A 413748-nucleotide genomic window follows, 5' to 3' on the forward strand; every position below is an offset into this window, starting at 1 on the left:
GGGGTCTAAATTCAGTGAAAAAAGTTTTTTTAATATAGATATCTGAGGAGAAGGCACACACAGAGGACAGGGCAAATGTGAAGGCAGAGGTAGAGAATGGAGTAGTGTGGCCAGAAGCAAAGGAAGCCAAAAGATTCTGGACATCATTTGAAGGTGCTAGAGGCAAGGAATGATTCTGCCTTAGAGCCTCCAGAGGAAGTGCAGCTCTGCTGACATTTTGATTTTTGGATTTCTGGCTTCCAGAACTGTAAGAGAGTAAATTTCTTGTTTTAAGTCATCTACTTTATGGTAATTTATAACAGCAAATACAGGAAACTAATACAACAAACAAAATACTATGCTCCTATTACCTAGAAATAGAAGAAAATGAAACAATTGACTCATAAATGTCACTCTTAAATAAACAACACTAACAACTTTTATTGTTATAAAAAAATATCCCTCAAATTATAATTTTGATAAGCTTCTATTTGGAGTTTTATAATTACTTAACTGTAATCTGAAACAAAAAGATTTATTTCTGGATCATTATTTTTTAAAAAGATTTTATTTATTTATACATGAGAGACACACAGAGAGAGGCAGAGACATAGGCAGAGGGAGAAGTAGTCTCCCTGTAGGGAGTCTAATGCAGGACTTGAACCCAGGACCATGAAATCATGACCTGAGCCAAAGGCAGATGCTCAACTACTGAGCCACCTAAGTGCTGTATTAATAAGAAAGACATTAAATAGTAACAATAAAATATCAAATTAACATTAGGACTTAAAGATAGGCATTTGGAATTGGATTACAATTAAACTCATAAAATGGAAGCAGTTTATTAATGTGACTTATATTTTTACATGTACATTTCTAAAATAGTACCTTTGGAATTAAAAATCTATCAAGTTTCTATTTAGACTATTATATAGTCACTTAACTAAGAGAAGGAAAAATTCAAAAAGAAAAATTCAAAATTATTTTAGAAGAACAAAAAATTCTTGCTCTGTGTTTGAATTATTTTATTGGACTTATTAAAAACAGCAAATTTACTGTAATTACTCTATTTACAATATAATACAATGGAAATGATTTATAAGATTCACATTACAATAATCACTCTACTAAGAATTATATAATTCTAATAGATTTCCACTTAAGCCATTGTATATATATTTAGTAAATAATGATAAAACTAAAAGAAAAAATTATATGAGGCACAATAGAACACCTTTCTGTGATCCTAGGTCTTTAGAAGTAAGCTTATTGGAAGGCTAGATCAAATCACTTCTATTTTTAGGTTATAGGACAAAAGACAAAATCCAGTGGCTGATGGACAGACATTTCTTGTGCCAGCAGAGGATGAGCTAGGATAGGGAAATCACTTGATGGGGAAGTTTCTTGGGAAGGGCTATACTAGCTTTCCAGGGGAGAATAAGAAACAGGAAGTCCTCTTCTCAGGAATTGTCCTCCGGCATCTTCTGTGGCATCTTACGTCTGACTAAAGGACGCAATGGAGGAACAAAACCTGGCTAGCTGTGTCCCATTCAGGTAGAAGCAGTGAATCAGGCAGACTTACATGACCAAGACAACCCATGGTGTCATTTCTACTGGATTCATTTTCTGAAGATGGGCCTCTATGTTATCGAATTAAGGCATAGTAAAACTGACAAGTTCTGTTGGTTCTGAGAGTAGGGAACATCAGGAAAAATTCTGCATTCCACTTAGAGTAGAGGAATTGCTTGATCCAGTATAGAGTTGGCCTACCGAAGGATCCTTTTCCTCTGGCTCTGCTCCCATAGTGATGATGTCCCTGAATCAGTGAACCATCCTAGCTATATTAATTTGGTATGCCTGCCAAAAAAAGTACCCCCAATTGGGTGATTTAAACAATACAAATATATTTTTCTCATAGTTCTTGAGGCTAGAAGTCCAAGATCAAGGTATTGTCAGATTCAGGTTCTTTTGAGATGTCCCTTCTTGGCTTGCATTTAACTGCCTTCACATTGTGTTTCTCATTGTCTTTTCTCTGTGCACCTGTGCCCCTGGTGTTTCTTTGTATGTCCAAATTTCCTCTTCTTGTAAGGACATCAGTCAGATTGGATTGATGACTTTATTTTAACCTAATCACCTTTTTAAAGGCCCTATTTCCAAGTGTAGTCACATTCTGAGGGACTGGGGGTTAGGACTTCAACATGTAATTTGGAGGCAATATAATTCAGGCCGTAACACCCACATAATGCTACTCCTTTTTTGATGATCTGGTAATCCAGGGACTTCTCTAGATTTATGGTGGGACTATTTTTCAATTTTACTCAGCACCAAGATTCAAAATATGCAGTTTTGCTCTGGGGATCAGGGATGCCTAGGATAGCAGATGCTGTATTGCCTTACTTAGATTCTGGAGGCCTTTTCAGTACTGTGTTTTCTGGCTGACTTCAACTGCCAATATTAGATGAGGGCTCTCCATGCTACAGAAAGCTTTTTCCTTGTGAGCATGGCAGGTTGAACATGCTGAGGAATTAACAACTCCTAGGAGCTGCTTTCAACTAATGAGGGAAATAGGTATGTAAATATTTCAGCCTCTTTGTCCTTCAGGTAGGATAATTCTGATGCATGTATTTTATATCATTTTCCAGATATTCCCCAAAGGATTAAGCTCCATTTACCCATTGTGTTATTTAGTTTGATAATGCACTCTTCATTGACTTTTTCATTTTCCCTTTCTCACATCTTCCCCCTGCCCTCATTTACTGCAACTCCTGCATAAATATTTGCATTTGGTTATTTTCTTTGGGTCTGCTTATGGATTGTAGAGAATCCCAAAATAAGGAAATTTATACCAGAAATTATTCTACAAGGCCGATCTTCAAGGTAGATTCTAGAGTAGGATCTCTTGACATTTTGATTACATAAAAGACTCCATTGCTAGTTTTAGGTGGGGTAGACTTAAACTCTGGCATGTTGTAGCATTATAATCACTAAGACTCTTATTGTTGGGCATTGGGGTGGCATGAGGTATAGGGTGATGCACTCACTGTCTTATGCAGTATCTCTGGAATTTGAGAGATGGTGGTAATGGTAACAACTAGGACTATGGATTTAGTCACTTGCTCTTAAATGGGCATTGATGTGCTGAAAAAAGAAAACCATGTACTCAAACTAGCCAGTCCTGAACCATGGGTATTGAGTGAAAGTCAGAAAATCCCTTTGACAGTATCTAAGGAAGCTCTCATTTTATAAAGCTAGAGGATAGACTGTATTGAAAATTAGGCCCAGAATTCTGATTCTTTTATACTAGAATTACAAAGAAGGCTGAATAACAACTCTGGCAAGTCTTTTTCTTTATTTTCTCTACCAAAAAGAGTGGTACCCTGATATCTAAAATGGATTGGCTTGAGAATATTGAACTTCTTTAAGACCTTCATGACTTCTTGGACTTACTGAATTTCTCTTCCAGATATCCTCCAACTCTTGGCCCTGCAGAAGTTACTATTCTTTTATAAGAGGAAAGCCGTTACTTCTACTCCCAATTCCGCCTTATCTGGACATCATGGAGAGTCTTCACCTGAGGCAGATGTTTTGCAAGATAATATGCTTGCAGATATATTTACCTCAAGGTTTGCTCCAACTGTCCCTAAAGTATGTAAGCCAAAAACTAGGCTCAACCTCATCATGGCCTAACTGGCGAAGTACTATCTCTGACTGGAAAGAAAGGTACTGTTAACCAGATGAGTGTAGGACCTGGCTAAAATTATGCTATCAGGAAAGTGTGCCTAGAGATCAATCTTGAAAGTGCTGCACTAGGAATTACAAAATATGTCTGGATAAGGGAGAGTTTACTGATAAAAATGTTCTTATGTGGCTCAGTATTTAGCATCCTGGCGAGGGCAACAGGAATCAGTTATAATATTCTGTTTCAATGATAGAGATTCTCGAAGTGCCTTGGCAAAGTACTGAGGAGGAGTCAAGAGACTTAGAAAGGTGGGCATATTAGAATGGATTTATATTCCTTGCTTTAACATGGTTCTGATATGCATGAGTTTCACTTATCACAGTTCTGTTAAATACCAGTGCTCCAACCACACAGTTCAAATTTAAGTTATCAAGATATATTAACTAGGAGTAATTGCATAAAGTACAAACCTTTCTGGCTCTTCAATAGAGCCACACAGAGCACTTCATAAATAACAGATGCACATCATGATCAAGGAACGTGTCATTTTCTCTTCAAAATCTATAAAGTAATCAGTTATTCAGTTTACGCACAGATGGCAAATGTATAGTTGTGTATCTCCCAATGAGAAAGCCATGTAACATTTTATAAAAATGGACAATTGAAGGAGAGAATTGACCACTGCAAAGTAAAGAAACTAAAGTGATAATTGAAGAAGTGAAATTCTAATTGAATGTAAGTGAGGTTATGGAAGAAATAGCTGACTCTGAGATTATTGACACTGCTGCTATTTAAGAGATTCCAAACACGTCATGATGAGTACTGGGCAATGTATAGAATTGTTGAGCCACTTTATATTGTATACCTGAAATGAATAACACTGTAAGTTAACCAAAATGGAATTAAGTAAAAAACTTAATTAAAAAAAAAAAGAGAGAGATTCCAGATATGCAATCAGAGGAGCTTAGTGAAGGCAACCTTACTGACATAATGAGAAAAATGGTCATGACAAAATGATGAAACTATCTCAGAGAAAGTGATGCTAATGGAAAGCTTTACAATCATGGAATTCTCAGAGATAATTCACCACATTAAAAGTGGAAAGGATAAGATGCTAGAAGCTGATTCAAACTCAAGTAGTATGGCAATTTGCCAAGGCATAAAAAGATGCTTGATCCATATCATTAGCTACAGGTCAGAAAGAAGGAGGAAACCACTGTTCAAACTACTCCTCATAGTTTTTTTCTTTCTACAAAGAAGTAAAACACTTTAATTCTCAATATTTTTAGTAGGGACAAGATAGAGGGGCACCCATGAGGTTATTGTTATACCTCTACATAAAAGATCAGGAGCAGGTATTCTAAATGGTCATGTCAGCTGCCAACAACAAACAAACAAACAAACAAACAAACAAACAAAATAATGATCCCTTATCCAGTTTCCAGATCCGAAGCTGTTCTCTCACTCAGCATTGATTGAGGGAATGATGAGGTGTCTTAATAAAGAACTTTGTAGTACCTCAAGAAGCACAGACAGTAATGATTTCCCAAGTCTTTTCCTAAAGAGATCTATAGCCATTTACTGGAGCAATTATGTGCTAGGAAAAAGGAAATAACCATATATTTCCAGAGCTGGTGGATACAGTGTCTGGACTGACACTGATACGCTCTTAAAGAGGGCATGTATGGAGTTCAGGTCTGTTTTGGGTTGAACTGTGCCCTACAAAAAAAGATATGTTGGAGTCCTAACCCTCTGTGCTTTAGATTGTGACCTTATTTGGTGATAGAGCCTTTACAGAGGTTGTTGAGTTAAAATACAGTCATTAGGGTAAATCCTAATGCATTATGACCAGTATCTTTATAAAAGGGATTTTGGACACAGAGTCAGACAGGGAGAAGAAGATGATTGTCTGCAAGCCAAGGAAAGAGGTTTGGAACAGATCTTTTCTTCATAGCCCTCAGAAGGAACCAAACCTGCTGACACCTTGATCATGGATTTCTAGCCTTCAGAACTATGAGAACAATACATTTCTGTAGTTTAAGCTACCGAGTTTGTGGTACTTTGTTTTGACAACTCTAGTAAACTAATGCAAACTCATAAATGAAATCATAAGTTGAGTCCTGGCCTGAGTCCACCTATTAGAGAGTACAAAGGCTTCTGTGGTCATTTCCTATTCCTTCGGTTCATACTTATGATGAAGATATTTAGTAGCTTGTAGAACTGTGCATTGATTACCTGATCTGTAGAATGAAAGCAACCATGGTAGGAAAGGCCAAGTGGAAGCCCTTGAGCTTTCCTCACCTTCTTCCTAACCAAGACAGAAAATCAGAAAAAATAATCCCAGATGGAATATCAGAGATAAAAAGCACTCCTAAAGTATGTTTCAAGTGGCCATCATCACTAGTCTTGCTTCTGGAAGAAAAACAATAGATGGATCAGAGCAGACAATGTGGACCTCTGAAAATGTAACCAAGTAACATACTCAATTACAGCTCTGTGATGGATGTGTATCTACACTAGAACAGATCAATACAGTCTCTTATATTTGGTGTGATCTGGAGAATATGTTCTTTGCATTCCATGCCAGAAAAATGGGTCAGAGGCAGTTCACATTCATTCGGAAGAGCTAAAAGTATGCATTCATGGACTTGTTCAAAGTTATGTTTGCTGTTCTACTTTCACTAACAACATAATATAAAGGCAACTTTATTATCTGAACCTTTTGCAGAAAACTCATATTGGTCTACCCTTTTTATGACATCATGTTAATCAGAGAGGCCATAAATATTCTAGATGCTTTGGTAAGACACATGCCAGGGTGGGGGGAGACAAATTTTATAAAAATTTAAGGGCCTCTGATATTGTTGAAAGTTGTAAAGATTTTGTGGTCTGGGTATGACAAGATATCTCCACCAAGTTAAAAAAAAAAAAAAGCCATCGTACGTTTCCGTTTCCTAACACTGAAGAAAATGCACAGCACTTGAAAGACTAGGTGGTTAGGGATTTGGAAGGAGTGAGATTAGAAGATCAGTTAAAAAGAGATCTAGGAAAGAAGAATGTGGATTGATGAATAGGAATAGGCACAAAGTATCGGATTTTTTTTTTTTTTAAGTATCGGATTTTTATATAACGACAGTATTTACCAGAAGTCATCCACATCAGAGAAGACACTGAATAGAATAAAAGGATGATTTTTTTAGGAGAAGTTAGTAAGCCTCTCTTGGCTATCCCAGCATGTGCACACTGGACCCATGAATGGAGTAGTCTTGTGGCAGGAATGCAGGTGATGCATGGGCCCAACAGGAAAGGCTTTTTATTAAGGTTAATCTGGGTATCACTAATGTGGAATGTTCAATGTGTGTGTCAGCAGTAGAAACTGATGTTGAGCTATTTGTATGGTCCTATACTTTGAAGACACCAATGCTAGGGGAGACAGCCATTTATCCTTACTGGATTGTTACATATCCCAGTTATTAGTCTGCTTTCTCTGCCCCAGTGCTTTAGTTAGCACCATCATCTGAGGGGTCAAAGTGTCTGACTTACACTTATAGTATGTCTTATAATTTTTTTTTTGAAACGGGCTGAATTATGGTAAAGAGTAAGTATATGTGTGTGGGATCTACTGCACTTGCTCTCTATCACCCAGAAGCTCCCAATTTGAATGTTGAAAAGGCCACTTAAAAGTAAAACAAAGGCATCTGCTCGGAGTCGTTGGATGCTATCTTTAAAGATGTATTCCTTGAATCAGTATATACTGCTACATATCTCCTTTAGATTGAGCACATGGATCCAAGGCATGGAAGCAGAAGCTGCCCTTATGCCATTTACTACAAGTGACCCACTTGGGAGAAAGTATGTTTTCTATTTCTACAACTTTAATATTTGTAGGATTTGAGGTCCGGGTTTCCAGGAACAAAGTAACATTCCACTAATCTTCAAGTTAGAGCAACTACCTAGTCATTTGGGATTCCTCATATAATTAGACTAGAAGGGTTAGTTTGTTGACAGAGTGATTGAAGGGTTAGTATATTGACAGAAATGATTGATCTTGTTTATTTTGAGGAGGTAGGATTGCTACTACGTAATGGGGACAGTGAGAAGTATGTCTAGATTTACTTGGATTTGCCTTCAAACCCGATGATTATCATAAATAGGAAATTACAGGAACAGTATCCTGACAAAGCCAAATAACCAGAGGTGCAGATTTCTCAGGTGTGAAGGTATAGGTTACCCCACTGAGCAACCAGCTTGGAAGAGTAGAAATGCTATTTCAAGAGTGAGAAAAGTCTAAAATGTGTTTTGGAAAAGGGGGATGATGAATATCAGTTGTGGCCTTGGGACCAACTGCAATAGCCAGCCAAGACAGTAACTTATACCAATATTAAGCTAGAAGTTCTTTTCTTCTTTTTAAATCAAAATTGTGACTGGGTACCAATTTGAAGTACTAACTAAATTAACATGAGGGTAAAGTACATCTGATTAGTGCAAAGGGTGGGCTATAGTACATATACTCAGGTCCCCATCCATATCTCTGGGAAATCCTGCTCATTTATGACTGCTAGTATTTGCATCTGTGACTAAGGCTCTTTTTTTCTGCAACTGTAGAGAGCTGCCTATACACAAGACAGACTGGAAATGCCAATGAATGATCAATTTCTAAAGGGTAGCTCTCAATTAGTGACTCTCATAAGTGGGCATATGAAAATCTGAGCTCCCTCTTTCCTAGAGCTGAACAATTTTCAGGTGTATTTTTTACATAAATTCTCAGAGTTTTATTCTGGGATTAAGCTTTAATTGCTCACTGTGGAATCTTGGTGTCATAATAGTGGAGCCCTTATGGGATGCATTCTTCTCTTGTTACTAATTTTTCATTCTTTACCAGTGTTGCTTATGCTTTCCAACTAAACTACTCTCATTCAAATTCCTTTTTTAAAAAGACTTTATTTGTTTATTCATGAGAGAGAGAGAGAGAGAGAGAGAGAGAGAGAGACAGGCAGAGGGAGAAGCAGGCTCTGTGCAGGGAGCCCAAAGTAGGACTCGATCCCGGGTCTCCAGGATCACACCCTGGGCTGAAGGTGGCGCTAAACTACTGAGCCACCCGGGGCAGAGTAGCATCCCTGTGTGTGTGTGTGTGTGTGTGTGTGTGTGTGTGTGTAATCTTCTTTATCCATTCATTTGTCAATGGATATCTCAGCTCTTTGCACAGTTTGGGTATTGTGGACATTGCTGATATGAACACTGGGGTGCTGGTGCCCCTTCGGAACACTACATTTGTATCATTGGGGTAAATATCTAGTAGTGGGTAGGAGAATACTTAGTAGTACAGTTACTGCATTGTAGGATAGCTCTATTTTTAAGTTCTTGAGGAAATTCCATAGTGTTTTCCAGAGTGGCTGCAGCAGCTTGCATTCCCATCAACAGTGTAAGATAATGGGAATCATCATTCCCTTTCTCCACATCCTTGCCAACATTTGTTGTTTCCTGTCTTGTTAAACATTATATTTTAAAGATCTTTTTGTATTGTTGTATGTATATATATTTTGTTGTTTCTAATCCCTACAAAGTATTTCATTGTATGTATTTACCACACTTAACCGTATAATACTGAGCTGATCAAGAGGGGTTTTTGTTCTTGTTTTTTGGATATATATCACAAAATAAGGTTGCTGCATTCAGAGTTTATGCCTATATAATTCCATTAAGTAATTTTAGTATGTTCTTCCAAGTTACTCTCAAGAATGGTTGTAGAATATGCAAGCTTTTGTTTCCTCAGTTGGCTTCATCAACACTTTCTTTAAAAAAAAAGATTTAATTTATTTATTTGAGAGAGATAGAGAGAGAAAGAGAGTACACAAGCAGGGGGAGAAGCAGAGGGAGAGGGACAAGCAGACTGCGCTGAGCATGGAGCCCTATGTGAGGCTCAGTCCTATGACCCTGAGATTATAATTTGAGCCAAACCCAAGAGTTGGATGCTTTAACCAATTGAGCCACCCACATGCCCCCAAATTTTCTAATTTTAGCCATTCTGATACTGTAAAGTGGTATCTAATTGCTTAGTCACATATCTTTGATTATGAAGAAGTATTAATAAGTTAAAGTCTCACTTCATGAACCCTTAGGCTTATGGAATTATGGCTTCGTATTCTGCAATTGTTTATGCATATCTTTGTTTTTCATTGGACTTCCTGTCTTTGTCTTTTTGATTTGCAAAGGTTCTTTGTGTATTTTAAATCATGATCCTTTGTGGTTTTTCAAAATTGCAAACATCTTCTTCTTTACTCTGTTAACTTCAAGTTGATTTTTATTGAACTGAAATATTTTTTTAAGTTTTTTTTTTTTAATGTATTTGTTAATGAGAGACATAGAGAGAGGCAGAGACATAGGCAGAGGGAGAAGCAGGCTCCATGCAGGGAGCCTGATGTGGGACTCGATCTCGGGACCGTGGGATCATGCTCTGGGCTGAAGGCAGACACTCAACCACTGAGCCACCCAGGTGTCCCTGAACTGAAATCTTTAATTTTGATCTAGTTAGTTCCACAAAGCTTTTTAAAATTATTTTATTTTATTTTTAGTTGTGGTTATGTAATTGAACAAATGTGAGTTTGGTCCTTGGTGAATCAGAAACTGTACCAGGTTGAATTGTTGCCCAAAGAAAATTTACTTGCAGCAAATAAGATCACAGGGAATAACTTCCAAGCCATGATTCCCCAGCAAGGGTGAATGCATTCCTTTTATTTAGGGTTAGATTAAATATTTCAATAGGGAAGCCTTGTCATCATATGTAGAAGTAGGCATCTTGGAAGATGCCTATAAATCCATTGTATGTTATGTAAATGAGCTGTGGCTCTTCCTTGGGGGTAAATTTTAGTATCATCAAGATGTAAAGGTTGTCATCAGTCACTCTGGAGATCACTCCATAGTCCATCTGCATAGGCGTGAGTCAGAGGTTAATCTCAAACTGGCATGGGTGGTCTGGGCTGGCTGGGAGTCTTGCCAGGGCAATGGCTACCACTCTGGGTGGTTTCAGTTTCTATTTGCCTGAGTTAAGAGATAAACTGGAAAGAAGAGCTTAAGGAAAAATGTGGGACACAGGTCAGTAAGTATAAGCGGGAGGTGGGCAATAAAGGTCAGGTCTTGGGGTCTAGTTAGTTACAGTTATAATCAATAACAAACTTACCATCTTAAACATTTTTAAGCATACTGTTTAATAGTGATGAATATATTCATCTTACTGTACAATAGATCTCCAGATATTTTTCATCTTACAGAACTAAAACATTACTTCCATTAAACACGAATTCCCCATATTCCATCTCGCTAGCCCTTGGCAGTCCCTTTTCTGCTTTATGTTTCCATGATTTTGACTACTTTAAATATTTTATATGAGTGGAACTGTATAGTATTTTTCCTTTTGTTTCAGGTAGTATAATGCCCTTAAGTTTCATCCATGTTGTAGCACGTGACAAGATCTTCTCTTTTAAGGCTGTGTAATATTCTATTTAATACCATGTTTTCTTTATTCATTCATCTGTTGATGGACATTTGAGTTGTTTTTACCTCTTGGTTATTGTGCATAATGTAATATACCTGGATATGGAAATATCTCTTCAATATTCTGCTTTGATTTTTTTGATATATACCCCAAATGGGATTGTTGGATCACATGGTAATTATATTTTAATTTTTTTTTGCTCTCCCGCCCCGCCCTATTTTAATTTTTTGAAGAAGCACCATACTGTTTTCCATAGCAGCTGTACATTTTTCATTCTCACCAACAGTGTACAAGGGTTCCAAATTCTCTGCATCCAAACCAACATTTGTTATTTTCTATTCTTTTGATGGTGGCCATCCTCATGGGTGTGAAGTGTTTTCTTATTATGGTTTTGACTTGTATTTTCTAATGATTTGTGATCTTGAGCATCTTTTCATATGCTTGTTGGCCATTTATATATCTTTTTGGAGAATTGTATGCTCAAGTTTTTTGCCCATCTCAAACACAGGTTATCTGCTTTTGTTATTGCTATTGAGTTTTTTAGTTCCTCATGTATTTTTTTTTAATTTTTATTTATTTATGATAGTCACACACACAGAGAGAGAGAGAGAGAGAGAGAGGCAGAGACATAGGCAGAGGGAGAAGCAGGCTCCATGCACCGGGAGCCCGACGTGGGATTTGATCCCGGGTCTCCAGGATCGCGCCCTGGGCCAAAGGCAGGCACCAAACCGCTGCGCCACCCAGGGATCCCTCCTCATGTATTTTGAACATTAATCCCTTATGAGATATATTATTTGAAATATCTCCTCTTCTCTCACTTGCCTTTTTACTTTGTTGATTGTTTTCTTTGTTGTGCAGAAGTTTTTAAAGTTTAATGTAGCCCCTTATCTGGTTTGCTTTAAGTTAATTTTTCTTTACTTATTTTTCTTCAAGTATTTGGTAAGAATTCTCCAATGAAGTCATCAGAACCTGGGCTTTTCAGAACAATTTCAATCTCCTTATTAGTTATAGATTTTAGTTTTTTTTTTAATTTCTTCATGATATGGTTATTTTTGTTTTTATGTTTAAGAAATATATTCATTTCCTCTAGGTTATACAGTTCTTTGGTATATAATTGTTCAAAGTAGTTTCTTGTGATCCTTTGTATTTCTGTTACATCAATTGTAATGTCCCCTCTTTAATTTCTGATTTTAGTTCTTTGAATCTTGTCTCTCTCTCTCTCTTGTTAAGTTGATCTAACCAACTGGTGGTCAATTTTGTTTATTATTTCAAAAAACTAACTGTTATATTCTTTGATTTTCATCTTGTTTTTTCTATTCTCTATTTCATTTATCTCTGCTCTAATCTTTATTATTTCCTTCCTTCTGCTAACTTTTGGCTTAGTTTTCATCTCCTTTTTCTAGTTTCTTTAAGTGTAATGTTAGACTTTTGATTTGAGATCTGTCTTCTTTATTAATGTAGGGTTTTACAATTCCATGAAGTTTTGACATAATGATCGTACGTTTCTTGGATTTTTAAGAAAGATTTTGTTTTACATACCAGCTGAGTCATAAAGATATAATCTATAAATTTCTTTTCCATAAAGTTTAACTTCACGAATTTATGTCTTTAACATATGTGGAGAACATTCTTGTTTATAGTTTAAGATAAAGGTTCATGTTATTTTTCATCATACAGTGAGCCAATATTCCCTGTACCATTTACTAAATAGTTTATCCTTTCTCTGCTGTTTTGTGATACTATCTTGATTAAGTTTCATTCTCTATTTCTATATATGGCTCTATTTCTGGACCCTTTATTTTGATAATTGACCTACTTTTCTGTTTCTAGCATGTGGCTTTGTAATATGTCTAATACTTGTATGGCAAGGCTTTTTTTTTACTATTATTTTAGGAAATTAGCTTAGCTACTTATGAATCTTTGTTTTCCCTCATGAATTTTTCATTGTACCTGATCTTAAAAAAAAAAAAAACAGCTGGAATTTTTATGAATCGATATCTTTTCTCCTAAGTTGTCTTGCCCATATACATTACATACATCCATTTATTTAGATATTTTGTACATCTTTAAACAGTTTAAAATCTTTTTTTAAAGATCTTGTATATTATTTTTATGTTAATATTTTTAACAGCTTCACTGAAGAATAATTGATAATATTTTTAGGTTAATATTTAAAATATAGTTTTTAATAGTTTTCTTTTAAAATAATATATATTACCAATTTTCTGTTATTTTTTGTATAAAAAGAATTTTTTATAAGTTGACTTTGTTTCTGGTAGCCTTAATGAACTCTTTAACTTGTTCTAAATGTCTCTTGATTCTGCTGGGTTTTCTATGTAAATAAGACCATTTACATAGAAATGTAAATAAACGTCATTTGCAGATCATGCCTTACTTATTTTTTATGTTTTCCATATTGACTAAGAGTTCTGAAACCATGTTAATAAGCATTGCCTATGGTAGACATGTCTTATTTTTTAGCTTAATTAGGAATGTGTATGAAAGCTTACTACATAATATAATACATAATGTAGGATTTTCTTTTTAGTATGGGTTTCATCAAGTTAAGGAAGAGCTCTTTTTTTCATATCTTTCTAAGAATTTTTATTTGAAATATATATTTAACCATTAATGTTTTTTTGTTTTTCTCTCCTATAGGTAATTGTCTATTTTTTTCCTTTTTTATTCATTATTATAGTGAATTATATTGAAGACTTTTCTAATGTTCAAATACCCTTTTACTCTGGTATAAACCCTATTTGAACAAGGTATTTTAAAACCATTATTGGATTTATTTAGCTAATGGAGATTTCAGATTTTCTCATGTACATTGATAAGGGAGCATGTCTTAGAATTTTCTCTTCTAATGCTTATCCTAACTTGAAATAAGGATATACCAGCCTCATTGTGTGAATGGGAGAGCTTTCCTGAGAATTATTTACTTTTTCAAAGTTTTGTAAAAATTCACTTATGAAACTATCTAGGTTTGGGGATTTTGATTTTTGTGTAAGGAGTATTTTATTACTGTGTAAATGTCTTTAATGGTTATTACCCTATATTCACATTTTCTCTTTCTTCTTGTATGAAGTTTGGTATTTTAAATTTTTCATAAATTTATTCATTGTGTTTAGGTTGCAAAATTTATTTGCCTTTAATATACTAGGGGCCATAAAATTAGCATATGAAACGTTATAGAAATTATTGTACATTATTACATTGTTATTTTAATTGCCATTGTATTTGTAGTTATATCCCTTTTTCCATTCTGTATTTGTTCACATGTATCATTTTACTTTTTCTTGATATATCTTAATAGAGGTTTGTCTGTACTACTTTTTCAAAGAACCAACTTTTGGTTTCGTTAATCTTTTTCTCTCCCAATATTTTATTTTGTTTGTTGTTTATATTTAATTAATACCTTTATTTTAGTTATTTCATTTTCTTCTTTTTCTTTTGGGTGTTCTCTTATTTGTAAGTTTCTGAGCTCTGGAGGTGAAGCATACCTTATTATTTTTAAATATTATCTATTTTCTGATAAATACTTTTGAAGCTATAAATTTACCTCTATGTATAGCTTCAGTTGGGTCACACAAATATTGGCATATAGTATCTTAATTGTTTTAAGTATTTAAAAATTTTCTTTATTAGTTGTTCTTTAGCCAAAAGATTATTTAGGAGCATATTATTGAATTGACACATAAGATTTTATATTATCTATCATTTTGATGAAAATTTCTAATTGTATTGAGTAATGAATAGAAAATTAGTCTTTTTTTTTAAAGGCTTATTTATTTATTCATGAGAGACACAGAGAATGAGAGAGAGGCAGAGACACAGGCAGAGGGAGAAGCAGGCTCCTCACAGGGAGCCCGATGCGGGACTGGATCCCGGATCCTGGGATCATGACCTGGGCTGAAGGCAGGTGCCCAACCGCTGAGTTACCCAGGCATCCTTAAAATTTAGTCTTAATTAGGCTGACTAGTTGGATTTTGTTTATATATTTCTTGTGGTCTAAAACATTATAGATCAATAAAAATGTTTCATATGTGCTCAAAAAGAAATACATACTTAAACCTGTTATGGTTGGATTGTGTCTCCTCTCCCAATTCTTAAATTCCTAAGCCCCAATGAGACTGTATTTGGAATAGGGCCTTTATGGAGGTAATTAAAGTTAATTGATATCAAGTGGGCCCTAATCCAATAGAACCAGTGTTCTTATAAGATGAAGAGGTACCGGAACTTGCTCTCATGTGCTCTTTCTCCATCGTCCTCATATGCACAGAAGAAAGGCTATGTGAAGACACACCAAGAAGGTAGTTGTCTATAAACTAATAAGAGAGATTTTATCAGAAATCAAATTTGCTGGTACCTTAATCATGGACTTCTAGCTTCCAAAACTATTTGAAAATAAATGGCTGGTATTTAAAACATCCAGTGTGGCATTTTGTTATGGCAGCTTGAGCTGACTAATATACTGCTCATTGAATATTAATCTTTTGTAAATATATTGATTTGGGTCCATTATGAGTTATTCACAACTTCTATACCTTTACTAATTTCTTTTATTATTTACAGGGCGATGTCAAAATTATAAACATATTTAAATTATCCATTTGTACCAGTAGCTCTGTCAGTATTTTCTATATATGTTTGAGGCTTTTTTATTAGACATATTTGTGTTCATGATCAATGTATATTCTTGATCTCTTTTTCCTTTTATTAATACATAATATTTCTTTCATCTCTCATAATAATTTTTGTTTTGGTTTAAATTTTGTCTTACATTAAAATTGCTGTTGTTGCTTTTAGTTTAGACTTACTTGATATGTTTTAAAAAGGTCTCCTCATCTTTAGCTTTTTGCATTCTTTAAAAAAATGATATCTGTTTTTGTGTAAAGTGTAAGTAATTGGTCCAGTTTCATTTTTTTGCATATGGCTATCTAATTTTCCCAATACCATTTGTTGAAGAGACTGTCATTTTCCATTGGATATTCTTTCCTACTTTGTTAAAGATTAGTTTACCATACATATAGTTGTGGGTCCATTTCTGAGTTCTCTATTCTGTTCCATTGACCTATATGTTTGCTTTTGTGCCAGGACCATACTGTCTTGATGATTACAGCTTTATAATACAGCTGTAAGCTTGGAGTTTTGATGCCTCCAGCCTTGGTTTTCTTTTCCAACATTACTTTGGCTATTTGGGGTCTTTTCTGGTTTCATACAAATTTTAGAATTGTTTGTTCCAGCTCTGTGAAAAATCCTGGTGTTATTTTGATAGGGATTGCATTGAATGTGTAGATTTCTCTGGGTAGCAGAGACATTTCAATATTTGTTCTTCCAAACCATGAACATGGAATGTTTTCCATTTCTTTGTATCATCTTCAATTACTTTCATAGGTGTTCTGTAGTTTTGAGAGTACAGATCTTTTACCTCTTTGGTTAGGTTTATTCCTAACTATCTTATGATTTTTGGTGCAATTGTAAATAGGATTAATTCCTTGATTTCTCTTCCTATTGCTTCATTGTTGGTGTATGGAAATGCAACAGACTTCTGTGCATTCACTTTATATCCTGCAACTTTGCTGAATTGCTGTATGAGTTCTAGCAATTTTTTGGTGGTCTTTCAGGTTTTCTACATAGAGTATCATTTTGTCTGCAAAGAGTGAAAGTTTGATTTCTTCTTGGCCAATTTAGATGCCTTTCTCTGATTGCTGGGGATAGGACTTCCAAGTACTATGTTGAACAACAGTGGTGAGAGTAGACATCCCTATCATGTTCCTGACCTTAGGGGAAAAGCTCTCAGGTTTCCTTCACTGAGGATGATGTTTGCTGTGGGTCTTTTGTATATGGCTGTTAAGATGTTGAGATATGTTCCCTCTATCCCTACTTTGTTGAGTGTTCTTATCAAGAAAGGGTGCTATATTTTGTCAAATGCTTTTTCTACATCTATTAAGAGGATCATATGGCTCTTATCCTTTCTTTTATTAATGTGATGTATCATGCTGATTGATTTGTGAATGTTGAACCACCCTTGCATCCCAGAAATAGATCCCTCTTGATCATGATGAATAATCCTTTAATGTACTGTTGGATCTGATTAGCTAGCATGAAAGACCTAAATGTGAGACTGGAATCCATCAAAGTCCTGGAGGAGAACATAGGCAACAACCTCCTTGACCTTGGCCACAGCAAATTCTTGCTAGACATGTCTCCAGAGATAAGGGAAAGAAAAGCAAAAATGAACTATTGAGACTTCATCAGGGTAAAAGGTTTTACACAGCAAAGGAGACAGTCAACAAAACTAAAAGGCAACCCACAAATGGGAGAAGGTGTTTGCAAATGACAGATAAAGGGCTAGTACCCAAAATCTATAAAGAACTTACCAAAATCAACACCCCCAAAATAAAAAATTCAGTCAAGAAATGGGCAGAAGATGTGAACAGACATTTTTCAAAGAAGACATACAAATGGCCAACAGACACATAAAAAATGCTACACATCACTCATCCTTAGGGAAATACAAATCAAAACCACAGTAAGATACCACCTCACACTGATGAGAATGGCTAAAATTAATGACTCAGCAAATGATAGATGTTGGTGAGGATATGAAGAAAAATAAACCCTCTTGTTGGTTGAAATGCAAGCTGGTGCAGCCACTCTGAAAAACATTATGGAGGTTCCCCAAAACGTGAATATAGAGCTATTCTATCACCCAGAAATTGCAACTAATAGGTATTTATCCAAAGAATACAAACACAGTGATTCAAAGGAGCAATGCACCCCAATATTTATAGCAGCAATGTCCACACTATGGAAAAAGCCCAGATGTCCACTGACAGATGAATGGATATAAAGGAGATCATTTTATATATGATATATAAATAATGGAATATTAGCCATCAAAAAATGATGAAATCTTGCCATTTACAATGACATGGATGGAACTAGAGGGTATTGTGCTAAGCAAAATAAGTCAGCCAGAGAAGGACAAATACCATATGATTTCAGTCATTGTGGAATTTAAGAAACAAAACAGATGAACATAGGGGAAGGGAGGGAAAAATAAAATAGGATAAAAACAGATAAAAGCAGATATAAAAATACCCAGGTAGACGCTACGGGTAGTTTAGGTACGATCGTGCTCTGCGCGCTGCTTGGTGATCTGATTTACTCAACACGTACTCCCCGCAGTCGGCGATGATCACCTTCTGCTGTGGCTTCCTGTCCTTGCTGCCCTGGGCCTCGATCTGCCGCAGGACATCCAGGCCTTCCTGACCTCCCCGAACACCACGTGCTTGCCATCCAGCCAATCCGTCTTGTCACACGTCAGGAAGAACTGGGAGCCGTTGGTGTTGGGGCCAGAGTTGGCCATGGAGAGCAGGCCTGCTGTCACCGCAACAACGTCTAAACGCAGCAGCATGTGGATGCGGCGGCAGCCGGCTTGTTCCCGATCTTGATGTACTTGTACACCTGAGGATTTGACCAGGCCTTTTTGGCAGCGGCCTCTCCCTGCAGACCCCAGTTCAGAGGCAAACCACAGGAGACTCTTAACTACAGAAAACAAACTGAGGATTGCTGGAGGTGAGGTGAGTGGATGGATGAATTTGGATGGGCATTAAGGCACTTCATGTAATGAGCACTGGGTGTTATATATACAATTGGTGAATCACTATATTCTACCTCTGAAACTAATAATACACCACATGTTAACTAACTTTAAATAAAAAAAATGAAAATGGCATTTGATGACAAAATATTGATAAATATATAATAAAATGTAGTCTGATAATCTCTCTTTTGGTTTGTGAGGCTAACCTTATTTACATTTGTATTTTTATTCCATTAGAACGCCTTTCTGACATGTTTTTTTTTCCTATTTGCATTATTAATAGTAGGTTTCTTTTTTGCTTCTTCCTTGTGTTCCATTGGATAGATTTAATCTCCTTTTGCTGATTTGAAATCCTCCATTTTATTTTTATTTTCTAGTGATTATGCCTAATATATTAAGGTCCAGTTTTTTTATTTTTATTTTTTTAAGATTATTTATTTATTTATTCATGAGAGACAGAGGCAGAGGAAAAGCAGGCTCATCGCAGGGAGCCTGATGTGGGACTCAATCCCTGGACCAGTGATCACACCCTAAGCCAAAGGCAGATGCTCAACCACTGAGCCACCTAGGCATCCCTAGATCCATTTTATTTTTACTTTGTCTTTTCAAAGACTTGAAATTATCAATATCCATATGACTCTTTTCCCAGGATGTATAGTCCTTTAGCATACTTATCTCTTCTGTTGTTCTCTATAACTTTTCCCATTCCACTTCTGTGGTGGTGGTACCCAGAGTTTTGGTTCTATATTGTTTTAAATATGCTTTCATGTTTTTGTCTCTTAAAAAACTCTAAACTTTATTTTATTATTATTCAACTATTTTCCAAATATCTTATAGTGCCTTATCCTTTTTAATTTATTTCTCTTCTTTTTGGAATACTTCCAAGAAAGCTTCCAAAAAGCCTTGTGTAAAAAATGTCTTGAGGCCTGGTATGTATGAGATTATCTTGATTTTAGTCTTACATTTAAATGATAGTTTCACTAAATATACACTTTTAGGATTAAAATTATTTTCTTTAAACATTTTGAGGAAACAATTCCATATCATTATCTTTATAATGTAGCTGGTGAATCAGTCAAGCTGATTATTTTTCCTTTAAACTTGACTTATTTCTTCAGATGGCTTGGATTATTGCTTTCTTCCTTTTCTTTTTCTTGTTCTTCTTTCTAAAAATTACCTTATTGAGATATGATTGCTATGTAAAAAGACGTACACATTTAATATATACAACGTGAGTTTGGAAATAAGTATACAATCAAGAAATCATTATTATAGCCTATGCCATAAACATATTCATCACCTCAAAAGCTTCCTCCTACCCTCTTTTTTATGATTATTATTATACTGCTTTCTATAGAAGATTTTTCTCTTTTGACTTCCATCGATATTTCCTTTATGGTCCGGAGGGGGAGAGGCAGAGGAAGAATTTTAGTTCACTTGCAACTGTTATCTGCTGTTCTTGTCTTGATTCAGAGGACTATTTTTAAAAAATATTTATTTGATAGAGACAAAGTTTGAGCAGGATTGGAGGGAGAAGGAGGAGAAGGAGAAGCGGGTTCCCTGCTGAGCAGGGAGCCTGACTCAGGGCTCAATCCCAGGACCCTGAAATCATGATCTGAGCCAAAGGCAGATGTTTAACCAACTGAGCCACCCAGGCACCCCCAAAGGACTATTTTAATGTTTCCTCTATGGTGTTCAGCTGATACTGTGGTTTTTCTATCCCAGTGTGACAACAGGTAGGTTAAGGTGGCAGCAAGTAAAAAAAAAAAAAAAAAAAAAAACTAGAAAAATTTCCCTGAACCTATATCTACATTGTATGCCAAGCTTTCTGCCCAAGCAATTGTTTGTCCCCTATGCTACACCAAGTTTGTGATTGCTCCCAGGCTCTACAGGGGCTCCTAACAGGCTTTCCTTTATTTCTTCAGATTAATGCACTTTATTTCTGTGGCATCAACAATTGGTTGGGGCAGGGAACCAATAAATTGTAGGAGTTTGCCATCTTGCAGGAACCCTGAGCATTTCTTTTTTATAATTAAATGGCTAAGAAATACATGAAGTAGGGATAAAGCCATTCTATTCAAATATTAAAGGCAAAAGGATATCAGAATTTTGAAGGTCTAGTGTTAAATCTACTTGAGAAAGTCATTACCTTTCAATTGTGTAGCTTTGGGGAGAAAAGTACATAGAACTATGTAGGAGAAAGATACACAAACCTTATCAGCCTGGTCAGACAAATCAAGCAGTGTGACTGATCAATTGTATGGCAAATGTCATAGTCAGATACCCTCAATCTGGTACTTGGTAACCATTTAAATGATGAGGAAGAGAAAGGTAAGAATGAAATTTCTAATCCAGATGACAGAAGTGATTGGGTCACAGCCGTTAACTGAGATTTTAAATATAGGAAGAAGAAGGTAATATATATGTAATCCACAAAAAAAAAAAAAAAAAGAATAAGACTGCCATGGTGACAGCAGAGTTCTCTGGAACATTAAGAAAAATGAATTTAAGAGTGGTTTGGTAGAGATGTTTTGCTGCTAATGAAATGAAACTATGACCAAAAAATCCCAATAAAATTTTTTAAACACTTGACAACTATTGTGCCAAATTGTCTAATTTATAATTGAAAATATTTCAGAAAATTTGGTACTGTTTTGATAGATTAGTATTACCATGCTTTTAGTTTTGCTTTGATTTTTTTTATTTCAAGTTTTTGTTTAAATTCTAGTTAGCTAACGTATATGGTGAAATTGGTTTCAGGGGTAGAATTTAGTGAATCATCACTTACATATAATACCCAGTGCTCATCATAAGTGCCCTCCTTACTACCCATCACCCATTTGGTAAAAAAAACTACAAACTCAGTTTCAAGGATGTATGTTGAACAATTTCAGACTAGAATTGTTTACAGCAATATTAACTTTTGTGTATAGTTTCCATTTGATGTTATAAATCTCCACTTTACATGGGATGAATCACTTGGAATTCATTCCAGATGTGTGACCTCAGAAATTTTCAGTTAGTTAGAACTATGAAACCGATGGGATTTCCAGTCTCTTTTGGAGTTTTAGTTCTAGTGAGCATTCTCCTCAAACATTATAGGAGACAGGTTTTTTTTTTTTTCCTCTAGTTTGGATGTGTGGTATAATTTGCCAGGTTGGAAAGTTTTACTGATAAGTTAAAACATTTTTACAAAGTGGTCCAACTAAAATGTACATATAATACACATCATATATAACATTCTATTCACGCTTTCCTAATGGCAGACAAATGCATTAGCTGAGAATGAATATAAACATACAGGCATGTTATCATGATATTGAAACAGTGGTTTCATTACAAAATGTTTTATGGAAATGTATTTGTTTCAAATATGGTATGCTATAATGAGAAAAGTTTTTCTGTCAAAATGCTTTTTGTGGCATTTATCTGAAGGGCAGCTAGGGAGGAGTCCCAGAGAAATCTGAATCTATATTCTAGGTTGACTCTTGGAGTGTTACATCTCTCTTAGGGAACACCTTGAAGCACTTTTGTTTCTCTCATTTTTTTGTTGTGGACTTAAACATCTAATTGTGATACTAAAAAAAAAAAAAAAAAAAAAAGTTGATTCCATGATTTAATGAAAATCTTCCTGATCTTGAGTTCAGGGATTCTTTCTTTGGCATCAAGAATATGTCCATGATTATTCTAATTCATGATTATCAATACCTAAATCTTAACTGTCCTTGGTCTATTATATTTTTCTGTGACATATTCCATGCAGTTTTGCTGTGGGCTTCATCACATCAATTACCTGGACTACCACTCTCCTTTCTCATGATTTATTTATAGCTGATGAGTCCTTTTCTAGTTGCCACATCTTCCCTTACAGCCTTCCTCAGTAAATCCTGACAGCTCTGTTTCTCCTTACTTTCTGACCACTTATTTTATATAATGTCTTTTTGGCATTGTATTATATACAAACTTATTTTATATTTTGAATTATTTCATGTATATAAATCTTATTGACTAGAATGGTATAATTCCTTGAGGGTAAAAATATGAATTATAATTTTTAAAATTAACACCTGCTTTTCTTTTTTTTTCTTTAAAGACTTTATTTATTCATTCATGAGAGAGAGAGAAGCAGAGACACAGGCAGAGGGAGAAGCAGGCTCCATGCAGGAGCCCGACATGGGACTCGATCCCGGGTCTCCAGGATCCCACCCTGGGCTGAAGGCAGCCCAGACCGCTGAGCCACCGGGGCTGCCCAACACCTGCTTTTCTTTTAACACGGCTAGGAATCTAGGAGGTGCAACATTAGTTTGCATTTTAGCGGTCTAGTTGAATTTTGTTGGCTAATTTCAACTCCACCATAAACTGTGATTTTTTGAATGGACTTTATTTTTTTTGTAAGTTTTACTTATTTAAGTAATTTCTGCACCCCCATGTGGGGCTTGAACTCATGACCCTGAGATCAAGAGTCATACACTTCACTGACTGAGCCAGCTTGATGCCCCCTGAATGAGATTTTAAATTGAATTTATTTTATATAGATATAGTATAGGTATAGTCCTTCACTTATTTATCAATTTTGATCATTAGTCTTTTCCATTTTTTTCTTTAAGAATTTTAATTGATTTTTTAGAGGTGATGAAGTGGTGTGGTATGAATCCCATCTTTTAGGAATATTCTTAGATGTCACCTTTCTGAATCTTACCCGTTCTTAATCCACTGCTCTAAGCTTTCTCTTCAGTCTTCTTTTTCTTTTATTTTGTCTCATAACCTCATTTATAGGAAGTACTAACTGACATTATAAGTCTTAGCTGTCTGTTTCCTCTACCATACTCTGAATTTATTGAGGACAGGGATCAATGGCTTAATTTTCTATTTTTAAAATATATAGTCAGTGCTTAATATATAATAGGCATGAGAATGACTCCTAAGAATGAGTCACATAAAAACCATTCTAACAAGAATCCTGTGGCATAGTTTCTATTTTAGAGAAACTGAAATGCAGAGTCTATGTGACTAATCCAAATTCAGACAGCAGCAACTGCACATACAAGAATTGAATCCATAGTTCTGGTTTTAGGTTCAAAGGTTTCTTAAATATAGGTTATGAATGCTGGAAATGTACTTTCTTAATGAGGATCAATCAGTCTTATTTATAGTTTTTAATTGATTTGTGATTTTGAAACCAATGAATATGTTACTTACATTTTTCTTATTCAAGGCAAATTCTTAAGATATAAGGATAATTCAATAATCTGTACTCTGTAAGTTTAATGTCCCATTAACCACCTTTAGAAGCAGTTCTTTTTACTTTTGTCAGTAGGTTGGGGTGTCTGGCTTGCTCAGTCGGAAGAATGTGTGACTCTTAATGTTCAGGTTGTGGGTTCAAGCCCCATACTGGGTGTAGGGATTTAGAAAATAAAAAGTGCTGTCAGTAGGTTAATTATTTCCAACTAAGAACATTTAAACTTAACCTTGTTAACTAAGTGATTTGGGAGGAGATATTTTAAAACTGAGATGCTGAGTATTGTAAATGTGCATGCACATAGTGGTTATAATATTATCATTTACCCAGGTGTGAAAAAAAATAATATTTTTAACTTTTTAAAAAACTCTGTTTCAATCCCTATGATAGAACACATAGTGAATTCTTGGTAAACTTAGAATTTTTTCATTCAAACCAAGTAAGTGTACTTTTACATGATGGCATTGGGAGCATGGCTGACCTTGGCTGTTGGCATCTATCCAGTATCTCATCTGTTGAGATAAAACTTGCTCTGTCTGCCACCTTAGCATGTTCATCCTCCTTATGATGAGGCATGATGAGCACACTCATGCACTTGGTACTCTTAGCTTACCAGAAGGTCCTTTAAAGGGCCTGAAGGGCTTAGTCTCAGGGATGAAGGGAAATACATAACTATGTAACTTCAGAACTGCAGGAGACTTGGTTGGGTGGCAACAGGCAGTATTTGCCTTCATCCCCATGCTGCCAGCCAGCTTCTTTTCTCTCCATTAAGGAGGTATTTTAGAAATTGGCTTGCTTCTCCAGACACCTTCCATGAAAAGAGCAAAGGTTCTTTCTACCATCATTGCCACAAACTCCTCTGAAGCTTCTAATTTGCTCTTTCCTTTTGAAGCTAACTCTGGTTTATTAGGGGTGAGGAAGACATGCAGGGCATAGAGACTCCTGCATTTTTCCTGTCTTTTTTTTTTCTTTCAATTCTTTTCAAAATGAATGTATGATGTCTAGGGATACATCTACTACAGTCATATAAATATAGTCTTGAAAACTTTGTCTGAAAAAGGCAAACCCAGATTTGAATAAACATTATCTCTTGGGAGGGAGAGATAACAAGATTGCAGAGGACTATGACTTTATTGGTTTTATTTATTTATTTATTTATTTATTTATTATTTATTTATTTATTTATAAAGACTTTATTTATTTATTCATGAAAGATACAGAAACATAGGCAGAGAGAGAAGCAGGCTCCATGCAGGGAGCCTGGTGTGGAACTCGATCCCAGCACTCCAGGATCATGCCATGAGTCGAAGGCAGATGCTCAACTGCTGAGCCACCCAGATGTCCCTATTAGTAATATTTAAATGCTTAATAATCTAAGTCCAATATGGCAAAAAAAAATAGACTTCATGGAGTTTGGTGTACATTTTATGACTCCCTATAATTGTCCTTATGCTTATAACATTTCATAATGAAACTATTTCTAAAATAATAAAGAAGAACTCTCATCTAGTTTGGGTGGAAAGTTACTAGTATATGAAGATACAAACCATAAAAAAAGTTGAGTAACATGAAGAGGCAATCCAGCAGCAGTCTCATGTATTATTTTGACAATAGAAGAGCACAGCTCATAAGGAGAGTAAACTAAAAGGAATAAGATATTGCTGTTGACTTACTCGTTTATTAAATAAATTTGAATAGATATGTGGTGAATATTCCAGATATTAGGATAATTATGATGATAACTTACCAAAATAATTTTAATATTTGTTGGTAATATAGCTAATCTATTGTATTTCTTTTGGATTTTGACAGCAGCATTCTCTTTATTAGCTATGGATTTTTACAGTGGTATGGATTTTATTCAGTGACAATCATACTATCACTAATTTATTTTGAAAAAATTAGTGCACATGAGCTGTGTTGAAGTCAAGATCTGGATGGAGCAGTTTGAAATTTTCTTCAGCAATCAAGTAACTACTCCAACATTGAGTATCAGTGATCTTGAATGAGATTATACATTGATAACACAGGGATACTGTATTGAATTTGAGTCTTTATTCTCAATTATTCTATTAAATATTTGATGTTGCTGAAGAGGTATTAATCTGTCATAATGAATTGGAATAGTAGAAGTTATTTTTTAAATTGGTTAAAGTAAAATAATTTATGGGATATTTGCACATATTAAAATTTTATATCATACATCATTCTTTTTATTTGGTTAAGTCTTATGAATCATTTCTCAATCTGAACTCACTCTCCTGTGCTTAATCGGAGTGAGTTAGGGAAGTAGGAAATATACTACTTCAATAGGAAGTTGAACAAGTTAAAATGAGTCAAAATATCCTTATTACCACTAGTAACACAGCTGATTGATGAAGATATGGCAAAAATAATGAGTCCAAGGACAATCTCAGAGAATAATGAAAAACAGTTGCTTAAATTTACCTTCAGAATCATGGTTATTATAATCATGTAATACATTCCAAGGCTGAATGTACATGAAGTTGCTGTCAGAATCTGCCTAAGGGTATTTCAACTCTGAGTAAGTATAGATTTCATTTGTAGTCAAGAGTACACATATTCAGTCAGAAATAGTTTTGTCTCCCATAAATAGACCAGAGTAAAGCAAATTTATATATTCCTAGTGCAATGATATGCATTTTTTCATAGGTTTTTCTGAAGTACAATATGGTGGTAACCACTTAATTTCTTAAGTGTCTAGAGCTGTCAGACCGGTTTTACCTTATGTGGTACTGCCTGACGAGCTGTATGGAGAACAATCTCCAGACTGGTTCTGCCTTACAGGAAAAGGTGCAAGAAACAAGTGGTTAGTACCTACCTTGTGGCAGGGGTAGAGTGGCAGCTTGTCCCATCTGGCCTCTTGGTACTAACAGAGGTGGCACACAGGTTCACATATTTTAATTTTGATATAATTTTGTAGATAAACTGCAGTGAAACAATGGGGTATGGCAGAATTATTTTGAGGAATGGATAACTTCAGTATTTTGCTAATTAAAATAATAAACAAAATATTATTTTCTTTACCCGTTATTAAAGGGTTGCTTACTTATCCCTCTGGGCTGAGCACAAATGTTGTCATTGTCATGAAATCTTTCTTGACACCCTCATTGAATTGTGATCTTTTCTGAAATGGATTACTGTAGCAGAAATTAATTTGTACCCTTTGGTGATACTTCACATATTCTATTTGTATTAATTGTGCATATGCCCTTCTTCCCAATTACTTTGTAATGGTAATACTTTCTGGTATCTGCATAGTTTTGATAGCTTTAAAAGTGTACTTTTTAGAAAATTTATTCACATTATCTTACTAATTCTCACATAGACTTTATGATTCAATAAATTATCCTCAGTTTATTGACATGAAGGATGTAAGGTGGTACAAGGGCCAGCATGAGAAGACAGATTCTAGCTTCTACTTTGTTGTGTCTGTTTTGTGATCCATGAATAGGCCCCCTTACACATATGACATTTTAGCTTTCTCTTCTGGAAAGTATGTAAGGTGGATGCAGGGCTGTGAGAGTCCATTGCCATATAACAGATTTTATAATTTTCAAAATACCAATAAAATGGTACTAATTTACTACCATTGAGAGATTGTAATCTCCTCAGGGTTAGGAACTGTGTCCCTTTTTCATCTTTACATTTTCTAAATGGTTAACATTGTACCTAATGTATAGTAGGTGTTCAGTAAATGTTGGTTGAGTGGATAAATAGGACAGAAATCTGCAGACTTTTTCTGCAAAGGGACAGATAATAAATGTTTTAGGCTCTGTGGACCATATGGTCTTTGTTGCAACTATTTAATGCTGCCCTTGCTGTGCAGAAGCAGCCGCTAACAATATCTGAAAATATGAGCATGGGCGTGTCCCAATAAAGTTATTTATGAACACTGAAATTTAAATTTCATGTAATTTTTCACATGTCATGAACTCTTATGATTTTTTCAACCATTTAAAAATGTAGAAATCATTCCTATCTCATAGGATGCACAAAAACATAATGTGTCTGATTTCATTTACAAGATGTAGTTTTTTCTAACACCTGGAATAAAATGAATATCAGTTATATTTTTAAAAATGGACTGTATTTTTTAATTTATTGTGGTGATTATATGAGCATATTTTGTGTAATATTACTGGAATAGGTGAGAATATTTAATCATTCACTAATAGTATGAGGATAAAAATTGTAGTTAGAGGCAAAATTGAACATGCTTTGTTGGGTTAAATATAAGTTTATCTTTCTTGTATTATGCTATATAAATTTTCATCATGTATTAATGGATATTTAACTCACTTCTGGACTCATTTAAAAGTATTTCAGAAGAAATTGAAAAGGAATGTATTTATTGAGGAACAATTGATGAGGCAATAAGATGATGTAAACTGCTTGGTGTTACAGAAAGTCATGAAATTGTGCAGACTTGCTCACTCCAAATTTATGCTATCTAACTTCATTTGGGCTCCTAATGCTACTTGTCAATAAAGAATGCAACTTTCCTTTTTCTTTGCTTGTTAAATTCTTATTGCATTCCTCATGGCAGCTGTTTTAGATTTTCCACACTTTTCAACTTCCAATCCTATGACATCTCTCTCATTCTAAAAGATGACCCCTGCACCTCCTATACATGTCATCCAACATGAGCTCCAGCAACTCTTCTGCCCTTGTCCTCAGATGGCTCTGCTGTCACTCTTTCCCCATAACCTCTTTTTCCTCTGTATCTTCACCTCTTTTTCCCCCCTTTCTATCACAGTGGAAAAATATATCTCTTCTCTTTCCATGACTAAATTGTCACTTGAGCTCTCTGTACCATTATTTTTTAACCTCTTTCAAAAATTTTTTTTCAGACAGTGATCTCCTTTATCATGTTAGTGTCTCTCTGCCTCTTTACTGGCTTTTTTTACTCTCTTTTCCTATAAACATTCTCAGTTTCTCCCTGTTCTTAAAAACAAGGCTCATTCAGCTTTTCTGCACTGCTGTAACCTGCCAGCCAAAATCTATTCCGATTGGCCAATATGCTGTTCTCACTGGGAGGTGCCTGAGCATATCACCCTTTTATCTTTGCCTTAAAATGATCAAACAACAAAATCCATGTCAAAGCTATTCATCTGTTTATTTGAGCCTACTGTTGAGTTTCTTTTATGGTAAACCAATTAATGTCTTAATGGTATGGTCTGTACTCAAGGCCTTATGCTGGATGACTTACTCCTTTCAGTCTGCCTTCCTTGTTCTCCATTTTTAAAAAAATATTTTATTTATTTATTCATGAGAGACACAGAAAGAGATGCAGAGACATAGGCAGAGGGAGGGGCAGGCTCCTCACCCGATGCAGGACTTGATCCCAGGACCTCGGGATCAATTATGACCTGAGCCAAAGGCAGACACTCAACCATTAAGCCATCCAGACATCCCAACCTGTTCTCATTTTTTGAATCTGTTGCCAAAGACCACCAGTGAACTTTTAGGGAATAAATACAATAATTTTTATTAATAATAATCTTTTACTTCCTTTGAAGTTTTTATTCTTTGGCCTTTGGAAGAGTGTTCCCTTCTTATCCCAGGCTGTTCGTTCTCTGAATGTGTTAGTTACTTTTTTCCTGCCCTGTTCAAAGATTAGCATTCTTCAAAGTCACATACCAGTCCAACTATCCAACACCCTCTCATTCTTATCCTATCTTGCACCTTTAAGCTGATGGTTGTCACATCTCTCTTGCTCTCTCTTTCATATGCTAAATTCTACATTGTCAGGGGTCTGGTGGACATTTCCACCTGGATGTCATATAAGCATCTCAAATGAATCATGCCTATGACTGAATTTAAGATCTTTTGAACGAATTATCTTTCACTCTCCTAACTCATTTCCTGATTTTTAAAAGGGAGGTTCTCTTTCTTCAGTGATGAAATCCTAGAGCCATCCATGACTCATTCTTTTTTATTATCTCCCAAAGAAAATCAATCCCTAAGTCCTAACAAATTTACCTTTGGAATATTTCTTTTCTTTCTTTTTTTAAAATTTTTATTTATTTATTTATGATAGTCACACAGAGAGAGAGAGAGAGACAGAGACACAGGCAGAGGGAGAAGCAGGCTCCATGCACCAGGAGCCCGACGTGGGATTTGATCCCGGGTCTCCAGGATCGCGCCCTGGGCCAAAGGCCAGCGCCAAACCACTGCGCCACCCAGGGATCCCCTTTGGAATATTTCTGACATCTTTTCCTTACTCTACTTTCCCACTGCTACCACTTTAATTTAATTTAGCTCTTTGTAACATATCTTTAAGAATTGGTGGCATTCTCTTTATTGGTTTCATTTTTTATAGTTAGCCTTCTCCAGTGCATTTTGAGACCTTCCTAAATCTTTGGTTTATGTTACTTCACTATAGTTATATTACTTATAGCTCAATTCTAATAGCTAGCAATTATGGAGGGCTTACTATATGTCAGGTACACTTCTAAGCAGTTTATGTGGATAGACATTAATTAATCCTCACAAGAATCTTTGTGAGTACACTGTGAGAATTGTGAAGTACACTGAGCCTTATAGAGTTCAGCAACTTATTTAAAGATTAGATAGCTTGTAAGATACAAAGGCAGGAGTTAAACTCTGGAGGTACCATGTGTGTTGGGGGGGGGAATGGGGGCGGCAACTAGGCTCTTAACTCCTATACTGTAATGCCTCCATAAATGACTGACTAAAGTTCAGACTCACTAATTTGGCTTTCAACTCTCTGATTTCCAACTTCTTTTAATTTTCAGAAATATATAACACAAAACTAGTATAATGGCTTATCTGCTCTATTCATAATTCCATATATTTGCACTGGGTTTTTGGTTCATATAGTTTTATTTATACTGTTTTCTTTAACCCCTCATTTTCCCCCTTATCCTCACCAAACTAAAAGTCTTAAGTATAAAATATCTGCATTGTCTTTCAACACTTATTAAGCACTATAGGATCTACTTTACCTAGGAGTGACCCTTGTCCTCTGCCTACCAATTATATTTGTTTTATTTATTTATTTTTTTAAAATATTCATTTATTCATGAGAGACACAGAGAGAGAGGCAGAGACACAGGCAGAGGGAGAGGCAGGCTCCATGCAGGGAGCCCAATGTGGGACTCGATCCCCAGACTCTGGGATCACACCCTTAGCCAAAGGCAGATGCTCAACCACTGAGCCACCCAGGCATCCCAAGTATACCTGTTTTAAATACATTTGTAATTATAATGAATTTTGTCATTTATGTTTCACATACATTGGGTGGTATTTTGAACATTGATGTTTGTGTGTTATTCTCTATGAGACTGTAATTTTTGCATGTATTAGAATCATATTAAATAGCTGTAAAATAATTTAAATGGGTCAAATATATTTTCTGATTATCATTTTTAATTTGAATCCAAAAATTCAATTGAATAAAGAGAAACAGTAGCTTTCCCCCTAAATGCCAAATGATCTCAGATGATGTCACAGTTTCTGGTTTTTAGTTACTATTGGATCTCAAGTACTGTTACCACAAGAATGGAGATTTTCCAATAGTTGTAAACAGAAAGTACAGTGCCAGAAATCTGGCTTGAAAGTCTTGTCTCATGAAACTTTTGGTCCTAATGGTTGAGCTTTTTCATACTTCTTGCTAAACCTTTTCAAATGTGCTCATCATTTTCTATTACACCACTAGTTGGGACTCTAGAATATCAGTTCCAAAACAACAATCAAATGGATAGAAACCAAATTTTATGAGACTAAAAGACAATCTCCCTGAAAAATAGAGCTGTTAGGTTCATGGGATAATGCGGTTGCAGTGATATACACAGTTGGGTGATGAAGAAGCATCAAGCTAAAATGATGCAGGACTGTATTTCCTTCTTTTAACTACTTATTTTTTTTTTCTTTTAACTACTTTAAATGCAAGTTGCTCTTGCTCTTGGAACACTGGTCTACTTCTGGGTTTACAATTCTACAACAAGATAGATTTTGACTCATTTTTCCCCTACTATGCTTGAGGCTAGCCAAACTAAATCCTTTTTATTAGGGGCTCCTTGAAAATTCATATTGTTTTCTGATTTTTTGCTGGCCATGAACTTCCTAAAATTTTTTTTTAATTTTTATTTATTTATGATAGTCACAGAGAGAGAGAGGCAGAGACATAGGCAGAGGGAGAAGCAGGCTCCATGCACTGGGAGCCCGATGTGGATTCGATCCCGGGTCTCCAGGATCGCGCCCTGGGCCAAAGGCAGGCGCTAAACCGCTGCGCCACCCAGGGATCCCTGAACTTCCTAAAATTAAATTCAGAATGATAACAAGAGCTACTAAGCTTGTCAAAGTTTAGGCTTTGACAATGATGATACTTTTTAATGTTTTTGATACTCAGCCAAGCATTTGTATTACATCTCCTAAATGCATTCTTGAATGAAATTTCTAAGTTCTTCTCCCACTTTTGAAGTAGATCAGCAAAATGGGAAAATTTTACATTTGTATGGCAGCCCAGGCACCTTGTAGATTTCAATAAATGCTTGTCAACCATGCCATTTTAAAAAGCAGGCTGTTTAAAATGACCAGTAGGTCAGTGGAAGAACACATTGTCAGAGGTGAATGGGAGCAATCCCTTTTCTTTCTTTCTTTTTTTTTTTTTTTCACAAAGCAATCCCTTTTCTTATATGGGATTCAAGACCTTCTGCTCTGGTGTTTAGATAATTCAGATGCTGTGTTCCATCCAAGTTGCTTTGACCTGGGTTCTGATTTTTTTTCATGCTTTTTTCCCTGTTTCACTGTATTCTATTTAGGGGGTCTAGGTTAGAAGGCATATAATATGAAAGGAAAAGTACTTATAAAGGGTTTGAAGCATTTCAGATGATGAAAAGAAGAACTTTTGGTAGAGGTGAAGGTTAGAGAAGGCTTTATAAAAAAATCAAGGCCAGGAGGAAAAGACCTGAGCTGATAGTAATATACTCTGAAGTTACAAATCAGTGTTTGGTATACCTAGGTATTTAGTAAACTGAATAATCTTCTAGGAAGATACTTTAAAGTCAAGTTTAAAGACACATAAATTACATACCTCATAAAATTTTTTTAGGTGTTAGCCATTAGTTACTAGAACATATTTTCTGTCATTTACCAGCTTAAAAATAGTCCTCTTTTTTGGAGCACACACTAAAAAGATTGAAAGAAAGAAAAAAATACCTTCCATCAGTCCTACAAACAAACTATAAGTCAACATTACATTGACTAAGAAGAACCTGCAAAGCATCTATCTCATGTGTATTTTTTGCCACATCTCTCATTCAGATTGATACTTCTAGGCAGTTCAAAGAAGCATAACATTCAGTCTGTGTTTTAAATTATTTACGATTGAACTAAGCCAAAATAAATGCCTTCCAAGTGAGATATGTGCAGAATTCCTCTTAAATACTTTAGAGACTCAATAGCTTACTAGATATAACACAGTGACCAGCAAAAATAAAGGCTTTGTGTGTCTCCAGTGCTTTACATGTTCACATTTAAATGATGTTCTAGTTATAGTCCCCTTGATGTCCAAACCTCCCTCAAGGGTCGGTGATACAGATATGTAGGGTCATCATACTGACCTCAGAAACTACCAAGAGTAAGAGAGGACAAAGGTTGGGGACAAACTTTGTTCAAGAGAGATGACTAAACTACCTATATTTATGATTAAACTAGAGGACAATACTGTGGTCCAGAACAGAATTTTGAGCAAAATGATGAGAATCTAGGTCAGAAATGGAACAGGAGGCAAGGTCTAGTGAAGTAGTCCAGTGTAAGTCTGTGAACTGAGCTGTTATGAGTCTGAGGATGTTTCTATGGATACCTACCACATGACTTCATCTTGGTTTACAGACAAGGGGTAAGACCAGAGAAATCACTAGTGATAGACAAACTGGGCAACTGGCCCTGTGATAGCCAGCTAGTCTCTCTGAATATCATCTCAGAATATCACCCTAATGAATTAATTTAAAACTCTCCATTATCTGGGGTGCCTGAGTGGCTCAGTCAGTTAAGTATCTGCCTTCAGCTCAGGTCATGATCTCAGAGTCCTGAGATTGAGCCCTGTGGCTGGGCTTGCACTCAGCAGGGAGTCTGCTTGACCCTCTCCCACCCTCTCCCTCTGCCGTTCCTCCTCTCTTTGTCGCTCCCTCCACCTCCACCCCCTCATGCTCTCTCAATAAATAAATAAATAAATAAATAAATCTTTTAAAAAAACTCTATTATCTGATTTTGAAGTCCCCACCTCTGTCTTTTAAGTTACTTTAACTAAACTACTTATATAGTTCTCACCTTTTTGAGAACCTAACACTCCACCTGCCTTTTTCTGTCTGGTAACTCCTATTCATCCTTCTTTAACCAGCTCAAGCAACACATTCCAAATCAGTCCTAGGCTGGTTTGGGTAATCCTGGGTTCTTCCATAGAATCTTATGCCCAGGTGATTTTGGTGTACATAAATGATTAAGGCTATATCTCCATGGTTATCATATTTATTGTAATTATCTCTGTGTGTAACTTCCTCTATCTCAGTTGAGCACACTTTCAGTGAAGAATCAATGTTTTAATCATCATCAAATCCTTAGAATCTAGTTTAATGCTTGCAATATGGTGCATACAAGCATATATTTTTTGATTCAGTTAATGAATATTGGCATTAGACTATTTCTATGAAAAAAAAAACTATATAAAATTTATTAGTTTAGCCCAAAGGCATAGCATTTAAAGGCAGATGAGAGTCATTGCTTATTACAACATGTTACTTTTATGTTTAATTCTCCTGCTAAAGGCCCTTGAAAATTGTGAAAACTTTGTAAACTTCATCCTAATCTTCTCTCTCTATCTACTTTCTTCCTCCACAGTTTATTCCATTTTTCTCTTCTCTCTGTCCTCAGGCTCTTTCTTTTCTCTTAATTCTCTCACAGTGAGAATTTGCAGTAATATAGAATTTTTAATTAATTTTATTAGGGTATAATTTGCATAAAGTAAAATATATCTTCAGTGAGTTTTGATATATGTCTGTGGCCATTGAACCACTGCCACAATCAAGTTCGAGGACATTTCCATAAGCCCCAAATGTCCCTCATGATACTGTTTTACATTCCTTGCCCCTCCCCCTCAGCCTCTGGGAAACACTGATTTGCTTTCTATTGTCATAGATTTGATTTGTCCTTTCTAGAATTTCATAAATACAATTAAACACTAAGTACTCTTTATGAGTGCTTATCATAGTTTTAAGATTCATCTATGTTGTGTGTTTCAGTAGTTCATTCCTATTTATTATTGATTAATATTCCTTTGTATGGATATGCTACAGTGTGTTTATTCATTCAATTATTTACACAGGTTGTTTTCCTGTTTCTGAGTATTATGAATAAAGCTACTCTGAACATTTGTACTTAAGTCTTTGCGTGGACATATGTTTTCATTTTTCTTAGGTTGCAAAAAATTTGAAAAAATTGAAAAAATTCAACATGAGTTGAATTACTGGGTATATGATAAATTTAAATTTTTTATTAGAAACTGTCACACTTTTCCAAAGTGGTTGGGCCACTTACATTCCCATTAGCAATGTATGACAGTTCCAGTTTTTCCATGTCCCCATTGACACTTTATATTGTTAATTTTTATATATTCAGTCATTCTAGTAAGTTTGTAATGTGATATCTTATGGTTATTTGTTCTGTATTTCTCTGATGTCTAATGATATGACCATCTCTTCATGTGCTTATTGGTCATTTTATACATTTTATTTTAATTTATTTTTAAAGATTTTTATTTATTTATTCATGAGAGACACAAAGAGAGAGGCAGAGACATAGGCAAAGGGAGAAGCAGACTCTCTGTGGGGAGCCTGATGTGGGACTCAATCCCAGGATCTCAGAATCACAACCTGAGTCGAAGGCAGACACTCAACCACTGAGCCGCCCAGATGCCCTCATTTTATACATTTTAAATGGCCTATTCTAATCTTTTATCTATTTAAAGTATATTTAGTTTAATAATATTATTGTGAATTATAAGAGATCTTTATATGTCAGCAATACATAATTTGTTTTTAATTTAAAATTTTTGTTTTTCTTTTTAATCAGAGTGAACAAATCCCTGATTTAATTCAACAATTCCTGTACTTTTGCTTATATCTAAGTTAAGTGCAACAATTAGCCAAGTGGAAAATCTGTCATATGGCCAGAAACTTCTGTAAGACACTTCTTGATAATTGTCTTTTACCTTTGCAAAGGATCTGAACCTATTATAAGTATTATGTAGTAATATAATCAAGAGAAATACATCAGTCTATGAGTAGTTTACACAAGCCAGCTGTCCCACATGGCTTGAATGATTTGATAATACTCTTGTATAGCAAATAGAGAATTTGATTATAAAAAACAAGATAACACATAATTTTGTACAGCTAAATTGGCAAACAATGTAATAGTATTGAAATATATGTAAAAATAAATGCACATAAAGCCTGGGGTAAGAATTATCTCTCTGTCCTTTTGGAGTGCAAACTTAAGTCACTGTGATACCTCAGTCTCATCATCAATGTCTAAATATAGTATATTCTTGATCTTTGTGGTAGTTATGTTGTATAAAGTTGCTGTAAACACTGAATTAGCACACATATTGAATTAGCTCCTAGGGAAGACAAGCAAGAAAACAAATAAATAAATTTATATAGTTCACATACTGTATATACTGTATAATCTTTAACCCTAAAAGTAATTCACCCATTCTAGATGCCATTCTCTTCATTTTACAAAATAGAAACCAAGATATAGAAGTGTTAAGTGACTTGTCCCACTAACAGGTGCCAGAGCTGGGATTCAAACTCCATTCAACTGGCTCCAGAGCCAGAACTCCCCACATCACACTGCACTGCCCTTACCATCTCCGTCCTCTGGTCATCTCTTCATTAGCATGAACAAGAAAGGAGAGCATTGTCTTTGACCTCAGCTGAAAATCAGTACTTTGAACAGCCTAAATATTTTACTGGCCTAAGCATGTTCCTGGGTTATCACAAAAGTGATAGGAATATTGATTTGGGGGTTCACAAATAAATTTTGGAAAGCAGGTGAATTCACAATTATAGGATCTTTGAAAAGTGAAGGTTGAATATACATGAGATCATAAATGAGGAGATTCACATACATACAAATATACACAGTTTTAGGAGGGTGGAAGTGGGGAAGGGCAGGGTATCAGGATGGCAGACAATGGTCTCTGAACTCTTTCATTCTGCCTTAAATTGGATGTTGGTAAGATTTTTTGATCATTTTTTAGATCTCTGACTTATGTCCTGACTATGTCTAAATGGCTAATTGACTATTTGTGGGTCAAAAAATGACGCAATCTGTTGGCTAACAGAGTTACAAAAGCAGGGTCATATATATATATCTAATTATTGTCTTTTATATAGCCTCACATCTCAAGTTAAGCAAATGTTGGTAGATTTGGTCAGTCATATTGATATAATTTGAATCACAAAGGATAGAAGAATTTCTTTTTTCTTTTTGGTATTTACAGTCTTTTTTTAAAATCTTTTTTCTTTATTTATTTTATTTTTTTTAATTAATTTTTTATTGGTGTTCAATTTAACAACATACAGAATAACACCCAGTGCTTATCCCGTCAAGTGTCCCCCTCACTGCCCGTCACCCATTCACCCCCCGCCCTCCTCCGCCTCCACTACCCCTACTTCATTTCCCAGAGTTAGGAGACTTTATGTTCTGTCTCCCTTTCTGATATTTCCCATATATTTCCTCTCCCTTCCCTTACATTCCCTTTCACTATTATTTATATTCTCCAAATGAATGAGAACATACAATGTTTGTCCTTCTCCGATTGACTTACTTCACTCAGCATAATACCCTCCAGTTCCATCCACGTCGAAGCAAATGGTGGGTATTTGTCGTTTCTAATGGCTGAGTAATATTCCATTGTATACATAAACCACATCTTCTTTATCCATTCATCTTTCGATGGACACCGAGGCTCCTTCCACAGTTTGGCTATTGTGGACATTGCTGCTAGAAACATCAGGGTGCAGGTGTCCCGGCGTTTCATTGCATCTGAATCTTTGGGGTAAATCCCCAACAGTGCAATTGCTGGGTTGTAAGGCAGGTCTATTTTTAACTCTTTGAGGAACCTCCACACAGTTTTCCAGAGTGGCTGCACCAGTTCACATTCCCACCAACAGTGTAAGAGGGTTCCCTTTTCTAACATCCTCTCCAACATTTGTTGTTTCCTGCCTTGTTAATGTTCCACATTCTCACTGGTGTGAGGTGGTATCTCACTGTGGTTTTGATTTGTATTTCCCTGATGGCAAGTGATGCAGAGCATTTTCTCATGTGAATGTTGGCCATGTCCATGTCTTCCTCTGTGAGATTTCTCTTCATGTCTTTTGCCCATTTCATGATTGGATTGTTTGTTTCTTTGGTGTTGAGTGTAATAAGTTCTTTATAGATTTTGGAAACTAGCCCTTTATCTGATATGTCATTTGCAAATATCTTCTCCCATTCTGTAGGTTGTCTTTTAGTTTTGTTGACCGGATCCTTTGCTGTGCAAAAGCTTGATGAAGTCCCAATAGTTCATTTTTGCTTTTGTTTCTTTTGCCTTCGTGGATGTATCTTGCAAGAAATTACTGTGGCCGAGTTCAAAAAGGGTGTTGCCTGTGTTCTCCTCTAGGATTTTGATGGAATCTTGTTTTACATTTAGATCTTTCATCCATTTTGAGTTTATCTTTGTGTCTGGTGCAAGAGTGATCTAGTTTCATTCTTCTGCATGTGGATGTCCAATTTTCCCAACACCATTTATTGAAGAGACTGTCTTTCTTCCAATGGATAGTCTTTCCTCCTTTATCAAAAATTAGTTGACCATAAAGTTCTGGGTTCTCTATTCTGTTCCATTGATCTATGTGTCTGTTTTTGTGCCAGTACCACACTGTCTTGATGACCACAGCTTTGTAGTACAACCTGAAATCTGGCATTGTGATGCCCCCAGCTATGGTTTTCTTTTTTAAAATTCCCCTGGCTATTCGGGGTCTTTTCTGATTCCACACAAATCTTAAAATAATTTGTTCTAACTCTCTGAAGAAAGACCATGGTATTTTGATAGGGATTGCATTAAACGTGTAAATTGCCCTGGGTAACATTGACATTTTCACAATATTAATTCTGCCAATCCATGAGCATGGAATAGTTTTCCATCTCTTTGTGTCTTCCTCAATTTCTTTCAGATGTGTTCTATACTTTTTAGGGTATAGATCCTTTACCTCTTTGGTTAGGTTTTTCCTAGGTATCTTATGCTTTTGGGTGCAATTGTAAATGGGATTGACTCCTTAATTTCTCTTTCTTCAGTCTCATTGTTAGTGTATAGAAATGCCATTGATTTCTGGGCATCGATTTTGTATCCTGCCACGCTACCAAATTGCTATATGAGTTCTAGCAATCTTGGGGTGGAGGCTTTTGGGTTTTCTATGTAGAGTATCATGTCATCGGCGAAGAGGGAGAGTTTGACTTCTTCTTTGCCAGTTTGAATGCCTTTAATGTCTTTTTCTTGTCTGATTGCTGAGGCTAGGACTTCCAGTACTATGTTGAATAGCAGTGGTGAGAGTGGACATCCCTGTCTTTTTCCTGATCTTAGGGGAAAGGCTCCCAGTGCTTCCCCATTGAGTGATATTTGCTGTGGGCTTTTCGTAGATGGCTTTTAAGATGTTGAGGAATGTTCCCTTTACCTCTACACTCTGAAGAGTTTTTATCAGGAATGGGTGCTGTATTTTGTCAAATGCTTTCTCTGCATCTAATGAGAGGACCATATGGTTCTTGGTTTGTCTCTTGCTGATATAATGAATCACATTGATTGTTTTACGAGTGTTGAAGCAGCCTTGTGTCCCGAGGACAAATCCTACTTGGTCATGGTGAATAATTTTCTTAATGTGTTGTTGGATCCTATTGGCTAGTATCTTGTTGAGAATTTTTGCATCCATGTTCATCAGGGATATTGGTCTGTAATTCTCCTTTTTGGTGGGGTCTTTGTCTGGTTTTGGAATTAAGGTGATGCTGGCCTCATAGAACGAATTTGGAAGTACTCCATCTCTTTCTATCTTTCCAAACAGCTTTAGTAGAATAGGTATGATTTCTTCTTTAAACGTTTGATAGAATTCCCCTGGGAAGCCATCTGGCCCTGGACTTTTGTGTCTCGGGATGTTTTTGATGACTGCTTCAATTTCCTCCCTGGTTATTGGCCTGTTGAGGTTTTCTGTTTCTTCCTTTTCCAGTTTTGGTAGTTTGTGGCTTTCCAGGAATGCATCCATTTCTTCTAGGTTGCCTAATTTATTGGCGTAGAGCTGTTTATAATATGTTTTTAAAATTATTTGTATTTCCTTGGTTTTGGTAGTGATCTCTCCTTTCTCATTCATGATTTTATTAATTTGAGTCTTCTCTCTCTTCTTTTTAATAAGGTTGGCTAATGGTTTATCTATCTTATTCTTTCAAAGAACCAACTCCTGGTTCTGTTGATCTGTTCCACAGTTCTTCTGGTCTCGATTTCGTTGAGTTCTGCTCGAATTTTAATTAACTCTCTTCTTCTGCTGGGTGTAGGGTCCATTTGCTCTTTTTTCTCTAGCTCCTTTATGTGTAAGGTTAGGTTTTGTATTTGAGTTCTTTCCAGTTTTTGAATGGATGCTTGTATTGCGATGTATTTTCCCCTCAGGACTGCTTTTGCTGCATCCCAAAGATTTTGAACGGTTGTATCTTCATTCTCTTTGGTTTCCATGAATCTTTTTAATTCTTCCTTAATTTCCTGGTTGACCCTTTCATCTTTTAGCAGGATGGTCCTTGACCCCTACGTGTTTGAGGTCCTTCCAAACTTCTTGTTGTGATTTAGTTCTAATTTCAAGGCATTATGGTCTGAGAATATGCAGGGGACGATCCCAATCTTTTGGTATCAGTTCAGACCCAATTTGTCACCTAGTATGTGGTCTATTCTGGAGAAAGTTCCATGTGCACTTGAGAAGAATGTGTATTCCGTTGAGTTTGGATGTAAAGTTCTGTAGATATCTGTGAAATCCATCTGGTCCAGTGTATCATTTAATGCTCTCGTTTCTTGCTTAGAAGACCTATCGAGGGTAGAAAGAGCTAGAGCTAGAAGTCACCAAGTATAAGTGTATTATTATCTAAGTATTTCTTCACTTTGGTTATTAATCGGTTTAAATATTTGGCAGCTCTCACATTCGGGGCATATATATTGAGGATTGTTAAGTCCTCTTGTTGGATAGATCCTTTGAGTATGAGATAGTGTCCCTCTTCATCTCTCACTATAGTCTTCGGGGTAAATTTTAGTTTATCTGATATAAGGATGACTACCTCTGCTTTCTTTTGAGGACCATTTGAATGGTATATGGTTCTCCAACCTTTTATTTTCAGGTTGTAGGTGTCCTTCTGTCTAAAATGAGTCTCTTGTAGACAGCAAATAGATGGGTCCTGCTTTTTTATCCAGTCTGAAACCCTGTGCCTTTTGATGGGGTCATTAAGCCCATTCACGCTCAGAGTTACTATTGACAGATATGAGTTTAGTGTCATCATGATATCTATTCAGTCCTTGTTTTAGTGGATTGTTCCACTGAACTTCTTCTTAAAGGGGAATTTTAAGAGTCCCCCTTAAAATTTCTTGCAGAGCTGGTTTGGAGGTCACATATTCTTTCAGTTCCTGCCTGTCTTGGAAGCTCTTTATCTCTCCTTCCATTTTGAATGAGAGCCTTGCTAGGATAGAAGAATTTCAGTAGCTATCATACCTTTACTTTTTTATTTCTTTATTTGAGGTCATTAAAGGTCTATATAAGATGATTCCAACTATTTCCATAGCTCAGTTTGAGAAATGAGGTAATGACATTTGGCAGAAACATTAAAGCTATACTAACCTCATACAACTGCTAACTCTCGGAATATTATTCCAGACAACTTGGACATAGGAAGCAATTGGAAGAACTCAATGAATCACAGAACTGGAGCTGGTGAAAGTTTCTCAAGGTGGAAAATCATTTAGGTGTAAAATCTATTGTTTTAATTTTTTTTCCCTCATCCTTGTATCCTTCATTTAATACTTTTGAAAAAGAGAATTATTTTTGGAACAAGATTTTTTTCACTAAATTTTTATTCTTTCTAGAATGTGTTGGCTGTAATTTGAATGGATGAATGAATGAATGAATGAATGACTTTGCTGGCTTGTTATTTTAAAAGTAAAAACATTGCCATGGCAATGTATAAATCATAGGGAATAGAATACCATTTTTAACCTGTAGGTTGAGTATTTAATAATTTAATTTTATTTAGTAAACATTCATTCAATATTTGAGGGACATTTCTAGACATTAGGGATATTGAAAATTAATAATAAAAAAAAATTAATAATGTGTTGTCTCTGGCTTTCAGGGATTTTCCAGTGAGATGATTGTAGAAACTGCTCTGTAGAGTGTGGTAAGTGCTCTATTGGTATCACAAGCCAATATATCTCTCCTTTTTTTTTCTATGTGTAGAGCCAGTATATCTCATATGAGCTATAGTAGCAGCTAAAGCCATGGATAATGTTTCACAGAGAACTTTAAAAAATTCATGAGGCATAGAATGGAAAGTCGGTTTAGATGGGAGGCATTTTAGACAAAAGGAACAACATTTAAAAAACACAAAGCATAAAAGGTACTGTGTTTGGGATTATGCACTATAATGTTATGATACATGAGGAGGAGTTTTTATAGGAGATGAAACTGGAAAAAATAAGTTGGGGTAAAATTGAAAGTAGTTTTAACAGCCATATTAAGAAGTATAAATTTAATCTAAAGCAACATGAAGATCTCAAAGATCTTTAAATGATAGTGGACCCAGTCCTATTTTTTTTTTTTTTTGGAGATAATTCTAATGATATTGTAAGGGATGGATTCAAAAGAGGAAAACTAGGAACAAGGAGACCAGTTTTGAGGCTGTTACACTGTTCAGTAGGAGAGGATGGGGATCTCAGCTAGGGCTATTGGAAAGGAAATAAAGAGAAGTGAGATGGGAGAGAAATGGTTTACATAGAATTGTCTGGGAGCAATAATGGTCTATCATAGTAATGAGAGGTTGAGGAACCAGGGAATATTTGAGAAAGCATTCATAATAGAAGCCATTTGACTGAGTAAGGGCAAGAAGATGCAAAGTGTAGTTTTGTTTGTTTTGGTTGAGAAAGAAGGACAGTTTTCACTTTTTTTTAGAAAGACAAATTTTGTTTTTGTGGTTTTAAGATTGGGTCAAAAAGTGCTCCGAGAGAGAAGGATTAGAATAAGTAGGGGAAAAAGACATCAAGCAACACCTCTTGGTCTCTCGTTAGCTGTAGATTGGTCCAGGCCATATAGAAGTGTATGAGCAACAGTCTAGAATCAATGTTCAATTGGTCTATTTGGCACATGTATTTCTGCGATTTTATTTTTTTTTATCATAATACCTTGCTATTGGCCTGCCTGTATTGGCCTTTATTTACTGTTTTCTCTTACCTGGTTCTGGCCTAGTCTACTTCATCACCTATGACTTCTCTCCTTGAAGTCTGTTTACATTAATCTGATTATAGTGAGCTGGATGAGAAAAATGAAATTTATTAGGAGAGTACAGAGGTGTTTCATAGAACTCAAAGGCAGGCAGGAGAATCCTTACTTACTAGACTTTGTGTATCTGCAACTTTTTTTTTGTCTCTGCAGAACGGAGCAAGTGTGATAGGTAGAAGATGCCAACCCACAGTACCCAAGTTTCATGTATATGTAGTCTAGTTACATGAAAAAAAAACCTACTTTCTCTCAGCCAGTTCCAAAAAATCAATCTCAGAACTTTTTGTAATCTTGTCACCTCTTAGTCTTCTAACAGTAGAGATATTGTTCTAATTCTGTAGAAAATGATATGTTTTCATTGGAATAATGATCTAAAATATAGATTAATTACAACCTGGGATTCTAGGCTTTCCTGTAACTAATACATTGAAAATAAGCCTTTTATTTGTCCACATGAACCTAAAGTAACACAGAAATTTCTTCTAAGAGTCTCTAGTACCCTGTGCTGTGGCCAAGCTACAAGGTTCAGTTAAATGACTGATGTATTTGTCCACAATAATTGGTGATGTTTGCGATGTTTGCTAGGTCTCAACAGGACACCTTGATTTGAGACTGAGACTGAATTTCAGAATTTTCCCCATCTATCCCTTTCTCTCATAACTTGGCTCATGTATCAGATGGTTATAGACATATGGACTTCAAACTCTTATATCTCCTATATGCAGTTTCTTTCAACTCATAAAAAAACAAAGAAACTGGGAGTAGGAGAAAACTTCTGGGATAACTTAAGTTTGAGGAAGGAGGAGGCCTCGTTTCATCATATCAGGGACATATTACCAGAGGTCACAAGGCAATAAGTCAATTATTACAGTTAACTTGTATTTATGTAAAATATAAGTAAACAATAGTATTAGAAATGATGTTTGGGGAACAACTTTGCAATCTCCTTAAAAAATAGGTTGGTAGATATAATTTGCCATTAAAATAAGGGGACTGGCACCATAGTATAGTGCCTCTTTCTTTTGTGACAAGTCAAGTCTCATAATGCAGAAAATTAACAATATTATAAAATTAAAAGTCAATACATAAGTCAATAGATACTTATACCTGATAAAAGGACAGAAGAAAATCAATCCTTAGACATACTTTTAAGTTCCTTATATGCGATATATTTATATTTTATTGATTGAGTTTATCTCCACACTCCACTTACGCTATCCCCATCCCAAATGGGAAGAGAAAGGATACAAAAGATGAACTACTGATCTGTCTCATCCACAAAATCACAGATGCTTTAGTCTGGATAAACCTTTTAATATGGCAGAAACTTTTTGTGCTGTGATTCTGGTTTTGTTTATTTATAAAATGTCCAAACGGATGTCCAGTGATGTGACTAATGATGTGTCAGCACCAGCTTCATGACGTGCAGAGGCAGGCCCCCTGTCAGGAACACAGGTCCTTTGGGGAGACCCTGGAGGGTTTCTTGCTTCCTAAAAGGCCTGGAGGTGGCTCAGATTGCTCTTACCATCCTTTTCCCCCCACCTCAGGTAAGTTTAGGAAACCACACCCAATTTCTGAGGAACTGAGTGAAGGTGACAAACAGGCAGTGGAAATCTGGCTTTGCAGCTAGGTATTGTGTTGTGCATGCTTTGGGTGAAGTTCACCTTTGGCCATTTACAAGGACAATTGAATTTAGAGGAAAAAGTGTATTTCAAATTTTACATTTGAAAGTTACATTAACTTAGGTGCCAGGGTGGCTCTGTTGGTTAGGCGTCTGCCTTTGGCTCAGCTCATGATCCCAAGGTCCAGCCCTGCATTGGGCTCCCTGCTTAGGGAGGAGTCTGCTTCTCCTCCTCCCTCTGTTTATCCTCCTCCTGGTGGTGCTCTCTTTCTTTCTCTTTGTTAAAGAAATCATTAAATCTTTTTAAAAAAAAAAAAGTCACATTAACTTAAAAGCAGATGCCCTTGCATACTTTCCTTGAATTTCAAGAATACAACTGACAAATCAGAAAAATCAGAACTGAAGAAACAAGAGCCCGGCGTGAACATGGGGAAGCAAAAGAAAGCAAGAAAGTATGTGACCATGAAGCGAATGCTTAGTCTCTGAGATCAGAGGCTTAAAGACAAGGATAAATTAAAACCTAATAAAAAAGAAAAGAAAGATCCCACTGCACCCAAGGAAAGAGAAGTCCCCCAACATCCTTCCTGCTTATTCTTCCAATATAACACACAGCTGGGCCCACCTTACCACATCCTGGTTGATACCAACTTTATCAACTTTTCCATTAAAGCCAAACTTGACTTAGTACAGTCAATGATGGACTGTCTGTATGCCAAGTGTATCCCTTGTATAACTGACTGTGTAATGGCTGAAATTGAGAAACTGGGGCAAAAATATCGGGTGGCTCTAAGGATTGCCAAGGATCCAAGATTTGAACGATTGCCATGCACACACAAAGGAACCTATGCAGATGACTGCTTAGTACAGAGAGTAACTCTGCACAAGTGTTACATTGTGGCCACAGGACCTTAAACAAAGGATCCAGAAGATCCCTGGAGTTCCCATCATGTACATCTCTTTCTTTTTTAATTATTTGTTTATTAATAGAGAGAGAGAGAGAGAGAGAGAGAGAGAGGCAGAGACACAGGCAGAGGGAGAAGCAGGCTCCATGTGGGGAGCGGAGCCTGACGTGGGACTTGATCCCGGGTCTCCAGGATCACACCCTGGGCTGCAGGCAGCACTAAACTGCTATGCCACCAGGGCTGCCCCCATCATGTACATTTCTAACCATAGGTACAACACTGAGCGGATGCCAGATGATTATGGAGCCCCTCAGTTCTAATTCTTAAAAGATAGAGTTTTTCTGCCTTCTTATACCAACTTTTTCTGTTGCCAGTTCATATTAGCAATATGCTATAGTATGAATTATTCTTCTTACCCATTTGCTCTGTTACGAGCTGTGTATGGTTAAATATACTCATTTTTTGATGTTTTGAAATCAGTATTTTGTATCATTTCAAGTATTGTTGCATCTTTCTATAAATCAGATGATTGCTTGTATAATTTGATGGTTGTTTTATATTGATTTACTCAACAAACATTTATTAAAGTTATATTAGGTACTTAAAAAGAACAATCAGAACTGGAATTATATAACATTCATTCATTAATTTATTTATTCAACAAGGATTCAGTGCTTTCTATGTGTTAAGCCGTGCCATTTCCTGGATCTATAATAACAATACAGAATGAGGGATCCTGACTTAGACAGAAATGATTAAGAAACACCATGCAAATGATAGCTAGGAGATACCTAGTAAAGAGACAGAAGATAGAGCAAAGAACTCCAGGCAGAGGACCTGATGAAGAGTCAAAGATGGGAAAGGTCATAGGGGATGAAAGAACTAAAGACCAGAAATAATTGGAGTAGCAAAAGCAAAAGTGGGGAGATGGGATAGGTGAGGCAAGAGAGGTGGGCAGATCATGCAGTTTGCTGTTGATCATTTGAGGATTGTGGTTTCTTAATCGAAGAACAATGTGAAGCCATGGAAAGATTTTCGGTAGTATATTGTCTATTTGCAGGATAATTGTTTAAAAAAATAAAATCATGATTTTCATACAAATATAAAATAAACGCATGTCAGAGATATTATTTAATCATTAATTAATGATGTTCCAAGTGATTCAAAGGAGAATCCAAAAGCAGATATAGATAGATAGATAGATAGATAGATAGATAGATAGATAGATAGATATAGATATAGATATATACACCCCCATAGACTATCAGGAATGCTGAAATGCCATATTATAGTCATCGAGGAGTCAATTCAGCTTACGAAGTTTGGATCAGCGGGACTCTATCATGAGCCATTTTTCATTTCTATGTCTATAATCTTGCTTTGGTTGATCTTATTTACTAACATAATCTTTATGTGCCATCTACCCACTGAATACTATCAAATTCTTAACACTTACAGTAATTCCACTGACTTGTCTTCTGGTTGGTTCAAAATTAAGGTGTAGCAAACAAATTGTGATCACTGTTTCCTTCTCCATATGCTAGTGGCTCTCCCCCCAGATCTCCCTAATTTTGTCCACAGTACTTCTATGCATTTGGAAAGTCATGCCAGAATGAAGAAGCCATCTCCAATGCCCCTCTCTCCTCTACTTCATATCAAATCTAGCACACACATACACTTCTTTCCATACCCTTTCCCACTGTTCTGATTCACAACAGTATTGTCTTTTCAGTGTAGTCCATTTTCTTTTCTTGATATATAATTCATATATCATTAAATTCACTCCGTTAAAGTATACAATTGAGTGGTTTTTATTGTATTCACATTTCTGTGCAACCACCCTCAAAGTCTAAGTTTAGAACATTTTCATCACCCTAAAAATAAATTCCTAATGCATTAGCCGTCACTCTGCATATCCATCCCTACTCTCTCCTAGCCTCAGGCACCAATAATCTTTTTTTTTGCACTTAAAAATTTTATTTACATTCTAATAATTAACATATAATGTATTCCTGGTTTCGGAGGTAGAGGTCCGTAATTCATCTGTCTTATATAACACCCAGTGCTCATTACATCAAGTGTCCTCCCTAATATCCATCACCAGTTATCCCATCCCCCCATCCTCCTCCCCTCCCACAACCCTCAATATTCTTTTTTTTTTTTTTGTATTTTTTTTATTGGAGTTCGATATGCCAACATATACAATAACTACCAGTGCTCATCCCATCAAGTGCCCCCCTCAGTGCCCATCACTTAGTCACCCCATCCCCCCACCCACCTCCCCTTCCACTACCCCTTGTTCATTTCCCAGAGTTAGGAGACTCCAATGTTCTGTCACCCTCACTGATATTTCCCACTCATTTTCTCTGCTTTCCCCTTTATCCCCTTTCACTATTTTTTTATATTCCCCAAATGAATGAGACCATAAAATGTTTGTCCTTCTCTGATTGACTTACTTCACTCATCATAATACCCTCCAGTTCTATGTGGATACATTGAAGCAAATGGTGGGTATTTGTCATTTCTAATGGCTGAAAAATAGTCCATTGTATATATAGACCACAGCTTCTTCATCCGTTCATCTTTTGATGGACACCGAGGCTCCTTCCACAGTTTGGCTATTGTGGACATTGCTGCTAGAAACATTGAGGTGCAGGTGTCCTGCCATTTCACTGCATCTGTATCTTTGGGGTAAATGCCCAACAGTGTAATTGCTGGGTCGTAGGGCAGGTCTATTTTTAACTCTTTGAGGAACCTCCACACAGTTTTCCAGAGTGGCTGCACCAGTTCACATTCCCACCAACAGTGCAAGAGGGTTCTCCTTTCTCTACATCCTCTCCAACATGTGTTGTTTCCTGTCTTGTTAATTTTCTCCATTCTCACTGGTGTGAGGTGGTATCTCATTGTGGTTTTGATTTGTATTTCCCTGATGGCAAGTGATGCAGAGCATTTTCTCATGTGCTTGTTGGCCATGTCTACATCTTCCATGTGAAATTTCTGTTCATGTCCTTTGCCCATTTCATGATTGGATTGTTTGTTCCTTTGCTGTTGAGTTTAATAAGTTCTTTATAGATCTTGGGTACTAGCCCTTTATCTGATAGGACATTTGCAAATATCTTCTCCCATTCTGTAGGTTGTCTTTTAGTTTTCTTGACTGTTTCTTTTACTGTGCAGAAGCTTTTAATATTGATTAAGTCCCAATAGTTCATTTTTGCTTTTGTTTCTCTTGCCTTCATAGATGTATCTGGCAAGAAGTTGCTGTGGCCGAGTTCAAAAAGGGTGTTGCCTGTGTTCTCTTCTAGGATTTTGATGGATTCTTGTCTCACATTTAGATCTTTCATCCATTTTGGGTGTATCTTTGTGTACGGTGCAAGAGAGTGGTCTAGTTTCATTCTTCTGCATGTGGCTGTCCAATTTTCCCAGCACCATTTATTGAAGAGACTGTCCTTTTTCCAGTAGATATTCTTTCCTGCTTTGTCGAATATTAGTTGACCATAGAGTTGAGGGCCCATTTCTGGGTTCTCTATTCTGTTCCATTGATCTATGTGTCTGTTTTTGTGCCAATACCATTCTGTCTTGATGATCACATCTTTATAGTACAACTTGAAATCTGGCATTGTGATGTCCTGGCTCTGGTTTTCTTTTTCAATAGTCCCCTGGCTAATTGGGGTCTTTTCTGATTCCACACAAATCTTAAGATTATTTTTTCCAACTCTCTGAAGAAAGTCCATGGTATTTTGATAGGGATTGCATTAAATGTGTAAATAGGCACCAATAATCTACCGTCTGTTTTTGTACATTTGCTTATCCTGGCCATTTCATATAAATGGAACTCTGTAAATGTGATCCTGTGTTATTGACTCCTTTCATTTAGGATAGTGTTTCAAGGTTCATCCACATTGTACCGTGTATCAGTACTTAATTACTTTGTATAGGTGAATAATACTCCATTGGATGGATTTAACACATTTTACACGTTCATTCATCACTTGATAGACATTTGGGTTATTTTCACTTTTGACTATTTTGAATAATGCTGCTGTGAACATTTGCATACATATTTCTGTGTGAATATTTGTTTTCATTTGTATTGGATCTTGAAGTGGAATTGTTGGGTGATATGGTAACCCTATGTTTAACTTTTTGAGGAACTGCTAAATTCTGTTACAAAATCACTACACCAGATTTGCATTCCTAATAGCAGTGTATGAAGGTTCCAATTTCTCTGTCTTTACCAAAACTTGCTATTATTTGATTTTTTATCATAACCATTTAAGATGAGTGAAGATGAATTATAAAGATAAAAACTCATTATAGTTTTGATTTAAATTTTCATAATTATCAATGATGTGAACACTTTTTTCATGTGCTTATTGGCCATTTATATGTCTTCTTTGGAGAATATGTGTTGAAATCCTTTACCTACTTTTTAAATAGATAATTAGCGCTTTTTTATTGAGTTGTAAGGATTCTTTATATGTTATGACTACAAGGTTTTTATCAGATATATGACTGGCAAGTATTTTGTCCCATTCTGTGGACTGTTTTTTCACTTTCTTGTTGGTTTTCATTTGCAGGACAGAAGTTTTAAAATTTTGAATACTCCAACATAATTTTCTTTTGTTTTTTATGCTTTTGGTATTATATCTAAGAAACTATTGCTTAATCCAAAGTTATGAATATTTACTCCAAGTTTTATTATAAAAGTTTTATATACTTAATTCTTACATTTAGACTAGTGATTCATTCTGAGTTAATTTTAATTTTAATTTAAAATAAGGATTTATTGTCATTCGTTTGCCTGTGGATATTCATTTGTCCTGGCATTATTTGTTGAAAATGTTATTATTTTGCTGTTGAAATAGTCTTTGTACCCTTTTAAAAAATCAGATGACCCCAAAATGTATGGATGACCCCTAAATGTATGGAAATAAAATCCATTTCATACATTTCATACATTCATACATTCATTCATACATTCATACATTTCATTTCTATTCATTATACTGTACGTCTATCTTTATGGCAGTACCATACTGTCTTGATTATTACAGTTTTACGATAAGATTTGAGATTGAAAAGTGTGAGTACTCCAAATTTGTTCTTTTTTGATACTATTTTATCAAATTTGTGTCCCTTGCATTTCCATATAAATTTTAGGACAAATTTGTCAATCTCTGCAGCAAAGACAGATAGGATTTTGATAGAGATTGTGTTAATCTGTGGATCTGTTTGGAGAATATTGTTGCCTTAATAATATTAAGTTTTCTGATCATGTGAGGTTTGTTTTCATTTATTTGAATATTCTTCAATTCAAATTGCAAATAAACCTATTAAAATTATGACAATAATGTGATTATCTTTCACATCCTCCAGAATGGTAAATATTATATAATGTCTGGTAACTCTAAGGGTTGGTGAGGATATGGGAAAGGGGTTCAGTTAAGGACTAAGATTAAAGTATAAATTAGCATAATGCAATTGGAGAGCCATTAATCAAAATCTAATAAAATTAGAGATGCACATGCCTTACATTCAGCTAGTATATCTGCCCTACATGTACCTATCTACCCTTAGGAACTCTCATATGTTACAGAAAAAGGCATGCAAAAAATATTATTGTAGGTTATTAGTAATAAAAAATGGGAAATTATGTAATTACCCATCAATCTAAGGACTAATAAACAGGTTTATGATTACTGTGGAACACTTCACAAAAAAATGAAATAAATGAATAATATACATGCAGTCAACATGTATAAATACCCAACTTACTGTGTTTTTTAAGTATATAACAAAAGGTTTGGTACAGCATATTTCTTATATAAATAAACACAACCAAAACATTAGTAAAGGTTGTTAATAAATGTGTGTGCATAATGTATAAATGTATAAAAATGTATGCAATGTATACAATGTATAAATCAATAAATCAACATATAAATCAATGTATAAAAACATACCAACTTCAGAAGAGTGGCTACTTTTGGGGAAGAAAGTAGGAAAATCATGGGGGAATTACTTATTTTTTCTTTAAAATCAAAATAGAAGAAACTGAAGAAGTGAAAATGTTACTAAGTGTTTAGCCTGACTGTGGCTTCATAGATGTTTATTATGTTACTCTTATGTTTAAAATATCTCAAAATTAGAAATCAAAGAATAATCTGTTTTAAGTACTTTAAAATGATACAGAGGTGTTACTTTATTATTAATATGACTTTAAAGGCCATTACTAGACAATTAGAACTTATTCTGAGGGCTTTGATTTTATCTATCCTCTGCTTGAAAGATCATAATATTAAACATATGGTGATTTAAAAGTATAATATTTATATTTGGCATGTATCAAATAAATATATAAATATACATACCACACATGATAGGATATATGCGTATTTGTATTCACATAGATAGATATATGTTGTTTGTTTATTTTAAGTTTTTATTTAAATTCCAGTTAGTTGAGTGTGCCTGGGTGGCTCATTCAGTTAAGAATCAGACTATCAGGGATCCCTGGGTGGCGCAGCGGTTTGGCGCCTGCCTTTGGCCCAGGGCGCGATCCTGGAGATCCGGGATCGAATCCCACGTCAGGGTCCCGGTGCATGGAGCCTGCTTCTCCCTCTGCCTGTGTCTCTGCCTCTCTCTCTCACTGTGTTCCTATCATAAATAAATAAAAAAAAAATTAAAAAAAAAAGAATCAGACTATCATATATATATTATATATGTAAATAAATAAATATATATATATATTTCTTGGGAGAAAACAGATCATAATTACAGAGTTACTCTAGTTTCTAATGCATCATTATAGCCCATCTGAATTTCAAGAGATTCATCTTTTCCTTTCCTCAATAGAATTAAAATACCTCTACTTAATTCAGGCTAGATCCTCAGCATGCTCTTAAAAAATCACCTGTTCTTCCCAGGGACCAAAACATCTGAAGATCATCAGCTTACTTATGAAGCACTAGACTTTTAGGCTTTTTAGTCCCCTTTATTTTCATGGTTCTATAATGCATTTAAGAATATAATTCTCTTCATGGAAACTAATGAGAATGAAGATACAACCATTCAAAATCTTTGGGACGCAGCAAAAGCAGTCCTAAGGGGGAAATACATTGCAATACAAGCATCCATTCAAACACTGGAAAGAACTCAAATACAAAACCTAACCTTACACATAAAGGAGCTAGAGAAAAAACAGCAGATAGATCCTACACCCAGCAGAAGAAGAGAGTTAATTAAGATTCGAGCAGAACTCAATGAAATCGAAACCAGAAGAACTGTGGAACAGATCAACAAAACCAGGAGTTGGTTCTTTGAAAGAATTAATAAGATAGATAAACCATTAGCCAGCCTTATTAAAAAGAAGAGAGAGAGAAGACTCAAATTAATAAAATCATGAATGAGAAAGGAGAGATCACTACCAACACCAAGGAAATACAAATAATTTTAAAAACATATTATGAACAGCTATATGCCAATAAATTAGGCAATCTAGAAGAAAGGGACGCATTCCTGGAAAGCCACAAACTACCAAAACTGGAACTGGAAGAAATAGAAAACCTGAACAGGCCAATAATCAGGGAGGAAATTGAAGCAGTCATCAAAAACCTCCTGAGACACAAAAGTCCAGGGCCAGATGGCTTCCCAGGGGAATTCTATCAAACGTTTAAGGAAGAAACCATACCTATTCTACTAAAGCTGTTTGGAAAGATAGAAAGAGATGGAGTACTTCCAAATTCGTTCTATGAGGCCAGCATCACCTTAATTCCAAAACCAGACAAAGACCCCACCAAAAAGGAGAATTACAGACCAATATCCCTGATGAACATGGATGCAAAAATTCTCAACAAGATACTAGCCAATAGGATCCAACAACACATTAAGAAAATTATTCACCATGACCAAGTAGGATTTGTCCCCGGGACACAAGGCTGCTTCAACACTCGTAAAACAATCAATGTGATTCATTATATCAGCAAGAGACAAACCAAGAACCATATGGTCCTCTCATTAGATGCAGAGAAAGCATTTGACAAAATACAGCATCCATTCCTGATAAAAACTCTTCAGAGTGTAGAGGTAAAGGGAACATTCCTCAACATCTTAAAAGCCATCTACGAAAAGCCCACAGCAAATATCATTCTCAATGGGGAAGCACTGGGAGCCTTTCCCCTAAGATCAGGAAAAAGACAGGGATGTCCACTCTCACCACTGCTATTCAACATAGTACTGGAAGTCCTAGCCTCAGCAATCAGACAAGAAAAAGAAATAAAAGGCATTCAAACTGGCAAAGAAGAAGTCAAACTCTCCCTCTTCGCCGATGACATGATACTCTACATAGAAAACCCAAAAGGCTCCACCCCAAGATTGCTAGAACTCATATAGCAATTTGGTAGCGTGGCAGGATACAAAATCAATGCCCAGAAATCAATGGCATTTCTATACACTAACAATGAGACTGAAGAAAGAGAAATTAAGGAGTCAATCCCATTTACAATTGCACCCAAAAGCATAAGATACCTAGGAAAAACCTAACCAAAGAGGTAAAGGATCTATACCCTAAAAAGTATAGAACACATCTGAAAGAAATTGAGGAAGACACAAAGAGATGGAAAACTATTCCATGCTCATGGATTGGCAGAATTAATATTGTGAAAATGTCAATGTTACCCAGGGCAATTTACACGTTTAATGCAATCCCTATCAAAATACCATGGTCTTTCTTCAGAGAGTTAGAACAAATTAAGATTTGTATGGAATCAGAAAAGACCCCGAATAGCCAGGGGAATTTTCAAAAAGAAAACCATAGCTGGGGGTATCACAATGCCAGATTTCAGGTTGTACTACAAAGCTGTGGTCATCAAGACAGTGTGGTACTGGCACAGAAACAGACACATAGATCAATGGAACAGAATAGAGAACCCAGAAGTAGACCCTGAACTTTATGGTCAACTAATATTCGATAAAGGAGGAAAGACTATCCACTGGAAGAAAGAGTCTCTTCAATAAATGGTGCTGGGAAAATTGGACAGCCACATGCAGAAGAATGAAACTAGACCACTCTCTTTCACCAGACACAAAGATAAACTCAAAATGGATGAAAGATCTAATTGTGAGACAAGATTCCATCAAAATCTGGAACTGGAGGGTATTATGCTGAGTGAAGTAAGTCAATCGGAGAAGGACAAACAGTGTATGTTCTCATTCATTTGGGGAATATAAATAATAGTGAAAGGGAATATAAGGGAAGGGAGAAGAAATGTGTGGGAAATATCAGAAAGGGAGACAGAACATAAAGACTCCTAACTCTGGGAAACGAACTAGGGGTGTTGGAAGGAGAGGAGGGCGGGGGGTCGGGGTGGATGGGTGATGGGCACTGAGGGGGGCACTCGACGGGATAAGCACTGGGTGTTATTCTGTATGTTATTAAATTGAACACCAATAAAAAATAAATTTATTATTTAAAAAAAAATATAATTCTTGTAGTTGATCCATTTTTTTCTAGTTACTGCAGTGAGAATTTTGACCTGCTGCCACCTACAATATTCTTTTCCAAAGTGGAAATCCTATGGCATAATTTTGGATTGTGTTCCTAGAAATCCATACTCAAGTCAGGTTCTATAGCCTTCTCAATGTTCTTTTGAGCCACAGATAATCTCTTTATAGCTCTTCTTTTCTTCCCCACTCCTTCCTCCCACCCTACCTGTGCCTGTTGAGGCAGAATCTACGTCTGTTGCTCATGACAAAGAAACTTGACTATTACAATAGAGGTTGAGGTTGGGAAAATAAAATAGTGAGAAAAATGACTGATCATAAGAAGACTGAGGTTGGTATAAGGAATTTGTAGACATTTCATTACTGGAAGGAAACTGAAGTCTGTTATTGTCAGCAGCACATGAGTCTAACTTTAAGTAGACTGAGTAGGAATAACTGCATCTTTATGCATACTACTTTAGGGTATGCAGTGACCAGGTAGGTCAGAGTACATCTTAGCTGGTACAGTGAGAACAGGGATCACTTCTCTGACTAAATGGGTTGAGTCATGCAGTCAGAGGAAATGATGAGGACCAGTCACTTCCTACCCTTTGCTGATAGGAAGTGTAAGTTTTTCTCATATCTAAAGGCCATGTTGGGAAGCAGGAGTTAGAGAAATGAGTATTCTGAATAGACTATTTTCAAATAAAGCCACTAGGATACGTTTAGCTGGCAAAATTGGAAAGTCAGATTGAGGTCCAAGATGAAATAAGTAATTTAAAATATAGAAAATCATATTTCTACATGTCTGAGTGTATAGACTGTAAGTTTCAACCCCTTGGTAGTACATGGTGAGACATTGTCTAATGTTGGTGCAGGAATATATATGTAACTTTAGCTATGGTAGACAAGAACTAAAAATTCAGTTCAAGGTTATCAAATATGTATAATCTTAACCAGAGATTTTACTAACAAAAACTGTGGGTTTTTTTTTTTTTGCCAAATTGCATTTTATCTGAAAAGGTAATACAGAAATATTTGTTTACTGTGAAGTGAATGATTACAGAAAACGTTGCAAAGCCTATCCTTTGATAACTTTCCATGTAAGGAATGCACAAACTCTAAGAATACTTGCAATTTTCATAATTATTGCTTTCTGTCATTGAAAAAGCAAACTTGGAATTTTCTTTGTCTGCCTCATCGCCAAAAAAGCTGATAAAAATGACAACAGATAATCTTCCATTGATTTAAAATTTTCAATCTTTCACTGAATTAAAAAAAGGGAGATGAGAGAAAGCTAGTAAGATATCACCTCCTTATTTACTAAGAAGTTATCAACAAAATAGGCAGCCTAAATGAAAATATCAAAGCTCTTTTGTTTGAGCTATTCCAGAGAATAGAGAAATATTTCATATTAGTGAGTGAAGGTTTATTGTAAATGTAACCTGTTTATTAAATGAACTGGACTTAATGGTGTACAACTAGAAAATAACTGTCTCTCCCTGCCCCACCCCAGCTTCAAATATACTGCATCATATCTCCCTTCCCACACCTGAATGACAGCTCAGGAATATCTCATAATCTTTTATTAACTTTTAGCCTTGAGGATTTTCTTAATTTCTAATAACATACCAAGAACGTATTATTATACTAAGTAATATACTAATTATATATCCAGCTCAGACTAAAGTTTTAATATCATACTCAGTTCAAAGATTCTGCCTCTTTACTTCTTTTTTTTAAGATTTTAATTTATTCATGAGAGACACACAGACAGAGAGAGAGAGAGAGAGAGAGAGAGGCAGAAACAGGAAGAGGGAGAAGCAGGCACCCTGCAGGGGGACTCAATCCCAGGACCACAGGATCACAACCTGAGCCAAAGGCAGATGCTCAATCACCGAGCCACCCAGCTCCAACTTCCACTGCTTCTTTTCACACAGCTCCATCTTCCACTCTTGCACAGCCAGATCTGGGGCCCAAAGATTACTAGTAATGGTCTCTTCCTGCATCTCTTCTTACTACTCCACTTTCTAGTTCATCCAGAGTCTAGGCAAAGAGAATGGAAGTTAGAGGAAAAGGGGTAACATCTTTTACTTAGCTGGGGATCTTCCTCCTTTGGCTCACACTCATTGAACACGAAGTTTTTCTTTATGATAGGAGTCCAAATACTTTCTCTTCAGTGTGATGTATTACTAGCTTTTTCTTAGTCACTCCCTTTTCAACCTTAACCTCCATACTAATGCATTCCCTGATGCAGGCAGTACAGTTTATGGCTAACTTACTGTAATATCCTTTCAGAACCAGCCCTATTCGGTACCTCTTCAGTCTTTTACAGTGGAATTTCCTGCTTATCACCTACTTGTTTGGGGCGCAGGGTCTCTCAAGACATTTGAGGTACTTTTGGAAGTGTCTACCTGCCATTTAGCTTTGAGAAAGAGAAGAATATTTAGAAAACTGGGAAAGTATTTTGGCATGAAAGGAACTCTTAAAGTAGATTTAGATTAGCAGCAATTAAGATTCCACATTAATTTTTTGGGAATCAAAAAACAAGTCCATTTTAGTCTTTCTACTTAATTTTCAGTTCTAAGATTGAAATATTTCTGTATCTGTAGTTTAGAAACTTTTACATCCTTACATAGAGTTGTTGAATCAGTATATTGTACACATGAAACTAATATAACACTGTTTGATAACTAAACTAGAATTAAAATAAAGATTAAAAAACTGAATTTAAAAAAAGAATGCATACCAAGGAGAAAATTTTTAAAGATTATTCAATATTACATGGTTTGTATTAGTAACAGTAGAAGAAATACTGCATAGGCCCATAAATTAGGAATGCTTCAATAAATTACAGCCATTCAGGGGATCCCTGGGTGGCTCAGCGATTTAGCACCTTCCTCGGCCCAGGGCGTGATCCTGGAATCCCGGGATCGAATCCCACGTCGGGCTCCCTAAGTGGAGCCTGCTTCTCCCTCTGCCTGTGTCTCTGCCTCTCTCTCTCTCTCTCTCTCTCTATCATGAATAAATAAATAAAATCTTAAAAAAATTACAGCCATTCATTGGATGGAATATTATGTGGCAATTAATAGGACATGTATATTTAGTTCCTTGAAAAGGATCTCTGAAACTTTTAAAAATATGTAGAAGAAATATATAATGTAAATTTAATCTATATTTAAATCTGTAAAAAAAAAAAAAAAAAGGTGGGGGTAGGAGAGAAAAATTCAAAATTGGCCTAAAATCTAACAGAATAGCAAGTAGTCTGCATTTCTCTTGGAAGAATGGGAAATATGCTTAAGTCTTAAGAAATTTTTGATATGTGTACATGGATTTAAAATATTTCTACTTAAAACATTATATGGTCTCATTCATTTGGGGAATATAAAAAGTAGTGAAAGGGAATAAATGGGAAAGGAAAGAAAATGAGTGAAAAATATCAGTGAGGGTGACAGAACATGAGAGACATCTAACTCTGGGAAATGAACAAAGGGTAGTGGAAAGGGAGGTGGGCAGGGGGTTGGAGTGACTGGGTGATGGGCACTGAGGGGGGCACTTGACGGGATAAGCACTGGTAGTTATGCTATATGTTGGCAAATTGAACTCCAATAAAATAAAATAATAATAAAATAAAATAAAATAAAATAAAATAAAATAAAAATAAAATAAAAATATTTCTACTTAATAAACTCACTTTTTGTTTCCTTTTTCACCTTTTTTATTTTTTTAAAGATTTTATTTATTTATTCATGACAGACTCACAGAGAGAGAGAGAGGGGAAGAGAGAGAGAGAGAGAGAGGCAGAGACACAGGCAGAGGGAGAAAGCAGGCTCCATGCAGGGAGCCTGACACGGGGCGGCTCTAAACCGCTGGGCCACCGGGACTGCATTTTTCACTTTTAGACCTTGAAGAATTATAAATAATAGGTGACAGTGGGGGTAAATAAAGTTAAAATTATCTGGACAGAGAGTTTCACCTCAGTCATTATTGTTTCCTTTGGACAATTACCTTTTATCATACCCCCTCAAATTCCATCGTTATTGCTACAAGGCACTTTTGCATATTTTTTCCTCAAAAATTATGCCGCATAGAGTAAGTCTGAAAGAAGAGTATCTGTTATACTCAACTTTGAGGCAGACTACATGCATAAAACTTTCCTGTGGTAAAGCCAGATACAAATACAGAGTGATTAACAGAAATGAGAAACACAGAACTTGACCACATGTATGGAGTTTCTCCTTTCCTGTGGGAATTTATTTAAGCAGGTGATAACTTTTTTGGAAAGAAATCCTTCCACAGTATGAAATGCATTTATCATTCATGTGTCATGGAGACTGTTTACTTGGGCGAGAAATTCTTTTGAGAAATTCAGACTCTAGAACAAAATAAACAACTTAAAATTGAAAATAAATATGCCAAAGGTTGTCTTTTACTTTTTAAAAAATTGTATGCTTAATTTTACTAGCCTTGGAAATATGTGAGTGTATATATACACTATGCTTAATTGTTCAGTACTTTTGCATATGAACATTTTTCTTGCTAATAAACTTAAAGGACATTTTAATATCCATAAAAAGAAATAGTGATTTGCAATATTCTATAGCCTTATTTCTTTCAGCTTGAACATAATATGTCTTTAACACCCACTCCAATGCTATAATGAAAATAATATTAATTATAACTCAAATTCTTGAATGCTTTCTGTATGCTGGAGGTTGTTCATAGCAATTTACATGTATTCAATAATATAATCTTGACAGTAACTATGAAGTAGATGCTAATATTATTTCTGGGCTTTCAGCTGAGAAAAATGAGGAATGGAGAAAATTTCTCAGGGTCACTGAGAGGGCTAGTGTGACTGAGCCTGTAGTGGAACCAAGCCACATGTCTCCCAATTGTATGTCTTTAAGTTCTACCCTACACTTAAGTTGTAAAATGAGAAGTGGATATCAAAAACATTCTGATCAATCAGAGTCAATAATAGTCAGTAGGTATATATTGGGTTTTTTGCTTTAATTTCCACTTTTCATTGGAATTTACACTTTATTTTGATTATTTATTGTTATGGCAACTTTGAGACAAGGCACAGAAAATAAAATGAAGAACTAGAGGAGCACAGTAAAAGCAAGGATTGACAAAGTTATCTCAGGGACTGTTAGCACCACTTATTAAAAATACTTCTTATTCTGACTTATGGAGATTCTGATTTGGCAGGTTTGGGATGTGATATAGTTATATATCTAAATGTTAAATCTCCCCTGGAGGTCTGGGTATGATTCAGATCATAGAATTCCAAATCAAAATTTTTTGAGTTGTTACATGGTTATTATTTCAGTTTCTGAATTTTATATTATTAAACTGTAATCCAAAGTTTTACATTTTAACTCATTTTTAAAAATTTAATTAAATTTATTAATTTGGAGCCTTTTCCATGAAGGGACCAATGTAGTTTTGCCTTGGAGAGAGCAATGGTTTAATGGAAGTATATAGTTTTTATTTTCTCCATTCAAAGCTGCCTTTATTTTCTTTTCATCCTTATGTTTCTGAAACTGCATACCTACTACAGTTGAAGGCTATGTAAAGCATATTTCTCTACTTTTCATTATTATTAAATCAGTAATCATTTTGACTTAGGGAAACAGACTGATCCTACTTCCTGTACAGTGCACTTCCTCCCAAGAAATGTAGAAACTCTGCATAATATTTGGGTAGGGAGGCAGAGTTACAAGAGCTGGATATGAGGTCGCAATGGAGACTTATGAAGCTATGGTCAGTGATTCAGGAGGTTGAGGTTGCATCTTTGGGGCAGTAATGAAACCCAATCCAGATAGATTACAAAGTCATCACTCCAAATGGCCAGTCTGAGGGGGAATAGAAACACAAAAGCCAGTCTGGCTTAAGAGAATATCTAGTACAGACAGGAAACCTGGGACTAAAAGAATTTTCTGAGTAGCTAAGGATTGTTAAAAGTTGATTTTATCAGGTACCCACAAGCTTAGCTCTGGATGAAAAGAAAGTCCTGATATAAGTCAGAACTCCATCTAGAGGGTTGTCTTTGCAAAGATGGAGAAGATGAATTGCAATGAATTGTATTGATAAGAATTACTAACCACCTTTTTATTTGTTTCATATAGAAACCAACAACCACTGTTAAAAGTATAATTGAACAGGATAGTGCTCATATTCATTTATTCATATATATTCATAAATTGCTTCCATTCCTCAGTGATAGAAGAGTCAGAAGTGAATTCTGAGCCAATGGAAATTTGTTTTCTGTGTCATCAATATTTTATTGATGCAAATGATTTTCACATTGCAAGGGGCTGTGTGTGGCCCCTATAACCCATAATACCTAGTGTTTCCAGGTAGAGAGAACAAATTCTTTCTCCATTACCTTATTTTTTTCTGTTGTAGATCTTGACTACCCATATTAGTGTTGACTGACTTTTCATACCATATTTATCAGATCACATAGCATTTGGAAAATTATGCTTACTCTGAAAGAATAAAAAGGCTTTGGAACAAAGCCACCTATTTGAGAACACACGTGGAGGAAGACTCAAATGATTTTGTGCCTGTGAAAGAAACATATAATTAAAAAGAAAAAGGCTAGATGAGTGAAATAAGTCAATCGGAGAAGGACAAACATTATATGGTCTCATTCATTTGGGGAATATAAAAAATAGTGAAAGGGAATAAAGGGGAAAGGAGAGAAAATGAGTGGGAAATATCAGAAAGGGAGACAGAGCATGAGAGACTCCTAACTCTGGGAAACGAACTAGGGGTGGTAGAAAGGGAGGTGGGTGAGGGGTGGGGGTAACTGGGTGACGGGTACTGAGGGGGGCACTTGATGGGATGAGCACCGGGTGTTATTCTATATGTTGGCAAATTGAACACCAGTAAAAAATAAATTAAAAAAAAAAAAAGAAAAAGGCTAGAGAAATCTGTAGCAAGGATCGGATTTTTCCAACAGGAAGCTTAAGAAGTTCAGACTTCAACAAATTCTATAATAGTCAGGATTGATTTTTTTTTTATTTCAGCATTCCTTGAATCGGATTACAATGGAGTTGAATTTCAGAGAGAGAATATGAGAATGGAAAAAACATGAGAAAAGATCTTGAATTTCTCTAAGTCTCTGTTAACTTAAAAAATTGATGTGTTTTTGGTTGATTGTTGTTTTCTGTATCTTATTCCATATTCAATAGAGAAGGAAATCATGTAATTTGGAGCAAGTACGGTTATTCCAAAAGCTGACATTTCTTTGTACTTTTTCAGTTGTAATACCTGCTAGCTTATGTGATTCATAAACTTATATATATATTTTTTTTAAACCACTAATTTTTGTATATGTTAAAAGATTTCCAGACATATAAAAATATAGATGTGCATTGCTTATTGTATCAACTTTTCTTAAATTTTGTTGACTTTATTTCATTAGATTGTGAAGTGGCTCACTAAATACATTTTTTATAAAATTTGTAATTGCCTGGTATGAAAAGACAAATAGAGATTTGCCAAATTTATACAATGTGTTAATAAGACATTTGAATTTAACATATATGTGATTACAGAATAGATTCTTTAATGAAGTTACTCACTTCAATTACTTATTTTCCTATTTTCTATGTAGAATATTTGAATACTAAATAAATGGTTTAGCTGGTAGTGTTTAGTCTCTAAAAGACAAATATACTCACTTCACCTTATTGATTTATCTTCAAAATTTAGTTCTCTTGATAAAATTTCACTCTAATGTTGGAATTTTAAATAAAGCTCTCTCAGGTTGCATCAGTGTGGGGAGATAGTAGCCTATGATTCAGAGATTTGTGATAATTTGAAAAGGAAAATACAGTGAAGTTTTTTTGGAATAGATTCTGTTTCCAAAGAAGTTGCAGCAGCTCTCATAGCAAGACAGTTTTGATATATGATTCTGGGAGTTATTTCTAAAAACAGCTTTATTGATTCTATTCTTTGCCACATGAATGAAGAAGTATAAAGGGTATTGCAACTTTGACTATAGTAATTGGGCCAGTTTTCTGTGTGATACAGAGATGTCTTCCTAATGAGATCTACTATAAATAAGCCTGAAGTTCAGTTCTTTAGAGTGACCAGAGTATACTGCATGTCCAGTTATAAAAGCTAATGAATATAGACAGGATCATCAAGAAATAAAAACCCTCAGAATATAATGTTTGGGTCAGTAAGGAACACTGGCTGAGATGTTTCAAAATTGTTTTTATAACTAGGTGTTTAAAAATATCATGTGAGGGGTTCTGATTCAAGATGATAATGTAGAGGGATCCTGAATTCATTTCCCATAGACACAATGAACCTAGCTACACATACAAATTTCCTCTGAAAGAAACCCAAAAACTAGCTGAGCAACTACTATACATGGAGCAAATAGGGGGGAGGGGGACCCACATCAAAGTGAGTTGGAAAGACTAAGATGCAATCTTGCCATAATTCCCACCACTGGCACAGTTGCCCATAATCAGGAGAAACTCACATTCAGGCTTCTCTATGAGGAATGAAGAGTTTGAATCTTGCTTCTCATGCCCCAACTTTTAAGACCCCCATCTGAAAGATGAGTCTGCAAAACACCTAATGTTAAAAGCCAACAAGGCTTGGTTCCATGAGACCTGCACTGGTAGAGCAAACAAAGTTTTTACTTTTTATTTTTTGATTTTTAAAAATATTTTATTTATTTATTCATAGAGACACAGAGAGAGAGAGAGAGGCAGAGACACAGGCAGAGGGAGAAGCAGGCTCCATGCAGAGAGCCCTACGTGGGACTCGATCCAGGGTCCCCAGGATCACACCCCGGGCTGCAGGGGGTGCTAAACCGCTGTGCCACTGGGGTTGCCCCAAACAAAGTTTTTAAAGGCTCACGTGATTTACCTAGCTACCCCACAGGACCCAGTACAGAGGTGGCCTACTGAAAACTACTCAGCCTTTTTATGAAAGAGGCGTATTTGCTTATCATAAAACTTCAGCCTGATGAGCAGGCATCTTATCTAACACATGTCTGGGGATCTAGTGAGATACTTTCTAAAGATGGAAGCCAGTGAGTACCGTCTTCACATATTCCCTGTATACTGCTCCAGGTGGTCAATATCTCCTGGAATGGAGCTTGTACACATCAAGAGCCATGATTTTTGTGATCCCATCCAGGGTACACCCCATGATCTTTTAGCTCTGGTGACCAGTGGGGCTTTCCTTGGAAGGTTCCACAGGACTGTGACAAAGGGTTTTTAAGCGGTTTCCAATCATCCTGATTTTAGATGCTGACTGAGATCCTCTCCTTTTGGACACTGACAGGTCTTGTTCCCTCAACCACAGGGAACCACTAAGAATATAAAGTAGCCTGCTTTAACAATCACTTGGTTTAAGAGATAGCCAAGAGCCAGAGCAGAGTTGAATGATAAAGTAAAAAAAAAAAAAAAAAAAAAAAAAAGAATGATAAAGTTCATTTACTATACAAGGCCACTCCTTCAAGACTGGGAAAGGTGGCTATTTTCATTTAATGCAAAGAAAACACCACAGTAATCAAATAAAATGAAGACACAGAGGAATTTGTTCCAAATTCAGAAAAAAAAAAAAGATAAAACTTCAGGAAATAAACCTTAATGAAATGGAAATAAGTGACTTACTTGTTGATGAGTTTAAAATAATGGCCATAAAGAGATTCATGAGGTCAGGAGAATAATAGATGCACAAAGTGAGAATCAAAAAAGAGAAAATATAAGAAAATACCAAAGAGAAATCACAGACTTGAAGAACTATTGAAGAACAACAGTTGTTGTTAAAGAACAACTTCACTGAAAAATATAATTGTGGAGTTCAACAGCAGATTAGATGAAGCAGAAGAAAGGGTTAGTGAATGCAAAGAAAGTCAGTGGCATTCATCTGATGAAAACAGCAAAAGAAAAAGAATTTAGAAGAGTGAAGGTAGCTTACAGGATTAATGGGAGAATGTTAAGTAGACCAACATTCACATTGTAGCAATACCAAAAGGAGAATAGAGAGAAAAGGGCAGAAAATTTGTCTGTAGAAATAATGGCTAAATACTTCCCTAAAACGGGAAAAAACAGACTTCCATATTTGGGGACCCATAGAGTTCCAAATAAGATGAACCTAAAGATATGTACAAGACATGTTATAATTAAATTATCAAAATTTAAAAACAAGGAAAAAAATATTTCATTTATTTATTTATATATTAGAAGAGAATCTTCAAAACACGAAGAGAAAAATATATTATGTACAGGAAAATCCTAATAAGACCATGAACAGATTTTTTAGCAAAATCTTTGGGAGGCCAGAAACAAATGGCACAATATATTTAAAATGATGAAAGAAAAAAATCTGACAGCCAAGAATACTCTATCCAGCAATATTGTCCTTCAGAATTTGAAAGAGGCATAAGAAAAGCTAAAGGAGTTCATTACCACTAGACTAGCTTTATAATATTAGAGGACTGCTTTAAGTTGAAGCAAAAGGGCATGAATTAGTAATAAGAAAACTTATGAAAGTATAAATCTCACCTGTAAAGGTAAATATACAGTAAAATTCATAATTAAATTTATAAAGGTAGTAGATTAATTACTTATAAAGCTAGTGTGAAAGTTAAAGATGAAAGTAGTAACAATAATTATAACTACATTGATTTGTTCTTGAATACACAAGATAAAAAGATGCAAATAGTGACATCAAAAACAAAGCATTGTGGGGAATGAATAAAAATATATAACTTTAGATTATATTCAAACTTAAGTTGTTAACTTAAAATAGACTTATAAATATAAGGATAAATAGCTGTAAATGACACATTAGAGCAAATGGACTTACCAGATATACATGTGACATTCTATCAAGACTCAACAGAATACATTCTTCAGGAAAGACCACAACAGAACTCTTAATAAATTTAAGTAGATTCAAATAATATAAAGCATTTTTTCTGACCACAATGGCAGAAGTTAGAAATCAATTATAAGAATTAAACTGGAAAGTTTACAATTATGAGATTAAACAATACATTACTGAACAAATCAATGGCTCAAAAAAGAAATCAAAAGAGAAGAAAACACCTTAACACAAATGAAAATGATAATAACACCAAAACTTACACCACACAGCAAAGAAGTTCTAAGAGGGAGTTATAGAAATAAATGCCTACACTTAGAAACAAGAAAGATTTTTTTTTAAGATTTTATTCATTTATTCATGAGAGACACACACACACACACACAGAAGCAGAGTCACAGGCAGAGGGAGAAGCAGGCTCCATGCTGGGAGCCTGACATGGGACTTGATCCCGGGTCTCCAGGATCACGCTCTGGGGCTGAAGGCGGCGCCAAACCACTGAGCCACCCAGGCTGCCAGAATTATTTCTAATTAATAACTTTACACATCAAGGAACTAAACAAGAAGAACAAATTAAGCCAGAAGTTAATAGAAAGAAGGAAATAACAAAGATCAAGCCAGAAGTTAATAGAAAGAAGGAAATAACAAAGATCAGTGCAGAGATAAATAAACACTACAAGACAATAGGAAAGATCAGTGAAGAATTGGTTTTTGGAACAGATAAATAACATAGACCTTTAGCTAGGCTCACCAGGAACAAAAGAAAAGAATTTAAATAAGTAAAATCAGGAACAAAATAGGAAATGTTACAGCAGATACCACACAAATACAACGAGTCAAGAGACTACTATGAACACTATGTACCAGCAAATTGGACAACCTAGAAGAAATGGATAATATACAGTCTTCCAAGAATTAATCATGAAGAAATACTTATAAGGTGAATCAGTAATTAAAAATCTTCGAACAAATAAAATTCCAGAACCAGATGGCTTCACTGGTGAATTTTGTCAAATATTTAAGGAAGATTTAATACAATTATTTTCAAATTAATCCCCCAAATAGAAGAGGACAGGATATTTACAAACTCCACAAAGTTAGCATTGTACTGATACTGCAACCAGACCAGAACCCTACAGAAAAAGAAAATTATAGGCCAATATCCCTGTATATCATCTCACTTACTTGTGAAGTCTAAAACAAAAACAAAACACGTACCTCATATATGCAGAGAACAGATTGGTTGTTGTCAGAGGTAGTACGCAACATGAGTGAAGGTAGTTAAAAGGTACAACTTTCAGTTACAATAAGTTTTTGGAGATGTAATATACAGTGGAGACTAACATTAACTGTATTGAATATTTGAAAGCTGCTGAGAGTAAATCTTAAAAAGTTCTTATCAATAGGAAAATTTATAATTGTGTGGTAATGGATGTTAGCTGTGATGATTATTTTGCAATATATTGTTACTATGTTGTACTACTGAAACTAAAATAATGTTATATGTCAATTGTATTTCAACTTAAAAATCATATAAGAGGATCTGAATTGCAATAGTGAATTTAGTACTTTAAAATTAATTAAATTTAATATACATATTTGGGTTTGCTTTTTAAAAAAGATGTATTTATTTATTTTAGAGAAAGAGTGCACAAGAGTGGAGAGGGGTAGAGAGAGAGATTTTGAGAGAGAGAGAGAATCCTCAAGAAGATTCCCTGCTGAACTGGGAGTATGATGCAGGCCTTGATCCCAGGATCCTGAGATCATGACCTGAGCCGAAATCAAGAGTCACATGCTCAACTGACTGAGCCATTCAGCCACCCCTGGGTTTGCTTTTCTTAAGATCTTTTTTTTTTTTAAGATTTTATTTATTTATTTATTCATGAGAGACATACAGATAGAGGCAGAGACATACGCAGGAGGGGAAGCAGGCTCCTCACAAGGAGCTCAGCGCAGGACTTGTGGTCTGGGATCACACCCTGAGCTGAAGACAGATGCTCAACCAGTGAGCCACCCAGGCGTCCCTGTAGTCTTTGTTTTAAAGTCTACTTTGTCTTATATGAGTATTTCTACCTTACCTTTTTTTTTTCTTTTTCATTTGCATGGAATATCTGTTTTAATTCTTTTACTTTCAGTCTGTATGTGTCTTTAAGTCTGAAATGGGTCTCTTAGAGGCACCATATAGATAGGTCTTTTCTTAATCCATTCAGTCACCTATGTCTTTTGATTGGAGCATTGAGTCAATTTATATTTATAGTAATTATTCATAGATTTATGCTTATTGTCATTTTGTTAATCATTTTCTAGTTGTTTTGTAGTTATTCTCTGTTCCTTTTTTTCTTTTTTGTTCGTTTCGCTGGTGGCCTGATGGCTTTCTTTGGTGTTATGCTTGGATTCCTTTCTTTTTCTATAGTGTGTCTATTACTGGTTTCGTGTTTATCATTACCCTTGGGTTCATATATAACATCAAGATACTTAATCGCATCTGAAAAGTTTGTAGTCATAGTCATAGTACATAGTCATGTATTCACAGGTTCTAGGGATTTGTACATGGACATCTTTGGGGAGCCATTATCTAGTCTACCACATTCTCCTTGGTTTATTGACCTTATAATATCCTCAAGAATATTAGACTTCTGCTAAAAAGGCAAATGAAATTAAAAATTTATCATCAATAATTATTTTTTTATATATATTAGCTTGAAAAGAAACATTTGCTTGAACTGTGCTGCTAAAATATTTCGGAAGTCTCTGTTGATAGTTAGTGACCTTAGTTTCTAGAACATCTAGGTCAATAGTACATAAGTGACAATAGAAATCTTAGTTCGCTTAGAACATTTTGTACTCATAAAGCCTTCTGCTGTTTGTTCAAAATGTCCCTGGATTATTTAGTTATTATAATCATTCCCTGGAATCTATAGTAATTTTGTGCTAAATATAAAATAAAGTGATAGACTTTATAGATGGAAGTTCACTTATTTATAAATAATCAATTTTGTCCTTTGTTTGAGCTTTAAAATGCTACTGCATTTTATATGCTTCCTAAAGATAAAACTCTCTTACATTTTGGTCTGCTAAGTGGCAGGTTATAAGCCTGACATTTTATTGTGATCTCATACTTGAATTCTGAAAATGTTTGCATTATTCCATATTATATTAGAGCTTAAAATACAAAAATCTGTATAGAACTATTTAAAAATTAATTTACTTATATCCTTTTACTCAGATATTTGAAAATAATTGACGTTCTAGAAAGATGTTACGCTTAAACTATATTTTTATTTTTTACCACCTGGCATAGCACTGAATCAACTCCCCCCTACTTTTTTTTAACCTGAGGTTGAAAAGCACGAGTAGAAAATTATGGGATCTTAATTCATAAAACCTGGGTGCTGCTAATTACCAACTGTGTAATCTTGGGAAAGTTATTTGCTATGGTTTGAATGAATGCTTGTGTCCCCTGTCACTTTAAATGTTGAAATCCTAATGACTGAAATGGGTCTTTGGGTGATTAAGTGAAGGTTCTGCTATCTTGATGAGTTAGTGCCCTTGTAAAAGAGGCCTCAGAGATGTAGTCCCAATAGTTTAATTTTGCTTTTGTTTCCCTTGCCTGAGGAGACATCTCTACAAATTGTTTCTACAGCTAATATTAAAAAAAAATTATTGCCTGTCTTCTAGGAGTTTTATGGTTTCAGGTTTCACAGTTAGGTATTTTATCTTGAAATCTGGGATGGTGATGCTTCCAGCTTTATTCTTGTTTCTTTTTCTTTTTTAAAAAAACTTTACTTATTTATTCATGAGAGACCCAGAGAAAGAAATAGGTAGAGACATAGGCAGAGGGAGAAGCAGGCTTCCCGCAAGAAGCCTGATATGGGAGTTAATCTTGGATCCCAGGATCACACCCTGAGCTGAAGGCAGACACTCAACTGCTGAGCCACCCAGGCATCCCTTTATTCTTGTTTCTTGAGATTACTTTGGCTATTCAGGTTTTTTGTGGTTTCATACAAATTTTAGTATTATTTGTTCTAGTTCTATATCAAAATATAAAGCATTTGCAAAGGGAAGGCAACATACTGAATGGGAGAAGATATTGGCAAATGATATATCCAATAAGAGGTTAATATCCAAGCAAAAATATAAAGAACTTATACAACTCAATACCAGAAAAGCAAATAACCTAATTTAAAAAGAGGCAAAGGACCTAAATAGACATATTTCCAAAGAAGATATACAGATGGTCGACAGACAAATGGAAAGATGCTCAGTGTGTCTAATCATTAGGAAAATGCAAATCAAAACCACAATGAGATATTACTTCATAGCTGTCAGAATGTCTAAAATCAAGACAAGAAACAACAAATGTTTGTGAGGATGTGGAGAAAAGGAATTCTTGTAAACTGTTGGTAGGAATGCAAATTGGTACAGCCACTGTGGAATATAATATAGAGGTTTCTCAAAAAATTAAAAATAGAAGTGTCATATGATGTAGTAATTCCACTACTGGGCATTTACCCAGCGAAAATGAACAAAAACACCAATTCAAAAATATATATGCACCCCTATGTTTATTGCAACTTTATTTAAAATAGCCGAGATATGGAAACAACCCAATTGTCTATTGATAGAAATGGATAAAGAGAAGTGATACACACACACAGAAACACATACACACATACTGGAATATTATCAGTTATAAAAAAATAATGAGATCTTGCCTTTGCAACAATATAATTAGATCTTATGGTTATAATGTTAAGTGAAATAGAGAAAGACATGTACCATATGATTTCACTCATATGTGGAATTTAAGAAACAAAACAAATGAATCAAAAAAGAAAGAGACAAACAAAGCAGAATATTAAAAACAGAGAACAAACTGGTGGATGCCAGTTTGAGGGGGTGAGCAGGTGGGTGAAATAAAGGAGATTAAAAGTACATTTACCATGATGAACACTGAGTAATGTGTTGAATTGTTCAATCATTATGTTGTGCACCTGAAACTAATACAATGCTATATGTTAATTATACTTCAATAAAAGAAAAAAATGAGGCCTCAGAGAGTTTATCTCCCCTTTCCTCATGTGAACGTACAAGATGTCTCTGAGCAGAAAGAGGGCTTTCAACTCGATCATACTGGCTCTCTGATGTTAGACTTCTAGCCTCCAGTACTTTGAGAAATACATTTCTGTTGTTTATAAGTTACCTAGTGGTATTTCTTCTATCAGAAAATGGTATTTTCTTTCAGCAGCTTACACAAACAGAACTCCATTTATCCTCATCTGTAAAATGGGAATTGAGGTAACACTTAACAAAATTAAACAATGAATGTGGAAAAGATGCATTGTAAACTGCAGTGGCTCTAGTTTTTATTTATTCATCGTTCTTGAAATTGGAGTTTGATTACTAGGAGCTTTTCTAGGCTTAATAGATAGGAAATTCAACCCAATCTGGGCTAAGATAAAAGGGAAGCTTATTAGTTCACATGACTCAAAGTTCCAGAGGAACATCTGATACAGAAGAAGTTTGATGAAGGGGCTGAAATGTCATCAGAACCTACCCTACCATCTATCTCATCAGCCTGCTTTCCTGCATAGTTTGTTGCATTCTACTTTCATGTGGTATCAGTATGACTGCCAACAGTTTTAAACGTGTGGTCTCCTATGCTCAAGTTCAGAAAAAAAGAACATATGTCTTTCAAATAGTTTTTTTTTTTTTTTTTTTTTGTGAGAACTCTAGAATTTCCTCTAAATTGGACCAGGGTCAGAGATGTTCCCATCCCTGACTTGACCTGATTTGGTCATAAGACTTAAGACACTGAACCAGCATGAATCACACCACCCATCCTCGGAGCCTAAAAGGGGTCTCTGAACCACAAGTATCAGGAGTGGCAAAAGATTTGGGGTGTTATAACCAAACGAAAGGAGATAGGTTCTAGATGATAAAGTGTCCATTCCATGTGTACTTAATGTTTCACAAAAAATGTCATTTTATCCTTAGTTTCACCTACTCTGGAGAGAGAGAATTTTCATGGAAGAAACTATGCTTTTCGTTTTAATATATTCTTTCTCCCTTTGTTTATCCGTAGCTCATAATTATAACATGCTGTATCTCTTTCCTTTCTTTCTGGCAACCAACTTGCTCCCATCTGTTTTTTATTGAATGATGTATGGGAAAGCACATTTTCCTAGCTGGGAAAGTTTGATGAACCATTCTCTGTCTCTGTGCATTCTGTTTAATGCATTCCTATTTTTAGATTTTTGGGAAGATTTATACAAATGATTGGTAGCCAGTATTTGCTCTTAAAACTTTTTTTTAGACAATTTAAGGTTTCATGTATTCTTGAGCACTTTTCCAGGCTACTTAGGACAGTGTTCTAAAAATATATGAAACTACAGTGGGCATAGATATACTGTTTAATATTTTATGGACATAATACGAATTTTTTCTCTAGCTAATTTCACTTTTACTTTTAAGATTTTATCTATTTATTCATGACAGACTCACAGAGAGAAAGAGAGGCAGAGACACAGGCAGAGGGAGAAGCAGGCTCCATGCAGGAAGCCCGACGTGGGACTCGATCCGGGGATCTCCAGGATCACACCCTGGGCTGAAGGCGGTGCTAAACCGCTGGGCCACCGAGGCAGCCCTAATTTCACTTATTTACTCATGTTTATACAAATACTAAATGCAGACAAGTAAAACAAATAACATTTTTTTCCTTTTCTGATAAGGATAAGTGATCATAGATAGTTTCAAATGAAACTATCTGAAGAATTCATTTTTGGATAGAAGCATTGAAATTTTCAGTCTCCATCACTGTTCATTGTTACTCTCGTTAAATTTCATTGGAAGATAGCAACTTAATTAGATGATCATTAGTAGTACTTTTTCTTCTAGTATATTCTCAAAGTTTTACAAGGGCAAGATTTTGGTGTTTTGAATCTCATTTAGTAATTAATGCTTTTTGTTACATAAATTATTTGTGAACAAATGCATAAATAGCTCAATTGATCAAAATAATCTCCATTCGTATAAAAAATATATATTTTTTTTACTTCATTGAGTTGCATTCATTCAGTTGTGTCTTCAAGAATAAGTTAATAAAGAATGTCTTTTGTTCACTTTGCTTTTGCCAGCTGTGCTCAGCACATACAAATGAATAGGTGACATTTGTCTGGTTATTTATTATGTGTATAGGAGATAATACATGATATGAAAACTATTCATAAAAAAAAAAAAAACAACTATTCATTACCCCACCACCACCACCACCACCGGTGGGATATTCTTGCAAAAACGTAGGGGAAAGATTTTGAAAACTTTTCTTGAATCCTTATCTAAACACATAAGTTATAAGAATCAGGTGCTGTGAGCGGCTTCCATACTTTGAATTGAATATACTTTGTTTATAATTTTGAGTTTACCTATTCCTATCATGTGGCCTGTGGGAATTCTTAATTTTTCTGTTCTAATTTTCCAGATCTTTATTTTTATTTATTTATTTAAATATTTTATTTATTTATTCATGAGAGACACAGAGAGAGAGGCAGAGACACAGGCAGAGGGAGAAGCAGGGTCCATGCCGGGGGCCCGACGTGGGACTCGATCCCGGGTCTCCAGGATCGCCCTGTGCTGAAGGCAGTACTAACTGCTGAGCCACCCGAGCTGCCCTAATTTTCCATATCTCTAAAATACATATTATAATATAGCTTTCTAGGACTATGGTTATGATTAAAGGAGTTATACCTATATGGTATTGAGACCAGTACCTGTACAGTGTTAAGAGATACTATATATTCTGTAAATGTTGACCATTATTGCGGAATGGAATACAGCATGGCAGGTAAGAGCAAGGCTTTAGAGTCACGCTTGATTTTTTTTTAAGCTCTGCCTTGGGCAAGATATTTATTTATTTATTTATTTATTTATTTATTTATTTATTTATTGGGGGGGCAAGATATTTAAACTTACTGGGGCACAATTCTCTTATTTATAAAATTGGTATAATGGTACCAAAGTCAAAGTTTGTTGTGACTTTATTTTTTTTTAAGATTTATTTATTTATTTATTTATTCATGATAGACACAGAGAGAGAGAGAGAGAGAGACAGAGACGCAGGCAGAGGGAGAAGTAGGCTCCATGCCAGGAGCCCGCGCGGGACTCGATCCGGGGACTCCAGGATCACGCTTTGGGCCAAAGGCAGGCGCTAAACCGCTGAGCCACCCAGGGATCCCCTTGTTGTGACTTTAAGTAAGATAATTTACACAAAGCACTTAGAATAATAATTCCTGGGGTAAATAAGCATTCAACAAATATAAACTATTATTATTTGCAGCATTTGTGTTGGGTTATAAATGCCGCCAGAACACATCCAAGATATTTCTTAATTTGCATAGATTTTAAGAAACATTATAGGTAAATGCATCCAAATATTAAGTTTTAAATTTGGATTAATTGTGCTTGATTTTTTTTTCCACTTCATCACCCAGTATTCTGGTAAGTAGTTGAATTCTTCTAACAAATATAAATAAGCACATATGTACTGAATATGAAGCAGTTAAACAGCAAAGCACTGTTACATAGACTAGGCTCAGCTCCAGGAGAAATGGATCCTGAACCATACAAATATGTGTATCAAAAGTCAGGAAATAAAAGGAATGAACTTTATGGGATAAAGAAATGGAAGAGAGTCTCAGAGAAATCTCAGTATAGACAAGAACGTATTCACCTTAATACTTTCCTCTTCAGTGGCATAGCACAGAGGATGTTCATAAACATTCAAACAGTTTGTGATGGATGGACTTAACTACTGTAGTTTCTGGGTTGTGCGTATTAGTGCAAATACAGCAATAAAGGGAAAAAAGAAATACTAGGATAAAAGTGATAGAAATACAGTTTATGAACTACATGTAGATGAGACACTAAACCCATAGCTTGTTAATTGAACTTTCAGCAATTGCAGACAATACTTTTTTTTTTTCAATTGATATATCAGCATTGGTATCAGGAAAATGACCAGTGGGAGGTAGCCTAGAACAAACAAACCTCCCCCAAACCAAAAAAAGTTCATGCTGGCTGAATACTGCTGGAATAACATCAGAAGAGCAAGATCATGACCAGGGCAATGATATGACCCAAATTATTCATAACCAGGGGCTTTATAATCTTAGTGGGTACTTACTAAATACCAGGCACTGTGCTCAGTGCTTTAGACATATGATTTAATTTAATCTTCATTTCAACCTTTTAAACACTATTGTTGTCAATTCCATTTATAATGGTATAAGTTTTTCAGTGTTGTTTCAAGGTTAAGGATGATTGAATTGGGGTGATAGTTCAGACTTTTTGAGTCCAGAATCCATGTTTTAATAATTGTTCCATACTTCATAAGATCCATTATAGAAGAGGAATTCAGAGTTTTCCAAAACAAAAAACAAACAAAAACCCTACACTATAATTATAGCCATGTTCACATTAATTGCTAGAGATACTTAATGATGCAGGTTCCCAGATGAACAAGAAGGACTAGCAGAACAATGAGCTTGAGGTTGTGGTTGTGGTCCCATTTAAGATAAACAATGAACTAGTGGATTAGCTGGGAATTTAATAGAGGCTTCTAGGAAGTGCAACAGTCATAGGGTTTGATAAGTTCTCCACATATAGCAGGTTAACCATGGGCTGTGTTCATGCAAGCAGAGACAGAAATGGGCCCAAGCCATACATATATTCCTGGGTAATAGAATGTCACATGCATAGGGAAGATTCAAAAGATCTTGGTAGAAAATAAGAGCTGGAGGAAGCTTGAATCTGTCCTGGACTTTGAATGTACAAGGCCCCACACTGATCCATCAGAAGAGCAGAGAGCCTTATTGGGTTGAGATCTTTGAGCACAACTTATGAAAAATTGTTGCATGAACAGTGAGCTATATGTATACTCAGTGATTCCTGGGAAGCTAGGCTTAAAGATAAAAACAAGAAAAAAATTAGTAGAGATAATGAGACATCACAGATTTAATTCAGGCTAGTTATCAATCAATAACAACTCCCAGTAAAATAATAATGTAGAGTTGGTATATTATCTAAAATTTCCAGTACTCAGTAAAAAATTAGAAGACATGCAGGAGAAACATAAATTATGTTCCATACCCAGAAAAAACCAAGTGAAAGTTTCTCTGATTTCTCAGATCTCACATTTTGCTTACAAAGACTTTAAGCAATTCTGAAAATACTATTCAATGACCTAAACAAAATCATGTTTATAGAATGAAAAGAAAGTGTGATAAGAATGATTTAGCAAAATATGTGGAGATAGAAACTATAAATGGAAATCCTGTAGTTGAAAAGTATAGTAAGTGGATTGATATTTTACTAATAGGATTCAACAGCAGATTTGACATGGCAGAAAAGAGAATCAATGGCCTTGAACATAGATCACTAGAAGCTATCCATTCTGAAAACAGAAAAATAATTGAAGAAAATGAAAAGAACCTTAGAGAACTGTGGGAGAACATAAAACATACCATATAATGAGAATCCCAGAAATAGAGGGGATAAAGAGGCAGAAATAACATTTGAAGAAATAATGGCTGAAGATCTCCATTTTTGATGAAAATTATTTATTAAAGAGTCAAGAAGTGCAATAGAACCCAATAAAAATAAAGTTATAAACCTAGACGCACCATAGTCAATCTCTTGAGAAACAGAGAATATTTTGAACGAAGCAAGAGAAAAGTGTTTCATCAAGTTCAGGGTAACAACTAAAAAACCAATGGCTAACTTCACATTAAAAGTAATGGAAGTCAGAAGTTAGTGGCATGCTATATTCAAAGTGTTGAAAATAAAAAAGCTGTCAAGATCATTTTGTACATAGCAATGTCATTCTTCAAAATGAAGACACAATAATGAAAACCAAAATAAAGATGGAGACAATTAGTTGCCAACATATATATCTTACAAGAAGTACTAAAGGAAGTCTTTTAGTCTAGAAAGAAGTGACACCAAATAGTAACTCAAATCAGCTGAAAAATGAGGAATGAAAGAAATGGCAAGTGTGTGGATAAATACAAGATTCTATTAATATATTTATTTCTTTTTAAAACTCCTTCAAAAGAGAATTCTATAAAGCAATAATTATAACACTGTAATGCTGAGTTGTAACATGTTGAGGTGATAGATATCATAATACTAATATTAAGGAATAGAGAGTAAAGGAGATATATTGGAACAAAGTTTATACCTTATGCCAGTTAAATGCATAGAGTTAAAGTTAAAATGCATAGAGCAACAACTATGAAAATAATTTAAAAATATAGTAAAAACAAAGGAATTAAAATAGTACAGACTCAACACAAAATTAGACTCTAAACAACAAAATGTGTTGAATCAAAAAAGACATTAGACATAAAGAAAACAAAGAGAAAAATGCAAATATAGATCCTAACATACCGATATTATTTTAATGTGAATGGACAAACACACCACTTAAAAGATGATTGTCAGACTTGATAAAAATGCAAGACACAACTATAAGTTGTCAATAATAAGAGACACATATTAAAATTAAAAACATGAAAAAGTTGGGAGTAAAAGAATGGAAAAAGTCATACCATGCAAACAAGTAACCATAAGAGAGCTAGTCATTACATTAATATCATACTAAATAGGGGATCCCTGGGTGGCGCAGCGGTTTGGCACCTGCCTTTGGCCCAGGGCGCGATCCTGGAGACCCGGGATTGAATCCCACATCGGGCTCCCGGTGCACGGAGTCTGCTTCTCCCTCTGCCTGTATCTCTGCCTTGTCTCTGCCTCCCTCTCTCTGTATGACTATCATAAATAAATAATAATAAAAAAATTAAAAAAAATATCATACTAAATAGACTTTATGATGAGAAATATTACTAAAGAAAAAGAAGGATATTTTATAATGATGAAAGGGACAATGCAGTCAGGAAGAGGTATTTGCATCTAACAATAGAACCCTAAATACATGAAGCAAAATATGACAAAATAGAAAAGAAAGACACTTAACTACCATAATTGGAGATGTAAATACTCAATGAAATAGAATAATCAAGAACAATAGAGAAAATTAGTAAAGCCAAAAGCTGTTTATTTGAAAAGACCAAATTAGAAAAACCTTTAATTAGAATTGCAGAGAAAGAAAGAAAGAAAAAAAGAAAAAGGAAGAGACTCAAAATAACAAAATAAAAAATGAAAGACATGGTATAACTATTCTACAATATTTTTATTGTAGAAATTGTAAGGGAATATTGTAAAAAACAATCCCAACAAATTAGCTTAGATGAAACACAGATTTCTAGAAAAATACAAATTACTGGAATGGACTCTATAAGAGATAAAATCTGATTAGATCTACAAGAAGTACAGGTATTGAATTAGGTATTAAAAATCTTTTCATAATGAAAAGTTCAGGCCTAGACTGGAGTTATTAGTTCCATCAAACATTTAAATAAAGAATAGTACCAAATGCAAACTTTCTAAAAAACAAAAAAGAGGAAGGAACAATGTTCAAGTCATTCTCTCTTTTTTTGTTTGATTGAGGCTGAGGGTTTCTTTTTTTAAGATTTTTATTTATTTATTTATTCATGAGACACACAGAGAGAGAGAGAGAGAGAGGCAGAGATATAGGCAGAGGGAGAAGCAGGCTCCGTGCAGGGAGCCCGATGTGGAACCCGATCCTGGGACTCCAGGATCACATCCTGAATGGCAGGCAGATGCTCAACCACTGAGCCACCCAGGAGTCCGTGTTCAAGTCATTCTCAAGTCAGTATTACTTTTATACAAGAGCCAGACAAAGATAGCAAAAGAAAACTGCAGATCAATATCCTTCATGAACATAGATATAAAAATTCTAAAAAAGGAATTAACTACTCAAATATAGCAAAATACAAATGAATTAATACACCTCACTTTTATTCTGGGATTTATTCTGTGAATGAAAGATTGATTTAATATTTGAACATCAAGTAAGGGGGAAAATTACATGTTCGTGTAAATGATCACAGAAAAAGCATGTCACAAAAATCTAACATCCATTTATGATTAAATCCCCTCCCTAACACCACCTCATACACATACAACTAAAAGTCTGGGTATACAAGGAAACTTCCTCTATTTGTTAAAGTTACTCAATGAAAAATCTATTACCAGAGCCAGTTTCATGGTCATGGCTCTAAGCAGTCACAGAGAGTCTGTATTTAGCAGAGCTCTGAGGTCATCTACTTTGGAATTCTTAATATTTTATCTTTGAAACTGTTTTGTAAGATAAGTCCAGTGGGACAATGTAACATAATTTGAGCAGATCTTGTGCAAGATGTCCACTGTTTCTGGCTGCTCTATTTACTTATCATTTGTGTAATGCCTATTAACATAGAATTCTTATGGACTCAGAGGCAATTCAGTGAGAGTAAAAGCAAGTACAAGATGAATGTATTTTGTTGCATCTACAATAAGTAAATTGGGATGCTGACAGCCTTGAAACAGAAAGACAATGGCATTCTAAGAAACACAAGCAACCAAGGAATCATTATCTTTTCTTACTTTTGTTACTTCTAAACACTTAATGCTGAATATGATGACATAGAATGAACTTTTAGAAGAGAACATGGGAGCAAATCTTTGTGCCCTTGGATTAGGCAACAATTTTTCTTAGATATGAGACTGAAAGTTTGAGCCATAAAAATGAAAATTGACAAATTGGATTTTATAAAAATTAAAATTTTTATGCTTCAAAATATACCATTGAAAAAATAGAGAAAAAGCCATAGACTGGGAGAAAATATTTATGAGTCTTATTTGATTATGCACTTGCTTGAGAATATAAAAAAATTCTTAGAAGTCAAGAATAAGCAGATAACCCAGTTAAAAATGGGCAAAGACCTGAATATGCATTTTACTAACAAATATGTATGAATGGCTGAGAAGCACAAGCAAAGATGCTAACTAACATTATTAGTTGTTAGGGAAATGCAAAGTAAGACCAAAATGAGGTACCACTGCACACCTAATAGTATGGCTATAATAATAATAGTAAAAAATAGATAGATGATACCAAGTATTGGGGAGGATGTGGAGAAACTGGAATCTTCATATGTCGTTGGTGGGAATGTAAAATGGTATAGTCTCTTTGGAAGATTTTTGTAGTTTCTTAAATAGTTATAAATGTAAACTTACCATGTGACCCAGGATTTCACTTCATTTCTGTACTGAAGAGAAATGAAGACCTATAGCTACAAAAAGGTGTGTATGCAAATATTTATAGCAGCATTAGTCATAAAAGAGAAAGACTGGAAATAGTCCCAATGTCCATCAACTAGTGACTGAATAAACAAAATGTGCCTTATCCCTACAATAGAGTGCTATTTATCAGTTAAAAGGAATGAAATACTGGCACTTACTATAATATGGATAAAGCTTCAAAACTGGTAAGAAAAAAAAGGCAAATACAACCACTGAATATTATATGACTCATTTTACATGAAGTGTGAAGACAAAGAAAATTTACTGTCATAGAAGGCAGATCCATGATTGCCTATGGCTAGGATGGGAGCACAGAATAACTGTAAATGGTCTGGAGAAAATTTTTTCAAGTGATGAACATATTTGAGAATGGGATTATGGTGTTAATTGTATCTGGCATTTTGCTACATAAATTTATTTACTAAAAAACCTACTGTATTGTGCACTGACAATGGGTAAATCACATGATATGTAAATTATCTGTCATTAAACCTGTAGAAAACACTGTCACCAACACAAAATGCCAGATACTATTGAGTAACCTCAACTGATCAGCCCTAGTGACATGCATTTACTATTTTTATGATCTAATTAAGAAAATACAGAAAACTCTTTTTTGAAAAACACTCAAAGAAAATGAATGAATCACCTTTTAATTAATTCTTCTTAATTCTTTTTATTAATGAATCCTTTTCAGTAGATAATGTTTATCCCAATTCTAACTTTTCTCACTTTGAAACTACTTAGTGTGTACTTTGATAATGATATTTGCACATGTGGTGAATTTTATGGTTATAAGTTAAGTCTCTGTGAGTATGTCTTTCAGAATGGATGTATGTTGATAATGGAAGTAAATGAATGCCTATTTGTTTATTTATTCCTTCGGTACAAATTTATTAAAAAAATGTTTACTCACTTAGTGCCCACCATCTGCCAAGCTCTAGAGAGGATATATAGGCAAATAGACCAGGAAGGCTTATTAGCAAGGTACAGAAAATGTAGTCACAATCTGAAAATTGGTAGTTTGTTTATGAAGTGTGTGTGGTTGAAACATCAGCAGGAGGATTTTCTGTTTAATTATGACTTTGTAATGCTATTAGTAGGTGTGTGCATTGGGTTTTCTAATGGTTAAGTGGATTGTTTGTGCTAATCATTATTTGAAAAGAAAAATTAAAAAACACAAGTTTTAACAGGAAAAGATTTTATGAGGCATTGAAATAATAAAATGAGAAGTACTACAGTATTTATGAATTATGATGGAATGGAATGTTATTATACAATAATTTATATAATTTTATGCCTTGACAGTTCAGTCTGGATGGCAAATTTTTGTAGACTTACTGTTTCCAGAAGAATTGAGATAAAGATGCCAAATTTTTATTTGATATATTTATTTGAAATGTTTTATAATTCAAATAGTAAGTGCTTAGAAAAAAATTAAAAATCAGGAAAAGCTATATATCAATCATACACTGATCCTGGCCAAATAAATTATTACTGCTTGACTATCTTTCATTTTAGTTATTTTCTTCTTTGTCTAATTTCTTCTGACATAATTGCAATCATGTTACATAAGTGCTAAATAGCTTACTTTAATTAATCATAATTGCTTTTCATGTCATTACAGTCTTTGTAAGCCATACTGTAAAGTAGTTGGATAATCATTGAGGGCAGGTTCTATACTTAACTATTTCTGCATCAATGATCATTTAGATAACCTTCAAATTTCTACATATAAAGTGTAAGCCTTTGCTGGCATTAACATTATTCATTGAAATAATGAAATAACTTTCACTTTATAACATTTTTTAAAGGATTTATTTATTTATTTTAGAGATAGAGAAGAGAAGGTGGCAGGGAGGAGCAAAAGGAGAGGGAGACAGAGTCTTAAGTAGACACTCTGGTTAGTATGGAGCAAACATACCACAGGGCTTGATCTCACAACCCTGAGATCATGACCTGAGCCAAACCAAGAGTTGGATGCTTGACTGGCTCTGCCACTTAAGTACCTGCCTCAGATATTTTATCATTTTGATACATGTTGCCAAATCATTTTCCATAAAATAGTATTTTCCACTCTGCTAATATATACAGTTCATTTCCTCTTTTGTGAGTTACTTGTTCATGTCGTTTGACAGTTGAACTTTTAATGCCTTAGTATTCCTGTCATCAATTTATAGGTTATTATTATGGTTAAACTGTTAAATTCTTGCTATAAATACATTTTCTAATCTGTTTATCTTATAATTTTGATAATTTTTTTATGTTGTCAGAGAAATGTTCACATTTCTAAGTAGTCAAATCTTCCAATTCATTTTCTTTTTTCTAAGCAATTTTTTTTTCTATGTGTTAAAACTTCTTACGGATGTTGGTTACTTTTGTTCTGTTTTTTGATTTTTCTGTTTGATTTTGGAATGTACTCTATTTTACTGCACAGTGTTGAGTTGAAGGGATTTTTTTCCATTCAATTGCTAACCAATTATTTCAATGTCATTTCCTCCATAATTTTTTTGTTCTCTGTGAATTTCTGATGACATCCTTGTCATTGGCAAAATGTTTACATATAAAATGTTTTTGGGTTACTTATGATTTTTTTATTAACATATCTTCAGTCTGTCTATTAGATCAGTAACTATTGGTAAAATCCATCTGGAAAGAAAAGGTAAAAACAGGAGGAAAAAAGTCCTATGAATTATGTTTATTTTGCCTTCCACTCATTCTTGGTTCATGCCTAGAACACTGCCTTTCATAAGATAGGCACTCAGTAAGTATTTGTTAGTAATTGAATGGATGAAAAAAAAACTTAGTAGAATGGGATTAATTTAGCCTGATTCTGAAGCTTTTAGAATGAGTATCTTTTCAATACATCTCTCAGCTAATTTCTCAATAACCTATAGGTAAAGATTGAATCTAGATGAGAAACTGAATGACAACCTGTGATTACTAGTCAGTACTCACAGAGTGTGGATTTCTGGTGGACAGGGACAAATTTGTCACTTTTTTGCATAATCTGGATTCTTGACTGATAGAGGGCCATTTATTTTCATGAAGTGGTTCAGATGGTAGTAATACTGATATTGTGGCACATCAATTTGTTACAGTTTTCATGAGTTTCCATTAATAATGTTTCATGGAACATTGCTATGGCATATATCCCATTTCCCAGCATCAATTGCAATCTAAACAACAAAAAATACATGTCAAACACAAATCTATGGTGAGAAACTTTAATTAAAAGAAAGTCCTATATTGTACACCTAATATTAAGTATGTAGGAAAATTTCTAGATAACCACTGGCAGCCATAAATAAACAACAACTTTCTCTTTTGTGATATATAAAGCTTGTTTCTGGTTGTCACCATGATCTCTCATTTTCTGTTTTGAGTATGTCCCCATTATAGTACTCCTTATGAAACTGATAATTCTGTTAGCCTCTGCTAATCTAACTAGATCTTACATTGAAGTGTACATTTTCGTCTTTAAAGGCACTCCATATTATGGCATGGTCATGAGATACTCATCTAAAGAAGGATGCTATCTTTAGGATCTGCTGCCAATTGCCCATATTTGAAGTGAGTGAGAGAAAGCTAATGAGATTTAAGTTAAAGGTATTAAATTCAATAATTATAATGAAGTCTCAAATGAAAAACTTTTAGAGGGTAATTCGTTATTGTTTCTGTTATTTAATATCTATATTAGGAGATGGAGCAGTACAATTTCAACTCAAAAGGACAACACAGACACAAATTAGTATAAATTAAAGAGGTTTTATTTACAAATGGATTATTTTCAAAGGTTTGGACTGAGTGTAGGAGAACAAGAGGGATAATTAATAACCTACAGTAGAAATGGTGGGGGAACTGTATCATTACTACTTGGAAAGGAATAAGGGAAGAATCCAGAAGCAGAGAGTTTTGAAGAGGTGGCAGTCCTGAGAGGTACAGTGACCATTGGGGATACAGCCAGGGGAATAAATATCCTGATTTACTTTCCTCCCTCCTTCTGATCACCTGACTTGGCTCTTCATTGGCTGAATCTAATAAGCCAGAGGACACAGAAATCTGTTGATGTTGTGTACACAGATCACCCTCTTGGGGCCAAAGATCGGAATGGAGAAAGAATTTGGAGAAGGAAATGGAAGTGTTCAGTACAGATGAGGGGGTGGCAGTGGGGGTGAGTGGTGGAATTACCTGATTTGCATCATGTCATGTGCATGTTCTACTACAAATAACCTCAACTGTGGAATGAAGTTTGATAAAATTATAGCTTGAGAAGTCCTTACAAGGTTTAATTCTGAACCACTATACTGTGAATAATTCCCAGTACAGAGGAAAAAATAATAACCACATTTATTATTTTTAATAAATTAATTTTAAAATAATGTTATCAATTAATAATTAATTCAAATTACTTCAGTTGAAATATTGTTTTTCATGAGCATCATGTTTCTTTTGGAAAGATCTGGATCAGTTTTCATATAGGTTAAGTTTTCCATTGATAGAAAGGAGAAGATACGAAGAGGTAAAAAGGACAAGTGAGAGGACACTGCTCAGATTTTGGCTTTGAGCTTCAAAAGAAAAAAGAAAAACTTCTATGAAAAGAAAATAAGGCAGAAAGATATGCATAGTGTGAGAAATATAGCCTTTTCTTGATTTCTTTTATAATTTAAAAAATTATATTTTCATGTAAAGAGACACAAAAGAAATGCAAATTGATGATAATTATTTTTAAAAGTCAACATTACTAACACACAAATGCAAATTAAACTCGTGGTGGAACTCAACTTTCAAACATTGAAAAAAGTTGAATTTCCTCAGTGTTGGCAAGGTTGCATTGAGACAGGTTTTCAGAGTCCTGTGGGAATATATTGTTACCATCTCTCTGGAAATCATTTTGACAATACAAATTACCACCCTTAAAACAGTTCATACACACTGAGTGTAAACTTCATTTAATTCCATCAGAGAGAACTTAAATGTTCAACATTATAGATATGTTTGAGAGCATTATGTATTACCCATGAAATGGACTATTATGCAGCTACTTACTATGTGTGTGCGGGTTTTTTTTAAAGTTCTTAATGCATAGGAAATGTTTATTATATCTTGCTAGGTTAAAAAATATAAATTATATTTTCAATAATGTGAATAGAAGGACAGAAATTGATTAAAATGCCAATAGTGAACGTCTAACGACAATGAAATAATGGGTGATTTCTATTCTTACTGCTTTTATGTTTTTTATAGTTTGAGGGGGTTGTTTTTATTTTGAAGTGAATTCAATTTTTATAATATACAAATAATCATAAACATATTTTTAAAAAGTTGTTTCTTTCTGTTGCCAGTTCTGTGAGCAGATGTGAAATGTTTGACAATTAGTTATAGGCATTGGTGTTTTCCATTCTTTCTTTGTAAAGAACAAGAGTGGAGAAATTAAATCCAAACCATTTTGGGAATCACATGGAATTTGAGCCCCAGAAATATTTATATTTATAATCCTTTTTGAAAATACAGAAGTTTTGAGGAGAGTGATTTTAATATTTTTATTACTTCAATATGTTTTCCAAGTGACTATAATGAACATGTCACTTTTTATAATTAGAAAACTAGTTTTATATAAAATGTAAATTATGTAAATTGGTCATGGTAGGAATAATTAAGTAGTTAGGTACATGAAAGTTTTTCTTTTTTGTGCTTTGAAAGTAATTTATAAGCTCATCATAATTATACTTATTGCATTTGGTTATTTTAATAATAGAAGGTCTTTAGAGAAGCAGAATCCATGAATAGCTACTCTCAATTTTGAATATTATGCAGATGACAACCACATGATCAAGATTTTCTTTTGCTTTCTGAAGGGCTAAACAGGGAAGAGGTATAGAAAGAGGGGGACATATGGAAAATCTTCTTTTCTTCTCTTATTCTCTTAATACTGAGTTACCATGTATAGCAAATAGTATGTGTTTCAGAGAATTAAATAACAGAAAACATTAGATTTTAAAGAAAATTTGTTAGAAAAGCAAGTATTATTCATTTTTAGATAATACTCAGAAACATGAAAAGAAAAGGGGAAAGGCTAGCTGTCATTCCTCCTTGTTTCCTCTTTACTAATTCTTCAAAGAGATTCTGATACCGCTTAGTGAACTCTCCCAGTCTTCATTTCTTTTTGCTCCCTGCCAATTAATTTGCATCTTCTTTTTATTAAATCTAACTGTCTCAATTTCACTCTCTCCTTCTTGTTCCCTCTCATATTCTTTCTCTCTTCCATCCCCCCTCCACCTCTTCTCTGTTTCTGTTTCCCCCTAATATAGGCATTGTATTTTCCTAAGGCTGTTGTATTCTCTCACAGTTCTGAAGATCAGAGATCCCAAATCAAGGTGTCTGCTGAGAGAGAAAGTTTATTCTGTGCATTACTTTTAGCTTCTGATGGCTGCCAGAAATCCTTGATGTTTCTTGTCTTCTAGATGTATTACTCCAATCTCTGCCTCCATTGTCTTCATATCACCTCTCCTCTACATGTTCTCACCTTTTCTTTTCTATTAAGGATACTTGTCATTGGTATTAGGGCTCACCCTAATCTAGAATGATCTCATCTTGAGATTTTTAATAATACCAATGAGAAGACCCTTTTTAAAATTTTTAAAAATCGTTTAAAGATTTTATTTATTTATTTATTTATTCATGAAAAACACACACAGAGAGAGAGAGAGAGAGAGAGAGAGAGAGAGAGAACAAGGCAGAGACACAGGCAGAGGGAGTACCAGGCCCCATGCAGGGAGCCTGACGTGGGACTTGATCCAGATCTCCAGGATCATGCCCTGGGCTGAAGGCGGTGCAAAACTGCTGAGCCACCTGGGCTGCCCCGAGAAGACCCTTTTAAAAATAAAATCACACTCACAGATTCTGGATAGACATATCTTTTGGGAGCCACCATTCAGCCGACTACAATAAGAGATCTTTTCTGGCAGCATTTTTTTCTTTTTGCTATTCTTCCCTCGGCCACGTAGGATTGGAACCTACATTTTCTTTTGCAGTCTCAGGGCACAGTTATGCTAGATATGCTCTTTGGAAAGTTCTAACATCAAACCAATTTGGGAAATGCTGCATTTTCTATCTTGCTGTTAGAAATTCATGATACACATTACCTTATTGAGGGGCTGAGAAGTACTTCTGTCCTAAGTCTATAAGCCATGGAGCTTCTCCAGCATAATATCTAGTAGAATTTGTGATACTTGGCTTTATAGGACACACTTTGGGAACCAGGAAGGGACAGGTTTCTTTCTTCCAATGCAGTATTACTTTGGTAACTTTTTAAAAAAATCTGTTTCCTGCATATCTCTGAGCAGGTCTCAGTTTTTGTTTTTCAATATGTTCTTACTTTTTTGTAAAAATTATTATGTTGTCCGTTGGCACCTGGGTGGCTCAGTCTGTTGAGTGTCTTCCTTTGGCTCAGGTCATGATCCCCTGCTCTGTAGGGAGTCTGCTTCTCTCTCTCTCTCTCTCCGTCTGCCACTCCCCATGCTTGTGTGTGTGTACGCACCCTCTCTCTGTCAAATAAATAAAATCTTTTAAATAAAAAAAATTATTTTGTTGTCCTTAGAGTTATTGCCCCACATTTGTGTAGGTGACTGCTTAATTCACATCTCTAGGTTTGATCTATATTGGTTTAAATTTTCTACATTTCCTACCCAGTATTAGCAGAGAATAAGCAATTCCTTTCTTTTTCTAGACTTTTCGCTGATTTAAACTTGTTTTCTATCATTAAAAAAAAATAACAGCCTTGAATAATTTAAAAAGAATTTTTGCTTCAAATTTCCTGTAGAGAGACAAAAGAAATTAATTGATCTAGAACTTTTAGTACCTATACGTGAACTAATAAAGCTTCAAAATGTTTTAGTAAATGGCTTCTAGAGCAGATCATATTGTATCACTAAAGCTTCAGAAAGAAAATGTAAAATGGCTGCATATTTAGATACATGGCTTAGGCATTTAGGCTACTTCCTTTATTCATGGGGTTTTCTGCACATTTGGAGTTAGTGTTGGAATTTTAAAAGGTAGTAGGCAACAACATATTGATATTTCAAATCTCATTCATCTTTATAAATTACATGTTTCTTAGTTACTTTTCCATATAACTCTGATAACTTTTGTTTCTACAGACCTAAAACAAAAAGTTTAGTCTTTTAAAATGACTCTAAAATAAAATTTAAATCTCTTAAATAAAGTAAAATATTTTTCTTTCTGAAATAATATGCTTAAATTACAGTGCTCTTCTGAACTATGTAACACCAAAGGACTGTGTGGTGGCTGAGACTTTATTCTTTAGATAGACTTAAAACCTCTAATACACTGAAATGCTGACAAATTAGTCAGAGTGTCATGTAACTCTCTGATCCTGAGTTTCCATTATCATAGATGACACATAAATTTGGTTTTCTTTACATAGACCATTACTCCATTTATTCCATTGTATTTGACCCCATCTAACAAGCTTCTGGTTGTACCCAGGGGCAGTGCTTTGAGTGGCTTGCCAAGTTCTTATGAAATACTTAGGTGTTTGCTGAGCCCCGTCTGACAGCTGCTGTTCTCATTTAATGATTTTGCCATGGACTCAGTAACTCACTTTGCCATTGGCTTCAGTTTGCATGTATTCTTGCTTCTTATAATTTTAAGAGTATGGAAAAAAAGCTTTCTTATCCCAGGTTAAACCAAATGAAAAGAAACCTTACCCTAGGGAAGGAGGGAATGCTGTACAAAGCACTTGGCCAAAATTTTGATATATCTATGGAATATGAGAATCTTTAGAGATGGAGATTAATAAAATAATTCTATCAAAATGGCATTTGGGTGGTTATAAAGCTTAAATTTGAATTTAATTTCCCTTTCTTTCCCATTATTCCAGAAATTGACTGAAAGAGAGGTGACCAAATTCCAAGGTATTTCTTCATAAAGATGAAAACTTTAAATTTTCTTTATAAGTAAATTGGGGATAGAGCTGGTAGGTTGTTCTGGATCCATGCAAACTAGGTATGGTAGATTTATTGAACTGGTTAGTTACTTTTATGATTGCCGGGAGACAATTCTCTATGGTCTCCTGTATCTGCACATCTTGTAAGCAGAGGGACTAACTGCTCTTTTGTTCCACATTATATTTTCAAGGATAGCTTTGGAAGATAAAGATAATATCTACTTCTCTAATAGACAGCAGATGTACTTATTTTCCAGTATAATAAAGATACTGTCTCCTTCCAGAACAAAGAACAGGCAGGTTTTCTTACTGCTAATTATAAAACATTTCCTCATTATAAAATAAGTATAGTGTTCTTCAAATCTGACACTAACCCACTGTGTGTGTAGCATCTACCTGACCCACTTTGCATTATTCTTATGGGACTTGGGGGTTAGAGGACAGACACAACCATAAGGTTGAGTTTTCATGAGTAAAATGTCTTTTCTCAAATCTATAAGTGTTAATTTTTTAGGCTAACTTTAAAAGGCAACTACACTTCCCTATTTCAAGGGTTTCAGAGGGCTGTTTATAATGGTCTTTTTTACTGTTTCATAGTACTCAATTCAAATGACTAAGAATTAAAATTGTTTCTAGCTTATTGAGATTTGGATAACTCTAAGGTAACTTCATACTTCATCTTGCACATGATTAACTCAGGCTGTTCCCATTTTGGGTATTGCCATCTGAATTTGTATACTCCTGATGGCAGACAAAGCAAGAGATAGGCTAAGTGGAGAACTCCCACCCACCCTTTTATGCCTTGACTCCCATCACTTCCTCTTCATTGACTAGATCTAGTCACATGACCAAAGTGGTTGAGGGTTTTAGAGGAGACCATGGACACTGTTAATTTTAAGGATATCTTTGCAAATACTATTAAATGTAGGTTGACTGGCTTGAGACTTGCCTGAATAATCTAATGCTAGCACTGCATTTTAAAAATTATAGTTTCCTAAAAAATTTCAGTTAATGTTATATGTGAATCCCTACTTCCTTTAAAAAAAAGTCTCTGCTATTTTTGTCTGATTATTCTTCCACATGAAATTCAAAATCCTTTTGGGGCATTAAAATTCTCTAAAAAATTTGGCATTTTTATTGGAATGAAATTAAAGCTGTAAAGTAATTTAGGAAGAACTGATATTTTTGCAATATTAATCTTTCAGTGTAGAAACAGGGTTATAGTCTAGTTTATGTAGCAATAAAGTTTTATAATTTCCTTCCTAAGATTCAAATATATTTCTAAAATAATTACTCATAGGTATTTTAGGTTTTTAATTGTTTTTTATGAGTATTTCTTTCTTGTTGCTTTACTTGTTTCTTTTTTTTTTATTTATTTATTTTTTATTTTTTATTTTTTGCTTTACTTGTTTCTTATGAGTATTTCTTTCTTGTTGCTTTATACATTTTATTATGAGAACTAAAATATGTTTCTTTGAACAGATTGATAAGCTAAATAAACCTATAGACAAGTGAATCAAGGAAATATAGAGAACAAAATGTAAATAATTATATACATATATAAAAAATAATTTGAAAATCAAAAGTAAATGTTATGAACAATCATATACTAATTAGAAAACCAAAATGACACGATTACATTTCTGGAAAAAATAAAAAATGCTGAAGTTGGTTCCTAGTCAAATAGAAACAGAAGTAGAAAAGAAGCAGAATAGTTGAAAAGAAAATGACTATAAATAAATTGAAGTGGCAATCAAAACCATGCCTTCCTAAAAACCTAGTGATTTTTCAGGCTAGTTCTACTGAACTTTCAAATGATAGATAACCAATACCACCTTATTTTAGTATATGCAAAAAAATAGTAAAAGATGTAAAATTGCTTGATACCTTTTATAAGGCTAGATAAAATACCAGATACCAAATTCTTAAAAACAGAAAAAGAAAGGAAAATCGTAGGTCAATCTCACTTATGGTTACAGATAAAAGAAACCTATAATAAAATCATACAGTAGTAATTAAATGAGTTACACCTGCGGCTTTGACATTTTGAAGCATACGGTAAGATAGCTATAATGGTAAAAGTACACTGGAGTTAATATTATCTTGATTCCCCAACACTTACTGTATATGTAGAGTATGTAGAGTTAACTAGGTACTCCTAAATGAGAGAATAATGGATATAGTTAAGATTAATGTGATAATTCCTCTCAGAAAATGGGAATATGAGCAGCATTATTGATTGTGTGGCAGATCTTTTTGCAACCAGTTGGTTTTCAATTCTGTGTTTTCAGCAGTATTGGGGAAAGACCTAATTGAGTTTCCAACTGACTTATTATGAAAAGTGATTTTTTATTTTCAAAAAATATTTTATTTATTTATTCATGAGAGAGAGAGAGAGCAAGAGAGCAAGAGAGCGAGAGAGAGGCAGAGACACAGGCAAAGGGAGAAGCAGGCTCCATGCCAGGTCACCAGGATCACGCCCTGGACTGAAGGCGGCGCTAAACCGCTGAGCCACCAGGGCTGCCCGATTTTTTTTTTTTTTTTTTTTTTAAGATTTATTTATTTATTCATTCAGAGAGAGCGAGAGAGAGGCAGAGACACAGGCAGAGGGAGAAGCAGCTCCATGCAGGAAGCCCGATGTGGGACTCTATCCCGGGTCTCCAGGATCACACCCCGGGCTGCAGGCGGCGCTAAACCGCTGCGCCCCCGGGGCTGACCCCGATTTTTTATTTTTAGATTACCATAAGGTTTTAGTGAAGTAGTACAAAGAATTGAATGACATTTGCTAAAGAAATAATAAAGAAACTCTTTCCATTATTTTCTATTTGTTTATGTGACTAAAGTTTCTCAGCACTTGGGTCTATAAAAATGGAAAGTAGAAAGAATGGACTCTGTTATCTCATTTTAGCAGTAATAAAATTCCACCATGGATACATTAACTAATTGGGAAACAAACAAACAAAAAATACTCTTGCCTAATTAATTGAGAAGTACATTTTAAATACATTTTACTTTTATGTTTAAAATGTATTTATGGGGATCCCTGGGTGGCTCAGCGGTTTAATGCCTGCCTTTGGCCCAGGGCCTGATCCTGGAGACCAGGGATCGAGTCCCACATCAGGCTCCCTGCATGGAGCCTGCTTCTCCTTCTGCCTGTCTCTCTCTCTCTCTCTCTCGAATAAATAAATAAAATCTTTTAAAAAAGTATGAAAATTTGTAGTCTTTTGATGAATTGTGCATTAATAATAATAATTATAACAAATAAATCCAAACTGAAGTCTTTAACCCATTTTTGTTCCCTATAAGCTCCTACTTGATTACAAAGCTGCTGGTTTGTGTCTGCTCCTAAAGAAGCAGGTTCTAAAATGCTTGAGAAGTTTGTAATTGTATGGAAAAGTCCTGTCACACAATGAAGGCAATAAGGAGAATGTGGTCCTGTGTGTTCCAATGAGATGAGGCTTAGGGCATCGCTCAGAAAAAAATGAAACTGTGAACACTAACCAAAGTCTAAGTCAGACACTGTTGTGCATGAGGATGACATGAAGTTGACATGATCAGAAATAGAATTTAGTTTTCTGGAATCAATACCTCATGAATTAAAGCACAAAATGAGGGAAATTGTTATTTTTGCACAGACACCTAAACTTTTTCTTTATTTTTGAAGTACAATCTTAACTCTTGAAGTACAATCTCCACTCTTAAGTCTGGATCAAATACTTGCTTTATTAAATGATGCTTTCAATATAAGCTTATTGAGTGTTTTAGATCAAAACAATCAGTCTTTTCATGAGTAGAATTTGGTCAAAATTTGGGTATACCTGTACCTCTTTGACTTGAGTTAGAGGTGAGGGCTTTAATTATGAGAGTCTGAGTACACATATAATAACCTTGTTACTCAATATAAATATTTACTGTGTACATATCAAATTGAATTTTTAAGCTTATGAAATGAGCTAAAGGTAAAAATTTTATTTAAAAATGGACTAAAGACTTTAGTTATTAAGAAATAAAGCATAATTGCTAAATTATGTCTGTGATATTCCAAACCTAGATGTGTATCTTGAAAATATTTAAGTTGTGATGTCCTTATATTGGAAGGATTCCTGGAAAGCCTATTCTTGCCTTTAGACAACTTTATACTTAAATAGTTCTAGGGATGTTTAGCGTTTGTCTGTTTTCATGAGGGAATTTAAACTTTTGACATTTTTACTCCCACGGTGAAATCTTTGCTAAATTAATAGACCTAGTAGAAATTTGTTCCACCTGTTTCACAGATAGTCTCATTCTGAATTGTGTAATACCAATTTGAAAATTACATTATTCATTCATGATGTGGTCAAGAGAACAGGCTACAAAGTCAGACTGCTAATGTTGAAATTCTAGCTGTATGATTGAATAGCTGTTTAATCTAAAGCAAGTTTCTTAATTTCTCACAGCTTCTGTTTTTCTCATATGTAAATTGGAAATAATACTTAGATTAATTAAATGACACATGTAAAACACTTAGCATAGTTGGTGGCATAGATAAATTACTTAATAAATGTTAGCTCTTATTGTTATTGTATGTAGCCATCTATTCATTTATTTATTCAGTCTATATTTATTGCATTCCCAGAGGTGGGAAATCAGAGATGAAGATTTTACCCCAGCCATCAAAGAACTCACTGTCCAGTTGGAGATATAGACATGTAAAGAAATTAATATAATTCAATACCACAAGTGGTAAGACAGAGAATATTATAAACCATCTAATCTGGATGGGAAGTGGAGGCCATGGAAAATTGCTTGCAGGAGGTGATAACTAAACTGAGATTTGAAGGACAAGTGAGATTTATAGGTCAGTAGGTAATAGTGCTCTGGGTAGAGGTAATACGATTGGTGAGTGAAAATATATCTGAAATGACTCATTCATGTAAAATCTTGTTCAATATTTTCAGATTGAAAATATACCTGAAATGACTCATTCATGTAAAATCTTGTTTTAAAATTTATTGATAAAAAATAAAGTTTATTGATAAGATTTGTAAAATTGTTTAGTTTTTAAAAATTTGTCATCCTCTGTTCTCTCACTCTCCTATATTTAATTTGAATCCTAATGGACCATGAGCTCTTTGAGGTAGGATGGTGCCTCGGTGACTAAAAATATAAAACAATTTCTTTTTTTTTTTTTTTTATAAAACAATTTCTAATCCTAGGAAAGGTTAGGAAGGGGGAGATTAATTATAAATGTGAGTTGCAGTGGGGAAGTAACTCAAATTCAGGTGGAAAAAACCAGCAACTTTCTAACTTCTTTTGGAACAGAGCAATCAAAATACATTTTTGGAATATCAGATAGCTTTAAATACAAGCACAAAAAGCATTTTAAAGATAATTTAAAGTATTTTCAGTATTTCATTTGCTTCTGTATATTAGTATAAATAATTGAGAAATATGTATAGTCTCATATATTTGAGATTGAAAATAAATATAAGAACATAGTTTAAAATATATAAAAGAAAAAAGAACATGTAAAAAAAGACTAATGTAGTGAGCATTAAAAGATAATCACATTTAGGAATGACAACATGAGAGACCTTTCAAACTCTTTGTTTTAGAACCAAATACTTTATCACTAAGGAACAGTTTTCAATGTTTGTATATTTTCTGAACAGTGTAGAATCTAAATAGGTAAATCTCAAGTGAGAACTTGTGAACATTTAGCTGTATTGAAAACGAAGGTCTGAAATAGTAAATTGACCTTCAAAGGAAATTTTTAGACTTTGATTTTTTTCACTTGAGAGCATTTGTACTTATCTTTTTATCTCTGTGCTAAATACAACCCCTGTATAATTGTACCAAAAAATGAAATAATCTCAAATACTTTTTGTGACCTCAATGATTATTCAATTGTATATCAAATTATACAAAGTAAGGTGAATAAGGAGAACAGGATCTAGGCATTGGTGGTTTGCATTTCATATACTGCCAAAGTTAGTGGCAAATAAAATGATTGAGTCAACCTTACTGTTCTCATCTTGAGTAGATTTTAGACAGGTTCTTTCTACGTCTTGGCCTCTGACCGTTTTATGTGAGCATTTACATTGGAAATATTGTACTGTCAATTTTTCCCCTGCTTTATTGAGATGTATGTAAAAACCTCTTGCCAGGTTTATAACCCAGGAGTGTCTTTCTCAAGGACAAGGAAGCTCTCATCTGTGGCCTGTTAAGAGCAGCATAAATGAATTCTTATTTAAAATAATGAAGTAAAGCCAGAGTTAAAAATCTTTTTCTCTCCAGACAAAGCTTAGGAAAATGATGAAGTAGGAGGACCCTGATCTCAACCTGTCCCACATTTTTAAAAAAGATTTTATTTATTCATGAGAGACACAGAGAGAGAAGCAGATACACAGGCAGTGGGAGAAGCAGGCTCCTATCAGAGAACCTGATGCCAAACTAGATCCCAGACCCCAGGATCACAACCTGAGCTGAAGGCAGATGCTCAACCACTGAGCCACCCAGGCATCCCTGTCCCACATTTTCAATTAGATGTCATCCACATCTAAGCCAATAAACTGGAGAGGAATCTGCGGAACAAATTTCACAACTAAATACAGAGAAGAAGATGCATCAGAAAGGTTAGGAAGGTCAGAAAGGTGGAGGGAGGCTGCCTACAGGAGGGAGAGAGCTTGCATGCATGCATAGAGAGGACAGAGAAATGAGCCTTTGCACAGGGGATTCACATGAGGAAGACTAATCCCTATAGCATTTGGCTTTAAAAACCAGAGGGGCTGAATTCCATGAGAGTAAAACCAGTGGGACTTGGAACCTGGAGCTTTTGGAGGTCAGCTGACTCAGAACTGGGTGAGCTGGGAGGGCCAGTGATAGCTGGTAGCCCTCCTTAAAGAGACAACAGCCTGTGTGAAGAGGCACCATAAAAACAGCAGTTTGCTGGCAGCCCGGGTGGCTCAGAGGTTTAGCGCCACCTTCAGCCCAGGGCGTGATCCTGGAGACCTGGAATAGAGTCCCACAACAGGCTCCCTGCATGGAGCTGGCTTCTCCCTCTGCTGTGTCTCTGCCTCTCTCTCTGTCTGTCTCTCACTCTCTCTCTCTGTGTGTCTCATGAATAAATAAAATTAAAAACAAACAAACAAACAAACAAACAAAAAAACCCAGCAGTTTGCACAATGCCAGGGGCAAACAGGAGACGGATCTGTTCATACTGATATCTGAGCATGTTGGGAGACTTCTCTGAAAACACAAGAGCTGGCAGGTGACACTTTTCTCCCCCAACCCTCAGTGTAAGCACAGAGACACCTCCAGAAGGCAGGGTAGCACAAACACTTGCTACCTAACCTGCTAATAATGTGCCATGCCAGAAGTTTTCCTGAGGATCCTCACACTGAGTCAGCTCAGCCCTGAGCTGAGGGCAAATTTTGTTAAAGTCAAGCCTGCACTTTTCCAAGCTACTGGGTACACAGCTGCCACCTCATGCTGCACTGACCAGAACATGCTCTGCCATCACAGTGCTTCAGGGAATCTGGCATAGGACTCATGGCTGAGCACACATTTTGCTAACACTGCCACCCTATTTATTCCCAAATGCCCTGAAGGTTCAATCACCCATGCCCTCCTCATCCCCCATCGGTCCCTCACCTCCCCCCCCCCCACAGCTGACTTGTTTGGGTCCCACTAACACCACAGAGAGCAAGCACAGCCCACAACAGGCAGAGAGTGAGTACAGACAACTGCATGGAAAGGAAAAGTGACTCAGACACAAAAGCAGGGCATAAACAACATATATAGGATACTCTTCTGAAGTGACAGATTCTGGTGAACAGGGGACACTGCACTGCAGAACATACCAGGACCTCTTCTCCTTAAAGTCGCAACTTTCAGGAGCAGAAGACATAACATAGGTGACTTTCTTAACACACAGAAATAGACAGGCAGACAAAATGAGGAAACAGAAAAATTTATACCAAACGGAGGAAGAGGACAAGGCTACAACCAGAGATCTAAGTGAAACAGATAGAAGTAACATGCCTGAGAAATAATTTTTAAAAATGATCATAAGGATATCCACTAGTTTTGAGAAAAGAGTGGAAGACATGAGTGAGATCCTTAATACAGAGATAAGAAATAACATAGTAGAGATAAAGGGTACAATAATGAAATAAGAAACATGCTTGATGGAATGAACAAATGGATAGAAGAAACAAAGGAATGAAGTAGTGATCTAGAAGGGAGAGCAATGAAAAGTAATCAAGCTGAACAAAAGAGAAAATAATTATGCAAAACAAGAATAAATTAGGGAATCAATGACTATCCAATACAATAACGTTCATATTATAGGAATCTCAGAAGAAAAAGAGAGAAAGTGAGGACAGAAAATTTATTTGAAGAAATAATAGCTGAAAACTTCCATGATCTAAGGAAGTAAACAGATATTCATATCCAGGAGGCACAGAGTACCACCAGCAGAATCAACAAAAGCTGACTGACATCAAGAAATATTGTAACTAAAAAAAAAAAAAAAAAAAAAGAAATATTGTAACTAAATTTGCAAAATTGCAAAATAAAGAAAAAATTCCAAAAGCAGCAAGGCAAAAGAAGTCACTAACTTACAAGGGAAAACCCAGAAGGCTAGCAGGAGATTTTTCAACAGAATATTTGCAAGCCAGAAGAGAGTGGCGTATATTCAAAGTGCTGAATGGGAAGAATCTGCAGCCAACAATACTCTATCCAGAAAAGCTATCATTTAGAGTAGAGGAGAGATATAGTGTCTCACATGCAAATAAAAGCTAAAGGAGTTTGTGACCACTAAACCAGTTTTGCAAGAAATATTAAAAGGGAATCTTTAAGTGGAAAGGAGAGACCAACAGTGCTACTGTAGAGGTAGGAAACACAAAAGTAGTAAAAATGAATATTTCTGTAAAAGAATCAAGGAATTCACAAAAAAAGGATATAAGATATAATATTATATATACCTAAAATGTGGGAAAGAGAGGAGAAAAGAAAGGGTTCAAACTTAAATGACCATCAACTTAACATAGACTGCTATATGCAGAAGAGGTTATATAGAAATCTAATGGTAATTGTACATCAAAAGCCACTAATAAATATGCAAGGAATAGCAAGAAAGAAATCAAATATATTACTAAATAAAATTAACAAAACATGAAAGAGAGAAAGACAGGAAAGGATCAAAGAGAATCTTAGGAAACAACCACAAAATATGTAATAAAATGGTAATAAATACATATCTATCAATAATTACTCTGAATGTAAATGGACTAAATGCTCTAATCAAAAGACATAGGGTGGCAGAATGTATAAAAAAGCAAGACCCATCTATATGCTGCCTACAAGAGACTCATTTTAGACCTAAAGACATCTGCAGATTGAAAGTGAGGGGATGGAGAAACTTCTGTCATGCAAGTGGATGTCAAAAGAAAGATGGAACAGCAATACTTATATTGGATAAAAGAAACTTAAAAACAGGCTATAATGAGAGACAAAGAAGGACACTATATAATCATAAAGGAAACAATCCAACAGAAGATAAAACAATTCTAAATATTTATGCACCCCACATAGGAGCACCTAAATACATAAAGCAGTTAAAACAAACATAAAGGAACTAATTGATAATAATATAATAATAGGAGAGGAAACAAACATAATAAAGGGCATCTATGAAAAACCCACAGCTAACATTGTCCTTAATGGGGAAAACTGAGAGCTTTTCCTCTAACGTCAAGAATAATATAAGGATTTCTACTCTTACCACCTTTAATCAACATAGTACTGGAAGTCCTAGCCACAGCAATCAGACAGCAAAAAGAAAAAAAAAGGAATCCAAATCAGTAAAGAAGAAGTAAAGTTTCACTCTTTGCAGATGACATGATACTGTATATAAAAAAAAAAACCCTGAGACTCCACCAACAAACTGATAGAACTGATAAACGAATTCAGTAAAGTCACAAGAAACAAAATCAATATATGGATATCCATAGTATTTTTATACACCAATAATGAAGGATCAGAATGAGAAATCAAGGAATCAGTCACATTTACAATTGCACCAAAAATAACAAGATACCTAGGAATAAACTAACCAAGGAGTTGAAAGACCTGTACTCTGAAAAATATATAAAAAACTAATGAAGGAAATTTAAGATGACACAAGGAAATGGAAAGACATTCCATGCTTATGGAGTGAAAGAACAAAAACTATTAAAAGGTCTATACTACTCAGGCAGTTTAAGATCCAGTGCAATTCTTATCAAAATACCAACAGTACTTTTTAACAGAACTAGAACAATCAATTCTAAAATTTGTACGGAACCACAAAAACCCTGAATGGCCAAGCAGTCTTAAAAAAGCAAAGCAAAGCTGGAGGCATCATAATTCTGTACTTCAAGTTATATTACAAAGCTGCAGTAATCAAAGCAGTATGGTGCTGGCACAAAAATAGATCAATGGAACAGAATAGAAAATCCAGAAATAAACCCCCAGCTATAAGGTCAATTAATCTTGACAGGCAGGAAAGAGTATGCAATGGAAAAAAGCTAGTATCTTCAGCAAGTGGTGTTGGGAAAACTGGGCAGCAACATGCAAAAGAATGAACCTGGATCACTTTCTTACAGTATACACAAAAATAAATTCAAAATGGATTAAAGACTTAAATGTGAAACCTGAAACCATAAAAATCCTAGTAGAGAGCATAGGCAGTAACTTTACATTAGCCATAGCAACTTTTTTTTTCTAGATATGTCTCCTGAGGCAAGAGAAACAAAAGTATAAGTAAATCATTGGGGCTACATCAAAATAAAAATCTTCTGCACCATAAAGGAAACAATACAAAAAGCAAATTGAGGCCTACCAAATGGGAGAAGATATTTGCAAATGACATATCCAATAAAGAGCTAGTATCCAAAATATATAAAGAACTTGCAAAACTCTACACCCATAAAACAAATAACCAAATTAAAAAATGGGCAGAAGACATGAACAGACATTTCTCCAAAAAAGACATCAAGATAGCCAACAGACAAAAAAAATATGCTCATTATGATTCATCATGAGGTAAATGTAAATCAAAACTACAATGAGATATCACCTCATACCTGTGAGAATGGTTAAAATAAAAAACACAAAAAACAACAGGTGTTGGCAAGGATATAGAACGAACAGAACACTTGTGCATTGTTGATGGGTATGCAAACTGTGGATGGTGCAGCCACTGTAGAAAAAAGTGTGGAGGTTTCTCTAAAAATTAAAAATAGAACCACCGTACAATCCAGCAATTGCATTACTGGATATTTACCCAAAGAACACGAAAATACTACCTCAAAAGGGATACAAACACCCCTATGTTTATAGCAGCATTATTTACAATAGCTAAGATATGGAAGCCACTCACATGTCCATAGGCTAATGAATGGATGAAGAAGTGATATATGTATTATATTCAGCCATAAAAGGAATGAAATCTTGCTATTTGCAATGACATGGATAAGAGCTAGAGAGTATAATGCTAAGTGAAATAAGTCAGACAAAGAAAGACAAATACTGTATGATTCCACTCATACATACAATTCCATACATGGAATTTAAGAAACAAGCAAAGAGAAAAATGATAAAGAGTCAAAGCAAAAAAAAAGACTTTTAGTTATAGAGAACAATCTGATGGTTACCAGAGGGGAGGTGGGTTGGAGGATGGATGAAATAGGTAATGGGAATTAAGGAGTACAATTGTTGTGATGAGCACTGGATGTTGTATGGAAGTGCTGAATCACTATATTGTACACCTGAAATTAATATTACACTGTATGTTAACTAACGAATTAAAATAAGAATTAAAAAGATAAAAACATCTACTTTACTTATGGAGTCATTTTGTAAGACCTTTATACATAGAAGACTCTCAAAAATAATTTTCTCACTAAACACAAAATACTTCTTCCTCAAAAATGTACTGGTATAACTAAAAATCATTAGGGGAAAAAAAAGACTTTGGCTTAAAAATGCTGGCGCGAATTAAACAATGCAAACAAAGGGTTTGTGGCTAGTGAAAGAAGTGAGGTTTCCACAAGTTAGGATGGCTTTGCTTAGAGAGAGGATGTGGACAGCCATGGAAGAAGATGTGGAAGTGTACTTAAAATTAAAAAATCTCCTTCCTGCTTTTCTGTTTTCCTTTCGGGGTCAGGGAAAATGAGTTTACCACATTTGGAGCCTGCTGTTGGGGGTGAAAGAGTAAGAAAAAAGATGAAAGAATCCTAAAAATGCTAAATACCTATTAATACAGGAATAAACAGGGAGAGGAGGAGAATTAGACTAGATCTTCTGAGGGAGGCAAGGAAAGAGATGAATTTAGAGCTAAAGAGCCTCTGGTCAAGTTCCCTTACCAAACTGTGAACTGTTAATCAGGGACCAAAAGACAATGCAACCCTTCCCCCTGCAAACCCCACTTTCCTCTCTTCCTCTTTTGAAGAATAGAAGTGGCTGATGGAAGAGTAAAAGTGAAATGCAGTTACGGAAAAATTCAGGCTGATCTTGATGGAGCTGTTTCCAGAGATTCACATTGAATTGGAGAATTATTTGAATTTCAAATTATTCACACTAGATTAAAATAAACTCAAGATTAGGTAGAGAGAACTAGGGCAAAGAATATCTATTTGTCAGTCTTCCTAACAAAGACTACTCACACAGCCCCAACTGAAACTTTTCTCCAAACCCAAGCATTAAGGTTTGGTAAATAAAACTGAAAGCTCAGTGTGGAAAGGGAGTCAGGAAGTGTTCATCCAGATTCTAGCAGGCCAAACAGCAGAGGCTGATTTCGTTGTTCAGTAACCTTCCTTGCGTGAGAAACATGCAAATGAAACAAAAACCAGTTTGCCAGCCTAGGTATATGTAAATAAATTATATTAAATATATTATGGAAAAGATGGGAGGGAAAGAAAGAAAACCTTGAAGACAAGATAACAGATTTTGAAAATTTATTCTAAAAGTAGTTGTAAGCCAGGGAAAAGAAGGAACATCTCTATGAAAGCATCATTAAATAATTTACTAAGAATATCAATTTAACAAGAGAATCTCAAATATAAGAGCATAAAATCAGACTTAGAATGAAAAGGAAAGATTGTCCAGAATAGCAGTCACACTGAAGACAGAGAGTCACTGTTCCATAACTAATAAAAACTGCAAACAGAAAAGATATAACTTAATGCTTTTTTCATAATAAAATACTCAAGATAATGAAAATAAAGGTAGGAGAAAAACACATGAATATTAAAGCAATTAAAGAGAACTTATTTACTAGAAAGAAGAGATAAAGATGATCCAAAAAAAAGGACAAATGATGTCCCTAAAGCAGAGAATTCAACAACTAGAACAGTGAATGTACTCAAGGCATATTATGAAAGACTTTTCCCTTAATTAAACAGAAAACTGTGTAGATTGAAAGGAACATTCCATTCTAGGAAAAATTGATTGCATTAGGAGATATACTTATATGAACTCTAAACCAATAACCTTTCATGGTAGTTGAATCTAATTTTGAAAATATATTTTCTTTTCTGTCATTGGATTGCTGGTACATTTAATTTGAAGAAAACGTAACTAAACAAACCCTACCCCAAAAACATGTTTATAATTTATATTTGTGGCTAATCTGGATTTTCCAAAAATGCTAGAATTTGAGACAGTTAATTCTCAGGGGAAAATCAATGAAAGGATAAATTATTGCTCCTATTTCATGTACAGATTTAGTGACCATTTTCTCTGGACTTAAAGTGAGACACATGGTGTCAGAAAAATGTTCACATTTTTTTCTACGTGTTCTTTTTGGTCTTTGAGCATTTTTAAGAGACTATTTTAGAGAGAGGTTTATCAAAGTTGAGGAACTGTGGCATTTAGAAATGCAAAGAGAAGTAAATCATTGGTTGATCCAGTCATTTAAAAGCCCTTTGCTGGATGCTTACTATGTACAAGAGTTTGTGTCAGAATCTCTTACATCAGGGGTCTTGTAATGTGTGAGGCCAATCAGAAGAGGCAGTTTTACAGTGTTGTGTAATAAGTAGTACACAGTACTTACTTACAGTAATATGTGTGCCATAAGAGCATAACTCTACAGGGTCAGGATATGCATTATCCCAGAGAAGTTGACTTCTAAGTACAATCTTACTAAGAAGATGATTTCCATTTTACTACATAGCCTCCTTTAAAAACTAGCTTTAAAAGAATGTCTATTGGTTTAATATTTAAATGAGGAATTGAGTTTCATAACTTTTAAGTATTTCTGTATAACTGAAAAAATAACAGAGTTCCACTTGTTTTATAAGTAAACTCTAATTTTGATTTCTCTATATATAGGACAAGCCTTTTTTCCCTTCATTCCAAGAAGGCATATAATTGAAAATGATTTAATTGTGGAGAAGTTACTGAAGATAAGCTTATCCTTGAAAGTAATTTGTTCTGTCCGTAATGCTCCTAGGGTATACTGTTCATTATCCTTTTATAGTGCTTATAGATTGTATTTGATTATTTATATACATCTTGACTCCTCTTTCCAATACTTCATCCACCAAAGACTGTAAATGCTTCCAAGAAAAGGAAGATACCATACTTAATTTTGTATCTTATCACATAGTAGAGAGCCTTACACATAAAAGCTCTCAGACAGTCAGGAGAATATCTTACCTTTCAACAAACATTAAAGCATAATATCTTGGACTAAACAGATTACATTTCTGTAATACCTTCAGGTGACCAGAGAATTATTTTGTGTGTGAAGTGAAAAGAATATCATGGAGTCCTGTGATTTTTTTTAATCCATTGGCAAGTGAAATGTTTGCCTCATTAAATGGAAGACCAAGAAAGTTGTGTTTTCATTATATCTCAGTTTGTTCTTATTCTAATTATTGTTACTTCTTCTAGTAAGTTTTCTATCTTCCCTTTCCTCCTTTCAATTTGGTCAGAGCCTCAGCAAGGAGATTGTGTAGATATGATCTTGTTTTGTTGAGAAAGGGTTCAGCATTTTGAGCATGTAGGATACCCAGCAGACATATCTAGTAACAAGAGGCCAACTTTCCTAGAGCAGGGCAAGGAAGGAGGAAGAGGCCATTTATGCATCTACTGTATATCTTCCGTAGTTCTCTGAGTCGTAGATAGACTCTGTAGTAAACCCTCAGTCATGGGCTTAGAGCATAACTTCAAGAACACTTTCAAAATTAAGATTAAAGACTAGGTAGGCAAAGTGCTGGGCAATCATATTTTCCTTTAGGGTGTTCTTGTGCAATTTTAGTTTATTTTTTAGACAAATAATGTGTTCCAAAATTAAAATAGCAAAATGTCTGTGGAAAAGGCATGTGCATACTAGGCCAGGGGTAAGATAGAGCACGTGTTGCCCTGGGAACGTCAGCAAGCTCATGTTCTATCAGCCTCATAATTAACTTAGTGATTTTATCTCATGCCAAATTGTGGTCTTTATCTTTCAGACTTGGAAATGAAATTTGGCAAGCCAAGTTCAAAACACTGATATCTAAAACTAACGTGATAACTTAATAATTCATAATGAGACAAGAAAAAAATCTCATGGGTAATAGAATATTTGTACCGACATCAATGCTCTTTTCTTCCTGCCATCAGGAAACGTAGATAATAAAATTATAAGCAAAAGTTTCTTGGTACAAAGACCCAGCATGAAGTGACATTGGTTATGGACTTCTGCAGTCCCAGTGATGCTCCCACAGGATGGTGGTTATGAGTGTGTCCCTTTTTTTTTTTTTTTTTTATTTTTATTTTTATTTATGATAGTCACAGAGAGAGAGAGAGAGAGAGAGGCAGAGACACAGGCAGAGGGAGAAGCAGGCTCCATGCACCGGGAGCCTGATGTGGGATTCGATCCCGGGTCTCCAGGATCGCGCCCTGGGTCAAAGGCAGGCGCCAAACCGCTGCGCCACCCAGGGATCCCGAGTGTGTCCCTTTTTATCTGTTAGCCACACAGTTGTTTTATGCATTCTTCCATATACCTGATAGTTCACAAAAGATGTTTTAAAAAAGGAATATAAAATATCTGAAATTGTAAAAATACATTTATGTATGAAAAAACTATAAGGAAATACATTAACATAGTAACACTAATGATTTCTGCTGGGATAATTATTTTCTTTATAATTTTCTAGTCTTTGAAATTATTATATGTGGGTTTTTAAAAAATCATTTTGATACAGTTTAGCTTCATTTGTTTCTTTTAAAAACCTTTTTATTTAAATTCAATTTAATTAGCATATACAGTATTCTTAGTTTCAGAGGTAGAATTTGCTGATTCACCAGTTGCATACAACATCCAGTGCTTTTACTTAAAGTGTCCTCCTTAATACCCTTCACCAATTACCCCACCCCCTCCACCCCTTCTCCAGCAATCCTCAGCTTTTTCCCTGTAGTTGAGTCTCTTATGATTTGCCTCCCTCTCTGTTCATTTGTTTCTATTTGTAAAAATCCCCTTTTAGAAGGGGAAATGAGTCTAAAAGTTTTAACAAAGGAAGAAAATTGTATGAAATTTTTGTATGCCTTTATATTGTACCAAGAACTCTAAAATATTTAAAAGATTCATTGAAGGCTTGAATAAAGAAAAATAATAAGTGCAAGCTTTATACTATTTTTCATTGCAGATGAACAGTGTGCTAATTTTAGTTTTGTGTTTACCTAAATCATTCATCAGGTTTTTTAAAGGCTCACACTATGTCTCAAGTCATGAAAACTATAATGAAAAGAAAGAAAATAATGGAATAGCATACCTCATTCAAACATCCCTTAAAATGCCAAAGCTTTTCTTTTTAGCTGTCACAAATTTTCTTAGTATCTTAGTACTATGGGTAGAAATGGAATTCACAAACTAAGACAAAACAAGCATACTAACTGGCAGGCAGCCTCTTTGCCTGGTGTGATTTCCATTTTCCCCTAGCTTACAATAACACAAATTGCATTTATATATACATCTTCCTTCAAATGGTACAGCTTCAGCCCTGCAAAGGTTGTGGTTTTCCTAAAAGTGGGGAGGATAAACAAAAAGCTAAGAAGATTCTTCAAAGTAGCTTTAGTGCTGGGTTGTGCTCCTAGGAACAGCCTGTTTTCTGAAGATGAAGAGGTTGGAACATTTCTGATCCCTGCCAGGATTCTGCTTCGCTGCATTTCAGGTTAGGCTGGCAATGAACCCCCCACCTGCTGTGAATCCCCCAGACTGAGACAAGCAGTAGCCCCAGCTGGGCTTTATAACAGAGTCTGTTTGGAGAACTTCTGTCCTCCTACTTGTTTTCTGGGGCAACCTGGGTTCTCAACAACTGGAACAAGACAGGTCCAGAGCAAACTAGGGGGTAGGAAGTACAAAGTGTCTAAGGATGACAAGGTGAAGAAGAAAGGAGGTATTGATGGTAATTTATCTTATCCCTGGCTCCCTTTCTTAAAACAATAATTCTTTTAATCTTTTTAACCTAACAGTCAGCTTACATGAGCACAAGATATAAATGCTAACCATACCTATAGATTATAATCTCTAAAACCAGAAAAAAAACTTCCTACAAAAATAGCTCAGCACATTTACTAATAAATATGATGACATTGCACTGTATGGTAATTTGGAATAAATGAAAGGTAAGATGTTCATAAAAGCTACTGTAATTTCTGTTACTTTTATAATGTCAAAGTATTTGTCAAAGTATTTTTATGTTACGTCTTTTAACTTTGTGACTTCTCTAGCTTCTGTTATCATCATCAGTATTGATGTTATTCCTTGAAAGCCTTGTGGCATTTAAACTTGTGTGTATGTGCACACACACACACTTCACATCACACACCATGCATGTTGTTTTCTTGACTTTTACTTCTACTCCCACCACATTTTAAGACCTCATCCTGTATCTACATATCCATGTTTTGTATTGGCCATTCTCCTCCTTCTGAGAGCTTCTGTACCTTTGGAGATGTTCAATGATTTGGCTGAGCAGATGCTCAGGGAACTTTGGAGATTTTCAATGATTTGGCTGAGCAGAAATATAGATCATGAGACTGTGGACTCCCTGACCATAGAATGACAGTGTGATCACCTTCCTCAGAAGTAGGAACAGAAGATTCAGGTGGAGCGATGGTACAGGAAAGAGGATGTTTTTTTTTTTTTTAATTTTTTTTAAATTTTTTATTTATTTATGATAGTCACAGAGAGAGAGAGAGAGGCAGAGACACAGGCGGAGGGAGAAGCAGGCTCCATGCCCCGGGAGCCTGATGTGGGATTCGATCCCGGGTCTCCAGGATCACGCCCTGGGCCAAAGGCAGGCGCCAAACCGCTGCGCCACCCAGGGATCCCGGAAAGAGGATGTTTTTGAGGAGGCTGAGCATGGAAGACCAGCATCATGTCAGGCATATAGCATGAACAAAGGCCAGGAGATGTAAGAGTTTTTCCTGTTCATGTGCTATTATGAGTTGAATTGTGTTCCCTTAAAAAAGATATATTGGAGTTCTAATGCCTAGTACTTTAGAGTATGACCTAATTTGAAGTTAGGGTTTTTACACAGATAATCAAGTAAAAATATGGTCCTTAGGGTGGGCCCTAACCCAGTATGACTGGCAGAAAGGAGATGATATGAAGAGACACAAAGGAAACATGTGAAGACAGGCAGAGATTGAGGTTATGCAGCCATAAGCCAAGGAACTTCCAGGGGTACCAGAAACTAGACGAGGCAAAGAAGAAGCTTTCCTAAGTATCTTCAGCGGGAGTATATCCTTACTGACTCCTTGATTTCAGACTTTTGGCTTCCAGATCTATGAGACAATATATTTCTGTTTAATCCACTCAGTGTATGGTACTTTGTTACAGCAGCTCCAGGAAACTAATATAGGTGGGTATTGGTGGTGTTCTCATGCTAGAATGATATAAGAGTCATAAGGGCTTTGGATGACATGCTAAGGACATTATATTTTACTCTACAGGCAAGAATTGGATGGGTGAAAAAAAAACTGAAGCGAATGTTGAGCTATTAAAGGTATTAAAGAGGAGAATAGCATGATCAGATGTATCCAAAGAAGTATATTTGAAGATGCTCTGGCAACAGTATGTTTTGTGAATTGAAGTTTTCATCAGCATAGACAGTCTGGCAACAGATAGTGAATTAGAAAGGGTATGAAACAGTGTAACAGAGCCTAATTAGGAAGCTTTTGCCATAATTTAGGTGGTGAGGAAGTGGCATTATACTAAGGCAGTGACTGTGAGAATGAGTAGAAAAGGCAGTTTTCAGAGCCATTATATAGGATGATTTAGAGAACTTGATCATGAATGGATGACTGGTTTTGAAAGAATTTGATTGAAAATATCCTAAATGTCTCAGCTACAGGAAAATGATTAACCAGAATAATGCTCAAAGAAGATAGATTATGTTTGGAGAATAGATAATGAGTGCAATGTTGAGATGCCTGTGGACATAGTGACATTTAACTGGCCATTTTGGAAACTTGAATTTGAGAGGGACTAAACTCAAACCTTTTTGTTCCTAGTCTAAGGCACATTCAGCTTATCACACTGGCTGTGAGAGGAACTGTTGGACTTCTGCTCTATGGTGGAAAGTATATAATAAACACTTTTTTTTTGCTCCAATATTATGATGTATTAGTATATACTAGTATTAGTATATTGTGATCCTGTGGTTATTTGAAGTGTATAGATTGTTCCTAAACAATTGCGTTTGGATGGACAGTATGGAATATAAAGCACATTTTAAAAGTTATATATATTTTTTCTCTATGTCATTCAGACATGAAAAATAAGAGTGAGGAATTAAAAGTAAAGTTCTGTGAAACCAGAACTAAAATGAGAAGTAGGTTTTTTTTTTTGGTGGGGGTGGGGGAGGAAGGGAGGCTGTTAAAAGAAAATTTTGAACTTGAAAACTATGAAGACCTATATAAGAATAGGAAAAATATTGCTAGGCAAATCCCCAAGTACACTGGATTTACAGAATTTTGGAACCAAAAGAGAACATCTGTTGATATCGGACACTTTGCTTAAGTTTTCATTTGTAAAAAAATCTTAAATTCATAACTCACCTCTATCACTTATTTAAAAACTAATCAAATCATGAGTGCAGTTGAGCAAGTTGAATTGTCTGGGATATAGTATGGATTAATGGCATTCTTTAGAAAAGCACTAAAGGAATGATAATATTTTACTATGCTTTAACATGTAAATAAATAACCAAATACTGGCTAAAATGTATATCTATAATGTGGTTTTCATTCTTGCCTTTTGCCCTTGTTGGCCTGAAGTACCCTTCTACTTGAAGGATGTTTAAAGAAATAGGCAGCCTCTGACACCCAGAATAGGATATTGCAACAAGCAAGTAGCCTTGCAAGTCAGATTACTCTCTGAAGGCAGGCTTTTAAAAATTGTGTTTTCTTTGTTTGGATGATCAGCCACAAAGCCTGGAGAATACAGGCTCACAGCCTCAATTCTGTGAGCCTGAATTCCACTTCCATACAGAGATGATATTATTCTGCCTATAGCAGTAAAGTAGTGAAGCCTCTGCCCAGTGGGAGAAGGTGGGAATGACACACAGAAGGTAAAACAAAAAAGCAACCTGCTTCCTTCCCATCATGAAAGAATTGGGGGGAAAAAGAGGAGAGGCTTATCAGGCAGATATATGTTTTGATTTTCTACTCTCCAAGCTTTGGACTTGAAAAAAAAAAAACGGTATATTAATTGAGTGGATGGAACAAAAGAGGAGGAAGCTTTCTTTGACCCCCGCGCTGCTTCCAGACCTACCTCCCGCACATCCACCATGATAACCATTTAGAATTCTGGGAAGTGATGGCCTTTGGGTGGAGCCAAACTGACTGGGTTATACTACAGGGAAGCAAAGGGACTCTGGTTTCCTAGAGACATAGATGGCTCTTAGGAGAGTCTGGCTGGGTTGAGCTTGCCAGAGAGGCTCACCTTAGCAGGGGCAAAGTGGATGCCCAAAGGGGAGATAGTAAACTGCCCAGACTGCAGATAAGTGGGGGGTCTTAGTTGACTTTAAACAGTAATTAGCATTTGTGGGGGCTGAGGCAAGGCTGAGTCAACCAGGCAGTGCAAGTGTGGACTTTAACAAACAGATAGAAAATGAGTAGCTTCAGGAACAGTCTATTGCCATGAATGCCAAAGGCAAGCAGCACCAGGGTAGAAAAGGGCATTGCCCCGAGACCAGAGGAAGTAGAGGACTACTGAAGGTAATACACTTCACAGCCCTCCCCCAGATGTCCCTACTACAATATAGAGAACCAAGCAAGGGGAAAGAAAGGTTTTCTGAGAGACTGAGCATGTTTGTCCAAGAGAGAGTGCACTAGCTAAAGGAACAGTTAGACTGATGTTTAGATCAGACTAAGTTTAAACTAGAGTGGACATTTATTTCATCTTCCCATGTACATTCTTTGCTCTTCCTCTAACCAGAGTGTTGAAAATAACCATGAGGGAGATCAGATAACCTCTGGACAAAACTACCAAGTTGAATTTTCTTCACATGCATGAGTGGCACTTGGTAACATCTAATTTACTAATTGTGTAAGTAGAATTTGTATTTCACTAAATACTAGGGAGGCTAATTGTGTCTTCCTGGGGATTTTGTTTTTTCTTTCATGCATCGTGTATTCATGTACTTTGTCCTTTTGTCTGCTGACTCTTGCTTTTTCTTGCTGGACTGAAAGATACTTTAGTATATATTTTTAAATGATTTTATTTATTTATTTGACAGAGAGATAGAGCACAAGCAAGGGGAACAGGAGAGGGAGAAGCAGGCTCCCTGCTGAGCAGGGAGTCTGATGCAGGGCTTGATCCCAGGATCCTGGGATCAGAACCTCAGCTGGAGGCAGATGCTTAACAGACTGAGCCATCCAGGTGCCCTCTTTAGTATATTTTCAATACAAATCCCACGTCAACTTCTGACATCACAGACAACTTTCCCCAACTGGTCTGATGAATTTTCATTGATGACCTTTATTTAATAGAAATCTTTGAGGTAATCAAATCTATATAGTTTAATTTATATGTTTTGTTGTTGTGGTTTTTTAAGAAATCACTTCCTACTCTGAGATTCTAAAGGTATTTTCTGTATTTTCCCCTGAAAGCTTTATAATTGATATTTTGTATTTAAACCTCTGAGCATTTTCATGGAAGGCCATTTGTGCTCACTGTTTCCTTTATTAATCATGGACAACCTTGTTAATTCCAAAGGGCTATCTCCCTCATGGCCTATTTTTTTGTACTTCTCCTCAGTATTCATTTAATTTATTATGAGTTATGATTGAGTCCTTCTTCTCATTTTATGGATGAAGAAAGCAGCCAGAGACCGATAGCTGAAGGATGACAAAGACTCCAGCAGATGTCTTCTTAAATACTTGCTAAGAGACTTCCTTTGCCCAGAAGCAGCCATTTTGGGTTTATTCATATGTTTAAAAATATAGATTTAAGGTTTGATTTTTCAAGATATTGCCATTGGGGAAACTAATATACTAGAAAATTGGGCAAGTATATAAATAGGCAGTTTATAAAGGCAATCAAAAGAAACTTCACTGAAGTTTTTTTTAAGAAAAAGAAGTATCTGGGAATCCCCAGGTACCTGTGTCAGAGCAAATGAACCTTGCCTAGTGTGTATATACAACTTGGTCTAAAGCAGTGGTCCTCAACTGGGGTTGGGAGGGAGAGGTGATTTTTCCCCCCCTTCCTCTATTCGTCTGTTCTCCCTAGACATTTCACAATGTATGGAAACATTTTTGGGTGTCATAATTGGGAGAGAGGGTGGTAGAAAGTGTTGTTACTGGCATCTAGGGAGTAGAGACTAAAGATATTACTAAATATCTTATAATGCACAGGACAGTCCCTTACAACAAAGAATTATCTGTCCCCAGTTGTCAACAGTGCTGTGGTTAAGAAATCCTTTTTAAAGAGATCATTTAGTGCTTAAATAAGCAGTGACCCAAACCGGTGACATAAAGTGATAATTGTAAGAATGAGGAGAATCAAGGTGAAAGTGTACCTACATTGGAGGCTATGTGAACCAATGAGTATCCTTTTTGGGAGATACAGCTTTAAGCAGAAATTTAAAGACTAAAAAGGGCCAAATCCTACCTGAAGCAAAATCATGTATATATGGTTATTAATGTTAAAAACCTGTTTTAGGATTGCTATAAGAGACCATACAAGGTGACCTGGGATCCGTCACACTGGGTCTTTAAGAGAAACCTCAGAATGCTTCCCACACCCATAGTTTTTATCTACATGTTGCTGTGTTCTTGTCTTAGTCCTTTTGAACTCCCATAACAAAATACCATACACTGGGCTGCTTATAAACAATAGAAATGTGTTTCTCATCCTTCTGGAGGCTGGAGGTCTAAGTCAGGGTGCTAGCATGGTCAAGTGAGGACCCTCTTCAGGGTTTCAGACTTCTCATTGTATCTTTACATGGTGGGCTCTGTTGGGCTTCTTTTATAACAGCGCTGATGTCATTTATGAGGGCTCTGCTCTCATAAGCTAACCTCCTCCTAAAGTCCCCATTTCCAAATGCTCTTACACTGGGGATTAGGTTTCAATATTTCAGTATTAGGTTTAGGTGGGGTGGACACATAAACATTCAGACCATAGCAGCTCTATTCACTGAGAATCTCCTCTCTCTACGCTCCCTACCACTGGCCTCTCCTAAATTCCAGCAGACATGGATAACTCTATAGAAAACTCTTTCCAAGAGCCAAAATGTGATCTTTGGCCACTGATAAATGACAGCCTAATCAAATTCATCAATGGGAAAGTTTGAATTTTGTATCTGTAGAATGAGACTTGGTTAGCAACTATGAAGAAAGAGGAAAGAGAATCTTTTCCTGTGTGTCAAATTAAACTGAAGTGATTAAGAATGGGCCAAAATCTACTATTGGCCTGGTTCAGTTCTCAAAGGCAGGATACCATATGTAGAAGTCATGGGCCAGCATCCTGAGAGCCAGGGTAGTACTATTAAATGGAGGAAGGGAACTGAAAAGAGAGGCAGTAAACTGTTCAATGGATAGGCTTGGAGCTTAAAGTTTGCTGCCCTTTGCTTTCTCTTTAAGTATTCTTTGGGGTGGGTAGGTAAAGATAGGCATAGTCAATAAGTGGTTTCTGGCTTTCAGGCTGAAGCAGGGTTCTCTCTACAGGTTTCCATGATAGTGACTTTGGCAGTAGATAGGCCACTGGATGCTCTGGGGAGTCTACCTGGCTCTGAATCATATGTACCTTTACCTAGTCCATATTGTGGGAAAATATTTCAGAACCGTACATCCTAGGTGCTGAGGGTTTAGAGATAACTAATGGGCGATATAGTTCTTTTTTTTTTAAGATTTTATTTATTTATTCATGAGAGACACAGACAGAGAGAGGAAGAGATACAATCAGAGGGAGAAGCAGGCTCCATGCAGGGAGCCCCATGTGGGTCTCGATCCCAGGACTCCAGGATCATGCCCTGGGCTGAAGGCAGGCGCTAAACTGCTGAGCCACCCAGAGATCCCCAGTTCTTTGGTTTTCATAAATATTATTAAACCTATCAGACTATGGGATATTTATGGAATATTGTTGATAACTCTCAACTTTACTAAATTCTAGATAGCATCATTATAATTTATTGAATTTTCCTATGTGACAAGCAGATTCGTTTTTGGGCTAAAGGGCAAAGTCACCTTCCCTTAATGGAATTTGAAACTTTACCTTTGGATCCAAGGAGTAAGAACTAGATACTGTGTTTCTAAAGAGGAATTCTGTCTACCTAAAGAGAGGGGAAGTCAGGTTTTCTATTGCAATTATTATTGGAAGCTATTTTATTTTATTAAAGATTTTATTTATTTATTCGTGAGAGACACACAGAGAGAAGCAGAGATGTAGGCAGAGGGAGAAGCAGATTCCTTGCAGGGAACCTGATGCGGAACTTGATTCCCAGACCTGAGATCAGGACCTGGGCCAAAGGCAGACGCTCAACTGCTGAGCCACTCAGGCGTCCCTTGGAAGCAATTTTAAATAGGAGATCACAGACTTTCCAGATCAGATATCAAGGTCAGTGTTATGAGAGAAAAGAAAAGAAATATGGAAATAAAGCCATGCAGAAAGCAAAAGTGGAGATGCTTGGAAAGGAATGGAAGAAAGGCAGGAGGAAGAAGGACTCTACTTGCCAGGGGCCTACAAGCTAAGAGAGTTCCAAGAATGGGGTGTCGCCTTAGGAGGTACTGGCAAGTGATCAACAAGAATTTCTGCTGTGGCTACTGTTCAAATGTTTAGAGGCCTATTGTAGCACAATCCTAAATAGCTAGCCAGTGTCATCATTTGAGTAAGAACTTCTCCTTATTCACAAAGTACTTCACCCAGTTATTGTGGGAGAGACACATATAGGCTGAGCTTTAGCAACCATAGAGGATATCTCCTGAATACCTATTGTGTGGTAAGAAGAGGCTGTCTTGGACTTGAAAGCCAAAATGGGCATGCTAACCAGCCTGCCTATGGAAAGGAGTGGTACCTGATGGGGCCGAGTACCTGATGGGGCCAAATGAACATGAATACTAAGATGCTGCCCTTAGAGAAAAAATAGAGCTGAGATAGGAAGCTCTGGAGACACACTTGCCTGGATGTTATCCTAGCCGTCTGCTTGCTAGCTATTGTGGCCATGAGCAAGTTGCAGAATGTCTTTATACCTCAGTTCCAAAATTTGTGGGGTAAATGAGGATAAAAAATAATACCAACTTCATAGGTATCAGAATTAAGAGTTAATACATTGAAAGAATTTAGAACACCATTGGTGTTGGAGGCAGGAGGACACATTCCTTGCTGGAAGAAATCCTTCCAAGTGAAAGGAACTTTATTAACATATGGCTTTCCCCTGCCCCAAGCATCTCTCCAGGGAAGGAGTGGTTTATGATGGTTGAATTCCAGTGAGGAACTGGGGATGCTTAAGTAAACCCATTCTTCCCTCCTATCCTTGACTGTGGGTCAGTCTGACTAATTCTATGGCTCAACAACACCTAGCCGTATTCTCTCATGTAGGCTTTTCTGTCTTAACTGTTTGCTTTTTTTTTTTTTTTTTTAAGATTTTATTTATTTAATTGAGAGAGGGAGAAAGCACGCACTAGTGGTGGGGAGGGGCAGAGGGAGAGGGAGAAGCAGACTCTCCACCCAAGCTGCATAATACCAGGACCCTGAGATCATTACCTGAGCCGAATGCAGATGTTTGAGTGAACGAGTTACCCAGGCGCCTCTTAACTGTTGGCTTTTTAATGGTTTCTGATCTTTGGTCAAGAAAGGGGGAAATATTTATAGAGTCTCTCAAATTCTAGGAGAGTCAATATATTTGTAAGTGACCAATTTTTTAAGGTGTTTTACAAATGTTAGTTTTCTTCTCTCTGCCTTTCAGCTGACTTTTTTTTTTTTTTAAACAAGTCTTACTATCAGTGATTCCTTACATATATCTAAACCAGTCTTTTCTATCACAGGCTGTTTCCTCTTATTCAGTTTTCAGAGGAAATAAATTGATGGTGGAAGGAAAACAGCTGGTTGTCATTTCTTTGAAGTCTTTTAATCAGAAAATTCCCTGGTTTATTTTAGTTGGCTTCTTCCTAGGGCATGACTATTTAGATTGAACATTTGAATATCTTTCTCAAAACTTCCACCAATGATTAGCAACTGAAAGGGTATGAACTTATAAACTAGAACTGTTGGTGAGAATGAAAGGTAAACCTTAAACAACTGAATTAAAGATCCTCCAATGTATTTAAACTCAATCATTATATAGACTCAGGAAACTAGAAATATTTGTCCTTGGGAACCATTGTACAAATGATACATTTATGCATTCCAATATACTACATTAAAGGGGAAAGCACATGAATAGGTTATTACTGTATCACTGAGAACTTTGTTTCCAGAGTTTTTTATGCCGTAATTGAAACTTTTTTGTGACTAACACTGCTTTGGTTTAAATTTTTGTCTTATAGGCTTCTCACTTTTATATTTATTCATGCATAGTCTGATTTTTTCTGCTTAGGTCAAGAGAAATGATAGGAGAAGCCCTACAATTAAGAATTAAACAGATGTCTTATTTGGATTTATCAAGATGACTATAGCTGCTCACATTTACTGTAACCATTAGTACCCAGTTTACTTTGGGCAGATACAAACTCAGTGAGAAAAGAGCAGAAAAAAATGAAGTCACACGGGGATACCAAGTGTTAAAAAATTAATATGTTCTAATGTTCTCTCCTTCCACTTAGCTGTTCAGCCTAATCTCTACAGTTCACACAGTGATTTTTCTAAACATTAATCTGTTTATGTCATTCTGGTATAAAGCTCTTCAGGGACTTCCTGTCTCCTACAGGGTCAAGTTCCAGTTTATTAGCTTTGCATACAAAACTCTGCAGGAACTGACCTCTCATCAGCATGTCCTCCCCAAACTCTAGACTGTCAGAGTATTTATGCTTCACAGTGTTAGTTGTGAGGAAGGCAAACATCACTGGTTCCTTTAGTTAGTAGGGTTTTATGGTGAAGATGTGTGGGCAAGTGTGGGAAGTCTCACATTCTATTAGCTAGCTTCATGGGGAGCAAGGACTATTGTCCCAGATCACTCAATAGCAATCCCAATGTCAGCTCCTCAGAAAAGGGCTATTGTGGTCTCTCTTCTAGGGTCTATCATCTGGTCTCAGTTTCTCTCTGCCTGCTTTGTCTTTCTGCTCTTTTTCTGACTTCCTCTGCCAAGGTCTCTTTATGCTGCTCCATCACTGTTTGCACATGAGCAACAGAAAAAGCAATGAAGGAGTGGTAACTGAACATCCTTTCCTGAGCAACTTGGACAGGAGCCTTCCACAAAAGAGCTCAGGATTTGATTACTCTATAATGAGATTCAAAAGAGGAGATTGATTGCCCTACAAAGGAACTCATGATCAGGTACTGGGCCATGGGGATCTTTATGGGCAGTTCTATTAGGGTCCACATGATGATGTGTCTGTGACCGAAATAAATACCACTCTCTCTTTCTCTCCCAGTGAGTCTGAGATGAATTGGACAGTTCCAAAAACCTTTACTCAGAACTCTTAGCTTTACAGATAGGCAGGAATAAGGGTTAGGCTGAGATCCCTCAGATCCTTAAGAGGATTGGAGTTCTTATGCCAAGGTCAGGGTTCAATGGGGACGTGGGGAAGAATTTCTTGTGCCTTTCAGATGCTGATTCACAGATGACTGCAATCCTCACAATCCTTGGTACCAGGATGAGGGGAAACAGATAATAGTTTATGATTTTAGTCTCACTAAGGCCCTTACCCAGGGCTTGACTGTGTATAGGTACTTTTGTGTTATTATAAATCTCCATTGTTATGACCTATACTACCTAATGTATTATTGGTTTAGGTGTATCATTTATGTGCACTTAGGCTCACCTTTACCTCCAGCCCCTAATGGGAATTACTTCAAGCTGACATTGTGACTGTCTATAGGCTATTGCTCAAGCCAAGGGAACTTAGTATGTGGCAGTTGATATCTAAAATGCACTTCTCAGCATTGCAATAGTGACAGTTTAACTTCTTTACCAATGTGGTTCTTTCTTATTTCTTTTTGTTGTCTGATTGTTGTGGCTAGAACTTTCAGTACTATGCTGAATAAAAATGGCAAGAGTGGACATCCTTTTCTTGCTCCTGACCTTAGAGGCAAAGCTCTCAGTTTCTCACCATTGAGGATAATATTAGCTGTTTTTCATATTAGCTTTTATTATGTTGAGGTAACTTCCCTCTAATACCATTTTGTTGAGGGTCTTTATCATGAATGGTTGTTGTATTTTGTCAAATGATGTTTCTACATCTATTGAGATGATCATATGATTTTTACACTTCATTTCGTTGGTGTGATGTATGATGTTGATTGATTTGCAAATATTGAACCATCCTTGCATCCCAGGAATTAATCCCACCTGAACATGGTGAGTGTTCTTTGTAATGTATTGTGTTATGCAGATTGTTGATATTTTATTGAGAGTTTTGCATCTATGTTCATCAGGGATATTAGCCTGTGGCTTTCTTTTTTTGTGGTGTCTTTGTGTGATTTTGGATTCAGGGTAATGCTGGCCTAGTAGAATATATATGGAAGCTTTCCCTCCTCTTCTATGTTTTGTAATAGTTTTGGGAGAATAGGTATTAACTCTTCTTTAATATCTGGCAAATTTACTTATGAGTTCATCTAGTCCTGGACTTTTATTTTTTGGTAATTTTTTTGATTACCAATTCAATTTTGTTACTTGTAATTGGTCTGTTCAAATTTTCTATTCCTCTCTGGTTTGGAAGCTTGTATGTTTCTAGGAATTTATCCATTTCTTCTAGTTCATTCAGTTTATTGGTATAAGCTTTTTTATACTATTTTGTTATAAGCATTTGTATTTCTGGTAGCAGTCATTACTCTTCCTCTCTTATTTTTGGTTTTATTTGGGTCCTTTCTCATCACTTCTTGATGAGTCTAAGGGTGTGTTAATTTTGTTTGTTTTCAAAGAACCAGCTCTTGATTGCATTGATTTTTTTTTTTTTGTCTCTGTGTCATATATTTTTGCTCTGATCTTTATTATTTCCTTCTTCTACTCATTTTAGGCTTTGTTCTTTTTCTAGTTCCTTTAAGCATAAGGTGAGAGTGTTTGAGGTTTTTCTTGCTTCTTGAGGTAAGCCTGTATTGCTATAAGCTTCCTTCTTTGAACTACTTTTGCTATGACTAAAGATTTTGGACCATTGTGTTTTTATTTTAATTTGTCTCTGTATTTAAAAAAAAAATGTTTCTTTTTGATTGCTTCATTGTTTTTTTTAGTATCATGTTGGTTAATCTCCATTTGTCTTTGTTTTTTTTCTAGTTTTGTGTGTGTGTGTGTGTGTGAGACTTATTTTTAGTTTCATACCATTGTGGTAGGAAGAGATGCATGGTATGATTTCATTCTTCTTAAATTTATTGAGGCATGTTTTATGGCCCAATATGCGATCTGTTCTGGAGAGTGTTCCCTATATATTGGAAAATAATGTGTATTCTGTTATTTTTGGATGAAATGTGTATATATATCTGTTATGTTCATCTGGTCCAATGTGTCATTCAAAGACATTGTTTCCTTATTGATTTTTTGTCTGTATGATTTAGTCGTTTGATGTAACATATGATCCATACTAGAGAATATTCCACGTGCACTCAAGAAAAATGTATTCTGCTGCTTTTGAATGGAATGTTCTGCATTTGTCTATTGTTTAAGGCTAATGTTTCTTTACTGATTTTCTGTCTTGATAATCTGCCCATTGATGTGAGTAGAGTATTAAAGTCCCCTACCATTATTGTATTACTTTCAGTATCTCCCTTTAGGTCTATTAGTATTTGCTTTGTATATTTAGGTGCTCCTTTGTTGAGGGAACATATAAATACATATTTATAAATGTTATATCTTCTTGCTGGATTGACCCTTTATCATTATGTAATGTCTATTTTTGTTTTTATTTTGTTTCTTTCTTTTGGTTTCCACCTGCATTAAACATCTTTTGGTTTCCCCAGCTTTCTTTTGCTTTCCAGCTTTCTTTTGGTTTCCACTTGTATGAAACATCTTTTTGCATCCTTTCACTTTCAGTCTCACATTTCTGCATCTGAAGTGAGTCTCTTGTAGGCAGCAGATAGTAGGACCTTTTTTTAAAAATCCATTCAATCACTCTGTGTCTTTTGATTGGAGCATTTGGTCCATTTGCATTTATTTATTTTTAGTTTATTTTAAAGATTTATTTATTTATTTATTTATTTATTTATTTATTTATTTATTTATTTATGATAGACATAGAGAGGGAGAGAGGCAGAAACACAGGAGGAAGGAGAAGCAGGCTCCATGCCAGAAGCCCGATGTGGGACTCGATCCTGGGACTCCGGGATTGCGTCCTGGGCCAAAGGCATGTGCTAAACTGCTGAGCCACCCAGGGATCCCCGGTCCATTTACATTTAAAATCATTATTGATATATATGTACTTACTGCCATTTGTTACTTGTTTTCTGGCTTTTTTAGTACTTATTTATTTTTTAATAATAAATTCATTTTTTTATTGGTGTTCAATTTGCCAACATACAGAATAACACCCAGTGCTCATCCCGTCAAGTGCCCCCCTCAGTGCCCACCAATAGTCACCCCCAACCCCCGTCCTACTCCCCTTCCACCACCCCTACTTTGTTTTCCAGAGTTAGGAGTTTTTATGTTCTGTCTCCCTTTCTGATATTTCCTACCCATTTCTTCTCCCTTCCCCTCTATTCCCTTTCACTATTATTTATATTGCCCAAATGAATGAGAACAGACAATGTTTGTCCTTCTCCGATTGACCTACTTCACTCAGCATAATACCCTCCAGTTCCATCCACGTTGAAGCAAATGGTGGGTATTTGTCATTTCTAATGGCTGAGTAATATTCCATTGTATACATAAACCACATCTTCTTTATCCATTCATCTTTCGATGGACACCGAGGCTCCTTCCACAGTGTGGCTATTGTGGACATTGCTGCTAGAAACATCAGGGTGCAGGTGTCCCAGCGTTTCATTGCATCTGTATCTTTGGGGTAAATCCCCAACAGTGCAATTGCTGGGTCATAGGGCAGGTCTATTTTTAACTCTTTGAGGAACCTCCACACAGTTTTCCAGAGTGGCTGCACCAGTTCATATTCCCACCAACAGTGCAAGAGGGTTCCCTTTTCTCCGCATCCTCTCCAACATTTGTGGTTTCCTGCCTTGTTAATTTTCCCCATTCTCACTGGTGTGAGGTGGTATCTCACTGTGGTTTTGATTTGTATTTCCCTGATGGCAAGTGATGCAGAGCATTTTCTCATGTGCATGTTGGCCATGTCTATGTCTTCCTCTGTGAGATTTCTGTTCATGTCTTTTGCACATTTCATGATTGGATTGTTTGTTTCCTTGCTGTTGAGTTTAATAAGTTCTTTATAGATCTTGGAAACAAGCCCTTTATCTGATATGTCATTTACAACTATCTTCTCCCATTCTGTAGGTTGTCTTTTAGTTTTGTTGACTGTATCCTTTGCTGTGCCAAAGCTTCTTATCTTGATGAAGTCCCAGTAGTTCATTTTTGCTTTTGTTTCTTTTGCCTTTGTGGGTGTATCTTGCAAGAAGTTACTGTGGCCAAGTTCAAAAGGTGTTGCCTGTGTTCTCCTCTAGGATTTTGATTGAATCTTGTCTCACACTTAGATCTTTCGTCCATTTTGAATTTATCTTTGTGTATGGTGAAAGAGAGTGGTCTAGTTTCATTCTTCTGCATGTGGATGTCCAATTTTCCCAGCACCATTTACTGAAGAGACTGTCTTTCTTCCAGTGGATAGTCTTTCTGGCTTTGTCGAATATTAGTTGACCATAAAATTGAGGGTCCACTTCTGGATTCTCTACTCTGTTCCATTGATCTATGTGTCTGTTTTTGTGCCAGTACTACATTATCTTGATGACCACAGCTTTGTAGTACAGCCTTAAATCTGGCAATGTGATGCCCCCAGCTATGGTTTTCTTTTTTAAAATTCCCCTGGCTATTCGGGGTCTTTTCTGATTCCACACAAATCTTAAAATAATTTGTTCTAACTCTCTGAAGAAAGTCCATGGTATTTTGATAGGGATTGCATTAAACGTGTAAATTGCCCTGGGTAACATTGACATTTCACAATTTTAATTCTGCCAATCCATGAGGATGGAATATTTTTCTATCTCTTTGTGTCTTCCTCAATTTCTTTCAGAAGTGTTCTATAGTTTTAGGGTATAGATCCTTTACCTCTTTGGTTAGGTTTATTCCTAGATATCTTATGCTTTTGGGTGCAATTGTAAATGGGATTGACTCCTTAATTTCTCTTTCTTCAGTCTCATTGTTAGTGTATAGAAATGCCACTGACTTCTGGGCATTGATTTTGTATTCTGCCACACTGCCAAATTGCTGTATGAGTTCTAGCAATCTTGGGGTGGAGGCTTTTGGGTTTTCTATGTAGAGTATCATGTCATCGGCGAAGAGGGAGAGTTTGTCTAAAATGAGTCTCTTGTAGACAGCAAATAGATGGGTCCTGCTTTTTTATCCAGTCTGAAACCCTGCACCTTTTGATGCGGTCATTAAGCCCGTTCACGTTCAGAGTTACTATTGAAAGGTATGAGTTTAGTGTCATCATGATATCTATTCAGTCCTTGTTTTTGTGGATTGTTCCACTGAACTTCTTTTATAGGGGAATTTTAAGAGTCCCCCTTAAAATTTCTTGCAGAGCTGGTTTGGAGGTCACATATTCTTTCAGTTCCTGCCTGTCTTGGAAGCTCTTTATCTCTCCTTCCATTCTGAATGAGAGCCTTGCTGGATAAAGTATTCTTGGTTGCATGTTCTTCTCATTTAGGACCCTGAATATATCCTGCCAGCCCTTTCTGGCCTGCCAGGTCTCTGTGGAGAGGTCTGCTGTTACCCTAATATTCCTCCCCATAAAAGTCAGGGATTTCTTGTCTCTTGCTGCTTTAAGGATCTTCTCTTTATCTTTGGAATTTGCAAGCTTAACTATTAAATGTCGAGGGGTTGAACGGTTTTTATTCATTTTAGGGGGGGATCTCTCTATTTCCTGGATCTGAATGCCTGTTTCCCTTCCCAGATTAGGAAAGTTTTCAGCTAGGATTTGTTCAAATACGTATTCTGGCCCTCTGTCACTTTCGGCGCCCTCGGGAACCCCAATTAAACGTAGGTTTTTCTTCCTCAGGCTGTTGTTTATTTCCCTTAATCTATCTTCATGGTCTTTGAATTGTTTGTCTCTTTTTTCCTCAGTTTCCCTCTTTGCCATCAACTTGTCTTGTATGGCACTCACTCGTTCTTCCACCTTGTCGTTAGGACTTCTAGTTTGGATTGCATCTCATTCAATTGATTTTTAATTTCTGCCTGATTAGATCTAAATTCTGCAGTCATGAAGTCTCTTGAATCCTTTATGCTTTTTTCTAGAGCCGCCAGTAGCTGTATAATAGTGCTTCTGAATTGGCTTTCTGACATTGAATTGTAATCCAGATTTTGTAACTCTGTGGGAGAGAGGACTGTTTCTGATTCTTTCTTTTGAGGTGAGGTTTTCCTTCTAGTCATTTTGCTCAGTGCAGAGTGGCCAAAAACAAGTTGTATTGGGAAAAGGAGAAAAAGAGAGAGAGAGAAGGAAAGAAAAGAGAAAAAGAAAAAAAAGAAAGAAGAAAAAAAAGGAAAAAAGAGAAGAAAAAGAGAAAGAGAAAGAAAAAGAAAGGTGAAAAAAAAAAGGGGTGGGGGAAGCAATCAGAAATCAAAAAGAAAGAGAAAAAAAACACAAAACAAAACAAAAAAACCCAAAAAACACGGGGGAGTATCTTCTGATTCTGTATACTTAAAGTCCCTTGACTTCCCCTGGAACTGGTCCGTGTCGCTGGTCTTCTGGGGGAGGGGCCTGCTGTGCTGATTCTCAGGTGTCAGCACTTGGGGGAGCTGCTCTGCCCTTGCCTGGTGCAGGGCTCAGTGGGGGTTGTTTACCCCGTGAGGCCCCGGGAGGAAGCCACAGTGGCGGGGCCAGCTCTGCAGCCCTGGAGTCAGCCCCCGCAGTAGCTCCGGGGCTCTCCGTCTGCAGGGCCTGGAGGCTCCGGGCGGGGCCGCTGATCTGCTCAGCTCGGGGCAGGAGCGTCCTCGCTGTCCTGGGCCCTCCCGGCCTCTGCCTGTCCCCGGGGGGAGGTCGGATCCTGGGCTGTGTCCCGGCGCCCTGTGCTCCGGAGCCTGCACTGTTGGATTCGCTCCCGCCCCGCAGCCCCCTCCGCGGAGCCGCCGCCGGAGCCCCTCCGAGCTGTTCCCGGAGCCGCGCCGCCCCCTCCGCGGAGCCGCCGCCCGAGCCCCTCTGAGCTGCTCCGGGTCCTGCCGTGCGCGCTGCAGCCCTTAGGGAGCTCGGCGCACTCTCCCGGGGCGCAGGTGCCTGTTAGTGTCCCCGGGAGCCCGAGGGCATCCCCGCCCTCCTGGGGATCCTGCTCCAACTCCCTGTGAGGCCTTTCCCCCCCGGGAAGTTTGGTGCAGCTCCTGCTCCTCCGGGACGGGGCTCTCCTGTCCTGGGGACACTCGCCCCGGCCTCAGCCCGGCTCCCCGCAGGGCCCCTCCCCCTTGGAGGCCTTTTGTGTCTTTATTTGTTTTCCCCCGTCTTCCTACCTTGATAGAAGCGTGAACTCTTCTCACTGTAGCGTTCCAGCTGGTCTCTCTTTAAATCTCAGGCCAAATTCGTAGATTTTCAGGATGATTTGAAGGTTATCTAGGTAATCTGGTGCGGACAGGTGACTCGGGGACCCTCCTCTCCCGCTGTCTTGCCCCTCCGCTTCTGGCTGTTTTATGGTTTATCTTTGATTCTGTCTTCTTTTCTTGCTCTCTCCTCTTGTAGTTTGATGCCTTTCTTTAGTGTTATGTTTAGATTCCTTTTTCATTATCTTTTGTATATCCACAGTACATTTTGCTTTGTGGTTACCAAGAGGCTAACATATAACAACTTCTATGTATAACAGTCTATTTTATATTGACAGCAAGTTAAGTTTGAATGCATTCTAAAACTGTATTTTTACTCCTCCGCACACACATTTTATGTTTTTGATGTTGTATTTTACATGTTTTTTTTTTGTGTATCTCTTCACTAACTTGCAGGTTTAATTTTACTACTTTTATCTTAACCATACTACCTTTATAAATGATTATTCTCTCCTATGTATGAATACACTTTCCTGGTCTTTGCATGTCTCATAATTTTTGTTTTTGTTGTTGAAAATTAGACATTTAAAATAATAATGAGGTAGCTCTGGAGCTCACATGCCCCTTTAGTGTTTGTTGTTAATGCTATTCATTATTGTAGTTGTTACTGATGCTCACTCATTTATTTAGTGACTCTCCTGAACAAATTTGTAAAGTCTCTATTCTTTGTCATATGTAGCCACTGAAGTATCTGTTTTGATAGCTTTGTTGTTAGTTACGATTGGACAGAGATGTTTTAAATGCCTTGAATCACTCCATCACCAAACTTTTGTAGTAGGGCTGGGTACAAGTTAGGGCATGCCTTTGGTGTTCCAGTAGTAGTCTACAACTCTGTCTTAGCTTTTCTTTCCATCTTGTGTGGAGACATGAGGTCAGCCTGAGGTGAGAGATTAGATCCTTTTCAGGTATTTCCTTGCGGTGCCTATAATTCAGCTGTTCTCTGTTCTTTTATGTGATGCTCAGTCAGGCAGAGCCATAAGACAGGACACAGGAGAGTCTCAGTTTCAATAAACAAAGTATATTATACCCACAGATTCTATAAACAGGAGGCCTTGGCACACCACACAGGAACATATGAGGAACACCAGGTTGTGTCAGGAGACAGAAGACAGGAGCAAGGGGAAAGTCTGGGCCAGAGCTTTCATAGAGGTTTCCTCAGAAAAGATGAGACAGGTTAGGTTGACCAGTTTGAATAATTCCAGTTGACTTTGGGCTACGGAGATAGTCTCTACCTACTGTTATCTTACCTGGGACTGTTCAGGCAGAGGAATATTAACTCCTGAGCTAGATGGAGGATGTATGGCTCTGGACTGGTTAGTTTGCATATTAAAGGTGTGCTCCTTCTGAATCCTTTGCTGTCTCTAAGAATTGGCTAATCCCAGGAGGGGCAGTCTTTCTCCAGCCAGAAATATTCTTAAGATATCAAAACATCATGATATACATAAAATAAAAACATAAACAGTACATCTGCATATTCATGTGGGCTTCTAAATTTCCAGATAGTTTTGGAGCTTTTCACAGCCCACTATGGATAACACATTCCTCAGCTTTTCCTTTTGCTTACTTTGGTCAGCCTCTATTTTGCCTCAACTGTTATTTCCACCTTATTCAGCTGTGTTGTTAGACAATTGCTAGTGCTTGTTGACAGTAAATGCCCTGGGGAAAGCCTGTTTGTAGCAAACAAGCACTCAATTTTGTCACACAGAGATGAGTCCTGCAAATGAGAGGTTCTAGGGGCTACTAGACAAGTTAAATGACAAGTTTGTGGCAATTGGGATATTTTAGGGGCTCCAAACTTGTACTGCCCTCTCCAATGGCTTCTAAGTTTATAGTTTTTGCATCTACCCTATGTTGTGAGGCTGTTGGTTTTCATGATTATTGTGAAACTAGGGAGAGGAGAATGAGAATAGGGTGTATTAAAATGCCATAAAGCTTGCTGTTCATTCTTCTTTTTCCCTTGAATATTCAGTTTTCTCCCTTGAATAAATTCTCCTAGTATCATTACAAGCTTTCAGTTAATTTCTAGAGTTCTGAAAATGTTGATTTTTAAAACTTTTGATATTCTTATTGCGTTTAGGGAGGAACAGATTTTTTTTGAGATCCTTACTTGGCCATTTTGGAAGTGTTCATCAGATTTTTTTTTTTTTTTTTGTAGTCTGTATGTGTTCTTTTTAGAACTGTTACATCTTTCAGATGATGAAATTGATATAGGGAAAGATGGCTTTTTTTTTTCCAGTTTGCATACTACTGGATCGACCATTTCCAGGGATTACTCTCAAATCTGATAACATACATTAAGTTTGAAATTGTACCTAATCTTGGCAAGTTCACAGAGTAATAGGAATGAGATGATTTATCTCTACTTCAGTGCAATATGCATAGCTTTTCTTCAATTTCTGCTTCTAAAAGTGAAAAATGGCCAGCCTCATAAAGCAGTTCACCCTGATTCTTTAGTGGGAGATGGAACCCCCTTTCAACACCACCATTCCCCCATTTCTCTCCCTACATATTTTACCAAACTTTCAGAGATAATTTAGTTTTCCAACTCAAATGAGGGACTCAAATGATGAATATTTGAAGTACATTAGATAAAAAGGTGGGAAGTACCAAAGAAAGTAAGAGGAGAAAAACACATTGAGATAATTTAGATTTCTGTGATGTCTCTCAAATCATACTTTTTAGATCATTGCTTATTCTATGTTTAAGGCTAATTAAGCCTTTATAAAATCACTCTATCTCCTAATCTAGGGTGTAATTTGTTCTTTCCAAATAGAAGTCTAGTAACAGTTTTGAAAGTGAACCAGTCAAAATTCCAAATTATTGCATTAGCCGAATTTGAATTAAAACTTCTTTAGTGAACCACATCATGGACTTGCCAATGAAAGCAGCAGGAAGTGCCAAGCTGTTTAAGAGGATCTGAGGCATATTTGGACTTGCTTGGCATTGGTATTTGTTTCTAATCACTCCAGGAAGTGGTGTGGTGGAAAATAAATCTGAAGAGTGTGCCAGAAAAGCCAAGGGAGCCTCTGGGAACAATTAAAACACAGGCTAAGCCTTATGGTTCCTGATATACCTTCAGGATACCATGTCCTGCTTCTTTGAGCTATCATTTCACAAAAGAGAAGGCCTGCTTTCTTTTACTCCAGCTTTCATGTTGGTTTGAATCCATAGATTATCTCCTGCAGCATTTAAAATGCTTCATGTGCAATGCCTGCAAAGGAGTGATTATCACTAGGTTATCCTGATCTGTGCAGTGTCAAAGGAAAATTTCTCTAATTTTTATTTTTTTTCTTTTAGAGGTTCCAAGGCTTGGGCTGATGAAGCACATGTACACAATGATTTTAAGGGTGAATAAAGACCATTTACTGATATACTAGTCATGTAGCTGTTGGTCTTCTAAATTGTTCCCTGAAAAGGTGCCTTGAAGATTAAACAAATCCTTTAAAATGGATTTTAGAAGAGCTGTTATGATATCAAGTAAATTATTTTATTTGACTTAGTATGACTGACATCCCCATAGGTTTTTTTTTTTACTTTGGTTTACAAAACTTATTTTTTAAAAGTTCTGATTGTCTTGATATGTATATACTGATAATGGCTACTGTGCAGCAGAAGGAAATGAGTCTGGGTCATGATTGGTTCAAAATATCATTATACCTCTTCTTTCCTATGACTCCTTAAACAAATTACTTAGCCTTCTGAGCCTTAATTTTTCTTCTTATAATGTGGTTAAGTACTAAATTATATTAAATGAAATTGTTTGTGAACCTATTGACTCCTTCCTGACACACAGTGGGCACTTTATAAGTTATTTTGAATTTGAATCTAAGCTCTATTGCTCATCCCTCCTCACCTCCATGGATCATCTAATAGCAGTGATTTCTGAATCACCTTTCTAATCACAGGGTTACTAAATGGCCTTATTTACCACCAATTATTATGTTTAGGAAGCATACTTTTTCCTCTAGCCCTTTAGAAAAGTAAGAAGAGTAGAAATGAGTATATACCCAATACATACTAAGTTTTAGAGTTAGGAAGACAAATGTTTGTTGGTATCTAACTGGTACTGTTGACAAGTGCCTAGATCATGGTAGGTTGTTCCATAAATAGTCTGCTAACTGATTGCCCCAGTGTCAGGCTCCTTGTACATTGCTAATGGTGGAGGGGCTTCATTTCCATAGGCTCCATCTTTCCTTATAGAATGAGTTCCATGAGAGTAAAACTGGTGTTTTATTCTATCCTCTTCCTCGAAGCTCCTAAGGTGATGGATGAGCTTGGAAAGATTGGCGAGTTTGGAAAGAAGAATTTTGCATATGTAGCCCAATTCTTTTTTTTTCTTCCTTCTGGATTTGCCTGCAGAAAGCATGCATTCTGTCATGACCTTCCTTTCCAGACTGCCCCTTTTGGGGAGGTCTCCAGCCTTTAGCACTTCCTGTGCCAAGATGGTAACTATTTAATTTGGGGACCCGGTATTAGGAAATTCATAATTCCTGAACACCCAAACCGCATTTCTCAATTCATTAGTAATAATATTGGTGTTTTGTTTTCTTCCTTCTTTTCATCACTTAATCATTACTGAAGTTGGGAGGGGAAAAGTTGATTTCATTTATTAGCTTTCTAAATTCCAGTATACATTTAACCCCGAATCTGCTGATATGCTAGCCTCTATCTGTTATATAATAGCAGAATCTCAGTCTATCACTCTCAATATATATATTGCTCAGTTATCCCCATATATTTCCAAGCTGGTGCTTCAAAATATCCACATTCTAGATATAGTTGTCACTTGGTAATAGTCTTTGTATTCTTATGTTCTAGCTCAAAAGTATATAGAATTACTGCCTGAGAAGGCTCACTTGCCACTTAACATCATGAGAGCACTATTTTACTCTGAGAAAAATATCTGCAGATGACTTTTCAGGCTATAGCCTTTGAGCTGCCAAAGTATTACAGGGTTTTGGGCAGTAGTGGGAAAAATGGTCTCTTCTTCAATTTTATTCCTAAGCATTTAAAAAATTGAAATCTCGGAGAACCTCTTTTTGAGTCCAGTAATTTACAGACTCTTTTGTACAAAAAAACGTTTAACCATTTTTGGACCCCACCCCACTAATCATTGAGGTTTAAACATAGAACAAAAATTCTATTGGGAGCAAATATAATAGCATCTTTGCCATCCTTCTTCCTTAGTATTAGACTTCAACCACAAACTCCATTCTCCTATTCTACTTACAAAAAAGGAACTCCTATGTATGTAACTTACTGCACGTGAATACCTGGGAAGTGGGTGTGGAATGAGGGTTGATGGATGCTGATCTAGTGATAGGAGCTCCATTTTAGCTAACCACAGATTGTGTAGTTTTTGTTGTTTTCATTATTCCTCCGAATAGTATTGGATGTTTATTACTATTATAGGAGACATGTTGTATTTGCCTTTATCTCTACAATCTGAAGTATATGAACTCTATTTATTTAGAAAAACTGTACTGTTATGAGAATTTATCTCCTGGGAAATGTATGTATATGTTTTGGAAATTGGCTGTTAATAGCTGTAATTAATCAGAAATATTACTGCATGTGATATAAGTGTTTCATATATCTGTACAATCTTTGAAGTTCACAGAGTTTTAAAAAGTAATTTTTTTTTTACACATTTAGGAATCTTCTGACATCTTCAACTGTTCCTTGAAGTCTACTACAATATACTGTAAATAAAGTGATTTCCTACTCTTTTGGGGAGAATATCTTGCTCTGCACATGCCACATACCTGCATTTCATGCTTTCCAGTTCCAGATATAATGGGTAAAGGTCACATACTTTTAAAGTAGATATATAGGGACGCCTGTGTGGCTCAGTGGTTGAGTCATGATCCCAAGGTCCTGAGATCAAGCTCCACTCAGGCTCCCCATAAGGAGCCTGCTTCTCCCTCTGCCTGTATCCCTGCCTCTCTCTCTCTGTGTCTCTCATGAATAAATAAATAAAGTCTTTAAAAAAATAAAGTAGGTACACAGACAACTCTCAATTATTCATAACAATAGAGAGAAATAATAGAGAAGTTGTGGCAAGTGTAGGTTTGGGTATGTTGAATCAATTTGTTCTCTTTATTAAAGCTTATCGAGTGCACAATTTCAAGAAGTGCTACATAGCACTTTTAAAAGTGTTCAAATAAATTAACAAATGTAGATTTAACAATTATATGAATAAATATTTAATACTTTTAGGTATGAAAAGTGTACTTGTCACTATGCAAAATGTATAGCAACACTATTCCTTTTTTTAACTTTTTAAAAAATATTTCATTTATTTATTCATGAGAAACACAGAGAGAGAGAGAGAGGCAGAGACATAGACAGAGGGAGAAGCAGGCTCCAGGCAGGGAGCCGTACACGGGACTCAATCCCAGTTCTCCAGGATCAGGCCCAGGATCAGGAAGGCAGCGCTAAACCGCTAAGCCACCTGGGCTGCCCAGCAACACTATTCCTAAGTAGTATTTCTGCAGTTGAGGGATAAGAAGGTTGAAGAATGATGGCAGAATGTGCTGGGATACATTTGTGCTTTAAGTCAAGTTATGTTTCATTTTTTTTCACTTTGTGGAGCTATGAACCAAGGTCTGTTTTTTTTTTTCCTAGCATAAAAGGGAAAATATTTAGACATATGGGTCAACAAAAGCCATTTATGCTCAAAGTATCTCCTCAACTCCATGATCAAACTATCTCTGGCATTACGAGGTCCTGGAAAAACCCAGAGTGTACTTTTCTGATTAGACCTGGGACAGTGTTCCAGCGGTCCACTGTCATACTTCCCTCAAATGAGGCACATTTTCTGTACAGTATGTTCAGTACTGTTTGGCTGCTGCTTCATTACTAACAACTGTGTCAGTTGCACATGTGAGATGGCTGCAGGGGGCCTGGACCCACGGAATCCTGTCTGAGTGGATTTTTCCACGCGATGTTTGTTTTGGCCTAGTCCACATGATGTCTTGCCAGACCTGCGAACTCCCGTCCGAATTCCCTCATTCCTGGATGGGAAATATTCCTCATGCTGTTGTCAGAGAACCCTGATCTTTCACTGTAAACCTGGTGGTTTGTCTGTTGGCCAGACCAAAGTATCAAGAAGCCATAATTTTCTCTATGAAGGATGTGTCTTCAGTGGATGGTACTTATTCTAGTAAAAGCATTTAGGGTTATGATGTTGGCCAGCTTTATCCACTTAAAAATGAGAAACTCATAAATGTAGCACTGAAAAGCCCTCCATTTAAAATAATGAAGGCAATGTCTGTTCCCGTTTGGCAGCCAAAGTAAAACAAGGTAGGATACAGGATGTTATCTTAGAAACTGAATTTTGTGTTTAAGTCTACAGTCTTAGAAAGTTAGCAGAGTGTTCTTTTATAAAGCAAGCATGGCACATGGGCATATGCAGCTGTGCCAAGGGTGTGGTGATCCTGGCACAGGCATCATGTCTGATCCTTTACTCAGCCCTCTCACACCTGTGAGGATGAATTGGTTTTTATATTTTATTCCTGTGTCAAGATCTCCATTTTTTTTCTTTTTTTCTTTTGGATGTACTATATGTATGGCAAGTGAAGTCCATAAATTAAATCAGTAGATATTTGTTTCCTTTAACTAACATGGTATGGAGCATATAATTTATTATTGTTTAAAGTAAGTACACAGATCATATTATACAACTCTATATATTTTCACAGAGTGAACACACTCATATTACAACTACCCATGTCAAGAAATAAAACAATTTTCAGTACCCCAGGAGCTCCTCTTGTACCTTTCACAGTCATTACCCACCTCACCTCTCCATAAATAATCTCCATCCAGTCTTTTGAACTTTATATAAATGGAATCATATAATATGATGTTTTGGGGGGACCGGTTTTGTTTAAAATTAAGTTTATATGATATATCCATTTAATTGTGAACAACAGTAGTTTTTCATTTTTCATCATAGGCAGTCTTCTGTTGGGAAAAATTATTGATTTATTCTACTCTGAATGGCTATTTGGGTGGCTCCCAAATATTTTACTATTAGTTATAATAGTCAAAACTATTACAACTAATGTTGCAGTGATTATTAATGAACATTTGCATGCATTTCTGTTAGGTAATGAAGTAAAGTAGAATGGTTGGGTCATACGATGTATATTTTGCAGTTATAGAAAAAATTAACTGGTTTTCCAAAGTGGCTGTATCACATTGTGCTCCAATAAGCTCTACGTGAGAACACCAGTTTCTATTGTGCATAAATAAGTCTTACTATTATCAAGATTTCCAAATTTAGCCAGCCATACTTGTGAAGTGGTATCTTGTTGCATTTCTCTAATAACTAATGTGGTTGTGCACTTTTGGTCATTTGTATATGCCCCATCCCCTTTTTAATGATCTTTATCAAGTTTTCTATGGGTTTATCTTTTTCTTATTGATTTATAAGTGTTCTCAGATTATTTGGAATCAAATCCTTTGTTGATTATATGTTCTTCCACTCTTTCTGCTGCCATGATCATGTTTCTTGATGAAGAGATTATTAATTTGTGTGTGTATGTGCTTATGTGTGTGATCCTACTTAAGAAATCTTCCTGTATTCCAAAGTCATGAATATATTATGAAGCTTTCCTCTTTAATCTTTACATCTTTGCTTCTCTGGCTACTTTAAAATTTTCTTTTCATCTTTCTTTTTCAGCAGTTTTACTATTTTTGTTTGTTTTGTTTTGTATTTAGCCTGCTTGGATCTCATGGAGGTTCTTAAATTTGTAGATTGATGCCTATTGTTTTTATAATATTGTTAGGCAACATCATATAAGATTTTGCCTCACTAACTCCTCTCCTTTTAGGTGTTCAATAATTTGTCTAGTATATCTTCCTATACCTTTTATTTTTCATCTTTCCTCTCTTTGTTCTTAAGTTTGGATATCTTAAATTGACCTAACTTCCAGTTCTACTTCTCTTATCTCCTGTTTAATGTTTATAAGTTTCTTAATTTTAATAATTGTCCTTTTCAGTTTAGAATTTATTTATTGGTTTCAGTTTATGGTCAATTTCTCCATTTTCCCATCTACTTTCTGAAGGTGTTAATCACAGTTACTTTTAACATCCTTGTGTGAGAACTCTGAAGTTTGCGCCATCTTGAATGTTTCTTTTTTAAAAGAATTTTTCTTGATTTCTGAACTTTCTCTCTCCTAGCATACTTAATAATTAAAACAATATGTGAGATATTGTATATGAAAAATCATAGAGATAAATTTGTGAAGCTCTACCTGATATTAACTTTCTTTAGAGAGGATTTAATATTAATTTACTCTGCACTTAGAGCAGGAACAGATGACCTTTACCTGACCTTGGATTGAACTGGTCAACACTGAATTTTTATGAAAGCTTTGCCCTTAATCCTAACGTTTGGGCCCCTTCCAAAGTCTCTTTGGAGGTCTATACCTTTTATCCGGGGCCGTCTGATTTGTGGGCCCCTAAACTCCAATTTTTATCCCCCTGCTCTCATAAGACTATTCAAAACTCAATTTGGCATTTGGCCATTATCTCTGCTTTGCCTCGTAGCCTCTTTATCTTGTCCTTCTTGTAGCCTAATAAATATCTTGAAAGGAAAAGTACTACAATATACCTCCCCTCTCTCCAGGATCTTGGATACTCAAATTATTCTATTTTCAAACAGATGGGGAAACTTTTTTTTCCAACTTTCCTAGTCATTTCAGATTAATCCTGTGGAAATTTTGCTCTGCAGCAAGCCACTCCACCAACACTAGGAACAGGAAATCCTGCAGGATTTTTCTATGAGGGGAGTACACTAGGTTTATTGTTGTATTCCCAGTGCCTTCTACAGTTCCTGATACATGAATGTACTCAGAAATTTTTTCAATGAATAAAAATATACAAGAGAAGTAGAAACAAGCCCATATTAAGGTGACATTTTTGGCTTAATGAAATAGCTAAAACTTAGTCAAGGGTCTTTAATGCTTAGTTTAATTACAATATATTTCATAGCATCTTTCTTTACAACTTGAATTCTCTTTTATCTTTTTCCCCCACTGTAAAACATTTGGAACCCATTCTACAATTTATCTCTCAGTCTTATATTGTCTTAATAGTATGTTTGATGTTATAAGCTGGCAAATATGTCTGTGATATTAGCATTAGGTAGGCTCTCTAAGACAGGCTCTGTTACACTTTTGCTACATTCTTCAGTATATCTCAAGTGGTGCTAAACACACTGATGTGATAATTCTTTAAAATGTAAGACAGTCAAAATTAAAGTGTTACTTTTTTTAAGATTATTTATTTATTTATTCATGATAGTCACAGAGAGAGGAAAGAGAGGCAGAGATACAGGCAGAGGGAGAAGCAGGCTCCATGCTGGGAGCCTGGCTCGGGACTCAATCCCCAGGATTGCGCCCCGGGCCAAAGGCAGGTGCCATGGATCCCCTAAAGTGTTACTTTCTGAAGATGTTAATCACAGTTACTTTTACCATCCTTGTGTGAGAACTCTGAAGTTTGCATCATCTTCTATACTTCAGGGATTCATAAAATGTGTATCGTAGCATGTATTTTTTAAATCAAAACTTTGGATGTGTACATTTAATAGATTTTGTATAGATTTTAATGCATAGATTTTTTGGGGTAGGCTGCATGTGGACCACTATACTTATGAGTAAGTGTCCCAATGCTCTATCAGTGTCATTCACAGTTGCCACCCTGGCCTGATTAAAGGAGGACAGAATCCTTATTGTTAAAAGTAAGGAGATTTGTTTACTATGTATTTAATATGTGATGGATACCATGGCAACTATTTTGCATAAAAATTCTCCCATTTAATCTTCATGATAACCCAGTTCAGATACTATTGTTATCCCAATTTTTAGGTAAGGAAACTGAGGGAGACAAAGGTTAAATCACTTTCCCAAGGTTATAGCACTAACAAGTGAAAGAGTGCTTGGATAGTGCTTGTGATTGTATGAGCCCCTAACAAAGGATTTTCCACTATACTACTTTCCATTAAAAATTCTCCAATCCCTTGTCTTGGTAATGAAGGGGAAGCAGAGAAAGAGGTATGATTCAGTTTATTGTCTCATTGTCCTCAGCACAGCAATACTGAGAGGAGGGGAAGGAATGCTTATTTTTAAGGTTATCTTTCATCTTAGGCATACATAATTATCTGTAGGAAATACGTTTTACAATGAAGATTTGGTTCAACAATTTGTTTCTTTCAAATCCTGAGTTTTTTGTTTCTTCGTTTTTCACTGGAAAATTTAGTTATACTCAGGAAATTTATAACACAACATTAAAAGTGCCAAAGAAGTATCCTAAAAGCATCAAATGGGAAAGGGTCTCAGAGTGGCTCAGTCAGGTAAGCTTCAAGGTTGAACTCAACTTGATTTCAACTCAAGTCATGATCTCAAGGTTCTGAGATGTAGCCTGGTGTTGGACTCTGAACCCCTGGGCTCTGTGCTCCTTGGGGAGTCTGCTGGAGATTCTTTCCCCTTGCTCCTCCCCACACCACCTCTCTCTCAAATAAATATGTGTATAGAAAAAAGAATCAAATGGGATAAAAATGTTGCTTTGCAGTGACAGACTAAAACATTAGACTTCCTTTTAGTTAAGAAGAATAAAAGTGGGATGGATGTCTTTAAAGATTTTTTAAACTAAAAATAACAATAAGTGAAAGAGTAATATTGGTAATATTTGAAATGTCTAGAGAAGGGAAAAATCATGGGTTTTCATTAGGAAGAATGGAGACCAGTTAGCCAGGTGGAAGTGATAGAGAAGTCTGTTTTCACAGAAATTTAAAATAGGAAAACTGAAGATTGCAATGGGTTCTGTTTTTATTAGATTGATTATAACAGTGGTGAGAAGGAGTGAGGGAGCATCTCTGTTTCAGAATTATGGAGATAAATAATGTCCTGAGGATAACTGGGAACTTAAAAACAGATACAGGTATTACACATCTAATTTGGATGTTGCAACTAGAAACATGTTTTTTTTGTGTGGGTTGCAAACAGGGTGATGTATACTTTCATACTACTGCTGGTTGTAAAACATAAGCATTTCAGGAGCATGGATTCTAAGAGACTTTTTAATTGGTCTGTTTACAGTGGGATAGCATTAGAATTCAAATTAATCAAGTGGTGGTTGATAGCAGGTTAGGATAGTGAGGATGAACAGGAAACCATACTGAGGAGTTATATTTTTAAGTTTTCTTTATTCTGTATATGAATATTGGTGTAAATTTTGCAAATGTAAAAAGGAAGTTCTGGAATTAGCCAGTATTTAGGTTTTCTTACAGAGTTTATAATCACCTTGATCTCATTCCTTTAGTTCATCAGAAAAGGAGATAAGGACATTCCTGAGTTGTTAATGGAAGCTTAGATTATATATTAGTGATCACAAAATTTGATATGTCAGGGATGTGAATTTATATTTATTTCTATAGGCTAAGTAACCTGGCCAAGATGTGTAAACATCCAGTATTGCTTTTCTTCTTGGATATGTATGCAGCACTTTTTTCTCTTTTCTTCTACCTTCTTCCTGTTAACAAGCATCAACCTTCAATGACTTTACATCCTTTATTCACATAATCAATTAATTTAGCCCAATAGATAGTGTTGGTACCTTTGTGATGACAAGAGTGATAATACATTAAACCTCAGATTCTTTACATTTGAGGTAATTTTAGAAGTGTAGTTATTAAATCTCTCAACCTAAGGTATGTTTTACCACAACTTCATAGCTAGGCATACTATTCTCTTTGAAAACTTCCACATCATTCAATTTTCTCAGAGCTCTTGTATTTTGAACTATATTCCATTAATTTAAATAAGATCCATCTACTTATTACCATTACCTGTTATGTAACTTCTCTTTTGGAACTCTTCCAAAAATTTTAACTCTTCCAAAAATTTTAACTCTCTCTAAATTTTAACTCTTTGTCGTAGGAAATCACTATAAGTTTTTAATTCAGCTCATGTGAGTCTAGGTTAATTTCATTCTTCTAAAATGATTACTTCATTTGACACAGTTATGGTAGGGTTCAATGGTGGATATAAAAATAAAAGTAATTTTTAAAAGTTAGAAAATGATTTTTCACACAAAAAAACTCAAGACATCTTCTAGCTTATTGTTTTTCTATTCTCAGGGTCACCTCCTGGTCCACAATGGCTTCTTCCCCTGTTGGCTAACATGTTCATATTCTAGACAGCAGGTAAGAGAGAAGGCCAAAGGAGAAAAGAAATCATGAGCCAGGTACCTTTTCAAAAAAGTTTTCAAAAGTCGCCTCAATAAACTTGTGCTTATATCTTATTGACTTGAAGAACCAGGTCACTTGGTCAAATCTACTTGTAAAGGAGTCTATTTTGGGTGCTCAAATACCCAGTTAAAAATAAGATATTTTGTAGGAGAACAGAATAATTTTTGGAGGACAATTAGTATTCTCAAGAATATAGAATTTCTAGGATCTTTTATAGGTAAATTGAGTTTTCAGTCGCCTTAGTGTCCTCCTAACAAACAGTAATCTGGGCTGCATGGAAAAGAAATGGAAGTGGAAATGAGTGGAAATGTTATATGCTTTGGTTTTCAACACAAATAGTAGGTAACTGTTTTAGAATCAACATCTTCACCATGAATTATAGGTATAGGTAGGTAAAAAGTTGCCCTCTTCCTACTCTGGTCTCCCTATTTTGTGAAGTGCAAGAAGTTCAGGATGCTTTCATGTCACTTAACAAATTTTCAAATATTTTCTGAAAAATTTTAAGTTGATTCTTCTAAGCTACATGAAGGAATATGTCTTTTTCTTCCTACTTGGTTAATGTAAGGTGAATATGTGATCAAAATCATCTTTCTGATTACCTGCTATATTATAGTCACTATGTTAAGTGCTTGACACACATTGTATCTTTTAATACCCTCAACAATCCTGGAAGGTATGTATTTTTGTATTCACGTTAGAGCTGTGCATACTGATCCTTAGAGATTTAAGAAACTTATCCCAAATCTCAAAAGTCATGTCAGGGTTGAGATTAAAATTCAACTCAAAATCTGTACTTTTAATCACTGCTGTATTGACTTTAATCTTCTACCCTCTCCTAAGATAAATTAACATTGGTTAAAAAGAGATAGTTTTCCATTAGAGATAAATATGTATTTTTGCTCAAAATATTACACTGCTGTCTGTATATACACATATACACATACATATACACACAACCCCCATATGGGTTATGGCAATATAAAACATTTTTTTCTTGAGCATCTGAATTATTGTCAAAACTGTCTTTTGGGTATGTTTATAAGGCGAGGTTTGTAAGTTTTATAGATGAAAAGTTTTAGATCTTCAGTTATTACCCAAGGATTCTGGGGCTTTGTGAAAATACACAGTACAGAAAATTTCTGCAAGTCCAGCAGAAATCAACTTTATGGGGATAGGTTGGGTAGAAAAATTAATGGAGAGTATAAAGCCACTGCAGAGTCCTTGGATTACTGGTGGATTTGAAAATGAACAGGTATTTGTAAGAACAGTAATTTGACTGCTTATTATACTTTGCTCTCTTTTCTGATTATATTACATGATGTAACCCAATGATTCAGAAATTGGATCTGTATGGGGAAATGTGGATGACCACAATTCCCTACTAGTCAGTGCTTCTACAATGAGGTATTCCAACATTCCAGGAATCATTTTGGAAATCAACCAGAACTCAAGATTTGTTAGGGAAGTTTGCTAAAATGCTTACAGATAGAGCACACAGTGCTGATCTGATGTCTGCCCCAGAGATTTCTGCACCTGACCTCCAAATAACCTTCTGCATTGAAGTTCTTTGTCTTATACAGTCATGTTGGCTGTCCTTACTTCAAAGATGCACTGTATCTCCATGATGTCAGTGTTTGTTCTCAGGGACATGCCTATGTTAAATTCTACTGTGTATGTCTCTAAGAAGTGGTCTTCATCCATGTTGTTGGTATTAGGTCTGCCTATATATATAAAGCAAAACTGATCTAGCTGGTGGGATTTACTCATGAATGATGGATAGTACTGATATGTACACTCTTTATATTCTTACAGTACTTGGTAGCTTTTAAGATTTTATTTTCATTAGATATAGCAGCTTTTGATTTAGATATAAATTAGTTTTCTTTTAGTGTGTTTGTTGGACTGTTAGGACCAAAATCATCCAATGTGCTCATTAAAAAGGTAGGATCTTAGGCACTGTTCAGAATGACTGAGAATAAGGCTCAGGATCTGTATTTTAAAGAAGTTTCCCAGGTGATATGATGCACGTTAAAGTTTGTAAACTGCTACCTTGGAGGAATAAGTACCTGTGACAAGATGTTTAACATAAGGTGCTTAGAACTGACATCCTTCCTTCTTATTTTGTAGGAATTCCTTCCTTTCTCTTTGTCTTCATTTTTTTTTGTCCCCAAATGTAAATAAAATGTTTAAAAATCCATAGGGACTTTCAAGATCTATTCTAAAGCTATCTTTTGACATTCAAAACATATTAGATCTGGGGCTGATCATATATAATGAGATGTTTAAATGATTTGAAACTTAGGACATTACAGGTTTCTCCTTTCTGTGGGATCTAACCTTTTAGCCTTCATTGGCACCACCATTTCCCTCCTCTCAGAAAGATATTAAAAAAGTAAATGTCATGTCTGCGGGTTACATGGTGGCTTTCACACTTGTCCAGTTACAGAGTACATGGCAAGCATAAGGTTCTAAAAATCTTTACTACATGATGCCTGGGTGATTCAGCAGTTGAGTGTCTGCCTTTGGTTCAGGGCTTGATCCTGGGTCCAGGGATTGAATCCCACATCAGGCTCCCTGCAAGGAGCCTACTTCTCCTTCTATGTCTCTGCCTCTCTCTGTGTGCCTCTCATGAATAAATAAAATTTTTAAAAAATATTTAAAAAATAAAAATTCTTATTATTAAAAATATAATAAGTTCAAAATAGTTATATATTATATATGTATATGTGTATATATATAATTATATAGTAGTTTATGTGATCTCTTTGGTGAATATGATCTCTTTGGTGAATAACTCAGTTTTTAGATTACAATATTTTGATGGTAGAATGCTGCCTTTATATTCTTGAGGTTTGAGATTCAAAGGAGAGAAACAGGAGAAAATACATTAGTTGTCAGTAAGTTTCTATGATCCATCAGCATTATCCATGAAAGAAGAAAGCATTCAGGATGGTATTCATACCTTTTTGCAATGCTCAGTGACGACATTGGCATGTTGATATCTAAATTTAGCTGTAACAAAAATAATTGTGGTTATGTTGCCTGAATGTGACATAATATGGTAGCTGTTTCTGTGAGACAGTTGCCATTAATACTGGCCTAGACAATCCTTTTGTCACATGTCCCAGGCTGTGATCCTCAGCTCAGTGTGAGTGTATGATCCAAGCTGATAAAATCACAATGAGTCTCAAGAGTTCTTGGGGACCTATTAGAGAAGTGGCTCTCTTTTTCTGCCATAAAGATAAGAAGCTCATGGTTGTTAAGCTACATTGTCTCCATAAGGTGAGAGCCAGTTTGGATAATGCAGCCTACCCGGAGAAGGGGAGCCAAAAGATAAAGACAAAGAAACTAGTTTTGTGGGACATTTAAATTCATGCATCAAAAATCACTTGAAGGCAAATGTATGCCCAAGGTTTTCAGTTGTATGAGCTAATACATTCACTTTTTTTGTTTGTTTAAGTCAGAGTCTGTGTGTGTGTGTGTGTTTTCCCACTGCAACTGAAAGAGTCCTAACTGATTTACCCTCTAACAGTGCTTATTACACTTCATTATTATTGCTTATGTTAAAATGTGACTTCCTTGCTACACTGTTACCTCCATGAGGGCAGGGCAATGTCCCTCTTGTCTGTTGTGTCCCAGTGCCTACCACAATTCTAGCACAGGGTAAGCATATGATAAACATTTTAAAATGTGAATATACAATATATTATGCTTCTTGATAAGGCTAATATTGCAACATTTTTGTGTTATAACAATTTGTTCTGCTATATTCTGTTTTTATTTTATTTTTTTATTTATTTATGATAGTCATACAGAGAGAGAGAGAAAGAGAGGCAGAGACACAGGCAGAGGGAGAAGCAGGCTCCATGCACCGGGAGCCCGACGTGGGATTCGATCCCGGGTCTCCAGGATCATGCCCTGGGCCAAAGGCAGGCGCCAAACTGCTGCACCACCCAGGGAACCCCGCTATATTCTTTAAAGGAAAAAAAACAGCCCTATATACCACATCCAATTTCTCTATCTTCTGTACTGATGATCATGATACATCTTGCCACCCACATTGTTTTCTTCTCTACCTTACTATAAGCATTAAAATGAATCAGAGCAACTCTTTTGCCTATCGATTTTTAACTAGTTACTTCCTGATTTTTTAAAAAAAGATTTTATTTATTTGTCAGAAAGAGAGAGAGAGCAGGGAGAGTGGTAAGCAGAGCAGGCAGGGAGAGAAACAGGCTCCCTGCTGAGCAGGGAGCCCTATGTGGAACTCAATCCCAGAACCCCGGAGCATGACCTGAGCCAAAGGCAGACGCTTAGCCAACTGAGCCATCCCCAGGCATCTTGATTTTTTAACCAGTTACTCCCTGCTTTTGTAGCCATTCCTTTGTCTGTGTTCATATGACATTTTATTTATATTTCTTTTTTTAAGATTTTATTTATTTATTCATGAGACACACACACACACACACACACAGAGAGAGAGAGAGAGAGAGAGAGAGAGAGAGGCAGAGACACAGGCAGAGGGAGAAGCAGGCTCCATGCAGGGAGTCTGACGTGGGACTTCATCCTGGGTCTCTAGGATCACACCCTGGGCCGAAGGTGGCATTAAACCGCTGAGCCACCCAGGCTGCCCTTTATTTATATTTCAATTGCAGCACATTTCATGGTGTATTATAATTAATAATTCATGCTTTGCTTCTCTTTGTTTCTAAAATTATGTATTCTTTGAAAATAGCAACTAAATTTTTCTTTACCTTTATATTGCATTTTACATTTGTGTTTTTAAAATGCACTTTTCTTTAGTTTCTGTTTCTACTCTCTTTAGTGTTTTATGCCATTAAAAACTGAACTGAATAGCCCTGGAATTTTTGTATTCCCATTTGAAGGTTGTCATCTATGTGGTTAACTCATCAATTAGCATATTGCACATTTACTTCAAAAGGAAGTCTAAGAATGGCCAAATTACTGTGGATGGAGGCTTGAAAAAATTAGATTTTAACAGCTACCATTCACAAGCCTCAGTTTTGCAATTACTTGGAAATTATAGCCCATATGAAAATGGAAACACAAAATCCAAGAACTAAACTAAAAGCAGAGACTTTTGAGAATGTTCAAAGTAAGGAAAGAATCCTTGTGTTAAAGATATTTTGGACTACCTAGGCTTTCAAAAATACTTCATCAATAGTGATGTTCTAGTGGTAGTGACTATCTCATTGCCTATTGAATGGTTATTCTCCAGCCTTTCTTTCTTGACACATTTGTTTAGGGAATGCGCAGGTAATGCATTCCAAAGGTATGTGCTTAGGAAGGTAGTTTCCTTTTCCGCAGTGGAGAGGACATGTTTTGAACAAGTTATGGGGATGTCATTCTTTCCTGTCAATGACTGTTCTAATGATGAGCATGTAATCCATCTCAGACTAATGAGATGTAAGGGGAATTCCACCTGAGGATTTTACGAAAAGTTTTCTAATAGAAATAGAGAGAGAGAGGAGAGAAAGAAGAGAGAGAACTCACCAACCTTTTGCAATATGTCATAGATTCCAAGATGAATATTAAATATTAAGGAAAAAGAGAAATAGGGAAATAGTAAAATAGAGGCTATCAAAAAGGAATTTTTATAAATTGGGAACTCTTCAATGGTGGCAATTGGCTATAGCTCTAAGATAGCTAGTCCTAGGAAATAATAGACTATTGCTCTACATGTTATTGGAAAGTCCTCACCCTGAAATGTAAACAGTCTAAGAGAATTTATGAGCTTCAGCATAATATTATTGAAAGAAGAAAGATGTAGTAATATTAACTATAAACAGATGGGATATGATTTTTTTTAATTCCAGATAAAGGGGATAGAAAATATGTTATTATATGTTCAGTATTACACAAGGAGAAAATAACCTGAGCCACTGAAATGAACATCCTGGTTGGTTTAGCACTTACATTCCCTAGAGAGAGACAGGTAGAAGCAAAGGATTACTATAGCTTGATAAAATATATATTCATTTCAGTTTGCCCTGACTTGATTATCATTAAGCAGAAATCTGATTATTTATTAGATTTCCCAAGTACCTTCATTCTAGAATGGTGAATTTTTTATTATCTGACTGATACAGGTGGTAGTCCATGGATATTGACTGATCGTAAAACAGTAGGCCTTCTGGTTGATATACCTACTTCCTATTGATTAGGTTAACACAAATCCTGTTCCTTAGAGTCTATGTTAGAGCTATAAATTGATGCTCTGGTATATTTCATTGCTTCATTCAGTCATTATTTACTGATCTCAGAGCTTCAGGACAAGCAGTGAGGAAGGACCCAAGTGCTTGGCTGCTAGCTTTCAGAAGGATTTGAAGCAACTCTAGTTGCCTTTAAGAACAATTTAAATTCTAAGCCTAAAATTGAGAGGGAGATACGGAGACTTCCAATATATTTGCTCCCATGCAAAGCCTTTCCCATTATTATCACCCACTAGAATGGTACATTTTTTACCAAGGATGAAACCACACTGATACTTTGTAATAACCCAAAGTCCGTAGTTGACACTATGGTTCATTCTTAGTGTTATACATTATTTGGGCTTGGACAAATGTATAATGACATGTATCAATCATAAATATTATACAGAGTATAGTCACTGCCCTAAACATCCTCTGTGCTCCAATTCATCTTTCCCCTCCCACCCTTGGCAACCACTGGTCTATTTTTCCATAGTTTTGCTTTTTCCAGAATGTCATATTCTTGGAATCATACAACGTGTGGCCATTTCACATTGGCTTCCTTCACTTGTAATATGTATTGAAGGTTCCCCCATGTGTTTCCATAGCTTGATAGCTTATTTCTTTTTAGAGCTTAATTATACTCTGTTGTCTAGTACTATAGTACTATTGTCTAAGTATTATAGTTTAGCCATTCACCTACTGAAGGATATCTTGGTCGCTTCCAAGATAAAGCTGCTATAAACATCCTTGTGCACATTGTGGTGACATAAGTTTTCAACTCCTCTGAGTAAATACCAAGCACTGTGATTGCTGGATCACATAATTAGTTTGTATGTATGTTTAAAGTTTGGTATGTTTAGTTTTGTAAGAAACTGTCCAACTGTCCTCTGAAGTGGCTGGACCACATTTTATTCCTACCAGCTATGAATAAGAGTTCCTCCTGTTCCACACTGTACCAGCATTTGGTGTAGTCAATGTTTTGGCTTTTTGCCATTGTAATAGGGGTGTAGTCATGAATGAATATTATGTCCATTTTCATTTTCCTGACAACATGTGATGTGGAATATCTTCTCATAGGCTTGTTTCTTTCTGTGTGTCTTCTTCTGGTGAGATATCTGTGAAGGTATTTGGCCAATTTTTAAATCAAATTGTTTCTTTATGGTGAATTTTCAGTTATTTATGTACATTGGATAATAGTCTCTTATCAGATATATTTTTGAAAATATATTTTCCTGTAGTCTGTGACTTGTCTTCCTTCTCATTATCTTGACATTATCTTTCACAGAGCAGTTTCTAATTTTAATGAAATATAAGTAATAATTTTTTTTCATTGATTATGCCTTTTGTGTTATATGTAAAAGGCATCACCATGCTCAAGGTCATCTTGGTTTTCTCCTCTATGTTATCTTCTAGGAGTTTTATAATTTTGTCTGTGATCTATTTTGAATGAATTTTGTAAAGGGTATAAGGTCTGTGTCTAAATTCATTTGTTTGCATGTGGATGTCCAGTTGTTACACCACCATTTGTGGAAGAAAGTATCTTTCCTCCATTGTATTGGCTTTGCTCTTTTGTCAAATATCAGTTGACTGTATTTAAGTGAGTCTATTTCTGGGTACTCCATTCCTCTTTACTGATCTATTTTTCTATTCTTTTACCAATACCATACTGCCTTCTTTTTTTTAAAAAAAAAAGATTTTGTTTATTCATTTGAGAGAGCACATAAGCAGAGGGAGAAGCAGAGGAAGAGGGAGAAGCAGACTTCCTCCTGAGCAGGGAGCCCAATGCAAGGCTCAATCCCAGGACTCTGGGATCATGACCTGAGCCGAAGGCAGCCCCTTAACCAACTGAACCACTCATGAGCCCCAACCATACTGTTTTGATTACTGTAGCTTTATAGTAAGTCTTGAAGTTAGTTAGATAGTGTTACTTTTCCAACATAGTTTTGTTCTCCTTTAATATTATTGGCTATTCTGGGTCTTTTGCCTCTTCATATTAAGTGTTAGTTCAGTTTGTTGATATCACAACAAGGCTTGCTGGGAATTTGGCTGGGATTGCCCTGATCTAGGGAAGGGTTAGGAAGAACTGACATCTTGATAATATTAAGTCATCTTCTCCAGGAACATGGAATATTTTTCCATTTATTTAGTTATTTGATTTCATCAATCAGAGCTTTGTAATTTTTCTCATATAGATCTTCATATTTTGTAAGATTTATATCTAAATCATTTTTTGAGGTGCTAATGTAAATGATATTGTGTTTTTATTTTTTTATTTTTTTTAAAGATTTATTTTTATTTATTTATGATAGACATAGAGAGAGAGAGAGGCAGAGACACAGGCAGAGGGAGAAGCAGGCTCCATGCAGGGAGCCTGACGTGGGACTTGAACCCGGGTCTCCAGGATCACCCTCTGGGCTGCAGGCAGCCCCTAAACCGCTGAGCCACCAGGACTGCCCTGTAATCAACTCTTTATAACGACAAAGAACATTTCTTTTATTCATTCTTGTGTTTCCAGCATTTAGAATAGTGCCTGACACATAGAAGGTAATTAAAAATCCTAGCTATATTTGTTAAATGAATAAAGCAAACTCTGATGTAGATATTAATCTATACTGAAAGGTTTTATCAGCACATTGGTAATAGATATATTCATGACAATAGATGAAATCATCCAGGGAAGCTATATAGAATGAAGTGGTAAAAATTCTTGAGTTGAAACTTTTGAGACTTACCAACATTTACAGGGAGGCAGAGGTAGAAAAGTCCACATTGGCACTGAGAAGGAGAAATGAGAAGATACATGGAGAATGAAATAAAAAGGTGCCTTAGAAATAATTGACCAGACCATCAAGAAGAAAAATGTGTTGAAACTACAGAGAGATTAGGGACTTAATCCATTGTCTCCAAATTAGGTATGATAAGCGTCTCTCCTCTAAAGACATATCTAAAGAGATTTTAATTATCAAATTTTCTAAGTGGCACTCTGTACCTAATTTTATACAATTTGTACTAGAGAACATCTTTCAGCAGCTCTTACAACATTGAAATTATAAAGAACTTCTTAGTCATGTTATAACTTTTTAAAATATATAAAATATTCTTTTTCTAAAGAGATTCTATTTACTTATTCATGAGAGAGACACAGAGAGAAAGGCAGAGACACAAGCAGAGGGAGAAGAAGCAGGCTCCATGCAAGGAACCCGATGTGGGACTCAATTCCAGGGATCTGAGATCACACCCTGAGCCAAAGGCAGAGGCTCAACCGCTGAGCCATCCAGGCATCCCCCAAAATATATAAAATATTCTTGATTTCAGAGAACAACGACATGATTGAGCTTACCTTAGGTGGGTGACATTGGAAGTGAGAGAGTTCATTTTTGGCGTTTCTCTAGTTCTAGAGTAAGTGGGGAGTATATGAGGAACAGAGCAGTAGTCTCAACTCTGTATAATTTCAAATCATACAATATTCTCCTGGGGCCAATTCTGATCATGTTTCTGGTACCAGCTTTCATTTCCCTTGTCTTGTGAAGTGGGCTCTGTATGTAATGATGACAGATGTCAATTTTTAATAATGCAGTGGGAGTTGAATTCTCTTGACCACATGTGCAACACATGTCAAACCTATTTATGGAGACTGTTAGACCCATTGGTACTTAATTTGTAATATATTAATGAATTGGGGTATTATGAATTTATTATGGATATTATTTTTTTCTTTCTGGATAATGTTTATATGTCTGGATTTCTTTAGTATTTTGAGTAGTGGTAATGAAATTATTTATGCTTGGCACTGTATTTAGATTCAAAGCATGGTAATCTTTTAAGCTCAAGAAGGAGTGTAGAAATTTATATTTCTGGTGATCTCTAAAAATACTCAGTCACTGTCTTTATAACCAATGGCAACATGCATGTTTTAGGAGTTAACTTCTACCATTCTCTTAATGATTGAATTCAGTGAAATTCTAGTTTACTACTTTGTACTTCAGAATGAACATGAACAAAGAAAGATTGAGAGTCTATAAAACCAACTACTTTTGGTCCCATGTACTATTTCTTTATAGCTGTATTAATGTGTTATGTCAATCATAATAATTTAATCAATGGCAGTTAATGTAGTGATTCATAGTGATTCATAGTGATTTTTAAAAATAAGTGTCAGGATATGACACAAAATACAATTCCCTTGCTGCTATTATACTTTACAAAAGCTAGGCTGAACTTTAATTCCATAAAAAGAAAATGCTTTTGCTTGAAAGATTTATTTTTATTAGTTGTGGGTATTTTATCTGAAATTTGACACAAACAGCATCTTGATATAGTGGAAAGAGCATTAGTCTTTCAGTTAGGATCCCTAGATTCTAGTCTCTGTTCTGTCATTTATTATGTATTTTCCCACTGACAGTATCTGGGTCTCTGTTTATATGATTTCTTTTTTGCTCCTCTATATCTTTAATGTTTTATGATTTTAAGTTATTTGGTTGAATTAAAAGGAGATGTATGTCCAAATTTGGATTATGTGTACATTTGGATAGTCTGTTGAAATTGCTTCAGGTTTTTAAGAAAGATGAATTAGAGATTTTACTTTTAATTCCAGAGAACTCTCATAGAATAAAAGATTGTCAACTCCTATGTTAGAGAATGTAAATTTTGTTTCACCAATAGCCAAGTTCTCCTGACATGTGTTTTGTTTTTGCTGTTGAGGGGCTTTTTGAAGTTTCTTGGAAGGAACTCTCATGCTGTATGGAGAGACAAGCCAGGGCAAGCAAAGTTAGTAAAAGGAATGTGTCACATGTGCTTAAGGCTGCTAGTGCTGTTTGTCATTTCTTGCAAAAGCCTGGTGAAGCTTTAGTTGCTGGTAAGTAGAGCTTGAAGTTCATCTGTTCATGGAAACATTAAGCCTAGACTAAAGAATTGCTGTCATTTTAGCTAGTATCTCGTTTTCTATACTTTAAAAATATAAACTGTTCTTAATCATTTTTACAATCATTTTTATGACTGTTATCTGTGTTGGAAAACACTGGGGAAAATAATAATAATAATATGAATTCTAGATTTTTGGGCACTGTTGTAAATTTCTAGGTGTTTTTGTTTGATATTTTTAAAATTACTTAATTGGAAAGAAGATCAAGAGAAAACAATGTTTCAAAACATTTGCAGTTCTTGATATATGACTCAGAAATGAGTAAGGCTAGGGATAGGTTTGTTTGATGTGCCAAAATATATTTTAACGTTGCATGAAAAAAAAACAAAACAGCTCTTTGATGTAGGATCTCAGGAGTCTCACTAAATATTTTTTTGCTGAAATAGATAAGACCATTATAGACTCTGGGCTCTAGTTCTTGGGCTAGTTTGTTTGTGGATATAAACATGCCCTTTTTCTTTTGAAACTTTTGGAGAATACTTTCCAGATACAGTTTTTATTCATTTTAGACACTGAAAATATATGTCTAGTTTATACAGAGCTGTGAGAGCAGTCTTGAAGAAGAAAAGTGAACTTTTGAGTAAAGTTGCCTTGAAGAAGCTCACAATCTAATTAAGGGGCACTATTAACACAGATTAAACAGAGTCAACTCTACAAAATAGTGTTAAATTATGGACTATAGGAATTCTGGAATATGGAAATAGCGCTCTGCTACAATTTCCTTTTCGTTTATTTCCATTGTTGGAACATGCAGTATCCCATATAGCTACATTTTTCAAATAATTGAAATTTTGTCACTTTGATTTTTTAAATTGTATTGATGAAGTTTTATCAAAATAATTAATATAATTTCTTTCTAAATAAACATCTTCCCTTGATATATGTCAGGATCATCATTAAGTACCTAGACTCTTTGAGTTAGAAATAAACTTGTAGAGGATCTGGTCTATTATTTTCATTAGATAGTTATGGAAACTGAATCTCAGAGAATTTTCCAAGGGAGAACAACAGGGTCAGCTTTGCCAACTCTTGGGATTTTATTATTGTATCATATTGTGATTTTGATATTATCTTCTGGGGTCTCTGATATATGTAGGGCTAATTTTTCCCCATGGTAAGTGATTCTAGACTTTATTATTTTATAATTTTTTCATTGTTATTTATGGTTTTTATTACATTTTTCTCCAACAGCCCAACAGCAGTTATGTTTTAAGGCTTTAATGTGCCTCTGCTTTAAACACAGAAATGGGTTCTAGTTTTCTTGAAAATGAAGCCAATAAGTACTTCGAACAAAGGTGATACATTTTATTCCGTGGATTTGGAGGAAGTTTGGGCATGTGACTTCCTGTTTTCCTCTCCACTTCAATTTCTACCTTCATCCTGGGTGACTTTAATCAGCCATGTTGATGATGGATCCAAACTCTGGATTCTCAGTTCTAATAGTTTGTGCACCAATCACTTCAACAACTTTCTTGACATTATCCTCAATAACCTGAACCCATTTTCCTTCTTTGTCTGTGGTAAGCAACTTTATTAGTCCACCTGGCTCCTTTAAGCCTCTTTGAGGAAGTTATTGAAAAGTTGAATATCTCTAGGATTGATGCTGCCTTAAATTCAGTCTCTAGATTCATATGATTCATATGGTATTTTAATACTACCTAGGATTCTTCTGTATTTTCCTAGACAACTCTTTCTCTTATTTTCTAGAACTTTCAAAATTCTCCCCCTTTCAAACATGTTTTTCTCTTACTTTTGCTCTTACTCTCAGCGAATGGTCTTGCCTCACAGAAAACAGAAGCCTTCAAGTAAGGGCACCCTTAATTTCCTATCACCTATCCAACCCTAAAATATAGTAGCATTTGCACCCTTGTTGCCTTTTCTCCCTTGGTTACAGTGTATAGTGTGATCTAGGGATCTAACTTTATTTTATTTTTTCCATGTGAATGAATGATTATTCTATGACCTTTTATCAATTAAGTCATTTTTCTCATAGTTTTTTCTTTTTTAAAATGTCGTTAGTACCTATATGTGCATATATATAAGTCTAAAAGGAAGGTGTGTATATTTGGATATATATGTATGTATGTATATATGTATGTACATATACATATATATACATACCTTCCTTTTAGACTTGGTCTGTTTCTGATTCTTTATGTGGTTAATCAATCTATTTTCTCTCAAAATATTCATTATCATATAGTTTAATTACTACAGCTTTTTTGTAAGTCTTGATGTCTGGAAGGGCCTGAGCTCCTATACTTTTCTTCAAAATGATCTTATCTATTATTGGGGCTTTCCTCAATATAAATTTTAGAATCATTTGCTAAGTCACCTAAAAATAACTTTTGGGGATTTTTATTATAATAGCACTGAATTTATATATTAACTTGGGACAAAACTAAAATCTTTTTAGCATTGACTCTTCTAATTTATAAATATGGTATATCTCTCCATTTAGGTAGGTCTTATTTTATCTCCTCTAATAACACTTTATGTTTTTCTCCCTAGAAGTTCTTACAATATTTTAAGGATTTTTCTTGAGTTTCTGAGAGGTTTTGAGGCTATTTTGAATAAGATTTTTCCTACCACAGTGATCTTTCAGAAAAATATATCTGCTCAAAACAAAATAACTGCCTAAAATCCTTGGGATTCTTACTGTTCTTAGTATCAATATTTAGATTCTAACGATACGTACATGTTTCTTATAAACTGGTTCTTGTTTTTCTTCTGCTTCATCTTTCATGCCAGCCTTATTTTCCTCTATAAATTCTATCCATATACTTTTTTCCTTAGTTCCTCATGCCTACTGAATCATTGACAAATATTGTCAATTCTGTATCCAAAGCTTTGTGTTGCAAATCCAAACACATTCTGTCATTTCCACTGCTTCCATTCTAAACCTAGCCAATATTATCTCTGTCTTGGCTGATTATAATATCCTTTAATTGATTTTCTTATTTTCATTGTCACCTCCCTATAATCCATTTCCTATATAATAGCCAGAGTAATATTGAGAAAACATAAATCAGATTAGGTATCACCTTTGCTTAAAACTAATAGGAAATAAAATTTAAAAATTGTTTTATTTTGCCTGACATAGCTCTATAAGATTTGATTACTGACTACATGTCCACTTTATTGCAGGTCTCACCTATTGGTCATACTTTCCAGCCCTGGCCCATTCTTGGTTCCTGAAACAAATCAAGCCTTTGTGGTTTTGTGGGTTTTTTTTGTTTTTTTGTTGGTTTGTTTTTTTACTATTTCTTCTGCCTTAAATGTACTTTGACCTACCAAAATGTAAACTATAGGAGAGCAGAGGCCTTTTCTGTCTTCTCCATGGCTCTATTCCCAGCCATGTAAGTGTTCAATAAATATTTTTGAAAAAATAAATGACTGTATTCCTTTTTGATTCCTCAAATGCATCAGGTTCTTCTTTGTAGCTCATCTCATTATTTCTCTTTGCCTAAAACAATATCTTTCTTTCCTTTTCCCTCACAATCTCTCCCATCTTTGCCTAGAAATATTGTCATCTAAATATTAGTTTTGGGACAGCCCCAGTGGCTCGGTGGTTTAGCGCTGCCTTCAGCCCAAGGCATGATCCTGGAGACCCAGGGTCGAGTCCGGTGTCGGGCTCCCTGCATGGAGCCTGCTTCTCCTTCTGCCTGTATCTTTGCTTCTCTCTCTCTGTCTCTAATGAATAAATAAATAAATAAAATATTAATAAATATAAATAATAATAAATAAATAAATAAATAAATAAATAGTTTTGTTTCATTCCTTGGACAGCTTTCCAGGATCCCTACCCTGTCAACTTTGTCATGGAGTGATAGGAATAGAAGTCACTGCTCTGTACCTCTGGATACCCGGTGGATACTGTGTTATATCATAATCTCTTCTGCTGGACTATAAACCCCATGTAGCAGGGGCTGCTTTTGCCCCACTGTATTTGAATCATCTAGCATGTATCTTGCTCATGGTATGATTACTCAACAAATGTCTGATCAATTAACCAAAGAGTAAATGAATGACTAAATCTGATTTCAATTCTCAGAGGCCCTTTTATTTTCATTTCTGTCTCTTATCTATCTTCCAGAGTAACATTAGTATCTGAAAAATAATCCCTAGAGAGCAGATTGCTGTATTTCATTGCAGTATCTTTTATCTAGGAATCCCAGAGAAGCTTAGAAATCTTATCTGTATAATGTCTGCTTTTCTGACTTTGTAGTTTAACTATCCTTAATGAGAATAGATAAGGAAATGTTGTTTATGGGGAAAAAAATAGTAGTTCTATGGAATTAAAATTTTAATTTTTACAATTTTTTTTTTAAGCCACACTGAGACCTTTAATGTCTCCAGAAGGTCCTGAATTAGGGACAATGAAACATTTTGGATTATCAAGCAATTCTGTTATAGTGAATATTCTGCAGTTTTGAATCAACAAATATTCTGAATTTGACATCTTTCTTCTATCACCTGAAAATTGTCTCTTAATGATTCCTGCCTCTTTACCTGTGCCTTTGGCTTTCTGGTTTATTTTCTTTTGATTCTCTGAATACTTGTGCTTTTTACATCTGTTGAACTATGTTTTAGACCTGTATACAAGCCTTATGTCTGCATATTACTTTTCCTTTATTTCTGATATTCAAGATCTGGACCCAGCCAATTGCTTCCCAGTTCTCCAGTATGTAACAAATTTTCCAGAAGAAAAAAAATTATTATAGAAAAATGTGCATTTATAGAAATAATAGTTTCTTGTTACTTCTATAGGATTGGTTAGAAATTTATGCTTTTAAAAATGTAAGTAATAATCTCTGTTTAGAAGTAGTTCCACAAAATGAATCATGCTTATCTTTGAGATTTGAATCATAAAATATCAAAATTATTCTATAGATCAATTTTAGCAATTAAAAAATTATCCAAAATTATCCAAAAGGATGACTTAACCCTTAGAAAGATAATAAAATCATACCTAATTGTGTGAGAAAAACTTCATCGACCAACTTTGTATGAAATCAAGTAAAATTTAATTTGTGATAATCATGACTATGATAAACTGTTTGGTACCTACTTATATTAAAGAAAAGATTAGTTCAACTAGAGTTCTGCTTACTTGACTTTCTCAAACATGGCATACTGGAGTTATTTTTTTACCTTGGCTTTAGCTAAAATGGTTCCTTCTAGTTTTAAGAGGAAACCTTTGCCAGGAAATAGATTTCACTGTCCAACTTCTAATGGGTTACTGTGATCAGTGAGTTCATTTCTCTTTAGCTTAGGTAATTTTTTTTTACCAGCAACATTTAAAAGGCATAAAATATGTTTAAATTACCTCTCCTCCATTTAATGAGACCAAATAAATTTACCTCATGGTATAAACTAGTTAAATTTAAGAATAATTTCTTTTTTAAAAGATGTTATTTATTTATTCATGAGAGATAGAGGCAGAGATAGTCAGAGGGAGGAGCAGATTCCCCACAAAGAGCCCGATACGGGACTTGATCCCAGACCCCAGAATCACACCCTAAGCTGAAAGCAGACACTCAACTGCTGAGACACTTGGGTGTACCAAGAATATTTCAAAATAAGCTTTGCATTTTAAAAATAGCCTAGATGTCAAATATGCACTGATACTCAATTTTCAGATAGAGTGAAGTAAAGCAACACGAGTAGATACATTTTATCTGACACAAAATAGTTCTAAGTAGTAATCATTATTGTTATTAATTACTATTATTTTTTTAAAAATGAGATTGTTTTTCAGTTGACTGTGGGTATTGAAAAGTTTCTTTGAGGGATTTAATTTTGCTAAAGTCCAGTACAATTAACCTTTGGATATAAAATCTTACAAGACTGTGATACGATTGAAACACTGCAACAATTCTGTAGGTTTGAACTGGAACCCATAGAAAGGAAGAAAGGTAGAATGAGGAAGGAGATGGGAAATTTTGAATGAATATTTCTACAGAGGCTGAGGGGAAAAAAATAGTTTCCTCAGGACATGAAAATAGATAGCCTTGGGTAGATTTTTTTTAAAAAACATGGAAACCCCAGAATCCTGGGGAGTAAGTAACCCAGTTATTCCTTTCAACTGCTTTTGTTAGTGTGTGAAGACAATTTTGAGGATATTTAATTTTAGCATAAATTACTATATCTTCCTTTACCAATACTCTGAATCCTGCTTCCTGCAGTTTCAGAGGGGCATTGCTCTATGGATCACTGTTTCTGTTTTCTATGCCTTCAATATCTTTGTTTCTGCAAGTTCTTCCACCCAGGTCATAGGCATACTCAAAGTGCTCCCTTCTAAATATCAAAACTCCATATTTCCAAATCCCACTGTTTTTTTTTCTGCTGTTCTTTATCTTCATTGTAGCTCTCTTTTCTTTCTTTCTTCCAAGTCCATATATATCTTATTTATTTTTCTTGTCTTATTGCCTTAGCTAGGATTTCCAGTAAAATATTGAAAAGAAGTGGTGAAAAAGGACATCCCTGTATTGCTCTTGATCATAGCAAGGAAAGCATCTGATCATTAATTATGATGTAAGCTATAGTTTTTAAATAGATGTACTTTATAAAGTTGAGGAAGTTCTCTTCTAATCCTAGCTTGCTAAGTGTTTGTCATTATTGTTGGATTTTGTCAAATGATTGTTCTGCACTTTTGATAGACTCATACCATTTTTTATTTTTTCTTCTTTAACCTGTTGATGTGATAGATTACATCAGTTGCTTTTCAAATGTTGAAACAGCTGTGCATACTGTACTTGGAATAAACCCACTTGGTCATGGTGTAATTCTTTTTTAATATATGTTGTTGAATTTTATTTGATAATATTTTTTTCAGGTTTTATGCATTTATGTTCAGTGGAGATATTGGTTTATCTTTCTCGTAATGTCTTCACTCTTGGTATTAGGCTTGAGGGTAACTCATAGGATGAGTTAGGAAGTACTCCCTTGGCCTCTGTTTTGTGGAAGAGATTGAAGAGAATTGGTGTAACTTTCTCATTTAGTGTTTGGTAGAATTCACCTGTGAATCCATCAGGCCTAATATTTTTGCTTTATTTATCAATTTTTTTAATAGATACCAACCAATTTAGATTGCCTAATTATTCCTGCATAAGTTTTGGTAGATTTTATCTTTTAGGGATTTAGTATCTTTCATCTAGGTTATTAAATTTGTGGGCATAGAGTTGTGCATAATGTTCCTTTATTATTTTATTAAGATCTGTCATTATTTCCCCTCTTTTTGATATTGGTAATTTCTGTCTTCTTTTTATTGTTAGTTAACCTGGCTAGAAGTTTATCAGTATTATTAGTATTTTCAAAGAAGCCACTTTTTAAAAATTTTTATTTATTTATGTATGATAGTCACAGAGAGAGAGAGAGGCAGAGACACAGGCAGAGGGAGAAGCAGGCTCCATGCACCGGGAGCCCAATGTGGGACTCGATCCCGGGTCTCCAGGATCACGCCCTGGGCCAAAGGCAGGCGCCAAACCGCTGTGCCACCCAGGGATCCCCAAAGAAGCCACTTTTGATTTTGTTGACTTCCATTGTTTTTGTTTGTTTGTTTTCAATGTCATTGATATCGGTTCTAATTTATTTTATTTAATTTACTTATTAGAGAGAGAGAGCACATGTGCAAGTGAGTGGAGAAGAGAGGGAAAAGGAGATGGGCAAAGGGACTCCATGCTGAGCATGGAGCCTGACACAGGGCTCAATCCTAGGACCTGAAGATCATGATCTGAGCTGAAATAAAGAGTTGGACACTCAACCTATTGGAGCCACCCAGGCACCCCATCTGTTCTAATTTTTATTATATATTTCCTTCTGCTTACTTTGAATTTATTTATTTATTTTTATATAATTTATTTTTATTTTTTTAATATTTTATTTTTAAAACTTTATTTTTTAAATATTTTTATTCCTTTTAAAAATTTTTTTTCATATTTTTATTTTATTTTATTTTTTAACTTTTTTTTATTGGAGTTCAGTTTGCCAACATATAGCCTAATACCCAGTGCTCGTCCCGCCAAGTGCCCCCCTCAGTACCCATCACCCAGTCATCCCAACCCCCTTCCCACCTCCCCTTCCACTACCTCTTGGATTTACCCCAAAGATACAGATGCAGTGAAATGCCGGGACACCTGCACCCTGATGTTTATGGCAGCAATGTCCACAATAGCCAAACTGTGGAAGAAGCCTCGGTGTCCATCGAAAGATGAATGGATAAAGAAGATGTGGTATATGTATACAATGGAATATTACTCAGCCATTAGAAACTACAAATACCCACCATTTGCTTTGATGTGGATGGACCTGGAGGGTATTATACTGAGTGAAATAAGTCAATTGGAAAAGGACAAACATTATATGGTCTCATTCATTTGGGGAATACTTTGAATTTAATTGGCTTTTTTTTTTTTCTAGTTTCCTAAGGTAAAAGCTTAGATTATCGGTTTTGGATTCTCCTTTTTAATGTATGCATTAAATGCGATAAACCTCTTTCCAAATCTTTTTGTATATGTAGATACCACAAATATTGATAAGTTGCATTCATTTTCATTCGATTCAAAATATGGTTAAATGTCCCACAACTGCTTCTTTGACCCATGTGTTACTTAGAAGTGTGTTGTTTAATCTCCAAGGATTTGGGGATTTTTCCAACTATCTGTATTGATTTCTACTTTAATTCCAATGTGGTCTGAAAGCAAACTCTGGATATCTCTTATTCTTTTAAATTTGTTAATAAATGTTTATGACCCAGAATGTGGCTTATCTTGGTTTCTTATGAGGTTAAAAAGAATGCTTATTTTGCTATTATTGAATGTCAGTTAGATGTCCATTAGATCTAGCTGATTGATGGTGTTTTTTATTTCAGCTACATCTTTGCAAATTTTTTGCCTGCTTAATCTGTCAATTATTGAGAGACAGTGTTGAAGTCTCCAACTATAAAGTAAACTAATCTTTCCCTTGAAGTTCTGTCAGGTTTTTATTAACACTGTTTTGTTATACCATACACATTAAGGCTGTTCATTTTCTTTGAAAATTGACCCTGTTATCATTATGTAATTCCTGTTTGTATACCTGAGAATTTGTCTTGATCTGAGTCTTTTTGTCTGTCATTTATATGTATACTCTAGCTTTCTTTGATTAGTGTTATCATAATATAAATTTCCCTATTCCTTTCCTTTTATCAGTCGCTTCATATTTAAAGTAGGCTTCTTACAGACAATATATAACTTGGTCTTTTTTTCTTATCCACTATGATAGTATCTTTTAATAGGTAGACCATTGACATTTAAAGTGATTATCAGTATAGTTGGGTTAATTTCTGCCGTTTTCTAAATGGTTTTCTAGTTATGCTTTTTTTGTTTGGGTCCTTTCACTCTTTTTCTGCCTTCTCTGGTTTTAACTGAGTATTTTATATTATTTCTCTCCTCTGTTAGCATGTCAAGTTTACTTAAAAAAAACTATAGTGATTGCCCTTAAGTTTTCAATATACATTACAACTACTCTAAGTTCACTTACAAATAGTACTCTACTGCTTAATGGGTAGTGTAAGTACCTTATAACAGAATATTTTCAATTCTTCCTTACCATCCTTTATAATATTTCTGTCACTGATTTCACTTAACTAAAAGTTATAATCACTGTATACACTATTGCTATTGTTTTGAGGCAAAAACCCATACTATCAGATCAATTAAAAATAAGAAAAAGGAAAGAATCTTTTACCTTCACTTATTCCTTAAGATTCTACTTTTCTTTACATAAGTCCAAGTTTCTGACCTAAATCTCCTCCCCCTTTTTTATTTTCTTTTTGAAGAACTTCTCTTAACATCTTTTGCAAGACAGATTTACTGGTGGAAAAAACTCTCAATTTTTGTTTGAGAAGGTCTTTATTCCTCCTTCGCTTTTAAAGAATAGTTTCACTGAACAAATAATTTTTGTTAGTGGTTTTCCTATTAACACTTTAAATATTTCACTTCAGTCTTTTTTGTTTGCATAAAGAAAAATGTGATGTAATTTTATCCCTCCCTCCTTTCCCCAAGTTGATTTAACATTTTCTCTTTGTCTTTGATTTTCTGCCCACTCAATGTGACATACTTAAGCATACAATTTTTATTTGTTTGGGTTTGGTTTGGTAGTTTTATTTTGTTTTGTTGTTGTTTATCCTACTTTGTATTTTCTGAACTTCCTGAATATGTGGTTTGGTGTCTGTCATTAACTTTTAAAAATTCTCAGCCATTATTGCTTCAAACATTCCCTCTCTTCCTTTCTCTCTTTTTCCCCTTCTTCTGGTACTCCAAGCATGTATATATTGTACCATTTGTAATTGTCCCAGATTTTGGTATGGTGTTTCAATTCTTCAAATTCTTATTTTTTTCTCTTGGATTTTCAGTTTTAGAATTTCTATTAACTTTTTTTCTTTTTAGCTCACTAGTTCTTTACCTTGTTGAGTGTTGTCTATTGATGAGCCTATTAAAGTCATTCTTTATTTGCATTGTGATGGTTTTGATTTTGAATATTTCCCTTTAATTCATTCTCAGAGTTTTCATATCTCTGCTTAAATTATCTATCTGATGTTGCATAGTTACCTACTTTTTACATTAGAGTCCTTAGCTTGCCAATTATTGTTTTAAATTTCTAATCTGATAATTCCAACATCTCTATCATATCTGAATCTGATTCTGATGCTTATTCTGTAACTAAAGTGTGTTTTATGTCTTTTAGTATGCCTTGTAATTTTTGTGAAAACTGAACATAATGTGCTAAGTAAAAGGAACTGAGGCACATAGGCCTTTGGTGTGAGGTTTTGTTTTTCTGGCTAGGAGTTATGCTGTGATTACTGTTTGCTATAGCTGTAGGGGTCAGGGGCTAAAATTTCCTCTGGCATTCTTCTTGTTGTCTTCCCTGTTATCTTTTGTTCCCCTCCTTCATTCAGATACTCTTCTTTCCATTGTAATCCCATTATTATACAGGAGCCCTCAGATGTGGTAGTGAGGTGGGAGGGGTGGGGATTGTTTTTTGGACCTTTGATTAAATCCTGACATTTTAGTGATCCTGTGCCTTCAGTCTGTGACCTACACAGGTACTTCCATTTTTTCCCACCCTTAAGTGAGATAAGAGGGTTAGTTGGGACTAGAGTTGAGTATTTCCCTTCCCCTGGGTCAGTGAAGCTCTGATAAAATCTGAATCTGTTAGGCTTTGGTAAAATAGTTCTATTTAAGAATAGGCCTTGCTAAGAACAGAATGTTCTGGACTTATTTCAAAATGGTTATTTTTTTATTCCTCTGCTAGAAGCATGGAGGACTTTGATCTCCACTGAGAATATCCGGTAAGGTACCTGGTAGAGCAAATTCATGAAATTGTGTGGCCCCTCACCTTAATTCTGGGAACCCCTAGAATTTTTAACTTATCGGTCTTGTCCACATTCAACTTTCAACAATTAATCAATTACACTTTAAATTTGCACTAGTACTGATTCATGATGGGATTTTTCCTTCTAGGTTTCTATGCTGATGTTATGATTCTCTATATTTGCCTATCTGCCTTTCCAATTTGGGGGACAGTGGCTTGCCCTATGATCTCTTTCTTTGACATATCTAAGAGAAGCTCTTGATTTGCAACTTGTTCAGCTTTTTTTTTTTATTATTGTGAGGATGGGAGTGATGATTTCCATGCTTCTTTCATGCTGATTGGTTCTTCCTTTCTTTTAAACACCTATGCTTATTGAAAAAAAAAGTCTATACTTTATTTCTCATTTGTCATCTCCTAGATATCCAGATTTTGCCCTCACCATCCAGTAATGTGGCTTTTAAAAAGTGACTAATAAACTTCTAGTTGCCATCTCCATCCCTTTTAATTGTCCTCTCTAGTCCAACCATCCATCCTCTCATATTTAGATTCTTAAAATTACTTTAACTGGTCTCTTCATTTACAAACTAGCCCACTCCAATCTGTTTTCCACATAATAATTAGAATGATCTGTTGAATATATAATAATGAAATATTTCAACTCTCTCTCCTTCTGGGCACTTGGAGTAGTACAGAGTTTTTTCAAGTAGTTAACCTTAGATGTAGTCCTGTGACTTGTCAATGATTTGCAATATGTAAATGGAAACTTAGAGACACTGTATATTATTATTTGCTGTTATGTAACAAATTATCCCAGAGCTTAAACAACAATTTTTTTTTAATCTCACAGTTTCTTTGGGTCATAAACCTAGGAATTGCTTAGCTGGTTGATTCTGGCTCAGAGTCTATAATGACTATATACTTCTGGTCAATAGAATACAAACTAAAATGTTGGAAGAAAGTTTCCACAACATTTTTAAAGGATAGCTGGCACACGTCTTTTGTTTCTGTTTTCTTTGTTCCTTCCTCTATCTTACTGCTTGAAATATGCTTATGATGGCTAGAATGAGAGCACCTACCTTGGTCTTTGAGGACATTTAAGGACATTTCTTAGCTGTGGTTGAATAGTTAGCTGAAAGGATTCTGAGTCCCTAAAGTTTACTGAAGCCAGAAAGCAATCTGCTTAGCTGTGGACTTCTTGTACATAGAAGAAAGGAACAAATTTCTACCTTGCTTTAAGCCACTATTGTATTGTGCTATTAACACTTTAATGGCTTCCCTCTGCACTCAGAATATAATTGAAATTCCTTACTATGACCAATAAAGCCTGAATGATCTGGCCTTTATCCAAATCCTCAATCCTTTTCATTCCTTGTTTCCTCTGCATCATCCATACTGACCTGCTCTTTTGTTCTGTTACAACACCACTGCAAGCTAATCTGGGCAGTTAATAATAACCCATATTCTCTAGCTCAGTGCTTCTCAACCTTTTTGAATTCATGCTATCAGTAAATGTAGAAGGTGTAAGCATAATTTACTCTTTCAGTTTTTAGTATTTTTCTAAGGAGCAAAGATTTGGTTTTAATTCCTATAGTTAGTATTATCAAAACAAAAATATGTTATTATTTGTTAAAGATTTTATTTATATGAGAGAGAGAGAGCAAGAGAGAGAGACAGAGAGAGAACAAGGAAGTGGGAGGAAAGGGAGAAGCAGATTACCCATTGAGGAGGGAGTCCAACACAGGGCTCAATGCTGGGATTCCAGGATCATGACCTGAGCTGAAGGCAGACACTTAACCGACTGACCCACCCAGGTGCCCCAAAACAAAAGTATTTTAATCATCGTCCAAATATAACATTATATTCTGGTATTTCTATTCTGGTATTTCTATCCAGTGAAGAAATGGATTAATTATGAAAGACCAACACATATAGCTGCTATAAATTCCCAGTTTATCTTAGCTGAGAATACTGAAATTAATAGAAAATGAAATAACTACACTAAGCAGGAGCAAACACAGCCAAGTCTCTTGGTCTTTGATTTCTAAATGGTGACAATTTCTAGAATGTCCTGCTATAATTGAGAAAGAAGTCTATTTCTTCCAGTACCACTGTCTGACATTATCATATAAAACAAGCCAGAGCTATACTGTTTTTGCTTGGAAAGAAGCTTTTCTCCTCTGTGTATATTAACAAGACAAAACATTTAAAAAGTTTTAACTTTATGTAGCAATATGTCAGGAGACTTGATTATACCTGAAATATATCCAATAACTGATTTTTATGGCTGAATCATATCCCTCTGTGTGTGTGTGTGTGTGTGTGTGTGTGTGTGTGTACACACTACCACATCTTCTTTATCCATTAATATATCAATGGACACTTGGGTTGCTTCTATATATATGTTAGCTATTGTAAATAATGCTGCAGTAAATGTAGGGATACATATATCATTTCAAATTAGTACTTTTATTTTATTTGGGTTAATACCCAATAGTGGAATGACTAGATCATAATGATATTTCTGTTTTTTTAATTTTTTGAGGAATCTCCATGCTGTTTTCTACAGGGGTTTACACCAATTTACATTCCTGCCAACAGTGCATGAGGGTCCCCTTTTCTTCACATCCTTGTCAACACTTGTTATTTCTCATCTCTTTGATGCTACTCATTCTGACTGTTGTGAATCAATATATCATTGTGGTTTTTGTTTTCAAAGATTTTATTTATTTATTCATGAGAGACACACAGAAAGAGGCAGAGACGCAGACAGAGGGAGAAGCAGGCTCCTTATAAGGACCCCAATGTGGGACTCGATTCCGGACCGGGGACCATTGTTCAGGTTTCCTGCCCATTTTTTAAACAGACTATTTGTTTTTTTTTTTTAAATGTTGAGTTATATAAGTTCTTTATATATTTTGGATATTATCCCCTTATTGAATATATCATTTACAAATATATGATTTACAAATATCTTCTATTTAGTGGATTGGGTTTTCATTTTGTTTATTTTTGTTTTGTTTTTTTGCTGGGCAAAGCAATTTTTATTTTCATGTATTCCCAATAGTTTATTTTTGCTTGTTTCTTTTGCCTGAGAACACATATTCATAAATATATTGCTAAGGCTTATGTCCAAAAGACTATCACTGCCTATGATTTCGTTTAAGAATTTTATGGTTTCATGTCTCACACATTTAGGCCACTAATCCATTTTGAGTTAATTTTTGTGTATAATGTATGAAAGTGGTCTAGGCTCATTCTTTTGCACATAGCTATCTACATTTTCCAGCACCATTTGTTGAAGAGTCTGTCTTTTCCCAATTGTGTATTCTTGTCTCTTTTGTTGTAGATTAGTTGACCATGTAAGTGTGAGCTTATTTCTGGAATCTATCCTGTTCGATTGATCTGTGTGTGTGTGTGTGTGTGTATGTGCCAGTACATATAATATGTTTTGATTACTATAGTTTTGTTGTATCTTGAAATCTGGAATTGCAATACCTCCATCTTTGTTTTTTCAAGTTTGCTTTGGCTATCCAGGGTCTTTCATTGTTCTACACAGATTAAGGATTATTTGTTCTGGTCTGTGAAAAATGCTTCTGGAATTTTGATAGGTATTTCATTGAATCTCTGATTGCTTTGAGTAGTGTAAACATTTTAACAATATTAACTCTTCCACTTCACAATCATGGTATATCTTTCCATTTGTTTGTGTCATATTCAATTTCTTGTATTTATATCTTATAGTTTTCATAGTTTAGGTATTTTTCCTCCTTGTTAATATTTATTTTTAGGTAATTTATGATATTGTAGCAATTATGAATGCAATTGTAAATATTTTCTTAATTTATCTTTCTACCACTTTATTATTACTGTGTGGAAACAATAGATTTCTATATTTTTTTTTTTATCTGGAACTTTACTAAATTCATTTATCAGTTGTAATAGTTTTTTTTTCCCCTGACTCTGGAGGATTTTTTTTCTTACATAATATCATGTCATATGCAAATAGTGATAGTTTTTACTTTATCCTTACCAATTTGGATACCTTTTCTTTCTTTTTTAGTCTAATTGCTTCAGCTAGGACATTCAGTACTGTGTTGAAAAAAGGGGTGAGACTCAGCAATCTTGTCTTTTTTTCTGATTTTAGAGGAAAAACTTTCAGTTGTTCACTGTTAAGTATGGTGTTGGCTGCAAATTTTTTATATGTGGGCTTTATTTTGTTGAGGTATGTTCCCTCAAAACCCACATTGTTGAGAGTTTTCATCATGAATGGACAATATTGCACTTTGTGAAATGATTTTTCTGCATCTATTGAGATGATCATGTGATTTTTATCGTTCATTTTGTTGATGTCATATATCACATTGATTTGCAAATATCAAACCATTCTTACAACCCCAGAATAAATCCTATTTGATAGTGGTGAATGATTATTGCGATATATTGTTAAATGTGATGTGCTAGTATTTTGTTGAGGATTTTGAATGTATGTTCATCAGAGATATTGGCCCATAGTTTTTGTCTTTTGTAATGTCCTTGGTCATGGTATTTGGACCTTACAGAATTAATTTGGTAGTTTTTCTTCCTCTTTTTTTTGTGGAATAATTTGACAAGAATAGGTATTAACTTTTCTTTAATTGTTTAATAGAATTCATCTGTGAAGCCATCTGGTCCTGGACTTTTATTTACTGAGACTTTTTGATTACCAGTTAAAATTTGTTGCTAGTGGTCAGGCTTTCAATTTTTTTTTCTTTCTTATTCAGTTTTAGAAGATTGTATGTTTTTAGGAACTTATCTATTTCTTCTAGTTTGTCTAATTTTTTGGTATGTAATTGGTCATAATATTCCCTTATCATTATTTGTATTTCTAAAGTCTCTTTTATTTCTCCTCTTCTATTTCTGATTTTATTTATTTGATTTCTTTTATTTTTCTGGGTAAGTCTGGCTAAAGGTTTATCAATTTTATTTATCTTTTCAAAGTACCAACTTTTGGTTTCATTGATATTTTTCTATTTATTTTAATCTCCATTTTATTTATTTCCATTTTTATATTTTTATTTCCTTCCTTCTAAATAACATTGGGTTTTGTTTGCTCCTCTTTTTCTTGCTATTTTAAGTATAAAGTTAGATTGTTTGATATTTCTTGTTTCTTGATATAGGCATGCATCACTGTAAACTTCCCTCATACAACTGCTTTTGCTATGTCCCAAAGATTTTGGATCGTTGTGTTTCAATTTTCATTTGTCTTCATATATGTTTAAATATTCCTCGATTTCTTCATTGATTCATTGGTTGAGCATGATGTAGAATGTTCTTTAGCCTCCAGGCATTTGTGTTTTTTCCAGCTATTTTATTGTAATTGATACCATTTCATACCATTATGGTCAGAAAACATTGTTATAATTTCAATTTTCTTAAATTTGTTATTTCATATCAATTTATTAAATTTCTTAAAAACAGTGACACTTGTTTTGTGACTTAACATGTGATCTATCCTGGAGAATGTTCCATATACACTTGAAAAGAATATGTATTATGCTGTATGTAGTATAATGTTCTGTTTATATCTGTTAAGTCCATGTGATCTAATGTGTCATATAAAGCCACTATTTTCACCGATTGTCTGTCTGGATCATCTGCCCACTGATGTAAATGGAGTGTTAAAGTACCCTACTATTATTTAATTACTGTCAATCTCTGTTTTTATGTCTGTTAATATTTGTGTTTTGTATTTAGGTGTTCCTATGTTGGGTGCATAGATATTTACAACTATTTTACATCCTCTTGTTGGGTTGATCCCTTTATCATAGTGTAATACCCTTTTTTTTTTGTCTCTTGCTACAGTCTGTTTGAAAAACCATTTTATCTGATATAAATATTGTTTTCCCAGTTTATTATCTCTTCCATTCATGAATTATCTTTTTCTAGCCCTTCACTTTTAATCTGAATGTGTCTTTAGGTCTGAAGTAAGTCCTTTGTAGGTAACATAGAGATATATCTTGGCTTTTTATTCATTCATGTACCCTTTGTCTTTTGATTGGAGCATTTAGTCCATTTTGTTTTCTGGTTGTTTTTGTAGTTTTTCTCTGTTGCTTTCTTTTCTTGCTTTCTTCCCTGTGGTTTGATGGCTTTCTTTGGTATTATGCTTGAACTCCTTTCCGTTGAGTTTGTGTGTGTGTGTGTATTATTAGCTTTTAATTTGTAGTTACCATGGGGTTCATATATAACATCCTATATGTATAGCAGTTATATTAAGTTGATAGGTGCTTAAGTTCAGACACATTCTAAAAGCACCAAATTTTTTACTCCTCTGTCCACATTTTACATATATAGTGTCATATTTTGCAATTTCTTCTTTTGTGTATCCTTTGGCTAATATTTGTAGATATAATTGGTTTTCCTATTTTTGTATTTTAACCTCTGTACTGACTTTTTAAGGAATTAATTTCTCCTTTTACTATGCATTTGCTTTTACCAGTGAGTTTTTTTCCTTTCATAATTTTCTTATTTCTCTTTTTTTTCCTTTCCTCATTTATTTCTTAAATAATTTTCTTTTATTTATTATTTTTTTTTATTTATGATAGTCACAGAGAGAGAGAGGCAGAGACATAGTCAGAGGGAGAAGCAGGCTCCATGCACCGGAAGCCTGATGTGGGGTTCGATCCCGGGTCTCCAGGATCGCGCCCCGGGCCAAAGGCAGGCGCCAAACCGCTGCGCCACCCAGGGATCCCAATTCTTTTCTTTTAACTTAAAGAATTAAGTTATATTCTCTCATAAGGCTGGTTTACTAGTGTTTCCTTCTAGTGTATTTTTCATTTCAGTTATTGTCTTCTTCAGCTCTGTTTTTTAAAAAATATTTTTATCTCTTTGAAATAGTCTCACTGAGTTTATCCACTCTTCTCTCATGTCCCATGAGTATTGTTATGAATATTACTTTGAATTCCTTATTAGTCATATTGCTTATCTCTGTTTGGTTTAGCTCTTTTTTGTGATTTTTTTCTTTTCCTGCATTTGGGACATATTCTTCTGTCTTCTCATTTTATCTGACTCTCTGTTTTTGTTTCTAATTATTAAGTAAACTTCTGTTTCCCGGTCTTGAAATTACTGGTTTTCTGTAGAACAGATCCTGTGGTGCCCTGTAGTGCAGTCACTCCCAGTTCACCAGTGTGGGCTACACGTGCTCTCCTGTTGTGCCTCAATCAAGGTTGTGTGGTGACGTTTGGTGGGTGGGGCTGATCCTAGGCCATCTGGCTGCAATGATCTGCTTTGCCTACTGGAGGTGCACTGAGAAGGTTTTGCTCCCAATTGCTGTTGCAAGACCTGGCTGCTGGAGATGTAGGTGTGCTAGTGTGTGAGATTTTGTCTCCCCTCCCCAAGGCAGGAGTTGCTTTAGAGGGTCACCAGTCCCTGCCAAGGCTGTCTGCCAGGTGTGGTGTGGAGGATCAGCTTTGGAGGGGCACACACTGAAGTGGACGGGTTGAGTGAACCAGGATCACAATGGAATACCAGGGGAAGGCACATGGCTGTCTACATTGGCAGGGGAAGAAAAATAGTGCTCGAAAGCACTTTTGTTTCTGGAGAAGTCTGCAGCTCCTTCTCTCTCCAATACACATCCTAAAATTAGTCAGTAAATCTTTACCTGTACCTTAAGTGCTATTCAAATTGCTGCTTCTGTGTTGTCTCTGGCTGAATTATTTAGTATGCTGGCCCTCTAAATGAGAAAACTCAGTTTTCTATAGCCTTCTGACTGCCCAGAAATTAACAACATTATTTATTTATTTACTTACTTACTTATTTATTTATTTTTGAATAGGCTCCAAGCTCAATGCAGACCTTGAACTCACGACCCTGAGATCAAGACCAACTGGCTTAGCCATCCAGGAACCCCAGCACCATTTTTAAAAAGTATTTTTAAAAAAGTATTTTAATTACAGTTAGTTAACATGCAATGTTATATTAGTTTAGGTGTACTATATAGTGATTCAAAAATTCCATACATCATCCAGTGCTCATCGCAACAAGTGTACTCCTAATCTCCATCACCTGTTTCATCCATCCTCCTGCCCTCCTCCCCTTTGATAACCATCAGTTTGTTCTGTAAAGGTCTATTTTTGATTTTTCTCTCTCTCTTTTTTCCTTTCCTCATTGGTTTTGTTTCTTAAATTCCACATGAGTGAAATCATATGGTATTTGTCTTTCTCTGACTGACTTATTTCACTTAGCATTATAGTGTCTAGCTCTATTCATGTTGTCACAAATAACAAAATTTCATTCTTTTTTCTGGCTAAATTATATATATATATATATACACACACACACACACACACACATACACACACATACATTCTTTACCCATTCATCAATAGACATTTGTGCTGTTGCTATATTAGACTATTGTATATAATGCTGCTATAAATATAGGGGTGCTGGTATCCCTTTGAATTAGTATTTTGTGTTCTTTGGATAAATACCCAGTACTGTGATTGCTGGATTGTAAGGTAGTTCTATTTTTGACTTTTTGAGGACCTTCTATACTATTTTCCAGAGTGGCTGCACCAGTTTGCATTCCTACCAACAGTGCATGAGAGTTTGTTTTTCTCCACATCCTTTGCTAACACTTGTTACTTCTTGTAAGCACCACAGATTTTCAAAACTCATGGAGTTAAGCCCGACTGCTTTTCTAAGCCACATATTATGGGAACTTGTCTTCCCAGCACGAGTCTTCAAGGTTGGGCATGCCTGGTGAGGATCTGATCCCTTTGCTCCTCCATGCTTGTTATTTCTCTCTTGTTTGTGGTTAGTCACACTGGTGTCCTTTCCAATGTGGCCTTATCTTTATGACTAGCTGTGGAAGATCTGTCCTCCCAGCAGGTCATTTTCAGAGTTAGTTGCCTGTGTAGTTGTTGCCTTGGTATGTCTGTGTGACAAGGTGAGCTCAGGATCCTTCTACATTGCCATCTTCCTTGCTCTTGTAGTGTGAATTCTTAAATCATTGACTATGGGTTGAAGAAACATCTTGATATGAGATTTTTTTTAAATTATAATTTTGGCCAACAATTCTGTTACACTGTTTCCTACAAGTACATACCATAGGATTGAACAACTAGTTGTTCACTTTTCCATTCTTTGGCTTTTTATATTTTAGAAAATAGCCTTTTAAATTTAGGATTAAGTACTCTTACTCAGATAAATAGCATAATGTTTTCTAAAATTTTCCTTAGACGACATAATAGTAAAAGCAAGGCACTACAGCACACAAGAGAAGCTAAGCACCAGATTATGTTTGTAAAAATGAAATGTTCCTGACCATGTTCACATGCTTAAATAGAGATGAGCTAGTGCACAAACTAAAGAAAAAAAATATTCTCTATTTTTGTACCCCACATTTTATTTTTTATTTAGTTTATGGTTTGTTTTGTGAAACTCTCCCTTTTTTTTCTTGTAGGATAGCTGTTCTCAGTCAACAGATCACATTCCCTGAGAAAACAGAGTTACTACTGGGGAGCATTCATCCTCCATTGTATGCCAAACTCTGTGAAAAAAAAATGTTCCTGGAAACAGAAAAATGAACTATAATATCCTCCTTTGCTGGCAGGCAGGGTAAATTGCCTGATGGGGAGATTTTATAAGTCAGAATATATTCAGGATACTCATTGGAAAGTACCCTACTTAGTTCCTGAATTCCTAAGAATTTATCAACATGTTTAGTTTTCTCTTATTTGGAAAAAAAGCTGTTCCACACTCTCTAACCTTTACATGCATAAGGGAAAAGGAATCCTGTTCTATCACCCATATTTTGGGGGGGCAGTTTAGGTTACTGGAGTTTATGTACATAAAACCAATGTTGGTTTGTTGTTTGTTTATGACAGGGCTAATTGTAAAGGAAAAGAATTTCCTTTTTTAAAAAAACAAATTATTTAAATTCAATTTAGTTAACATATAGTATATTATTAGTTTCAGGGGTAGCATTTGGTGATAATCAATTGCATAAAACACCCAGTGCTTATTACATCAAGTGCCCTCCTTAATGCTCATCATCCATTCATCCCAATCCCCCATCCGTCTCCCCTCCAGCAACCTTCAGTTTGTTTCGTAAGGAGTCTCTTATGGTTTGCCTCCCTCTCTGTTTTTATCTTATTTTATTTTTCCTTCCTTTTCCCTATGTTCATCTGTTCTGTTTCTTAAATTCTACTTATGAGTGAATTCATATGGTTTCTGTCATTCTCTGACTGAATTATTTCACTTAGTGTTAAATTCTAGCTCCATCCATGTTGTTGCAAATGGCAAGATTTCATTCTTTTTGATGCCTGAGTAATTTCTACTATATATATAATATATATGAATGTATATATTCCACTATATATAATATTCCATTATATACTTTATATTCCATTATATCCATTATATAATATATATATATGCATACATATCACCTCTTCTTTTTTTTTTAATAAATTAATTTTTATTGGTGTTCAATTTACCAACATACAGAAAAACACCCAATGCTCATCCCGTCAAGTGTCCCCCTCAGTGCCCGTCACCCATTCCCCCCCACCCCCTGCCCTCCTCCCCTTCCACCACCCATAGTTCGTTTCCCAGAGATAGGAGTCTTTATGTTCTGTCTCCCTTCCTGATATTTCCCACACATTTCTTCTCCTTCCCTTATATTCCCTTTCACTATTATTTAATTCCCCAAATGAGTGAGAACATACACTGTTTGTCCTTTTCCGATTGACTTATTTCACTCAGCATAATACCCTCCAGTTCCATCCACGTCGAAGCAAATGGTGGGTATTTGTCGTTTGTAATGGCTGAGTAATATTCCATGTATACATAAACCACATCTTCTTTATCCATTCATCTTTCGATGGACACCGAGGCTCCTCCCACAGTTTCGCTATTGTGGACATTGCTGCTAGAAACATTGGGTTGCAGGTGTCCCGGCATTTCATTGCATCTGAATCTTTGGGGTGAATCCCCAACAGTGCAATTGCTGGGTCATAGGGCAGGTCTATTTTTAACTCTTTGAGGAACCTCCACACAGTTTTCCAGAGTGGCTGCACCAGTTCACATTCCCACCAACAGTGTAAGAGGGTTCCCTTTTCTCCACATCCTCTCCAACATTTGTGGTTTCCTGCCTTGTTAATTTTCCTCATTCTCACTGGTGTGAGGTGGTATCTCACTGTGGTTTTGATTTGTATTTCCCTGATGGCAAGTGATGCAGAGCATTTTCTCATGTGCATGTTGGCCATGTCCATGTCTTCCTCTGTGAGATTTCTCTTCATGTCTTTTGCCCATTTCATGATTGGATTGTTTATTTCTTTGGTGTTGAGTTTAATAAGTTCTTTATAGAACTTGGAAACTAGCCCTTTATCTGATAGGTCATTTGCAAATATCTTCTCTCATTCAGTAGGTTGTCTTTTAGTTTTGTTGACTGTATCCTTTGCTGTGCAAAATCTTCTTATCTTGATGAAGTCCCAATAGTTCATTTTTGCTTTTGTTTCTTTTGCCTTCGTGGATGTATCTTGCAAGAAGTTACTGTGGCCGAGTTCAAAAAGGGTGTTGCCTGTGTTCTCCTCTAGGATTTTGATGGACTCTTGTCTCACATTTAGATTTCTCATCCATTTTGAGTTTATCATTGTGTATGGTGAAAGAGAGTGGTCCAGTTTCATTCTTCTGCATGTGGATGTCCAATTTTCCCAGCACCATTTATTGAAGAGACTTTCTTCCAATGGATAGTTTTTCCTCCTTTATCGAATATTAGTTGACCATATGGTTTAGGGTCCACTTCTGGATTCTCTATTTTGTTCCATTGATCTATGTGTCTGTTTTTGTGCCAGTACTACACTGTCCTGATGACCACAGCTTTGTAGTACAGCCTTAAATCTGGCATTGTGATGCCCCAGCTATGGTTTTCTATTTTAAAATTCCCCTGGCTATTCGGGGTCTTTTCTGATTCCACACAAATCTTAAAATAATTTGTTCTAACTCTCTGAAGAAAGTCTGTGGTATTTTGATAGGGATTGCATTAAACGTGTAAATTGCCCTGGGTAACATTGACATTTTTACAATATTAATTCTGCCAATCCATGAGCATGGAATAGTTTTCCGTCTCTTTGTGTCTTCCTCAATTTCTTTCAGAAGTGTTCTGTAGTTTTTAGGGTATAGATCCTTTACCTCTTTGGTTAGGTTTTTCCTAGGTATCTTATGCTTTTGGGTGCAATTGTAAATGGGATTGAATCCTTAATTTCTCTTTGTTCAGTCTCATTGTTAGTGTATAGAAATGCCATTGATTTCTGGGCATTGATTTTGTATCCTGCCACGCTACCAAATTGCTGTATGAGTTCTAGCTATCTTGGGGTGGAGGCTTTTGGGTTTTCTATGTAGAGTATCATGTCATCGTCGAAGAGGGAAAGTTTGACTTCTTCTTTGCCAATTTGAATGCCTTTAATGTCTTTTTGTTGTCTGATTGCTGAGGCTAGGACTTCCAGTACTATGTTGAATAGCAGTGTGAGAGTGGACATCCCTGTCTTGTTCCTGATCTTAGGGGAAAGGCTCCCAGTGTTTCCCCATTGAGAATGATATTTGCTGTGGCCTTTTCATGATGGCTTTTAAGATGTTGAGGAAAGTTCCCTCTATCCTAACACTCTGAAGTGTTTTGATCAGGAATGGATGCTGTATTTTGTCAAATGCTTTTTCTGCATCTAATGAGAGGATCATATGGTTCTTGGTTTTTCTCTTGCTGATATGATGAATCATATTGATTGTTTTACGAGTGTTGAACCAGCTTTGTGTCCCGGGGATAAATCCTACTTGGTCATGGTGAATAATTTTCTTAATGTGTTCTTGGATCCTATTGGCTAGGATCTTGTTGAGAATTTTTGCATCCATGTTCATCAGGGATATTGGTCTGTAATTCTCCTTTTTGGTGGGGTCTTTGTCTGGTTTCGGAATTAAGGTGATGCTGGCCTCATAGAATGAATTTGGAAGTACTCCATCTCTTTCTATCTTTCTAAACAGCTTTAGTAGAATAGGTATGATTTCTTCTTTAAACGTTTGATGGAATTCCCCTGGGAAGCCATCTGGCCCTGGACTCTTGTGTCTTGGGAGGTTTTTGATGACTGCTTCAATTTCCTCCCTGGTTATTGGCCTGTTCAGGTTTTCTATTGCTTCCTGCTCCAGTTTTGGTAGTTTCTGGCTTTCCAGGAATGCGTCCATTTCTTCTAGATTGCCTAATTTATTGACGTATAGCTGTTCACAATATGTTTTTAAGATCGTTTGTATTTCCTTGGTGTTGGTAGTGATCTCTCCTTTCTCATTCATGATTTTATTAATTTGAGTCTTCTCTCTCTTCTTTTTAATAAGGTTGGCTAATGGTTTATCTATCTTATTAATTCTTTAAAAGAACCAACTCCTGGTTCTGTTGATCTGTTCCACAGTTCTTTTGGTCTCGATTTCATTTAGTTCTGCTCGAATCTTAATTAACTCTCTTCTTCTGTTGGGTGTGGGGTCCATTTGCTGCTTTTTCTCTAGCTCCTTTATGTGTAAGGTGAGCTTTTGAATTTGAGATCTTTCCAGTTTTTGAATGGATGCTTGTATTGCGATGTATTTCCCCCTCAGAACTGCTTTTGCTGCATCCCAAATATTTTGAACAGTTGTATCTTCATTCCCATTAGTTTCCATGAATCTTTTCAAATCTTCCTTAATTTCCTGGTTGACCTTTTCATCTTTTAGCAGAATGGTCCTTAACCTCCACGTGTTTGTGGTCCTTCCAAACTTCTTGTTTTGATTAAGTTCTAATTTCAAGGCATTATGGTCTGAGAATATACAAGGGACTATCCTGATCTTTTGGTATCGGTTCAGACCCGATTTGTGACCCAGTATGTGGTCTATTCTGGAGAAAGTTCCATGTGCACTTGAGAAGAATGTGTATTCAGTTGAGTTTGGATGTAAAGTTCTGTAGATATCTGTGAAATCCATCTCGTCCAGTGTATCATTTAAAGGTCTCGTTGCTTTGGAGATGTTGTGCTTAGAAGACCTATCGAGGGTAGAAAGAGCTAGATTGAAGTCACCAAGTATAAGTGTATTATTATCTAAGTATTTCTTCAGTTTGGTTATTAATTGGTTTAAATATTTGGCAGCTCCCACATTCGGGGCATATATATTGAGGATTGTTAAGTCCTCTTGTTGGATAGATCCTTTGAGTATGAGATAGTGTCCCTCTTCATTTCTCACTATAGTCTTCGGGGTAAATTTTAATTTATCTGATATGAGGATGGCTACCCCTGCTTTCTTTTGAGGACCATTTGAATGGTATATGGTTCTCCAACCTTTTATTTTCAGGTTGTAGGTGTCCTTCATATCACCTCTTCTTTATCCATTCATCTGTCAGTGGACATCTGGGCTCTTTTTACAGTTAGGCTATTGTGGACATTGCTGCTATATACACTGGGGTGCAAGCGCCCCTTGTAACCACTGTGTTTGTATCCTTTGGATAAATACTTGGTAGTGTAATTGCTGAATTATAGAATAGAATAGTTGTATTTTTTAACTTTTTGAAGTTTTGTTTCATACTGTTTTCCGAGTGGCTGTACCATTTTGCATTCCCATCAACAGTGTAAGAGGGTTCCTCTTTCTCCACAAATCTCCTTTAGAGTTCTAGAGACTCCCATTTTCCTCTGACTGAGGATTAGTTAATGTGACACTCTCACTCATTTATTTCTGGTCTGGAGCAAATAACTATAAATCAGATAATTAGGTCAAGGTCTTTTGATTTTATTTGCTACCATTTATTCATATTTGTGTCCTTGATGAGGGTATAAATTAAAGGTTATTTTGATATTAAATTATCAGAGTAACCCTCAGTACAAAGCATTTAATAATATGTCTATTCAGTTATATGATCAAATATACATTTTCTTAGAGAAAAATAAGTTGTCTATTGAATCCTAGCTTTTAACAGCTTTAGACTTTGGAGTAAAATGAAAAAAAATGCAGTTATCAAAAGAGAGCTTTAAAAAATTTTTTTAATTGATATTCTTAGGAAGATATGGGAAATATCCTAAAATACTTCAAAAGTAGAGGAAAGTAGTATTGAGTAAAAGTAAAAGATTCTAGAAATTAAAAATGAGAGCAAGAATGAAAAAAGTTGGAAGATGTTAATTAAATTTTATAAAACTGAAACAAAAAGATAAGGAGATGGAATAAAAGAGAAAGGATAAAGAATAAAAGAAGTGGATGGTCAAGCTAGGAGTCTAATATCCAACTAATTGTAATCTGAAAAAGAGGACAGAGATTGTGGGAAGAAGAGAAATAGAGACATAGTACAAGAAAATGTCACATAACTCAAGGCATGCATTTCTAGATTGAAATGTACCCAGTATTCAATCCTATACATGAGAAATGATTCATGATGAGTTCCATCACTGTAGAAGTCCAAAATACAAGGGAAAAATAGAAAATCCTAAAATCTTCCAGAGAGAAATGAAACAGAGTACATAAACAAAACAAAACAAAACCAAAACTAAACAGAAAAACAGTAATTAAAATGACTCAGACTTCTTTATAGCAATAATATCAACTTTGAGAAAGGATCAAGTCTGCAACAGACAATAACTTTTTGACCTCAAATTCAATATCCAGCTAAACTGTACATATACATGCAGTTGGAATATGACAATTGATATATGGAAAATCCACAAGAAATATTCTTCCAAGGATTTTTCCTCAAGAAGAGATGATCTTTACAACAAAAGTAAAGAGAGACCATGAAAGAGGAAAATCTGGGGTCCAAGAAACATAAAATGAACAGGAGAGAAGCTTTGGAAATGCCAGGGTGATGGTAAGGAGAAACATGGCAACAGCTGAGCAGCAAGCATATCCTGACAACAGACCAGGCTGAAGCAGAGGAGGAAGTGTTCCTGGAGCAATGCAGTCAACAAAAGTAAAATGGAACAGATGGATTAAGAGATGTGTTTGATTATATCAAGAGGAGTTTTACAGTTCTGTCAGAGAATTTGGGGAAGAATTAGTGATCGTCATAGAAAATAAGGCAAATGTAAAAAATGGCAATTCCTGGAAAAACGAAATATTGTTTCATGATGTAGATCACCTATAGATAATATTTAAATTCTATCCATAATATTTGAATATTATACTTAAATTCTTAAATTACTAGAATATTAAATTCTAAGCTATGACAATTGACTGAGAGAGATGGTGGCAGAAGAAGAGAGTCTGAGAGACAGAGACAGACACACGCACACAAAATGAGAGATGGGAGAGAGAGACAAGGACTGTGGGAATGTAAAACAGCTCGATCCTCATCTTTCATAATGAGAACCTGAGAGAAGATGTCTGAAACTGTCCAGAAAAAGGTATAAAAGCCTGTCATTTAGAAATATAGAGACAGATACCAGAAGTAAGAGCTAAAGAGAACTGAAATCGCTTTCCTTCAGAGAGATCCTGGGAGGTCTGAATGGGTGTGCGAGAGACTTCCTTTTTTCTTCTTTTCTATTTCTCTCCCACCTCACCTTTTTTCATCATGAGCATTTAAAACTGGGTACACGAATTTTCTTGATAAAAATACGAATTCATCTTAAAACATAAAAGAGTGTGGTAAAGCCCTGAGTCTGTGTTGTTTTGTCTGTATGTCTTGCTGTGTGGCTCGTGCGGCGTTTCATGATGGGCTGGCACTGGTTTAGCGCTGTGCCAGTGACGTGCAAGGAGCTTGTGTGACATGAGCAGACTCACAAGTTCCCTCTGGCATTGCTGCCCCTTTATGTCCTTGTGATGGACACTCAGGTCTCAGTATACACTCTCCCGCTGTTGAGAGCACGGCACACCAAGCCCTCAGCTGGCAGCTCCCTGCAGGGATCGAGGGGTCTGAAGAAAATTAACCTGAGAAACACTTCATTTCCCTTCATTTTCATCATTTTTTTACTTCACAGAGAGACCTGGAAATCCCACCTCAAACAGACTTCCACAGAAAACTTGTTTAAATGGGAATAGAAAGACACTGGGAATATGTCTCTTATCTGCATGGCTAGGCCCATCCAGTTGTGAAGTGTGCTTATATCAGAAGAAAGGAGCAAAAGGAAACTGACCTCCTTTTCATATCCTTGTGTAAAGTTTGAGGGGTCCATTGAACTCATTGTATGAAAATTGTTTTAAAGTGTTAATTAAGAAAATAACATCCTACTTTTTGTAAAATCACCACCACATAACTCTGATCTAGGTTATGTCTTGGTTAAGTCTCTTCTAGATTAGATGCATGAGCATGTTCAGTCAAATTGTTAAATAGATGTTTTCTTCAGCAGCCTTGGATTTCCAAAAGGGGCAGTAAGTCACTGTGAGAAAGGTTGGAGCTGCACATCCTCAGTGAGGTGCTTTTTCTGCCAAGAACAGAAAATTAAAAGTTGAATAAGACCCACAACTAAGAAATACCAAGTTAGGTCAAATTAGAAAATGTGCTAAGTAACTATGATTCATGTAGTTGAATTTCATCACTGATCTGCAGGGGAGAGGCAGCCGAACTGTCAAAATGAACAAAAGAAATAGCTACTAAATTGGCCTCAACTGGAGGGCCAGAGCTCAGACTTCTTGTTTGTAGATACGGGAGCATACAATTGTGAGCCTCTTGTCTTGAAATTAAAAAAATGAAAGTAACTCTTTTTTCTTTTCCTTTAACAAATGATTACTATAAATTTGAACATGAATATAATTTTAAATAATTTTTATATTATAAAAGTATATTTCCAAAATGCATATAAGCAAAAGAGAAGAAAATCACTAAGAAAATTTAATCTATGTCTTTTCAGAAATTATAAATCAGCTTATATCAAGATATATACATGATTATACAGTATTACTATTTAACTACTTTTTCCACTTTTGAACATCAATTCTGTTCCCTAAGGACAAACCTAAAATTCTGTAAATGTGACAGGTGCTTGGAATCATCCACAAATTTATGAGGTTATTTGTCTTGTAAACTTCAGAGGAATTTTTCATTTTTTAAAAGATTTTTACTTTTTAGAAGGGAACATAGCATTAACCAAACCTAATATAGGATTTCTTTGTGGTTTGAGATATGGTTAAGATAGGAATAAGCATAGCCTTTTAACCTATCATTCCAAATGTGGGAAATTTTCTGAAAGCATCTGTGATATTAAATTTATGCAAATATGATACAAATAGCTTATTATTTATCCAAATCATAAACCTGATAAGTAGTCTCTACTGTTCAGTGGAGACAATTGAATAATATTTTTAATATGAAAATAAGTTTTATTATGTGAAAATATATGTTTAAAGATTTATTAATTTTTTTATTTTTTAAAGAATTTATTTATTTATTTATTTATTTATTTATTTATTTATTTACGATAGACATAGAGAGAGAGAGGCAGAGACACAGGCAAAGGGAGAAACAGGCTCCATGCCGGGAACCTGACGCGGGACTCGATCCTGGGGCTCCAGGATCGGACCCTGGGTCAAAGGCAGGCACCAAACCGCTGAGCCACCCAGAGATCCCCCTATTTTTTTATTTTAGAGAGCGAGAGATCATGAGCTGGAGTGTCAGAGGGAGAGAGAGAGAATCCCAATAAGACACTATGCTGAGTGCAGAGCCAGATTTGGGGTTCAATCCCATGACCAAGGAAATCACAACCTGAGCCGAGACCAAGAGTTGGAAGTTCAAGCTACTAAGCCACCCAGGCACCCTGGAATATGAATATATTATTAAGAACTTAAAAGATATGTGATTTCCAGATCCTATTCATGTTTTACTTTAAGAAACATATGATCACTGTATAGATGTCAGCACTGGATGACTGTGTTCTCCAAACACCTTTTCCCTAAATATTAGAGGCTGTTGATTGACCTTTATTCTTCTTTGAAGTAAGGGGTAAAAACCAGAACCTTGTATTCTGGGATACAAAAAAGCATTTATGGAAATTCTTCCTTTTCTACTTACAGAACTTTTCTTATAATCCAACTTTTGCTTTATTTGAGGGGTGATAGAAATGGGCTTAGTTCATGTATGTGTGTGTATCTGTGTGTGTAAGTGAACAAAAAAAAAATCTGTTAGGTGATATTCCTTTCTAGTTTTCTACTATTTTATTTCTCTTTTTAAAAATAGGAACCTTAGGTATGCCTGGATGCCTCAGTGGTTGAACGTCTGCCATCAGCTCAGGGCGTGATCCTGGAGTCCAGGGATCGTGTCCCACTTTGGGTTCCCCACTGAGGAACCTGCTTCTCCCTCTGCCTGTGTCTCTGCCTCTCTCTCTGTGTCTCTCATGAATAAGTAAATAAAATCTTAAAAATAGGAGCCTTACTCATTAAAAGGAAGTTATTCTTTTATGTTTTTCACCCAAATACCTCTCCTCTCTGCATCAATAAACCAAGATCATATGCATTCATTAATTCATTTATTCGTTCAACAAATAGTGATTGAGAGCTGTGTGCCAGGTGATTAAATGCTTTCTTTGAAATTCAGTGATTTTATTAGAAGTAAAAGAAAAGCAGCCAAGTAGAAAGCCATCACTTTCAATGCCTACTCTCCTCGGGAGGAGAAAACACAAAGGTTCTTTTATGTGAAAAATAGTCAAGAAATTGATTATGTGAAAAATTTCTTTATTTTATATTAGTAGTAGCAAGAAGTAGTTGAAATAAACTCTTTTAAGTAATGGCACTCCAGATTATAAAAATAGTAAGATATATAAAACATCAATAGACTTCAGTCAATATTGCAAAGTATCATGTGTGGTATAGTTTATTAATATTAAATTTATCAAGGACATGTGTTTATTTTCTTTACCCAGTTAAGCATTAGTATATTTTTTAAAATATTCAATAAATTTGATATGTAATATTGTGTAAGTACAGTATACATGTTACTTTGGTACATTCATATATTGTTATATGATTGCCAAATGATATTTATCACGTGGCATAATCATAGTATAATATTATTGTCTATATTCATTATACTATGTATCAGTTCTTTATGGCTTATTGACTACTAGTTATAAGTTTGTAGCTTTTATTTTATTTTATTTTATTTATTTATTTTTAAGTTTGTAGCTTTTAAACACCATCACTCTTACCTCCCCTACCCCTTCCTCTGGTAACCACCATTTTACTCTCAATCTTTTTTTTTTATAATAAATTTATTTTTTATTGGTGTTCAGTTTGCCAACATACAGAATAACACCCAGTGCTCATCCTGTCAAGTGCCCCCCTCAGTGCCCACCAACCAGTCACCCCAACCCCCTGCCCTCCTCCCCTTCCACCACCCCTAGGTTGTTTCCCAGAGTTAGGAGTCTTCCAAGTTCTGTGTCCCTTCCTGATATTTCCTACCCATTTCTTCTCCCTTCCCTTCTATTCCCTTTCATTATAATTTATATTCCCCAAATGAGTGAGACCATATAATGTTTGTCCTTCTCCGATTGACTTATTTCACTCAGCATAATATCCTCCAGTTCCATCCACATCGAAGCAAATGGTGGGTATTTGTCGTTTCTAATGGCTGAATAATATTCCATTGTATACATAAACCACATCTTCTTTATCCATTCATCTTTCGATGGACACCGAGGCTCCTTCCACAGTTTGGCTATTGTGGACATTGCTGCTAGAAACATCGGGGTGCAGGTGTCCCGGCGTTTCATTGCATCTGTATCTTTGGGGTAAATCCCCAACAGTGCAATTGCTGGGTCATAGGGCAGGTCTATTTTTAACTCTTTGAGGAACCTCCACCCAGTTTTCCAGTAGCTGCACCAGTTCACATTCCCACCAACAGTGTAAGAGGGTTCCCTTTTCTCCACATCCTCTCAAACATTTGTGGTTTCCTGCCTTGTTAATTTTCCCCATTCTCACTGGTGTGAGGTGGTATCTCACTGTGGTTTTGATTTGTATTTCCCTGATGGCAAGTGATGCAGAGCATTTTCTCATGTGCATGTTGGCCATGTCCATGTCTTCCTCTGTGAGATTTCTCTTCATGTCTTTTGCCCATTTCATGATTGGATTATTTGTTTCTTTGGTGTTGAGTTTAATAAGTTCTTTATAGATCTTGGAAACAAGCCCTTTATTTGATACGTAATTTGCAAATATCTTCTCCCATTCCGTAGGTTGTCTTTTAGTTTTGTTGACTGTATCCTTTGCTGTGCAAAATCTTCTTATCTTGATGAAGTCCCAATAGTTCATTTTTGCTTTTGTTTCTTTTGCCTTTGTGGATGTATCTTGCAAGAAGTTACTGTGGCCAAGTTCAAAAAGGGTGTTGCCTGTGTTCTCCTCTAGGATTTTGATGGACTCTTGTCTCACATTTAGATTTCTCATCCATTTTGAGTTTATCTTTGTGTATGGTGAAAGAGAGTGGTCTAGTTTCATTCTTCTGCATGTGGATGTCCAATTTTCCCAGCACCATTTATTGAAGTGACTGTCTTTCTTCCAATGGATAGTTTTTCCTCCTTTGTCGAATATTAGTTGACCATAGAGTTGAGGGTCCACTTCTGGATTCTCTATTTTGTTCCATTGATCTATGTGTCTGTTTTTGTGCCAGTACCACACTGTCTTGATGACCACAGCTTTGTAGTACAACCTGAAATCTGGCATTGTGATGCCCCCAGCTATGGTTTTGTTTTTTAAAATTCCCCTGGCTATTTGGGGTCTTTTCTGATTCCATACAAATCTTAAGATGATTTGTTCCAACACTCTGAAGAAAGTCCGTGGTATTTTGATAGGGATTGCATTAAACGTGTATATTGCCCTGGGTAACATTGACATTTTCACAATATTAATTCTGCCAATCCATGAGCATGGAATATTTTTCCATCTCTTTGTGTCTTCCTCAATTTCTTTCAGTAGTGTTCTATAGTTTTTAGGGTATAGATCCTTTACCTCTTTGACTAGGTTTATTCCTAGGTATCTTATGCTTTTGGGTGCAATTATAAATGGGATTGACTCCTTAATTTCTCTTTCTTCAGTCTCATTGTCAGTGTATAGAAATGCCACTGATTTCTGGGCATTGATTTACTCTCAATTTTTAACAGGTTTGACTTTTTTAGATTTCACATATAATTGGTACCATACAGTACTGTCTTTCTCTGTCTGACTTAATATTTTTTAAAAAGCTTTATTCCTCAGGATGTATTAAGATGACATAAATTCCCATTCTCTATGGAAGTGCTATATTGATTTCAGTTCATATATTATGTGATACTTCAATATTGTTTTAAAAAATAGTGAAGTCAGCAAGTCAATATCCTCAATATTATTTTAAAAAATAGTGAAGTCAGCAAGTTATGTGAAAAGTTGCAATCCGCGGCACACAACTTCTTTGCATAGTTTTGAATTTCACAACATGAGGACATAGTTCCAGAGGGAGCTAGAAAAGATTTGAGCCAACAGATGATGGAACATTGTATTTTGCCTCTGTGTAAATTTCAAATCCTAATGATAAAAAAGGAAAAATAGAATACATTTCTGTATGGTCTCAATGTGAGGTGTTAGTGACACTTATTTTATTTTACTTTAAATAACAAATTCCTTTTGCATTCCATTTAATGTCTTACCAGTGCTTTTCTCAGAAATGTGAATTATTGTTGGGTGGGTCCCTAATGTGAGACAGGGGTTTCCAGGTCTCAGCCTACCTTCAGGGAAGTCAGTAACCATGTATTGTTCATAAAGCTGTTTCCTTTAGGCATACCGTTGGCTGACTGACTGTGGAAGAGTGATGGGTAGGGAGTAGACAGAGGTCTGTTTGCCTTGTATTAGTACAGTGGGCTGAGGATATATGTCCTGGCACTGCTTTTGTCCCTTAATGTCCTGCCAAGGCATTTCTGCCTGAATCCACTCAGACCAAAGATACTATGTTAAAGGGAAATTTGTTTTCCAAGCCAGATTAATCATTGACCTTTTCACTGAATCTCAGCTTTCTGTGACTGTGGTCAAGAAACTGCCGTGACAGGCTTATATGGACAGGTTGCCTTCCACTTTCCTTCCCACCTTTATCTTCACCTTTGGTCATCTGGTTCTATGAAATCTGTTTACCCCTCTGAGAATCAAACAGAATTATATGTGGCATTCAGGTAAAAATTTAAATATTAGCTTTATTATTTTTTTTTAATTTTTTTTAATTTTTATTTATTTATGAGAGAGAGAGAGAGAGAGAGAGAGAGGGAGGGGCAGAGACACAGGCAGAGGGAGAAGCAGGCTCCATGCACTGGGAGCCCGATGTGGGATTCGATCCCGGGTCTCCAGGATCGCGCCCTGGGCCGAAGGCAGGCGCCAAACCGCTGCGCCACCCAGGGATCCCAGCTTTATTATTGTTAAAGCTAGATTGGAAAATGAAACTTAAATCTGTGGTCAAAATGAGGCTTCCTACTACTTTACCTAAGGTCTTGATCTCAGAGCTCATCTGGGAAACCACCACATAGCATAGGAAATCATAGCCTGCTCATACCCCTGAAAAGAGACATGTAAACAGAGATATATAAAAAGATAGGTGCCTGCTGACCTGTCTCAAAAAGGAAGGAAATCCTGCCATTTGCAACAGCACGGATGGACCTTAAGGGCTTTATACTAAGCAAGATACGTCAGATGGGAAAGACAAATACTGATCCAGTTATATGTGGAATCTAAAAATAGAGAGTAGTATGATGATTACCAGCGGCTGGCAGGTGGGAGAACTGGGGAGATATTGGTAAAGGGTTTTGAACTTGCAACCAGAAGGTAAGTTCTGGAGATTTAAGCGCAGCATAGCGATTATAGTCAATGATATGGTATTATATACTTTATGGTTGTGAAAAGGCTACATCTTAAATGTTCTCATCCCCAAAACAGAACTGATAATTATGTGATGTGTTACAGATATTAGCCAAAGCTACTAAGATGGTAATCATATTGTACTATATGTGTATCGGATCAACACATAGTACAACTTTAACTTATACAATATTATAGGTCTTTATATCTCAGTAAAAAAAAAAATTAAAAAGACAAACTCAGAGCTCTGACATGGTTTGCTTACAGTATGGAGGACTATGGTGGGAAGAGGGCAATCAACTCTTCTATGTGTAAGCCTATCCCCCAAGGTCATTTCTTTTCTTCAATGGCATCTTGGAAGCCACTTTCCAGTGTGTGTGTGTGTGTGTGTGTGTGTGTGTGTGTGTAGTATTTTAGTTTTATGGGTTATTGATGGAAATGTGGATAAAAGGGGGAAAAGTGTACAACTATATTATTCTCCTTAATCATCAACTTAGCTCAGGGTTTCAAGATATCTGCATTGAATTTATGACTATTCTGAATGCATTTAATATCACCCACCAGAATAATGTTCTTTTATAAACTTGATCATATCACCTCCCAGTTAATATTTCCTAACTGGTTTTCCATAGCTGCTTGGATAGAATCCCAAATCATTGCTATCTGGCCATGGCATTCTTGGCTCCTTATTATCAGGTCCCTGATAAACTATTCAGTCTCATTTTTCATCACACTCTCTTGGTCAACTTTTGCTTCAAGTTTATCAAATCTTTGAGGTTTCTCAAACATCCATATTTTCCCCTACTTCTTCACCTTCACTTTTTGCTGCTTCTTTTCCCATAAATATCTTCCCTTCCTTTTTTTACCTGCATAGATCTTATTGTGTCTTCAAAACTCAGCAAGCCATAATTAACTTTTACTGGACATCTTCACTAAATTATTGAGACACATCCACTTTCAGGCTGAGTTAGGTACACTCCAGAGTTCCTTATTGTATTTTGTGCTAATTCATTGAGAATAGGGAACAGGTCTTTCAGATCTGCATATTCATACAGAATATGAATATGAATTCATTCATTCATCCTTTCCACCCATGCAACTTTTTTCCTCTGATTTATTCACCAAAGATTAATTTGATTTAATTAAATTTCTAGAATTTCATATATATGTGCTATTTTATATTCAACCTCTTAAACACAGCACAATATCTGTTTTATTCATTTTTTATAATCAGTAATTCTGATTATAAACAAACAGTTCTGTTTTGTTGCTGAAATGTATTCCATTCTGTGAATATACTATATACTATATACTATAAATTATGAATATACTATATACTATAAATTATAGTATGTAGAATATACTATAAATTATGTATTCTATTAATGGACATTTGAGTTTTTTCATCTTAGAGCTACAGTGAAGCTACTATGAATATTTGTGTACATGTCTTTATGTGGACAGATGTTTTCATTTCTCTTGAATAAATGGAAGTGGAAGTTGGAAGATATTTAATTTTAGGGGGAGATATTTAACTTTACAGGAAACTGAGAAACACTTCTTTAGAGAATTGTATCATTTACATTCTTATCAGCAACATAGGGGAGTTTCAATTAATCTGCATCCTGTGCATCACTTGATATTTTCAGTTTATTTAATTTTAGCTATTGTAATGGGAATAAAATAGTATTTTATTGTGACTTTAATTTGAATATCCCATTGTGTAATGATGTTGAAAAGTTTTTGATGTGCTAGTTGGCTTTTTACATCTTTCTTTGTAAAGTCTTTGTTCATATTTGCTCATTTAAAAATTCAGTTGTTTGTCTTTTTATTATTGGGTGGTAGGACTTTTTAAAAAGATTTTTATTTATTTATTCATGAGAGACACAGAAAGAGGCAGAGACACAGGCAGAGGAAGGAGAAGCAGGCTCCATGCAGGGAGCTTGATGCAGGACTCAATCCTGGGACTCCAGGATCACACCCTGAGCCAAAGGCAGATGCTCAATCACTGAGCCACCCAGGCATCCTGAGTGGTCTTAATGTATTCTGGACACATGTTCTTTGTAAGATATATGTCTTGTGAATATTTTCTCCTGTTGTTTGATTGACTATCCATTTCTGAACAATGTCTTTTGAGAACAGGTATTTCAACACTGAAGAGGGCCAATATGTTAGTATCTTCTTTTATTGTTACTATTTTCTGTTCTAAATTATTTTCTGTTACTATTACTAGTTCTAAATATTTCTATACTCTCAAGTCATAAAGTTGTTCTCCTATATTTTCTTCTAAAAACTTATGAACAGTGGGATTTTCACTTCTATCTATGATTTTTCTCAAATTGACAGTTATATGTTGTGTAAGTAGGAGTTTTCTGTCTCATTGATCAAAGAGATTTTCCTTTCTCCATTTAATTGCTTCAGCGTCTTTGTCAAAAATCAATTGATAATCATGGGTCTTTTTCTGGACTTTATTCTCAATTTGTCTATCCTTAGAAATCCTAAAGTGATTTCAGTACTGTGGTTTTGCAGTAAGTCTTTTTTTTTTTTTTTTTTGCAGTAAGTCTTAAAGTCAGGAGGTACAAGTCCTCCAAATTTGTTCTTTTACAACATTGTTTTGCCTATGCATTTTTATATAAATTTTAGGAGCAGCTTCTTTGTATTTAAAAAATCCTGCTTGGGTATTGAATCTATAAATCAATTTGAGAAGAAGTGACATTCTAACAATATCATACATTTCTATCAATGAACAAGGTATACCTATCTTTTTTTAGGTCTTTAGTTTCAGAAATGCTTTGTGGGTTTTTTTTTTTTTTTGAGGTCTTATGTGTATTTTGTTAAATTTATTCCCATATGTATTAAGTTCTTTATCATATGGTAAATAAACTTTTAAAAAAATTTTGTTTCCCATATGTTTGTTGTTGGTATATAGGAATAGAATTATATTTTGTATGTAACCTTGTATCTTGCAGTCTTTTTAATTCACATACTAGTTTTGGTTGTTTTTTAAACTTGTATTTGTATTATCATATTATCTTCAAATTGAGGCAGTTTTACCTCTTTCTTCCCAATATTTATGCCTTTAAATTTGTTGGTATAATGTCGTTCATTATATTCACTTATTATACTTGTAATATCTATGGAGCTGTGGGGACAATCTCTTTTTCATTCCTGATATTGGTAATGTGTATTTCTCTATTTTTTCTTTATTAGCCCTTCAAAGGACTTACAATCTTTGTAGAATCAACATTGTCTTTGATAATTTTTTCTATAATTTGTCAATTTTCTGTTTCATTGATTCCTTTATTCCTTCTGCTTAATTTGGGTTTAATTATTTTTTTCTAACTTTTGTTGGGAGATACTTAGGTAATTGATTTTAATTTCCCCCTTTATCTATAAGCATTTAAATATATAATTTTTTTCTAAACACTCCTCTAGTAATAGTTCACAAATTTACACACACACATACACACATACACATGATTCTTTTGCCATTCAGTTCAAAATATTTATTTTCCATGAAGTTTTTTTTTTAAATCTAAGGGCTACTTAGAAATTAGTAGTTTAAATTCTAAATGTTTGGGAAATTTTCCAGATATATTTTTATTAGTTAAATTCTGTTGTGATCAGAGAACATGCTCTGTAAAATATCAGTCTTTTAAAATTTATTAAGAATATATTATAGCCCAACACATTCTTATATTGGTGAGTATTCTATGTACACTTTTTAAAAATGCATATTTTGTTCTTGTTGGATATATAAACATTTCATTGCTTAAAATTGGTAGATATAGGTATTTTATTTTTACCTTTTTAAAAATCTCATTGTTTACTAAATTACCAAGATTATTTATATTTTATTTATTTACTTTTTAAGATTTATTTATTTATTTTAGAGAAAGAATATTTTTTTTTTTTTTTTTTTTTTTTTTTTTTTTTTTTTTAATTTATGATAGTCACAGAGAGCGAGAGAGAGGCAGAGACACAGGCAGAGGGAGAAGCAGGCTCCATGCACCGGGAGCCCGATGTGGGATTCGATCCCGGGTCTCCAGGATCGCGCCCTGGGCCAAAGGCAGGCGCCAAACCACTGCGCCACCCAGGGATCCCGAGAAAGAATATTTTTGAATGAGGGGAAGGGGTAGAGGTAAAGGGAAAAAATCTTAAGCAGACTCTCCGCTAAATGGGAAGTCCTAGGTGGAGCTAGATGCCATGACCTGAGCCAGTATCTAGAGTCCCGTGCTTAACCAGACTGAACCACCCAGGCTCCCTGACTGAGAGTATTTTTAAAAGCTTCAAGTATTATTGTGAATTTCTCTATGCTCTGGATTATAGCTTTCTTTTTGGTTTTGTTTGGCAGTTTAAATAAGTACCTTGTGAAAATGTATGGCAACTTTTAACATCTTTCATAAAATAAAGATAATAGACAGCAATTAGAAATATTAAACAGTGTAAAATACTCCATGGATTTGCCAGTTAAAGTCATTATACTTATTCATACATTAAACCTTTTAGAATCTACTTAGTGCCAAGTCACATGGTAGATAGATTTAATGGAGTCTTGCCCTTGAGAATCTCCCTCTCATAGAGGTAAGTAAATAATATAAACTCTTAAAATATAATATTATATATTTGACAACAGAAAAAATCATTACAAAAGACAATTATTATGTCAATAAATAAGCTCTACTTAAATTAATTCATATTTATTCCAGTACTTTGAATTATATTTAGACATTACATGTCTGGCATAATGAGAAATATCTTAGTTTTATAAAAATACTGTTGAACTTGGCCCAATAGAAGGTCTAGATTTGAAGGAGGTGAGAGAACAAATGGAGAAGATACCTTGGAGAATGTTTAAGACCCAGGTGGGTGAAATATACTTCTCAGTTTGCTTGGAAGATTCCTGATTCATGCCTGTTGTCCTAGTCCACTTATTAATAGTACTTTTTTTTTTTAACACTTTACTCTTAGGCTTTATAGGGTGTGGCTTTTGTACTGACCATAAGACATGAAAGTAGTTTCTCATCAAAGGAATGGCATTATCCGACTTACACTCTAACAAGATCAATCTAGCTGCTGTGTTGAAAAGACAATGAAGGAATACTTCTATTTTTTCAGAGCAAAAGGAAGCAAGGGCACCAATGAGTGTGAGGATAGGCAGCAAAATGTTGGAGTTTTGAGGATGGAGAAGAATAGTTAGAAATTGAGATTTTGGTAGGTCTATAAACATTGGTAGTGACAATTTCTAGGCTATGACCATGAGAGTGAGTGGTTGAGGCAGTATGAAGGATGAAGTTATTGGAGGAGAAAGGGGATCAAGGGACTGAGAGCCAGAATTTTGGAAGCGATATCTATTCAGACAAATGTAGTTAGAATCATGTTGGAAGATCAGTATGGTAAATGTAACAGTAATTAACAATAAATGCCTTCCAGTGAAGAATATAATTTCAAATGTGATTTTCTTTTTTTTTCAAATGTGATTTTCTGATATACTTCTCAAATGCCATCTGCAAATAAACAAAAGAGAATGAAAGTTTTAAGTTATAAATGAGGAGTCAAGGGAGGCAATAGGATCAATATTGTGTCAGCCCAATAGAGTCATTCAATAAAATGCCTTCTCTGTAATTAAAATTCAGCTGTACTGATTCGTTATTATTTATTATCTTTTGAAACAAAATCTGGCAGAAATAACAAAAGAGGTATCAAGTTATTTTTCCAGTGTAATTGCACACTACGATTTAGTTTCCAGGCAATCTGTTCTGAAAATTTGGAAAAAGAAGCACAGCATTAATACATGTGGTAGGATCTGGGAACTCATGGATATGTGAAGAGCAACATCATCCTTTATAATTCATTGAATCACCATGTGCAGGGTTCTTGTATTCTTCATGGCATTATGTTGTTACAGTCATAAACAACCTTATAAGGTAGCTATCTATCCTCTTTTAAGATAATAAATTAAGAGATAGGTTAAAATGACTTGCCCAAGGTCCTCCACCACTTCTGTCTTATTCTAAATCTATTCCTTTATCTAATCAACAAGTATTCATTATTCAGTATGTGGTAATGCTATACACTAGCATGGGCAAAGAAAAAAAAAGGTACAACCCCTGCCCTCATGTAGGTACAGCCTATCAAGAGAAATATTTATAAAATATTCAAATATTGCAAAATGATACATCAATCTATTATATTCTTGCTATCAGAGAAGAGAGTATGACTAATTAATTGATTTATCTCTTATCTAAGAGTTTGCATTGCTGAAATCCTCTCTGCATTCACAGGCAGTGTTCTGCCATTAGCAGTGGTTGTAAGCTATCTATAAATCTTCATGGCATTTGGAGGCCATTGCCTTTTGTTTTGAAGACATAGTGGAGGAGATGTGGAGAAATGTTCAACATTTGAGTATCAATCGTGAATAACAATCATGAGTATCAATCCTGAAGTAGATTTTTAAGGAAATGATTTGCACTGTGCAGAATTAGGTTCCTATTCTAGTGACAGAAGCTCCCATGTGCTTCTTAGTATGTCTTGTATATGCACATATATATGTGTGCTTGTGTGTGTGCATGTGTTTCTGATATGGAAAAATGTCTAAAATGTGGGGTTCAGCAGAGGTCCCTCTTCTGGGTCTAATGGTAGTGCTGATAGGAAATATGACTAGAAAGGTATGTAGGATGAGACCTTGTTGTAACAACATTCAAAATTTAAGTTCTTATCATAAAAGCAGTGAAAAGCCATTGACATTTGTTAGGATCACTCTTAACTGTACTGTGGAAAAGTAACTAGAGGAATAAAAGTGATTTTTTTTTTTTTTTTTGCCACATCAATGTTTATTCTGTGAGTCCGGGTCTCCCCCACCCCCCATAAAAGTGATTTTTACGGAAACCGGCTATTAAACTATTGCAAGAGAAAACGATGACTTGGACCAGGGGATTGGTGAAATGTGCAGAAAAGCCTAATATTTAGGAGGTAAAACAAGACTTGCTAATAGACTATATGTAGGAAGATAAGAGAATATAAGGAGCCCATGACCACTGTACAATTGGATGGACAGTGGTGCCATTTCTAAAATGAGAAACACTATAAAAGATTAAATTTGGGGGGAGAAAATCATCACTTAAACTTTTGAAATGGTGATTTTGAAATGATTTTGAGAAAATTGAATGGAGATGCCAAATAGTCAATTGGTTATAACAGTCTAAAATTTAAAGGACAGATGATAGTAGGAAATGTAAAGGTAAATCATCCAAGTGCAGGTGGTGATTGAGGTAATGGAAATGGATGAACCCGCCTAAAGAGAAGGTACAGAATTCAAAAAGAATTTAGCACTGAGTCTTCTGGAACACTGATATCTCAAGCTAAGCACATTTCACTAGCCCCAGGGCTGCAAATTCCAGTCTAAATTGACATCATCTCTCACCTGGCTAACAGCTCCAGCCTCTTTATTAGTGGCAGTGAAGGACCATTAGGAGACCAACATCTTAGACTGAGTGGCTTAAAGAACAAATACCTTTTCCTCACGTTTTGAAGGCTGAGAAGTCCAAGATCAAGATACTGGCAGATTCAGTTCCTGTTGAAGACCATCTTCATGGCTTGCAGAGGGCCACTTTCCTGTTTTATCTTCACATGGCAAAGGGACAGGATGAAAGCTTTCTAATGTCTCTTTTTATAAGGACACTGACCCTATTCATGATGGACTCAATTGTCATGACCTAATTATCTCTTAAATCTACCTTCAAATACCATCACACTGGACTATGATATATGAATTTTGGAGACCTAAACATTCAGTTCATAATACCAACATTCCCTCTGCATCCTGAGGTACTTGGTTTGAGCCATCACTTGAAAGGGTGGCAGAGAAATGGATATCTTCAGGCAAATTAAGGCTAGCATGGAGAAGGGAAAGCTAGAAAAAGAGATTGAATACTCAAAGGAATTTTCTGATTATACAAAGGAGATTCCTGAGTGATGGGATTTGGGAGGTGGAACAGATACAATTTGAATTTTTGATATTAATCAATGAAAACAAGAATGAAAAATATGGTGATTTAGTGTTATCAGTCTCTCTGAGGGAAGATACTGGGCTTAGTATCCAGGTAACATTTTTCCAATGGTAAATTTGAATGTACTTCTTGTACATTCTACACATTGGTGCCTTAAAGTCACCAAACATTTATTGAGTAGGTCTTTATGTTAGTAGCTATCAAACCGCAGTGTGCATAAGAAACATCTGGAGAACTTGCTAAAACTTTACGTTTTGTTGATCCACCCTAAAGTTTGTTTTGGAGTATGAGGAGTGAGGTCTGTGAGTATGCACTTAGGCAGTGGACACTAGGGCAGGTGGTTTTCATTGTTCTGTGAGGCAGGCATTATTCTACGTCTGGTGGTGCACATATAAATAAGAAATGTTCCTCAATATCAAAGGACTTATATAATTTCAATGCAATGCAGTGACAAAATCTTTCCAGCATTTCATGTGGCCCCAAGCAGAATATTTATTTTAAATTAAGTATAATTAAAATACACTGTATTTAAGGCAAACACTTTTTTTGGACGTATATAAATTTTGCTGCTAGACCTTTATTTTAAATGATTCTATCATTATTTTCAATTGTTACCATATTATAGAGATGTGGGATTATATCACCGTCTGATTTTTGGAGTTTTTGAATGTTAGCATTAAATGAATTTGGCATTCCACATTTGGTGACTTCTATTATTGTGCCTTTTAATTTTTTATTTTTAAAGGTTTATTTATGGGATCCCTGGGTGGCGCAGCGGTTTGGCGCCTGCCTTTGGCCCAGGGCGTGATCCTGGAGACCCGGGATCGAGTCCCACATCGGGCTCCCGGTGCATGAAGCCTGCTTCTCCCTCTGCCTGTGTCTCTGCCTCTCTCTCTCTCTCTGTGTGTGTGTGACTATCATAAATAAATAAAAAAAAAAATAAAAAAAAAAAGAATTAAAAAATCTTTAAAAAAAAATAAAGGTTTATTTATTTATTTATTATTTATTTATTCATGAAAGACAGAGAGAGAGAGAGAGAGAGAGGCAGAGGGAGAAGCAGGCTCCATGCAGGGAGCCTGACGTGAGACTTGATCCCGGGTCTCCAGGATCATGCCCTGGGCTGAAGGTGGTGCTAAACCACTGAGCCACCCAGGGATCCCCTATTATTGTGCCTTTTAAAAGGGAGTTATTTGTGATCTGTATTTGCTTTCTTGTGGGTTTCTTATTATCTTATTATATCTTATTATTTTATCTTATCTTTTCTTATTTATCTTAGTATATTCCAAATTTATTCTTAAAATTATTACTTCAAATATTCAAACATTTTGAGAAGTCTCATTCAGTCCTACCTATGTTTCTAAGACAGATTGATGAAGACACGGATAGTTTAATGATTGTATATTTGATTTTCTTCTTCAGTAAATTCAGTAAATTCATTAGTTTCCTTTACCACCTGAAATCTAGGTCAGGCTCATTCTGAAGGAATTGTCTCACATGTTGATAGAAGAAATATTTTTTCTGTCATGATTCACCCAGATTGGAAGGTGATAGGATGAGAAATTTCAGACTGAATGTGGTTTTAAATGTTATCATTTAAAATTCCCTGGAAAAATAACTCTATTCATTAAATACAAATGATTATCTAGTCACTAAGGAAACTATTTCCTTACTGGGAAGAGAAAAATCTATTTCTAGTTCTAAAGAACTCTTTATTTGAAGTGCCTCTAGAGAGAACCCTCATGGATGTTGGACAAACTGGAGTTTGGTTAGTGAGCGAGTGTGGGTGATAGAGAAAAATGTCCAAACATCTGAACAAATTTATCCAGGAAATGAGAGAACCAGTAAAATAGAATAATAACAATTCAACCAGTCTAAGAGAGGGAAGTCAAAAGAGAGAGCAGATGTTTAAAATTGAGTAATTTTATTTTGTTGAAAATTTTTGTGTTACTTTCAGGTATAGTGAGCTTCATTCTCATTAACAGACGTTTCCAAGGACCAGAAGAGAACATAGGAACTATTGTAGGAAGGGCTGTGGCCCGTCGCTGGGGGCAGGGATTGTCTGCAGCCTAGTAAACTATGGGTGACCATGTCTGACATTCAGGAACACGCCTTATGTAGATAATCTGGAGGATATCACAGCATGAATCAATACTACATAGTTTCAACTAAAATTCAGTGCAGTATGTTTCCAAGTAAAACATATTTAATAAATTAGCATTACTGAGTCATCAGTCTCTTACTATTTAATTGACGAGTTCATACCACTAAATGTGGAATGTCATGAGTCTTAGACATAGGGTACTCCAATCCATTCTTCTCTATTCCCTGCCCCTATAAGCTCTCCAGTTGAGCAGGTTACTTGCTTTCAGGCAGTCAGTGAAAATGACGTAACAATTCTGGGGGATTAACTACTTTCCCACAATATTGCTATTAACCTGATTGTCTCCTTATTTTTAAGGGAATATTTGTATCCTTTAGATAATTATATGGCAGACATTTCTGATTACTTTTTAAATCTGGGAAAGATAACTAAAATAAATGCTAGATTACTGCAATTTATTTTAGGCTACACTTTACATCAGTATAAGATTATCTTTTTGAGGATCAGAAAGCAACATAACTTTTCAACTTTATACTGTCATTTTTTATAGTGTGATTTACTGTTTCAAAATGGTGCAAGTTACAAAAAGTGTCAAACACAAATGCAAAGGTAAGTATAAAAGGATATTCCAAATTACATAGAGTATCTTGCATCCTGGATTTTTTTTATCCCGTGATTTTTTTTTCTCCAGTAGAGTTTGAAATCTAGTCTTGTATATAAATATATACACAAACTTTATATATTCATATTCTTTAGTATATGTTATAGTGGAAAATATATTGAAAGTTAATACATATTATGCAGTCAGAGAGTGAATACAGCCTTGCACAAGTTACCTAACTCTTCTGCCAGAAAATTTTTTAAAAACATGTCAATTTTTTAGATAGTTCTTCAAATTGTTTGATATTGCCTGTACTTGGCTCTTTGGTGTGACAAAGATTTTGGAACTATAAATTTTGAGTGGTCTTTGAGATATTTTCAAATATAGTAAAATTAAGTTGTATAAAAAATAATACAGGGACACCTGGGTGGCTCAGCAGTTGAGCGTCTGCCTTCAGCCCAGGTGTGATCCTGGAGATCTGGGATCAAGTCCCGCATCAGGCTCCCTGCATGGAATTGGCTTCTCTCTCTGCCTGTGTCTCTACCCCTCTCTCCCTTTGTTTCTCATGAATAAATAAATAAAATATTAAAAAATAATACTTTTATGAGATTATCCTAAGGGAAACTGAGACTCAGATTAACATACTAAAGTTACACACGGACAGTCTGAGACTTTATCCCTTTTTTTCTGAATCAAAATCCTGTATTATTTTCTATTTCTATAAAGCTCTTAAGAATTTTATGAGCAGTCAGGTATTCAGTCAATTGCCTATGTGACTTTAGACAAATAAAAAAGCATCTTAATTCTATAGAGAATGTCCTTGTTGATTATGTAGGTCTCCACTCCAGTCACTCTCTGTATACTATCTCCTTCTAATAGTAGCTTACCATGGAAGGGGAAAGAACATGAGTTTTGAAGAAAGACAGGTTTTGGTTTGGAACCTCTCAAACATTATTTACTCGTCTGTCAAATGCAAATAAAATGCACCCTCTAGGGCTTTCATGAAAATTATAGACAACGTTTATAAAGTTACTGAATCCAGCACCTCATTTTGCCTCTTTCTACCACTGGCTTCCATCCTAGAGTCCTTTCCCAAAACTCGTTGCTCCATCTGGAGCCTGAATTTCTCTTGTTAAGGCAAAGAGAAATCCAAGGATTCTCAAGAAAGTGTTACAGGGAATAAATTTTTTGTGCCTTAAAGAATATTTGCATCTGGGGATCCCTGGGTGGCACAGCGGTTTGGCGCCTGCCTTTGGCCCAGGGCGCGATCCTGGAGACCCGGAATCGAATCCAACGTCGGGCTCCCGGTGCATGGAGCCTGCTTCTCCCTCTGCCTGTGTCTCTGCCTCTCTCTCTCTGTGTGACTATAATAAATAAATAAAAATTTAAAAAAAAAGTCATTAAAAAAAAGAATATTTGCATCTTAAAAGAGGACAAAATGAAGGGGCCATTTTTCTTTTAATGATTGGTAATGGTGGAATATCAGGAACCAGTAAGCTGAAGAAAACTATTAGGCTAATTATTCTTTTTTAATGTTTTCCAAGTAACACTTAGTGGCAACTAGGTCATCCATCAGTGCACAAGTTGCTTGTGCTTGGAGTATAATGATTCTGATTGGGAAAGCAGCAGGGTGATAGCATTGGATCTTCAATTTAAGCAAGACAAAAGTTTAAATTATACTTCACGTTGACTAAATCAGTGCCCATAAATATCAGCTGTATAGGAATTAGTTCTTTATGAACTATAGTCTTTTTTTTATGAACTATATTCTTTTTTTATGAGCTATATTCTTAGAAAATAGTTTGGGTATATAATTCACTAGCTTTTTAAACCTTGTAAGAACATAGAATCAGAAAAATAAGTGACTTTTCTTCCCCATCTTGAATGTTGGTGTTCTGTGTGAGGTTTGCTGGTAGATAGCTTTGCCGGGACTCCATTTCTGATTAATATTAGGCTGTTATTCTCAAATGTCAGAGTTTATTTTGGATGCAAAGCTTTTTGTAACATATAGGCTATTAGTGGATGTTGAAAAATCCTTCAAGTTTTTTCACTTTTCCCTACAAACATTTGGTGTCCTTTGTGTATTTGACAACATACTCTTCTTGAAGAGGGAGGTCAATGGTTCAGAGCAACAATGTGGAATATGAGAGTTTGGTATACACCTGGGTTCTAGGGCTACAAATATACTGCCTTTATTTCATTAAAACATTGAATGCAGTGGTAATTTCATGAAAGAAAACAAATCCAGAAAGCAGAATATCCTCTAAGTCTCATGAATATATAAAATAAGATTTTAGATGACAACATCTATTGGAGAGAGGTGCTGATTTTAACTGGAAATATTTTTTGCATGAAACATTTTGAAAAATAAATGAGTTATCATTTTTTTTCCAAAGCTGTTTACAAAAATATTTTTGTAAAAGTTCTACCAGGAACTTGTATGCATATTACACACATTTCCATTGTGTGAAAGGAAGACAGACAATAGATTTGAAAGCCAAGACCAATGGAAATGATTGTGAAACTTGCTTTCGGTCAGACGGATGTGGGCTTACTTAGGAAACTTGTATTTTTGCTGAAAGTTCTGTTTAGAAACTCTTCCTACTATGGTTCTGTTCACTAAGTTGGATAATTACTAGGTAGTCCAATCTGGCATGCTCTAAAATTATACCTTTACATGTAGTTCCGAGTAAAAATCATAGAATCCTTTCCTCCTCCTAATTAGAGTCAGGGCTCCATCTTATCTTAGTTATGCTTTCTGATTAATAAAATCTTAAAAATCATATCAAGAGGCAGCATAACTATGGATTGTGGTCTGTGGAGTCACACAGCCTAAGACTGAACCCCAACTCTGATAAGCTGTACCACCATGAGCAATTTATTTGATCTTCCTAAGCCTTGGTTTGCTCATCTGCAAAATAGAGATAATATATTGTACCTCCCAGCATTGTTGTGAGAAATAAGATATTGTATATAAAGCATATAGTGACCGGAACATATTAATTTAGTAATGATGATAGTGGTGATGTTGATAATCTAAATTAATATGTTAACATTGTAGGCTATTTTCAAGTTTGTAGGAGCCACATGTCACTACATTTTCTGTTCTCCCAAGACAGAATTGACTTAGAATGATAATAGGTGAATAATTTGCAAATGAAAGGTGACACATGGTAAAATATATCAAATGCATTTTTTCATATTTTTTATTTATAATAGAGGTTCAAATCCAAGCTTTTATGTATAACTTTTTAATATTCAGTCTTCCTAAATTCTAGGATATAGCATGCATCATTCCTGTCACTATAGAGGAAGTTACAAGTTTTAGGAAGTTAAAAATATAAAGAAATCATATGAAAGCTTAAATGAATAATTATTTTTTATAGAATTAAACTTACTTAGTTCAATTTAAAGAGTTTGTAAAGGGAAGGAGAAGAATGAAATAATTACTCTTGAAAACAGAATCAGTTTGCCTTGTTCAAATTCCCAAATTTCCCTAGCTACGTTAACAGCTCTAAAGAAGTAAACAGTACCATTTGCCTCTGCAAATTAAGAAAGCAATTATCTCCACTTTCATTGTGTAGAAAAGCCTCAATTAAACAACTAAGATCCTATTTACAATTTGAGTTAGAGACCCTTGGAAGGACTGTCCATTACCCAGTCCATTAACCTGGGACTGTCACCTTTTACTTTGTGGTGGACATTTAGTGTTGGTTGAATGAATTATTAAGTGGGGTCTAGATTTTCTTAAAAAAAAAAATTAAATAATGCACTAATTTGGTAAAAGTGGTTGAGATAATTTTGGGCAAACAGATTATAATACACACTGGCCATCTGTGTGACTTGTGTGACAAGCCAATCTTTCTGGCATTTCTCAGGAAATTGACTATTAAATCTGTAATGAATAAGTGATTGCAAAATGAATTTTGATAGATTAGTGCTTATTTATGCAAATTGTTTTGCAATTAAAATACTTTCTAATGTAATTCAAATTCATATCCTTTCAAAAATACTTTGTCCAAATATTTGTTTTCCTTTAGACATCAGGAAAATTATTTCCTTTGCAGGCATAATATAATACACATTGGGCAGATACTATTTACTTAATGGCTGCAATTTGATTTCTTAGAACCAAGAAACATGCATTGTCCTAACTTTGGTTATCAGTTAACATTTTGCTTAATCCACATATTGAAAGTCTGTTTTGCGTAACAAATGATAAATCAATAGTTTCTTGGCTTATAAGTCTCTGTGACATATATGGAAAAGTCTTATTTTCTATCTCAAGCAGGGTCAGATCTCTAATTAAAGTCTTTTTTTCTCCTTTTTACTTTGCTGTTCTTTATTCTGACTCAAAATGGCTCTGTTCTTCCCTCTACCCTTATATGCAGCAACCTGACTCTGTTTGAGAGATGATGCATCTTATTTCTGTGCTTTTCTCCCACTTCACAATTTCAGGCTATCTCATCATCTAGTGCAATTACTTCTGTCAGTCTTGCCTCAACTTGGTGTGCACAGCTAGCTGACTGAACTTCCCATGCACCATGTGCACACCTATCTGGGCTCAAGGGTCCAGCAGACTTCCTATTTCTTAAAGAAGACTTTCAAATTTCAAACTCACAAATATTATCATTTGTGCTTGTCTTCTCCTTTAATGATTTTTACACAGCCCCCTGCTCCTGCCAAAGTGGTTACCTGTGCTCCAGTTCTTGATTTGTGCCTCGCTCCCATGACACCATTCCTCCCCTCCTTTTCAGAATGTTGACATCCTCTCACCATTCTATATCCAATTCTGGGTTATCTCTTCCAAGAAAGCTTCCCAGACTTCCCCATGATTCATCTTTCCTGATCTCCCTTTTCTAAGTACCAGAAATCTTATTGTGTCTGTCACTAAATTGGTAACTACCTTTTGAGAGGGAAGATGGCAGAGGGAGAAACATCTCTTGAGCATCTGTCATGAAGCACTATGATGGTGCCTGGCATAGGTGTCAGCTAATTGTCACTGCCTATGGAAACAGAGGCTCGGGGTGGAGGGGGTCAAATTATTTTAATATAAATATATGGATGAAGTAGTCCCCTCAGGGTTTGAAATCAAGTCATCTGATATCAAAGTTCAAATCCTTTTAAATACCATCTTAGTCACTCCAAATACAGTAAATGAAGGGTAGGGACTGTGCCTTTGATTTGAAATGTCTACTCATCATTCATTCGGCCAATACATATTTAGTGAGCACTTATAATGTGGTAAACACTGTTGTTGTACCTACTTTGAGAGGATTCAAATAATGATGACAAGGAGGAGGAGGTGGATGATGATAGCTGTACTAGTTGTTAACATATTTATAGTATTTATGTGCCAGGAGCTGTTCTAAATAACTTCTATAGTATATCTAATTGGTTGTGGGTTGTTTTTTTTTTTAATTTTTATTTATTTATGATAGTCACAGAGAGAGAGAGAGAGGCAGAGACATAGGCAGAGGGAGAAGCAGGCTCCATGCACCGGGAGCCTGATGTGGGATTCGATCCCGGGTCTCCAGGATCGCGCCCTGGGCCAAAGGCAAGCGCCAAACCACTGCGCCACCCAGGGATCCCCTGGTTGTGGGTTTTTAAAAATATTTTATTTATTTATTCATGAGAGGCACACACAGAGAGGCAGAGACACAGGCAGAGGGAGAACCAGGCTCTCCTCAGGGAACCCAATGCAGGACTCGATCCCAGGACCCCAGAATCATAACCTGAGCTGAAGGCAGATGCTCAATCACTGAGCCACCCAGGCATCCCTAATTTGTTATTTACAATGATTCCATGAGGAAGGTTCTAGCATTATTCTTTTATACATGAGGAAACAGGTATGGAGAGGTTAAGGGACCACAACATCACACAGCTAGTAATGAGCAGCACTGGATATGAATTAGGAGCACTGGCTCCTAAGCACAACACTGCTCCACAGACAAAGAAGACCTAATCCTTGTCCTCAAGAAGATACAGTTTGTATCAGTTTATTCTTATTTCTGTCCATGAATAGCTAACTAAGTAGGACAATGAGTAACATGCATAAGTGTTTTATTATTTATTCTGTAAGATTTGAATTCAGGACTTTCTTCATTTTTATATATATCTTAATAATAATTTAAATGGGTAGCTTTTCCCTCCAGATATGAATCTTAGATGCAAACCTTCCCTAGGACAGCATTTGTCCCATGGCCATGGCAAGGCTTGAGTAAACGTTTATTCATTGACTAAAATCAACTTCCCTCAAGTTGGCAAAATCAGCAAATAATGCCAGAATAAGCTGTTTCTTGTATACATATATACATATATATGTATACAAAAAATATATATATATATTCTCCAAATTGTTTGCTTGTGTTATCCAGTCCCAATCAAAACAAAGGTTGACTAAATTTGGTTACTAAGCACTTGGTAAAATGCTGTAAAATAATAAATGCAATATTTAGCAAACTTCGTAGAGGACACAAGCCTGGTGAGTTCTTTCTCTCATGGCTTGAAAGATATTGTTAAAGAAGAACAGAGAGATTTTCTTACTCCTGACTGAGGGGATATCTGCCCACTCAGATACACGGTAGCCCATACCTGGACTCCCAAGGCATTTCTGGCTTCACTCAGATACTGTAAGAAATGTGTAAAGGGTACTCTTGTTTTTCCAGTGACTTCAAAACCTCTCTCTCTCTCTTTTCTTTTTTATCTCAAACAGTATATCGACTCATATGTTTGGGTAAACTTTTCTTTTTGTACTCATCTATATGGTAATAACAAAAAATATTTCTAGGAGAAAAATGAACATTTTTGTGTGTGCATTGGTTTGTATTTAGAGACTGTTATTTCCTGGATTCTCGAGTTATAGTGCATTTTGAAGGATAGTCTGGCTGGGCTTTGGTTCAACTTGAACAGTCGGGCAAAATACAGCAATGTTGGTAGATAACCATTCATTTCTATTTTCTTTGAAAAATAACGGTCCTAGCAGAAGTGCTATTTTTATTTTTACATCTACCATCAGGCTCAGTAAATAAAGGAGACAAGTAACATTTATTAAGCATAAGTGCCTTCCATAAACTATACCAGCTCTCGATGAACACATCATCTTGATAACTTTATTTATTCATAGGACCTTATGAGATTAGCATATTATTGTATTCATTTTACAGAGACACAAAATGAGAGAGAGTTAAACATGGCCCAAAAACAGCATAGTTGGGGTGACACAAACCTGATCCAAATTAACTTTAATCAAAAAAAGAGCCTGGGTGGGGGCAGTTGAATCTGGGGATGGAACTGTAACAAGCACAAACTGATTGAGAGTCATGGATGTTTTCTCTTACTCCCATTTCCACTTGCCTCTTTCTCCCTGTCCAGCCTATGTTTCAGTTACATTTTCTTTTTTTTTTTTTTTTTTTTTTAATTTTTTTTTATTTTTTTTTTCAGTTACATTTTCTTCTGGAGTTGGCCTCATCTGTTTTCAACTACACATGGGCTTTCTCCATAAAAGGCAATTAATGAGGAGGCTGAGTTGCCATTAACTATCTGACATTGGTTGAGAGCCCTATGTCCTCTCAGGAGCCCCAGCTGTAAGTTGAAGGGCTGAAACTGGGATGACCTTCTCACTCTCGTTCTTAAATGCCCACCGAGGTACCACTCACACCCTTCTTTCTCATCTCATCTTGCTTTTATATGTTTCCTCTAATAATTCCTAATTTATCTATAGCTCCAGGAACTAATGCCATCTAAGAGAGATAAACTATAAAGTCTGCCTCAGTTTTACTATTTGAAATTAAAAAGCAAAGCACTAAAATCAGAAGAAAGGGGCACTGGGTGGCTCAGTTGGCTAAACGTCTGCTTTCAGCTCAGGACCCTGGGATCGAGTGCCTCCCCTTCCCCTTTGGGCTCCCTGCTCAGTGGAGAACCTGCTTCTCCCTCTCCGTCTGCTGTCTCCCCCGACTTGTGCTCCCTGGTTCTGTCTTTCTCTGTTAAATAAATAAGTAAAATCTTCTAAAAAACTGAAAAGGAAAACAAAATTGCATATATAAAATATTACCATCAATGAACTTGCAAATCATTGACCCACATATCTCTAATGGGGAAAAGGTGAAAGAATGAAGACAAGTCAGAAAATTGACCCTCAATTTAAATTTACTGCTTATTTCCAAGTGGCTTTGGCATTCTTCTTTGATAAGCATGAGAATTTCTAGGATTATTCCAAATTGAGAAGGTGGCAACCAGTTAGCACCTCGATGATCACCTGCCTGATGGTCACCTCAATGCAGCTAGGCTGTTTGCTCCTTTGGGTTTAGCTACTTCAGAAGAGAGAGCATTTCTCTTTTAAGGTCTGAAAAGATCACTTCAAGGAAAGGGCTCTCATTCTTGGGTTACATGCCTATTTCTGGACCTATCACTACATTTAGGATATGATACTTTGATTGGTCAGGCCTGGGTCAGGACAGAGGTTCCTCCTGGTGGACTGTCTGCATGAGTACCTGTGTATGTGTGGCTTTATTTCACAGTAAAAATTTTCCTGAAAGGTAGTCCTACTCTAATTTATAGAAAGAAAATGTTACTCTGTGGATCATTAATTACAACAAAGAAAAGTAAATTTCCAATAGAGTCCTTGTACAAGTATTTTCACATGTACTAATTTTTTCACAACATTGAATTTGTAGACAGCAAAACAACCTAAAACATTCTTTTTTGAAGGAGGGAGAGTAATTTCAGAATATAATTACTATTATTTATGTTTCTTTTGTGCAATGTTTTTAAAAACAAAAGCCTTTTCCTAAGAATTGTTGTTCAGAGTATATAACTGAGCATGAAAAGAGAAAGAAGGTACTGGTCAACACCTTAGACATTCATATATACCTTAAAAATAGGATTTGGCAGCTTCTTAAGTTTTTGTAAAATATAATTCTTGTTTCAAATTAATCTTATAAATGAGCATTTTGATATATTTTGAGATAATCTCACTAAGATGAGTGTGGCATGACCTTCAGATGCAGAAAAGTAGTAGATAAATAAAGTGACTAAAGCTTCCATCCATTTTTTTGTCAAGGCAGGATATTTTTCCATGAAAAAAATGACTTTTCAGCAATGGTCAGAGGAAGCTCGCAAACCAGATTCTGAAAACTCAACCGATCTGGAGAAATCATTAACCTATTATGATTGTGGTCAGATTGAAGACAAACTGAGAGCATAGCTTTGTCCAAAATGTATAGCTGGGCCATCTGACATATACTGCCAAGGGAGGAGTTGTTCCTTTGGAGCTAGGATGTAGAGTGGGCTTTGATTCTAAGCTATATACATGCATAAGCAAAAGCAAGATGGACTCTTTTTCTTAGCTCTGCGGGATCTCATCTGGTTCTATTACTTTAACTGCTCCCTTAGTAGACTTATTTTGAAAATAAATTCATTCGTTTAATGAATGAAAGGTCAGTAATGACCTTTACTGAGTAGCTATTTATACCAAATCTAAACATGAGATATTCAAAGATGAGTAAGAATCTACAGAATGCTATCAGGCTGTTCTTGTACAGCTTATGTTCCACTGTAAAGCAATAGAAAACAAACAAATGATTCCTATGCAATTATGACAAATATTTCAAGGGGTGATAGTGATAGGGATTAAAATCAAGCAGTGTAATAGGATTGAGAGTGACCTGACTTAGTGCTGTTTTAGGGTGATCTGATGAGGTGAGACGGAATTCAGTGAAAACAGCCACATTAATAACACCTGGATAAAGAGCTTGCCAACCAGAGGAGAGAGCAAGTACAACAGCCATGAGGCAGGATCATTTTTTGGTAGATTTGAAAAGCAGCAAGAGAGCCAATACAATCACTCCTGATTGTAGGAAAATCAGGGGTAACATGGAAGAGAGATCTGAGAGGTAGCTGGTGAACTTGGGTAGGGCTTTGTAGGCTGAAGTATGGGCTTTGATTTAATTCACAGTGAGATGGGAAGGTATGGGAGGAGAGAGCCCAATCAGAACATGATCTGACTTAAGTCCTACAAGGATCTCCATAGGGTGGGATGGTGGTGGGAAAAGCAGGATCAACATCTGGCAGCTATTGCAATAGTCTGTAGGAGGATAATTTAACTTGGATAAGAAGGATTAGTACTGAAGTGGGAAGAAGTGGTTGATTCAGGATATATTTTGAGGGTAGAGCATGATGACTTGCTGATTGATGGGTTGGATGTAGGGTGTGAGAAAAATAGTCAAGGATGACCTCAAGACTTTCATCTGAGATGTGAAGTTATCATTTGCTAATATGAATAAGAATGAAGAGAGGCAGGTGGTTGGAGGATGATTAGAAATCAAGAATTCAGTTTTGCATTCATTATGTTTGTTCACACTCATGTGTATACATACATACACACAGTTAAGCAGAAGTGTTTTCATAGACAGTTGAAACATAATTCTGAAGTTCAGGGAATAGGTCCACCTCGAGTGGGATTTGTCAGTATATAAACGCCATTTAGGCCATCAGAATAGAGTAGGCCACTCAGGGACCCAGAGGGTGAACTTTTGCATCACCTTCAGATATAGTAGATTATGAATAAAAAAGTATGGGAAAAACACAATCTCACACTACCTTTAAGTTATTTATATCAAATTAAAGATTGATCTATTCTCATTCGTTTATTAATCCACTAATATTTAATAAATATTTGGTGCCTAGCCAGGCACTGTACCAAGGATAGTGAATAGAAGCACTGACATACTTGGTTTGGACAATCCCATGCTATAAAAATCATCTACAATGTACTCCAAAGTGTCAAAATTATTGTGATACCAATGATTAGCTTTTAATAGATATTTCACTTCTAATTTTACTATTTCTTTTATTGACCTTTTTATCCCTAAAGAATAATGATAAATACCATGTTGTTAGAATTATCTGATATGTGGCTATAAATGCTTGCTTTTGTTACATAATAGATGTAGTGCTAATATTTTGAGTGGAAATAAGATTTTGAAAATTCAAATTTTAAATCTCTGAGGTTTTAAAAAAAATCCTAGTGTTTTCAAATCCTAGAAAATAGCATATATATCTTTTGGCCTCCCGGATATAATGCTGAGTTTGGAATCCTTGGCTGTCTTTACTGAAATAAATTAAGGGGAAAAATGAATTTATTGTATTATAGGCCAGGGATGTCTGAAAATAAGCTAACTGCACATTTTCCATATAGTTTATAAAATATGGTTTCATGACTCATGAGACAAGGTAAGCTTTAGTAAATCCACTGGGTTGAATAAACATGAGTTTCTAGAAGAGATGAAGTTGCAGAAATAGAGCAAGAGGTAACATGAAAGCAATGTGAATGATGATGTTTATTTATAGTGTAAAAAATTACCATGGTCTGATTGAGATTGACCTGTAGCCTGATCTTTTCTCATGTAACTGAGGCTTTTTCCCCAGGGATACCCAAGCTTGAGGCCAGAGTCTTTCTAGTCAGACATATTTTTCCTGGCTTAGAGAGGCTACCATCTATTTCAGTCCAGAAAGTGAAACATTAATGACTCTTCATGTAAAAAGTTATAAGATTACTGGAAAGAGAAATTGGACAGATGCTCTGGCTCTTTTTAGATATTTAAAAAACTGAAGTCCAGTTAAGAGTTTGCCAGCAATAGGTCCTACTCAATAGGTCAGAAACCACTTCCATATGATTTCAGCTATTGGCTGTGTATCCCTAATTATCTGTGATTTTAATCAGTTTAGGCAGCCAGTCAGTCATTTCAAGTGAGGAGAGAGACGCACAGCACACACTTCAATACACAAAATAAACAAAAATAGTCAAGACAGTTTTTGTTTTATTTACTTGCTCGGACATTCATTTAAGTTTACCTATATACTATAGGAGGTTACATATCTGCTTCTGTGGCCTCTGATTTCAGAATTAGGTCTCCAGCCTTTCTCTCATCCATATGTTTTGCACCATTCTGACAGAATTATCCCCGCATGTTATCAAACCTAATAAGCACAAGCTAAGAAGTCTTTAGTGCCTCTCCATTGTCTACATAATAGAGTTACACTTCTTTAGCCTGGCATTCAAAACCCTTTACAACCCTAAGTACCTTTCATTTATTTAACAATTTAGGTTGGTTTTTTTTTTTTAAGATTTACTTTATTTATTCATGAGAGACAAAGAGACAGAGAGAGAGAGAGAGAGCACAGACACAGGCAGAGAGAGAAGCAGGCTCCATTCCATGCAGGGAGCCTGATGTGGGACTCCATCCCCAGTCTCCAGGACCACACCCTGGGCTGAAGGCAGCGCTAAATCACTGAGCCCCCGGGGCTGCCCAACAATTTAGTTTTTAAGCTCCTGCTATACATTTGGCATTGTGCTTGGAGCTGGATATAGAGCAATGAACTGAAGTGTCATATCCTCATGGGACCTTATCATCTACTGTGAAAAGCCTGCAATTAAACAAATGGCCACACAAATAATTGCAAAGTGAAAACAAGAACATGCATGAAAACTGAAAGGAGCCCTTGGCTTTGGCAATTAAGTTATTGACATCAGTTATGTTATGACCTTAAGGGGCATGAGTTCCTATTACCCTTTTAAATCTCTGGGCTAACTGGATACAAGGATAGGACAATAAAATAAGACATTATTAAATGATTAGAGCAAACAAAAAGGAAATAAGTATAGAGCAGTGTGCAGCTAGAGAAAATGATTTTTTTTTAAGATTTTATTTATTTATTCATGAGAGAGAGAGAGAGAGAGGCAGAGACACAGGCAGAGGAGAAGCAGGCTCCATGCAGGGAGCCCGACGTGGGACTCGATCCCAGGTCTCCAGGATCAGGCCCTGCGCTAAAGGCGACACTAAACCGCTGAGCCACCGGGGCTGCCCAAGAAAATGATTTTTAAGGCAGATTCTATTCATCCTCACTTGTAATATCTTACAGTGATGACTCTCTCTCACCTAGGCGCCTACCTTGCTCTGGAGGGCAGAGAGTGCCTGTGATCCTTGATGTTACCAGTTTATTGAACAAATTGGATTCAATATGAAAGAAGGCAACATGTTTCTCATTATTTCCACCAGACTCACTTTGTCAAATAGCTCCTACACTGCGTCTGGGTCTTGACCAAGTGCTATGATATTTCTGGTTATTGTTAAACAATGAAAGGTCTATTTATTTCAGTGTTATCACATTATCTTGCACACTAATGCAGTTTTAAGTTTTTCTCTATCCCCAGGTCAGGCTTAGAAGACTGCAGTTTTAAGGGGTTAATAAGGTCAGTGTCTTTTCTGTTTTTCCATCTTCTGCTCTATTCATTCTCCATTATTTCTTCATGCCATTCTGTATGGCATGTTTCTCTTCTGAGTTTAAAGCAGGAAAGGGAGGAGACATAATTGTAGAAAGGTCTTATTTGATGAAATGAATCTGTTATTGAAGCCTTCTGGATGATGCTAATTCACAGTGATGATTTTTTTATTGTTCCTGTGGAGTCTTTTGTGATTTTTCGAGGGTCCCTTCTCAGTGCCTTTGACACAGTAGATATTGCCTGTTGCTAACTGATTACAATCTCCCTCCAAAGCCCCTGCATTCTGATGGAAGGCTCTAATGATCCCTGCCACATCCTCTCATGCCTCCAGGCCCTCCTCTTCAGCATAGTCCTATTCAGGATGAATCAGTCCAGCTTCTTTGTCTGGAGTCTATATCCAACCCGAGGGAAATTCACCAAGACTTAAAGGCACAAGCCACTACCAATTTATCCACCTCTTCTTGCTCTAATGCCTCAGGGCAATTGGCTAAACTAAAGCCTTTGTTTTTAAGGAGACCAATATCAGCCATTTCTCTCTTAAATTTCAGGGAATATATATTGGGCTACACAAAGTTGTTCTCTTCCTCAGCTTGAGAGAAGAGGGGGGCATCCCATTTCTCTTCCCTTGGAAGAGGGAAAAAAATACACAACACTCTCACAAATATCTGCAAAGAAATTCTTACAATACTCAAACTCTTTAAAGCCTCTCAAATAAATTCATCTGCCTTTATTCATTTAGCCTGAAGGTGAATTATGGGCTGAGGATAGAATTTGCTAGAAAATCTTTTAGGCCTTCCTGCATAGGTAGCCCAACTCTTTGCTTTAAAGTATGAAGATACTTGGTGTTTATTTTTTAATTTCTCTGTTACTGAACCCTCATCTGAAACTCTGAGAAAACAGAAAATGATACATTTAACATCCTGTTCTATTTTCCAGGTGTATTTTAATATGAGTTTAGATTACTTAAAATCCCAAGTCAAGTCTTAGGAGGTTCTAGAAGAAATGGAATGCCCCTCTCCTGCCTATGTAAAGTCTGCTTTTGAAGTTCTGATAGTTTTTATATGGATCTTCTTCTAATCCACTGAATTACATCAGGAATGCCTTCTGATCTGGGAGACTCCAGTGTTTTTCTGTACTGGTCTTTGCTTTAAAGTCTCAACAGGACAACGTATCAGAGTACAATGCAGTAAAACTGGCAGGCATGCAAAAGCATTATAGCAACTAGTTCTGTTGTTGGAATGATTCTTCTTTTGCCTATTAACTTGTTCGTCTTCATGATGTTTGGCTAAGAATAAGGTTTTGGTACATTGTCTCAGAATACCATGAAACAGCTAACTGGTCCACAAGGGGATTGCAACTGACTCATAATTCTCTACCAAACTAAGCAACACAGATTTCTGTAAATAGCCTCCCTGTAAAGGAATATATTATCTTTAATTAATGGTTGGATTCAAGACAAAAAGCAACTTTTTAAAACTAATTAATTTCTAACAAATTGTTAATATTTTAAAATAACAGTGTTCCTTAAAAGATTAATGGTTTTGGAGATGCTTTTCAAGAAAATGGGCATGTAAAGTACTTTTGTGAAGGAAATAGTTTCATTTCCTGTAGTATTTAACCAGTATCTTGCATTCCAAATAAATAAAGTAATTAATCATTCTACTGTTTGTACACAAATTTCCCAAGATATGGTTTTCCCACTGGCACTTTTAAACATTGAACAACTGCTGTTTTGTGATAATATTTTTGGGAAATTTTGACCCTAAGCCTTGAAACTTCTAAAATCAATTGTAATTGTTCTACTGGTAAAAGTATATGTCTCTAAATTCTGGAGACAGAAAATAATGTATTTTCCCCAATGCCCATAAACATGGATTTAGTTGAGAAATACTACAGTGTTTTAAGAATTATTCATGTCTATGTTGATGCTAATAATAAATGTTCATTTGTCTTATTTGGAGGGAAAAAAAACCCAGGCAGATTCCAGTGTTATTATAATATTTAGCTTTGTTTTTTTCTGCTTTTCTCATCCCAATGACCCCCACAGTGGTGTCACAGTGCCCGTCATCTGCAACCTCATCCTTACCTGAATTCCGAAGTCTTTCCAACTGTGTGATGGAGCCTGGATCCAGATTTCAGAGTCCTGGGAAGGAAGGTGGTCACTTCGGTAGCTCCATTGCATTTTTCCTTCCTCCTGCTTTTGTCCTGTTGATGGATGGTTGCCTACTCTGTTCACCAGGGGCCTGACATCCTATCTTTTCCAGTGAGCCTTGCCTTGAGCCATTACCTCTGTCACTGGATCAGAGCCTATCAAAGCCTTGCTAACTGCTTTGAACTAAGCCCCACCTCCACCCCTTCCCTCCGCCATTTCCTATGCTCTGACTTAATGTGGAACCTAATCCTGACTAGACTAGATTAAATCCCACTGATATTAATAATTTGCAAACCACATCTGAATTCACTTGTCCCAAGCAGATACTCTTAGAGTTTACTCTCTACTTCCTTCCTTTATTCTCTCCCTCACATTTCTAAGATTTTGAAACACTTGTGTCTGACAATTAAGGGAGACATTATAAAATTATCATTATCATAGCATATCTGGAATTTCTAAGGATTTTGAAGATGTAAGCAGGAAAATCCTATTGACAAAAGGGAATAAAGTAGGTTTTAAAAAATACTGTTCGATGGTCAGTGTCTTTTGGTAGAAAAAAACAAACTGTTATCAAATCTGGGTTTGAATTTCAACACTGCCAATTTCTAATTTTATGATTTTGGAAAAGTCACCTTGCTATATTAAACTCCATTTTTTTTCCATCTGTCAAAAGGAGACTTGTAATAGGTAGCTACCATACCTAATATGAGGATTAAATAAAATAACAGAGGTATAAGCTCATCACTTTTGGTGATCATGTACAAGGTGTCTAATAAATATTTGTCCTAATGCTAGCCTGGAGAGAGGTCTCTAGTGGCGTCCAGGGGACTTAAATTTTGGTTCTAATTTGTTCAATATTATTGCCAATGATCCAAATGAAGATATATCTATGAAATGTTTAGATGACATAGAAACAGGAATAGTTAATATAGCAAAGTTATAGACTGAGATAAGTAGACAGAACTGATGGAACAGAGGTCTTGGTTTGCAAGGAGGGGATAGGTGGAACCGTTTATATGAAAGTGACTTTGCATAATTAATACATTTAATATAACTGGCTTATAGGAGGTTTTCATTATAGTCTTTGTATATGAAGGTTGAAATGGCTTTATTTCATCTAGTACTGGCCCCCAACTGTGTTACCAAACATTTTGCCCCCCTCCTGAATGGTAGGTCTCATAAGAACATTTTGGGCACCAGCACAGATGTATAAAAGTGAATTATTCACTTGGAGAAAGCCACATAGACAGGATGAAGGAGATTCTTTCAGGAGGTGTTGAGAGGTGTTATATAAATGAGACAAAAAGGGCCTCTGTATATTGGCCCTTAGATTGTTTATTTCTTCCTGCAGGCTGAGACCTATTAACTCAAAAGCCTGCCAGTGCCAAACTCAAACTTTTCCTCATCCAATTATTTTAAAAATATTCCATACAAGCATATTTTTAGCTATTCAGAGCCAGCCTATTTTGCCCAACTTGCAAAACCTCATCCCACACCACTGCTAGCAATACAGAAGCCCCAGCCTCAGAGATGCTGTTGCCCCCTTGGAACTCTGATCCAGAGACTCCTCATCTTGGGAGCAGATATCACCTAGACATAGTTTCATCTACAATTCCTTTGTCCCTCAGGAGTTCCTTGCCTTCCTCCCCTTCTGCATAGGGTTCCCTGCATCATAGCATCAGGGCATACTACTACTATGAGAGATTTCCCCCACATGAAACCTGTCCAAGTGTTGTCCAATAAAGTTTATAAGTTTTTTTTTTTCTTGAATAGCTCCCAAATCTTCCAAACCTCCTTACCTCTGAAGTAAGGTTGGAGAAGAAAAAGAAGTTAGCTTGACTTATATATTATGCTGATATATTGGAGTATTTTTCGTGAAGACTGTAAGCAAGAGAGGAACATGTTCCCCTTTATATTTTAGGAAGTTCATTCTGATTGTGCTGTCAGGAATGAGGTGAAGGAGGCAGGAGTGGAGACAGAGATAATGATGTCATAATCTAGTAAAGTAATGCTAGAGACCAGAACTAGGAAGAAGCAGTACATAGGGTTTGGTGGACAACTGGAGGTTGGGGGGTGGGTGAATGAAAGAGAATGAAGAGTCAAAATGACTCCATAATTTCTGGCTTGGGTATCTAAAAACTGGTGCAGTCATTAACCTGGAAGAACAGTAGAAGAGCAGATGAGATGAGAAGGATGATAGTGAGCTTAGGGTAAGGTGGTTTTCATAGGAAAAGTGAGTTGACTTTTTAAAAATAGATAAATCCTCTCAGAAAATTGGGCACAGTGTGATGTTAAGGGGACTAAATACAGACACTTAAGAAATTTTAGGATTTAGGAAATCAAGAGTCTGCAAATGCAGCTGGAAAGGAAGGATATGCAGGGTAGAGGGAAACTCAGAATATTGTGCTATTATAGAAGTTAGTGATGGAATATTTCAAAAAAGGAGAAAGATCAACAGGTCAAATGCCACAGAGTTCAAATCATAGAATGACTGGAAATTGTCCATGTAATTTTGGCAGCCTGAGGATATCTGAATTTTTTTTTGAGAGCAGTAGAGTTTGTATCTCTGATCACCTCACTGACAGAACAGGCACTATATGATCAATTAATATTCATGAATAATAGTGAGAGATGTGAATAATTGTTAATGTGTTGGGTAATTGAAATGTTTACATCAACCATGTGATGTAAATATCACATGAAGATAAGTTAATAGAAATATATGTTACTGCATCTGAGAAGAAAACAACACTCATGCATTGCTTCATTTCAATTTTGCATTTGACCTAGAAGATTTAGACCCTTGGAGATTCTAAGCAATACGGCAATTTGGAAAGTATGGGCTACTTTCCTTCACATTAACATATGTGCCTTATTATGATTATTGCCATAAAATGTTTGAAAGAAGATTTTTCCACAAGAGTTTATCATGTATATCATACATATAATTGTTGCTATAGATATTTTATTTTGCTAAAGTCATTTTCAACCTTTATGTTTAGGCAGCAAAATTTGCAGTAATTATTTTTCTTCTTAATTATTATATTAAAATATTTACATACAGTCAAGTGATATAGTGTTTTTTCCCCAAAAATTTCAGTATGCAGATACCATCCCTAAATAGTACCTCACCATTATGTTTCCAATTGTTTTCTTTCACCCAGACTTCTGGTTACAGTAAATATTTCCCTTGCACTTTAAAAAATGCTCTGGATTGTATCTGTATGTTAGTTGGAAACCACTTCTAAGTTCTTACTTTTCTTGGGGGAGGAAAAATGGAATCATATAAAACTGAAAAATCAAATCACCTAAGTAAATAAGAGAGGATTCGTAGGTATACAATGTTACTGTGGTAAATATTTCCAGTCTGCCTTGAATACCCTTTATTCTCTACCCCCATTCTTTGCTCTTTAACTTGCAAATCTTTATGTATTCTTTAAAATATACAACCATTTCTGTTTGCCCTCACTCACCTAGGCAGTATTGGTTGCCCCACACCTTGTGCTCCTGTATTAGTTCACTTACCATACTGTTTTTGCTGATATCTATTTGCATATTTGTATGTTTCTCTAAACTGTGAGCACTTTGAATATCTTTTCGAAATATATGTCACCATCTGACAAAAGTTTTAAAAAAATCTAATTTTTTTAAATAAAATCTTTTGGTTTTAATTGCTTTTATTACCCTTACAATGATACTTGTAAATAGCAAGGAATAAAACTAAAGCTTTAAATTCCAGTGTAACAGATGGATTGAGTTATGTATGAGTTAAGGATGCAGTTTATGACTTTCAATCTAAATCTGAAGAACAATCAACACTTAATGTTTCCTTTAATTATGGTTTTGGTAACACTTACTTCTAGAAGTACTTTTTAGTGAGTTTCTGTATTCAATTATGCGTGTGAAAACTAATAAAAGCTGAGCTATTTTAAAATATTTTTACAGGTGCTTTTTGGCACTGAATGAGGCAAGATATTGGAATCACATTTATAACTCATGTAATACTGTTTAGCCTATCAAGTTTTCTCTATCACAATGTAGTAGCTATATTTACATAAATGTGCTTACTTGATTTAGAAATAATTTCAGATGTTAACTTCTTGCTAATAGGTGTCAGGACTTGACTAAAGAGAATTCTTCCAGTCAGAACCTTAGGGCACAGTATAAGTATCATTGTTGCAGAAGAGTAGGTACACCTTTTTTGTTGTTAAAGGTAAACAAAAGGCACTCAGTAAATGTGTGCAAGTTTCTAAGAGTAAGAGAATTCTGTAGCAATTAACTGCTATCAAAATTAAATAAGCTTAAGCTATACGGAACTGCTCAATATTTGTTCAGAGAAGGTAATGATCTTGGCCAATAAGTTTTACATTTTACAGACTAATACATAGCAAACCATGCCAATTATAATTTTCTGTTAAGTCAATTAGTCCAATCTGTCTTCAAATCAAGAACTGTATTTATCTATTCTCAACCTGCGTGGAGATTCATAAGACATATTTCCCTTACTTTAAGCCCTATGATTAGTAGCAAAAGACTTTTATATTATTATATTATAGCAATATAGGAATATATGTAAATTCTGAAGCATGAGAAAGAACAAATCTACAACTTGCACTTTTAAAGGCACATGGAATGCACTCACCCATTAAGCACTGATGAGGTTTGGGTTATAAAGTGAACCTTTTAATCTTTTCAAGTCAATGCCTAAGATATATTTATTATAAGTGTGTGAGACAAATTCTTTCTTTTGGATACATTCCAATAAGGCACCCAATAAGGGATTTGATTCTGATGAGAGAAACAATTGAAACCAGAAATAAAAATGAAATTGAACTTAAAAAAAAGTGAGGGATAAATAGCGATTCTTCCTTGTAAGTGAGAAAAAAAAAGAACTTTAGTGTAAGACGAGGTAGAATGCTTTCTTGTTAGGTGCCTGTATTGTGGAGACCTGGCTCCAGGCCAGTCCTCCTTTGGTGATTTGGATGTGAATGAGAGTCAGGTGCCATTGGAAAAAGGATGGGAAACTAACATTCCTCATAATTTACTTCGACCAACAAACTGAGCCATCTAGGTGTCCCTGCATTTGGTGCCGAAGAGGTTCCTCCCACAGCTTTTAAGTTGAAAAATAAATGCCTATATGGAGAAACTAATTAAGAACTGTTCTTTAGGGGCACCTGGGTGGCTCAGTTTGTTGAGTGCGGGTTCTTGATCTTGGCTCAAGTCATGATCTCGGGGTTGTGAAACAGAGCCCTGCTTCTGGCTCCCTGCTTGGTAGGGAGTCTACTTGAAGATACTCTCCCTCTGTGTACCTCCTTTCTCTCTCTCCCAAATAAATAATCTTTAAAAAAATAAAAAAAGAACTGTCCTTTATACTGAGATGGTGATCTTTTTAGTATTTGGTACAATATATAGTTTCTTTTATGAAGTGAGGGCTAGGATAGATGCTAGGATATTTTGTGTAGTTTCTTTCTCCTCCTCAATCTTTTCCTTAACCTTCTCTTCCTTTGTTTTTCTTATTCCTCCTTGTTTTAATTCATTTGTTTCCTAATGTCTTAACCTGGCAAAGTAAAAAACTCACACCTGATGTCATTTCACTGTTTTTCTTTCTTTCAATATTTTACTGGTTCATGAATTTAAAAGCTTGAAAAGCCTTGATCCACTGTAACAGTATAGGTTCCTGAAATCTCTGTGTCAAAATTATTCTTTTACATATCAGATGTGTGGACTTGGGCTTATTACCTTCCTAACAATAAGTTGTTTATAAAAAATGTTTTTAATAAATATATTTTTATAAAAAAAGCTTATGTCCTCAGGATTGATATGGGAAACAGATAAGATCATATGATAAAACATTAGCAAGCCTGCTTGGTCGAAGTAAATTATGAGGAATGTTAGTTTCCCTTCCTTTTTCCAATGGCATGGGAAACAGTAAATTTCCTATCCTAGGCAGTATGAGACAGTACAACTATACTAAATAGAAAGGTTTATAACATAAACTGTCTAATGATTAAGAGCTTGGACATTGTTTTCAGATGACTTGGTTCAGTTTTAGATCCTGTCTCAACAAATTTTTTGTTGTTGTTTTATAACTTCAAATACATTACCTGAGTTAGTTCACTGATGAAATGGAACAGTAGTAGCATTTATTGATAGAAGAAACAGGTTTATACAAATCAAAACTGGCTCTGTATTCTTTATTTTAATGTAAAAAGTAGTGATGTGTTTTTATCTTACCCAAGACAAACCAAACAAAATAAGAGAACAAAAGTATGTACATTTGAGAAATATATAATAATTTATAGATAAATAAAGACTATATTTTTCAAAAGAAGAGAGGAATACATAAGAGTAGGTGGTAAACATAGTTGGGTGGGGGTAAGAAGGCATTGTTCTTTGGAAAGTGCAATGCTACACCATCATCTACATTAATTTTTATTTTTAGAGGAAGTGACTGCATTAGTTTCCATTGCTGCTGTAACAAATTGTCACAAACTTAATGGTTTTAAAGAAAACAAAGGTATTTTCTTAGAGTTCTTGAAGTTAGAAGTCTAAAATCAAGATGTTGTCAGGGCTGCATTCCCTCTGGAGTCTTCAGAGAGAGAATCTATTTACTTGTCATTCTTTTTTTTTAAAAAAAATCTTAATTATTTATTTTGAGAAAGAGCATGCATGCCCATGCTCTCATGAGTGGGGGGAGGGGCAGAGGAGAGGGAGAAAAAATCTCAAGCAGGCTCTGCAATGAATATGGAGCCTGACATGGAGCTTGATCTCACAACCCTGAGATCATGACTTGATCTGAAATCAAGAATCAGATGATTAACCAACTGAGCTATCTGGGGGGCCCTATTTCCTTTTCATTGCCAGCTTCTAGAGTTTGCCTGCATTCCTTGGTTGATGGCTCTTACTCCATCTTCCAAGTCAGCAGTGGTTTGCCAAGTCTTTCTCAATCCCTTTGTCTTCCTTTTTTAAAGACCCTTATGATTACTACATTACTACCCATCCAGATAATCCAGGATAATTTTCCCATTTCAAGAGCCTTAACTTAATCACAGCTGCAGAGTCCTTGTTACCATGTAAGGTCATACAATCATTGGTTCTAGGAATCAGAACATGGACATCTTTGGGGAGCAAGATAGTTGGTTACCCTGTACTCAGATATCTCTTAAAAATAAAATTGTAGGATAGAAAAACACCTTTAGGTAAAAATAGAGTAACAGAAATGTTCTCTGAAATTTATGTTTTGTCAGAATAGATGGAAGATTCAAAAAAAATATGACCTTGTCTCCTATCTCGCTTGGTATATGTATGGAAGGCAAGTTTTAGGATTTATCCAAACATATAAGACTCATGTTTTTTCATATCTTTATTAACTGTATACTTCTACTGAGAAGATTTATTAGCCTTTACCCAAAACTATAATGTTGAAATTCATTTCTAATAGTATACTTTATTTGTACTCTGGAATAAAATCTCATTATACTTAAAGACATGAAGTCACCGACTAAAAAATACTATTACTTTCCAAGTATTGTTTTGGCAGAAAGATATAAATAATACAGTTGTTAAAAATAATCTTTATTGTCTGTCTGCCTTACAAGCTGTTGGAGTGGGCAGTGTGATGTGCTGTGCTCCTGTCACAGTTTGTGAGCCTGGAATGGTGGTGATTGAAGTAGACCACTCTATCACCTTTATACAAAGAAACCACATTGCTGTCTTGTTATACAACAGGCACAAAAAAGAAAATGAGAACTGCTTATGCCCTTGTTCCACTTGGACTGACCCAGATGCTGGAGGGTCCAGGCCCAAGGGACCACCCTACTCAACTTTGCTGTTACCTCAATAGATTAGTTAAGTTGTACCTGTTGTGATTTGTCCACAGAAACTACTTAAAATGGTCAATTTGTCTGTCTCATATATTTTTAATTGTTAAGAGCAAATAGGTAAAAAAAAAAGGTTTAAAAATAATCTTTATTCATTAGGAGGTTTATGTTAGTTAACCTAAATTAAAGGATACATTAGGATAGAGAGCAGAAGCAAGGGCAGAAGATGGTAGAGTAGAAGGGTCTTACCGTGTTCCATGGATACATCTAGATAACATCCATGTCAGTGTAAATAAACTAGAAAACACCCAGAAGACTGTCAGAATAGACTTTCTGCAGCTAAATGTAGAGAAAAAGCCACAGTGAAGAAGGTAAGAAGAAGAGAGATATGGTTCCAAGCCAGATGGACCCAAGATACTACTCACAGGAGAGAAGGATGCCTCAGGTATGGAGAAAGGAGGAGCAGAGCCCCATCAAGTCCCCCAAGCATGGGGGACCAGCACTGGGAAGATGAATCCCTATAATATTTTGGCTTTGAAAACTAGAGTGGCCTGAATTGTGGTTCTACAATCAGTGGAGTTAAATATTTGGAACCTTAAAAATTTGTGGGTTGTCTTCTGGGAGAGCCAGAGGATAGTAGGAGACCGACTCTCTGCCCTTAAAGAGACAGCACAACAAATAGGCCTGCTGAGATATAGCATAGAAGCATCAGTTTAAAAAATGCCTGGGGTATATAGGGAGGAGATATATTTATTGATTTATTGATCTCAGAGCATGTGCTGGAGGGGCAGGGATCTTTGGTAGACTTCTTCAAGAACAAAGGGCTAAATGGGAGAAGACATTTGCAAATGATATTTCCAGTGAGAGGTTAGACTCTAAAATATATAAAGAATTCCTATTACCCAACACCAAAAAACCCCAAATAATGCAGTTAAAAATGGGCAGAAGACATAAACAGACATTTCTCTAAGGGAGATATATAGAAGGCCAGCAGGCACATGAAAAGATGCTCCACATCATTCATCATCAGGGAAGTACAAATCAAAAACCACAATGAGATATCACCTTACGCCTGTCAGAATGGCTAAAATTAAAAACACAAGAAACAACAGGTATTGTGAGGAGAATGGGGAACCTTCTTGTACTATTGGTGGTAATGCAAACTTGTGCAGCCACTGTGGGAAACAGTATGGAGATTCCTCAAAAAATTAAAAATAGAATTATCATGTGATCTAGTAATTGTTACTGGTATTTATCCAAAGAATATGAAAACATTAATTAAAAAATATACATCCCTGTATATTCAAGCATTATTTATAATAGTGAAATTATGGAAGTAACCTAAGTGTCCATTGATAGATGATGGATAAAGAAGAAGTGGTATATATATTCAATGGAAGATTGCTCAGTCCATTGATAGATGATGGATAAAGAAGAAGTGGTATATATATTCAATGGAAGATTGCTCAGTCATAAAAAAGAATGAAGCCTAGCCATTTGCAACAACATAGTTGAACCTAGAGTGTATAATGTTAAATGAAATAAGTTAATCAGAGAAATATACGATTTCACTCATATGTGGAATTTTATTTTATTTTTTAAAGATTTTATTTATTTTTTCATGAGAGACACAGAGAGAGAAAGAGAGAGAGGCAGAGACACAGGCAGAGGGAGAAGCAAGCTCCATGCAGGGAGCCCAATGTGGGACTCGATTCCGGGTCTGCAGGATCATGCCCTGGGCCAAAGGCGGTGCTAAACTGCTGAGCCTCCCAGGCTGCCCCTATACGTGGAATTTTGAAAACAAAACAAATGAACGAAATAAAAAGAGACAGACCAAGACATAGAATTATTAACAATTGAGAACAAGCATTGTTGTCAGAGAGGAGGTGGGTGGAAGGATGGATGAAATAGGTGAAGGGGATTAAGAGTATACTTATCATGAGCACTGCATAATGTAGAATTGTTGAATCACTATATTGTACACCTGAAATTAATGAAATATTGTGTTAATTTCACTGAAATAAAGATAAAGGATGAAATAAAAATTAAGTGCAGTGAGGAATTCAAACAAGACACAGAAGATATTACTGATAACTACATCCAGCATTTAAAACACTGAAATATATTTTGAAATCACTGTTGCATGTAACCTCCATTAATGCTTATAAATCTTTAAGTGTCCTGGAGAAGAATCCATAGAGATGGGAAACTTTTCCTTCACCAGTCAGTTTCTTTCCAACCCATATTACTTTCTTAGCAAAAAGTGAGAGCCTTCTGCCCAATCCCTGCTGAATATACTCTGCTCCCCATAATTCCATTTCTTCTTGTCCTTTACTTACACCTTGTGGGACAAAGGGAGAAACATGACCTAAGTTAGGCCATTTTGTCTCCCAAGAATTTGAATTGATGTTGTACAGATTGCTTATTTTGCTGTGGGAATGGGGTTATAAGGATTTCTGAGTGAGCATGACCATGTTTGGGACATATGCTAATAAATTGACTGGTGGAGCCAGGGTGGAGAGAGAAAGAAGAAAACTCAGAGAAGAAACAGACCAGACATTTGGCCTTAGAGAGAAAAAAGCCGAAAGTAAATAACCTGTTCCCAGCAGCTTTTTCCCCCTTGGTTTTAGTCCCTCGGTTCATACTGTATTTTACTTTGAGTTTGAGTTTTATGAAGTACCCATTTAGTTTTCCATATATATATATTTTTTTTTTAACCTAGACTTAAGTTATCTACATCCAGCCCTCACCTCACTAATATGTAGGTGAAATCTGAAACACAGAGAAGTCAAGTATTTGGAAGGTGCAAAAGCAAGTTATCCAAACTTCTGGGAATAGATCCTATGACTTGAGGTCTGTGTTCTTTGAATTCTATGCCAGGGGAACCATGCGCAGGATAAAAGGGAGGGGAAAGTAATCTCTATGATGTTCATCTGGACACTTATATAAAGGCTATATGTTTCCTTGAGAATTCTGTGAATGACATTTAATTTTCTATATACATTTTCTTACATGTTAGTGTTTGGTAGTCAGGTTATCCAGGTTATTGATTCTTGAGCCTGATTCTCTTGTGGAGATTAAATTTGTAATCAGAAGTGGAGATGGAATTCCTCTCAATAAGTGTTTAAGATGCATGCATTCCTAGAATTAGCAAATTGGGTAAATGAACATTATGAGACTCAACGTCTCTAACATAACAGGAAAGTTAAAATAATCTAAATACCATATGTACATATATTCTGATCGCATATAAGGGATTTAGTAAAAGTAATTATTTTTATATATGAAATATTTGCAGTTTCTTTAATGTACATTCTTGAGATTTTCCATGTTAACATAAATATTAAAGCAAGGCAAAATTTAGTTCACCTATTTTCCTACCAACTGTTGAAGAAAATAAACTCTACCTAGTTTAATTCACAAAATATGGTTACCATCTGAATTCTTACTATGGAAATGTAAAAGTAGTTTTGAAAATAAAGTGCAGTCAAGATACTGTTAGATCTAACAAATAGTCATGTAGAAAAAAATAGAAGTATTTCTTAGGACCAATTGGAAACAGTTTTAAAAGTGAAATTTATAATTATTCATTAAGAGAATTTTGAGCATTTCCTCTTTCTGGAATTAGAATTTTTAAAAATCATTTATTTGTGTTTGTTTGCAATTGCTGATTGAATTAGGCTGGCTCCTCATGATGGGTAATATCCTTTTTCAAGTGCATTACACACTTTTCTTTATTTCAGTCCTGAAACTAAAGATAAACACACACATATACATACATAAATATATAAACATATATTTTCAGTGAAAATTTGACTAAAGTTCGATTTGATATCAAAATGTTTTTTTTGTATTGGGAGAGTTTTTATGCTTTTCATTTTGCTTTCAAACTATTAAAAAAAAGTAACAGCTAATGAACGTTTTACTGTAATTTACTCAAATAAGAAGAAGACAAAAATTTCACATAACTGTCTCAGATAAGCCTACTGACATGAAAAAAAAGGCAATTTAAGTTCATGGACAAAAATTTTAAACAGAAGCAGTTATGGACTTAGCCATGGTTTGCCAAAAATGTAATAAACAGAAGTTAAAAAAGAAACCCACAAATGAATGTAAAAGAAGATGAAAAAAAATCTGACTGAAGTCATTTCTGAAAAAGAATTCAAGTAATACTGAAATTAGTAGATATCAGAATATAAATCTTGATTGGATCATTTCCATCATAATACTAATATACTTTTTAAGAACTAATATATTTTTTTATTTCCCATTAAAACTATAGAGCAGCCACAATAAAACTTTTTTCTTTCCTCACAGACTCCTCTAGGAACTTCCCTTCTATCTGTCCCTTTTCATGTTTCTCTCCTCCTATTGTCTCTACTTCCTCCTTGTCCATTTACTCTTTGTCCACTCCTGTCTGACCTCCGTGCTCATTACTCCATCAAAAATGCTCTTGTCAAAGTTTACAGTGACTTGCCCAACAATCACTCCTTAGTCTTTGTATCTTACTTGACTTCTCAACTTCATTCAACACAATTGATATGCACCCCCCACCTCTGCCTTCTTCTCCTTCTTCTCCTTCTCCTTCTCCTTCTTCTCCTTCTCCTTCTTCTTTTGAAAATCACCTATCTTCTCTTCAGGGGCACTAAATTTCCTGGTATTTATTTTCTAATCATTATTCTCTTCTTTGTAATCCTCTTTCACCTGCATCTTTTCATCTACCAAATGCTAAATGCTGGAGTTCCTAAGGAATTGGCTCTGGGGTGTCTTCCTAATCTCCTCCTGGGTGATCCTATTCATTTACATAGCTTTGAACATCATGTATATAAAGACATCTCCAAAATTTTATAATTGCCACTATCATTTTTTATCTCAGGTTTAAAATCACATAATCAGCTGCTTGTCTGACAGCTACCTGTTAGAATCTTGACCTTAACTTGTCGAAACAGAATTTCGACTTACTTTCCCTCCATCATACCTTGTCTAAATCTATACTTCTCTGAGTAAATGCACTATTTAGTCAGAAGTGGGATTTTTCTTTGAAACTTCCCTTTCCCACCTCATACATTTTTATGCTAAACACTACCTGCAAGCCAGAAACAAATGCTAAACCTGTCAACTTCTCTATTTCACTGCTAGATCTTCCTCAAGTCACAACCATCTCTAATTACACTCTTTGGAATGGCCACTTGTATTCAGTCAGGATGGGCTAGGTTATGCTACAATAAAGGCCTGAGGATCATATCACAATGTATATGTATATCAAATCATCACATTGTACACTTTAAATATCTTACAATTTTTTTGTCACTTATACCACAGTATAGCTGGAAAAAAATAATGGTCCCAAAATCCCAGTGGTTTGTAACAATAAAGATGTACTGAGAGGCACCTGGGTGGCTCAGTGAGTTAAGCATCTGCCTTCGGCTCAGGTCATGATCCCAGGATCATGGGATTGAGCCCCACATCTTGAGCAGGGAGCCCTGCTTCTTCCTTTCCCTCTGCCTACTTATGCTCCTTCTCTCTGTGTCAAATAAATAAATAAAATATTTTTAAAAAGATGTACTGAGGACATGCTTTTTGTCCATCATAAATAGGCTGAGATTCTGCTGCACATCTCTGAACTCTATGTCCCAGACAAATGGATCAGGCATCATCACATCTAACATTGCCAGTTGTGTAGAGAGAATGAGTGAGAACCCTGGATGATCTCACACTGGCAATTAAATGCTTCAGGCTGGAACATAAAATGGTTATTCCTTTGATGACTCAGTGACTAAAATGTTACATGGTCTCTCCAAACCACAAAAGGGCCAGGAAGTGTAATCATTTCATGTATGTGGCAGATAGCACTAGTGACTGTCACTTTCTAATGAGACTCCCTACTTCTAACCTTGCTCTCTTATCAATTCTATGAATAGTAGCCAAAAGGACACCTTTCCTTTTTATTGTATTTAGGATTAGATCCAAAATTTCTGTGGCCTACAAGGCCCTATGTATATACTAACTCTGTCTATCCTAATATCCTAAACCTCTAAGCCACTCCCTGCCTCCCTTGTGATGTTTTCATCAGAGTGAAATTATGCTGTCTTTCCTAGGACATGGAAAACAGGCTGTCCTCATCAGGTTCCTTCATTGTGGCTGCATTATTATACTTTGATTCTCAGCATAAATGTCTCATTATCAAAAAAAGATCATCCCTAAACTTACTATTAGAAGAATGTTTTCTGTATTATCTTTTTTTTTTCTTTTTAAAGATCATTGCATCCCACTACATCCCACTTATTTCCTCTGACATACTGCTCTACCTTCTGGAATTGTTTTACTTGCTAATTCATTAACCATTTCCAAGTAGAATGTAATAATAAAGATATCTTCTCATTATCTTTATCACCTGTCATCCATAACTAACTTGTATAATATTTTTAATTAATTGAATGAATGGATGATTAAAAATCTAAACCTTTGAAAGCAATGATATTGCCTTAATAGATAAAGAAGTGTTGGAATAGAAATGGAATATATTTGAGAGCATGACCAGATCCAAAATGTATTCCAGACAGCATAAAAGATTTAAAAATTGTATCCATCTGGTCCAATATGTCATTTATAGCCATCGTTTCCGTGTTGATTTTTCTATTCAAATAATCTATTTATTATTGCAAGTGGGGTGTTAAAGGCCCTACTGTTATTATATTACTATCAATAACTTCCTTTATGTTTGTTAGTAGTTGCTTTATGTATTTGGGTGCTCTGATGTTGGGTGTGAATATTTACAATTGTTTTATCTTCTTCTTGTATTGTTCCTGTTATGATTATGTAGTGACTTTCTGTGTCTTCTGTTACAGCCTCGGTGTTTTTTTTTTGTTTGTTTGTTTGTTTTGTTTTAAGATTTTACTTATTTATTTGAGAGGGAGCAAGCATGCAAGAATGTACAAGCAGGGGTAGAGGCAGAGGGACAAAGAGAAACAGATTCCATGTCTGATAGCCTTGCTGGGTAGAGTATTCTTGGTTGCAGGTGCTGTTTGTTTGTTTGTTTGTTTTTTCTTTCAGCACTTTGAATATATCATGCCACTCACTTCTGGCCATCCCCAACATGAGGCTCAATCCCAGGACTTTGAGACCATGACCTGAGCCAAAGGCAGATGTTTAACTGACTGAACCACCCAGGCACCCCTACAATCTTTGTTAAAGTCTGTTTTGTCCAATATAGGTATTGCTATCCCAGCTTTCTTTTCATTTCCATTTGCATGATAAATGCTTTCCATCCCTTCATTTTCAGTCTGCATGTGTATTTAGGTATGAAATTAGTTTCTTATAGACAGCATATATATGGATGATGGATCTTGCTTTTTTGTTCATTTAATCACTCTTTGTCTTTTGATTGGCATGTTTAGTCTGTTTACATTCAAAGTAATTATTGGTAAGTATGTATTAATTGCCATTTTGTTGCTTGTTTTAAGGTTGTTCTGCATTCCTTTCTTCTCTTGCTCTCTTCTTCTTATGATTTGCTGTCCTTTCTTTAGTGTTGTACTTGGATAACTTTCTCTTTATTTTTTGCATATCTGAGTACCAGTATATTAGCTTTATATTTAATATCATGCACATAGCAGTCTATTTTAAGTTGATGGTCACTATGGTTGAATCCATTCTAAAAGCACTAAAGCTCTTTCTTTCACATTTTATGTATATGATGTCATGCTTCACATCCTTTTATTTTGTGTATCCCTCAATTGATTTTAATGGCTAAACTTAATTTTACTCTTTTTATGCTTTTTTTTTACTCTTTTTATACTTCCTACTTTACTACTCCTGCTTATTGTCTCTCCTTCCATTCAGTGAATTCCCTTTAACATTTGTTATAAGGCTTGTTTAGTGGTGATGAATTCCTTTAACTTTTGTTTGTCTTGGAAACTCTATCTCTCCTCAAATTCTGAGTGATAGCCTTGCTGGGCAGAGTATTCTTGGTTGCAGGTGCTGTTTGATTGTTTGTTTGTTTCAGCACTTTGAATATATCATGCCACTCACTTCTGGCCTGTAAAGTTTCTGCTGAAAAATCAGCTGTAAGCTTTATGGGGTTTCCATGGCATGTAATTGTTCTTTTCATCTACTATTTTTAAAATTCTGTCACTTTTTTTTTCTTCTATTTTCATTACCATGTACCTCCTTGGGTTGATTTTGTTGAGGACTCTCTGTGCTCCCTGGATCTGGATTTCTGTTTCCTTCTCTAGATTTAGGAAGTTTTCAGCTATTATTTCTTCAAATACCCTTTTTGTCCCCCTTTTCTCTTTTCTTCTGGGATTCCTATAAAGTGAATATTGTTATGATTGATGATGTCATTGAGTTCCCTTACTCTATTTTCACTTTTCATTATTCTTTTTTTTTCTTTCTCCTGTCCCACTTAACTGGCTTGTAGCACTGCTTTGGACAGACTCTTGCCAAGGCCAGGTCCACAGGAAATTGTAGGGGACAGAGTACACAATGTTAGCAAGATTTGTGCCCATTTGCTCTTGGAGTAGACCTGAGCAACTTTGGAGAATCCTGCTGAAGGTAGATTGGAGGGAGTGGGTCTGTTGGGTGCCTGGCAGCAGGGTGCATTATTAGAAGCTAGGTGGATAATGTTTATGCTGATTCCTCCAGATATGCAGGGACCATTTTATAATAGGTAGTATGAATATTGGATTTTAAAAATATCTGACAGGGACACCTGGGTGGCTCAGTGATTAAGCATCTGCCTTTGCCTTGGGGTGTGATCCTAGAGTCCCAGGATCAAGTCCCACACTGGGCTCCCTCCATGGAGCCTGCTTCTCCCTCTGCCTAGGTCTATGCCTTTCTCTCTGTGTGTGTGTGTGTCTCTCATGAATAAATAAAATCTTTAAAAAAATATCTGACAAAAATAAAGATATTTTAAATAAAAAATGTTAGTGAAATGTTTTATATTTGAAATCAAATTTAACAGAGTTTCATTCTAGTAGTTGGCATGTTGCACAGCTCTCATTATCCAAAAATGAGGTGCTTAGAAATTTGTCAAGTATATTTATATTTTTAATCTGGCCCTGAGATTAGATGGAAATTTTTATGTGGATGTTTTCATAAAGGACAAAATGAGTGATGCATATGATAATATTTTTACAATAATTAGAGACAGTTTATGAAATAAACTGAAGTATATGAAAACTGAAGGTATAATATGAGGTCGAGCACAGCATATCCTATATTTGTGGCTTTATGGATATCTGGCTTAATGTAGGAATCAGGTTTGGAGATTTTAAGAGTACATTGCTGCTATGCCAATCAGATATTTGGGTCAGGTATTTACCATAGATGGTATGAGTGATTTGAGATGGAAGTTTCTAGTAAGAAGCTAGAATAGGTGAACTAGAGATTCATGTTGGTTGAAATAATATTCTGATGTGGAAATTTCACTGTTTTCTTCATTATAGAGAGCTATCTCATATCTTCATAAGGGCAGGCCAGAAGAATGCCTACAACCACATAGGACCTTCCCCAGTTGCAATTCAGAGCCTTATAAATGATTCAAAAAGAGGCAAAATGTTTGCATCTAAATAATATCAGAATGCCTATATATACCATGGCAGGAACTTAATATGGCTCTTGTAACATTTATTTCATGCTCTGTGTAGAACTGCATAATTGGAGAGGAGTCTTCTAAATAATTAATATATTAACATTTGGGCAATAGATGGATTCCTTTTTTTTTTTTTTTTTTTTAATAGATGGATTCCAATGTAACTGCCATAGTGAATCTGCTAAAAAGTATCACAAACAACAACATAATTATGCCACAATTTATTACTAGATCTTTTTCCAGACAAAAATTAACACAAACAAAAAAATTAACATAAACATCTAACATTAGTTAAGCATTTACTATGTGCCATGCCTAAGTGAAAAACTTTATAGAGACTATATGATGAATCCTTATAACAACTGGAATTTGTTTCATTCCCCTATTTTATAGATAAGGTTAATACAAACTTGCCTGATGTCACACAAATAGCAAATACAGACCGGACACTTTGATTCTGGAGCCTAAATTCTTAGTCACTTAACTATCTTACTTCCTGTGTCATCTACCTTTTGGATGGTTTGGAAACATGAAATTTCAGATACAAGTCAGATATCTCCGAAGGACGTATGAAAAACAGGTTTAGGGCAGCCCAGGTTGCTTAGCAGTTTAGCGCTGCCTTCAGCCCAGGGAGTGATCCTGGAGACCTGGGATCAAGTCCCATGTCAGGCTCCCTGCATGGAGCCTGCTTCTCCCTCTGCCTGTGTCTCTGCCTCTCTCTCTCTTTCTCTCTCTCCCCCACCCCCCATGTCTCTCAAGAATAAATGAATAAAATCTAAAGAAAATTGGCTCTTAAAAAAAACAAAGAAAAAGAAAAACTGGTTTATGTACTACTAAGTAGATTTGGTATGGATTAAAAAGTGTTGTATGTATGTGGGGGAATGGGGATGTGTTGTGAAATATTTGACGCAGAACATAGAAGAAGAAGCAGGGACAACAATTTATGCCTGTATTACTCCATCTTAAAATAGGAATTAACCTAAAAAGTAATCTTAAAATATATGAATATCTCTTGAGTGTTCCTAAGGGTGAAGATCTGTTGTTGTTGTTGTTGTTGTTGTTGTTGTTGTTGTTGTTGTTGTACTACCAATTGGCTATGAAGATAATTATGTGTATTACTTCACTGGGAAGCAAAGAAAATAATAATTATGATGGTGGACCCTAAAATCAGATTTCCTAGTGTCAAATCTTGGTTCTGCCAATATCTTAGCCTCTTTAAACCTTGGTTTCATCTTTTTTTTCCTAGATCATGAGGAATACCTGAAACAATGCACATGAGACATTTATCATAGCATCAGTCATACTTGTCTTCTATCAAAATGAGAAATTTTGATTTAATATTGGGAAGTTATTTCTGGTGACTTTTTAAAAGTCAGCTTGTTAGGAAGGATGGTTGTACTCCATAATCTAAAATGACTGATGTGTGATTTTGCCTGGATTTGGGTGCACATATCAGATGAGTTTCAGAGGTCATCTGCTTTTAGTCTACTTCTCTACTTCTCTTTTTTTTTTTCAATTTTTTTTTAAATTTTTATTTATTTATGATAGTCACACACACAGAGAGAGAGAGAGGCAGAGATACAGGCAGAGGGAGAAGCAGGCTCCATGCACCGGGAGCCCGACGTGGGATTTGATCCCGAGTCTCCAGGATCGCGCCCTGGGCCAAAGGCAGGTGCCAAACCGCTGCGCCACCCAGGGTTCCCTCTACTTCTCTTTTTTAAGTTACCTATTATTCCATTTTTGTTGGTTTCTCTCCAAAATATGATCATAATCATAATTCATTCCATTTCTAATGACTAAAAGGAGTATTTATTAATGCACACTCATAAATTTCTTAGGGACCAGTTTCAGTTTGAACTATACAAAAAACCATAAAACAGTCACAGACAAAAAAGAAATGTTCCTTTTTTAAACCAAATAATATATTTGAATAATTTTAAATAGATCTAAATAAAATTTAAATTCTAAATAATAGTGGGGAAATTGCAGGAAAATGCTAGTGAAAAATGACAGGTCATTGCATTGAGTTATTCTCTTGTATCTTTATTCACTCACTAACTCATGTATTCATTCGTTCTAGACACAATGATCACAAATTTACCAAATGACCACTGCATGCTATGTTGGCTGCCAGGGAAGATGCAAATCTGCACAGCCCATGATTCTTGACCTGAGGGAGCTTGGAAAAATTTTGAATGTGAAAGCAGCATGACAATACAAAGGTAAATAAAATTTCGAGAAAATAATGTAGAAGACATTTTGAGATAGCGTATCATAGTTTTCATTTTTATTTCAAAATAATATGAATAAACATAAGAATAACCACAACTCATTTAGTTCAGCCATGCTTAGGTCAGCTTCTCTCTTTTGCTTCCTAAACACGTTAAACTCTCTATGATACAAATTTAATTTTATAGAATAATTTGTAAAAGGCATAATCCTGCTTCTCTCAAACTAAACTTTTTACATGTAAGTTGTTTGGATGAATTAATTAAGGGTGAAGACCAAAATGCTAGTTAAAATAAAAACTGGAGTTCTACTGGAGTTCTCTTAGTTCTACTGGATTCTCAGGGAGCCCTCTGTGGCCTTTTGCTTTGAGTGCTGTGTTTCCCTTTTACCAGAGGGCAACACTGCATAAATTCCTGTTTTTCCCCATAGCATGTTCTGTTGGATTGCATTTACTGGCAGACAAAGGACGGATCATATACTGGGCAGAAGTCACCATTCAAGGCTAAGGTGGGCTTCCAGTTGCCTTAATAGAAGTACTCAAGTCTCTTGGGTAGTGAGCTGGAATGCCCACAGAAGAGGGGTTCCTGTTTTCATTTGAAAACTTTATGATTAAGAGAACCTTTAAAAACTGATTTCAAGTAAGTTTTTGGTGCCCATTAAAATGTGGCTGTGGTTCACTACTTTCCTAGATGGATGAGACTCTTACTATTATAACTTAACGTGTTCCTTTGCCCCCTAGCTGAGGCCATGCTTCCCCAGAGGGATGGCATTGGGATCAAAAGATAGGACTCTGGGATCCCTGGGTGGCGCAGCGGTTTGGCGCCTGCCTTTGGCCCAGGGCGCGATCTGGGAGACCCTGGATCGAATCCCACGTCAGGCTCCCGGTGCATGGAGCCTGCTTCTCCCTCTGCCTATGTCTCTGCCTCTCTCTCTCTCTCTCTGTAACTATCATAAATAAATAAATAAAAAAATTAAAAAAAAAAAAAAAAAAAGATAGGACTCTGGCTTCTGTGTAGTGTAAATGTAAACACCTGTTTCAAGCAACTTTAATGTTTCTGATTGGTTTGTATCATAGCTCAGTAGCTGATAATAAAGTTAAAAATTCTGTGCAAAAAAAAAAACCAGTTTTTTTTAAAAAAACTTTAAAAAAACAGTTCATATGTACTGTTATTTGGATTTTGAACTGTTATTTGGATTTTATTAAAGTTTTCCCTCTTGTGAGTGGTCATGCTGGGTAAGGTTTTTGATAAAGCTGGATATCTCCATGAAATATAAGAAAATGAAAAGTCATAAATATATAAGAACATAAAATTGTTAATTTTTAAAATTTTAAAATGTATGCTACTAATATGCTAATGTCTGGTGTCAGGTACTAGTAAAAAAAAGTGATATATTCCTCATCCTCGAGGAGGTCATATTAATGTATACATATATACAAAGAAACAAGTTTATGTGTTAAGTAGGATGTGGGCAAGGGAATGATGAACTTTTGGGGAATCTGATCTAATATTTCACAGAAAATATTAGAGATATTATGAAAATATGAGATATTATGCTGTACCTTGAAGGAGCGTTTCAGGATTTTATTGTTTTTGTCCATGTGTGAGCCTCATCAATCCCTCCTCTAATGAGGGATTAGAGGTTTACAGTGCATACTTTGGTCTATAGTGTTTACTTTGGTCTACAGTGCTCACTTTGTTCATAAAAGGCTTAATACATTAACTTTAGAAATCATTAAATAATAAACATGCATGGTAGAAGTTCAAGGGTTACCAATTAAAAAAAAAGAAAGAGAAAGAACAAATTGTATATCTTCTACATGGAAAACTAATAGAAGAATAAAACAGAGAAAAAACTTAATTAACCCTAGAAAGACAGGACAGGAAAAAATGTAGTAACAATATAAAGCAAACAAGAAGGTAGTAGAACTTACTTACTCACAATACATATATAAATGGGTTAAATTCCACAATTAAAAGACAAAAATCAGATAAGATGAAGTGCAAATTTTTGTCATATGATATTCTTAAGAAATATATCTAAAACAAAAATAAACTAAAAAGTTAGGATATAAAAATGATAAAAGATTTTCTGGAGTAATTATATTAATGTAAAAAAAAGAGTCAACTTTAAGCTTAAAAAGTCCAATAAGGTATACAGAGAGGCATGGCCTAATGACAAACATTTAAATTTATCAGAAGCACAACAGCTCTGGCATATGATATATGTTCTCAAGAGAACTTCTTCAAAATGTATTAATTAAAAATTTCCAGAAAAAAAAAAAATAAAAAAATAAAAAAATAAAAATTTCCAGAAGTCTCTGGTAAAAGTAAAAAGAGGAGAACTAATTATATATTTATAAGAGAATGAGGAAATAAATATATATCTTTGCTTATGGTTTTCTAAGAAAACAAAAACCTCCTTTTAGTCAAGGATTTAATACACAATTAAATTTTCATTTATCTATAAATTCAACAGGAAGACATCCTCAGATATAGATGGCATAAAATAACTTATCATATACATACTAAAAGATGAGTAAATTCAACATATCAAGAATTGGGATGTAAAATGTTTGTAAAATTAAAGGACTTATTAGAAGTGAACATTGAAACCAGTATAATACAGAGGTATTTAACTTGTAGTTAAAGAATATTTACAACTCTCAATACAAATAGCAAATCTTTGATTGGCTGAGTAACATTTTCCACAAATAATTTTAGTTGAAAGTTCCAGATAATATTAGTAAGCATTGTAGAGTAAGAATAGTCCTGAATATTAGGGAGAATTCAATCAAAGAAGCAAAACTAGCAAGAGACAATGTATCATCTATCTATCTATCATCTATCTATCTTAAAGGTTTAAACTTATGAAAGTTTTGGAGCTGCTTAAACAGTCTTTGCAACACTAGTCTTCTTGTCTGATGCTGAAGCTTGATGCTTATAGAGCTGACATTTGGGAAACAAAGATTGAAGTAAAGTGAGAGAGAGACAAAACAGGCTGGAACAGAAGTGCTAAGGAAATTCAGTGGCGAAAAGGATAGAATTGGCAAGTGGTTCTGACAATTGATTTGAAAAAAAAAAAGAACTGAGATTCATACCTCACACCATAAATAAAAAATAACGCATAGTATGTTATAGAGCAATATGTAGTAGCTAAAACTTCTGGGTAGATCATATAGGAGAAAATCTTTATGGCCCTAGATTAGGTACAAAGTTCTTAGAAATGACACCAAAAGCAAACCAAAAAAGAAAAAACAATAAATGTGTATCATAAAAATTAAAAACTTTTATGCTTCCAGAAACACTCCAGCTATAAACTGAGGAAAATATTTGCAAATCATGGATGTGATAAAGGACTTGCATCTAAAATATATAAATAACTCTTACAACTTGATCATAGTAAGACAAACAACCTAATTTTAAAAATGAGCAAAAGACTCAAACAGATCACAAAAAAAAAAGACTCAAACAGATCTTTCATTACAGAAGACATACAAATGGCTAATAAAAATAGGCAGAGGTGCTCAATAATAATGTTATTAGAAAATGCCAATCAAAATCATGAGATACCAATGTATACTCACTAGAATAGCTATAATAAGAAAGATAGTTGATAACAAATATTAGATTTGGAGATGCGGAGGAACAAGAACTCTCATATATTGTTGGTTGGAATGTGAAGTAGTATAGTGTTTGGAAAACAATTTGGTGGTTTCATAAATAGCTATATAAACTTATCGTAGAATCCAACATCTATTTCTATGAATCTAATGGCAACATATGTTCATGCAAAAACTTGAACAGAAATGTTCATATCATATTCAAAATAGACAAAAATCAGAAATATTTCAAATTTCCATCAACTCATGAACATATAAACAAAATGTAGTATATTCATATAATAAAAAAGAATAAAATATTGATACATTCTATAACATGCATGAACTTCAGAGCTAGTAAGCTAGATGAAAGATGTAAGATCCAAACAACTATATATTGTATGAAGCCATTTATATGAAATATTCAGAAAGGGCCCCTTTAGAAATATTCTAAAACTGGATTATGCTGATGGATGCACATTTCTGTAAATTTACTAAAAGTCAATGAATTGTACACCTAAAATGGGTGAATTTTATGAAATGTAACTTATAATTCAATAAAGCTATTTTTTAAAAAAGAACAACTTGGAATGTACAAGTATAAGCTGGAGCCACAAGGATGAACTTAAATGCATTAGTTTTTGTGCCTGTGAACTTGATGATGTGGGTGTCCTGCAGAAACCAGGGCCCTCATCACAGATCTAAACACACACACCTTGCCACCACAATAGGAAGGGACAGAAGGGAACCTGAATTTATATAAGGAGATGACTTAAATGCAGTACATTTATTCTTTGTTTTGAGCAACACTACAATGAAGTATATTTAGAAGAATCTTTAACCACTACTTCCAGAAGGTTTCCAAGAAACTTAACAAATAAAATATAGTTCATATAGCAAAGAAGAGTGCAAAGGAAAACAGAAGATACGTTAAACATGGAAAAATGCTTGCGATATAATTTTAAATATAAAATATGGGATATATTAACATTTAATAAGATGTACTGGAATATGATTTTGTTAAAATTTCTGTGATGGGATTATGAGTTTTATTTCTTTATATTGCATTTCATTCATTTTTTGAACTTTTAAAAAAGTGAGATATAATTGGGGCACCTGGACGGCTCACTAGGTTAAGTGTTTCAGCTCACGTCATGATCTTAGGGTTGTGGGATGGAGCCCTGTGTGGGCTCCTGTGATAGGTGGGGAGCCTGCTCTCTCTCTCTCCCTTTGAGTCCTCATCCCAGTTTATGTGCTCTCTCTCTCTCTCATTCTAAAAAAAAATATTAAAAGTGAGATATAATTGGCACCTAACATTAGTTTCAGGTATACAGCATAATGATTTGATATTTGTTTATACTGTGAAATATTTGTATATATTGTTAATTACAGTAAGTGTAATTAACATCCATCACCAAACATAGTTACAATTATTTTCTTTATACATTTTTATAATAAGCAAATATTATTAAGAAGATATTTATGATTTTATAAAATGCCTATTCTTTAACTCCAACCAAATAATCAGGTTAAGAGTATTTATTAAATAAAAAATGTTTATTTTGCTTAAATGTTAATAATATTTTCCTTATAAAACAATAAGTGACAAATACAACAAATATAAAGATGTACAACTGAATGCTTGTATTTTTAGTTAGTTGTGACATAACCACTATAAGTTATTTTAGCCCTTTTAAAGGGGTAAAAATACATTTGATAATAGATCATAGTGGCATTGTTTGTGGGCTCATGACCAATGGAAAATGCACATCAAACAAAACTTCCCAAGTAGTCCTGCCTTTTTCTATTTACAAAAATGCATTTTGTAACAGTTTATTTCCATTTCAATGGAACGTACAAATCACATCTTTAAAAAAGAAAAATATGTTAAATGGTTGGAAAAGCAATTATGTTAAATGAAGAGAATTGAATTTTTAACAGATTTTAGAGCATCTTTTAGGTTGGCCTTTTATAACTGGTTTTTGAGGATATATTCAGGAAGATGTAAGTGAAGCCTTGTTTTGGTGCTACAGGGCTCTAGGGTGAGGGACTGGGTTAATCTAGAAGTCAAGCAGGAAGGTCCTGGTTGCTCATGGGGCAGGTTGTTCTTTTCTTATCCATCTCTGCCCCTTAAGGTACAGAAGGGAGCAACATGTCTTCATCATTCTTGGAATCTATTTACTGAATGCTCAGATGTTACAATTTCTCAGGCATCCAAAAGATGCTATGTCACAGTGCTGAGGAGCATGGTATTGAACTTTCTGCTATCTAAGGCATTATCAGCATGTGTCTAAGGCATCTTTGATTTTCTGTTTTCCTTCTGAACAGTTGGCATAAACATGAGAACAAACCACAGTTTCACTTTGTACAGCAACAATGACCTCACCCCTCAACTTGTCTGCATAATCATGTGACTATAACTCATAATACACATATTTTAAAAACCAAAATGAGTCTCATGTGTCTGGCCCTGCTTCCTTGGAGCAAGTCATTGAAGATGTGCATTTAGGGACGCATGGGAGAAAATGCTTTTCCAAGTCCCTGCAATTTGAGTCAAAGTATCCTAAATTAGATGAACAAAATAGACATTAGGTATAGCATTGAGTGGTAAATCTATATGAGCATCTGATAATCTTCTTTTCAGAAATATCCCTTTGGGCCTCCACAATGTCACCTAATAGTTTTGCCCCTCCTGTGGCATCTCATATAGAACCGGCATATTTTAGGCTCATACCAGTGCCTCACACATACTCCACCCTAGTAATGAGTACTTACTTAACTCAAAGATGTGGCTCTGACAACTGTCAAAATTTCACATTTTATTTTAGATATATCTAATTCAGCATACTTGTTTATAGCTTTCCTGTGACTTGACTTTGTAAAGTTTGGAGAGTGGATTTGAGTATCACCTCTGTGGGAAGATTAGATTATTTATACCCTTCCCAACAACACTAGGATTCCATATTTCTATGGTGTAGTACTTAACTCCTCAATCCTCCCCAAAACATTTCAATTATATCCTTCTTTTTTCTTTAGCTTTGCCTTAGTTGTTGGTGTTTTAAGCGGGATGGCGGAAAGGGAAAAGTAGTAGTCTGCTCTTGCCTTTGAGATATATCTCGGAACTTATTTACATCTTTTTCCCTAACACCCCATTGATGAGACCTTTCCACGGGGTCACAGCTAGTTGCAAAGAAGGCTGAAAAGGTTTTCCCCTGACACTAATGCCTGCACCCTCATCCCTGCTCCCTGCTCTCATGTTTAACGGAGGATTTCTATTATTATTGGAAGAAAGGGGAAATGCTTACTAAAATATACATAGCACACTCAGATACTATACATACACTTACACACACATACACAGAGGTTTTCGAGAACATGTCACCATTTTACCCTCTTTAGCAAATAGGGAGATGTATTTTCCAGATGTCAATCAAAATTTAATTCAATAGAAATGAATTACATGTCTGTTTTGAATTGCAGCTTACCTAGTGTGGCACATCAACTTTTGCCAGAGGTAGCTATATATAGTGTTTTCACTTGCTGCTGTGTGGTTTGAGCAGGTTAACCCCTGAGATTCTCCATTTTCTACCTGAAAATGCACTTATAATATATATCTTGTGAGGTATTGTCATATTTAAATGACAATTTAAAGTATTGTACAGATAACAAATACTCAATGAAGTTAGTTTAAGTTTAAAAAATTCTCAAGCACTGTGAAAATAAAACATAAATGAGTCGTAGTCCCTTCACTAAATGACTTTATGGGCATTAGATCAGCTTAGCATAGAGAAGAAAGAGTGAAAGTAAGAAGCAGTGAAGAAATATAATTCTTAATTCTTACCTAATTGTATGAGCTTGAGCATGTTACTTCTCTTGAGTCTGAGATTTTTCATTTGAAAAATAGCATCACTTATAACATATGTTAGAGCTTCTTGAAAATTGTGCTGAAATCTTATAGGTACTATCTCATTTAACCGGTTTAAGAATTCTATAACATGGATATTATTATCTTGGTGATTCCCCCAGGGAACCCATTCTGATTCCTCCAGGGTGAAAAAAAAAAAGAAACTTAAAGTCCCAAGATCAGAGCATGGTTTGTTGGGGGAGCTAAGCATTCAGACCTAGGTATACTTGTTTCTAAAGCTAATATTATAAATACATTTTTATGGTACTGGTAATACTGGTCTATTCCATTGCATTGTGAGAATGTGCTGAGAACAATGGATGGCTCAAGTTAGCCAGATGATAGAGAATAGAGTGGAATAGTGAAAGTCAAGACTGACACTCTGGAGACACTATTTGAAAAGCTTTAAATTTAATAATGAAGATTCAATATGTAATTGAGAAAGAAGTAAATAAATTATAAAGTTATATCACAATCAGAATTCTGGGTTTTCAGAGTTCTCCCTGAGCTAGACCTTTGCCATATTCTCCTTGTTTCTTCTTGCTTGCTTTAAATCCATCTTGAATTTTGGCACCTTTAGTTTTCCTGGACTTTGACCTCTTTATTGTAAAATGTAAGTATTCTTATTCAGATATGGCGAGGTCAAAAGATCAAGGGAAGAGTTCTATTGGAAATATAGTTTGTTACTCACAGTTCCTAAGATGAAGGGACATATACCACACAGGGCCACATGGAGGATCCACCCAGTGTTGGTCAGAAGGCAGAAGGAGCAAAGGGAAAATGTGGGCAAGAGCCTATTATATGGTTTCCACAGGAAGTAATGGACAAGACAGAGCAAGCAGGTTTAGGATTGTCTTGTTTGAATAATTTCAGTGGGCTCTGGGATGTAGGGGCTGTTCTTAGTGTTACCAGACAAAGGCTTGCTGCCCAATGTGCATCAATTCAAATACTGACACCAGTGTCTTTTGTGGCAGAGAAGGTTTTATTGCAGGGCACCAAGCAAGGAGACAGATTTCTCAAATCCACCTCTCTGAAGGGTTGGGTTGGCATATTTAAGGGTAAAGGGTAGGCTGAATGAAGTACAATGATTGGATATACGGACAAAGGAAGGGTATCCTCCTTTCTGAGCATGTGCATTCAGGAATCATGCCTCTTAATGGGATACTTGTTCAGAAAATGGTGGCATAAGCATGATGGTGGGCATAAGATCTCCAGGTGGATCTTCACAGAGGCTACTTTTGTTCTTTCCTTATTCTTTCTACATAGCTGCAAAAATTCTTCCCAGTTTGCTCTGATTTTAGCTAGTCCTAATGGTGGTCAGTTCACTTCTGTAAGATAGGCTCATAAATCAATCAAGCTAGCCAGTTTCATTAGGCTAGAATGGTAAAACATTTGTTAACTGAACGTGTGTTGGTTTCATTAGTTGTCTGTTTTCTGGCTCTGGGGTGATTAGGGCAGGGGAACACTGGCCTAGAGTGTGAGAGCCAATAAAGGAGGTGGTTGAGGAGTGGGCTCTAGATTGGTCAGTGTACTTAGGGAAGGTACACTTGCAGGCCAGTTTTTTACTCTCTCTGGGAATTGCTGGCCCTGGGAGGGGCAGTCCTTCCAGGGCCAGCAAGACACTATAAAGGAGAAAAAATTAACTCTTCTTCTACCTTTCTAGGTTCTTGTGAGACCCTTCTGTAATAAAGAACAGATTAACAGAAGTAAACCAAAAGTATAATAACATGTACATCTCTTGTATACCTAGGAGGTACCCAGGAAAACTGAGTAATACCCAAATAGCCCAAGTCACCATTTTAAATGCCATCTCTAACTAAAAACAAAAGATGTTGGGATGAGGGAAGCCAGTTATGGGAAGTTATCAGGCAAAACACAGTAAATAAGGATATAGTTGCTATGCAAATTTAAGTCATCATTTCATTCAGGAGTTTCTAGAGATTTAGATGGTCTCCTTTTCCTGACACAGAGAGGAAGATATGCTTACAAATGGAGATTTCCCTGGCAAATGTAAATGTCTTTTACAAAAGGATAATTTCTACTGGTTTTCAGGGTTTTTCTTACATCTATTTCTTAAAAATAATCAGCCTTAAATAGTCTTTATACTAAAAGGACGTATTTTGGGATGGCATGTTCTGTTCCCCTTTAACACCAACATCTCAAACTATCAAATATAGAAACTAGGAAATGTTGTTACACTCTGACACTCTACTTTTCCTAACTCATAATTGATCCTTCTATCCTTGACTCAGCAAAATCAGACTTACTAACAAACTTTTTGCAATTTCTGGCTTAATCAAAAGCATTTCTTATGGGCAGGAGGAGGTGGGGTAAAATAGATCCAATGAGCAAAGTCTCAGATCAATATAATGGCTAACTACTTGGCTTTACAATGAGAAAGACTGCGAGACATACAACTCAGGATATTTAAAACAGTGTGTCACAATCTGTATGTGACATTCTTCAGTAGTTAATATACAGAATAAGTGTATGTTCTGTACAATTGTTTTATACATTAAAGTAATGCTGTATTAGAAATCAGGAGAATTCAGTCTGTTCTCTGTATTGACACTATCTGTGTGACTCTAAGTAAGTCGCTTTGCTTCAGTGGCTTTCAGTTTCCTTTTTTGTAAAGAAAGGATTTAGGTGACCTCTAAAGTCCTTCTAGCTTTAGCATTCTGTTACACTGACAGTGAAAATGAAATTGTAGAATACATACAGTGCACTACCTATAGCGATTTAATTTCATTTTTAACTTGGTATGCCAACTAGACAGACTTTTTTAGCTTTTGGTTCAAGTATTCTATTACATCCCTCATCCTTCCCTTCAAAAGAAATGCAATGTTAGGGAATTTATTACACATAACAAACATGTGTTTATGATTCAGCATGAGAGAACCCTCTGTCCTCCCCACCCCCAATATTGGGTAAAAAACAGCAGCTTAATCAGTGATTATGAATTCTGAGCTCAGCTTTCCATTTACAAACAGTGAGGCTAAAAGCTATAAACATTCTGACTTCTGCCTGGGGAGAGTTGAATGTTCCAGGAAATGTACATTGCACTGGAAAATCCAGGATTAGTTTTCAATTCCATAACATGCTGTTTCCACAATTACTCCTCAAGTTAGCAGAATGTCCTCAGGATTTTGGATATTACTGTGTCCTGGCAGGACTCAGGAAGCTTTGCTTCCTCAGAGCTGGACACACTGAAATAAAGCTCTAAGAGAGTTAGGAACTTGTTTAACATTACCTTCCCACACTTTTTAAATACCTCTTTGGTGAAATAAGGTGGACAAAACAGTCTATTGACTTGTAAAAGCCTAAAAGATATGTCTTTTAAAAATCACTTAATACATACATTTGCATTATGGATGAGGCAGGGCTGCTTATTCATACTGGCTGAGGAGCAATCTTTGAATTCATATTATAATTTTAATGGCTAAAACAGTGGAAGGAAAGTAGTTGAGTCTATGAATGGTGGTGATGAGAAGTAGGGCATACAAAGAAGGCCTAGTTGAATTCTCAAGGGACATCTATTTGATAATGTTTTCTTAACTAGAATTACAGGAAAGCTCTGTAATATTATTTATTTACTTATAAATTGTTAATAGAGTGTTTGGAAGGTTAACTGTTCAGAAATGCAAATTAATAGACTTTTAATGGTGGGTGTTTCTTTATGAATACTCTAGTCTCATATTTTTCAATACCACTAGGGCAAAGGCAATGTTCTAGAAACTAAATATGCCCATCTTCTTGGAACATCAGTTTTTACTTGAGGATTATTTTTATATTGTTAAAAAGAAAACCACAGGCTCAAGGTGAAGTCACTTGCCCCAGGTCAACAAACCAAGATTTAGTTGTAGTTTTAACCTTTCCAGGAAATTTTAAGCCAACCAATCTGTCTTTTTCTGGTCAGCACCAATGAGATCATCTGTCACAGGAGTCCTCTCCATACCCCCCCTTACCCCCAAAGGAAGATGAAGTAATCCACCCCCTGCCCTAAAGGAATGTGACCTGGCCTGGAATAGCCTTTTCTTTTATTTTGCTAATAACTTCTTGCTCCACCCTCCTTCTTATAAAAACCTTACATTTTGCACAACTCTCACTCCTCTACTTGCTAGACTGGATAGTGCCTGATTCATGAGTTGCTTAAGAAAGTCAATTAGATCTTCAAATTTACTTGGTTGAATTTTGACTTTTTAACAATATTAAAATAAACATTATGAAAATGAAATAATGCCTATATTTAAAATAAAACATAGGGGGGATCCCTGGGTGTCTCAGTGGTTTAGCACCAGCCTTTGGCCCAGGACGTGATCTTGGAGTCCCGAGTTTGGATTCTGCATCGGGCTCCCTGCATGTGTCTCTGCCTGTGTCTCTGCCTCTCTCTTTGTGTCTCTCATGAATAAATAAATAAAATCTTTAAAAAAATAAAAAATAATAAAATAAAACATAAAACTTAAATAAAATTTCCAGTGGTAAGAGGCTGTTTCTAGTTATACTCCCTCACCCTCTGTATATAGTTTAAATGTTACTGATCTAGATCACCCCTTTTATATTAGAGTATAGATGGTAAGTTGCCATGGCAACCTAGATCTAAAAACTCCAATGCTGTTCATTCATTTGTCCAATAAATCTTAAATAGTCACTCATTATGTCCAAGATATTCTTCCTTGGTTTTCCTGTCAGGCAGTCTCCACCTTCATGGTCCCATGATGATGGAAACCATGCTGCAGACCTTATAATGTCTCACTTTCACATCCAGAATAAGAAACAAAAATCTGTTTTCCACAAATAACAAGAATGGTTTGCATCTCATTAGTTCTTATTGGATCATGTGTTTATTACAAATCAATTCCTCTTTCTGGAGAATTATAATACTTTGATTTGCTTATGCCAGGTCAAATGCTCGATCTCTTCCTGGGAGGAAGGAACCTATTCAAAGCATATGCACAGTAAATAAGAGACAGATTGGCTACCCATAAAGAAAAGTAGGTTATGATAATGAAAGGAACAGTGAATACATATTGGCTGGCAAAACAAGAGATGTGCAGTAATAATACTCCTGTAACCAAAATAGTGATTGTTATTTTTTTAATTCAAAGAGTTTAATTTTTCATAATGCCATGGCAGAGATTATAATTTGGCAGTCTTTGGGCCAAATTTAGCCTGAATAGTGTTCTTAAAAAATAAGTTTGAATGGCTTTAGAGGTAGTATGCTTCCACAGGTCACTCCTTTTTTGTCTTCTACCACTAGCAGCTTCATTCATGAACATTACTTACAATATCTGACTCCATTCAAGGCATACTCTAGGAACTCTTTGAGATCATAATTAACCTTTCTATCTTAGACATTGTGACTGGTCTCTCTGCTCTGTATCCTGGTGGTATTGTCTTTGTTTTGTGACTCTCTCAGTAACTCTATCAAATTTTACTTGGAGGTTTCTAGCCTACAACTGACTTTATTTATTGATTGATTGATTCATTCATTCATTCATTCATTCAATCTATCTATCTATTTGTTTTAATGCAATGGTTATTTAGTCTGACTGTGGTGATATGCTGAATTGGTAATAAACTTCTTTCTTTCTTATAGTAAAGAAATATGAAGGGACACCTAGATGGCTCAGTTGGTTAAGTGTCTGCCTTTGGCTTGGGTTATGATCTCTGGATCCTAGGATGGAGCCCTGTGTCTGGCTCCCGCTCAGTGGAGAGTCTGCTTCTTCTTCTCCCTTTGCCTCTCCCCCCCAATCATGCACTCTATTTCTCAAATAATTAAATAAAATCTTAAAAGAAAAAAAAGAACTATGGAAAAGCTTAAAATAATAGTTGCCCTAGACTGAAATCAGAAATATTTTGTATAAGTTCCTCATTTACAGATAAAGGAACCAAGGTTAAGTGGTAGAAGAAATTCAAACTAGCCTTTCTGATTTTCTAATATAATGATATGGTTAAAGTAGGATATGCATATATACTTTTAATACTATGGGTCGCCATTGAATTTTATTTTGGCAACTAATACAAAGTCACTGCTCATAGAAAATACATTTCATTCTAAAGTTACTAAAATTCTTTTTATATTTTAGTAGGAACCTTAAAAGCAAATGGAGTGTATCTTTTTGTTTGTTTATAACCAAAATATCTAAGTAATGATATTTTAAGACAAACAAAGACAGACAAAATCGACCACAAAATTGAAAACAGAATTCTTTTCTGATAAAACAAAGCCATTTTTTTGAATTAGTAAAAAGTAAGTAACAAAACAGTTTATGTCTCTAGCTATTATATTCTTTTAACTTAAACACAGAGTGACTTCCTGCTCCAATAAGAGTACTAGCACTGTGTGGAGGTTCTTGCTCTGTTGGTTGTATGGTAAGTTATACTCTACAGAAACCAGGAAAAAGGGCACTGTTTAGATCAATCACATGTGGATTTAAAATATTGTACAAAATAGCTTTTAAGATACATATTTGTTAATGAACTTAACAGATATTCATAAAACTGACTTTTAATATACTTTGAAACTAAAGCATATTTTTATTCCTTTCTAAAAAACAAAATTCCTCCTCCAAGTTGAAGCTTCAATTATGTATTTACAAGGAGGAGATATGATCCAGGTTTCTGAGTAATGTGATTTTAAATCCAAATCATAAAAATAAATATGACCACCAATTAACAATTGACTGAGGTCCCACTAGGTGCATAAAATGACCTAGATTTCTTTTTTTAGGTTATTATTTCAAAGGGAACTATTACCCTCTAGTTGAAAATGTTTATAAAAAAAATAGAAACCAATGGAGTCACTTCCATGATGGGCCACCTCTAACTTCAGAATCTGAGTTTGCTTTCAAACTAATCATGTGTTCTGCCAGCAGTGGCTTGGGTGGGGAGTGAGAAAGGGCTGTGGGTTGTGGAAACTCTGGAGATTGTGGGAAGCAAAGTGCACAGGAAGGCAAGACAGAGTTCCACAAAATTAGAGATGGCAATGACATGAGTTGGTAAAACAGGGGTGATCCCTGCTGGCATGTATGTTTCCTTCCACCATGCTTTGGTCTGGGCTTTGTTCTCTGAACATTCCCATGCAGCCTTAGATGTCTGTCCCTCACTTTAAGAAAAGGCCTGATTCAAGGGAAATTCTAGATGAGCCTTGATGTTCCAAGTACTTTGCTATTACTTTTTGTCTCGTCTCACCATCCTTCATTTCATATTGAGTATTTCCTCCACATGCAAACGTGGCTAAAGAGCCAGATACCAACTAAGCACTAAATGCATGTGCCTACAAATGCTACTTTATTCAGAACTGGTTTTAAGTAAAGCTTTTTCAACTTGGTATATAAAGACATATAACAATTTGTAAAAAAAAAAAAAAAAGTCAAAAGTTTTGTTAATTCTCTTATTTTGAAATATCTAATTATATTTCATGTTATAGCTCAAATATCTTCATGCTATTTTTGTCTCTTTCCATATTTTTTGGAGTTCAGTATATAAAGGTTCAAACTCCTAATTGCCTCTTAAGTCTTCACTTTAATCATTTCATGTGGAGTAGATACTTTCCAATTTCATCATTCACATCCAAGTAATGTAAGCCCTTGTAAGTGCTGATTTATTTTTTTTTAAAATGTTGAACTTTATTCCACTTGCTAAACTTGACCCGGGTTTAAATTTAGCCTAAGATAAAAACTAGGTCCTTAAGGGTTAGTATCTTTTGCAGTTGTTGATATATGTGCCTCAAGTTTGATTGTGGACCCAAAAGGTCAGACAAATTTGAATGTTAGTAATGGAAAAACATTGAGGTGACATTTATTCAACATTCTCAGGACAGCATAGCCAAGGAGGAAATCCCTTGGTTCTCCTGGGGGAATTTCGCAACTTCCTTTCCTAGTTCATAGAGTTATGAGTCAAGACATAGAATAATATTCTAACTTGGCTCCATCTGTGATCCTTGCCTATATCCTCAGCTTTCTCCTCACTGAAAGTAGAATGTCATTTTAAAATTATATTTGTTGAAGATTATTTTCTTTTACCAAGAACTACATATAAGCCCCTTTATTTTAGCTTTGCCATCTACATTTCCTCTCAGTATTATCACTTTATGATAATGCTCAATAGCATGGAAGTTGCTAGGTGCTTGGGGGCATAGTGGTTTTTGTGTGATTGACAGAACTACAGTGTCAATTTCCTCCTAAAAACTTTGGCCTTCACATAGAGCTATCTATATTCTTTTAGTGTAATTAATACAGATGTCGAAAAAGAGAACATTTTCATATGAACACACAAAAGGGTTAATACATAGCCCATCACTTAAAATAGTACTAATATAATAGTTTAAGCCAGAACATAACTAGTGATGCAATAGATTTTAGAAGGACAGATAAATATAAGATACTTTCAATTGAGAAGTCTTTATTGAAAGATAGAATTTTTAACTGGGCATTGAAAAATAAATAGCATTTCACCAGAAATAGAAGGAATAGAAAGGAATAGTGCATAAAAATATATGGCTTTTTAGGGAATTGAGTAAACTAGTGAACTTGAGCATAGATCAGTGATAGAGAGTAGTGCGGTTATAATGGGAGAGGAATGGCAGAACAAATTGTGGAAGACTTTGAATGCCATTCTACTGAGTTTCACACTTAAACAATGGAAAAACCTTTAAGATTTTGTTAAGGAGTGACATAATTTTTCTGATTTTGGTTAATGCTTCAGTTATGACACAGATGGCATATTCTAATCAGACAGTTCAATAAGAATTTAGTAAAGTGATTCTGTAAAAGATGTTGGCAAATGTACGGAAATCAAAGAAATATAGCCTATAAGCCTTGAAACTGGGGCTGGAGGCAGGGTTTTACCATCTACAACTCTAAAAAATAAAATCTGGAAAGAGAGCTGTGTAAAGAGGGCCACCTGATTGATCAAAGACATCAACGCAAAAATAATCCAGTTTCATTTTGCTTACCTTTTGAACTCTTACCAATATTTCTGATTGGCCAAAACCAATGGGAAACTAAAGGACAAGAATTATTGTTGATGTATTCTATATACCTCAGTTTCCAGGGGGATGGATCAATATGTGGAAGGGTAGAGAGTAGATTTGAAGGGACAAATGGGAGAGATCCAGCACAATTTGGAAAATAGTTTGGGATGGTAAGAGAATAAGCAAAGCAATCAAGTGAATAAAGGAAATTCCTGTAGTAGTTCAGGCAAAGCTACTGAGAGTCTGAAACAGATCAGCATTAATGACAAGACAAGGGAAGAGAGGATAAATGGCATATGGAGATAGAATTATCAAGACTTAACACTTTGGATGTAGGAAGTGAAAGTGAAGAGTAAAACAAAAATGACTGTTGAATACTCTCTCATTTCCTCCAAATATAGGTTACAGAAGAAAGAACTGATGTTTTTACAGGCAATAAGTTTAAGTGTGGGTAAGTGAAAATTGGACATTTGTCTCTGGGTTTAAGAAAAGAGGTCAGAGCTAGAGAAGTATACTTAAACAGAGTCTGCTTTGGAGTTGACAGCTGAAATGCATGAATATTGTCTAGGGAGATGATTTAGAAGATGTGAATCAGGCCAAGTTTAGGAACTTGGGGAATACCACCCAAAAAGGAGAGGGCAGAAGTGTGAATCCGTCAAGGAAGCCAAGAAGCAGCTATAAGAAAGTATGGAAGGAGAGCAGTCAGATACCAAGGAAGAAGCCAAGATGTGACAAAAATTTCAAGGATGAAAACCCATAACTTTTATATATACTTATAGTTAGAGAAGGCTTGGGAGTAGAGTCAATCTTGTTTTCTTTAGTGTAAAATTTTGGATGACTTTGCCAGTTATTATCATTGGATATTTCTCTTCGGAGAGTAGTTAATATTTTAACTTCTTAAACAAGCTTCTATTGAGTGTGTAACTTTGAGCTCTAAGATGAGCAATACTGAGGTTATAAAATTGACATAGAATGTATAGTTGCTCTCTAAAGACTTATAATTTTACTGAAATTGCTGGAACAGAACACAAGGCAATATATGTAATACAAAGCTAAATGGAATATTTTTAAATGATAAAATATATGGCCTAGAGAATTCTGTTGGTCAGAAGTAAACTTCTAGTTTTACTTGAAGGTATTATAAAATATGCATCAAGATCTCCAACTCACAGTTCACTAGAATATAAGGCCACCTCAAAGAAATACTGCCAACATTTCTTTTTTTTTTTTTTTTCCAACATTTCTTTTGTATGACAGTGGGATTTTTTTTCCTCATGAAGTTGAGAAAGGTAACTTGAAGCATGAGTTAACAGTAGAACTGCTTGTGATGAGTGAAATGTGAAGGAGAAATTGGGACAGAGGCATAGACATAGGGAGAACTTCATATAAATATTAGAGTTTTGCAACCACAAGCCAAGGAACTACAAGAAGCTAGAAGGGAGGCCTGGAACAGATCCTTAGAGTGTTCGGAAGGAGCTGCTCCATGCCTTCATCTCAGACTTCTAATGTCCATGATTGTGAGACATTACATTTTTAAAGATACTTTGTAATACTTTCTTAACAGCAGTCCTTGAACACCGATGCATCACCTTATCTATAACTACAGTTTCAACTACCCTCATAAACCTATAATTTTCCAGGGAAGAGATTTCCAAAATGTTATGGGCAAGCATCTGGAGTTTTAGAAGACACTGTAAAAAGGTGGTTCCACAGGAGTTCTGCAGTCAAGAGTCAGAATTCCTCCCATACATGACCATAGAACATGTTCTCACTAGAGCACGTCTTGAGAAATTTGTTCTGGGGCCATGCAGCTCTAGTGCAATGAACTGTAGGCTTTCAAATTGTTACTGTTGCCTGATTTAGTAAACCTCCCAATACAAAGCAATTGATTTCATAAATATATGTTTTAAATGTATACTTTCTAAAAATGTGGACAATTTTGACAATCTTTATAATAACTTTTAGTGCCTTTGCATTTCCTCAAACACATTTTGCTAGTTGTTATTCTAGAGACATCTTAAACATGATTTCGGACGGTATGTTGTGTTCTGTGTGTGTGCATGTGTTCTAAAATACATAATTACATATTTTGGATCACTAAAAGCACAGTAACTTTTACTTAAAGTATGACTTGTCTTAATTTATTTTTGTAAATAAATTGGAGAGTTGAAATAATTCAGGATGAACACATGAACCTAAAATTGTAGTTCTCCACTTTTTTTTTATAAACACTTCTTTAAAATAAGCATATTGGGGATCCCTGGGTGGCGCAGCGGTTTAGCGCCTGCCTTTGGCCCAGGGCGCGATCCTGGAGACCCGGGATCGAATCCCACATCGGGCTCCCGGTGCACGGAGCCTGCTTCTCCCTCTGCCTGTGTCTCTGCCTCTCTCTCTCTCACTGTGTGCCTATCATAAATAAATAAAAATTTAAAAAATTAAAATAAAATAAGCATATTATTTGGATAAACTTCAAGAGTCAACTTTTCCTATCTTCAGGATAGTACCAACCTCTTGATTGTTTTTATCCATCATAATTCTGAAAGGGTAAAACAAGTTTTTTTCTTGGGAACATTTCCCTTTATTTTCATTAAGAGGATATTTTCCCTAATCAGCATCTTAGAAGTCATTGAGTTCCACTTACAGTTAATTGGTGATCATTTCCTTTTATGCTCATTTTAGATAGTTACATTTTTCTGTCTTATTTTATTTTATCTTGTTTTTTGTTATGTTTATGGGAAGCATCAGTCATATTCCATTTGCTAAATCTACTGCTAGGGATCCCTGGGTGGAGCAGCGGTTTGGCGCCTGCCTTTGGCCCAGGGCGCAATCCTGGAGACCCGGGATCGAATCCCACATCAAGCTCCCGATGCATGGAGCCTGCTTCTCCCTCCGCCTGTGTCTCTGCCTCTCTCTCTGTGACTATCATAAATAAATAAAAAATTAAAAAAAAATAAATCTACTGCTAATTTGCTCTTTTGCCCTATGCTGTTTGTGTGGCATCTGAATCAACTGCTGTACAAATGTTTCTTTAGCCACATAGATGCAACTTTGGAACAGAATAAATAGGCAAACATGACCATATAGACACTAAGAATGTAGCGCAATAATAATCAGTACTTAAGTCCACCAGGGTTTTTTCCTTTAGCACATACTTCTTATATTGCATTGCAGTAATAATTTGTGACAAATGTTTATGCCAGAAATGTAGGGAGACAACCATAGCTCTGAATACTTTGTACTTCTTATGAAGTCTTAGCTTGTGGGGTTGGCAGATTTGAATTTTATTGAAAGAAAATAGCTAATTATCACACCATTCTTTTCCTAGATAAGTGAGATAGTTTTAAAAGAAGTCTAGCATTGCCTCACACATAGCAAAGGAAGCCACGAAGGACAGAAGATAATTTCCAACTCTACATGACCCTGTGGGTCTTGTGTCTATAAATATGGATGCCTCAAAGCCAATAAAAATAAACATCATATAAAATTCTTGGCCTTCTATGGATTAGTACTATTGACCATTATTAGGGGAGAAAGAGCTTACCAAACTAAGCTTGTGGTAAACTTAGTTTACTTTATCAGTAAAGGTTTTGATTCCAAGGTCTAGTATTTTCTTAACCAAACATCTTTAGACTACATAGTCTTTACTAATCATTATGTTCTGTCCACAATGAGTTGCTTTTCCCCTTCCAAATCTAGATATCATTCACAGTCTATAGGGTGTAAGAGGCATGCCCAAGCATTTATAATTCTGCACTTTTAGCACAGAGTTGACTTTAACAATATTTATACTACTTGAGGGGTTAATTTTGTGTATTTGGAGTTCCCTGAGTCTGTTAAATTCTTCAATCAGCTCTTTGCCTGCTTTGCTACTGTAGCAAACTTTAAAACTGCAACCATTCCTAACCCAGTTGTCAGGGGCTTGGCAGTGTTTGAAGGTCAACCTTCTCAACTTCTCAACTTCCAATTGGCCCTCAAATACTTCTCATTTATTCTCTCATAAAGTGGCCAGAAGTTTAGAGCTGCATGTGATGGATTGAGAAAGCAAGAACCTCATTTTTCTTATGAATTCATGTCTGCCTTTGTTGGTAAGGATGAATTTAACATTTTCTTCACCTTGCCAACCTAACTTTTTTCAAAGAAATATGCAAATAACCTCTTATAATGCAGCTGCTGGGCATCATGTAGCTTTTTTGTCATAGAGGACAGTGGGCAATCTGCATGGATTTTACAAGGGATGTGTGTTTAGGGGTGTGTGTGTGTGTGTGTGTGCATGTGTTCGAGTCTGTTGCCTGTGAGTGCTTGATGGAATGAGAGAAGGAGAGAGAATAGAGGGGAGAAGTGGTAGATTCAGGAGGGAGTTAAAAAGGGATGAAAGAAGAGATGCATAAAGGAGATACTTGGGAAGATACATGAACAATATATTTTCCTCCTCTGTTTCCCCAAACAATACAGTAGAAATCTGTGTTTCTTCATTTCCCCTGGTTACACATTTTAAAAATTTAAAAAGATGGAACACTTGTATACTCTTTACACAGATCCACTTATTTCTATGATTTTGCCACATTTGCTCTTCTCCCTCCACACACAAATGTTATTTGGTGAATCATTTGAAAGTAAATTGTAGACATTGTGGCACCTAACCCCAAATACTTTAGCATATAACTTCTAAGAATGAATATTCTCCTATGCAGCTATTATTGAGCATAAGAAATTTTAACAATAATTCAATAATATAAAATATTATCATCTCATTCAAATTTCTCCAAAACCCTCAAAATCATTGAGAGCTAGTTCTTATATATATAATACTATTTACATTATATATAATATAATATAGATTTAATTATATATATTCTTATATATATATATTTTTAATCCACGATCCTTTCAAGATTCATATGTTGTATTTGAGTGGCTATGTCTCTTTAGTATCTTTCCACCTAGAACAGTGTCCTGCCCACCCCCATTTTTTTTCCCCTGACATGGATGAAGGAGAGAGAGAGAGGAGGAGAGAAGAGAGAACTGTCATATAAAATTTCTCACACTATGGGTTTATCTGATTATTTCTTCATGATTAGATTAATCTTAAACATTTTTGGCAATAATTCTAGATAATGTTATGTAATTTCTATTGTATGACATAATTACCAGATATCCAACTGTCATTTGGTTAAGCTGGTGAATGTCAGTTATCTCCATTGTAAAAGCATATTCTCTCCTTTCTAATTGTATGTAACTTATGGGGCTTAAGTCCATATAAAAAAATATACAAAGATTTATTTCTAGGTTCTTTATTCTGTTCTATTAGTTTATATGTATATCTTTTTGCCAGTTTCATACTTCTTGGTTTACTCTAGTTTTGCAGTATGTTTTGAAATCATGAAGTATGAGATTTCTGACTCTTTTTTTCTTTCTCAAGATTGTTTGGGCTTTTTGGGGTTCTTTGAGATTCCATGTGAATTTTAGTGTTTTTTTCCTATTTCTGCAAAAAATGCCATTGGGATCTTAATAGGGATTGCATTGAATCTGTAGATTGCTTTTAGTAGTATGAGTGTTTTAACAATATTAAGTCTTCCAGATTATGAACATGGATGTCTTTCCATTTATTTGTGTCTTCTTTTTTTATTTAAGCCAATGTTTTGTCATTTTCATTGTACATTTTACTCCTTGGTTAAGATTATTTAAAAGAATTTTATTCTCTTTGATCCTATTAATTTCCTTTTCGGATTGTTTGTTGTTAGTATACAGAAATGCCAAATTTGCTGAATTCGCTTATTCTAAAAATTAGTTCTAATCGTTTTTTATTGAAATCTTGGGGTTTTTCATGTATAAGCTTATGTTACCTGCTAACAGTTGATTTCTTGCTTCCCAAATTGAATGCCTTTTATTTTTTTCTTTCCTAATTCCTCTGGCTAGGACTTCGAGTACTATTCTGAATAGAAGTGATGAAAGTGGGCATATTTGCCTTGTTCCTGATCTTAGAAGAAAAGCTTTCAGTTTTTCATTGTTGAATATAATGTCATCTGTGGACTTTTCATATATTATGTTAATAATAATTTCATATTATTATTGGTAATTTCCTTCTATACCTAAAAGGATTTTTTAACATGAAAGGTTACTGAGTTTTGTCAAATGTTTTTTCTGCCTCAATTAAGAGGTTCATGTAATTTTTGTCCTTCTTTCTGTTAATGTGGTGTATTAAGTTGATTGATTTTTATATTTTGAAACCCTTGCATTCCATGAATAATCCCACTTGTTTATGATATATGATCCCTTTAACTACTCTTGAATTCCATTTGCTAGAGTTTATTGATGATTTTGCATTAATATTCAGAGTCAGTGGTCCATTATTTTCTTTTCTTGTTGTATCTATCTAATTTTGGTATCAAGCTAATGCTGGCCTCATAAAGGTGAATTTAGAAGTGTTTCCTCCTCTGTAATTTTTTGAGTTTGAGAAGAATTACTTTTAATTCCTCAAATATTTTGTAGATTTCTGCTTGAAGCAATCTGGTGCTAGGCTCTTCTTTGTTGGGAGATTTTTGATTACCAAACTAATCTCCATATTATAGTTAAGTTTGTACAGATTTTTTAAAAATTTCTTTATGATAAGGTCTTGAAAAGTTGTATCTTTCTAAAAATTTGTCCATTTAGTCTAGGTTATTTAATTTTTTGGTGCATAATTTTTCATAATAGTCTCTTTAGATACTTTTCATTTCTGTGGCATCAACAATGTATCTGCTTTCATTTCTACTTTTTGTTATTTGGGTATTCTATTTCTTTAGTCTAGCTAATGGTTTGTCAATTTTGTTAAACTTTTCAAACAATCAATTCAAATGTCAACGTGTGTGTGTGTGTGTGTGTGTGTGTGTGTGTTCTGAAGTCACACCATGGAATGGTGTTGATACTGGATGCCACCTAGTATTTCAATTATATTCAGATCATGCTTTTAAAAACATTCTCATTTTTTGAGAAGAAATGGAATATACAAATGGGAGATGCTATCATAAGAGAAAGATGTTAATGCAGATGTCAAAAGTAAGTAAATGCCAGAATCAAGGTAATATCTAATAAAGAATATGTTGCAGGGGTGTATGATAAAGCAAATAATAGCATTCCTTCTGGAAACTCAAAAAGCTACACTATTTTGTAAGTAATTTTGGTGAATATTTTGTCTTGTGTTTCTCAACCTTATCTTGATCTGCCTTTTCTTGTCCCTTGGTGACTGGCTTTATCTGAACCTAAGCAATCATTTTCACATATGGCCAGTTTCACTCCAAAGTTCTTGCCATCACCAACACCCATTACCTTAAATGTTTCTTCCCATGTATTTTCTATGCTGAATGCTTAGGCTATGTTATCTTTATAGAGTCCTAAAATCACTTCATCTACCTAAGACATGGCTTTATTGTCTGTTTATGGGATCTTGCTTCCCAGGTTTCCTTTCTAGTGTCTAGTGTATTTAATTTGTCCTTTAGTCATTCTACACCCCTTTAGCCTGCTCCCAGCACAAACTTTGTTTCTGTTTTTTTCCCAAGTGTTTGTTCCTTATTTGAACATTCTAGAGGAAAAACTAAGCGCCACATTGTGTGGGGCCTTAAAAGACAAGTTTCAGTTGGGCTATGTATGGCAATTTAATATTAAAAAAATACAATGAATGTATATGAGAGACCAGAAGATTACAAATAAGATATGTAGCCTTTAAAACATGGAATTTTAAAAACTATATTTTAAAATATGGAAAGTAGAAAATATGAAAGAAGATGGTAAAGTAAATCTTAGTATACTTTGCCTCAGTGAAAATATTAAGCCTAGTGATTTGATTTTTTAAAACATATCCAGAAATATGTTGTATTTTAAAACGATTAAAAAGATACTAAGAAGTTTAAAATAAAGGCTTGAAAAATATGTACTTACTACCAAAATAATAAAATAAGGCCAAAGTAGCAAAGTGGACTTTTTTTTAAAGTCAGGAAAAATAGAATGTGTAGGGGAGAATATCATATGGGGCAAAAAAGGAATGTCATATTTTGTCATATTTTGTAAAAGACACAATAGATAGAGTAAGATGTCATATCAAAGTTGGGATAAGCAGAATTTTAAGATAATGCCCTTCCCCACTCATGTATAATCCTCTCTCCTTGAGTGTGGTCAGGGCCTGTAACTTGCTGCTAATTAATAGAGTATGGCAAAGATGAAGAAATCAAGGCTTATAACCAGTTTGCTTGAAGTTAAAGGGAGGTCATTCTCGGTAGATCTGACCTAATCAGGTGAGCTCATTAAAAGAAGTCTCATGCTTTTCATAAATTCAGAGACTGGAACCAGAACCCTCTTTCTTTCTCTGTCAGTTTCTCTCTATCTCTTGTTCTTTGCTGGCTTTGAAGAAACAAGTTGCCATGAATTCTACGATTCCAAGAAAATTAATTCTGACAATATTCTGAGGGATCTTGGAAGTGGTTTATTTTCTAGTCAAACCTCAAGATGAGAACACAGCTTAGCTGACACTTTGATTTTAGTTTTGTGAAACCTTGAGTAAATAATCCAGTTAAGTTTTACTTAGATTCCTGACCTACTTAATAAATAAGTGTTGTTTTAAGCCAATAAGTATGTGATATTTTGTAATGCTGCAGTAAATAATGAATACAAAAGCTGAACATATATATGCAGCAAACATATATTTAGTAGCCACTAAATATATAACTCAGTGACTGATAAAAATTTGAAAATAGATAAGTCAAAATTGATATGATGAGTTTGAGATACTTTTCTCAGAAAATGATGAACAAAACATTTAAATATAAGGAAAGAGACAGAAGGCTTAAATATGATCAACAAACAAATATATATTTAGGTTATAGTCTTATCTGAAACCCACAAGACCAGATGAATTTCAGAATTTAGATTTTTTTTTGTAATAAAGAAAAATGATATAAAACATATGCTATATATTATCCCTGGAGGGATCTAGCACAAGACTCCATGATCAAATCTTAATACTTCTACAGCTAAAGAAATAAATAAAAATAAAGACACTTAAGTACCTGCCTATCAGTTCAGGATAGGCTTTTGTCACTGAATCTATTCAGGGCAGCTTACATTTTTCCAAAAAACAACTTTTTAAAAAATCTTAACTTTGGAGACGTTTGAGTTTTAGAACTACAAATAAAATGTTATAGGCATGCATTCTATAAAAAATTAGCCTTGCATTGGACTTTTAAAAAATACCCGATATATTCTAAGGAATCAGGGACAAATAGACCATGTTTTCCAACCTTGATGAAATAAAAGTTGAAGTTAATAACAATTGGATAGCTTAAAAAAGAACATCACATGTCTGGAAATAAACTGTTAAATAACCTTCAATAGAATAGGAAATTACAAAATAATTATGGAATGCAGCATAGCAGTATATTAGGAGGTTATTTATTACCTCAAATGTATAAGAATATAGATATTGAAAAATAAGCTAACAATACACTAAAACCCAGAATAAAGGGCAACAGAGAAAAATTGAGAGGTCAATACAAATGTTGGCTAAGCCCTCAGAGTATGGCCTTCTTAGCTGAGTGGGAGATGGAGTCAACCCTGCAGAATGATATATATGAAAACAGGAGAGTAAGAGTTCTCATCACAAGGAAAAAAAACATTATTTTTTTTAAGGTTTTGTTTATTTATTCACGAGAGACACAGAGAGAGAGAGGCGCAGAGACACAGGCGGAGGGAGAAGCAGGCTCCACACAGGGAGCCCGACATGGGACTCCATCCCAGGTCCCCAGGATCACACCCTGGGCCAAAGGCAGCGCTAAAACCGCTAAGCCACCTGGGCTGCCTGAAACATTATTTTTTCTAGCTATATGAGATGATAGATGCTTAACTAAACTTATCGTAGTAATCATTTCCCAATATATGTAGGTCAAATCATTATTCTACCCCTTAAACTTACACAGTACTATATGTCAATTTTATCTCAATAAAACTGGGGGAAAAAGATTGGAAAAACAAAAAACAAAAAAAGAAAGAAAATCATCTTCCCAGTCAGCCCATCTGACAATATCCCAGCCGTGAAACGGCAGTACCACCTGCTTCTGGTAGTGGAGGATTAACCGCCCTTTTAGGGCAGGGGAATGGAGCCTCATTCCATTTATTTGAGGTGTGCAGTGAAAGACCAGCTCCTCACGTAGTCTGTTAAACCTGTGAGGTAAGAGTGAGTAGAAGGGTTTTTCAATGGTATTTGGCTTGTGTAAAGCAGGTATTGCCGAAATTGTCAAGCTACCCTTTCTTCAGTCCCTTAGTTGGTTGGAGACAGGCTTTTTTTTAGAGCTTACCTTGTCTCTCTGTTGTTTGTTGTGGCTTAGAGGTTTCCACAGCACCTCTTCTGAGATGCACAAGAGTCAGCAAGGAAACTCAAGGAACCCACATACCTCTATGAGGTTCTGAGGTCCCTAATCTGTCAGATTTCTTTTGTCTTCCTTTCAGGGTTTCCTGTACTTGTTTGTCAAGTTGTATCCAGAGATTCTAGTTGTAAGAGGGAGGAGTGAGGAAGAATGAGACTATGCCATGTTGGTGGCACTGAGAGTTTTCCAAGTACTGTGATTTTTATTGTTGGAAAAAGTGAAAGGTAACTTCGTTCCCTTTTCTATGGTACATATTGCTAGAGAAGAGGTTTCCAAATCATGCTGCTCTGTTGACTTTTTAGTGAGAGATTTCAGCATTATTCTTTATAGCTTCTATTTTCTCTAGGACCCAGGAATGCTTCCAATGAGGAAGGGGCTGTTTAGAAACAAGCCCATGTTATGCCATACTGAGAATCACTCCTGCCCTTCTGGTTCATTCTTACCTTGGTGTGAATTCTTTCAGGAGGTTTGTCAGCCTTCATCCAATAAGACTTTGACTTGCCTAGCCCAAGGTTTTTTAACCTCTGCACTATTGACATTTTAGACAAGATAATTCTTTGATGAGGGGGGTGCTTTCTTGAGCATTGTAGGATATTTAGCAACATCTCTGGCCTCTACCCACTAGATGCCAGTTCCAATCTTCCTCACTCCTCCAGTTGTAACAACCAAAAAGTCTCTAAACACTGAAAAATGTCCCTTGCAGGATAAAATTTCTGGTGGTAACCACTGGTATAGCCTCTTTGCCAGACATGTCCAACATGTCTAAATGTCATTTAGTTCAAGATATTATCTCTCTTTAATGAATTGTGCAAATAATAAAAGCTCACATCTATCATTATTTTGAATATCTATTCTTACTGATTTGGGTAGAGATGGGAGGTGATTATTTAGAAAAGCCTACTTTTGTTGAAAAGAATCCTTCATAAGCACAAACAGTAATTTATAAAAATAATTCAATAAATTCAGTGCTCACTCGATGCAGAACAGAAGGAATGGTTTTAGTAGTATTATGTGTAATATTATGAGTAGTATTATGAGTTCGTACTCAAGAGCACATCCATAGATGATTCTCAGGGGAAGTTCAGACTTTCCTTGGTAAATCTATGCAGCCTGGGAGTTATTCAAAAGAAATTGTCTCTTCCATTAGGGGCAGGCCTAATTGAAGAAGAAATTTAGGGAAAATAGCAAGATTTTATTTCCTTTATTGTTTTCATTGAGTTCTTCTCTCTATGCCCCAAATGGAAAGAGATTTGTATCTAATATTGTGGCTTTATTTCTGGGAACCCCAGAGACTTCTCTATTAGTCTCTACTGTCTTTGCTATTTTCTTTGTAAATTGAACATTTTCTTTAATATTTGAGAAGCTTTTTATGGAATTTCATTTTATCCTCCAAATAATTCTATGCATTCCAAAATATATTATTCCAAATCAATGTGCCTAAATTGAATAAAAATAATATGCCTAGGGGATCCCTGGGTGGCTCAGTGGTTTGGCACTTGCCTTTGGCCCAGGGCATGATCCTGGAGTCTCAGATCGAGTCCCACGTCGGGCTCCCGCCATAGAGCCTGCTTCTCCCTCCTCCTGTGTCTCTGCCTCTCTCTCTCTCTCTCTCTCTCTCTTTCTCTCTCTGTCTATTATAAATAAATAAATAAATCTTAAAAAAATATGCCTAAATTGAATATAAATCCAAAAGCACAACTCATTCTAAAATTATATGCCTAAACTAAATTTTAAAATAAAAAAAATGTTACAGCACAATTTGTACATTCTGTGACCAGGAACAAAACACAGATAGCACAGATAGCACCTATCTCTCTGTACCCGGTGTTAGCAGTTAGGGCAACATTTTATTTCAGCATAGAATATTATCTTATATTGTCGCTTGAGATGTGCTTGGGGATAAGCTTGACCAGCAGGCAGCACATAATCTAGACCCAGTCATGAGGTAAGACAGAAACTTAGACACACACACAAAAAAAGACCTAAGTGATGAGTGATGGTTCCATCTGGCAGGACAAATAACCACTCCAGAGCATATGACAAGGTATGTTATAGAATAATCCAGATAGCAGGCTGTATGATATTTCTAAAAAGGCAGATGGCATAAAATGGTTATGAGGTTCCAAAATAAAGGTTCCTATAGGAGTTGTCACATAGCAAACACAAGGTTTATGAACTGTTCTTAGTTGGGATCTGGTTCTTAGTTGGATTAGAAAATGCAAATAGTAAGGTCTTAGAGAAATGGGAAAGATTGTAGGGCAAGAAATCTTACTTAGAGAGACAATAGATATAGTCCATGAGTGAAAACCAAGTGGAGTGATGTTTCAGAAGCAAGGTAGAAGTCCTATTACAAAAATTTTGTTGTTGAAATAAGCCTACTGCTGCCAGAAATTCTCTTTCTCCCTCTACCTCTGCCCCATCTCCCTTCTCTCTCTCTCTCTCTCTCTCTCTCTCTCTCTCTTAAACTAAAACAAAAACCTTTTTTAACATTTCTTGTATGACAAGGCTACTCACAACAAATACTTTTTAATTTTTGTTTGAAAGTCTTTATTTCTCCTTCACTTTTAAAGGATAATTTCTCAGGGTTCAAATTTTAGTATTTTTTTAACACTTTAAATATTTACCTGTACTGTCTTGTTTGCATGGTTTCTAAGAAGGCAGGTGTAATTTTCATATTTGTTCTTTTATTACTTGAGGTGCTTTTTCCTATAGCTTCTTTTAGTATGTTTTTTAAAGATTTTATTTATTTATTCATGAGACACACACACACACACACACAGAGAGAGAGAGAGAGAGGCAGAGACACAGGCAGAGGGAGAAGCAGGCTCCATGCAGGGAGCCCGACGTGGGACTCGATCCCGGGACTCCAGGTTCACACCCTGGGCCGAAGGCAGACACTAAACTGCTGAACCACCCAGGGATCCCTTCTTTTAGTATTTTTACTTTATCTCTGATTTTCTGTAGTTTGAAAATGATATGCCTAGTTGCAGTTCTTTTTGTATTTATTCTGCTTGGTGTTCTCTGAGCTTTTTGGATCTATTGTGTCTGACATTAATTTTGGAAAGTTCTCAGTCACTATTATTTCAAATTTTCTTCTGTTCCTTTCTGTCTTCTTCTTGTATTCCCATTATGCATTTGTTCTACTCTTTTAAGTTGTCCCATAGTCCTTAAATATCTGTTCTGATTCTTTGTTTGTTTCAGTTTTTGTTATCTTTGCTTTTAATTTCGAAGGTTTCCTTTGAGATATCCTTAAGCTAAGAGACTCTTTCTTCACAGTGGCCAGTTAAGTAATTAGCTTATCAAAGGCATTCTTTATTTCTTTTACAGCATTTTTTTATTTCTAGCATTTCTTTTTTTATTTTTAAGATTCCTATCTCTCTGCTTACATTGCCCATCGGTTTTGTGTTGGAGTGAAAGAATTTTCTGTGCCCTTCAAGGTCCTTCTAGTTGGACTAAGAATCAAATTGACATGAGACAGATTAACAGGAGAAAATTAAATTTAATAGCATACATATAGGGAATCCACACAGATAGGGAAATTCCAAAAACAGTGAGGCATCATGATTTTTATAAAGCTAAGGAGAGGAATAGAGGTTTAAGTATACAAAGGGGAGAGAGACTATTAGCAGGAAGATGAGCAGAGATGTTTAGAAAACAAAGGTTTTCCTATTATGCAGGTAAATTTCTTAGATAAAGATGGATTCCTGTTAATAGCTCTCTTCCTGGTACAAATAGGCAGTTGAGGAAGAGGTGAAAAACTTTTCCTGAATCTGCTGAAGTTTGATTGATCTTAACCCAAAATGTTTATGCCAAAGCGGAACATCTTGAGGTGACCTATCCTTAACCCCTGTATTTGCATGCTTCCTACAGTATCCATTAGAGTCCTTAGCATAATAATTATAGTTTTAAATTCCTGGTTTGTTAATTCCAACATCATTGCCATGTCTGGTTCTGATGCTTATTCTGTCTCTTTAAATTGTATTTTTTGCCATTTGGTTTGCCTTGTAATTTTTCTTGATAGGTCACCATGATGTGCTAGGCAAAAGGAACTGCTTTAAAACTTTGAACTTCATAAATGTTTCTGTCTTTTTCTCCATGTGTAGGTGGCACAGGATTGCTGGAGTGGGCCGGAATTGGCTATTTACTTCTCCTAGGTCAGTTAAGCTCTGATTAGATACAAACAGGTTAGCCTCTGGTTAACCAGTTTTTTTCTGAGTCAGTCCTTGTTAAGAACATAGTGTTCAGGGATCCCTGGGTGGCTCAGCAGTTTAGTGCCTGCCTTTGGCCCAGGGCATGATCCTGGAGACCAGGGATGGAGTCCCACGTCAGGCTCCCTGCATGGAGCCTGCTTCTTCCTCTGCCTGTGTCTCTGCCCCTCTCTCTCTCTCTCTCTCTGGGTCTCATGAATAAATAAATAAAATCTTAAAAAAAAAAAGAGCATAGTGCTCTGGAGTATATCTGAGTGATTCTTTTCCCTCTCCCCCTGCAAGAACCGTGAGAACCAAGCTTCTTATACATGTAACTGGTCCTGAAGTCTCCTATCTTTCTTGATTATATTTCAAAGGAATGGCTCCAATGTCTGTGAGAAAAGGTTGTAAAACTGGCAAGAGACTGGAAGAAGATTTACATATCAAAGAGAGAAAAATTCACAATTGCAAGTTTTCTCAAGTTAATACTCTAAGAAAAGGGAAGTCAGGACTTAACAGTCATGAAGAAATCTATTTAAAGTTTAGTCAAACTCAGAACATGAAGACTCCTAACTCTGGGAAATGAACTAGGGGTGGTGGAAGGGGAGGAGGGCGGGGGGTGGGGGTGAATGGGTGACAGGCACTGAGGGGGGGCACTTGAAGGGATGAGCACTGGATGTTATTCTGTATGTTGGCAAATTGAACACCAATTAAAAATAAATTTATTATTTAAAAAAATTAAAAAAATAAAGTTTAGTCAAACTGAGAGGAACTTTAAGACTGTTGTTCAGAGCAACAGGATGGAGTGGAAAGGAGAAAATACTATTTATTATATACTGAATATGAATTCTATAAAGTAGATACTTATTTGTTTACAAAAAAGTTATTTTTTAAGAGAGATTAAGAACATTACACAGACAGTAGGAGATGTAGGCAGTATTTGAATCAGATATCTCTGGCATTTGCTGTACCAAGTAAATCAAATCTTAACTCTTTTGAACTTCAAAACCATCTGCTTTGTTTGCTCATATAGTTATGATAGAAATTTCTGCATATATATATATCTGGATATTATTTACATATATTTCACCTTTTATTACTTTTCTTTTAACAATACTGGCAGTCTGCTATTCACGCTTACTTATGGTATCACTATTTATGAACACTTAAAAAATCTCCCCTTATCCAGGAAAATTTAAAATCTGTTATTAACATATGACAATGTGTCATAGGATCATCCAGGATGTTTGGAGAAGATTTGAATTTTTTCAACCCATAGATCTGAAAAAGGAGACTGTGACTTCAATCGGAAAATAAAATACTGTATTAATATAAATATGTGTCTCATTATAAGACTATTGTAGGCATTCTTGATGATTGCTCACAGTAGTGCCATGCCATGAACTCACATAATAGCATGGATTCCGAGCAAGAAAATCTAATTACACCTACAGGCATTATGGCTAAAATAGTACTGACATATGTAGTTCTTTATCCAACATCACTCTTGCATTTCATGGTGAAAATGAAAAAAAAAATGCAGCCAACATTAAGAAAAATTTCCTACAAGTGTTCTAGAATAAACTGTTTACACATTTTCATTTTGCCCTTCCACAGTTGTTTAAACAGAAATAAAGTGGGTGAAAAGAAAAGAACTTCACAATAATCACACGTCAAGTCTAATTTATATAATGATGTCACCTACTTTGGCCAAAAATATCATAACCAGACACGGTTGTCATTGTCTAAATATGCTATTCCTGATGATCCCAAATTGTAAATAATACAAAAGCATCATATTTCTAAAAGTAATTTATTTTCAAAGAATTTTGGTAACTAAGAAGGACATAGATATTGACATTTTAATTAGTGGTCAATAACCAAAAGTCATTTTACCTAATTTTAGATAAATGCTCCTAAAACATCTATTTTCAAGTTCCTTTTTTAGATTCTAAATTAACATTTATATTTGTTTCTGTCTTAGGTGTTTGTACTCACTTATATGGGTTCTCTTTATCCCTGAAAGGAAACTCTCTACTTCATCTATTTGTTAGTGCATAATGCTTCAATGAAATAATTACAGTTTAGGGTGTCTTTGAATCATCATACTCCATTCTTATATACTTGTTTTTGATGAGGAACATTAAGAATGTGGCCTATTGCTTTTCCATTCTTTGATCTAGTAAATTAACAGCTTACACACTTACAAACTGTGGCAAAGACCCTTGCTAAAGACCTGTCAAATCTCCAGACCCAGTGTGAGCAGTGCATAAGGGAAGGGAGGAAAGAAGAGAGTCAGAACCATGGAAAATGCATGGTTGCCAATAAAAAGTGTTGGGGCTGAATAATTAGGACACTCACAATGAATAAAGTCATGAATGGGCTTAATATCCAAATCTCAGAGGATTAGTTGATATTCAAATCTTGTTTGTTCTTTCTATAAAACACAGACAATTGCATGTTAGAAGTAAAGTCTATTTTAATGATACTGATTATTATCACCAAGAAAACTAGACAGAGAAGAGATTGGAGTCTTAGCTGTCCTCATCAGCAGCATGTCTACAAAATAAAATGATGATAGAGTACCTGTAAGATCACTTCTGCATTTCAATTTTTATAAATCTGTAGGTCTATAACTATAATAAATTACACATATATAAATCCTAATTTTACAAAAACATTTGTAGGTTCATTTTTTAAGCAGGTGTATAAATTCAGAATCTGAACCCCAATATTTTTACATATTGTTTCTTCTCATTCTATTTGTTTTACCCCCAGTTTTCCTTCTTTGACTCTTACTTTTCTGAGTCTTTCCAAGTATAGAAAAGGCAATCCATTTGCTTGTCAACTAGGGCACTGAAGATCATTGTACTCAGGAAATTCTACCTTACTACCCTCCTCCTAGAAGGAACTCTCCAATGAAGTTTGCTTTGTCAGACTCTGATGAATATGTGGGAGGTTGCTTCTTTATAGTTTTGCTTGAAGTATGATTAAGAAATGATTTTAAATATAAATGTTACACATATCAGGCTGAATATGGACTTTTCATTGTTCATAGTTAAATGCACAAGCAACCCTACATTGTTATACAAAAATAAAAGAGAATAGATCTCATGACCCTGAGATCATGACCTGAACCAAAATCAAGAGTTGGACACTTAAGCAACTGAACCAACCAGGCACCCCTGTATTTCTCTTTTGTCATCTAACTCCTCTATTTCATTACTGCTGCCTCTTTCAAGCTCCTTTTGCTTACTGTTTAGGTTATTGCAATGAATATCTAAACTATCTCTTACTTCAGTTTTTCCTCTCAATTCATTCAAGACAGAACTGGCTGATTAATGTTCCTTAAGCCTCTGGCCTACCAGAAAACCACCAATGGCTCACTATTTCCAAATAGATAAAAAGCTTATAACCTAGCCTGACAAAATTCAAATCTTTCTTTTAAAATTTTTTGTCTCACTTTCCTCCTAATTCCTCTGAATTAGTGTAAAGTCAGGTTAATTATAGTAATTATAGTATCTGCATATTTTATATAATTTTCTACCTCCATTTCTTTGTCCAAGTTCTTCCTGTCCCCTGGAAAATTTCTCCTTTCCCATGTCTAGGTTCCCAAATCATAGCTATAACTGGGAAACACTACATAGTGTCTCTGAGGATAGCTAAGATCTTTCCATTTTCTGCTCTTCTACAGTGACTTTAACTATAGTCTCTTGATGATACTCAGTGCTTCCTGTATTGTATATTAATCATGTGCACATTAAGACCTTCTTCTGGGAGACCATAGCTCCTTGGTATAGATTTAAAGATACTTCATTTTGTCTTTGGGATTGAGAAATACTTACTTTGTTATCTCCTAAAGTGTCCAGATACTCAATAAATGTCTGATAAATGTTTCAGGCACCCCTTGAATCTAAGCATGAATAAATAAATGAGGAGGAATATTTTGAAATGGACATTTGAGTATGTTTTGAAGTGATGGTGTTGCTTTTTCACTCTTAAGCAGTTATAAGATTGTTATTCTTTAGAGAGAAGAAGGAGAATAGGAAAAAAGCTTTTAGGTGACAGTTGGACATTTTTAAGAACAGATGTAGCTTGTGGTCACATTATATTTAATAAAGGAATAACACTACATGCTACTTTCCATTGTGGCTCAAACTTAAGTGTTTCAGGTTAACTTGGTTTCTAAAAATTTTCTCATTAACATTTTCTGCTAAGGCTCAGAATTTGAGGCAGTGCATAATGGAAGAATCCTATAAGTTTAATTAAAAATCTGTTTTACCATGCTAAAAATAGTTTTTTTGGACTTAATTATAAATGGATAATGTGGAGGACTATACATAGAGACCAAAAAAATGTAAATGATAACAAAAAAAACCCTTTATAATCACCCACTACACATTGGATACCAAATTTGACAGAGTATGAATTTATATGGTTGCCTGTTCTCTGTATACTTAGAAAGAGGCCAGGAGATACAGTAAGCTGTTCATTCAGGTTAGACAGTTAAGTCTATTCAGGTTACGTTATTATCAAAAGAGCAAGTTCTTTGAACTGGAAGGGTTAATTATCTCTATCAAAGTGAATCAAAGTGCTATTTGATAATGCTTGCTTCAGCAGCACTTAGATAAAGTGCTATTTGGTAAGTATTGTCTATTTCTACCTAAGGATAATATATTTTTATTTATTTCTCTTATGGATTTGTACATATGTGAAGCTTTAAGGAACAGTGATTATTAATGAACAGAGGAGAAAATTACCTTGGTCATTCATTTCAAGGAAATAATTTGGTGACTCTAACTCTTCTGTCATGGAGGAGAGTAGTTTTCACGTGGCCTATTTTAAGGAGGTCTCTCACCTCCTTAAAAATTTCACAGAGGATGATTGCAAAGTGACTAGCATTCATGCAAATGGGTACAATATCTATGTCATTTTGAGAGCCAGAAACTATCAACTATAAATTATAAATTTCACATTTACTGACCGATCTGTGCCAGGAACTGTGTTATACTATCGCACACATATTAACAGCATACATATTGATCCTTACATAATTCTGTATTTTAATTCCCACTTTATGAATAAGGAAACTCAGAAAGGATGGAAAATAATGCAGAAAGCACAATTTTGTCACTATTGTCAATACTGTACAATATTTTAAAAAATATTTATTTTTATTTATTTATGATAGACATAGAGAGAGAGAGAGAGAGGCAGAGACACAGTCAGAGGGAGAAGCAGGCTCCATGCCAGGAGCCCGACGGGGAACTCGATCCTGGGACTCCAGGATCATGCCCTGGGCTAAAGGCAGGCACAGAACCGCTGAGCCACCAGGGATCCGCAATACTGAACAATATTTATATGATGTTTTATCATTCATATTTTCATTAGAATCTTGGATTAATCCAGTAGGATAGGCAAGGCAGAAACTTTGCAATTGATACAAATGAGGCATTGTCCAAGTTTACCCAACTCATACATAACTGAACCTACAAACAAGCACAGGTCCCTTGATTGTCCAGTAATCATCTGAATCATACATAAGTGGTTAAACCCAAATGACATAGAAGTGGGGAGCAAAATTTGAGGAAGAAAGCTTGGATAAGAGAACTCCTACCATGAGTAAAACTTTCCTCTGAATTAGACTCCTTTTGAAAGGATACATGTGTTTGCTCACTGCTCTCCATCAAAAAGTACAAGTCAGGTCACCCTTAAACGGTCTACTTTGGACCTGTGTATTATACTTTGAGAAGCACACAAGACACAGATCCATCAGGAGGGAAAAGGTCAGCTTCATGAAAAAGACTTGAACCTCTATCATATCTGTGAATGTTAGAATCACCAGGAATGTTCAGCCTGAGGAATAAAAAGTTTTGTCGGGGAGAATCAAGATCATGTGTACAGAATAGATCCAATCTTCAAGCCCTATGGGAAAGTCCAGGAGAGAGGATTAAAATAACAGAGAATGAACTTTCTTTTAACCCAGAGAGTAACTAAAATACTTTAATTTCTCAGTTGAGGAGACTTTATTTTAAAGTATCTAGAGAAGGCTAAACTTTATTAGTAACACAACAGCAACATCAAGCAATAATTTCACTGGGTGTTATTACTACTATTATTGAAGTAGTGCTAACTATACAATGTAGAAATTTATTTGCACTTATAAGTGAGAACCCAAGGTTCAGAGAGGTTAAGTAATTCATTCAAACACAGCTAGCAACTAGCTACCAGAGTTTTTGTACTAGTTGTGAGGTTGGACTAAATGACCTTTCACCAATAAGACACTGTTATTTTATAAAATACTTTTGCAATTGAATGCTTCAAAAGAACCAACCTAAAAGACACTCAGGGATCAGACAAATAAATAGAACACTATTGACATTGAAACACTGATCCTTCATAAACCAACGGTAGAGGTAGGTATGGGTTCAAGAAATTAATAAGAATAAAATGATAACCACCATTATCTCATTCCCCAAAACATGAAGTGAGAGAAAGTATAGACTTGGAAAGGGCCAGTTGTAAATCATGGGACTAGTTTTCAAATGGAAGAGATGTTCAGTTGATGATTTCATAAATAAAGAACTGACAAGGAAAAATGCATAGTTAGAAAATAGGAAAAGGGGAAAACTAGAAAAGTTGCTGAGGTGTGTACACTTCATATTTGGTTTCTGGTAGCTCTTCATACATATGAAGGGCAAAACAGCAGGAGAATGAGCCCTGCCTGCACTAAGCTTAAATTCAAGAGACTATAATTTTTATTCCTGTTAAAACATATAAAATGTCTAATCCTGATTTTATAATTATATCTGTAAACTGACCTTGGCCCAGCACCTATCCTCACCCCCAGGCCCATTTCTGCCCCTCTAGTTCCTTGTGTATGCCAGTAATAGAACCCAGTGGGTAGCGTAAGATCAATGATTTAAGATATTTCAACAGTAAAGTCCAGATGGTTTAGCAGAAAGTTTAAGTCATTCCTTAGGACAAACATAAGATTATCAGAACTACGTGTGTGGTGACTCTCAGACATCTGAAGGCTAACATATGAAACTTGGTTGTTCATGGGAAGAATTAGCAGAGAGGTTCAGCTGCTTAGACCATTGACCCAAATTGCAGTATCTTAAACAAAACAGAGTTTCATTTCATGTAAAGTTGGAAGAGAGTAGCTCCATTTGGTTTCCAGTGACCCAGGGGATTTCATCATGTGGCTACACCATGTGTCTGGTGTTCTTCTGATCCTTCTGGTTTTCTGTACTTCCTTTCCACATGCACTTTTCAGGTAGCAGGGTAGAGAAAGGGAAAAGGTTAGGATATGTCTCTCCACTTTTAGCAGCAGTCATTTATTCCATTAGCTAGAACTTAGTCAAATGACACAGCTACCTGCAAAGGAGACAGAAATAGTCTTTATTTTAAGTGGTAATATGATCCAGAAAAAAGTTACTATGAAAGGAAGGAATGGATTAATGAGGTAAACAAGTGTCTCTATGGAAACTTGGCCATCCTTGCCTAAGCATAGTTTCTCTCTGTATTTCTCTCTCTTTTTAGCACTGTAGTTTTCAATAAAACCACATTCTAGTCATTTTCTAAAAAGTGCTTATTAGTGTTCTTCCTCTATAGACATTCTCAGTGTTTTATTTGGCCAGTTTATTAAAGGCAGCCTTTGGGGCAGGCCATATGGGTGTGTTTAGCTGCAATGAGCCAGTCATTTTAGTAAAGGAAATGTCTGTGAAATGAAAGGACATTTCTGAGAAAGCCCAGTATGACTCGAAAGGACAAATACTGTCTTTTGCAGACTACATTAGATGCATTGATTTTTGGACAAGTGGGTGAAATTTGACGCTCTAATTAGGGAAGTGGTGAATTATTATAAATTTAAAATCATGCCTCTAAATAGGCAAAAAGAACAGCCTTTTATTGATAGAATTGTAGATGAATCACAATCTCAATGGTAGCTGATAATGATTAGACTGGCTGGAGAATTATTAGGAGACAGAAGGAACAATCTAAAAATATTAAGGAATGTCCAGTATTAGCTGGGAAAAAACCCTGAAAAATAAGGCAATAATAAAAAAGATGAAAAACAAGTGGTTCATGAGGAATCCAAAGTTGACAAGAATACCCTAATATTCTCCAGAAACTTCAACTCAGTAGAGCCCATTGACGAAGTGATACTCTACCCTGTACATTTCACAGTATATTTATGTTTTTGTATTTCAACCTTAGAAAATAAGAAAATAAGCCATATTCTGAGCAACAGTTCATTGAGTGTAACCAGCTTTTGGCAATTATATTAGCAGCACTTTTAGGAGAGTAATATTTCATGATGATATTATCAGAGGTTGGGATTACTTAAGCTCTTCTTGACTCTTTATATCTCTGAACATTTAGAAAGAACTCTTTTACTTGCCAGTGAAAGCACCTGAGAAAATAAAATCCCTTGATTTTTATATGGTTTCTTCCAAATATTTTGCTGCAGATGACTTTTTATTAAACTTGGATTCACTAAAAAGGAACTTTATAAATATACAAAGATGGCTTTCATTCAGCTTACATCCATATGTATACACTGCACACATACGTGCAGATGCTATGCAAAGAAGAAATTTACTAATTATTTAGCAATTGCACACAAATTTTGCTGAATATATGTAAAAATATAGGCTTTTCAGATAGTTTAATGAATTAGGTTTTGTTTGAATATAGTAAACAATTGGGTCTATTGTCATACCTGAAGAATACCATCAGAATTTTCTCTTCAAAATTTGGCAGTTTCAAAGAATTAGGATAAGAAATGTTTTACAAAATACATATGTATTTTAAATAACCTATTATAGATATTTTAAATAAACTGTTAGGTAAATAATTTCTGATGAGATTTTCAAATAATTCCTAATTAAAATTTTCTCTTCCCGTAAATAATGACAGAAACTATTTATTTCAATTCTATTTCTCTCCGACTCTGTGTTTATATGTGTAATAGAATTTTTGTTTTTCCGATTCTACAAGGCATGAGTACTTATCATTAGCATTTTGAAGTTTATGGATCTTTTTAGTCAAAATTTTATGATCGTGGTCATTTTTTTTTCATTAAAGCAGTAGTCTAATTTTAAAACAAAAAATAGAGGCAGTTGAGTGTTCATTGTGGATTATAATCTATTTCTGGAAGCAGTCAGCTGGAAAATAACAAGAGAAAGGATTCCGAGCTTTTGATCAGCATCTTTAAAATACAAGACCTCATTTTCCTCAGGGAAACAATGAAATCAAGTGATGGCAAAGTCACTTAAAAAGCAAACAAAACAAACAAAGAAAGAAAAAAGAAAACTTCAGTGGAGAACTTTCACAAACACTAAACCATAAAAATCAACTTTTAAGACTATGATTTAACTAAGTCTGTTTCTCTTTAAAAATGAACCAAGACAGGGATCCCTGGGTGGTGCAGCAGTTTGGCGCCTGCCTTTGGCCCAGGGCACGATTCTGGAGACCCGGGATCGAATCCCATGTCGGGCTCCCGGTGCATGGAGCCTGCTTCTCCCTCTGCCTGTGTCTCTGCCTCTCTCTCTCTCTCCCTGTGTGACTATCATAAGTAAATAAAAATTTTTTAAAAAATGAACCAAGACATATTTGTGATATGACTTATAAGTAAAATCAGTTAAATTTTTTATTTTTTAGTCATTAGAATCTAAGAATGAAAAAGTGAGACAACCAGTGAGAACAAAGCCATGGGAAAGCACATCATCATTTTTGTAGGTTCATTTTTTTTCTTCAGGGGTATAAACAATATTTCTCTCAAAAGATTCTGACATTAACTAGCATGCTTTAGGAAGAGATCTTTCTGTATACTAAATTCAGGTTTACTAAATCAATTTCCCCATTTCTATGTTGAGAAGCAGTCAAAGCAAGTGAGGAATAAGCAGGCTTATTGATTGGCTACTTTCCTTAGCCCTCTGAAATCACTGTTGCATGCAAACCAAAACTTAAAAAAATGAAAACTCCTGTGAGAGTCAGCTGTAGTGCTGCCCAGGAAATGCCCCATCCTCAGCAACTCACTCTTCAGAAAGTCCTCTGGTGGCCTCTGCTCACAGTGTTCCTTTAAAAAAGGCAGTTCTCAAGACCCGTTAGGTAGAGGCCAAATTCTTTCCTGTTAAAAATATGCCCATCCCTATATATCTTTGACATTGAAATGCTGTTTTTATGGTCAAAACTGCCTAATTTTACCTTTTCCTTTTGAAGCCTAGATTCTTGAATTTTCAAAGGAATTTTGTGAATCTGTAAGATATTGTTTCTTACTTGTGAGCTGCCTTTTTGTTTACTAAAGCCCCTCTGGTTGTAAGATAATGCAGCAAAAATGTATAGGACAGAACACTCTCAGAGACAGTGCAGCCAGAGAGAGATGCTCCAGCATGTGGAGAGGGACCCACATAGTTCAAGTAACCTGTATTTGTGGAAAACAACACTTAAATCATACAGAACTTCATCCAAACATATTGACAATTAATATATTTTAAATGAGGAGAATGCAATTCTGTAAAATGATATAGAAAAATTAGGTGATCTTGTTAGCAGAATTGTTGGCAAATACTGTGCTTTAACTCTTTGAAGGGAGTCACTTAACAATTGAGTTTCTAAAGTCAAAGTTGCTGATGCTCTGTCCAGGTTTTCCTGAGAAGAGCTCCTTTGCAGCCGATCACCTTCAGCCAGAGGCAGCCTTGTTGGCGTCCTGTGTGTCATGTCAGGAGAATTGTTGTTAAACACTACCTGAGGTAATGACTATCTCTGTCCTGACTATCACTACCTGAGATAATGACTATCTCTGTCCAAAAAGAAGCAAGGTCACTTCCTTGGAAATATCTGAGTTGCAAATACTATCAGAAGATCAAAAGATAGCCTGCTATTTTGTTGTTCTCAGAACAACATACATGCACATACCCCTTTATCCCTCTCATCAGAAAAAAAAAAATGTTGTATTGGAGATTAATACAAACAGGGAAGGTATAAACAGACCTTTGAGAAGACATCTGATCCTCTCATTGCCAAATGACTGAAGCATGTAATAATGGAAACTTAGGAATTAAAACAAACATTTTTTTTTAAGATTTTATTTATTTATTCATAGACACAGAGAGAGAGAGAGGCAGAGACACAGGCAGAGGGAGAAGCAGGCTCCATGCAGGGAGCCTGATGTGGGACTCGATCCCCGGTCTCCAGGATCACACCCCAGGCTGCAGGCGGCGCCAAACCGCTGCACCACCAGGGCTGCACTAAAACAAAATTTAAAATAAAAAAACAAAATTCACCTTCTACTCCATTGATCAATAGTACCCATAGAACACAAAATATTTCAAAAACTTCTTTGATTCAGAGGCCTATTTTATCTTTGAAAATGGAAAAATAAAAGCATTGCCACTTTATTGGTGTTTCAATACCAAAGCATTGGTCATTACCTAGGGATGGAATTTCTCATTCAATTTAAATGTCCCCTTTGAGGTAAATCTTTTGGCAACTGCCTATGGACTTTTCATTTTGAGTCAGCTGAACAAAATTTCTGCATCTATTTGCTTATTTAAGATGGGATGAAATTTCATTAGATTATTTTTGGTTTATTCTTTTGGTGATGATATGACGTTAATATTTTGGAGCTAGAAGGAAATTCCACTTTTGGTTTTCAGTGTCTGATTTAAAGATGTAACGGGGGGATCCCTCGGTGGCTCAGTAGTTTAGCACCTGCCTTCAGCCCAGGCATGATCCTGGAGACCCGGAATCAAGTCCTACATCGGGCTCCCTGCATGGAGCCTGCTTCTCCCTCTGCCTGCCTCTCTCTCTCCCCCTCTCTCTCTCTCCCTCCTTCTCTCTCTTTCTGTCTGTCTCTCATGAATAAATAAATAAAATCTTTAAAAATATAAAAAATTAAAAATAAAGATGTAAAGGGTCCTATTGGGCAAAATCTAATCCTGGTCAAAACAGATCTTTCTACTTAGATGATTTGGAAGCTAAACTGAAGTAAGTATGGCTAATTTAAAGATTTCACTTAATCCCCCTACTTCCTATGATACATACATCCAGGGCTGTCACTAATCATATATGTGATTTCTGGGAAGAAGCATAGGGATATAACCAAGATAAAATCTAAGACAGTGGTGAGCAACTTTATTTTTCCACATTGCCCAATAACCTCACTCTCCACTCCTCAAAAAACAGTATCTGACCACATTTTTAAACTTCAAAATGAATAAAACATATTTGAGTCCCATAGGTAAATTCTTACATCTTAGACTGTCTTCACTGAATAGATAAATTTCAATGGGGGAAATTGGCACTCACTTAAGGCAATAAAATTGTACATCAGGCCACTTTTAAGAATTAGTCACAGGAAGGCAGTATTCCATTATTTATCCTGTAAATTCATTTCGTTTTTTAAAAAGAATTTATAAGTGAGTTTGTACTCACCTTTATTTCATTTTCAGATTAGGAAATTGAAGCTTAGAAAGATGAAGTAACCATGACTCATAAATAGCTTACCTAACTATAAAGGTATAGTTAGAGTGTTTCCACTAATGGCAGTGTTCACACAGAAGGCATGTTTGGCACTGTGCCTAGGTACTGATGACACATCTTGTTACTCCCAGCCCCTTTAAACTGAATCTGTTGAGGGGCTACCCACCTTTCCCTAGGTTGTCTTATGTCCCTTGTGTTGTAGCTTATCAAGCCCTATTGGCACCCTAGAAGGCTGGATGGTGAGGCATTCTGGCTACTCTGAAAAGTTACCCTATTTGGGGCTGGCTCATAGAGCCCTGGGGTCAAGCCTACTATGGACCTCACCCAGACATGTATCTCAAAAGCAGTGGCACAGTGTTTATGGCCCATGGGTTGATCTGTTTCTTAAATCTCTCATTGTATCCCCTAGGCTGAGAAATCACCCTGAGGTTTTTTTCCTCTTAATATTTACTGGATGAAATCATTTTGGATTGGATCACAGGCTGTTCAGTGGAGTTGGGAAGTCTGATTGTGGCGTGTGTAGATCAAATTCCTTTTGAGATGAAGTTTGCTTTTAACTCCCTTCCACCTCTCCAAGGCCAAATATTAGCTATTTTACTTATGCTCTTTAATATTTTACATTCATATATTATTTTATAATTGTCAGTTTCCACATACAACTTTTCTTTTAAACACACTAATATTGTGTGACAAATATAATCTCTTTTATAGATTAGGAATCGTAGATTGTAAAGTCCTCCAGGGCAATCTGTCTTGTACACCATTGTGTCTTCATGGCCTCTCATGTTGTATGTGCTAAATGATTATTTGTTGACTAGAGGAAATGAGGAATAACTTGCTCAGGGTTCCACAGTTGACAAGGGGAAATATGGCCTTTTATCACTGACAAGTTGTTATTTAACTTTTGCTCAAACATATTCAGAATATGTTTATTCTGAATAATTATTCTAGAATTATTCAGAATAATTCATTACTTTCCCAAGTAGCTGTGGTGCATGTTATGTTAGTTTGGTCTGGATTTGGTTTGGTTCATTTATTTTTTCCCTGTTTGTTTTTGCCTACACAGCTACCTAGTGTCCTCTCTTTTGCTTAGAGTGGTTCTGCTGATGTTAGTCATGGTTGCTGTGATGTTATGAGCAGGCATTAGACTCGGGATAGGTTTCTCACAGCATCCATCCCTCATTGTCTATAATGATTGGTCTAAAAAGTAATTACCTAGGGAGCCAAGCAGACCCCTTTACAGTTCTCTTATAACTCATAAGTGGAAGATGGAAAATAGAGAGCTGCTTTCTTTTCTCTGTAATTTCAAGCTCTGGTCAGCCTGGTTCTTCCAGTGGGTCTTTAGGTTCTCCTGTATTAAGAAGCCACCTAAGAAAGAAACCAAGCAAAAAAGAGAAGAAAGCTTAGAGTCAGAGAGCATAATGATACTTTTTGAAGCTCTAAAATGTACTATGCTCAAAGGTTTCCTGAGTTTGGGAGTCAATAAGTCCCCCCATTTTCCTTCCTTTTTTAGGGGGCTTGTCTTCCCACTTGTAAGCAAGAGACCAGACTAACATGGCAACCTCCCCCATAATGATACAACTTTGGCTTTCAGAACATTTTTTCTCTGTATGGAGCCTGAATGTCCTTTTATGAGATAGGTAGAACACATTGGGCTACTCTTTCAATAAACAATGTTTTTGACACTTAGAGAAAGTTGCTGTCTTCTTTCCCTGGCATTTGCCTGAGTTTTTTCTTCTCCGGGCTCTATGTTCAGTTCCTCCAATTTTCTTTATGTGATACAGTTTCCCATATCACCTTATTTGCTAGCTTCTCAATGTTTTTTCATTTGCCCATAGATGTCTTAACATGACAAGAACAACATACAGTAGTGTGATGTTTTTTTTTTTCATGCATAGTATTCTTTTACTGCTCTGTTTGTTTAATTTTGTGGCACATAATTGACTCAATAGAAGTATCAGTAATTGAAACTCCCAAAATTCATAAATTTGCTGATTTTATCTCCCATAATTTTTAATATTTTTTTTCTTTTTAACTGATTTTAAATTTATTTTAACTTCTATTCAGATAGAAGTTTAAATACCCATTGATATCTATTTTAACTCTATTAGGAAATGTATTTGCTATTTCCTTTGATTTTCTATTTTTACAAAGCTATTTTTAAAGATTATGGTTTTTATTTTTATTTTTTTGTTGTTACAGCATCAAGGAAGTTAAAAACTTCTATTTATTTGTCCAAGTATTTAATAGTTTCTTTAAATGAATGTAAAATCTAATAGATTTATATGTGAATTTTCACTTTTGTAAATGTTTATTTACCTTGAAGTTCCAACGACTATGAGTATAAAAATGTGATTTCCATCTGAGAAACTTGTTGGGGGGGAGGCAACAAAATGGGTTCTTTGCTTTATTTGCCACGTATTTTGCACAGTGCTTATTTTTTATTTCCCATATGAAGTGTAAGAAAAGACTTGTTGGCATATTATAAATAAGCAAATAATGCAGAAAAAGGAACGACTTCTAATGCCAGCATTTCTCCAGGAAATAAAGAAGAGATAAGATCAATGCCCCAGAGATTCTACAAGTCTCTTTATGTGTTTTTTTTCCTCCTTCTCTGTTTAGGCAGGATAAAATAATATTTGAGAAGAAATCCAGATAATTGAAATATACACATGCTGCCTTAGTTATCTCAGTTTTTCATACAAAAAATATGCTTGGTGTGGATTATATTTTTAACCTACATGTTTTAATCATCATCTTGTTCATTTATAAAAGAAGGAAAAAGGTAAAAAATGAAACGAAAAGACATCCTGAGGTGTGTGTTTGTGTGTGCACTTTGATAACAGGAGCAGAAGCACAACTCAAGGCCATTAACTGCAGTAGTAGCTTTTAACTTAAAGGAGTCCTCTTTAACAAATAGTTAATTTTATTTTAAATTCTATTAACTTTATAAAACTAGTTAATACAACTGTGTTTTTAGTTTGATCTTGACACATGCTTTTGGAAAAAAAATTCTTCCACGAAGACTTCTTAACAAAAATAAGACTTTTAAAAATAAACAAACAAAAAAATGAGTTATTAAGTGAGGTTGAGAGAGATGCCAGTAAACACTGAGCTATGGTCACTCATTTTCATGTCTTCTTAGTCATCAACTCTAGATAAAAGGGAAGTTGTTTTTTCTTTCTTTCTTTCTTTCTCTCTCTTTCTTTCTTTCTCTCTCTCTCTCTCTCTCCTTTTCCCTCCCTCTTTCTGTCTCTTCTTGTGCTTCAGGTGTTTTTGCATTAAAAAAATCTATGGGATCCCTGGGTGGCTCAGCTGTTTACTGCCTACCTTCAGCCAGGGCATGATCCTGGAGTCCTGGGATGGAGTCCCACATCAGGCTCCCTGCGTGGAGCCTGCTTCTCTCTCTGCCTGTGTCTCTGCCTCTCTCTCTGTGTGTGTACCCCATGAATAAATAAATAAAATCTTAAAAAAATCTATGTGCTTCTAAGAAAATGCATCATTTTCATGGCTTTTAGTAATTTGGGGGTATAAAAAAAGATAAATTTAATTGTATAGACATATCTTTGAAAAAAGTGGGTTATCCAGTCTTAATTTGTATTCTTATGATTGAAAAATAACTTCCTCTCTGGCAATATTATAACCATAGATGTAAATTTGTTCCATAAAAATTTGTGATTGAGAGCACTATGTAAAATGGGAATATATTTCATACTTCTTTGTCATCCATACTAAAAAATCATGTGTCATAGGGATATTTTCATATCTCTTCATTTCAAATCCACTCAACACCTTAAGTGAGCAATGTAGATTTAAATGAAGATTCTGTGAGAGAGAGGGTGATATTTATCCCATACCATAAATTCTTCCTCATTAAATATTTGTATTTTTTTCTAAACTTTAGTGCAGTAGTGTTTTCCATTATCTTTTTCTTTTGACCAGCCTGTGTCCCTTCTCACCGACTCCTTTATTTAGTTATTCAGATTTTTTCATCAGAATCTCAAATCCCTTACCATTTCCTGTCTGGAGTAACTTCCCCACTACCTTTTGTTTAGGCAAGCAATCCTTTCCATTCATGTATTATTTTGGTTTAGAAATCTTCCTTCTAAACAAATACAAGGTTTTTCCTGAGAAGGATTTTGTTTTCTTTTTCTATGTCATTATAGATTACTTTATCACGTTACATTTCCTTTTTCTTTTTTTAATTCTGTAGTTGAGGATAATTGTAAAAACTCAAAAAGCAGGACCTGGAGGCTATTTCTCCAAACTCATTAACTTTATTGCTCTGGAACTAAACTTTGAGTTTTAAGAAATTGAACAGTAAAGAGCTACTTATAGCAACAAATCATCAGTAATTTGTATGTAGACTTTGCTTTTTATGTGGCCAACTTTTATCTGAAACTGTTTTCTAAGTATAAAGGTTAAAAATAAATCCTAGTCTAGATTCTGCTTAAGGTTCTAATCTGGGATCTAACCACAATCACTCTCTTGAAACTCTCTTGAAAAGGGAGGAAGAAAACAATAAATTGGCAGGATATCTGTTTAATTGACATTTAATTGAAACTGATTTCCCTGAGGGGACCTGGGTGATTCAATCATTAGCAGACTGCCTTCAGCTCAGGATCCTGACCTGAGCTGAAGGCAGGTACCCAGCTCAGCAGGGAGTCTGCTTCTCCCTCCCCATCTCCCTTTGACCTTCCCCCCACCTGCTTGTGCTGTCACTCACTCTCTCTCTCAAACAAATGAATAAGTAAATAATCTTTTCTTTAAAAAAAGAAACTGATTTTTCTCAGAAGAAATTGACTTAAGGCCTTTGTGTGTGATATGTTTATATGCAGATAGCCTCTAAGATTACAAGCCCTAAGAAACAGGAAGAAACTTTGAAGTACAGAACTTTTAGTTCTCTTCAGCATATTCCCTGGTGGAATTTTAGTTTTGTATTATGCTTTTCCAAGTTTTCCTCCAGATGTTACACAGTAGTGTTTTACTTCAGGGAAATATGGCTTGGAGTGTGATGGTTTAGACATCTTGTGTACAGACATCGAGATCAAGAAATGGAGACATGAGCTCAGTTTTACAAAAATGTCTTATAGTATCTTATTAAGGAATGTTGGAATCATTCAAGCAGGCTTCTTCTAACCAGTTTCTACACTCTCCACACATCCTCCCTGAAGTCCTACATAACCTCTGGCCTAATGCCCACATTAAGGAAAGAAGATCAGTAGTTAAAGACTTATTCAATCTTTCTGAGGCTTGAAAATACTGATTCATTAGTAAAACAATCAAAAGAGCAGACACTCTCACAAAAATCATATAGATGATAGAGTGCCCAAAAATCGTTTTTAAAATAGTGAAACATAGTTTGTTTAGTATACAGTCTGTAGGAGAGGATTATTCATTATATGTCTGAGACTGGAATGATACCTCAGATCCCTATGCGTTTTTTTTATGGAGAATAGAGACAGCTGTCAGGTTTCAAATCATTGGAGACAGAAACCTAATTAAGCAAAGGTATGGAGAATTTGATGGGAAATAAATAGACAAATTTGGCTAAAGAAGATGCCATCCTAGTAGATGTTGGAGTGTTAATGTAAATTTAAGATTAATGCATGTTAGCTAGAAAGAAATAATGACAAATTAATATCCTTTTCCCTTTCCCATTTGAACAGTGTAATTAAGCAGTACATTTGTCTTAGTATCCAAATAACATTTAACCAGCCTATATTAATTTAGTTATATTAACGAATTTGGCCCCCAAAAGCTAAAAAGAAAATCAAAAGGAGCAAGAACATTGATTTTCACCCCCAATTATATATAATTAGTTTAAAAAATTTAAGTAGAAGATTTTTGTTGTGTTTAAGTGGGAAAGGGAAAGGAGGAAGAGAGAGTTCCTATTCTTGGAGTGCTGCTCTTTTCCAGGTGCTATACCAGTTATAATGACCACATTAACTTATTTACTATCTCAGTAGAAGCTGCATCCTTACCTGGTGTATTTACTTTTGGCTTGCCAGGATACCCTTGATGGGGAACAGTCAAAATACTTTTTTTTAAAAATTTTTTTATTATTTATTTATGATAGTCATACAGAGAGAGAGAAAGAGGCAGAGACATAGGCAGAGGGAGAAGCAGGCTCCATGCACTGGGAGCCTGATGTGGGATTCGATCCCGGGTCTCCAGGATCGTGCCCTGGGCCAAAGGCAGGCGCCAAACCGCTGCGCCACCCAGGGATCCCCTCAAAATACTTTTATTATAAAACTACAAACAAGCTCTATTATACAGCTTTGATAGGATATGCTTTGAATCTGTGACTTTAGGGCTAAGAGAGGATAGTTTCAGATGTATTTATGTGCTGACCTGAAAGTGTTTTCAATGAGGGCTCTGAAAGCCATCAGTTTCTCACTTACATAGGCAGATGGATGCTTTCTTAAGTGTTCATGGGCTCTTGAAGGACTTCTGTCTCTCAACAGGGTGAGCTGAAAGAGATATTATATAGAATGGAGTTTTTGCCTTGGCAGGAGAAACCAGAGATTTCAACAAGTAAACACATGCATATGTGAATTGATTGATGATTATTTTTTCTCTGAAGTGACTAAGAGCCCAGTCGTCATTAATCAGTAGGTGGTAAGAGAGAAAAAGAGAGACAGAGAGATTTCTATTGGTGAAATTCTTAGGTTTAGACTAAAATAGGCCTAAGAATGATGAGGCAAAAAGAAGATATATACACTGGATGTGGAGAAAGAAACAACACAAGTCTTGGCAAAAAATCAGAAGTTTGACATCTCTGAAAACTATTTAATCAGCTGAGATCAGATTGATCTTTAGGGTAAAAATATGGTCTTCATTCACATAATCCTGATAATTTAAACCAAAAATAGGTAAGATTTATGTATACGAAGAAAATAGAAATATTTTGTGGGACTTGGTCTGCCAACAATTAGCAAATTAGCAACTAACTGATTTGCTAATTAGTTAATTAAATTATGCAACAGATATTTTTTGAGCATCTCCTTAGGCCAGGAATGTTCTAGGCAATGAGGAGAGAAGGTCAGAATAATGAATAAGATAAATAAGGCCCTTATGGAACTTATATTTTACTGGAGGATTTTTCATCTTTACTAGAAAATTTTCCTGCATGCCTTTAAAAAGTAGTTGTAATTTACAATTTTGTTTCTTTCTTCTTTCCATAATTTCCTCCTTTGCCATTTTTAATAGAGCTTGTAAATATTTTAAAGAGAGAAAAGTGATTTTTAAGTGAAGTACTAACATTTAGGACCTTTGACTTTCTGTACTTAAGGTATAATCATCTTTTGTCCAGAAGAGAAACACTGCATTCCTGTGGTCCTGATTTCCTGCTGAAATCCTCCTTCAGGTTCAGTGGCATTCAGTGTTGAGTATGAGTGCTTCTTTGGTCTGCATTACTTATCTCCCTAGGAAATCCTGTGCAGGCCACAATTTCTGCCTCCTTAAATAGGTAGCTAGATCTAAGCTGTATTTCAAACCTGAAATTTCCCTTCCCATTGCCATTAAGTCTTTCTAAATTTTTCCCAAATACTGTGAAAACTCAAGGAGGAAGGAGAATATTGTCTCTAAATGATTGTATCTGTTGCTTTGCAATTAAACGTATTAATCTAATACCTGCTGTTTTTCTTCATGGTATCTGCACTGGATTAGACCACAGTTTACATTTTCCATCAGCAACTTCTTAAATTTCCTTGTACTTGAAGGAGGTAGTGTTTGTGCTACTCAAAACAAGTGGAGAAAGATGATTAAAATAGACTGAATGATGCTCAAGCCAGGAACAAGTTGCAAATTAGACGCAGTATAATGTAGTTAAGACCATGGACTATGGACCATGGGACCTACTATCTTAGTTTAAATCCCAATCAATGTTGGACACACAGTTTGCTGTGTACTTCACAGGATTGTTGTAAAAATGAAATTGGTTGCCACATGTGACTCACTTGGAGAATTGCTTGGCATAGGGCAAGTCCTATTTATTAAGATGGGATTACAGTTCAAAATGGTGAAATGACAGTTCTGAACTAAGAGGACAAAAATTTAAGCCTTTATAGAATGAAATTTGGAATTGACTTATGGGTTATCTCTGAATGTTTTGATCAATGACAAAATATTCAGTATGTCACCAAATAGAAAACTAACTTTAATTATTAATGTGATCTCATAAAAAGAAATAGAATATTGAATGTCTGTTTAGCTAGGAATGATACAACTGACAATTTGAGTTTCCTCTTTTATGAATTGCTTTTTCATATCATTTGGAAGGTTTCTATTTTATGTTCTCTTTTTTATCACTGCTTTAGAGAATTTCTTGGTATACTCTGCATATTATGAAAGGGTTTCCACATTTTTTTTTTGTAGAGAGAGAGTATGCATTGTGAGCAGGGCAGGGGCAGGGGCACAGGGAGAGGAAGAGAGAGCATCCCAAACTGGCTCCACACTCAGCACAGAGCCCAATGAAGGACTTGATCCATGACCCTGAGGTCAAGACCTGAACCAAAATCAAGAGTCAGACACTTAACTGACTGAGCCACCTAGGGAACCTGGGTCTCCACATTTCTGACCTAATTTTTCCATGTGATGAGGTGTCTATAGAATTGACATTTTTGGTCAAGTGCAAGACACATAAGACAGGTCTGTTCTGTACTATGTAGCAGGGCACCTGTCCTTATGGGAGAGACCCATATTTGTCCAGCTGTGCCAGCACCAGGTGGGTAATTCTAAATCAGAATGAAGTATTAAAAAAAAATCTCATTTAACTGCAGATCCAAACTCTTGTTTTCTTTATTATTCAGGATCATGGTAAGAAATAGATGGACACTCAGGTCTTTCAGGAGAGTTAATAAAGGACCATTTATAGAGATATAGACAGAAAACCAGTGAGTATTGGGCAATACCCTAGGGATTTGAAGCACAGGAACTATTACTACAGTAACACCTGAAAGGAGAGAGATGGAAAGTAGTTGTAGGAAGAATGCCTGGTGGGAGCTATGTAGTTGCAGGAAACAAAGCCCTATCCATTATACTAACTTTTCAAGGTGATGCCAGTTTAGATATACTCTAGTATACTACAACCTGAAATCTGAAATGCTACTTACCTTCAATGCTCTTCCACATAAATTAGTAAGGAAATAAAGGGAGGAAAAAACCAAGTAGGTAAAGAGCAGAAAATAGAGATGTCTTAGACCCACTTCTATAGCTAGTTTGTGAGACTTGAGACTTTTATACTTCTTCCATTACCTTGTCCCCCTTACCATCTCTCAACACCTTGGTCAGGTGGAGTTCTTTATCTGATGTTGTATCACAAACTTTCAGTTTTGCTGGATTTAAATGTTTGATGATCCAGTCTTCCTTAGGCTGTCCCAATTTTTCATTGACTATGACCATGGGTCAAGGGAGTATTACAGGGGGTCCCAAAACATTCCCTGGGTTTCAGAGATAGCCTTTTTTTCCTTAACACAATTTGTCGTTTGCAATTGGGATTGATCAACCTGGGCAGTATATTGATCCCTTTCTTTGCCTGTTGGAAGACAATTTACAATGGCATGAAAAGCTCCAAATGACCAAAGCAGCATTAGCATCCAATTTAAGAGATGTATGAATGAATATATTTTCTCATTTTTTCCTTGGCACCAGGACCTCCAAACCACGGATCCCAAGTCCATGGCAAAAGAAGAAAATAGTGGTTACTCCTTGGTTCTCAAAAAAGTGCCTCTGGCTATGGGGAGTTGGCATATATATATTTGCTGTTGACCATATATACTGCATTTCTCAAGGATAGCATTCTAACCTCAAAGACTTTTATTTTTCAATTTGTGCCATAATTGAGTCTTTAGAAGGTATTTACTGTTCAGTGAGCCATTTTCTTAACTGGTGGTTAACACTAGTCAATTTAATGAGCATGAGTCCATTGTTTTACCTCCTTTACTTTTGTGTCTTTGTTCAAAGGTTATTATTGTGTAGAGTAACTTGGCAATGGATAGATGAGACATTCTCTAAGTCCGTAGACGGTCACGCTGATAGAAAATCTGCTGGTAAGGAAAGAAAACCTGACTTAAACTATCTGTATATTCCTTTAAAAAAAAAGATTTTATTTATTTATTCATGAGAGGCACACACACACAGAGAGAGAGAGAGAGAGAGAGAGAGAGAGAGAGGCAGAGACACAGGCAGAGGGAGAAGAAGGCTCCATGCAGGGATCCCGATGTGGGACTGGATCCCAGGTCTCCAAGATCACACCCCGGGCTGAAGGCGGCGCTAAACCGCTGAGCCACCAGGGCTGCCCTATCTGTATATTCCTATGAGGAAAATTGCTGCTTATAATATGATAGAAGTGAACCATTATAATCAAACTGCCACCAGGTGACTAGCCATTCTCCCCAAGGGGATGGTTACTTAACATTAGCCTTTGTTTCTTAGTAGATTGGGCACTCAGCAGCAGTAGTAACCAAATTAGCCTTGATGAGAGAAAGTCCATATTGTTGAGCCCATTAATAATTCAGTCCCTGCTACCGAAGCATCTTTATACATGGGTTTTATGGAATAAAAGAGGCTTCTGTAGCATAATTCATGATATAGATCATCTTCTCATTATAATAGAGAATCTCCTTTGCAGTGGACTCAAGGATCTTTACATTCTGCATGCATTTCTATAGTGTAGAAAGATATACTATATAACTTTTATCACTAATATTTTAATTTTGTGCGTTTTAAGTCTCTGATCCTGAAACAGGATGGTGTATACCTCAAACTATCTTTTCTTCCACACAAACTTCCTTCCAACCAAATATTGGATCCTGGAGTTCTTCCCATAGGAAATGTTTTCTTCATTAATGTCTTTCAGTGGTGCCATCTGAGGGCTGTAATGTGGTTGATTCACTTTTGGCTGGTTCTTGCATGCCTTACAAATCCATTGCTAATCAGGCCCATTTTTAAAAATATTTTATTTAAATTTAATTTGCCAACATATAGTATAAGACCCAGTGCTGATCCCATCAAGTGCCCTCCTCAGTGCCCATCACCCAGTTACCCCCCCCCCCCCCACACACACACACTTTCCTCCCCTTCTGCAATCCTTTGTTTCTTTCCCAGAGTTAGGAGTCTCTCATGGATTGTTGTCCCCATTCTTTTTCCATTTCTTTTAAATGGTCTTAGGGAGTTTCCAATGAGACCATATAGATATTTTGAGGAATAGGTGAAAAAGCAGTAGGGATAGATATTATGGGAGTCTGAGCCAGCTACTTATGGAATTTACTAGTGACTTTGGAGTCTTCTAGGACCTAGTCTTAAATATACTGTTTCCATTTTACAATGCAATTCTGCTGTGCATGTCCAACTTTATGATTTGGTAAATTTTGTAACAACTGTTCAGGATGAGCAATCTGTGTTGCATATTGTAGAGTCACGTGTTTAGTTCTTACTGAGGCTCAGCAACATGTCTTTCAAGTAAAGAATATTTGTAAGTGAAAAAAGGCATGACTTTATTACAAAACTTTGGGATATGTGTTACTATTTTTTTTATTGAGGTTTGCCAAAGATCCTATACATTATGTCTGTTGATCATAAACTTTTCCAAAACTGTTGAATCTGCCCCCACCTCTTATGCATTTCATAGACAAACAATATATCCCTCCATACATTTTACTAAGTAATGTACCTAGAAAACTTGTTACTTCCTGCTTGCCAGGATCAATTAATTAAATGTGATTAATATTATGGTTTCATGCAATGCTTTACGGGATATCATAATGACCCAAATCCTTCTAGATTATATTATGATGGAAAGCCTACACACTCATATAGCCCTAGGAAAAGCTTTAAAGATTTACTCTTATCCTTGCCACAGGATGGCAAACTTTATTGATTGGCTGTAGTAAAGATACAACTGTCATCATGACCTGGTTATCTTCAATGAAATCTGTACCAGGATGTTCTCTAAGAGTCCTATCACTCTTGCCCAGGCCAAAAAGGGCTTCAATTTATCCCTTCCCATGCGGGTCTTGGAACCAGTATTGTAATTCTGTCAGTGACTAGATTTGTTTATTTCCATTATATATCCTGAGACTAGGAAAATAACCTACTGTGAGATGGATTCAGGCCAAAATTCTGCAAGATACCCTCCTTAACTCTGCACTGTGACAGGGGATGAGTATGACAGATCAGATCTTTGCCACAGTTCAGGGAGAATTATATGAAGATAGAAGTTTTACCATGTAATTCAAATTATATAAATAAATAAATAAATAAATAAATAAATAAATAAATAAATAAATAAATCTATCCTCATTTTCTGTTTCTTATTGAGTTAAATATGATAATTGCCTTCTTCTACAATATTAATCATTTCTTCTAAGTCTTTGAATTATTGGTAAATAGTCATCCATAGTAATTGCTTATATTTTTAACCATCTCTACTATAATAGTCATCAGCATTTTAATTCCCTATATTTTTAATATTTTCCTTTACTCTTTCATCTTTGATTAATCATTCAGAATATTTATTTATTTTTAAATGATATTCTACAAATAAACTTTGATTTAGCTATTTCTATTTTATCTTTGTTTTATATTTCATTAATTTCTGCTATTATCTTAATTTACTCCTTTCTTATACTTTTATGCTATTCAATATATTTAAAAAAATTTTTAATGGGAGTTCAGGTCTTATTTTTCTGCTTTTCTTCTTTAGTAACGTAAGAGTTTAAGACCATAGGGGGTCTGGATGGCTTAGTTGGTTAGGTATCCAACTCTTGATTTAAGCTCAGTTTGTGATCTCAGTGTTGTGGGATCAAATCCGGTGTGGGTCTCCATGCTCAGTGCATGGAGTCAGCTTAAGAGTCTCTCCCTCTCCTTCTGCCCCTCCTCACCTCCTGTGCATGTGTTTTCTCCCTCTCTCAAAAAAAGAGAAGAAAAAAAAGAATTTAAAACCATAGTTTTCACTCTAATTACATCTGTAGTTATGTGACAAATTTTAATAATTAGTATTATTATTTAGTTATATTTTCTAGTTTTCACTATGATATCTTTTTTTCGCACATATGTTATTTAGAAGTACTATATTTTACACTTGAAACTAATGTAACACTGTATGTTAAGTAACTGGACAAAATAAAAACTCTAAAAAAAAGATAAAAGAAGCATAATTCTTCTAAATTTTCAAAGCTACATTATTTTATGTTCAGATTTGATTTTTTTTTACTTTTAATTATGTTTTACATTTTGAGGTAATTTTGGATTTTCATGCGGTACTAAAAAAAAAGAATAGACATTCCATGTGTCCTCTACCCAGTTTCCCATAATGGTAGTATTTTACAGACACTAGTACAATTTCACAACCAGTGTACTGACATTGATTCATCAAGATTCAGAACATGTTTCTCAACATATGTTGTCCTTTTATAACCATATCCATTTGTTTTCTCTCCCTCTTTTCCTGTCTGTCTCATCTTTAAACCCCAGGAACCACTAATTTTTTCTTCATTCCTATGATTTTGTCATTTCAAGAAGGCTATCTAAATGTAGTCGTATCATATGTTTGCCATTTGTTGTTGTCCATTGCACTTAGCATAGTTCTCTGGAGATCCATTCAAGGTGATGCATGTATCACCAGTTTGGGTTTTTTTTTTTTTATTGCTGAATATTGGTGAATATTCCATGATATGGATGTATCTCATTTGTTTAAATAGTCACTGCTGACGGATACTAGATTATTTCTACTTTCTCACTATTATGAATAAAGTTTCTATGACATTCACGTACCTGTTTTTGTGTAAGCATAACTGTTTATTTTCTAGAATAGAAAACCAGGATGACAGTTGCTTAGATTGTATGATAGTTGCATACTAAATCTGTAAACAACTGTCAAATAATTTTCTGGAGTGGCTTTATCAATCTACATCCCACATCAGCAATGTATGAGTGAGCAATCCATTTTATCTGCAATCTTACAGCCTTTGGCATTTCACTTTTTTATTTTTATTTTTGGCCATTCTAATAGGTGTGTAGCAATTGAACTTTAATTTACATTTCCCTGATGGCTAATAATGTTGAATATCTTTTCGTGTACTTATTTTGCCATCTGTATATCCTCTTTGGTGAAATGTCTCTTCAGAATATCTTTTGCCTGTTTTCCAATTTGATTATTTGTTTTTTCATTACTGAGATTTGAGACTTCATGTATTTTAGATGCTAGTCCTTTGTCAGATACATAGTTTGCAAATAGTTTCTCTCTGTGTGTTCTTTTTTCACCTTCTTAACAGGGTCTTTCTCAGAGCAGAAGTTTTATATTTTGGTAATGACTAGTTATCAGTTTTTCTCATATGGATCATGCTTTTGTTGTCAATTCTAAAAACCTTTTTGTATAGAATTGTTGAATCACTGGGTTGTACATTTGGCATTGTATATACATTGTATAATACTGTGTGTCAACTATACCTCGATAATAATAGTAAAATGTAATAATAATAATAATAATAATAATAACCTTTTGCTTAGACCTAGATCCAGAAGATACTCTCTGAAGTTTTTCCTAAAAGTGTTATAGTTTTACATTTAATTTCGTCATCAATTTTGAGTTAATTTTATATGAAGCATGAGATTAACGTCAAGGATCACTTTTTTGCCTATGGATGTCCATTTACTCCAGCACTATCTGTTGAAAGACTATCTTTTCTTTATTAAATTGCTTTTGAACACTTGTCAAAAATGGGTTGGGCATATTTTTGAGGATCTATTTCTAGGTTGTCTGTATTACTTCATTGATCTATGTGTCAGTTTTCTACCAGTACCATGCATTTTTAATTGTCATAGTTATATAATGTCTTGAAATTTAGTAGTCAGATACTTCTTACTTTATTCTGCTTTTTCAAAATGATTTAGGTTTCCAGTTTCTTAACCTTTCCATATAAGTTTTGGAATAGGTTTTTTTTTTTTTTTTTTGTATATACAAAAATCTTTGTGGTGATTTTGATAAGAATTGCATTAAACCTGTAATTTGGGGAGAACTGATATCTTTACTATGTTGAGTTTTTCAATCTGCAAACACAGTATGTCTCTCTATTTTTATATCTTCCTTGATTTCTTTCATCACCATTGTAGTTTTCAAGTTCTACAGACATTTGTTAGACCTACAACTATTTTGTAATTTTCTAGTTTTGTATTTGAATGATTCATTTTGGCTTTCTGTGATGTTAAGACAAATCATATTCCTATTTTCTAGAATGTAAGCATATCTATAACATCTAAGAAATTAAGTCTTAAGAATAAAAAGTCTAAAAAAATAACACAAATCCCCCCCCCCCCCCCCCGCTGGATTTTAAAGTGGGTAGCTGGCACACATTTCCAAAGCATTTGAACAGTATTTGTATACTGTGTTATCATCTTTTTTTTCATAGTGTTCTCTTCTGCTATGACTTAGGAAAAACAATTCTATTTATGCTTCGGTTTTACTTCCATTAACGTGATTAGTGTGAAAACACAATGGATTATTAAACTGATATTGTTTTCCTCATTTTAAAGTATGTAAGAAAATTATGATTTAAGGAAATTTCTCTATGAATCATATATTTTTCCAAGAATTTTGTTAGCTAATTTTCAGAATATCGCTCACATCTTTGAGAGAGGGAAATGACTAACAAAAGACCTTCATATCTGAGTGAGGGCCTATATCCTGAATCAAAGTACAAATTTAAATATTCACTACTTCCAGCACTTTTTTTTCCAACTAAAGAGCATGTGAAGATTGTATAAACAGGCTTTTAAATTCATTCAATCCATTGAGAATACTATTTATCTTTTAAGAACAAAAAATTGCTGTTAAGGGTTATTCACTTTTTCTTTTCTTCTTTTGGGATTTTACAGTCAGAAATTGAACATGCAGAGGAAGTTCTATTTATTGTGAATCTCATTATCTCTTTCAAAGTTCAGATTGACTTCTAAGTGGAGTTGTGGCTATGTTAATGCAGACAAAATTCTCACTAACTCTAGGCTTTTTACTAATTACACATCAAAACAACAGTAGACCTGCCCAGTACTGGAGCTCTAGTTTAAAAAACGGTAATATTTTTTATGTAGTAATACCTTATGTTTTCTCTTGGTATGTTTAGTGATAGATAAGGAATAACATTAAGCTTTTCCTCCTCATTTTTAATAAAAATATTTCTAATGACATAAGCATGTTAATCATTTCTTCAAACATTTCTTCAGATTCTTCTGATTCTTTAACATTTGATTAAATCAGACTTTTCTAACACTGGAAATGAAAGAATGAAATTTGCAAAAACCTAGTGCACAATTAATACTTGGAAATATTTTTTTTTAATTTAGTTCATTAGGGCAAGGTTGATATATTTGAACCTGAAAAATTAATAAATTGTCAGTATTGTCAGCTAGACTGATAAAAAAATTTTCAACCCAAAGAATGGGTTATTGACCATTGGTGTCATGATAACTTTGACTTATTTTCCTTACTCTGAAGAAATAAATACAATTTATACTTAAAGTATAAATTCCCATGGTTTATTCCATAAGAATAAAAACAAAGGAAAAAGGAAAGGAACAGATACATTTTTACTTTAAATAGATTGATTAGGGAGCAGATCTGGTCAGACAGACCTGGGTCTGAACTTTGCCTCTATCATTTACTGAATATGACTTTGAGCAACTTAACAATGTTCGTATATATAAAATATACTAACAATATCTTCATCAGAAAGTCGTTGAGCTGAATAATCAAGGCAGTGTATTTGTCTCATAGTGAATGCTAAAATGGTATATATGTATCTGGTATAATTGTTATTCCATATAAAATTCATAATTAGCTAAGTTTCATTTGTCTTTTCCCTTTTGCTGACTTAATACTATAGTAAAAGAATTGGTAAATTTCCTAGTATGTTTACTCTTGCTCAGTCAAAATGCATAGCAATTAATGTGATTAAGCAAACTAATATAAATGTAATCTATTGAAGCTAATCTAAAGGAAAATGAAGAATTTCTAAGATCTTAAAAAGTGCTATTTTTCATTTCAAGGATAATTGATTTCTGAAAGCCGAATAATTATAAAAAGGCAGTGATCAATAAAACCTATATCCTACAAATCCTTTTTTTTTTTTTTACTTTTGTGTATCTTTATGTTAAAGTTACCTGTGCCTAACAAAATGTTGAGCTTATAAAACTAATCAAATGCCATTAAAGCATATAACTATATTTTTGGCTCAAGATTCTAGTTTGCCCTGAAGTTATTCCATTAATAAATGTAAACATTTTGAAAAATGATCAGAGTAAGAAGAGGAAAGGAGGAAGATTAGATTTCCAGTTCACTGACATTAATCAGTGTTTAATGTTTTCCTACATTAAGATGGGACTGCCAAGATATGAAGGTGAGATATTTAAGTGTTTTAGTTTTTGCTAACATTGTAATGAAAATAGAGTAGCCTTTGATGACACAGAAATACCCCTCTTTATGCTTTGTTTTCCAAACATATTTATCTAATCCCATCCCTTCTCAGGATAGAGTAGTAAGCATGGGAATTTTGCACTGCTTCTTATTTCTCATGTCCCTTTCTATTTGTTGTACTTCTTTCAGTTTTCTATGTCCCAAATAGTTAGCATTTGGCAGTCAGAAGTACTTGGGAAGAGTTACTTTGAATTATTTGCTCTTATTCATCCTTTTAACACACAGGACAGAGGACTCATAGCTTCATGCAACCAAATCATGTTGTCTAAGTCTCTCTTCTTTTTTATAATTCCCTTCACTGTCCCAATGGCCATCTATTGTGATGGAAAACTTTATTTTTGTGCATAGGTTTGTGTTTACTTTAAGATCCATTAAGACTTTCTTTCTTTACTGAATATTTCAACTTCACATAAAAGATTCTGTTTTGCACTATAATTGTCTCTTCCTGATACAATTTGAATCACCATGAAAGTAAAGATGGTATCTTATTAATATTATCCTGGCATGCCTAAGACTACTGCTGAGTGTGTAGTTGGTTCTCAGTAAATTAAAATTTAATTGAGGATGGAAGACATGCAGTCTTGGCAGTATCCTCCATTTATCAAGATCTAAACCATGTTGCATATGGAATTATACATAGTACAGCACAAATCCAATTTACAGGCTGTTGCAAGCAGAAATTGGAGAGAAGGGAAAATCCAGTAATACTGACATGAAAAAAAAAACCAATAGCACTGACGAGTGCACATAAATATTCCTGTAGAGAGATGACAAGTAAGGAGAATTTCATATAGTGGCTTCAGTTTGTGCTTGCAGAAAAATCCTCCAAGATTAGAGTATGCAAAGATGCCTATAGACCACAACTACAGGAAATCCAGGATAGAACTTTTGTTTTAAAATTATTTATTAAAGGTACAAGAAACTATAAATGCATCTGTGGTACTCTCTTCTTTTCCTTTAGCCCAATTTGTCCTCATTTCAGTGTCTCTTAATTAGCTTACAAGAAGTAATGAAATTCTGTTTTTTATTCATTCTGTGAAGAGCAAGAGTGGGATGAGAAGAATTATCCAGATTTCAGACTAAATGATTCAAGAGTCTGTGTGATACATTAGAAAACTCTGAGGAAAAGTCTGGGAAACTTGAAGGAAAAAAAAACCTTCAGGAGAAAGATAAGTTAAATATGCAAAAATTTAGATAAAATAAGCATATGAGCTAAGAAGTGTTTCATTTCCATAAACAATTAGAGATAAGAACAGCCTCCTGTCACAAGCTTAAGCTTTGGAGGAAGAAAGTGGTGGCTTAAATAGGAATGATGCACCCAACACTCTTTCCTTTTGTGGAAAACCACTGACTTCATCTTGAAGGTATGTATATATTTAAAAATATATGTTTCTTTCCCAATTTCCTATTTTTTTCCTTTAAACTTTCTAATTTGCTGTTCTTTCATCAGCTAGGTATGTTCCTGTTGCATCCTTTCCTGTCATGTTCCCTTTCTTCTCATTGTTCTCAGTTTTTTGTTGTGGCTCTTCCTCTTCTAATTCTCAGACTAACCAGAAAATCTCAACTCGTGGAAGAATCAGACATCTAGACAATGTTGGTAGCTTGTGATGAGGGATAGAAACAGAAAAATATTAACCTTTAGCCCAGAAGGCTGACATATAGCCTGCATAGTTCCAATAAGGATTAAATATATCCTGGTTGCTACATTCTTAAAGAGTCTCATGACGCCTGTACATTTCACGGATAGTTAATATCTAGTTGAATGATAAGCACCAGAGAAGTCTTGCAAAGGTAGTCTTATGAGTAAAAATTTGAAGGAAACATTTATGATCTAAAACTCCTTGCATGTCCCTTGAACACTAAGCAGAACACTAAGCATCTAACCACCAGCTTCATACAACAAAAGCGTGGCTCTTCCTGCCCACAAGTCCTGTCCCTGTGGTATAATAAAAGCACCTTTTTGCACCAAAAACATCTCAAGAATTCTTTTTTTTTTAAGATTTTATTTATTTGTTTGAGGAAGAGAGAGCATGAGCAGGGGTAGAGGGAAAAGCAGAGGGAGAGATTCAAGCAGACTCCCCATTAAGTGGGGAGCCCTACTTAACTCCGACTCTGGGCTCAATCCCAGGACCCTGGGATCATGACCTGAGCTAAAGTCAGATGCTTAACCAACTGAGCCACCTAGGTTCCCTTCAAGAATTCTTTTCTGACCATTCACTTATGGTCTTACATCAGTTTGAACAGTCCCTAAGATGAAGAATCAGAAGCTTAAACTATCCAGTTCTTTGTGCTAAGATAATTTGGTCCTCTTTGCTGAAAAGGAACTCCAAATTTTTGAGTCCTCAATGAGGCCTGTTTAGCAGAAGACTTAAATGGCACTTGTTGTTCATTCTCTTCGATGGAACTGATACAAGTAAAGAGAAGATTCGGTCTTGCTCTCGAGGGAATTAAGATCTTGTTGTGAACCACCATACTGACTAAAAATATGGAAAACTTCAAATTAATATGATGAAATCCAACATATGAGTGCTGGATATGTGAACCAAGGTAAGTATGGGCAGCAATGAAGAGCTGGAAATATATGCCTATTGTATATCTATCATAAAATGAATTTAAATAAACTAAGAACATAGATAATAGTGAAGTGTGTAAAAAAATAGAAAATGATGAGTTTGAAGTATTTGTTATCTTTATTTTTAATGTAATTGATTTCATTGTAATTTTATATGATCTTTTAAATTAATTTTATGATTAGCAACCAGCTCTTAAAACTCCTGAAAATTTAATAGTTGGTTCTCATGAGCAGCCATGAGCCAGCTCCAGCATGCACCTGTCTCCATCTACTCTCTCAGCTTCCCTGATTATGGCATATTAATTGTGTGCCTGCACTTAACATGGTCAGAATTGACTAAGTTATCAAAAAACTTTTAAACTACATAACTTGAGTGCTACATGTAAGAGACATATTGGGGCCCAATTATATAAGGAATATAGTGTTTTTCAATAAAAGGAAAAAGATCTCTGTGTAAGTAAATGATAGTAACAAATTAGCCACAATTAGGCCTACTAATCAGGGCACTGTGTAATATATGGTGAATGTATCAGGAGCACAAATTCTGGAATACCACAACACGAGCTACCGAAGTCTCTGTCAATTCAAAATAAAATGAAATAACAGCTGGCTAATATACAGATATTAAAGTGTTCTAATATGTTCTGTGTTGAGAGCTCCTCTGGGCACTGGTTTGCAAAGACTGTGTGAGTGTGGTAGGAGTAGTAAGAAACCTTTAACAGGCAATTGCACCCTTATATGTCCTTTGGTGAAGGAAAACAGGTGGTGTGGGAACATGGAAGCCTTGACATAGGACAGTTCCGACCCCTATCGTCACCACTGCAGACTCAACCCGCCAGTAATACCAGCAGAAAGCTATGGCTAGAGTAAGACTGAGTAAAGAGAGTCAGACTATAAGCAAGAGAAATGCGAGCACTTCTTGTAAACAGAGTTCCAGTTAGGACTGGGTACAAAGTGCTCTCTGACAACAGGTCTAAGCAAGCTCCCAACGTATCGGCAGTTAGTGATCCAGAGTCAGTAGTGATCGTATAAGCTGTGAGCAAACTTGTGGTGTGACTATAGCACTTGTTGCTTGAGCATGGATGATGAGTGAGAAAAAATATCCACACAGTTATTTCAGGAAGGCCTGTATAAAGAGGTGCAAGACAGTAATGCAACTCTTGTGCAGTTGGAGCTAGAGCTTTTGTTTTGTTTTATTCAAGAAGGTTACAGAGGAGATATATTTTCAGAGTCTCAAAGTATCTGAAATTTTCTTGCTGTCTGAGATAAACTCCAGTGTGGCTGGATGACCAAAATCACATGCTTTTAAAAGCCCATGTTTGCGCTAAAGCTTTCTCTGTTGTTACCTGAATTTTGAAAAGCTTCTTGTGGAGTTCCTGAGTTTTATCCTTTAATAGATCCTCACGGTTTTTGAAAATTCAATTTCTGCATGGATGCATGGAAGTATACTTTTAATCTTAAACTAGATAGGCTATTTTTCCAGGATGTGTCTAATTTGAGGGTTTTTTCTTTTCATTCTCCTCCCCCCTCAGAATATAATAAAACATCTTAGGTCACTTTTTAAAACTCGGCAGTGTGTTTTTCATTATATCTTTGGTTATTATTTCTGATTCACTTACTCTATTTTCCTGTAGGAGCACCTGCAATTCTTAGTTTGTGCTTTTGTTCTTCATCCTCCATTTATTCTACAATGTTAAGCTTTTTCTTTTTCCTATAAAGTTTGGTGCATCTTTTTATATTTGTGGTCTATATCATAATGTTACTTCTTGAAGAGACAATTCTGTTCTTTCTAATTCAGTACAAATTTCAATTCTTTTATGCAACAGTTTCAACTGTTCATAAGAACTGTTCTGTTCTTCAACAAGAAGTCCTTACTCTGTCTTATTATTACTTCTATACAACTGCTCAAAGTGGCCCATTCATTTAAAATGTTTTCCCAACTTACATCGCCTTTGTAACTGATCTGCATTTTAAATTGTCTTCAAAACTTAGCCCAAATCCAACCACTTCATATTTGTTACATGAATCTAATCTAATTGTTTAAAAGTTAGAATTATATGTGGATACTTAAAGTATAGATTTTAAATATTTTAAAAAAATTCTTAGTGAAAATATCTGTATATCTGCTCTCTGTATTTATCCAATTCTTATTATAGTCTTTTCCTTTTTTGGATACAGACAAATTGTTAAACCAAGCACCTTCCCAAATTAGAAGCACAAAATACCATTCAGATAAGTCAATTTACATTGTGTTCTGCTAAGTAGGTTGCATTTTCTCACACTGAGTAAAATCTATTGCTTACAGATGTGGGAAAATAACTTGTACTTTTGAAACTCACTAGAAATGTGCTTTATTTTGACTAAGACGCGACCTGAACACTCTTTGTTTCTTACTTTCTTTCTCTTTTAAGGAAAAAATTTGAAAATTTGGTTGAACTGAAACTCTTGACCATTTAGTAGTCGTTAGAACTGTATAAAAATAAAGAGTTGATTAAGTATTGTGATTCATTGGGAAAATATTTGTATCTTGGCCTCACACTTTAAAAGTTAGCTTATATATATTTTTTTATTTTATTAAGTACATTTTCATCTTCTTTCTTTTATATCCAAAACACATCTCATCCTTGACCCATTTTCACTTCCTTCCCTCCCGACTCAAAGGACAGGAGTCAGCTCTTGACAGCAGGGCTAACTTTTCATGTCCTTTGGAGGAGTTAAGAGCATGGACTTTGTGATTGGGTCCTGCTCCACAATTTATAATGTATATAGCCTGGGCAAATTATGTAATCTTCCTCAGTCATAATTTTCTTATAAACAGTTTATTCTAAGGACTTATTGAGATGCCTCTGTAAAGTGGGAAGAACCATGTCTGCCAGTGACTGCCACAAAGCAAGCATGTAGTAGGGGTGCTCATTACAGTATTCTTCTGTTTCCATTAGAAATTCATCCCTTCACATACACTGTTTCTCTTCAAAATCTTTGATAATTCCATCTCTGCTTTTCTTTTCTTCCTTTGAACATATCTAAGCGTCTCCTGTGAATAAAAGCCTCTGTGATTTGTTTTCCCAATGTTTATCTTATTTTTTTTTTCATTCACTAAGAGGCTTTTTTCACCCATGTTGTTTACACTTGCTCTCTCCCTTTAACCCTTTTACACTCTTAGGGTCTGCGTATTGTTTCTTATTGCTGTCATAACAAAATGTCATGAAACAGTGGCTTACAGCAACAGAAAGGTATCCTCTTACAGTTCTGGAATTCAATAATCTAAAACTCAGTTGCCAGGCCTGTGTTCCTTGGACACTCTAGGTATGAATTCTTTCCTTGCCTTTTTCATTTTCTAGGGACTGCCTGCATTCCCTGGCTTGCAGCCCTGCATCCCTGTGACTTCTGCTTCTAATGTCACATATTAATTCTCACTCTTATCCTCTTGGCTTCTTCTTATAAAAATCTTTTTTATGGCATTGGATCCACAAGAGTAAGTGAGGATTATCTCTTCAATTTAGGACCTTTAACTTACTCACACATACAAAGTCTTTTTGACTATTGGTCAAAGAGTCATTGACTATTGTTATGTAGGGTAACATAGTCACAGAGTTTGGGGCTTAGGGCATGAGTCTTTTGGGGGGCCATTATTCAGCCTATTACAGTCTGTTTTCTGCCTGTCTCTTCTGGCCTTATTACAGGAATATAGCTGACTATTACTAAATTCTCAGAAATCTCTCCTCCTGTTCTGTGTGACATTACTACCTCTCCTACCAGGTTCTCCTGCCTCTGATGCTGCTTTTCTGACTCTTTTTTCACTCAAATCTTTGTTTCACACACTTCTAGATTTAATGTCACAAAGTCCTATAACTCCTCCATGCAAAACTTCTAGTAGCTTTCCATTATTACTAAATTATTCCACTTTGTTAACTTCGCACATTCCACAAGCTTTTACTGAGTGCTTGCTACATCCCATGTAGTCTGTTTTCTGTGATAAGGATGCAGAGATTCACGGAATACCAACTGTATTGAAGGTACAATCAAATAAACAAACAATTGCAAAGCTATTAAGAATGTGAAAATTGAGATGAAATCATTGAGATGAAAATGGAGATTAAAATATACACACAGTATTATGAAAACCCTTGAGCTAGCCTTCCAACTTAGCCTGAGGATGTTAAGGCAGGCCCCTTGGAGAAGCTAATACTTGAGCTGGTCTTTTACAGAAAAATTGCTAATGCAGCACTGTGGAGAAAAGAACAAAGGCAAAGGTCTAAGGCATATAATGGCACTAACTGTTCAAGGAATGGCAGGTTGATTGTTATTACTGAAATGAAAAGTCATAGGAAGGAGCAATTCAAAATAAAACTGGAGCTTGAAGATGAAAGCAAAGTGATTAGAGGACCTCATTAAGAAGGTCAGATGGTATAAACAACAAGTGATATGATACCAACTTCAAGACAGATGAAGTTTCATCTCCTTTTGGTCTTTACTGGAGGGCCTAAGAGTTAAGAAGAGTTCATGTTACCAATGTGTGTCACTGGACAAGTGGAGCAGAAGTTAACAAATGACAGGAAAGCAATAGAATTAAGGGTGGACTACTATATAAGAATCTTTGATTTAAAAGAAAAGTGTAAAAAAATAAAATAAAATAAAAGTGTGAGAAAGAACATCCAACAGAGAGAAATACATGGGCCAGGAGGATATTTATTAATATGAGATATAAATGAGAATCTTTAGAACAGATGCTAATAGAGAAAGAATAAATGAAAATAACAGGACTGAGTGAATGATTATCTTACTAGATTGCTACACAAAGGATGAGCCTGAGAGAAGCATGAAACTATTCTTCCCCCCTCTGCCACCCTGAGCCTGGTGGAAAATGAAGAGAAATTTGCTCCAGATATAAAATAGGGAGCAAGAAACTCAGGGAGATCATGCTCGAAGGCCTTGATTTTCTCAGGAAATTCGAAGGCAAGATAATTCCTGAAATAGAGAGGTACTGGTGGTGGAGTAAGGCTACCCTGAGATATCCTCCATTTGTCTGCAGGTCTGCTTAGTGACTCTCAGATCTTTCATGCAATTCTTGGGCCAGCTCTCCCACTCACACCTAACCCCTTCTCCTTCCCTAGAAGAATTTTGTGTTGTTTGTTTTGTGTGTAATGTATGTATAATACAAATTAACAAAGATTAATGTCTCAAAATATGCCCTAATTGTCTGTAATTATAGTAAATCATTTGCTGTGAGAGTATTACCAAGGGCACCAAGAATAATTTAGGAGCCAGACTCCCCCCGCCAAGCCAGCTTCCAAGAGAGTATAATGTTTAAGTGGATTCCATCCATCTTCTTTGCTTAAAATCTTTCAATATCCAGTCATCATCTAAGCTAAAGGATGAATTCTAAGCTTTGGAGTTCAGCTCACAGGAGGCTTCAAAGTCTGTCTCCTTTCTACTCCTTTCTGCATAAACACTGTATGTTTCATGCTGAATTGATTGTGGTTTTATCAAGGTTACATCATTTGCCATCTCTTTTTCTCATTCCCTTCCTTCCCTTCCTTCATTACAGCTTCCCATGTTGCCACTCTTCTTTCAGAGTACTCAGATGACAAAAATTTTGTGTATGGAAAAGTATTTTATCATCTGGCTCATTGCAAAATTGTTCATTCTCGTATCAATTCAGCGATACTGTATTCACGCATCTATTGAGGCTAGGGATTGTGGTTTTGTACATTCTGCTTAGCAGTGTATTTGGTTTGTGGTAGGTATTTGATAAAGTGTGAAAGTTTAGTATTAGTTTTAAGAATATTTTTATTTGTGAATAAATTAAAAATGTTTCTTTTTGCCTCTCTCTAATCTTTTGATTGATTGAGTTTATTTGGTTTCATGGGCCTTCCCAATTAGGGACATGCTTCTTTTTGTTTATTAAGGCAAAATTATAACAAGTGGAAATGTTCTACAGATGAACACAGAACTAAAATCTCCTATGAATAAAAAGTTTTTATACCTAACAATTAAGAATTGGTGTTTGGAATTAGGAATTGCCAGGTTTTCAAAGTAGAACAGTATTTATTTTAACCTAAACATCTTTAGGACTACGAAGAGGGCATTAGTTGGATATTGATGTGGACTCTAACTCTGACTCAAATCATATGGTTGGCTGGCTTGTGTGATGAGCCATATCTAGAGAGGAATCAGGATGAGCCATCCATTCAGTGCTTAGATCAGATTAAGTGTCTCCTTACATTTTCTGTGCAGTAGGCCCTAGACTTTCTAGATCTGGTAACACTGAAGTTCAGTTTTGTTCAAACCACTTCCTGTTCTAGAGCAGGTTGAGTAAATTAAATTGCTTTCCAGATCATCAATGGCGATTTTATTAGGAGAAATTTTTGCAAGTATAACCCTTCCATTGAAAGAAAAAACATCTGATTAGAAAACACCAGGTAACTAGACTATTCCAGTCTTGCTTTGATTAACCTTTCATTTTATAAGTATGTACCAAACAAATTTATGTGCTACACTTTAGAGTTTTCCAAAGTACTCTATGAGAGAGGACTAAATATTTTACCTAGAGATAAGGGGACCAATGCAGAGTAACCTGGACCTATGCTTCTCAAAGTTTAACATACACAGGGATTTTGTTAAAATGCAGATTTCAATTCAATATAACCGAGATGAGTCCTGACATTCTGCATTTCTAAGAAGCTCCTCAGTGATGCAGTGGTTTCTGATCAGGGGCCTACATTTTGAGTAGCAAGGAGAGTTGATAATTCAGTCTATGGCTCCTTAGGAAGATGCCTGAGAAAAAGGACTCGAGGAGAGGAATAATTCCACTATGTCTCAATCAGAGATCTGGAATATCTCTAAGAACTATCTATCTATCTTAAGAGTGTTAATTTTCAAATTTAATTTAACTTGTAAATAAAATTTCATTTATTTAGACATAACTTTTATTATCAAAGTTATGCACAAAATTTTACAAAGGCAATTACTTCTAGACAGGACTTTTCATGAAGAATAGTAGTTTCTTCTTCCTATTCCCAGTTGCTACTCTACAAACAGTTTCAACTAGTCTAGTGAATTCTTTTGGCACTTGAATCCCTGTTACTAAGGAACATTCTGATACTGTTATTTCCTGGATTTTTGGTTGGAAACACTGACTTCATACAACAGAAAATAGGATCAAACTCTTATGGCCCAGCTTTTCTCCTCCTCACAAGCATATACTTTTTCTCAGCACTAGAGGAATCTCATTCTAATTTTTATTAGATTCACATTCTCAGCTGGTTATACTATAGATTACGAATGTATAATTATAATTCATAGTTAAGCTACTGACTACAGTTGCTTTTTTTGAACAAAAATGTATGTTTCATGGAGTTATTGTTTGTTTTTTCTTAGCTTAGTATTATCCATACAGAATTAACATGTAAATTCTCTGTCGGAAGTGTGATTCTCTTTTCTTATCTATAGGCACATGAGGTCTTTAATCTATTTCGTCCTTTTCAAGAAGAAATTCTATCTGGAGTTCTTATTTTTCTGCTTCACTATTCTTCAGACCCCCTGAAAGACTTTTATTCTAAATCTTCTTTCACCTCACTGGGGGCACTCCTGACCTTTGTCTGTACTTCTTCTCATCTCCTAATTCCATGTCTTCCTTTTCTGTGGCTAATTTCCTTGTATAATATATTATCTAGTAACTTCCTGATATAGGGTCCATGGGAGGAAAATACTTTGAGCATTAGTATGCTCCAAAATGTCATTATTTTCCTCTCGCAACTGATGAATGGCTTGACAGGGTATAGCCTTTAGGGTTGAAAGATATTGAACTGTTTAGTGAAAGCACTGATCTATTATCTTTCAGATCCTGATGTTGTCATCAGGAGGTCCAATTCTGTGCTTTCATTTCCCAGTGCTGACATCTCCTCTTCTATAGCCTTTGTTCTTATGCCTCTTCCATAAAGGTATAGGTCAACAAGAACAAGATGGATTCAAGAAACAGTCTATAAACCATAGAGATAAAATAAATTTGAGATTTTCAGGAAAGAAAGGATTTTTTTTTATTGGAGTTCAATTTGCCAACATATAGCATAACATCCAGTGCCCATCCCATCAAGTGCCCCCCTCAGTGCCCGTCACCCAGTCACCCTGATCTGGCCTAGTCTGTAACTTTGGTGCTATAAGTCTGTCAGGTTTCCCAACAAGAGGTAAACTAAAATTCTTTAAAACCCATCTGCTGCATTCTTCATATGTGTAATGTCATTTATTCTCTTTAATAATCTCAAGGTAAGATATGGGTGTACAGAGGGATTTAAAATTTGCCTTAAGAAAGAAAGTGTCAGAAATTAGATGCAAATTCTTTCCCTGAAGGACTAGAATAAAAGATCCTCAGTATAAATAGAAATGCAATGTCTAGAATACAAAGATGAAGTCCTAACTCTGCTGAGCTGTGACTTACCAACATGTGTTCTAACCAGTGCAAAAGACATTTTGTACCTTTATCCTTTGTTTCGACTGATGGAGAGCTTTTTAACAACAGGTTTTTCTTTGTCTACAGCTTCATAGACATTTTTATTCTATGGATATCCTGAGCTAGCACAGAATCTTTTCCTCAATAAATGTTTACTGATTCTTTACTATGTAATAATTTTCTGTGGTACCAGAGGTTAGGTACAGTGCCCACTGGATAACATGTTATTACTTTCCCCTGCTCCCTCTAGATCACTGGATATGGACCTAAATTCCCATTAGCTGCCATCAATCATGTAAATGATGTTTCTTGGAGGAAACTTTTATGAAGTAGAAAAAGCAAAATCACAAAATTTAGGATCATCAGAACAGCAGGGCAACTAAAAACCCATACCCTTATTTTGGAGTAAAGATGATGTTTGAGGAATATAGTAATGAAAATTCTTTATTATGGGTGGAGAAGTTTGGAGAAAGTGCATTCATTGTGTAAAGTATTCAAGAAACCAATAAACCATGGGTTGAGTCAACCACGGACTGTCATCAGACACACATGGTCATGTGGTAAACACTTGTGGCTGGCTGAGATGTGTTTCTTTGCTGAGTGAGACACTCCAGGGTTTATGCCCAACATATGATTCTTTCTTCCTTTCAGGTTTCAAGTTCTGTCCCACAATTTTCCAGTAATTCTACAAGGAACGAAATCCCTAAGCAAAAACTTTGAGCTAACAACAATCAGTAAATATTTAAGATGTATTTATTTTGTGTTGTTTTTATTTTCTTCCTACCTGATATGTTAGGGGGGAAGGAAAAAGCCCTGAAAAATTCTATTTCCTCAACTTCTTGAATGATCAAGTATTTATTATTTTCACTGTCAGTGTATTATTTGGCCAGGCATTTTCCTATTTTCCTTCTCTATTTTGCAATGTTCATTAGGATGTTAATATGGAAAATAATATATGATTTATGTTGATTAGAAAGGTAAGATTCTATGTGTAAAAAAATTCTGACCTCAAATTAGGAAGATGAAAATTTCCTATAATCCGCTCTTACAAAAGTTACTGGAAACATTTGTATGATTTTTTTGAAAAACTCTCAAAACCATGATTAATTCATGCATATTATAGAAAATTAGGGGAAAAAATGAGTTTTGTCCAAACTGCACATATTGCCGTCTTGATTATTATGTACTAAAATGGTGGCAGAATCAGAAAATATGGAGACTAAAAATTATATATTAAACAAGAAATTCTTAAAGTTATAAAAATGAAATTATAATCTTAATTTTAAGCCAAAAATTCCAGTTGCAGATGCAAGTGGTCACTTAACAATTTACCTTAGGCTGATTGACTACCCTCAGGGAAAACTTAAGTGACTCAGAAACTATAGTAAAAATTCAAGTAACCTCTTACCTTGAGTTCCAGAGGGACAGTGGGAGTCCCAGTGGACACCTTGGAGAATTTAGACCCTCCTTCCACTTTAATCTACTCTGCAGTTAGAGTCTACTACTAAGATACTAATTTTTGAAAAAAGAGGATGAGACTAGGAGTATGAGTAAATAAGTAAACGGATAAAAAACTGGAGAATCTTGGGCACCGAGAATAAACTACTTGATCACCAAAAATAGCAGTAAGAATATCCCCTTCACAATTTGTGCACATCAGTCATCACGAGGGGCTAATCAATTCAGAATCCTTCTGAAGAAAAGAACATGTTCCTTCAAAATGAAATGAAGATTCTAACTAATGGGTACTTGCCTTAGAATCCTTAAAGGATTTTGTTTTGTTTTGCAAAACAAAAACATATATATTTCATATATATTATTATTATTAGTCCTCCTACAATGATATTTGTTTCATTAATACCAAATTCCATCTGTGCTGCTCTTTTCTTGACTCTAAGAAGATGAAATAATGATAAATGCAATATTTTTAAAATACTGTAAGTGGAAATTATATGAAATACATGAAGTACAAACAAAGCACGTAACTCAAATGAACAGATATGAGCAAGTTCATACATGTGAGACATGAGGAAGTGATAATTTCATCATAATCATAATTTCATTGTATCATGGCTAGATGATAGTGATTATAAGCCAACACTGGTGATAAGATGCATCCTGATTTCAGAGATGTGAAAATGCAATATGTGCATTTTAGAATTGATGAAATATGACAATTCTCTTTTTGTATTGGTGTTTACAGTTTGGCTTTTTTATTGAAAGTAACTTATAATAACTATCTTTTATAGCTTTATTGAGCATAACTTATGTAGCATAAAGTTTACCCATTTAAAGTATATTGATTCAATATTTACAGACTTGTACAACCATTCACTATAATGTAATTTTAGACATATTAATCAGCCCTCAAAAAAAATCTTGTACCTCTTAGCCTCTTTCCCCATTCTCCTTCATCCATTTAATAAGATTCTTCTTTAAAAAAAAAAAGATTTTACTTATTCATGAGAGACACAGAGAGAGAGAGGCAGAGACATAGACAGAGGGAGAAGCAGGCTCCTTGTGGAGAGCCTGATGCAAGACTTGATCCCAAGACCACGGGATCACAACCTGAGCCAAAGGCAGGTGCTCAACCACTAAACTACCCAGACATCCCCATTTAATAAGATTCTTACATAAATATTTTATTTTTTACATATATACTTGTTAGTCTGTTAAGAACTATTTGTTTGCCTGTTATGGTCTAGTGTGTTTCATGGACACAGCCCCATTGGCTTTCAGAGTTAGATGTTTTTTGTGGGGAGTCTTTCAGGTGGGAGTCTTAAACTTGGAGGCCTAAATGTGGCATCCAAACCCTTTGCTCCATAGGGAGAAGCTGGAAGTTGGGAGTTTCTTCCCAATTGTATGGTGTTTTGCAGGTGGTAGGGTTTGTGTCAAGAGTGTGTCTCAGCCTTTCCTACCCATTTTGATGTGGGTGATGGTAATTTCTCATTCATCTGTTGTGTAGGAGCCACTTAACAAGTTCTGGATTTCTTTCAGAGGGAATGGCTCTCTCTATATATAGCTGTAGATTTGGTATGTCTATGGGAGGAGGTACATTCATAAAGTTTTCATGTTACCATCTTGGATTTTTTTGAAGTCGATGTTTTTATTTTGGTTTGGAGTATTGAAAAATAAAATTTGGCAAAGTTTTTTATGTGGGCCTGGAAGGCATGATGTTGTTTTAAAAGTGAGTATGTTAGTATGTAGGATGCATTAAGGAGGATGAATATAGAAATCAGAAGATTTGTGTAGATATTATTATAGTAAAGGAATTACTAAGGCTCTGGAAAAAAGTAGTAGCAATGAAGTAATAAAGTGAAGTTATTGGCTGTTGTAGGATTGAAAATTATGACCTTTTAATTGATGTCTATTTCCCAGTTTCTCTACTAATTCACTCATCTCTCTTAGGCTATAGTAGTATAAGACAGGCTAAGTAGGCTAAGTAAGTCTTTTGTTTCACTTACGACAAACAAAAAGCTAAGTTAGTATTTCTGAAAGCCTAGTATATGTCAGAAAATATGTCCACCATTTTGTGTATAGTTGTTACCCAAAACTGGGGTTTTTTTCTTGGTGGATGTGAGTCAAAAGACACAATCAAAGAAGCTGAAGATTAGAAAAGGAAGGCTTTTACTCACAAGTAAAAGAGTACCCTGGGTATCTTTCCCAAGGCCATGTTTCCCTGAACAACAAAATTGAGGGTGCATACACATTCATGAAGGGCCTTGTGTGGGTAATATTGCATGGAATTCAGGCAAAAAGTCATCTTAAGGTGACTGAATCCAGGTCAAAGTCTTGAGGCCTGGGAAGGGTCAGCATCATCAAATCTCTGACCCCAATTGGTCTAGTATATGAGTTCCCAAAGAGGTTTAGATCCCACAAAGATAATTTAGGACTTGCTTCAGGTCATCCTCACTTTTGAATATGATTATAAGTGGTTTGGAGTGTTAGGGTTTGGAGCTGATGGCCAAGAAAAAATTCTTAAGATATCTTTGATGCAAAAAAGTCATTTTATTAAAGCATGGGGACAGGGCCTGAGTACAGTAAGAGCTCCCCTGGGGCTGTGAGGAATAACCAGTTATTAAGATTTTCTATCCTATACAAAGGTAGTGATCTGAAGAGGCACCCACACCTCAATATTTATAGCAGGAAGGTCCACAATAGCCAAACTATGGAAAGAGTCAAGATGTCCATCAACAGATGAGTGGATAAAAAAGAGTTGGTATATGTATGTGTGTGTGTGTATATATATACATATGGTTGATATATATAAAAATGTTTTTCATCAAAAAATTATTACTCAGCCATCAAAAAAAAATGAAATCTTACAATTTGCAATGATGTGGATGGAACTAGAGTGTATTATGCTAAGTGACATAAGTCAGAGCAAGACAATTATCACATGATCTCACTCATGTGTGGAAGTTAAGAAACAAAACAGAGGATCATAAAGGAAGGGAGGGGAATATAAAATAAGATAAAATCAGAGAGGGAGACAAGCCATAAGAGATTCTTAACTATAGGAAACAAACTGAGGGTTACTGGAGGGGAAGTGGGTGGGGAAATGGGGTAACTCGGTGATAGGCATTAAAGAGCAACATGATGGGCAGCCCAGGTGGCTCAGTGGTTTAGTGCCACCTTTAGCCCAGGGCATGATCCTGGAGACCTAGGATTGAGTCCCACGTCAGGCTCCCTCTGCCTGTGTCTCTGCCTCTCTCTCTGTGTGTCTCTCATGAATAAAAAAATAAAATCTTAAAAAAAAAAAAAGAGGAACATGATGTGGCGAGCACTGGGTATTATATGCAACTGATATATCACTGTACTCTACCTCTGAAATTAATACGTAATTACATTTTTTTTCAGAGATTATAAAATGTGTATTAGATTTCATACGCAGTGGGGACGCCAGTCTCACAGAGGTTAAGAGTTCCAACCCTGTGCCAACAGCAGTAAGCCACCCCAGTCTAGTACCAGCCATTCATCTAAGACAACACTGGATGGCTGCTGCCTCTGGACTGAGATTTTCTCCTCTTTGCTGGTGGGGGCTGGCTGGAATCAACGGGGGACATGGCGGGAGTCTCAGCTCCCTTGGGGGTGCCATTCTGTTTCCGGAAGGCAGCTAGCTCTCTTGGAAGGCTGTGCTGGCAACTGCTGCTTTACTTTCTTTATATATTTATATTTTATATATTTCTTTATATATTATATATTTACTATATGTAAAAAAAGTTTTCTATCCTATGGAAGGGAGGATGATGTTGAATGTATAAGTTTCTGGAGATTGTTTTTTCTGGTAAATTGTTAAGACAGTTGCAAACTGAAACTCACATCCTACAGGACTGTAATCTCTATCAGTTAATCATTTGTCCCTTTCCTTTGTTCTAGGGCAGCCAGCAGTGCCTGAGGAATGTCACATATATCCACCTTGGAGGATGGGTATGGTGAGGTGTTGGCTTGTGCTTTGCCCTCAGCTTTCCTTCTTCCTCATCAAGTACGTGATCTCCTGGCCTGATGGTGGCTGTTTGCTCTTACATCCTTTCACAAGATGGCCAGGGGCTGCAATGACTTTTCTTATGTCAGGAAAGCTATGTCTTTCTGTCTTTATCCAGAGAGTACTCTTTCTGCTTACACTGTGTCTGATTTAATGCTTACAATAGTCCTGAGATACATGGCATGATGCCTAATGGGGAGGTCTCTTGATCAGACGGGGGTTCCAAAATATGGGATGACTATCATGTGGAAGCCCATGGTGCAAGAGGTGGAAGAATTCACCTGAGGCCAAAAAAAGGAGATTGAAATTTATTGAATATGCCACAAGGGAGCTGCTGGCAGGGACAGCAGAGGAGTGGCTGTCTGCAAGGAGATAGCAAGTGGGGGCTGTATTTAAAGGGGAAAGATGAGGAGGTATGACGACCTATGGAATTCTTCCTTTTTTGGTAACTGTGCCTGATTGTAAGTAGCTCACTGGTCAGTTAGGGTCTTATGGATATTTTGAGGTGGGTTACCTCATGGGCCTGTCTATAATCTATTGTTTAAGCCTCTTTGCCTAAAAGTGGCCTCTATAGATGGCATTGTCTCAAATCAAAGATGAAGGAACTCAACCCATGGAAGATTATCAAGATTAAGGAAGTGGAGAAATAGACGTGGATCTAGAATTGAAACCAGATAGTCAGGTTTTAATGTCCAGTTCATTTCATTATTCCATGAGACTTTTAAAAGCTATTTTTTAACAACTTCTTTTCAACAATCTAACCATACCGAGATAGGGAAACTGAAGGACTCCATAAAAATCTGATTTTTTCTCCTTTCCTCCTTCTATTCTTGCTAGAACCTGCACCCCCACTTTACACATGCCCCATAATGCACATAGCCTAAATCCTTATAAGTGACAAGAAGATAATGATTTCTTTAGAATAAATAACATTTAAGGAAGAACCAAGTGAGAATGACCAGACAAAGCTCATTCCAGATTGCTGGAGCTAGACATCTTGATCCTAAAATCCACTGGCTCCAAGGAATGATTGACTTATGAAGGATACTTGGGCACTCATTTTTGTTCTAACCAGTTCCTGGATGCCTGAGAGGACACACACATCAGATGATAATCCTCAATAAAAACCCAAGACCTTAAGCAAAGACCAAACTCTCTCTCCTTTCCTTTCTGAGTCTCTCGGACACTCTGTATCTTTGCACTCTTTATACCTTCAATAAAATCTGCTCACATCTCCTGCTGGCTTATGTTTGATTTTTATCCTGCATGTAGTCAGGGAACCTCTCAGGTGGACCTGTGGGACCACTCTCTGGGTCCTCTGACCCAGCCTGCCTACATCAGTAATCCAGCAATTCCACTTCTGGATATTTTCCTGAAGGAAACAAGAACACTAGCTTAAAAAGATACCTGCAACCCTCATGCCCATTGAATCATTATTTACAATAACCAAGACATGGAAGAAACCCTAAATGTCCAATCATGCTTTGTGAAGTAAGTCAGACAGAGAAAGACAAGTACCTCCATGCAGGGAGCCTGATGTGGGACTCGATCCCGTGACTCCAGGATCATGCCCTGGGCCAAAGGCAGGTGCTCAACTGCTAAGCCACCCAGGCATCCCATAAGGGAAAAAAAATGTAACTATGAATGGTAATAGATGTTAAATAGACTTACTCTGGTGATCATTTTGCAACATATATAAATATCAAATCATTACATTGTATGTACACCTAAAACTAACATAATGTTATTTGGGGGATATATTTAAATTTAAAAAAAGAAAAACAAAATACATTCCCTATTGGTCAAATTATAGTGTTGTATATAAGCTATAAACTTTGTAGATGTCCTTATCATATTATTCTCTAATCTATGTGGTTTTCCACTTTGAGGCATTTATGGCAGCCCTCAGAGGTGTAGGAGCACCTGCCACAGAGATGTTAGAACATTTCATACTTGGGAAGTTCCACTTCTTTCACAGAAGTGTAGGTCGGCTTGTCCTGGACATTGGTTTTGGAATGTTTTGTGGTGGTTTTTTTGTTTTTCTGTTTTTGATGAGAACAGGTCAAACACCAAAGATATTAAGCTTTGTTCATTATTAACCAAAAGCTGGAACTCAGGTCTCTTCACTCAAACTTTATAGAGGACATATTATTTCTTCCTATATCTCTGTTGTTTCCTCAGGAGGAATAGCTTCTTTTTGTGAGTACGTTTTTCATATAACCTGTGCCAATAATGGTAACCCAATTGATCTTTCTCATTCTCACCTATTCTAGCTGACATTGCTGATGAATTTAGCATGTAATTATGAACTCTCATATTTCATAGATTTTCATATTTTCTTATTTTCCACCTGTTATACATTTTTTAAAGCATAGTTTTGATGTGGGAATGTTAGGGATAGATGGGGCTAGTCAGGAAAAGATAAGGGAAAGGCCCAGAGTTAGGCTCCCATAAATCTCTGGGCTCCCATAAATCCCAAGGACAACATAGTCCTGACTCAGGCACCTACCCATCCCAAGGAAACAGAGATATGATAGTAAAACAGAAAAGAAAATATATTAGTCTCCCTAGCTCTGGGGTGTTAGGGAGTATCTCCCTTTGATGGTTACCAGACAATCCCTGAGATTCACCAGACCCCAACAGAGTCATATGTCAATCACTTGAGACAGCACAAAGGAATCTCAAGGCCTTGGGTTCCCTGGTTAGGTTTCCAATTAAAGATCAGTCAAAAAAAGCCCTCAGTGGCAACCCTGTTGGGACCCCTCTCACTTCTGAGAGCTTTTTCTGTACTCAATAAACTTCTATCACTTTACTCACTCTCCCATGTCTGCGAGATTCATTCTTTGACTCCTTGAGACAAGAACCAAGCTCTCCTGTATCAGTTTCATGATTTTTGACAACTACATATACTCTAATCAAGCTAATGTATACACTACAAATCAAGATATTTAACACCCTGAAAAATTTCCTGTGCTCTTTACCTCATTCCCCTACCTCCTTTTATAAGCAAGCACTAATCTGCTTTTTATCACTGTAAATTAGTTTGCATCCTTAATAAAGACAATATGAATATACACTCTTTTTAAAAATACAACTTCTTTAACCCAGCATAATGTGTTGAGATTTATCCTGCTGCATGCATCAATAGTTTGTTTTTTTTACTAATAGGTAGTGTTCTGTTGTATGGAGGTACCACATTTTGTTTATCCACTAATTTGCTGATGTATATTGGGTTGTTTTTATTATTAAAAATCAGATCGCTGTGAATATTTATGTACATGCCTTTGTGTGGGCATAGGTATTTATTCCTTTTGGGTAAATACCTGAGAGTGAAATGACTGAGTTGTATGGTAGGTGTATATTTAACATTTTAAGAAACTGCCAGTTTTCTGGTCACTACCATATTGCACTCCCATGGGCAGTGCATGAAAGTTCCAGTTGCTCCACATTCATGCATTTGTTGTTGGTCTTATCAATTTTGGCTATTCTACTGGTGAGTATTCCTACTCATTATCATTTTACTTTACATTTCCCTGATGGCTAATGATGTTAAGCATTTTTTCTTGTGCTTATTGGCTGTTTATGTGTCTTTAGTGAAGTGTCTGTTCAAATCTTTTGCCTATTTGTTTATTGGATTGCTTATTTTCTTATTGAAACTTCTTTATACATAAACCACATCTTCTTTATCCATTCATCTTTCGATGGACACCGAGGCTCCTTCCACAGTTTGGCTATTGTGGCCATTGCTGATAGAAACATCGGGGTGCAGGTGTCCCGACGTTTCATTGCATCTGAATCTTTGGGGTAAATCCCCAACAGTGCAATTGCTGGGTCGTAGGGCAGGTCTATTTTTAACTCTTTGAGGAACCTCCACACAGTTTTCCAGAGTGGCTGCACCAGTTCACATTCCCACCAACAGTGTAAGAGTATTACTCAGCAATTAGAAACGACAAATACCCACCATTTGCTTCAACGTGGATGGAACTGGAGGGTATTATGCTGAGTGAAATAAGTCAATCGGAGAAGGACAAACAGTGTATGTTCTCATTCATTTGGGGAATATGAATAATAGTGAAAGGGAATATAAAGGAAGGGAAAAGAAATGTCGGGAAATATCAGGAAGGGAGACAGAACATAAAGACTCCTAACTCGGGGAAACGAACTAGGGGTGGTGGAAGGGGAGGAGGGCGGGTGTTGGAGGGGAATGGGTGACGGGCACTGAGGTGGACACTTGACGGGATGAGCACTGGGTGTTTTTCTGTATGTTGGTAAATTAAACACCAATAAAAGTTAATTTAAAAAAAAATGTATATTCAGTATTACCTACAATTAAAGGAATGCATGTTAAAAAAAAAAAAAAAAAAAAAAAAAAAGAAACTTCTTTATAGATTCTAACTGCAAGTCCTTGATTATAAATGTGTTTTGTAAACATTTCTTGGCAGTTTGTGGTTTTTCTTTTCAATCTCTTTCAAAGATAAGAACAATCCAGACAATTTAATTGTCTAATTAAACTTGTCTAATTTCATTTTAATAAGGTTCAACTTACTATTATTTTTCTTCTATTAATCATACTTTTGTTTATTATACATATAAATCATAACTTTTCTCTCATGTTTTCCTCTAGCAATAGTTTGTCTTACTTTTCTTATTTTTTCTACATTGCCTGTAATTAAGACTTATTACTAATCGTAAAATTAAAGTCACTTCATTTTTTAGTATATTTATATTCAAATTTTATTTATAGTTTGTATTTAATCACATATTAAATTAGGTATTATATTTATTATATTACTATTTATTTTATTATTGGCTTATGGGAAAAAAATAAATACTATTGTTCTGAAACCTATCCTGCAATGAAATTTACATATTCACATAACAAGGTAACAGCTAAAGATCAAAGAACAGTTAATTGACATGGCTTGGAGATTGATGGTCACATTCCTTTAAGGATAACACGAACTGTTAGCATTCAGAAGACTATAGATGGAAGTCTTTAAATAACATTGAAATCAATATTTATAATTACAGAAAGACCAGAAGAAAGTCATAAATGTAGTAAAGATATGAATCTCTCAACCAGATCTTTTTCCTTTAACATGGGTATATATATATTTTTTTCTTTTCTATATATATTTTTTTCAATCTCTCAGCCTTATTTTAAATGATTCTAAATTGCCACACTACCCAGATTTCTGCCTCAGTTAAGTAAACTTATCAAAAAATCTCTCTCTTTGTAAAACTATTTCCAATAAGGTAATTAATTAGAGGCTCTCTGGGTCTGATATATGCTAATATTCACTAGACTGCATTGAAACCATGAATCATATATACGGCTAATGGAAAAGGGCTTTAGTATGGATGATGGTTTCCATTCAGTGATTTTAATTATAATTACATCATGACTACAAATGTAATCATAATTTCCTACATTACAGTATAGGTATTATCTTCAAAATTAACTTTCTCCAAAGTTTCTTCAATCATCTCCAAACTCCATGGATATTTCTTTGTTTTTGTTTTTGTTTTTTTTTTTTTTTTTGATATTTCTTTGTTATGTCATCTTAGCAGTACACAGTATTTGTATACTGTTTTGGTCTTTCTTAACATATGCAAAGCAGGAAAATCATATCCATGTGCCTTTCTTTCCCTAGTTTCTTTCCCGTGAGAGCAGACATTGCTTTTTCTCCCTGTTTTGGATCACTTATAATAATCTAGTCTGGAAATAGAAATTAGTGTAATGAAGTTGTTTTGTCACATTAGATACCAACCTAAATCTGTGGGGAGATTTATTTGGTATGTTGTGTTTCCATTTGATGAGCGTTCTTGGGGTATATCCAAATATTGAATATATCAAATGCTTTTGGCAAGTACATATTACTCATATTTAATATAGAGACACGGTTTGCATGCTATTGTGCTAGGCATTGGGAGTAGTAAATAAATATAAATATAAAGATGGTGCTCTCTGCCTTCATGGTGAGTTTAATTGAAAAGGGGTTTTGGGTAAAGTAGAGCATATAGACCAAGAAGCAGTAAGAAGCAGGTAGCTTAACTTTTCAAGGGAAACAGCAGTGGTGTAACTTGTGTAAACTACTACCTCCCATAATGGTAAAAGAAAGTGTTTGAGTTTATTTGGAATTATGACTTTGGGTTGAGTACATACAAAACCACAATTATAGAGAAAAAGTTATTGTCTTAATTTTACTATCTCATTATGACTGAGAAGGGATCTGTGGTATCTTGAAAAGACTCAATTATGTATTCAGTAGTTTATTAATGCATATACTCACCTAATTATCATCTATTCATTATTCCAAAACTTACTAAGTATCTGCTATCTGCCATATTCTCTTCTAGGTGTTAGGAATACAAAGGAAATTGATGTATTTATTGTCATGTATGATTTCACAATCTACTTGGGAGAGATTCATAATCTACTTTGAGTAAGAAAAAGGCCAGTCCTTGTACTAGAGGACCACCAATGGTCCAGGCCAATTCCATTGTCCCAGGATATCTATGGCAGTTCCTATGTTTCCACCATTATTATTCCAATGTTTTAGGACATCAAAACTTGTCATCTTTATAAAATCCTTTTTAGAACAGAAGTAATCATTGAAGGATCACATTCAGATTATTGCTACCTAATTTATATTATCTGGCAAAATTTTGGAAAGAATTAATTAGATGCTCAGAATCAAAATGGGGATCAAAGTAGATTCTCAGCAGAGGTCACAAGGACACTAGCAGAACACTAGCAGAACTCAGCAGAGGTCACTAGAACTCGCAGAGCCAATCCATTTGTGATATACTTCAACGTTCTGTGAAGAAGAAAATGACGACAACCAAAAATAAATGATGGGTGTCACCATATAAAGAAATAATTAAAATGCTATCTTAGAGGTATTGTTATTATGGAAAGATACTTGTTCACAGTATGCCGTAAAGTGAAAAAAATGTTAAAAACATATAACATATGAATAAATCTTTTTTTTAATCAATCTTGGGTAGATTTCTGTGTGAACATATGGTGTTATCTTAATGTACAAATCGGTGAATTATTTTTGTGGCTAATACATGTTGGGTGCACAAAGTTCCAGATATTTAACTGAATCAATATTTGTGAATGTACTTGTAAACCTGAAATACACCACGCAAATGCAAATAATTATTACTTTATGCTTCTCTGAGAAGCAAAGATACTAACTGACTTGCTTCTGATTTTCTTTTCATTTTTTTAGTTAAATGATTCTTATTTCACACAATTTCAGGTTATTCATGTAGTTAACAGAATACAGCTCAAGGCTTTTTAAGTGATGACATTTTCCTATTCCAACACAAGGACCGGAGATTTGGCCATTTTTGTCGAAGTGGATGACTAGTTTGGAAAGATTACAGTTTAGATTGGATGCTCTTTCCTTAAAGAATCTGTGCTTGTCAGCTTCCCAAACCGGTCAAGTCAGAGACCAAATCCCCATGAGACTGCACACATGTAAATGTGATATTTGTAAAATCTCGCAGAGTTAATGAATGTGAAATTTATAGCAGCTTCTCAGTTGGGGAACTGGCCTTTTGGATGGATATCAGTTTTAACGCAGTAATTACTTCTCCGTATTTCTCTCAATTCCTCTAAAAACACAGTATTTTCAAAACTGGAAGGCAGCCATATGTTATTTGAAATCATGATTCTCAGATTTTGATTTAATAAAGTACAACTAAAATTATGCCAATTTTGAAAATATATTATTTTTTCATATATGGCAAACATGAAAGGAAGTTGGTTAAGGGAAAATTTAAGATATTGACCAAGAGCTTAAAAAGTATATCATTTTACTTCCTCTTTAATAATAATTTAAGTTAACTGACAAACTATGAGACCAACTTGTATCAAAGAAGAATGCTTCTACAAAACCTAGAGGGTTTGAAAAGAACAAAATAACCCTGTATATACTAATATGGAAGATCTTTACAATATAGTACTATTTTAAAAAAGACTGGCACAGGAAATAGGTTTAATATGCTACCTTTGATGTATAGAATAAGTGTAGATATGCTCATATTTGCATATTTTTTGAAGAGACACAGAAAATTAGAAGAATAGCTAGGGATAGGAAGGAGATTTTCTTTTTTAAAATATGGTCATCTCTATTTTGTATTTCATGCCATATATATTTATTACCTCTACCAAAACATATTTTGATAAAAAGAAAACAATACTTGGACAGTATAATTTAGGACCTTAAGAAGAAAGTCAAACCTATAAACCCTTGATTCAGATATTTAAACCTTGCTTTCTAATGAAGTTCCCTTCTTTCCATTTTGTCACACTGTCACTCAGAGCCACAGCCTTACATAAATTGTTTTTTATTGCTTTCTTCTCTAGTGTTTTTCAAATACATGTTAATTAGTGTCTGTGACCAATCATGCACAGTAGGGGTGATCGAGTCAAGTATATGGAAAGGCAATAGATTCTGTTAATGAAGGTGCTTTGGATTCACAATAGGTTTTTGTTTTGTTCAGTTGATGTCAGAGCCTATATACAAAGGTCAATAAATCAGTCACCTAATTAGTTTATAATCTTCTCACAGGTGTTATGTTGCGCAGAGAAATGGTCAGTATTTCCATGTTTTACAGGCATTGCTATTATTATTACATGGCAAAAACTTTGTGGGGTTTTTTTGATGCTTGGTGTTCTGCTTTTTAAAAATCACTGTTTTAAAAATCAAACTTTTAGCAAACATTTTATTTACTATTTCTGTATTACTTATGTGTAGCCCAAAGTAGATTCAGTAGAAGATAAAAATCCAAATAAAAACTTAAAATTTAAAAGGTCATTAAGATGAAATACAATCAGATGTTTATTTGAACTTTTACGTAATCCTAATTTTGAGCAGCTGGTCCCATACAGTAGAGACTCTACTAAATCCATTCTTTCAACTTAATGATTTTTCTCTCCTTTATAGGTTCCAAGAATTTATAGTCAATTAGTTTCAACTCCACTGAATATTCCGAAGAATTACCTTTTGTTTTATATTTTGTACACACTCTTCAAATTTATGCCACATTATTAGTCCTTCCTGCTCTCTCACTCACTCTTCTGAACCCTATTTTTCTACCACATTAAGACCTCCTTTTTAAAAATCTAGTTTCTCATGTAGCTTTTAGTTTTTTGTTAACTCCTGAATATTTAACTTTGCTTCTCTAGCATTGTCAACTCTCATAGCCACAAATTTTTTCTTGTTTCTGCTCTCTTGATCCCTAAAACTACATAGTAAAACTTTTTTGTACCTCCTGGCTGCTATGAGCTGATGGAGAAAATCACAATATCTTTAGGATCATTTGCAGTATAAATATGTGGTCTAAATTGGAAAGTTATCAACAGCAGAGGGTATGTGTGGTGCCCTTATAGATATTTTGAAAGCTGGTGTGGCATATTTTATGTGTAATTCAATATTCAAAACAGAAAAAAAATTTACAAATTTTTATTGCCTTGTTTGATGATACAAATCAAAGAGTCAAGTTTAACAAAATTTTAAAGCTTATAAAACAGGTAGAGATAACTTTTTATTTCTGGGTAAGAAGCAGTTAATTGCAGACAAATGTTTCCATAAAAACAAGAGAAAGTTGGAAAAGTTACATAAATCATATTTCATAGGGAGCTTTAAAGAATGAATACTAGATGAGATAATGTTCCAGAGATTAGAGAACCTTTCTGTTCTTCCAACCCTAGGGACATTTGCTGATTCTTTGGGAAAGTTAATGATTGGGCTTAATCTTGACAGAAAATTTTTGTTGGAAACTGGAAGCTAAAGTAGCACCATTAGTGGTCATGCTAAGCTACAGTGACAGTTTGGAAATTTGAGATGTATTCAGTATTTAGGGGGCATTTGATAACTCTGGGGCCCTGTAGAAGCTGGGGAACTAGCATTGACCTTCCAAAAAGACAGAATGAAATCTCTGACAGTTTTACTGACTTTAGGAAGCCAGCCCTACAAGTGGAAAGGGGCCAGGTGAATCTCATTGCCAATCTCCACCTCAAGACATCTGCCGATTTTGAAGCTATATTGGCAAGAAGTTGGAAAGCTTGGCTGGAGATCTTTAATATGCATTTAATTTTAAATTCAAATGTTAATTGTTTTTAAGATTTAATATTTTAAATGCAGAATTTGAAGACTGATGAATAGATATCTTCCAGTGTTTTCAATCTAAAGCCAAAGACATATATGCAAGAAAAACAGACTTGACCCAGAAGTGGATAGATTCAAACTAAATCTCTAAGGAAATGCAGAACAAGCTTATTCTCAGACTTTACTAATATGGCCAGCAATTTATATCATTTGCCTAACAGAGGAAAAAGGCACCATTCTGGTAGAAGATATGATCTGTAGTCTCAGGTTTTCTTTTGTATATGGAAGTTATTTATCCTGAAATCAGATATTTATAACAATAAGAAAATTACAGAAATATGACTATAAATGAGAATTTAAAGAATAACTGACAATAAAGGCATAGTTAATCCAGATGTTGTAGTTAGCAGTAGATGACCTTGAAATAACTTGATTGTGATATTCAAGGAAATAAACAAAGGTTGGGGTACCTGGCTGGCTCAATTGGAAGAGCATGCAACTCTTGATCTTGGAGTTGTGACTTTGAGTCCCATGTTGGGTGTAGAGATTACTTAAATAAATAAAACTTAAGAAATGGACAAAAAGTTGGACAAAACAGCTAAAGGACAAAACTCATATCAGAAAATTAGGGGAAGAATAATATTAATATTCTGAAATTAATAATCTGAAATACTGTGGCATCTAAAATTAACAAGTCAAGATGAGTATATCAGTGGTTTAGATGCATTAGAAGACAATATTAGTAAAGTGAAAAAGATACCAATAGAACATATCTGAACTGAAGAGAGTAAAAAGCATGGAAACTACTGAACAGAGAAGTGTCTGACATGCTAGAATAACATAACATACATTTAACTGAAGTCTCAGAATAAGGGAAAAAGAATAAGAACAAATATTAAAGAGTTAACAACCAAGAGAATTTTAAAAACCAATGAAAGATATAGCATACATGTTCAAAAAGCCCGGAGAACCCAGAACTAACAACAACAAAGGAAACAATAAAATAACTAAAGGGCAGCCTATGAAATGGGAGAAGATATTTGCAAATGATGTATCTGATAAAGGGTTAGTATCCAAAATCTATAAAGAAGTTATCAAACTCAACACCCAAAAACCAAATAATCCACTTAAGAAATGGGCAGAAAACATGATAGACATTTTTCAAAAAAGAAATCAGATGGCTAACAGACACATGAAAAAGTGCTCAGCATCACTTATCATATAATAATTCCAATTGTCAATTTTACTTCATTGTGTTAAATGCCATTGATGAATATTTAGAATAATTTTGATCAGAAAAAAGTACTTTTTAAAAATCAGACTGAGTTATTTAGTTTCACAAGTTTTGCATTTGTCTGAGTTGTCCAAATGAAGATCTTGCCTGCCCCAAATGACCCTGACCATAAATAGAATAATGTCAAAAACTAAATATCAAGCCTAAAAAAGAGAGAAATAAAAGAACACCACATATCTAAAATATTTAAAATGTATACATGATTAGAGAAAATTGTTTTAGGTAAATTATTTTCTACATTTAATTTTAATATTTGTCATTTTCTTTAAATCCCTTTCAGTATAAAAAAAACCCCTAATTTCTATATGTTTAACTCTATTTCTTGACATGTAAATTATATTCTTGGAGGGAAGCTTTATTTGTTGTTATTTATAAAATAATGCAATCTCATTGTGGTGGCAGTTCAGAATTCTGTTTTGAATGTAACCAAGATGACACAGCTGTTTGAAGAAAATCAGAAGTTTGGTTCCTCAGTTTATTTCTCATTGAGCCAGGAACCTGGCTTAGAGAACAGGATGAGAACTGTGATGAGGTGAGGTGCAGGCTTAGATATTACAGAGGTGGAGGGAGACATGGCAAATAAAGAAGATGGCCTCAAGGTGTGGCAGCTATCAGAGATGGATTTATCCAGAAATATCAGGAGTGAGAAGGCAGGAGACCTATAAATCAAATGACTTCATGTTAGTAACTGTAGCTCTAGAAATGTATTGTCTGAGAGATGCTAAAGCTTGTTTTTTACTGCGGTTTATTCTGTTTTCCTATAGTACTCAGCCCACATGTCATTATGATAAATAATTCTCAAAATGACAAGCAAGCTCTCTGTGTTTGGGACCTATAAACTAATCAGAGGGTAACAGAATAAGAAGTTGAATATACTTTCTTACTCTTTCCCCTTTCATGACAGTCTGAGTGTAAAAAAAATTCTGAGTGTTTTTGCAGGAGGCAGATTTCTTTATTATCTGTTGTTCATTTGTAGAGAGCAGAAGGTATGAAAAGAGAACTTGAGTAGGGAAACAGAGGTGAATAAAATACATATTTTGAAGGCCTAATCAATTTTGAAAAAGTATACATAAGACTGTGCCAAATGTTATTTTTGTTATTTTGCCCTATTTATTTAAAGGATGAGGAAACTTTAAGCATTTTGTTTTGTTTTGTTTTAATGGTAGCATCAAAAAATATGCCACATCAAAACTTGCAGTGATCATTTTGCTTGAATTAGTCAAAAAATAAGAAATAAAACTTTTCTTCAAAAAATATGCAGTCCATTTTGAGGAAAATATGGTTATTATTAATGTTACTTTTTATTTTCCTCCAATTTTCTATCTGATTCAAGCAGTAAATTTAAAATTTTTGTTTGGTAAGTTATTGCAAATGTGCCAGAATTTGACATCTGCAATTCTTAGTATATGCTATGTTAAGAGTTCTTTTAATTAGGTATGATTTCAGACCCATAAACAAAACAGTGAAGTAATTTTTTCCTTTTGATTCCCAGGAATGGATGTCCTAGTAGTTCTCAAATAGTTCTCATATTGAGATTACGGTTCATTTGGGGAATGTCTATAGACTATAAATGCTTCTTTTGTCTCTGTAGCCTTGCTTCTCTATTATCAGTAATCTTTCAAAATCTGAAATATGATCATGTCTCACTATTTCTAGATATAAAGTTTTCAGGATAAAGGTTAAACTCCTTACATTAAACCATTAATTCAGCCCCTCCCTACTGAATATCTCCTCCCAATTCATTCATCTTGCACCATTTACCCAAACTACAATGATGTACTCAGTATATTCTGTCTCTCTCCTTCATACTTTCGCAAATGCTTAGAATACACAGTTGCTTAGAATGCTCTCTGCAATACTCCTAATATTCTCAAACGATACTTGTAGATATACACTGCCTTCTCTAAGACCCCCTTTTAAATTTACTCATCTTTCAACTCTCAACCCAAATGTCATCTCTTCTAGGAAGTTTTCCTTAATCTGATTCCAGAAAGTACATTTTATGAATCATAGCACACATCTCACTGTATCATAGCATTGGTTTTCTTGTCAGAATTGGAAGAAAACAGAAAATATATATTAAAAAATATATGATAACAGATAATCATTCATAATGATATATGAACAGAAAGTTCATGGTTCATGAACCTTGTGGGACCTGGACAAAGCATAATGCCTGGCAACTGTTCTTAACATAGGGTATAGCAAAATAGCTAGAAGGAAGCTAGAAAGGGACCTGTCATTTCTACCTTCAGAATATATTTTAAAACCATTTTCTTCTCTTCATCTTCATTACCACTATCTTTGTCTAGGCCACCAGGAATTTTTACCCAGGTGGTCTCAGTAGCTTTCCATCTGGTCTTCATTTTCCTTTACAGTGGACAGTATCCCAGATGTCCTACTTCAATCCGTTTGAAGAAAGCTTTACAGAGTATTTGCACCTCCTTTCTGCTTTTATAAACAGAAAATAATGCGATGTTCCCTACCTTTCCTTACCTTTGCTTTCATAAATATCACCACATATTCTTTCACATTTGGATGGAGTACATGTAAACATATTAGAGCATGAAATTAAATAACTAGAGATTAATTTCTATGAATCTTTTTATTTTAATAGTGATGCTTTTAAGTTTTTAAACATTATGTAACATAAAAAGTATAATGTTACCACGAAAGATAATAACTTTTAAGATACTGCCAAAAGTTGTATTTTTTCCTCTGCATACATATTTTACTCAAATGGATCCATTCTTTATGTTCTTTGTAGTAACCTGTTGTATAACATATTATTCTACTGTTCTTCAATCATTCTGTCAGATTCTTTAATAAAATCATATGAAAACATTTTCTGCCTGAATATTATTATAATAACCATAATTTAACCATTCTTTTGAAGTCTGACATGAAGATTATTTCCATTTTCCACTGTTATATATATTTTTAAAGATTTAATTTATTTGAGAGAGAGAGAAAGCATATGGAAGTGAGGATGGGGTAGAAGGAGCAGGAGATTCCCTGCTGAGCGGGGAGCCCAACATGGAGCTTGATCCCAGGACCCTGAGATGATGACTCAAGCCAAAGACAGACACTTAACCAACTAAGCTACCCAGGCGCCCCTTCCACTGTTATAAATAAACCTGTGGTGAACATTTTATTAAGTGTGTAGTTTGCCTTTCTGATTATTTCCTTTGAATAAATTATTGTAAGTTAAATTACTGGGCCAAAAGTTTACATGTTTATAATTTATAATGGCCCCTAGAAAAACGAACTCTATTTCTGCTTTTACCACCAGAATATGAGAGTACCCAGGTACATTGTCAGGATAAGGTGAGAGGAAATGAGCAAAACCACATCTTGTAAAGAACATTACTAAAGTTAAGATCATAAAATACTTTGTAACTTCTGTGATAACAGTAACTTTTCTGTTAAGACCCAATCATCAGAACCACTGTGCTGGGTATGTGGTGGCCATAAGCCCATAGGTTTTAGTGATAACCATTCAGGGAAAATGTCTAAAATTCATGAGAAACAATAGTATTCTATTAAGCAGACACTAGCTTGAATAAGTCTCAGCTTGTGATTTAATATGGACTTGGTAGTTCTTTGGAAATTTGTCTTTGGTTAAGAAGTTAAAACTTGTGTTTTTGATGATGAATGTTAAAACTAAGTTCCAACAACTATTTTCTAAAATAAGAAAGATAATTTCCCCTTTAGACTATATGATATACCCCACTAAAATATTCTATAGTTAGAAGGATCTGAGAAGGGACGCCTGGGTGGCTCAGCGGTTGAGGGTCTGCCTTTGGCTCAGGGCCTGATCCTGGAGTCCTGGGATCCCGATGAGTCCCTCGTCGGGCTCCTTGCATGGAGCCTGCTTCTTCTCCACCTGCCTGTGTCTCTGTCTCTCTTTCCGTGTCTCTCATGAATAAATAAAATCTTTATTAAAAAAAAAAAAGAAGGATCAGAGAAGTTGATAGTGGATTTTTAGATCACTCAGGTGCAAATTTAGAAGATCCAGTATGGAAAGGGCTTAAATATGACCTTGATGATTTCTTATAATTGATGTATATCTTCATATGCTTCTTACATTTTGAGGTGTAACTAATATTTTAAAAGATTAAATTCTGTTTTAAAAGATATGAGAATCAGAAATTATAATAAAAGTTTTCACAACCCACATTTCTTTACCTGAATTAGGAAACTTGTTTAGAAAAAAGCAGTGAAGGCAAGTCCAAGGGCCTCAGCTCAAGAGGCTGGTGCTGCACAGGATGGGTGCAACATCTTCAGCCACAGATGAGGGGGCAACAACAGAAACCTCCAGCACCTTTCACCTTCTATTTTGGGAGAATGTCTGAACTATTATGAACCCTTTCAGTACCCAGAAGCTCCATTTACCTAACCATACATGTTAAAATAGTATCCCACTATTAAGTTCCCTCCCATGTTGTTCAAACTTCATTCTCTCCATGAAGCATGGACTCTCCTGATTACTCTCCTATGTTAACTTGCACTTTCTCTCCTGATTTTATCACAGAAGTCCCCAACATGTTACACATTGTTGTACATTGTGGTAGCTTTTTCTTGGGAGAGATCTGGGTCTTCATAAAGTTATATGCAGGGCAGCCTGGGTGGTTTAGCGGTTTAGCGCTGCCTTCCGCCCAGGGCATGATCCTGGGGTCCTGGAATCGAGTCCCACATCGGGCTCCCTGCATGCTGCTTCTCCCTCTGCTTCTCTCTCTCTCTCTCTCTCTCTCTCTCTCTCTCTCTCAGTATGTGTGTGTGTGTATGTGTCATGAATAAATAAATCTTTTTTAAAAAATAAAGTTATATGCATCCTTATTACCACATACTCCTTCCCACAGTGAGTGGTCCAAAGAGTGGATGTGTAACTCAGGAAGATCAACTGGTCTTCTTTGTAGGCACCGAAATGTAAAACCACTCTTTCTTCTGGGCTTTCTGGGCTGGGATTATCAGTAACCATGTTTCATACCGTGGGAATACCCAGAGACAAAAAACAAAAACAAAAAATCCAGGAAGAGATCTTATTTGCACTGAGTTTCCAGTTCCATTTTCTGAGGTTCTGGTCTGAAGCTCTATTTTTGAAACTTAGGAGCTATTTTATTATATTTATTAGTCTATAAACTAAAACTTGTATTGTTTTGATTCAATTTATTATGAGTTGACTTTTGTTGTTTACAAGCTAATGAATACTGAATAATACATGAATATAAACACTAAGAAGTTTGGCTTAAAAAAGTGATGTGTAATATTCAATTAGATAATGTGAGAGTGTAGCATCTTGATTAATTTTTTCTAGCTCTTATTTGTAGTAAGTCTCAAGAACCAAATAATTTATCAAATGCCCAAAATGGTGAAAATATGTAGTCATTTCAAAGTAATATTTCTGTGTGAATTGTCCTTCTTTCTGAAGGAAAGAAAAAGGGCTTCTGGAGTTCCCAGAACTATGTTCAACCTGATATTGATTATGAGCTTTTGCACGTTAACAGTACAAAAAATACAGGAAGACTCAGAGCAGGAAGCCAAGTTTTTGTACATGGGAAGGGCTAGTATGCCCAGGATCTAATGATGGTTGGCTAATATAAAGAGACTGTGAAGGAGAACTTAAATAAAACTTGTTTCCTGTGACCAATAATGACCAACAGATGTGTACAGATGAACAACAGCTTGAGAATATTCTGAGACCACTTTTTCCCCCACAAATGTCTTGTTTACAGCCTTCTTGTTGAGAAATGACTGCTAAAAATGAAGACAAATTGGACTGATTCAGAACTGGAAGCACTACAACTTTGATTTAGGAGAAATTTCTGAAAAGTATTCAAGAAAATTTTGACAAAAGTTTATTTCAGTCATCATTCACTAAGTATAATCTGTGTGAAACACAGCCAACTAGGAGCTATAGGGATATTAAGAGTACAAAAAAGTAGCATTTTCTCTAAAATCTAAAATTTTGTAGGAAAAATGGCATGGATATATAGCTTTATATTTGCTGAATAAATTAACACAAGAGAAATTAAGATTGGCTATAATGTGTGACAAAAGAGAGGTTCTACTAAAACAGTATGTGAGATCAGAAGAGGAAAGGATGGTTGACTAGAGAAATCAAGACGGATGCCATAGATGATGTGTCATGGATTGAACTGAGGCTTCACAACATGAAGAGGGAAGAAATAAAGTGTGGTAAATATCAAACCAGGAATGTGTAGGAAGTCAGGAGTAATACGGTTAGGTTAATATATTCAGGATTTGTCAAATTAGTGTGAAGTTAGGTTAACTTTGAAGGGCATCTAGTATTCTTGTATGCCTGAACAGAAGTTTAGATTTTCTTCTATAGCTAAGTGAAAGTGTTCAAAGTTGTTGAACAATGGACTGATACTATCAGAGTTGGGTTTTAGGAATAAAAATGTTGATTTTTTACACATGAAATCAGATAAAGGGAGAGACCCAAGAAGAATGATGCCCAGTTGGGAAACTTTTGCTCTAATCCATAAAATAAATCATAAGGATCCAATGATAGTAATGGAAACCAAGGCCAAATTCAGGGAAAACTGAGAAAAGAGACTGAGCAAACTGGAACACAGTTCCACAGAAATTAGTCTTGCCATTAATAAAACCAAAAAGCTTTTATGTGTACCCATGTGTTAATCATACTACCAGACTTTTCAGCCACATTTCTACTCAGAAGAAATAAAATTAGGAAATAGTAGATTTAAACAGGAAAAATAATGATGAAAACCAAAATTTATATACTCAAACCAGACACATTAAAAATACAGTATTTTTGTCTGTTGATATCAACACTTTTCCAGGTGGATGTCTAAGTGCGTCAAGAAGGACCTAGGGGGAAAAAATAGGGACCTGAAAATAAAACTCGAACTCTTCATTAAGAAAAATATATAGGGGATCCCTGGGTGGCTCAGCGGTTTAGTGCCTGCCTTTGGCCCAGGGCGCGATCCTGGAGTCTCGGGATCGAGTCCCGCATCGGGGTCCCGGCCTGGAGCCTGCTTATCCCTCTGCCTATGTCTCTGCCTCTCTCTCTCTCTCTATCATAAATTTTTTTAAAAATCCTTAAAAAAATTAAAAAAAATATAGAGAGAACAACATATAAGGTAAAATAAAATCGCCAATCAAGATATTCATGTTTAATATAAGATTATTTTTAATCAAAAAGGCAATCCTACATTCCTTCACATATTGATGTGTTGAAATTCTTGAAGATTATTTATTTTTTTAAAGATCTTATTTATTTCTTCATGAAAGACACATGAAGAGAGAGAAAGAGAGGCAGAGATATAGGCAGAGGGAGAAGCAGGCTCCATGCAGAGAGCCTGATGCGGGACTCGATCCTGGGATTCCAGGATCATGCCCTGAGCTGAAGGCAGATGCTAAACTGCTGAGCCACCCAGGGATCCCCAAATTCTTGAAGGTTATAGAGTAGGTTAGGTGGTTTTAGTTTTGTTTTCTTTTACACAGAAGTTGAACAATTTTAACATATTAAGGAGCTGATCTTACCAGTTAAAAATTGAGATAAGTTAGCATTTGTAAAAATGTTGCCATTTTCCCAGAAGCCTTAATATTATTTCTTTTTAAAAACCATGCATTAGTTCATAGTATTAATAGTTATATTTGATATGAATCTATGTTGCTGTGAAGGACACCATCAGCGTTACAGTGAAGTTCCTAGCCTCTAATTACTCATGTGTTAAATAAAAATAAAACTCATTACTTCTGAAAATGAGTAAACATGCAAATTTTTATCTTTGTATTTACATTTTACTGTCACTTTCAGAGTAGTTTCTCTGAGAATAAAATAGATAAAGTCCAATATGTTCCCTTATATTCAGGGTCCATCTCTGATCCCACCATGTGTAGTGATGTCTCTGGGGAAGGAAAACCTCCCTGATGCCTGGAGTCATCATTCCATCCACTAGTTAACTTAATTCTGTTAATTTGGCTCCTTTAGCTCAAAGCATTAATTTTTTGTAAGTAGTCTATCATGTAATTAAGAGCTCAGGCTATAGAGCCATGCTATGTGGATTCAAATTCTATTTCTGATTCTGGCTAACTTGGGCAAGTTATTTAAACTGTCTATGGTCCAGTTTCTTCTTTAAAATAGATAAAAGTCATACCTATCTCATAGAATTTTCAGGAGGATTCATACAAAATGCTCAATAGGCCCTGTCATATAAAAAGCACCTAATGGATTTTATCAATTTCAAAAATCATTCTTATTTGTAACTTCCGAGTTCCACTGGAAATGTCAGATGGTCTGGGTGGTGATTGCTTATAACTGTGAGAAGGAGAGTCCTAACTATTTCCCAGTGTGAATTCATAGTGAAATAAAACGTATATTAAATATAATCAAGTGATTAGCAAGAAAGATGAGCAGATTTATTAGAACAAAGGCACAGATGATGACACAACAGCAGAGGAGACCGAGAACAGTTAACCAGGGTACCTAGAAGAATGAGGCAAAGGATTTGTCCAGTGCAGATGAGGCAGGGCATTTAGGGAAACTAAGTGTAAGAATTAGAATTAGAGGTAGGTGTTGAATTTTTCCTTTTTGAAGCTCAATTCTTGTTCAAGGGCATGTCTACTGTCTTGGGGGTCTGCTTGGCTCCTAGTTGAAAGAACAGGTCCACTTAGGGAGGTTACACTTTAAGGTATCATCCCTAATTCATGCTTTTTTTGTAATTATATTGTTTCTGCCAGCCTTTGTGTAAGACAAGAGGAGCACACATGTGACAAAAACATACATCTTTTCCTTGATAAGAAGACATAAGTGTTTAATGTAATGCAAACTGGGATATGTAAGAGAACTGAGAATATGGAAGTATGGTAGATAGTATGTATAGTGGGAAGAGGATGTGGAGAGAAGAAAATGTGCCAACAGTACCCCTTTTATACTTCCATTTTCATCAAAAATTAGTATTATTGTTTTTAATTTTACCCAATTTTAGTACTATATTTTACATGTTTGTCCTCTTGGGATGGTGGCTTAGTGGTTTGGGGTTTTGGCAGAATGGGACTGAGAAAATCTGGGTTTCCTGCTGCCACAGAGAGTCATGAACATGAACATAGAACTTTGTTCCTAAGAAGAGCAAATGGAATGGTACAGCAACATGGACCACACTGGCTAGAGACAAGGTGGGAATGTGTACATCTCCAAATGTGCCAATGTGGACAACTGGTAAGAGCTGAGCGGCACACAGTTCCAACTACATCTAAGTAACAGTTGTCTCCAATTTCCACATGTACACAAACAATTCCATACCTTCCCTCCATACCTTGAAATTTCTGAAAATGCCACGTGGAACAAGAGACTATGCTGGATATCTAGGAAGTAAGTGGAAGAGAGACATCTGCATTCAGATCTGAATATCTTAAGAATACTTAGAATTGACCAAGATTCAGTTTTCTGCCATCATACGTGGCTAGAAATAGAGACGAAATTCAGTCATCAATAAGAAATTAATTCTATTTCCTGGACACCTGAGCTGGAGGCTTTAAAACCTCATACAGCAATACTTCCTTTAGAAATGATGCGTCAGAAGCACCTGGGTGGCTCAGTTGGTTAAGCGTCTGATTTTTGATTTCCACTTAGGTCATGATCTCAGTGTCACAGAATTGAGCCCTGTGTCCAGCTCTGCGTTCAGTGAGGAGCCTGCTTGAGGATACTCCTTCTGTCTCTCCCTGCCCCCTATTCATGGCAGGGAATAATAAACTTATTTACTTATTTATTCATTCATGAGAGAGAGAGAGTGAGAGAGAAAATGATCAGAGAAAGCAGCTGAGGGAGAAGGAGAAGCAGACCCTCTGCTGGGTAGGGAGCCTGTCTCAGGGCTCAATCTCAGGACCTGAGCTGAAGGCAGACACTTAAATGACATGGGTGCATGTATCCCTGAAATAAATAAATCAATCCTTAAAAAAGTGATATTTCAAATTTGGCCACGGTTCTAAAGGTGCAGGTACTTGAAGAAGACTTCTCCCTCTGCCCCCACAACTGACGTATCCAACAGTGTCCATAAAGAAATGAATTATCATTTCCTGTGTCTTACTGATTATATGCAAATTACACAGTATTATTCTTACTTTATTTCATACACTGCCATTCTTTTTCTACTGCTGATATCTTATAAGAATTCTGAATTACCAGAAGTGAATATGAAGTCACCAACTAACACACAAATCTCTTTAAAGCAAGGGCTTACCTTTGTATAAAAGGGACTGATTTTTTAAAAAAAAAATTTATGTATTTATTCACGAGAGACACAGACAGAGAGAGAGGCAGAGACACAGGCAGAGCGAGAAGCAGGCTCCATACAGGGAGCCCGATGTGGAACTCAATCCTGATACTCCAGGATCATGGCCTGAGTCGAAGGCGGATGCTCAACCACTGAGCCACCCAGGCATCCCAAAGGGACTGATTTTTACATGACATTTAATTCCAACCTGGTGTGTAAGTATGAATTCAGTATGTGAGATGTGTTAAGTACAAAATTATGGAAAGATTCCCTAATTTGGGATCTCTACCAGAGATTGGCACTTTTCTTTCTATGAAGAGCCAAGAAGTAAGTTCATGGGCCATACGGTTCATAGGCCGTACTGTTTCTGTCACAATTATTCAATGTAGTCCTTGCAGCATGAACGAGGCTAGAGACAGTACAGACACAAATAGGCTTCGTTTGTTTGAATAAAAATTTATTTACAAAAACAAGTAGAAGGTTGCATTTGGCCATAGTTCGTCTACTCTTTCATCTGTGCTCAAACTAGATCAAGCTATTGTTTTTGGTTTGGTAGAACTCCTATAATTACATTTAAGATTATATCACTTTTGCATGTGATGGAAGCAGGGAGTTACCTGTCCTATTATTCTGACCTATGTAAAGGCATACCTATAAAAACACAAAGATAATAAAGGACTGAGGAAATTACCTAAATAATGCAGGCATAACAAGTATTTGAAATATTCAAAGAGTATTGTAGCATAAGCTGTGTTAATTTTTGCTTCAATCTTTTAGTATGCTGTATTAATTTTTCCAATGCATTCCTGTGTTTGGCAGTGAAATTAAAGAAAACTGTCATAGCAAAACAAAATTCATGTTTTTTTTTCTCTTTATGTTTGTTTTTCTGAAAATCTATTTATATTGCAGCTAAGAATGTGGTGAATATGGGAGGGCAGCTTTGGGTTCACAGTGATAATAATGTAGTTATGTTTCAGCAGGTCATTTGATGTCTCTGATGGTTGTTTGCATGCACATCATAAATCTTAAGGGTGTAAGAGATTATTATTTTATTGTAGTAAAAGAAGCAAACAGAAATTGCCATTCAAGTGCTTGAAATTCAAGTAATGATGACATTTAATGAACTTTAGGAAAAATGTAATTGCCTGGGTGGCTCAGCTGTTGAGCATCTATCTTTGGCTCAGGGCGCAATCCTGGGGTCCTGCCTGGGATGGAGTCCAGATCAGGCTCCCTGCAGGGAGCCTCTTTCTCCCTTTGCCTATGTCTCTGCCTCTTTATGTGTCCCTCATGAATAAATAAATAAAATCTAAAAAATAAAATAAAACCAAATGGTGGTTATCTGTATTGAGTAAAATATATAGATTGATTTTTATGTTAAAACTTTAGCCAAATAAATAATATCTGACGTTTCACCAAATTAAGTTGGGATTACTCTTCAGAAATAATTCATTCAGGAAGCACTTGTTAAAATTCCTTTAACTGAGTTGGATACTTAATTTATACATTGTTTATTGGTCCTCTTTTTGTTCAGTTTTATTTTTAATTTACATGGGATATTTCTTATATTTTCACATTAAGTGTTGTCAGTCACTTGAAGCTTATAATTATGAAATTGTTTGATTTATCTTTCATGGGGTTCCATAATTACTCTTTATTTTTCGTATTTTTCTTTATTACCGTAACTTTTTGTGATACTTCATAAAAATTCAGGAAATGCAATAGTTAATTGCATTAGTGCTGAAAGTGAAGGTCCTCTAACAGGCTTATTCACATATGGACTAATTTTCCAATTGTTGTTTTTGGAACTTAGGTTGGTTAGAAAATTACCAGTCTTTTCTCATCAGACTGTGGAAATCAATGAATATTTATTAAATGTTACATAAAACCTTCCAAAGACCCCACAGAAGTGAAGACAAAGAGCCCATTTTCAAAAAAAAAAATGGATATGCTTAAAACTTTGAGAACTATTATTTTCAGTGTTTATAGATGAAAAGAAATATCTATTCAGATAAATACAAAAGAAATCTCAGTAAATAAAATTTAATACTATTTCCCTTTGATCATTTCTTATAAGTCTATGTATAAGTACATTTGCATGTTGTATAGCAATGATACTACCTCTAATATATTTTATCTTAAATTCCTTTTCTGTTAAAAAAAAAAATCCTTTTCTGTTACTTATGAGACATCTGTGGGTATCCCTTCAACATTTTCCCATCTAGCTGTTAGGATGAGTGTTTTCCAGTTGGTTGCTCCTATCTAAAGTTGGAGTTTGTATTTTGGTAGAGATCACATTAAATCTATAGATCACTTTGGGTAGCATGGACATTTTAACAATGTTTGTTCTTGCAATCCATTAACATGAAATGTCTGTCTGTTTCTTTGTGTCATCTTCAATTTCTTTCATCAGTGTTTTATAGTTTTCAGAGTAACTGAAAGTAAGCCTCTTTGATTAGGCTTATTCTTAGGTATCTTATTATTTTTGGTGCAATTTGAAAATGAAATTATTTTCTTAATTTCTCTTCCTGCTACTCTTTTATTAGTGTATAGAAATGCAACAGATTTCTGTACATTGGTTTTCTATCTTGTGGCTTTATTGAATTTATTTATCAGTTCAAGCAGTTTTTTTTTCCTTTGGTGGTATCTTTCAGGTTTTCTACATATAGTATCATTTCATCTGCAAATAGTAAAAGTTTTACTACTTCCTTACCAGTTGAGATGCCTTTTATTTATTTTTGTTTTCTGATTACTGTGGCTAGGCTTCTAGGATTGTATTGAATAAAGTTGTGAGAGTGGACATCCTTGTCTTATACCTGACCTTAGGGGAAATTGATGGTGCTGGCTGTGCATTTTTCATGCATGGCCTTTATTATTTTGAAGTAAGTTCCTTCTAAACCTATGTTGTTGAGAGCTTTTCTTATGAAAAATCCTAGAAGAGAGAAGAAGTAGCAATGTCTCTGATATTGGCCATAGCAGCATTTTTCTAGATATGTCTCCTGAGGCAAGGAAAATTTTAAAAATGAACTATTGGGACTACATCGAAATAAAAAGCTTTGCACAGTGAAAGAAACAATCAACAAAACTAAAAGGCAACCTACAGAATGGGAGAAGATGTTTGCAAATGACATATCTGATAAAGAGTATGTATCCAAAATATATAAAGAACTTACTCAACACACAAAACCCCCAAATAGTCCAATTAAAAATGCTCAGAAGTCATGAACAGACATTCCTCCAAAGAAGACATCACATGACCTACAGACACATGAAAAGATGCTCAGCATCTCTCATCATCAGGGAAATGCGGAAAAAACTACAAGGATATATCACCTTACACCTGACTGTATGGGTAAAATTAAGAAACAGCAAGTGTTAGTAAGGATGTGGAGAAAGAGGAACTCTTGCACTATTGGTGGGAATTCAAATTGGTGCAGCCACTGTGGAAAACAATATGAAGATTCCTGGAAAAGTTAAAGGTAGAACTTCCTACTATCTAGTAATTGTACTACTAGATATTTACAAAAAAAAAAAAAAAGAATACAAAAACACTAATTCAAAGGGATACATTTTTCCCTATGTTTATAGCAGTGTTATGAACAATAGCCAAACTATGGAAGCAGCCCAAGTGTCATCAACAGATGAATGGATAAACAAGAAGTAGTATATATATTCAATGGAGTATTAGCCACAGAAAAGAATGAAATCTTGCAATTTGCAACAACATAAATGGAGCTAGAGTTCAATGCTAAGTGAAATAAGCTAGTCAGAGAATGACAGAAACAATATGATTTGACTCATATGTGGAATTTAAGATGCAAAACAAGCAAGTGGGAAAAAGAGAGAGAGATTGAAACTAAGAAACAGATTCTTAAATACAGGGAACAAACTGATGGTTACCAGGGGAGAAGGGGTTAAAGGGATCGGTTAAATAGGGTTTGGGGATTAAGAAGTGCATTTGTTGTGATGAGCACTGGATGATGCATGGAATTGTTGAATCACTATGTTATACATCTGAAACTAATATAACACTGTATGTTAATTGTACTGGAATTGAAATTTTAAAAAATAAAGGAATACATAAGTAAAAACACAAAGTTATAATTCATTATTATGAAATGGAGTTAATAGAACTAAATAAAATGAGAGAGGATCTTTCACTCCTGGGAAAAATGGAACAGTAGAAACTAGATTTACTCCTGACTAAAACAATTTAAAAAATTATCAAGGAATGATTTTCAATACACTGAGCATCAGGCAACAAATGACAGTGATTCCTGAGAGGCAGGATACAAATGAGGCAAGCTCTATGATTGTCTTAGCATTTTGGAGAGATTTTCCAGTCTATACTGCAGGCAGTAGGAATCCAAATGGAGTCCTTCCTGCATGCTCACAGAGGTGGTGAGATGGAGCTAGTAGTGAAGGGAGACCAAGAAGGCTAGAATTCACAGGACAGAGGCCTAGAGAGGAGGCAGCTGCACAGAGAGAGAATTCCAGAGATCTTCAGAAGGCCCCTTGAGTATTCTGCAGGTTGCTGATGAACACATGCATTTATGGAAACTAATACCAGCGAGAAAAGAGCCACCTGAAAGGATTAGAGGGAATAGAACCTCACATTCACACAGGGCCTGTAGTAACACCTGTTCCCACCAGCCAGATGGGCAAATATCATAATTCACTGGAAACTGGGAATAATATTCAGGAAGCCATGCCTAAATAGCAGGGAGTAATTAGTCCCAGATAATACATAGATTTGGCCCTGTCTAACAAATCTTAACTGCAAGAACCCAATGGATCAAACTGTTTCCAATTAACCTAACTACATCCTAGAGAAAAGTTCAAGAATAGCATAGGAATACCAAATATCTAGCAACCAACAAGGCAAAGTTTACAATCTCTGGCAACCTGGGATCAAGTCCCACGTCGATGGAAGCATGAAGCCTGCTTCTCCCTCTGCCTGTGTCTCTGTCTCTCTCTTTCTCTGTGTCTCTCATGAATAAGTAAATAAAATATTAAAAACAAAAAAGAAGAAAAATGTGGTATGACCTAAGGGTCAAATTATGTTACAGAAGAAAGGGTTAGTGAATATGAAGACACAAAAATAGAAACTTTCTAAAATGAAAGGCACATAGATAAAAATAGGAATTAAAAAAAAATGAAAGAGCAACAGTGAACTGTATTACAATTTAAGAGCAGCCAAATATATATGTAAAGAAGGGGAAAGAACAAATGGTTGATAACTGAAAAGAATTCAAATTTGATAAAAATTCTAAACCTACAGGTCCAAGAAACTTAACACATCCTAGGAATAAGAAACATGAGGAAAACCACCCCAGGGCACATCATAATCAAATTTTTCAAGACCAATGATAGAAACAAAATCTTGAGGCAGTTGTGTAAAGGGGGAAAACGACATATAGAAAGGAAATAAGAAACCAGACAAGCAAAAATATCAGTGAGATAACATCTCTAAAAATAGCATAAGGGATCCCTGGGTGGCGCAGTGGTTTGGCGCCTGCCTTTGGCCCAGGGCGCAATCCTGGAGACCCGGGATCGAATCCCATGTCGGGCTCCCGGTGCATGGAGCCTGCTTCTCCCTCTGCCTATGTCTCTGCCTCTATCTGTCTATCTCTCTCTCTGTGTGACTATCATAAATAAATAAAATTAAAAAATAAATAAATAAATAAAAATAAAAATAGCATAAATAAAAATTGTCAATCTAGAATTGCATATTCAGCAAAGATATTTTTCAAAAACAAAGGCAAAATATTGATCTTTTTCAGACAGAAAAAATTTATTGCCAGCAGATTTGCACTAAAGGAAATGTTAGAAAAAAAAAATGATACTAGATGGAAATATGGATATACCAAAGGACAAAAGAGCCCAAGAAATAGTTACTACATGTATAAATAGATATTTTATTATTTCAATTCTTAAAAAGATAACTGATTTTTAACCATATTTAGAAAGAAAATTAGAAAGTTCGTTGAAGTGAATGAAAATTAAAATATATTAAAAAATCTGTGAGATACCAGTAAGCAATACCTAGTAGAGGAATTTATGCCACTAAACTCTCGTACTAGAAAGAAGAAAGTTCTTAAATCAATGACTTCAGCTTTCACCTTAAGAAACTAGAAAATCAAGATCCAATTAAAATTAAATAAAGCAGAGGACAATAATAGATGGTGAAAATCAATGAAATAGAAAACAGAAAGAGTACAGAAGAGTACAGAAATGAAACTAAAAGTGTATCCTTAGAGAAAACCAATAAAATTGATTGATGTCTAGCTTTATTGGTTAGGAAAAAGAGAAGAAAAAAAATTACCAAAATGAGTCTTGAGAGGTGACATCACTATTCAAAAGATAATAATGGAATATTTTGAACATTATGCCAATAAATTTTTAAATTTTTTGAAATGAACAAATTTCCTGAAAGATACAAAGTGCCAGATCCTATTCAAAAGGAAATAGATAATCCAAATAGCCCTATAGGTATTTTTTTTATTTTTATTTATTTATTCATGAGAGACAGAGAGAGAGAGAGAGAGGGAGAGAGAGAGAGGGGCAGAGACACAGGCAGAGGGAGAAGCAGGCGCCATGCAGGGAGCCTGATGTGGGACTTGATCCCGGGTCTTCAGGATCACTCCCTGGGTTGAAGGCAGGCGCTAAACCACTGAGCCACCCAGGGATCCCAACCTATAGGTATTTTTAAAAATTCAATTTGTGTCTAAAAATCATTCTTCGAAGAAAATGGTAAGAGTAGATGTCTTTGCTGGTGAATTCTACCAAACATTTAAGGAGGAAAAATTTATCAGTTCTACATAGACACTTTCTAAAAACTGGAGGAAGAATATTCTTTCTAACTCATTTTGTGAGGCCTGCATTGCCATGATAACAAACTCAAAGAGATTGCAGTAAAAGAAAATGATAGACAAGTCTCTTATGAACATACATGTCAAAATGCTTAATAAAACTTTCGCAAACTGAATATGTCATGACTAAGTGGAATTCATCCCAGAATGAATAACTTAAATGGGATGAGGTTTTAATATTCAAAATTAAATCCACGTAATTCACCATATTAACAAACTAAAAAAGAAAACCCACATGATCATATCAAAAGATCTATATCATGGGTAAATAAATAAAATCTTAAAAAAAAGAAAGTGCTTTCATCAACCTGGTAATAGATATCTATGAAAGAACAGAAAACGGTGTTGCTAACATCAAATTAAACATCATACTTAAGATTAAAAGACTGAATGAATGTTTTCCCTCAAGATCATGAAGAAAAATAATGGTCACTCTTGCTACTTCTATTCAGCATTAAACTACTATTCATATTCAACATCAATCAGTGAAATTAGTCAAAAGCATCCAGATTGCAAAAAAAGTAAAATTGTCTTCATTTGCACACAATATGATTGTCAATGTAGAAAATATGATGTAGTCTATAAAAAGTTACTAGAACTGATGAGCTTAATAAAGTTGTTAAATATAAGATCAATAACAGAAAATAATAATCAATTGACATAAAATCAATGCCATTGGTAAAACCATAAAAGTAAATATTAAGTACTTGAGGAAAGTACAGAAGAAATAGAAGACCTAAATACTCAAATAAACATTGGTAAGACCTAAATACTCAAATAAAACATTGTTAAGGTAATTAAGGAAGAGCTATATATAAACTGAGAGATATATTTCATTAATGGTTTGAAGACAGTATTATAAAGATTTCAATTATTCTCAAATTGACCCAAATATCCAATATAATCTCAATTCAAAGTTCAGCAGATACCTTATTTTTTTTTGTAGGAATTGCCAAGCTTATTTAAAAATCCATGTGAAAAGGCAAATAACTTAAAATACCCAAATCAACTTTGAAAAAGATGAGCAAAATTTGAGGACTAACCCTACCTGATTTAGTGACTTATTTAAAATTACACTAATCTAGTCATATGGTGTTTCAATTAAGATAGAGAAATAGACTAATATAACAGAGTGGAAAGAAGGAAAAAAGAAATAGATTCATAATAGATGTAATTTTGACAAAGATGTAAAGGTATATTAATAGACAAAGAATAATCTTTTCAGAGAAAGGTGCTAGCATAATTGGCCATCTATAGGAGAAAAAAAACCAACTTTGATTCATACCTTATACCATAAACAAAAATTAATTTAAAATGAAGAATCCCTGGTGGCTCAGCGGTTTAGCACCTGCCTTTAGCCCAGGGCACAATCCTGGAGTCCCAGGATCGAGTCCCGTGTTGGGCTCCCAGCATGGAGCTTGCTTCTCCCTCTGCCTGTGTCTCTGCCTCTCTCTCTCTCTCTGTGTCTATCATGAATAAATAAAAAATAAAATCTTAAAAAAAAAACCAAAATGAATTATATACCTCAGTGTAAAACCTAAATCTAGTAAAGCTTCTAAAAGAAAACAGATAAGAATTTTTTGTGAACTTTGATTAATAAAAGATTTCTTCAATATGACACCCATAAAAGAAAAAATAAGATAAATTCAACTTTGTTATCTTCATAAAGTCTGCTAAGAGACTGAAAAGATAAGCCACATACTGGAAGAAAATATGTGCACCTTATATAGGTAATAGAACTATATAAGCCACATATGTATATGTGTACATATATATTGCCACAATATATAAGGAATCCTCAAAACTCAATTTTAAAAAACCAACCCAATTAAAAATTTGTGAAAGATTTGAACAAACACTTCACAGAATGTATACAAATGTTCAATAAGCACATGAAATGCATACATCAGGGAGATGCAAATTAAACCAGTACACACCTATTAGGATATCTAAAATTAAAAGATTGTCCATATCAAGTCTTGGCAAGAGAAACTGGAGCTCCCGTATACTTCCGGGGGAATTTAAAATAGTAGAACTCCTTTGAAGTATTGCAGTTTTGTTTTGGGCAGCCCCGGTAGCCCAGCAATTTAGTGTTGCCTTCAGCCCGGGGCATGATCCTGGAGACCCGGGATCGAGTCCTGCGTTGGGCTCCCTGCAAGAAGCCTGCTTCTCCCTCCGCCTGTAACTTTGCATCTCTCTCTCTGTGCCTCTCATGAATAAATAAAATGAAATCTTTTTTTTAAAGAAGAAGTATTGCAGTTTTAATTATTTACCTTCTATGTGGTCCTGTCATTCCACTCCTACATAGAATCCCAAGGATTGGAAAGACAGACAAAAAAAAAGCCATGCACATTGTGTAATTCAATTTATATAAAGTCTAGAAAATGCCATTATCTAGAGTGACAGAAAGTAGATCAGTGGTTGCTTGGAGACAGGAAGTCTTATTTGAAACTGCAGTCCTAACATCAGTGTGCTCAAACCTGTATGGCACTTGTGAGGAGCATAGTTTGAAAAAAAGCTGAAATCAGTACAGAGTCGGCACAATTGCAAAAACAGATGTGTTTGCTATACTCAAGTTTGTACTTGTGTGATAGACATGTGGTAATTTGATTGATGGCATGATTGAAGAGTATAAGGCAAAAAAAGTTACATTAACTAATTGAGCCTCATTTTTTCATATAAAACTAGAGATAATAAAACTTCAAAATTTTTGAAGGATTAAATATTGCATGTAAAACCACATACTACTCTGCTCTTCAATTTATAGAAGGTATTTGAGTAGGGTATTTATTTATTTATTTATTTATCTATTTTAAAATTATTATTGGGGTTTAAATTTATTTTTTTATTTCATATTTTTTATTTTTTACTTTTAAAAGATTTTATTTATTTATTTGACAGAGAGACAGCTCAAGCAGAGGGAGTTGCAGAAGGAGAGGAAGAAGCAGGCTCTCTGGACCCTGGGATCATGACCTGAGAGCCAAAGGCAGACACTTAACCCACTGAACCACCCAGGTGCCCCATCTTCATATATTTAAATTTTGTTTTGTTTTTTATTTGTATTATTTTCTTTATTTAAATTTTATTAATGATTCTATAAAATTTACCTTTAAATATATTTACATGTGTCATTTGAAAGACTGTCCTTCACCAGAGAGTTATGCTAGATTTTTGTATGTGTACTAACCAAAACTGATTTCTTTTTTCTCTTTTGGTGGAATTAAAAAAAAAAAAAGGCAGGGCTCTAAAATTATCAGTCTTTAAAAAGACTTTAACCTCATTCCTATTGTCCCAGACTAGCATATTTAAAGTCCAACTCTGGAACACCTGGCTCATCATCAAATGAAAACCCTGAAGGGGGCAAAATGGATAAGCTGACCTACTATTTGTTCAATGCAATTATCTTGGGATTTCAAGAGGCTCATGAACAACATGATGTGTGTGAAACATTCATCTTTGTTGATGAATGCTTAGTATATTCTATCAGTACCACCTTTTATGACCACGTCCTCTGAACCACCTTGGGATGATCATAGCCACACTGTTCAGTTGAGATAAAAGTCCCAACATTCTCTATATAAGTACTGATCTGCTGGGCCATTTTGCTTCCTGGTAGGGGTTTTATTTTTTATTTTTAAAGATTTTACCTATTTATTCATGAGAGACACAGAGAGAGGCAGAGACCCAGGCAGAGAGAGAGAGAGAGAGAGAGAGAGAGAAAGGCAGAGGGAGAAGCAGGCTCCAGGCAGGCAGCCCCACGCTGAACTCGATCCCGGGTCTCCGGGATCCTGCCCCGGGCTGAAGGTGGCACTAAACCGCTAAGCCACCCGGGCTGCCCCTGGTAGGGGTTTTAAATGCTATACCTAAATCTCACCACTATCCCAGACTAGAAAGCATTCTGGAAAACCAAGGCTACTGAGCACTTCTGCAGTAAGAGTCACTGCCAGAATTTTATATTTTACTTCCTCATCCCAATTGCATCTCCAAGAACCAATGCTTTCACCTACTCAAAAATTTTCCAGATTCCTTAGTGGTACTTTAGTACTGGACCTCTGATCCAAGCTGGAAATCTGTGATCAAGACTGGTATCTCTAGTCTGTCTTTCCTCAGTTTTACAAGCTTGGTATATTATTACACGTCACTACTCAGTTTCTCATCAGTATGGATTCTGTTCCCCAGTTGCTTTTATTTCAATTAGACCAAGTGAAGATAGTACTTGTTGAGATCTGAGTAGATCAACTGATCTCTTTATTGTTTTCTGCAAATATTTTTCTTCCTCTCTTTTGACATGCAGTGGACTCTTAAATTACTTCAGTTTTAGTTAACTTAGGAGCATCTCTGTGCTTTTCCCTATATCTAACAAAAATCTAGGAAAAATTGATTGATACTTGTGTTTGTGTGGTACTGTTTATTTTCTACTACAGCTTATGGTGCATTGTGAATTATTGGTGATTTGTCTCTTTACCCTTTGAGAACAGTACCTGTCTGATTCATGTTTTGGTTCTTCACAACCTACCATGGTTCTAGGGTTATGTTAACTACTCAGTTGATGCTTAAATGATTGCTTTATTGTGTAATGATTCTTTATATAACATAATAGTTTTAAAAATTCAAGAAACAATAAATTCATTCAATTTCCTTTAATGAATATTTGTTATAAAAAGAAAGAGGTATAAAGTCCTGTTCCCAAGTCCAAATCACTTATTAATTTAAACCTTGAGTTTTCTGAACTACCCAATTTGAAGTAATCTGTTTATAACTGAAAAAAAAAAGTTTTATTGAAATGTTTGAGAAAAAAATATGTATTCCAAAAAGCATATGACAAAGAATTCAAGAGTATAAAATTAGTTGTACAAGTAATATAATTTACTGGTAAACCCACATTGTATTAGAAATGTGCAAAGCCTTTTATTGTAAAAGTTTTGTTTTTTTTTAATACTGAGCACCCATTTTTATAAATTAGCTTCCCAAGGAGAAGTAACTGCTTGCATACATTTTATCTATTTCTTAGATTCAAGATTCAATCTTCTTAATTGAATGTGAGGTTTAAGTTATAAGAAATCCTTTGACAAGAATTTTCTTTGATGGATTTCAAAGTTAGCTAGAATTTTTAATGTCAGGATGTAAAAACCTGTATATATGGTGTTCTATTTCCTTCAGTTCCTATCCCACAGGAGACTAACCCTATAATTTCATTCAGAGGGAAAAAAAAGATGAAATTTGTATTCAGAAGTGTTCAATGATTGCTTTTTTGTGCTGGTGGTTCATTTCCTGAAGTCAATGTGGCTCTCATAATTATCCTTTAAGATCAGGTTATTGATTAGAGTTGTATAAACTTTGTTGTCTGGTTGCTGGATTTTCACTGAGAACGACCTTCTCTTGATCTTCTTCTAGATCCTGTTAGGAAGAAGGGAGAATGCATAGATTGTAAATGTGATGGAACTTTAGAATTTAATAATGTGGTATTTTGTGTATGACTATATCCATAAAGACCATCATTTCTTATTGTAATACACATTATGTTTTCTTAGTTATATCCTCTGTTTATGAGGATAAATTCAAGGTTATCTTTTGATCAAAAGTATATGAAAATAATAAAGTTTGAGAATTTTAGTTCTTTTGGAAATTTGGATGGATTAGGATGTGTAGAAGAAATCCCTGACAGAACCTTCAGTTAGAAATCATTTGTGCAATTGATTTTTATTTCAAATGTCTACATTGGATTGGCTTAAAATCAGATGTACCTGTAGTGCATTTATAAGCCTTGCAATTTCTTTTGACCATTAATATGTAATTATTTTAGAAGTTCCAAACTTGTAACTTACTCTAAGTTCCACATGGAAAATCTTTGATTATTTAATGTATCAAAATGCAAGGTAACTTAAGTGAAAGATTAGAAAATGCACATAAATATAATTATGAAAAAAATTATAGTGCATGGGTGATATATACATGTGTATAATCTACACATTATATCAAAATTTTGTACAAAGTTATATTAATAACTTTCTATATGTGTAAAAATTTTAATTTACTTGTGTTTCAAGTAAATTTACTTTTGTTTCAAGTAAACTATAGCCTGATCTCAAATAATAACATTTTTAGAGAGTTCAGGTTCACTAGCAACCGACTGTTGCTTGGCTCTTATTCAAGGATTTCTTTTTAACTTAACTCTACTTGAGTCTACCTCGGTGATTCCAAAAATCTAGCAGTTTACATGAGTATAATTGCCTTTCCTTTAACATTCACTATCCTTAGATTTTACTAATAGTGCAGAGCATGAATAATTTATTTTCTGATTTTTGTCATCAAAATACTTTGCCTCAAATTTGCTAACTTTTCTCCCTAAAAGATAATAAAGTCCAATAAAATATATTAAAACTCTATCCTTTGACTTTTCTTAACATAACAAAACATGTGTGCCATATGCACATTACTATCAATATATTTACCTTGAACTCTTTTGTTTGCTTGTATCTTCTTCACAGGTGTGTCTAAAATTAAAGGGTTGTAGTGAGAAATACTTTGAAATTATTTCTAACATCAGAAAAGAGACCGTAAGTAAAGAAAAGTATGAAGTCTTAAAATATGCATTGCTTAAACATGTAGATTTTCTTTTGGAATAGTGGAACTTTTTCATTGGCCACACACAGACGTTTGTTTTCTACATATCAAAATGAATGCTCACTATTTGCAAAACATTGTTTCATTATTGTATTTGGGGCCCCACAGAGTAAGTGACTTACATGACTTTTTCAATTTTTAGTAAAAAGCATTGCTTTATGATGAAGGGATATTTAACATTATATAAAGCTTAGCAGAAGTATCTTCTCAGAGATATCCAGTCATTTCTCCAGTCACTCCTATTTGTGATGTATCAGACTTCTGCCTCTGTAAAATTCTCCTTGTAAATTAATTCATGATTAAATTAGAACATGAGGACAATAGCATTGGCCTAATAATTCTAGAAATATAATATTAAACGATTCAGGAAATGTGTGCCAACATACTGCCAAATTTGACTTTAATCCTACAAGACCATTTATAAAATTAGTTAAAAATAATAAAATAAAAATAATAAAAGTTTTCTTATTTAAGAATTTCAGGTGTTTCAGAGCTGTGCAGTTTTTTGTTGTTATAGTTGCAAAATATTTCCAATTTTTTTTGTTTTTCTTTAACTCATCAGTTAACCTAATTCACATTTTCACTCTGCTAATGGATGCTTAAGATCAAAGAATAAATGTGGTTCCTACAGTGACTTCATTTTTCTGCTTACCTTTAAAAAATATTTTTCTCCAAATTTTGACTTTTTGCATTTATATATTATCTAAGTCAATCAGGTAAAGATGTTTCTATTATATATATTTTTTCAATTCTCTGAAATTCCATTAAAAAGTAAAGCAAGAAACTCCCACCAACAGTAATGTTGGCTGTATGTCACCAAGAAACATTTTTAAAATGTTTGAATAAGTTTGTTTCTATGTGGCACATTCCAACATGCTCTTTTTCTCCACAAAATATATGATTTATAACCATTTATAATATCATATTAATAGTAGAATACAGAACCATAGAAAACCTCATTAGATTGGATAGTAGGGGAAAGTTTACTTGAGATAGGAAAGCCTAAATTATGGAATATGCTCCAATTGATATATTTTTATTACTTTCAGGTTTATTTGGTAACAAAATAATGGCTTATAAAATATAGTAAAGAAAAGATGGGTCTAAATTTTAATCAGTGACTGGGTCTAAATTTTAGTCAGTGACTAAGATTTTTTTTTTTAAGATTTCATTGAGAGACACAGAAAGAGAGGCAGAGACACAGGCAGAGGGAGAAGCAGGCTCCCTGCAGGGAGCCTGATGTGGGACTCGATACCTGGACCCTAGAATAACCACCTGAGCCAAAGGCAGGTGCTCAACCACTGAGCCACCCAGGCATCCCAGACTATTGTTTATAATAGCCTTATTAAACTCCAAATGGCAGTTATTGTATAATTTAAAACAAGGTCATAGAAGTATTTGAGACATTACATTTCAAAAGAAGCACTTACACTCAGATTTTCTTTCATACACTTGGCAACATCCAATTAAGTAATTTGTTAATTTATTACTATTTTGCTATGATAATACTAAAATAAGAAGTATTAATTATGGCAAAAAACATCTTTAGAAGAAAGCATGAATAAAGTGCAGAAAATCAGATTTGTCTCGAATCGCTCTCTGCTATCTCAAAATGAATGAGAGTCATATCATGTTGAGAGAAACAAATGATTGGAAGATAAACCAATCATATGAATGTCCCTCCCTACCACATTTCGTGAAACATGCAAAATGCTTCAGCCCAATTATTTATAAGATTTGCATGTTTATATGGCTATGGCTCTCAGAAATTTAAGTTAGGTGTAAAATATTACTATCGTAAGTTTATATTATATGTTTATTATGTAAATATAATTGGTCGTGATACTTACTGGGAGCTTGTATTTGCAGAGCATTATTCCAAGTACTTTTCATACATCATTAAGATGTAGGTAACATTACTATCCTCATTTTCAGATGAGGAAACCAAGTAGAAGAATTAACTTACTTAAATAGTTTGAATTAGAGCCCAAATCAAAAGCCAGACCTACAAGCCAGACCCTATTCCCTACACAGGCTTTACATGTTATATTGGCAGATTTGTCAAAACCATCTAAAATGACTTCTTTTTTGTTCCTTTCTCTATAGGTTGATATTCTCCCTTAATACTTTAGTAGGTTCAGTAAATACAGCTTTACCTAAGATAAATGTGAAATTCTGTACATTTCATGAGAATATTTTTGAGTTAAGGGCTCTGAAGTACTTCAGCAATAAATCACAATATTGGTACCAAAAGGACCCTTAGCCATGCTACCAGTCATGACTAAAATAATTGAGGAATACACTCAACTCATCAAAATGTACTATATGTACCACTATGAGCAGTGTAGATTGAAAACTCCAAGCTTTGAGATAAAGACTATAGTTTTCACTGAGGGGGGCACTCAACAGGATGAGCACTGGGTGTTATTCTGTATGTTGGTAAATTGAACACCAATAAAACATAAATTTATTTTAAAAAAGAAAAATAAAAATAAAAAGCAAAAACAGAAACAAAAAAATAAATAAAGTCCTTGTCTAGTAGATCCATCATTTAAAAAAAAAAAAGACTATAGTTTAGATAGAGATCAATAATCTGTATTCTGAAAGAACAAAGGCCAGTCTTGCAAGGATATAATCTTTATTCATAGCAGCTTCTTTGTAAATAGGAGTCTCAGGATCTAGACACTTGTAACTCAGTGATGACCCATTGATTTTAAGGGCTAGAAAAAAAAAAAAAAACCTACCATGCCCAATTAGTGTCCAGATACAAGTAACTATACTTCTTATATTGTCTTTATTATGTGCAGAAACCTTAGAAATGTTTTGATAAAGAACTTATGATGTGGCATTGTGGAAATTAATGCTTTATAGATGTGTAAAGAAACCAAATGTTGGGAACTAAAAGAATCAACCCTCTGGGATAAAAGAAACAGGAGTTAAAGAAAGATTTCATTAGCTAAAATTTGAATATCATATTCTTTAGCAGATATGTTTTCTTTTGCCTAAAGTTATTGTTATGTACTTAATTCATTGTTTGTAGTCAATTTGTAAAGTGGCACTTATTAAAGGAGAGGAAAACATACTTACCTGAAGTTTAAGCCTAAATAAAGTAAAATGATGTATATATTGGTGCAGCTACTAATTGATTCATTCTCTAAAAAGCACTGCCATTCTACAAAGCTGCCTACTATAGTAAAAACTTAAAAAAAAAAAAGAATTCAATTTAATCTTCATAATATCTTCACCTCTTCCCTCCAATCCTTGTTTTACCAGCAATTAAACATTTGTGAATAGATCAGTGAATTCTGTATTAGATCATACAGAAAACCTCCAATCTTTGATGGCTTTGGCTGTGTCACACACTCCCTGCAGTCTGAAAGGAAATCTTGTATTTTTCAGACACATATTTTCCTATAGAGGGGAAATTCAATCATCGGTTCAATAAAAATTATTTATTACCAAACAGTCTCAACACTATATAAAGAGATTTTTACCTATGTTAAAGTAAAGAATAAAGAAACAATTACCTATAATATGCCTGGTTCCAAGAGAATTTACATCATCTTGAACATAGGGATACAATTTAAGCAGAAAAGCCATCTTGGATGATATTTTGGATAAATACTGAAATGCAGTTGTGCTTCTCAATTCATAGTATATTTCAGGAAACATATTTGATTTTTCTGAATAATTTAAAACTTGTTTCTTTAATTTGTCATCTAAATACTTTTTTTGTAGTAAAATGAACTAGATGTTCAATTTTCAAATGCCAATTACCCAAATTATGTTTTATTAGCATTTACTATTTGAATAATTATAATTTATAGTTTGTGTAAGATTTTGAATTCTTTTTTTTTCTTTTTTGCTTTTAAAAGTAGTTCATTTTAATGCCACAGACAGAGAACATTCCATACTTTAAAGATTAATTTCATATGCAAAATAATTTACATATCTAGGTATAGATTATCACTCAAACTGTTAGAAGAAACAGATACCCATTCTCACGAATGTAGTTTGGAAAAGAAAATTACTAAATGCACTGTTTTTTTTGCTAGATCTATGCATTTAAAAAAATCCATACACATGCCTTTTATTATTGTTCTGGGGGCAGTGAATACATTTTTTTAAATATAAAATATATGTCAATTTGGGCTTCTTTAAAAAACTACCAATTTGAAAAGTATTCCCTTGCCAGATACTTAAAATATCCTTACAATTATCTGTATCAAAGAAAAAAAATATTCATTGCTCCCCAAGTTTTATACCTTAGAACTTTTTAAAGACTTTAAGCTAGTAATCATTTCTTTGTTATTATTACTTAAACTATTATCAAATCAATCAATCTCTTAAGACAGCACATCATGTTGTCTTTTTCAATCTTATTAAAAGAAAAACCTGAATGCTTAGTCTTTAAAAAGTTGAAGAACTCCGTCTCCAGGACCTGTTAAGCGGGTTAGTTATTTCCCTTTTACTAACCTCCCTGAAGAAGTCTTTTAATTTCTTCATCTTCAAATAAATGACCATCACCACCTTCAATGAATTTGGTGACCTTCGTGACCTCTGAGAGGATACATGTTTATAGCAGAAATTGGTTTATGTAATAAAAACACAGGGCACTTGATGTGATGTATAATGACATCTGGCTAACAATGAATTCCAGACCAACACTTGATTCTTTCTCCAGTTGTAGTGCGGTTTTTGATAAGCCAACATTTTATAAAGCTATTGAACAATATATAACAAATATATAACAAAACAATCAATATGACTGTCATTTGAGTTTAATTCTCTATCTTTGGACGTTTTTCATGTGTTGGCATGGAATTCGAACAAAGGAATGACATAAAGTAGAAAGTATATAAAAGGCCTCAACAATTATTTTAGACTTTGAAACAGATAGCTTAGGTATAGTTACATTCTTATTTTTCTAGACATGCTGACCTTCTTGCAACAATTTCTTCAGAGTTTCTTCTGTTTCTCCACCACCAGTAGAAATCCTAGTATATTTTATTTCAGGACCTGAAAGAAAGACAATTTAAAAAAAAAGGTCTAAAAGAGCGGTAGGCAAACTTTTTCTCTATAGGGCCAGATAGTAAGTATTTTTAGACTTTATAGGCCATACGACTCATGTTGCAGCTATTCAACTAGTCACTGCAGGATGAAAATAGTTATATACATTAAATGAAGGGATGGTCATACTGGGTTCCAGTAGAACTTTACATAAGTAGGTGGCACAAGCCATAGTTGCTGACTGCTCATTTAAACAAAGACTTGCAAAATAGCTGATTTAAGAATTTTAGGCTAATTCATTAGTGGGAGACTCACACAGAGATTCACTAAAATTATGGATCCATTGCCTTACACAATGTTGCCTATATATGCATGTAGAGATGTAGTGTAGGCCTTAAGCAAAATAGAAAATCAAAGGAGGGAATGGTTTTTCTTCTAGGATTTATTAACTCATTAATAAATAGCAAAGTTAAAATATTATATATCATGTATGAATCTGCATAATGAAAATGCATGCTTATAGATTTATCCACAAATTTCAATTCAGAGAAAAACATAGATTACATATTTAGAATAATATGTAATCTACGTTTCTGCCAAAAAGAAATAACTTCAGTAACCACCATGAAAATGACTTAGTCCATTTCTCTAATGATTCTTATAGAGAGAGATATTTTAAGATTTACTATGGTTTTACCTTTATAATTTAGGCAGAGTTCCATGTTCGGAATCAAAGATTACCTGTAATGATTCGTTCTTCCCTTGTCTCTTTTTCAGTTATTTCCACAGGCACTCCATCAATGATTTTAGTGTATTTTTTAATAATTGGCTCTAAAAGTAGGGGAAGAAAAACAAGCTGATGTATCCCTTATGGTATCTAAACTGCCATTTTAATGATTAAATATGTTTCTTGAAGCAATACCATTTAGAATTCAATCATAATCATTTTGAGGACATATCTCGAGCAGATTCAACAAACATCTAAAAGGTAGTGTTACGTCCTGAATCCTGGGTGAGGGAGAGAGCCAGCTGGCAAGCTAATTCTCCACGTCATATTTGTTTTCTGACTGTGGAATGAGTATTTAGTGAGAATCCAGGGAATTATACATAATTAGAGTGAGAGCCCTATCATAAATCTCATCAATGACTTAATAGTAATGTTAACATAATGGCCATTTTTTCTACTAAGTCCAATAGATTTCTTTGTATTGATATTATTGTTATCATACATTTCATATTCATCACTGGCATCTACACAGTAATGACGATTTTATTGGACCTGGTAACTTAATGGGTAAATTAATTTCAAGTAGTTAAATTACTTTAACTCATTAAAGGTAAAGTGTATTTTATTTGCTTGGAAGAGATTAAAAAAAAAACAATGGGAAGAACCTATAAATGAAGTGAATATTCCTATAATTTATACAAAAGTCAAGAGAAAACATCAAATATTCAATATATTTAACCAACACTATTTCAAAATAATCACAGTGGCCCTAACTAGGCTTTAAGAAATACACATAACGTACCTCCATGGATCACTTCAGTTACTGTTTCACCTTCTTTAACCAGTCTGAACTCAGGTTCACCTTCAATTTTGACCTTTGTTATTGTGGGTCCTGAATCATTGTTTTAGGAAAACAAATTATTAACAAATTATTTAACAAATATTAAAAGTGGTTCTTTAACTTTAGCAGAACAGGAAATTTATTTCAACATTTGATGTTATTCAAACAAGTGGTCTCAGCCTTTATGAAATCAGTTTTAATAATTTCCCATTGTCTTCAAATTAGGCAGTATTTATGAGAACAAATGGCTCAATCCACTGGTATGCTGTTAAAATTACCTTCATCTGTTTTAGCAGTTAGCATTTCCATCCATTTGTTTGTAGTTATAAAGTAGGATCACACAAGGTATTATGTACTTTGTGCATCATACAATATGTACAAATTTGAGTTGCTCTAATGATAGCTAGTGTAGATCTTACTTTACTATAGTGGGGTCATCGATTACTCTTTCCCTATTAAATTAAATTAAAATTTTAATTAGTATTGTACACTTTATCCAATGGAGGTAAGACTGAACATTTAAAATTTTCAACTTTATGCCTATATTTAAGGCACGGAATTTCAGGTTTTATGTGAAAATAAATTTAAGTACTTACCTTATATATGAAAATGATGCAAGAATTTGCTAATTAATAATTAAATGGTCCTTCAAATACAAAAGTTAAACAGTGTTGCATTTGGCTTCCAAAATGATTTTGCTCCCAGAGAAAATCATTTTGAATGTTAGAAAGCTGATTACTACATTAGTTAACTGAGACTATTTCACAGAGAAGAAGAGTAAGGTTCAGTACATTTAACTCATACTGTAACACCCTTCAACAGTTGAATATCACAATATTTGCTTTATCTTTGAGAGGATTTATTTGCTTGTCCAGAAATTGTCAAGGTACACCATTACCCAGAATTAGTCTAGAACAATCTAAAATAATGAAAACAATTGTTCTTTCAAATAAGGAACACTTCATACCATACTATGGTATCAAGGGATCTTGAGTATCAAATCTAAGGCCACGTTTTTAAGGTTTAGAAATTTCAAAAGAACATATACTTAAGGAGTTTAAGAACAGGAAATGAGTTAATAAAATATCCAAGTCGACATTTCATTGGGAAAGCTTAAACTGAAATTTCAGAAACACCGTCTTACATTACACTCTATGAAGGCAGGGATTTTTATCAAATCTTTTTTTAATATTTGATAAAATACGAGTACCTAGTAGAGTGCCCAGCACAATAATAAGATGCTCATTAAATATTTGTTGAAATGAATTTCAGTTGATTTATTCTTTTTTTTTTTTTATTTTTTTTTTCAGTTGATTTATTCTTAATTCTGTAATTTGGTTAAGTACATTGGGTAAGAAACTTATTTTTTTTAAAGATTTTATTTATTTATTCATGAGAGGAATCCCTGGGTGGCTCAGCGGTTTAGGGCCTGCCTTTGGCCCAGGGCCCGATCCTGCAGACCTGGGATCGTGTCCCACGTCCAGCTCCCGGCATGGAGCCTGCTTCTCCCTCCTCCTGTGTCTCTGCCTCTCTGCCTCTCTCTCTCTCTCTCTCTCATAAATAAATAAATAAATAAATAAATAAATAAATAAATAAATAATTTTTAAAACGTCTATTTATTCATGTGAGATACACAGAGACATAGGCAGAGGGAGAAGCAGGTTTCCTACAGGGAGCCGGATGTGGGACTCAATCCTGGGACCCTGGGATTAACGCCCTGAGCCTAAGACAGATACTCAACCACTGAGCCACCCAGGCGCCCCTATAAGAGACATCTTAAAATTGTGTTTTGGAGCCTATAATATTTAGTAAGAATTCAAGAAACATTAAAGAACCTGCAAAAAAAGAAAAAATAAAGAACCTGCAAAAGTTAAATGAGAATGAAATGCAAATAGCAATCTTAGAGCTGGACAATTGTAAATGGCTGCCAAGGCAATCATTTTGTTTCCTTCAGTATGTTACACAGAAGTAAAACTTCTGAATTTTTGAACTGAAGAGTTTTTAATGCATAGGTGACCTGACTCCATTTTTCATCCTTTTTCCTTTATAGGAAGAACCCAGATAGAGTTGATGCTTCACTGTGTTCCTAATTGAAGAAAGATTAATATAGTAGATTCCCACTGACAAAGATTGGGAAGATAAATGAAGAAGCTTGGAAGGAAAGATAGGAATCTTTGAAAATAAGAACAGCACATGTGAATCATTTTGATTACAGAAGCTATCTATGATTATACAAAATTTTAGGGAAGCTAATTTTAAAAACCGCACAAGAATGTTAAAGACAAATGTATTACCAAGGACCATTTGATCATTTTTCATTAAAATGATCAAGAAACATTTTGTTAACAAGAAAATTCTATGATTTAATTTCTTAAGACACCAAGTTCTCATCAAAATATAAAAGCAATGAAATGACCACAAGCAGAGTATTTTTTGTTTAGATAAGCACAAATTTCAAAGTCTACATCAATTTTAGGTCTTAAGAAGAAATAAAAATATAGATAACTAATTAGCTAGGAAATAAACTATTGCATACATGTTTCCAATATCTAAATGTAAATCTAGGTTTGCCTTTAAAGGAATAGACAAAAATATTCAAGAAATTGCCATCTCAGTTGATAGAATGAGAAGAAATATCAAAATCAAAGATAATTAATATAAGAATTTTTTGAGATTCAACTGAAAACATGAATTTTTCCTTTTTTTTTTTTGGAAGACTCTTTCTATCCTTCTTACAAAATAAAGAAGAAAACTTGGTCTTTTCTTTGTGGTGTGTCACCACATTAAAATACTTAAGACATAAAAAAAAAATCATTCTTAAGGTCTGACCCTTGGTAATAATTAAAATACATGAAATGAAGATAGCATCAAAGATGTTGGAGTTGGCCAACATAGACAGTAAGGGTAGAAGTTCAGGACTGCAATTAAGAATCTTAAGGTTTGACTCACTGCACCAGCTACTTATTCCCTCTTCAGTTTCTGGTAGTCTAACTTAAAAATATATCATATGTGGTTGTAATTTTTAAAGCCTTCATCAATGTATAGCTTCAACGCTCTCTTAGATTGTTGAATGAAAAAAGCCTGTATTTTTTTGAAGAGCTTCTTATAACAAGACATCCATGTGGGGAGATTGGAGATGAAGCTACAAAAAAATACTCTGGTGTAGTCTAACTTCAGTAAAAAAATAAAATAAAATAAAAAACTAAATTAATTCAAATTTTTAAAAAAGCTCAGGATTTATTTGTTTGTTCATTTACTTATTGATTCATCTGGGTACTAGTGTTAATGCAATGGCCAATTAGGTTCAAATGAAATCAAGTACAAGCAAATGTACTGAAAGTATTAGGAATGCACCATCTACTCTACTAAATAATTTGCATTCCGCATTCTACAATTACATGAGCATGCCATTGATATAGAAATATTTAGCATGTTAGTTTTAAAAAGAATGTAGATACATTCATAGAAATCAGTCTATTATTTGGAATTTTTTCCACAATAAAAGGAACCATGTATAACATTGATTTTTACCTTCAGTTTTGATAATAGGCTGAAGACTGCCTTCAATCACTTTAATTTTTGGTTCCACAACTTTGGTTATAATTTTAGTTGCTGAAAGTATAGAAAGTGGAACATAAATGATGTTTACATTAAAAACAACCTGAACAAAACTGTCTTTTTTTTTTTTAATTGAGTACTAAGGTATAGGTTGTGGTAATATGTTCAGGCAGTCAGATACAGGAAATATTCATGTTACATTTTTCTATTATCTTCTCACGTCCAGATGGTATACTCCAAAGTCCAGTGACTTGGATTTGTTCCAGTAAAATATATACACACTAAGTGAGGAATTCTATCTAGAACTCTGTGATTTTGAACTGCACCACTAAAGCTCTTTACCTTCTTTTGTACTTCTTGAAAATATTGGCTGCATAGCAACAGAAGACAAATAAACATGATTAATTTCATGCAATTCATAATATCTTAAATTGCATTGATGGATTCTTTCTCAGAAGAAAAAATGAAAGACAAAGACAAAATATTTTTCATGCATCTGATAACAGTGATACAGAAAGGAAAATATGAAAAATAGTTCAGAATAATTAAAAATAAAAATAAATTTCAGCCGGCCAAATATGAGCTCTATGCAACAAATATGATATGATCAATATTTAAGTTATTGGCTAAAATGTCTTTAATTTTCAGCTTTAATATCATGATCATTTATTTTTAGATTTTATTTATTTACTTGAGAGAGAGTGAGTAAGAGAGTGAGAGAGAGAAAGAGCACAAGCAGGGGGAGGGGCAGGAAGGAGAGGAGGAAGCAGACTCGAAACTGAGCAGGGAGCCTGATGAGGGAGGGACTCGATCTGAGGACCCTGGGATCACGACCCGAGCCAAAGGCAGACGCTTAACTAACTAAGCCACCCAGGCACCCTGTCATCACAATCATTTTTTAAAAATGAAGGTATGTATTAAAGTGTGTGTCATTCACCTAACTAAGACAATAATATGCAAAATTTATTTAAAATAGCAAACTATTTGTTTGGTTTTTGGTTGTACAGATTAACTGGAAAAGTGCTTCTGGAGCCATGGAACCAGAGCTACTGCTTTTTGTCATTTCTAATTAGAAGCCTTAAAATATAGCTCCATTAGACAGTGGGGCTGCACTATATAAAGTTAACTGGGCAATCAGAACAGATTGTGTTGACACATTAGAGGTGAAGTGTTAGCACAATTCAGGTTTCTGTCACGTTCTCACCTCAGACTTCTGAAATGTCAACTTTTAAAAATTCATATAGGTTCTAGATCCTTTTTAAAAATATTTTATTCATTCATTCATGAGAGACACAGAGAAAGAGAGGCAGAGACACAGGCAGAGGGAGAAGCAGGCTCCATGAGGGAGTCTGATGTGGGACTCGATCCTGGAACTTCAGGATCATGCCCTGGGCCCAAGGCAGGTGCTCAACTGCTGAGCACCCAGGCATCCCGGGTTTTAGATTTTAATTATGACAATGTTTTAGTCAGATCAAATATTTTTATCTTGAATTCTTAAATTATGAAGCTCTGAAATATATCACATCTATGCATCCGATTACTGACCCTACAGGTGGTCTTGCCACAAAGGAACCTTTCCATTAAGTCCACATCACAGAGGTCTGTGCTGCTACTATCTAAAGGGCTTAATTACTTTTAGCTTAAAATTTTCCTTCTTTTTTTTTAATTTATTCAGAGGCAGAGAGAGAAAGAGAGGCAGGCAGAGAGGCAGAGACACAAGCAGAGGGAGAAGCAGGCTCCATGCAGGGAGCCGATGTGGGACTCGATCTCGGGTCTCCAGGATCACACCCCAGGCTGCAGGCGGCGCTAAACCGCTGCGCCATGGGGGCTGCCCAAAATTTTGCTTCTTATTAAAAAAGTTGAAGTGTAGGATGTTTAGTTGGTTTGTAGTTGTGTTTCAATCTTACTTGTCTGAAGACGTAGTTTTGACAGGTCCCAGGCTGAGGGTTAAATACAGATTTTATTCTGTTGTACCTTACATGCTATATTGTTGCATCATATCCTACAGAGCATTTTTCTCCACATTAAGATTGAAATGTATGATATTTTGAGGACAACAGTAATATGTATCAAGGAAATTAAGAAAGTTTTAGAGACAAGTCAATGAAGGAACATAAAAATGAAATCTTAGGTTTAATTATTCTCTATCTCTATTTGACGTATACCTCTACACAGCAGCATACCCATCTGGGGAGGAGTTAAAGAAACATTTGGCATTGGAATGTAAATCCCAGAGCTCTTAGATCTTTTGAGTAGATAGATGCGGTTTATTACACTTGAATAATTTTATAAAATACATGAAATTATTATTATTTTCTGTGATTGCGGATCCAATTTTAATAGAGGAAAATAAAGGAATTATATGACTTTGGCTCATTGTAAGCAAAATATGGAACTGGCATATATACAGAAAGCAGTGGACTGATCATGGGTAAAGTAGGAAAGGTAAAGAAATATGGTGCAGGTACACAACTTTGAGAAAGATGACATAACATTTCTGATGAATAGAGCCCATAATGATTCTTTAATTTATTTTAAAATATGTACAAGATTGTATACTTCTATACTTGAATTTATACATGTTGAATCATAGCTATTCCAACTAAATCTTTAAAACAGTGCTGAGCTGGCCAGATACTTGATTTGTATATGTTATTCTTACATAATTGAAATCAGTAAGAGCAGTAGACATTTTGTTTTGCTCCTTACATTGTCTTTATTCTTTTTCCATACCTGGTGTAAAGGAAAACATTTTTAATACAATAACAATGCTCATATTATATAATAGAATTATTTTCTAGCCAGGATAAATGTGGGAATTGAAGTAATGATTTTACTACTGGTACATTTTGAGTGTTTAATTGTAGAGTCAAAACAAAATGAAAATAATTTCTGCTTTGAAAGCTATAAAGAAAGAAAGAAAAAAGACAAATGAAGAAAAAGCCACACTGAAAAAGGAGTACTACAAGTTACATTTATGAGAATGGAATACCCTTTACCATTGTTAAGTCGTAGAGGTTTAATTTTGATAATCTGGTAGAGTCAGGGATAAAAGAACCTTGGCATCTAGAAATTTTAGGTTTAATGCCTGGAAAATTCTTTGTTCCTTTGTCCAATTTTGAATGGGGAGAGTTTTTGAATTGCTAGATCGTAAACATTAGGATTCTTTGGCACATCACCTCCTATCTTGTCCTTAGAGAGCTGACAGCTTGAGGCTAGAATGAGCTACAAATCCTTCAGCAGTGTTAGTTCTGTGTTTACACATCTGAATTTTCAGGTGACTCTGGAGTCGCCTTTTGTCTCCTCTTTGTATGTTTGTATGTCTTTTTTTCCTTGCCTCTTTTCCATATTTAACCATATTCTCGTATCTTATCATTCCTGTTTTTCTGATGAATGGGGAAGTATTTCATAGGACCTGACAGGTAGGGCCCTGGCTGAGAGGCCTCATCCAGATCTTAAGTCTGCTTCAAGTGGGATGAAATTTGCCACTGTTTGGAATTCTAAATACCAGATTATCAACAATTTTTGCTTCCAAGTGCAAAGAAAATTATTGTGTTTTCTTTTTTTTGCATCTTGCCAATTGCATGTGACAAATATTCATTATGTACTTACTGTAGACAGTCATGGGGATTTCTTTGAAGGTGCTACCACGAACAAACTGAAAATAATATTTGTATTTAGTAACATGAAATAAGTAGTTTTATCAACAAAATTATGGCATCACTTTAATTTATTTTTCAATCTGCAAATTGGGCCAGATGGCATAAAGATTATTGGATTTGTTACTCAAAGTCTTAAAAATGATAAAAATAGTTTATCTAAAGTTAGATGTTTATTAAATAGTATTTCATATGTTTTCCAATACTTTGACCCTACGAGGACAAAGAAGCAAAATACTTTTTTGCTTTTAACTCTAAACAGGGAATAGTGAAAATTTTTACAAGTGAATACTTTACCTTATGTTCTGTAGCAAAGTATTTAACGATAGAAAGATTATGGTTTTTTTTATCATTATGTCTTTTCTTTCCAATTGGACTGTAAATTTTTAAATAAAGGGCCATCTCTGATTCAACTTATATTTCCCATTACACTTAATACACTGCTTGGGCCCACATACCAGATACTTGTTGAATAAAACCAAAAAGAAATTATGTCATTTATTCACAGATGGGCTAGTGGTTCATAATCTACAAAAAGCAATCCAAGTCTAATGGAAATCTACCTATTAATGTATACATTTCTGGTCTTTTATGTTAAAATTGCAATCTGTTCAGCACATTAGAAATAAATGCAGTAATGTTCTGTACCTTAATTTGGATGTATTTGATCAGTTTGTTAAGTATTTCCAGCAGCTGATCATTTCCAACAGGTGTGTCTATGCAGAGGAATATTAAATGAGTATTGGTAAGAAAGTGTGAAATGAAAATCTAGGTTTCTATTGAAAAAGGATTTAATTCATTAATGAGTTCCATAATTACCAACCTGCTGGGTAGAGGAGTTTATCTACGACATGAATGACACCATTTGTTGTCATAATGTCCGATTCTTTTGATTTCACCTCGTTCACCAGAAGTGTATCATTTACCTATCAAAACAAGGGATAATATCAATGATAAATTAATGATAATTAACATTAAGATAATTGATCAATGGATGAATGCTATCATATATTCATTCTAGAGAACTTACTCCTTTCAGGTAGATTTTGCTTCCTTGAGTGGTCTTCAGAATGTTAGTAACACCAGGTTCAAATCCTTTTCCAATGAAAACTCCTGGTGTTAGGTGATAAAGGATGATGTTTTGAAGGGCATTTTTGTCTCCTGGGGGCAGGGGAAATGTATATTTATAACATGTCATATTTTTTGATATTTTGATACTGGAAAGACCAAGGATAAAAATATTTCTTTGTCTTTTTTTCCGCACTATAATTTCTCATCATGTCATTGTTCTCTCAAGTTGCTATCAACACCATGTCAAAACAGTCACTTCAGTCTGTTCGATCAAAATATTAGCCAACTTAACTTACTGGGAGGAGAGAAAATCAAATTATTTTTGGAATTGTGACTACTTTTGTTCTTTGTCACCTAATTGTGTGGACTTTAACAGAAATAGCATAAGTGAACATCTAGCTCAACAACCACGACAGCAAGCTGTTAATTTAGAACATTAATGAGTACTCCTCCAAGAATTCCAAGTGAAATTAAGGGAAACCGGTTTAGACATGAATATTAAAAAGGGGGCATTTTTGAGGCTGACTTCTGGTCAGGAATGCTTGAGGAAGAAATGAGATCCTGAACTCAGGTGGCAAATATCTGGTATTCACTTCTACTCACGAATCAGAATTTCCTTTTCTTCATTTGTCATTCCCTTAAAGGCATCATTGGTTGGAACAAATAACGTCCAATCCCCAGGTTGTGTCAGGAGCTCTTTCAAGTCTGCAGCTTCAAGTAGGCTGAGGAAGATGCTAAGCAGGAAAGAAACATGTTTATTCTGTTAGATTTACATTTAGGCATGCTCACAAGCAATGCATGGAATAGAATACAATCCATTTATGGTGGAAATCATGAGAAATTGTTCATGCATTTTCTTTTTCTTTTTTTTTTTTTTTAGATTGTTAGATTGTTTCACTCACCAAATCATATTATGGTGCACCAGGAAGCAAAATAGTGTTAAGAACATATTTTTATTTTGAAAACATTTGCATGGACTTATTCTAATTACTATTTTCAGTAATACTGAATACTCAATGCCTTTTGGAATACTAACTCTGAAACAAAACTATGTCAATAGTTCTCACTTTGTGTGTGTGTGTGTGTGTGTGTGTGTGTGTGTGTGTAACTGAGATCAATAGGCTTACCTAAAGCGCTTATCTTGTTTTAATTTTTCATGAAGGGATTTCTCTGCTGGCTTGATGATCTCTCGGAATATATGAATGGCACCATTTCTTCCTTGTTTGCTTCCTCGCACCATGCATGAATTTTCAATGCAGACAGCCTAGCAAAGAAGTGAAAGATACAACTGTCCATTTCCTTACTTGAAATGTCATATGTGGAAGTAGATGCATAGTTGAGTTAATAGATTGACTCTTCTAAGAGGTCTCCTGACCTCTCCAGCCAGAGGAAAGAACATCTTACTTCTGTTTTTAAAGTTTGGCACAATCTGACCTTACACTTCTTATTCAATCAGGTTTTCTACTACTAGTTAAGCTAACCTATGTGTCAGGCAGGTAGTTTCATCAGTAAATAACAAGAATTCCATAGAATTCCATGTCTACATTTTTCATCATTCTTCTGCAAGTTTGAACCATTCTTCCATACCCTCTTTAAGAAACTTTCACCCTTTAACTCTTTAGGACTCTCTTGAACCATAAAGTTTCCTGACTTCAGTGCCTTTTGTGATCTTTGCAGGTATTTGCTATGTTTTCCTGATTGTAAGATTCTATCAATTATGTCACATTATTGATTTGGTTGTAGTGTTTTTGAACAAACAAGTATATACAGGCCACTTTCTGCATCCTGTAAAATGTGTGTCTTGGGATTGTGGAACTATAGTGAGCAGCTGCTTTGTGTTATATCAGGTAATACTTGACTTCCTGTGAAATCTTTGAGCTCTAGATGCATCTGTTGCCAGGACAGAAATTGAACAGCACAACTGTTCTTGCATTGCAATTTTCAGAAGCAATATTTTCTAGCAATATTTCATCAGATGAAGTACATTAGAACCATTTTATAGAGTTCAGAAGTCTTTATGTGCCCATAGAAAAAGTACCATTTTGTTTTGTTTTGTTTTGTTTTGTTTTGTTTGTAAACTTTTTGGGAATCCAAAAATCAAATTTGTTTTAGAGGAGTTTTAGTGATTTATAGAACTGAAATAATTAATGTTTTATTTTTTTAAGATTTTATTTTTTTATTTATTCATGAGAGACACAGAGAGAGAGAAAGAGAGAGAGAGACAGGCAGAGGGAGAAGCAGGCCCCATGCAGGGAGCCTGACGTGGGACTCGATCCCGGGTCTCCAGGATCACACCCTGGGCTGAAGGTGGTGCTAAACTGCTGAGCCACCCAGGCTGCCCTAATTAATGTTTTAGAACAGAAAGTTATTTATAACGAAACAAATACAAATTATCTGAATTATTAATATGTGCATTTTCTATGTCTTTTCATCACAGCCTTTTCATACATTATTCAGTTCCCTATGAATATTTACTATTATTAAATATTCTTCATATGAAGAATGTTCTTCTACTCTTCCTATGAATATTTACTATTACAAAAACAAAATTTTGGTAACATTTGTTGTAACAATATTCTTAGACAATGACGTGTCATTTGACATTTAGGCCAACGTGGTTATTTTATCATTTCCTGATTCACTTACTGTACGATAGACAAAGACTCTGAGCTGTTTGCCTCCAATGGTTTCGAGCTTTTGTCCATTGTAAAGCTCGTTAAGGCCAACTTTTACTTTCAATATGTGATTCTGCAGAATTAATTTAAGAAGCCGTTGATCCATGCTCAGAGTATCATCTATAAATAAATTCATGAAGAAAAAGGATTATTTAGAAAGCATTAAAATTCCTCCTAGTAAGGATATTATGGATTCTGCACTCATAAAATATCTGAATCAAATAAATGCTCAAGGCTATGAATTCCATGCACCAATTAGAAACTCTGTGAGCTCTTCCATCAAATGACTAACACCATTCTAAGAGTTCCAAACAATGGATTTCATATCTGTAATGGCTACATAGCTATGTAGTCATTGGCACAAGTTAAACTCTACTATTGGCCAAGATTTTTTTCTGAGAATTTGATACACATCAGTCACATGAAACACTACTGATGAATCATTAGTAAATTTATATTTACTTCTGAAGAGAATATCAAAACACATACACCCTCTTAAAGGTCGGTTAATGTCCCACACATATGGATGTAGTTATTACAAAGAAAAATAACAGCATTTCTAGGAATCCAGATTTTTCATTAATTTATGCATCACAATGTAGCATTCGGAAAAATATTTTTTAAATAATATTTATTCTTTAATGGCTAAATTTTGCTTTCCAGTTTAAATATGTCTTTGTGAAATCACTTTTCTAGAAAAAGTAGCAGGTTGCATTAATCTAAACACCATCCTTAAAAAAAAAATCCAAACACCATCCTTGAATAGCAGCTACTAGATTAAATACTTATAATAATTTACATCATAATATGGAAGTGTATAATAAATCATCTATTGCTTTTATTGATTTATAATTTGACATCTTTCATCAAATTTGGAGATGAGAAAGATAACTACTTATTTTTAATTATTATGTTGGTGTTAAATAAACAAATTAGATTAAATTTTTCTTAAGATCTATTAATGCATCCCTTATGTGTGCTGGAAATATGATTAGAGTCATAGAATAACTGAATACCCTTTATCACAAACTTTCACTCCCTGTAGGCTATTACCTAATATAATGAATTGTTTTGAAATGAAACACAATTTAATAGAGACAATGTAGTGCTAACAATGTGTAGGTAATAAAGAAATAATCAACACCTTGTAAAATGCCTATTATTACTTAATGCAAACAATCATGATGAAGAAAAAATGTGTATGTGAGGATTGATGGGGGAGAGAGAACAGGAATGACACTGTCCAGTACATACCTGAAAATGCATTATTCACAGGTGCCAGCAAAGTATATTCTCCATCTGGCCGCAGAGCAGATGCCAAGCCTAATTGAGCCACGAGGTCCGTGAAAGTGGTTTGCTGATTTCCAGCCAGCTCAATAACTTGTTTGGCTATAAAGTAAACCATCACCATCCCAACAATGTCATCTTTGTTATTATCATCATCCTGAAATTAGTAAATCAATTCTTGGCTGTTCTCTACAAGCTATTTGCTACAATTACAATGTGATCCAAAGCTGACCATTTGGCTATATCTTTCCTTCTATTCTCAAGAAAAACTATAGTACTGTGAGAACCTTTATAAATATTAAGAAGTCCAGGAAAGCCAAAGTTCCATGTGTGGAGTGCCTGTGACTACACAGGCTACTTCGTACTCACTTCACTATATTATACACGTGTTTCACATGCCTTTCCTTATACTACACATTCATTTTTCATGGACTTACTCTTGAGGCATCATTATTGATAAACAGTAGTAGGTGGAAGAATATGAAATCATTGCTTACCAGAATCAGGAATTAGGACCTGATCAATCAAATGGATAACACCATTATTTGTCACAATATCTTTTTTGTTCACCATTTTTATTCCATTTACTGTTATGGTGTCACCATCACATCCTATCTCAATGGTGTTTCCTTCCAGAGTCTCAAAGACTGCTCCTCCCATGATAGCTTCAGAACATTGAAGGGTGTTCAAAAGGTGGTACTTCATGAGAGCTGGAGGACAAATTAAAAACAGCAAGTTTTAAGATCAAGGGAAATTGCACTTAACCCTTAAAAACACATTTCACTGTGGACCTAAGTTTCCTAAGAAATATAATACATCTAAAACCTAAGTATTGGGGAGGAGGGCAGGGGGTGGGGATGAATGGGTGACGGGCACTGAGGGGGGCACTTGACGGGATGAGCACTGGGTGTTATTCTGTATGTTGGTAAATTGAACACCAATAAAAAATTAATTTATTAAAAAAAATAAAAAAATAAAACCTAAGTATTGACTGAAGGTTTTTAAATTCTGTTTATGTTCCAGGGCCATTGTTTCAATTAACTGCATTAACTATACAACAGAAGTAGGAGGAAGTAAGAGAAATAGCTCAGCTCAGGAGGAAGTAAGAAGAGAAGATCAATTGTATGAGATGAATTGTGTAGTACTAGAAAATGTGTTAGAGCAAGTTCCCACTATCATAAGAAAGTAATTTCTGACGTGAAAACAAAAAGAATGGTTTCTGTATTTATTAGTGATACCTATTCCTAAACGCCCAAGTAGCATCTTACATTAGCAGCTCATAACAGAATAACTGCATATTAAAAAGATTAATAAGACAAATAATTCCCTAAAGAAAACATCTGGAGAGTAACCAAAATAAAGATGATTTCTTGTAAGATATCTGAAGGAATGTATTCCTCACTGTATTATATCTATATCTGCATCATCAAAATTTCTCATTTTAAATTGGTTAAATGTATTTTGGAGAGGCTGAGTAAGTTAAATGTACTACTCACAATGTAAAATCTCTTTGAAAATAAAAAGGAAGAATAGAATGAAGCCAAATTCTGTGTATATATAAATAGTGGCCCAAGAGAACTGTGCAATTTTCTCAACTTAATTATACCTTTTAGCACAAATTTAGAATTAAAAGCATTACATAATATGTATATGATGTTAAAATTTGATGATCTAATTTTTCTTTTCAACAATGGCTAAATCCTTTTTAATGCCTGCTAATTATTTTATTTACTTGAAAGCAGTAAAAATGATGTGATCTTTCTGATATTCTTATTTTTAAATTAATTATTAATTATTTAATTACTCTGCTGACTCTTTCATGGGCTCTGTTTTTTTAAGATTTTTTATAGTCTATTTCAGAACAAAAGTTTTTCTTTGCCTTCGCTTATCAAAGATGATAATATTGTCATGACAATCATTTTTAAAAAATTTTCTTTTCTTCTTGGAATTCTGGGAGGCTTTTTATAAAGGAAGACATTTCAGTACCTTCAGAAGCCACTTTGTCTCCCATGATCCTTTCCAGGACACCTCGTGGAAGTTTCTCAAAAGCCTCATTAGTGGGAGCAAAGAGTGTGAAGTGACCATCTCTTCCAAGGGACTCCAGGATATCAGATGTGATAGCGGCTGCCTGAAACACAAACGTGCTTTTTAGAGGCTTGCACATTGTAAATCCAAAAGAAAAATACAATACACTTAACTTGGGCCTTCATGAGGGAGTTGATTCTATAGAAAATGATAGAAGTTTGCTCTTGTCAGATCTCTAAAACATTACTTTTTGGCACAACCAACTCGCCCTTTCCAATTTTCCTCAAAATTCTTTGTAAAAATGGGAATCCTGCCCATGTTTGTGGGACTGTAGTAATATCCAGCAGTACATATAGCTGATGTGGACACATACTAAATGCCATAAATAACCTATAGGCACATAACTAACCATTCTGTGTCTATTGTGTCCACACAAGTATTATTATGTCATATAAGATTATTCTTCAGTGTAAAATAAAACTCTTTTTATTTCAAGAAACACATTTGTTACATTTCTGCCAGAGTTTTAAAACAGCATTTTTATTATTAGGTTCTGACAGAGAAAAAGGAGAAATTTCAATGATCCAAGACAATCTGCTGTTTTTTCTTGTATTTACCCTAAAAGATGACAGGTCATCTTCTGCTTCAATGAAGTCTTGAATTGAGGTACCAATTTGTGTAAGGACACGGTCAATGACATGTACAACACCATTTGTTGCAATCTGGTTCCCATGGATGATTCTAGCGCAGTTAACAGTGACAACCTATAATTATTTGGGAAAATCAAAGTGCAGAAATCAGAGCGATCAATTGACCACTGAGACCCTAAGGACATTATCTATTTTTCATTTCTACTAGTAAATGTACCATGAAGGAGCCAACATTCTAAATGTAAATGTTGAGGTTAAAGACGTATCACTATGTCTAAAAATGAACCTAAGAGAAAACATGATTGGTTGAAAATGCAATCCAGTTACATTTAACATTTATCTAGAAACTAAGGCAAAAAAGCTTTTTTTTTTTTCATTTGAGTTATTGCTTTTATTTCTTTCTGTACCCTTTATAGAGATAGTCATAAACTATTTCAATAGCAGGTCAATGCATTACATGAAAATGTCTATCAGTCTGAAAGTAAGTTCTGAGAGAGAGAAATAGTTATTGCACAAATTAATCAGTTCTATTCCAGGGATTTCCTAATTACTGCCTTATCACTGACCCTTTTCATCCTTGGAAATTTGTTGAAAGAACCCTATGACCCTGTTGGAAGTTTCCCATGAAGACTTTTTTTTTTTTTTTCCCATGAAGACTTTTATCTAAACACACAAGAACCTAAATCAGCATAGTAGCTAGAAGATGAATAAAGGAATACTTATTCTCTGATTATCCTTTGATAAATTCTTTTTACTATTTTTTCTTTGGGTATTATTTTTCAAACACATCAACTACTAAAATTTCCATTTTTTAGGACATCTAAGTTTACTGTCAATCAACTGTGAATTTAATTTCTTCCTCACAATTACTTTCCAGTAGAAGTCAGCAACTAAATTAGAATTTAACATGCTCTAAATGTGGTGAAAGGGCATAAGATAGTACTTATATTCACTAACATTTTGCTATTTATGTGAACATTATATTAAAGATGAAGAAAAAATTAAGGGTAATATTACTTAGCAATTTACTTTTTGTTCATGAAACTTACCCCGTTAGGATAATGGTTAATGAAAAGCCCCAAATTGTTATACATGGAAGGAATAATCATGCCATTTTTTAAGTCCTTGGTCAACATTCTATTATTAACCATATGGCTATGTAACGCGTTCAATAATTCAACATTTACATTGCTCTCCAAACCTCTCCGGATATCCTAGGAAAAATTGAAATGACAGGAGTTTGTTTTATTGTATTTCATCATTAAAATACTTATAATCACTCTATTTCTTACTCTCTTGTTACTTTTTTATTGCATTATCCAGATGGCCAAACCAAAGCAACATAAATAAAATTATATTATCTCAATTTATTAGGGAATTTTGTAAATTCAGGCACTGAGTTAAGGGTCCTGAATCAGATGGAGTGCTTGAACATTTTTAGAGACAAAACAAAATTTTTAAGTAAATATATTGACAAAGAGACAAGCTTGATGTAAATTAAAGGTTTAGGGCAATATGAAATTGTCATATGTTAAAAATATTTTGGATGGTAAACAAAACAAAACAAAAATGGCATATTTGTGCAAAGCATTTGGGTTTTAATAAGGATTTTATGTTTATTTCATAACAAATTCCAGAATTTAATCAACCTATACCTTTTTATTTTTCCAATATATATCCTATAAGTATAATGTATAACATGTGTGTATCATGTAGTATATGACATTATATATGGTGATATGGGAAATATAATAAGTCAAAGTATCTTTAAGTAAAGATACTTAAAGATAAGTATCTTTAAGGTATTTATCATATGGGAGCAGTTAAAAATAAACATAGTAATATAAAGAACAGAAGGCAAAAAAAAAATGCTTCTAGGGATCAAATGAGGAAGGGCAGCTATTCAAGGCTTGGGGATAGGCCTTAAAGGGTGGATAGGGTAGGAATGGTAGTGATCATTCTAACTCCAGTTGCTGACACAGGGGGAATGTTGGAAGAGCAGATGTTGTTCAGTTTGGTTAGCCCATACTTTAATGTTTGTTAGATAATATTAAGAAAGGATTTTAGCAAAGATGATAATATGGGATGATAATGTGGAAGACTTTAATGCCTGCATAAAGCACAAATTAAACTGACAACAAGGAGCCACTGATGATTTTATGGCATTGGAATATAATGATTAGACTGGGCTTTGGGAAGGTTAATCTGGTGATAATGCATAGCAAAGGTGAGGGCATTAGTCAGGAGGATGAAACATGAGACATGGATGACTAATAATAGTTTGAAAGAATTAGAGACAGCAGAAGTAGAATGACTCACAATGTTCAAGTCTAAACACTTAAGATGGGTACTGCCAGTTATGGGAAAAAAAGCAGCAGAAAAGCAATTGTTTGTGGGGAGAAATAAAATGGCATATGTTTTAGATAACTTTTTGTTTAAAGATGCAGTGGTGTATCTAAGGAGAAATATTACTCCCCTGAGGTCCCAAGGAGAACAACTAGAGAAACAGATTTCATGGTTATATGACTGAAGTGATAGCTGAGCCATTAGAAGTGTATATAAAGGAGGTCCAGGTGGCTCAGTCAGTTAAGAGTCTGTCTTGGGCTCAGGTCATGATCCCAGGGTCCTGGGATGGAGCCTGGTATTGGACTCCTTCTCCCTCTACCCCTCCCCACTGCTTGTGCGCGCGCTCTCTCTCTCTCTCAAATAAATAAAATCTTTTTTAAAAAGTATTTATAAAGAGCAGAGTCTAATTCCTAGAAGAGACTTTAATAAGACCCATTCTAAATGAAGAAAGAAGAGGAGTCAGAAAAAGAAACCAGAAACAGTCAAAGCAAGCAGCAGAGTTCTGTAAAGCAAGCAATTAGCCACACAGTTAATGTAGCAAGATAATATCTAAAGGAATCTGCCTAAGTTTTACTAAGTAGTACTTGACTCTAGTAGTAATTATCAATTCACCTTCATATCAAGTAGAAAGTAGGAATATATTTATATACCAGTTTTACAGATTGGAAATTTAGTTGTATTATAAACCAGACTATGTGCTCGCTTTAGCAGCACATACACTATAAACCACACTATGTACAAAATGTCTGGAAATCAAATGCATTGTTTATAATACTTCATTTAAATATCCATAGACATTTATAAATATGTCAATATCTAAGCAGCCAAATATGTTTACATATAATTAAAAATAATTAATTACATCTCTATAATATGCCTTATAATAAAATGTAAATTCCACTAGGCTTCTTAACTTACCTTTCTATTAGATATGTCATCTAAAATTTAATATATTTCTTCCAAATCAAAAAAAGGAAAGGAGTAAAATAGAATAATGATAAATACCAGTTCAGTCCACTCTGTTTGCCTTTTTTAATTAGTCTATGAACTTGCTGGAGAGTTATTCCATTTATGGATGTATTAAAATGCTTTAATCCTTACACTTAATAGCTCATTCTTTTATGTATCCTAATACATGTATAATGAAAAGATCTAAAATTTCTATTAACTTCCAAGTTAATAAACCAATTAAAATGAATACTGATAAAATAAATATATTAATAAGCATAATGAATTACAGAATCCAGGTTGTCCCAAGCCTCATTACTCGGTGCAAAGTAAGTGAATGATCCCTTTCCTTCAATCTCTTCTCTCAGTCTTGAGACATCAGAATAGCGCTGTGTTGTGGTGGCTCCCACAATGCCCAGAGTACCATAAACATGGTCAATAGGCAAAACTGAAATAATCAAGAAATGAAGATTTACTTAGAATAATATTTCAAGAATATTATTTCACTATCATTTAAACTTTATACTAAGCTCCTCAATATATTCAATGGATAATTTTAACAATATAATTCTATGAATTATCAATTTTATGAAGAAGTTGTCTTTTGAGTGCGAATAACCTTTGAAAACTATTTTGTCATAAATCCTTTGTGTGGAGGGAAAATGAATTTTTAATTATCATCCTGGGTTAACATTCAGTGTATGTAGGTGTGACTCCTGCTATGTCAATAATAATCAATTATAATTATCAATAAATAGTTCTGATTCACTGGAAAAATAAAAAGATGTTCTTCACTACTCACTGAAAATGGCAAAGGTAATACTTTCTTTCATGTTGCCTTAAACTCCTATATGGTATAATATTGTTAGGTATTGGAGTATTAATTTTTATAGATTTCTAAAAGAAATATGTAGACCTTCTCAGCATGATTTCAGGAAGGAAATAGATGGAAGTATCTAATGATTCCAGAATATTTTTCCTGAACTTTAGAAGAAATATTAATATATGAATGTCAACCTGAAAATTGATGCAACTAATTTATTCATTTTTTACCTTATCTTATTTGAAGGTTCATATAATTTGGATAATAGTATAGGAGAAATGGTTATTACATTTCTGAATATATAAAGACTAGGTGACACAATTAATAAATTACATGATAAAATCACGATTTTAAAAGACCCCTAAAAGATGAGGAAAATACGTCAAAATTAACAAGTTAAAGCTAACTCCATGTATGTCTTTACACCGAAGTTGAAAAAATAAATCCTAGAGAAAGGCCTGACTTGAAAGACCTGTAATTAATTTTAATTGATCATAAATTCATTATGAGTTAATGATAGGACATGGTTCCCAATGACATTAACTAAAGTTCAGGAGCCCCCCAAAGTGAAGTATTTGTCATGATTTTATTCTCTCAACTCTTAGAACCCATACAGAATGCAGACACCAGTCTAGGATCACATTCAGAGGGGGCAGGGCGAGATGGCAGAGGAGTAGGGTCCCCAAGTCACCCGGCCCCACCAACTTACCTAGATAACTTTCAAATCATCCTGAAAATCTATGAATTCGACCTGAGATTTAAAGATAGAACCGCTGGAACGCTACAGAGAGAAGGGTTTTCGCTTCTAACAAGGTAGGAAGGCGGGGGAGAAAAAAAAAAAGAATCCAGTGGGGGAGCGCCCCCCGAGGAGTCGGGCTAAGGCGGGGGTGAAAGCCCCTGGGACAGGAGAGCCCCGCCCCGGAGAAGCAGGAGCTTTAAAAATCTGCACCAGATTCTTCCCAGGGAAAGGCGCTCAGCAGTGAACTTGGGCAGAACCAAAGGACGGGCAGTGGGGCCCCCAGGTTCTGGGGTCACTAACAGGAGGCTCGCCCCAGGGGAGTGCCCCCCACCCTGCGGGCGGAGCTCAGTAAAGGGCTGGAGTGGCCGGAGGGCCCGGGAGCAGCTCAGGCGGCTCTGCATAGAGAGGGCTGCACGGCCCCAGGGACACAGCCCAGGATCCTGTGCTCCCTTGGGACAGACGGAAGCGGGGAGGGCACAGCACAGCGAGGACACTCGCTCCACAGGGCGCCCCCTGAGCTGTGCAGATCAGAGCCCCGAACCTACCCCACCCCCACCCCGGGAGCACCTAGGCCAGTGCGGATTGGGAGCTGGGGTAGTTACTGCAGGAGCTGACTCCAGGGCTGGAGAGCTGGCGGCCGCCAGTGGTGGTGTTCCTCCTGGTGTCAACGTGTCCCTGGAGGAGGCGGGGCCACCAGAGAACTGGGGCCTCACAGGATAAACAGCTCCCACTGAGTCATGCACCTGGCAGGGTGCCGGGCAGCTCCCCCAGGGGCACATACCTCAGACTCAGCACAGCAGGCCCCTCCCCCAGAAGACCAGCTGGAGGGACAGGGGAAGAGCAAGTTCTTGGCAGAGTGGCGCTAGAATGTTCCAGGGGAAGTTGAGGGATTTACACTATATAGAACCAGAGGATACCCTTCCTTTTTCTTCTTCTTCTTCTTCTTCTTCTTCTTCTTCTTCTTCTTCTTCTTCTTCTTCTTCTTCTTCTTCTTCTTCTTCTTCTTCTTCCTTTTTCCAGTACAACTCGTTTTTATATCAGACAGTAAATTTCCCTTTTTTTCTCTTTTCCCACCTTAACTACATTTTACCACTTCTACATTTTTAGAATTCTTCCTTATTGACTTTTATATTTCTACAATTACAAGTCCTAGATATATTTTCCACTTCTAGATTCCCTTCGAAATACTCAACTTAATTTTGGGAGATATACAAGGTATGTTTTTTGTTTTGTTTTGTTTTGTTTTTTCTTTTCTCTGCCTCATTTTGTTCTACAATGGCAGAAGTTAATACCTTCTAAAACATGACCAGCACCCAGAACCAAGTGGTATACCATGCTGGTTCATTCTGTGAAATTCCCATTCCCATCTGCCCTCCTCTTTTATCTCATTTAGGTTTTGGTGGTCAATGTTGGGGCCTTCTACAAGTATTCCTGGTTTATATAAATTTGGAACTGAGCATCTTCTAACATACAGAACTTAATATACCCAGAAACAAGAGGATCACCCTCTAGAACCCCTCAGGTAGACTACATTCTCCCTACACTACAACTTCTTCACCACCACCATCTCCCAGTCCCCCCTATTTTTTTCTTCTCCTTTTTTTCTGTTTCTTCCCCCCCCCCCCCACTCTTTCTCTTTAGGATTCCTGGCCTTTTATTTTTTACTACTAAGTTTTAAAATTTTTCACTTAAGTGGTCCTGTTTTATTTGTTTTGATCTTTGTTTTCAATTACTGGTCTCTGACCTTGGCAGAATCATCTAGGGTGAAATGTACTTAGGTCGTGGTTGATATTCTTGATGCAGCCCGCTCATACAGCCACTCTGCACTGAGCAAAATGACTAGAAGGAAGAACTCACCACTAAAGAAAGAATAAGAAACAGTACTCTCTGCCACAGAGTTACAGAATTTGTACAGATTACAATTCAATGTCAGAAAGCCAATTCAGAAGCACAATTATAAAGCTACTTGTGGCTCTGGAAAAGCACATAAAGGAATTAAGAGACTTCATGACTCCAGAATTTAGATCTAATCAGGTGAAATTTAAAAATCAATTAAATGAGATGCAATCCAAACTGGAGGTCCTAAAGATGAGGGTTAATGAGGTAGAAGAACCAGTGAGTGACATAGAAGACAAGTTGATGGCAAGGAAGGAAACTGAGGAAAAAAGAGAAAAACAATAAAAAGACCATGAGGAAAGATTAAGGGAAATAAATGACAGCCTCAGAAGGAAAAGTTAACATGTAATTGGGGTTCCAGAAGGTGACGAGAGGATAGAGGGCCAGAAAAGCATATTTGAACAAATCATAGCTGAGAACTTCCCTAATTTGGGGAGGGAAACAGGCATTAAAATCCAGGAGATAGAGAGCCCCCCCCCCCCGCTAATATCAATAAAAATGGTTCAAGCCCTTGAAATTTAATAGTGAAACTTGCAAATTCCAAAGATAAAGAGAAGATCCTTAAAGCAGAAAGAGAAAAGAGATCCCTAACTTATATGGGGAGAAATATTAGATTCACAGCAGACCTTTCCACAAAAACCTGGCAGGCCAGGAAGGGCTGGCAGGATATATTCAGGTCCTAAATGAGAAGAAAGTGCAACCAAGAATACTTTATCCAGCAAGGCTCTCATTCAGAATGGAAGGAGAGATAAAGAGCTTCTAAGACAGGCAGGAACTGAAAGAATATGTGACCACCAAACCAGCTCTGCAGGAAGTATTAAAGGGGACTCTGTAAAAGAAAAAGGAAGCGCAAAGAAATAAGCCACAAAAACGGACTGAATAGGTATCATGATGACACTAAATTCATATCTTTCTTTTTCTTATGTCCTTTTTTTTATAAATTTATTTTTATTGGTGTTCAATTTGCCAACGTATAGAATAACACCCAGTGCTCATCCTGTCAAGTGCCCATCTCAGTGCTCGTCACCCAGTCACCGCCACCACCCCGGCCACCTCCCCTTCCACCACCCCTAGCTCATTTCCCAGAGTTAGGAGTCTTTCATGTTCTGTCTCCCTTTCTGATATTTCCCACTCATTTTTTCTCCTTTCAATAGTAACTCTGAACGTGAATGGGCTAAATGATCCCATCAAAAGATGCAGGGTTTCAGACTGGATAAAAAAGCAAGACCCAACTATTTGCTGTCTACAAGAGACTCATTTTAGACCTAAGGACACCTACAGCCTGAAAATAAAAGGTTGGAAAACCATTTACCATTCAAATGGTCCTCAAAAGAAAGCTGGGGTAGGAATCATCATATCAGATAAATTAAAGTTTATCCCAAAGACTGTAGTAAGAGATGAAGAGGGACACTATATCATACTTAAAGGATCTATCCAACAAGAGGACCTAACAATCATGAATATTTATGCACCAAATGTGGGAACTGCCAAGGATATCAATCAATTAATAACCAAAGTAAAGACATACTTAGATAATAAATACACTAATGCTGGGAGACTTCAACACAGTGCTTTCTGCAAATGACAGATTTTCTAAGCACAACATCTCCAAAGAAACGAGAGCTTTAAATGATACCCAGGACCAGATGGATTTCACAGATATTTACAAAACTTTACATCCAAATACATTTTTCTCAATTGCACATGGAACTTTCTGCAGAATAGACCACATACTGGGTCACAAATCAGGCCTCAACCGATACCAAAAGATTGGGATTGTCCCATGCATATTTTCAGACCATAATGCTTTGAAACTTGAACTCAATCACAAGAAGAAATTTGGAAAAATTCAAACACGTGGAGGTTAAAGAGCCTCCTGCTAAAAGATGAATGGGGCAACCGGGAAATTAGAGAAGAATTTAAAATGTTTGTGGAAACTAATGAGAATGAAGATACAACCATTCAAAATCTTTGGGGTACAGCAAAGGCAGTCCTAAGAGGGAAATACATCACAATACAAGCATCCCTCAAAAAATTGGAAATAACTCAAATACAGAAGCTAACCTTGCACCTAAAGGAACTGGATAAAGAACAGCAAATAAAACCTACACCAAGCAGAAGAGAGTTAATAAATATTCGAGCAGAACTCAATGAAATAGGACCAGAAGAACTGTAGAACAGAACAACAAAACCAGGAGTTGGTTCTTTGAAAGAATTAATAAGATAGATAAACCATTACCCAGCCCTATTAAAAAGAAAAGAGAAAAGATGCAAATTAATAAACTCACAAATGAAAAAGGAGAAATCAGACCAATACCAAGGAAATACAAACGATTTTAAAAACATATTATGAGCGCTATATGCCAATAAATTGGCAATCTAGAAGAAATTGACACATTTCTGGAAAACCAGAAACTACCAAAACTGGTACAGAAAGAAATAGAAAACCTGAACAGGCTAATAACCAGGGAGAAAATTGAAGCAGTCATCAAAAACTTCCCAAGACACAAAAGTCCAGGGCCAGATGGCTTCCCAGGGGAATTCTATCAAATGTTTAAAGAAGAAACAATACCTATTCTGCTAAAGCTGTTCCAAAAGATAGAAACGGATGGAATACTTCCAAACTTGTTTTATGAGGCCAGCATCACTTTAATTTCAAAACCAGACAAAGACCCCACCAAAAATAAGAAGTATAAGCTAATATCCCTGAAGAACACAGATACAAAAATTCTCAAGATACTTGCCAAGAGGATCCAACAATACATTAAGAAATTATTCACCATGACCAAGTGGGATTTATCCCCAGGATGCAAGGCTGGTTCAACACTCGTAAAGCAATCAACGTGATAGAGTATATCAACAAGAGAAAAAACAAGAACCATATGATCCTCTCAATAGATGGAGAGAAAGCATTGGACACAATATAGTATCCATTCCTGATCAAAACTCTTCAGAGTGTAGGGATAGAGGGAACATTCCTCAGCATCTTAAAAGCCATCTACGAAAAGCCCACAGCAAATATCATTCTCTATGGGGAACCACTGAGAGCCTTTCCCCTAAGATCAGGAACACGATAGGGATGTCCACTCTCACCACTGCTATTCAACATAGTATTAGAAGTCCTCGCCTCAGCAATCAGACAACAAAAAGACATTAAAGGCATTCAAATTGGCAAAGAAGAAGTCAAACTCTCCCTCTTTGCTGATGACATGATACTCTACATAGAAAACCCAAAAGTCTCCTCCCCAAGATTGCTAGAACTCATACAGCAATTTGGTAGCGTGGCAGGATACAAAATCAATGCCCAGGGATCCCTGGGTGGCGCAGCGGTTTGGTGCCTGCCTTTGGCCCAGGGCGCAATCCTGGAGACCCGGGATCGAATCCCACATCAGGCTCCCGGTGCATGGAGCCTGCTTCTCCCTCCGTCTGTGTCTCTGCCTCTCTCTCTCTCTCTCTCTGTGACTATCATAAATTAAAAAAAAATAAAATAAAATATAAAAAAATAAAAAAATAAAACAAAATCAATGCCCAGAAATCAATGGCATTTCTATACACTAACAATGAGACTGAAGAAAGAGAAATTAAGGGGTCAATCTCATTTATAATTTCACCCAAAAGCAGAAGGTACCTAGGAATAAACCTAACCAAAGAGGTAAAGGATCTACACCCTAAAAACTATAGAACACCTCTGAAAGAAATTGAGGAAGACACAAAGAGATGGAAAACTATTCCATGCTCATGGATTGGAAGAATTAATATTGTGAAAATGTCAATGCTACCCAGGGCAATTTACACATTTAATGCAATCCCTATCAAAATACCATGGACTTTTTTCAGAGAGTTGGAACAAATCATCTTAAGATTTGAATGGAATCAGAAAAGACCCCAAATAGCCAGGGGAATTTTAAAAAAGAAAACTATAGCTGGGGGCATCACAATGTCAGATTTCAGGTTGTACTACAAGCTGTGGTCATCAAGACAGTGTGGTACTGGCACAAAAACAGACACATAGATCAATGGAAGAAAATAGAGAATCCAGAAGTGGACCCTCAACTCTATGGTCAACTAATATTCGACAAAGGAGGAAAGACTATCCACTGGAAGAAAGACAGTCTCTTCAATAAATGGTGCTGGGAAAATTGGACATCCACATGCAGAAGAATGAAACTAGACCACTCTCTTTCACCATACACAAAAATAAACTCAAAATGGATGAAAGATCTAAATGTGAGACAAGATTCCATCAAAATCCTAGAGGAGAACACAAGCAACACCCTTTTTGAACTTTGCCACAGTAACTTCTTGCAAGATACATCCATGAAGGCAAGAGAAACAAAAGCAATAATGAACTATGGGGACTTCATCAAGATAAGAAACTTTTGCACAGCAAAAGTCAACAAAACTAAAATACAGCCTCCAGAATGGGAGAAGATACTTGCAAATGACATATCATATAAAGGGCTAGTATCCAAGGTCTATAAAGAACTTATTAAACTCAACAGCAAAGAAACAAACAATCCAATCATGAAATGGGCAAAAGACATGAACAGACATTTCACAGAGGAAGACATAGACATGGCCAACAAACACATGAGAACATGCTCTGCATCACTGGCATTCAGGGAAATACAAGTCAAAACCACAATGAGATCCCACCTCACACCAGTGAGAATGGGGAAAATTAACAGACAGGAAACAACAAATGTTGGAGAGGATGTGGAGAAAGGAGGAACCTCTTGCACTGTTGGTGGGAATGTGAACTGGTGCAGCCACTCTGGAAAACTGCGTGCAGGTTCCTCAAACAGTTAAAAATAGACCTGCCCTATGACCCAGCAACTGCACTGCTGGGTATTTACCCCAAAGATACAGATGCAGTGAAACACGGGGTCACCTGCACCCCGATGTTTCTAGCAGCAATGTCCACAATAGCCAAACTGTAGAAGGAGCCTCGGTGTCCATCAAAAGACGAATGGATAAAGAAGCTGTGGTCTATATATACAATGGAATATTACTCAGCCATTAGAAACGACAAATACCCCCCATTTACTTTGATGTGGATAGAACTGGAGGGTATTATGCTGAATGAAGTCAATCGGAGAAGGAAAAACATTATATGGTTTCATTCATTTGGGGAATATAACAAATAATGAAAGGGAATAAAGAGGAAAGGAGAGAAAATGAGTGGGAAATATCAGTGAGGGTGACAGAACATGAGAGACTCCTAACTCTGGGAAATGAACAAGGGGTAGTGGAAAGGGAGGCGGGCAGGGGGATGGGGTGACTGGGTGATGGGCACTGAGGTGGGCACTTGATGGGGTGACCACTGGGTGTTATGCTATATGTTGGCAAATCGATCTCCAATAAAAAATACTAAAAATTATTGAATATTAAAAAATAGGATCACATTCAGAAAGAAGATGCCTGGATTAGATGCTTTTTATGCATTGCTGTCCAAAGTGGTGAGGGCTCTAAAGTTTATGTTATATTAGATATCCGTTGAGGAAAAGAGGGTAAGAAATCTGGTGAGGAAAAGAGGGTAGCCAGAGGATGTATATGATGGTTGGTGTTGAATATTTGAACAGGTAGTTCAAAGAGGAAATAGATTAACTATTTTTCCTTTAGTTGGCAATTTTAGAAACCAATTTTCAATATGAGGGATGTTATAAAATTAGAGCTGTTCAATTACAGAAGATTATGCCTTCCCAACTAGTCCGTTCCATGTTTCTAGACAAATTCAAAGACAGGGATTTTGTAGAGAGGATTTTCATTCTTGAAGGAAAGTTGAACTAATTTAAATTTACAATCAAGCTTCTGTTGTATGGTACAATGTTCAGTGCATGAGAAGTATGTTTTAATACTTTATCACCATGACAACTTCATGATTCACACAAAGATGGCAGTATATCTTAGGATTTATCACAGTGCTAAATACACACACCCATACACACACACACGTTTGGCTTCTCTACAAGCTGAGCTACCTCAAATCTTTTCTCTCACATAAGACTAGTTCCTCATTTATTTCTGTAATTAAAATTTTACCTGCTGGACAGCCTTTCATTCCTTCCATTCTCATATAACCAGGGCAACATTCATATAACACAGTCCTGTATATCAGAAAAAAATTAAGATTAAAATTGGGAACTACATAGAATTCATTTATACATAATCTTAGCAAAAATATACCACTTGTTGCCATGATTTATGAAATTCTAAAATTGGGTTATTTTTCCCCATTACCAAGTTACTTATATTAGTTTGATTTCTGTATATACAGTCATGACATTGTAGAAAAGTTACAGGATCTTAAGGCAGAAGAATGAGTTCTGGTTCCCAGTTCTGTCCTTGGTAGATGTGTGACCTTGAGCAAGAAATTTAGCAAATTTGAGTCTGTTTCTTCACCTATTTAATATGGCAGTCGCAGCTATAATATCTACTCAGAGGCTAGTTGTGAGTCTCAAATAAAATGATGCTTTGGATATCATTTCTAGACTATAAGTGGTTAGAAATATTAGTTAGTATAAGGTTATTAGAAACTAGAAACATCAGTAAATATGTTAACCCATTCCAATCAATAAGAGCTATTTCACTGCTAATTAAAATAACATTTTAGGTTTGAATTGCCAGTAGAGTTATTAGTTTGATCATATTAAATACAATCTTTAAAAATCTTCTTCAGTATTCAAGAAAATGCTATTTTGTTCAAAGCTAACAAAGTGCATTAAGTTATATAAAGGCATAATTAAGGTAACAAACCAGAAAATTCAGCAAACAATGACATACCCAAAATAACTTTGTTAAATTACTATATTTTGTGGGAAAATAGTAACCTGAAATCATCTATGTAATTGCTTTTATTTCTTACTTTATTAAAAATATAATTCTGATCTTCATTTTATCAAATTTCATTTGACATTTTTTGGACTTCTTCAAAATCTAGTAAGGCTAATATTGTTTATCAAAATTTTATATAATGCTCTGTTTCCTCTCAATAGAAATATGAAGGTGAATGTACAAAACAAAAATTGTAAGTAGGGCAATATTATAAGTAAAGAGGAAATAAGACTATTTTGTAGTTTTTAATTAATAAATTTTATGTCATGCAGTTTAAGATAACTACTTATAGACTGATTATCCTGTATTTAGCAATTAAACACGCATTGACTAGTTCAGATATTATTTATTTCTGTTTTTTTTTCTAGTTGTGTTAATTGTACTCAAAAAGTATGAATGACTGAAAGAATTTGGATATTTAAGAAAAAGATCACTATAAGAATAAATAATGTTCTCTTAGCATGATAAAAATTACAATAAAAACAAAATTTTTAAAAGTATAATTATTAATGATATTAATATATATTGTATATAATTATATCAAAATTATAGAAATTATAGAAATTTCTATATAATTATAGAAAAGTCTTCTATAGTTTAAAAAGTAAATAAGCTTTTCAAATTAAAGCCAGGTCCGTTAATGGATTATCCATGATTTGTGGTCTTGTTTGTGCTCTTAGATTCCTATTTCTCTATTTTCTTGGTGTTAATTTAAAAAGTACAATGTAACATTATTTATGCATATTCAGTAAAATATGAAAGATGAATGAGAAAAAAGTGTCTGGCATGGAAATTTGACTAAAGATGGTTGATAGATAAAAACGATATCAACAAAATGAATTGGGAAATGTCAACTTCAAATGGTTCTTCAATTTTAAAATAGTTTCAAAAATAATTGTTATAAGAAACATATGGAAATTATATGGGAGCTTTATGCAAATCCTAAAATGGCCCCTGAAACAATTTATTTACTTAGATTCCCATAGAAATAAATTTGAATATTTTGATGCCAAAGGACTGATTCAGAATTGCTTACGTGTTAGCTTTAGCATATATTATAAACAATTAAAAAGTGAAATACATACGTATTGGTTCAATATTGATCATACTAACTGGAAGTAAAATAGTGAATAGAAAATTGTTAATGTAACAAAAATTTTTGCAATACATGCTAATATGCCCCAAGGATTAGCCAATTAGTAGACAATTAGTGCACCAGATGGAACATTTATCTTCATATTCTGAATAGTTATCTAAAATCTCATGAAAATGCCAGTTGAAAGGAAGTCTACAAAATACTATATTATTTGGCCAATATAAGTTGTGGAAAGTATCTTAAACTTAGGAGATTCATTTTTATCATTAGACCTGCTCAATTTCTTCCTTCAAATCTGCAAAGCAACTGTTCAACCAAAGGGCAAACATTTCTGTCAACTGAAAAAAAAAAAGTCCTAAAGATGTCTCTGGAAATTTTAGCAGCTGCAAGCAGATGGCAAAACAGGCATTCCTCATGTCAATGTTATTGATTTATTTGATTATTTGAAACTCACAGCTAGCATTTACATTTATTTCAGAGCACAGAAGTAAATGTGTTTGTGAAAATGAAGCTACTTGGAGGAAATAAGCTAATTAAACAAAGGCGAGACTGTTAGGTTCCTGGTAAAAAGCCAGGCTTCAAAGCAGGATTTTTTTTTAATGGAGAACAAGAAAGAATGTTGACATCACCTTTGTACAAGCCTTGGCATCATCTCTAATATATTTAGATGGTTAAAGTGAGATTATATCAAAAAAGAAAAAAGTGAGATTATATCATACTTTCCTAACTCCCAGGAAGAATGTAATAAAGCTATCCCCTGAATATTTCAGACAGCAGGTCCTTAGTTGGTATGCCTTCCAAATATATCTCATGTAACCATGGATATGAGGAACAAAGCGGGGAGAATCGAGGGCCTTAGAGTTCCCAACTGGGGTCCAGCCTGCATCATGGCCAAGATCATTGCAGCCACTGACTTACACTGTAATTGTGTGAATGACTCACAAGTCTAGCAGATGTCTGCTGACTAATGGGAATCAGGTCCAGGCCAAATAGTAACATCAGCCGAAACTCTATTAAGCAAATAACAGGAATAGGCAGCAAAGTTCTGTGATGTGCTAGACCTAGCAACCATGGGGAAGTCCAGCTAAGGTTATATGCATTGAATACATGATGTTTGTCTGGAAATAAAGATAATCTTGTGCATTTTAGATAGGCATCCGGTCACAACTCCTTTTCCCACCCACATATATCCATTTGTTTAAGTACTTTAAATTTAAGGACAATTGATATTGTAAGTTACTGAGCAATTCCACATTCATCAAATCAGTCTACCCCCCAGAAATTCTGTAAGTATAAAATCCACATTTTGCAGGTAAAGAAACAAAGGCTTTGAGAAGTTAAGTGGTGCTATGTTTAGTATTTGTTCCAACATTTTTAAATTAGGTATAAGTTTTTAACAATCCCTCAATCCTTCCACTTATTTAGAGTAACTGAAGTTTGATGATGATGTAGTAAACAGGTTTTCATTCAGATGCTTGGTTCTCAAGGCACCTTTCATTGAGGGTGGAGTCCAAATTGATGGGAAGCACTATTTTCTTGATCAGGAATGGTATCTCTAATCTTTTTGATAGAGATAGTAACTTATTCTATGACTCCGCTCCTTTACTTTAAAATGAAGAACTTGGACTACATGAGTAATTCTCAACTTTTATATGCTCAGGATTGTATTTTCCTATGGATAGGTTAAACCAAAACACATTTCTACAAAGTAATAAAATATTTAGGTTAAACCAATACACATTACTACAAAGTAATAAAAAATATTTTCTGATTTTAGGTTAATTAGTGAAATATACAACTAAGTAAAGAGTAATTGTCTTTTGGCTATTGAAATAATATATACGATGATGAGCTTTATCAGCTTTGTGGACTCCTGCAGATCTGATAGTTTGGGATGGAATAACTGGATTAAGTGAAGAGATGAAGCTTAAGTTCTTTCCACCTTCAAGCTTTGATGAAAAATTTGAGGTAAACGGGAGTAAGTCATTCAGATCAGATAATTTCCAAATGATTGTAGGTAAACATTAATAAGTACTTCAAAAATCCTGATATTTTAGATCAATTTGTCCTTCTGACCCTTTTTTTAAAAAAATAAAATGAGGAAACCATTTTTAAAAATGAGGCATCAAGGTTAAGTGTCTTGCCCAAAAAATGAGGGCCAAACCAGAGGTAGAAACGACAGAGTCTCACACTGATTCTATATATATCTCCATGAGATTTGTTTCCTTTGGACCTTCGTAACACATAAACTCAGGGCTCATGAGGGGACCACTAGGCAGAGGGAGAAATGCGGGAAGAATGCCTTTATTCACATTTATTATCATTTTTTTTAAAGCTTGCAATTTGGGAGGGTATTTTCAAAGAAAAATGTTGTGTATGTCCTGGGAAAGACATAGTGTTGTCTTTGGGACTGGCTCATTAAGAAAACAGGTGAGACTTACGTTTTCCTTCCACAGATGGCACCTTGATACCAGTTCCTACAAGTGCTGAAGTATTTCTTTTTGGTGCCTAAGATCTGTTGAAGAGCACAGACATTTGGGCTGGAAGACAGATGGAAGAAAAGAAAGTTAGTGTCCTAATGACAATGAATTTTTCCTATCTTCAGGTCAGACGGTTCAGAAAAAAAAGTTAACATGTGGACTCAATTTTCAAAGATGTGATTCTAGTCTTGCACAAATCTGCTTCTTGATCCAAGCATACTGAATCATCAGAAAAACTAAAGTCTATTGGAAAGAAAAAGAGAGAGAAAATTATACATCCTTGAAAGGAAAACATGGGTGTTTCAAAAGTTAACTTAGTAGGAATATTCAAACAGCATTAAATTCAACTTTATTTTGTTTTCATTCTTATTACTTTTAATAGTAAGATAATCTACTGACCCATTTTAAACTAAAAATAGGCTCATTTTGGACTTTAATCTGGAACAATGGACTCTGGAACCATGAGAAATCAAGAGAGCAAAAGAGACAGGTTTTACTAGGTCCAAAGACATGATATCCTGTAATTTTCTAGATAAGTAATCACAGAAGCAAATGAGTGCTAAAATTAGCTTATAATATGGCTGCGCAAAGGAAAATCTTTTTCTTTGATTAGAAATAGTAGATCAGAACATCCTCTGCCAGAATTTTAAGTGTCTTTCTCTCTAAAAGCAATAGGAAGTCTTACTTGCACTGTAAAGCAAAGGAACTTTTAAGCATTTTGAAAATCCCTCTGAGACATTGGAAGAAGTGCCAAGAACTATTTCAAAAAAAAATTATAAGTGGTTGGTTAGGTTACTAAATCATGCCTATTAACTTTTTAAGAATGCTAACTTGTAGTTGAATTAATTTCAAGAAATATGTTATTCTTGCAAATTTTACAAACTGCAGAATTTAAAAAAATTCTTAAATGCTTTAAAATATTAAAAAAACTAGTTACATTTTTCATTTAATTTTCATACATAACTAATGAAAACTTTCCTATCATGTGAGATACTTCAAAGTTGTTTACATAATGAAAGCCCTAACCTTATATTTTTTATTTTGATACCTCATTTCAGATTTTTGGAAGGCAAATAAAAATACAAATAAATGAAATAATAAAGAAATGCCCTGTTAAATGTTGTCAATTACATTAAAATTACATAATGCTTCAGAAAAAGCAATTACATACACATTATTTTGACAGTAATTTTTAAAACTTAAAACACATATGCAAATCACAAAATACTCATGTTTTTTCCTTTTTCTTACTACTTTTTAATTAGAAAATAACCCTTGGTATATTTAAGGAAGTTTATGCATACATTGACATATAATAAGCTAAGGAAAAAAAAGATGTATAAAACCTAACCACTGACTTACCCCTGATCCCGGCCCCTGATTCGGCTATGAGCCAAGATCTTGTCATAATGGCCATTGGCGTTTGCAGGGTTAAAAACAACCAGCAAGAGTAGAGAAAATATGGGTAAAAAAGGAATCATCTTTTGTCTCTCCGTTGCAGTTAGTCCACGAAGAGAACTGGCAATGGGCTTTGGAGAGCTCAGAGTTTATATACATGTCAGAGTCGTGGGAGGGAACACTGTATAACCTAGGAATCTGAGCTCTCTCCAAAAAACATCAGCAACTTCAAGTTGGCAGCTAAAATCCACTTTTCATAGTTATGTTTACTGAACACATTGAGCCTCCTTTACATCTCATTCTGAAGAAGATTTTTATTTTTAAATTATTTATTTTCCTCTTTAATAACATGATTCTGCATGTTCGTGTTTCAGTTTTACTCTTTTGTAACTTGGAGGGGTTTATGGAAAATGGCTTTGTTTGGGTTTTAAGGAAAATTCTGTAATCCATCCCTTTCAGAGTGCATATCCCTGTGCTCAATGAGATCATTGATCTTATCACATCTCTCACATTTAGTTCACATCAGAACTAAAAGGTTATTATTTTTCACCAGAAAACAAATGTAGATATAAGTTTGATAACCATAAGGCAATAATGGCTGTTGATTAAAAACAGATGTTGAATAGATTTAAAACTTGTACAAAATGTGAAATAAGAACTCTAATTGCTGATGAAATAAGTTGAGAGACCACAGTTTTCTTTCAATGCTACTAAACTGGAGAGATACTTCCCATTTCACTTCTCTTTTCAAATATCAAGGAATAAGAAGAGTTAACATAAATCTACTTCTGGCAAGTTTTCCTAATTCTTGAAATGAAACAGAAAAGAAAAACATTTGTGCTTTATTGTTTTTTTATTACATATTTCACATGGTGATGAACTTGTTTAGGCAGCATATCTGATAACCACTGGACAAAAGCAGCCCCTATTGGAAACAAATATTACTAATCTAGCTGTAATAGATTAAATATGCATTAAGAAACAAGAGCATCACCAGATTTCTTCTGATTTTTATCAAGTAACCAAAGTCTCTTAATGTTACACTATGTGATTCCTATCCAAGAGAATATGTGCTCTTACCCTTCCACATATGGCACATATGGCACATCAAATGTTTGGAACACTGGATAAAAAAAATCTGAATGTCAGATGTCAACAATAAGCTAAAATGATAACTTACAATGAGTCTTTTGAATAAATAAGTTACAAATGTCCTAAAGTAAAAGTGTAATTCCAATATGTCTTGTTGCAAAGTGCTCCTTCTGTAATGGCACATTGCTATTGTTTCCCCAGTGGCAATATAGAGAAATTTTATACTGACTCACCATGTTTTCCAATTGCAAGGGCTTTTCAGGAGGCTGGATACACCTGAGATGATTCCAGGTATCAGGAGAGTTACATTAAGTTTTCTATAGAATTTTGCTTTGAGGCACTAAAATAATTCTGCAACTGGCAGCTAGTTTATGAAGAAAGCATTCAATTAGATAATATTCTGAAATACGATTTCAGAAGTTTATTAAGAAAGCATACAATTAGATAATATTCTGAAATATGATTCAGAATTGAAAATGGGCCTGATAATAAGGTATAGAAAATGAAAGAGCAATTCAAAAGGAGAATTGGAGAGAAGAGGTCATAAAAGGTAAATTAGATTCTGTTCCTGGTCCCTTGCAGGAAGAAGACTAATCTAACATTTATATTCCTCTAATTGGAATTATTCTAACTTCATCTGTATGTGCTGGTTTGCTTTATATCATAAGTTTCTATTATTTTTATGTGTGTAAATTGTTAGGTGGTCTGTAATTGTTTACTGAGTAGTATGGAGAGACTGTCTTTTATGAAAACAATGCCTTAATAACAGTAAAGTAGCTGCTAGAATATTCTTGGTAACATAGTTATATAAAAGTCTTCTAGACTGATTAGACATTTAATGTAGATTACTTATCTTCTAAGACATAATAATGGAATTTTGGAATTATAGAAAGATAAATCAAACTTATAATACAGAAATTTCTCTGACACCACCATTATAAATGGTCATTCATTCTTTACTGGGATGCTCACTGCTATTAATGTGACCCTTTTCCTATTAGACAACTGCAATTCATAAGCTTTTCTGCAATGAAGCTGAAATCTGCTTAATCCCACGGGGTTTGATTGGAGAGGAAGGTTTGAGGTATTGAGAGGAAGAGATATAGACATGGATAATGTGTATAGAGGGCAAATGATGTCTTTAAACACAGTCCCGGGGATCCCTGGGTGGCGCAGTGGTTTAGCGCCTGCCTTTGGCCCAGGGCGCGATCCTGGAGACCCGGGATCGAATCCCACATCGGGCTCCCGGTGCATGGAGCCTGCTTCTCCCTCTGCCTATGTGTCTCTGCCTCTCTCTCTCTCTCTCTCTCTGTGACTATCATAAATAAATAAAAATTTTAAAAAACCTTAAAGTTTAAAAAAAAATAAAAATAAAAAAAATAAACACAGTCCCAATGATAACAAACAGACTCGATTATGAAGTACAGGGGTAAAGGCAGAATCAATCACTTCCTGTCATGTTACCTACCTTGTTAGTAGTGCCTGCAGTACATTGAAAATATATTGATTATTTTTAAGAATAATTTTGACTTAGTTTTTCCTTGTGACCATTGGAAATAATGGCTTCCATTCATCTTGATTCCTTCAGTGTTCTAAATGGGTAAGTAATTGCATGAGATGAGTAGGAAAAATGAATATGCATTCATATTTCAAAAGAGGATTTGCTCCTTTCTGAATAGAAATAGCGGTTTACTTTTTATAAAAAGCATGATATATTCTCATATACTAAAAAGATTCTTAAATATTTTCAGAGTTTCAAATATTAGAGTCTTAAATCTACCCATCCTGAGCAGCATATTGGAAATTGTAGAAGTCCCTTTGGAAGACAACAAATGCTAGCCCTCAGCAAATATTTATACTCAGGATGAGCAATGCCATCAAGGAGGATCTTGAAAATGAGGCCCAGATTGTACATATAAACTACATGTAAATTTAGAGGTTGGAGAACATTCCAAGGGAGGGAAAATTTTAGGGTAAATACAAAAACATGAAAGCACTGCAACTGAAAAAGCCAACCTCAGCCTGTAAGTGTGATATTGTATCACATTTTGGAGTGGGAAAAAGTCGAAGCAACCTCTTTCGCCAGGATCCTAGCTTCTAGGAGGCTAATAATTGAACACTAGTTTCTATCTGACAGTGCAGGGTAGGGTGAGGGAAGGAAATAGTTCAGATAATGGGAGAAAAACTAGTCTAAGATGTGGAAAAGAGAAAAAAATCTTAAGAAGGACACCATTCTCTCTTCAGAACACTCGGGAAGGGTCAATCGCTCTCTCTCCACACAGGGCCCTTATTCTTCTGCTTCATGAAAGGATGCTGCCCCTGGGTTGGCTGCGTAACTTTATTAGCAGTTTTGGGGAGGACTGAAATCTTGGCAATTGAATCTGACATTCAGGATTGTAAAGTCTGACCTGGAAACGTAAGTCATTAATGAAAAGGAAATGGCTTATTATGCAGCCAAGGAAAAATAATGTGTCTGAAAGACAGAGACATTTGTTTCTAGCTATCAGGATGCTAATTTATGGGCTGTTTGCAAATTATCCAGTGGATCTTTGTAGCAAATCTTGTAGCCTCTGGTGACTGTGAAGTCATTGTAATATCAGGCTTACTCTCACTAACATGTGACCAACATGCCCTGCACTCCCCAGGATTGGACATTATCTATGGATTCAACAAGCCTCCATGGATACCCAAGCCAAGAGTAGATTTTCTTTAAAAAGGCATTTCCTTGGTTCTGAATGATCCAGAATAGTTATTTGCCCCAAGTCATGTCTAAACTCCTGCTTTTTAACATATTGCCTGTGGGATCTTAAAAACATTTCTTGAGTATCACTTTGCTTTCTTACTGGCCTATTTGTTAACTATAAATAATAGAACCTGATTATAAAACATGACAAGCCCTTGAAGTTCATGGGACCAGCATGTCTCAACATCCAAGTGTTTGGCGAGTGAGGGTCTTAGCATTTTTTGGTACCTGGGTTTGCAGCCCTGTAAATTCAAGTTCTGTCAAAGGCCCAATGATCTTTGTTTCCTTTGAGCGAGGGAAAGCCAACAGTGAAAGGAATTCAAATTAAAAATTAAGTTTTGAGATTTCTTTTCCTCTTTAAAATATGAGGTAGAATATATATAAAATAAAATTGAAAGTCAACACTCGACTTAAAGAAGTCAAAGAGCAATATATAGGCTCAGATATTTGTCGTTGACACACTAAAGCCTATAAGAATTGGTACCTCCAAAGCCATACTCCCATAGATTTCCGTTGGAAATATATGAAATATACGAAAGGTAATGAAATCATATTTAGAGAGAGATGACTAACTTGGCCCCCAAGTAAACATTCTATAATGTCTCTTTAATGTTGATTCACTTGGAAGTTTTTCTGTGGTAAATGTGGGTAGTATGCCATCTCTCTTAAATTAAGACTCTCATTTCCTTTAAAAGACTATCAAGTGACAAATCTCACTTTCATACTAAGTAATCAATGTATCTATTGTCGCTAATCAAACTGAGTGCTTTTGAAATTTTTAAGCTGGGTAATGCTAATAGCAGCATTTCTTATTAACAGTATTTACTTGTATTTCTCTGGAGACATCTAGTGGAGAAAGTACAGTATATGTTTCTATAAGCACAAATACCATTACATTTTGATTTAAATAATTTATATGAAATTGATATAAAAAATCTTAAATATCTTATATACATTTCAAAATGCCAAATAACTGAGGATTAATAACAATCTCTTAAGTAAAATACTTTAGAGCTGATTTAGATCAACCATGATGAATGATGCCAAATGCAGATTAAAAACTAAAAAATTTAGTCTTGTTTCTTTTATGTGACTGAAAAATAAATTGCTTTATTTTTTATCTGAGATTTTTGCTGTTTTTGTTCCACACTGATATAGACTAGTGACAAGTCTATGTCACTAGTAGTCTTATGTCACATAAGAAATTGTGACAGACTTTTCTACCTCACATAAATGATCAGAAATGATCACTTCTATGCATGATCTGATTTCACTCACTGGTTCCTTCACATTTATAAACCCTTTCTTTCTCATCTCTGGCACACTAGATACTGTTGATATTGTGCCTTTCATCTTTTCTCTCATTTAGATCTGAACAACTTTGTTTTCAGAGACAATGAAGACCCTAGTCACATTCAGTCTCCCACTCACAAATACGCTAATATTCTAGTAACTTCTAAAAAGCAGACTGTAAGATGAAGGGGTGCATAATTCCTGCAATTAAAAGAAACCTGTATATGGCCATAGCTTATAGGATGAGAGTTTCAACATTCCATCTGGTATTCTTAGTCTGATGAAAGAGTGGTCTGAATTACGATAACTTTATCATTGATAATCACTCATTTATTAACTTCCATGGCCTTTTGCCTTTAAAACAGAAATATTCTCAGGTCCCATACCTAGACCTCATCTGCTGATACCCCCTCTGTTTATGTGTCCATGTTGACGCTGTCCTCAAATTCTCTTTGTCTTCTATTTCCAGTGTTTGTAATACGTAATGTATTTTCCCTCTCCCTCCATTTCTGAAAAGCTTCTTGTACTTCTTCTTTCCAGGGGGAAACAAAACAGAATTCAGTTACTTTTCATTTTCCAACCATCTGCTATCCTCAAAGACGTTGAATATATTCTGCTCTAAAACAAAGCTTTTCATCTTCTCCACATATTGATCTTAAGTGATTAATTTCCAATTGCAGAGATTCAGTATTGTTACTGTTAGATTCTTTCTGGTTACTCTCCCAATATATCTTGAAATTTCCTGCTTTCTTATGCAGACTTACTTGAAAATGTCAATTCTCCTCTAATTGTGGATCTGATAAAGGTTTTTATTCACTACAATTTTCTTATATTCCGACCAATATGAGGGTGCTGTGGGGGAACAAAGATAGGAAAGAACTGCTATTTGGTTTATGCTAACAAATGTGCAACATTCTTTATATTTTTATTCATGTTCCTATAGAGACCCATCCATGTGGAAAAAGTGGAATTAGACAAAGCACAGGACCTCAGGTTATATCTGGTTATGCATGATCTGCACACAGGTTTGGACAGCTTAGCTTTCCAGTATATAATGAACAACAAGAAAGAAGATGATATTATTAGAAACAGTTCTGGGACGGAAAAGTATTCAAGTAGACATAGAGATTAACTTTGTGGTTCTCATTCAGGAAAAATAAAGGTCTATAATAGTTAGTGACCTTTTATATGAGAGAAAAAAAGCCAACTTTGGTTCTTTAAGTCTGCCTTTGAACTTCATAGAAACCAACACACAGTTGTGCATTTTTTGCCTTGAGCAAATCATTTTCAGTTAAATGGAATAAACTCTTAAGTGTGCAAAGATTGGCTAAAATAATAACAATCACAGATATTAGTTATAATGGATACAGTCTTATCCATTAGCACTGTTTGGAAGTCAGACACAAGTCAAATGTGGCAGGGAAACTTCTCTTTGGCAGGGAGCTGGTAGTGTTGACACAACAAGAAACTTTAATGACCAAACAATGTAAAACTATAGAGATTGCAAATTAATAATTCTTCACCCTGAAAGAGTATTTGGGGAACTTCAGTTTTGGAACATATGATGTCGAATTTCCAGTTGCATTTACACATCTCCCAGCATATATTTTTACCAAGCGGCAGCTCTGTCCAGGGTTTCCCCCAGCTCCTCCTCTTACAAGGTCAACAGCAAGAAGGTAATTGAGAAGAGCAACCAAATCCTTTGCCCGTGTGGGACCCACGTTTTGGATACTTCTGCTTTGGAAAAAGCCCAGTTGAAGAGAGGGAGCTCAGTTAACTTCTCTGGATGTTCCGGTTATCTGTTGCTGCCTAACACGTCACTCCACACTTAGTGGCATAAAATAGGAGTCGATTTACTGCATTTCGGTTTCAGTGGGTCAGGGTTCCGACAGTGCCCAATGGGGATTACGCATAAGGCATCCTGCTCCGTGAGGTCTGTGTGCCTTCAGTGGGAAGACAAGTGTAGCTAGGGTGATTCCAGTCCCCGCCAGATGCTGGCTGGAAACCTTGGACTGGAGGCTCCACTTCCGAGACGGTGTCTTCACTCGCATGTCCAGCGTATTGGCGATGGTGACTGAGGAACAGCTCAGCTGAAACTATCAGGGGGAGCATGTCCACACCATCTCTCCTGCACGGTGGCCTCTGAGTCGTTGGACTTCGTGCGTGACAGCTCAGCCATCCACTTAAAAAGCAGCATATGCATGACCTTTTCTGAGCTGGCCTCCCAGGACACAAGGAGATCTGCCGTGTATGCAGATGGTGGAAGCTGGTACATGTCAGCCCAGATTGAAGAGGAGCCAAATGTTTGTAGCCATGACTGGAAGGCATCAAAGCTCCTGAGACTCCTTCCTCATAGACCTAGAAATGCCTATAGAGTCCTCTAATGTATGGTTAAAATAGATAATGTATATGGAAGTAAAGTATATCTAATAGTTACCTTATTTTCATAAAATCTACAAAAAATCACTATACTGTTAGGGCTTCATCTTTCTGTGTTACCGGATTACATTTCTCTTGGAATTTTGCAGCTTGGCTTACACACAGTGTGAAACACCTCTCCATCCAGGCGTGTAATGCTTTGAGCTTTTTGAAAGGAAAGGGCTTTTAATAATGAAAGAAAATGAAGAAAATATTTTGAAAATCAGGAACAGAATTCTAAACTGGATGACTTTAGTGTCTGAGGACCATATTCAAACTTAAATGTCTGACCTCTACTGATCGCAGCTAGTTTTTGCAGCTGTAAGTCTGTATGCAGTTTTGTAGATGAAGTTTCACAAAGTATTTTATGCTGTTTGCTGCTATTACAAATGGTAGATTTTTTCCACTTAATTTTTCAATTGTCCATTGCTCGTGTTTTTTTCTCTATGTTTTCTTCTGAGAGTTTTACCTGTCAGGTGTTGTATTTAAGTGTTTTGATTCATTTCAAGTTGATTTTTGTGAGTAGTGTAACAAAGGAGTCCAATCTCCTCCTCCTTCTCCTCTTCCTCTTCCTCCTCCTCCTTCTCCTTTTCCTCCTTTTCTTCTTCTTCTTCTTCTTCTTCTTCTTCTTCTTCTTCTTCTTCTTCTTCTTCTTCTTCTTCTTCATGTGAATATCTAGTTTTCTCCACATCATTTATTGAAGAAACTTCCTTTACCCACTTAGTATTCTTGGTTTCGTTGTCAGACACTGGTTGACCATATATGAGTGGATTTATTTCTGGGCACTCAATTCACGTAAATCTATGTGTCTATTTTTATGTCAATACCATAATATCTTGTAATATACTTTGAAATCAGGGCAGCCCGGGTGGCTCAGCAGTTTAGCGCCACCTTGGGCCCAGAGCCTGATCCTGGAGACTTGGGATCGAGTCCCACATTGAGCTCCCGGCATAGAGCCTGCTTCTCCCTCTGCCTGTGTCTCTGCCCCTCTCTGTGTGTCTCTCATGAATAAAAAAAAAAAAAAGGGGGGGTGGATCCCTGGGTGGCTCAGCGGTTTGGCGCCTGCCTTTGGCTCAGGGCGCGATCCTGGAGTCCGGGGATCGAGTCCCACGTCGGGCTCCTGGCATGGAGCCTGCTTCTCCTTCCTCCTGTGTCTCTGCCTCTCTCTCTCTGTGACTATCATAAATAAATAAAGAAAAAAAAATATTAAAAAAAAACTTAAAAAAAAAGAAATCAGAAAATATGATGCCTCCAGGTTTGTTCTTTCACAATATTACTTTGGTTATGCAGGGTCTTCTGTGGTTTCATATAAATTTAAGATTGTTTTTTGCTATTTCTATGAAAAATGCCCCTGGAATCTTTAGACAGAGATTGCAATAATCTATAAATGGCCTTGGGAAGTATGGATATTTTAACAATATTAACTTTTCTGATCCATGAACACAAGATGTCTTCTGTTTATTTGTGTCTTCAGTTTTTCTCATCAATGTCTTAGATTTTGGGGTATATGGATCTACCCTGGCTAAATTTATTCTTAAATATTTTTTATATTTTTGATGCCACTGAAATTGGATTGTTTTCTTAATTTCTTCTTCAGATAGTTATTAGTATATGAAAACACAACTGATTTTTTAGACAAATTTTGTAGCTTGAAATTTCACTGAATCTATCAATTAGTTCTAACAGTATTTTTGATGGAGTCTTTAGAATTTTCTATATACAAGATGATGTCATCAACAAACAGGACAATTTTACTTTTTTTTTTTTTAATTTGGATGCCTTTTATTTCTTTTTCTTGCTTAGTTGCCTACTTGCTCTGAATTGAAGTATAAATAAAAGGAAATTTATTCTCAGGGCACCTGTGTGGCACAGTCGGTTAAGCATCAGACTCTTGGTTTCTGCTTGAGGAGTGATCTCTGGGTTGTGAGATGGGGCTGGCATTAGGCTCTGCACTCAGTCCAGAGTCTGCTTGGGAATCCCTCTGCCTTGCTGGCTCATGCTCTCTCTCTCTCTCTCTGAAATAAATAAATAAATCTTAAAAAAAATCTACTTCTCTCCTACGGCTAATAAATATAATATCTCAAATATTTTTTTTCACCCACTGAACTTTCTGTAAAACTGTCCATCATCCATTACTATTTGACATATGTTGAAACTAAGGTTTACTGAGACATCGAAGTCACATTGGGAGGACTTGGACTCTGTTTATTATTCTTATAATTTCTTTAGAATATTTCAAAGTAATCAGCTTATAAAGAATTTTGCTTATCGACAGAACCCAGCATTCAGGCAAGTGCTTTATTTTTCTTCTGTTTCAACTTCATGCCATGTTCATATTTATGAACTGGCATCTAAATTTTTAATCCCAATTCTATAGATTAATTTTGCAAAAAGCAGATCAAATATAGACCTCACAGATTTTTGGGAATGATTGTTCAGCTGCTTATCGTCTTGGTATCTAGCCCATGTTATCCTTATTAAAAACCTCATGAATGGCTAATATTAATCCAACATACTCTGTATCAGATTCCCCTCATCATATTATCCTTATAAAATAGTTCATGAATAATTTCATATTGAAATGCACATACCTTTCCCATCTACAACTGTTCCCTTGTCATTTGATCAATGACATAGTCATTTGTTGAGTTAAGTTAACCAAGCAGGAGTTGCTCTTAGTGAACCAATGCTTGAATCTTGATAATCATTTTCTTTTATACGCTCAAAAAACTATTAAATTTAGTAATGAGATGCAAATTGCATTTATAGTGAATACCAAGTTCCCAAATATTTCTTCTCAAAATTTGAATTTCATTTCCTTGTACACCATATTCCAACATGTGTCTCCTTAGTCACAGCCTGCTATAGACCAACACTAGCCATCCAGTGGTCCCTTCAGTAGCATGGGACAGAATTGATTCTGGTTATTGGATTTAAAATTATTTAAGACACTTTGGTAATCTTACTCTCTTAATACCTACCCAGATTTCCATTTTTTCTATAATGTGGTCTATTATAGTAGTCCTAATATTTTGGACACTTGTCTGATTGTGTTGAGACCTGCCCTTGTAGAGATAACAGCCTATAACATGGCATTTTCTCCAAGGGCTTTCAAAGCTTTAATCTGTTGAATAATTTTATACCAGAATTAGGACTCTTTTGCTAAAGTGAATTCTTGGACAGCTCAACATGTATTTACACCAATTAAAAATCTAATATTTTCTGATCACTACATTTCCAATTAAGTACTTTCTTGCTAACTTTGTGCTAGTTGACAGGAACATACTTGGAATATTTATATTTTGTTAAAGTATTTTATTTATGACCATGTACCTTAAAAATCTGACCCATCCATAATAAAAATACACTTGTTTTTACTTTGCTTTTAGCATCATTAGAAGTTCTAGGTTCCTAGTCTTTCAAATCATTAGTTTTATTGTAATAGCTCCTCATTATTGTTTTAGTAAAAGAAAAATAAATGATTTGTTTTTCTTTCAAAACTTCAAAAAGAGGCATTTTCTTTGTAGCTTATTCATATATAACTAACCTAATTCCTTTGAGATTTTACTGACAAAATAACAAATCTATGACGTAGCAGATGAAAATCTTTTTGGTAAACTGTTAGTAACTAAAGTCTTAAGAGATGACTTTTATCTTCTCTATATATCCAGCTTAAAACCAAAAAAAAAAAAAAATAAGGATTTTATACTTACTTAGAGAAGAAAATATTTTGACAATCATCCAGCTAATTTTTAGAACTCAATATAAAGATTGTGCGTTTTGATTAGTTCAAAATAAAGCAATTAGATTAGATGATTCTTCAGATCACTTTTGATTCAAATGATGTTCTATATAACTTCACACAGTTGAAGATAGGAAGACGGGATAGATGGTGTTGGAGTTAGTCTATTAACTGGTAGTGACTCTAGCCATCACATCTAAAGGCTGAGCAGTAAAATTCTTTCTGAGTGTGTTCTCAGAGACCAGCAGAGACACTATTCATTTCCTTCCAAATTCTTCATCTTTCTAAGGTCTTCCACCATTTGATGTAGCCTGAAATTCTACTGTATGAAAGTCTTTGTTTTATTAGTATTTTTAAAGAGTTTTTATCTAGGGACACCCCGGGTGGTTCAGTGATTGAGCATCTGCTTTCGGCTCAGATCCTAATCCCGGGGTCTTGGGATCAAGTCCCGCATTGGGCTCCCCAGAGGGAGCCTGCCTCTCTCCCTATGCCTATCTCTCTCTCTCTCTCTCTCTCTCTCTCTCTCTCTCTGGGTGTCTTTCATGAATAAATGAATAAGATCTTTAAGAAAAAAAGAATTTATCTCTTAAGGTACATCTCTGAAAGCAGAAGTAAAACTCTGTTATCAGCTGCTTATTTTTTAAGGCAAAAATGAGTTTATGATCTTTCTGTTTGAGATCCAATTCTGAGAAGAAAAATTTGGAAAAACTCTAAGTAAACATATGAAACTGGTACCACTTTTCTCTCTTCTCAAAGGTTATTTTCTCTCCATTTCTTTCTTTCCTCTCTATAACCTTTGTATTGGATCTCTTTCACAGAAACTGATACATTACTATTAAAATTTAAAGGGATATTTGAATATTAATAAAAATAATAAAACCTAGAGTAAAGAAATTAAAATTTAATTACTTGAGGCAAAGAGAGACCATGTTGTGTGTTTTAGGAGGTCAGATGGCCTGGATTGAACCCTTGATCATTCAGTCATCAGCTATGAGATCACTGGGAAAATCCCTCACATCCTTATTCCTCAATCTCCTTAGCTGAATAATCAGCTAATAATATTTGTCCTTTGAACTCTTCAGAGATGTTTTAGTAGTTATTTTTAAAGGAGGAAGATTTTAAGTAAATGTCCAAATAGAGTGAGTTCTGTGCTTTTCCAAAGTTGACAAACGGAATATCACTGAAAATTGCCAACTCTGTATACGTGTCAGGAGAGACCCTCAAAAGGCATTCAGAGATACTTAACTTTTCTCCCTGACAGGCATGGCGATGGGCCTCTAGACACTGTTGTGCAATAGCACCAGACACAACAGTGAAAATACTCGAGTTATTTTTGGCTGAAGATGGAGTGAACTGTGTATAAAAGTACTTTTTAAACTGTAAAGTGACTGAAAGATGATTTGAAGTTTTAGAATTATGACATCTCTGGGGGAAGGAAAATCACCTATGGGGAGATATAGAGGGATAGCCCTTTCTCAGTAGGGGAGACAAGGCAAGCTGAATGAACAAAGTACTTGCTGAATAATTTTACTGTGAAGGTTGTAAGATTAGGTCATAGTGACATTCAGATGCTAAACTGACCAGTCTTCAAAATGGAATATATCCAAATTAATTCAAATTAAAAAGAAAAAAGTACATATATATAAAAAAACATAGGAGTATATATGTTTATATATATCCAAATTAAAGACAAAAAAGTATATATATATATATATATATATATATATATATTTAAACATATAGGAATATTTAAATGTATCAGGGTGATATACAATAACTTTCCACATTTATTTGTAAATAAATGTAAATTGACTTTTAAAAATCCCTTTTTAGTATCTTTGTCTAGAAAAGTTTAAGGTAATTCATTGTCACATTGTCTGGATTTTGATTTTTTATTCTTGTCTGCTAGGAGACATAGATGGTAGCCACTGCCTTAAAAGTGAGGAATATCTGACAAGGTTTCTATTCTACTGCTGTGCCCGGAAAGAGCCACTATGCTTTGAGTCCTATCAACATGTAAAATGCACAGTCTAAAAAGGAGTTTACGGGATCCCTGGGTGGCTCAGCGGTTTGGTGCCTGCCTTTGGCCCAGGGTATGATTCTGGAGTCCCAGGATGGAGTCCCATGTTGGGCTCCCGGCATGGAGCCTGCTTCTCCCTCCTCCTGTGTCTCTGCCTCTCTCTCTCCTCTCTCTCTCATGAATAAATAAATAAATAAATCTTTAAAAAAGTAAAAAGGAGTTTCAGATTTTTTTGCATGGTGACTTTGAGGGTAAAGCTTTGTATAACCTCCTTATGAGGTGGCATTAAATTGTAGCTTAGGTGTTTTGCTTGAGGTCTTTTCAGGTCAGACCTGTATGTCCTGTGGTGTATCAAGAGAGAACTAATCCTATGGGTATGTCAAGATCAGTGTTGCTATTTCTGTTGGGGATCACGTTACCAATATTACCATAGTAATATATTCCTAGTGGCTTACAAGAGACTTATTTTGCTTAAGTGCTATTTTTATTTTATTCAAAATGAAACAAAGATAAAATCATATTTTTTTTCTTTCAGTTAAATGGTAATTTCAGGTAGTAGAACAAAGGTAATCAATGCATATCTGTTTTTAGCAACTTTCTTTTACTTACCACGCACTGGTTCCTCAGGCCAACAAAATCATTAGAGTGAATGAAAATTAGTGCCTGTGTATGTTTTATTTTCCCTTTGGATTTGTGCTTGCCTTGAGGGCAGGGACAGGATTGACTTCACTACTCAAATTTGGTCTGGATATCAAGACTGGTGATGCCACACATGCACAAGAAAGGTATAAAGAAATGTATTACTTATGGAATAAAGCTTTCTCTGGGAAGCAGGGTAGACTTTGGAGAAAGTTGAAAGTGATTTGGGAGAGTAGGAAGAAGGGGGAACTGACTTTTACTTTTCTTGGAGTTGGGATGTAGGGCCAGGGTGAGTGATCTTACACCAGACCCTGGGTTTGCTTGGTTTGAATGTCCTCCCGGAACAAAGGGACACACTGTTGTGGGCTTTTTTATTGGCTAGTCTAACTGGGAGTCAAGGGAAGAAAAGCGAGGAGCTTGAAAGCAGTTAGTGATTGAACATAAAAAATGTAATCAGACTATTTATAGTCTCTTTCATTCACCTTTGTCATCTAAGCAGACACTAAAGACATGAGTGGATATTGTGTGTGTGTGTGTGTGTGTGTGTGTGTGTGTGTATCTGTGAATACAATTATCAATAAGAGAAAATGACAATTTGTACTTGTTAAAGCTTATAAAAACTTCTCTATTGTTTTGACAAATAATTTTGATACAATTTGCACATTCCTTTCTCTTTCTTCATGGAGTTGTTGCATTGAAGATGAAACATCACCAGCATAGGGAAGTTTAAATTTCTTTCCTAGTTCTATTTTAAAAAAATAGAACTAGTTTCTTTTAAAAAAAACTTGCTCCACATGGTATCCCTCTTATTCCTCCAGAAACTCAGTAATTGTAAATATACGTGTGTGGTAGGAAAAAAATGTACAATGTTTTGGTTTTCGTGTGCACATAAATTTACACAATTGTATTATGCTACAGATACATATATTTTTTACTCAGCGCTATGTTTTAAAAATCATTCCATGTAGTTATATGTTTAGTTTAGTTTGTTACTTCTGACTGCTGCATAACATTTTATATTATGCTTACCAGACATTGTAGATATCCATTCCCTTAGTGATAGCCATCTAGAAATCTCTTGGTTAGCCTAGGACATTTTATAATGTCCTAAGCTAACATTCTGTTCCCAAACCCCTGCATCTTTCAACCTGTCTCTTGCTTTTGTGGTATCTATAAATTGAGTTCTGGCAAGATAGCCAGCCATTAGGCCTGTTTGCTTACCACATTTTTGCACCTCAAAAGAATTTTCAAACCTTTGACTTTATTTGATTCTCATTATTAGTAAGTCAAATGCTGTGATTAACTCCATTTTATTATAAGGCTTCTGGTGAAGACGAGTTGGAATGAGGCCTGAATGATGGATTCCAGAGTAATTCCAAAGTCTTTTGATTTTTTACACCGTTTTAGGTTAGTCAGAATGAGCTACTACCACCAAATTGTGAGAAATGGACCCCAGATTGCAGTAAACATTTTAGTGTAGTTATTGGTGTTTACTAGTACCCAGAAAAGAAACTTCTACAGGGAGATGAAATACTACAAATTTTTACATTATAAAAATTCATTCATAAACTTCCTGAATTTGGCTTGGCATAAAGGTCATGCCTATCATACCACAACATAATCCCTAAGCATGGTTTAATTCTAGCTGTGAGGTATTAGCCTGCTACAAATTCACAACAGGTTCTGATCAATCCCAATCAGACCTCATACAGTATGAGAGTTTTATATCGGAAGCTCTAAAATACAACAGTGCTTAATCAGTGTTAGGTGCCATTCAGTATAATTCCGCAAGACTGGTCATGTGGATAAGATCTAAGATGCTGGTTTAGAAATCCGGGGACTTGGACTTCAGTGTCGCTTCCATCTCTAACTTGCTGTGTAAACTTGTGAGTATAATTTCACTTCACAATTGAAATTAGAGTGCTAGAGTAGATGAATTTAGAGTCCCTCCAACTTGAAAATCTTTAGCTATAGTACATTGTTAATTTAAATGAGATAACAACTCTAAAATATTCCTTTGAATAATGGATTTTTAAAAATCTATGCTTCACACATTTTGGTACAAGTTATAAGGATCAGTGATTCTCTATTGTTCTGACAAATAATTTTGATAACATTTGTACATTTCAAGAGTATATAAATTAGAATACAATTGCACAGGAATGCGTTAGGTGAGATAATCAATTAGGATGACAGAATTTTTAGAAATAATGTGTTACTTCTGTATGGGTCAAAACAATTTCTGATGTTCAAAGAATGATATACAAACTACACACTCAAGGGTAGTTTTATAATAACAGAAAACAAACAGGAAGTTAAGAGCCATAACAGTTACATAAAAATCTCCATCCTGAAGAGGAAAATACAAAGATTAATATTGACCCAGTACCTACTAGATGAGATGCCTTGAACTAGTTGTATGACTCAGAACTGGTGTGTCTCCACTGAAGCTGCAGAGGAAGAAAGATCATACATTTCTGTGAGTCTGTTTTACTAGCAGCATTCCCAGTTTTAAACCCTGGGTTCAAGTAAGATTGAGAAGCTCAATGCATGCAGTCTGTAAAAGAAAACTGATAGAGAGTTTGTTTCTAACTGTAGAGAGTAGGTGCTGTTTTTCTACAAACCTCAAGCAGCTTTTACATGAAACAGAAAGAGTTTTAATTCTGGCACAGGTCTACTGGTTGTGGGAGATGTTGCCAACTTTTTTAATCCTCTTGACCCTAGTTTCATCATCTTTACAATGGGAAGAAGAGCACATATTATTTGGAAAAATCTTAGAGTGAATATTTTTAAAAGCTCTTAAGTGCCTACATCAAATCTTGTGTTTTTTCTAGTTATATTTAGTGTTAATATCTCATAAGAATTCCATAGTACTAATAAACAGAGTGGAAAACTCTCTTCAGTCCACAATGGTAAGCTTATACAACGCTCAGATTTGCTGCCCCTGCCAAACTTTTCTCCACTGGGAAGAACTATCTTTAATAGTTTCCTCTGAACTGGGGGCCAGGCTGTGGTTACTCCCTGCCTGTGACACAGACATACGTGCACCAGTGCACAAACTTACACTCGAACTTATGTCTAAGGGTCCAGCCCAGCTTGAAGTCACCTTGTACCACTCTCTCTCTGACAGGAGTTCACAATTTTCCTGCCATACTCACAAGCAAACTGTTTGGGACCTGGACACATCCCATTGTGTGTCTTCTGCAAAACAACTCCCTTAGAGATGTCACCTGCTTCTTGACCGGGAGTGAAAGGTTGGAAATGAACAGACAGCTATTGCAATAACCTGTGTTAGAAGGGTTAACACTGTAACAATTGTCTTTATTTCTCTGCTTGAGTCAGGTCAAGAGAGTAATCTTATATGAGGAAAAAGCCATCACTAATCCTGTGAACTAGTCACCCAGCAGATGAAAGGATGAAGGACAAGCTCACAGAGAAATAGAGAGAGAGAGCATTTGTGTCTTTATTTGTTCCCTTCCAACCAGCCAGTAGGCAACTCCGTTCAATAGCTGAAATTATCCTGCACAGAGGGCTGCAAGAATATGATATTTGTTTTATTTTGGAGTCAGGCAAAGGCTGGGTATCAAAAATTTCATAACAGAAATCTTAAAAATATGGTACTTTAAAAACTACAAACAAAAGCAACATTTGTTACCTTTGGTCTCATAACCAATTTACTTGATAAGCCTTTGTAAAACCTCATGTCATGACAATAGAATCTGCCTTGACTCTATGATGATGCGGTTGTTTCTGTATCTCTTTTTCTCTGCACATAAAACTTATTCTTACTTCTTTAGCTTATGATTTTTCAACTCCTGCTATTATATGCCTCACTTACTCAATAATCAGATTCTAGAGGCTTTTAACAGAGTCTGCAATGACTGTTGGTGATGACATGAATCAATGAAATGGCATGGAAGCTCAGGAAAGAGAAAGGTGAAAAGTTAAAATAGGCACAGCCCATTAAAATTGTTCTGCCTTTATTAACTCAAAAAGCAGCAATTCAAATGCATCTACAATGAAAAATGCACTTAATGTCACACCATACTCTAGTTTTCATCACGTAGTTCACTCCCGGGGCTAATTCCAGAATGTGTTCCTTTAGACTCACATGGTGACTCCAGACAGGTATGAAGCAGGATGCAAATGGAAAAAAGTCTTTTTGTGCTTCTGCGGTGGGTCTCTGACAGGCTCTCTGATGTGAGAGAAAGCACTTAGCCATGTGAGTAATTATATGTGTAAAGGGCAACAGCTTAATAGTCATTATTTCCTTGTATTGTAATTTTTAGTGTGATATTAATATGTAAGTGCAAACAATGTAACTTCAGCTAACCAAAACTCTAGGATTTGTGAAAAAGAAGGAATACCATCTCTCTCAATTTACCGTGATTGTTAAGAACCAGCCCGAATACAATTTTCTGAAAATCAATTTGTGTTCTAAAATAAACTGAGTATAAACTCAGTTTAAATAGGCAGTTTAAACTGCCTATTTAAATAAACTGCCTTTATTTTCTCTTAATGTCAAAGACTGTGATATATGGGCTTTGACCTTTAAAATACCTTAGTTCAGATCCCAGCTCCACTACCTTCTTGCAATGAATCCACTTGAAAAAAAAATCACAAGAACTCTATGATCATCAATATTCAGTGATATGGGAATGGAGTTTATCACATCTAATTTTTATGAAAGTCTGAGGTAAAATATTTATCCCAAGAAATATTAATTTTTCTTCTATCTTCTTTCTCTTCCTTTTCCCCCTTCCCATCCGTCACCTGCTCTTTCTTCTTCCGTTTTTTTCCTCTTTGAAGTGAGGTGCATATGTTAAAATCTATCTTATTCCACAAACATGTCATTTGACACAGGGCAAATACTAAACTTTGCTCACTCTCTTTTTCCTTTACCTACAAAACATTTAATGACCTTTTGAGTTACAGCAAATAAAATATAGGTGAAAGTCTCCTTATATAAGTAAATGTTCAAAAAAATAGATTTCTTTCCTTCACTTGTTAACTTTTCTGTAAGCTTTGTGATCTTAGAAAGCCACTGAGTTTATACACATTTTATTATTCCCACTTCTTTGACTTATTGATAGAGAAATTTGGGATGGTACATGAACTTGGTAGTATGAAGGAACATTTCAAAACTTTATTCAAAAATACCTGTTCTCCACATTAGAAACATAAGCGTGAACAACAGGGACAAATCCCTGCATTATGGAGTAGCATTTTAAAGAGAGTAAGAGGAAAAAAACAAAACAAAATAAAACAAACAAAAACAAAAAACAAAAAACCCACAAAAGACTGGTAAATAGTTTCTGGCTAAGAACAAATTTAGACAGTCTAGTGATTTTGAAAACATCTTAAAAACTGAGAGCTAGAAATTAACTTATTTAACCTCCTAAAAAAATTGCACTGGATCTATTAACCCTTTTTGAAGAGTTTATGTCACCATCTTAACCAGCCTCTTTTTTCTTTCCTGGTTTTCAGGAACAAATCTCAAGTTTCAAAAAATGTTAATTTCAGGTGGTACCTTCATTCAACAAATAAATAAATCTGCTGTTTCTGACTCTGGTCAGGTTCTTTTTTTTTAAGATTTTTATTTATTTATTCATGAGAGACACACAGAGAGAGAGGCAGAGACACAGGCAGAGGGAGAAGCAGGCTCCATGTAGGGAGCCCGACATGGGACTCCATCCCGGGTCTCCAGGATCATACCCTGGGCTGAAGGCGGGGCTAAACCCCTGAGCCACTTAGGCTGCCCTCTGGTCAGGTTCTTAATGTCTAATTGAACCTATTATATACTTGCCTACCAGGGTTAAGATTCTCTCAGAAACACAATTTAATCAAAGATGAGGCTGATTTTTCCTAGAAAGGATAGCAAAATAAGTAATGCTTTCACTCTCTTCCCAGATCCGCCAGGAACTTGGGAAATCAATTATTTTAGGAAATCTTGCAACATACCAAAGCCACCCTGTGGCTTCTTATATCCTGTTTTAGATCCTTATTATACAGTTAACTACCCTCAATGTTATTCTCCCCAGTCACCTATTTTCCCCTGTGATTTCTTCCTCAAACTTTTATATTTTTTAAAAGATTTATTTATTTATTTCACAAAGAAAGAAAGAGCAGAGAAGGGAGGAGGAGAGGAGAGAGAATCCAAGCAAATTTCATGCTGAGTATGAAGCCCCACATGGGGCTCAATCCTACCACCTTGAGATCATGATTTGAGCCAAAACCAAGAGTCAGCTGCTTAACCATCTGCACTACCCAGGCACCCTAAACCCTTCTATTTTAAAATCTGGAACAATTTTATCTTTATTGATTTTATATTAAGTAAATGAGCTTTACATACTTACCCACTGCTTTGAAAATAATTTTCACCAATTTTCCCTTTCTGAATCATTGCTGCTCAAGAGAAGAGACCACCTCCCCAGGTAGCCTTGTCCTATGGATGTGATTCATTCTCCACATCCCATCTATCAGGAAGTTGGGAATCCTAATATTTTTCAATTTTAAGTGCATATTTCGGAATATTGCTCCTCTACCATGTGAATCTCATGTTAAATTTCTCTGACCCACTCTGTTCTCCATTCTTATTCCCAGCGAAATTCCACCTTTATGATTTGACTTCTCGAAGCTCTTGACAACATAAACCAAACCACTTTCTCCTAAAAATAATTCCCTTTCTTATATCTCCTGATTTTTCACCATCTTTATGACTATAAGTCATAAAGGTTGTTAAGGTTGTTTGGTAATTTCTTTTTATTCTGTTCAACCCTTGAACTATTCATGGATCCAGGCCAGAGATATGAGCACACCTCTTGACTTCTTTATCTTTGTCACAGCCAGCTTGAGTTGGTCTTTAAAGTCAGACCTTAAATATGGATAGATTACATTTGCATATATATCGTCTTATTTCTGTAAATTTCAGAATCTGATTAAGCCAAAGTAGATAGCATCTGTGAACCTTTTACTTTGTTTGTTTAGTAACTTAGATAGGTCTTCAATATAATCTGTAAAATGAGATTTGGCAATAATAATAACTAGATATTAGAATAGTCAGTATGCCTACTGATATAGATATTTGTGTACCTTGGGAAACATGATCTGGTTGTACCCTAGGAGATCTCACAAGCTGGCCTTGCTTTAATTAGTTGGCCATAAGTCAGTGTCTGGCTCTTTGGCTGACACTTAACTTTGTAGCATGCTCTCATCTCTTACAGACTCAAGTTATTTAAGTTGAATTTAAGCTCAAGACTTGCTTTCTGTAATCAAGATGCCTATTTCCTTGTTCTATGGTTGTAGCTGTCACAAAAAACTAGAACACACAATTCAGCAATATCAGAGCATTTACTCCATGTATAAAGCTATAGCATAGGACCTCACTAGAATTAGAAAGTCAAATTTTAAGCATGGTGTCAGAGGCTCTAGCTAATACACCTTCATTCATCTATCCTCATACTGGGCAAGCTATATTTAATTATAGGGCCTGAATGATCCAAATCCATTGGCTAACTTCCTTGTTTTCCAGGACACTATGTAACTGGAAATGCCAAAATTGACACTTCTTTATCTCTTGTCTATAGCATTTCTCCAAATCGCGGCTGTCACCCCCCATTTTAACAGACACTTTCTTTGTTTAGCTACATTAATACATTAGATTAAGTTGCAATGAAGTCTTTTTGGCCTGCAGTTTATTCTGCTTTGTAAGGTGATCTCCATAAGTTTTCTTTGATCCAAGTTAGATGAGAGGAACTTACATACCACTTAATCCTAAATTCTTTGGAATTCTTTAGTGTTATTCTCATGTAATAAAAAGAAAACTATGTACACATAGTTCCTTATCCTTGACAAAATGCTTTTCATTTCTTTTTCCGTTTTATCTTATCATAATGATAACTAAGCTCTTTGGTCCAGAGTGGTAAGTTTTCTTATTTTACAAATGAGCCAATTAAGGCATTAGGATAAAGCTAGAAACTGAACTTCTTGGTACCAAGTCCAATAGCTAACGCAGAAGATTCTGGCCAACAAATTTGGATTGGGGTGGCTTTGGCTATTCCCCTGCATTAAACATGATTATAATCAAATTCCCACTCAGTTTAATGCCACCTAGACACACACACACACACACACACACACACACACACACAAACACACAGATTTTATATTTATACAAATAATATATATCAGAATATTTATATCCATAATTGGTCTATTTTATTCCCTCAAAACATTTTTTTTCCTCTTTAAATTCCTTTTGATAAAGAGGAAATGAAGACCAATGAGTGAAACATTTCCATTATCAGGAGCACCCATCCTAATCCTTCTTCTACCAAGAGTTGCGCATGTAAAGTTTCACTTGTTGCCATCTTCCTTCTTACTGTTTTTTCTTTGTCCATGATGGAATCTTAATCTTCGGATATCATGGACCCAGTTTTCTGATATAGCCACCCATCCTTTCCTTTCCTCTCACTTTTTCAACTAACCAATTAGTCTGCTTATGATTACAGGAGCTAGGTATATTCTTCATTCTGTCCTATAAAATAAGATTAATGGAATATCTGTATTCTATACACTGGTAAAATTTATAGGCATAGTTTCCATATTAGCAAAAAGACATTATTGGGGCATCTGGGTGGCTCAGTAGTTGAGCACCTGCCTTTGGCTCAAGTTGTGATCTTGGAGTCCCACATCAGACTCCCTGGGGGGAGCCTGCTTCTCCCTCTGCCTATGTTTCTGCCTCTCTCTCTCTATCGCTATCTGTCATAAAGAAATAAATTTTTAAAATCTAAAAAAAAACCCCAACACACTACTAAATATAGTAAAAGTGCACATACGAAAAATAATAAGTATTTTAATATACTTCCCTACTCCTCACTTCTTATTGATCAATAACATTATAATTAGGTATTCATAAATAAAGTCTCCTGTAATGATTAGTATATATTAATGTCAACAAACTACAATGCATATATGCATAAAAACTCAGTTCAGTTTGAAGGTTTCCTATAATGGTTAGTGTATATTAACACCAGCAAACTGCAATGTATGCATACATAAAACTCAGTTCAGTTTAAAATTTCCTTCTTAAGAAGGAACCATGGCAAGTTTGTGTTCACATTATGGTATGGTGAGATGGATGATAATGGTAGGCTTAGATGTAAGCACAAATATGTTATTAATACATGTAGCCACACTGCAACTTAAATTGACAAAAGTCATATAGACACTACACAGGATAATTAAAATGATACCATTAAGTAGAAATCTGAACAAAAATGGAGAATTCTATGCTTAGATACATAATTTTTCTTGGCTTTTATATGTGCTGCCTTCAAAACAGTTTGAGCAGTCAAATGGCTTTATCAATAGAAGACACTGAATACTCCGAAATTACATCATTATTTAGTAAAAGTTTCTAATGTAACAGGACAGAAATTTTACTTTATCCAGTTTTTAGTTGATGTAATTATAACATTGATGAATTGCTTTTTATGTTTCTGTATCAAAGTCCACCTTTTGAGAATCTTAACAGGTAATTATAGTTTCATTCATTCACAATAGCGTCAAAAAGAATAAAACACCTAGGAATGAATTATCAAGTGAAGTGTAAAACTTATACTCTGTAAACTAAAAAACATTGTTGAAAGACATTAAAGAAGATTTAAATAAATGGGAAAGCATCCCATGTTCATGAATCAGAACATATCACAATCTTACAATGGTAATACTCCCTAAACTGACTATAGATTCAAAGAAATTGCTATCAGACTCCTAGTTAATTCCTTTTTGAAACTGAAAAGCTAACTTTAAAATTCATATGCATGTACAAGGGACTAAAATAGTCAAAACAATGCTGAAAAAGAAGACAACTCATACCTTCTGATTCCAAAACTACTACTACTACAAAAACAAAAAACAAAAAACAAATGATAATCAAAACGGTGTGCTAATAGTAGAAAAAAAAAACATAATATCTCAATGAAAAGGAACTGAAAGTCAAGAAATAATCCATACATACATCTGTGATCAACTGATATTTGACAAGGGTGCTAAGACCTTTCAATAAGTACAGAATTGTCTTTTCAGTAAACTATGGAGAGGCAACTGGATCACCACTTGCAAAAGAATGAAGTTGAGGGGCTCAGTTGGTTAAGCATCTGCATTGGGCTCCTTGCTCAGCAGGGAGCTTTCTTCTCCCTCCTCCCTTCACCTGCTGCTCTCCCCTGCTTGTGCTCTCACTCTCTCTCTTGCAAATTAAAAAAAAATTTTTTTTAATCTTAAAAAAAACACAATGAAGTTGAGTACATCAAAGACCTCAGTATGAAAGCTAAAATTATAAAACTTTCACAAGAAAACATGTGGCTAAATCTTGATTACATTGACAAAACATTTTTAGATATGACAGTAAAAGCATAAGTAACAAAAGAAAAATAGTTTAAATTGGACTTCGTCAAAATTAAAAACTTTTGTGCTTCCCAAAACACCATGAAGAATCCACAGGGCAAGACGACATTGCAACTCATGTATATGATAAAGGATTTGAATCAATAATATGTAAGAACTCTTAAAATTCAATAGTAAAATATAAATAACCAAATTAAGAATGGGCAAAGGATCAGAATAGATATTTCTCCAAGGAAATTATGCAAATGGCCAATAAGTACATGAAAAGGCATTCAACACCATTAGTTATCAGGGAAATGCAAATCAAAACCACATGAGATACCACTTCACACCCACTAGGATGGCTAGAATAAAAAACTCAGAGAAAAAGTACTGGTGAGGATGTGGAGAAATTGGGATTCTCATACACGTCTGGTGGGGATGTAAATAGGGCAGCAGCCGTGGAAAGCAGTCTGATTATACACAGAGTTGCCATAAAACCAGTAATTCTACTCGTAGGTACTTGCCCAAGAGAAATGAGAACATACATCCACACAAAACTTTGAAACTGAAAGTTTATAGAGCATTATCCATAATAGCCAAAAGGTGAAAACAAACCAAATGCCCATCAACAGACAAATGGATAAACAAAATATGGTATATACATATACCATGGGTTTTTTCTTGGCCATACTGGAGTACTGATACATGTTACAGCATGGATGAACCTGGAAAGTGTGCCAACTGAAAGAAGTCACAAAATACCACATATATAATTCAATTCATATGAAAATCCAGACTAGGATGTCTATAGTGACAGAAAGGAAATGAGTCATTGTTTAGGGCTGGAGGGAGGAGGAGGTTGAAGCATAGGTTTCATATGCGAAAGGATATCGGTTTCTTTTTGAAGTGATGAAAACATTCTAAAATCGACTGTAGTGGGTGATATTTGCAAATATCTGTGAATATACTAAAAAACATTGAATTTTACACTTTAAATGAGTGAACTGTATGATAGATTATATTTCAATGAACTACTAAAAAAGATAATTATTCTTCATATGACTAAGAATGGCTGGAAAATTCATTATGATCGAATATAAAACATATTCAGCTTTTTAAAAGATAAAATATACAACCAATCATAATTATATTGATTTGTTTTGCTTTAGAAAAATGTATTACCCACTTTTCATCTGTATATGGAAGGTTAGGCTATTTAAAGCAATTGAGCAATTTCATTTTCAAAATTGAAAGGGCTCACGTTAATTTGGTAGTACCAGTGTGATGATTTCTACATCTCTTTCCATATCTACTTGAAGAGAACTTTGTTATGACCAACTTTTACATGAACTTCTCTAATGATTCTTAGTTGTGTCCAGGTTAAAGACTAAATTCTGAACAACTGTTTCTCATCTTATTCCCTTTGCAAGCTCTTTCTCTTTCAAATAAATGAAATCTTTAATAAAAAAATTCTCTTCAGTGTGTCTTTACTGTATTTTTTATTACATTTCTACCTCAAAGAAAACTAAAATACATACCTCATATAACAAAATAGTCTTTTTTAAATGGTTTGATGGATGATCCACAAAAAGAAATTCAGTCTACAAACGCTGTCAACCACCAACTGTATGGGAACAATATCATTTCTAATATCTTATTATGCAAAATGTAAGTGAAAGTTTCCAGTCTTGATTCTGTGAGCTCCTCTAAAAAGGATAGTCCATCTTTTTACCCGTATGTTTACCACAGCGCCTGACTTCTAGTGGGTAATGGTGAGGGCTGGGAGAGAATGACAGAAAGTGAAAGCAAAATTAAAGATCTAAATCATCTGATGAATTCAGTTATAATATCCAACTTGGTGCTTTGTAAAGTTATAACTCTGAATATTACAGAAGGATTCCAATTGATTCAGCAATTCAGTTAATTGGTGTATTTCCAACAGAGAATCAAAATATTGTGATAATAATGTGCCCAAAATTCTAGTCCCTACTTTTTGTAGGTATTAGTGATAATTTTCTAATGCAAATCTCAGAAACGATTTTATTTAACTTGGGAATTTTATGCCACTCTCTTTATCATTCAGTCATTTTTTTGGTGTGTGCCCTAAATTGCTTTGTTTAGGGTTCATATATTTCTCATATATTTATAATTTCATTATTCTAGTTTTATTGCTTATATCAATGAGTTATGTTACTTTTATCCTCAAATTATAATTATTATTATTTTATTGTGCACTGTTAAAACGCAAAAGGACCATTTAAACAAATGATTGGTCATTTTAAGGTACCTACATATGAGCTTCAAATTTAGTGATTACTCTTCAGAAAATAGACAGTAAGATCATCTTCAGCAATCCTAAGTTTTTTTTCAAGTAGCAACTGGATTTCAAGAAGAAGTGTGCATTTGAATTTTTTTTGTTATTTCTGGTTTTCCATCCCATCATAGCAGTTTTTCTTATTCTTTATTGCTTCTCCATCAGATTCAGGAAGTTGGGAGAAATGTAATGGAATTGAAATATTATTTGAGGGACACCTGGGTAGCTCAGTGGTTGAGCATCTGTCTTTGGCTCAAGTCGTGATCCCAAGGTCCGAGGATCGAGTCCTGCATCAGGCTCCCCATAGGGAGCTTGCTTCTCCTTCTGCCTATGGCTCTGCCTCTCTCTGTGTGTCTCTCATGAATAAATAAATAAATAAATAAATAAATAATCTTTTAAAAAAGGAGAAATTTTATTTGAGGATTTTTTCTTTTTTTTTAAGCTTTAGAAGATCCTGATTATAATATCTGTGTAACTAAGTCAGTGTTATCTCCTAAAGATGACTTACTTTCTTTCTTGTCACACAATTTCAATATTACCTACATATTTGACTGTCAACAGTCCTTATTCTCTTTTAATACATATATGATTCCATTCCTAAAGATGAATTTCTTCTGTAAATCTGTATATATGCTAATAGACTTGGAAAAAAGATAGGAAAAATAATATAGTTAAATATAAAACATAATTGCATAAAGCTTTTAGGAAAAAAAATGAGAAAGTTTTCATAACCCAGGCCTAGAAAAAGAATTCTTAGAATTGCTATAAAATATAAATTTGAAAAATTGGATTTAATAAAAATGTTTAAATTTTACTCTGCAAAAAGACCCTTATTAAGATAAAAAGATGAAAGAAAATATTTACAAAACACGTATCTGACAAAAGACTAGTGTCACAAATTCGAAAATAAAAATTTAATGCTGTGAAAACACAACATTAAAAAACACACATATAATAATCTAATTAGAAAATGTACAAAAGACATGAATAGAAATTCCACCAAAATATCATACAGATGACAAATAAGTACAAGAAAAGGTGTTCAACATCATTAGCCATCAGGGAAATGCAAACTAAACCTCAATGAGCTATCATTACACAATGATCAGAATGGCTAAAATAAAAATTGGTGACCACTCCAAACGTTAGCAAAAATACAGAAAAATTGACTCACTCATGTATTGCTGGTGAGTATATAGAGAGTATAGCCACACTGGGATACAGATTGGCTGGTTGTTTTTTGTTTTTTATTTTTTAAATGTTTTTTTTTTATTTTTTTATTTATGATAGTCACACAGAGAGAGAGAGAGAGAGAGAGGCAGAGACATAGGCAGAGAGAGAAGCAGGCTCCATGCACCGGGAGCCTGATGTGGTATTCGATCCCGGGTCTCCAGGATCGCGCCCTGGGCCAAAGGCAGGCGCTAAACCACTGCGCCACCCAGGGATCCCCCTGTTTTTTAAATAAAACTAAGCATGCAACAACAATACTGCCCAAAAATTACAGTCCTGGTCACGGAAAAACCTACACATGAATGTTCATCGCAGATTTATTTGCAGTAGTGAAAGATTGGAAACAACCGAAATATCCTTCAGTGGGTGAAATGTCGAATTATGCAACTTTTAGATCATGGAATTAGCAATAAGAAATGAACAAACTGTTGACAGATGTAACAACTTGGATGAATCTTCAGCGAATTATACTGTTGGAAAAACACTAATACCCAAAGGTTGCAGACTGTATGATTCCACTTATATAGCAATCTTAAAATGATACTGTTATAAAAATGGAGAACATACTAATGGTTTTCAGGGATTTGCAATTGAGGGATGTTATGAGATGGATGTGGCTTAAAGGCAGTATCAGGGATGCTTGCTTGTGGCAACAGTTATGTTCTGTATCGTGACTATGGTTATAGATACACAAACCTATACGTGTGATAAAATAGTGTAGAACTAAATACACAAGCTCACCCACACAGATCTATATCTATATCCTGCAATATTGTACTGTCGTTTTGGAAAATGTTTCTATTGAAGGAAAAATGGGTAAATGGTAAGTGAGCTAGCTCTATATTATTTCCCACAACTGCATATGAATCTATAATGGTCTTAAAAATTTTTTTAAAGGAATTAAAAAACAAAAGAAATCTCAATTCACTTAGTATTTTATGGTGCCTTTATTTCTTCTACATTTCTACTTTCCTATTTGCTTGGTATTTCTAACTTTAGAAAGGTGATGTAACATAGTTCAATATTTTAGAGATAGATGGGATATTTCCATCCAGAAGTTTCAAATATCAGCAAGTGAGAAGTAAACAAGTGAAATGCTCGATTTATAGTCACTGCACAGCAGCTATGTAAAGATATCAGTTTTCTGCCTTGCCCCCAGACAACCAGGGCATTTTGCATTCTGAATGCTGAAGCAACACATAGTTATTTCCAGGAACTAAATTAAACATCCAAGTATATTGATGCTCTGAAATGAAGTGAATGCAGATAACCTCTTATTCCCAGAGTGGGGAAACCTGGCTTGTTCTCTGCAGGTTCAGGAAAGGAAAATCTTTAGGAAAAAATATATCGGGTAAAACCATTAGACCTAAGGGAAACCATAAAAATAGATCAATTAGAATTAATTAAAAGTCTTGATTAAAGAGAATTATGTAAAGTAATAAAATTTTGGTCTAGTTATGATCCAATCCTGAAGGAACACTATTTGCTCATGTTGGGAAAGATGAGTCTTGGGAAAGTCTTAAACAGGTAATAGAAATCCAGAATGGCTGAAGTCAAGTATGTACAAGAGGATGATACTAGTCCCATAAAATGGGGCCACTTTATAAAGATCATACTATGGAATCTTTACTTAATCACAAGGAAAATAGACATTTCCTCAAGAGAGTGAACAGAGAAGAGAAGTGAACATATTGGCCTTTTAAAAACACCTTGCTGTCTCTCAAATACTCCTCAAAACCTAATGGTTGATCCAGTAGTAGCTCTTCCGTAGTTGTCGCAGCAACACTGTATGAATGCATTTCAGTAGGTAAAAATGACTAATGAAGAATTTTTTAAGTGGGTTCGAATAACTTTGCTATATTAAATAGCTCTACAGAAGTCTTCCAAGATACCGTTAGATAAAAAAACAAAAGTTACTAAATTATAGGTATATTATAGATTCCATTCTTGATAAAACCAATAAAAAACCATAACCTATACATATATTTATATATTTATTTATATTATAAATTTTATGTATTAATATATTATTCCTTGTATATTTTATGATATATATTAATATATTTGCAAAGGCAAGGAAAAAACATGAAAAACAGCAACTTATTAGCAGTAATTCCATTAGGATTGGGAATCAAGGAGAGACAGCAAATTTTGGTTGAACAAAAACAGTATTTTTTGAATAGCTGAATACATAAGTTTCATCTATGAAATTCAATGGTGGAAATACATACATGTATTGAGTGAAACAAATAGAGATGCTTCAGAGCATCACTGTTCAATAGAAATGTACTGCAAGTTACAAACATGAGTCACATATGTATTTTTAAAATTTTTTAGTACCTACATTAAAAAGTAAAAAGAAACATGAAACTAATTTAATTCATATATTTTAACCCACTGCATCCAAAATATTATCGTTTCAACAAGTAAGCAATGTAAATATTAATGAGATACTTTACATTGTTTTCATACTAAGTCCTGGAAATCCAGTGTGTGTTTTACACTTACAGATATTTCAGGTGCTTAGCTATATGTCAATAGTAGCTACCATTTTGGACAGTGCAACTTTAGAGGAAGCTGATGGTTTTGCTACTGATAAATTACACTGGCAGAGACAACTTCACTATTTGTCAACTCATTGATGGCATGGCCATATGTGGCCCTAGTCTCATGGTCTCAATCTTGGATCAGCTTCGTATTTTCCAACTCATTCATCATTCTTCATTTGAGAAGGCTTAATTTTTTCAGACGTTACTACCAGACTGTATATAGAATTATCACAAAATCTACAGTTGAAGTGAAAATGATGAACTGCATTTCTTA

The 413748-nt window shown here is 35.2% G+C and overlaps 1 protein-coding gene, 1 long non-coding RNA gene and 1 pseudogene across 6 annotated transcripts; 2 read left to right on the forward strand and 1 right to left on the reverse strand.

The window, feature by feature from the left end:
* Positions 1-41989: 41989 nt before the first annotated feature.
* LOC121497149 lies at positions 41990-311371 on the forward strand. Of its 2 annotated transcripts, XR_005989411.1 has the most exons (5): positions 41990-42058; positions 42461-42505; positions 138137-138202; positions 230133-230274; positions 307701-311371. It is a non-coding gene; the product is annotated as an uncharacterized LOC121497149 (long non-coding RNA). The 2 variants fall into 2 exon arrangements; XR_005989412.1 differs by lacking the exons at positions 41990-42058; positions 42461-42505; positions 138137-138202 and adding exons at positions 183696-183822; positions 210539-210658.
* Positions 45650-46445, forward strand: LOC121497148 (annotated as a pseudogene).
* Positions 311372-340983: 29612 nt separating the features above from the next.
* Positions 340984-383171, reverse strand: POSTN (periostin). Of its 4 annotated transcripts, XM_041766350.1 has the most exons (23): positions 383010-383171; positions 381609-381707; positions 377280-377344; positions 368070-368227; positions 365535-365699; positions 364453-364599; positions 363797-363938; positions 362308-362520; positions 361778-361912; positions 360495-360643; positions 358976-359112; positions 358452-358582; positions 357808-357938; positions 357601-357703; positions 357426-357493; positions 356731-356776; positions 353092-353172; positions 349522-349611; positions 348734-348823; positions 347924-348001; positions 347459-347542; positions 342811-342852; positions 340984-341755 (listed from the first exon to the last, which is right to left on the reverse strand). In XM_041766350.1, the coding sequence occupies exons 1-23, from the start codon at positions 383126-383128 to the stop codon at positions 341718-341720; spliced, it is 2511 nt and encodes an 836-aa protein (XP_041622284.1). In that variant the 5' UTR covers positions 383129-383171; the 3' UTR covers positions 340984-341717. The 4 variants fall into 4 exon arrangements, with proteins under 4 accessions (XP_041622284.1, XP_041622282.1, XP_041622285.1 ...); XM_041766348.1 differs by lacking the exon at positions 353092-353172; XM_041766351.1 differs by lacking the exon at positions 347459-347542.
* Between the last annotated feature and the right edge of the window lie 30577 nt (positions 383172-413748).

This window comes from Vulpes lagopus, chromosome 8 (assembly GCF_018345385.1).
Source record: "Vulpes lagopus strain Blue_001 chromosome 8, ASM1834538v1, whole genome shotgun sequence".
In the NCBI taxonomy this organism is placed as follows: Eukaryota; Metazoa; Chordata; class Mammalia; order Carnivora; family Canidae; genus Vulpes; species Vulpes lagopus.

Bases quoted from the DNA above. Each gene is read 5' to 3' on its own strand.
- POSTN (XM_041766350.1), bottom strand. From the start codon at position 383,128: ATGATTCCTTTTTTACCCATATTTTCTCTACTCTTGCTGGTTGTTTTT. The intron at 360,644-361,777 runs GTATGTACTGGA...ATTTATTTATAG, and splicing joins TGTGAATAATGCATTTTCAG to ATGATACTCTGAGCATGGAT. The intron at 341,756-342,810 runs GTAAATATATTG...TCTTCCTAACAG, and splicing joins AGCAAACAAAAGAGTTCAAG to GATCTAGAAGAAGATCAAGA.